The 408,112-nt window shown below is 28.5% G+C and overlaps 6 protein-coding genes across 15 annotated transcripts; 3 read left to right on the top strand and 3 right to left on the bottom strand.

Annotated features, from left to right (window-relative positions):
* The first annotated feature begins 27,236 nt into the window (after nucleotides 1-27,236).
* On the top strand, nucleotides 27,237-405,403 carry SK (small conductance calcium-activated potassium channel). Of its 10 annotated transcripts, none has more exons than XM_088181656.1 (14): nucleotides 27,237-27,652; nucleotides 84,549-84,610; nucleotides 112,306-113,189; nucleotides 298,711-299,058; nucleotides 336,520-336,615; nucleotides 345,679-345,858; nucleotides 355,153-355,400; nucleotides 366,696-366,831; nucleotides 389,130-389,240; nucleotides 394,675-394,802; nucleotides 395,770-395,839; nucleotides 398,138-398,257; nucleotides 399,029-399,189; nucleotides 401,237-405,403. In XM_088181656.1, exons 3-14 carry the CDS (start codon nucleotides 112,335-112,337, stop codon nucleotides 401,388-401,390), a joined length of 2,607 nt encoding a protein of 868 aa, XP_088037782.1. In that variant the 5' UTR covers nucleotides 27,237-27,652; nucleotides 84,549-84,610; nucleotides 112,306-112,334; the 3' UTR covers nucleotides 401,391-405,403. The 10 variants fall into 10 exon arrangements, with proteins under 10 accessions (XP_088037782.1, XP_088037785.1, XP_088037787.1 ...); XM_088181659.1 differs by having other exon boundaries at nucleotides 398,156-398,257; XM_088181661.1 differs by having other exon boundaries at nucleotides 398,156-398,257; nucleotides 401,240-405,403.
* On the bottom strand, nucleotides 188,210-189,066 carry LOC148238000 (chymotrypsin-2-like). The gene is made up of 3 exons (XM_088181674.1): nucleotides 188,832-189,066; nucleotides 188,625-188,768; nucleotides 188,210-188,563 (listed from the first exon to the last, which is right to left on the bottom strand). Exons 1-3 carry the CDS (start codon nucleotides 189,051-189,053, stop codon nucleotides 188,414-188,416), a joined length of 516 nt encoding a protein of 171 aa, XP_088037800.1. The 5' UTR covers nucleotides 189,054-189,066; the 3' UTR covers nucleotides 188,210-188,413.
* LOC148238001 (transmembrane protease serine 9-like) lies at nucleotides 191,584-195,264 on the bottom strand. Its single transcript, XM_088181302.1, has 9 exons — nucleotides 195,194-195,264; nucleotides 194,964-195,129; nucleotides 193,998-194,238; nucleotides 193,801-193,938; nucleotides 193,583-193,728; nucleotides 193,048-193,209; nucleotides 192,741-192,981; nucleotides 192,536-192,679; nucleotides 191,584-192,470 (listed from the first exon to the last, which is right to left on the bottom strand). Exons 1-9 carry the CDS (start codon nucleotides 195,255-195,257, stop codon nucleotides 192,315-192,317), a joined length of 1,458 nt encoding a protein of 485 aa, XP_088037428.1. The 5' UTR covers nucleotides 195,258-195,264; the 3' UTR covers nucleotides 191,584-192,314.
* LOC148238002 (uncharacterized) lies at nucleotides 200,055-213,310 on the bottom strand. Its single transcript, XM_088181303.1, has 12 exons — nucleotides 213,231-213,310; nucleotides 212,999-213,164; nucleotides 212,693-212,933; nucleotides 212,490-212,633; nucleotides 211,855-211,997; nucleotides 207,159-207,360; nucleotides 205,673-205,885; nucleotides 201,392-201,482; nucleotides 201,162-201,327; nucleotides 200,513-200,747; nucleotides 200,307-200,444; nucleotides 200,055-200,243 (listed from the first exon to the last, which is right to left on the bottom strand). The coding sequence occupies exons 1-12, from the start codon at nucleotides 213,289-213,291 to the stop codon at nucleotides 200,088-200,090; spliced, it is 1,956 nt and encodes a 651-aa protein (XP_088037429.1). The 5' UTR covers nucleotides 213,292-213,310; the 3' UTR covers nucleotides 200,055-200,087.
* On the top strand, nucleotides 207,839-209,414 carry LOC148238003 (chymotrypsin-2-like). Its single transcript, XM_088181671.1, has 5 exons — nucleotides 207,839-207,948; nucleotides 208,011-208,176; nucleotides 208,698-208,932; nucleotides 208,997-209,134; nucleotides 209,211-209,414. Exons 1-5 carry the CDS (start codon nucleotides 207,897-207,899, stop codon nucleotides 209,361-209,363), a joined length of 744 nt encoding a protein of 247 aa, XP_088037797.1. The 5' UTR covers nucleotides 207,839-207,896; the 3' UTR covers nucleotides 209,364-209,414.
* On the top strand, nucleotides 217,266-218,885 carry LOC148238004 (chymotrypsin-2-like). Its single transcript, XM_088181673.1, has 5 exons — nucleotides 217,266-217,371; nucleotides 217,444-217,612; nucleotides 217,675-217,915; nucleotides 217,982-218,122; nucleotides 218,192-218,885. Exons 1-5 carry the CDS (start codon nucleotides 217,332-217,334, stop codon nucleotides 218,339-218,341), a joined length of 741 nt encoding a protein of 246 aa, XP_088037799.1. The 5' UTR covers nucleotides 217,266-217,331; the 3' UTR covers nucleotides 218,342-218,885.
* Nucleotides 405,404-408,112: the final 2,709 nt, after the last annotated feature.

Consider the following 408,112-nt stretch of genomic DNA (forward strand, 5'->3'; position numbering starts at 1 on the left):
TAAAGTTAAAAATTTGTCTTTTAAATCGCTCATACCGGCTACATTATTAACAAGTTTTGGAAATATCGTTGATTTGTATGTGCTTTCAATGGGAAAACGACGAATTTTACCTTATTAAAAAGGACCAGGTCATGTCCTATGTATGCAAATTTCAGAGTAAATAAAATGACCGACATAATCTTCAATGATGGAATTTGTCAAGTGACGCCGAAGACGACGACGTATAGAATGCTTGCAGGGGAAATGCGAAACTTAAATAAGAAAATAAATATATTGAAGAATCAGATATTGGAGTTTTACCAAGAGTTTAAGAAGAAGAATTACATGCCCCGTTCAAAGAGGAGCTCCAAATATTTCGTTTGCCTCACGAATAGTCAGCTCCGTAACTTTCGAACCGAGTATATGAAATCGTTCAAAAAACCAATACAATAAATCACCAATTATCACAACGAGTAGAGTCTGAAGAAAATAACAGATAACGGAAAAATATCCCGCATGGTTGGATCAGCCTTTTGGAGAATGTTAATAAAGACCTGATTTGTTTGCACAGAAAGTTCCTTATTTTTTTAAAACAATAAAATGTTTTAGATATCTTACAAGGTTATCAAATAACGATATATTTTCCAATAAAATCAATTTGAACGTTATGTGCTTATAAAAATTATATTAACGTTGAATAAATATTGTAAATAAAATTGGAATAAAATTGTATTTTTGATCACAATTTTTTATTTGATTTTTTTGCGGGTGACTTTCGTATATCTAAATTAATCAAAATGGAGCAAAGAGATTAACCTGACCGTTCTTCAATATAAATGAATGAAGTTCAATCCTGTTGAACCAATTGTTTTGAACTTCTTAAAATTCTTCTCATTTCGTTTATGGATAAAATGGACGACCAGGTATCTCTATTGTAATCGGGAGCTAAATATGATTCATCATAGATAAAATAAAAATACTCCGCGAAAGTATTAGCAATATCTTTATGGCGATCGATAGTTTTTCAATTTTTTAAACATCCTCTCCATTAAATAAGTCTTATCTAATATATATTAAAAGTAAATGACCTTTATTAAGTTTTTAATTTTAATGTAAACACTATCGTTTATACATTACAATTAATTTAGGTGTTCAAAAATAAATCAGCATTCTCTCTTTTGCACCTTTCTATTTATGAAATCCACTCTGTTTCAAAATTTTTATTATTATTTTATGAAAATATTTTTTTTTCATTCAGTTAAAATAAACCTATTTTTTTTTTCATATAAATAGTTTTTTCTTATAAATTATTTCACTATAAAACTTGGATAATTAAAACAGTATTTTTTTGAAATATGTTATTTATTATATATTTTGCGAACACTATAAAAAACGCAATTAAATTATATATTTACAAGACGTTGTCATTTTGATTAACTTTAATAACAAGTATAAAAAAATTAAGATAGAATAACCGACATGTTATCGCCGAAGTTTTAATGTTAAATTTTGACAATCGCATTTAGTAATGTATGTGATATTTGAGGTTATCATAATGGAGTAAAATATATTAATAGCAGTATAAACATAGTTATCTTAATATTAAATTGATAGTTACTACACACCAATTTATCATATTATTTTTCAAATTATTTAGATATAAAAATCAGGACTTGATCAGCATTCTCCAGTAAGCAGATCCAAACCGATGAGCCATTATCTCATTGTCTATTTTATTCCAGTAACTCTTCACATCCTTCGACATCTGGTGACTTATCGTACTGATATTTTTATATGACTTTATTTTTGCGACTAAAAATGTATGTAGATCATTTTTAGAATAGCAAACTACTTTACCGGTACCTCTTTTCACGCGATGTGCATTATTTTCCGATTTAAACATCTGTGTGTACTCTTTCAACTTTCTTTTCACTATGTTGATTTCTTTTTCCAAAGTACGCTTTACAGCATCTATCTTTCGAATCGTGGCTGTTGGATCAATGTGACAAAGTTCATCAGCTGAATTGTAGATCGAGTTGCGAATCGTATCTACTTTAGAACTTACAGATTTAGGGCAAGACGTGGCCCTCTTCAATATTTTTAACTCAGACTTCTCTAAATTATATGTGCTCAGTAGAATATCGCCATTTAATTGATTTACAGACATATCGTATATGTTTCCCAAGCCAGTTATTTCTTTCGCTGGTATTAAATGTTTCGAAGCGAAGTTTTTGATTTTAAATGCATAGAGCTTAGTCGTATTAGTTTTTTCCAGTGCAAAATAAGTCCCATCTGCGCTCCAATATACAGTGACATTCTTGATTGAGTTTATTTTTAGCTCTTCTCCAGAATCTAGTACCAACTGAGCTGAAGTTTCAATAGTTATACAACGCTTTTTGTGTACAGTGTGTTGGTTTAAAAGCCCGTCTAAAGAATTTTTGGTAAGGAGTTTTTCATTATCTGTGTTTGAATTACTTTTTACACTATTAAGATTAATAGAAACAAAATCCACATTGATCTGATTAGCTTGTACCATAGGTAGCATTGGTATTGAGTATATGTGATATACATCGTCCAATATATCGATTGTTTCGTGAATACACTTTGCCATATGGCACAACTTTAAAACATTGATTTGAAGTAGCACTACAGATATTAATAGTCTTTGAATTTCCTTCATAGTACTTTTATTGTAACATTTATCACACAACTGATTTTTTTTTCTGTCAGAGAAGAAGATAAAACACTGAACGATTTGAACAGTGCCGTGAATAGTATTAATATGATATATTTGCGTATTTATTTAATATAATTGTAGTGATATTATAAACACAGTTAATATATTTGTAGATTGAATTTGATTCGGTTAAAACGACTTTATAACTTTAGCAGGTATATAAATTATAATCTCACGTTCAAGTTATATTTATTAATAAATTGTATACATGTTACCGGTTTGTGAGCTTTCGTATAAATTTCCCTGGAGGACTTTACTATTCTTCGCTCAATTATGGTTTCAAATTAAAAATTATAAATGCATAAGACTCACAATTCAAATAAATATTAAAATTGATTTTTTATATATAAAATATACAATAAATATAAATATTTCAAATTCCGCTTAGCTAAGGCCGCAAGAATTTAGTAGATTTCAGTATATAAACATTTTTGCTCCTTGAATTTTTATTTTAAACTGAGTTTTTGAATTTTTTTTATAGCCACTATTTTGCATTTTTTTTTTAATGTTTACCAGTTACCACTTCTTAAAATTTTAAATAGCTACCATTTCGGAACATGGTGGCTATTCAAAAAACCTAAAATAAATAAATGGTAAGAAGGGTTGAGAAAATGAGACCAATTAATATTTTATTATTTTTCAAGATATTCTGTGTAAATAACAATAAGGATTCAGAGTAAAACATTCTATATAGACTGCATTACAAATATTAATAAATGATTGGTTTTGGCCAAGGATACGAACAAAACATAGTAGCAGTTTTCTTGAATTTCTAAAGAGTTTTTGAAACAATAGACAGAAGCTTAATATTAAAGAAATTAAAGATTATAGATATAAATAAAATAGTATTAATATGGTTCGATATTTATCGAAAAAAGTGAAAGCGAAAGGTTAAAATAAAATATGCTTATTCTGCTAGACGGAAAAAAAATATTTTTAAGGAACATTGTAATTACATAATCAAGAAAAAAGAATAATAGATATATTATCTAGGATGTGAAGTATATTAAGTTAAAATACGGCAGCGTCAAAAGAGCGCTGCATTATAAGCGCTGCGTCATAAGAGCATTTACCAAAGTAGCGCTGTAACAAAATAGCGTGCGACAAATGCGCAGACAATCATATGAGCGTTTGACAAAAAAAGCATGTCATAAGAGCGCAAAAATACTAGGAGAAAATCAAGAAATGAATATTTCAGGAATTAGGTATACAAAATATATGTAAATTGTGAGAAATTTACAAAGAATAAAAATTCACGATATATAGGCTGTAAAATTAGTATTTCATGTGCCAGAGAGTAATGACGATTAAAATGATTAGCCAATGAAAACATTATTATTTATTAATTATTACGTACATACGAAAGTAAGGCTCCACTCCCCATCCCCATACATATATTTTTACTAAAATGAAACGCTTATTTTGAATTTATCATTAGATTTGTTCTGTAATGTTTCATTAAATTGACAAATAATTATCGACTCGTCTTGCAATAAATGCGTACAGTTATAGGGCAGGTATATGACTCATCAGACCTTTTTTTAAAATTTATTTTAGTCAAGCGAATGTCGGCTGAGTACGAATATTATATAATATATTATTGTTAATTAAACGATTCATATTTTAATCGTTTAATCTGTAAGAAAATTCATATACATATTATTAAACCCACACATGATATATGTTTTTATATCGAAAATTTTTATATCTATGGTCAGAAATGAGCCAAGACGTTGGGTTAATTTAGTATTTTAATAAATTATTGTGTTTAGTATACATATACATATGTACCTATTAGTCGTAATGGATCTTCTCCAGCAGATGGTCGAGATTTTTTATTTGAATTATACAACTTTGGTGAAAGGTACATATTTGCAGATAAGCAAATTGCAAATAAAAATATCGTAAAACTTTACTTTCTTATGTACGTAATAATTAATAAATAATAATGTTTTTACCGGCATCATTTTAATCGTGAATTTTTATTCTTTGTAAATTTCTCACATTGTATACCTAATTCCTAAAATATTCATTACTTGATTTTCTCCAAGTATTTTTGCGTTATTATGACGTGCTCTCGTTTGTCAAACGCTCATATGACTGTCTGCGCATTTGACGTACGCTATTTTGTTACAGCGCTACTTTAATAAACGCTCTTATGACGCAGCGCTTATAATGCAGCGTTCATATGAAGGCGCTCATTTGACGCACGCTCTTTTGACCGGCTGCTGATTTTATTTAGTGTAGAGAGTGGTTTTTTGATTTATCTGTTATGTTATTATTAATAGAAAACAATTTGATTCAATAATAGAATACGGGGTTTTTCCTAAAAAAAAAAGAAAATACGTTTACAGATTTGGGCCTGTCCATCTAGTAGCGATAATATTTTATTTATTTTATAATAACGATAAGTAAATATTAAGTTAAGACGAGTTTTTTTAATACTAAAAATGTATTTATGTATTTATATATATGATTGTGTTGTTAAGAAGTGATTTTAATTTGTAATAATTAAATATTGGCTCGCGTCTATAACAAAGTTCCATTTCGGACTTTTCAAATATTTATTATCAGTCTTCGATTGAAAAGCTATGACGCAGGCTTTTCCGTGTGTATTTTTGGCTTTCATATATATTCGAAAAATATAGTTAAAAAAAATGTAATAACGATTTTAGTATTTAGTATGTAATACACAAGTTATTTTTTCTTTAATCTAGAAACTTTTTTGGAAATTTTTTACATTAATGATCAGTAATGAAAATAATGGTCGAAAATTTCTATGTATGAATAATAGAAAAATTGTCGATCGAGTGTTTGTTTTATTTTGATGAATTAATAGTATATTACCACGAATATATTATATTTTTTATGTGAAGAAGTCAAATAGAAAATACGACCGAGCTGATAACGACAGCTGTGTAATTGGAAAATGTTGCTCGAGGTTGAACGACCACAGCTGGGAATTTGCGGTTTAAAATTTATGGTTTGATTCGGGTAGATGCATGAGAACACTTTAAATTATTATGTTGTATCAAGCTCATGGCTTCTTTATAGTTTTGAATTATTTTGTACATAAATTGTGTATGATACAAACCATAAAACGAAAGGAAATATAAAAATATATCACAACATGCGATGCGTCTTTTTTTTAATTTATTAGTGGAAATATAAATGTATTTTCTTAGATATGTATGTGAGTTTGTGTGAAGTGCAGAAATATTATCGATGTTTAAAAATAAGCCAAGCACAGATGAAGAGGTCATTGGCAATCGACTTATTTATGTAAAATATAGGTACTTCTGTATAGTTAATTTTTTTTTTCTCTAATGAGTGTTTTTACATTCCAGCAACTTGCGAAAATGATTTGCAAAAAAGTTTTAAAGCCATTAGGCGAGCCTGAATAAAACACTTAAAATAAAATCATTTGCTTTGCTATTAAATTGGCTTTAGATGATATTCACAACGTGCTTGACCCAAAGCAATTGTTTTCGCCGATTAACTAATGGATTGAAATTAATCAATTTTTCCAGACATATTTCTTTGGTTGCAACAATCAAACAAGATTTAAATAATTTACTATAAGTAAATGACTTTCCTTGAATAGTTATAAACTAAGCTCCACTTGAACTGACTATAGATATAGCTAATTTTTTTTTATTTTCACGAAAAAGATTGGCTACAATGAAAAAAAGTAAAATATTTACAGGCTATAAAATGAGAATAAAATATCACAAAAAGCATGACATGGAGCACTGAAGACGCTGTCGAATTATAAATGCGTATTACAGTAGAATACGAAGCAATAGGAACACCACATACGATCATATTTCGCTACTCCTCAACTCAACAGTTAGCCGTTTTGTAATACCATATACTTAAAATTTTAGAGTTTTAAAATGTAAAATTTAATCATAGAAAATGATTCCCTCGAGTAACTTCGATGTGTAGGTACTTAGAAATGCACTTCATCAAGTTGCTGGTATTGTATATTCGCAATCTGGAAATTCTAAAAGAATTTCGTTTTTGTGTGATATATTGTGACACACAAAAACTTGCGTGTTATTTGAAGTACCACATGCAAAAACATAAGTATTAAACAACTTCCCAATAAACACGGCTATCTGATTTTTTTAGAAATCTTTCGGATAGTATTGTTTTGTTCATCCAGGCACTCGCAGTTGTGGTCTAGACATATAATTGTTTTAGAAAATATTTTGATTATATGATTTTTTTTGTTCTGGACTGTTATGTCATGCATATGTATATAAATAAATAAATTAAGATTTTATTGTATTACTTTAACTATATTTTATTATTGGTTATTTAATGATTTAATAAATAATTTAAGGAAAATAAGAAAAGAAGCGTTTCCACAGATTCTCTCATATATGTAGGTATAGTACAATTTGTTCATACAAATCAAACAGTTTTGTGCTAACTAAATTAACTGATCGATATCGTCAATGTACTCAAATGGAAAATTCAATTTAATTTTAAACTGAAATTGATCATATAACAATAATAACTAAAATCATATTCAGTTAAACAAGTATTGCTTATATTTTTAATTAATAATTAAATAATGAAATATATTTAGTATAGTATATTAAATAATTTAAATGGAAGAGTATTCCCTAAACGGATAATAATTAATTAATGGTAAAGATGCACACTGACCGCAACACTCATGGGAGGTTCATGGGTCCATTAACAGTATTTAACAGCGCATAGTGGTCAAATCCCACGCCATTTAGAAAATTAACAAAGGAAAAATATGTGCATGAATGAAGGTAAAATTTATTTTTAAATATTTTATAGACCATCTATGTATTTATTAGTGAATAATTATAACTTTTTATTTTAAATAACACTATTTTACTTGTGTGTGTAACTTAAATAAAATATTAATTTGTATTTATAAAATACATTCTATTATATATCAAAATATTATTTAATAAATTTAACTTAATTTAAAAATAATACAGTTAATGCTATTTTAATCTAAGACTAAAAAACATTGGTTCAAGAGATTTATTTTCTTGTTTTTATGTATATTAAAAAAGCTAAGAAAATGCATAAATAAATATAAAATATAAGTTTAATTATTAGGTTTGATTTTTTAATGAAGCTAACGAACCGTGACAACGTTCGTAACGTCTTAGTAACCGAGATATTATAATTCAAATTTATTCACGAGATATTGTCCTAGATATTCCTCTGGCCACGACCTGCTCATTATGTGACACTTAAAAATAACAAAAGAACCTAAAAACTCTCTTAAGGTTGAAATTGTATGCAAAGTTTCACGGCGACTTATCAGCGGAGTCGCACTCTAAGAATAAATTATGAAACTTAAAACTTCTCTGAAATACGACCCGTCACAGTGAATTCCATAGTTAATAATAATTAAAATTATTATTAACACCACAAAAAAGTAGAAATTTAATAAGTAGAAGCTCAATATATAAAAACAATTATAAAATATTTAAGTAGAATAATGCATAAAAAATATTGTATGTGTATTATATATGTCTGGGTTTTCTGTCCTAACAGTGTGACTTTCTTTAATCAGTGAGACGCTTGGAAGTGTCATGAAAGTGGCAGTATTTTAAGAGCAAATTTTAGTTCAACTCCTTTATAAAATAAAAATTCGTACCTTGAAAGCAGCTTTGTGAGTCGTGTAGTACGAACGCTCTGGCTCTAACGGGCATCAGAAGAGGACGCGATCGTGATTCTCGAAGACGTTCCGGAACCCAAAACTGCAATTTTTAGAAAATAGTTTAGTAGTTTGAAGACATGTTTAGCGATATCATTTTTAATTTTCTCATTGAATCGTATCTCAATCTTCCTAATAGAAAGACATAATAAGCAAATATTTTTTTATAAATACAATATATGACAAGAACATTCTTTCAAATTTTTAGATTAAGAGGGAGTATGTATTTGGTTATTCTGGGATTCCATATTATGGATCCTGATTCAAGAATGCTGCGATCTAAAGTGTCATAGAGTACTCGAATAACAGACGGATCGTCCAAATTAAACGCTCTTTGAATATCTTTTGCAGACGTCGTTTACGTGCATAGAAAAGCTGCACTTACTTTAAAATGTGATTCCAAAGTCTTTAGTGAAAGTTTCTCTAGCCAGTTTTTCACCTGATGTGTGAACGGGATCGAGAGAATGACATTGTATGGGACTTTTCCATATAAAGGCAGACAGTTGACGGTATCTCCATGGAGATTCTAAATTACTGTATCAATAAGTGAAATGCATTTAAATAATTTTAAATCATCTGCATACAGAAAAAAAATTAAATTTGTCACTACCGTATGTATGTCATTAATAAATAACATAGAGAGCAGAGGGTCCAGTTTGGACCATTAAGAAACCCCCGAAGGGGTGATATGGTTTTACAACAATCGGTCGCCATAATTTACAAACTGTTTACGATCGCTCAAATAACTTAAGAATAACCGATTCCTAGCAACAGAGGTCCGAATTTTTTTTTAATAATATCTTATGGTGAACCTTGTCGAAGGGCTAATTTTTATAATAAAATTGATTTTTCCACCGTTTTGGTGGCAAAAAGAAGATGACTTCTTAAAAATCAGATCAAAAATACGTTTCAGAGAATCAGCAAGTCCGATTTCGCAACTGTTTTAACCAAATTCAATAGCTCAATTTAAGTCAAAAGTAATGCTACTAAACTGCACTTTAAAATGGTAATAACATAAGCATGAAAATGGTTAGCAATATTTTTTTCTTAGTAACTTAATATATCCTAATGGATATCAATGCAATTCTGAAATATTTTTTTGCTACACTACATGTATTCCTATTATAACACAAATTATAATTACAAAGTAAAATCTTCGCGCTTATAACCTCAAATGGCTACACGCCACATAAAAACCTTGCGAATTGAAATGCATTTGCATGTTTGTCTCCGTGTAAGCTGACAAAGATGAATAACGAGTGCGAACGAGGTCGAATGTCGCCTTTAACAGTTCGCTTTTGAAACACCGTGTAGTGCACAAAAGCAAAAGAGCCCTTGTAATCCCTCTGTACACCTCGCAAACAAAAGTATTTACTACTGTGCATCAGCAGCAGCTCTTGAAAAAAAAATCGTATGGATACTGCCTAGCTCTTTTGTGAAATTTTATTTTTTAAATTTTTTATATATAGTTAAAATTGAACAAACCAGTGATCTGCAAGCGGTTATTTTTAACAATATAATATAAGTGAGATAGGATTTAAATATGGTGTTTAGATACATAACGCCTGAGAGAAAACTTAAAAATACATTAAGCAAAAAGATTAAGTAAATTTCATTTCTTACTATTATTTAGTAAAAAATCTTTAAAATTATTTTTATAATAAATTAACATGTAAAGAGCGATTTTGCGATATAATATTTTTTTTAAAATTAAATAAGCAAAATAGTAACTAAGTGTTTATTATCATATATAAATACACGGAAAATATAAATAATAAATGGAAGCTAGATCAATAATAACTAAGTATTGTTGTTGTATTTTAGCTAAATAATTGTGCAGTTCCTTAGATATTTATCTGATTGGATTGTGTCAGGGGAGAATGAGAAAATCGCAAAAATTTAACTTTAGTTCTGGTGCAAAAACATTTTTATAGTTACGTTATTTTAAATTAATAAGTTTAAGTAGACATTTTTAAAAAATAAATGTGTTAGTATAAATATATATTACATTAAGTTTTTTAGATTTAATTGTTAGTGGCATTTTTATTTTCATAATATACTAGCACTAGTGGTATAAGTCGATGGCTAATTCTCGAAGGACCTGGGCTCAAATTCTATACAAACCCTAGGGTTTTTACATTTTTATCGTATCTGAGAGATCGAAATTAGTGATTTTTATATACCTAATATTCCAATCACTTATCACAGATTAAGTTTTCCTAGGTTTTTTAATCTCATGAATGAATATCATAATTAATAATTAAAATTAACTAGATCGTGCATAATATACATTTTTATAGTAAATACTGTGGGAAGTACAACCAACTGCAATTTAAACGATAATTTAAAATATTATGAAAAGTAAATAGCAACTCGTTTTGACAAAAATAAGAGAAAGCTCAATACCACAATTGCGTAACTACATAGAACACTTGTTAGTACATCCACTCGTAAGCACCATAAAAACAATCGTTTTGTGGGTAAATGATGCGGGATAGACAATACGTCTATTTTGCATTAAAACTGCTATTGTTAGCCACCCCCTGCATTAACGACCTTCAAAAGTTCCACCTTTCAGCTTCACTTATTTAAGTAGTGAAAATATTTCGTTAGTTAAATAATCAAGCGATGCAATTGGCCCACCAACATCCGCATATGTGATTCGGCAGAGCTGTCTTGAATCAAAAGTATAAAATATGTGACGCTTTGTCACATCGCCAGACGATCACATGGTTAAAAACGAGATGATCAAGCGATTCGATATGGCAGACAACCAGACAACATAAATCCGAGAAGCCGAGAGACTATAACTTCTCAAAAATTATACAACTTAACCGAATAAACTGTTACTGGCTTTTCCGGCGTTTATTTTGGCTGCAAAAGCAAACTACTTTGGCTTTAAAACCCGAAAATATAATACAAAAATAAATGTCAATAATTTAAGTGGTGTTTAAAACCTTCTACCAATGATAGTGTTTACCCCGTTCTAGCGCACTAGGCTAACTTCAATGAAATATTTGCAATATTGGCGTTCTTATAATAACAGTAAATTAAAAACTTTATAATAATAAATTCAGACAAAGACTAAGCCTTCTTTAGACTGACCCAGTGTATAAAAACAAATACACAGCCGACGACCATCGACTTCCAAGAATATCAAAAAAGCAGCCGCTTCCCTCTTCACGGAAAACTTTGTCCAGCTCGACGTCTGGAGTCCAGAGTTCAACCTGCTTTGGAGACGACTGGATCTTTTTGACACAGAGACGATTACAAGGACTTCACGTATACAAACTGTATGTAGACGTGACTCAAATTGTTGTACATTGGAACTAAATAACTTTGTCTTGTATCAAAATAAACATCCCCGACACATTGGTCAGAACACTGCTTTTAAAAAATATGATTAGTCTGATTTACTTTGGAGGCTTTGCAGCTCTGCAGCTCTTTGGACGAACCGCAACTGCTGTGTATCACCCCCAGATCGTAAGCGATGTATCAAATATGCACAGAACAGATGAACAGTAGACAAGAGGTAGGATCACGATAAATTAATAATTCATGAAAGTGAAATTTACGCTTCACCAAACCTGGCAACGTTAGAACGGAAGGTCTGTCCGCTTTGCTTAAGGTCAAACATGATCGTGATTAAATGACGAAAAAATCATAATGGCGTATGAAAATAGTCATATTAAAAAGGGCGACGATTTACCTAGTAAATTACAATATAAGATAATTATTAATATTTTTTTCTTGAAAGGAGAGTATGACATATAACTTATAATATTATTTAATGGTTATAGACGTGATTTTTGTCATTTTCTATAAAAAAATGTTGCAAAAGTATATTTGATGCCAAAAAGTATTAATAATATAATGAATATAGTTTATAACAATTTAAATAGCATTTATTAAATATTACACAATAAATTTATAAAATACAAACTAAATAAACACAAAATATAAATTTTAATATATCTGATTTTATGAAAGCTTAGCATTTTCACTGCTCAATTATTTATATCTCTTTTAATTTAATTTATTTTAATTTTTTTATAAATAATATAAGATTGTATGTTATCTTCATTTTTACTTTGATTCTCAAATTAAACCATTTAAGAACTACGTTAACAGATATTATAAAAAAGCTAATAAAGTGTATTAATTAATAATGTTTGGAATATAATTTTATCATGTTCATTATATTATTGTAACTTTTATTCAATATTTAATTATATATCATAAATTGACTCGTACTATCCATTATTAATTAAATTGAAACGTTGGATAACCCACTCACCTGATTGCATAAAGAACTTAATTAAAATTCGCTCACGTGGATCTTTAATCAAGTGTATAAAAGTAAGTATGTTGAATTTTAAATTATAGAATAATATTTCAACAGTGTAAAAGTAATAACATTATTAAAAAAATATTAATAAATTATTAACACTAACCTTGTTATCTCACTATATACATTAAACGTAATGGATTACATCAATCTCTTCTTACTGTAATTATCCTTACTTTATCATCGAATATAAAATAATCACTAAATGTTAGTTGATGTATTTTTATATGTACACAAGCCGACGACTAACTTAATCAAATTGTTTACAGCTAATGAATCGCAAGCTTTCCAGGCTCTCACCTAATGGCATCTCATAAATCTGGGGTTGTACTTTGTTGATATACGAGGGATATTCGGAGAGTATAGATACAAAGCTAATATAGTTGAAACAATTTTTTTAGTTGGTTGGAAAGACTTCTATTTCTGCTAAGATCCGTGTGACGTGGCCTGGTTTACTAGGGCTTAATCGCAACAAATCTGTACTGTGTGCCAATTATTACTCGCGGGGTTTGTTTTGTAATTAATTTATTCTCGTGAAAGATTGTTCATTATGAACCAGGAATTTAATATTAAGAAGCTAAAATTATTTCCATTGAAAAATTAATATGCCAAAAATTTATAAAATCTACCTAAAAAAAAGTAGACAGAAAACTAGAGACTTTTTTCTAAGTAAAATGTTTATGATATAAATATTTTTCGAATCATTATAATATACTATATGTATATATTTATAAATATTATAAATGTATAGATTTTATAATATTTCCAGGGGTAAACTCAAAGAAGGGTCTTTAATTAGTATTCTGTCTCTTTTCGATTGAGCCGTACAACCACGTTCACGTACCGACAATAATTTAGGCAATTTACAACGCAAGGAGACCGTTTGGATAAAATATGTACACTACGAACCCCATTAACTCGAGAAACCGACAGATAAAGTGTTTTCATATTGAAGTGAAAATTTTGTTAATCAAGCAATAAACAACGAAATTTCCCTTGCTTGTAATGAATGAATTAAAAAGGTAAGATTAAATATTGTTAATAAAATATTTATAAAATATACATATAAATTGATATTAAAATCATACAATTGAATTTTATTTTTCTCCATTAAAAATATTACACAAAAATCTAACATTAAAATAGTAGATTTATATGTAACATTAGCTGATAATTTTAATTACATGAATCTATTATTTCTACAGTTATTTTTTTCAAGCTTACTTCATTATGGATTAAAACGCCTAATTTCTTATCTTTGGAATTGAAAAAAAAATTAAAGCGATGACAAGAATTTATTAATTTTAAAATTATTTAAGCATGAGTTTGTTCTCTACATTTTAATGAGTAAGTATTATTTTAAAAAAAATTATATGTTTTTATTCTAGTTAAGTATAGAATCAATTATTTTATTCTTGGTTTTAAAGATTCAATAATCTGATATATTACTAAAAATATGCCATGATTTCAGTTCAATATGATTTTTTATTACATTATTTATTAATTTTGTAGCTTATTACCAAAATATTACACACACTAAAATATGATTTTTTTGTTATATTTTAACTAGCATTAGAGAGCACATAAGAATAGTATACATGATCGTAAAATATTCAATATTTATTAGTTAATAATTAAAAATATAATTAATTTATAATATATTATTATTTAACTAAACAATATTTTAGTGCAGAGAAAAAAATGGATTAATTTTTATTTAGCTCACAAACCAATATTTTTGGTTGATTATTACGTTAATGTCCTAAGTTTAATACTATTTTCGCATAAACTGAATCGAATGTGTAGGAGAAGAAAATTGTGAATTTTTTTCACCACAGATTACAAAAATCACAGCTGACAATAATACAACTTGACACGCCAGCGAAAACTATTATTTTACATATGTATTTTATGGTGTCTATTAAGCAACAAAGTCACACTCTTTCTGCCACAGAGCCCGAAAAAAAATTAACGTCTAATTAATAGGTTAAAATTTTAAATAATTATTAAAAACTTCACTTTCATTATTTTTAAGTGTTAATATGCTTCTTTGCATATGTATATTTATATTTATAAATATAATAATTATGTGTAGAAGCTATAAAAAATTGTACTATGCGATATTTATGATGGAAGATAAAGTTACGGCGTATGTAATCGAATACGTTAGGATTAAGGACTATTCAATTCGATAGTTATCCTGATAGTTACAACGATGCACAACACTATACCATTACGAGTTTTTGTTTTATTGCTTTATCTTCAAATCACGTTTCTTGTTAAGTTGTAACAGCCGCGGGGTGTATCCGAGTTTTGGGCATATAAAGTTTCGATACTTTAACTTTTGAGTGAATCTGCTGGAAACACGTGTATAACATGTTTTTATCTTACACATACACAAATTGCACCACTACTGTTAGTGATTAAATTTTTATCCTAAGACGCTACATTGTTTGAAGTAAAAAAGCTAACAACCTTTGTTAATTGGATAGTTTCAGAGAGTTGCAGCGTCAACAGTTGGAAGAATGCCTCTGTATAACTAATAGCCTAGTGGAACGAGGTACATTGTTAATAATTCACGGTCAAAAGTTGTATGTTTCTCTCATACCTGCTCGCCAAATACAATTTTATTCACTATTGTTTACAAAATTTATACGAGAGCATCCAGCAAATCCCAATGTTAATAGCTTTCCTGGCAGCTGGAAATTTAAACCGTTTAACGTATGTATTATATGATTTACTACGATAATCACAATGCTTTGCTAACGTGCCTTCATCCCTTTGTGTTAAGCTTTATTTATTGAAAGAGAAAGTGGTGCTTATCGGTAAATCAATGAATTAAGAATACCTATCTGTCTTAAGAGTACTTAAGTACACACTGAGAAGAAACCTCTATGGATTAAGGTGTATCATCAGTTTTATATTTACATTGATAATATTAGAAATTAAATGCTTTTTTAGATCCTCTATATCAGGGTTTCCCAAACTTTTTCAGCGACGGAACACTTGGCAAATCCGAAAACTTTGGCGGAACACTTAGCTTATTTTTAGGTTGGGTAATTCATAATAGTATAAATAAAAATAAAAAATGTTAAAAAAAAATATCCATTATTTAATAAACATAAAAATTTAAATAAATAAACTCCTAATGACTGATGATTTTGGGTTCTTAAATTACAGTTTTTTTTATATCAGGCATAATATTGATCAGTTGTATTCTCAGTTTTTGGATTATTTTCTTCTTCGATGATAGATGTATCAGTAGAAATATTTGGCCTTTCTTTCGTCAAATTTCCTGTTTTCAACCAAAGATCCATGGGTAGTTTTTGAATAATATGTAAATTCTGTAATCTTTTTTTTGTCAAAATGGAAAAAAATCTCTATTGTAAGCAACCAGACTAAATTAATTTACAAGAAAATCGATTCATTTTTATGCAAATTTTATTTAAATCATTTATATTTCCAAAAGTATACACCCAATCCTGTTTTAACGCAATAAATTACAATAGTTTCAAGCTTTTTTATCAGATTTATGAACAATTTTTATGTATTAGCAAGACTAACAATTTTTTTAATATACTCTAAATTTTAGTAAAATATCTATTTAGGCTCCGCGGAACACCTATCTTGGACCCGCGGAACACCAGTGTTCCGCGGAACATAGTTTGGGAAACCATGCTCTATATAATAAAAAAGAAACCGGAATTCACATCTTGTTAAACTTTTATTTATAAAAAATATATTAAGTTCTTAACATAAATTAATATTTATGTCCGAATGTTGTCTTCTGAGTAAACACAGATTTGCGTACTTTGAAGAATCGAAAAGTCTCAGAAGTGGTCCGCGAAGTTTGTTGAGCAAAAGTGCTGAATTTGTTTTAGTCTTTAACAAAGTTGTTATTGGGGTGGCAATTAAATTAATATGTGAAAACCTGCGTTGAAATTAAATTAAAGAAATGGAAATGGTTTTCAGCGCCATATCAAATGCAACAGTTTTCCTGAATGTCTTCTTGAGAATGTATTTACAGAATCTACAAATCATTTGTCTTTTATTTAGTTGCAGTCTGATTGACAGGTTTCTAATTTTTACTTCACTAAATGTCAGTTGACAGTAAACGATTATTTAATAGCAGACAATTCATTGTCTGCTATTAAGCAATCGTAAGTTATAAACATGTATCTATTTTGTTATATGCAAAAAAATTAAAGCTTTTTTAAAGAGGAAGTACATATTAAAATATACTTTAAATAAATTATGTAAGAAAGCTTGACCATTTTTTTAATCATAGGTGAATATATATATATACACATACTATATATTCTCGAATTAATAATATATAACATATATAAAGACGTACCCCTGTTTTGCCAGAACTGTATATTCGTTTATGAGTCTAACTATAAATTTCTCAAAGAGATCAATGGTCTCATAACGTAAAATAATGGACCTCGCTTTGTGCCCATAATAAAATTTGCTAGTATAATATAACGATGAATTAATAACCTATTATATTGATGATTTCGTTACTGAAGGTAATACGATGTTAATTTATATTTGCTCATCGCCGAATAAATCGGGCAAATTAAACAAACAGATAGTCAGTCGTAAGATAATATTGACTACTTTACCTTCGCTGGGTTAATGGTTTGTTTGATTTTACCGGCTATAAAGATTTCGAATGTTGTTGTTATATAATTTTGATTTGAAGTAATGGTTTGTTAATGAAATATTTGCGCAATGAGATTTGATCACAGGCGTATCTAATATTTAATTGCGGACTCCGATATTAAAATACCACATGAAACAGTTTCAAGATTATGATTTTGATAATTTGAGTTTGTCACATTCCTAAATAATTTCTTAATAATGTCTTTCTTTTACATAATTGAAATGAACTGACAATCAAAAATTAAATCAACAAACACATTATATGGATTGTTCGTCTTAAATTAGAGCTTTTGGCACTTGGAGCAAAATTGCTGTATCAGTGATATTTTCTACGATTATTTTTCATTAAAGCCGCCTCTCCGTGTAATAATGTATTATAGTCGGCAGTGCAAGCGCAGCGGCTGCAAATCTTAATTTAGCACAACATATTCCGGTCTTGAACCTGTGAATAGTTTATTCGCCAAACACAACTGTACCATTGCCAGGATGAAAGCACGTCAAGTGCCCGACACATATTTCATCCGATCGCGTGTTCTGTGCGAACTCCATTCAATGTGAATACCAAAGGGTTTCACCGGCACACTGGTTGGTTACAAAACATATGCTAATATACAGGATGGCCCAAAAAAAATTTTTTTTTTCAATGCTCATAAAAATATAGCTCCATGTCTTAAAACTACAGAAAAGACGATTTGATTTTTGTTACTTTTGACATGAGTAGAATAATATAAAATAATAAATGTGCAATAATTGATATAAGAATATAGAAATAAATCACATCTCAATCACTTACATCTGTTTTTAGAAAAAATATATCGCATTTTAAATAAACATATTTACAGTTCTCTACGCAATTCTTTTTCATAAGTTTCCTTAAGAAAATCGTAACTGATAAAAAATAATAAATAATATAGAAATATATTTCACTGAAATAAATTGGCAAGTGGTGTTCTGTTCCCTAGTATAAAATGTAGTCGATCAAAGACGATGATTTGTTAGACTTATTGTCCCAAAAAAAGACCTGGCGACCATATTTAAAAAAAAATAAGGAAAGAAACGGTATAGCAAGGTTTTTTACACACTCTTCTTATTGCTTCTTGTTGGATCTCGTATACAATACATTAAAGGATCAGCGTATAAAGTATTTTTAGAAGTACCCAAATGTAAGAAAGATTGTTTAAAAGCTTCATATTTTTTGAAACACATTAACAGATATTGGATAATGGTAATACATATCGGCAACTTAATTTAAAATTTTACCTGCTTGTTTATTATATTTCCCAAAAAAAATATGAAGACGAAAATTGTTACTACGTTTTAATCAATATCTTTAAAACAATGTTCCTTGAATTTTTTGCAAAATTTACAAGCATGTATCAACATTCAACAATATATTACAGCATGAACTTAACAATGAAGCATTTAATTCGACTTTGAAGGAATAGAGATTATTTTTTAGTAATTTTTTTCACCAGCTGTTTTTTCTTTAGTTAATAACGGTTTTAAAAAAACCGGTATTATTGCACTCCCTAGTCGATGACTGATCGAATTTTTTTCTGGTCACATATAACGTTATGTAGTCGAAACTGTTGCTGTTTATGTTCTTCTATTAACCCTTTCACTGCGAATCCATGTATTCCATGGCGAGCAACGCTCAGGCGCTGATGAGAAAAATATTATATCATCAAAGACACATTTTTCGATGAATTAGAAATGATATATGATGCTTGTCCAGGAAACGATTTCAAAATGGTTATAGAAGACATGCAAGTTAAAGACGAAAAAGAGACAATTTATATACCAACAATTGGCAAACATAGTCTGCATAATGAAAATAATATTATACAAGAATTACCTAAAGCATATTGGAATTAATGTAAAAATGTCTTAGAGCAGGCACCAATAATAGAAACAAAAATGATTCAATATAGAATGCCAAGAAACACAAAGAGAAAAACATTGCATATAAAATAATGCAGCAAAGAAATCATACAAGAACATTTATTGAAAACGAATAAATTACTGTGCGGAGAGGAATAAAAAATCTACCTTGTTTGTTTGACGCAACTGGACAAAAATTAATATAAAAAATAAAGTTTTATAAAACTTACAGAAAATTTGTGCCCCGTTGTGATGTCCCGACAATACCTAGTGTATAAAAAATGTCAAACCTAGCGTCTCTATAATCTCTGGGGTCGATACATTAGAATTAAACTAACGTTTTTACGAACTAAAAAACAATAAAAACAAAGTAGTAGGTTAATCAGAAAGACGACGTGACGATTAGATTGTTATCCGTCCACCAAATTTATATAATAAATTATGTGGTTATCAATACGTTTATTCATTATTGTGCTTATCACCTTATAGATGTAAAATTATAATGCGAATTTTATATCATCTACATTTTTATTTATGCCCACCTTAACATGTAATAATGATAATAAATTATGTTTAATATGCCATCTTTTACACTCCTACAAAACTTTTATTGCTACACTAGAGAATCGTGCCAATTGATGTTTCGCTTCTTGACTCTGTGTTATTCATTCGAATAAAATATGTAACGTATAATTTTCAATTAAATAATTAAAGCAATGCGGCGCAGATCTGTATTTACATACATTCGAGTGTTTAGCGGCATTGTAACCTGAATTACACAATAGCTCATTTATTATTTACCACAATGGAAGAGCAAATATGTACATTCGTAACGAGAGCACGAGATCCTCACCAATCGAATGAAAGAATGTAATTTAATATTTTTCAGTAGTTGCGCACACATCACTGATTTTAAAGCAGTATTCAACGATTAACAATCAATCATATTTATCGAATAATATAATTCAGCACTAAAACCATATTCCATAATATTACTAATAGCTTAGTTCATTAACTCAATTAACCGTTGGACGAAGGTCAGGAAGGGTATGCCGCAAATTCCGTTTTGAAATATGCAAAATTATTGTCAAAATGTATAAATTGTAATAAAAAAGATATGGTTTTCCCGACAGGAGAAGTGTATGTGGTATGAAACGAAAGGAAAAGTATAGGATCGTTTATCTTACTGTACTCTAGAGACGCGTTGGAAATTTTCACACACGTGTTTTGCCATTGCTAATAACTCTTACTGATTTATATTGTTGTTCTAGATATTTAGCTATCTAAGAAGATCATGTTTTTTTTTCTAAACTACTTATAAAAACGGAATACGTTGCAAAAATATTTAAACGAAAATATACGCCTCAAGGTGCTCTTTCAAATATGTATATTGTCATTATTAAAATTGTAAAAATCAGATCTATACCACATAAAATATATACCACAATGTAATAACAGTAAAAAAATAATAAAACAATTGAAAAAATTGATTTCAACAAATTAAGCATTGAATTACAAAAATGTTGCTGGAATATATGGATGTTAAAATGATATGGAACATTATTTATAAGAATATTGTGGATAGTAAAATAAAAACTAAATTTAATTTTATAACAATAACAATTCAACTCAAAACCGTGATTTAATGATGATGTTTAAAAAACATTCATATAATATATCAAAAATAAACCAAAATGAATTGAATATAAGGTTTTGAATGGAAAATGAAAACATACCAATAATATAGAAATATGGCAGCCAAAGCATTAATAATAACTAAAAAGTCAATAGATAATATAAGAAATGACTTCAATAAGATGTGAAAAAAAATAAAAAAATGAATTAAGCCTACTCAGAGAAAAGAAAAGTAAAGAATGATGAAAATATATATAGAAGAGAATGTGAATTCAATACCCCAGTTTAATAAATAGATATAATATAGTAATAAAACATAGAGAATTTAAATCACAGTCAATGAACTAGTACTGATGAATTAGATGTAAATATAATAAAAAAATCATGAGAAATACTAGGAACTAAATTACATTATTTTGTAAAATAAGCACTGATAATTTAAAGATTGCTACTATTATACCTATACCTAAAATAAAAATAAAAAAAAGGTTGAAACAATACTATTTAACAATTAACATGTTTATTGTATGGAATGTAGTAATTAATAATAATATATAACAGTTAATGGGTTTTATTATTTTATAAAATATGGCCAAGGATACGAATAAAATAATTAAATTAGTTTTCTTGGGTTTCAAGAAAACTTTTAAAACAATCGACAAAAGTATAATAAATAGAAAGAAATTATTAAATTTATAGGTATAAGTAAAATAGTTTTATGATGGTTTGATAATTATTTAAAAAAATAAAGCAAAAAGTGAAAATAAATTATGCTTATTCCAAAGAGAATATCATATCTCGTGGTGTACCACAAGTGTCTAAATTTCGATCATTATTGTTTTTATTATATATTAATAGAAACATGTAAAATACATGTTTTTAGACGGCAATAATTTCTTGCATAGGTGTGAATATTAGATAACTTATATAACAAATTAAATATAATTAAAAGATGAATGAAAATAATGTACCTAAACTAAATGTATGAATATTAATTATAAAAAATATGTTAGGTAATAGTATAAAAATGGTTATAGGTAGCTCTATTATATTATTAAAATAATTGATAATATAAAATATTTAGAAGTAATTGTAGATACAAAAAAAATATTGAATGAATACTAATTACATAATAAAAAATATAGTAGAAAAATGGGTATATTATCTAAGATGAGAATGTTAAATATAAAATACAATAGTATTATATTGCTTAACATCAATTATTGTGAAACAATATTATATATGCTTAATAAATTGGATAAGATAATGTTGCAAAAATTACAAAATAAAGCAATGAGAGTAGTAAATTACAATGTAAAGCAATGTGTGAAAGATTGTAATTGTTGAATATTCATAAAATATTGAATATGTATGTTTTACTATTTATAAATAAATTTAAATTTACTAGAGTATTTTAATACATATTTAATAATGAATAAAGATGTACATAGATTTAATACTTTAAAAATATAATTTAAAGATAGATAGGTATCAGAGAATGGGTACTGCCAGGGGAAAATTTGTAAATTAATATTCAAAAAACATAAATGTAGCGGTTTTCTTCAATGAAAAAAAAAACACCTGCATTAAAAAATAAATTATAATATTATTTTTTTGTTACATATTTTTTTTATTTTTTATTATACAACTATGTTTTAATTATATTTGTTTACTGTCTGAAAAATTAGCTATGTTAGCTAAATAAATGATTAAAATCAATAAATAAATTGTAAACATATTGATTTTGCGAAATTCATCGTACTGTAATATATTATATATTATTAAAACTAAAGAAGACTAATTGAAAATATTATTTGAAATTAAATTAAGTATCTTTTGTTACCTCTGTATTATTTACGTATTGCTGCAATTACGCGATAAGGTTTAAATTATATATACAAAGAAAATCGATTTTCACCTAAAGTATACATTTTTCGTGCGTTACGTTCTTAGAAGCGGTTATTAGTTAGGCTGTGTATCATCATTTATTACTCACAATCATTACAACCTCGAAATAATTGATTTTACGCTACATGGTTACTGTAATAAAAAGTATTTTGTGTTTAAAATAGTATATTTTAAGTATAACTAGCAAATTTTTTAATAAATAACCTGTTATATTACTGTTGTTCAAAAAATAAAAAATTAAAGGAAGATCTAAGATACTTTAACAAGCGATGTGCTAAGAAGATATACAGCACTAGAAGGGAAAGTGCCCTATAGACATTTCATAATACTTTAATTGCCGATAATTTGATATTTATCTTCGAATTATAATATAAATATCTTTGCTACAAGGAATGTACAATTAACATGTAACCAGCATCATCGCCGGTAAACAATTATCACGTAAATTAAAGATTTAGGTCTTAAAAAAATAAACAATAGCGCAGTCAAAGTAAAGATGTTTAACAATAAAAAAAAGCACATCAGAGATTATGACATAAGCAAAACCAGTATATAAAGTGCACTATAAATGCTCAAAATTCACTCCGGGTTTGACATTCGACATTAAACACACAGTCGTTATTTTTTGATCCTCTACAACTGGTCGGTCGGCGAGGAAATTATTACCTGCCGGCTGGCTCAATGAGAGTGCTACAATCACAATTTACCTATCAACCAATCCATGTGTTAACTGATTTGATTTAGATCACATCAACACTGCAAACATAGCCATACGCCATTTACTGACTTCAAACATTGATACGTCAATTGACGATCCTGACTAGCTCAGCATTATTTCAACAAATACCGGAACAAAAAGTTGGCCTACTTAGATTTGGCTGCAACATAACCTTCTCGATCATCGCGAGTAGGATCAGCTATAACCAATTCCACGATTGGTCATGAATTAATACGTGAGTAATTTGTAATATTGTATTGTATATATTCCTTTCACAATTTTTGTTAATCACAGCATTTTAAATAAATATTATATCCCATATGATAAGTACGAATATAGAATTTTCTGAAAACATGCCTCGAAAGTAAGGGCAAACACAATATTTTACAACAATGGAGGAGAGATCCAGTAACCCAGCAACTGCGGAGTCTCAAACCTCAAATCAGCATCAGCAGGTCACGAAGAAAAGATGCGGCGAGTGACGCACCAGGAGACACGCCTCGGAGTCACATCAGCAGAGATGATCCAGGACATTGCCAGAACACGAAACACACATCAGCAGATCATTTATCATTATTACAACAGATCCTAGTTGCTCCACTAAATTATAACCGACAATATTGCAACTCGACATGCCAGTAAAGACTCTCCGAATTATAAGACCTGCCAATTTAACTCGCATTGATTCTAAAGAAAACTTAATGAAAAATTAATTTTGTATAGTAATTATTTTTTAGTATAATATCGAACTTTATTGTTGCTTTTAAAGGAGGACAAAAAAATTAGAGTAAAATAAAAATAGAACATTGAAAAAGAAAAAAATACAATCATTACAAACTTTTTTGTGATAAAATAATCGCTAGTCAATCGAAGCAAAATCAAATAAAAACACAATGAATGAATTCTTAGAAAAGGGAATAACACAAAAGGGCCGGAAAATTCAATAATGTAAATGGTGTGTTTGAGTTTAAGGGCTTCATTAGATCCAGCAACCCTTCGGTCCCAGTGTGTAATTTAGACGAAAACCCCCTACTTTTACTCGGAAACGAAAAATCGCTATTCGATTACCGGGTATTTTTCACAAAACACAAAACGCGAAAGTGTATCTGCCGCCGTTAGAGTTTGTTTATTTTCGAGTTGCCACGTGTTGTATTTCTTTCGCACGTGAGCATTTTTCGATGTGTCTGTCCCTTTCGGCTATTTTTCTATATCGTCTTTTTCATCCGTCAAACGACGATACACGTCGAGTGTAGACGGTTTTTCACAATAAATTGTGCAGGGGAGTCACATATTTATAAAAAAGGAGAATAATAACTATTTTATGTATTAATAAAATGTGTGAAATCTTAACTATTAGCTTGATTAAATTTCTCGTAGTGATTCTAATATGATAAAAATATAATGTTACATTCGAAAATTTAAGAAAGAAACATAATATGTGGTTGAATGTAGGAAAATGTTTTTATTTAATAATTAAATTGTAATTATTCATATAAATAACGTATACAAATATATAAATATATACATATATACAATTACAACCGTATATTCTTTGGCAACTGCTTACAAAAATATATAGCACCTAATGTATGACATTTTTCAAGAAAATTCATAGTATGAAAAAGCATTTGAGTCATAAATCTTAAAGGCTTTACCTATAGAAAATCTTCTCATTCATAATATAGTATATAGAAGTAGAAAGATAAATGTAAGTAAATTAAACGACATTCAGATAATCCAGGTGGTTTTGTTACCCTATCCTATAATAATTTTATCGAATATGTAGCAGATATATAATTTAGTTTTTATGAATCATTATATAAATAAGTCATCAATTAAGTTAATTTTATCTTATTGCCTTTTACTTTTAGATGTGTATTTTATACTAATCATAGCTCTGCTATTTGGTAAATTTATAGAAAAACTAATTTTCACCCAAAAGTAAACCAAAACATTCAATCTATTTAATGTCTATTATTTAATATATTTAATATAAAAAGTCAATGTCATCTGCGTGTCAAGTTTTATTAATAATATTTTAGTGCTTAATCAATTTTATTTTTTAGCATTACACCAGCGCAATAAACTAGTGGTATTAATCAGTGACTAATACCCAAAAGACCCGAGTTCGAATCTCACATGGATTCTAGAGTATTTTAATTTCTATCGTGATCATTAAAAATCAGGGTAATATTACGTCAGATTAATAAAAATTAAAACTAGCTAGGACGTGCATACTGACATCTGTTTATAGTATATAATTAAAATATATGTCACTGATTTACTGACAAGATTTCAGTCTGATGTCTCACAACTTATTTAGTAGTTGTTGATTTCTAGAGCAGTATAGAGGCTTATAAAGAATACGGTTGAAAGACTTTTTGTGAGAAATGCTGGTTATTAATGGTAATTAAAAGCTTTAGAAAACCTGCGCGGCTATTGTTCAATTTTGGGTGTGCGGCCAATCTTTAACGTTTGTTGTTGTAAGCCAAATCATCGTTTTTTACAAATTAAAAATGAACAGTCTGGTGTCACTATTTACATAGTCTTTAGATTTATATTTATTAATAGAACATTTAATATGTTGCAATTATTATGAAAAATAATACCAATTAAATGTCCATCCCTGGATCTTTTGCAGCAGCCGATTCTTTAAATGTTATTTTCGACAAATTTTTTGCACATTTCGGGAGGTATCTCGGCTATAACTTTTGTGTAAATATTTTGGTTAAGGTACAAAGAATACAGCGAATAAATTAAAAATAAAGAACTCTTGTTTCATGTTGCGTTACAATAATTTATTATATTCAAAAATCACAATATGCGGAGAGCAACTGCCTTGATTTTTACTTAGACCGCCACTCTCCAATATCTGTATACAAAAAACTAATAGATGCTAGAAACTATCAGCATCCTTGCGACAGCCCAGGTAGGAGGTCGTGCCTAACCCGAAAAAGCTCAACAGCCTACACTCTGAAATAATTCTAGCGCATTCTTAATGAATGGAAATTATTAGACGTCACAGTTTATACGAAATACAATAGTTTTACCCATAATTACATTTATTAAGGATCATACATTACACACAGCTATCCGACACAGGACGAAAACTATTTAATATGGATCTGCAAATACAATATTCAACAATAGAGGCCAGGATGTTTTCAAGATATTTTGTAAATTGTATAAAACGCGAACCGCTATGGATATTAAACATTTTGTATTGTTCTGATCATGTATAAAGTGGTGTATAAAGTGGCAATTTGTTTTTTTAATATTTTAGGATCTAGGTATCGTAGTTTAATTCTGATTTAGCAGTGAGGGTTACATTTAGTAATATGAATACTAAATACGTAGATATATACTTAACCAGGTGTATTAAGAGATACACGCGCATCCCATTAGAGCCGCATGCGGCTCGTGAGCCACACTTTCCGACCTCATAACAATGTATTATACATGTGTTATTGATAGTGTTTCGTGACCAATGAGAAAGTTTTCGTATACGTCCGCCAGGATGTTTCCCACAAGTGAACCCTTTTCGTCCGTCACGCGGGTGGTCCGCGGGCCCGACATGCGCATTCCCTGGATTATCGTCCAGTGGCGGCGCGGCGCCAAAGCAACGGGAACAAACGATTAACACCGGTCGCGCACGGCGGAAGTCTGCGCCGCGAGTATCGTGCCGGAAATTTACGAAAAATACTCAACTTTGACTTTGAAAGTTTTAAGAATCGATCTTACAATAAATAATAAGATAACAACAGTGCATATCATTAAGACAATATCACAAAAGTTTATCATAACTAATATCAAACAAATTTAAAACATTATGAATCAAATAATATCGTGCTGAATCAATGGTGATGAATTATATCATTTTTTATATAATAATAATCATATCGTAGTGTATATAAAATAAGTGTACATTGAAACTTGTACAATTAAGGGTCCAAAAGTTCAACAGTCGACTTAAAAACACAACGAAATAAACGACTTACTATTTTTCTTAAGTGCTTTTATTGTTAAAGAGTGGTTGAACTTCACATTATATTGAAATGCGAGGTGAGTCTTTATTTCATAATATATTTATGCAAGGTTAAAAATATAGAAGTTATTTAATAATGTATCAAGTCCCTGTTGGTGACATTTAATGCAGACTGCATTAAATGTCATAAACTACAGATCTTATTTGTAGCACGTGGATTGCATTTTAACTTATGTTATTTTTATTGTATTATTATTTATAATATAAACATACATAATTGTATAACATAATAAATTTTACTGCATAAATGATAATATTGAATTTATGAAAAGAGGTTGATAATATATACGTAATATGTGTTTTTTTTAGGTAAGAAGATGTTGTTTATTTCATAATATAAGGTTAAAATAATTTACAATTTATTTATACGTTATAGAAAAAAATACTATATAAAGTGTGGATATTTTGAATACTATATCTACATTACTAATTTTTAAACTTTCTATCTATTTAGTTAATACATGTTAATTATAAATAAATGAACTGATTTTTAATGCCTATATCTTATAAAATAAAAATAACATTACCAATTTTTATAATCAAGGTTAAAGCAGCATTTTAATAGATACACTAGACATAAAAATACCTTTGTGATATCTCGTAAGCTATTTCTGTCCTGTATTAACTTGTTATAAACGTATATTTAAAAATAATTTTTAATAAATTATTATAATACACACATATATAAAATTTATAGTTTTACACTATTAAGAAATAATTTCTTCTTTATATTATGTTATATGAACTAAGATATACAATTATATGGATATAAAATTTTTATGTAAGCATTTTTAGTAAAGCATATGTCGATAAATTATAGAAGATGATGTAAAGACATAAGGACAGATTCTTAATTAACATTTAGTTTTATTTCTAAATTGTATAATCGTATCTTTAATATTACAAATGAAATAAAAACGCTAGAAATCAGCATTTCTCATTTACTGCATTTTAATTTATATTTGTTAATTTATAACAAATAAATAACTATGACTCCTATGTACTATATTATCGTAAATTTTAGAATGCAAAAATGTTTATATACATACTCATTAAATAAAAACAATGAAAAGCTTACAAACATTGTTAATTGAAAGGCATTCAATGTGAAAATTGTGTGTAAATATTTAATTTTAATTAAAATGCCACTGCCTTAGTTTTATGTATCTATCAAAATCGACTTCAAGTGCGAATTCTTGAACACGCTATAAAAGCTAGGAGTCATTTTTATGATATCTAAATACCTTTCTCTATACGAAAGGTGAAAATAATGGTTTGCAATAAAGCTCTATCGGTCAAAGATCTACTGCCGATCTTGATCAATTCTTAATAAAAATGCTATGCTTTTTATGCGATATATAATATTAAGACATATTCCTAGACACAACATATTTATGGGGTCGAACGCGGACGATTAAAACGGAGCGAACGTGAATCGTTATCGTACATCTAAGTCGTATACAATCGCAAGTCTTCATAACGTTTTCTAATACGCCGCAATAAAAACCTTTATAGTTGAACGTGCCAATGGATACATGCATGCTATTCTAGTAACTTTTCCATTTTCCACATGCGTGATGAAGGCTATAAAATGGATTTTCATTCGCCTTTCCAAAATGGAAACGGCGCACGGAAAAGTTTCTGCTAAAACAACAAAAGCCAAAATATCTACCTGAGATAGGTCAGGGAAGGAAATTCTAGATTTCAAACTATCTATTGAGTTCGTCCAAGTTCAAGAGTATTTGCATTGACTTTGAATATAGACGGAGTATTTATTGATAGACTTCTTAAATAATTATTAATATACCTTCTTTAAACCGAAGTTCATTTTTTAACTATATATTAAATTGCGAAATTGATTTAATGATATACGTGTCGGTCACGTTAACGTAAACTTTAAATAAACTAAAACAGGTGTGTCGGTGCAGTGCGTGTTAAAAAAATGTATGTATATTTAATTTTGAATAATAAATAAATAAGCTCTGGCGTTTCTCCAAATCATGGCGCAAAAGAGTAATAATTAAGGTTAAATAAATTAATGATCCTTTTCCGCCGCTGCTCTCTAATGAATCATCTTAAAAAATATTTCTAAATATATATAATAATTTATATCTAAGATTTATAATAATTTTCCGACACTTAAAGACTTTTAGCGAGCGCAAGTGTATTATTATATATTTTTATTAAATTTAATATTTTATTTAAACTTCGTCTTAAAAGGAAGAAGAAAAACTAATAACTCGAATTAAAAATTATGTTTAAAAGGAATTGCTGTTTGTTTAATTCACTTTTAAATGACAGATCTTATGATTTTAAGCTAAATAAATATTCCTAGAATATAATAAGTATGACATCGGTATCATATTTTAGGAATTAAAATTGTGATATTGTAATTGAATTTTACTTCAATTTCTGTAATGATAATTTAAGAAATAAACTAGCTAATTGGTCAGAGATCATAACCCACCTTCAAGAACAAACTATATGGAATTAAAATCTGGAATACGTTAAAAAATGGAAATCAAAGTTATCGTAAGTGCTAGAAAAAAAACATATATTAAAAAACTGTCAATCTGCCACAAGAACTCCTCCCAAATGGTGAGAAATAGCAAAGTAATATTTGCATATGTCAAATTGAACACTACTTCTAGGTTAACTGTGTTATTTTTACTTTTAAAAGTTGGAAGTTGTGCTGATGACCAATTACATGCTACTGCAATACGTAAAGACTAAAACTATTTATATAATATATAAGATTTAATATACACGTTATAATGAATAAAAAATGTGTTTGAATCTGGGTAATAAAGCAAGTTAACTATTTATATAAAAAATGTAGGTAATAGATTACAAATGATTAATATATTAATATTTTTTTAATATATTACCAAAAATAATTTTTATTATTAACGACAATCTTAATGTGATATTTTCCTTTAATATATTGTTACTTCAATCAATTTTCAAAGTGGACTTTTTTAGTCAATACTATCAACACCATTCTGTATTATAAGGCCGTCGCGTAGGATTTTCCCATAGCCGTGACGTCACGGTCCAACGGTATAGAGCGCGACGGTCGGCGGCGGCCAGAACTAAACCGTCCGTTGGCGCGCGACGCGTCAGATTCACGTGCGCGTGTTTATTTACCAAAAATCGGTTAAATATCGCAGTTAACCATTTATCCGTGTCGTCGTGTGTTATTCAGTGTTATTTGGTGTATTTGCAACCATGGTTTATACGTGTTGTGTCCCAAATTGCAACGGAAACTACAAGAACGGCCCCAAAATCAGCGTCTACAAATTTCCTCGAGATGAAGCGACTAAAAACAAATGGATCCGGGCGATTCATCGAGCACATTTTGCTCCTACTCGACATTCTAGGGTACGTATTGTTTTTACACATATAAGTGCTTGTTTATATTTTGCATGTTGATCGATACACACACCTAACCTACAATATAATGGATCATAACATAACATAGGTATGCGAGCGCCACTTTACCGAAACGGATTTCAGACGAAATAGTGAATATTATGACGAAAGAACCGGACGTCATCTGAGCGTTCCCTTGGACAAAAAAGCATTGAAAGAATCAGCAGTTCCGACGAAGCTACCCAATTGTCCAGATTATCTATCTGCTTCGGCTTCTACTTCGACCAGAGAGAGTGCAGAAGAGAGACGCACGCGTATCGACAATTCCAATATAGAAGCTGCAATTGCCAACAGCTATCGTTCCAAAGCTAAATATGATAGTAATAGAGTATTTTCCAATTTTAATCAATTTATTGTTTGTCTAGATAGCCATAATGTCGACGAGGAGTGGACCATAGTCAAGAAAAACGGCCTGGTAAAATTTATTTTAATAGAAGACGTTCCAGCCCCCGTCATTACGCTCTCTGCCGTATTTAGCCAAGACTTAAAATTAACATTATATAAAAACAAAACCCAACTAACTCGCTTAAATAATAAACAAATCCCATTAGCGTTTCAAAATATTAATGATGTAATTGAAACATTAAATACTTTTAAATCTTCTCACCAAAATGTAAACGAGAGTTCCGTCGATGACAATATTCAATTGATCCTCGATACGTTAGCATCGACTCGTACATTAATAGATGAAGATAAGAGGAAATATATCGATTTTTTAAGTGAGCAAGTAAAACTTTTCAATTGTAAAAAAAATCGTTATAGATATTCACCTGATTTTGTAATATTTTGTAGCATTTTGTTCTCAATATCTCCCCACGCATATAGATACATCAGAAGCTTTGATTATATGATTTTACCTCATCCGACTACAGTTCATAAAATTTGTTTAAAATATAATACCGATCCTCAGATTGAACAAAATGAGGCAAATTTTTTAACTTATATTAAACAAAAGTTTCATTTTTTAAAAGATAGTGATAAAGTTGTTAGTTTAATGATTGACGAAATTTATATTAAGCCATATTTTGATTATAAAGGGGGAAATATTGTAGGTATGGCTTATAACACTGAAGAAGCAGCTAAATCTGCTCATGTATTTATGTTACAAAGTTTGCTTTCTTCGTTTAAAGAAGTTGTGCATATTTTACCTGTAAAAACGATGAAAGCAATGGAATTATTTAACTTCATTAAGAGAATTGTAGTCGGTCTACAGAATATAGGATTTAATGTAGTCTGTGTCGTAAGTGACAATAATTCTATAAATCGTAAAGCGATGTCTTATTTTGCTTCACCTCCTCAAGTCAGTATAGTTTACAAACATCCTTGCAAAGATAATGCACCTTTGTTTTATATTTTAGATTCTGTTCACGTATTGAAATGTATACGAAATAATTGGATTAATCAGAAAGATACCGATCAGTCGATTAAGTTTCCATCTTTTGAAAATGTAAACGATGATACTTTATCTGTAGCTTCCTTTTTAAATGTGAAAAAATTGTATCAAATGGAAAATAATCAACTTGTCAAATATGCTCACACATTAAATTTAAAATCTCTCTCACCTAGTTGCTTTGAAAAACAAAATGTAAAATTAGTATTAAATATATTTAACGACAATGTTATACAGGGACTGTTAGAAATAGGTCAGCAGCATAATTTATCTAACCACCGATCTACTGCTGAATTTATTAGATTAATAAAAACTTGGTGGGAAATAGTAAATGTAAAAACACTGCACAAAGGTGACAGATTTAGAAATCCTCTTCAAAATCCTCTCGTACCTGCCGAAGAAAATTCAAAATTTTTAGAAAAATTTCTAATATGGTTAGATTTTTGGAAAGGATTAAATGTAAAATGTAATAAACTAACCAGAGAAACGCACGATGCAATTTCCCACACGACACACGGGCTTTTACAATTAAGTGAATATTGCAAGGCAGAATTAAATTTCAAGTATTTGCTTCCAGGCAAAATTCAGACAGACAATCTTGAAGCCCGTTTTGGTAAATATAGGACGATGGCAGGTTCTCAATATTTAATTACAATAAGACAAGTGTTTGAAGTTGAATCCAAAATTAGAATCCAAAATTTATTGCCATTAACGTTAACGTCTGAAAAATTTGGAAATATTAATTTAGAAAATAGTATAGAAATTGATAATGAACCTAACGTAGAATCAACTAATTTTATGTCAGAAACAACAGACTTCGATTTAATTTATACTGAAGAGGATTTTAATATGATTCAACCACAGTTACCTATATTTACATATTTAGCAGGCTATTGTGCAAGAGTAGTACTAAAAAGAGTTAAGTGTGATATTTGTAAAAAGTTTTTAGTTTTAGACAAACATTTAAATTTTGCTAATTTAGAAGAAAATTTCAATTTTATTAAAAATGTTGATAGAGGCGGTTTATTGTATCCGCACTCTGATTTAGTAAATGTAATTATGCTAAATTACATTACAATAAACAAATTAATTAGCACTAATCATGAAAATAAGTTTTTAAAATGTAAAGCTCAGAGGGAATTAGTAATATGTTTAACGTTAAATACAGTCGAAGAACATGATTTCTTTCTATCGGAATTTTATTGTCCATCATTGAAGCATACCGATTTTAATATTTTAAGGCTATTAATAAAAACATCTACAAATATATTTTTAAACAATTATATGAAAAAGAAAAATAACATAATATCGATTAATTCTGATGGAAAGAAAAGGAGAAAATTAGAAACACTCACCTCGGGTAGTTAGTTTTAAGATTTTTTTATTTTGTAAATATGTTGGGTTTTGTTTTGTATCATACCAATTAATTTTAATTAGACATATGTCAACTTACTTTAAAAGAGATCAGCTGAGCTGCAAAAAAGATATGTATTCAAATATTAATTTGTATGTATAAATATGGCAATGATTGACTTAATGTATTCACTTTTCCAGATCAAAACAACAATAGATTGAAGTAGCGATTCGAGAGAAAGCTGTTATATGTCAAATAAAATTCAAGTTTTATAAGTGAAATGGAGAAAAGTTATATTTATAAACAAATTATCTTGAACTATAAGAATGAAATTTATGTTAAGACCATGTACTAAAATTTGTTATATGTTTTATGTAATTGAATATGTAAACTCTTATCAAATAAACAGTGAAAAAGTTTTTTCATTAACATACAAATAAACTAGAATTTTCGGACATTCCTTAAATGTACTTTGTTTTAATTATATTTTTTTTATTGACCTATTTTTAAAAAATGTTCTGATAATTTTCAAAACTAGTAATAAAAATCATAAATGAAACCTTGATTTTATTAAATTTAAGAATTATTTTTATTCTAAAAAGGCTATTAAAAATACCGAAATCGTAAAAGCGCGTAGATTCTCTAGTACGTTTGCCGCGCCGAGTATCCCTACACCCAATGACGTCACGCGCGCTGCTGTCCGGCCTTCTATCTAGGTGGTGTTGATACTATTCACTAATCTTATTTTTACTGAGACAACTACAATAGAATAAATATCGATAGATACACTTTTTTTTATCAAGACATATTTTTTTATTGTAAACGAGTTATGTATCTATCTATAAAATACGTAGGCAATTCAGTTCAGACATATTATAAAAATGAAGTGTAACGACAAAAATCAATCCCCGAGCAATTTTCTCGTAATGTGATTCGAAACGATTCATGAATTCATTTCTCAGTAAAATATATAATATAATATATCTATATATGATACATAGGTGAATATGTTCCATAGTTTTTGTATATACGAAGGTATTGGTTTATGCAATATTTGATATTAACTATATTTTAGTACTTGATTTAAAGTAGGCATATATTTTTAGTAAATATGATCAATAGTTTAATATTATCTCTACATGATACTAGATATTTGTATTGTTATTTAAAATTTTATTGTTAAACTATTTACATTGCCTAAAAATATGTTTGAATATAATTTAAAATGGTTTTATGCTAAAAACAAATACAGATAATTGTTACTTATCTAAAGACTAAATTTATGTTATTCCATTCGACTTTAGTAATAATATTTTTAAGTATTAAATATATTAAAAATATTTGTGAATTGATCTCATATGAAACTATTTATCTATTAAACCTATTGCTCCACTTATCACTTAATATAATTAAAAAGTTATTGGTTATTTGAAAGGCTTCGTGTATTTTGGTATTTCATTTCTGAGTAACTGAACATATTCTTAATTGAAAGATATTGTATGGGTTCTAAAATAATTATTATATAAAAGGTATTTGAATGACTGATAAAAACGTAATAAATTAAAGCTTCTGCTATAATTCAAGTAAACATATAATATTTCTGACTAAAACTTAAAAATTAAACACTACATATTTTATATTGCTTAAAAATATTTTATAAGTAGATATTTATTTAAGTTGTACTCATTTTAACTGTAGAAAGTGCATTATTTTAATTCTGATCCAGACATTTTATTTATATTATTAAAAAATATCTATTAATTTAAACTAGTTTGTCCGAAAAAAATTAAAACTATCAGCAGAGTTTGACGAAAGCATAAAGTAAGAAATGGATTTGCATTACTAACGAATATGAATGTTTTTGATCCAGGCGATAAAATAAATTACGGAAAATAAGATGATAACGAAAACTCGAAAATGGGATCGAAGAGCGGTAAGAGTTAATATAATAATATTTTAATATTTGTTTCGCGATTAATTCATTATAATATATTTATATACAATAATTATCAGCTGGATATTATTAATATCAATATGGTTAAAATAATAACTGTTTTAGGTTTTTAGTATACCCCACTTAGGGATAAAAAGATTAAGGATGTTTATGTAAATATAAAATTATGGTTACCTTAAATTCCTTATATTTTTGAGCTATAAATTCTAAATATATAGTATTTATAATATACTAGACAATCAATATGGGGTCCAGCCGTACCCCTGTTCGTACAAATACTTTTATTTTTTCAGTCTTCCTACAGTTGGGATTTATAAAAAATAAGATTTAAGTAGATATAATTATAATAAGTAAAATTGTTTATAAGATGTATGTTTAAATAAATCAAATTATAATTAATTATTTAAATTAATTTGGCTCATATTCGTTGTATTACAGAAAGAAACAAGAAATTTCCACAACTAATCCTAAAAAATATTTACAAATTAACTTGATTTAGTATTCTAAGTACACGAGAATAAGGATTATGTAATTATTGAATTATTTAATTTTGTAAAAACATATCTATAGATTAAGTTTACCTAATTTAAATTAACTAGGACTTCTTATTAACTTTGCGAGTTATTTATTACACGTGAGCGTTCATATTTTTTTATAAACGTTCGCGTGTCATATAACAATACAAGTCGAGTGTTATTAATGAAACACAAAGCAAAGATTTTCTGCTTGTGCTTGTTTATAGTATATATTTTGTATAATTAGTTTATTTTTATACTGCGCTTTTTCCATTCGTAAATATACAAAAAAAGCATAAAACTGTTAAGCTGATGGTGATGGTACGGTTATTGAATCTATTAATAAAATATAAACTCTAGTGTTATTATACTACTGGGTTAAAATTATTATCTTTATTTATACATATTGATTTATAACGTTATTTTTATTATACATTTCAAGTTGCTTATTATGATAAAGCAGTTTGATATATTGTATAAACAAAAATATTAAAAAAGCATATGAGTTATGAGGCTTTTGAGTACACAGAGAAGAGTGTTTGGTATAAACCACTCATCACCTTATCGTACTAACATTATTTCATTTTTTACTAGCTTGTGCTGTTAAAGAAGTTGACGTTTTATTATGTAGTTTTAAAATGTTATTAACACTTTACCGACCGCTCACGCCATATGGAGTGCGAGCCTGCCGAACGTTAAATACCGCGCACGCCATATGGAGTGAGCGGTAGCTATGATTTCGTTATCAAATTAAAAATATATGCTTAGAGATTTTTTAAGATTTTTTTTTTTAAAAAATTAAATATTAGTATGAAGTTTCATTTGATATTGAAAAAAAATATTTAATTACTGTGCCTGGCATAATTATTAGACACGTTTGTCTATATATTATAATTTGTTTATATATTATAATTTTCAAAGCAGAAATTCGTTTTTTTGCTATTTTATTATTTTTTATAGCATTAGTTATTGAAAAAGAACTAATTTAGTTGTGAGAAGTCATAAATTATATTTTTTTAATTCAAAACAAAAATAAAAATATTTTTCACTATGCAATTCGGGACTATATTTAAAATATTTTGTATGTCCTTCTTTAGATTAAATAAGTGCCTGAATTTACTTTATAAACGTTGTTTAATTTTTGAAGGTTCAAAGTATGATTCTATTCCCGAATCACCTTCTCGATTAGCTCTCTTTTAGTGGTTATTTCGATTTTATCAATCTCTTCTTCAAATGCTCCCAAATATTCTCGACGGTTTTTTTGTTTTGCAAGTATGCAAAATATCTTCCCAGTGTTATCAGTAAAAATTAACAACAAAATCATATATAATAAAGATATAGTTCAAATATAATTAAGCTGCCTTTGTATTTCTTTACTTGTGTCTTATAATATAATCAGGTACTGTTTATCTATACAAATTCGAAAATCCATTTAAAAAATATATATTTATATCAAATATATTTTGTAAATTCTTTCTACTTTGCATTTTTTTAAGTACACTAACATTTTTTGTGAGTTAATCTATTAGATAGTACCGGTTTCCCGAATTTCTAAATTGACAGATTAGCGAGATTATATCGTATTTTTTCTGTCCTGTAATTTGGAAATTTCGACCGTTTATTTTATTGAGTGAATTTTATCTATCACGAGATAGCACCGATTTACTGGAAGTGATTCTCAGAAGTGACTCTTTTTTTGAAATTGGGAATTTCTTTTGAGATAAGAAATAATATGATGCACTTAAAAAAATATGAATAATAATTCAGTTTAGCTAACGCTGTCGTGTAAATCGCATATTGTTTTCGTGTGCTCGAGTGAATATTCTAAAAATAATAAAAAAATAAAATAAATAAAAGGAACTTTGTGCTGCAGTGATTCTTTAAAAATATTACGCTTACGCCTCTTTATAAAATATAGTGTCTATAAAAATATAAATACAGTGTATTTTATATAACAAAGTGTTAAAAATATAGTTTTTATTTAAATATAATTATAACCCAAATAAATAAATGGCAGAAGATAGTTTTGTAGAGGAAAATTACGCGGACAATGATTCAAATATTCCCAGTGATAACGAAAACTTTAGTGATAGTGATACAAGTTCGATTGTTCATGAAAGAAATCGTCCTCGAGTAATGATGCCTATTAGCGATGGAGAAGATACTGAGGATGATGATATTCCATTAGATTGGTGTGAAACTGATACACCTAGGCATAACCAGCCATTTGAAGGATTGTCGGGAGCAACTTTTGATGTTGATATCACGCGCCCTGAAGAAATCGCCGAAAAATTTATCGGTGATGACCTGTTCCGCATTATTGCAGAAGAAACAAATAGATACCGTGCTCAAACTTGGAATAAGTACAAACAAGAAGTTAAAAATATTATACAAGAAAAAAATAAGAATATGTGGGGCTTACCGGATATTCTAAAAAAGGCTAAACTACGAATATTTGAAAGTAAATATAAGCGAAACGGGGAAATTTTATTACAATTGTGGAAAAAACAGTAAAGAGTAGAGATATTCGAATGATATCAACAATCCATAATACAAATATTGTAAACACTGAAAAAACTGACAGAAGAACTGGGCTGCGTATAAAAAAACCAATTTGTATAATTGATTACAATAAATACATGAAGGGAGTAGATCGGGCTGATCAATACCTTTCGTACTATCCAATATATCGTAAAACTAAAAAATGGACGAAAAAAGTGGCCATGTATTTATTTAACTGTGCATTATTCAATGCATTTACAGTGTATAGAAGTGTAAATTCAAACAGCAATATAAAGTTTTATGATTATTTAATGAAAATAGCAAAATATTGGATAGAGGAAAAAACACCAGAAACAGAAACACCAACAATTTCAGAAATGTCTGAAAATTCACAACCGACATCCACATTCGCCACTGCTCCCTCATTTCAAAGGCTTTCAGGCAGTTTAAAACAACACCAATTAGTCAGGATATCATCTACTAATGAGCGTAAAAGAAGAAGATGCATAGTTTTTATCGCACATAAAATAAGAAAAGATTCTCTTTACATGTGCAAAGAATGTAAAGTAGCTTTACATGTTGGTGAATGTTTCTCCTCGTATCATTTGAAGAAACATTACTAGGTAAATAATAAAAATAACGTTTGTGAATTTTGAATTTTATTTTTTTGATAATTCGTATTGGTATTATTTTAGAATTAAATATTGTGAAAAGTGAATTACAAGGGAAAGACATTGAATAATAATAAAGTGTGTACCTGAAATATTCCGTATTAGTGTGGAGAAATTTATAATGGTGAGTGCACTTTAAACTTGCATTATATAAATAGTTATTGTGAAAAGTGATTTACACGTGAAAGATAATGTACAATATCTGTGTTTGTGCCTGGAAGATTTCGCATTACGATGGAGCGAATTACAATGGTGAGTGAATATTTTATTGCAATTGAATTATATATCAGTAAACTCATATTAGTAAAAATGTCATTTCTCATTTTTGTAGATAATCATTTGCACAAAATACAACAATACGAAAAAAAAGTGTGCTTGAAAAAAGTTTTTTTAAATTTGAAAAAGTTTGAGAACCGCTGGATGACTCAATTTAAATTATTTTTATTTAAATTTTTAGGTTATTCATTTTTATAATTTTAAAATCAAGATAATCATTTTAAAAATCTAATAATAAGGAAATGTAATAATTAATTTTTATTTCCGGCGATCCACATGTTGAGAACCACCTAATAATGACTTAAATTGATGCATTGATACATTTTTAACATGTTTAGAAAAATTCAACTAAATATTCGGACCGTATCAAAAAATACATAAATTTAAATAAAAAAGGTAAAATTCGCGAAGATTTGTGAAAAGGTGCCGGTATTTAGCGTAAGTCTGGTAGTGAAACTGCCGGTCGGTAAAGTGTTAACGTTTGTATAAATAATTAATATTTCTTAAAGCTAACAGTGCCATTCAAAAACATTTGTGAAGATGCTAAAGTTTGCTAGAACTTTTTATTTAAAGGATTTTTTATTTGCTAATAAAAGTTGAAAAAAATATATTTATAAAGTGCGTTTTTTTACTGCTAGATTAAAAATATATTTTCTTACTAAAAATGGCCACGAAAAATATTAACCTGAGTCTGAAAAAAAGAGTAATACAGATGAGCTTTTAAGTTCTAACTAAATAATTGCAGATGAATGTGGTCAAGAAAAAAATATACACTGCCTTTAAGAACCATTAAGTTATTATAAATTGTAATGAATATTGTATAATTACTTGTTATTTTTAAACAAAGTTACAATGACTAAAAAATGGGGACAGAAAAAAACATACTAAATGGGAATATATGAGAATGACAATTATTCAATTGGGAAAGAAGTTCCTCGTGACTAAGAAGACAGTTAAAAAGAAATAATGAATGCCGAAGGAAATATTAAAACTAACAAATAATGCAGGAAAGTTAAAAAATATGAATAAGGAATAACATATTAATATATATCGTCTTAGAAAAGACAAACATAAATTTGGATGAAAAAAGACGCAAAGAAAAAAAAAATTCCAACAAAAATATAATGAATGTAATTAACATAAAAAATAAAAGCAACATTAAAACTAAATCGAAAAAATTGACCCTGCAGAAAGACACTAAAGAAAAAATATAACTTAGCTTGAGTAAAAAAATATGAATGGATTAAGGGTAGCCATAGCTAATCAGAATCAACTTAAAAAGGGACCGCACATATTAAAGTCTAAGGTAGAATAAGTCATAATTAAAAATAAAAACAATAAATTAAATGGACCTGATTCTACCCAAACAGAGACTAAGAAAAATCTAAATGAAGAATATTTAAATATCAAAAATTAAATACACATTTATACTACTTCAAAGATGTCACGAAGTTTATAAACCTGTGTAGATTTGCTTCATTAATTTTGAGAAAACTTTTGATTACGTAAAATATGAGAGGGTCTAAGTTCAATCGGGCCAGATGACAGAGATAATACAATCACGAACAAGGTAATCGTAAGCGTCTGGAATCAGACATGACTAATATCATGTAAATTCTTCTTCTGACGAAAGAGAATAGTTATTTACCAAGTATTGTTTAATGCTGCTAGTAAAATAATTAGAATAATCAATATATTATTTTAAAAGCATTCTTTCTATCGTTTGAATTATTTGTATAACGCTATTTCTGTTGTACATTGGAAAGCTGTCTATTAAATTTTTACAGTTTGCTATATAAAATAAATAAACTTGTTTACAAGAAAACGATGTATGTGAACAACGAAAAAATTAAAGATGTCTAGCTTTATACCCATATAACTAACTATACAACTCTGTCATTATAATAATATTAATAAAATTTGGTGCTGATAAAAATTCAGTATATTTGTTTAGTTTAATGACAGTTTATTTCTTAAGTCGATGATATTAAATGAATTGGCATATTTAAAAACTGACAAATCTATCATTGTATAAAATAAAAGTGGCAAATTATTGTATTTATATAGCGCATATGTGCATACATACAATCTTACAACTCTTTTATATCAAGTCTATGCAATTTAAAAAATCTCATTTATCTTTATAGCAATTTCGTTGAATATCGATATGCATACTTTTATGTAAGTACGTGTAAAGTATAGGTCACGTATTGCATTTTCTTCGGTAAAAATTTGTATGAAATTCTCAACATCTTATGATGATCTCATCGCCACGATAAAAGCTCTCCGTGTCTAGGAGCTTAAATGGTTAATAGATCACGAGCGAGTGGATCGGCCTCGTTTCGCATTCCGTGGCTGCCAAACACTTTTTCTTAATGAAAACGTTATTTGACGTGAGGCGATTCGATATCATAATATTTGCCGAATTGTATACTGCGGCTCAAACATCACACAAACTGATGTATATACTGTTTATATAAAGCAATATATGTTTACTTCAGGTGTGCGTGCTTAGAAGAAATTTTAAAATAAAATAAGTAAAGCACATTTAATTTTATTAAGCAATGATATTTTAGTTTGATGTTGACCGCAGATAATTATATTAATTGTTTAATTATTAGTTAATTGTTAAGAGCGAATTCAGATATAATTTTAATTAGTAAATTTTTATATATTTTGTGGGGGACAACACACACACACGCGTTAAAATCTGCGATGAAAAATATTCATTCATCAATAAGGATTAATTAGACAAAGCCTTCGTTACGAATAAACTAAAAGGTTCCCCATAAATAACACGCAAGAATTCTTCGGTGCATTCAATGAATATTTTTTTGTTACGAAACGGTCACTGGAAACAATATATCTCCGGAAGACAAATAGCACCGTAATGTCATAATATTCACGTTACGCAATTCACATCGGGAATATCCATCAAGCAAATGTCATATTTTAAAGGCGCATACTTATTTCGTTATTCTAAGAAGCGAGTTCAATGATTGGCTAGATGATCGCTGCATAATTGTGATTGATGAGCAAGTTTTGCAGCCCTGAATACTTAAGCTTGGACTCAATGAGGAGATGGCAGTCTGTCAGATTCTGACAGTCACTTGGCAGACTCCAGCAGACACTCGAAGCGACAATCAGACGCCTGCTCACTCGTGGACAACATACTGTCATGGACGCTCACGTCCTGAGAGGACTCCACCATACAAGCACAAAATGAAAAATCTTTTCCTTGAAGAGTTAGTAAATACATTTTTTCTGTCATTGTGGGGTTAAATTATTGAAGAGTAGATATATTAAATTGGTTTATAGGTCTAAAAAAAAGTTTTTCGACAATTTTGTTTATGTCTTGTCATGCGATGACTGACATAATAATAACATATGTATTTGTACGGCATGCAATAATTATAAATTGATAATATGTCTGGGAAAAAAAGAAATTTTCGACAACCTTGTTTACGTCCTGTCGTGCGCTGACTGATTTAACAATAACATGTATATGTATATATGCACGACATGTCACTGAAGTCGTTATCCCTAGCATCGACCGTCGTTATTTTTGCGTCTCGATTCACACATATTAGTGAAAAATAGATGATGGTAAGATGCGTAGCTATAACGCCATAACCTTGGAACTATATATAAAAATGCCTTGCAAATAAGTTTTCTAGCATAAGCAATTTAAAAGATAAAATGGTAAAGTCCCAAGTAACACTTCAACTCTCTAATGCATAGTTTAGTAAAGGCTTAAAGACATTTTCATTGGATTATTTTACGTTTGTCGGTAGGGTCAGATTATTTCTCACAGGTCAGCAGAATACTCTGAAACGGCCCTGACTAAGCAACGTCGAACGTAAACTGTGCAATCTTGTTTCGAATGCTAAAGGTCGTTGGAACTCGGAGACCCTATGAATAATCAACGCATTGGGGCAAGGGTTTCGAAATGCATCAACACATTCACAAGTACTGGACGAATATGTGAGTTGATGAAGATTGAACGACGGCGAATAAATTTTGAGAGTCAGTCATGTCAAAAACGTATTTCAATGTAATTTAGAATCCATATATTTGCATATCTAAGGATTGAATAATATTATATATATGTATTTATATGATCCAAATTAAGTCTCATATTCATAAATATTAATAATAATTGCAAATATATTAAAAAATTGTTTGAAAGCCCAAGTTTTTTATTATTTTGCTCGTAAGATTGTTGAATTAATAAACTATATATTGTCTCTGAATGTTTGAACTAATCAATATAATTTATCTGTTTCCTAAAATATAAATATATAATATACTAATAATAATATATATTCTATATTTTCATGTGTATTTAATATACACATATATTATGCTTTGAGTATATTACTATTATATAATATTTAGGTAAATAATTTATATTTTAATGTCATGATACATAAAAAAAAGAATGAAATAGATTTTATTAATTTTTGTGCTTTCGCCCAAATTTGTCCGTTTCCCTGACGTTTTGGGATTATATGGATTACCCACGACATTTCTATCTTCATTTGAAAGTAAAGAACAGCCTTTTTATATCCTTTTGAGTCTACCTTAATGATAAGAAGTATTTTTGTGCGAAACTTTGAGCAATGGATTTATTATACCTTGTGCGAAGCTGTTTTTAAAATAATAAATAAAATAAATGTATGAGTTCATATATTTAATTCGTAATAAAATTTCAACTATAATATTTATTATAAAATACGAAAAAATCAATTTGATCATCATAATTTTTTTTCAATTAAGAATTAAATGACAAATTTGACGACAATTTATTAAAAAAATAAGTAGTGTTATTTCTCCTAATAATTACTTTATTTAATCGTAAAAAATATAGCATAGTGCTATTATAAAAAAAGATTAATAAGCGGTCAAATTATTAATAGCGCAACGTTCGCTAGACGGACTGTCGAGTACGATCGTTAGAGCTTTAAATTAGTTAGTTATCAGGTGGAAAATTAATTTAAAAGCAAATTGAATTTGATCCAATTAAATACACGAGTCTTGGTATTCTTAACATTATTAAATATTCCAGCATAGTTCAATTTCTTCAAGAATGTTGAAAATTCGAGAGTTTTGCGTGAAGATTAATTTGATTAGTCTATGAATCGCGTCTGAAGTTCAACAAATAAAATACAAATTTGATTTGCAAAATAACTATGAACATATGGTCTATTTGTGAGAGTAAATGTATATTTACAGTCAAGTTAAATTTCATATAGATACATATATTTTTACTAGATTTAACCAAAGTTAACCAAGCTCACTGATTTAATCAAAATGGTTGAATTTCAATTTGACAATTGCTTGACGTCCATTGGCTGTTTAAGCCTAAGCAAATTAACCAAACCTTGACTTAATGAAAGTTCTAAAACTAACTTTAGTTTTATAGCTTTCATTAGGGTAGTTTGTTTTGGTTAGATTTAGATTTAAATGATCATTCGTTTGTGAAAAGTACAGTTATACTAAAATTATATTTTTACTAGTTAAAATAATATACATTCACTATAGCAGTAGAATAATGAATATCATGTTGTTATTTTTACAGTGTAGGAAAATTGTGTATAAATTTTAATATAATTTTGCCAAATACAAGCTTTCTTAATATTCATTTGTAATCAAAAGTCAAAAACATATATAAAAGCAATTTAATTTGTTTGCAAAATTTGACATATTTTTTTTAATTCACAAATACGTCAAAGCAATTTACAATATATACTTATTTATGATATCACATCTCAAATAAATTAAATATCTGTGCAAACATACAACAACAAAAAATATGTTATATTTACAGCTTATTTACTGATACGTTTTTATAACTAAATAAATAATAAATATTTGTGTTTCTGTTATATATAGTTGCGTGAGCCGTTAACGGATTTCTATTGTAAGATTACGATATTATAAATCGGAAACTTGAACGATTTTATTTTTTATATTATAAGATATCGTTTAAAATTCTAGAGCAATACTGCTATATAAAATATATAAAGTGTTTTTAATAATATCAAAATTATAGACTTTCTGACTTTTACATTCCTAAATTTTCTTTATCGTGAAATGTTGAAAATTTACTCTGACACGTACGTATAGTAAATTAAATAACTAGCGTGCTACGAAACGCTTTCACGAAATATACAAATTTACACATTTATATAGAGAGGATGTAAAATCACGTATGCTGTGAGTCAAATGCAATAAGCGGCTTATTTAACTCACTTTTAATTGGCAATGGTCCAAAAGTCGCGCAAAAAATAAAATTTGTAAAAATATAAGACTTACACGTCTTGTAAATAATATAAAAATACATACATAGCTCTCGTATTAGAATACTTCAATTATATGGAGTGTTCAAACACACAAATATAAATTAAGTGAACATTTATGCTGAACTCACGTTAACAAATTTGTAAGAAGTTAAAGTCAGAAATATTATCACAAAAGTTAAGGATTAAAATAAATAAACAGGTTTTAAAACTAATCTTAATAAAAAAATAAAAGGGTTTTAATATTTAATTAAATATTTGTAAAAATACGCAAAATATGCTGCAGTCTCTCAAAAAATAGCATATAGCTTACAGAATATCTAACTTTTTTTTGATACAAAAATATTATTTGCTCTTGGCTTTATGCTATAAACAAAATAATCACTAACCATTAAAAAAAATATCAATAACGAAGATGCATGTATTTTTATTTTATTCGTACCCTAGAATTTATTATAAAAAATGAAAAGCTTATAGTAAAACGCGTCTTAAAAGTATTTTGTCTTTTAAGCGAACATTTAGATTATAATAAACTCCTTACACTAAGATACGCAAATTCCAAACCACGCTCGATTTTATACCGACCTTTTAAAAGCACAAAAAATAACAAGGCTTTCGCGTTGTATGCAATTTGTTCCCAAAATGGATTTTTTAGGGAGCTTTCCCGCATAATGTGAGACAATAAAATTTCAATTAGGACAGTGCCGCATTCGAGAATGATTTTTTCGGTTAACGCGAAAAAGAGCTTTTAGTAAAATAAAAGCAAATTGACGATGGTAACGAGACAAAAAATCAGTGTCTAATTAAACAAAGTGACTACAGAATAATGTTTTTATGCTAATGAATATAAGCTTTCAAATAATATTTTTATTTACGTAAAAACATATAAAGTAATAAATATATTAATATATGCTGCGAATTCCAAGTTGTTATTTATGTGCTTGGATTGGAATTTCTCAATTAAATCCTCAATTATTCTATTGTCATCCACACTTTTAATTTCATAGTTGAAATCTGCGAAAGAATCTTATCCAATTAAAAGATGCCAACAAAGTTTAAATCGCTTAATTGCTTTTCTTTGGGGGCGATTTCTCAATTGAGAAAGTTGGTAGAAGATATTTTTAAAATAATCTTTTTAATAGATAATACAGGCAAAAGTTTATATTTCCGTTTTTAAGGAAGAAAACATTTGACGGTTCACTTAACCGCAAATAAAACATTTAACGACTTGGTTATTCTCCATATAATTTGTAACGTAGTAGATATACATATATGCATAAGATAACAGAGAACTGGAAGTGTAATGCAGAACACACGTAGGAGCTTTTTGTGCTTTGTATACAAACAATAACATATGCTTTTATCGTAAAAAAATATAAAATGTAATACTATGCTACGTGTAACCTCAAATACATAATAAAAATAGCTTTTTCAGATTTGAGACAAAATATAGCGCTGACTTACATATTTTTTCGGGATATTGGTATTTTAATATATTTAGATATTCATGTATATTTGGGTATAGCACTATAAATAATAATATTTAATTTGTAGCAACATAAAATATAGAAGAATGCTTATAATTTTAAAATACATTTGCTTACATTCCAGATGCTTTTATTATGTAATTGAATTATGTATATGCATCTTATTGATATTATTGATGTAAATATAATTTAACTCAATCGATCAATCAGTAAGTAATCAATCTTAATAATCCTTTCAAAATTTTTGTAAATGTTGAAAAGGCAACGTTTCTATATTTACGACAAATTATTTTTATTTAATATTGCGTCAGAAATGTTTTTCAGCAACACAATTTTGTGTTAACGCTAATTGCAAGTTCTGATTTTATTTAAGTAAAAAAAAACATTTTACAAAAACAGTAATAATTAGTTTAATAAATTTTGCTCCGCTATGTGCATAATTAATTTAACAAATTTGCTAGCTATAACGTTTTTAAAAACGTTAAAATGTTGCGAAAAATATACTATTAACTATGTTGAAAAACATTTTCGACAAAATGTCGTAAACGTAATAAACTTTAATGCAGAGGTTATTCCTTAAATATAATACAGATTTTTTAATAATATAATAACGATTAAAATTAAATCTTATTAATAGTTATGTTTTTTTTTAAAAAAAACATTGAAAAGTGACCGTCTTTGATCCTGATATGTTCATAACCAATTTAACAAATAATGTGCGATGCTAAAAAATAGTTTTTCTGAAAAATAGCAATAAATAATGCTGAACGAAATGTTTTGTAAAACGTCGTAGACTAAAAAAATCTTGAATTGCGGTTAAACTATACTGAATGAATATGGAAAATTTAAAACATTCTAAACACTAAAAAAATGCAAACTCAACACGAAATATGTAATTTTCCAAGCTTTAACCACTTAATAACTATGATTAGAATATTCTCAAGTAATGTAATAGCTTGATAGACAAATATCTCGAAATATACATTTAATATATAAAAAAAATAATATTAGAAATGGCTAATATACTATTATTGATTATGTTAATACATATTTAAATAAAAATAAATAATAAATATATATATATATATGATTTAAATAAATTGAATAACATCCATAATTTAAATTGAATAACATCCTAACTTTTTTATAATATTACTAGTTACCAGTGAATTTATTTATTTTTTAGAATGAATTCAATTTTTCACATGTCATAAAAAAAAATCCCAAGTGCAGACGTCAGCAATGTTGCACCTTTTCGCGCCACTGAACATCACAAAAGGTACAACGTGACACAGTTCGAGCCCTTATTGATTTACGAACCTACCGACTAAACCATAATGGTAGTAGAAATTCGATTCGCTTGCATGATAAAGCCTCACGTGTCCGTCCGAAAGGCTTCGAATTAAACGCAAACATATCGATTTTCCCGCTGCGTGTGTACAAAAGTATACACGTGTACTTATTTAGACGCATATATACTTACAAGTGTAACATAGTACATCTTGGTGTAATGAATATACAGCGTATTGACGCAGAACTTAACGAAATTTTCATCAACAGGTCTCCCGTCGAAAGTCGTTTATGGAAATTTGGCTCATGATTAAATATACGGCCGTATTTACGGCCACCTGTATATCATCATGTGGCGTATACAAATTTTAATATGAATATAATAATATGAGTTGAACAACGTAGGTACTGAGACGATGGCTTAAAATTAATTTACATACCATATTGCGAATACAATTATGATATACCCTGTACTTTCTATACACCAGCAAGATGAATTGATGGTAACCTTCAAGATTTGTTATTAATATTGTAGTAGGTATCTTAACAATATGGAAACATAAAGAAATATATCAGGAGATGCCTTTTAATGAAATTTACTCAATACCATTACTATATTAGTTTAATCTAATTTATTTGGGTAATAAATTATAATGAAGTTTTGTGAATTGCTTGAGTTACAGTTGATGGAGTGCAAAACTTTATTTATTTAATCGATGAAACTATTCAAGTTTTAATTAACTTTTATGAAATTAAATAAACGCTGTTTATTCATGCGTAATAAAATTGGTATAAAAATTTGTAATATATGATTTAATTATACACATTCAATCAGTGGCTATTGTTATTTGAAACAATTAAGCTTGCATCAATAAATTATAATTAATAACCGACAACCAGCGCTCGTTATCGAACATGTTCCAATAAAATGAAAATAAAAACTATTGTAATGTAATGTCTGTATAAATAATGATTAAACGATGCTTAAAATAAATAAATCATACGAATATAGAGTACGAATTTCTTCTGAATTGAGGCTCATGTTTCGTTGGAAGCCGTCTTTGAGAAAAAGCTCACAGAAAATATCGTCTCATGATCATATTACTCGTGCAAGGATTTGTTTAAGCCGCCGCATTATTTAAATTTGTGAATATATATTATAATAACTTATTAGTAAAATTAAGTGATAGATATATTATATAAAAAATATAGCAATGGTATTAGTTAAAAGATTAATATATGTTATTATAATTTTTCTTGCAACATGCGTTGCAATGAAACACAATCAACAATAATATATTTAAAAATTAATGATTGTGCTTGTAGAATAATAATGATGTTGTAATAGTTTATGTAAAATTGCATGTTATATAAATTTCTTAAAAAGTCAGAAACTACAGCCACAAAAAACATTTTTGAAGTTGTAGATGATTAATTAGATTCCCGTTTATGTCATAGATGATAAAAAAAAATATAGCGGAGCAAAGGTAGTCGTCAATGTCCTAGCTGCAGAAATGAAAGTAAATTCAACTCAAACTATTCAGCACCTTGCTGAGAAATTAGAAAGGCGTGAAGACAAGGTATATGGGTTCCACATGAATTGACAAATAAAATAAGTCGGCTTGTATCCCCATATCTCAAGAGCTTCTTAGTCTTGAAGCTAGTCGCCTTTTTCGATCATTTAATTACCAGAACTAAGAAATAGGTATTGTACGATAATAATCGTCGTAAAAGACAGTGATTATCCAAAGATCATGTAGCAAAACCTACTTCAAAAACTGGGCTCACCGTAAAAAAAATATTTTGTGTGTATGGTGAGATTGCAAAGGAGTGCATTACTAAACTTTTAAGCTTGATCAAACAAAATAGCAAGCTGATATTGTAATCAACTAGATCGTTTACACGAGTAAGTAAGAAAGGCTTACACTTTTTAACAGATAATAATTCTACAAAACGAAAATGCGCGTCCCCATGTCGCGAAATTGACTGTCGATAAAATCAAGAAACATGGCTAAAAGGTTTATTTATCCACCATATTCTTCAGACCTTGCTCATTTTGACTATTTATTTCAATCGATACAACACTCAGACGATGTAAAAAAGGAGCTATCAGAATATTTTGATTAAAAGCTTCCAACATTTTGTGTTGATGGAAGTAAAATAAAAATAGACATTTGATACAATTTTTTTGTCTTAAAAAATGACAATTATTTTGGAATTACCTAATATTATCTTTAAATTTAATATAGCTTTTAAAGTGTTTTTTTCTTAGATTGGATAACAATTTATAAAAATAACGTATCGAAATTGCTTCTATTTAATTTAATTCCAAATAAAAGCACAGATTCTGAATTATAATAAAGCTATTCCTAGTGCTATAGTACTAATAATAAACCTAGATTTTACTAATTCAGTCTGTTTATATTATATTTTTTCTTTTTTGTGATACGTGATTCTTGAAAGTTAAGAATCGCTGTTCTATTGTAAGTTTTTTTGGAACCACCTGAATTTTATAGTTAACTAAGTTAACGATAAAGCCTACCGTTAAAAACGTGACTTTTCGTATACTTTGCCACTTTTAACCCTGCGTGGAGTCAAGGCCATGCTAATTAGGAAAAATGACGGCGTAAGCTCGTTCGACGTTTCGGGACTCTCGTGAGCTTTCGAGCTTTTGTCTTGTTCGTGGGACAAAGAGCTTTTGTCGTGAGATGCTTTATGTTGAGATGTTACGTTCGCGAGAGCTTTTATCGTCGACTTCATCATTTCGCACTTAATTGATGAATTCGTCGTGTCAATCCTGCCTTGATGACATGACAATATTGGATTTGATTTATAAAGGTGCGGTACAAGAATATTACTTTGAGCAAAATGTATTTTTATGAAAAAAACGCATATATTTTGGCCGTGCTATGAGATTTTATAATAAATTTTTAATTTAAATTCTGTAATTTAGTTGGTTAATATTATTTTTTTAATATTGCTAACTGTTCAACTTTTTATAATTACGTTTAATATTTACATGTTAATTAAAAAAAAATGCCTAACTTCAACATTATATAATCAGGCAAATATTTACTCGGTGATTTATATTAGGTATTAAATTAAGTAATTAATAGCCATGAAATATATTTTACTTAGGCAAACTTTAGATATAAATTCATTATTATTTATGTATAACTTAATTGCAATATATCCTACTTTAAACCAATATAACATTTAAACATAGCGTAAATCAAAATTTATTATTAAAAAAAATTAATACAGACATTAAACACACTAGGTACGATTTACCGCAAAATTTCCGCTGCATAAACAGAAATTAGTCAAAGGGCGGATATGGAAAACATTGCGCTTCATTTCACTCCAATTTCCTAACTCGCTTATTAAAAATTACCCTCGAATAAACCAATTTTTCCCCCAAACACGTACTGAAATTTCAACGATTCGCGAAACGACGCGTGCTATTCGAAAACAAACGCAATCATTTTTTGCATAATCAAATGCGATTTTTCGTTCGGCTCTCGAGCGTTTTACCAATTTTATTTGATATTGAGTTTTATAAAATAAAAAATTGAGCTTTTTAAGAATTTCTATCTTATGTATAGTTTAAATTGTTGTGGCTTATGAGCAAAACTAAATTAAATGTCGCGCAGCAAGAAACAATTTTAATTATATTCTCGCGTTGAAGCGTATTTTTGTCAGTATGAATACATAAGTACTTTTACATACTTGTTTGGTTGTGTAATCGTTACATATATTTATACCACATTCGATATATATTTTTTCATTTAGATTTAAAGTATTAAAAAGCCACTTTCAATTTACGGTTTTAGCTCAAAAAAACCTTTGAAATGTATCATTTTTTAATGTAACTGTATAATGTTATAGTAATAACGTAATGTAAATAATATATTTATAATAAAAAATATTTTGTACAACATTTACAAAAAAAAATATGGCTTGTTACCAAATAGTAAATAATAAATAAAATTATATCTGACAAGATAAGAAAGATGAGTTGTAAAATGTAACGTCACGTTAGGTTTTTTCCATTATGTAATTTTTGTTTTAGTGATTATTTTTGTAAAATAAGATTATTTAGCTATATCAATAAATTAATTTAACGATAATATAAATTATATTAAAATACTTGACATATAAGGGTCTTACAAATTTGTATTCACTTTGAATATGATGGCTATTATGTTCATAGTGGACGATAAAGTTGATGTTTTACGACTGAATATCATGTTTTAGACCTTATGCTACTTTTTATATACGATCTATATACTTTTATATACGATATATGTATAAACAAAATTATACTTCCATGAATTAGCAAAATAAGTTATGATAAAACGACAGTATAGATATTATAAAAAATAATTATGTACTTCTGACTAAAATATATATATATACATATTGAATTTACGTTCTTAGGAAGTTTTGATTCGATGCTTGAACATATTTTGTTGGTTGAATAATCAAGCGATGCAATTGGCCCACTAACATCCGCATCTGTGATTCGGCAGAGCAGTCTCAAATCAAGAGCGTAAAATATGTGACACTTTATCACATCGGCAGACAATCAGAGATGAGCTTAGAAAGATATATGGTATTAAAGGCAAACCGAGAGAGACCTACATTCACAGGAAAGAAATCAGTGGATCGTCCCGAAGACATCTGATGATAATTCCAGCGCCTAATACAAATTTACACTATTTTTACTAGTGTTAAATTGTACTTAATAAAAACTCTTACCAGTTATTCTAGCGTCTATTTTTCAAATAAAAATAAAATCAGTAATTTTAAATTAAACTTAACCTACTTAGCGTTATGGTGCAAACATATGACCTTGAGCAGCCCTTGGCTAATAAATTGTATTTTATATTATTTTTTCAATCAAATGGTTAAAGCTGTCATCTGTCGTAATATAAAAAGGGTACATAAGCAACAACCTTGAATAAACAGAAAACCATTTAATAGAAATGCTTCTCAGAAATATATTTATAGAACTGAAATACCCTTCCAATTAATTGCTAAAATTAATATAGGATAGGATTACCAAGCGTCCTGGATTATCTACATGTCGTTTGATTTACTATTTCAACCCTTTGCTTTAAACCTGCATAAACATATGTACGTACGAGAAAATGGTTTACTTAAGGTAAACCTTTGAGATTAATAAGTAAAATATCTATATTTAAAATGATATTCAATATCCGAAACAGTTCATGTTAATTAATGTCAATCAATGGAAAATACGCAGCTAATCTAAAATGACTAACGATAAGACGTCAAATTAAATAAGGGTTCCTCAGACTAAAAAAAGTTTTGCCAGAAAAGCTTTCAATGGTCAGTCAGTCTATTTTCGGAGTGAGTTAACGCCGATCCAGGGCCATGGTAATAGAGTTATTTACGTCTTTTGGGTGGCTTGGTTAATTGCCGTTGGCCTAAGACATTCTGCTAACAATTAAAATGTAACAAAATACGGCGGAGTAATATAAAAGCTTCGCATGAGCTTTGACAGAAGCTTTTTTCGTTTGAGCGAATCACGTGTATCAACGTTTGACGGATTAATTAACGTGTGTCGAAAGCAAGCTTTTAATTAATCCGCAAACGAACGAGTGATTCTGAATGGACGGACCTGGGATGCTTCGTTAATTCAATTGAGTTATACAATTATTCAATTTGAAACAGAAAAAGTAAGGTAAAATATAGAGCAGGATTTGTTTGTCTAACAGATTTATGAAGGTCTATTCAGATGAATTTTTCAAGGGATTTTTATTTCATCAAAAGAACGTCTGTCTGAAGTGAGATGTATTAAAAAAAACTGAAACCACTTCATTAGAAATGAATAGGTTCCTCAAATAATAAATTTTAATACATACAGGTTTTATGCATTAAGCAGTAATTTAAATTATCCGTAACACATTTAATTTAATTAAAAATAAGGAATGAATTAGTATTTTTACTATTATTGGAACAAATATGTTTTACAATATTTTCCCTTGTAGATAATTTTTAATATGTTAAATATAGAATGCGTAAATTATTTGTATATGTTGCAATGTAAAGGTCCTTTTATAAATATCCAGTAAAAAATGACTATTGATCAATTGACAAATAAAAACATGTAATAAATTAATAAAAATGCAATATATAACACTAAAAAATTTAAAGAACGACTAATGTAATAAAATAGCTTAACAGCACTTACCCATTTTATAACCAGCATGACCAGTGGTATATGTTGGTGACTTATACTTCAAAGACTTGGGTTCGAATTTTATATGCATCTTAGGATTTCTGAAAGAAATAAAATAAATTATTAATATATAATCGAAATTCTGGTACAATTATCACAAATTTATTTTTTTTCAGTTTTTTTTACATCATTCAAGTAATCCTAATATAAATATATAAATGAAGCAAAAAAAATTGTATCTATTATATACTATTTTATATGTATAATAATCAATTAAATTTAAATATTCGTCTAACGATAATTTCATTTCATCAATAATCAAAGTACCGAATTCTAATATGCGTGGATAGATATTCGAAAATATTGATTTGGACTTACTTAATAGCATGTTAGCGAAATGCAATTGAAAGCGAGTTTATTATTAAACTGACCACATTAAAAACCATTTCGTTGACGAGTACTCAATAAATTAACATTTTTTATGTATGTTTTCACGACAAGCGAGGAAATTTTCCGCGTAACAGATGATTTATTCAAAACCTATGACATTATATGGAATAATTGCATTAGTATTTGTACTGATGATGCTGTGGCAATGATGGGCAATAAAAAGGGTTTTATTTTGGGTGTAAAACTATATCAAGATCAAGAACTTGCTAATGAAAGTATTACAAACAATGAAACAATGTATCAATATAATAAGCATTATAAAATCAAGAGCTTTGCTCTGAAAACTGCTCAGAAATGGGAAGGAAATATGAATCCGTATTGTTTTACTCTGAAATACGTTGGCTATCCCGAGGCAAAGTTTTGGCTAGATTGTTTGAGCTTCGTTACGAGTTTCGTGAGTTTCTATTTAATCAAAACATGACCGAACTATACCAGCGATTCAAAGATAATCATTGTATGAATGAATTAAATAAGAAAAATCAAGGTCAGAATAAAAATATACTAACGTGTTTCGAGAAGCTAGTGGGATTTAAAAATAAACTCGAACTTTGGCAGAAAAAGTTACAAAATAAATCTCTATAAATGTACCAAATGACCTGCAAGACCATGGTTAAAAACAAGCAATTTATTTTGGATGTGGCTCGAAAACATTTAATTTTGCTGCAAATAAATTTGATCACTATTTTTATATAATTAATACAGAGCAATACGATTGGGTTGAGAATCTTTCTCTTGCCGATGCTGAAAATTCAACAGAAGCACTATCCCTTGCAATTTGAGAGGAATGTATTAAATTGAGGAACGACCGGATGCTAAAACTAAATTTTGCTGAAATACCATTAGCTAATTTATGGATTTTAGTTGAAAAAGAATATCACCAATTTCCGACAAGGCTGTTGTAGATTTGCTCTTATTTTCTACGACATATCTATGCAAGCAAAGTTTTTCAACATTGGTTTTAATTAAAAATGAAAAGCGATCGTTATACTTTTATTAGGTCAAGTATAAAATACTAACTTAGTCAATTAATCTCTCAGGGGAAAATAAGCGGAAAAATAAGTACAGACAGAAGTCGCATCTCACTATTGTTCCATAGTTTGTCTGCATTTCGATATTACACTATGTTTTAAAAATATGATAGCTATCCTTACAGATATAACTATGGACTTCTAATTTAAGAGGGCTGATCAAAGTATATTCAAACTGAATTTTAATCAGTAGGAGAGCGCTAAAACAATTATCACTTCTCAGAAGGCAAAAATTACGTCAAAAGCAATAAAACCGATTTTCTATTACTATATTTTTTGTAATTTTATTGCTTATATTTGATTTTAAAATTACGTACGTTATTTTTATTATTTATATGAGCAAAATTAATTTACGCGACGCATATTTATATTTCACCCACAAACGAAAATTCTTTAGCTTGTTGAAAATATTTTCGGTATATTGTTTGTGTTTTATATTTCAACTTTTAAAATGAAAACATTTACCTTTAGATTTTGCTGTTTATGAACGATTTTAGATTTTACAAGTTGCAAAGTCAACGTCCGTTCAGCCGTCAATTTATAACTTTCAGACTGAAAATGAACCTTTTATTATATTTATTGTATTTAGAAGTATAAGTAATACTCTAACACTAATAAATGTGTTAAATATGTATATTTATAATCAAATAATTTTTAATAGTTTGTAAAAATCAATAAACCAGACTTAATTTTTAAATTGAATTCTGAAATAATATTGAAGACATAACAATCAAAATACTGTTATTGAATATAACAATTGTAATTGAATAAAAAATTCTAGTGCCTACTGAAATGAAATAATAATAAAAAAATATTAATGCTTGAGTGCTTCTTCGCGAGCTTTTAGTGAAACGAACGAACAGAACGACAATCTTTGATTATTATTGTATAGAAATAGTAACCATTACTATTGTTCATTATTCTATTTATATTCCAAATCAAACTTGGATATTAAATTTAAATGGAATAAAAGAGAAGCGAGCTTTTTCAATCACGCTGACTAGAGCCAAAATTGTATTCGTGTATTTTTAAAAACTTCATGAATAAAATACAATACTCGAACAATGGCTTGGATTATTTCCATCTATATTGTCAAACAAAAATAATTCTGCCTATCCGACAGTTAATTTAGACAACTAGGTTAAAATTCAATTCGTTGCACAATCTAAATTTAGATTATTCCATTCTGACGGTTCACTCGTTCTCGCAGTAGACGATGATTGGCTAACATTCTATGTGCTCAAATAATAAAATAATCAAAACATTATTAAAACGGATTGAAAATACGGAGAAAACCAATGAAGAAATTTTGCACCATTAAATAGGCATCTGCTCGTGCGATTTGTCACGCTCATTTCCCACCGAGAAAATTACCGGAAAATTGGAAGGTTCCCATTGCGAATAAAAAGGTACGAATTGGTTGTTTGTTTTGTCGGTTTGTTTGTGTCGCGCCTAGTGTGAATGTGTGTTATTTGCGACAATTTCTTGTTCTCAAATTTTGTATCATGCAAATACAATGCCAATAAATTCTGAAACGAGAAACTAACCCTCACTCAAAATAATATTCTACACGCCAAATAATATTTGGAAAGTTTGTAATATTCGAGCAGATTTAATTCAGAAAACTGTCTCTGAATAGTCAGTTAAATTTATAATTAGAGTGTATTTATTCAATTAACAACTTGTTTAATAGTTAAGTGATGAAAACATATATTTCTCGTTTATTAAAATAATACATTTTCTACTCAATTTTATTCTAAATACATATACATGTTGATGATAATTGGATGTATGTATTGTCTGATTTTTATGTGACTTTATCCATTGTATTAAATAATTATGCAGTAAGTTTTATGCTACAATATTGATGTTTCAGTTTATTATCTGAGCTCGAATATTAACTGTACGAATTAGAATCTAGGGATGGAAACTGAATACGGAATGAATGTTTTGGGCTGGCAATGAATCATTTATTTTAAATTACGAGAAAGGAAATGCTTATGATCCTAGCTGTGGGACTTTTAACCACCTGCACGATTTGTTATACATTAGAGGTCATTCTAATGACCGTTTCACTTAAACTAAATGAAAAATTTTGTGACTAAACAATAACGTTAATATTTAGAATTTTTTGATGAATTTAAAATGCATCTATATTAAAAGAATGACTACATAAAGCGAAAAAATCTATTAAAATACTGCAAATTATCAACAATATATACTCTTCTAATATAAATTATTCGATTAGTAAATGTAAATACGATTACTCAAATTTATTTTGACTCAATTTACGATCGACATTCGATATATTCATAGGCTGGTTTTACGGCACATTAATAGGTGCTATAATTTTAGAAAAGCTTCAGAGAAAAAACAGTAATAAACTGATGGATCAATTCTGGGCACCTATGACTAAACATTGAGGCAGAACGTGAAAGAGTATTAAATAGAATAGCTAATATAACGCGTATCTATCGAACAATATATTTTATTTTACAACTCCAATATATTTATTATTATTATTTAGTTGTAAAGCATGCTATAAATACGTATTTAATCTCAAATCAAGCACGGTATAAATAAGTCTTTAATCTCAAAGGAAAATGCATTACTTTTCTGCTTAAACAATTTGTTTGGATTAGCGAGACAAGCAGAAAATATCATTCCATTACGTTTTTCGTAGCTCGAAATGAAACATTACCACAATATATATTCGAGTTTTTGCCAAAAACATAAGCTCGTTTCACATATGGGTTTAAAAGTCTTAGATAAGATATTTTAGATGCAAACTTTAAGTTTAAATGCAAGAAAAGAAAGTATGTTATAACTGTTTAGTGCCTCTGTCAAAAAATTAAGGTATTAGATTTTGTTATATTTAAATTAACATTTATGATTGAGATTCGAGAAGTATACATTTTAACTTCATTGCGTTCAAAATGTTTTTCTCTAGGTATGTTTAAGTAGCTTATTTATGTAATTCATTATTAGAAAGTGCCTAAATAAATCGTCATATTAGAATACCCAAGAGCCAGACGAAAACAATGACCACGACAAACTCATACAAATCATTAATCACTATAACTAATACTTATATAAATTTCTCTTAAAGCAATGACTGAAGATTGTACAATATGGATATTATTTTTCCAAATATTTATTTATATAACTATGGGGTAAATAATTAATATTTAATATAAAAGTTTGAAGATTAAACTAATAGCAACAATGTATAATATATTTTAAAATATTCAAAGATCCCTTCATATAGAAAATTGGTGTTATATGAGTTCCAATTTTTTATTCTAGGGTAGGATAATTTTTTTCCAACAATTGTCTGCCTTTAAAGTTTTTCGTTGTTTATATTAAATAAATATTGTGCGTGTATTTTTTCCATTATATATGATTTCATTATGTAATAGATCAACTTAATCACGAATTTGTAAGAGAGATAATAAAAGACTATAATTTTTTTCTAAAGCGTTTGAGATTATTTTAATTCACAGTTTTCTCTCGCAAACGATCACGAGCTTAACATTTGTTTAGCGGTATCTTTTAGTACGCATAAACAGTTTTTTTCACGTACAATAACCAAAGAGTTGTTCTCTCACAGGGCCTTTATAAATAAAGTGTTGGCGCTAACGTGCAGCGAAATAAAAGTAACGCAAAATACTTCTTGTCATGCTATTTTAATACTGCAATGCGATCCAAAATTAACATTTACTGAACGATGGTGCCAAACCGGCAGCTAGTTTATAAATACTTGGAGAAAGTCATGTTGATGCGTAAGCTTCTTCCGTATGGTATGTATGAAATACGAAAGCTATACATATAGTATAGTTTCAAGAGGCTTTGTGCATCATCGTAATACGATTGTGTATCTATTAGTTAGCGTGCCACCAGCAGATATGGTTAATTATAAACCGTATAACAAACACTGCTACATAGTAGTCAATTAATAACTGAAATATTTGCATATGGTATGTAACAATATAATCTAATTTTACTTTCAATGTCAACTTAGATTTTATATATGTTTTTCAAAGTTATATGTCAAATAAATCATACATACATTAAAAGATATTCCGTATTTTGCGATTAACTATCACACTAATATTTTTTCATATTTACATATAATAATGAATTAATAATATATTGATATATTGATACAACACCCGCATAAGATGAGATCCGTTTCCTTCATCTTATTTAATACAAATCTATTAAATATATTTATGTGTGATGTACGCTAATAAAATAACTTCATACAAAATATATTACGACGTGAAGATGTAATTTATTTATAGTTTTTTTTGTGTGAAGTAATTATAACTAATTAACTTACTTTGAAATTAAATTATTAATTACGCTTAATGAATCCTAGATTTTATTCTAAGCGAACCGTAATTCATATTTACATTTTCTAAACAAATATAAGAAGATGATATATATATATATGTACATATAATACATACTATATGTATGAAGAAAAGGTTTAGTATGTATATTATTTTTATATGAAATAAAAAATCAATAAGGGTCACAAAACTTTCAAGACTAATCGCGGTTGTGTTCTGGGACACAGTAATTTCGGTTCGGATCTTTCTTGTACACCGCTCTTTTATTTCCGACCCCGGGGGAACATTTCTGTTTTGGTCTGACAATACCGTTTTATTCTTCACCCCTTCTTTGTATTTTGTGTTGTGGAAGTTTTTTCTCTCCAGTTTTATGTGATTACGATGCCTCAGTGCATTCAATAAGTATCGATTTTGCGGTTTCCTTCGACGCTGAAAGGAATGAAATTGAACGGGCAGAGCAAAACGATTTTGCATACTACTTTCCTTTTCCAGATTACGTATGTATGTATTATATATGTACATACAAAAATATCGTTTTATAACATTTTATTTAATATACTATGTTGTTGCATGTGAAATATTATATTTATACAAGAATTATTCTAAAATATACTTCTTGTAGCTTTGATCTATACATAATGAACACCGTAAAGGTTACCTACCCTTAAAGTGTTACATTTATGTAGACAAGAGTCCATGTTTAAATTTTAACTGAAAAGTCCATGTTTAAATTTCATTATTAGTTTCAAAACAAGTCTAAATATAATAATAACAAGCATTTACTAGTGCAAAATTATCTTTTAAAAACATATTAGTAATAATATGAGATAATTGTATTAGAGCTATTTATATTGAACCATATAAACTGTAATTAAAATATTAACATCAGATCAAAAGTTGCGTATTTATATCACATAATGGATAACGTATTATTTGTAATAAAAATAACAATTTTTACTTAATAATGACAGTATATATTTTTAAGTGTATGACTAATATATTAAAATAATAATTTTTAATCAGAAAATTAAATAAATATATATTTTTAATGGTTCCCAATTTGTGTGAGGCGCGTTGGACATACTATGATTTTATGTTACATATTTAAAGGAAGCCTCCAGTGGGAGTTATTTATTTTTCTTTTTCAAGTGCCTAGTTGCTGGGAGAAAGGAGGAAGAAAAAAATATATGTTATAAGAATTGCTTTTCGTCCAAATATACAAATTGAATTTAAATAAAAAGAAATCACTTAATGTTTTCGGTTTGAGATTTACTCTACACATCAAAAAAGCAAAACTAATGTATATTTTTTAATTCTTCTTAATAAATTCAACAATATCGATCAATCTTTGATTAAATTTGTGACCATATCCTCAAACATCGAATTCAAATTATTTGTATGTTTATAATCTAAAATCTTTTTCTTTGTATACTGAATGAAAGCGGGGACTCAAATGTTAATAAATACTTTAGTATATGATTTCTCAGGAGAGTTGAATTACAGTGTTTTTATGTGCCTTTCTAAATTAATGTTTATATAAAATATATCACTAGTACTATAATAATGGTATTGAAAAATAGTAACTATTATAATACACACATAGTTATACTGCAAAAATAGCAAAACCCATTTGATTGAATTGAACGTCGTGAAATTTAATGCTTAGCCATATATTACAATACATGAAAAATTCATATAAAATACTCGTGTGATACAATCGATAAGTGTATACACGTCAAATCGGTAATGGATAACTGGATTCAAGAGGGTCTACGAATTTTCATCAGATACATATGTGTTTGTATAAACATATTGAAAAACTTACTTGTAATTCAGTTATATTTTAAGTAGTGGAGCTTCCTTTATCTTCACCAGCATGATAGACCAGTAATATTGGTTGATAACTTACTTGTGAAAATCTATCGTGTCTGAGATTTTTCTATAATAATAATTTCGATCAATCATTAAATTATTGTAATCTTGTGAATAAATATCATTACAAAAAATATGAATACATAAGAGCTTTATCGTGGCATGTGTTAACTAGAAACTGTAATGATGGTTTATGATTATTAAAATATGTTACATATATACAGACTTTCATTTCACCTTGTATGGTTCACTATTGACTTTATAGTAGTTGTTGATTGAGTTTACTTCGTTAATATTGTCATGCTGCAACTGAAACATAAAAACATAACAATCTTTAGGAAATATAAAAAATGGTCATATCCATACATTTTAATATTCGTTATAGAATTTTATTATACTCAAAATTTTAAGTTCAAATTGGAGACAATTTAGACTTAAACGTATTTTGTATATATATATATGTATTAATTCAACTTCATTAATTAAAACTGTATGTTAAAATGTACATACATAAATAGGTATAATTATTTTTATACTTTTACTATATAAATCCTGCAATCGGATTTATTTCATACAGGTAAAAACGTTTTTTTTTTAAACGAATGAGGCATGTGGTCATGTGGATATTGGTTTCAATACCACATTTCAATCAAACGTCGAATATACTTGCTCTCAAAACCTCTATTGAAAAAGTAATGATTAGAGAAATTCAATATGGTCCAATTCTATAATAATCAATTCATAAATGTATGTATACAAAATTATATTAGAATATGTTCAATTTAAACTCTATCCTAACATTCGTATTATATATAGTATATATATATATATATATAGAAAAAAGCTTTTTCAAAGATATTTTCTTTACGCTAGAATTCGGTGCGACCTCGGAATGTTAGATTTTGCTCTCAAGGTGGAGATGGTCGTTTTTAGAAAATCCTATGAGGGATTTGCGTAATTTCAAACGTTTTTATTTATGAAGGATTCCCGCAGGATTTCAAGGGGCGTAGGTAAACAATATTTTTGACAAACGTCGTTGTCTTTCTCTTTATATTTTTCAATACACCGCACCCGCTTTTTAACTATTGTAATTTTAATGGAACGTAACATAATCAAATATTATATAAATCGAAATAATTAGAGTAAAGCATAAATAATTTATATTTATAATTAGAGTAAAGCATAAATAATTAATATTCAACGATTTATTATTAATATATTAATATATTCTAGACAAACATACGATATTATATTTTTTCTGTAATATAATATGTCCTTTGTTGTTGGTTAAGGCATATTATGTTTATTTGTAATATTTTTTGTGTCATTCAGATTAGTTAATGTTGCAAAGGATCAGTTTTTTATTAGCCATAATATAAGCAAGAAAAAATAATACACATTCACTGTAAAATTTATTCATCGGATGTTAATGAATAATGATGTATATACACTTACAAATATATATATTAGATTTTTATCGCGACATATATATTTATGATCAATATTGGCTATGAATGCCATCGCGATCTTACTTGTATGTGAGCATCTGACGTCTCGAAGTCTTTCACTCTTCATCCTCGGAGACTAACTAGTCTCCATAAACAAAGGAAAGATATTTAATTATAATAATAAAAATAAAAATTTGAATATGTTGATTGATTTCCAAATGAATTCTGTTTTTTCGACCAATGAAAAATAAGCATTCAAATATAAAACAAAATGGCCGACAGTAACGTGGCAACAATTTTAAATAATTTTGTTACGCGACAATAATTTTCATTATTCTGTAATGTGCGTTGTTCGATTTAACTGAATATAAATATTCGGATTGCAAATTAACTAAGTGTGTTGTGACTATAAAAATTAAATAAATACGTGTGTTTAAGGATCATAAAACAGTCTTCGTAATGAAATCTTCAAATTTGAGTTCGTCGACGGGCTCCGAGGCCAAAGTGAGTTTTTCCTTTTACTATACATAAAAATTATCATTGCTTTTGATCTAATGCATATATTCGTTAGATTTGAATGAATAACAAAAGTATACTTAGTACGTTAATGTCGATCAAACCATATAAATGCTAAAAAAAACGTATTATTTATCTATTGATATTTTGGGATACTATCTTTTACGACGATCGCGTGGTAATGATTGTGATGTAGTCGGTTATTTAGCTGAAGAAGTTTAGTTCCATTTTTGCATAGTCATCTTATTGCCCGCTCATGATTTCTAAAAACAATAAAAACTATGTACAATAATTAAAATTTAAACGTCGCTTCCATTCGTCTCTCATTTTATTTGTAGTTCTGGAATTATGATAAACATATGTAGCAATTATAACAGTGATATTAAATTATTTACAATTTTAATTAGTACATATTGATAATAATATAATATACATATGTAAGCTGCAGTATACTTTATTTATAATATAGTAAAAGTCGTTTAAATTAATAAATTAAAAATCGTATATATCTCGTGTCAATATTTTGAAAGGAATTGAAGCATGAGTGACATGTTACGTGTATATTATGAAATAAATACATAAATAGTTTTTTATAACCATACACGTGCTTTCAATCCGTTATCCTATAAAGGAAAAGGCGTTTGTTTGTCGACGCATATATCACGCTACACATCCGCTCGAAAAAAAAGTCAGTAGACACTACCATCTTAAAAGGTACGGCTGTTAATTCGTCAGGAGATGGGAGTGCATGTTCGGAATTTGTTTACTTTTTCACCATCAAAAAGCTCTGCTTTGTATGACGGGAGCGGTCCGTCACGTTCACGTTAGATTTACGACCGTATGTTGTACTTTTAATTGTTATAAACGTTTTTTCGCATACATTGCGAATTGTATTAAAAAATAATTATATCATGTTTAAAATGCAATATCTAGATCGCAAAAATATATTTAACTTGGCGTCGGGCTTTAAAACATTTTAAGGTTTAAATCCTGGCGAGATCGATACAAAACGCTGCACAAGTTTTTTGTTACACAGACTAGCCGGATTTATATGTAAATTTTTAAACCTGTCATTAGTGTTTTGCTAGCACGTGCAGATTTTTTATTGTACTAGATTTTTAAAGCTTAATATTTAATATTTAATATGAAAACATGTCACAAAATGTATATTCACATTTAGGTAACCAGACGTTGTGTATTAGCTATAATGCTGTTCTGCATTAATAATTGTTCAGGGCTTAAAAAGTATCTGGATAATGTACAATGTAGATATTTATATTTCGATAATAGTTTTATAACATATTTTGTATAAAGTAGCAAAATAACAATATAATTATTTGTTTTCAAGCTGAAATTACAGTTCTGATTTAATGTACATTTTCTGATTTAAGTATGAGAATGGTGAGGTGTGATGTGTTATTTGACCTTTTATACGAACTAGAATTGTAGACGTAATTTTAACAATGAATCTATAGACAAAAATATAAAAACTCTAACTTCGGTTCCATCATGCGTCATACTAAAAAATATTAATTCTTACACCTCACCATTAAATGAAAGATGCAAAGAAAAAAATAGCATGTTGGCTAAAAAGCCTACGGCAGTACCTAAATTAAGTTTAAATCAGAAGTAAACTAGATAAATTTAGTCAGAGTAACTGCCGATATATAATAGCAAAAGGGTTATTTTATATACATATGTATATTAACTTACAAAGACAAAAATGCATTAATGTTTACTTTATTAAAAAATCAGTTAGATAGCATACAAAAGTAAACTGTTTAAAAAGAAAAAATATTATTTGAATCTTAGCATTTAAAGAAAATTTTAACTTGAAAATGTCATAAAGTTAAAAAGTATCTAGAAAAATTAATAAAATATAATTGTTATCAGTAGCTTAAAAATGGCAGAGCAAAAAATTTTGAATAGATATTTTTGCTTTGTTCCTGCAACATAATTACCAAATTCTGATATAAAATTTTCCTTATTATTTCTAAAAAATGCTTTATACAATATAATAATACATATGTACATATATTGTATCATATATCTATTCTATATTTATTTATTAATACCTTGTTGAGCTTTTTATAAAAAATTGATATTATTATTTTTTATCATGATACACATCGTGCACGTTTAATATTTGTTTATATGGAAAAAAAATATATATAAAATAAACCATAAAGCAGGAGATAGATGTAGTGGGTTATCAAACTGTTATTGAATGCCTTATATATATTTATATACCTATTATATAGTCACGATATATACAAGCCATATATCAATTCAAGGTATTCCCAAAGTATCCGCGCAAATAAATATGGGCAGTGTCTTTAGGAAATCTTTTGAAAACATTACAAAATATATGCATAATACATATATTAATAATATATTAATAAAAAAAACATATCTTAATAAAAAAAATAATAAAAAAAAATTTAATAATATTTGTCTTTTTATAAAAAAAATAGCTTAAACTAATAACTTTATTTTTTGCATTTAATAGTTTTATGTACATATTTCTTAAAAAATCATCTTTCGGTTTTTGGTGCTGAATTTAGTAAATATGTATAGTTTATTTTTTGTTTTGTATGTACACAAATATACATATGTTAATCAGATGCCAGTATCGGGCGGCGATGTCGAATGCAGTTGTAGGTAGCCGAGTCCGAAGTAGACTCTGCCTCTCTGATGAGCGCCTTTTAAATTAACCATAAGCACATATATTAGTGGTGGTTTTATGATATTTTTACGCAAATAAATAATAATAAATATGTATCGAGCGCAACGATGCTTTATGTTTCGACTAGTACAATACATTGTTTAGTGGTGACAAACAGTTATAGAAGTTTTGCTTATGGTTTTAAAATCTGTTGGTAATTTATTATTGCGATTTCTCTGAAAAGCTTAAGTGTTTTTGTTTATATAAAACTTTAGATTGGAAAGCAAGTATGACCAATACAAACTATTAGGAATTGAAAAATAAGCCTATGTGGCTTTATATTGATTTAAATGTTACTTTACAATTAATTCTTTTTAATACACATCATAATCTATAATTAATTAAATATGTCACTGACGCAACAGTCACTAGTTAATACTGATTTAAATCTTAACCCATTGAGATTATATCTGTTACACTAAAAGATAAAACAAAACAAATCAAAACAAATAACTTATTTTGATGTAATTTTTTTGTATTTCACATGTTTTGTTTATTAAAAAATTTATTATTTATTTTTTTAAGTAAATTGGCGGATATTTTATATAAAATACTACTTTTGGAAAGGAAAAATTGAGATTTGATATTCAGCTTTTTTATTTATTCTTCCTTTGGAACCTGACGTTGTAACGAGAAAAATCTTTACCAATTGGGTAAATCAATCAGACATAATCAATACCTTTAAATCTGGGAATCAGTGACAAATATTTTATAAACTATTAATTATAAATGTAACTTTTGCAGCTGGGGCTGTTTTTATTGATAAAAATTTTTTTGGCTTTTTTTTGATATGTAAAATATCATCTCTTCGGTTCATAAAAAAATCTTTATATTTTTTTACTATATGAAATCAACTTTGTAAAAATTACAAATTAAGGTCCTTATTTTAATTCGATTTTGGAGCTTCTTTTCTTGGCCTTGAAAATAATATTTGCAACTTAGTCATTACAGCTAACTGGGGTAATTCTAATGTAACATACATAATCCCAATATAATATAACAATACAATTTTTTTTGTTTAAATTAAGTATAAAGGAATACATTCTAGATTTAAAAATCTATTCACCTTAATTCAAAATATTAATTTTTCACATAATTATATTAAAAAATGCACTTTTTTATGATTGCTTGAATTTCAATAAATCATATAAGAGAAATGTTGTACAATAGCGTTGTACTTATCTCACCAAGCTATTTGATAATAAAATAATCGGCGAGGCTTAAAAACGAATAAAAGCATTGTCGGAAAATCCTTCATCGAATGGGGTAAACGCAATACAAAGCTCAAGTATTTATGGTTCACCAGATAAGTACCTGGTTAGAGTGTATAATACACAACTCGGTGCCGGAATATCCCGAGAAGTAAATACAATAGATAATGAAGGTTTATCTACGGTTTTCAACCATGAATGTGCACGCAAATTATTTCATGCATATTTTATAATATTTTTTAATATATAACTACTGTTTACACATGAATGATTACAAACTAGGTTATTAAATCTGATATTTGATAATTATGTCCAAATAGTAAATTATACATTGTACATAGCTTACGCGGTTTAACAACGCAATAAAGCTCGACTGAACTACGCGAAATATTCTCAAAGAATCCATGTATAATTCATTGACTCTGGTTATAAATTTATTTCGATATATAAATTTAATAAAATTTATGAGAATGTAAAATTTTTATGGTTGAAGTAATGGCTCAATATAAGCTACTAACCAGGCCAGATTTATTTTAAATCCCTAATGGAGTTTGGTTTCGAGGTTATGGATTTTTATTTGAAATAAAACGCATTTACTGTTGACTTAAACTAATATTCGATAAATAATTTAGCTTATCATTAATATTTATTAGTACAATAGATACAGAAATTTTAAACGTTTATTTTATTTTTTCTAAACGTTTGAACAGAAATAAAAACATATGATACAAATTATTTATTTTATTAATTTTAAACTTAATTTAAAAAAATAATACAACATTTAATTTAAAATCTAGAACCAAAGTATTAGTTAAAAATAATTTACATATTACATGAGTTAAAATAGAAGGTCATGGAAATTGGCTGGTCTTAGCTGGCGTGGCAAATTGTATTATTGTCGACTGTGATGTCTGTTGAACAGCTGGAATTCTTTGTAATGTGTTTCCGTGATGGACGATCCGCTGATATCAGTCATGTCGATGCAGTCTCCTGGTTCGTCTCTGCGGTTGTGATTGATAGCGTTTTCAAGTCGTCCTTCTGATGTTTCCTTATCTGACTAAATGCAATTTCTTTTATAATGCTCGTTCAATACAGCACTGGCAAATCGCATATAAGGATGTTTGCAAGATAATTGCATCGGTTCTTGGACACATCCACAAAATATGTACACGGCTAATCAAGCAATCGATAACCAAACAACTAAAGGGCACTAGTATTATGCACAAGATAGAATGCATATTCTAGTGCGCGTCCTTTCCAAACAAAGAGTATATTATTCGGTGGTACTTATGTGGGATTTTTTGATGATTTAGTCACATGATAATATACTGTATGTGGACTTAATTCTGTGATATGTTGACTTTTTTTTTTTGTTAGAAATAATGTTTGTTAAAATAACCTTTAAAGTATAACAAACTGTGCACGTGGTTAAAACTCTCACAAAAGTATTTTCTTAATCAGAAAATAAATTTTAAATTACCATGATTGCATTATTATATAATTTACACTGCCAAAATATCGTATTATTACTTGAGCACTAAAGCTTTGGTATGTTTGTCATATAAATTTTATGGCAAAGCGCTTACTGCGAGTTTCACGCTTCTCCAACTTTATGGTCACTTAAGCACGGTAAAGGAAAATTATAATAATAACGTAAAACGAAATGATAATATTTGCTTATAGCTTTAATAAAGATAAATTAAACAACGTACAATATCAAATTTATTTTATGCTTGTTTCAATTTGTTTTGCTTGGTTGTAAAAAAATTCTCAAAAGAAAATATTTGTAATATACCCGAAGATCATTAACTAAGATTTCGCTAAAAAAATATTACGACTTGGCAAATGATCATAGTCATTTCTGGCTTTGTGAAAATAAGAAAATATGCATTGCGTGTATTGTATTCATTCATATAAATACGTATATGTACAAAAACTGACCCTCTAAAAATAGACATCAATCACAAAAAAGCGAGAACGTACCGTTGTCAGTGTCTCAGATAAGAAATGAAAAATAACCGCGCGACTCTTTAGATGAAAAACGAACGTATAATAGGAAATATTTGCATTTATAAAATAAATAAATTGAAATGTAGATTTGTAGCTTCAATAAGCAACTGTACCGAAACGACGTGCTTTAGAAAACGTATTAATTAACACATCACGAAATCGATACGATCGGGTAATTTGATATTGATTGTGTAATTCATTTCTATATTTAGTTAATTGGTTTATTACTATAAATAAGTATTAAAAAGTGTCCTTCAAAAGAGATTATTTTTATTTCTTAAATACGTGGTTTGCCATTAAGTTTTGTTCAATTATTATTTCTCAACAAAAATCAAATTTCTCGACAACTCTTTTTAATATATTGCCATTTTTTTTATGTAATATAGTTTATTTATTTTAGATATATTATACTAAACATAATATTCTTACTAGCTTTGTTTGCCTCTCTTCTTTAAAAACAGTTTTTATTTAAAATGTAAGGTATAGCACGGGAATTTATTTTTCCGTCCATTTTTCGGTGAGACAACCAATTACAAAGACAGGTCAGAAATGGTTGTTTTGAGGATAAACCCGAATTTTGCAAATCTCTTCTCAAGGCGACAGATGTATTAATTCCTTCTGATTTATGGCGCGTACCATGTGAATTAATCTGTTAAGAGGTTTTCTATTATTCTGATAAAATGAAAATGAAAAAAAAAACATTTTTCTTAAGCGGTTAAATTGCTCTATCACAAGTCAAACCAGCTTTTTTTATTTTTATATGAATTATATTAATCTCTTCAATTGTAAATAGATAAGTGATTTAGTTGATGAACACAACAAAAGTCATAAAACAATGACGTAATTAGTTTTATTGACAGGTCAAGTTTTATCTTACGACCATGTCAGATAGTATCGACACGAAAAAAATATTAATTTTATGCATATTTAATATGTTAAAGATCTTACATAATTAATTTTTAAGAAGTGCTATTTATACCAAATAAAGCTTCTAGAATAATCGCCATAATATAAATTTGACTCCAAATACGCTTACTTTAAGGACTCTTTGATTCCTTTTGATTTAACTATTACACCACTCTAAACTCTTTGCATTCGACACTGCCCCCCAATTATTGTATGTAATTGCCATAATTTTTTTTTTGCGTTCTTATGCCGAAAGTTTTGGTTTTGTCAACAAGTTAAACACCTGATGAATATTTCTGAGTGAATAAATAATACATATATATATATATATATACATATTTATCTAATTAATATGTATGTAACATATTTTTTATTATTGAATTTATAAAATAAAGCCTTGATTATAAGAGTGACAATGTAATAGTTATTTATGAGTATTAGTTTATTGTTTAGGTAATAACATTATTAATTTTTATTAGTACGAATTTAGATGTAAATATAATTTATTTACGTTTTAGAAAGTCTTTATTGATTTATGCTTCTTGTGCTTTTTTTGTGTCGCATTTCTTTAAATGCCGATTTTTCCATAGGGTCAATTCATTAAGTACCTGTGTTTTAATGACGCTTTCTAACGCGGAATAGTATATAATTTCCTATATTAAATAATTTGTTTAATACCCCTTAAATTAATATACGTTTATCAGTCTATATTTATCTATGGTTTTAATAAAAAAATAAATAAATACCACACTAAATATTAATTTTTATATTCACATATAAAAATACGTGGAAAGTAAAACAGGTTTTGTAAAATGTGCTTAACACGTGTAACATAATAATCTTGTATCGATTACTTTTACTATAGTAAATAAATAGCGGAATTCACAGTATTCTAGGTAGTTTTAAAACACTTAAAATATACATTTAAGAATGTATATGAAATGCTAATAGAACCAATTTTTAAAACGTCAGAGATATAGACGTTATGAAAGCATCTCATATGTTTTTATACAAGAGTCGTCACAAAGGATATAGAAATATAGTGTACTTTCTTAATACTAGATAAGGTTAAAGAGGTATTAATAATTTGAATGACGTTTTGTATATATATATATATGATATTACGATATTTATAGCGTAGACTCTAAGCTTTGAAAGCTTTTTGGTGTTCTGTTAACTGTCATGCATCTTTTTCATATCATGTTTTTACTCACTTACTTTCGCATTTTACGCAGAGATCTGTTATTGTTATCTCTTGCTTTAAAGTGACGTTGCGAATTGAAAATAAACAAAGGCTCTTCGCAAAAATCGGAAAGCCATAAAAAAGCATGCCGGAAACCCTTGAGATTTCGAAAGAAACCAAAGTTTATATTGCACGAAGGAAAGGAATACTATACAATGTATATACAATATGTATGTCAAGTCAGTTGTGCTTATAAGTTTTAATGTCCCAAGAACGCAATTGATTGAGATAAAACAAATCTAATTATTTCTTTGTTAACTTTTCTTATCTTGAAAATGTCATTAAAGGTTAATCTTATATGTAACTAATATAGATTTTTGCGAGAATATATTTATTTTATAAATTTATTATCAAATTTAAATAAATATTAATTAAATTGACAAATTGAGATATCGACTTGTTATTTTTAACTTGACATTTAGCTAAAGTTCCTTGCGAAAAATCGAGCATTGGTTTTCGTCAACTTGTGCCAAATTAAATAGCTCTCTGTCCTTCGCCTGCCAATATTGCTGCTCTGGAGTTTTCAATTCGACTAAATATATTAAACAAATTTTGCACGATGTGTCACTTTGACAAAGGACGGTCATATCCCTTGTATCTTATGTATCTTACGTCTCTTTCATATAAATATAGGTGACCCATAAACTTATTTTACCAAATAATATATAAGTTTCTTTTTTTCAATGCATAATTTTACTTTTATGTATCTTAATCAAAGTTATATGTTTTGTAGTATACTTATCATTTAAACAAATGAATTTATTTTTATTAAATTATGAATTACTATCGTTTTTATTATTCTTATATTGTTAATAATTGTATATAAAAGAATCTGAAAATTTATCTTCCATCATTTTTTAATTATTCATTTTACATTGACTTAAACATTAAAGTAAATTTTAATTTCAATATTGTAATTCGTATTTTCGATAACGTATAACTTGATATTATTAATAAAAAGGCAAATTTATTGTAACATTATGTATAAATTCAAATTCATAGAAATTTTCTGATTGGGTATTTATAAAATCAAGGATAATGTTTGTTTTATGTTACGTATTTATTTATTATTAAATATAATAGGGTCCTAATATTTGTTATATAAAATACAAATTGTTTTTAAAGGCTTCTAGATACGATTACTGGTTGTATTGAAAATTTATTTTCTAAGTAATTTGCATTACAAAAATTTCGGACGCTAGCAAAAATATAATAAATAACATTTATTTATTGGTAACTGTACCATTTATTTATATTTGTATAACAATAACATAATTAACGTAAAATTATTAAAATATTTTTCGTAGCTTTTTTAACAGTTACAGTGCTATAACTCACGTAGATTTATACTCTTTTTCGGCACAAAATAAAAAAAGCATTTTTTTAAATTCTGTATATGCATTTTAAAAAAGAATAAAAATTCTTTTTCGATTAAGACATTAGATAGCACTATTTTATTTTTGAGAAATTTATATGGCCGTGGAACAAGACACTTTTATGTGTGTTTATAAAGAAAACCTTTCAGAGTTAAAGGTGTGTTCTCGGAAAAGTACCGGTTAACAACTCACATCTCTCAGACCCTCTGAAAATCCCGAGTATTCTCTGAGAATTCAGTGTAGTGAAATAGAATGACCAATTTTACTATAATTTATGTTTAGAAATAATTAGAGCTTAAACTCTGTTAATCCATTGTTTGTGGTGAATCGGATAATTTTGCATTAGTTAAAAAAATTTTCTACGTATAATACGTTTAAAGTAATAACGATATGAATTTCTAATTAAATATTCAATTAAACAAAAATCGATGGGTCATGCGAAGGATTTGCTTAAGCCAATTAATGTAATCCTTTTTGTACTATTAATAATCTATTTTTACACCTGAAATGGTTTGTACACATACTGACTTATAGAATCAATATTAGATTTGTCACATTTACTTATTTTTTAGTGAAATTTGCTTCTATCTAAATACATATACCTAATTTGCTTGAATATTTAATATATATCGCACAAATTATTACATTGTTAATAAATAATAAAAATTTAATAACAAATTGTTTTTTCCACTATTATTATTTACTTTTCGATTAAATATTTTTAGAATAAATTTTTTATTTTTATATTTTAACATTTAAATAAAAGTTATATACGAATGTGACCCTCTTAGAAATATAAAAGTAATTTTAAAGAATTATTTCACATTTATTATTAGAAATAGTATAGTAAAATGTGTGTGATTTCGACAGGCACTTTTGCTTTGAAACTCCTTATATGGCAGATTCGAGTCTTTTTACGTTATGCAATAACTTTTAGTAAAGTGTCATAAGTTAGACCTTTAGCTATAGGATGTTCCATTCAAGAGACACCATAATTTGTAAAGGATCGTTAATCGTGTTGAAAAACTCTTTATATGGTGGAATTACACGTTAGGTTTGAGTAACGATAATCGAAAAATCGTTTACGGTATAAAATAAATATTTTCTGTATAATAATGAGACAATAAAGACAGAACGATGATAGATACGTATAATTTTATCCATTAGAAAAATCACAAAAGGTGCATTGTTGTAGGTTTTATTTTAAAGTGTGTTTATATATTTGCAACGCGAACGGAAAATTTAATTACTCAATAATGAATTTCATTGACAATGAGATTTTTTTTCGTATGTGAAAAATCCGTATTATTAATTAGTGAATTAAATTATCTAAAATTATCTAGGCTTTTCCATAGCAAATAATAAATTAGGAAGTAATTACTAAAATCAAGATAGATCGTATGTTTGTAATACACGGTGATTATGATTCATTACAGCACAAAAACTTTATTGTTTTTAATTGTATTCTGAAAAATAAGCATAATTTGAAAACAGAAACTTGAATGTATTTCTTTTATGATTTAATATAGCTTCAGTGCTTCTCTTATTTTACTTTAAACAATATGAGTAAAATGTATCTCTAGAATAAAAAGTTAAAAACTTGAATGGGTTGACATATTGTAAATACCAATCAGTACTATTGCACTTTTCATGCCATTTGAACTATATATTTAAAGAAACTTTACGTACTTATATTTATCAATACTGCTTTTTAGAAACAGTAGCTTATTGTAAACGTTGAATTTAATTACAATCTTAATCGTATACTTTAAAGTTGTTTTATGGTTGTATGGGTAAATTGAACATTCACATCATAGATTAGACTTTAAACGTATGCTTCCATAAAAGTTATTAAAAATTGTAAAAAAATGTTGTTCTTATATTTTTAACTGTTATATAAAATGTTGAATTTACGCATTTTTGTGTGAGTTTTAATAATAATCCTTAAACCACACCATGTAAAAACAGTTGACGTTAAAACATTTACTTAACAATTTATGTTTTCATTTTAAAGCAGTTGTGTATATCTTTATTAAATTTATTCTATAAAGTGGTTTTGTTTTATGAAAGAAATAATTTCTGCACGAAAACAAATATGTACCATTGAATAAAGTTCTTGATTACTAGTATAATATATATTTTGTAATCATAGAATAATTTTTAAAAGTTAAAGATTCATAAAACGCATCAAAAATATGCTCGCTTTTTCAGCAAATTTAACTTTTGATTGTCAAAATTTGATTTAATGGCTTTTGCTACATTCTCATAGTTTAAAAAAGGGGAGAATAGTACATGCTGTAAGAGCAAATAACATTTTTTATATGTTTTTTGGATGAAGTACATAATATATAGTAATCTCAAAAATCTCGGCAACCAAAAAGTTAAAGCAGCTTACAAAATTAAACCTTTAAATTTTTTTAACTGAATCTCTTTTAAAATATTCATAGCTATAATCAACTGATATTAATCCGTTTATTACACATACATATATTATATAAGCTTTCATGTAAAAAATAAAATAAGTAATTTTACTAGATTATTCAATTTGTATTTTTATAAAAATAATCATCAAAAATATTTATATATAAAATTGATATTTATTTAGATTTTTTTAGATTTTCTTTGGTATTTGTTCATAAATGTTAAAAATTGTAATTTTTTTTACCTATTTTAAATTTATGAAAGTGTTAGACAATTATATCCATTGTAATTAATTTATATTGTTAAATATTATTCCATGGAATATAATATTTATAAATATTTATTTAAAAAAAACTGCTTTTTATTTGTTTTTATCATATTGGTTGTGACGTAGGACAGCAAAAAAATAATTTTTATTTATGCATTTTATAACGGAGTACAATCAACAAGTAATAAGCAAGTAGCAAGACATATTTGTAAATGTTATTGCATAGTATAATCAATAGATGTCACTATGCATGACCTAGCTAGATTTTATTTTTAATTTTTCATCACGATATTCATCCGTGTATTCATCAAGGAAAATCTGAGAAACCCTTAACATAACTGTTATGATCAATTGGAATTATAATAATAAACAAATCATAACTCCTTGACATCAGCAAAATTAAAAAGCAGTAAAATCCATAAGTGGTTCAAACTATATTTCGGGTATTTGTTCCTGACTTATTGTTCTTTTGTGCTGCATCATTAATGCATTGTCAAATTTTTATTAAAATATCACATAATTTATTTTTTCACTTAGAAAAAATTTCTACTAAAACCAGTAATTATTATTTAAAAAATCTTTAAAGATTCACACAAATTTTTAGCCAATATTTTAAAACTTTTACATTACAGCTATAAGCAGTACAAATGCTTGGCATATGCGTTTATTTTTAAGTTTAAAATCGACAATTTTGGTCTTAAAAATTACTAAAATATATATATTTTTAATACGTGCTAGGTCGGTTATGTCGTGGTTCTGTATCGTAAAGCTTTTGGTAACTAAAGATGACTGCTCGGCTAGACCAAACATGACGATCGAAGGTGATATTGTATTAAAATGGTGTCAGATTGATCTTCTCGTTTCCCTTCGATTAATTTTTAATTTTCTGCTAAAAACTTTATCGTTTCCTAATTTGTGGAAATGTATGAAAGTCACCCTGATCTATCATACATAAAAACGATAAATCGTCTATCGAATATTACATATTAAAAGCATATTGTGTAAATTAATTACAACGCGACAATTCAGGGTGGTCGCTACAAAAAAATTATGTCTCTATATGTATTTTAAATATATGTTTTTGTTTCGTTTTGTGTAGATCGTTCATAAATAAATAAAACAGACACACACTTTAGAATTAATTAATAATTCATCAGACGATAATCGATAGCAATAAAACCAGTAATGAAAACCACATGTTACCACACATTAAACACATTCGCAAAAGCGAATCGCATGTTTGCAATTAAGCGTAGAAAAACAACCATTGTTTTCGTTGGTCGATTCTTTCGCGATAAAAACACTCACATAATTATCCGAGATCCACATGGTTTTTATAGGTCATCGTAGTACATAGGATCAACAACCAAGAAATACCCAAATGGTATTACGAGTTTGTTTGTCCGACGCTGTAGTGGCACTCCTATCGATCGGTGCAACTTAATGTTGCCTGCTCACGCACAGTCAAATGTCACGATAACTTTTATCTCACTTTTCATACTCTCTTCCCTCCCAACCACCCAAATTTTATTTTATTTTTAATTTCTACCGGATAGTCAAATAGTGCGCCGTTGCCTACAATTTTCGAATATTCTTGAAGTGATCGATTTCCATTCGGCGTTTCGTGATTCGGGCTTATTGGGGCGTAATGGGTTAAAAATTGATTTAATCGTGTGACACACATGCCCGTTTTTCTATTTTTATTATTTTCATAATGGTTTTTTATTTATATGAACGCTCAAGCGATGTTTGGAATTTGCCGATTCATGATTTGCGTTTTTGATAAAGCGAATTTAAATATTTGATTGTTCGGAATTAAGCGTATTTTTTTACCGTATTTATACAGAGTTCATAATCAAGATATAATAATAACATCTCTGTACAGCAATATATCTGTAAAATTACTAAATTTATACGTCGATGAGTCAAACGAATATATTATAATATAATAAACGAAAAAGAAACCAGATGTCATAATTTTTCAATGTGATTTCCATGAAGTTCAAAGCGAGCTTTCCAATTCTAGGAAAGCGATTTAATATGTTTTGGCTGAATACGCAGCCACTCGTGAAGCGCTTGCTGCATCTTTTATTTGGATGTTCAGTGAAAAACAACCAAAGTGAAAATTTTGGATCATTGTAACGTTCAACGGATAGTATTGGACTAAGCATAATCATATTACAACAAAGCACTTGTACTCAGAACTTGTGCTATTTTGATTAGATTTGTATATAATAAGTTTATTGAAGAGATCTGAGCTTATTGTTTTAGTAACAGTGTTATTTCGAAGCATATACCAATCTAAATTTATACCTATTTCGTTCTAAAAGAGATATACCATATCTTTTAGGACGAAATAGGGATAATTTTGTGGCAATTTGGGGGTCGTGTCGTCTGGTGCTGGTCATGATCAGAATGTTGCGTGTTCACGTCGGGTTGTCACCAGTGTGGGGGTCGGGTCGTCTGGTGCTGGAGCTCGTGCTCACGTCGGGTTGTCACCAGTTTGGGGGTCGTCGTGATGGAGCTCGGCGTCGCAGTGGCGTAGCCCTACGGGTGCGTGACGGCGCCGGGTGCTTCCTGGGCCGCGTGGTCGGCGGCGGCGACTGTCAGCGGTGATGATGGCTGACGATGGCGGCACATAGTCGAGGCTGCGGCAAGTAGTCGGCGGAAGCCGCGAGGGTGTGAGCGGAGCCAGTAGTCGAGTCTCGTAATGTAATCGAGCGACTCTCTCCGTGGAGCTTCTGTCCCGTCTATTTATATACCGAACGGGAATATTAATAATTTATTGTTACCTGTCGCCACAGCAATAAAACTAGTTTTTACCTGTAGTAAAAAATATTCATTTAGGTGTTAAGAATTTTTTTATTTGTGGTTATTTTAATTCTACGGTTACGATTATTAGCCTTATCTTCAATTGACGCAATGTACTATCGTACAATGGAATTATTATGTGGGTTTACGCTTTTTTAGAGCTTTGTAGACCACTTGTACTCTTGCTAAGGTGACATACATGCATTGCCTTACTGAACTTGTATTATTTTATGAGTGTTATTGGGTTTTACATTTTTACTAAATAAAATGCATTGCTTCATATTAGTGCGTGTTTCAAATTCTGCGACCATTTGACAATATATAGCACAATAGAGCAGATTTTTTTGCGCATTTTAGTTTTAATTTAAAACACCCTTAAATATTAAATTATACACTTATTTTTGCAGAATCATTAGTTTTTTCTATAAGATTTTTAATATTGTTTTTATGTAAATGTAATTTTGTGGCCAAAATAAAGACTGTGACTTAGTGACGTTTCTTTTATATGACTGATTGAGACAGCTCTGGCGAATCGCAGATGAGGATATTGCTGTGCCAATTGCACCGCTTCTTAGAAACAACCACAAAATATTTTTTTAATTACAGTTGACCACTTTCATAGTTCAGTAACAAATGGGTAAAAATTACCATAGGTATTTTTGCGCAGAGTAGAACGTATTTTCTATTGCGCATCCTTTACAATCAAAGATGGTTTTTTCAGATGTATACTAATGATTAAAGCCTTCATTTGTATACACTCGACCTAAAAATAAATATATGCTCACACAGACCATTGCTAACCGGAAATTAAATAACAATAGTAATGTGCGTAGGGTCAATCATTTTAATAATAGCTAGTTAAGGATCACACATTGTTTGAGTAACCGTTAGGTAGATATAAAATATACGTAAAACAATGTAAAAATTCTTGTTCTATGCATGTGTCTCAAAACTTGTATTGTCTAGCGCTTGTCTTTTCCAAATAAAGAGTAGTTTTTTCGGTATTAAGTAAATAATGTTTCTAAACATATGTACAATTTGGTGCTCCGTGCAATATTTTTTACGTATTGGTTACGAAATTTATTGTTGTGAATAAGCTGTGTGCGTGGCCCTACTTTCAAGATGATTAGATCTCTCTTTTTGTTTGATCAAAATAAAGATACCTACAATAAATATAAATTAAACTTATTACGTATTGTATTTTTATAGTATCACACAGTTGTATTTAAACTTATTAGATATATTGGACTTACATATACGTGTCCATATACATATAAAATATATGAATATCATGTATGTGCTATATAATATCATATAATGACATCATACATTTCATAATCAGCTTATGGAAAGTCTCTCTTTGTTAAACTATTAGTATTATACATACGATACTCCTTGTAATACAAATATTATTTTCATCAAATTCTTAATAATAAATATAATATATACATATATTTAAAAGCCTTTTTTATTTGTTTAAACTAAGTGTAACTATCTGAAATTGGTAAATAATCTGAGCGCGTTCGAAGTCAATAAATGGTTTAATTTAAACGTATAAATCTCATCACGTACAAATTTCAAGGGCTGAATATCGACCCTTCCACAGTTGGTTTGGTTACGCATTGACCGATAGTTTTGCGGCAAACGATGATTCATTTTCATTTGGCTGGAAAGCTAGCCGAATTTCCGAGTTTCACGTCCAGACTAATTAAGAAGTTCGAACCGTCTTTCCGTTAGGAGATTACCTCGTTTTCCAGCGCTCGGTTTCAATTATTTTACTCAGATTGGCTCGTGAATTAAAATTCAACGAGTCTTTAGCCTCGTTACATTTCAACAACTAAATCGGCATAGGCTAGGTTTGACAGAGCTAATTTAGTTGTTCGACGAAGGACAGCGACCCTACTTTTATGCGACACTTTTTGTGCAATTTTAAAATTTAATTTGTAAATAATTTATGGATAAATAAATATTTTTTAATGTGCAGATGATCATTAACAACGTCAAGTCGATTATTTATAGAGACTCATATATAATTCGAATATTATCGTGAGGCTATGGATTTTTACTTAAACCTTGAAGGTTACTCTTCATGTATTAATAGGATAGCGATACGCCGTAACAGTTTATTACACCAAATTACACGTTATTAAGCTTTCCGTTAAAATAATACCCGTGATTCTAAGTATTTTCCAGAATACAAAACATAATAGCTTACATCCTCAGAATTATGATTCTAAATGAGCTTCCGTTCATTCGAAACTTTACAAAACCAATATTGCTGTGACATTATGTCGCAAGATAATCTTCAAGGGTTTATTTTGCAGCAATGTATATGTTGTAGTGCAAATGACGCTGTTTGTTCTGTTACTATCCTCTGGTTATCTATAAATTTTCAGTGAGCCGTAAAATGTATGTGGATATGCACTCAGCCGTTCTAATCATAAGCTTACAATTTATTTTATATATTATTAGTTAGGTTAAAAACTTGAAAATACGTGTTAGAATAAGAAATAATTTAATCAAAAAGTATGATCAATAGATTATTTTTGTCATTTTTTTTGAAGTACCGTAGTTAATTAATCTAGATCAATCCAGTGTTTGCTATAATACAATATTGTATATACTCTTGCTTGCTCCCTTTTAAAGGCTCTCAACGACTTGTTAAGCCATCTTTTTTCAAGGCAAGAGAAAGCTCTTGTATTTTTCAAGTGCAATCTTCATATTTTTGTTTATTTAGCTTTTAACCCGGAATATTTTATTTATTTTATACAAGACAGCTTTAAGGCGAAACAATGTTACAACGGACAAGATAAACATACTGCACCTGAACGTTACAATATCCCAGAAACTTGACACGAAAGGTGGCAAGCACGATCTGGTACAGGATTACTAAGAAAATATTTTCCTACTGCAAACTCGGGAATATTTTAAGTCACAAACACACAAACAACCCTGTTACATACTAGAAATTGTATTAAAAATACATAGGGATGTTCAACGAAAATCTTGCATTCATAGTATTATAGATAATATATTTAACAGCGAGTTTATATACAATAATTAATAGCAACATGAAGTTTTGCTGCATTCATTATACACTCCACTTCAACTTTCGCTAATGGCTGTTCAGGCAATTTAGTAACTCTAGTGTGAAACATGTACGTACAATATAATTTATATATAAAATACATCTTAAGCTAGGTTTCATTTTTAATATGTAATATATTTATTTAAGACACTTATTTAACAAAAAATAGGAACGATTTAAAGCTGAATATTCTTATATATTTTTTTTAATAATATTATTCTTAAATAACATAAAATCAATGTTATTATGACAATAAAATGTTCTTATGGAATACAATATACGAAAACCTTTAAAACAGTTTATGTTATATACATTTCATTTACTTATTACAAAGCTTTCTTTTAAAGACTACAATTTAAATTAATTAAACATACTACAATTTTATATTATTGAAGTAAAAGACTTTTTACATTTTATTTTTCCTTTTCCTTTTCAAAAAACGGAGAAAATAAAACTTATTGCTTAAATATTTTATTAAAGTAAAATAAATATTTTAATATAAAATTAATAGTTTTACGCCCGATTATTTATTGTACACAAATATTTTTTATCTTTATCGACGCTTTTTATCAAATCCCTGTTTATATATTAAATAAGCGTTAATATTTAGTATAAATGTATTTATATACACATATAAAAATAGCAAAAAAAATTGTATTATAAACGATTTACATACATAATATAACATACTGTCTGAATGTATAGAATACAACAATATTATTCTCAAAGGCCATTTTGATGGTATGTGTTTTTATGTTATATTTTCGATGGTTTACCCTTAAGTAAATTATTTATTGACAAATTAATCAAGTGGGAAATTCAAAAGAGTCACAAGTTTACGTGACACAAAAAAAAAGTTTTTTAAAGTTCCAACGCTTGTGGAAAAGTTATCGTAGCTGTCAATAATCCTGTCTCAGTTTTCTAGAAACAACACTTCATACTAATGAGTAAATAATTTTATTTAACAATAAAAAATATATAATACAGAATACTTGAATTTAGCTAGAAGGGCAAGTGAATCGGAGACATTCAACTTTGGTGATAGTTGTGTGTAGCTTTAGTTTTTACGATTACGTTATGTGCAGTTCGTTAAGAGTTCCCTGTATAATAATTTAACTCTATACGTGTTGGAAATACCCTCGTCACATATACACATGGTCATGGAGGTACACTTACTAAAATAGTCTGCAGGTGGACAATAAAATAAAAGTAAATTGTATTCTGGCATGTTGGCACTGTCAAAGCACACGCTATATTGTTTTAATGCAGTATTTCTTAGAATCAAATATCTCCAATAAATAAAGACGATAAGTGAGTAAAAAGTAGTATTGTATTAAATAATATGTAAAATATTATTTATTATTATTATTGATTTTTTAATTTTATTTCTTACTGAATAATCTGTATCTTTAATTATATATTAATTTCATTAAAAAAAAGTATTCCATACTTATTAAATTTAAAATACTGTGTGAATAAAAACTTTGGTAATTATTAGAAGCGAAGTTTCTGATGCAGTGTAAAAATTTTAAATATTAGGCTTTGAATCATTAAAAAACATATTAAAAGCATTGTAACTTTGATTTTAATGGTGTCTCCATTTTCAATAGAAGAGCAATACAATATAAAAAATATATCATAATATTAGATATGTTTCTAATTAATATATTACATAACATATCATGGATATATTGCCTTCCTATGATTTAATTTTAATGTATAAGTGTACAAATTTTGCAAATTTATAATAATAAAGTTAGTTATTATTAGATTTAATATTTATTTATTTATTTTATTGTTTCAGCATGTGTAGAGCTACGCGAATTCAACACAACATATTACCATCAGTTATGTGACATTGAATAGGTGAGTCATGCTGAAAATATTCCATAGCTTTAAATGTGTTTATTTTTTTCGTTGATTGTACCACTTATTTGCAGTAAAATAATCATACTTGCACAAACCTACACCCTTTTTAATCATCATGAAATAAATAATTATAAATAGGTAGAGCTTTAGTTATAATATGAAAGCAACGTCGCGTTGCAGTACATTCGACGATTTTGTGAAAGGAAACGTTAGGTCTAGAGACTATATAGAGATATGTAGTGTATTCAGGTGAATATGGTCTATATTGATGTATGGTTGTACATGTGTAACACGGGCTTGGTGAATGCTCAAGTAGGTCGCCCACGAAGAGAATGGTAAGCTCGGAGGGCCCTCGAGTTTATTGGAAGGCGAGTTTTATAATAGGGACCTAAAGGAAACCTGTCATTGTGCCAGGGTAGCGAAATTGTTGTAAATCATTTGATCAATTCAAAATCTTCCGATACTTGAAAGATCGGAAATATATACAGGGTTGTGCAAAAAGTTGTGGATAAATTCATAGGTGTATAGCACATTTAGAATATTAATATAATGTCGTCGTTCCATAAACCACATATAATGAGCCCCTTGTGGTCATTCCAATGGACAATTTCCACCCCCTTAATCAATGATTATATGCTTGGTAGCATAATTTAATCAATATGTGGTTTATCAGTGACAATTAATATCATTTAGGTGTACAGTTACGACCTGACGGATTATTGGGGCAATTATTTGTAGACGAAGGTGGCAACTATGATCCATTTTTTAAGGCAGTTCTTGTTAATAATTGGGCTCCGATACTATAGCTTCTATATTATTGCATTTATTGCTTACAATGACCTACATTTTGTATCAAAAAACTGTGCACTTTTATACTTTTGCTACTTTTTGTTTCGTGGCTTAAATTTGCCCATTAGGAGTATGAGAAGTAAAAATTATTGAGTGTCAGAAGTAATAATAATGTGTAAGCTTCTTCTTACATTTTGAGCTGATAGTTTTTTTTGGTGTCCTGACTTTCGTTTTATAGAATTTAATGTTATATATCAAAGTTTGTTGATTTGTTATTTTTAATTCGTTGTTCAACAATTCCGTTGGTACATCCGTAGGCTGCACGTCTTCAAAACGGATTTGCTCCGAGTTCCGGACGTCGAGCTAGACTAGTGTATACTAAGAGAGAAGCGGCGGATTATGCGATATTCGCTAATTTGAAGTTAAGCTGGCCACTTCTTGGTTACAGTCCAAGTTAGAGCTCGAAAAATGTTTAAGCGTGAATGCCAGTAAGAAAAGTTGCTAAAGCAATATTTTTTAAAACTCGCAGATAGATATTTTGTCCACGTTAAATGAAAGGCGAGCGTCTAATGCTTATAAAAACATCTTGACTGCAAGCTTAAATTTACTTATCTAAAAGCCTGCTGGCATTGCGTCCCTAAAACCAATATTTAGTAGAAAAAGCACTTATATTTTTTTACTTAATAATACTACTTTTAACTAAAACCAATATTGAACAGAAGAAGCGTATTAGTTAAAACAAATAAACAGTTAATGAGACCAGTATTAGCATACGCTTGCTCGGTGTGGAGTAACATTAGCAATTATTTTTTTTCTAAAATTATTTTAAATAAAGCGATAAAAATAATGTATAACACACCTATCTATACTTGATAGTTACAGCTTAGTTAATTTTATTACTATCGAATACATAACAGTGCCATGTATATCATTTAAAAGTCTAAAAAAAATATTACGCGAGAACATATTACCTCATTAAATCTTGGAATCGTTGACTATGACAAGAAAAAACTAAGTTTCAAAAACATGTTTTGCTTCAGATGCATAAATTAAATTTAAGAAGCTCTAGGTCCCTATTTATTAAATTGGCTTTTAATATCTTAAGGTTAAATACTGTTATTTAACTTTATTTTTTGTTTTGTAAAATGTTTTTCGATGTATTGTAATTTGTAATCACCATTCATATTATGTTTTTTTCTTGTAAACTAGTAAATAGTTATTAATTTAAAATAGCAGCAGCTTGAATTTAATTTTAGAGTATTTATTTTTATTTTGTAATCGACGTTTACAAAATAGCTCATGATCCAAACGCACAACATTTTATTTAATCTGCATTTATATTTTCAATATTAAGTGCAAAAAATCAGCAATTAGTTGTAGCTTTATTTAATTAAAATCATGATTAATAAAAATATATTATTGTTTAATACTATTCCTAAGGTCCAGTGGTAATTTGATATTAATCACAGTACCATATAGCTTTATATATAATATATTATTTTTGCTTTTTCTATCTAATCACAAGTTCGAAATCGTGGCTTAACAGCATTATATAAATTGATTGTAATAATATATTTATTTTTATAAAATAAATCGTTGTTTTAGGCTTGACATATTTGTTTACGAAAAGTCAGTCTCTGCCTGAGTATAGAGCACCTTCCAAAGTAATCGATTATTTATTTGTTTAGGATGGGTACGTAAAGCTGTCGTTAATTCTAAAATTAGATTTAACGAGCAATTCTTCTTCAGAACAGGGATTAAATAGCTTCTTATAATAATATGTCGTTAGGAATAAATTCAATAAATTTGTTAACCCAAATGTAAAAAAAGTATGTAAGTAACAATTATTTATTGAATAATAATACATTTGTAGTAAATTTATATTTCTAATAATATATTTAATGGTATTCTAAAATAGCACAATCGATAAAGCATTTAGAAATTGATTTCAAATAAAACTAGTCTACGAATTTTGCTTATAGTTGGTAGCATAAAATATATATTGTGATTTATATTTATTTATCTAGGTGTAATATTTTACAATATATTTACAATATTACTAGCAATGTCAAAAAAATCTATAATTACTATATTTAAGGTTTATGAAGAGATATCTTTATATCGAAATTTTAAAAGGTCTAGATGTTTACTCTTACAAATATTTTTTTAATAAATTAATAATTTCTAAAATAGTAATGTTTTTACAGCATTTATTATTTTAATATTGAGCTATAATATTATAACTATTATTAAAACGGTTCAGCTTAAAATTTAATCACCTTATTTCAGTCCTTTGAGACAGCATATTATTTTATTCTAGCTGTAACCTAATCCCGACATCGTTCGTCCATTAGTTTTATTATATTTTCCACCCAATGTTAACGCCATCTCGTTTAACCTAACAATAGACTAGATACATTATTATGCGCGACAATAGCACAGAAAATTAATCAAGAAAATACATATATAATAAATAATATATATATATAAAAAATACACCACCACGAAACCGTAGAATCAATTTGGATTCATAAAAATATTTTAATGAAAAAATCCTTGATAATATGTTTTTATAAAAAATATTATTTTATTTACGAAGGGCAATAACTTTTACTTTGATATGATTGTTTCATTTAGATTACAATCAAGAAATTGAAAATAGATTTTTTATTTAATATCAATATTATAAACGACAGTTAAATTATTTTTGTCAGTGAATCAAAAGGAAAATTGTGTGTTTTATTATTAAAGAATGTGACTGTTTATTGAATACATGTAAAATTTACCAGAAAATAATACATACTTCATCATGATTTTTACCTATAAATTTGACATACATAAAGTTGGACCATTGCTATATCGTATAAACTGTTAATAAAATTTGATTCTAAGCTCTCGTGGTTTTAGTATTATACATTATCATAAACAACTTTAAGCAACATAACTCCCTTTATTTAATTTATTATTTCGTGTCGCAGCAATAACAGTTAAAGGCATTTTTTGTAATTACATTTTTTATCATAGTTGATAAAAATATAAATTTTTAAATTAAAGTTTTTAAGTATAAACAATTCTTGCATTGAACTTTCTATACCTACAACTAGAATTTTAAAGTAGAAAAGTAATATTTTTCGGGCAATTTAATAAACAGATACGATGCTAGTAAATACATTTATTTCAGCTGCATTTTGAATGCTAAGCAATAATTTAAACTGATATGTCGTGATCAGAGCAATTTTAATGCAACTTTCATGGAGTACAAACAGATAATATCGCTTTTGTAATTTTCATACCTAATGCCGTGATAAAGTGGAGCACCATAAAAAAACATATTTTTTACACGCGACAAATTATGCGTATAATATACAGTTGCGATGTTAAGGCCATATTTTTACAACCGTGAATAAATTACACCCCAGTGCGAATTTATCCCTCGCTTTGTTTACGATCAGAATCTGCTGAAGGACATTTCGTTTATCATCCGAGCATCATCAAAACGCGTTTTCTCCCCCCATTTTATAAATACGTATATACTTTCTCATCTCGCTCGTTTTGCATCCTTATTCTCGACATTTGCTTTTTTTTGTGCCATCTGTTCGCGTTTTTCCGACAAAGAGAATGGCTATATACGGCTACGATGGCCAGTAACATTACGGAAAATAGCCTTCAGAGAGAGCCATTATCCTCAGCTATAACCGCGAAGAACGACATCGGATGCACAGATTTCGGTTTTGAGTTATGATAATAACTCCGTGATGCGCTCTCAAGATTGTTCCGTAGATTGCAGAAAAGGAAAAATTTAATATACGTGTTTTTTATTTGCATCCCTACGTACTAAATATATGAAGGCGTGCCTTATAGTAAACACATTTTTAATTAATTAATTAATCCAATTGAGGATATACGCAAACGTGTATAAAGTAATAATTGCCTTATAGCCTTAATTAATTTTTAAAAATTACTCTTTTTGAGGTGCAGTCACGTTTTATAAGCCATTGGCGACCTACTTATATGTTTTCTATGAGGTGCAGTCAACGATATATACTTAGATAGCAATAAAAAGTCTGAATAATTTTTGTTTAATATGTCTGCTTTATATATTTCTAAGCAATATTATTTTCATCTCTATTGAATTTTGTGGAGATCACTTATGGAATTTCCTAAGCTATCTAATATACTCATGGTTTTGTGTGAGAATTGTGACTCAGTATCTTTATTAGATTTGCATCTTCATTCGCTTCAATTTTACCACAAATATATATTATGTATTTGTTCTTGTCATGTCTACAATTTTTCTGAACATCTTTGAGTAGATTTTCATAACATTATTTCTTTCTAAATTATTATACTTGATTGTTTATGATGTTTCTTTTTTTTGATCTCGTACCATGTTTTATCAGTGCTATAGTTTCTTCGTCAATCTTTCTATGGCTAATGACTGTTTTTTACTTTCTGAATTATTATTTATTTGTTATGTTTAAAATATATGTTTGCGTCTTTTTCTTGAATAATTAAAAAAATAATAAAACACCTTATCTCTAATAACTTTATTTTTTAGTATAATATTTTTTTGTTTCAACCTTATGTTTGCGACAAGTAGATTGTGGTCCGAACCTGGATAAGTTTTTATATTTGATATATATGATTTTCATATAATATTAATCATTATATAATCTGTTTAATCTCGACATATACAGGCTTGGCCATAATAATGGGGCACGCCAATAAATGTGTTATGTCTTAAAAAATCGTAAGAATATAAATGAAAAACCAATCGAGTGTTTATTTTATGCTTATTTTTAATATTAAGTAAGCCTACCCTTAGCTTTAATTACAGCTGCAATCCTTTTAGCATAATGTCAACTAATGACTTACAGGTGGACGGAGACAATTTTCTATATTCTGTTTGCAAATTTTCTCGCAGTTCAATTTTTGATTTGCAATAACGTTTCCACCATAATATATAACTTTGGGTACTACATATTCAGCTATATATTCAGGGATCCCAAAAACTTGAAAAAATGTTTAAAATGTATGATTATTTAAAAATATTATTGCCTTAAAATGTATACACTCAATTAGGTTTTTAATATTTTTGTTATATTAACCGGTATCAGTTTAAAATTACCTCAAAGTTATATTCATCGTTGGGCCAAATGACATTCGCCCAATCTTCAGATTTCCAATCTCGGTGTTTTCGAGCAAACTCCAACTTTTGAGTTTTATTTATTTCTGAAAGCTTTTTGTATCGGTCTTTACAACTTCTGAGTCCCACATTGTTGAGCTTTCTTCTCACTCTCTGCAAAGAGCTGGATGGCTATTCGCTTGCAAAGATTTCAGCAGCCAGTTTTGAAAATGTTTTTCGACGGTTTTTAAGGGACTCACGAACCAAGATTCGATCTTGCTGGGCAGTTGTCTTTCGTTTTTTTTTAGTTTTTATTTTTGATTTGTAAGAAGCACATTCGTTGAACCGTTTTAAATCATTTTGGACAGTGTGTCGTAAACAATTTATTTATTTCTAGTTTACGATCTATTTAGTCAATAATATGCAATATGCGAATGCAATATAATTATATTTGCTCTTTAACTTCACTTTAATCGCACTTTTCTATCATTTTCGTAATGTTTATTAATAATTTAATAAATTAATAAATAAAAAAAATATAACTAGAAATAAAGGCCGAAATCACGCAACTGAACATAACGGTCACATAGGCGAGATTGAACAATAAGACTTTCAATCCCATTTTAAAACTCAAGTGAGCAATAAAAATCAACAAATTCCTTTGCTTCTTCAAAATTACGGTTAAAACAACTTGCTATAATATTCCGGTCAGATTATGCACTTGTAAAGTGTTATTTAAAACTATTTTAAGGGGTGCCCTATAATTATAGCCAAAACTGTATTTCCAGGAAAAATTCATGTTGTTTTAATAAGTTATTTATAATTATAATTTAATTTAATTTAAAGGATTTACATCTAGTATTATTCAATATATAATATAATCTATTTGATATTGATATGATTATTTTAAATTAGCAATAAAGATTTGATGGTGTTTTAAATGAATCTTGGGGAATAATATATTTACCATATTTTCTAAACGCGCAATGCAACAATTAATATTATAAGGGTTTGTAAAAATTATTGTTATATAGCACTAAAATAAAAATATGATGCTTTCGATAATCTATCCATTTATAAAAAAATGTATTCGCTTAAAAATTGAAGCATTTATTTATTAAAAAAATAGAGATTGTATTATCAATATGCTACTTAGAAATTCTGTAAATGACAACAAGATCTATTTTATAATTTAGGCACTATTTGTTTCGTAAAAAACTATATAAAAGTTATTATTAGCTAATATTCTGAGCTTTCAATTCAAATAAAGTCGCAGAAATGTGACTTCTGATATTCCATATACTTATTTTTCATTCTTGCTTCAAAGACTGCCATCTTCCAGATGCATGATTTTCACAAGATGCCTGGTGTACTACATTCATAATGCTTTAAAATAAACCTGTACATGCTTCGTTAAAGCAGCTGGCCATTACACAAATCAAGAAAAGAGTTATGGCAACTAGATTAAACTTTTATGATAATTGTAAAATATAAATAACTAATATTATTTTTTTATCAAAAAGTATTTCTTGAATTTATTTTTATTTAATTTATAAATAGATTAATAATGTATATTAACTACATTCAAAAAACTATAATCCTGAATCTCCCATAATTTTAAATACCGAATTTTATGACTTAGCTTCGACTTCCACATTCCAATAGAATTTAGACTTATTAATCGATACCTGATTTTTGCACATCACAAAAATGGAATCCGCTTAAGTTTACATCTCATATGTATCTAATAGTAAATATAATATATACTGGTAGAAAAGGACAATGCTCCTGTTTCTGCTTGTCACTATGTTTTGGTTAAAAGGAACAGATAAGGACAAGCAATTTGTCACAACGTCCATCTGGTACATGGAGACAGATGTCAGATGTATTTAACAAGATGTTAAACTATAATTAGTTTTATCTGTCTATCTGTAATTTCATAGTGAAACAAGTGTATGTTAATTTGAAATTAGGGATAAACTCGGGGAATAATTGTAATCTAAAATTATTCTTAGCCAATACGGGGTAATACGGGGTGTTTAATCCAGGAATCTATCTGAAATTACTGAAAAAACAAAAAAAGTAATAGTAAATGAAAAAAAGATATAATTAGCCTCATTTAAAGAGAAAGCTTTAGCAATTTATTATTTGACCAATTTTAAATATCAATTAGATTTTATCTCTGATTGACAATATTAACCATGAATTTATTATATGTGTGACTAACATTTTTGATTTTAAAATATATTTAATAAAACTACGTGTAAACAATTAAAATATTAAACATCGACAAAAAATATTTATTTTATTTTTATCCATGTTAGTATTTTGTTATAGCCACTGTTCTATTTTTACCTATTTTTTAAGAGCCTTTTGTGAGTAGTTTCACTTTAGAAGCAGTATCTTTCCTCTTGCAAAATTAAAAAGAGCGCACATTCACCTGAAATCTTCGTCTCGCAAATGCTGCAAAGTTGCAGCTTGAGCAACTAAAGTCAACCAAAATTGCAAAGTTTTGATTAAAGTTTCCTTCGTTCTGTAGGTAACTCACAAAATTACGAACTAAGCGAACTTTTGAATTAAATCAAACTATAATTTTCGATCGTTGAACCGAATCCTACTTTGTTTTAGTTTCAAGTGTACACACATAGCTACTTTAGTGATTATTTTCTTTGTTATCATAGTATAAAATATTTGAAATGTTCACGAAACAGGGTTACTAGAGCATCGATTCGCTTCTTTTGAAAGTATTATTAAAATTCTAATATTTACAGTCTGTGGCTAATGGCAGTCATCAGGCAGGCCATGTTGGGTGGTGCGTTATTCGGACTTCACTTTTTATGGCTGAGAGGAAAAAATGTTTTATCCACGACTATCACGAAGAAAGCGTTTCGAAGAAACAATTAATTATTTAGTGTCAGATCACCCGCTGCGCTCGGCGTCGACACAAAAGTTCAATTTAGACGAGGGATGCCACATACATGTATGGAAAAATGTATAATACAAATCAGGGGTGGAAAACCTGCGGCGCTCGTAATTTGTAGTTGTGTGATTTAACATATACGAGTGAATAACGTTATTACTTTTTAATGCTTTCACATGATTTCTACAACTATCTGTTTATAAATTAGCATAAATTTAAATCATATGCATAGAAATTCTATGTATAAATAATCATTTAAAGATTATGTTTGATATCAATCTATTGATCCAGTCGTACGAATATAATAAATATATAGATATTCTTATATAGATAGTTTTTTTTTAAATTTACCTCTTGGTGTGTCAAGGTGCTTGCGTAGCTACACTAGATCTGGCGTTTTTAGTGGAAGGAATTTGAAGGTGTTGTCTGTGTCAATTTGGCGTGAACTCCACTGGATGCGAATTCAGGGCTGATCAAAGCAAAGTTGTAACTTACAATTTCGATTTGTTATCAGCTTGAAATCATCATTTAGCAAAATATTTAAAAAATAATTATTATGCGTTTGAAATAAGTTTTTGTAGAAAAAAATATTAACAGTTTAGCTTTAGCGAAAATTAATCAAAAATACATCAACTTAATAGTTTGACGGAATATAAATGGCCTAATTTTTCTAATGTTGGATATATAAAAAGCCGTCGAAACAATAGATCATGAAGTATACAAATAAAAAAACTCTTCTCTTCTACGCTTAATACGCTCATACATATGAAGTGGAAGCTATGTTGATTCACTAAATAATGAACACTCGATACTGCTTAAAATTAAAGCTGGAGTTTCTCAGGAAAGTTTGTTCGGGCCGGTTCTTTTTATTTTGTACATATGTATGCTGACAATACAACTATTTTAACAAGTGCTTACGGTCCTAAACCAATCGCAAATAAATTACAAAAATCTTTTGAAATCTTAAATAAATATTTTAAGTGTCCTAAAAAGTAGTCATAACTAATATGATACCCATTTTTATTTTAAACTAGTTCTTATGTAGTTAATAAAATAATATTTTTATCGCATTTTTAACGCCAATTAAAATATTTAGATTGATATGAAACAATAATTTTGTCCACAAATAAATTCATTACTCATGTAGTAATACTTTTTTATTATTTTTTTAATTAATTATTGATTTCTAATTAATGAGACTGTATTTACCTTTAAATAGATCAATGGTTTATGTAATATTATTAAAACTAAAACGATAGATCTAATAATTTATTTATTTTATTATTGATTGATGACCTTTATTATTTTTCTCTTAATGTTATTTCATGCTATTTTTATGGCAATGCCATTTATTGTTTATATGGTTGATGTTATTTTCGGAAATTGGCACGCATTTTGGAAGTATAAAATATTTTTAAAACCCGCTTGTGGTTAAGATTCCTAAACTCCGGCTATTTATTGTATACTTTGAGAATATATACAAACAAAACTAGATAGATTACAGCGCAAAGTGGTTGTTGTCAACTTTTCCTCTATAAGTAATTAGTCTAATAATCTATAATAATATAATAATTTTAGAAGCTAAAAATATTATAAGTTAATGTAATAACTTAGGTTAGGTAGTTAATATTATAAAAATCTATTTCACTGTTAAATTAAAAAAATAGATATTTGTAGTTGTACAAACTTAAAGTCCTGAACTTAATGAATTTCTCGACCACAATATCAAAGTGCCGCATTCGCCCGCTAACAACTTTAATTTTAAGCCTTTGTTTCAATCTTATTAATAATTTATCTTAGTACAACATATATTTAAGGTATTGAACATTAAATATAATAAATATCTCGTTATAAAGTTTTGCTTCAAAATCGATTGTAAACTCAAGCTTTTGAAATTTTCACCGATCAATTTTGCTTACACTTTATTAGGGTTTGTGTTTGCTTGTTGCTTTTATATTAATATACAATATTTTTATAATACAGTGTTATTAAATTTTGGAACTGTACCTATTGCGAAACACGTCTGTAAAAGCGTATCTATTGTCTTATTCAATTTGCCTCTCGTCGGCGGAAAAGTTTAACGTAATATTTTAACTCGTGTGTCGGGAAACATGCTGTAAAACTTATAATATGTAGGATCATATTAAAAGTTTTTCAAAGCACACAATGTTTTATAACTGATATGTTTTTCGTGATAGAAATGTCTTTTTTCGTTTTCAACCATATCGTGTTGATGGTACAATAATTATTTTTAATCAGACCATATGTATGAATGTACATAAATCGAGGGCTTTTCATTATTTTACTATTTTTTAAATGTGCTTTTATTTTAAAATTAATTAAAGCTCTACATAATAAATAAGTTAATGCAATATCTGAATTAATTCAATATAGGAGTGTATTTTTCGTTTCACTAAAACTGATTTAATGCGCTAGGTTCATTGTAGGTAAAACTTTTATCATTTTACCGTTTATACAATTTAAGCATAACAATCTAGTTTGCAATATATCTAACAAACCTAAAATATTTCACATCATATAACCTTAAGAAGCAAGTACGAATTCTTATCCATTTATGAAAAACAGTTTGCTACAAATTAAAACAGATTTTAACGGTTTAAGATCAAACTAAACTAGTACTCATATAAATACTTGTTTATTTATACTGCTCTGAAACCTTTTAAGAATAATTCAATAGTAGTTACCTACGTACTTTTTACGTAGACGTATTAATCTGATATATTATGTAATAAACACACAGGTTAATGCAGTACATTGAATGTATTTAGTTTCGATGCAAAATACATTGATTTTACAAGATTTTTAACTGAACTTTATTGTGTAACTCGACCTTGCGATGCCAAATAGCTGTTTCTCCTTCCGACTATTTTCGTTTGACCAACATTTGTCGTGTCAGTTTCTCAATATTTAATTTTATTAATAGCGTAAAGCACGTGAAGACATAAAACGTCCCTGATGGAATTTTATAAAAGGTCAGGACCACAGGTTTTTATATTATATTTCACTGTTTCAGGTAGACAATGAACCAAATATAAAAACGGAACGCCGGTATTAAATTCCGTGCATATTTGCAAATAAGCGATCCAAAGAAATGAAAACAGTATAAAAAAATCCAATAGCAATTTAACGATATTGGATACACTTAAAATGGTTTCATGTAATACATATTGTGTTAAAAGTTTAAGGATAAAATATTTTGTTTAATATTCTTTTCAGAAATTTTAATAATAAATAAATTACGTTAGCTTATATATTTTTATTATTATTTTTTTATATATTAAAATGCAATTTGTACATCAAAAAAATTATATACTATATATTTCGTTCTTTCTCTTTTTTGCCAGAAACTAAGCACTAGGGAAAAGTAAAAAAATAAAGTCTCTCGCTGGATCCTTTCATTAAATATTTAACATAAAATTATAATATGACTAATTAAGTTGAATTCTTGTTAAAGGTTAGCATGATATTTCTTATGTTTATTTATTTATTAGTTTTAACATATTTATGCGCTTAAGTCTACGTTTAATTATAACATTGTCTTTTAGCTGATTACTTGCTAGTATCTTGGGTGTGTTTTTAATCTCTATAAATATTGTTCATTTATATTCGTAAGGGCCTGAGTTACATGGATTCTACATGCCCACTTCTTCTCACTCACTCTCGTCACTTAACACGTGAGCGAGCGAAATGGAATGTATCTCACGGTACGCGCTTTTTATACGTATGCACTTATACAATAATATTACCACTTTATAAAAAAAATATAATAAATTTATAAAAACAACGTTTAAGCTAAAAATTAAAATACGTAATCTTAAAAAAAAATATTAAGGGTTTAATCACTGATTAGACTCACCTGTTGCTTACATATTGTGTTATAAATTAATTATTTAAAAGCTATGAACAAGCACACTCAAACTTTAATATTACCTTTATAATGAGTTCCATTTATTAAATTTGTTGCCGGAAGCTATTATGAGCAACTAAATTTCACCCAGGAATGTTTTGTCACCAACTTTCGTTATGTTCACGCCCGCTAACTTAACGACTTCATTTACGTTAATAATTTGCATAATTACCGTAACGAGAAGCAAATGTGACGCGTATACTTTACCATTTGCACTGTATCGTAGTCTGGAAAATTTATATAAATTATATTAACAGCGTGAGCTTATTACGTGAGGCATGAGCATGTCGTTTTTTTCCTCCCTTCATCTATTTTTTTATTCCTCGTTATGTTTACGTTGTGCTTTGTCATTTTATCAAAGTCATAAATCTCAGAATTTCTAGGCTCAAACGTTTTCATACATGTGATGTATTCAATTCATACTGAGGTTTAACTGCCATCTAATTGAAAGGGAAGAAAATACGTCCTACTTTTCGAAAGGTTATATCCATTAAAGTATTTTATTTCATCAAAGTAACGTGTATTTGATATTACTAGGTTAGCCACAAAAACAAGCTTTACTTATAAATTTGATATACACTCACTAGAATCAATTAATAAGTGTTTTCCGTTTGATAATTTAATAACAACTTTAATAACCAATTTTGACACACATACTCGAGCTTGTTTAAGCCACATGAGATATGTATAATACTTTTATGCAATTTAAATATATATTTGCAGTAAGTCTGAGAAATTTTCAAAGTATACTTTGATTGTTATTTTTCTCTTCAGGGATGGGAGTAATATAACACGACGTATGAAATTCGTGTATGGCATGCAATCTAGTTGGGATTCACAAGATATTAAATATGTATTGCAATATGGAGCTAGTGTAGTAGCTCATTGTTAATATTCAGGTCAAAACGTCAATCTGCGTCATTCTGACACGACCAAATTTCGGTATAACTCACCAGTCCACTGTATCACTAATGGAAACCTTATCGCATTAGTTGTATGTCGGAAGTAGTGAAATATGACTTATGTATCGCATTAAATGTGTATTGGTCCAAATATTTTATACTTTAGTCTAACATATATTCAATTCAATGTAAAAAAATCTTGATTAAATTAATCATATATATTATATCCCATGTTTATTATGGAACAGATACTATGCACAGCTTGAAAAATATATAAAGAGATTTGATGGTTAGAACTTAAATAAATATAATAATAAAGTTATTACTGCTAAAATACGGAATCTGCTGGCAAACACTTCAATGGTCCAATATATTTCTAATGCAAAGATAATAAGTTGCATTTATTATTTACATTTTAGCTAACTTTCATTACGCATCAGAAACCATAGTAGTTTTGATGCTATTGTAGGGGCTGATTTATTAAAATATTTTTACCGAAATATACACATCACTATATATACAAAAAAGACAAATAATATATTATTAGTATGTATATATACTCTATTTGCGTTAACACAGTCAGTTCTAGCGCTATCCATTTCGTCAATATTCATTCGGGTTGATGCCTCTATTATATTAGCTCTAAAGCACAAGATATACGATCGATATATAAATCATTACTCCTTTTTATATTTTAAACAAATTTATAGACCATAATAGCATTACTATATTTTATATATTTATCAATCAATCGGAGTAATGATGTATATTTAGAGCAAATAGTAGGTAAACCCAAAATTGCCATCACTTTCTCAATTGTGAATAATGATGAAATGGATAGCTCTCGAACTGACTGTGTTAACACAAATATAGTATAGTTTTTGATATTCAAATTATTACTTTTTTGTAAATAAAAATATTTTTTGTGCATTTTAAAGTATCTTAAAATACATAAATAAATAACTATGAAAGTTTCATTAAGATTTTTTCATCAACCTCTTAAATTTAATTTGCATAGTTTTATTGAATAAATCTTATTTTATGTCAAAGAGTTAGATCTCATAGATTTTTTTGAAAACCATGGCTGGAAAAATCCTTAAGCAATAGTTTTAGAATTGTTAACAATCTCTAACCATCGTTTCATCGTTTTTATTTGAGGTTTATACGTTTTCTGAAGTACTTGAATTGTCAGGGATTAGAAGCTTCTGCCATTGAGTTTTAATTATTTAATTATGTCAAACTTTAGTTGCTTTATTATGTACCTTTTGTCAAAACAGAAATATGTTATCTTTTTTTTATGTACATGTACATCTAAAATTTCGTAAAAATAATGGTGGATTGTTCGTGTTTCGGCTGTGCCGTGAAATCTTACAGAAACTCTTAACGATTCAAGGGGACTGCTTGCTTGAACTTAATTTGACATTGGAAGTAAAAACGCTGCTTTTCTCCGGACTAAGACTAGTATTAGATAATCTAAGCTCCATTGGTGGAGATCTTATAAAATTGTTTTAGCTGTTGACAGGAGCATCTACACGTTGGGAGACTTTTTTGTGTTTTTGAGATACGTATGGTTATCTTGAAAGGACAAATTCTTACTTTATTGGAACCGTGTTCGTCTTAGAAATTTCTTTCTGGCGGTCCGCTCAAATGCCGCCCGTACAAAAAATCTATAATAATTTATGACCTAATCGCATCTTATACAATTTAATTACAACGCGACAATTATCGGTGGTGGCCACAGATTATAACTGAATTCTAGTCTTCTATAGAATTTTAACTATTCTGTATATCAGCAATGATTAATACAATTATTGTGAATATACATTTCATGTCACAAACAAGTACGTTGCTCTGCGACAGATTGGCAACACATGACGTAGGTATTTTTCAACTGAAATCCAAGGAATATATTTTACAGCTACTTGGCATGAAATTAATTTGACCTTTGCTAACTTATTGTGCGCGTCTCGTTGCCGAAACGAAGCATTAAATTTAATTGGTGAATTTCCAACGCTTACTATTATGTATATGAAGCCATACCAGAGTCAGCTGGTGCATACTATGTAGAAGGATTGGCTCGCTCGAGCGCGTGTGTAAGTTTAATAAGCCATGAAGCTGTTTGCCGCTATGACCAGGGGGGGTCAACCTTTTATATTCCAGATTAATTTACATGGATCGCCCCGCGGGCTCTCGTGAAATTTGCATTCGTAAATAGGCGATGTCGAAAGTGGTGTGCGAAATTCGGAGAGATGCGCAAAGTTTGCGAGAAGGTGATATTTTATTTAAGAGGTGTTAATATTTTATGGTTTAATTATAGAGGTTTATGGTAATGTTTCAGATATAAATGACAAAATGGCACATTAAATATTGATGTGACAGCGATGAAGGTCACTAGTTTTAGGATTATGACTTTTTGATTGAGTTTCAAGATAATTATACTTGAAAAATCAACAAATGGTATTTTTAATATACTTATTTTTAAGTGGACTTAACCTTTCAATATAAATTAAAGTATTAGCATTTTCATTGCTCTACAATACTTATAAAAGTGTAGCCTTAGTACGAATTAAATTAACATATATAATTAATACATTAATTAAAAAGCTATACAATTTCATAGTGCTTATAAAAATAATTATAGGTGTTTTGTTAAAGAGCTCTGGACGTCTGATGCTTTAAATTAATAAACAACAATAAGTCATTACAATGCCATTGTGTATGTCAACTAACAGACAAAAATCTGATAATGTGTGGTCATTTAATCATTATGGCTGACCCCCTCTATGACGGATATTCTTAGAAGCATGCGTGCAGACATAATTTCTTATAATATTACTAATGTTGTTGGCAACATAAGACCAAGATTTAGTGTGCGTAAGGTTGTTTTTAGTAATTCTTTCATCATTATATCAAATAATTTCTGTAAATTAAATAAATCAATTGCAGGTATTGATAGTTATTTATATTTATGTTTCATTTCTAAAGCTACACAAGGTTTTTATTACAGATAAATGTTCTAATCAATACTGTATTCTCTATGTCAACTCCCTTAAGCAAGATAGGATAAAAATGATAAGGTGTTTATGTCATTTCGCTTTTTAAACAACTTATGCTTATAATAATTAATTTAATAAAGACCAAAACTCATTTTTAGGTATAATATTTCAAAGATTTCTTCTCGTAGCGTCTAGTTATAATACATATCATTGTCAATATCAATTTATATTTTTCTTATTTCCTTCACCATCGCTTGGCAATCTCTGTCACTCACACGTAATATGAGATATTAAAAGCCTGAGTTTCGAGTATGAAGCTTAATTAGGCAAAACAAACCTCGACGCGACAATATTCGGAATGTTTGAATATTATTTTGCTAACGATGTGTTTTTATTTTTGCACGCCGAGCTTTGGTGTAGAATTCCCCTTAATGAGTAAATTCACCCTAGGAACTAATCTGCAAAAGAAAGTATGTTGGTTGGCCTATAACATTTGGAGATGGTTACTGTTATTGTTATATGTTACTGTATAGAACAAAAGCAGTAACCATCATAAAAGCAATTTTATTTAAAGCTCTCTTTAGCTTTCCAATCGAATAAGTTTTATTTAAATTACCCAGTGTAATTATCGGACGGTCACCCAACGGAGGTCTAAAAACCAACCTTCACTAAAGAGGGTGATTTAAAAGTGAAGTTATATCCTGATGTAAATGGCACATCTAGATCAATCAGCCTTGTTTTTTATTCATCCAAATTTCCTCGAATGACCATTATAAAATATGTGTCATTTGATCTGATCCTTGTGGCACTTCAGTGTATTTTAAATACGCAAAAAATACTCTTTCGAGTATTGCAAATCCAGAAAAATCAATGTCTTAGGAGAACCTAAAATTAAAAAACTTGCTAGTTGAGATTAAATGCTACACTTTATCAAAACCTATTAAGAAATTTGTAGACATATATAACATAAAGTTAAATATTTATTTCAAGAGATTTTATTACCTCTTTTGTGAGAGAAAGTTACAGTGATTAAAAATAATAGCTAAAAAATATGGTTCAAAAGGCTTGCTGCAATTACGCTTCAACAGAAGAAGTGCATTAGCTAGAAAAAATAAAATTTTACTTTATAAATAGCTTATTTGACCAGTAGTGACATACGCTTGCTCGGTGTGGAGTAGCACTATTTTTTTTCTAAACTCAAAGTCATTTAAATACAGTGATAAAAATAATATAAAACACAAGTTTCTATACTATTCTTTTAAAATTTAAAGGATATTTCCATAAACATACTGCAAAATACTATAAAAATATTACTCGAAACCATATTAACCCAAATTGACACACTTATATTTTATTAATTAGTTGCAAAAGTTGACCCAATCAGCCACTAATCCCGAAAATGTAAATGGTAAAAAAAAAGTACATTTATCATATGATTTACGCAGTACTCGTTTTTGCTGTTTCACTTTTATGCGGTTAAAAATAAATATTTTATTTTAAAAATACTCAAAATGAAACATATTTGCCTCTACACATGTAGCACAGTAATATACAAACGCATAGGTCAATAATTACTTTTACTTCTTGCACTTGATCTACATATGAAACCTCTTCCACTGGCCATGCAGTGTGGCTTGAGCTGCTTTTTTGAGTGTTGCTGAAGATTTTGCATACTTACTTTTTAAGTTAATGCAACGCTATCGTTTTAGTACAAATTTCATTCTATGCCTTGATTTACGCGATATTTCTTGGAACGTATCTACCGCGTAAATCGAGGGATGAGTGTATGCCAAAAAGAGAATTTAGAAAACACAACTAATTATTATCATATAACATTATTATTTGTGTCAAAGTATATTTATATAAATTAAAATTAGCAATGATAAGATTTTTTAAATTTATTATGAATAAAAAATAAAATAAATTTTTATATGTTTTAAATGTAGGGGTTATTTAGTTAATTTAAAATACCTTTCGTAGATTTTTTAACATTTTATTACTGATTTAATAAACTTCTTTGAAACGTTAAGCCATTCAAAGTTAAATATAGAGATATTTCAATTTATAATAATTATTTCCTGTGCTCTGTTTGAGCCATTATGTATACACTAGAGTAAAACGTTTTTCGCTAAGGTGTTTTTGTCTTGAAATTTCATTAAATTTTGGATGACCTGCGAAAACCGTGTCGGATACCAGACGTCTAAACTTCCTTTTGAATTTGAGAATAATTTAGCGTTTTTAAGAAGCATTGTGTAATAAAACCGATTTTTTTTATTATTTATATAATTTTTGGAATATATTTCTTTCTCCGTTGTTTTATACGTAAAAACGTAGTCAGTGATTGTGTATTTTATTGTTTGTTTGAACAATATTTATCCTTTAATTCTTATTACAATACCAGGGTTTAAGCCATGTTTATTTTATTTAAAATAAATTATAAGCTCTCACCATATTCATTGAAAACATTAACAAAAATACATTTTTCAAGGATTATATAAGGCTTTGTTTATTTTTTTCGTGCGTTAAAATACGCAATGTATGGTTACAAATATATATTTTTTACATATTTACAATAAGAATATTTGCGATATATACCATTGAACATTAGTCAGAGCTTTCAAAGACGTTGTAAAATAATTCATTTTCAATCGATGCCCAAACTCTTAAGATAGCGTTTTCGCACAATTGTCGGAGAGAAAATTTACATGTTTATCTCACTCCGGCATACATAAGAATTAATGCTTTCCAATAATATATTGGTTACGGTAATTTAAATGTTTCACGTTAATTAAACATCTCACAATCAGCAAATGTTTTATCAATCGAATAAAAATAGCTATTTTTATAAATAAATTCATATAGTTTTTTCTATAACAAAATAAATACATGACTGTGGATGTGCAGTAACATATTTTTTTAGTGATATGAAAGAACAATAAAAGTCTAGAAAAGTTTAGGAAAAAGCTTCATTAAATAGTCTATATTTGTGAATATATCGCGTGTTTTGCGAAACATGAGATCTCTTTGAGCTTTGAACAGTGCTTTCAACATTTTCTCGTATACGGCGCACCAAAGCTCTTCCCAGAACTCTATTTATTAACATAGAAATTTACATTATAACAATATTGTTTTATCTGTCCTAGATCTTCATATATATAACATATATTACATAGTTGTGTCATAAGTATTTTCATAGGATATAGTAAATTTACTGCTCCACTTCACACATTAAGATAAATTTATGTTTTATATATCCATGTAATTGATTTAGATACAGAAGGGCGAATATTATATTAAATGATAAAATTTTAAGCATAAATGTTAAATGCCACTTTAATAAGTATATACGATAAATCTTTTAATCGTACGAAATGATTTGGTACACTTTTTTTTACTTCAATATTAACCTTGATTTGGATCTGAACGAAGAATTTCATTATATAAACACATCAAAGTAAAATTGTCTTCGAGAGGCGTTCGGTCAATCTATCTCCATCAACCACGAAGACACTGGGCAAACAGAATGGCGAACTAATAAAAGGAGAGAGATGTGTTCTATGACCTCACGGGGAATTATTTTTTATATTTATTCATTGGTTATATAAATTAGATATTTGTAACGCGTTTATACGTAGATGTAAAGCATTCGTCAAAATTACTGTTTTTTTTACAAATTGGCTCCGACTCGAATGGAACGCTCTTTTGATCAATCTAAAGATTTTTTATCTTGAAAATTACATCAATGTCAAAAATATTAAATAAAAAAATGGCTCATTAGTAATTTTGTTTATGTGTATTATATTTCACGTGCTAAGTAATTACATACATGAAATAAAATGTATTTTGAATTGAATGATATATCATATAATATTTAATAATGTATATATTGAATATATCCTTTATGGAATAGATGGTTTGATACGTTTTTAAAGTAATGAGCATGGTCTAGTACTTTCTTTTTTGTGATAATATTAAAAAAATATTCATAATAATCATGGACTTATACCACTGATATGTCGCGTTGTTAATACAGTAAAATAAAAATTATATCCTGGGAAAATTATATTATTAATTTAGTCTTAACATTTGCATTAAATTTAATTGTGTGGTATGTTAAAACTATTTTTTAATGTATAAGCTACTATTAATGTTAACTTATGTTTAAACTAAATACCCAGATAATTTAATTATTATGATGCTGTTTATATTCGGATAAGAATAAAACTACCTTATAAAATTTTGAAAAGTTATCGAACATTTAATTAAGATATTTTACTAAAAAAAAAAATTTTCTATTCTATCATAATGTATTATTTAAGCATCTCTCTGCCTTATCTAATAATACCAAACTTGGTCGTATTCAAAATTAATCCTGAATGGATTACTGATTCTTGATATTCAATCCGAGGGACTTTAGTTTGTACGTATAAAGCGGCAATATAATACATACACGAGTTATAAATTTTAAGTTCTGACTGAATTTTACAATTAAAAAACAGTTGTCGATTCCGTTTTACTAGAAACAGAAAACGGGTCAAAACAATGACAATTTATTTGTTATAATTCGATGGGCAAATACGATGCCTCTACGATGTGAACCATTCTCTAGTTAACTTACTTATTTATTTTTGAAGATCCCGTTCCACTGTCACTAACCTTCTGTATTTTACTAAAACAGTGACAAAATCTTTTGAAGCGGGAATTCAAGTGACGACATATATACGAGTTTAGAGAAAGCTTTTGCCAAAGCTTGTCATGAGTTAATAATAAAAAAATTTGGACCTCGGTTGCTCGGATGATTTAACTCGGTTATTATTTATGCCATCGTAGTTTGTATTTTGTTATAACAGCCGGAATATTGCTTATAAGAGCCGTTGATTTTGAAAGTGGGTCAAGTCTTATTATGTTATTGTAGGATAATTAATGGTTTGCATTTGAACTGATTTAAAAATAGATTTATTTTATATTGTTTTTTAATTAAAATCGCGTTATTTATTCAAAAAACATGTTTTTAATAGGGTCCAATCACTTTAAAAAACAATTATTTTATGAAAATATTGATTTAATGTTTTTAAGAGTTTAATTGTAATATGAAAAAATAGAATCATTTATTTATTTATTTTTTATTTTATTGCTACCCTAAATTCAATTTTTAAAGAAAATATTTCTGATTAAATGTAGGACGCGAAACATTTTTGGAGTAAAAGTACTATGCAGAACTCTCGTTAGTTATCGCACGTAGTAACTAATAGAGTTAGAGCGCGTGACGAACGGTTTATATTTGATATTCGCATTCGTAACTCGTTTACCTTTAAACCGTGTTACTTTTAATGTTTGTTAGGGCAAAATATTCTACGTTTTATAGCTTTACGGCTCGAATTTCCGCCGCAATTCCCCGCAGTCGTGACAAGAAGAAAACTTTCGGTTAAATATTAAATGAGAACGTGCCCTTGACGACATCGTGAATTAGATGATAAATAATACACAAAATACTCTTGGTGCGAAAACCACAGACGGGTTTGATATACATTTTTAATTTGGAGGACCTGCGAGTGATACATAAAATATTGTTATTGGCCAAATTTCAATAAGCGATTGAATCAACAAATCACGCTTTTTATTTGGGTTTGCTAAAATACGAAGCTATGTTTATTGTATATGTCAGAAAAATGACGTTCGGTACACTTGTAGGTGAAGAGTATAAAAATATATTTTTATTGTTATAACCGACAAGTCGGTTTTTTATAATAAATAATTTAAAAGTAGTAAGGCAGCATAATAAATGTGTTATAAATTAATCTATTTACCTATATTAAAATATTTATTTTAACTATAATAAGTATTAAAAAATATATATCATTGATTGGCGCAAGTATTGTAAAAAACTTTTTTAAACACAATTAACTATGTGTATTTAAAAAGCACGTTATTGTTTATATTATATACATATACAATATATATTATTACTTAAATATGCTGACCTAAAAATTTGCAGAAAAAAATCTGATTTATTAAAAATATTTCTAGTGTTTCATTAACGAGCTTTTAATGCAATAAAATATTTATTTTGATTTAAATTCTTGAAAGTCATAAATAAATTGGACCATCTATTGTTAAATTTTTGTGATGTACGATATATAAATGTGTACTATGTAAATCAGACTTATATCTTCATTTATGATCCATTAGGTGTTCATCGAACCAATAAATCGCGTCTATCTAAAGTTAGGTAAAAATATATTCATAAGTTTTTATCGGATTTAGACGCAGCAGAAGAGCGTCTTAGCATCGCCAAAATTTCAAGATTTTACGAAAAAAATATACATAAACCTGGTGAGTTGAGTGCGTGTGATTTTTATTTTATTTCAGAAGTGCATGAGAATACTTTTTATTATAATTTGAGATTTCGATAAAATAATGCGATTTAAATGAGCTTTTAACTACAATTTATATATTATATGATATTGCGGCGTGTCCCATATTTGGTTGCTTTTTTCTAACAAAATTAAATTATAAATATATTTTTGCTTTTCTATATTTTTTAATACATATTCATGAATACATTTTTCCACAAAATTCACATACATACAAACACACTTGAACGAGAGCTTCTGAAACACGAAATACGATACTTCATCAAAACCTAATATATAGTAATACATATTTTGCCGTACACGGTTCAGAAACCATTGATCTCAAATGAGTTTTGTTCGATCGTTCAAAACACAAACAAACCGCTGAGTATTTGCCAAAAGTTATTTATATATGTACAAAGTAGGTTCTGTTTCACGATAATCACTTGATGTACGATATCGTGGCTTATTAAACTTTAGTTGAAACACACAAGCTCCGAAATACATGGTCAAATAATTAGTTCACAACTGTTTGTAGTTGGCGATGTTTGGTTTGGCTTTCAATGACGTTTAATTTATACATGTCCAGTAACGAAACTGTTCAAATATGATGCAGACAAAGTTGCACGTATGTAGATACATAAATATTAATTGAAAATGCTCGAAGCATTATCCAAACATATAAAAATAAACAGGAGCTGCTTTCATATTCATTTAACAGTTTTATATAGTACATACAATATATCAACTGAAATATATTTTTTACTAAATAAACAATTTAAATGATAATTTTTTGGATTAATTGTATTAAAAATATATTTTTTTTATGATTCTTCTTTAACATAGCTTCCTCACTGCCGAGGATCGTAACCATGACCACTCTAATGCATTCCTTAATAGCATCTTGATGCATTTTTTAATAGTATTATAAAACTCTGCAGGTAAAATAATTTATTCAAAGCTGAATTCGTGTTATTTCGTGTTATTTTTTTTTTTAATTAGATATAATTTTTTATTAATGATCCAGTTGGCAGATGACTTGTAAAGAGTTGTTTTTGTATTTCACAATACTACTTTTTTTATTAGTTTCTAAGATGTGTTTCAGCGCTCTTCTGAATTAATTTTAATTTGAGACACCTCATTCATAATAACCCTGCAATTTTATTTCTCACGGGTTCAACTTAAGTGAAATATTTTTTGGTTTGATTTTTTTTTTTAGTTTCAACCTTACGTTATCATGTCGATTGTGTTTCAAGCCACAATCTGCACCTGGTTTTTATATTTAATATAAATAATTTTTATCTAATTTTAATCATTATATAATCTATTTGCTCTCGATATATATCTCAATGTAAAGTATATGTATATAAACGTCTGTAAATTATATAAATGTATATAAAGCTGCAGCACTCTAATATTATTATAAATTGATTAAGCACATTTATTATACTAAAGAAAAAAAAATTAAATATACTGTAGAAAAACTGTGCTTCGTCTCGTTTACAATTTATTCGCTCCACAAAAATGCAGAGCCGCGGTGACTGTAGATGCAATTAAATTCAGCCCAATCGTATTTTTAGATGTACAAGTAGTTTATTATAGAGCGCTAATAAATTATTTAACGTAATATAGTACACGTAATATTCATTTTTAAATTATTTTTTCCGCCTTGATCAAACATTTTTTTTATTGATATTTATTGCCTTGAAATTTTAAAGTTGATTAGTTTAAGTTGTTAATGGTATTACTTAACTTTTTCATAATATATAGTAAACTTCGTAGTTTGTTATAAATTAAATAAACTTATATATAATAGATGTCGGTGCACCAAAGTTTTTCCAGCACTTTGATCTAATAACTTTGCCCTATAACAATAAATATTTATCTGAAAGAATTATTAAATAAAATAATTTTATATACTCAGGATCTAAATAAAAAATCTAAGTACGCTTATATTATATAGATTGAGAAATGGCTGCAAAAATCTTTTTCTTTTTTTTTGTAAAAAAATACAGTGTCACTTACACAATTTATCATTTATCGTTTTTTAAGCAGTGAAAAATTATGAAATAAATAAAACAACTAAATTTTATGCAGATGTAATTTTTCAAACGCCCCCTATATATTTGCCAGCTATCTACTTATTTTACATTGTTACGTCCCAAGAGAAATGTAAATGGAATATTTTCCCATACTTTTGTTATTCTAATCTTCGCCGTTCAACATTCGGCGTTTTCACCTGGCAAGTGGGCGTAGTGGGAATGAATGACATCGTTTATCTCAAAACACTCTTCGCGCGGCTAACGATCCCAATCTCTCACATAATGAGCGGTTTGCTACTCATAAGAGTCTAGAATTATAACAAATAAATAAATACTTGTACAATAGGGAAGATTATTATAAAATATATAATTATATTTAACTCTATTGCTGTTATTATATTCAATTTAAACTTGTCACTTGTCACTATTTCTCAAACCTTAACGTAATATTACTCCTAAAATCTACTGGCTCACAATTATTTTTATGTGCTATGCTCTTCATGTTTTTTATCAATTTAAAGCAATAAATCTTCTGAGGAAAGTATCCTAGCCAAGCATTTATTGTTTTAGAATCATGAATCATGTTTTAAAATCAGCATAAATTTTTTTTAAGTATATATTATTAGTTAAAGAATACATTTTATACATTACCTTAATGAGCATTTATATCACTCATATTTCATATTGTATAACTACAAAGGGTATGTGTAAATGAAATTTAATTAAATAAAAATATAAAATTTTCCATTAATCAGGATTTTCCTTTGAATTTTTTTACATTTTTAATCCGTTGACTTTAAAAAACGCGTTTTAATCACAACCGTAAATTTTGCGTGTATTTTTTCCCAGTTGCGTATTTAAAATGCGATAAACACGATACTTATGTACGATATATAATACACAAGGGTCAGACCCTCGACACGGTCCGATGAAAAATTCCTAGAAAGGGTCAGAGTCAATATTTCAATATCCTTTTATATTTACTTTATCTTTTTCTAGCTATCTTAAAATATTTTCTTCTCATATGATATATAAGGATAGGGTAATAAACACGCGTTTTACAATATACTTATGTATAGATGCATAAAAAACTATGTAGATATGTTCATAAAGCAAAAATTTTTAGTCAAACGATTATCGCTTATTTATAGGATTTATTAATATTTAACTCTTATGTTTAGAATCATTATCAAATATGTTATTTAATCAAAACTATTATTCTTATACATTATTTAACGAATTTTCCGTAAGTTACGGAAAATTCGTGACCATGGCTGGAGCATCACAGCCGAAATATGGAAAAGTGAGTTAAAATCGTAATGAATCCCAAATTCCAAAATTTTTTTTTTTTTTTTGATAAATATTGGCTACGGATGCCATTGCAATCTTACTTGTATGTGAGCGTCTGACGTTTCGAAGACTGTCTTTTTTCATTATCGAAGAGTAACTCGGAGTCAATCTCCGAGGATGAAACGTCAGACGCTCACATACAAGTTAGATCACCATAGCATCCGTAGCCATATATATTATATAAACAAACAGACAAATATATATTTAATTTTCATGTTGTATCTGATAATTACAAGCCTATTAAATAACCTTAAGGTATAATTTACATGCTCTACTTTTTAACGATGTGTATTTCAACGGATCTGATTAAAGTTCTTTATATTACTTGCGTTATCTTCCATCTCCACCTTTATTTTTAACAAGTAAGAAATTTTCAGCTTTGATTATTTCAAGATTGTTGTTCTTCCGGTCTGAAATTATTGTGTTTGTTATTCTCGCATTTTCTTACGAGGTAAAAGTCTTTAGCAACTTTTCCATCAACGAAAGGATCTGTTCATTGTCGGTAGATTTTTTTTACGATCCTAATTTTATATATTTTTTAAATGAAAAAGAAATATATTGTTTATACCGCAAGTATAGATAAATCACATACTAACGCGGGCGGATTATCATATAAAACATTTTACTGCCTTTTCATTCTAAAAGAAAGAGCTTAAAATAGCCATATGTTTTTACGACCCCGTTACTGCGTTTTTATCGACATTTAAAATGCACACGAACTGTGCAAAACAAACTTAAAAACGAGTAAGTTTGCTGCCTTATAAAATATTTACATTCCCATTTTCCGAGAATTTTTTTATAATATTCGTAAAACTTTACAATAGTCAACCACACGATGTGTTTAAATAACTTCGAACTCGTATCATGTGGTCTGATTTTAAAATGCTTGTTTCTCATAAACTATTCAACTATAAGAAATACCAGTTGCCACAATATTTAACTAACGTGGGATAAAATAATAAGGGTAGGATAAAAGGAATGATGAGCTTACAAAATTAAAAAAATTTTTCGCGATGCTGTGTGTGATGCACAAATTTTTGTAGCAACAACGATTATTATATAGTTTTTTTTATATCATTAACAGTTATTTATAAGCATTTGTTTTGGGTCATCTTGTACAAAAACTAAAGCATGTTTCTACAATATATCTTCAAATGCATGGCGTAGCCATCAAGATTGTGATCATGCAATCTAAATATTATGTTTCATTGAACGCAAATTAACATATTGGCTTATTTATAGATTTTTACGATGCATACTTAATAATATTCATTGTTTTTGTTACAGATGCCGTTGAACTCTAAATAAAAATAAAAATGTCTGCGCCTACAGAGCAAAATCCAACGTGCGAGATTGTGTCCAATTCTGGATACGGTAGTGGAGATGAGACTTCCAGTCTTTTGGTACATACACCATCCGTGACCGTCATTACTTCCGGTCCGGTTGATAAGGACAGCAATGGACCTTCTCCTGCGATTAAGCAGCATCCATCTAAACCTGTCCTTATGCGACAAGATTGCACTTCAAGATACTTATCAACCTCTCAGCATCCCCAATTATCCGGAAGCGGTGGTTTGGGAGGCAGCGAAGAGAGTCAAGCTTCCATCAAAATAGAAGAATCAAGCACCAGATCGGTTCCAGATATAGAATTGCACTGTCGCTTGGACACATCTACGGGTAACATAGTTGTGGGAGACAGACAGCACGTGTTCACATCTCCAGTCATCAGTATACCGGGTTCTTGCAGACATAGAAGTTCAGTTAGCGGCTATCAGCTAATTCCGCAACAATCTTATTCAAGGTGCAGAACTTGCGAAAGGAGAGCTTCTACCACTCCTTTATCGTCTCTGCACTTAGCCAGATCTGTGTCTAGAGAGAGCGTTAGATCAGCTTTGCATATACCATGCGCTTGTAATCATATGCATGGAGGTGGTACTTGCTCAGCTTTGCAGCCTCCGACTGTCCTATTGACCACCAGTTCGAGCAATAGGATAATAAGGCAAAGCTCTCAACCGGAAGCTAGCGCTATAACTTGTTGCGCAGGACATTGCGTTCATCAACATCATGCTCCGAGTGCTTCTCTAAGACAGCTGAGGGAACCTGGAGATGGAATTGCTGGAATCGCAGCAGACTCGCTCAGGATCAACGGCGCCATGCGGCAGTTCAGACAGGTAGTAATATATGTTGTACAAAATAACTTTAAATGTAGTGGTTTAATGTGCTAAAATGGTTCAAATAATGGATAAACATTTACGCAAAAATCTCCGACAGGTGTCACTAGTTTTAAATACTTTAATTTTTTTATGTAAAATATTTTTTTAATTATAACATATACTTTATGTATTTTTGTTGTATTATTATTATTATTTTTTAAATCCCATCACGATATTATTTATTATTTTTATTTTCAACAAAAATACACAGGAATAATATTTCTCATTAAAGGTTTGAGAATTAGCTAAGTTATTATGTATAAATAACAATTTCCACCGCCAGGTGACCGACATTTTCCAGTCCTAGAAAATTCAGTCGAATTTTCTAGGACTGGAAAATTTATTTATTAATTTAATTTAAAATTAGTTTTAATTATATTATATAAATCAACTGTATGTACAATAGAAAAATTGATATTTTATTTAATATATACATAGATAGACTTTATGACTGCTACCAAATAATAAAATATATATGAATTTAAAATTACTAATAACAGTTTCTCGGCTATTCCTTTAAAATATCTCGATTTAAATTTGAGTAAAAGTTTGTCTTAGTTTCGTGTTTTGATTTAATAAAACAATTAAGCAAACATATAAATTAAAAAAGTATGTCAACGTGAACATACATTGTAATTTACATAGCGCCGGGTTAGTGGTTAACTTAATCTTGGAATCCAAGACGGTATACCCAACACGTATAATTTAGGCATAACATATTTAAAACAGAAACTTTTGCGTCGCGTTTATTATACTTTGCAAGTTTACTTAGGATGTTGTTATTTGTTAAGTTTCAATTGTTGAGTTCGAAACTAAATTCAAACTATGTCCTTGTCGGGCGTAAATATTCAGTTATATTATTGCATGAGTTGCGGTCAGATAAGTTGTTTGCCTAATCGTAATTCGCTTTTGGAAAAAACAAAAAAATATGAGGCATTTTGATTCGCTTTCAGAGAAATACGTATTATAGTTGGAACTGCTCAATTTGCATACCAAACGCGCGACGATTGCTGTTTCGTCGAAACGCTTTTCTTTGTGTTTGCTTGGTAACTTTGGGTAAACGGTCGAAAGTCTCTTTTGTTTAAATGAAAACTTGATGGGAGACATCATGATGCCATTTTAGAGACAATCGCTGAAACACATACAGTACAATTGAGCTAAAGACAGGACCGCAAAAAAAACCACAATAGATTTAAAAAGCGGATTAAAAACTCAAAATGAGCTACTCACAAATGGGCAGAAAGGTTAGTAAGAAATTAGGTAAAATTAGAAAAAGTTATAAATATAAATAAAATAGTATGTATTTTTAAATTATATGTAATAAAAGTCAACATTAGTTTATGTTGAAATAGAACTTACATTTGATTCTATATTATTAATGATTAAATTAAAGAGCTACTTCATCAATGCTTGATATATGCGTTTATTAAAAATTAAATTTTTAATTAGTAGGTGCTACCTAATTACAGTTAAATTATTTTGATCGTACAAATTTTGTACATAGATAGATGAAAATTGATATTATTATTTCTATTATTGAATACGGATGTAATCGCAATTTATATTTTAAGCCAATGTCTGACGTTTCTCTATATTTATATTAAATAACTCCTAGTGGCTCTAAGGTGACGGCTAAGCCCAACCAAAATTTACCACTCTTAGACAACCTTTTGTCTTATATATCATTCTATTTTCTGCTGCTTTATACCAATAATAATTTAGGCGCTAATTAAAATAATGTGATATTACATAAGTCTTAAAACCAGTGCTGTGGAGTCGTTTAAAATTTTACCTGACTCCGACTCCGATCTTAGCAATTTTATTAAGAATATTTTCTATTAAGGAGAAAATATACTAATAATATTTGTTATGACTTGTAATAATGTGGTATTTTTAATACAATACTATTTAACAGAAAACACAATATGATGATTTAGTGGTAGTTTAAGACTAAGTATAGTTTTAGTGACATGAATTAAAAAATAAATTAATATTGAATTGAAAATTAAAAATCTCAGTAATAAAATGATATTATAAAAAATAAATTTCAATAATGAAAATTAGTGACAAAAATAGTGAAACGAAATATCTCAGTTTTTTACATGTTTAATATTATTTACAGATATTTATAAATTTGGACCCGTAAATAAAATAATTAATTTTAATTTTTATGCGAGTTTTACGATTTATTTAGATCACAAACATATACCTTACTTTAAGAAAATTTAGTTGGCAGCACAATATACAAAAACTTGAGAGTATTTAATTTTAAAATTATAACATTAAACTGGCATGTTTAATTAGATATACAATGTAATAATAGCAGGTTAATAATAAAATTTATATAATAGTATATTTATAAATAATTTATTAGTAAAATCCGTTAGTTAAAATAATAAAGTAAAAATATGTAATTTAATTAATTTTTTCTCAATTTCTTTATACAAAATTAGTGTTTTTTACAATTACAACTCTATGGATTACTATGAAAAAGGTAGGAAGTAAATTTTGGCTCTAATTTGAACAAACAAGCACTTGTAATTGGCTTCACTAAAAATAACTAAAAAGTAAATTATGTATATATACAATATATACAATAAATAGAATAGTATTGTGTGTTTTCTTAAACAATAGAATAGTGAGTCAAATATCACAAAATTAGTTTGCAATCGATGTTAGATTACACTTAAAATGATGTAATAAATATATTTTATTAGATTTGTATATGTTATTTTTGAATGTGTGCAATATTTGTGAATCGATATTTATACGTGTATTGTGTACTGTGATACCTTTGCTCTTATCTGTTTCAAGTACATATAATACAATGGACTTATGAAACATATTCATATGAAAATTTAAAAGCAGATACAAGATTGTGCATTGTGCAAAATTCATAGAACGTACATTTTGGATAATAATATTAGCGTATTTTCGAGAATGCTTATTAAAGTATTTTACTTAAGCTTTATAATTGCGTTATATTATATAAGTAAAATTTAAAATTAAGAACATATGAGGACCATTATTTATTAGTTGATATGCTGACCTCTTTCAGACATGGCCCTTTGTTCGCTGCATTTGCTTGCATCTCTATTATATATTTAAATAATCAATGAATAAATTTCAATGGGGTTGTAGTTTAATAACATATTTGCTGACCTAATTTGGCGTATATTATTATACAAAGAGTTTTCCACCTTGCTCGCGATAATTCGCAATCGCTTAGCGCGGTCTTAAAATGGCAATCGTCTAAGAAACACTTTTCCGTATTCTGGTTATTATCCTATCGTATCGCGTTAACGAGTACATAAAGCCAATCGAAATAAAAGCTCTGATATAAAAGCCAAGTGTGCAGTTTATGGCTTTTGAAAAGAGAGAGGTGGAGAACGAGTAACGAAATAACGGCAGCCGTTACACAAATGAAACGGCATTAAATTGATAAAACAAACGCAGAGAATTATTTTAAATTTGCATTCGGAACCTTAGGGCATATTTTTTTTAAGTGTCAGCTTTACAACCATTACATAAATAAATGGTAGTGAATGTAGAAATATATATACTAAAATTTTGTATCTATGAACCTAAAACAAGGGCTAAGTTGAAATTAAACTACTGACTCGATGGTGATTTTTATAAGCAATAAATAATTTTTATAAGCAATTGCTGCTTAATAAATCTAAAAAATAAAAATAATATAATAATAATGATTCTATATTGTATATTAAATTACAACTATTTATTTTACTATGTTGTTTTAACGTACTTCATCCAAAAAATTCACACGAGCTCTTAAATGTTTTGAAATTTAGTTTTTAACAACGCAACATTCTTTTCAGACAGTCGAAAGTAATAGTCGCGTTTATTACAGAGAAAATATTCTAGAAGCGTTCGTTCGAGAGGAAAAAAGTAAATGCATTTTTTCACGAAAGAACATTCTGAAACGTCAGAAAGGACTCGAAAACTTTTTAAGTTATAACTCTCGCGATTTTTTTTTTGTTTTCACATTATGGCGTAGAATAAAAAATCGCGAATACATTCGTCTTACTTAGGTCGATCGGGAAAATTCGCATAATAAATCACAATTGAACGTGCAAACAATGTCGTATTAGATGATGATATATCATGTTTTATTTTTAAATCGTCACTATTCAATAGTGACGATTTAGAAATAATATAATAATTATTCTTAAATTTAGATTAGTGTTAGATTGTCAAGACTAATAAAAAAACATATCATCGTTTTCTTAATGTCTGTCACTATAATAAATTTTTTTTAATCATAATTAAATAAGTTTGACATTTAATAGTAATTTGTATATTTGATTTAATATATAAACTCACTTTTTACATTACAACTATATGGTTTATTATTTCCTGCATCTTCCTATCTTTATATTATTTATTTAAATATTTTGATTTGATGTGTATATATTTTATTTAAATTATATAACTACCACATTTTGTATTATGTCTTTATATGTTTATATGTAAAATTCGACGTAGTTTTGTCTCAAATTTTTTATATGTTAATATACATTTAAGAATTCACGAAACTATAACGAACTTTTATATATTTTAGAATAACAAACTAATATTTTAAATTTACATTCATTGTGCCCAAAAAACCATAACATATGATATATGTAATTTTAGGTGAAGCTAACTAATGCTACATAAAAAATAATTGGTATAAAAAAATAATTAAATATGTCTTCTCAAAAGGTAAAATATTTTATGTGGATATGCTTTTTTTTAAATAGCTGTCGTCTATTGCAATGTTACTTGTAATTAAAAAAAATAGTTTTTCTGTAGCATTAATTTTAAACCTAATATCTGTATGTATATATATTTTAGTTCTCAATTTTTTAACACAACTCTATAATAATGTTTTTAATATCAGTGATTTTAAATTTAGTAAGAAGCAATATTGATTGTTAAAAAGATACGATAATTAGCTTTAAAAAATAATTTTTATACAATTATTTTTAATATAAACTATTTTAAATTTTTTTGCAAAATAATAATACAATAAATAAAAAACGTAAAAATACATATGTATTTTTATGTGTTTTTATTCACACAATAATCAATGTATAATTAAATAAAATACTGCAATATTGTTTCATTCAATTATATTCTTGGGTCATACTATATTTTTATTAATTATTTAATAATATTTATAAAAAGCAATAATTTATGATACAGAAATTGTTTTTACTACATATTAATAATTTTACATTGATACATTTATAAAAAAAATATCATAATAATTTTCTCAGTATAAAAAAATATTTAATTAGTATATGATAAAAAGTATTGCTGTAAGAAATCGTCGCATTTTAAAAATCCTTTTTTTTCAACAAGCAGTTATTAATTTATCGTATCTTGATAACAACGATTTTTTAATTAGTGTATTTTAACCGTTTTATGTGTGCTTACTTTTAGATTATTATAACTTATATCACTAATCTAGAACGAGACTAGTGAATAGTATTTTTGGGTCCGTTTTATGTAATTATTTTATATAACATGTTAATGTAATTAATTGTGTATATGGCTTGTGATGTGTGCCGTCATTTTTAACCCTTTGGTGTGATGTGTGTTTTCTACTGCAGGGGGTGCTTCTGTGCCCGCAAACCCTGTCCCAGGCGCGCCGTACCAGACTGAGGAGGGCTTTTACTGAGGCCACCGGGGACACGGTCTCCTATGTCAAAACGGTGGGCCCCTCTAAAAAATAAACATTAGTGCAGATGATTTATCATTTTATATTATCATAATGCATCTCAACGTAGAGACCCCCAAACACCGCAAAACGCCACCCCACCGCCAATCACATCACCACCCACCAGTAATCAGTCGAACACTAACCCTTTGACGGCTGACGTTATGTGTGGTCTTCGACGACGATAAAAGGAGCACTTTAATTTATTAATTCATTATCTAATTTTATGTGCATCGATCCGTACGTATGAATAAGTGAGAGGTAATCCATTAGCGATGTGCAAATGCATGAGTTGTTCGGAAAATATAATTGAATAAATCAAGATCCAAGGACTCGATCACGCGGATCATATCTTGTGTTTCTAAAGTAACATTTGCTTCTTGAGTAAATATTATAATACGCAAAAACAAACATAAAATCATATTCTTATATTTAAAATAAAATATATTCTAGCCTCGGTTCATCAAATAATTATTGTATAATTATATTAAAAGTTTAGATTGTTTACTCATCCTTTGATTAAAGCTTTAGTTAAATAAAAGCTTTTGTATTCAGTCATATTTAATTTGCTTACTTTAGCTGCAGCACTATTATTTTTAATATATAACTTGTTTTTAATAAAACATATTATTATATATTTGTATTATTACATATAAATTAAATATGTATATAATAATAAATAGTGGTATACACATGCATGGACAATCTTCGCTTTATAAATAAGTTCAGTACAATTACAGTATTTATATTTATCAAGAATCAAATTATATATTTCTTATTACTATATAATGAAACTAAGCATTTTAAGCACTTAAATCTAAATTTAAATCTGAAAAGCTTTCACTTAAAATAATGAAAAAGTAATTATTTGCCACTTAACGTGATGCTAAAAATAGTTCATTATTTACCTAATAGCATTATGATTTTATATGTTAATATTTACATATATCCCATCGAAACACGTAAATTGTCTCTATTGGTTAAAAGCTCAACGCATGCGCACGTACATACATATCTATATGCGACACGACATATTTACGTAACTCGCATTAATTCATATTTACGCCATTAATTATGGCGTCGCTCCACTTCATCACTGTCATCATAAAGTTGATAATATTTATAATTCATTTTGAAATGCCGTGTCAGTTGAAATTATTAAAATTTTCTTTTTTAAGCATGGTTCCATAATTCAACATTCGTCGACCACACATAACATACAACGTATCATACTATAATGTATACGCTATAACTCCTGGAAAAGCACTATTACCGCCCTCATCGAAAACTTTTCGAAACTAGTCGTTAAACAAAATGCTTTAGTGATGCACAGATTACCACAGAAGCACTCAGCAAATTTGTAAATATTTTAGGCAGCTTCGCAATATTGTATATAAAATCGATACAAGATAAACCATTATATATATTTTTTATAAAAAATCAGTAAGTAAAAAAGCATTTATTTTAAATTAATTTTATTGACTTATATATTTAAAAATTATTCGTTAAATTATTATTGCAATAATAAATCATTAAAGAGCCAAACGTTTAAGCACTAATACTAATTTTTAGTTAACGCATTAATCTATCTATACGAATATTCTGCCTTAGTTATTTTTTACATATACTCACTAAAATATTGTATTACCTTAATGTTCAAATATTCAATAAATTTGTATCTGAATAATTTTATTGTTTATGTCAGTAAAATGTATTTATAATATATGCTTTTTTATTGTTAACTTCCTAGTGGAACGCCTTGTATACAAATAATAGGTACGGTTTGATCCACAAAAAAAAAAACATATTAAGTAACACCCCCGCTATGTATAGCTTTACCTGTAGATATTCCAAACAGTAATATTTAATTATACGCAAATCCAAAGATAGATTCACGCTTCGCAAATTCAGCAGAACGTCGTGTTCGGTAAGTAATAAATATTTTTATTTATTTAGATTGAATTGTAGTATTTTAGATGTACTCTTTCGTGTGTGTTGTATCTTCTGAAATATTATATGTCATTATGTGATAAAAGAAAACTTTTACCGTGTCCAACAAGTAAGGATATGTTATCGTATATTTAAGGTAAAGTCGAATTCGAAGCTACTACGCATCGTGGGTAATGCTTCGAAACACGCAAAGGTTTCGGAGCTATTTTTTTTTTAATAAAGCTTTCCGAATTTTTCTTTTAGTGGAACTTAAACGTATTATGGTATCGCTAAAAGCTCAACAAAACCGCTTAAATAAGCGTCCATTAGGTAGGCAAGCTATTTTTTTAGAAATGTGCTTTAGTTTAAGTAATGATTGTGCAAAAAACTGAAAATAAATTAAATTATCATAAATACGCACATACTTTACTTAAGTAAAGTTTTATATAAAGATATATAAGTGAAATTTTAGTTGCTTATAATATTGTTATAATAACAATAAGTTATTTTAAATCTAACATCGATATATGTAGATACAAGTAGTGATTAAAAATTTTTGAAGTCACAGAGCACTTTTGATTGTAAGAATAAAATGCGGAGGATCAAAATCATCAAGGTCATAACAAAAAAATGCCTAAGCATTACTTTTATTCATAAATAAATATTACTAATAAATTATTCAATGATTTTAAAAACGAATTAATACATACCTATCTAGCATGGAATGTTTTAATCCGTAAAAACGGTGCTCGCACCTGCTCAATGAAGATATTCGAGGCTGGCCGTTATTTTGTTGAAGTACGGTCCAACGGTTTAGGCGAAGATGCATATTTTTGATTTTCTGGAAGAGCCGACAACCACCTCATTATTAGTAAACTTAAGAGATACAAATTTATCAGTTTTATGTCTCTTTTTGTCAATTTAAAATTAAACATTCTATGCTCAATTTTCTACTTTGTAAATCGTATCGCTTTGTATAAGCTGTGTATAATAATACACTTAAACAAAGGAAATATATTTAATTATAAATAATAAAAATAAAAATAGAGTTGCTTCGCTAATGTATTCTTTTGTTGTCGACCAATGAAAAATAAGCATTCAAATATAAAACAAAATGGCCTACATCAACATGACAACAGTTATTAATAATTGTTATTTATTAATAAAATTTTGCTACGCAACAATAATTTTCATTAATTCGTCATGTGCGTTGTTCAATTTAACTGAATATAAATATTCGAATTGAAAATTAACTAGGTATGTTATAACTATGAAAATGAAATATATACATAATGTGTGTAAGGATTATATTAATACATTGATTAAACTAGATGAATCTTCAAATTTTGAATTCCCGTCAACGGGCTCCGAGGCCGAAAAGTGAGTTTTTCCTTTTATAATACATAAACATTATCATTGCTTCCTATGTAATGTACATATGCGTTAGATTTGACTGAACCAGGTACACTTTAAACGTGAGCATGTAATACAATATATACTTAGTACGTATGAAGATTGAGGTTAATGTTGATCAAACCGTATAAATGCTAATGAAACGTATTTTTTTATCTATTGATATTTGGGGATCTTTAACGACGATCGCGTGACAATGATTGTGATGCAGTCGGTTATTTAGCTAAATAAGTTTGGTTACAGCAAAATAAATTAAAACCATTATTGCAGCAAAAAAATCACTTAAATTGTTCCGTTCTGAGCGACGACTCGCAATATACATATTTGTAGTTTCTTGGATTTTATCTAATAGACGACATTTTAGAATGATTTTGAATATTTGATTGCATACCTGGAATAATCTATAGTTAAAATATTTAAGAGTGGGTTATTTTTAATTCCGACGTGGCAAAATAGGTAAACGTCATGGTTTTTAATCAATTTTTATTCTGTGCCATCATTCCTCTTTCGGAATAGCCAAATTCAAGATATTTAGTAACATTAAACTAATGCTGTATGTTCTTTATAAAAAGATAATGCTTGCTGACAGTGACTTCAACATGAGAAGATTCACTCTTTGTTTATATATATATACCAATTCTACGTTGTAGCCATATAGGTCATCATATTGTTCCATCATTGCTTCTGAAAAATAATTAAAAATAATAAGACCTTTATCAAGAGTTAAGCATTGAACACATTATTATTACTAATATAATCCATAAATTAAATTTAAACGCCAACCAAAGAACAAAATTAACAGAAATTACCATAGAGGATTAAATTTAAGCATAACAACTAGAAACACTAGTTGTTATGCTTAAATTTATACAAAAAATGTAGAACTTTGCTATTTATTTTTAAAGTGGGTTATTATTTTGTTCTTTGTGAGTGCCGTTTTCAGTAGTAATTGGATCAGAAAAGAAATGTCTTACTGGTTTATTTTTTTATAGCAGACTGCTAAAGCGTTGTTTCTTCTGTTGAAAACATTAATTTTTTTGCTTAAAATTTACCAAAAAAGGTTAGTCAGTTAAACTACCATAGAAGTGTCTGTTATTATTTTGTTTTTTGTGCATGCAGCTCAAAAAATTCGCAGATTCACTGTCCTTTTTGACAGCCACTAAAACGCTGTTTTTCCTATTTGAAGCATTCGTCGTTATGCATAACTTAAATGCTTACATTACAACAGAATAATATTTTGTGTTCTTTGCTGTGCCTTTTAAGAGTTGCATTATGTATTATGCATTAAAAATAAAATATATATCATTGGTGCTTAGAACCCTAAACATTACATTTTATACTTTTTTTTTTATCAAAAAAATATAAATCTATTATTTATTAAAAAAAATCATATTATATTGTTTTTTATGCGTGCCGCTCAAAACATAAATTGCGCCGAAAAGAAAATATATCGCTAGTTCATTGTCCTTTCTGGCAGACTGCTAAAACGCTCTTTTTTATTTTAAACGTTTATATATATAACTCAGCTATCGTAAAAGTGGCATAATATTTTTAATATACCACAATATAAATTGTGTCGGAAAGAAAATGTATCGCTGGTTTACTGTATTTTTCAACGAACAGCTAAAACTACGTTTTTTATGCTTTAAACTTTAGTTGATATACTGAGAGGTTAAATTGTATTTCTCAAAGTTCGCATATTTTGGATGCCGTTAACATTATACATATATTGTTTAAGAGTTTGCATCGGAAAGAAAATATAAATTGATAGTTCATTGTACTTTCTGGCAGTCCCCTAAAACACTGTTTTTTCCTCTCGAAACATTAGTTGTTACGCCTAAATTTAAATTAGCTTTTTTTTTTTATATATTTGTCTTTTATATACATATTTAAAAATATATATTGGTGTGGTATTATTTTTATGTAGAACCTAAAAATGGTTATGGTTTTCTGATTATGTAAAAGCTCTCTATTCCCACCATGAATAAATAAGCGTAAGAATTTTATATAAGAAAAAATATCAAATTATTATTTTGTGAAATAAAATTTAAATTTAGGAAATAATAGTTAGAATAATTAGTTTCTTTAAGCAGAACTGGTTTTGGTTAAACATGAGTTTTGAATTTATATTTTTTACATAATTAAAAAGGTATATTTTTGTGTTACTTTTTAATATATTACAAAGCATATAAGTTTCGTTGCGCTAATTGACATTTTGCAAATTGTAGGCAAGTTTTTGGTTTAAAGTATGCTTTTTAACAAACACTGTATTATTATTCGAATAATATAAAAAATACAGTACAATTTAAAGCAAATAATGAAATTGGCTATTTAAGTTTTTATGTTGTTATAAGTAACAATACAAGCAATATGCTTTGGACACGACGGAAAGTTGCGCGTTCTTATATACAATAAAAGCTCTTTGGCAAATTTTGATCACGACCATCGTGGGAACGAATTTTGGTGGACTTTTGTACTTTTGCCTTATTTTGTCACAGTTCGTCTTCTCGAAATGGGCCCTTTGATTACACTTCGCTTTTAGGTCAATCGAAATATAACTCCATTACATTTCGGTTGTAGCGGTCTTCCAAATTACCCCGCTAAAACACCAACAAATAAATACACGGAGCAAACAAAATAAATATAATGTATATATATATATATATATATATATATATATATATATATATATATATATATATATATATATATATATATATATATATATATATATATATATATAATATTGATTCTTGTTTACAAATAATATAATACATAAACATGTAATAGGCATAGTTATTATATTTAAATATTATATAATATATAAACTACAATATAAAGTAATCTCGGAAAAGCGCCTCGCAGCGGGTTGTCTCTTATGAAATTAATTTAATATCTGTCATAGGCTATTTTGTACGAATAAATCCAGCTTAACCAAAAAAGGTTATCCGTCGCAGTGATAAATTTGCATTTTATTATGTGTCGACCGTATTTACGAGAAATTTTGCATCATCGTCACTTTTATAGCGTCATAAATCGAATATTAAAATAAAAACATGAATTTACACGTTAAGTTGGTAACACGTTCGTTTTATAAAAACATGTAACAATTTGTTTAAATTTGAGTATACTAACGATAATAAATATAGTACAACAGATAAAGTGTAATTAATCGACACAATAGCTCTAAAATGACTATGTATTATGTAGAAATAAAACATAAAAAAAACTAAACACACAATGCTGATACTTTAACTAAGGTTTAAAAATTATTTAAAAGTATCAGTGCCTTTAGTAAAAAAAATATTGTTTTATGAAATTCGCGATCAAGTTTATAATTAACTTTGTTTTATGATACATGTTTACAAAGCTTGTTCTTCATATATTATATTTTGCATATTACTATAAAAAGTTTTTTGCTATAATAATGCATATCATGATAACAATAAAAAAATTCCCATTATGTTTGATTAATTTTTTTTTAATTCCCAGTATAACGTTAAATGTATATTCTTCTTTGAAACATTTTTTTTATTATACTTACTATTTAATTCAATGATTTTTTATGTTGTTTGTAAAAGTAGTCAAAAGTTTTATTATATTATAATATATATAAATAATACTGCTATATAAAATATGAAGATATTTAATCAATGTTTATTTCTATTTATATATATACTTATAATTCAAACTGTTTTATAGTGTGTATTGTAATATATGAAACATCAGTATAATGAACTTTTCTTTATAGTTTTAGTATATTTTTGAACCTTTAATATTCAACAAAATATTTTTTTTACCACCCTGCATATATTTTATCGTTTGTATCACATGTCACAACTGGTGAGAGAATCATTACAGCATTTACCGGCAATTTATAAATAAATTACACACGAACCGATCGCGTCAAATGGAAAAAGGGCAAATCCGCCAAAAAAGGGGATATCCGTACAAATATTCCTTTTCCGGTTAAGGCGAAAATGCTCTACGTGACCCATTTGTTGGGATTAGGGCCAATAAAACCAAAGGTTTCTCTTCCACTTATACACTTTTGAATTCTAAAGCGGTCGCTTTTAAGCGCATTCGGTTAGTTAACTCTCTCTGCTATTTAACAGTAAAAATTGGGTTAATATTTGTTCTAGTTTGCGGCGATCTTTCTCCAGTCAATTAACTGCGAAATTACCAAAGTGAACTGTAACTCAATTATTATTTTTGTAAATAAAAACATAATGTTATTTCATAAACTTGTACGCTCGGCGGGATATAAAAATTAAAGGAAGTCATCAGTGAAACACTGAGAAAAAAAAAAACAAATAAATTTTCAGCGGACTTTAATGTTATCTATATAAGAAGGGACTGGCCGCGGAATAGGGTCGTAAATCTTGGCAAATATAGGGGCAATAAAAACGGATTATCAGCATAATTCTGAAATTTATGTAAGGTCTTTCGTGTTTTGTAATATAATAATTTTAATTAATTTGAATCGGATATATATATATATATATTTTAGTATATATTTTTTATATTAGGTTTGCAATAATGCATATCCTACATGAATACTTTTAAATGTTTGTAGAAGTTTCGATAAATTATTTTTAAATGTATAAGGGAGCTTTATGGGGAGGTTCAAATTCAATACACAATAAATTTAGAGATCACTTTACGACTCAAGACTAAACAAATACGTTATTAAATGTTAATATTTTACGGATCATATATTATCACATCCGTTTCAATCAGGCGCATACGGTGAGATACTTTCCCTTTCGCTCGCTCGCGTGTAAAGTGACGAGATTGAGTGAGAGATAAGAGCGTGCGTACCGCATGCCCTTGGTATTTTAATAGCTCAGGTTAGGTACTTAATTATACAATATATAGTTAAAATCTGATTTTAATACTATATGTTCTATAATAAATATCAAAAAATTAAATTTTTATTTAATACTAAAGATCAAATTGAAGATGCTTTAAAATGCATGAAACTGTACTAATATTTTTATTTACATAAAACTTTTAATTGGACTGCAAAATATTTTTTTCTATTTATTGATAGCTTTTTTAATTAAATTCTTAACTTATTTATCTTGACATATACTTTTAAAATCTCTTTGAACCTAAAAGTGTGTTGATCATTCTCAATGCAAATAATTAGTAAGGAAGTTTGGAAGTTATTACTTAAAATTGAATTGTGTATGTAAATACTCATTAAAAATTCTATAAAGGTGAATCTAAAAGTAGTTTTATACGTAATATAGATACTTGTATATGTTTAAATCTTTATACGTGTCCTTTTTATTGTCCAATTTAGACCTAGTTTACTTGGACGAGTACCTCTCAATTTTTAAACTGCAATCGGAGGTGGCAAACATTCGAAGCACACTTGTGGTCCTCGCAAAGTTGCTCGCAGTCGAAAAAGTGCACAGTTTGCACCAAATGAAACTCTCATTTTGAGCTCCTTTCGAGCGCCAAACTTTTTGCCACAGAGTCAATAACTCTCTGCACTAAAAATTTCAACGCTGGTAATGGGCGAAACTTTTTTTCTTTTGCGAGAACTGCTGCTGCCAGTTGTGGGGAAAAATTCACGTTCGAACGTGAAATTTTTCACGATGTCTACATAATTTCGTTACATGCCAAAGTGAACAGGAAAGTTGGACTGTTTAATATTGTGAGCGTGTCCGAAGAGATATTTTAATGTAAAATAAACTTTTCACGCTATTTTTTGATAAAAAAAATCAAGATTTCTGAGCAACGTTGTGATAAAATGGGTGAAAATAAAATTAATTAAAAAATATTCAGTAATGGTTCAAATTTAATTAGCACGATAGACGAGTAGTTTAATATAAATACCTGGGCTAAAAATTCCATATGTTCTTAGTGTTCTTAAATTTCTATCGTGTCTGGAAAATTTAAATTAATGATTGTTATAAAATTTTAATTCCGATCGATCATCACTAGTGCTAAAATTAAAAAATCTATCAACATCGCTGATTTATTAACAGGTTATTTATGTGTATTACATATAAACATACCTGTCTATTTCATATCTTTAAATATACGTATGATATTGATAAATTGAAACTAGAGATGAATCAGACGATCAATTTTACAACACTTGAATTATTCATGTCCATATCGTTGCATTGAATCGCCGCAGGGAAATCCAATATTTGCCATTTAAACTGCATAATGACGATGCAAATATACATACTCAGTTTGAGAAACAATTATCAGAGTTGAACACATTTAATTGAGATCAACTACAGTAAATCATTGTGTAGAAACGCATTGAAGAATATAACTCTTAACAATGTATGGTATTATATTTTATCGAGTCGGCGATATTTTCGCTTTTTCATATTTCCAATACACATTAGATATTTTTTCCCCATCGCCAGTAACTTTATCGAAATATTTCAGGACCCCGCGTTTAACGGTCCAGCGGAGCGTGGAACCATTAAAGAGTAAGTTTTCAAAAATATAGACTCTAAAATCTCGCAAAATCAAAAGTAATAAAAGCTAATGTATTATTATTACCGGCAGAGATTTTTTGCTCGTTGTTCTCCGCATGCATATAACGTTATTATACTAAGGAAGTGGTAATTATGGGAATACATAGTGCACTTAGCACTTGGCCATACATTTTTAAAGAATTCGGAGTGCTTTCCGGGAACGTCAGTTGCTCTTTTTGTGTCGAAAGATTTAAACGCAGGGTCGTAAATTTTATTTAATCGCATAGTTAGTAAGAAAACTAAAAACAAGTTTCCGTCGTTATGCGCAAATTGTTATAATTTAAATATTTTTCATAGAGTCAAGACTCATGAGTCTTGAGTACATATAACATTAAAACACTATTATAGGTGTATAAAATGCTTAACAGACTGTAACAAAGCTTAAAATAGCTTGTAAAAAAATGAATTAACAACAAAATAATCTACACAAAGATTATATTTTTAATAGTGTTTTTATGTGTAACAGTAAATATACATTTTTACCAGTAAATTCAACAATAAAATTCCTAAACTTTTATTGAATCAAGTTGGTTTGGTTAATTTGTAAATGTTAGTTTTGGGTTTATATAGCAAATGTTCTTTTCAAATTAAATTTCTAGTTAGTAAAAGTATTTTTCTACTAGAGAAAATATAATTCACTGAAACATATAATACATATATTGCTATTATATATGCATATGCATAAATTTATTCATAAAGTAAAGACAGTTGGGTTTCCAATTAATAAAATTATTTTTCCGCTAGTGAAAATATAATTTTACCGAAAAATACATATTTACTGTAACATGTATATTTTATTGAAATACAAAATGTATTTTTAAAGTATAGATAGTACTGATATATAATATCTTAACAAGTTTGTTTTAGTAGTAAGTTAAATTATATACATTTGTTAATTTGGTAGTAAACACCTGGAATTAAATTAATTTGTCGTATTTTTTCATAATTATTTTTATGTTAACTTTAACTTACACTAAATATTAAAATAAATTATATACAAAAATCAGTGATTTTCAACGTTTTATTGCTTTGTTTTATTCTTCTAATTATTTGTATTAATATATTTTATTAATTTATATTATTAAAACTCGTTAATTTATTTTACTTATTTTTTACATACTATTCGGCTTTTGTTAATTTTGTATATATCAGTTCAGAGGCTCTCAATATTTATGTATTTATAAAATATTTTTTGGTATGTTCATTTATTTCGTACTCTTAAATTTATTATTATTATTTTATACAGAAATCATTTACATTAAATTAAATTGAAAAAAATATTATATGAATATAATGTTTTTTATTTTTTATTTCATTAGGTAGATAAATAACTCTCTGGGATACCTCAAAACGTAAAACTAAATTTCTACTTATAAAAATGAATTTCATTAAAAAAATTTTTTTTTACTATATGAGTTTTTTTTCTATATTTTTTAAGCTCGGTAAAAAAATTCAGATCCTTTTCGACTTCAATCGTTAAACGTCTAGAAAATCGGTTTTCAGCATTCCTTTTTTTTATCAGCAATAAAGCTTTTTAATCCCAACTAAAAACAAAGCTTTTTAAATCTCAACAATGTTTTTTCTTTAAATTATTCCAAGAGCAAGAACAGTCAAATTAAATATCTAGAAATTGAGGATACATTCAATAAGCACATTGTTGCTGAGACTGAAATCTAATAAACTTAGCAAAAACGGCAGTAAATAATTGTGTAAATTTATATATTTATTTCCTAAGTATTTAACGTAATTCTATTTTTTAAAACATGTTTTATTTAGTTGTCATTACATGTAATGATAATAAAAAATATCTATAATTATATTTTTATTTACTTCTGTGTCGTCTCATCTAATACATTTTTTTTTAAACACACCTAATAGAAACGGTCTGACGATCGATAACCAAAGAGTAGAAGATCAATAGTATTACGCGTAGAGTATAATGTTTTATATAACTAGCGCGCGTCCTTTCCAAATAAAGAGTAGTTTTTCAACGGTACTTTTGGAGGACTAATAGATGTCCTATTAGGTAGTCCGTGCAATATTTTTAATTAATAGCGTAATTATCAGGTCACGAAATCACTCTTCCGTTATTGAAAATTACTATGCATATACTACCATTGAGACGTGCTTATGTTTGTTCTAAATAATCTTTAGAATAACCTCTAAAATATTTTTTTTTTACATAGGTGCTTAAAACCTCACAAAAAATTATTAAGACCTTATTTTATGGTCCAATTGATTAAAATTTTGGAAAGTACATTGTGTGATGTTTCGTTGCTCATTAGTGTGGTAGATAATTAAATATTTTTTATTTACCAGTCTCTTCTTTTTTTTTTGTATCTAGCATGAAAATTTTTAAACCACTATTAGGTACATCTTACGTTCCAAAATATTTGTCTTAAATTATGAAAAAAACACATTTACTAAAATAGATACTGTTTTTTAAGTACGATTCTATTCTAAATAATTTATAAATTCCGATTTACATTTAATTGCATTGAACGAAAAACACAACGAATTTTTAAAAAAGCAAAGCTTCTTTACTGATTTCCTTGATTCATTATTTATATAACCACAATGCGGTTATATTGACAACTCAAAGGCTGTCATACACATTATTTATGATAACAATGCCCAACTTTGTTGTAAGCGCTGCTCCCTCATCAACTTTATCAGATTTCGATATTAATTTCACGTTAAATTTACCACCAAAGCCGGGGCAGGGACCTTATCGCAAAATCTATATGTATAAAATTATGTAAATCTCTCCCATATTACATATATAAATCTCCAAGTCGCTCGTACGTCATATTGACACCTAGCTGCTTTGTCACTTTCGATTTTTACAACCTTATATCCTCTTATCGCTCAGATTACCAATGATCGGTCGTAATTCACAATACCTGTCGCAAGACTTATACACTTCAATATAGCTGTATGTTTCTTGTCATCGAAACCCTCTGGTCACAAATCACTGCCTGCATCGTCACAGGACTCAACACAATGGCCTCCATACATGTCAATGGCTTCCTTGACAAACGTGTGGCTCAATCCTAGTTTAGATATATCACGCGATAGGGTATTTGGCAGTTCAGCTAAGATAAAAAAAATGTTAAAATAAATTGGATAATTAAATCAAACAATTAAAACTGAATTGCTTGTATTAGGTTTTTTTACACATCATTTGATTTTTGCGTAATTCTTATATTATTATATAATATATAAAACTCACACACACAATAACGTGTCATAAACAAACAAATCACTATTAGGGAATCCGTAAACCGCAAGTCGGTCGATTTATTCTGAAAAGACCCGGGCGCATTATTATAGTACATTATACCCGGCTTTCGGCCATTATTACTATTATTAAAAGGACAAATTCCATGTCGGCAAAATATGTCTCAAATATGGTCGCACACCCGGGAAAAGCTGATTTACGATCTTGCCGTTACGCCAATTCGGATGGGAATCCAAGCTAGTTATGATTTAGTGCTGGGAATGAGTTTCCCTTTCGCAAAACACATGGCGATACGCTCACGCAGGTGAAACGAGATTTTAATGCGAAAGGAAAAACTTAAAAAAATCAAACATATACTATGATCGTAAAATTCTCATAATTAGAATGATTTTGAACTGAAAAGCCATCCTGTATATCAGATTATTTTTTTATGTAATATGGAAAGGAGTTTTTCTCACATTTGAGCGTTATGAACACATGCTAAGGTCCATGTGACAAGGGCTACGACTTACTATGGTCCGTATCGAATTTCTTAACGTGAAAAAAGGAAAACTTCGATTTTCCGCTGTGCGGGCAGATAACGTGAAAAGCACGTAAATTGAAATATCCTGTGTCACGTCATATGCGGGTGCTCACAGAGAAAATGCGCCGTGGAGAGAAAGCACTTTGATATCATTCCACGAAGTGCACCAAAGGGATTTATTTTTTACCACACATTTTTTTACCATGTGCGGAAAATTTATACAGGTTTATAAAAAATATTTTCTTTTACATAACGTTTAGTTTGAATTTACATTTTTTATAAATTTTTTGTATAGTTGCGAGTATGTATTCTTAGTAAAATATTTTTTAGTTATTTTTATCTTATACTATGGAAAAGCTAAACATGCCATTTATATGTATATTTACATATTCAATATAATATTAGTTATAAACACAGAGGTTAGTAACTGAAATCGAATCGGCTGCTTCTTGGTCATAGTCCAAGTTGTGAGATATTGAAGCTATAATGCTTTGAACGCCAAAGTGTGAATGTTAATGGAAGTGTCTCTAGAAAAATTACAGAGAAGTTCTCAGAGGAAGTCATTCTTAGTTTCTCACGTTCATGTATTAATATCCACGCTTTCTCCATGTGAGGTTTTGCTATCAGCCTCTTTTCAATGAGATGACCAATTATAGAATATTGCCGAGTTTTTTTAAAACAAACTGCAGTTGGCCGATAAATAGATTACGAAGAGACGTTTGAAGGGCAAACCCGAATGCACGCATTTTTTTTTCTCAAAGCGATATATATTTTTATTCTTTCTGATTTATAGCTTGTATCTTGTGTGATCTGCAAAAAGGTTTTGACGGTTAAAACGCTTTATCAAATAGCATGAGTTGATTTTTTATATTTTAAATAGTATAGTGTTTGAATTGATAAACCCGACAACGAAGAATTGTTATTTTATTGAGAATCGGTTTTTTAGTGTATTTATATGTATTGATTTATATTTTTTTAAAGAAAATAATAAAGACAAATTATTAGTATTTTAAATTTATACTTTTTCAAAAATGCTATAGGCTTAGAAAAATATTTAAATTTTAGTACAAGTTAAGCAAATTATATCAACAATGATTATTCCTATTTAAAAATAAATAATTACTTAATTTTATATAGTTAGATTTTTTGTGTAAGTCTTTATGACACTTATTTCATTTATTTAGCTTAACAAGATAATGTTAACTTACCTTAAATAAATTGAGGCAAAAGTTACACCAGTGTGAGATAAATATTCTTTGTTTGCGGTACATACATATGTATTATATATACTTGCCAATTAAAAGAAATGCATATAAAATAAGCTTGATCAGTACTAAAATTGCGCAAAGTCTTCGAAGGTTTTTCCGGGGCGTGTCAGTCAGAGAGTATTTGATTGCACCCCGGGGCGCTATTTCTCATTGTGTTCACAAATGCAACCCCCCGGAGCCGCGTAAAGCCGCATTTCCTACTCTCCATCCCTTCCGACTATCTCTGGCTCTGTGATGAGAAAGAAACGAGTTTGATGTATAGACAGAGAACGACCCACGAATTAATAAACGGATAACATAACTTGGCCAGAAAAATCGAGAATGGTAGGGTAGGCAAGGGTATATATGGAAATTTATAATTCACACGCTCAAGAGGCTCGATTCCGATCGCGAACGTGCAAGCATAAGAGGGAATAGGATTTATCATTTATTTTTTTCATGTGCTCTGAATATATTTAAGCAAAATGAGACTAAAAAGAACATGGATATATTTCAAATATAATAAAAAAATGAACTAGGCTCTTGCTATATACCGGTAAGTACAAAAGTATCCGGCTTTAATATGAAAAAAGCCTCTTTTGATTTTAACGATTTATTAATTTATCAAATTTAAAATCACTTATGTTAGTTTTATTAATATGCAAATTTATAATTCGTGTTTGAGAGTAGGTGCAGTGATAGTCGTTGATTGCTATTGTTAATGGTGATGTGACTGAGTGTCACATTTTTATAATGGTCTATATAAGAAGCTATGGTTTAACAAATATAGTCACATCTTTAAAAATCAGCCTTTTTAGTAAAAGCTGGTTAAAGGTCGACCTATGTTTAGGCAACTGTCCAACACTTAAAATGCTTATCAAATGTCAGGTCATTTGTGTGTTCTAAGCGAGTTTCAAAGCTTATGTAAAAAAGGTTTTATGTAGTTTCTGTGGTAATTGACGACTTGTTATTGTAAAATTGTGGATTTTCAACCATTGTTGTTTTGATAATTTATCAAGCCTTTATTGAAATACAATATACAAAATAATTGAACTCAAAACTTAAAGACTTTTAATGGCGTGCATCCTTTTATATTGTCTGCAATTTATTTATTATTCTTACTTAGTCGTGTCATTTAATATTTTACAATATAATCAGAAGTAAAGTTAATTAGATAGTTTAGTGTTTGTGCTGATTATATACATCTAAGAACACAACTAGGATTATTTGCGCTATTTTAAAAGTATTTTATTTATCTTATATAAAAAGATATATCCTACTGTTATCCCTTACTGATTTTATTAAAATTGCAAGAATTTGGAATATGGAAAAATACTTTTTTGCATTTATTTTTAAGAATTTTCCCTAGATTTTTTTTTGTAATCTAGATGGGTTTTATAAATATAAAGTCTTATAAATTCTTAAATTATATTTTTTGCAAGTAATAATATTCGCAACATTTTAATAAATAGTACTAAGTCTTTGATCGAATATTTTTAAAAAGTCGTAAAGTTAAACAATCTACTTTACTTTTTTTTAAACTAGACGTTGTAATGATGTCTATCTTATGAACATATCCTTAGAAACGTTGGTCTACAAACTTTATTTGCACATTATTACATTTGCATACAAAGTTAAATTTCAAACCATATAATATCCTTCTGTTATTTAACATTTTTTCCAATAATATTTTTTTGCTATATGTTTTTGTGTTACGGTGCACTTGAGAGTTGTTAGGATATTATTTTAAATGAAATTCCCGTTGGGCGTTATAATTTAATTATATATTACACCAGAAAAACATGTTTTTGTCCATTGGAGCTTTTAACATATTAATAACAAGTTGTATACAACCAAATAAAAACACAAAATACGCTTTGTCTGAACTGAACAATAAAACTTGGACCCTTTTGTCATTAATCAATATACAAAAATTTAATAAACAATACTCATTTATGGTTATATCAATGGCTCTAGTCTTTTAGAGAGTTTAGTTATTTGTATTCATTGTAAACCTTTTGTTGCAATATGACAGGTTTAGCAAAGTACGTAACAACGGAAAAACTAGTCTATTTTATTACAGCATATAATCAATTGTCACTATGCACGATCTAGCTCAATTTTGTTTTAATTATTCTCCACAATATACATCCGTGAAATTAGGAAAATCTAAGAAACACGAATTTATAATGATCGATCAAAAATATATTTAAATAATAACCACTAATTTATTAGTATTTAATGCATTTTATTAATTTATTTAAATTATGTTAAATACATAAGTTTTCTTTTAAATAGTCTTTAAATATTTTTTTATGAAATGCCAGAAAATTATTTACTTTCTTCGTAGGCTGACTGTCTTATGTAAATAGGATGGCGTCATAAAAATATAATATTATATTACACTATATAATCACATGTATAACGCTAAGAACTAAGAAGCCATATTTTAACCGGAAACCAGTGTATTGTCTAGTTAAATTCATTCTTGTAAACTACTAAAATACATATATTGCAATGTTATTTTACTCGTGTATTTATATTGTGTATACTTATTTTATTATATTATCGCCAGATGTTTTGCATGCAAATCGTATTGTGGTTAGACACGCTAAGACTTTTCAGGTTTCAGTGACGTTATTCACGTGCTAAAATCTCAGATAGCGAAAATTCTAGTTGCAGTTTGGGAAAGCACGAAAATTACTTGGATGAAATATCGTTCGGTTTGTTAGAGCTGTAATAATATACAAAACACAAACGCCCACAGTTTATACTTAAACGCTTTTCATTAAACAATATTTTGACGTATGATGAGGTCCATATGTTTTCATAGAGTTTTTGCTAAATGATATGCTGTTATTTTTATATTGACACTATAGCCCGCTGTGGGTCTAACTTTGCACCACATGCTACTATCCGTCTTTATGATATAGATATTTTTCAAAGCATGGTTTATATATCGTATTAGACCAGATTTCGTTTTGATCATTCAACGCAGATATTTTGACTGTGTCGTTTGGGATTTGATACTTAAATTCTTATTTTTCATTAAAAATTAAAGCTCTTTGTATTGTTAAAGATTATTATATAGCTCTTTAGTTCAGAACATTGAAATATTTTTACAGATTTTGACCTAGTATGTACTAAAAAAAATCATGGTATTATTTACCATCAACATTCGTTTTTCGCTACAAATCTGATACCACCATTCGTTTACCTTAACGAACAATCTAGGGACACGATTACATTGTCAGACGCGGCTAGTGTTATCTCATGTGTATGTGTGTAATTTAGGTGTTAAGCTGAGCCCACAAGTAAGACGGAGAGAGTCCCCGGGTAATTTATCAAGCGGCTTAGCGTGACCTTAACTTAACAATTTTATGGTCGGGTCGCTTTTTATCGCAGTGTACAATCGCACCAAACAGTAGCAAATAGATGACGCCAGGTACAATGGCCTGTTCTGAAGCCTTATCTTACAAGGTTCAAATGCACACAATAAGGCGACGTCGTGCGAATGACCCGTCTCACGTTTGAAAGTGTCCCGGTAAACCGGAATAGCCGCAATAACGCCCCTTTGGGAGGATAGAGTGGGGTTTGAAATTGGGTTAGGCTTGATCTGAAGGAAAATTAGATTATCCGGCATATATGTTATTTCATGTTACTCTCAAAATTTTCACTGGACAAATTGTATATTATATGCCAGAAAGTTATTATTAAATTTTTGTAATGCTATTACCGAATAAATGCATATTTTGTTATGAATTGCGAGAAATATTCGGAAAGTTAGGATGTAATAACTTTACACAACTAGTCGCTGAAACGTTGTTTATAATATGACATAAAAATGTCAGTCCTAAGATTCGTTCATTAAACGTGAAAGGAGAGACTATTGCTGAAATTCGCATTGCTAACTCGTTCCTGTTAATAACAATTCCGTTATAAGCATTCAAGAAGAAAAAATAAAACAAAAACTATATTGGTTGCCATTGATTCGATTTTTTCTAAGCTCTTCAGAATATTTCTCGACACCCTAGTTTTAAAACCAAATCAAACTAGACGAATCTAAATCATGCAGCCAAAATACTTTTTTTTTTTTAAAATCGTTTAAATGTGTAATTTTTTCTTATATGATGATACGCTATATTTTTGTTATAATTTTTCTACCACAGTCATAAAAAATATTAGGACAGTCATAGGAACTCGAATTGGATCACTCTCTAATTAATCTAAAAATATACTCAAAGTTTATTTTTTTTTTTGCTTACTGTATTTTTATTTTTCATTTGCTTAAATTTAAAAAAAAAATTATAACCACAAACTTTTTATTTTGTATTCTTACTTTTTATAAAATGATGCTAATAATTAATTGTAAAAATGAAAATGGTTTTAAACTTGTTACATGTATATTATATATATAATAAGTATGTCTGTAAAATTATTCATAAAATTGAAATAAACGTCACTTAAAAAATTAAAAAATAATCATAAAATAAAATCTATTGATTAAACAAAATAAAATTACCATCCTTATAATTAGGATAATTTTTTTTAAATTTTGTTTATTACATAATTAAATAATACATTTTTATAAACATTTATACTTACATTTAATTGGTTGCTGGTTAATTACCATTATCACAATTTACGATTGATTAGCTAAATTAAGAGGAATTACAAAAATAAGAATAATAAAAAAAAACATTAAATACGTTAAGTTTAGGTCAAAGTACATAAACACCCTTAACAAAAAAAAAGAAATAAAATAATTATAAATATATATTTTTAATATAAAACGCGTGGACCTGCAGCTGTTAATTTAATAGATAAAAAAATATGCGTCAGAGCAAGATGTGCTTTGGCATTTTGTGTTTATATTTAAATTTGAGTTTGTTTTTGTCGTAATCACCGATTCTTGAGATTAACGGGTTAGTATGATCTCGCGGTATATTTTTATAATAATTATTAGTATGGTGGTGAACATGTTCTTTAATAGTTGGAATTAAATATTTATTATGAAGTTTTTTGAGGTTAGTATAAAAAGGTGTATTATAAATTATTTTTATAGCTTTATTTTGAACAACTTGTAGTTTAGAAAAGTTAGTATTACACGTATTACTCCACACTGGGCAGGCGTAAGTCATTGCCGGTCTGATTAATTGCTTATATAATAGAATTTTATTTTTAGTAGTTAGCGCACTTTTTCGATTAAAAATTGGTTTTAACGCCGCAATGGCTGCGAGCCCTTTAGATTTAAGTTCGGTTATATGTTTATTAAATTTAAGCTTGGAGTCCAGGTGAATTCCGAGGTACTTAACGCTCGCCTTCCATTCTATACACTTTCCCTGTTCGCTTATAATAGTCGGGGGCAAAGGTTGTCTTCGAGTTGTAAAAATTATAGCCTCCGTTTTGTCCTGATTTATTTTTATTTTCCACTTTTTGAAATAATTACTTAAGAGAGTTAAGGATTTTTGCAATTTTATTGAAATAGGCTTAAGACCGTAAGAGCTACTCATTATTGCCGTATCATCGGCATACATTGAAAGACAAGTATTTTTTAAAATAGGTATATCATTTGTGTACAAAATGAAAAGGAACGGTCCAAGTAAACTCCCCTGAGGAACACCAGCTGGGATATTACGCGGTATCGATTGTTCATTATTTACTGAAACAACATAACTTCGACGATCAAGGTAGGAGCGTAACAAGTGTAGCAGATAGTTAGGGGTCTTATATTTGTGGAGTTTGTAAATCAACCCATCATACCACACAGTATCAAACGCTTTTTCCACATCTAACATTAAGAGTCCCGTTGATTTTTTCATGTTAAAATTAGCAGAGATGTGCTCTGTTAACCTATTGAGCTGATGAGTCGTAGAGTGGTTTTCGCGGAAGCCAAATTGTTCATTGATAATTTTATTCCCCAAAGATCTCTTTAAACGTGATAAAATTATTTTTTTAAATAGTTTACTGAATGACGGTAATAAGCTTATTGGACGATAATTAATTGCGATAGTGTTATCCTTTCCTGGCTTTCTAATTGGGTGGATCTTTGCGGTTTTCCAAATAACGGGAAAGTACCCGAAAGATAAGCAGGCATAATTAGGATAATAATATTTTTTTATAATATACAGCCTTGGCCATAATAATGGGACACCCCTTAAAATGATGTGTAACTCTTTACAAGTGCATAGTCTGAGCGAAATATTTTAACCGTAATTCCGAGAACTATACAAAGAAATTTGTTGTTTTTAATTGCTCATTCGAGTTTTATAAAAAGATTGCAAGTGAAAATGTTCAATCTCGCTTAAGTGAACTTTATGTTCAGTTGCGTAATTTCGGCCCTTATTTGTCGATATAATATTTTTTTAATAATTTATTAACGGATGGCCTCTGCAAGCGAGGGGCCATTTTTGCGGATGATGAGAAGATAGCTGAACAATGTGGAACTCAAAGGTTGTAAAGCCCGACACAAAACGTGGCTTTCAGAAATAAATAAAACTCAATGGTGACATCTGAAGAATAAGTGAAATTATTCAGGACAGAAAAAAATATTAAGAACTTCATTTATTCAAGCAATATTTGTTTTAAATAATCAAATTTTTTTAATATATTTTTAAATTTTGGGACCTTTGGTGTAATACGCGTGCGTCGAATAGTCGGAGAAGAATATCTAACTGATTGCGTAGTACCCAAAGTCAAATATAATGGCGGAAGCATTATGGCTTGGCGTTTCTTTGCAGCAACAAGGATAGGAAACCTATACATTAACGAGGGTAGTATGAATCGTGACATTTAAATTTCAATGTTGGAATCTACTTTAATGGATTCTAACTGGAAAATATTTCCAAGTACAGACTAAGCTACCATTCCAGTAAGAAAATGCTTCATGCCTAACTTCGCTAAGAAGCGTTTAGTATACCATTCAGAGTCACCAGACCTAAATCTTATTGAGCATTTATAGGCCAAATTAAAAGAAAAGATTGCCCAACACAATTGCAAACCCAAAAGTAAGCTGCGTAAAATTTTTCCGTCCACCCGCAAGTCATTAGTTGACAATATGCCAAAAACAGTTGCAACTGTAATTTTAGCTTAGAGTGAGCCTACTAAATATTAAAAATAACCTTAAAATTAACACTTTAAGCAACCCTAGTCGGTTTTTTATTTATATTTGCACTTTTTTTAAGATATAGCACATTTATTGGGGTTCCCTATAATTATGGCCAAGCCTGTATATAAAATAAAGTAGAAATATTTAATTTATAAAATAGCTTATAAATAAATTTATACTAACAATTGTTTCACAAGCTGTATGATATATATTATTTATTATTCTATAGTCAAATCAATATTGATTCAAGGCATCAAATTAAATTTTATTTAAAAAGTATAATAAAAATGTAATATTTTCACTGTTATCTCGTGACATAGTTCTCGATCTAGTACATATTTCACTATAGTACAAATACTAGTTATTTATAACTCGCAATTTCCATTAAAGCTTGTAGTATAAAAAAAAAATGAAACGGTACAAAAGAGTTTATACGCCGCGGAAGATTTATCGCCGATGAACAACAGATATCGGATTTTAGCGGTTGTATAACAACAAAAAGGCTGTAAGCGCGAGATTAACTTTGTACAAAATAAATAATATCAACGAAAGCTTTATTTTTGTGCGAAACATGCTCAAAGATTAGGCATTGTGTCATTCAGATACGAGAGGAAAAGCCAAAAGTCACTCGGATACCATTTATCTTTAGCAAGTTTTAACGCTGTGAGGATTTATTCATATGAAAAATCTTTCAACAAATAATTAAAGAATAATAACTTTTACATAAAAAAGGATAAAATAAATTGTAAATATTATTTTACAAAGCTGTGTCCTAGTTTTCAAGTGTTTTAAATCATTAGAATTGGATAAAAAAATGTGTTATCTGATATGAATTTTAACAGTCTGTATTCACACAATAAATCTATATTTTAAAATACTACAATTGAGCATTACCCTTAACTAACACAATATCTAAGTTGCGTTGGTGACTTTGGAAAGTTTAAAATCGTAACCGTGTCATGCAAGTAGCTAAAAAGCGTCGTCCCGGATCGATTCACACCGGAACAATTCCAATGCACGTGTCTGATGTTGAGATCTCCAGTTAAAATAACCGAATATCCAAAAGCAAACACAATCGAGATCGTTATAGGTTAATTCACATACTGGTTAACCCTGCTACAATTATTTTTATCTCATTCTTATGCTTAATTTGCATGTTAGTTTAATTTATTTAGAAATATCGCGACTCCTCCACCCGGTCTTGAGAGACAGGCAGAATGTAAATATTTACGTGCGGTTTTAAATATGTTTCGGTGACTACGATAATATATATTTAGTACTCACTAATCAGTAATTCCAGTTCTTCAGTTTAAATCGGATTCCACGGGAATTTCACGTCAATGTGTTGATTCCCCGTTCAGAAGAGGACATCTAAGTATTTAACCATTATCATGGAAATTTCATTTTACTTGCGCACTTGACTCAGATCACATCTTGCAAAGAGCTGCAGTGGACTTAGTATCTGAGGAGAGCTCCCCAAGACATATTTTTTACGTTTTTTCAAACGTTTCATTTGCTTCAGAGCAGGAAATTGGTTTCATTCAAGGTTAAACGTCTGCTTTGAGTGTTCCAGGTTCCAGACTGGCTAGGCGCAACTGGAGCCTTGAGGCGTTACCGAATACTTGGCATCTGAAACATTGGGTAACATACATATTATTTTGTTCGTACCTTTCAATGGTGACCTTTGTGAATGCTTCTTATTGAGATCGAAGTTGTGTTGGTGCTGAATTAGATCAGGTACAGCCTGGAGTCACCCTGCGTCTCAGCCTTGGTCTTTATAGCTGTCACTTTAATAACGCCTAGACCTTATCGCTCTACGGTGGGGATTTCAGGTAATCCCCGTAAAACGGATTTTACCGTTTTTTCCTCGTTTGTGGAAAACGTGTGAAAGACGCGTTGTTCTAGCAGTACTTTCATTAGGGCCGTCCGATTTTCGAGCGATGAGCATTGTACGGAAACGTTACCCTTTTCGGTGTACCTCAGGGTGAAGTTAGCCGACTTGATAATCGACTTAATCAAGTCAGTCGTTTGTATGTGTGCTTCCGTAATCTCCATTATTACGGGAGAGATCCTTGATGGTTTATGTGTTCCAGTCACTTCCGGAAGCTTTTCTAACCGGTAACTAAATTTCTAAATTATACATGAATATTACAATCATTTGCAATGGATAAATTTGGAATTTTATGCACTAATAAAATTAGATGACATATTTTAAATTTTATAAATGATATTTCATTTTATAAACCCTTAGATGCTTTAAAGGTTTGGCTAAATAAAAACACAAATGAAGCAGCGTAATCGAGGGTAGACTGAAGGAGCATTCTGAACGTAGATGAAATGCATCAGGATTTAGAAAAAATCTAATCTGACGATCCTTCATCATTTTCAGAACAGATTTTTTATTATCTTTATTGTAATTAATTCGTTATTATTTATTGCTCTCTAATTTCGTAAATATTATGAATTTTATAAATTGGATGATTTGTATTTTGTACAAGACTTTTGCAATTAAATATTCTCTGAATATCAAGTTGATACACACCTTATTATTGAATTAATATGTATATTCAAAGTTGTTTGACTATTGCTAAATATATAAAAACTATTCAAAGACTTTAATAGCTGTTAAAGAACAGCTATATGATCATTTTACAAACTTTAATTGGTATTTTGGAAAGGTTTCATTTTCAACAAATTGTATTATGTCATATTACTCAAGTTTTACATAAAGTTCATAGCTTGATCTCAATTTAATATTGTGGTTTTCCACGAGCGATAACTCAGTTTAAACGAAAGCTAATCGCATTCGCCGTCAGTCAATCTCGTCTGACATCGAAAATTGCAAATCCGACGTGTACATATAAAATTTATTCCCGATCCCAGCAAAAACTAATTACGGAGTGCCGTTGTGCATTTTGCGCAAAAAGTTTTCTCAAAGGAAATAGTTGAATGAAGAGCTCGTTCGTTCATGTAAATACTAGTATTATATAAGTAGTAGGTGTGCAGCCTGGTCCCGCTTAGCGAAAATAAACTACTAAGTAGCATCGTTAAACGGGGCAGCTCTCGCTCTTCTCGAGCAGTACGCGATTCTTTTTTACTTCCACTCCTACTTGGCTTTCGATACCGTAGTAATAAATTTAACGTTCCGAGAAAAACCGTCAACGTTAACAGTCACGGTTACCGGCGCACAAAAGCCGTTTGAAACTACGCTACGTATCAATTATATGATAAAAAATACCATTCAAGCGATAAACCGATAAACGTGTTAGATAGTGTCAAACCTCATTTCGCACTTAAATCTAAATCGCAATCAGCACAAATTAATTTTGCAATATGTCGCACGCTGACAGGCGAGCTTTGAGCTTTAGTGTGATCATCGCAGGTGTATAATTTGTAGATTAAGTTATCAGTTACGAATTCTAACCAAATGTCTTCATACAAACATATTTATCTGCAACAGAAATTCGGTCTATGTATAATATTCATATTAAATTACAGTAAGATCATTGTGATTATCACGATGATCAAAAATATACATTTTATTATTACAATACAAAAAAAAAAAAAAAAATATTAAAATAAAATTATACGAACCAGACCAGCTCCTCATAGGTGACATTAAATAAATCAATGTAAGCCAGATGGTGACAGCTATAAGCGAGTCGGATAATTCGGACGTCATAGCATCAGAAGAGAATGCGATCGTGATTCTCAAAGACATTCCGGTACCCATTCTTCGATAATAGTTTTATTGAGTAGTTTGAATAAATGCTTAGCGACATACAACTTTTAAAGATTAAAGAATGCTGCGAACCAAAGTGCCATAGAGGACACGAATGACTGACGGATCGTTAAAGTGAAATGCGTTCCTCATAATAAAACCGAGCATCTTGGAAGATTTATCGCAGACGTCGTATACGTGTTACGAAAACCTTCACTTGCTTTCAAAAGTGATTCTGAGTGGTATTTCTCTAGCAAAAGTTTTCCCACTTAGATCGTAGAAATAATCAGTTGCTAACAGTATGGAAAACACTAAAAAAAATGAGTCCGCAACGTAAAAAAATCCATGTAAACAATTTTAAATCATTTGCATGCAGAAAAAAATTGATTTTGTAACTGCCGTATTTATTATTTATTTATTTTAATAATTTATTTAGCTTAATAGCTAATCTTTACATCTAACAAATTTAGTAAACATATATAAAAAATATATAAAAAATACATAACAGAAAGAAAAAATAAAAATATACAATAATAAAGACTTAATATTATAATTTATTTCTATATGTACGAAGGTGTTTTTTTATTCCATTTATGAAACCCGTTATATTTTTGCTGTTTCGGATTTCTCTTGGAAGACTATTATATAAATCAAAACCTCCGTACATAACTCCCCTAGCCGTACTCGTTTTCTTATATTTAATTATCTTTTCTCTATTTCTAGTATTATATTTATGTACATCTTTATTTCTTATTAAATACTTATTAAAATATTCTGGTAACATATTATTTTCTAACTTATATATAAATACTAAAACATTCATACTCAATATTTCTTGAACATTCAACCATTCTAATCTATCAATCATACTTTTACAATTAGTTAATCTATTTTTATTTAAGATTGCTCTCATTGCCCTATTTTGTAATTTTTGCAACATTTGTTTGTCTAATTTATTTAACATATTTAATAGTGTTGCACAATAATTAAAATGGGGCAATATTATACTATTGTAAATTATTTTTTTTGTATTTATACTTAATATATTTCTTAATCTAGATAATAAACCTATTTTTCTACTATTTTTTTTTTAATATGTAATTACAATGTTCTTTAAAATTTAATTTTGTATCAACAATTACTCCTAAATATTTTATATTATCCACTATTTCTATACTAGAGTTATTTATTACTATTTTGGTACTATTATCTAACACATTTTTATAATTAATAAACATACATTTAGTTTTATTCTCATTTAATTTAAGTACATTATTCTTTAACCATATTTCTAATATACTTAATTCATTATTTAAATTATTTACAATTTCTTTAATGTTATCACCTATGCAATACATTAATGTGTCATCCGCAAATAGATGAATTTTACATTTTTTCACGTTATTAACTATATCATTAATATACAAAACAAATAACAATGGTCCCAATTTAGACCCTTGTGGTACTCCATAAGACACTAATTTCTCTTCAGAATATACATTATTTATTTTAACTTTTTGTTTTCTTTTATATAAGTAATTATTAAACCATCTTAAAACTATATCACTTATACCTATACTCTCCAATTTCTTTAACATTATTTTTCTGACTATTGTTTCGAAGGCTCTCTTGAAATCCAAGACTGCTCCAATGATTTTGTTTGTATCCTTAGCCAACAGCCAATCATTTATCACTACTTGTAATGCAGTTTCAGTGGAATGCTTTTCTCTGAATCCCGATTGTTGTTTACATATTATGTTTTGAGAAGTAATAAATTCCTTTAATTGTTTGATTACTACTTCTTCTATTATTTTTTCTATACACGGTAGCATATTGATTGGTCTCATTTCTTCAACTTTTTACTATTTTTTATTTTAGGTATAGGTACAATAGTAGCAATCTTTAAATTTTCAGGCATTTCTCCTAAGGGAAGTGCTTTATTTATTAATAAATAACGTGAAAAGCAGAGGGCCTAGATTGGACCTTTAAGGAACCCCCGAATGCGAAATGTCTTTATACATTAACAACTATCCGCATATTTTTGCTTTGTTACACAGCTTTTCATATTCATGTCAAATAGCAGCTGATTAATTATATTTTTCAGCTTTAAAATTACGTGACTAATGTTGTTTTATATATCTAGAATTTATATTATATTCAAAAATCTAAATAACGCCAAAAAATATAACATTGAATTTTTATAACACTAAACAGTATTGTTGTATAAAATGCTCTTTAAGATTATATAAACTTAGGTTTTGACCGTGTGAATATATCAAGCGGAACATATGTTTTATATGTTTTACTAAAAGATATCGATTTCCATTTATTAAGAGCTTTCGACTAGATTTTGGTATATTATTTTTGATTGAGCCTCAGTTGCTTTCATATCTTTTGTAGCTATTGTAATAAAAAAATACTAATTATACGATTTTTGAGTGTCTTATTGATCACTTGAGATTTTGAGTCAGCAAATATATTAAAAGGCAATCAAAGATCTGCAAATATTTAAACATACATTATAAAATAAGCGCCTCTTTACTCTATTTATTAAAAACTATTTAGTTGATATTTATCGTAGAAAAATAGCAATAAACGCTTTTTGTTAAAATAAAATAGATTTTTTACTAAAAAAACAATTTCAAAATAGTTAAAAATAGACCATAATTTTATACTATGTATCTATATGGATTAGTTACATACGATAGTCTATATTTACCAACCTTGTTTATTAGGTTGAAGCTCAGAGATGCGTATTGAAAGGTCGAAGTGGTAATGGAATATGCAATTAGGTTACAATTTGCATAAGCATGTATGCATTACACATTTACTTGTTTATCTTCAGTTATTTTAACAAGAGTTTAAACAATGAAAGCTCTTAGAAAATAAATGTAAGCGGTGTTGCATACTTATTTTTTATTTGCTTCTTGTAATTTAATTTCCATAATATAATAATAAAAACATATTAGAATCTCTGTTATGAACTAATTTTACGATATACAAATTGTAGCATTTATTTTGCCTCTTTTATTATATAAGCTATTAATAAAAATAAGTATGCCACAGTTTGACTATTTTATTATAAATAAAAAATAAGCTAATATTAAAAACTATTATGGCACCCGTTTCTTCAAGCAAAAAAGAGTTACTAAAATATTGTAATATATTCTTAAATATTTTTATAATGCTCTAAAATATACGTATTGTTTAGGAAAATATGCAGTAAATATGAATAATTGTAATAAATATATAAATAATTTACGTAAAATAAAATATATGTTTTATATTGACAGACTATTTATATTACGCTTTGTTAATATCCTTGAAATTGTACGGTGTGTTTAATATTTAATTTAAGACATTTTCAAGGTTTCTTAATATACTCTTTATATGTTTCACGCTTATATATAATTAATTGAAAATAGAGCAGTTTTAATAACGAGTCATATAAATTCATAAGGCTATTTCATGTATAATATAAAACATCGCTGTGTCTACTATATGTAGATATTTTAAAGCGGGTAATAAATATTAAAATAAGATTTCAATTTACAAGATTTAAAAATTGAAATTTCTTGTATGTACTATTTAAAAAAACTTTTGACTAAATCAAATAGAAAAAAAATATTGCAAATGGCAATGAATTTTGTGGCAAATTTTAGAGTCAGTTTTTTCTTCCTTTCTTTGGAGAAAATATTTACTTATATTTATGATAATGTCCTTAAATAATAAACGAGATCACTTTTTTAAATATCCATTTGGAAAAAAACTACAATTATGTAGTGTCAACTTTTTTAGCAAATTTAGTTGTTATGTTATGCCTACTATTTCATAAAAATAATACTGCCTTATCTTTTCTAAGGTATAATATTTCAATTTTGTTTGTAAGAAACAAAACGTTTATTGAATGTCTGCACTTTTTTGTACAAAAAAATGTGTAAATATTTATTACCCTTTTCACTCACTTTTTAAGTTGACGATAAAATGTTTATAAACGGTTTTGCAAATAATTTGTTTAAATTATTAAAATCATGCTAATTGTATTTGTATTGCAATTTACCATACTAGCTGCGGTACCTCACGCTAGTGAAGGAACGACAACTAGAAAATATAACTTAGGCTATCGTATTTTATGCCACAGCTATAGATTTATTATTCTCAAATATTTTACAATTTCAGTATATTCTTGCTGAATTATATTTTTAATTAAATATAATTAAAGGCTGTTATTTTTTTACTGAATATTCGTAAAACTTAATTATAAATACAAATATAATTATTTGTATTTAAGTGATTCATTTAAATACTAGTATAATTATAAGAGATATACATAGGAGTCAGAATCATGAAAATTATTTAGAATTACACTCGTATAAAATAAATATAGGTGACTTTATTAAATATTGTTCTAAATATGTAGTCTTTAAGTCAAGTTTAATTTTTTTTATTAAAACTTTATGTATATACGTATCGTATATTTTGCAATCAATTTAGAAAATTATATTTAACATTGCATATTATATTAGAAAAAAATAGTAAATGATAAATACGATATTTTTTATACGATTTTATCCATCACGTCCAAATATATCTGAATATATAGCATGCGCATTTCTATCCTAAATTCAATTTCCCAGCGTTCCCAAGAAGCAGAGTGCCCGGCGTGCCTGACCTACGCGCTCAAATTGCGAAATGGCTGGTTTTAACCAGTGAATTCACAAAAGCGCTCCACCCTCCAGAAACCACCCCTAAGGGATTATACTGATACATGGGCGGGTGGGTGGTGACAAGGAGTGCCCGAAAACGCAAATAAAACAATCCTCTTGACTCTTTGTGTACACCGTGTGACTTAACTCAACCGAGGATGACCAAAGTGGACTATGTACATGCCAAGTTCAATCGATACCCTTGATTCGATATTTGCACGACCCTTTGAAATTGGATTTGAATAATGGCGTGTGGTCGGTGTAACTTTACTTTACGCGTGTCTCTAGAAGTCTGTGTTGGTAGGTAGAAAATCGTGTTAGTGTTAACAGTGACTTTGAGGTGAGTAGCGAATCGGTAACATTTATCCACAATGTCAACAATATCACGTAATAAAATACAGAATTTGTTCAATACATGATTTTTATGATATGGTAATACTAAATATTATATAATATATAGAATGGCAAATATAGCAAAAGTGCTTTTTGAATATCTCATGAACCGTTGATGGGTTCTTGCTCCGTTGACATTGATATAAAGAGCTCGAGTGTAAGTTTATTTCGGTGTTTTTATTTTTTTCTAAGGCATTAACGATTCATAAGACACAAACATTTTAAGTACTTTGTTTTTTCGTGCAATTTACATATATTATCTGTATTATATTTTAATGGTATCATATCGAAGCACATAGTACAAGCATTAATCAATTTGTAAATACTGCTTAAAAACATTGCGCAATAAAATAAATGCATACCTACATGTTTCGGGTTCAAAGCTGAGTAATTTGATTTTTGATAGTGGCATACAGGAAAGATCTGTCTAGTATATATTTAATTGCACAAGTAATTATGTTTAAAATATGTAAATTAGGTGTCGTCAGAGTTGAAGATATTGCCTCTAGAAATGCGTGAATATGTGTCGCGGTAAGGCTCTGCTTAAATGAGCAAGTTTCATTCCTTTTATACTTTCCCTTACAAAAGCTTAAGCAAATGTCAAAAAATATTATTTATCTTGATTAGACCATATGATCAAAATCTGTCTCCTTTGTGTTCGCCCTCTAATGAAGAGTGAGTATGTCTCCCGGGTGTACTACTATAAACGAACCCTTTGTGGTCGCTTCTTAATAGCAACGATACTAGATACATTGTCTAGTAGTAACGAATGTTAATAAAAAAATAAGAATGGTGTTTAATGACTTAAAGACTTGTTTAAAATACGCTTAATGATAAATCAAAATATATGAAATTCTCTACATATGGTTAGTAATAATATCTGAATATATAGCAGCGCTGTTGTCATTTTCGCTAAGATCTTATGACGTGTAAAAGTCTATTAGGCCTTAGTCAGAACAACTTTGTACCTCAAGTTAAATAGCAACAACAATTTCTAATCTCACTAAGTGCAAGTTTTTTTACGAAACTTCAGTTAAAATAGATTAATAATTTTTTATAGTGTCATAATGGCTCTATAAATGGGAAATATTTAAAATACTGTCGCAAATTTATAACAGAAAAAGTGAAAATGAATAAATTTATTGTAAATATTTTGTTGCAACATTACAGGCGTTAGACCAATGCGTTACAACAGAGTAGTGCGACTCCAGACTACAGTTAGAGTCTGTAAATCAGCGACTATTTTTAATACATAAAATATAAGCTTTCTAAGATGAGCTGAATTATCTCATTTTACAATGCTTTTTTTTCAGCTATAAATATTTTTTTCAAAAATCCTTCAAAATACAAATATTGTTCTTAAAACATGTTTCAGAATTAGTATTTATATTTATTGAAGAATATGTTTATAGCGCAGCATAAACATAGTGTATATATTTTTTATTTTTTATTAAGTTAAAATTATAAAAAAAGTAGACTGTGCGCTGGGTGCCGCATAGTTCTTGCGAAATTCATGATCTTTGGGAGAATTAGCATAACTTTTTAAGTAATGCGATTTTATACATTATATTAACGGTTGCGTTCAATATATTTAAAAGCTTATGTTATTTTTTTTTGCGAAACTCAATCTGTGGTTCTCAAACTATCGATTTAAATTTGATTTTTATTTAAATTACATACAGTAACATACAATATATTTTTCCTTTTGCGTTTTACTTGACATTTGATAAAATATACAACCATGAATGATCATAGAATAAATAATTAAATCAAAAATAAATACTCAAATATAAATCTTGAGAAATAAAATTATAAATTTTGTCAATGGGACAATGCACTAAAATAAATATACCGTTTATAATAACTGCTAATGAATAACAAGGTTTCATTAAAAAATGTTTGGTTAAAAAGCAGTTTATTCTATAAATATGTTCAGATTTGATTTTAGAAGAAACAAAATTTCCATTGGCTCTCAAGTAAATATATTTGAACATATGTGTATAAATAAATCTAAATACGAATAGTAATATTTTACATCTAAATTTTAATATCGGCGTGTAAATGTAATTTTATGATTATAAAGTAATACCAGAAATAATGAGTTAATATAACAGTAAATATATATAGATTTTAATAAAGATTTTGACTCACCCCATATATGTTATTTTGTCAGTAATACTCCACAGAAATTAGTATTTCACTATAATTATAACGATCATACATTTCGAATACATTTGAAAACTTAATCTGTATTTATAAATATTAATTCACTACACAACCTTCAAATTAAATTTTGTTTTGAATGATAATCTGTACAGTAATGAGCAAAATGTAGGAGACCGTTACATTGTTTACACATACACTATTTTTTATTTAAAAAACAAACTTTGCACATTCTTTTTAGTCATTTAACTGGTTCTGTCATAAATTACCGGAAAGTCTCTTTGTTAATGAATAGCGAAAACTGCTTGATGCTGAAGGATGATCATTATTTGATTCTCCTTCTGTTTTCAACAATATATCTGCACTATCTATTCAAGCTGATGCAACACTAAATATGAATCCGTTACATTTTATTAAATTATTAGGGCTCAGATTTAAAAAAAACAAATGCAATAAACAAAACGCTATTGAATAAATACAATGCAGCTTTTGTTGTATGTTTTTTTGTTTCCCTAGAAACCGTATAATATTAAATATTATATATAGTCTCAAATATTTTGACTGAAATATAGTTGCTCTCAAAGTTCCACAAATTCGAACTATTTTATAATTAGGCTGTTTGCAATTTTTACAATATTATAAAAATTATCCACAGGTGATACAATTTACTTACGTATTTTTTTATCAATTACATGATTGTATTTTCGAATGATATTCCTGTTCCAGAATAGAGTTTGAAACTGAAAATGTATCCAGTTGCAGATTCTCAAACCATCCTCTTGCTTGGCATATTAACTTTGAAAAAAAATCTTCCTCGTCAAGGGATCATTACTTCATCAAATGACAATTGCTGTTGGGGCATGTATACATTTTGGTCTTTTCTCAAAAAATAATCTGCAATATTTTATATTTTATAAAGGCGTGAAGCGTTATCCGAAAAGTATATAAATAAAATCGGCTCATTGTTTTAGAAAATATGTGTCATGCGTATTTAGATACGCCAAATGGCGTCAGCGGTTGATAACAGTTGGCTCCTATGTGATGCCTTGTGGTGTGAATTTTTAAGAGGTGACAGTTTAATTTATGTTAAATAAATTAAGAAGTCATATAATAAACTGTAAATTTATTTTTAAAATATATATTAGTGTATAAAATATATTTTTAAAAAATATATAAAATCTGTTTTTATTTTGTATAAATATAAACTTTTTTATTCTAAAATATTACATAAAAAATAATATGTCATTGTTAAATACTTTTTTCTCAAATTGGCTGAATTTTATCTGTTGACACTCCGACACGACATCTTACAAATGACGCAATTTCAAAAACCCACCGTTAATATTGTTAATTATATTTATACAACTATATATGTATACATTACTTGAACATAAAGATTAATTCTTTAAAAAGTCCTCTGAAATATTATACATACATATTATGTTTCTTAAATTTCAATATAAAAAGAATGTATAACATTAATTATGCTGCTAATTTGCAAGTGATAATTCAAATAATAAAGACTGGCATAATTAAACAGACATTTATTCAGAATTTATGCATAATTAGACTATAATTTATTCTAAATACTGTTTTTAGTTGGCGCGATAAGAAATCACCCTAATAATTTATAGCCAGGCTAACCACGACGCTCGTATTATTGGTAATTGCTATATAAATTATTATATTTAAGTCCGATTTTCTATTTTTGCACGTAGTGCGTATTTATAAAAATAGTAATTTATTTAGATGCATAAACAACGATTATAGTTATCACGTGTCACACAGTATTAGGCACGCAAGAAATTTCCGTATATTTAAAATTCTATTGCGACTGTGCCTGCAGCCGTCAGGCACGAATGTCCGACATGTAAATATTAAACCGTTTTTATGCCATAAATACGTTACCGTTAAATTGATATGTGAAATTTTATGTATATTTAAACATACATGGCCGCGTGGAAAGATACCGTTTGTATCGTGTACCCGACTGATAATCAAATCTTGCGACCTTCGACGTGAAAATCAATTTCAGAGCGTAAATCGATTCTAGGTCACGTGAAGGAAAACATTAAAAAATATGACACGAATGTGTAGGTACATATAAAAAAAATTATGGATATAGATGGATACACGTGTAAGTGGCGTAAAACAATCTACGTACTTGTTGTACTGTAGCAAAAAATACATTTTAAATCAAGTCAATCAAATCCATCTACAATTAATGGTTCTTTATCAAATATTCGTAGTAAATTATTTCTATCATGATTAATCACTTATTGCGATTAAATTTCGCTAATTACTAGAATATACATTTTTTTTAAATAAATAAAGCATTGCTCTTGAGTCGGTTGATAATATTTTTAATTAGTAATAATACATTATAAAAAGCTAGAAGTTTAAAAATATATTTTATACCCTAATATGCATGTATTTTTTGTTTTTTAAATATTTTTTTAGATGTGGGCGGAAGACGAGAAATTAAAACCTGCTCTCTTGGAATTCTATAAGGTGCTATATTGTGCATTCGATCAATACTTTACTCAAAACCCCTCTTGAGTATTTGACGTGACATATCCTAAATTATGTTTGGTTAAGTTCATTTTATTGCTAAAAAGCAAGCACATTTTCCATATGTTATGGAAGAGATCGGTTTATTCGTCTTCTTTGAGACATTTTGGTCATTAAGAGCGAGCGATAAGTGTTAGACGATTTACTTCTCATTGCAATTATTACAAAAGTTGCCAAAAACAAACTAATAATGATCCCAAATTGATCTGTAATTCATTTACACTTAACTCGCTGCTCTAGTTTGATGGAAAAACTTTGAACGGCTTACAAAATATTGTTGCGCTTTGTTGCTAAAAATCTTTTTCGCCTTCCATTAAGTCGCATTTTTCTTCTACTTTCACTTCAGTACTTACCATCTAAGAAACTGAGTGCTCAGATCTTAAATACGGCTTTATGAAGTTGAAGACGGTGCGTTCTTCTGGGCCTGGTTAGGTATCCGATTCAATTTTTAAGGATTGTGAAGTAAGTCTCGCTGCTCCTCTCAAATATATTTTTTATATAATTTTTAAGACTTTATTATTTCCTGATATTTGAACGTGTTCAAAAGTCACACTCAATTGAAATTAATTGACTAGTGGTGCCCTGGCCTCTGGTTTTAAATATGTGGTCAGAAAGAAGCCATAAAACTAAATTCAGTGCATTATCTGCAAAAATTATAAAAAATAATTTTTGGTTTATCAGAAAATGTGAGAGAAGAAGTTATTTATATAAAAAGTAAATATTTTGCTTTTCAGATTAATGAGTATTTATTCGCTACAGAAGTTTGTTTGTTTTTTTTCTTCTCTCAAGTTGCGATCTCGTGGAATTGATGTCTACAATACGTTATTGAATTCTTTAATAATTTTAATTTAAAGTGGAAGGACTGCATTGCTGTATATGTTAATGGAGCTTCAGCTATGTTGAGTCATGTTAATGGATTTTCGGCTTTGGCGAGAGAGAATAACCAAAAATTTGAAGCAAATCACTGTATGATTCATCGCCAGGCATTGCTTGTGTAACATTTGGAACCTTCAATGGAAGTCGTCATGCATGATGTTATCAAGGCTCTCAATGTTGTGAAAGGACATGCATTAAACACGCGATGAGGTTGCATATACAGACCTACTAAATCATACATAAGTGAGGTGGCTTTCGCGTGGAAACGTTCTGAACCGAGTGTGGATTCTCAAAACTGAACTTGAAAATTTCATGATTGAACAAAAAAATGTTCTCGCAATAAGCTTACAAACACTTTGTGAGTTGCACGTCTTGCATATTCAGCGTTTATTGAAGAAAATTAAAGAAAAAATTAAAAGTTAAAAAACAATAATATAATTTCAAACAGAGAAATGATTTTGAAAATTTTGCTTGTTGACGTAGCCATTCAATCAAAAATGAGCCTCATCTCTGAACAAAATTTTGTGGTGAAAATGAGGATCAAGTACAATCTTGTTTTTGGCCCATTTACTGAAAGTACGACGCACACATTGGTCAAGCGGCTTCAATTCTTGCACGAGCTGGATTTTGTAAGCCAAGATCTATTGCAAAATCTTGCATAAAGTAGATGAGCACAGCTTAAATTTCTGTGCACGATAGCGAATCAACTCATTCGAGTCCTCCTCAATACTACGCTCCACAGCAGAAACAACTTCTTTGGTACGCACTTTACGACGTCTATGCGGATGCGTATTATCAATTAGAGTATGCGTGGTGCGAAAAAGATCAATGTTTATTCGAATTACTTGCTCGGATAGACGTTTGTCATAGCGCACGATTTTAGAAATATAATATAATATTTATTTTTATATATAATATTTCGAATTTTAAAAGTTTATATATTAATCCGTAATGCCATATTGTATCAAATGCCTTTTCTATATCTAGCAAAAGAGGATCAAGGCTTTTTTCATATTAAAATTGGTTAGATATATGCCCTGTCAGTCTATTAAATAATGATGTTTACGGATAAGCATACAAAATGAAGGTTAAGTGTCAGCGTCTGAGAACGTTCCTCTTGCACGAGACATCCAGCTTCTCAACGAGCTTGTCAAACACAAAGATGTTTTCTGCGATAGCTACGAGGAGCTAGAAAAAAATATTTTAGGCATGTCGTTCAAAAAGTTTATATTAGACATCGTTATTTTAGTATTTTGATATGATTATCCATAGTCGCTGTTTTAGTATATATGTACGTAGTTTAAAACAAATCGGGAGTCCTAGACTCTATGAGAGAAATTCTAATACACACAGCCTCCTCAGGCGTACTGTTTTTCACTTGTCGTCATGATTGCTTGTTGCAATGAAGTGTCTCATATCTTAATAATAGATCAAACGCACGGGACGCACCCCGGGGTGCGACTGTGTCACATTCGTTTCTTTGGAAACGCCCTGTGCCGCGCGTGCCTATGTCGAAGCGAGACGAAAAACTACGTCCATCCCTCTCCACGGCAGTGAGGTTGCGGCGGGGCGGGAGGGCGGAGTGTTCCCTCCTTGACAGCAGTCGACTCTGGGCCGCCGGGGAGGGCGGTCGACCGCTCCCGCACCCCGCTCCGCCCCCCGGCACCATGCACCGGCACCCATCTGGACGCGAACATAAATGGTGATAAGTCGAATCAATCCTAGTGCTGGTCGGGTGATCCGAAATCGGCGGAAGAACCGAGAAGATCCGAGTCGCCGGTTGGGCCCTACGCCCCCTCGGATTTTCGCGTCCGGGACACATGCCACGTTAACGTTTTTCCTCGTGATATGTGTGCGATCTTTTTTATTCGTGGGGTTAACTCGCTTCTGGGTAGTATGGTTAGGGTAACCGAAATAGAACCTCGCGGGTACCTGTGGAGCCTGGCGCACGGGTGCACATTCGATCCGGTCGTTTCGCTGAAAATTCGGGCTATTCGGGCTATAGACGACGCGAATTTACGTTATGGGGCTACTTTTAAACGCGCCGTTGTAGTAAAAAATAACACGAGCAAATTTCTATTAATCCATATTTTTATTTAATATCTAAAATATTTCAAATCTTCCAATCCACTTTCTTATGTACGTAGATCATGTCTTGTTAAAAAAATTTAGCATATGCAAAATGTTTATCTTAAAAGATATAACTAGTAATCTTACAAAATTGCTATCAAACAATGCATTTAATTATTTCTTATTGCAACTCTCGAATTGAATAATAAAAAAAAAGAATAAATGAATGTTTTATATATTCAAACATCAGATTAAATATAATAAATAATTAGCTAGGCACGTTGATGTATACGTAACTATGTACATATGTATTTCGTATGATATTTATAATTTGACTAATTTCATATAACAGATATAATATATATATCATATATATATGTTAAATATAACCCTCTTATTTATATTAAGGTGTCACATTTTTAAGGGTTAGATGAATTACTATGTAACAGTAGCAGTTAAGTATATCTTAATTGTGAAAATTATTGAACGGTCATTTTCAAAAGCAATTTTTATTAATTCTTTTATTTATGAATGTTTTATAAAATAGTTTTTTTAAAGATGTGAGATTTTAATAATATATAAATATTAGAACCATTGGAGTGTCTTTGTAAAGTATTTTTTACGCTGAATACAATTAGCCAATTTGCAGTTAAGACTATTAATTTAATAAATCACAACTTTAGTAAAATTACACTATAGTAACACAAATAATACGTTGTTTAAGAAAGCCTAGTAATTTTTCAGGCTTAATAATTTTTTTAGGATATTAAACAGTTTTTTATAGTGAATTTAGTACTTTCAGACCCTATTTAAATATTAGTACAACAGTATTTAAACCAAATATTAAAAATTTTAATAGTACCTATATTTATTTTTATTTAGATTAATATGTAAAAACATTTATATAGTATTTTTTATAGGCTCGTGTTAATCTATAATATGATTTTGATTAGACTGTCTTTTAAAATATTAAAAAATAGATTTAAAAATATCAAAAATTCGTTAAAACAATCCTAGTCAAAAATGTAAAAAGTCCATAATTGATATTAAAAATACTAAAAATAAAATAAAAGCTGTCTATACATACATCTACCTGATTATTGCTCCTATTACCAGAACGATTTTTTTAATTTATTATATTCATATTGCATAGTATTAGTTATTAATAATACAATAAATACATGACAAAAACATGTAATATCATATATAATAAAGGCGCTAGTAAAAATCAAATCCTAATGAGCAATTATTTATTTTAATAAACGCTAATAAAATCTTATCTTCATATCAAAAAACGAAATTTTATGTTTAGGGACAATATTTATTTGTATAATATAGTTATATTTAATTTTACAATTTTATTTACTTTATAATGTAGAAATATAAATAAGTTATATTTAAATAAATGTGATCCTTGATGCTTTATTTAATTTTTATAGTGATTTTGAATATGCTAGTAAATTGCAGTTCAATTAAAAAATATGTTTGTCTATTTATAAAGTAGAACTTTCCGTTTAGAAATAATATTTTTTTCTATTTTTTATAGATGAATTTAAAAAATAAATGGTACTGTTCTTATAAACGCTCCTAATAATTAAAATACTAAAAAATCTAATTATAGTATGTAACTTTCTGCTTAGCAATAATATTTTTTTCTTTAATGTGTCATAAATGTCTGTAGAAAAATATATAGTATAAAAACATATATTTCATTTAAAATATGTTAATTTTTATAAGCATTTATATCAAAAATAATATTTTATTTATTTAGTAATAATTTATTTATTGAATATACTAAGAGTAAAGTATATATCAGTCAGATTAAAAAACATATTTTTCTTTATATTTAATTTGCTTATTAATTATTTTAAGGATAAGTGATATTTTAATATTTTTGTATGTTAGATATGACGTAACATAAAAAGTCATAAAAATCATTGATTCAAAAATCGAAAACTCAATAAATTATTATTGATATATATTTATGGATAATCAACTTGGCAACGATAACATTATTATCGTGTGATCGATTCAATACGTAAATAATTTAAATATAGATAACGTATAATACATATGTACATACGCACGTAAATAATTTATTATTTCAATACATTCTATACATATGTTCCTTAATTATAACATCTATATAGTTTGAAGCTTTCTAAAAAGTTGTTTATTACAATATAAACATTTGTTATTAGTTCCTATAAAAATAATTACATTTAATATAAATACTATTGAATTTATGTATTATTTATTAAGGCTATATAATGAGCATTTGGTGACACTGATCGAAAATATAATTCATCAGTTAAATATGTTTGTTTAGTTATTAACCGAGGTTAGCTCAATTTTTCATTGTTATATTAAGCCACGATCGTTTGCACGTTTAACCTTTTCGCGCCACATAAATAAATCATAAATTATTGGTTTTTAATACATTACTTATATCCATACGACTATATACATATATAGATCTCGGTTAACTTTGACCGCTATATTTATAATTTAACTCCAGACCATTGCCTTAATTACTCACGTTGCCGGGCAGCGTCTAGCTCGGTGGCTAATTATCAAATTTGCAATGCATCTAATCAGACTAAGAGTATCTGACTCTAGTTGAAACATTTATTAGAAATGTGGTATTGCTCTTTGATATGTCTAACAGTATAGTTGAATTTGAAATAAATTTTAATTTTGTCATTTAACAGTTTTGTCATACTAATTTATTGGATAGGGAATATTAGATAGCATTTTTATTAAAATAAATTTTAGTTGCGTAGTTTTATTTTAATTTACACTTACTGTTATTTCTGAAATGAACTTTAAAATTTTTTCTTAAGCTCGCCAAAGAATTTTTCTCTATAAAGCTGTCTTTTATTTTTCAATGGGTGTACTACACTTTTTTTAAAATCACTTTAAAAAATATGAGAGAATGAGTGGGTTTTTACTTGATGGAAATTGACCCAGTTTTCGTCGCTGTATATTTTATAAGCGTGTGTATAATACATGTCATTCTAAAGAAGCTATTAGAAAATTGACCTAGAAATATTGATTTTTTAAATATGTAGTTTAATATGCTTAATTCGATGGCTGTTTCCGTTCCACATGAATATTTAAAGCGGGTCGTTTCTCAGCACTTCAAGGTTCGCTCGTTTCGATTTATTCGAATTCGTCTATGAATAAAGAAAACTTTCGAGGGTCGGACACAACGCTTTTTATTGTTCTCGATAATTTGATATTGTCCAAATGGGAAAAAAGAATCGCGGGTACTGAATATCTGAGTTTCAGAAAAAGAGGCGATGCAAGTCTTTTTTATTCCGAGCTTTTATTCTTTACGAAACAAACATAAAAAAGACACGTATTATGATATAAATTTCTACTTTATTATTATATTTTAGTGTCTTGAATAAATTTTATCTCTTATGCAATAATTTTTTTATTACTTAAATGTATATTTCCTATCCCATTAGTGATATTAAAATGACCTTTAAAAAAAATTTTAATTGCAGCAAACGAACTCTCTCACAATATAAATTAATTAAAACTCTTTGTTTAATTTTAGATTAAATTTGAGAACTAAATAGTAGAAAATATTTATTTTAATTAATATGTATGTCTTATGCATCATATCTAAAAATGTATTATATAATTTTTTTAATAAAAAGCTTGCCTAAAATAAATAATAAAATATATATATGTTTAGTTTTTAGCATAAATTTAGTTATTTTTTTTAAGGGAAATCCCAAAGTCCAATTTTTGTCCGACAAATCCTTTCCGTGCTTTAGTCTCTACTGCCAAATGTCTGTCTCTTAGTAACCTTAGATCAACGATAGGTTTCAGAAGTGGTTCGACAAGTTTGCTTAACAAAAATGCTAAAATTCGTTAAGTTTTCAACAAAGCTCTTGTTGTTGTATTCATGAAATCCATAATTTAGTTGCAGTCTGATCGACAAGTTTCTAACTTTCACTTCTCAAAATGTCATTAGAACAATCTTATCGATCAAATACGCAAGATCAATACTTCAATTTATGATCTGCTATCAAGCAATCTTTTTAAGATTGACTCTTTCAATTGAGTATAAATTATACTTAGATAATGAAAAAAAAATTTTTTAAACTTTTTCGTGAAGTTAAATTCCACGAAATCGAAGATCATTTATAATAAGTCCCAGAGGGTCTTTTATTTTTATAAAAATTTACGATTTTTATTTTTTTTGTAAAGGTCCATGTTGCAGTTTTGTAGATCCACCCTAATTAAAATTCTTGGGGAGCATCAAACATCAAATAAAAAAATATGTAGATGTGATTTTTCTTTTCAAGCCATCATAAATGTATTTATCATTTTTATATTTTGTAGAATCTGCATTGCTTTTTTAAAATAATACACAAGGGATTTAAAATTATTTCATGCAGCACAAACTGTACCTAAACTGAATGACACATATCGGGTACTAAAAATTCTTTCAATTTTCAGCATACTTACCCAAAGTAATTCTATACGTAATTCCAACTCTACTATTATTTGTTAAAGCATGGTATATTACGTAGTGTTTATCAATATTTGATATGAATCTATCGTCTAAAAAGAAACTAGAACGCTATTTCGGTACGTTTTATAACAAAAAGCTCTAAATATAAATAAAGTTTATAAATAAATTTATATTTAACCCTCAGCAGTTCTTTTTAATTCAATATTATGTAATAGAAGTTATTTCTATTTTTTGTGATATTTAATTTAGTTTAGTTTGTGTTTTTCTATATATAAACAATTAAATAAACTTATAGGATATTTATAAAATATTATATATAGTAATAAATATGCAACGTGCGATCATGCTTAAGAAAATAAATATAACACTAGTAAATTATAATTAATATAAAACTGTTTTTTTTTTCGGTTTAAATATTTTTAAATAGTGTACAACCACTGCAATTTTATAGAGAAATAGTGGCTATAATTTTAAAGCTGCATTTAGAGCAGAGAGTACGAAAAGAGGCAGATATTTCCAATAGCACTGCAAAAACTATAGTTTTATGACCGACTCTAGGAATAACGATTAGTATAGATTTTGTTTAAAAATATTCGAATGCAAGGATCAATGACTTGTATTATTTAATATTAAAAATTTATTTATTATAAGGTATTCAGAAAGGATAAAATTCGCTGGATAAAAGAAACAATAGTCAATATTTTTATGGAAATGCTATAAATCATACTATTTTGTCATTTTTCCATGTGATTGAAAGTGTCCGTTAATTAAATATGAATTATAATTTAAAATTAATCAATAGTGTGATAAAAATTTACTTGTGGTTTAATGTACATATGTTTTACCATTCTTTGTGTTCATTTATATTTTAATTGAAACCTATATTATAATTTACATGCATAAATATTGATCCAAATTGTTGTGAATTTAATCACTAAAAATTTTTTCCATATACAAAAATATATACTATAATAATACAAATAATAATTACAATATTATATTACATATATTTTCTAAATTTCTCAAAGATTCTTTAGAAATTAGTTTCAATATTATATTTCTAGTATAAAAAAACTAAGTATAAATTATGCATTATTAAATATAAAAATTATTGTATATTATTTTTTTTTTAATATAAATCGTTTATTAATCCTTGATTTTAAGAATCTTTGTTTCAGCGCCACAAAATCAATATTTAAAAGACATGTTTTTTTGCTTAAATTTACAAAATGCTTAGAAAATATTTATACTAAAATAAATTTTAATGACTTAACCTATTGATATATTATTTATTTAGGTTTCATAGTTTTTGTCTGATGCCGTAATATAAGTCATAAAAATAATTTAAAATATCACAAAAAATATAAAATCTTTTTTTACAAATATTCATAAGATTAAAAATTAATTAGTTTTACAAATACTATATCAAAACAATCGATTTTTTATACATACGTGTTATTTTATTTACTAATATTTTAATGTATATATATGCATATACCTATATAAATCAATGCAAATCATTGCTAATTAATTTGAAGGAATTGGAATCTTTGCTGTCTCGTGTCTGGGAAATTAGAAACAATAATAATTCCGATTGATCATCTTATGTTTTTCTAGTTTGACTAAAAATTATAGATTATTTTTAAGATGATAAATCAAAATCTAGTTAATGTGCTATATTAGTAATACAATTGTAATATTCTTAACATTATTTGTTAAATATACTTATTACCAATAAAACCTTTATTTTTGTCCTCTTATAAATTATATAAACAATTGGCAATTTTGCCTATTAAATATTTTAATAATTCATGTAGTAATACAAGTGGCAGTATCTTAATAATAATAATCCTATACACATTTATTATTGTTTGATTTTCAACATTTTCTCAAATAAGTTTTGCTCCCACTCATCAGAGACGAAACCTTTATTTGATACTTTTTATGACGCCAATTGCGAAACTTTGATTGGTTTTCAAAGTTAGCTCGAATCTGGCGACAAAGGAATAATATCCTAGAATTTCGCCCTACCACATAATTAGTTTAATTAGATTTCGCCCAAAACTAAGTGAACGTTGTCGCATTTTAGAACGTGGTGCGTGTCCCGACGATCGAACGAACAAATAAAACAATCTATTGATACAATTCAACTAATAGTGTTAATTATTATAACAAAAAAGTGTCTTTAACCATTAAGTGTATATACATAACATATAATACAATGACGTTGATTAAATTACGATGATGACAGAATTGTCGTCAACATTTACGATCAGTGTTGTGCGGGAAGAGTGCGCCTCGGAGACGCTGAGGTTGACAACCCCTGACGTGGAATATTCGACGGGCTGGTGCACTGCAATGACGAACGACACTTTGTTTACAAAGTACATCTAGTTTTGACGGTCCATGATATTGTACTTGTTGGCAGAAGTTACATCACATCAGGTAAAACTTTTTATTAATCATACTTTTATAGCTAATATAACGTTTGGCGTATCTTACATATTTATATATGAATAGATAAGTGTGAAGGTTTATAAATACAGCTTTAAATACTATTTTGCTTATTTTATTCGTAGAGCTGAAAAATCTATGAAAAAATAAGCAAATTTATAATTTGTTTATTATAAATATAAAAATTGAATTATTATATATTATTCATATTCTAAGCTTAGTCAAGCAAAAGCCACAATATAGACTGCCTTTTATTTTTTTTGATCGCGGAAAAAAATACATATTGGTAGACACTAACATACATAAAATAATAAATTAGTAAATGCAAATTATAGGAATAAAACATATATTTAAATAATATATATCGCAGTAATATTTATTTTATATTTTAATACAAATCTGAGCATGATGACTTAACTAATTGTTTTAATGCATTCTGATCATGATTGCAATTATATAATTAAACATATGAAAACCGGATGGCACGTGCAAGAGCTGCGTTTTCTAGCACTAACGTCTTGGTCGCAACGGGCAAGAATAAGGGACGCGATCGTGCACTCTAAATCTCACAGTCAAAACTCGTCTAGAATTACAGATTGTCAACACCATCTTCTGACAACTTCAAAAATTACTACGATTAGTTTACAAATTATTGTATAATAACGTTCCTAGAAAAAAGGCACTCAGATACAAATACGTTTACGACCCGTACTTTCTCTTGTAGGGATATCTCAGATTTTTCTTTGAATGCTCCCAAACAGCAGGCCCTACAAGTCCAACCCTTCGGGTGGGCACCCAGCTGGTGACGGCCGGGTGAGCGGTTCCCTACCCCCCGTAGTACTAAATATGTTATTGGAGATATATTAGTTTTTCTCCCTAGCGCTCATGAATATGAACTCTCGTTGGCTAGCCGGCATTGCATTGCTTTGTATGCATCGCGTATTATCTTAATATTAGCACCACCCCCTAGGTCTACGAGAGGTGTTTATACTACCTTGAGGGGCTGAGCCCTTTGGCTTGCTTGCGTAACTTTGCTATGCTTCGTTCGTCCTAGATAGTGCCTCACGCTCTACCTTAGACAGCCAGCCAGTTTGGGATTTAGCCCAAAAAGGGTCCCTTGCTCTCCCACACTGATGAATGGCGGGAGTCCAGCGTGTGATGGACTGGCACCCAACCTGATTCCAGACAATATACCCATATTCGAGAACGTTACAAACTGACATATCGTACTAAATTATTGAAGTGATACGCGCTCCGCATAACAATGCAGAGTATCGTTTGGCGAAAATATATAATATAATCTATTTTTTTTTATGTAACATAAAGTATTAAAATACAAATATATAGAATTATATTTTAAGCAATATAATATTAAAAATAATATTTGTAAAGTATTTATATATTAATTGGTTATTTACAATAATTATTTATATACATATTTTATTTTACAAAAAATATTCACATTTGGGTGTTTAAGTATTTAGCAACTTAGATTTATTTTTAAGCTTATATTTTATAGGCAAGTTAATATTTGTTGTTATATTAATATTCTATATTACTATTAATTTATTTAATAGTCAGATAAAAGCTTGAAATATTTATACAAAACGAATATTTGTATCAGTAAAATTCTCATATGTTATATATAACCGATGAGTTATTTTTATTTATTTTTCTTAAATATTTCGCTAAATGCGTTACAACGTGGTTAATACAATTAATAACTACTAATTAAGTGGGACAATAGACTATAATAAAAGTATGTGATTCAGTGACACATATTTTAATAATTATAAACAATTATAAAGTTTTCAACTATGCATGATCTACATAGTTAGATTTTATTTTTATTTTCATCTGTACGATCACTTATTCATTTTTCTTCTATCTCTGGTGTTTGATTAGATCACGAATTCCGATAAAAAATAGAAGACATAAGGATTCATAATGAATTCGAATTCACAACTTCTAAATGTTCATTCTTTGTTCTTGTAATATTTTAAAAAGGTGTACCAAAAAATATTTTTCGGTATTATACACTTTCGTAAACGTATAATATATTTATCAATAATGATTCCTGGATAAAACACCGACTAATTATTTACTACAAGAAAATTGTTTAGAAAAAATTTTAATTGAACTGTATTAATATAAACCCGTTTTTATAAAAAAAAAACATATTTTTTATTTTCAGATTTTCGTAATGAACATCTTAATGTTCATGTTATTATTTTGTTATTAAAATTTAGGCAAAATTCACCGTTGAGATTAAAATATATTTATTTTTTTATCCTAAATTATAATTCTGATTATCTAAACTGATATAATTTCATACAACATTAAAGTCTATTTATAGTCAAAAATATGCCATTTCATGCACAAATAAAATTGCTACCACAGAAATTTATATTATGTATATTATATTCGTGTATTGAAAATCATTACCATAATAATATAATGGTTTATAATATATGAATTGTAAATCGTTACAGGACGGTTCATGTTACCACTAACTATCAAATTGTTTATGCTAATGCCAACAACGAATACTATATTATTACGTTAATATAGTATATATATATTATTAGTATTTAAATTAGTCTTACTCTTCAAATCGTTAATAATAATGAGCGACCAATTCATATTATTCAATATACATTTGTTTTCGTGTTGTCAAAATAATTTATGAGCAGTATATCACCCGGTAATTAGTATTAATTATTAAGATTTAGGAATCGATTCGTCATCGTTAAACTCGCGATAAAGTCGTTACCATGAATAATGAAACGACCTTACAAGGAACGCATTACAAGTTGTTATAAGGGGTGTCGCGAAAGCGTGAAATTCGCATAAATTGGCGGAAAAACGCGTCAGTGAAAAGCAAAAGTTGATTTATGCCCGTGAAAAAGTGGACATGAGCAAAGTGGAAAATTATCGCGGTGATAAATTCTCGCCGTTGGAAATTCAGCGTTGAGTTTCACCAGTTTTTCCGACTGCTCAACACGTTCCCGGGTGAATTCGATTCGATTTGTATGTTCAATGAAAGCAAAAATATTTAATGCTTGCAGAAATTTTGTATGTGTATATGAATTCAGCGAAAATAATATTATTTAAAATATTTTCTTTAACTTTTTAATCAATATCAGACATTTTGGTTACTATTTTACAGCTATTTAAACAAATTCTTACCGTCTTTGAGCAATAACTTTAAAAATGTATATAAATATTCCATGAAATGAAAAATTTAAATTAACTTAAATATAGCAGAGGCAATAATATTTACAAAACGTAGATAAAATTTTCCACCGCCTCTTGTTGCCTTGCTGCCATTGCGGTCCTAAAATCAATATTCAATAGAAAAAGAAGGCTTTGAGTAGCACCAGTAAAACTATTTTTTTTAATTGCAAATTATTTAAAATATATCTATAATAATAATATATAATAAACCATTTTATACTAGTTCTAAAAAACATAAACAACAAATACCAAGTTCTTATGAGAATGACAGTGTTCTTTAATACTAAAAATGCTAGAAAATATTTCATATAACCACTCTAACATATAATGTATCAATGACTCCAATAAAAAATCTTAAATTGAAATAAAAGCACATATTGCTTTAAAGCAGTGTTTCCCACGGTGGGGCGTACGCCCCACCGGTGGGGCACCACGCCTCAGAGGTGGGGCACCACGCCTCAGAGATGGGACACCACACTTCAGAGATGAGACACGTCGGAAATTATCAAATATTCCACATATAAATATAATTTGCTCGTTCACGACTAAATATACCCACGTGCGTAGGATTTCTTAAAATTTGGATTTATACCTGCTAGGCATGACGAATGCCTACCTTTTTGTCTTCTGTGTGAGAAATCCTTTACCAATGAAACAATGAAACGAGGTCGTCTTGAAGCACATTTGAAGGCAAAACATAGTACTCATATTAATTCAGATATTATTTTCTTTCAAAATTTTAAAGAAAAATTTGGAAAACAACCAACATTAACAAATCTATTTTGTGCACAAACTGCAAGTATTGATCGTAGTCTTGAGGCTAGTTACCAAATTTCATTGCTCATCTCTAAATGTGGAAAAACCCATACTATAGGAGAGGATCTAATCAAGCCATCAATATCAGCATTTCTTAAAACAGTTCTACAACAAGATGACAAACTCGTGAAGGCTATGCCCCTCAGCAACACTACTGTTTGCAAAAGAATAGACGAATTGAGTGAAAACGTAAACTAGCTTACGTAAGATATATTTATAAAAGAGAATTTGCAGAAGAAATGTTATTCTGCAAATCATTAGAAAGCACTACTACCTCCAAAGATATATTTAATAAGCTAATAGAATATTTAGATGTTAAAAATATACCAATGAAAAATATAATATCTTGTGCTGCAGACGGTGCCCCCAATATGATAGGAAAGAAAAATGGCTGCTTAAAATTAATGAAAGACGAGAATCCAGATATGACTGTGGTGCATTGTGTTATTCACAGGAAAACTTGGTGGCTAAATACATTTCACCTGTTCTAAATGAGGTACTAAATTCCGTTATAAAGTGTATCAATATGATTAAAACTAGTGCTAAATCTGAGCGTCTCTTCAAGTTATTTTGTGAAGAACAAAATGCGGAACACGTAAGACTGTTATTTCACACTGAAGTAAGATGGCTCTCAAAAGAAAATTCCTTAAAAAGATTTATGGAATTATTCGATACCCTTTGTGATTTTTTAAGCAACCGATCTGATATGAAGTTTTTGATGACGGTCGTCGGTAAAGCATTTGTAAGCTATTTAACTGATATATTTGAAAAATGAAATATTTTAAATAGCCAACTTCAAGGATCGGAGAAAACACTTGTCGATGCAAAAGCAAAGATATTTGCATTTACCACTTTTATCGAATTATCTAAAAAAAAATTTTTTAACAACAATTTTGCAACAATTTACTGGCTCCAAAAATGTGAAGTGACTCATAATGCTAAACGTGTTATTTTGGACCATCTGTATGAAGAAGAACTTTCGGAAATGCAAAATGATGATTCGATTACAAATTTATTCAATATAAAAGGAATAATGGCATGGATGTGCGAAGAAACTAACACAAAATATCCTAATATTACTTTGCATGCTAGAAATTTATTATTACCCTTTCCATCATCTTATTTAGTGGAATGTGATTTTAGCGCCATAAGCGATTTACTCATTAAAAAAAGAAATCGATTGAATATTACAAATAGAGGGGACTTAAGACTGAAATTACCCAAGTTAGATCCAGACATAAAATTTCTTTGTAGCAAGCGTAAGTGAATTTAATAATTTAATAATGGATTAGGCCAGGGTTTCCCAAACTTTTTCAGCGACGGAACACTTGATACATCCGAAAACTTTGGCGGAACACTTGGCTTATTTTTTAGGTTGGGTAACTCATAATAGTAATATCATTTATTTCATAAACATAAAAATTCAAATAAATAAAGCTCCTAATGACTCTGATGATTTTGGGTTCTTAAATTACAATTTTTTTTATATCAGGCATAATATTGATCAGTTGTATTCTCAGTTTTTGGATTATTTTTTTCTTCGATGATAGATGTATCAGTAGAAGTATTTGGCATTTCTTTCGTCAAATTTTCTGTTTTCAGCCAAAGATCCATGGGTAGTTTTTGAATAATATGTAAATTCTGTAATATTTTTTTTTGTCAAAATGGAAAAAAAATCTGTATTTTAAGCAACCAGACTAAATTAATGTACAAGAAAATCAATTCTTTTTATGCAAATTTTATTTAAATCATTTATATTTCTAAAAGTATACACCCAATCCTGTTTTAACGCAATAAATTACAATAGTTTCAAGCTTTTTTATTAGATTTATGAACAATTTTTATGTATTAGCAAGACTAACAATTTTTTTAATATACTCCAAATATTTGTGAAATATCTATTTAGACTCCGCGGAACACCAGTGTTCCGCGGAACATAGTTTGGGAAACCATGGATTAGGCATTACCATTTTATTTTATTTTACTTATATTTTTAATTTGTATTTTGTAATTATTTCAATTATAATATACGTTTTGAAAATTTAACTACTGTTTTATTAAAAAAGATGCCGGTGGGGCATATGACTTTTGAAAAGACTACGGTGGGGCATGGCATAAAGAAGGCTGGGAAACACTGCTTTAAAGGCTTAGGAATACATTTTAGTGGCTCCAGATTTGTAGCTTAATATACCAAAATTATCACTTTTATTGCTTATTATTTTTTTCAATCATGTTGTAAAATGTTTTTATTTTATTTTCCTTAATTTGCACCCACTAACGTTTTATTTTATTTTTATTTATATTGTAATAAATTACATATAACATGTATTGAATATTTTGTATGTTTGTAAAATTAATTATGATAATTAAATAACGTTTCATAAAAAAAGGAAAAAGAGACAATGATCTTAATCCATTATATAATTCAGACTATATATTTTTCTTAATTTTTTTTCTAAATGATAAAATCAAAACAATAAGAATACGTCAATATATTTAATTATTTTAAATAAAATATGTATAATAAAAAGCGGGATGAATAATATTTTCAGCTGCTAAACCACATAATTCATCTAAGGTATCAATCAACCCTTTCGAGAGACTTACAACAGTAAATCTAGTTGAAAGCAATGTCGATGCTATCCATAGTCTGGCGACAAAGAACAATGTAAATTGACGTAAATTTCACAAGCTTTTCCATTTTGCTTATATGTGCGAATTCGTACCAGAGTTACCGACCTCTCCGATCCTTGACTCTGAGGTTTAAATCTTTTACTTTATAGAAATACATAAATTTATATGACAGCCTCGACCTCTGGAACCCTTTGGACAGTCTTGCAAGACAGTGTCGCGTGTTTTGACCCCATTATATCATTAACCGTATGTTAAAACATGTTTTAACAGCAGTTGTATGTGTTGTTTTATATTAAGCATAAATATATAATCTATAATCTGTCTGCTAACTGACAGCTTATGGTGAAATATTGTATCGCGCGGTCAGGTGAAAAATGATACGGGACTCGAGAAAAATACATCAGACCATTTGTCAAATGTGTAGTCAGTGTTTTTTTTTACAAATTTTAATATTATATTTACGCGATATTTTCACGGCTTTGTGAACTTACATATGTAAATAGTGTTCACGGACTGAGAGCAAACCTTCATATATGCAAAATCTGACGCTGTATATTCCACATCATATTTTTTTGAATACTCACAAAGAGTGCCGCATAAATATGTCTACAAAAATACAAATGAATTGTTTTTTCAAGTATTTTAATTAGTTAATTATGTTTAACGTATAAGTTAGAAAGCCATGGAATTGATGTCGTGTGTTAATATTGTTATTTTTTAACATTGTCTCAATAATACTTTAAACCTATACTAATTGCATGACTTAAATACATAGATATAGAATGACAATTTTAGATTCTAAAGATGTACGAGTATGTTTTTCCATAAAAAATTTCAAGTAAATTATTAGTAAAAATTAAATTAATGTCCTTAATATATACAAATTAAGCAATATAGTCCTTTAATCGACGATTTTAATAATTGCAAAAGCACTATTTTTCCCACATTTATCGCTTTATATTTCTTTCTGAAACAGAATAAAAAACTTTATTTATTACTTTTTATCGTTTGCATGAAATTCTTATTGGTTTAAAAAAACATTAGAGTTGGAACAAATGTATTTAACCCAGTTTTTAATATTAAGTTGACTTTTTTCGTGCTAAATATTTTTAAACAACCTTCCTCAAAGGAAAGTTTAATTATGTTGAATTTTATATAATGTTAGCTTTATATATTTTCAAGTGGGTTAAACTCACAGATAGTCAATACAGTGTATGTGTTGAATAAATTACATACTATATTGACTTGAATTTATGGTTAATTTAAAAATTACGGTACAACTCTAAGTATATATAATACTGGGTGTATATTATAAACAGTTGCAGCTATAATAATAAAATAGCATATAAGCTTATTAGAATATGAGTTGTTAAGAATTTTATTATTTAGCTACTATTGTACAATACGAATAAAAAGTAAAAAATATTAAATTTTATATATGCTTTATAATACCCGAGAAGTTTAAAATAATTTAAAGTCCAAATTTATATATTTTTGGTAAACAGAGTTAGGCATAAAAATCCCCCTCATTTTAAAAGTGTATAAAAAATAGACGAAGCTATCTGGAAAACTTTATTTTGCCTTTTGTGTATAATTATTCTATGTAAACTTGTGGGTTATCTTAATGGTGAGAGTCCATAAATCTTCTACTTTATTTTTGGGTTAATTTGTTGTTCCAAAAACACATTATTAACAAAACTTTGTCATTCATTCATTAATTGAACGTGATTTTTTTAAATGCTTAAAAAATACAGATAAAATATTATTATTTATTTATAAAATACTTGCGCTAAACTTGATATTTCTTATTTAAGAAAATGTGCTCAATGCGTTAAACTATGTACATAAAAACGTGTACTGTGACCATATACAGAAACATTTTACGTTTTAAAGTACGAAATTCCACACCCTAATATTTTACAGAGGCACAAAAGGCGTTAAACATTTTAAAACGAACCATAACATCCCCCGGGATAAGTACACATGTCCACATAGAGATCGGGCTGAAAAAAGCTGCTTTATCTCATTAGCCTTCCGGGATCGATGATGAAAACTGTTTATAGCAACAATAAACACCTTTGAGATACAAAAAAAGTAGAGTTTTTATCCGACCGCTAATTGCTTTTCCCCATGGAAGATAAAAACACTTTCTCGATAGTTTTTTTTCACGTAATAAAAACCGAGCTTAAAAATATTGTGAATTTTTTCACATACAATTGAACCACTGACATACGGGGTCGAGTTCGACGACCTAGACGATTATATACAGAGTGCAACATAAGTAATGCTGAATAAAATACGTATCAAAAATTGAAAATATGTAAGCTTCAATCGATAGCATTCTTGAGAAAAACAGGCAAATGGTAAATAAAAAATAGTTAATATATTTATGTAGTTTAGATTACTTGAAAATAAGTTTTCTTCTTGTCTCAAACCATACTTGTTTTTCATAGTCATAGAATTGGATAGGATTTTAACATTGAGTTTTAGGTAGTGCTATTTATTCAACATATTTGCACATAAATATGATTTATACATCTTCTGCTGCCATTTAATCTTGAACGGCATAATCTGCAATTAATTCGTCTCCTATTATTTGACGCACAAAGATGTTCGAAAAACTGGAATCAAAAATACGCTTATATTTATTAATATATATATGATTATATCCTTATTATATGATTATATAAATATGAAATAATATTTAATTTTCCTATTGTTAGCTAATTTATAACTAAATAAGAAAAGTCCAATATTTTCGTGGTTGTCGAGACTCTTTTTTATTTTTTTACTAGTCAGCCATAAAAACATCTTTCAGCAGTTTCTAAGTCTATCTGTCTTATAAAGCAGTTGTCATTCGTTTTCTTTCAGTTCTTCATCTGTTTTTTTATGTATCATATAAACTTCGCCGTTCAATATTTTGATAGTGTGATGTAAGAAAATAATTTGTTAATCTTAATAAATACTTTTAAATAAACAATTATTTAATATTATATCAATTAAATAATTTTAGTATTATATTTACCTACATGCTTTAAAAATTGATCAAATTATTTACCGTTTTAAAGGGTACGCCTCAATTATGATATAATCATGTATAGAATCTTTTGCGTGTTGATAACAAAGCCACATTACGATTTAAATGTCATAGTATGAGCATCAAAACATTAAAGAGCACAATATTTTGACCTTATATCGGTACAACAATGTTCGCGTTTCTATGATACACTCTGTGTGTATTAAAAGGACTCCTGTCGTTTTGCCCGGCAAGGAATCGATACATCTGGCGCGTCTAAAGCCTTGTTTATCTCCGGAAAAGCGTTCCGGCGTCGCGGTGTCTGCGTCAAAAATACGCGGTTTAATTATGTGACAGGGTCGAATTAGTGGCGCTGCCCTCTTTATAAATTTATATAGGTAGTGTATGATACATTTATAATACGTGCTGTGTGTACAGAACGACCTCGAAGTTTATAATTGTGCCGAAGGGAGCAATCAATCGCGCGAGTGTCTCATTGTTCATTTATTGCTGCAGAAAAAAAAACTCAATATCTAGGGGTGACCACGCTGACGAGTTTTATGGCACCAAATTGGACATTTGCGTTTTACGCTGTGCAACTATTGGTAGTAGTAAAAACGTTCAATGGCCGTTATAAATATTTCTTTTATTAAAGTATAAAAACAATGTAGATAGTCATGTACAATAGTCATATAAACTAATAGCACTTTAATTTATCGCGCTTTTAACTCGTAAATGCAATTTATTTTCTTAAAGTCAATAAGAATTTACTATAAGTTGTTTTTAATTAGCCAAGTAACCGAAAGTAAAGCAAAGTTTTAATTTTGACTAATATAATGCCGTTATTAATTTTAAAAACATAATTAATCATAATTAATTTAATATTGGATATGTATTACTTAATCTATAATTTTTGATTTTTACATGACAATATTTTGCATTAGGAATTTACCAATAAAATTCAGAAATAGTAAGAATATATATATTTCTTTGTTTTAATGTAATATTCTGTAACTCGAGAAGAGTTGAATCATATTTTTTTTAAATTAAACAGAGACTAGCGATCGTAATTGATTTTAAGTAGTTTGTTTTTTATTTTTATTTTATTGAAATAATAAAATTTTAAAAAGTTTGCATAAATTAATACTATTTTTAAAGAATATAATGAAAACTACATATTTTTATCATTTTAAATTCAAACATATTTGATATTGATTAAAAAGTTAATATTTGTAAATCACATATTCAAAAAAATTGTTAATAATTAGCCTTTATATTACATATTATATTTATATTAAAGTTATAAATACAATATTTTTTTATATTATTTTAATAAATATAAATATAAACATCTTTTAATATATGTAACATAATATATTTTTTTAGTAAAAAAAATTATATAAATTAATTTTAAATGTAAAATATCATTAGATATATATATAAAAGAAAATATTTATTTTTTATATATGCATTTATACGACTTAAATAAATAATTTTGCTTTTACAAATGTAATTATTTATAGTTATAATAAATTGTTATTTTATTCTGGTTAGGAAATGTTATTTTATGTAAAATTTGATTAATATTTAATATTTTTTTCAATTATTATTTATATTGATTTATCATTACACACAAAATTATATTTAAAAAATATTATCTTTTTTCATATTCCCAAAAGAAAGCTCTTTTCGTGACTAAATATCTGCATATATTACTATAATTTTTCCAAGATTATTTTTGTTTAGCTTAAAAAAAGAATAAGGCATTTTTACAAACACACAAATATCACAATATTCATCCATATATTGAATATTCACAATATGACAGTTCCATTTTGTATACACCATATTACAAAAATATTTTACTGTTGATGTTTTTGGTTATTTATCAATGTTATGCTGAATGCGTTGATTATTTTCCTAAATACGCTCTGATCATATTTAATACTTACTTATAAGAAATTCATTATATCTAATTGACTTATCCATTTGGTACAAATTTACCTCGTTGTAACGCAATAGGATTTATTTTTTTTATTTTTTAATATTGCATATTTGCTATATGATTTTATTTTGTTAAATACTTCTCTGGGATTGTCTATGCGCTACCTTCGTTATTATATAAAATCACGACGATAAATATTTACATTAATTTTCTATTTCGTCACCGGTCATTTAAGAAACATTATTATTAGATAGCTTAGTAAATTTTAACTTTATGTTCCCAGCATTTAAATTTTCAGATGTATTGATCACTATTTTTAAAATTATTTTAGACAAATAGTATAACATTAAATCTGTATATAATCAAATCGCAACAATAACCAGTTTAAAGATCATAACTAATAGCTCTACTTATTCGCAATATCCTCTTGCAAAATTCAGATATCAAAATTGGTGCTAGCACGCCCCAAGGACGCGCCCCTTTAAAGTTTAATGCTTATACGCAACGTTAGCGCAAAACGTATATTAGAAGCATAAAACATACACGTATCTACATACCCAAGGATAATAATTTTCATACACATACATACATTATAATAACAGTGCCCAAAGTCAAGTGAAGCTGCCACCGAAGCCTCTCGTAACCGTAATCTACTTTTCCACAATTTGGCGACATTCGCGACCGGTGCGGAGGTTTCCACAGTTTGACAACGAGGATTAACACTGTCTTACCCTTTCTGTAAAGCCCTCTCGACCCTTTGCATTTTGTTCAGTTAAGCTACCATTAGATTAGATCGCAGTTAGAAGATCTATGGAGTGACGTAGATTTTTTGCAAAGCAAAGCGAAGGATTCAAGTTAAAGACCGAAGATTAACACAATTATTATTTTTGTAAAGGTGTTCGATTTGTGATTGTTTATTTATCTTCGTATTTATTTGAAATATATACAATATATGAAGACATATAATCGGTCAGAGGAGAACATGTTTGTGCTGCTCTATCTATTTTTATGATCCTCCAGTAGGGTTTCAAAATACTATGTCGTTAAACATTTCAGTGTTTGGCACTGATGCGCATGTTTGGGAAACGCTGGCAAAAATCCCGCTTGTTTGCGCTCCAAACGTGACGATGTGGACTGTCATATTGGCGACGTTGTAAATCGAGCGGTATACGCTCGATATTTTTGCGTCTGAGTGCTTTGTGACTTGTTGAATTGTCTGGAGAAAATACTAAACTTCAAATTGAGATTTACAGCTTTAAAACAATATCGATTTACAGATTTAAAAAAATATACATATATTTAAATTCACAATTTATTATTAAAAAATGCCCCAAAATATTTTTAAACTACAAGTTATTTTATCAAAAAAAATAAAGTATATCGAATTATATTTATTATTATGCAATATATATTGTTATTGTTTTTTCATGAATAAGTACACAGTTACCCAAATATATACATAGCTTTTTCTATGTAATAAAAGATTTTAGTTAAGCTTGCTTTTTACCGTAATCTAACTCAACATACTCATGAGTATATACAAAAATAGTTATTGATAATAAAAATATGTTAGTAACTTCAGTACACATGTACTTGATTTTATAAAATTAAGTACACATGTACTTAAATTCATAGTTTTTTTCACATAATAAATATATTTTTAGTTAGGCTAGGTTTGAGTGCATTGTAACGTAACCTAAATAAACATATCTTAAATTTTTATAAGATCACGGTTGTTTTTAAATAATGTTTGTATGTGTATTTAAAAAAAAATCCTATGCAAAAAAAATTGTAGTTAGGCTAGGTTGGGGTACATTTTATTGTTGCCTAACTCAGCATAAATCGAATTTTAACGGTTTAAACGGTTTTACAAAAAATTTATATTTTTGTATATATATATAATATATATATTATATATTAAAAAAATCTATATATTACAAATATTATAAGTTATGCTAGGTAAGGGTGCATTATAACGTAGCCTAGCTCAGCATATCTTATTTTTTTATATGATTATGTTTTTTTTAAATGTCTTTGTATTGTTTTATAAAAAAATCTACGTAATAAAAATATTTTTAGTTAGGATATGTTGATTTTAATACTCACTTAAATTTGAAATGAACACCGTTTTTCATAAAAATAATATGTTTGTGCATACATTATATAAGGACGAAATAGCGTAGTCCGTAACGTCTCAGACTATTAATTTTGAAGTTACGAGTTCGAATCCAGGCAGCGGCACTGTAATTTTGATTTATAAAAAATGCGCCATTTTAAATAAAATCGCCCATAGCTGCATTAACATCTTTTGGTTCAAAATTAAATGACACGTAATAATCATTAATTATTTATATAGATATCACCAATTCCCAGACTTTCAATCTGGTGCTTTACTTATCTTGTAGATATTCATTATATCTGATAACTTATTCAGGTACATATTTTTCCCGCTGTAACGCATTATGCTTACGTATGTCAGGTTACAACGAAAGATATATTAAAAATAAATAAATAAATATTTAAAAAATCTATTGTAAATAATAAAAATATTTTAAGTTAGGTTAGGGTACATTTTTGCATAGCATAGCCCAGCATAACACAAAATTTCAAATGATAACAATTTTTGTTAAAAATAATATGTTTATATTTATTTTTATAAAAATAAGTGCACCAAGTACACCGAAATTTATTAATTTGGTAACCTAACCTAACTTAAAGATAATTTTGATTTTTATATAAAATACAGATATTTTAATTTATTTCTCGTTATTTGTTAGACTTGAGCATATTAATATTATTTTAATATTTGGTATATTTTTTTAAGAAAAAGAAGTTCATAAATTTTCTAGTATTTTTAAAAATATTTGCTTTACAGAAAATGATTTTAATGATATTAAAAAATCTGAAATAAAATATATATGTAGTATATTAAAATTAGAATAAAAAAAATGTTACATTTTATTTGTCTAATCTTGCTACTAATCTTGCTTAAGAAACAGATCTCGGCTATGTTAGCTAATCTCATTTCTTATATTATGTTAAAATATTGTTTTTTAATGAATATTTTATATCTTTTAGTTTTAAGATTAAATGGGTGCTACTAGGGTATTTATTTATTGTAGTTTTTAACTATTCAAATCTTGAAAAAATAAATGGGGTATTTTTGTTTCTGTGTTTACCTATATTATATTAATTAATCAATTTGTGCAAAAATTAATTAGTCGACTGGACAAGATTATTTAATTTAAAAATATTTATTGCAAGATAGTGTTTTATTAAATCATTTCTTACGTTTATTATCGTTACACTTTTTTAATTTTATAAAATATGTTTAACAAATTTTGTTAAAATGATTGTTTAGTGAGGGCATCAAAATAAAAATGTTTAATTTTTTTACATCATATACATTATGACCAAGAACGTCTTTTGAGCTTTTTCTAGAATGAAGCAAAACATAGCTATTACCACTACCCCTTGAGTAAAAAATCTTTCACATTGTTTTACTTCTTATTTGCTATATCCTCAGTGTTAATACAATTAAAAAATTCGTCACATACAAAAACTTATTTCATTAAATTGTTGACAAATAGTTTTTAATAAACTAAAACTTTTAGTGTATAATTTACATGAAATACTACTTATTTTGTGAAATGTATCATTTTCTCGTATTACAATAATTAACATACATATTATAACGAAATTTAATGTAAGTAAATGCACCCCCATAGGACGTTTCTGCGTCTTAAAATAAACAAATACAACATTTTTTAAAAAAATATCATGCATGTGTTTTAATATTCATAGTGATAAAGTATAACCATTCCCATCGTAGATTTTACCGAAAGTGCACTTTTGCTAATGATTAATTTTACGTAGTCATATTAAATCTCGACCAAACGACCGTTTAGATTCTCTATGTTTTCCATGTTTTTGGCACTAGTCGCTCGGGTATATTGAGAAAAAAAACGACCTGTGTTTCTCAAGTATACAAATTGTTTCATTCTAAGATATTTTTTAAATTTCATTCGAGATAGTATTAACAACTATTTTACGACTATTTGATTGAGAACCCTAAGTGTGACTTTTCAGAAAAATAGACTGTACTGCAATGAGTTGTTTTTTTTTAATAATACATTTAATTTTTTTTAAATCCTTGCTTTTTTTTTTGCGGCGTGGTTTTTTCACGTTATTTTTTTACAGCGTGGTTTTTTCATCTATGACACTTATTTTAACATATCAGTATGAATTAAAAAGGCTTTAAACGGTTTTTCTCGCAATACAATTAAATTGCTTACAATAAACTCTATGCGTGATATATTGTGTCAATACACATTATAGGCTGCTTTAATATTTTTTATAGATAGGATGTATTTTTAATATATTTTTATTTAATTGAAAACCTTTCTTAATTTATTTTTATTTGATTGTTCATAATATATCGCTGGTTAAGTAAAGGGTCTTTGGAATCAATCTTTGGCCAATCCTGTCGTATATTATATAATTTACCAAAATATGTTTCTCCAGATCTGCACTAAAAACTGTATGTAAAACTTCCAAAAGCATTTGGGCCAAAATTAATGTTATTTAGTGCTCACAAAGTTTTTCGAAGTAGGTTAAAACTATCAGAAAGAATTTTATTATCCTAATATGTCATAAATGAATAAAAATAATCTTAAGACTTTTCCAACAATAGTTTGCCTGTAATGTATAACACATGTAAGACTAAACCGGGGCATAACTCACTCGTTCAGCACAAAGATAGGTTTTTGGCAAGACTTGGACGGCAACAATAGCCGATACGTTTCTTTTATTCGTACAGCAATATTAAGTACGATAGTATATGGGCGGCATTATCGCACACTATACACCACCGCATATAATTGCCCCACAAAAGAATCTCGCTGAAGGCATAAAGGGAGTCCATATTCCATATTATACTTAACAACTTTCGTTGGCACAGCATAAAATGTGTTTGCGCCGAAGGACGTAGTAAAAGTTTTTTTTTTCACCCTCAATCCACCATGCCTTTTGCTCCTTTTGTTGCTACTCGCCAAATAACGAGAATAGGTTGCGGCCATGGTCTGTAGTCGTTTTCCGATACTCGATCAACGTATTTTTTTATTTGCCTTTGCCTTTCAAGACAGGACTTCAGCTTTGATCTGTTGGTAAGGAGCAATTTTTTAAAATGTCAAGTCGAGGTTTGCTCGCGTGTATTTTATTAAAATTGCTTTTATGCTCTACTGTTTCCTTTGGTGAAACGATTATTAAAAATTAAACGATGCTCGAATAAAAGTGCAGCGTAGCTTAATGCAGCGCTTTTAGATTTAAAACAGCTTATAATTTCATCTTAATCGATCGAACATGATTTATTAAATAAGCAATAATGATAATAATATTTTTGGTATTAACACTGGTCATAGCTCGCTTTCTTTGTATTAATGGTATGGTTTTTGACGTCTAGAATTAATAGTACGCATTAATTCATTTTTCTAATATTATATTATTTTAGAAATAATGTATATTAGCGCTACAAAAAATAGTATAGCCAAAAACATTACCTACGAAATTGACATTGAAATGAATTGTGGATGATTTTCACAATTTCGCCAATTATAATTTTTATTAATAAAAAATATAAATAAAATAAATTATTTTGTGGTTAATTCATTTCAAACTGATTATAAATTCTTAAGATTATACATCAACTTTGTGACACCTGAAACAACTTAAAGTTAATATATTTTCAAGTAGAATCCAATAATTTTTGTATTATATTATAGAACTTAAAGTTACAATATATTTTCTCAAAATTGCCTTGCCTTCAATGCAAAAAACGTGATCGTGGTATGTGTCTTATGTTTTAAACTTTTTAATAATATATTAAATGGAGGCCGAAGTCAAACCCTTTTTCCATCGCTATGCTATGATTTTTAATTTAATTTTACAATTTCTAACTTTAAACTTCCAAATATATCTCATTCGATTCGTTTCGAAATTTCCCCCCGTTTCGAATGGGATTCCGAACGCTTCTCAGTCGGTGTAATTAATTCAATTAAAAACCCTTTATATTATATTATTATATATTCAAGTCTATCCGAGACCGTCGTTGCCACTAAGAGCCGAGATAGAATTTTAATCAGAGTTTGACCTAGAAACATTCCAACGCCGATGCCACGAAATATGATTTAATTTTCTGCCTCTCCGATTCGATACCGAATTTTTATCCCCAAAATTTTCTTATGTACATACCTCGATAGCGTGTTTTAGATACACTTATCATTTGTTAGAAAAAAACGGAAATACACGCCTGTAACACGGTGTTTTGAGGATGGATGTGTTTTTTCGCGTGAAAGACGTAATTATATGAGATACAGATATCATTGTAGTTTAAATGTATTTTTTAAATAAAAAACATGGTTTAACTATCATATATATTATGATTTTAATAAAAATAATATTTGTATGCTATCGTATGCTTGTTGAAAATTAGTTATAGTCTGTGTAACTTATAGACATACCACACTATATGAATAATAAAAAATATACATCTGTAGATACTAAGCAAGCAAAGGTAGCGAGGGATCCACCACACCCAGTATGTTTGGTTTTAAAATAACCAATTTGTTCGCATCATCAATTCCAAGAACAAAATTACCCAAGCCTATGTACCTTTATATGGGAAATGCGGCACTTTGTATTTTCCTTCCGGTCAGAATTAAACGGGCACAACCTTTTTTGCGTGTGAAAAACCGCTCATTACACGCAACGTCCTAAACTTTTTACGGTAATTCTACACTTTAGAATAATGTATCGTATACCGTATGCAATGATTTATTATTTAACAAAAACTGTACCGATACGCAAATGCATTCATCAATTAAGCTAGACACGTGACAAGACACGCGGTTGACCCACATAGATACCATCATCACACGAGTTTTCTCTTGGAATTGAGGGTAATAAAATATACCCTTATTTTTGTGGGGCGTGTGGGAAAAAACGTGACGCGTATCTACAAGGGGTGAAAAAAAAACAATAAGGAACGATAGAAGTATAAAAACGTGTTCGCGTGGTACTTTTTCGTAACATGGCCAATTAGACGCGAGAACGTTTGAATGAACTGAGTAATGAGTCGGACAGGAATCTGATATCAATGCTGAGATTACTTTTGTTGCTTGATGTAAACGTTACAGTAAAATGAGCTGTTTTGGCGTCCCGTACATGCTTAGTATATTATTTATATAAATATACTTTTATATATGAACTCTATTAGAAACACTTTTCCTATTATCTGATCAAACAAATTCTGGGATATGAATTTATGTTGAACTATCTCGGTCTGTCTTTTTTGTTATATATTTTAATTTACTAATGAACAGTGCGTTTTGTTATATATTCTATACATATGCTTATGATTTAAAACTATATGTTTTATAATGGATAATAACCATTACTATTCAATTCACAAATTATTTGTTTATTTTATTATGAGTCGAACAGTCAGGTATATTGCTTTAAGTTTTTGCACTGTTGCTATCAAAAAGAAATCGGTTTTTAAAAGTATTATTTTTTCTGTAGGATTTCAAAAGAAAAATGCAAAATAATAAATTTTTCCACTAAATTTACTGCTGCAATCAGATTGTGTTTTGACTTTCTTAAACATTTTTTGATCTAGATTGTACTGTAATATTTCACGTGGATTCAGAAAATTTAAGAATCTAACTTAAGTTGTGTTTTTACATTTGTATATTATCTTATTAATTAAGTACAACAAACTAGAATCTTATTGTGTACCGAAAAAAATATTTTATTGACTTTTACATCAATAGGCCCAAATATTAATAGCTATTGCAGTTTTGGGGTGTTAAAAAAATTACTTTTGAATTCAAATACATTTTTCTATCAGTCAATAATTTACTTTATCATTAGAAATAAGCACTATTTAAAGCAGTGTTTCCCAGCCTTCTTTATGCCATGCCCCACCGTAGTCTTTTCTAAAGTCATATGCCCCACCGGCATTTTTTTTAATAAAACAGTAGTTAAATTTTCAAAACGTATATTATAATAGAAATAATTACAAAATGTAAGTAAAATAGAATAAAATGGTAATGCCTAATCCATTTTTAAATTATTAAATTCACTTACGCTTGCTACAAAGAAATTTTATGTCTGGATCTAACTTGGTTAATTTCTGTCTTAAGTCCCCTCTATTTGTAATATTCAATCGATTTCTTTTTTTAATGAGTAAATCGCTTATGGCGCTAAAACGACATTCCACTAAATAAGATGATGAAAAGGGTAATAATAAATTTCTAGCATGCAAAGTAATATTAGGATATTTTGTGTTAGTTTCTTCGCACATCCATGCCATTATTCCTTTTATATTGAATAAATTTGTAATCGAATTATCATTTTGTATTTCCGAAAGTTCTTCTTCATACAAATTTTCATTTAAAATATCTACCAGCATTGGTTGTGTCAACCAAGCTGGAAAATGTATCCCTTTTAAATCAGCAAATCGTTCTTTAAAATCAGTTGATAAAGTTTGCAGATGGTCAAAATAACACGTTTAGCATTATCAGTCACTTCACATTTTTGGAGCCAGTAAAATTTTTCAAAATTGTTATTAAAAATATTTTTTTTAGATAATTCGATAAAAGTGGTAAATGCAAATATCTTTGCTTTTGCATCGACAAGTGTTTTCTCCGATCCTTGAAATTGGCTATTTAAAATATTTAATTTTTCAAAAATATCAGTTAAATAGCTTACAAATGCTTTACCGTCGACCGTCATCAAAAACTTCATATCAGATCGGTTGCTTAAAAAATCACAAATAGTATCGAATAATTCCATAAATCTTTTTAAGGAATTTACTTTTGTGAGCCATCTTACTTCAGTGTGAAGTAACAGTCTTACGTGTTTCGCATTTTGTTCTTCACAAAATAACTTGAAGAGACGCTCAGATTTAGCACTAGTTTTAATCATATTGATACACTTTATAACGGAATTTAGTACCTCATTTAGAACAGGTGAAATGTATTTAGCCACCAAGTTTTCCCTGTGAATAACACAAAGCACCACAGTCATATCTGGATTCTCGTCTTTCATTAATTTTAAGCAGCCATTTTTCTTTTCCATCATATTGGGGGCACCATTTGCAGCACAAGATATTATATTTTTCATTGGTATATTTTTAACATCTAAATATTCTTTTAGCTTATTAAATATATCTTTGGAGGTAGTGGTGCTTTCTAATGATTTGCAGAAAAACATTTCTTCTGCAAATTCTATTTTATCAATATATCTTACGTAGCTAGCAACACGGCTTCACTATCTCTCAAAGTTAATTCATCCGTTTGTAGTGAAAATTTTCTTGTTTTCAGTTTTTCAACAAGTTGGATTTCAACGTTTTCACTCAATTCGTCTATTCTTCTGAAAACAGTAGTGTTGCTGAGGGGCATAGCCTTCACGAGTTTGTCATCTTGTTGTAGAACTGTTTTAAAAAATGTTGATATTGATGGCTTGATTAGATCCTCTCCTATAGTATGGTTTTTTCCACATTTAGCGATGAGCAATGAAATTTGGTAACTAGCCTCAAGACTACGATCAAAACTTGCAGTTTGTGCACAAAATAGATTTGTTAATGTTGTTTGTTTTCCAAATTTTTCTTTAAGATTTTGAAAGAAAATAATATCTGAATTAATATGAGTACTATGTTTCGCCTTAAAATGTGCTTCAAGACGACCTCGTTTCATTGTTTCATTGGTAAAGGATTTTTCACACAGAAGACAAAAAGTAGGCATTCGTCATGCCCAGCAGGTATAAATCCAAATTTTAAGAAATCCTACGCACGTAGGTATATTTAGTCGTGAACGAGCAAATTATATTTATATGTGGAATATTCGATAATTTCCGACGTGTATCATCTCTGAAGCGTGGTGTCCCATCTCTGAAGCGTGGTGCCCCACCTCTGAAGCGTGGTGCCCCACCGGTGGGGCGTACGCCCCACCGTGGGAAACACTGATTTAAAGTGACAGATTTTTAATAATTAATTACTTTTGCTTATTAAGATGGCTTAAACATTCTGGATTCTGGAGCTAACATTTCGAAATTGCTTGTAGAAGACAACTCTTTACCCTTAAAGCTTCCCCTTACGGTACAAAAAAGACTGGCTTATTCCGGTGATGTAAAGTCAGTGTACATGTAAAAATAAAAAAACATAAATAGTATTACGAAAGTCAAAACGATTTTACAAGTTGTATCAGTTTTTCTAATATAAACGTACAAAAATTATACGTACCAAATAGACTAGCAACACAATGATTTTTTTTATAAAATATTAAGTTTTGTTACTTTCGATTATTATGTAAGTGTATCGCAGAGATATAACAGAAATATTAACATTTTTAACTAAATATTTATAGAGATTCAAATAAAATGATAACATGTACACTTAGTATACACACAGTAAAAAAAAGGTTAAATAAGAGGCAATATATTCGATAAATATGTTTCGTGTGTATGGTTGATAAGGCAATATTTCATATTTGTACTTATTCAAATTTTTAAATCGTACGATGTTTGCTCGCGCATTGTCGTGCACGAGAATTGTACCTCTTGGATTTAGGACGGTGACTATACGTCGTAGATTCATCAAAGAGCAAACTCTTTTATTTATTTACTTTATTGTACTAATTTATTTAGCAAATTTTATTTTTACTAAATTTTGCTATAACTTTCATTTCACGAAATTCTTTAAGGCTCAAATTGACTTAAGCTAAAGAGAAGTCATATACGTGAATGTTATGGATTTTTTCTTACAGGTGTATGAGTACAGCTTTATTATTAAAAATTTTAGAGTTCACAGTTTTTTCGGCTTCTTTTATGAAAATTGCTATCCAAATGTATCGTAAAAAATTTAAAATAAAAATGTCGTTGAAATATTTTTATTCTGATTAGTAACTAAAATGCATTGTCTTACCTACATATGTAATGTATATGGCCTTTGATTTTACCAAAACAGTATTCAATGTTTCAATTTGCATTATTTTGCTTTTTTATCTTCTTGTGTATTTATTTTTATTTATATTATAAACGTAGATAAAAATCAACACAAAAATATTGTATAAATAACTGTAACTTAAATATAGTGAATTAAAATAAAAATATAGTGAAAAATACAAAAAAGTGAATATCTACCTTCTCACTGAGTTACTATTTACCTATTATTTCAAGCTATATTTTATTAATTTTGTTAGAATTGTGAATAAATAACATATTTAAATACGTATGTTTTTTTTCTGCAAAAATAAATTTATTACAAATTCAATCGATATGTATGAAATAATACGAGTTAATTACAAAAAAACTAGATATAATTTATCATGTTTTTGAATAGATTCGCTTTTTATGGCATATACAATCTAAGAATAAATCATTTCCGTTGTGTAAAAGAATCGCAGATCAATCTTCGTAACAGCTTTTGTTTGGTTGTCGTTCATTAACTGATTGCAGTACCCATTTGGTAAATATATATTAGTTGCTTTAAGTGCTTTGAACCATCTAAACAAAAATTTTAATTGTTTTGCTTGTCTGCAGATAAAAACTTTTAGAACCATCGTTGAAAATTACGTTATATTCTATAAAAGTATTCATACAAAAAACATTGTTCAATTTATGGGCAGTTTTTGCAACTTGCCATCTTGTTTATGAAATTTAAATGTTATATGAAATTTAATATTATCAATATACAGTCTAGAAAATTAATTCGAAAATAATAATTACATAAATACTAAAAATTATATTTGTTTAAAAAGCCAATTACTAAATATATTAACTGCCAAATAAGTTAGCAAAAACTTTCGTACAATGTGTACTTGTGTTCTTGAGTTTTCACAGTTTATTATGTCTAAAACTTTTAGGACAAAGCAACGTTTTTAATTTTTCAATGATATTTCTAACACGAGCAATAAAATAAACAAGGTTTTGAAATATAAATTTGTCTGTTAAAAAAAACAATATTTTCCGTAACAAAGGAAAATAATTAAATATTAATATACCAAAATCAAGTAGTAAAAAACTAAAAAGCTATACGATTTTTAAAAGGTGTAAAAAATATAGTTCTATATTATCTAAAACATTTGCAAATTTGATCTATGACATTCAAAAGTATACGTTCAGAAAAAAACATTTTTCACATTACATATATTTATTTGCTAATATTATATAGTAATTTACCTACTTTTTTTTTTGTTTATTAAATAAATCATTAAAATTTGATTGATTTAATAGCCAAGATAATAAACTGCGAAGAGTTATTTACATAATCGCATATTATAAACTACGATAAAAACTAATTTTCAATAGGTTGATTTTTTTACAATTCTGAACAAATCAATTTATCAACAGTTTCCACCAAATCCACCAAGTATATGCAGATACTCTTGTTGACACATCTGGGTAACCGAGTGCACAACCTTTATAAACAAAAGATACTATTCCATGCAATCGTCCACTATTTACTAATGGACCACCAGAATCTCCCTGTAAAATGTAATAAAACAATATTTTAAAGCTACTTTATAAATTGATTTTTGCTACTTACGTTACAAGCTCCTTCACCAGCTATTGTAAAACTGCACAAATGTCCCGGAAATATAGGAAAAGGGAAATAATTCAACGCACATTCAAAATAACTCATTACAGTCGTGTTCAATACTTGAAGGACATCAGGCGTTGAACCGCCATCCTAAAAATAGAGTGTTTCATTATTATTAAATAGATTTTTTATAATGCTAAGTAAAATACATACCGTTAAACGCCCCCATCCTGAAACAACTAAAGTGGCATTGTTTTCTATTCTATCATCAGCTAAAGCAATTGGTTGGACGTTGAAATTGAAAATCATGTTTTCGGTAGTTTTAATCAAACCAATGTCATTAGTAATAAAAATGTTGTCATATAGCGAATGTACAATTATTTTTGAAATATTATATCTAGTACCTCCTGTACTCTTTCGAATTGAGCCGACCATTACATAAGCTGGAGTAATTCTGTATTAAATACACAAAAATATATATGTATACAAAAATTAATTAATTATATTACGTACGTCAAAGGGGATGCGGATATGCTAATAATAATCAAATGATACCCTGAAAGACAATGAGCTGCGGTTACTATCCATCGCGATTCTATAATAGAACCACCACAAAAGTGAAAACCGTTTTCAAATCTCAAAGAAGCCTGATAAGGAATTTGACCATCATTTGCGTTTGATCCGCCGACAATGAACGGGCTCTGGTGCGTTATTGCCTCTTAAATTTAATCGCAAAGTTAAAAAGTTTTGTTAAGTTTAATTATAAAGTTTAATCGATTCACAAACCGTCGAATGCTATTAAAATTACAATGGAAAACAAACAAAAAGTCGACATCGTAATGCGACTGTTGTTCGCCGACTATTGTTATAATTGCTATATATTAATATAAGTTTTCCCCTATATTATATACAAATTATGGATAACACAATATATACAGATTATGTATTGAAAAACCGTTTGTGATATAAAGTATTTTATTAATTATTTCACATACAACTGATATCAACATTTTATACATAAAATGACGTACAACAATATTGTAATTTTTGTATACATACATGTAAAATGAAATTATACATGGTAATTTTTTATGGTTGTAAAATTACCCGTATGCGCATATTTTAATGATTGCATATTACTTGACAAATTCCATAATTTACACATTGTTTACATTTTTACCGCTTATATCTATTTGTAACGCAAGTATTATTATTTGAATAATGTACTATACATATAATATGTATGCAGTTATATATAAAAAAATAATGATATTTGCAAGATTTTTGTATTAATTCAATAAATATGATGAATTTTATATATAATATTTTCTGTTATATTTCACAAAAAAATTGTGGAAAATTACAATACAACAGCTTAATTATTATGTGCTCAATGTTAAGTAAAAACATTTGAGCTATTTGTTTAATTATTTTAAAAGTAGTAAAAATTAAACTTTTATTGTAAAGAAGTTTGTAAAGATTTTAAAAGTAGTAAAAATAAAACTTTTGTTTGAATTTTATTTGAAATTTTTAACCAGATGTTATTAACCAATATATATATTATACGTAATTTTTTTTGTAAAATTCCTGTCCGTAGAGGTTTATTATATAGATTTTTAGAGGTTCATTACGATTTAAACTTACTTTTCCATATTTCGGCTATGACCCTTCAGCCATGATCACGAATTTTCCGTAACGAGTACGGAGCTACGGAAAATTTTGAGATTCCAATAATATTAATAAATAAACTTTATCAATTTTTTTCCACAAAATATCTAGATATCTCACAGTATGTTTTAAATCATCATGTTATTGCACTTATTATGTTATATTTTATTTTTGTTAAGTAAAAAATTAAGTCTAATAAAATTGAACCTATTTTAATTTTATTAGATGTTAGTATGACAATAATAAATAAGCTGGTTTTTAATCGTAGTTAAAACTTAATATTTGTATTTCTGGTAATTTAAAATATTTCTAAGAATTATTAAATGTTGCTTATTTTCATAATCAAATTATGTACATAGTTGCATAAAATACTGCGAAAGTTAAGGTATTTAAATTTGTATTTAATAAGTTTACATACGTTATTTTTTATAAATTATATAATTAATTTTACAAATATTATATAAATATCTGTGGTTACTTCCATAGCTCTATCTTAATTATTTTATTTAGTTATGACATCATAATTTTTATTTTTATGATAGGTATGTGTAGCATATTTTTGAGTTTAAAAACTTCTTGTCGTACATTTTTGTCAAAAGAATGATTAATTCCGAAGCTTCATCTGAATCATTTTTAATGTAGTATGTTAAATAGTTTGTAAAGGCAATGGATTAATTATTGAGTAAAGATTAGGTTATGATTAAAAACAGCTAACGAATAAATTCATAGCATATTCTGAAATCTTTCTTTGCTAAAATAAAATATACTCCACAATAATTTGCGTATTTTTATTAAAAAATTTAATTTTTATTTTTTTTACTGCTACTTTTCTAAATAAATAATAATAACAACAAAAAAGTTTTAGCAAAATATATATAGTATCTTCGTTGTAAAATATTAGGTAATCATGATTTTTTATTAAATTAAAAGTCATTCATACTTTTTCCGTAGATACCTGAGCACATTTTTTGTTAAATCTTTTTTTTACTTATTGTTTTTTGGACAGTCTTAAAACTCCACCATATATTTTAACTAACTTTTTTTCAGTAAGCTTAGGCTTCGAGATAGGTTTTTCTACTTGACCTTTAGATAACCACTGTCTTCTACAACGATTGTTATCATACAATACTTATTTTTTTATTTTTGGTTGTTAATTAATCGATTAAAAGCGTCTTAGCTTCAAAATACAGAAAATGCGTCGACTTGTTTTCTTTGCTTAATTCGTGTAGAAACCATACATCTTGTCGCCAAACCTTCCCAATACTATTTATATGTCTATGGACTGTTTAATTGAACTGGTTTATTAGTTTCACTCTTGGATAATTTGAGTAAGATTTGCTTCCATTCATGCATCCATAAAATAAGTATTGTATGACAACAATCGTCGTAGAAGACAGTAGTTATCCAAAGGTCAAGTAGCAAAGCCTACCTCGAAGCCTAAGCTGACTGAAAAAAAGTTAGTTACAGTATATAGTAGAGTTACAAGTTCATTATTAAACTCTTAAGACTGGCCAAACAATAACAAGTAAAAAAAGGACTGCATTTGTCAACAGAAGTCGAATTATTCTACAACACGACAATGCGCGTCCTTATGTGCGAAATCGATACAATCAAGAAAAATGACGGAAGTCTTATTTTATTCACAATATTATCTAGACCTTAACGACTACCATTTATTTTAATCAATGTTCCATTTCCTAAGAAAAAAATTTAAATTTTAAATCAAAGCCTTAAAAATAACCCAAAGATAGGAAAACATTGTATCTTTAAAAATTAAAAAGGAAATTATATTTTAGATCCTTAAAAAAAAGTAAAATTAGTAATCCATGTTTGTTATTTAACTTTTTTTTTATTCTTAGATATAAATTAATGCTATGCAAATATTTCCCAGCCTTAATATAGTAAAAAGTAAATATCTGGATTTCAACTCGCAATGACTTAATTTTATTAAGCTATGAGTTTCTGAACTAATTAAAATTACCAATGAATTAAATTTATTATATTTGTATTAATTGAATTTATAAATAATCAGTTGGAATTTATTAATTGCTTCCACCAAACCCACCAAACATAAGCTGAGACTCTAGTCGATACGTCTGGATAACCGAGTGCACAACCCTTATATACAAAAGATACTATTCCATGCAATTTTCCATTATTTACCAGCGGACCACCAGAATCACCCTGGATTATAAAAAAAATGTATATCATATATTATAGATATTTTAATTGTTTTATGTAATACTTACATTGCAAAATCCTTCACCAGATTTAGTGAAACTGCACAAATGTCCAGGAAATATTGGTACAGGGAAATACCTCAATCCACATTTAAAATAATTTAATACAGTCGTGCTTAATACTTGAAGAATATCAGGTGTTGAACCACCATCCTAAAAATGTAAATATTTAAGTAATATATATTAATTTTAAATATAAAAATAAATTATTTACCGTTAAACGCCCCCATCCCGAAACTATCATCGTAGCATTGTCTTCTATTTTGGTATCAGCCAAAGCAATGGGTTGGACGTTAGAATTGAAAATAATACTTTCGGTGGTTTTAATCAAACCGATATCATTAGTTATGAAATTACTATCATATAGAATATGTTTTATGATTTTTGCTACATTATATCTTGTACCCCCTGTGCTGGTTCGAATTGAACCGACCATTACATAAGCTGGAGTTACTCTGTAAAATTATATATATAATGAATAAAAGTTAGGATACATTATGTTCTTATTAAACATGTCATACCCATAAAGACAGTGAGCTGCTGTTACTACCCATCGTGGCGCTATTATAGAACCGCCACAAAAGTGAAAACCGCTTTCCAATCGCAACGAAGCCTGAAAGGAATTTGACCATCGTTTGCGTTCGATCCACCGACTATAAACGGGCTGAGCTGTGTTTTTACCTCTTGAATTAAATCACAAAATTAAAACAGTTTTTTTTAATTCCAACGTTTAATTAATTCACAAACCGAGGAATGTTATTAAAATAACGATGAAAAACAGACTTGCAGACGACATCTTATCTTGAGTGTTTATCAAGACTGTTGAAGTAATGTTTATATCAACACATTTATATTCAGCAATTTTGATTAAATGTCTATATTAACTATTTTACATACAATCGATCTTTAGATTGTTGATCCATACATGACGTCAATTTTAATTTTTGAATAATGATTTGGGCAAATATTATCATATTATAATTTAATTAAATATAATGACTTTATTAAATATATATTTATTTATATTTATATAGTTTATACAGTATTTATTATCTATTTAACATTTGTATTATCCAAATCCAGATTCTATGAGAAGCAATTTTTGTCGATACGTCTGGATAACCGCTTGCACAACCCTTATATACGAAAGATGCTATTCCGTATAATGTTCCATTATTCACCAACGGACCGCCGAAATCTGACTGTGGGTTAATACCAAAACATCAAAATTAGTATTTAAAATGTAAATAGAATATTATGTAAGTGATTCTCACGGCGCAAAATCCTTCACCGACTTTAGTATATGAGCAAATCTGTAAAGGTGTTAAAGGTAGAACCTTCCACATGCACGCCATATATTTTATTACTATGGTATTTAACACTTGAAGATTTGTAGGTTCTACTGTACTATTCTAAAAATAAAATAAGCAATTAAGTAGACACAATTTTAATCAATATTTCTAAAATATACCTGTAAAGTTCCCCATCCTGAAACAGTCAAAGTCATGTTATCAGCTGGTGCTTTATCAGCCAAAGCAACTGGAGCAACGTTAGCATCAAATGTCATATTTTCGACTGTCTTGATCAATGCAATATCATTGAAAAGCAGGAAATTTTGGTAAAAAGGATGCACAAATTTGTTAGCAATATTATATTGAACGCCTCCACTGGTTTTTGATACAGAACCTGCCTGCACATATACAGGAAATTTTCTGTAAAAATTTACAAATACATAATTATACTTTCAAAAATATTTTAAAATACACTATGCCTAATAAATAAATTTTTGGTACTTTAACTGGCCTTACAATCAATCAATCTTATATACTTATATACACCTTGGTGATTGATCGGCGATTATTATATTTTAAGAGTAAAATATTAGTCAGTCTGTGTAAATTTACATGTCATCGCGAACTCAAACTTACCATCAGAGTTAAATAAAGCTCTCCTTAACCCTAAGTAGTAATTTTTGACATAGAAAGAATATTTGACTAAAATGCAATTTCGACAAGAAAGCAATTTTTAGTTAGGATTTTTTTTCCATTTTTGATAATTTAGTTTCTGATTATTACACACAACTTTTGCAGTTCAAAAAGAGCAATGTAAAAAAATAATGAAAAAAAATTTATTGCTAGAATTTAATCTTATAATCTAACAGTTTTCAGAGCCAAACTCAATGCAAAAAGACAATAATTGGAATAACTAGCCTAATTTTTACCAGTACTTCTTGCGTATTGGAAAATCATGTCATTTGATAAGTTAAAAATATCCGACCCGTATAGTAATCATATATTATAGGTCAAAGGGTTAAGATTTAAGTAATAGTTGGATCTAGTTTCTGCTGCATTTATGCGGTATATTTAGATGCTGTAGCAAATTGCTTATATAGTTTCCAGACATACTATTAACCAATATTTAATAGTAAAATTCTCACCCATAAACACAACGAGCGGCTGTTACTATCCATCGTGATCCAATAATTGCTCCTCCACAATAATGAATTCCATTGCTTTCTCTCAGCGATACCTGATATGGAATCTGGCCGCTGACAGCGTTTGTTCCCCCGAATATGTAATTTTCATTGCTCTGCGTTTTCGACTCTGATATAGATATAAAATCGTACAGTTGAAAAATAGAAGCGATTAAGTAAATTAAAAACCATACCATGAATTGTTATAATAATGATTGCAAACAATATGCAATGTGATCGTATCATACTGTTGAACATCTTGAAGATATACCGTGACTGTCTTGCGCAAGCTTTAAATACTGATATTTATGTAATGTTTAATTTCCTTGACAATTTGCATATTTATGTTTTTTTATTACTTGTTTATTTAAATATCATTGCTTATACTAAAAATACATTGATTGTATTATTAGATCGATGTTAGAAACCTAAAACCAAAGTTTAAAATGTTAATATTGAAATAGGTATTTGGTTAAATTAAAAATCACAATGATTGATTTTTTATTTTTGCAATAGTTGATACAATTTTTCTGGGGCTATTCATTTTTTTGCACGACACTTTCAATAACAATCATCTTCGAGTGCTGAATAGAATGAAGTGTTAGTTTTTTTCGTCGCAACAATCCTAGTCCATCATTGCAAAAATCGATTACCCCACGATATTATAGACACGTTGTTTTACCAAAGATATATGAGGATTGAATCGCAGATATTAACCCTTTGAGTAGTGAGTTAATTTATAAACATTTGTTATTTTATTAGTATACATCTAGGAATGAGTTAAATTTACGTATATTTCTATAAATATTTTTGTTGTTATTTAATATTGAAATTATAGTAAATAACAATAAAAAAAATCAGTGCTTCTATAAGTTCAATTGCTTTGATTTATTTTACTACGTTTTTGTTTATGTATGTTTTAATAATTTATTTTAAAACTTTTCTTTTATTAAATTTTGTTAATTTATTTTACATATTTATTATATATTATTCAGCTTTTGTGGATTTTTTTTTATATCCATGCAGAGGCTACCAATATTTTTTATAAAATTAATGTAGAATATTTTATGTTAATTTTTTAGTATTATTTTGTAAAAAAATCATTTACAATAATTTAAATTTAAAAAAAAGAATAATGTTTTTCATTTATTATTTTTTCAGTTATATATGTAAATATATAATTATTTGGGGTACCTCAAAACAGTGAGAGATTGACCGCCGTACATGTACGTCGGTACTCCTCAAATGGTTAAAACGCTGCGTTAAAAATTGTACATTTAATTAAATAAAAAATAACAATTTGAAATGATCTTCGGCTATCGCATCGCGCCTTTTCTTACTCATATATCGTTTGCCAACTTTTCAACCATCAATGTTGGGTCATCATCTTGGGCGTAATTTTATCCTTCTCAGACGCCATAGACTCTTGAGCTGCGTCGTCTTTGACGCGTTTTTCGGTTTTATGATGTTTCCGTTTGCTGTTAAGAAAACAGCAAGTGAATTCATTTTCGTATCGGTTTGCTTAAATGAATTTATATTTGTATGAATTTAGTTAAAAATTAATTTAGCTTGATTTGAAACCGGTAACCAAGAATCCGAAATTGCTTTCGCGTTGTTTCTTTTATTTTTGTTTTAATTTCGATTTCAATTGCTTCTCTATAATTTTTTACAATTGTTTAAAAAATTTATATTATGATTTTCATTGAAAGTGTGGTTTGCCAAAGTTGATTTTTCATCAAAGCATTTTATCGCATTTCTATGTTTTATCTTTCCTTGTGAAATCTTTCGGTTTGTCTATCTAACGTAAATTTTGTCATAATAATTACAAAATAATTAGTGTATTTCTACTAATTAGTTATGACTTTTGTCATTTTCATTCAGTAAAATGGTTCCTATTTTAGTTCTTTGGAAAGTATTCGTAATCTTTTCTGAAATCCCTCAAACATATGATAAATGTGAAATGCCATTAAATTATTCATTTATATTTACGTTTTTACTATTATTTTCTCTCTTTAGCGAATATTAGTATAGCTTTTTAATTTTAATGCTCTTTGGACATTTTTAAATTTCTTAATTTTATTTTCATTATCCGAAAGTTTGTCTTTTCTATAAAATAAGACGGCTGCTATAGAGTTGGGATGATGGTGACAATCATCGTTTAAGTAGCGATTTTTATGTGTTTTTTCCTATAAACCGTGTGTCCAAAAGTATCAATAAGTCTAAAAATGATTCAATTAATTTTCCATTATAAAAAGAAAAAACATTATGAATATTTAAAAACATATTACAAATATATCGTTTATATATCAGAGTCAAATTTATGGTTTATTTTTTCATATCAAATATTTTTGTAAATAAAATTATATTATTATTTACATTTTTTAACATTAAACATTGACGCAATTTGATTACAACTAAAAAATTTGATTTATAGTGTAAAAATAATCAATGCTCTTTTTTGTTATCGTTTTTCATCAAAACATAAAAATGGTGCTAGTTCAGTCAGGAAGTTCCGACTAAAGTTCACAATTATTTTACATCACATTTTTTACGGAATTTGTTTTCACCGTTTTGTGTATTTTTAAGCCTATCTGTAATAAAAGTGTTTCAATTGAGATTAGCAAAATAAATTACAAAACTACCAATAGACAGAAATGTCGGCTAATTTCTATAAATATATCATTTATTTATGACTTTAAATAATATACAATTACGAATCATGCCTTAAGTCGAAAAAATATATATTAAGCAGTCATCGTTATCAATTATGTGCAAAATATCATAGTCCATAAGGCCCAGACTAATTACCCAGAGGCCACAGTTTTGGTTCTCAGCAGCAGACTTAAATTTTTATTAAAAAAAAAACCGGAATCAGCTGAAAAATCACAAACTATCTTTCTGGTTGTTTTTGTGTACGATATATGTAGTCTTTGTGTATGATTTACTTACTTAGTTGGTACTGAAATATCTGCTGTAACACATTTGGCTACAACGAAAGATTAAAAAAACTTTACTGCTTCCTCAGCATGTTTATTTGTTAGTAACGGTTAGGGATTCCAATCCCGGGATCCCGAATCCCGGGATCCCGGGATCCCGAACGATTTTCAATACCCGATGAGTCCCGGGATTATAAAACATAATCCCGAATTTTTCGGATTGGTTGATTTATCAAGCACAATCGAATTATTATTGACAACATCGTTATATTTCGTGTACAAACTTGCGCGAGTTGCACGTGTCATCTGTGAATCTTTGAGGTTGTGAGTCTGAACGTGCTTTTTCAGCAGCAGGCTGCTTAGGAACCAAAATCAGATCAAGGCTAAATGATAAAACACTTGATGCTTTGATGTTACTTCGTGAGTTTTATTCAAAATAATGTTTTCAATTAATTGTGTATGAATGTACATACATAGGTATGTACATTCATACACAATTAATACATTGGCAAAAGTTCATTTTTTTCTTCTCAAATAAATATATAAGACCTTCCCTTTTTATTTTTATTATATTATTTTCTATTTTAAGTCCAAGACTAAAATTATACGTACTTTATACATTGTACGTTATAAAAAACAGATGTAAAAATATATTGTATTATTCATTTTAAATTATTTTTATCGATAAAATAGCATGAAAATTATCCCGGGACTGGTCCCGGGATCCCGGGATCGACTAATTGCAATACCGAAATCCCGGGATCAAAATTTTGGCCCGGGATTGGAATCCCTAGTAACGGTACATTATTACTAGTATAATTATAATCTTTTCGAATACACTTTCACCGGTAGATTTATTTACTGGTTAAACCCAAACCTTAGCAAAATGAATTAAGCTAATAAAAGTTTAAAAACTATCGCTAGGTTTAGAACTTGCATTAGGCTAACGATTGAAAAACAAATGGACGTTTCGTAACTATGACTGTGAATGTATTTTTCGGAGAAGTTATATTTTCACTAGTATGACTATAATTTCACATTTAGGGCAGTTAAAATTTATGAAACAGTTTAAACTAGTCTATATTAGTGAAAAGGGTATTTATTCAATGCGCGGATGATCCGGAAGGAACATTTGTGCCTTAATAGGTGATGTGTGGCCCTGTAATTATTTTTTAAACGAAATTCATTGCGGGCTTACAGGACTTAACTAGTGGCGTTCACAATTGCCAGTTTAAGAACACCACTTACGTTGCTTGTTTACACGTTTTTTGATTCATTAAATGACTTTTAGTACTTGTCCTAGAAGGAAAACTCGTGAGAATTACCAATTAGCTTGAGGCACTTAAATAGCAGTTTTTTAAATAGCTTAAAAATCAGTGTTTTTTTTTGTCTCGTTCTGGTATCAAATTTTTAACTAAAGCATATATTTCACCATAATAGCAACGTTTAAGTAAGTAAGTTTAAACGCTCTTGAAATTCACTATGATTTTTTTTTAATTTTCAATATAGTTATTATATTTATTAATTTGATGATACACTTTTAATTTTCATAATATTATCCATATTTTTTTATTACTGTGATCTTAACAAAATAAATATCATCGATTATTTTTGCATCTTCATTGGCTAGTTTCGATAATCTTTCTCTCTTTTGAACCATATTTAAAGACTATACCGTTTATCAAAATCTTAAAAATATTTATTTTACTGCTTTATATAATTTAATAGACTTTTTTATCTAAAATCAGATAATTTTATGAAAAAATATTTTAGCAACGATTTAAAAACAATATTTTATAAACTTAATAATTTACAACATATTTTTGACCTTTACCCAAACTATACAGACTTATGTAACTATGAATCGGTTATTATAATATGTACACTCGCATTAAAACATTCCGACAAAAAATGTTGTATTCTGGTCTCAATCAACAAATTATTGTTTTTATGTGTTACCTAATTTATTTTTTGTAAAATACTTAGTAAGCTGACGCAGACTTTGAATTCTATTATTTTTAATTACAATTCTATATATATTTTGTATAATTAGTTTACTTTTTATGAGGTAACTTATTAATAGAATAAAACCCACAAATTGAAATATTAAACTTTAACATATTTATTTTTAATATTATGGTTTTCACAATAATTAGTCTTTATTTAATAGTATTATATACCAAATCCACAGTTTATTCCAAGAAATTTTTGTCGATACGTCTGGAGAACCGCTTGCACATCCATTATTAACAAAAGATGCTATCCCATACAATCTTCCATCACGCACCAATGGACCGCCGACATCTGACTGTAGTGCGACATAACAAAAGTCATCTTACATATCTCAAATAAAATTAAATAAGTAACTTACGCCACAAAATCCTTGTCCGACTTTAGTAAAAGTACAAAACTCTGAGAGTGATAGGAGAGACACTAACTGCTTGCATTGGTAGAATGACATTACTGTCGTACTTATTACTTGAAGGTTAGTTGGTTCTACGCCATTATTCTAAAAATATTAGTTTTATATGTTGTAAGTAGATATAATTAGGTACTATAAACATTTTTATACCGTACCTGTAGAGTTCCCCATCCGGAAACAGTCAAAGTATCACCCATGCCTGGTGGAGACGTTGCCAAAGGAATCGGGGCAATATTAGTAACGAAAACAATATTTTCGACTAACTTTATTAAAGCAATATCATAAGCACGATCTTGATATGAAGGATGCACAAATGTTTTTGCCACATTATATTGGATTCCTCCGCTAGTTTTCAATACAGAGCCCGCCTGCACATATCGTGGAGCTCTTCTATTAAAATAAACATTATAAAAAACAATTAAATTGTGATATAATGACATATTATATTAACGTGTAAAAAATATTTAATAATACAATATAACAGCAATGTCTACCTAAGAAATCTTTTGACTTTAAAAGATATTCTAAATTAGTCAGTTTTACTAATTTAGAATATCTTTTACTCTTCTCAAATATGTTAACTGAGCATTAGACAGTTCATGTAATTTTAGTGTCAACACATACATTATTTAAACCATTTGCAAATTTGACCAAAAAAATAAACTATATTATTTGATACAGTATATAAACCTATTCAGTATACTTGGTTATTTTGCTTTTACATAGCATTTTTTTCGTATATAATTAATTTAGTTTATTGAAACTTCTGTTAGAAATATTAAATAATAACAAAAAAAAACTCACCCTACAACACAACGACCGGCTGTAACTATCCATCGCTTTTCTATAATTGCTCCTCCACAATAATGAATTCCGTTACTTTCTCTCAGTGATGCCTGATATGGAATCTGGCCGTTAACTGCATCCGTTCCTCCGACTATATAATTTCCATTGTTCTGTGCTTTCGACTCTGTACAGATCAAACAATTCAAAAATGCGAACAGTTAATTGGTAAATTAAACTTTATAACATACCATGGATTATTATGAGTATGATGGCAAACAGTAAAAAATACGACCGTGTCATCATACTGAACATGTTCAACGACGTACTGTAACTAACTGTCTTGTACATACATTATATATTAATGTTATTACTTTCCTTGTATTTTTTTCCAAATGTAAAACCTCAAATGCTTTTATTTTATTAAGAATATTTTTAGGAGATTGAAAATTATTTTTCAAGTTTTTATTTAATCAATAGGTAATGTTTTTCTTCTTGTTTTATGTTTATTTTAAGCATTTTCGTAAATTTTTCCTCTTAAATTAATTTAAAAAATAATAAAACTACTACTATCGTATTAGACAGAGTTAATTTTTCATTTTTATCTTTTTCACTATATTAAAATAGCAATAATATCTATGGGTTTTTTTTCTTTGATCCTAGGGCCACATTGCAAATTTTATAAATATATAAATTAAGTTTTTATTTTTTTTTGTATTAACCAATATTAATTTTAAATTATCTCAAAATTGGATTCATCGGACCAAATTACTTTTACTTAATCTTGGTGTTTTCGGGCCCAATATAACCTTCGAGTTTTATTAATTTCTGAAAGCTACGGTTAATGTCAGACTTTACAACCTCTGAGTCCCACATCATTGAGTCTGCGAAAAAATGGATAAGTATCCGCTTGCAGAAACTTTAGCAGCCAACTTTAAAGATATTTTTCGACGATTTTTAAGGAACTCTTGGAACTTGTTTCTAAAATTTAGTTAACATTTCGATTAATTTTATAGTTGTCCGCCTTACCTATAGTTTTACGAGTTCTTTTAGAAAAAGTTATATCAATGTTATTTTCATCAAGCGATATGGGATTTATGAAATATTTAAGCGTATCCGTTAAATCTATTCGCCTTCATTTTTTATGTTTTTTAGAGAGCTAAATGCATACAAACATCAGAGCTTAATGCATATTTAAGCTCGGCCAATAGCTTTAAATAGAATTTAAAAATTGCGATCACGTCGGCAAAGTGCTTTGACAGCTTATTTTAAAGGTTTCGAAATTTTCATAATTTCTGCAATTCTATAAGCACCTATAAATTGTTCAGCTCTATTTGCGTTTTTTGTATACTAGTTTTTAAAAATATCGCTTTTATAGATTTTAAAGACTTATTCCATATGGTTTTCCAGTTTAATATAAAAGATCTTTTCCGTGCTTATTTCAAATAGCAGTATTCTTAGTAGGTGATGTTTTAAATAACACCACAAAATTCGTCAATCTATTTGCTATATCATTGATGCAGTGTTTTTAAAATAAAACGATATTTTAAGATTCACAATCAACTATTAAAAATCTTTTTCCTCTTTCATATCCATCAGTGAATTATTATTGATCATCTTCTTCTGAGCATGATTTCCAATGTTGAACTGGAATCATTTTGTAAAGAATTTCAGAAACAGACAGGTGATATCCATGAGTGATACATAATTACGAATAAGTGTGTGAGTAATTCAGTGATGCTAATTTATTAATGGAGTATGCTATATCCCTATTTTATCGATTTCTGATATTATTTATTATCTGTGAGTACACGCGCACCGAACAAAACTAATTTTATATTTAGAATTTTGTTGAGGAAAAAATCGATCCTGAAATTTTTGGGATTATATTTTCTATTCTCCGGACTCATGGACATCGAAAATCGTCTGAGATCCCAGAATCTCTAATTAAATTATTGGTTGTATTTTTAATGTATTTTGAACTACTAACTTATGCGTGAAAACCATCTCAAAAATGAAAGTAATTAAGTCTATTATTATTAAATCAAATGCAAAATGTATTAGCTACAAAAAATAATATCTTTTTTTAAATACCTATTAGTTAATTTGAATATACCATAAAAATCAAACAGTTTATTGCTTCCCTTTATATTTTGTTATAAATAAAATAAATAAATACCAGATTTTTAATTTTTATTAATGGATTTTATGAGTTGTAACTTGAAACTAAGTAAGATTAAAAAAATATTAGGACCGAGAACCAGATTTAATGTACTGGCAGTTTTGGTGCTGCTGGTCTACATGAATAATGTAATATAGTATTGTAGTTCACACATTAGTTAATCATTTATGCAATAATATTTATTGCACTGAATTTAATATAAATGTATAAAGAACATAATAAAAACCCATCGATATACCATTTTTTAATTACTTATTATAATTAAAATCTCCTTACAACATAATATAAAATTTATTAATAGAAAAATCGTCTAACTGGAATTAGATTAAACTTGCTTTAGATTAATTTACATAAATTCTGTCGTATTGTATTTAATTTTTTTTACTAATAAATTTCTTATTAAACCAAATTCATAATGCATAATATTGCAATTTTTAAAGATATATTACAAAAACAAAAAATTACATATGTATGTATTATATTTTATATAAAAAATATTCTGTGATTTTTAAAATTATATATAGACAATAGATATTTTATTTCCTTTTGTAAGCACCTTAATTATTTTTTTATACATTTGCCTATATATACATAACAATTTTAATTGCTATGCCATAATACAATTCATATATAAAACATAACTTTACGATAGAAAGCTTAGTTATTTTAATTAAACAATACTTTTTTTATTTTAAAATTGTAAATAGCATATGAGATTTATAATTTTATATTATATATAAAATTTAATATTGTTGTTTTAATTTTATATTAAATTTGAAAGCTGCAGTTCTTAAAATCAGAAAAGTTTTTAATGTACAATAGTATTCAAACATTAATTCAATCAATTTAATGCAATTAAAAAGAGTTTAGGGATATTCATGATCATAGCAGCTAAAATTGCTCAGTTCTTTTAGTTAAATATTAGTCATAATGACATTTAAACACAAAATAAACTAAAACTACTACTGTATAATAAATAAATAAAATACACTTAACTATCGAATTTACGGCAAAAGCCTTTAATATATTCTTTTAGAAATGATTGAATTTGTGTTTATTGCTACGCCATATTAATACTATTACTATACATAGACAAAGTTTACAATAGTATTTTAATTACTGAATCTATACGATGCAGCGTAGATTGTCATAAATTATATTGTAGCTTATTAAAACTCCTAGCTAATCCTGACTAGTCTTATTCCCAAAATTTTCAAGGAGAAATAAAAATCTCTAGTGATTCATCATTTTGAGTCAATTATTTGAGAGCATTCATTATTATTAGTTGATGCTTTATAAATGAAACTGTTACGGTGCCTTTGTCAGCGTCCGTGCAATTTAAAATCGCTGAGAAATACGCACTAGTTAAGCTGAACGACAAAATTTCTAAATACGTGATATTGTTCAAAAAAGCTAATTGGCATCAGCTTTCGAATTACTCCTTCTCTTCATAATATCAATAGTTAGTCAAATTTGCTTTAATGGCAAATAACGGTATTTAATTAAAAAAATATGTTTAATTCAATCTATCGCATAATTTATAATATCTGCAAATTATTTTTTTGTTAATCTTATTGTCTGTTTAAGATTAAAATTATGTGCAGATACCACATTTTATTTTGAACGACTTATTTTGACACTTGTGTGACAAAATACAGAAGCAAACAGATTGTAATCTTGATAATTGAAATAATTTGTAAATAACAAATCACTCGCTAAATAATTTTGAAATTGTAGAAACAATAATTTTTTCCTTCACATAAAATGCAATTCTTCATATATTTTGTAATATTTATTCGATCCTTAATAGCTTAATTATTAATACAAAATAATCTAAAAACTTAAATATAAAACTATGTTTAAAATAAGGATTTTTTTATATATTTATTTATATTAATATGGTCTTTACGATAATTATCATTTATTAAATAGTTGTATATACCAAATCCACAATCTATGCCAAGCAACTTTTGTCGACACGTCTGGAGAATTGCTTGCACATCCATTATATATGAAAGATGCTACCCCATATAATGTTCCATTAGCCGCCACTGGACCGCCTATATCTGACTGCAGAGCAATATACCAAACGTCATAAGCAATATATTCAATACAAATATAATATTAAATAATAATTTATTATTACGCCGCAAATTCCTTGAGCAGTTTTTGAGGTCTAAAACAAAACTGCGAGTACGTCATAGTTTGTACTACCCACATGCATACTATAAATGTTTCAGATTTTACGCGTAGAATCTGAAGATTGTTAGGTTCTGTGCCATTAGTCTAAAAAATATATTATTACATTAAGGAAATATATATGACTGCAATTTATATTTGTATATCATACCTGTAAAGTACCCCATCCTGAAACAATAAGATAAGTATTGTCGCCTGGTGCTAATGGAGCCAAATCTATCGGGCCAATATTGGCATTGAAAACAATAGTTTCGACTAATTTTATTAGAGCAATATTGTTATCTCGATTTTCGTATCCAGGGTGCACAAATGTGCTTGCAACATTATATTGAATTCCTCCGCTATTCTTCAATACAGAGCCTGCCTGCACATATCGTGGAGATTTTCTGTTAAAATAAACATAGCAAAATCTAATTGAATTGTGATATATAATAGGTAATTAACTTACACAAAATAAATAAAAATACAATGTATAAGTAAAATAAGTAGGAATAACTTTTTTATAAATCATGATGAATTTAAGTACTGGTACATAACGGGTCTTTTCAATCAATTTCTCTTAATAATTTATCGGTTTGGTTGAACTGTGACTGTTCCAAAAGCAAGGTCTACCAAATAAATCTTCAGACCTTAAAATATACTCTAATTTGTACAGATCGGCCAATCGTAACTTTTTTTTATTGTTTCATGACCTAATTTATTTATCTTAAATATGCTAAGTAAGCGACAGAGAGTATAAAAATTATACCATTTGCAACTTAAGAAGTAGATTACTTTATTTGTATAATTCAAGATTTCATATAATTTTTTCTCACATAGAAGTTTTGTGGCATACGACTCAGCTTATTAAAATACTGTTTATTAATATTAAACAGTAAAAAATCTTACCCTACGACACAACTAGCAGTCGTTACTACCCATTGCGTTCCTATAATTGATCCACCGCAATAATGAATTCCATTGCTTTCTTTCAGTGATGCCTGAAATGGAATCTAGCCGTTAACTGCGTCCGTTCCTCCGACTATGTAGTTTTCAATGTTCTGTGTTTTCGACTCTGAAAATCAAACAGTTCAGTTATGGTTACGGGTAATTGATAAATTAAATTATACATCATACCATGGATTATTATAAGTATGGTGGCAAACAAAAAGCAATACAACCGCCTCATCTTACTGAAGATGTTCAACTACGTACCGTGACTGTCTTGAGCAAACTTTATATGCTGATAGCAATATTTTATTTTTATATTTTTTAAAACGTTAAATTGTGGCGACTGTCGAACACCATGAATAGTAACGCACAAAAAATGGCAATTGTCTCATTGTTAATGCCCGTAACCAAGAATGTTCACCATTAACAATGAGACAAACATCATGGCACAAGAGGGATTTCTTTTGACCACACAACACGGGTCGTTAAGAGAATCCCTTTTGTGACTAAACGGTGCGAATGCAATTAATCATCACAACAGCAAACCCTTTCCGTAGAATTCGAAAGTCGGAGCAAGCAAAAACTCGCTTCCAAATATGCAACATCCGATTTCTCGAATTCTACGAAGCGACTCCAGCGATTGGCTAGGAGATCGACGCACAAGCGTGATTGGCCAGCAAGGGTGCATCCCCTAAAAGAATATAAGCCCGGACTCCGACGAGGAGATGGCAGTTGATCAGAGTTGATCCGCAGTGGACACAAGATCTTGGCAGAGAGCCCAAGACGGTCAAGCGAGACGCTGAGGCACGAGACAGAGGCCAGTTGCCAGAGAGCGGAATCAGCGGCAAACGACGACCAGCAGCCTTCCTGAGGAACCAGCTACAGGCCCCCACCTGACACTCTTGACACCTGTCGCATGCAGCTTGAGCCATCCTAAGCATCATCAACTGCACGAACTCCGACATCACGAGAAACGTCACGTCATATTCGTCCATTAACAAACTTGTAAATATAAAATAATAAACAGTCTAATAGGATTCGACCAGGAGTCTCATTGGCCGCGAGGTCAACCACCCCTAGGGTTACGCTCCCTAAAAAATCAAAGTGTTTTTATTTTATTTAGAATTTTTTTGTGAAATGGAATTTAATTTCACAAAATTATTGCTATTTTAAGATTATGAAAAATATAGTGATATAGTAAATATAAAAATATAATTAAAGTGTTAAATTTAATTCGACTTATATTGTTGATTTTTAAAATTAATTTATAAGGAAAAATACACGAAAAACGGATGTGAAATTAATTTGAATTTCACAAAAAAATTCTAAATAAAATAAAAACACTTTGATTTAACATTTTAAAAAATATAAAAATAAAATATTGCTATCAGCATATAAAGTTTGCTCAAGACAGTCACGGTACGTAGTTGAACATCTTCAGTAAGATGACGCGGTTGTATAGCTTATTGTTTGCCACCATACTTATAATAATCCATGGTATGATATATAATTTACTTTATCAATTACCCGTAACCATATCTGAAATGTTTGACTTTCAGAGTCAAAAACACAGAATATTGAAAACTACATAGTCGGCGGAACAGATGCAGTTAACGGCCAGATTCCATATCAGGTATCACTGAGAGAAAGCAATGGAATTCATTATTGCGGAGGATCAATTATTGGAACGCGATGGGTAGTAACGACTGCTAGTTGTGTCGTAGGGTAAGAATTTTTACTGTTTAAAATTAATAAACAGTATTTTAATAAGCTGAGTCGTATGCTACAGAAATGCTATGTGAGAAAAAATTATATGAATTTCTCAAATAAAGTAGTATACTTTTTTGGTTGCAAATGGTCTAATTTTTATGTGTTGACATTAAAATTACATGAGCTGTCTGGGGCTCACTTAAAATATTTGAGATAAATCAATTAGGCCATGAACAATAAAAGAGAGTTACGATTAGTCGATCTTTACAAATTAGAGTAAATTATAAGGTCTAAAGATTTATTTGGTAGACCTTGATTTTAGAACAGTCACAGTTCAACCAAACCGATAAATTATTAAGAGAGATTGATTGAAAAGACCAGATATGCACCAGTACTTATAATCTTCATGATTTATAGAAAAGTTATTTCTTCTTATTTAACTTATACACTGTATTTTTTATTATTTTTGTGTAAGCTAATTACCTATTACACATATGTCACAATTTAATTGGATTTTACTATGTGTATTTTAACAGAAGAAATCCACGATATGTTCAGGCGGGCTCTGTATTGAAAAATAGCGGAGGTATTCAATATAATGTTGCAAGCACATTTGTGCACCCTGGATACGAAAATCGAGATAACAATATTGCTCTAATAAAATTAGTCGAAACTATTGTTTTCAATGCCAATATTGGCCCGATAGATTTGGCTCCATTAGCACCAGGCGAAAATACTTATCTTATTGTTTCAGGATGGGGTACTTTACAGGTATGATATACAAATATAAATTGCAGTAATATATATTTCCTTAATGTAATAATATATATTTTAGACTAATGGCACAGAACCTAACAATCTTCAGATTCTACGCGTAAAATCTGAAACATTTATAGTATGCATGTGGGTAGTATATACTATGTCGTACTCGCAGTTTTGTTTTAGGCCTGAAACTGCTCAAGGAATTTGCGGCGTAAGAATAAATTATTATTTAATATTATATTTGTATTGAATATAATGCTTATGACGTTTGGTATATTGCTCTGCAGTCAGATATAGGCGGTCCAGTGGCGGCTAATGGAACATTATATGGGGTAGCATCTTTCATCTATAATGGATGTGCAAGCAAGTCTCCAGATGTGTCAACAAAAATTGCTTGGCATAGATTGTGGATTTGGTATATACAACTATTTAATAAATGATTAGTATTGTATAGACCATATTAATATAAATAAATATATTAAAAAATCATTATTGTAAACAGAGTTTTATATTTAGGTTTTTAGATTCTTTTGTATTAATAATTAAGCTATTTAGGATCGAACATATATCACCACAATATATAAAGAATTGCATTGTCTATTAGGGAAAAAAATTTTGTTTCTACAATTTCAAAATTATTTAGTGAGTGGTTTATTATTTACAATTTTTTCAATTATGTCCCAGAAGCAATTTGCAATTTGACAAGCTATTGATATTATGAAGAGAAGGAGTAATTCGCCAGCTGATGCCAATTAGCTTTTTTGAACAATATCACGTACTTAGAAATTTTGTCGTTTAGCTTAACTAGTGCGTATTGCTCAGCGATTTTAAATTGCACAAATGCCGACAAAAGCATTATAACAGTTTAATTTATAAAGCACCAACTAATAATAATGAATGCTCCCAAATAATGCTTTATACGAAAATTATTTTAATATGTTAGTAATTTCGAAGCCCGTCTGTCGTATCGACAGTTTACTTAATTTAAACTTAACTAGCAAAATTTTTAATATTTTTAAATGCTTATGTTAGACCCCATTTTAAGAGGGAAATTAGTTAGTTGGTATGTACAATATTTAACCAATTTTTGCTTGTATGACTAAACACGTCAATAATTTTAATTTAGAACTGTAAATAAATAAAATTATTAAAAAACATATTTTTAGTATATTCACATCAAATGTATACATATAATTTATATATGTATAAATATATTGTCTCACTGAATTATAATTGAGACTCGGATTTATTACCTTGATGCCTTCGCAAATGACATTAAGATTTTTTATAGAAACTCACATACCAGAACAAAAATACTTATTAAATTATTTGCAATATCAATATTTTTTAAGATAAATATAAATAGTCATTATTAATAAATTTGTATTGAATACTTTTACTGACATAATTTGAAACACTTTGCTCATAGCTTTTTTAGTACTTAGCTTAGTGTGCAAAAACATTATTTAAAAGCAAGTAAACATAACCTTTTTATGTATTCAACTTAAGCATCTTAAATGACTTTTTATGTTTGATGCAAAAAAACAACTACATAAATCTTAATATCCTTTTTTTAAGATCTAATATGAATTATCATAAAAATTAAATATTTTTTCGCTTTTTTGTAATAAAAAAATATTAACGCGTTTTTAATTATAATATTGATACTTTTTAAACAACATTAAGCTTTTTTATACATGCTTTTTAGTTATAATAAATAAATCGTTGAAATTTAACGATTAATTACTATTCTTTTTTGTGATAAATTAATTAATTTGTACTCGTTTTTGATCTTTATTTGTAAAAAAATTTAAATAACTTTAAACCATGTAATGTTAAAGCCAGAGGCCATATCTAGTGTTGTTGTTCTTATTATTGATTATGTAATTTTTATTCTCCGCGCATACCTAAAATGTCAAAGATCTCGTTATCACTGAATTTTTTCGCTGAAGTATTTTAAAGTAGTTTTTTCATTTCGTTCCACTTTATTCTATATACTAATGACTTATATTTTAATTAATACTGCCTTTTCAATGTAGGAAAGACAACACAGTCGTTTTATCCAGTTATTATGATCAATACCAATTACAAATTATAATTCAGTGACAAAATCGAAGTAATGATTTTTAAAACAACAGGCTTGCTGCCATTGCGGCTCTAAAATCGATATTTAAGAGAGGTAGCTCAATAACAAAAAAAATAAAACAATTTTTACTTTTTTTTTATTTTTTTGTGAATTCCAAGTCATTTAAAATAAAACGATGCGATACACATTTATATTAGATTTTAAATACCATAAATTTTGAAACATTACCATCATCATACCGAAAATATAACACAATACTTTTAACCCACACAATGACAAGACCAAATTGAAATTTAGCTTGACCATAAAATTCTTGAACACAGACATAAATTAAATCTTCAATATCTTTAGGTCCCTTGTTAAATAAATAGTTTTCGGATTAATAATTTATTAATCATATTTACTTATTCTCAATAGGTTTTTGAATGTTTCCTTAATGTATCTTATCTTGGTATCACAATCACTCTTATCGAACATTTTTTAATTTTGTCTTGTAAACAAAAAATTGCTATAAAATAGCAACTTACAGATTATTATAAAAAACGTGTTTTTCTTTATTAAAAATAATTGTAATTCACAAACTTTATCATTTATGCAATAGTTCAATTCAATTCCGGTGAATAAATTATATAATACATCCATTGATAATGCTTTTCTTTGATAATTGCATAAAAATTTTATGGCATAGCAATCAATGAAAAACATAATATTAACATAAAATTTATAATTGAAATAAACGTCTTGTTGAAATTGAAATTGCTTAAGCAATTCGTTTATCAGATACAATTTAGGTAAAGTTAAGTAGTTAATTAGATTGCAAATTTAAGTAAAATAAATATTAATTTGTTAATTTCTTCCACCAAATCCATATAGCATAAGCTGGAACTTTTGTAGAAATATCAGGATTACCAGCAGCACATCCTCCGGAAATGAAAGATACCACGCCATATAACTTTCCATTGTTAGCCAAAGGTCCTCCGGAATCACCCTAATATCTATTCTTATATTATTTGTTTTTATAATAATTTAAATATTGCTACCAAGAAACGTATTTAATTAAATATATAACTAACACTCAAATGACATAGGTTTGAATCCAAAATAAAATTGAGCTTAGGTCGTGCACAATAAAAACAATTTATTGTAAGCTGTTATAATAGTTTATAATAATATTTATTGACTTTGATTTCAGTCTAGTGTTTCACTACTTATTTAGTAGTTGATTTTGCTAAACCATTAACTCAAAGCAGTCATGTGGCAATGGGTTATTTCTAATAGATAAATAAATAATGCTTAACAACCATTGTACAAAACGCCGAACATCTTTGGGCCACAAAATTACCATACCTTAGTGCTCCTGAATTTAATTTATACAAGAGCAATAGATTTTATCAAAAGCATAGTAATGAAGGTAGTAAATGAATAAATATTTCTACATTTTAATGGTAGCAGTATTTGTGCCTTCATTCTGAATACTCACAAAGCAAAATCCTTCTCCAGCTTTCGTATAACTGCACATTTGCATAGGTGTTATTATACTCGGCAGGAATCTAAGTGCGCAGCTTATATAATTCATATTTAGTGTATATAATACTTGTAGATTTTCAGGTGAAGGGCCTGCAGTCTGAATTAAAAAAATTATGTAAATAATTCAAAAATAAATATGCATTTTACCCAGCTTACATAAGTCCTGCCCCATCCTGATAGAGTCAAATTGGAATTGTCGGAAATAGATAAAAATGGCACAGTTATGGGTTGAACCATTGTGTTGAACACGATACTTTGTAACATTTTAATCATTCCAATGTCGTTTACGATTCTTTCTGCATTGTATAATGGATGTGTGATTATTTTCGATACGTTATAAGCAGTTCCTCCGGAGCTCTTGAGAACTGAACCTACCATTACGTAAGCTGGAGTCACGCTGGCAGGAAATTAGAGTTAAATTAAAATTAATTTGCGCTATAATCAATATTTGGTTTATACTACCCGACGAGACAGTGAGCTGCTGTCAATATCCACAAAGGGGAAATTATAGAACCGCCGCAAAAATGGGCATCGTTTGAGGCTCTCAGCGAGGCTTGGTAGGGTATTTGCCCATTTTGAGCGTTTACTCCCCCGACAATGAACGGATCGATTGTCTGCGCTTTACAATCTGGAATTTGTTAGGAACCTTATAAAATTATCATTAGTGTGTTAAGGGTGCTTTTAATTCGCTGACCGCTTATTGTGATGATTACGAGCAAAATGCTTGTTGTTAATTGCAAAACGCTCAACGACATGATTGAGCCAGTTCGATTATTTGACGACGTTTATGTTCAATACACAAATTTTATACTGTTGTACAGTGTGTCTGAAAATGTATAGACCCATATGCTTAATTGTTATATATTTTTTAATGTTTTCTTTCATATTTGTCAACAAATCAAAGTAAAAGTGTTGTTTAATAATATCTCTATTGATGATTAAAATTAAAATAATGCTTATAAAAATAGATAGATTTTAGTTAAAAAGAAATTTTACTACATATTATTATTTTGTAAAATGTTTTAGTAAAGATATTCAATAATTTATTTATATTTTTTATTATTCATTTAAATATGTATGATAAATTATAATTCATAAAAAAGTAAATATAAAATGTTTTTATTTTAGGTATCAAAGTTTATATTTTTTTAATGGAATGCTTAGTTGAATAGTAATTGTTTAAAAATAGAATTTAATTTTACGAGTTATGCCTTGAATGCGGCAATGTTTATCAATATAAATATCTAATAAAAAACTTATTAGTCTTTTAATTTTTAATATTATATAGATTTTGTAAATGAATTTTTAAATAATTCATTACATCGTATATAATTACTTGTTTGTATATTAAAATTTTTTGATAAATAATTTAACAAAACTCCTATGAAATTTATTACTTATTTAAGATTACGTAAACATTTATTGATATAATATAATATAATAGACGTGTTACTAATCCATTTATATATCATTAAAGCAGTTATATTGTAAGCCTACTAGATAATAAATTACAACGTAGTGTTTTTTTTATTGCTTTTCTATAAAAAAATTGATATTTGTATTACTAGATATAGGTGTATCAATCTGAAACCAATTGCTCATAATAACGCGCTTTGTTCCCATATTCAATGATAGCAAATTATTATAAAAAGTCAACGTATATAAAAATTAAAATTTCAGTGTCCATAGTGGATTTACAAAAACTCAATAAAAAAAACATTACTGTGCCTTTACAGTTTCAAACTAATATAAAAATACGATATATTGCCGTTTATTGTGAAATTTTAATAGCCCCTTACTATGTGAAATCTATTGGTTTCAAAACCTGCTATTTTTTGTTAAATTTGTTAATTCTAAAACCGACTTTTAAAACTTGAATTATTACAAATTTGAGTTGAAATACAAAGCCAAAAATACTGAAAAATTTTCTTTTAGTATTTAAAATAATCATTTATTATTTAATGCTTTAAAAACGTTGAAGCCAAATTAGTTCAGCCGGTTTTTTTTTTTTAGAAAATCCTAAATATTTTAAAAACCAGTTTTTTTAATGTCTGTTTTTGTATAAACTTCAGTACTATGATTAATAAAATAAAATCATGCTTAACACAATTTTACTGTAAATTTTTTTTAGTGTTTAACTGAGAATTTAAAAATCTGAAATTCGAATAACGGTTTTAAGATTAACAGTAGTACTAGAATTGTTTCATAGGAATCAAAATAAATATGAATATATTTTTACTGTTTCAAATTTATATTATTATGAATATTTTCAATTGCAAAAAATACTTTTGGTTCAATAAAAAATAAAATATGTATAAATATATTTTACTGTTGTAATAAAATACGTTTTTTCAATATTTAGCATATTTTGTAAATATCAATCCAAAATCCATTTTTCTAAAATAGGTTTTTGATGAACCCTAGTTATATAATTGCGTTATAGAAGCCAAAATAATGAAAAATATCTTTTTACTTTTTAAATTAAATTATTTTTTTACTACTTTTTATTGTAATTTTTTTTTTTAAATACAATAATTTTCTTACGTGTTTCGTTAGTTTCTTAAGAAAGGTATAAATATATTTTCCTGTTTTATTAAAATATATTTTTTAATATATAACCGTTTTTTTAATACTAATTCAAAACCCGTTGTATTTAAAACTCAGTCTTTATATAAACCGAGGTACTTGTAATTACAAATATTTTTTACTGTTTCAAATAAATATATATTTTCAGCTTTTTTCTGTAGTCATATTTTCAAATTTGTTTTCAAATTCCAGTAAATACGTTTTTCTTTAATTAATTTGAATGCGGAATTTAAAAACCTTATTTTTTTATGAACTATACTAGTTATTTTTAACCTCAATATATAGCAAAAAATAATGCTAATATCTATGCATCAAACGTAATCGATTTAGAAAAATAATCACAGCAATGTAATTATTACATTTAATATTAAAATAATTAATTAAAATCTAAAAACTCAACCTCTTATCATTATTTACTGTGCAGTATTATTAATAATAATAATAATAAAATAGGTTTTTTGATCAAATTCTTATTAGTTATTATTCTTAGTTGGCCAAGGACGGACAATATAGTGGATTATTTCGGGGTTACTTCGGTCGAGTTCCTTTCTTCTCGCTCTAAAATCTCTCGGAATCAGTCCGAGGCTACCGAGAATAGGAAGTAAAGTGGGGGTAACTCAGTCGACTTGGCCAGTTTTGAGCGCTTCCGAACATTGTCGGCAAAAGGACCGGAGTCAAAGGGACCAAAGTCAGAGCTGCTTTTTTGAGCGCGAGCGGTGAGATACTTCCTCTTTCGCTCTCTCGCGTGCTAAGTGACGAGAGTGAGAGAGATAATGATATGGTGTTTCACAAACTGAGATAGAACGAGTAACTAGGTTCAATTTCTGCGCTGTTCAATATCTGCAATTTGAGCGCTACGCAAGTTATAATACCACATGCTTATCGGGGATTTCAACAGACTCTTACTGACATCTTTGAATATTTTAGGACACCAAAAGGAATTAATTATATTTTTAATAGTATATTCTTCTAACAGATATCGTTATTATATTTTTTTCATATAAAATGAAATAAATAAAAAATAATTAGTGGTTCTTGATTTTGTTAAAAAAAATCGTTTCGAATATCCCTATATATTTCTCTAGATCGGTTTATATAAATGTCACACCATAACGAATTCTTATTTAGAATCGACGGCAACAAATTCTAGGATAGTCACAGATGTGGTGTTCATATTCTGAAGTATCATTTTGATGCCTTATGGCATTTTGCAAAAGCCGACAAAGATTTTTCGTGAATTGAATATTTACGACCGAAAAGTTTTCACTGATATTGTATTGGTGAGTGCCCACATAAACTTTTATAATTATCAGTAGCGTAATTTTAATAATATGACAATTTAAAAATTGCGATTATTTGGCACATTTTTTGATCGCGCGCAAATATGCCGGCTGTACGTGACAGAAGCCACCGTCCGGACGTGATTCACGGCCGCCGTCCGGACGGCATATGAAATTTTCGACAGTGTGATCGCTTACTCGAAGTCGTGGTCTCGGTCGACTTCAGTTGTAACTTCGGTTCGGACAACTTCCAGAGAGTGTAATGCAGGCATTATAAACTATGATATATAAATTTGATGAAAAAACTGAAAATAGTTTGAAATATAAAATAACGACTTACGTGTAGTTTGAACTTTCAAGAAACGCATGTTTCTATAGGCTATGTAATACATATATTGTATGTTATAAAATATTATTTAAATTAATTATACACATTTACAATGTATGTATTTATATACAACGTATATGGCGTGAAAAAAATAATAAGACCCTCATTGGTCCCATGTAGCATATAAAAACTTATTTATGAGGTTATGAAATTTTAGCCGTACAACGTATACATAAAGCCCGTGTTCAAGTTTTATGTAACGGTTATAGTCTAGTTATCTGAAACGCATACGATACGGTTGATAACAATCTAAATGGAAATGGATAAAGATATGATTAATATAACAATTTCGGTTACCTTAATTAAAGCCTCTTTTATATATAAATATAATATATATTGTATATTTTATGAAACTCTCTGTGTAAATATATTAATTGATAAGAACCTTGTTGTATTGTTTTGTTTAATTTAATTATATCTTTACTGCTTAACATTAAACCTGTTTATAACAAGTATACATGTATTTTTGCATTCACATCATTCAGGTTGGATTTGCACTGTATAAAACTCGTGTTAATCGAGTTTTAAAAGGACATTAATCATGATCACGTTAATTTGTTTAATTTTATTTTCAACTGCCGGTTTGTATTTTATTATATTTAAATTATAAAAAAGACTGGAAAAAATACATTTTGCTTTCCAATGCACATTAGTGTACGGAGATGATTTTATGACTGACTCGCGAATAGTCGGTGGAATAAATGCAAGTGATGGAGAATATCCTTATCAAGCATCTTTGCGGGTGGCTAGTGATATTCATGTATGCGGTGGTTCTATAATAAACCATCTTTGGATATTGACTGCTGCCCATTGTCTGCAAGGGTAAATGTGAAAAATATTAATTGGTTTTAAAATTACTTTCTTTACTCTTTCAATTATTATAGCATTATAATAGCATCTGTAAAAGTCGGTTCTGTATTACTAAGCTCAGGCGGTTCAATATATAACACAAGCATACAAATAATTCACCCTTTGTACGATCGAAGTCTTATGAAAAATGATATTGGAATGATTAAAACATCGATGAGTATGACATTCACGCAATACGTTCAATCTATTGCTTTACCGTTTTTACCATTGCCGATAAACACAAGTTTGACGGTTACTGGTTGGGGTCTAAATCAAGTATTCAAGGAAAATTTGAATAATATGTTCTATGTGTATATATGTTTAAATAAATAAAAATTTTAGACCGGCGGAATAGTGCCGGATAATCTTCAAGAATTAACAGTTTATACAGTCGGTCAGCTACAGTGCAAAATGCAACTTTTACCAATTATCTTTCTTACACACTTATGCGCATTATCGAAAACCGGATTGGGAACCTGCAAAGTAAAATATTAAAATTAATAATGTTTTTATTTAATATATTTTTATACTAGGTATTTTTTCTTTTTTTAGGGAGATTCTGGTGGTCCATTAGCTCGCGATGGAAAAGTTTATGGCATAGTTTCCTTTGGAATTAACAATTGTGCAAGTGGTTATCCTGATGTATATACAAGGGTTTCTGCGTATTTAATATGGATTTGGAAACAGCAGTTATTTAACTGATTAAATATTTATATTTAATGGAATATGTTTCAAATATATATTTTTAAAATATTAATAAATTTATTGCTATGATTTTCTTAATTTGATTATAAGTAGCAAATCCAAGTTTATTTATTGTTTGTTTGATATTTTAAACTAAGAATAAAAGTTTAGTTAAATTATTTATAATATAACGTATGTATATTCTCATTTAATTTAATGTGTGTTAGTGTGTGAAAATTCTATTACTTGAAGAATTTTCTCCGTTTCATTCTTTCGTAGTAATGGCGTGCAATTCTATCACTTCTCACACGGGCTTTTCTGCAGACTTAACGGTAGAAGGATGAAAGCAAGACGTTGTGGAAAATTTCCACTGAGGTTGGACGGAAAATTTATTCCTTTCAGACAAATTTAGAATCGAGAATTCGCGAGAGTGATGTAATACCGAAATAGCTGCACTTTTATCATATATTTCTCAATAAAACCATGATATAAAAAAATAATTAAATTAAACAAAAAAAAATTATATACATATGTAAGTCATTAATAAATAAAATAAAAAGTATTGTTGATTGATTTATGTTACTTATAATTATTTAAATTTTTATAGTTTATTAGTAACTCTTTAGTAACAATATTTTTTGAGGTTTGGATCAACGAATAATTTATAAAACTAGTATAATACATTTTAAATACTCGAATATTTTATATTCTTATTCTCAGCTACATATTTTTAATAAAATTTTAGACAATTGAAAAAAATTATCAACATTCGAATTGTTTATAAAATAAACTAAATTATTTACCAAAGATGTCTACTTCATAAAACTATTTCACGTATGTTATAAATATAAGCATACTCATATAATACATTTATTAATATGAAAAAAATTCTAGATTTGTATTGAATATATAATAAGCTTGAGGTGTTACCTTAATTAATTATCATGCTAAAATACAAGTACTCAATATAATTATTATTTGTAATGGTACTTTCTTTAGGAATTGCTTTCTTTAAAAATACATTGAACAGCAGTTTTTATCTATATTTATTTTTAATCTTTAATGTATTTTATAAATATTAACTTATTGTATAATACATATATTAGACAAATTAGAAAAAAAAATTCTTTAAATCAGTACTTTAATTGTCTAATATGCTTACAAAACACTGTCATATTCTGATATTTATATTTTAATATCATAGACATGTTTGCCTTAGTTTTTTATATTTGTTTTAAATTAGTTATTGCGATATACATACATAGTCTGTATTATTATTATTTTATCTTCGATGAACACAAGCTTTTGAGATGTGTATGACTCATCGATGAGTCACTCCTTATCTTGCATTTTCTGCTATATAATATTTGTTTAATGCGGCTACTTAAAAGTTATTTAAATATTTTTTCAATATTCGCTACAATTTTTTAATAAAATTTTGAAATATTTTAAAAAGAGCATTTTAAACTGTTTTTTTAATTCATTTACAATTTGTTTATACATATAGAGCTAGTAATTTTTTTGATTATGACATTGGCATGTAAGTAAAACATCCCATTGGATGCCTCTCCATATTTATTATTACAAATTATAATTTATTTTATATAATACTATTTTTTTATTTATATTTACTTTTTAACATTTATTATTTTTCATGTATGTCAGATATGTCAGATGGTTTAAACCATTTATCCAAATATTTTGAATTAAGTTTTTTTTCGTGAAATGGGTTTCGGAGACCAGTCTATTTTATGTTGTTCGAGAAAAAAAATATTTCTTGTGTGTGTTGCGATAGACCGTTGGCATTCCATACGGCAATATATAGTAAGATAATCATTTTGCAATTTTAGAAACAACTACTGTTAGTATGTTTAGCATAGTACTCATTTTTTGCATCAACTCTTTCATACTTTTTTTTATTTCGGATCATTATTTTCTTCTAAAGTTTCGGTCGATTGCTTAGTGTCATTTCTAATTTTCTGTGCATACGTTAGTTTGTTTTCTGTTGACTCAGTTGTAATTACGTTGGTTGGTCTTATCTGAATTTCTTTTGCTCGAAGTTGTGGATGCTGTTTTTGTTTGAGTTGCTAATTATAATTTGTTAGGGGGTTTCCATTGCAATTTGCACATTTTACGTCGTTAGTTTTGTCTTTCTTTTGACATTCGCTAATTAAATACATCTCTGCACACTAAACACACCTTTTTTAGTATGGTTGTTTGATTCATACATTTAAGTTTTTTTTTTAATCTGTGGAGCTTCAAATTTTATAACCGTATCCATACTGTTTATAAAATAATTTATTATATAATTATTTACTAAAGATGTATTTTTGTAAAAACTTATCTTACGAAATTTATAAATATAAACATACTTATATTGGATCATAAGAAAAACATTGAATTAAACCATAAACTTGAGATGTTACCCCAATTAATTATTATGCTAAAAAATGTTATTAATGATTTTTTTCTAAATATAATTATTATTTAAGAAATATATTCTTAATGCTCAGGTGTATTTTATAAATATTAACATACACATATTCAAAAATATTGAAAAGTTAGAATCTTCTTTATTCATAGTACTTTAATTGTTAAGTACTATTATATTTTTTCAAAAATATTTGTTTGTTAGTGCAAATTTAGTTTATGGTTATTTTCACAGTAACGCCGAAATTTATCACAAATAAATTTAAATAGACTTGTATTAAATTCTACGAGCGATTTCCGGTTAATGATTGAGCCGCGACCTAAAAGCTCGCAATCCGCTTGCGATTTAAAGCTCGGTTTATCGATCAAACTTCCATTTCCTACTTTTATGCACTCGGCTGCAACCACTTTTATGCACCTGGCGTGCTTTTCATAACCTAACACTACGGACGCGTCGGGTTTTAAGGCTTTTGTTATCACATGATAGCTTTTATGCAATCTTAAAGGGGCTTGGGAACGACTTTCAATTCAATTTATGCCACCCATAATGATGATAAGAATCCTTTCTGATTATATCAATTCAATTACCATATAGTTATATTATAGTATAAACCGGTAGCTCAAAAGTATCCAGTCTAACAAATTTCTCATTATTCTCATCGTTGTATTTCTCTTGAAAAAACTAATGATAGTATTTGCTGTCTAACTTAAAATGCCCGTAATTAAATCGCTTTTATTAACTACAAATCAATTGAATCACATATAAATTACAAAACATTGTGAGTTTTATGACTGTAAAATAATCATTTTAACATAATACTTAAATAGACCTTTACATGATTTCTTTAGTTTGACAATAAAAATATTTTGAAACGCTCTCCATTTATATTATAAATTGAGACGATCAACAGCTTTACTAAATATAACAATGTATCAATCAACGTTAAATAATTTATTAAAGCAAACTTTATTAAACTAACTTTAATTATAAATTTTGATAATACTTATGTATCTTATAAATATTTTTAAGTACGTCACTCACAAAGAAAAGTGTATTTTTGTAATTTTATTTATGTAACGCCGTGTGGTTTAATTGCATTATATGAAGTATAACTTATATTATGATTTTATATGTATTAAAATAGCTTTCTGATATTCATGTCGATATTATGGATATAGATAGCTTCGTGACGGTTTAAAGACGACCTTTCAATAACGAATTCTACCAGCCGATGGAATTCGCTGCTAACTATATTAAATTACAGATCCTGTGAAGGCACGTATTAATATATACTATACTGGGATATTTTTGCTTAAATATATCATACATTTTATTTTTAAACATATCACATTATAATAAATTAAAAGTATTGATCATTTGAGTTGTAGCTGTTTATCTAAAGCAGAAGTTTATAAACTAAAATAATAAAAACTAACGATTAAGTTATCTCTGATGTTAGAGCTGGTATTTTTATCAATCGCATGTTTCAATCAATGTTTTCAGTTGTAGTCAATTCAAGCTTGTTAAAAGACTTATTTTTTAATCACTCAATGGTTGTATGTGTATTAATAGGGTAGCTGAATTGCTCTTAAATAAATAGGATACGCTACATTGATAAACATTTTTTTTTACTTTATTTCTCATTAATTTCATTGACTATAAATTTAAGGAAAAAAATTAAGTTTATCAAGAAAGACAGCGTAGCGCGGCTTTTGTGCAATTTTGGGTGTTCTGCCGATTTCTCATTTTATGTTAAACTTAACCATTTTCGTTTGATGATTTATAATGCTATTGTTGCAACCCTCACATATTTATAACTGTGTATAAATAAATTTTGACTCATTAAAAAATAAGTTTGTCGCTAGATTTTGTGAAAGAATGTATTATCAGTTTTTATTCTAGCAATTTGTTGTAAATTACAGGTATCATTATAGTTGTTTCATGTTTTGAAGCCAAGAGGGTGTCTTTTTTCAGCCAAATAGATGCCAGAATTGTTTATTTTAAACCCATAGATAATTTACTACAAATGTAGAGTTGAAATGGCACGTCATGGAAATCGGAGAGTCTTCGCTGGCTTGTCGAGTTGTATTATTGCCGGCTGTGATTTCATGAATTTTTATAGTGATGATGCTGGACGATTTTCTGGTGTGTCTTGTGTCCATGCAGTGTCATGTCGTCTGCGTTTCTCATCGTGTCTTTCTCTCTGTGACTAAGTGTCACAAATTTTATAATGCTGGTTCGAGACCGCTCTGGCGAATCGCAAATATTTTTTTTAGTTGTACTTATGAGTGATTAACCTCTCGGGATGAATGTGCTATATGTAGTGGGTGCAATATTTCCAATTTTTTGGTCACGAGATCTCTTTTCTATTGTTTGGAATATTATATGTGGTTGGAATTTCAAGACTTTTAGTATCTTTTTTCTTCTTTTTGATAGAATAATCTCTAAATTATAACAAATTAAGCTCTTATGAATCATATCAATATGCAGCAACCAATTGTTTTAACCTAGATTAAGTTCTCATCTAGTATTTAGAATCAATGACAAGCTTTACATTCTAAGTAAATCATGAAGATGAAACAGAAACAAATTAGACATTGTGTAATGTTTTCTAGACTATATAAAAAAAATAGTATATTTTGCTTTGAAATCCCAAATCTAAGCCACAATACTAGTATGTTATGTAATTTTTATTCATCGAGCATGCCATGTATGTTCACAATAACCCGAATCGATCAAAATGTTTGACTTACTTTTTTAATAGACACGTCAAACTAATTTCTCATGACACGACAATGCCAAAGCAGTTATATTATAGTTAACAGTAGAAAACTATGATCGACAGTGGCTCAATCGACTCCCCATTCACATTTCCACCATATCTTCTATATAATATGGGAAGCTTTTCATGTTTCTTTATATCATCGTTAACCTTGAATTTAATGCGTGACTCTCAATCACGCGATAAGTCACGCAATAATATTCACCGACACCTGGTCGAATCGCATAGTCGCACGTACTTAAGGGCGACGAGAAAAACGCCGACAAGGGCCGGCCGAGGAAATGGGCAGTTTTTAATAATGAACGGTGCGTGACGAGAACATTTCCATACGTTGATGTGTAAAATAAATGTATGTAAACATAGTATATATAGGATGATTAAAAAAATAATATTTTTAGAAGTACTCTTTCTGAGAACATTTATTTGATATATATATATATGTATATACAGAATTACAATAATATTGACTCTTTTATACTAATAGCAGTATTGGAGCGCTAGTTTGATATAAACCACACGCTGTATATTTTTATATAAAAACATTTATACAAAAATATCAATCTCCACGAATACAATGCGACCCACATATGCGTTCGATACGAAATCAAAGGAGTAGCAAGGTCAGTTCAGCGTGCCGGAATTGGAGAACGCTTTCACGTGTACCAATTACGTCGATAGGGGTATAGAATAAAAAAAAACACTCACACACGTGCGTACAAATACATGCATTATAAACGTATTGTGTGTGTACGCGCACGTACGAGGGCGGAAAATTAAAAGCTCGTAAAATTCACGTGATGTAACGCGCTCACAATGTATTAATGTACGTACATATGGAGGTTCAAAAAGTTTCAGAACTTTCAAAATAGCCCGTTTATGCAATATCGTTGAATAAGAAATACTCTTTTGTAATCAACTGGATTTTTTTTCATTTATATACTATGGCGTCACGATCTTTTACTATATATAACGAAATATTGATTTTATTTTAATGAAGGCTTATACTTTTTCACTATTAGCAAGAAACCTAATGTGTACCAAACTATTATTTTGTGACAATTGACATAAAGTATGTAGTAGTATAGACCAGTGGCTTAAATCGATGACTAATACTTTAATTTAAAGGTCAGAATTCAATTACATATGTACCTTAGTGGTTTTTTCAATTTATATCGTATCTTAGTGACTAGATATAGTATTTAATATATAAATATAATTCGTATCGATTATCACAGATAAGGTTTTTCCGTATTTTCCTGATCTCACAGATAAATATTGTAATGATTAATTGAAATAAAGTCATGCATAGTGGCATCTATTGATTGCAAGCTGTTATAGTAAAAAAAATAAATGTCACCAACCTGTCCTTAATAGATATTTATTGTGCTTACTCCATTGTAACAGAAATGGATAATGCCCGTTATGTTGCAATACAAGATTTATAATTAAAAATAATACTTGAATAAATTTTGGGTTTTGAAGTCGAAAGCGTGTGACTTAAAATAGAAAACTGAAATTCTAATAAGACTTTATTTTATACATATACATATATAAATTAGTACGTATATAGAGAAATATATATGCCGCTATCAGACGGAGGATTTGAAATGGCAGATCTTGGAAGTCAGATAGTCTTTGCTGGCATGTCTAATTGTATTATTGTCCGCTACGATTCCGTGGAGCTACGGAGATCTGTCTTGGGATAGCACTTATCGATACTTGAGTTATGCTCTTCAGACTATTAGGAAGTAATTTATTTATATAATGGTTGTATTTTTTGTATTATTTTTATTATATAAATATGGTATTAGAGTAACAATAATTTTAATTCACTGATCTATCTCATGTCCATGTGGTGTAAGGGCGCTGTGACTCCGTGGCGTCTCTCACCACATCTGACTTATGAGCAAATGTCGCGTATTTTATAAATTTAATTCGAGACAGCTCTGGCGAGGCGCAGATGCGGGTGTTTGCGGGCGAATTGCATCGCTTCATTTACTGTCTTAAAATATATATGGTTCAAATTGCTACTCCGGCGTTTGTTAATCAAAGAATAGAAACATACGCGCAAGATAAGTGTATTGTCTAGCTAGCAAAATGGCAAAATAATAATATGATATTTTATCTATGAGCTAGCACCCATTCCAAACAAAGAGTATTTTTTAGCTCGTACTTACGAGTGATTAATGTATTGGAACGTATGTATGTGCTATTATTAGGTGGTCCGTAGAATATTTTCAATCATTAACGCAATTGTTAAGTCACGCGATCATTTTTCCTTTATAGTGAAAAATATTGTTTGTGTTTCGTTATTCAAAATGTTCGTTAGAATAACCTCTTAATTACAACAAATTATGCAGTTGGTTAATACCCCTAAATAAATATAAAAGCTTGATTATATAATAAAAATAAATGGTTTGTTATCGATTTACCATCAACATAATAAATAATTTTATAATTTATACTTTTTTAATTAAACATATATAGAATATGTATTATTGTTATTATGTTATTTACTATTTTGTTTGACTTTCTAGTTTAAGTGATTTTTGAGATTTATGCTATGTACGATACATGCATATAAAAAATTGTGCAAATTGTGCAAATTTGTCATGAGCTAAAATTATTTTTTATATTCATAGAAATATAAGTACGGATCTTTAATAAAAATTTACAATAAAAAAGTGAGATATTTCATAGATGTGTTAGGATTATGTGTTAGGATTTTTAATATTTCAGCTTAGGCATTTTTAACTATTTGTTTATTAAAATCTACAATGTTTATTTTAATATTGTGCCTTAGTAATTAGATACTTAATTATTTAATTTTTTCATGCGCAAGTCATTGATAAGTTACTCGTGTTTTCTAATGGTGTTTGCCTTAAATATTATTTATTTATTATATAAAATAATTTGATGACATTTTACATAAAATACAAAACTGAATAATAGTGTATTCTTTAATTTATTTAAATAAACACAATATACGAATGTTATTTTTTAATATATGTTATGAGAAATACAATTCTTTTTAGTCCTGTAGGTATATGGCTATATTTTTAATCTTCCTAGAACCTATGTGTAGAATGAGCAGTCGCGTACGGTGAGGTACATTCCCTTTCGCTCGCTCGCGTGTTTAGTGACGAGAGTGAGTGAGAGATAAGGGCGTGCGTTACATGCGCTCTGCAAACCCACTTTTTCTCACTCACTCTTATCACTTAGCACGCAAACAAGCGAAAGGGAATGTATCTCACCGTACGCGCCTGAGAATGAAGCAGACCTTATTAAAGATATGTTAACAACATTACAGTCGAAACTATATTAGTAATAAGGACAAAAAATGTTGGAAAATGTAAATTTTGACTTTACGATACAAAATATATCTGAGTGAACATTAAAAGTACAAGGTGCTTATTAACATTGAATATTATAATAATAGATCACTCGTTATCACGCGAAAACGTGTGATCGGATCATGTGTGTTATGAAACAATTACGTAGTGAAAACTATTACTTAAAAAAACTTAGAGCGGCTAACATCTGTCTAAGTAAATTAAATATACATCGAAATGTTTATTTAAAACAATATTTTTCTAATTATATCTAACTGTCACATACGCGCCTATAATATTATGCTATTCGTTCGAAAGAAGACAATTATGCAATTATATATTTAATGCACGTTCACTCGCTTTAGAAATTAGGTTTTCATCATTTCTGTATTACGTAATCATCGCGATGTTTTAAATGTTTAATTTAAATAAATAGAAAGACCTTACTGGAGATAAGCAACGTAATAAAAGCGTTCCTAAAATAATTTCGGACATACAGACACAAGATAAACCTAGCTCACATGTACATAGAAAAATGAAAATGTTTGCTACTTAAGCAATAATAAAAGCTTTAAAAACTAACTACACTGGCACAATTTTGTAAATGAGCATGATATTTGATACGTAGCCAAAAGCAGTTATAGTAAATATTATGCTGCTTCTTTATTGAAAAACATATATGTTTACGTGTATAATTATACATAGCACTTTAATACTTTGTACACGCGTTGGTTGATTAAATTATACTAGCAAGCGTTGATATATGATATTAAAAATAATTAATATTTATTTATTTTTCAGGTATGTCACATACGTACAACCAGAAACGCACGTTAAAAAATCGTCATCATGGTATGATTACATTTTTTATATTATTTTTTACACTTTTTTAATTTTAAATCTACAAAAAATATGATTGAATCGTTTGTTTGCTTGAATCCTTTAAATTACATGGCCCGGTCGGTTCAGCGGCCCTTGAACTCTTTTCATCGACGCACAACAAAAAAACTTTCGGACCTTTTCCACCCTAAACGTTTTGACATTTCGGTCAAAACGGTAAACACCTCTGAGGTCATAATTCATCACGCCTTCTCGCACATAATTTAAAACTTCTTTTCATATAGTAATGTGCCATGATTTTTCCATTAAACTTACAACGAAAGCTTTTAACTCGATCGCGACACGGATAATAGAGTTGAATCTTTGAACGAATATTTTTTTTCAAAGAAACATTTTTTTGCTTTTAATATTATAATTTTGTGGTAATGCGACACTTTATCACTATTGTGCGTAACATGGAAAATATCATGCAAAACACAATAAAATCCCAGCAGTAAAATCTAACCCAAAACTAGCAGGAAACACAAATCTGAAAAATATAAAGAGATATGTGTATTTTATATTCCTATATTAAACTGACATAAAACCCTTAGATTCGCATTTAAGCACGATATTTTTATTTGAGATTCATTATGAATACATTTCTAGATTCTTTTTATCTACAACGAATACTTTACTGGATTTATTGACGATTATTTTCCAACTTTCATAGATAAATTTTAGTGCTTCTATAATATTAGGCCTTTTTGATTTTTAAGAGTCACAGGCATTTATCTGTAAAAAAAATTTTATATCTTATTTATATTTATGACGTCATAGTCATTCGTCCAATAATTTAATTTATAATTTTTTATAAATTTTATTGTAATAATCAAAGAAGTCTAGTGTGAAATAAAGATATAAATAATATAAATCTGTTTCTTAGAATAGAGATGCAATTTAGAATTATGTTACAGACAGACATTGCAAAGTTTTTCGGTAATGATTCAATTCCTAGTAAAGCTTTTAAAAATTCACTTTTAAAACACTTCAAACTTACTTGTCTTTATTTACCTTTTTAGCCGAGTTAAAGCAAGCTGAAACATTAGTTATTCGTGGATTAGGATCTCACACATAAAATATGTTCTGAATTTCTTATATATTTTCTATAATCTCTAATTAAACAATATTCTACATTATTAAAAAAAAATTTGCAGTTGTCATATATACATATATTATAAATAAATCAAATTGTATATTAACTTTAGGTAAACTAATAGACTTGTTCAGTTAAATTAATAAACTTCAAATTTTAATATGAGAACTCACAGCTAAACCAAATATAAACCATATCACCGCTAACACCTTTACTTTAAAATATATCGTTTAAAAAATCACAATCGATCAATAAGTAATATCAATGACTAATCACTTCAATTAGTCACTTTACCACCGATAATTTAACTGAAATTAAAATGTTAAGTAAATACTTAGATTGGCTTTATTAGAAAAAATACCTAGGTTTCACTTAAGACACTAAGGAGAATTAAAACTATTTAAGCTAAACTTTATTCCCTTCTTTGTCGTTAAAACAAACTTTATATTTTAAGCAAATTAATCTAGAAACTAAAATGGAAACTACGCTTTAGTTTCATCTCATTTTTGGGAAAACATAATTAACACTCGTAACTATCCAATAAAACTTTAAACTCAATCAAATATTTCACTTAAAATTGCGACAAATTCTTCATAGTAGTTCCGCTACCCGATGTTACATCGAGACTTAAATTTAGATAGCATTAACAGATTAATTGAATATCACAAACAAGTTGATTTATATCCAACCTTATATAAAATGTAAATCGATAACTTTCTCACTCAAATGATAAGTTATTGTTCTGATCTTAGAGTTACATAGTTTATTTTGTTAAGACAATGTTTTTAATTAAATATTCAATATATTGCGCAACAACAGATAAATATTTTCGTGGGTTGCGTCCATAGGCTCTAGGCGTCTCTTGATTTGGGACGAAGAGAGAAGCAGCGGCTGAAGTTGAGTTGGCCTCCTTTTGGTTAAAGTCTAAGCTGGATGTCTCTAAATGTGTTGAACTCTAAAGTGAATGTTTAACGATGAATGCCTGAAAAAATTCTGAGAAAGTCTTTGAGCGGAAATTATTATTCATGTATTTATATTCATGATATATTTTTAATGGAAGATTTTGGGACCACAAATTACAGAAGGGTGGCTATTTGTCTTAAACAAATTGTCGTTGGTCTCCAAAGATTATTTTGAAAACAATCCCCAATGTACGCGTTTTTTTCCATGGCAACATATATTTTAATCCTTGCTGATTTATAACGAGTACCTCGTGACTTGAGCTGTTAAAAAAGTTTACAACGGTGGTGTCCCATTTTAATAAAGAAACCTATTTTTTCTTAGACAGTTAAAACTCTTCATCACAAGTCAAAGTGGTATTTTTTTGTAATAAAAAGTTAATCTCAGCTGTTTTTTATATATTACATAAAAATTATCTATTACTGCCAAAATTGTCTATTACAGTGCCTTCATAAAAATATTAATCTCAGACTGTCAAAGCATGTGCATTTTAGAGTCAGATATAATTTAAAGACAAACTTTTTTTGTTCATAAAGACTCATAAGGGTCTGGAGGGTCGACAATAAATATTTCTCGTAAAAGAGATTTCAGCAGTTTTTCTTACTTTCTGGTGGGAAAATAGCGGTCGGGACAAGGCCTCCAATACAAATGACCCGCATCGAGAAAAACAATTACTTATGCCGCAAAGAAGACAACCAACCGGACCATTACGCTGCCGAGAAGCGTTTAAAACTTTTAGTTTCACTATAGAGCTTAATTCTAACTGATGGTCTACTTTAATTGCCCTTATAATGAAGATGGTTAATAAAACAAGCACTGCGCAAAATAAACATGCTTCTTTATTAAATACAATCAATATAAATTAACTTTTATTTGCTAAAAAATCCCTATGATTAAATTAAACAATCAATGGCAATGTCAAATCAATCGTATCATAACTTGAAGTAACTGTAAAATAATAAGCATTACTAATTATATATTTTATCATATGTTACTGCTTATATATTTTGATAATACATGTGCTAGTTTCACATGAATTTTACGAGTTCTAATAATTAAATGTTAATTGCTTTACCTTATTTTAAGGTAAAGGTTATTGCATATTATATATGTATTTGAAACATGTTCTATATAAATCTTACAACTTTAAAAAGTAATCATAAAAATATTTGTGAAGAAATATATTGCCACTGAAATTATTTTAAAATTGCTTATATATGTATCACAGATTTATTAAAAAATATAATAGGCATAGACCAACTGATATTATTATTAAACTATGAATTTTATATTACGTATAAAAATTTTTCGTGATACAGAAAAAATAAGTTGCTACATATACTATATATCTAAATATTTAAAAGAAAATAATTAATAATTAGCATTTTTTGAAAAAAAATTCAATTACGTTTGATGTTAATCCCGAAATAATTTATAAATAATGTAGGTAATATTAACTTAAACGTCAAACTATAAAGTACTCGTCATATACATACTTCGAAAATATAATCAGCGGCGTTACCTTGAAATATTTGTGTACTCATGAAATATTGAAAATTCAAGTCGAAGGCTGTATTGATTATTCATTCATATTTCAAGGTATATTCTGAATAATTGCAATACCCAAGTGTCGTTGATATGTTCATGTGACATAAATTGTTAAATAAATTAAGTGATAATTGATTTTATTATAACTACTACTTATGTATTTGTGACAAAGTTTTAGTATTCGTTTTCATTATATTACACAAACAATTTTTACTTTTTTTAGACAGGAATATTAAATATGATTTATGTTAGTGTAGCTAGAAAAATAATTTAAACCTAATTTTTTTTTTAAATTAAAAGCAATTGTGGTATTTTTGTTTTTAATTTATTGATAATTTATATATGTTTTATAAAAACATATGATTTGTTGCATTCTTATAATTTAATTATTGTTATTAATTAAAATGTATGTGATGCGATTAAAACAGATAAAAGCTCTGCATTGGTACATTTATTTTTATAATTTGTAGGTCCACGTGCACGGTATTAATTAAAAAAGTTAAGCTGATTAACTCGTTACATGTGCTTTGCGACTTTCCTTTTCCAAATCCATTTTCGCAAACAATTATTCTAGCCTGGCTACAAATATAATTTAGCGAAGCGAGGAGTGGAGCGCGTAGAAAAAAATGTAACTTTCAGTGAATTTTTCATAGTCATTAACTCGGAGCGTCTGCGTAATGCTAACGGTTTAATTGCGAGGGGCTGATTTTTTTTCTAGTTTTTTTTTCAAAATCCGACGTGAAAATATCTGACATTTTTAACACGATGGCGCTACCAAAATTTTCCGACAGATTTCACAAGAAATTATGTTCTGCAAACATTTTGTAAAACGCAAACACGATTACGATCTTAAATATATATATGAAAATGTAAGATAAGAGATATTTTAATGTTGAAGTGTTAATTTATTTCATTATATTAGCTAATAGATAGCTTATTGTGGAATTTTAAAAAAACAATTAAAAACATAAATATAAAATTAATAATATAATTTAGGTCTTAATGCACAAATTTATTCGTACTAAATATAAACTGTGACTAAGTATCACATCTTTTATAATGCTGATTCGGGATAGTTTTGTTGAAACACATTCATAAAATTTCTTTAAATAGAATCGGTCTAGATGGTCACTCTGGCGATTGCTAATTAAAAGGTAGAAGAACGAGGCGCAGTATAAAATCTTTTGTCTGGCGCGCGTCCTTTCCGTGCAAATAGTAGTTTTTGGTGATATGGGTCGTTAATGTCTTGTGACGGATGTGCTATTCAGGGTCTATCAGCTGCTATAGGCACAGTATTATGGGCTTTTAGTAATCCAATATGTTGTAATAAATAAATCCTTTATTAACATCTTACAAAAATTATCTTACACATATGAATTATTATGTTTTATGGTAAAATTCACATAAAAGAGATTTAGCTGATAGAGAAAAATTAAATTTGCTTTTAAATTAAATTAATGCCCAAAACAAAACATTTTTATATATTTTTTCGTTCTTAAAGAAGGTTAGTGTTTTTTGGATCTGATGCACGCATTGGTCCATGTAACTGTAATTTTCTTGGACCAGTTAAACTGTTGAGGAAATATGATCTAATATTAGCTTTTTATTGAGAATACATAGCGAGTTAATTAGCATTAATAATTAGATAGTGCGTATTTTAGACTATTCTGAAATAATAACAGAATTTGCTAAAATAATAGCGCGCAAAGCTATTGTGAAATACTTCAATATAATATTCGAATACATATTTAATACAACTGATTTTTTTGTTTTCTCTACATTTTTTTTTAATTTTTAAGGGTCTTCAAAATATTAGTTGCTCTTGGCCTCGCATTTTCTCTGAAAGGCGCTGGTGCTTTTAGGTGGTCCGTTCAATATTTCAAATTCAAAACGCAACTATTTGGTTACGATATCTCTCTTCCATTGTTGTGTGAAGTACTATTTGCGCCTACACTTTCAAGACGTGTTGATCGCTCTTTCTGTTTGTTTGAGGTGGTCGTTAAAATGACAAATTGTGCAGGAGGCTCAAATATCCACATTGGTAATATGAATTATAAAATATAAAAATTTAACTCTGCGACTGGAATCAAATATAGTCTGTTATGTTGCGTTTTATAAATAGTCTTCATTTTCGTCATGGAAATAATTCAAAGCAATAAAATAATAAATTTTTGCGTAACCAAAATCTGTACGTATTTATGCGACTGTATTTGTATTAATTTTCTACATATCTTCATTTGAAATAATGTCTAAATTTAAAACACCGTTCCTATGTGTGCTTGCTTTCTATACATGTACCTATGTAGTATTAAAAAAACAATAAAAATGGACATAATTATTATTATATGAAACAAAACTGTCTCACTTTTCACGCCGTTATTTAAAACGTTAATCTAAATATAGTTCGTATTTGCGGGTAAACAACCCACTGCGTGCTTTTAACGTCAAAGTAGAGTTAAGCTATTATGTTATACTTACGTATCTTCACAATCTACTTAAGCACCGGTAGTTATTGCGTTCGTTTATCTTGATAACAAAATTAAAATACCTGTCACACACAGCGGACGGCTCGCCCATTGTCGTCGTTATAACGAAACGTTGTCGTTGTAAACGCACCGTTTACGACCGACGAAGGCTTTTGTTTGTAGGCTTACTTTGGCCGACGTCCTCTGGGGTATAGCGCACGCTTTGTATTTTTGTGCTCCCATTGCAAATTCAAGGCCGGATAACGAAAACTACATTACGTAGTTTTCCGTGTCGAATTCTTCCCATGGGAGATCGCGAAAGGCAAGCGAACTAAAAAATATTACAAAAAACTTTAACGACTGTAAACTAATGTTTACATATTATACACATATAATATTAGGTTATAAGACCCGAAGAAGATTTATTTATTTTAATGCCCATGTAATAAAAGTATTTTTTACCTTTTTATCCCTATTCCATACACTGAATCATCTTAGGATCATAACAAAAATTCTACATGGATCGCATATTCAGATATAATTTTAAATTTACTGTCACTTATTTGAGAATTCAGAGGTGTTTCAAGTATTTTTATGTGTTGATCGAGTCTCGAATCTTTTACAAAAATCCGGGATCTTGAACAAAAAGCAAACAACATCCTAAATTGACGTAAGATGCTTTGTGTTGCACATTCTAGCTATTATCTGATCTTTAAATATCGTACTGCCTTTGTAATATGATATTTAAAACATCGGCTGAAAAAAATAAATATTTTCATATATATTATTATTTTTTTATAAACTTGAACCATTTAGTTGCTAACATGTTTTTCACACTTTCCATCTACAATTTTTTAACTTGTGCCGTGTAAACATTCTCGTTACAGAACATAGTAAAACATTTGATACTTTTGCTCCATCTGATAATATTCTTGAAAGTTAAATGCAGCTATTTTTTACATCTAAAGCATTTTTTGTCACTCTCATTTGCACATTTCTTATTATCATATAATATCTTTTTAATTTCTCGTTTCACTTACAATTTTCTGTTTTTGATGAAAACCTTTTTCTTTTAGACAATCTGAACTTATAATATTTTAGTAATATTTTTCGCCCTTTTCTGTACCGTAAACATTTTTCTTACAGAACAAACTAAAATATTTAATCTTATTTTCTTTAGCTTGTTATAATGGTATAAGCTTGTTATTTTTCTAATTGATCTATTGACTTCGTTTTCAGTTTTAGAGTGCTTAAATTTAGTAAACTCGTACAATACAGAAAAAGCATCAGCTATCTTATTAATTTATGTGTTTATTTTTAAGCGATTTTTATGTTCTGAATTTTATCGCGAATATCATCAGTCAGTTTGTACGTAGATTTAGTATTTTGTCACTGCTTCCTTATTTTATTTTTAATTTTAGTTAATTTAATAATCGATGAAGTAAGTTTAATATAATTATGAACATTTTTACGCATCAGTACTGATATTTGAGCTTGTTCGATTACGGTTGTTAAATAATTTATATCATCGTCAATAGATTTAGTGCTTGTTGAGATATAGTTTATATATGGTCTAAATAATAATGTTATTCACAGACCTAAATATAATAAGTATTCCTAAGAAATACATGTTTATCTTATATGATATGAACTTGGAACACTTTTTATATAGATAAATCTCTCTTCCTTTTCATAACATCTACTTATATTAAACTTTTCATTGTAATGGTACAATAATAATATGTTTAACAAATAACTAGGTCTTTTAATTAATATTAAAATACTAAAATTTTAAAAATATGGCATATATAATAAAACTGGGTCAGTATCTACTAAAATATTTACAGATAGGTATATGTAAACAAATATACTATTATATAAAATAAATTTGATTATTTATAACATAATATTGTACTTGCGACTCACAGAAAAAATACAATAAATATATTATATACAATAAAATAAAAAATTGTGAAAATATACCGCTTAATGTTGTTTACCGAGTTTTTCAAAGAACCATATATTATTACGGTGCTAGAAGTTAAAATATAAATATAACCATGTTCCGGTGAGAGTTTATTTGACTAAAAAACATACAAATGGTTCGCATTTCGTACAGTTTAATGTTAGTAAAAGAAAAACTCCTGTACATCATATAAGTTATAATTTTTATAGTCAGTGTTATTTACAACTCACAATAGAAAGAAAAAGAGAATCATTATGTTTTAATTTTAATAATATAAAAATAGGTGTCTTTTATTGAAAACATTTCTTTAATTCTAATGAAACTGACTATTAGGAAAATAAAACTAATACAAAAAAAGTATTTATATGAAAACTTGTTATTGTATGTATAGTCCGGAATTAATTCTAAGTTGCACTCTAGAGCCTTGAAAAAAATATATTAACTACACCTTTTCATTTGTATCAAATTTTGCATATATCGTAGAAGAAACATGACGTTGATTAAAATCTAAAGAAGTAGTTTTACTAAATATGTAGAATCGATTTTTGTATCAATATATAACGTAAATGTCTCACATGGCTAACATCAATACTCATCGATTATAAGCACACAATTAATTGACAATACCTAAATCGGCTTATCTCATTGGGCGTCTAAATATAGATATCCAGAGAGATGGAGTTTGTCTTATATTTGTTCATCATATTAACACTCTATCACCCAGGCATGCACACATCGGTCGTCCTCGTGATGAATGTCTAACCCTCATACCACATCCCAATTTCGCGCGGTCGTAGAGAGAACTCTATAGCTCTCTCTCTCCTTATCTCTCTACCTCTCTCCCTCTCTCCCTCTCCGGTTATTGCGGAAATTCATTTTCTACGCGGATGGCACCGGCGCGAACATCTCGGGCCGTTAGCCTAATGGGCTATCGACTTCGACTCGACACGCGGGATCGTGTCGCCCCTAGCGGCGGGTCACTAATCGACCGTTTGCTAGCCGGAAGCGCGAGTCCCACGTCTATTTTCGGCTCCGGGACCTCGGGGGCAGAAGTCACGTACGCGAAACTACCCGCGGCCGCTCTTCGATTCTCCAAATACTAAAGCAGGTTGAAAAGTTCACGGATGGAAAAAAAAAATTTTTAGTATTGCTTTTTAAAAAGATTCAATATGTAGATATATTATTTAGTATATATAAAAAATATATCAAAGACAGAAATAAACGCTCGCTACTTAATAAAATTTTGCACAATATTAAGATCTTTACTCAAACCTTCTCGTTATTGAATGCCCACCGTCTTTGACTTATTCGTAACTCGTTGTAACATTAATGGCTCTAAAGAAACAATTTGAGCAATTAAAAAAAATATGTCTTTATTTATAGCACTTATTTTTTTTTAATCTTAAATAATTAATATTACTAAAATATTTTTACTTAAATAGTAGAATATTTTTAAAAGTCTTTTGAATTGAATTTTTAATATTGTTTATTTTTCATCGTACATATTACGCTAATTTTAAGTTAGTCTTACAAAAGAAGACGGACATTGTATGTATGTATGTTTAAAGACTGAATTTGCAAAAAAACAATTTAAACTGCTGTTTGCGGTATAGCAGTAAGTTAGGCTGCGCAACGCATATTTTTATTTTTTTCTTGTAATTTATCTTTTGTTTAAGATAATTATCTAAACATGTTTGATCATACAAGTTTTTATATATTTTAATGTTTGATTTACAAATGGCGAGTAAAATTTATTTAGCTTCGAAGCGCTCTTCAAATTTTCAAATCTTATTCATAATAATAACCATTATCTAAAAATCAACTGACTAATATTAATTTACATACTACATAAATTAACGTAAAATACATATGTACATATTTTTAAAAAAAACGGGTGATTTTTTTTAGTGAAAAATTAAAGATGACAAAAACGTTTTTTTGTGATACAGCCGGTTTTAAGGACACGAGTACGATCTTAAACGAATTACAAATAAATCTTTTAAAATTTTAAATTAATATTTTGAGAGGTGGAAAGACTGCTATCACCTCTCATAAATGAAGAGGGCAATAACGTAAAATGTTAAGCAGACGTTAAATATCTAAGCTTGCACTTGAATTAATTAATGAATTAATTTGAAACTTCGCTCTAAAGGGCTTGCCGCCAGTGCGGCCATTAGACCGATGTTTAATAGAAATAGCCGTTAACTATAAAAATAAAATTTAAATTTATAACCAATTGATTATACCCATTTTAACATATGCCTATCCGGTGGAGTAACTCCAGTAATACTATATTCTCTAAATTACAAGTGATTCAAAATAAATCCATTAAAATATTATATGATACACCTTTCCATACTAATCTTTAAAAATGCATATTAGCCTTTAAATACCAACAATTAAAAAACACTGCCATTATCATAATAGAATATATTATAAAAATATCTCGCAAAACTATACTAGCCCACTTATCACAACCTTAAATTTTAATACAAACAAAAAATGCTAAAGCACATTTTGCTTTAGAAGCTCAAGTCAACATATTAATGGTTTCTCAAATAATCACTTAACATACTGTTTTTTTTTTATTCCTATATTTTTATTTTTCTTTCGCTTAAATTATAAAATGTCTTACATATTTATGAACATTTTTATTAGAATATATCTATATTAGGAAAACATAAAATGAATAAAAATAGTAGTAAAATAAATTTAAAAAATGCTACAAATTATGTATAATATAATACATTAAACTCATATGAAGCACGTCTTTGTCAAATATTGTTCAAAATAGTTATTATTATAAAATGTTTTCTGCAAATATTTTTTACTTAATGAGATGGGTGGAGTTGTTTCTTTGAAACTAGAACTGCAATGTCGGTCTTGATGTTGGAAAGTTATATTCTGAGGTCCGGTTCTACATTAAGTTTGTTTCTATATGTTGATTTCATGTATAACAAAACCGAAAAAGCCTACTTACATACATATATATGTTGTGCAGAACGGAATCAAATATTGCAGTACATTATTTTCAAGTGCAAAGTAATAAGATTTAAAAAGTCAATAAAAATTTGTGAGTTCAGTTTTGTTGAATTGTTGTTTTAAAAATGATTCACATGCAGTGGCGTAGCTATGGTGGGGTGGAGGGGGCGGGCCGCCCCGGGCGGCAGTTGCTTGGGGGCAGCATATTCGCGATGGGATCGTCTAGTGTAGTTCTTAACCCTGAATGCACTAAAACATATATAAATCCACGAATAACAAGGTCTTAATAATAACCAATTTATTATTTTAAAAATGCTGATTTTATGACCCTGCAAAAAATATATGGGGGGGGCGGCAATTTTAAGGATCGCCCTGGGCGGCACATACCCTAGCTACACCACTGTTCACATGGCAATTTCATCACGTATTTATTTGTGTAATAATATATGTATATATTGACTTCTCATCTCTTTGCACAAAACTCGGAAATTATCTAGACGAGCCTTAACAACTTTACACAATGTTTTTTAAATCTGCTACCATATTTTTGAATGCTAATGCTTCCCTCTGTAAGCAGAAATAGTTTTAAATGACTTGAAGTGCGATACCTTTATTGAAAACAATCAATCCATTTATTTTTCCTAACATTGCACATTTTGACCACTCATTTTCATCATTGGATATAAAATGATTTAAAATATTAAATATGGCTTCAGTTATAATACGCGAATGTAGTGAATCACAACATAACAAATCCTCTTGTATTTTATATTCTAATTCATGTCTAATGCTAACAAATTAGTATTATTAGAGTCGTCGATACTCTCATACTATTGTAGTGAGTAATATCGACTTTTGAGCACTCTTGAAATTAACTGCTCTTTTATATTATATGAGATATCTTTAACCCTATTCTTGACTGTATCATTCAATAATAAAATCAAACTTATATTTTTTCTTTAACTTTATCCCTTAGCTTATGTTTTTTATTACTTTTGTAGCAGAATGCATTATTTTATCTGTTATATAATGCTTTTAATATTTTTTATTAATACAAACAGTGTCAAAATTAATATAGACCCTCGGTAATGGCTAAACGGATCCCAATTTAATGACAGCAGTATTAATACAATGTAAAAAAATAAACTCTTTTCTTTATAAGCTTCGAGACAAGTCTAGATAAAAATACTAATGGCTTTTGATCAAATAAGCATCATTCATTATAATAATTGGACGGCCACATTAAAATATAAGCTTTCACAAAGGGACAGATCAGAGGTGAAGCTAAATACTAACGCGACTAGCGCTAAATATACTTTAATTTAATCACAGTACTAACCAGTCATTATTAATAAATTACGAATCACCTGATCACTCTTGCACTTACAACATAAACTGACTCCTCTCGAGAAACTTTTAAGACCCCAGTGGCTCTACGACTTTTCCTCATTTACCACCGCCGCTCAATACTTGTACCAAACCTTATACCTTAGTATCAAACAGCTCTTCCGGCACCTAACTGGATGCAAAAATTACACTACTAATCTCAAAAGATATTGGAAAAAAATATACATAAATACAATATTATAAAGTATATATTTTAAAATGTACAAAACACAATTCCCGACATGATTCCTATATATTTATTTTATTATTATTATAAATGTATCTTACTTATTAGAATGCTTTAAGTTTATTAATAAATATAATTAGTATATTCAATAATGAATTATGACGTTCATAAATAAAAGCAGCGTTTTATGCACAAGGCGCGATTTCACTCGCACTGATATATATTGCAGTTATAAGAATAAAGTAATTTTATTTGCTTTAAACCAACTCCAATCCGCGAACTTTTCGATTTCCTTCTCTTAACATTGCTATATGAGCCGTAAGATATATAAAAAATGAAAATGTATCGGCGAAAACGTGCGGAAATGGGTTGAAAGAGAAAGTGAAGTATTTATGTGAGGGAATGCTGAGGATGCCTATTTCACGTCTACGATATGATTTAAAGGTCTTGAAAATAATTAGGTACTTTATGTTACAATTAGATCCATTAGATTATTTCCTTATATTACTATGATAATATTGTATCATTCTCAAACAGAATTACTGTCATTTGTCAATTAAAAAAACAGTTTTTCAACAAAAGTTGAATCCACAACAGAACATTTTCTTATCTACTCGTATTAAATTATATTTTGTATCATTGTTTTGCACGTCGTTTTCCTTCATAACCATTCCGCATCGTGATTGTATCTAAAGGAGTACGTGAAAACAAAGTTATATCGCAAGTTAAGACAAAAATACGTGAACGCGATATAACAAAAGTTGATAAACTTACGATGTTAACACGTAAAACGCTCCATTGTTGCTAATATTAAAGTTAGATTGCTTTATAACATAAAATTAAAATTCGTTTTGCTCTATATAATTATTAATTTAATTTCGATTATAAATACAGACAACTTTTGGGCTACGTGCTTCAATGCGCATTTAGTGTTTCGAATAATCTGTTTAAACAAACCAGTCATAATAAACCTCCAAACTTATTTAGTATAAATTTAATCTTGAGCCTAAATAATACTGATCCTTACTTTGTTGTAATATATATTCTACATATTCACTGTGAATCTTTATGGCTTTCGAAGTATCCCTAATGCTTTATAGATTTTGCCTCATAATGGTTATTAACTCCGGTGATATTATGTCACATAATACTCACTGCTATTATAAATCAATTTTATGCTTGTATATTTATTTAATATTTACATTGTATATTTTACAACTATTGTAGTTGCGATTAAGCTAATACAATATAGAAATATTAAAAGAAACATAGATATTTTGTAGTACGTGAAAGCCTTGTGAAAGCATTTATTTTTTTATGGCTAATATTGATTTGATCATTGTATAATATTTTTATATTGCTACGTTGAATCATATGATTCAATCAAATTTTCAAATTGCATATTGACATAATATTTGCTCTTGACGTGTGAATATTCCGCAAGCTATGTGCTAATCAATAAAGTCGTTTCGGCAAAGGTACGCACAGAATCCTTGCGGGGGTCTAAATAGTTACGAGACCTTTGGGAGTTGTCGCTCACTTGCATCATAATTTAAGTGATTAATTTATTATGCGTGAAATATCTCCGCTTCAAGTTGAAATCTTCGCGGCTTGCTATCCTGGAAGTTATATCGAATTAGGCGATACCCTCTACGCCCTAATGTGGTAAATTGATGGATGTTTTGTGGCCGTTGTTTAGTATTTTACGGTTATTGGAAGGGTTGGATGATGCGTGGAAAATTGAACCGAATGAGAATGTATAAAACCGAAGAAAACAAGGATGCTGCCTATGTACGTAATTAAATTTCTAAATTTAGCATATTACAAAATTGCAATCAACTCATCCAATATGTGCGTATCACTTCGTTGTATTAAAATCGTGCTCTTTCTGCACCAAGTGATTCAATTTTCATTTTCAATCCAAACTTTTTTCACGACTTCTCATTGTGACGCCCGCCCACCACAAAATGAGAAAAGTGAATTTATATAAATGTTTTTCTTCCAAAGTGCTCTTCCACTTTCGGGAGCCACTTCCGAAAGGGAAACGCCACCACCACCGCACCGCCGAGTTCAGAATAATCTCACTTTTGAAGTGGTCCACCCTTTCTGTGACCTCGCGGTCGAATCGGATCATCCAAAGAGTTACTCTCCGAGGACGACGCCGACCGTAAAATACGAAACTACGCCGATTTACAGGCGAAAGTATGCAAATGCGACCGCGGCGTGAATCTTAAACTCCTGTCAGGCAGTAACGTTGACGAAATTTTGAAAATTTATCGGAAATAAAATCTAGCTTGAGGTAAAAAGTCTGAAAACATGGGTCTGGTTAATTGTCTCGAAAAGTGTGACAAGTATTATTCTACAACTGATTGGTTTCAGTTTCTCAGACGAAGTTGCTTAGCGTCCAGATGTGGAAGTAATTTAGGGTCGGTATTGCTCCTTTTAACTGAGTATATAGCTCTAACTTATTTTTCACACTTATGACGAGAAAGTACTTCAGAGATTTGCTATTTTTCCATAAATATTTAGATATATTGTAAAAATCACATAATGTAATGTTATATCTATCTTGGTTAAATTTTCTTATATTTAATGATTAATTAAGTAAATAAGCAAAGAGGTATATTAATCATTTTTTTTATATATGCTTCTGAGAAAATTCATCAAATATACACTTATTTACAATAGGTAGTGTTCACTAGAAAAACAACTTTCTGAAGTTCCTAAATGATCAATATCAATGTCAATAGCTTATCAAGTCACTATTATAAATCAGCGCGTTCCAGCTACTCAGCATAATAACATATTGTAAGATGTATTCCATTCTCATATTAATAATATATGAGTGTGTGTTTTTTATATTTATATTAATATAATTAACATATAAATCCATGTTCAAAGCTTTCTTAATAATTTTTTAGCTTTTTTGTCATGTAACGCTGTGGGATGACGTTCCGGCACCATAATTTTAACGGTATTTTTCAAGCGCGTACGGTGAGGTACATTTCCTTTAGCTCGCTCGCGTGTCAAGTGACGAGAGTGACTGAAAAGAAGCGGGCGTGCGGAACGTATGTAACGCAAGCCCTTATCTCTCACTCACTCTCGTCAGTTAACACGCGAGCGAGTGAAAGAGAATGTATCACACCATACGCGCCTGATATTTTTAATGTTTCAATAGCAATTGCTTTTGAATTGACAATGTGCGGAATGTTATATTTTTTTATTTTTACAAACCTGTTACGTCATTATTTTAATTAACCCCAAGTTTCAGTTATTTCTCAACCGCCGTTCTTGCTAAAAAAATAGATATAAAAGCAATAACAGAAAACATGGAAATATTAGTGCAATTTGGTGATTCTGAATCAACTCACATGACTTGAAGATATACTATAAACATGTAGATTTCAACTCTATCAACGCACAAATAAATACTTTCTTCTTGAACGAACCTCTTACATTGATAACCTTATATAGGGTGTCCCAAAATTAACGAACGAAATTAAATTCAACGAACTCTCTTCGCTGTGCATGGTCATTAGGCTTCAGTTGTTGTGTTAAATCAATTTTGTAAGCATGGAGACACAGATCTTTTGTGAGTATATGCTGTAAAGAGCTTCTTGAAATTTGCAATTCTTGTCCACGACCATTTCACCAACACTCTCACGCACTGCTTCGATATTGACATTTTAACGGCTTGTTTTTGGACTAACAGTGTGTTTATCGTCTCCAACTGATCCAGTCTCTCTAAATTTTTAATTTATATCTTCGCAGTTGACGAACTTAAAACACTATTAAATTTTCTAATTGCGGCCGCCAAACTTTCATTATTTTTGAGATATTGTTCAATAATAAAAACACGTTGTTGTATCGTGTAACGCTTGATTTTTACTAACCCTAAACACTCAGCTGCCAAATTTTTTTTTCAGGGTTGCCTGTCAATTTAAGAGAGAGGACAAAAATCTTTGAAATTAAGTTAATTACGAACAAAATAGTGAAGAGATTTTTTTACGCTATTTTGCATATATATGTACAAATTTAATAAAATTAAAACGGTATAATTATTTCTGAGTACCAAAACAAGCAGCAAACGATTGCTATTCAGTATTAATTCAAATTGTCAAGACTTAAGATACTTTAACATCTAGAATAAAAAATATTGGCTAAATGTCTTGCCGCACATTTTTTTTTCGGGTTTTATATTTCTGTCGTCCTCGCGTCTATGTCGGGTTGATTTCCTTTTTCCTTTGGAGCTCTAATGTTTCTGTCAACCATGTTTTGTCTAGTATTTGTGAGAATCTTCAAAAACACATTTATTTATGTGCTTGTATTTGTATGGTAAAAGAGAGGATTTATATGACGCGATAACTAAACACAACGCGAGTGCAATCTCGCATGATGTACGCTTTCAAAATTGCAATTCTCTCATATTTACTGTGTGTATAAATATTTATATTCGTGGAAAGATATAAAGAACATAATGAAATATCTGCGGATGTGCGTGTTCCGCAAGTAGCGTAATAAATATGCTATGTAGAGATTTGGATCTTATTACTAAATAATAAACAACTATATCGTTATACTTTGATTACCTTAGTTCATTCATTGTTTTATTTAAAAAAATGCGAATGAGACATGTGCTTATAAGAACGAACCCAATTATCCCTTGTCGGCAAACGCTGATAAATCACTTAGATAATAATCTCAGCATACCTTCTGACCCTTCAAAGTCCTTTTGAATTAAATGAATTAAACCTGTTACTAAATCGTATACTATTGTTGCTTGGTTGACCCTTTTGTTACATAGAATACGCAAAATTCATTACTAAAAATTGTGGCATTTTTAGAAATATTATAAAAAGAGGCTTATCTGATATTGACCCTATTTTTACAAAATATGGATCCAAGAAACAATTACATAGCCGTAATGAAGAGGGTTCAAATTTAATCATTTTAAGTGTACTTCCTTAATACATTGTGTCTTAAAAATGCGATTTAAAGCCTGTCTTTAAAATTTTCACGACAATGAACCAAATATAGAGCTACTCGCTCACTATACGCGTTTATATAGAACGTCGACTTTTCCGTCTATTCGTCGTTAAGTTTCTACATTGGTAACATTGTTGTAAAATTTTAGTGCGATGTCATAGGGCGTTTGCTGCCTTTTATTGTCAACCGTTAGGCCCGGGTACAGAAAAGACATAAAAACAGTGGCTCGTTTGTTATGAAATCGCAATAACGATCCGAATCTGATCTAGGGGTTAAATATAGACCCGAAGTCGTATTTTTGAACCCATGTGTCCGTTTGTGCGAAGTACGGATTTTAAATAAAAGAAAAGTTTTCTTTACGTTATCGCCGTTGAACTTGGATCATTCGTAAAAACACGACCCTAAATCTAGATATTGTGATATAATTTACGACTATTGGCAGTTATAAATCTTCAGTTATTTAATCAGTAAGAAAAGCAGGTTTATTTATAGATTTATTATACGACTCTTATGACGATGAATCTTTTTTGCTTATGGTACTTATGTTTATGAATCGTATGTGAGTTTGAAATATTGTAAAGGGGTTGTATACTGAAGTAATATAATATTTATGTTATTTTATTACCTGTTTATAAAAAATATTAAATCACAATTTATTGCAATTTTAATTATTCTAATAACATTTTATGTGCGTCAAAAAAATATTTTTTTGTAAATGCAATCATAAAATGCGACTATAGCTACAGATATTAAATTTATGAAACTGATACAATCTAATAAAAGTATAATCTGAATATTTTACAGAATTAAATATCAAAATATATTTAATTTAACTGTGAAGTTAACAACATTCTTGCTGTAAATTCTGCTTCTATTTTTATTTTGACAAATTTATCTAAAATTAATTTAAAAATAAAATTCTCTATGTTATAAAACAGATAATTATTCTATATATTTTTTTATGATACACACAATAAATCCATTTTATAAGTCAATTACTTCTTAATAGCCTGAAGAGCATAACTTAAGTGTCGATGATTAGTCCACGTCCAATTATTATTGTAAAATCTATATAATACATTGTTTATGATTTTTTACTGTAGTTTTAAATTTAAATATTTTGTAGTTTTTTATGTGTAATGCTTGTTAAAATCATTTAAATAACTACATTATTCTAATAGATGTGTTTCATTAGATATAGAAGTTAAATATATTTTTTAATGAAATATATTTTATTGTAAATGAACTATTAAATATATATTTTATTGTAAATGCCTATTTTTTACAAATTTATAAAATATTTTATTTCTACTTTTGATTTTTGAAAACAGAACAACTATGTAGCTTATAACTCTTTGAATAGTGAGTTAATTTATAAACATTTGTTAATTTGTTAGTATACAACTGGGAATGAGTTAATTTAAATATAATTTTAAATATTGCATTTATAGTAAATAATAATAAAAAAATCAATGTTTCTATTAGTTTTATTTTTATTTATTTTACTACTTTTTTGTATTATAATGTTTTTGCCACTGTTCTATTATTAAATTTTGTTAATTTGTTTTACTTATTTAATATATATGTATATTTTCAGTATTTGTGTATTTTTTATATCAATTCAGAGCCTTTCAATATTTTTTTCAAAAAAGTATTGTAAAGTATTTTTTTGTTAAATTAATTTATTTTTTACTCTTTAATTTATTGTTTTTATTTTGTATAGAAATCATTTACAATAACTGAAATAAAAAAAATAGTATATATATAAAATAATTTTGCATGTATTATTTCTTCAGATATATGTAAATATATAATAATTATATTATAAAAAAATGAATTATAATTATCTGAGGTATCTCAAAACAGGCAAAGATCAACCGCCGTACATGTACGGCGATATTCCTCAAAGGCCTAACATAGTTGTTCTGTTTTAAAAAATCAAAAGTAGTTTTATTGCTTTAATAGCAAAGTGCATTCAACATATTGTGGTATTCAAACGTTGTTTCGAGTTACAATATTTAGATATTTGCAAATTTATAATTTATTTTAAAAATATAAAACAGATAGATAGACTTTTTATTTTTTATAAAATAAGCATTTTTTATGATTTCCAACTATTTTCTTAAAACCAGAGTTGAATACTAGTTACTACTACTAGCTTTCTTAATTAAATAGGTTATACTTAATTTAATTTTATAGTTATTCTTTAATAAAAAGAATTGATGCTTTTATCTATTTTTACAGATTCTTTATCACAATCTCTCTGAAATGATTTTAAGTAATTAAACACTTAAGAATAATTTTTTAGACTGAATATGTACGATTTAGCTCAATATTCTTCCCGTAAGATTAGAAAAATTTAGGAGAACCAAAAATGTGATGATCGATCAAAATTATATTTATATACGTCTAGTATTATCAAAATTAATTCCTATATTGCTATATATTGTGCATTATAATTTTAATATTAAAGTACATAAAACAAACAATAAATAATTTAATTGAACTAAAACTAGAGCTTGTATTGTAATTGATTAAATTTAAAAAAAAACTTTTTATAAATAATATTACCAATTTTTAAAGCACAAATTTTTCCTTTTTTGCCTTTAAATATTATGAAGTTTTCAAAACCTAGTGTTCAATTAATTAAATATGTTTAATTTATTTTTCATAAAAATAGTTTAACATAATATAAATTTTACCTCAATAATCGATTAAATCAGTAAAATGAAATCTTGTGACGTGTAAAGAATTATCACCCAATCCAAACCGACAAAATGTTAGGATTACTCTGTAATAGCTTCCGGCTGACCTAGATAATGAAACTTTAAAATATTCATATCTAATCGAGAACCCTAGACACGTGTCTACACTTTGCTTTATTCTTCGGACGTGTGAAATTGGGCAATTTTCGTTATTGTTCTCGAATATTTACACAAGGGTGTGGCGACCAAATTAATGTTAATAATCTTCTCGCCCCTTATTGTAAATTAGCCCTCACTATAAAGGCAAAGAGCCCTGTGTTTACAGGGGCTTTTATTAATTTTATAAAAGCGACCCACTCCATGGGCTCAATTAACCTTAGACCGTAAAATGATTAAAAAGTAAAAAGTACGTGAATATGCACTGTTTCATTATATATTGTATTTATTATAATAAATAATAAATAGCACATGCGATTTGCGTTAATCTTGCAGCCCTTATCGATACAGCGAGGGTTAAATCTTGTTCGATGTTTCATTGTATAAACTCGAAACTGGACCGCAAGTAACATTAATATCTGACTCGGGCATTTGTTGGTTAATTTATTGATATAATACATTATGTATTAGTTGTGCTAGTTTTATATGAATTGGGGTCGACGGATAATAATTAATAACTTACTACTCAAAGTTAAGTATTTATTTTAATTAGAATATATAGTTGAATTTATTTTATTTTTGTATCAATAATTATTTGCAGAATAATATTTTTATTTACTATAAGTATTATTATTAAAACGAGGTTTTAGCTATGCTACATTTAGTCTTGAAACATTTTTTATTGCATAAAAACCATTGAATCAGGCTAATGATTTAAAATTTATTTTGGATTATATATTTACATATATTTTATCTAAACAATGAATATAGTGTAATAATTTTTTTTTTACATAAAAAAATAACTTTTATTTATTCATGTAAGCTTACAGCTGTTTCTTTGAGAAAACCTTTGTAATTTAGTTTAAAATTATACAGTTCACAAATATTCAACGCAGTTTGCTGTGTTACAAGTACATGATTGTTTTAAGCCTATATTCCGTGGACCACGGTGGCTGATGTGGTTTTTACGTTAAGCGCTGCGCGCCCTAACGTTAATTAACTTCCGAACCGGTGCGGCGCTAAAACCCTTTGTTATAAATTATTGGCCCTAATTGTTTAGGTGAGCTTTAGGCAAACACTGTTTTATAAAATTTCATTTTAATAATTTTATTTTATAGTGCCCCTTTATCGTATTTCGGAGCTTTTTAATACTGGGTCGCGATCGTTTCTCAGCGGCTGTTAAGCGTCGACTACGTAAACGTGAACTAATAACAGTTATCGAATAATACTCAAATTAGTCGTTGGATATATTTTAAGCCGAAATTAAGATGCAAATGATTTTAGCACTATGTACAAATTTATTTATAAGCTTACAATAAATTCGTTCAAGCTTATGATTTTCTTTGAAGACAATATATTTATATGATGTCTATAATTATTATAAGACACACTCTATATTTGACAATTTTACAGAAGTAACAAAAAATCAAATAGACAACTTTAAAATAGGAAAATAAAACAACATCCTAATGTTCTTGAATATTAATAAAAAAAAACAGCTGTATAGTGATAATTAATAAATATTAAAAAAAAGATATTTGTCACCAAATTCCAAATAATACAAAATTTAGTTTAGTATTATATTGTCAAAATAATGTATGGTTTTCCATAAAACGTTTATTTTGAATATATAATTAATTCAACAAACATACCATTATTTACAATGCATGTTACTGGTTAATAACCATTTTCATGTTTACAATTTTTATTTGTTACATTTTGCTAAGATAATAAAATAAAATCATCTGTGGGTATAATATTAAGGGAAAATCTAAAAAACCTTTCAAAATTAAAGTTAAATAAAATAAGTAAAAATTTAATTAAGTCCTCATTTAAGTACAAAAAAAATAATAGCCTCGACTACACTTTCCAATGTAAAAAACACAGGAAAGTGGTCCAAGAACAGAGTCTATATGTATTGCATATCTGAGATCGATTTAGTAGTAATTTCAATGCACGTGTCTAGCGTTGAGATCTTCGGTTAAAACACCGAATTTCCAAGTCTAAACACCGCATCAAGATCGCGACGGGGCAATTTACATCCAATTATCATTGCCCTATATTTTTGTTTAATTTGCATGGTGACGGTATCTAGGTCAATTGTATTATTAAATAAGTGTCGGTGGGAATGTAAATAAGTGTCGGTGATGGCAATTTTATATTCGCTAATCTGTAGTGTCAGTGTTTAATGTGTTGATAGTTTATAGCTACTCTGTTGTAATCAAAATATATGAAGTCTCTAATACCGAATATGTTCACTTTTTTATAACGTTAATATAAATAATAAAAAACAGCTATATGGTGGTAATTATTTAAAGTTATGTCACCAAATTTCAGACTTCAGTTGCAGTGTCTTATATTGTAATAATAGTTCATTGTTACTATATTGTAACTACAATAGTTGTAGTTCGAATATTTTACTGTTTTTTATTTGTTGTCAAAATATTTGTTTATATTTGTAGTAGAATATTTTTAAAATATGTAATATTTAAAAACACAGTTCTGAAGTATTTGTAAAGAAATGCGCTTACAACGTAGGGTCTTATATTTTTTCTTTGATATTCCGCTGCGTTATCTAGAGCCTAATTATGCCCTTTTTACTTTGCAAAATTAGTATTTTTATTTTTATGTTGGTTTATAACAGCAATGGTCAGTTAATATTGAATTCTTAATGTCCAGTGTTTTTTTAAAACAATACCAATATGTTCAAGTCTAGTTAAAAAATCTGTCAATATTTTTATATCTTTTAATAAAAATTAAATTTTGTACTAATTTTAGTTTAAAACACTTAATTATATATTATTTTAAAAAATAAAATAATAGTGCATCAGGATAATTTTCATTGATTTTTTCTATTACATACATATTTTACCTTTTATTAATAAATATAAAAATTGTTCAGCTTACTAGTTGTAAGACATTGATATTGCGCCAAATATTACAACATAAAACTTACAATAAATGTGTATATATATATGCAATTAGTTAAAATAAAATAATCATTTGATAATACTATATATTTAATGTTTTTATAATAAAATTGCGTATGTGTAAATATGTTTGTTTATGGTGTAATATATAAAAAATAATGTTCTTAAAAAAATAATAAATGTGGCATAATATTCAGGACAACATCTACTTACTAAATATTGTAAATAAATTAACAAAAATTAAATTAAATTTATACATATGTCAACATAGTGGGATAACAGTTCTAAATTTATTAACAACTTTTTTATTATATGTGCATAAAAATAAAATAAAAAATGTGTTTCTCAGTAAAGTATTTAATATTTGACCAATATTAAAATTTAAACCATTGATAATATTATATTTTTTATATAAAAATTAAATGCCAATTTTAATAATACATATAAAATATAAAAGTTTATTTATTATTAAAACACTACAAACTTTATTAGTATACTAATTAGTAGTTAAATTAAAAACAATATAAATAAAATTTTAAAAAATGTTTTATATATCAACAACAATAAATATATTTATATTTATAAGATCAAAACTAAAGCTGCTCCAAAATAAACTGTATATCCTATAACAAATATCATGCTATAAATTGTTAGCAGGCTTAGGCAGTACTAGATTTTTTGTGTGTATATTTAGGTAAGATATATTAAATAGAAAATGGCTTACATTTGTCATAAATAATTTCTCAGATATTTTCATGACTTGTCCTGTTTTGCTTCCATGAAATGTATAAGAATTATGTATTATAAAAAATACTAAGTTACAATTGTAAGTATAAATGTATTTGTTGGACAAGTAACACCATAATAATTACTATACTAACGGCCATCTAAACTCTCAAAGTTATCAAAGTAAGCGACAAGAATCATCATCTGTTAATGCTAGGCTATTGAGGGTTTGGGGTATAGAAATGAGTTTTGAATTTTCCATATTCACTCGGAATTGCTCAGGCATTAGAGTTCTAAGGAATTTTTAAGGTACATCAATTAAAATTAAAAAGCAACCTTGTTGAATTTGCCTTTAATATTGTGAACGCTTCATATAATCTAATTGATTCGTATCAACATTCGGATCTCCTAAAAGCTCTCTCAGACAATTGTTCACTAAAGCGCGAAACTTTATCAAAACTTTACGAGTCTCGTATCGCGATTTGCGCTTTTTTAGTTGGATCCGCCTAGGGTCAAAGCTATTCTCTCTTTCTCGTTTTCCTATCGATTGGACCCCTAATCCCTCGCTCTTGGCCTGAGGCCCATTTTTGCTCGTGTAATGAAGAACAACAACAATGTTTTCTACGACACTCGTTTTTGGCATAATAAAAAGTAATGTCGCGGCGCGCTCCTGAATGAAACCCTCTCGAGGCCGGGAGTTAATTAATTAACAAACGCGGTTGCTTAGCGCCACAAACCTGAAACAATGGCGGCACGCCGAACCTTTGAAAGTTCCCCTCGGAAAGCTATGTGCACTTTTTGTGTGGCCAACAGTACACTTGTTTACGGCCCTATTAGGCCTTTGCATCACTTGCACTAAAAACACTTGAATGCTTGCCAGTCAAGGGTTAAAAGAGCGGCTTGCTTGTCATGATTCTCTTTATTACCTTTTATGATGTATGCTAAAAAACAACTAAAGCGATGCTTATGTTAACAAAGGGATGAGATTTGTAGTGAAATGAAATTGATTTATTACTTATTAAGTATTCATTAATCGTTTATTATAAATTAATAATCTTGTCTATTTTAGTGTTTTATTATATAAATTCAGTAACATACTATAGATTTTTATATTTGGTCAAGTGTAGAATACGATGTAACTGGGAACAAAATGTGATATTTTATATTTGGATGTGTGCGTTTTTTATACGCTGAAAATAAATATAAATAAAAGAAAACCAATACACTTTTGACACCCTTATATTAAGTAGATATATAGTCTAACGCGAGACCCTTCACCGCATCCAATCTGTGTATGCCTACATTGTTATCGTTTTGTTAGCAAAAAATGTAATCCTAGTTCCGTAGTAAAAATATGCGTCAATATATAAATCCAGCTTATTTCCTAGGCCGACGAACCTTTCGAGTGGAACGAAAAAATAAATATTATGTACACTTGTACATAGTATATTTATACGAGATTTTTTTGCCTTTGGTAAAAGTATCTTTAGAATTATTTTATTGGCTTCTACATTTATATAATATGTTATAGGATAATTTTGTATTGTATATTATATGTTAAGCTCAATGACCGAAACCGTTCAATGTATGAAAACCAGATTCGGCATTATATAAAGTATAACAAGGAACGTCTTGTGGTCATTTATTTTAAAAATGATAAAATCTTATATCATATTTATTTTAAAATTCAAGAAAGCGTTGTAATTTTATCTAATTAGAAATGAACTTTTTTATTTAACGCAATAGCGTTTTTAAAGAAACAGTATTCACAATTTCCCATATTGTAAACTAGAACTATGTTTAATTATAAATATGCTATTTTAAAAACATAGTAGATAAATAAAATTTGTTCATAATTATTATCCTTAATATTTATGAACTACTCCAACATATTTCAGTATTTTATAATATTGGACAGTATTTATTTATTATTATATGTAATACATACATATATTGCCAGAAAAAACGCAATTTAAAAAATATACAGAAAACTATAATATAGCACTGATTTCGCATAATAAAAACGCCACGCGGAGCACATTATCCGGGGACACAGACCCTCAGCGACGCGCCTTAAGGAACATTATAAATGTTGCGAGGCGCGAAGATGAGGTCGTTCCAACAATAAAAAGTAACACAGACTTAGTTCTGAAAGGAAAGTCTCGTTCCGTGGCTGCAGTGTAGAAATTGTAGTTTCAATAGTCACAATTATAGCCTCTCTCTCTCTCTCTCTGAAAGATATCTCAAATTCAAAATCTATTTGCATTTTTAACGCTGGCGACGGTCAAAGACAAAAGCATGGGAAATTGCGATCTACTGTGGTGATGGTCTTCTGAAATTTCTTTAATCATAACGGGCGTGATAATCTAGTTTACTTTCATCTCTTCTCTGGTCGACGACCAAAGATCAATTTACCGGGTGACTCAAAACTGCGCTTAGAGTAAAGAAATAAGGTTTCTCGAAATTAAAATTTAATAATCTCACGCGTTTTATTTTTTAAATTATATGTAATGTTTGGCAAAAGTTCAGAATTTTAGTTCCAAGAAACGTCATTGTTTAGTCTTGTTGACGAACGGTCGCCACAAATATAACATAATAAATTACAGTGTGTCCCGCAACTCAAAGCGTTTAAAGCTATATAATATTTTAGTTCGTGCTAAAAGATTAAGAACAATAATATATAATAAAAATAATAATTAACATACATACATAAATAAGTTAAAATTGCTTAAATACAATGCTTTCTTAATATAATATTGTTATACTTTTAGAAATCAAAATCTAATAAATAGTAAGCACCCAAAAACGATAATCTCAATAATAACATAATTTTACGGTAAAAATGAAAATATTTTGCATCTGATAAATCTTTTTTAAATTTTCTCAATTATAAATGAGGCAGTTGCATTATTTAAAAACCAAATTCTCAAGCTACTATTGTAAATAGTAGTTTGAGAATAATTTGTTTGAGTTAGTATATAAGTGAACTCGAGCTCCTTAATTGCTCTAAATGGCGGATAACAAATCTCAGCACATTGTAGATGTAGATTTTACTATAGTTTCTAATGTATATACTAATGATATATGTGATGAAATATTACAACCATTTTGATAACAAAATATTTACGATAAAGTACTTATTTCATTCAAATCATAATCAAATCTATTTTATAGTATGGTTTATAATAAGACGTAATTTATTTATTTATTTATTTAAATTAATTTGAAAATTCGAAAAAATGTTTAGCGACATACAACTCCAAAAAAAAGCACTGGTGTATAAAAAAATGATATAATAAACACAAAGTTTCTGGAATGGTGCTTGAAGTTAGTCGCAAGAAAAAAAATATTATTGCTTTTGAAGTTGACATTGCTTTTTTATTATGTGAAAATATTACAATATTTGTTTAATTCACTTCAAAAGTTATTAAAATTTAAAGCATGATCGATTAAAATTATTTAGTTCAAATTATAAGCAACAAATCTTGGTCACCTAAACTAAAAAAAATAAAACCGACAGATTCCTTATGGTAAATAACTAAGTTGATTGAAAATATATATATCTAAAAATTCGATCGTTAAAATCTTAAAATAATATAATCAATACAAATCAGGAAAAAAATACTTGCTAGCGTATGATCTCACATAAAAATAATCACGACAAAATAGCCCATGCGATAAGATAATTTTAAATATCCGCGGTAGATATCTACTTAATTTTAAAAGTTAGGTAATGTGTCATTGAATAAACACCTTACTAAAATAAATTAAACGTGAATATTATACAATTACTAATGATACATAAAAAATAAACGGTTGATCAATTCGATTCAAGTCATAATTGTATTTATTGATTTTAATATTTAAACCATTGTCAATAAAATCTTTTATCACCAACAGTCCATATAATTCTCGATCATCCTTTTGTTCGACTTTTTATATATAAGGGTCACTTTTTAACCTTCTATACATATGGGAAAACATTTGTTCTCCGCGAAAGGTTTGAATCGAACAACAATGGATGAGATATAGGACGAAACAAAGTTTATTAAGCTTAAAGTTGTTATATATCTAGCTTCGTATATAGAGCTTAATTCAACTTTATTAACGAGCAATACATTCCAGATGATAGGCCCGCGTGCTAGCGAATTAATAACCGTGCGAACGAGCGTTTTCATACGCGGGAATTCATCAACAGGCGCCGTATGGTGCGATAGTAATATTTTGTAGCATTAGAGCGAGCTTTCATGAAAAAAATTACTGCCACATTGATCAATGGTATGTGTTAAAAAGTCTAATATACAGTTCTATTTTTTTCGTAAATTTATAAAAAATATGTACTTCAAGTTATATTTTTAAATCATATGTTTATGTAATTATAGATTTACTTTAAAAATATAAATATACACTAAATTTGCTTGAATGTATTATATTTATCTCGCATCGTTGTTACAATTTTTAAAATCCAATTGTATATGAGCTTCTATATAATAGGTCAATAAAGAGAGCCCTTTTCAGGAGTCATTTATAACAGGGTAATAAAAGGAGGCTGTGCATTGAAGGTTGCGGATGTAGTACAATACGTAATAACCTTTTGTTCTTCAAACATATGTATATAAATTAGTAATCCCTAAATTTTAAATCTTCCAGTTATTTTATTACGGTCTTATTTACAATATATTTTAAGCACATTTCCTTTTCTTCTATGCTAAAAATTGAATATAAAATTACTCAATGTAAATATATATAAATATAAAATTTCCGGTTGATTTCAACGTTACTGATTATTTTCATGATCATTTTTTCTATGTTGTAAAGATCATTATTTCGTTTTTTAATTTAAGATATAATCATAAAATGTATATATAAATAATTTATATATGAAACCGTCATGCATTAAAGATACAAAGGCTGTTTTGATACCTAGAATAAATATGTCTATAATATTTATATTAAATCCAGAAATGTGTTATTGCAAATATGATTTGGTTGAGTACCTTTCTCAAAAAACAATTATTTATTTTTAATAGGTGTAATCGTTATGTTCATTTAATCGAATATACATTATTGAATCGTTAATATTCGCTGCAATTTTAAAAACTTGTAGTGCTTAAAATATTTTTAAATAGTTCACAACCACTGCAATATTTTAAATAAGTAATTTTCCAGATCTATTCAGAGTAGCTATAGAGAAAAAGTACAAAGATTTCTGATAGCCACCCCAAAAACATTGTTTTCAAATAAAATTTTAATGACCGACTATAGAAATTACGCAAAATAATAAACATTGAAAATACGATAACTGCGTAATGAAAAATAACTTACACTCAAAAAAAATTGTTTTTGAGAGTACTTTTTTTCCGTATGAAATATACAAAAAGTAAAATTAAAACAAAACTTATAAACAAATATTTTTAAAATACTCTTTACATAGCTACTTCTATTATTAAGTCGAAAAAAATACGCAGTGTTCACATTATGAATAATGTATTATTATCATGTAAAAGTTGACCCATTAGTAATATAGTTACACTGATGACAATTTTTTGTCGAGCAATACGCCCAGTAGATCCAAAAGGTTAGAATTCCTACTGTAAGTGCTTTATAAATCATATGATGAGATGTTGTCATATTTTTGAAAATGTGTCCATTAATTAAACATTTAAGTCAAAATATGTACAATATCTTAAATAGGATCTCGCGATATATTTTTTTAAGCTAGTGCGTTTAAAAAAATGTTTTCTTTTATGCTCTTTAATATTTTTATTTTAAACTTAACATAATTTAAGTGCATGCCTATTGCCCCAAATCCTTGTAAATGAAGTCAGTAATAAAAATATTTATAAACTGTCATAATATAAATACATACCGTACGTTACTTTTTTTGATATCCAAATGTCTTTAAAATCTTTTAAAAATCCAAATCAATTTCACATTTTCTTGGAAAATGTAAAACATCACTAATCATATTTATGCGATAAATTTCTTCATTCCACATAATAACCAAATCAGTGTGCGCTTTGTTAACAGCATATAATAATTTAATATAGGGAATATGAGAACTTATCTGGATTAGTGATAACTATGTAAATATTTATTTATTTGTATTTGTGTTAATTCAGCAGACTTTCTAAAAATTGCTAATCTCGTATTGGATAGTGTTAAAAAAATACAAAATATTTTATTTTTGTTGTGCTTTAAATAGTAACTAAATATAATAATTACATACCAATCAATATTTACAGTAAAATATTGCAAGTAGTTCTAGTCTGTGTTTTCTGATTATAATATAATATATAGGATCTACTGTATCTCATTTTTATTCAAAAAATACATTTATTTTCATTGTTATGTATTATTAGTAGGCATAAAGCAAATTGACAGCAATATAAAGATTACAGGATAAATTATAATAAAAACGTCATACACAGACACTACGCCCTGTCGACGCCTTTCATTGAATATTATTCATGTCGTGTCAAGACAGGTCTAAAATAATCTCTTTTTATTTCTCGGGAAAGTTTCACGGATTATAAAGGCTCTGTTCGAACAGCGGCGCTGCAGTGAAAAGTCAAGAAGCTTACAAGTGATATCCTTTGTGAAAAAGTAAGCCGAGAAAATCCGGGTGTTTTTCATCTCGTAAGATTGATCGATGGACACTCTCTCGGAGATGCTGTGCGAAAACCAAAAATTACGCCTACATAACATGTACACGCATATATAATCATACATAATGAAAATATCTAGAGATAACAACACAACATAAAAGGCGAAAATCTCATCTGAGACTTATTGGAGTTGTTACTAAGTAGTGCATTCGATATAAATTTATTATCTGGAACAGTTCGACAACTACAAATATCACATCTTAATACTTTGACAAATACAAATAATACTTTTCCATCGTTCCGTGTATTGCTCTTCTATAAATCATAAAGAAAGTTGTGTATACGTATTATTTTCGAATTATATATCCATTTGTACATACATATTGTACTAATATATACATAGTATAAAAAGAAAGGCAATGTATATTTATGTATATGCTTGCATGTGTGATGTATGGCGTAAATTGTCAGGTCATTAATGAATATAGACGCTATTTGAATTATGTGTGTGTTCAACGTGAATAAAAAATATACAGGTTAAAAACGAATAACTCACTATTAATTATATTGCTGCATCAATTTTAAACTTCCAGCAAAAACCGTAATAATTCAGTAAAAAATATCTTTACTAATAAAAAAGCATTTATGAAAGAAAAGTCTTTAAATATCAAAAATTACCCACTTTTCAAAAAAATACTCATTACGTATTTTATTATTTATAAATTAAGATATAAATATTTTTTTATTGCACAGCATAATAAGTATTAAATTTATTTACTTACTATTACAAATATTTGTGTGCATACAGTAACGGTAACTTGAAGCATAAAACACATTATTTTCAAAACAATCAAATCTAAAATAAAGCAGTATAAAATAATAAAATTACTAAAAACCTCACAAGAAAACTAATCTGTGTTTTTTTTATGCAATTTAAGTGATATCTTCAACTGTATTTTGCACTTTATTAATAAGTACAGAAGTATAAAATTATTGTTTGAAAACATATGTTGCTGCAAACGACCAGGCATTTTTATCGCTTCGTCATATTTATTTGTGAAAGCCTTTGTATCTTAGCCAACAAAAAACTATATTGTTGGAGCGAAATGCTTTTCAAACTCCTTTACGCTTTTCAGAAATACTTTATCGTAAAAAATATAATAATATAATAAATTATAATGCTGCAAGTTACCAGCTCTGTATTTGTTTTTACAATGATTTATTTCATCGATATCACGATTGTATCTTCAGCGTAATTCTCTATCCTGATTCTAACTAATTTGAGCTCTCCTTATTATTTATTTGCTATAGAAGTTATATATAAGAAATACTTCTGTTAAGCCCCCATGTTTCAGTTGTATAGCAACTCACAAATTATTGTCAATAAATTTTTATCTCTGACGTGATCGATTGGGTTTCATATTTATAAACAATCAATAGCATAAATTCATTGTTTAAGATAAAGGTGATAATATATATTCTGCATCAATGATTTTTCATCCAATAATAATACTAATGTAACTGTATTTATCTGCTAAGCTCATTGGCACGAATAATAAATTAGGCTCACTTCGTAAGAAGTGAAAAAGAATTGCACTCCTGATTTTTAATTATGGCACTCGGGCGTATCTTCGCAACGCTCAGAGGTTTACTTATCGGTCTCCAGAGGTCCAAATTTCAAAACGAGCTTCAGTTCATTCAGCAACCGGGTCGAGCAGATGTAAGGGTAATTTTGCAAAAAGGCACCCTCGTTATCTCGACGCTGTACAGTCATTTTGCTCGTACCTATATTATTCAAATTCCATTTTAGCCATCTCGACAATAATTTAAGATAAAAATGGTCGTATTGCCGAGATTGCGCAGCATATCTTAATACGAAATTGATCGGTATTTATGCGCAGTTTTCTTGTATTGATGACATACGTAATCATATTTTTTATGAGAACAACACAGAATTATATAGAATATTATTACTGAAATTATTAAATACTACAGTTTTAATTGAGTATACATATGTATTTATTATGTAGGCTTTTATGGCTTCATTTACATATATGCCGTTCATATTAAAATGTAAATGGCAGTAAAGTGTCACAATATTCTAGAGCTTCTTTATTAATTAAAATAGTCGTAAATTTAATATTATTTATATAATCTTGCACAAGCAACGATTAACCGCTTAAGAATTGAACTACATTAAAACTTCGTATTCTCATTAATATGAATTTATAAAAAAATATACTTATAATTTTTCTTACTAAAATATGCTTTTTGTATTGCAATAATATAATATAAAATGTGTATAGAATAAATAATTTACGATAATAATTTCAACATAAATTTCTTAGCCAAATTTTAACAACTCAAAATGGTGGCGGTAAGTCGTGCTAGCTACTCATATTAGACACTTTAATGCCTTGCCATATCATATTGGCACAAAATACGGCCCCGCTTTCTCGCTGTATGCAAATAAGGAAAGCTCTGGTGAAAAATTGGAAAAACTAGCGAACGACGACGCCGTATTAAAGCTTCTATCCTTTATGTCTGCGACGAAGGAGCGTTTATTGCAATTATTTGTCATGTTTATGACACTGCACTCGGTGTACAAAATGGCAATAAGAGATTGTGTATTGCTTATTTGTGCGAATATGTGTGTTTAATATAGGACAATGGATACGAGAATGCTTGTAGATATAATAACATAATAAGTGTGCTCTACTATGTGGTCTTAAAAAAATGGGAATGAAGCATCTACATCGATGTTGTCCCACTTTATTTGGAAACATATTTATATTAAATTTATAATATTTTTTAGATTTATCAAAAATCAGTTGAGAATATACACAACCTCATAAATTAATACCAAATTTACAAATACAAAAATTGCAATTTTTTCTCCAAAAATATATTTTTTTATACACTCAAAACCATAATAAACAAATAATTTTCTTTAAATATAAACACACATATTCAATATAACATACTGTCACAAAATCACAAGTTTAATAATACACTAGACTAATAGTTGTAAATGTAGTTAAATAAAATATAGGTATAATATACTATTTTTTCTAAAAAAAAAATTATTCATAAATTTGTATTACCTTGCAAGAAATTGGTTATTAGAAAAGTGTAAATATTTTGTTAATAAACGATTATTTCTTAACGAACAGTGAATGTTATAGGCATAATTAACCATTATTTAAAATAAACAAAATTTTTAAAATTAAAAACTAATATTTTTTTGCAAAAGTGCGTATTTTTTATGATTTACCAATTTTTTAGTGAAAACTTTACTGGTATATATGTTTTGTATTTAACATTTCCTGTAACATATATTGTAATATCGTTTATGGTTATTAATACTGTTGTAAGAATAATATTCGTTTGTTTTAATTTTATATCCATATCTATTTCTGATTCAGATAATTCAGTTGAATTTTTCAATACATTATACATAAAATTCGAAACAGAGAAAAATTTAGCTGTGAAATTTAAATGTTTAGTATTATATATCATTCGCTGCTAAACTTTAATTGTAGATACATTTGAATAACTTCTTAAATTGGTTAAAGTACTTTTTGTACTACATTTACTGACACTAAATTTTTTTAATGCTTATTATGATTTTTATATAAAAAAAATGAAACTACATATTTTTAAATTGATTTTGCTCCCAAATATGAACTAACATTTAATGGTTTCAAATATTTATTTTCTTATTTTTGATTTTTTTTATTACGCCAGGGATGATTATTTATCATTGGGAATTTCTGATATTTCTTAACAATTTTAACATTATTTTTTTCACGTTTTTTTTGGAAATATTACAGATAAAAAAAGTTTGCTTTAATAATTATATTTTTATTTAATGGAAAAAATTAGTTTTTTTCTGAGATTTTTTCACAAAAAAGTCTATTATAATAACAATCATGATAGACCAGTGGTATAATCAGTACTTAAAAGACACGGGTTCGAATCCCATATAAACCTTTTTTGTTTTTTAATTTGTATCGTGTCTTTTCAAGCAAAATTAGTGATTACTATATAAATATTATTCCAATAAATCATTACAGATTAGGTTTTTCTATAGTTTCCTAATCTCACTGACAAATACATGATGATAAATTAAAATCAAGCAATATACATATTTAGTGTCAAATTTTCTTTAATAATAAACTACTTGATTACATATATGTATTATATAAAATAAATAAATATTTTATTTTTTATATTTTGACAAAATTTTAATTTCTATAAAATCGGCAAAATTTATCTTTTTTCTGTGCTTTTCCTTTGACAGCAAAAATGTAACCAAAAATATACACAAAATCATAATTTTTGTTATACAATATTATATTTCTAGAGTATATTCTTTAATCAAAATCACTATCGGATTAGTAAATATGTACCTAAAACATTTACAAACACAAAAATAATTTGAATAACTAATTTTTGTTTTTTTATAAATATATTTTGCAACTAAAAATAAAGTAAATATAAGAATGTCAAATACTTTCCTGACTCATGCACACTAAATATTTTATAATTTATGATTATAAATTATTTTTAGATGCGGATGTTGCTGAGCCAATTACATCGCCTAATTAGTCAACCAACAAAATTTGTTCACGCCATGAAGGGAAACTTTTAAAAATCTTTATTGCGAGAGGTAGATTATAATAGCGGTTTTTACGCAGGTTTGACGCATTGTCTATCGCGATTAATTTACGCACAAAACGGTAGTTTTCTGGTGCTATCAAGTGATTAACGGATGTGCTAGTAGATTGATGGTCTGTGAAATCTCTGATTATTACACAGTGGTGGTATTGAGTTTTCTCTTCTATTGTTAGGCTTTTTGTCTGGCAAGTTAGTTACCTTTTTTATATTATTTTAAATGGTCGTTTAAATTAAATGTGCAAATGGTTGGATTGCATAAAATATATATTTTATTTATAATGCGTAATTTAATTTAATCCTTAATATTTAAAAACTGTTTTTAAATGTTGTTATTGTTCAAAATCCATCGTTTTTTTTATAAAATATGCCTATATTTAAGTGAATTATTTTTACATATAAGTAAAACTTTAAGAACAAAATAATATATAAATGTAGTTAATAAATTCATTTAGTAAACTTTAAAATTCATAATAATTATAAAATATATTATCAATATATATTATTACACTAGCACATAAAGGTGTCCCAAAATTATTATTAAGATTTGTGCAGTAAATGTTAACAGCTGAGAGTTTAGGGTCAGTAAAAATAAGTAAGAATCATAAATAATTCTATCCTATGTACTTAATGATTTATTGAAAAAATAACAATCTAAAGACTAAAAAATGTCTTTTCTATTTATTTCAAATTTTACGGTAATTTTGGGACATCCTTATATTTTGGGACACCCTATAGTTACAAAAATAATAATAAAATATCTGATTTTGTTATGCTGTACGTAATCTATGAACTAGCGATTAAATATGATTGAGGTTTATATTAGCGAATGCATTTAACATTTTTTAGTCAAAGTGTATATTAATATGTAAAAAAATACATCAAGTAAAAAACTTATTTTTTTAAATATTTTTTAAGGACATAGAATATTTAAAAAGCATTTTTCAATAAATCAATACATGGTTTAAAAAACTTTCTCGTTAGTGGATTTCGTTGATATTCAACTTTGATTAATATACATTTTACGACTTTCATTCTACCATTGGACTAAAGCAATAGTAATATCCGCCATCTGCGTTTAAATAATTGCATCCAATTCTCCGATGCTCAATTGAACAAACCGATTTCGAAATTCTAGTTTAATACCGTATTTTTTCTCGTCCTACTTTTTCGAGCTCAAAATTGACCGATCGGAAAACGGTTAGATTTATTTTACTGCACCTAACCATAATACACGTATTCTTTTATTCCTTTCTATATTCTCACTTCCGCTTTTGTTACTCCGACTTCATTCCTATATGGATGACAAAAGTAAATAAAATTCAGCGACTCTCTCGTGATTCTCGGACGGGGATGTTAAAGTCAAGCGAAATTTAATATCACAAGGGGACTTTTTTGCATCTAAAAGCGTTTTGCATTTTCTTTATCGGATTCCAATGCATTATACTGTCTATTCACATAATATATAAAACCGATACTTGCGATGAATTAAGACGTTTCTTTGAAATCAATTTTGTTAGACTTCAATCATTAAATAGATAATGTCGGCTGATGCTTTCCGCTTCTGAGACTGCGCTTGTTAGGAACAACAAAGAGTTTACTTTTTGTCGGTGATCAATCACACTCACCCGGCTGTCAGTGATATACTTTATGCAATGTCTTGAAATAACCCGGATCTGGATCTCGGTCAAGGGGTAAAAACTATATGATTTATTGCAATCGATAGGATGTGAATCTCGCTTGTGTGCTTTTAAATGCTGATATCTCATGAACTATTTTTTCAATTATATTTTTATACACTATTATAATAGAAACATTACTGATGTTTGCTCATATCAGAATAGTAGTCGTATATAAAAGTAGCGTAAATTTTATTTTATTTATTTATTCATTTAAAATATAATCTATACGTAACAAACTTAAAAATAATATTATTTTATATTTTTATATTAAATAGTACATAAATCTGCAAATTAATTTATTTTATTATTTTTCACGTATTTAATACATGTTTTTAAAAAAATATTTGCCAATCTTAAAACCATATTTCACTCGCACTGTTTATTAAATAAATATAAAAAAATACAAATAGTTCTTTTGAGAAATGGATAAAATGCGATAGTCGCAACCTACTTACTATTTTACTTGTAAAAAAAAGCTATGGTTTGGTCCGCTTTGATTTCTCAAAAAAAACCATGTACTATTTCAGTATTTAAAACTAATATTTGACTCTATATTATTAAGATCCTAGAGGGGCATTTTATCTGACTAAATCTTACAGTATTGTTTACATTTAAAATATAATTGTTTATAAAGAAAATAATATAGTTTTTAGGGATTTTTATTTTTTTAAATAAAAATTAAAACATTTTACTCTTTAACGATAATAAATATCAAGAACCGCATATTTGTTAGAATTTTCAGCAAGTTTTAAGTGCTTGTGAAGTTTAATTAAATATGGTTATATTTGGTTTTGTACTAAGAATTATAAGAAGGCAACTTCTAATACATCTATGTCTTCACCTAACTTTATACAAAATTTATGAAAAAGTTCAACATATAATTATAAGTTAAACGTTCTCGATATAAACTTGGACTAGAATTACTTACAAGTTTTATCGTATATTTTTAAACTTTCTGAGGTTAAAATTTTCAATCATTTATTAATTATTTTAACTTTTTAAATAATCCGCAATAATAAACAAATTGATTTATGTATAAATATGTTTAATTAATGGATATGTTGCTAATTACTGTTGAATATAAAAAAAATATTATTATAAACCATATAACATAATTTTTTTATTGGAACAATTTTTAAAAGATATTTAAAGACCATACAGTTCACATTCAGACAAACATAGTATTTTGTCACAAAAGCTTTCAGTACTTTTTTTGTTTTACTTAAATAAAAGTAGTCAAAAGATACTATTAAATTTCATTTAAAATACTATTTCAGTAGCTATCGTTGAATTATGCATTTGACCAAAGCGAATCATGAATATCGAATTATTTGCAATGTCAATCTAAGGGTAATTCCGACTCAGCGATAAAATTGCGGTTATATTATACATCTATAAACGTAACAGCAAATGGGTTATTTAATATTAACACAAGCAAAGTTATGGTTGCGGTGTTTGTTTATGCGGGGTTTCTGTTTGTATCCCATATCCCCCGGTTGATAATATGCAATTTATTGCCCCTGTCGAATTACATATGTGTACGCCAAGGTTTGCTTAAAATTCATTGGAAGTTCAATTGAAATTGGTTCATTGGTATTTTCTATGATTTTTTTTATTAAAAACTATCCGCCACGTCAGCAACAAACAGTATTTATTAATTATTTTTAATTTTGCCAGGCATACTTACAATATAATGAACGAGTTTTTTTAACTCAGAATTATAGATTTTTTGCCGATCAATTGAATTGAGTCAAGTAGCTAAACATTTTATTTACAAAGATAAAAATATGGCAACAATGAGTCCTGTATTTATTTTTATCTATGTACAAGTATAAATTGTTATGACTACAATCCTTTTATGTTGACATTAAAATGAGAGATAAATGTCTCTCTTAATATCAAAAACCGCATTTTTTCTCAATACGCGTCATATTGCCGACTCGAACGTTTCCGCAACATTCTCCCTGAAGAAGATTCAGCATCCTTTACATCCAAACGACAATAAAACACGAGATATCCCACGTCGACCAACAATAACATCATTTTATCACGCTTCACTGGGTGCTCTCCTTTTTAAGGCGCAAATATTTCATTTTGAATATTTCTCTCCACTCTACCCGACCGCACAGGAAGGTTGTTGACGGTACGCGAAAATTCGTTTTTTTTCTTTTGCATGCACACACCCCAAGAGGGAGAATATTTACATATTATGTTTTTTTCTCGGCTCGGACCAAAGCGTCTAAGCACGCGTGTGACGCATAATATCCAGATGGTCCAAGAGGTTTTCTTCTCTGACATTGATACATACACGATCATGAAAGCATTATTATAAATATTTTTCCATATAAAAAAATATGTTCTATTATATACATATACATACATAAACATCGCAGTAATCCATTACACCGATACTTTAACAGAGTTCAAAAGTTTCTTGCTTGAAAATTGGCTTTTGAATTTATAATCGGATATCAAAATGATTTTAAAGCTATGACTTTATGGTGTGATGCAAAACTCTTAAACTCCGATTGAATATATTATACGTATAATCATTTTATTTGGTCAAATTAATACTCTTGTAACATGACATTACGTTAAAATAGTATAGCAATCCAAACTTACTACACTAGTGGTATAGGTCTGAAAGACCTGGTTTCAAATCCCATATTAACTATCTTGTCTGGGAGTTTAAAAATAGCAATTATTATATTATTTTAATTTTGATCAATTATCACAGATTATGTTTTTCTAGATTTTCCTAATCTCGCGAAGGAAAATCGTAACGAATAATTAAAATTAAAAACTTTATTTTTGCAGGTTTTAAGCATTATTTTTAATGTAAAATACAATAATTATTTTCGAGTCCTTCCTAAATATTTAAAATCATACTATAGTAAATAATTATAGCTTTTAGGTATTTTATATTACGATACTGATTCAAATTTTCGGTTTTAAAAACATATATAAACTACCACATATATATGAAAATGTAGATTCTACTTTCAGGGGATGGAGTTGAAATAACATGTCTTAAATGTCAGAATGTATTCTCTGGATTGTCGAGTTGCATTATTGTCGGCTGCAATCTGCCGTGATGTATTTATTTTTAAGCTAATTGACTGCATCGGGTGTCAAGTTGTGTAGATCATGGACAAAGACTGACAATGCGTGCAAGGTGCAATATTTTGTGATGTGCTTCATGGTCTGCACCTTGCCGCACTTATATGTCGAAATAATTTTTCCACAATTTAGTCGATTCGCACATGGTTCAAGCTGCTCTATTCTCTCCTTCCGAGCTTGAATTCTTTTTATGTTTCATTTTCGATGAGTCCCGAATTAGTTATCTCAATTTTAATCTACTAGGGGGCAGAGTTTTGTGACTCCAAAACTTAATTTTGTAACCAAATGTCACATCTCATGTATTGCTTCGAGACAGCTCTGTCGATGACAGATGAAGATGTTGTCGGGCCAATTGCATCTCTTCATAGACACATCCACAAAATGTTACGCCCTGCAAGTCAAACGGCGATTTCAATCAAAGGGATAAAAGAACAATATTATTTTGTACAATCTATCGCGCATCCTTTCCACACAAATAGTAGTTTTATGGTACTTATGGGTAATTACGAGCGATTAGCTAATAGATGGTCCGTGTAATATTTTTAATTAGTAACGAAATAGTTTAGTGGTCATTATTGTTTTTACTTTTGAGACGAGTTGGCTTTTATTATTTGTTTGAATGATTTTTATTTTATGACAAATTGTGCAAGTGGTTGAAACACCCACAATTTTTTTTAAAAACAGCAATAAAATCGACTTTTTAAATTATTTTAGCTCACTTTTTGAAAATACGTTTGAGTTTAATGATGCACCATTAAGAGATACTTGCTATTTAATACTTATTTGTAGAAATAATGCTTTAAGGGTTAATTTTTGTGATGATTTTTAAGCAACTACTATGATTCAATGACTTTTAGCTTTAAATCGATTGAAAGGGTTTTAATGAAACATTTATTTACATATAAAATATTTTCTGTAACGAATTTAAAAAAAAAACAAGAATGATATTTTGCTATAAGATGTAAATGCGTGTAAGTTAATAATTATTAAAATATATAAAAATCAAGCTAATAGAAAAAAGTTTTAATCCCATCATTTTATCTCCTTTCTATGCTAATTCGCATATTTCATATATCACACAAAAATCGCTCTCAGCCGAAGAAAATACATAAATCACTTTTATACGAAGCACTTAATTTCATATAAGCACTGTCGCGATTATAAGATCTTAATCATGTTAATGGATTAAGATATTTCCACTGAAGAAAACTCATTTAATTTCATAATTCGCATATTTTTTTCTTTCCAACCGACGCGAGTCTGAAATTATTGTATTATGAATAATTTTGTGATGAAAATTCCGCTTATTATCATAAAGAAATGTATAATATTCTCGCATAAAAAATGAACAACTTTTTTCACAATGTTATGCTTTAACAACACACCTAATGTTGTGTATAATGTAAAATGAAATTAATGAAAAAAACTTGAAATGCTTAAGTTATATTATTTATGTATTAAAGCTGTTGTTAAGTTGTTTATTTAATGCTATCTAGCTTTGGGTTGCATTTGCATCAACCGCATAGAGCTTTGGGTATAATTCACAAAGCTTTCGGATTAAGTTGCTTAACTGGTCGCTCTAAAGGTTGGTCACCTCGATTTTTTTAGTTTACAATTGGACTTCACTATATAGTGAACATAGAGTATGCTCACTAGATAAGTGGATTAATAAAAATATATTAAACCAAAGTGGTTCTCTCTCTATTCTCATATGTGGGGAAAATCTGTCCCTGTGGTCCGATAAGCGTTAAGCCCTTATTGTAGGAATAAGGTGGTTCAAAAAACTGTTTTTTGAAAACATTAAATAATTTAAACAATTTTGTAGAAATTAACAATCAGGTATAGCATTGAATATTCTATTATTATATATTCATTACATGATCAAATATCCGCAGCAGATTAATGTCACCAAATTCTCACCAAGGTATTCGCTGATGTCTTTGCGTAACCATTCTAATACATTAATGGCTCAGAAATTGAATCGGTCTTTTGGTGAAAATACTTATACAACCGCAGTGTTTTCAGCGAACAGAATAAATGCTCGATGTTGCCTAAGAAGACAGTTTTATTCATCCACACCCCCGAGTCTTGGATACATTTACATTCCGCTTCTTTCCTGGGATTGTTTCCTGCCGTGCAATAACTCAGGCCTAGGGGCGCTTAAATCAAACGCCCGTACAAACAACGTCTGCCGAACCACTTTCTCCACTTTGCTAACTGACGGAAGGCCATATTTTCCGAAAAAGTCCAAATTTTCATCCAGACCTCTCACACGCTCACAAGGTGGTTCAGAAATATTTAAAGAGCAAAAAATCTTACTCTCAGAAGAAGAAAATTTGTAATGGACACAATTTGTCGAGTTTCATAACAATTTTAAAGTAAATATTTATTTACGCAGGGCTGTGGATTTTTTACAATTTTAGTTAAGGGAATTTATTATAAATTGAAATGATCTTAGAGTGATAGTAGAAATTCTGTGTCGAGATAACTCAGGTATTCCTGATTTTTATGCTCTTGCGTTTTCCAGGACTTTGAAAAAAATAAAATCGTGACTAGAGACATTCTGATTTGTTACTGAAAAAGTTAATTACTATAGTCTATTTATTTTCAAGAGTCAGTGCGCAAGAACATTGTTTAACGCGTAATCATAACATGCTTTTAAATTTCTGCCCTGTGATTGGTCGTTCGCCGTAAGATCAATCGTTTCATTGAGAACGACCAATCACAAGGCAGAAATTTAAGAGCACATTTTGATTACGCGTTAAACAATGTTCTTGCGCACTGACTCTTGAAAATAAATAGACTATAGTAATGTCCTAAGCACTATAATTAAAAATTTTAAAAATAATAAATAATCAGCTTGTTGGTATAATACAATTTTTACAAAAGCCTGACTATGTTGTTAATGAAAACTATTTTCGAAGTTACTCCCAAAAATTATACCTAGAAAGAATGATTAATTAGTACGACTTTTTTATAATTTCCAATATTCAGATTTGGATACTGAAATAATAAATAAAGAAAATACTGATAATGATTTTATTAATATGGCGTTAACAATCAAACAATAATTAAATAAAAAAAAATAGTAAACCACGAGCCTATTTCTGCAGTAAAAAAATAATAACTCTATTCCACATATTGAATTTAAGATTTTTCAACCAACCTAAGAACATATTTAATATGTAAATCTTTAAAATACATATTTTTCTTAATTAAGCCAACATCAAGAGCGAATGCGAATGAGTATTCTTAATCGCAGGAATATTCACTGTGAAAACTATAAATAGAATATCTGATTCCTCCCTCAATATAATAAAAAATTGAAATGATGCATTGCTGTTTATATGTCATTAATGAACAATAGAAACAGCAATGGACCCAAGTTCGATCCTTGAGGTACTCCACTAGAGGTCTTATATCGTTCTAAAAAAGAGTGTTTATACTTAACGAACTGACATCTATCGATCAATAATTTGAGTGTTTATAAGACCTTCAGACAACCCGAAATCAGATCATTTTTGCAAGTAAAGCATTATTAACTTTATCGAATGCCTTTTCAAAATCTGTGTATATAACGTCCACTTATACACCAAAGTCCAATGATCTTGAAACAAAGCTAGAAAAATCCATAAGATTAGTGACTGACGGAAATCATGTGGCTGCTCGAGAAGCATACACCTGCAATGATTAAAAATGTATTCATGCAATACAATTTTAAATAATTTTGTAGGTGTTGAAAGCAACGCTATTGGCCTATAATTGTCATTGTAAGACTTTTGACATCATTTTTATGAATCGGGGTGACCTTAGATCATTTGCACAACTCTAAAAATCAGTTAGATACATACATTTATTTCACAAGTTAATATCTACATCAATATACAGATCTTTGCATCTATGTTGTCTATTAAACTAAGAAAATTGTAGATTTAAGAAATATTAATACATTTATACAGTAAATTGTAAATAATAAAAAATATTATTATATACTACTTATAGTATATATTAATATTTATTAATTAGTTTTAGAACTTTCATAAGGTTTATGTTTATGTTTATGTTTGAACAGCAATTGAACGTTTCGTAATTGTTACAGTGAAGCTACATATATGTAATGTATTGCTCATTTTTTAATATTTTAATGCACAAATCATTATTTTAGTGCACATTACAAATTAAATGTGGCTCAATCTAATATTTTTTTATTGAAAATAGAAATGTGTATTTCATACTCATTTTTTATTAAAGTAATATTTGGGTTATGGACGAAAGTATTAATTTAAAAGCACATATCTCTTAATGTATCATAAATAATTCCCTATTAAATCAAACCCAAAATAAAATTTCACTGAAACTATACATGTGTCTAGACAATTTTTGGCATATAGGTGTATAATTTAAAAATTGGTCCACTTGTATTACTAAAAGTATGTATATAGCAAATAATCAGATATGGGTAATTGCCATATCAAAATATTGATTCGTACGTTTGCTAAGTGGTTCCACTAAAAATGCTTCATATTTTAAATAAATTAATATTCGGCAAACGTAACATACCATTTTGCATAATATACACATACACCACGTTATGTTAACATTATGTTCCGATAACATCACATCCCGGTTATATTTTTGTTTCCACGTGTTTATTTTATCAATTTTGCGCTGGCAAAAATAACCGAATCCGTAAATAAAACTCTCTCACACACACACTCTCTCATTTCACGCCATTTTAATATTTCATATCTAGTTTTTGTATTTTGCAAAGATGTAAAGCGTACTGTTTCGGAAACGTTTTAAAACATGGCCTCCGTCCGGCGGAGGCCATTATCAATATTTCACTCGGGTTTATATGATATGTATGCATTTGCTCTATGGTTGATATGTTTATTGCAATACCATGCCGTGCATCCCCTTGGAGCGTTGCTTTACTTTGATGCAATAACAGACACGCAAAATGACATGTCTCTATCATAGTGTAGTACATATCATACATAGTGCAGTTGCTTTATATAGCTTTATAGCCCAACATATGTATTTTAAAAGTTATCCTGCTTACTTGAATATAGAACCAGCATAGTCGCATAGACTAGCTAAGCGCTTTAAAGTTAAACATTGTATACGATAAAAGTAAGTGATCAATTATTGTGTTTTGCGTTTTATCTGATCTATTTTTTATGGGAAATAAACATTTTATTATAAGGGGTATTCAAGAATATGTCCAAAAAATTGTTGTAAAATATTTTAGAACACCATCAGCATTTTTTTCAACATCTAAAGTGCACTAAGCTTCCGACAGCTACATCTTTCAGTATTAATTTCATAAAGAGCAGTTATTTACATTGTTATTAACAAACAAAATAATATATATTTAATTTATTTTTATTTTAAAGTACATAAGTGACAACTGATGTCTTTCCACTCATCTTATAAATTTACGACCGTAATTTGACATGTCATTGCCATAAACAGAAACAAGTTAGCGACGAATATCAGCAGAAGTTTCTCCTTAGCGGATCCATTTTCACTAACCGTATCATTTTCAATGACTTCATGGAAATTGTATACCTTTTGCGATTCATATAAACCGGCAAAATTTTATATTATTGAACTTAAGAAATAATTACCTCTTAATATTTATCAGATTGTGCGGTTCTTGTTATAAGTGCAGACAATCTCCTAACTCCTGATAAAATATAAAAATAAAAATAAAAGCTAAATAATGCAATAACGCTTATTTTGAGATTATTAATTTTTTCGATGGTGTATTCTTCGAGAGTAGATTTCTGAAGCGTGAATTCCCCAAACGCCTTGTTCTCAACTCTCCCACAACCACACATTGAAAATATAATCAAAACAAAATAAACATGCTTTCGTTGTAAGGATCACTATACATATAAAGTTAGTCGCAAGTAGTATAATATTTATTTTTAATCTTACTAAATTAATTAATGGCAAATATATTTATTTATAAATTATATTTTTTTTATTTAATATTTTTTATTACAAATCTGACTTGACAGATTTTCTCAGTGTGTCATGATGATCATTATACAATTAACATTAAAAAAAAAAATTTTGCACACAGCAATATCCCACATATTTTTTCCAGCTTCTCACTGCTATCGCTGAAAACATTTTTGTGTTTGACAAGATCTTTGAGAAGCTGAATGGCTCGTGCACTTTAATTTAATTCTTCAGAGCCGATTGAAATACAAACATTTGTCAGAAATAAAACGTGTTTAATCAAAACTCAAGATTCAACTATACAACTTGGTATGTTTTCTATAGAAATGTACTTAATTTTTTTAGCATACACTGCTTTAAAGTACACAAAACCTTGTAAAGTTTTAGCTTTGAATTACTTCTAATTTATTCTTTGTTTTTTAAACCTCAAATAATTTATTTCATAGGTGAAAAAAACAGACTTTGAACTGCCGGAAAGCACATGCTTTTTTGCGTGAACAACCCCATTTAAAAAACAGGGCGAAACCTTCCTTGCAAAAATCAACCCCCGCTGTGACCACAGTAAAAATTCTTGCGTCTTTGGCCTTCCACATTACACGCACGATTCTTTTCCGCTTCTATAGCAAAAGCGAGCCCGCATTTATAATTTATGGGTCAACATAGGACAGATTTATTGCCAGTAATACCCGCAAGTTCCGCGTACTGTATTATCCGCAATAAATAGTGGCATCAACTTCCCAAAAGCGCCGCCTGCCATTTTATCTGTATTGAGTCAACACCCGTAAAACCGGCTGTAAATTACCCTTTGCTTCGCTATTAATTTTTTTTAATTTCATACACCGTTTTAAATTTAACGATAGTCAATTTTAATAACGGTGGCTCATATCATCAAAATCGTTAACGACGAGGCGTTAATCCCAAGGTTTTAACGCCAGAGATAATTATTTTTAAAACGCGATAATCCAATGACCGCCATTTCACAAAAAGTCAATTGAAAGTAGCATAATACAAAATGAGTACGTACATATTCATATTTATCACTCTATTGTCTTGAACGTTGGTTTAATTTATGACAACGCATAATTAATTAACTAGGAATATCAATCACATAGTTTAAGTTCATAATACATATTTATTACATGACTGCAGTCTCTAGTAAATGTAAAATAATAATTAAAAGTATTTTCATATATACTAATAATAATTAATAATATTTTAAACCCACAATATGTGTATTGTATATGTTTTTATATGATTATAATAGATATTGTATATGTTAATATACGATCATTTATATATTTCTTTTTTAATGTCAACATATATTACCTGTTTACCCGGAAGATACGACATATGTCCTGCAAACTATAAATATTCATATTTCTATACTTTATATACGAAGTTTTCGCAAAAATTACCTTGGAATTGATAAAAAAAGTTCGACTTCCATTTAAAAGACAACAGACTTTATTTCTCTGTTCCCTTTGCTTTATTGTTTCGAAGAAAACGGAACAATGAAGTCTTGATGATTATTATTGTTCGATCAACTTTTTTAATTAATTAATTGTACAAGTATGAACAATTAAATTTAATATATAATATATTATACATCAAACAATAAATTTATTTTTTTACCATGATATCAGTTGTAGAACACATGTTCGTAAAAATGAGACCACAAGCAAAATTTAGTATAAAACCACCCCGTATAAGGTGTTAAAGTGTCACATAATATCACCGTGTTTATATTAGTCCCAAAAATGTAACTGCTCTCAGCAAAACTCTTCGTTTACTTGTGAATTGTGTACACAAGTGAAGGCACACATCAAATTCCTGACTTAGCATTTGCCCTTTAATTCAAATGCATTTCTCGAATTAGCATTTTGGGTCGCTCTCCGGGTACCATTATAGCATTATATTTATCCGACCCCGATTCGAGTCGTTAACCAGCTTTCCGGATTTTCACCATTTTCTCTCTACACAATTTATTTTTTCTTATTGCCCGGCAACTCGGATTACAATGATAACGCTTTATCAAGTATGTTTTTCGACAGACCGTTTTTATGCGGATAAATATCAATAAAACTGCAAATTTCATCGGTCTAGTGCCCTTTTAGCCACTATTTTTATCGGAGGCCCCTTATCCGCTAGAGTCGTAAGAATCCGCCGTTAAAAACATCTGGGATATTTCCAGCCTAGATATTCTACCAGTATCCTTTAAATAATTTCAGTATACTATAAAATACATACAAAAGGTGGCCCAAATATAAATATTAAATGCTTATAGCTCATATACCTACTGTTAATAAAATAAATAAATAAAATGAAAAGCTTAATTTCAGCCCTTATAATATGAACTATTTAGATGCATTATATAATTAAATGTTTATTTAATATAAATAACATTTTTATTCAAAGTAATTGAATGGGATTTTAGGGGTGTGAATCCGTAGCCAATGAGACGCAGGGTGGACTCTAGTAAGAGTTTTATTAAAATATTTACATATGTGCGATGGACGATTAATAGCGAGACGTTTTCTCTAAGCGGTGGTGAAGCTGGCGCGTGGATGATCCTCAGATTTTATATAATTCAGCTGGTGCTGATATTGATTTTTCGTTATTTCTTTAGTCCTTATATATGCGATCTATAAATTTAGATCAAATACTTAAATTTACTGCTACTAATTAATATTTACTGCTACTAATTACTCTGTTCTTATTTAAAAAAAATAGATGCACATGTAGGATTTTTTTGTCGATTCAGTGTGTATATGTCAATTTTTTAATTAAGCAATATTAATGAATAAAAAAAATTGCACCAATTACGTTTTAATAATACTGTAAAATTAAAAATTAGATTTTAATGAATCACTTCGTGTTAACTTTTAATTTCCATAATATGATAGCGTGATACTGTAAAATTACACATTTATAAAAATGTGACATTTTTCCAATAACGCAAGTGCGATTAATTAATTAAAATTAGCATGATTTATAAACGGTAGCCGGATATAGTGCAGTGGAAATACGTTTTCTATTTTAGAATCATAATTAGTATTAAAGGTTAAAAGTAATATTAAAATAAGTTTACATATACTATATATAATAACATATTTCATCATTCATAAAAATAACAAATATTTTGTACAGGGAAAATGGTTGAAAAATAGTTTCATAAATAAAATTTAGGATATCAAAATTGTTGGCTAAATATATAGACTATTGCTTAAACGTTTTCCAATATAAATATATTGTTAATTCATATAAACTCTTTTTATTTTTAAGAGATTTTTTTAACAGATATCTGAACTATATATGTTTTTAAAAGCTTGCCACCATTGTGTCTATAAGACCGATTTTTAACGAATAATGTGTATTAACAATTAAAAAAACTGATATACACTAAAATCAGCTTGCATTATTTTTACGTCTATAATATAATAAATATAGTGAAATAAAAAAAATTAAAAACCAATTTTAATATATGAAAAAAAAATATGAACATTTTATAACCCCCTATTATAAATTACTGTTTTCAGTTTTTAATTGTGAAAAAATCTATATTTTATAATAAATATAAGTAGTTTAATAGCAACTAAAATAAAATTATGCCAAAGAACATTTATTACATTTCAACGAAAGTTCACTTATTGTGTATCATTAAAACAATGAATTAGTTAAAAACTTATTCGTTAAAAGTGAACCAATAAAATGTTTTTTGTATAACACTACTTAAAGTGTTGGGGTCAAATATTTGTGAGGCTTATTTATTTATTATAAATCTTTTCCTGTAACATAAAAAGCATTAATCCAATGCGGTTAAACGGGGTCAACACATTCAACACCTATTCTGTGAATTAGTGACAATTATTTGATTTATCATAAACTATTTTACAGTTTACAATCAAAAGACGTCTTTATGAACGACCTAGCTCAATTTTATAACGATATTCATCAAATTTAGGAAAATCCAATCTGCAATGATCGATAAGAAATTATAATCAAATTTTAATCACTAATTTCAATCATACAATAAAAATTGAAAATCCAAGGGTTTATATGGGATTTGAGCCCATGTATTTTAGTACCACATGTCAATCTTTCAAACTACCGTGCTAGTTTGTATATCATACAGCCATAAAACACCGTTCGAAAACATTTTTTCGACATCCAACACCATAGGACCCGTAATCTTTTTCATATTAAAGCTAGCACAAATATGCACGGAAACATTTTATCATTTTACGGCAAACCATAAAAATGATAAAATGTTTCCGAGGTTCTGTAGTTCGGCTATTGCTTCAAAGTTAGCTACAAATAATTTTATGCTATTTATTGTCATTAAATTTATTAAGTTTATTACCTGAAGTGTGTGTATTTTAGTTAGTATAAAAATAATAAATGTCCTATGTATCTGATATATTCGTGATTAGATCATAAAGAATTTCAGATATATCTGTAAAATATAATTTGATTTAGTTAAATCTAAATGTATATCTATATTATTTTAAGTGGTAATCTAACCAATTGACCGTTAGCTTTTGTGCTGAAAGTATTTATAAAATTTGAAATGCCAAATCATCCACATTTTATTTTGAGAAAAAATCAATAGAATTGTTTGTTCAACAAAACAAATTGCACATTAGTTATAACCAATCTGACATATTTGATATGAACTATAAATAGTAAAAATTTGTTAGAACTGTTTTAATAATAAATGATAATTTTAAATTGAAATGTGAATAGTAATTGCAATCCGATTCAAACATTTCAATCGCGTCTTCATCTTCACCATCAAGTGCAAGATCTGATTCGTTGAAATCATTATATCTTATTTAAACTAAAATTTGTTTAGTTGAAAATTATTTAATAAAATAAAAATATTAAATATATTTGTGAGAAGCGCAGGAATATTCTGCACCTCGACATAAATCTCCTGACGACAGGCAAACAAATACTGACGCATGTTTGAAACGCTGTCTGATGCGTGCGTCAGAGCGAGTCAGAGCGTGAGGTGTGAGTCTCTCGCATACGTACAAGCGAATCCGTGCAGAAGAAAAAGGTATATACTCACCATCTCACTCTTGCAAAATTATCTGACAAAGCGGTATAGCATAGGTGCGTTACAGTTAATTTAAAATATAATATGGCGGTTCAAAGTTTTACATTACTTATCTTGGCATTGTAAAGTATCCAACACAGTGAGAGCGCCTTAAATTTTTTTTTAATTATTGATTAAATTTTTTATTTATTTTTTATTACGCGTTTTTATTTAATTTTTTATTCGTAATACTTATATTAACATTTAATAAGTTTGAAATAAATATAACTTCAAATAATGATGATTTTGAAGGTGGTGCGGTTTTTTTTGCACGCTACTGTATAATTATATATCATGCGACGTTGCCGCTGGTGCGCGTGTACGCGGTTTACGCGGTTTATTGAAGCGCTGTGTTTTGAGTGGGGCGTGTACGCGCAAGGCCAGTCGCTCGCGCGCTTCGAAGCGCGCGCCGTGTGTTAAGAGTACGCTTGCTCACGATTACTCGAGTGCGGCCGCTCACAACCAAGATGGCGCCGCCGAAACAACAAGCTCCCGTTGCAGCCAAACGCAAAAAGTACAGACCGACACTACGCACCAAGCTCGAAATCATACGCAGACTAGCGGAAGGTGAGAAGGCCGCACATCTGGGCCGCCTGTATAAAATCAACGAATCCACCATACGCACCATTAATAAAAACGCCGAAAAGATAAAGCAATCTGTAGCTCAAGCCACCCCTCTAGCCGCCAAAGTTGCCTCGAGGGTACGCAATCCTCTACTCATTAAAATGGAAGGCGTGCTAGCATCTTGGATAAGCGAACAAGACGAATCTGCCTTAACAGCTAATATAATTCGAGACAAAGCTTTGAGCATTTATGAAATGCTACATAAAGAATCATCAGAACCGCCTGAAAAATTCTTAGCCAGCAAAGGCTGGTACGAAAACTTCCGCAAGCGACAAAGACAGCTCAATTTTGCTGAGAGCGTAGTAGCCGATCCAATCGCCACATCAGCGTTTCTCAACGAGCTCAAATCCAAAATGGCAGATGAAGATTATTCCCCGCAACAGATCTTCATTATACATCAATCTTCTCTACTATGGAAGAAAATGCCTCAAAAACTATACGCATCAAACACTACACCGGCTTATCTAGATTCAAAAACAGCTCAAGACAGAATCTCTATATTATTATGCAACAGCTCAGACGGTTCATTTAAATGCAAGCCATTATTAGTCTATCACATCGAAAACCCTTTGGCTTTAAAAGGCAAAAGCAGACACACCCTCCCTGTATACTGGAGAATCGATAAAAAAGCGGAAATAACCACTCAAATATTCGAAGATTGGTTCATAAATTGTTTTTGTAACGAACTAGAAAAGTACTGTGCCAAAAATAACCATGATTTTAGAGGTCTATTGCTCTTAGATAACGAATTGAAACATTTATCTTATCTGACAGATTTGAAGCCGAACATTAAATTTTTATTTTTACAATCTGATATTACAATGGCAATGAAACCAGTGCATGAGGGTATTTTGAACATTTTTACCGTGTCATATCTGAAGAGTTTATTTAATCAGATGCACGATTCGATTGGCGGAAATGAGGACTTGGAAGTGAAGAGCTTCTTGCTGGATTATAACATCCTGAATGCTATCACAAACATCGTCTGCGTCTGGGACGAGCTCAAAGAGACATCCATCAGCGGATTATGGGAAGCAATGTGTAACGACGATGCCTTTTATACTGGAACTGTCGGATTCGCCAGTTTCGCGAACGTGTCTGCGGATGTAAACGAGATTATATCCATCGGTAGATTAATAGGTAGATGCGGATTCGAGATGCTGGAGCAAGACGACATAATTAACCTTTTAGAGGAGAACACGAAGCAATGCCATGCAGCGTTGTGTTACGAGCAGGTTAACGAAGTTGGCGCTGGGGAAGAAGATGAGAAAGCTTTTACGCACGTATTAAGCGTGGAGAAACTGGAGAACCTTCTGCATTTAGCAGAACAATTAAACGCGGACGCAATGCAAATGGATCCGAACACTGAGAGGAGCGTGAAGTTTGGGAAAAAGTTATCTGAGGCGCTCTCTGTATATAGAGACCTTTACAATGTTAAGAAAAGTTAATGTAAAACTTTAACCCACCATACAAGTTAAAAATAATGTTATTTTTAATTATTTAAGAATCATTTGTAATAAAAAAGATGTTAAATAAAGTTCAGTTTTTAAAATTAAATATCTTTGTTTTAATACAACGATAAAAAATTGATAATAATTTATAAATCATAATATATGCAGAAATTAAAATAAATTAGTATCTATAATATATTTCAAATGCAAATGCTATCTCGTGAATTTTTAGTCAAAATATTTATTTGTATATTCTACAATTAATAAATAAATTTAATTATATGTTAAATAGTTATATTCAATTTTGTGACTCATGATATTCCAAAAAATGCCGAGAATCAGGATTCACTGCCTTTTGTCTTAGCTTCAGTGATAAAAATCTTCTATATTTATATTTTTCTTCCGCTATATACAATTGCATGCAAAAAACGCATCATTTCCGAAATCATCATATTTCTTATATAACCAAAGAAATGTAATGTTTTTTATTATAACTCTTTATTTGTTAACTTAAATTATTACACATAAAAATAAAATGAAAATACACATTAACATTTAAATATCCAAATAAGGACCGCGGATTTTCGTCATTCGCTACCTAATGTTCCCCCGAGGGACCAGCGAGTATTGTAAATTTCATGATTAGATGATATCGTTTTACAATAACAGTAAACAAAATATAGATATTAGATTACATAAGTAATGACTTTAACATAACAATTCACATTTTTTTTATTTCAATAAATATTAACGTCTAAATGACTCATTTAAAATGAGTGTGTTTACGTTGTTTCTAGGTTGACTACTCACTTCGTGGTATTGCGCTTTATTGCCAGACCCTTATAAATCAGTCTTTTTCACACCATATATTAGACAATGAATATGCCGATTCTTTTCATCCTCGGAATGACTCTTTCTTTTGTCAATGTAGCTGTAATTGAAATGATGTTTGCTTTTATGGCTTAGTTTTGAGAATTAGGCGTGATCTGTGAACAATTGTTGGGCATGGTAAAACACACTTGCCAAAAGGGATAATGTGTTTTTTTCGAATTGTGCTCCTTCCATCCGATCAAGAAACAATACAGTTATAGAGATGTAACTTTGTATGATTTTGTTCGAAATATTTTATGTCAGTGTTTAATAATCTTCTGAGCTAATTGGTTCTCTTCACATTGCTTTTCTCGGGCTGTTCTTAATGTTTTACATTTACAAAATAATACTTTTTGTTATATTTACACAGAATATGAGTGCAATTCATGCGACCATCAAGTAAAAAATATCTATGCACGCGATAGTTAAAAATTTGTGTAGAAGAACAATGGGAGTTTCCCATAAATTATATGTGGATAATTTATTTTCTTCTCCTGTATTAATTAAGAACTTAAACAAATTAAACATTTCTGTGGAACGGAAATAATAAATCGAAAAAAATTACCTATATTATATTTGCGTTAACACAGTCAGTTCGATAGTTATCCATTTCATCATTATTCATAATTTAGGAAGAGATGGCAGGTTTGCGTTTACGCCCCTACTATTAACTCTTAAGTACATGATACAGATAAGCCTTTGATATATTTATCATTACTCCGGTTAATTTTTTTAAAACATTTATAGTTTTTTTTTCTATAAATGTGTTTAAAAAATAAATGAGCAAAATCTTCAGCGGCACGCGTCCACTCAAAAAAGCAACTCTGAACACACTGCATGAGCAGGGGAAGAGGTTCCAGGTGTAATTTAAGTGCAAGAAGTGAGAGTAAGCTATTGCGTTTGTATTATACATCGCTGCGCTACACGTGTAGAAACAAATATGTATAATTTGGAGTATTAAAAAAATGTTTTTTTTACCGCATAAAAATTAAATATCTTTTTTTTGGTCAATAGGAGAGCGCAAAAACAATTATCACTTCTCAGAAGGCAAAAATTCACGTCAAAAGCAATAAAATGGTGTCGACGTTATCGTTATCTAGCGTTCCCACTGCGACGGCGACGGCACAATTTTATTACTTTTGACGTGAATTTTTTACTTTTGAGAAGCGTTGATTGTTTTCTGCGCTCTTCTATTTGTCAAAATTCCGTTTTGATGTACTTTTTAAAAATCATAATATGCTAACGTATTGCACGATTTTATTACTTTTGATATGATTGGTTTGAAGTATTTAAAAAATGTTTTTTTTTGGTTGGCCGATAAAGCAGGGCAAAAACAGTCGTTTTAAGGATAAACCCGAATTCATGGGTTAACCCCTCTTAAAGCAGCGAATATTTCATTTTTTATGATTTATTGCGCCTACGTTAATCTGTTAAGAGGTTTTCCACGGTGTTCCATTTTAACGAATAAACCCATTTTTTCTTCAATGGTTAAAACGTTTTATCGCAAGTCAAACTGATCTTTTTTATGAAAAATATTATACGTTAATCCCTTCAATTGTGAATATAGGAGTTGATCAACCCGACAATTCTAACTAAATTGTAGACGTTTATAATTTATATTAATATTTTTACTACGAAATCTGGTGATTAATTAGTTAGATAAATATAACGGATGTATCTTAAATTCTTATGATTTTGAGGTGTAGTTTTTACATGCTACTGTAATTGAAGAATTATCTAAGAAATATCCTTGAAAAAATTTATTGAATATTCAGCTCACGCTATTGTACGCTATTTGTCCTACTTTCTTTTCAAATATACCGAGCATCATATATGTGCACATTTTTTAGTCTTAGTTCCTCTCAAATTTAAAGCTTAAATCTTATAAAAAATATCAATAAAAAATAGTTTTTTATTATTTTATAATTCATAGTCATAGCAGGTTGTGTTCCAAATATAATACAGCAAAAACAAAAATAATACGTGGTTTAATTGAATCAATGAAAATGAATTCGTCGCGTACGTTATTTACGAGATACTATATTCCATTAACGTTCTCTCAGAAAACGACGCACGTAGGTGACCGTGATTAAAAAAAAGGTGGTGTCCATTGCGGGGATAAAGTAAGAAAAAGTTTTCTTAACACGTGAGGTCCTGACCCAAACCAATTAACGTATAAAACAAGAAGTAATTTGGTTAACTAAGCAATCGTGGGGGACACGGATACTCATACAAGTGCCGAAAGTGTGTATGTGCGACACAAAAGAAAACTTTTTCAGACGGTAAAGTCGGAAATGGGAAAACGAGGTTGAATCTGAATGAAGAAATAAATATTTAAATATGTACTCGCAAAGGATGTGCAAATTTCACGTGAAATCTGGCGAAAGACCCGATTCCGTTTCATTCATTCTCGGACGAGTGTTTGTTTTTGGATTTGCCGCTGGACCGCACAGGCGAAATTCGTTTTGTTAATTAATAATAAATCACATGATTATAAAACAAACCTTTGCTTTTTCCCCCCAAGAACTTAAAAACCCAACGGTAATGAAAAATGGTATAAATGGCAAATGTTCTTTGATTTTAATTATAAAAAATATGGCATTAAAATATAAAAATAACGTTTTAAATGATAAGAAAATTTTAGTTTAATGCAAGGTCAGCAACATCCATAATTGATAGCATTGCTTATTTCTAATCAATTTTACAAGAAGAACAATCATTTTTTTGACTATTAGATTTATCTGTTTATCTTTTAGACTTTAAATATAAATGATTTTAACAATATCCTTTGCATTTAATTCAAACAATAATAGTTCAAACTTTAAACAACTCTTCCAACCCTGTGACAATCCATAAAACTTATACCAATGAAAGGCAATCAACTGGTTGAGTGATGATCTAAAAATATTTTTTACTTGCAATACTTTTTAAAGATATTTTTTTAACAAAACGGTAGAATCACATATTTTGCAGCGTTGCTTTAAGTGACAATGATTTTTTTCAAATTTTCTTAATCCAAGGAAAGACTAATCGGGTGATAATCTATAAATATTTATTTATATAGTTTTTATGTCTAATAATTTTTGAGGTATTTTTTTTGGACCAATAATTAACAATTAATTACTCGAATCACATATTTTTCAACACTTCTAGTGACAATAAAGTTGTTACATTTTCTTGAGACGTTTTTCATAAGAACACTTATCTTAAATCTTATTCATGTTATTTAAAAAACTATTGTAGCAATGAAGAATAATTTTTTTTCATGACCAATCAATCATAATATTTTTGTATGGTTTTTTAATACAAAATCTCAAAAAAAACGTTGAATTAAATATTTAAAATTATATAGTTACTTAATAATTGTAGCTTTTAAACAATAATATAAAAATTTCTCATTGTTTCTTCAATAAGTTTTTCAAATGCTAATATCCGTAATAACAATTCAAAGTAATTGTTTCAGTTTGTGTACGAGTTTTAAGTGTAGTTTGCATAGCAATGTGTTTCAACAAAGTCAGAAGTTCGCCTCGATTTCGATTCAAACAAAACAGCAAACAAAGCAGCAGTGGATCTCATCTTTTTGTCACAGGCGGTAGTATCCCGATCGTTCTGCATGGATCACGAAGCCTTTCTGCTCGGTTGCACCACATATGTGTGTTGTGTTTGCAAGTGCAATAGAGTTGTTCAAAGTTGTTTCCGAAATAAAAACGCAGGTATGTTATGATAATTTGGGACGACCAACCCCGTGCCGGTATAACATAATCAAAATTTATACAGCGTTCCCGCAACAAAGAACCTAGGGAATATTTATTACTTTCTTGTTTCTTTAGCCGAGATCCCAAACTTCGTTTTCCCATTGTAAAGAATAAAATTAATTCCGGGGCGCAAAATAAACAAAAAAAACTTTTCTTGTTTATTGACTTGAAAGTAAAATAAAATCCGGGAATAATAATAAGACGAGGTATCCATGAATCGACCAAGAAAACAGAAACGTTATTATCAATGACACACATTTAATTTAATTTAATTCTTAAACGATCGTAATATAAATATTGATCATATTACGTTTTAAACGTAAAATGTATCTTTGAATCTACAAATAGTTATATGGATATTATAATAATATCAATGTAACCAATCGATAATTTATTAATGCTAAATATTTTATAAATTTAAATAGAAATCTTTACGACGACAATAACGTTGTCGTCAATGATTTATATAAAACTAAATGAATAAATTTTAAACAACGAAAGAGAAATCTGCCATATGTAAGGTTAGCGCAATAAAGAATATAAAAATTGTGCGGGACACCCAATATTGCATAATAACCACATTTTTTTTATTTAAAAAAATTAATAATAATTAGGATTTTTGTAACTTGTACTTGTACAGATTGTAAAACATAGTATTTGCTATCTATTTTATTTATGTTTCTTTAAAATACCTCATTTTGCAAATTTAAATATTTTGTGGAGGTTTTGAACAGTTGCACCGTTAACTCTGAGTTCATTCAAACGACTAATTAAAAGTAAATACCAACTTTCCAGACAAATGGCTTATCAACAGTTATCTCAATGCTAAGTAATTACAAAATAAATAGGTAGCACATCGTCCCAAGGCGTTAAATAGTCGTATTCACCCAAAAAATATCTTTTTGTGCGTATAGGATGCGCGATTAACAACGCGTTTTTCTTGCGCAAAAACGTATTTTATTAACGGTCTTCACTTTGCAGTTTCACAACATATTTCGTTTGTTGGATAATCAAGCAATGCAGTTGGCGCGCTAATATCCTTAAATGTGACTCGTCAAAGCTGTCGGAATGCATTTGCGACAGCAGACGACATTCGAACCAAACCGGCAGCCAGAATGACATATGCAAATGTCACGTCGCTACTGTTTAACATTTGTGACAGACAGACACATGTATTTTCTGTTTTATAGTAAAGATAAAGAAAAACATGTTGACAGACATAACTCAATTTTCTGTTTTTTAACTGTGTTGTTTTGACATTCAAGGCTAAATTGGAGGCAGTTTTTTTTACTCCCCGGTTGAATTATGGCAAAAGAAACTCTGCGGAATAGCACGTTTTCGCTTTCGCTAACGTTTAAATTATTAAGGCTTCGCCAATGGGAAAACGGATGAGGCCAGAATTGCTCTTTTCTTAATGTTCATGCGTAATCGGTTTTCTGGGCGTCCGCATCATTGATAACTTCCGCCCAAACAAGCGCCGGAAGCTGCGTCGCTAGATTAGGCGGAAGTAAATATTTAATATGTTGTACACGGATAGCGTTTACAAACACTTCTTTGATTCATTCGTCATCACCGCGCCGGTGGAATTCGTTAAGGGACGCGGGATGGTTGTGAATCAACCTAGGGTGCGTCTAGTTTAATTTCTATCTGGGTTGCCCGATTAATTTTGCATATTTATTATTTATGTAGCACATTTATTATATACACGGTTGCGAATTTATTATATAAATCGGCCCTCATTATAAACAGGAAGTATCTATGTATATACATCGTATATACTTAATATTATATATCATGCTACATTCTCACTTTTACATATAATAGTTATTGACCCATATCAAATATGTCATTTTTATTCAATACTACTTTGTCGAAGAGGGTTATGCCTTGCGCAGACATCCATCAGTCAATAGATACAAAATAATTTTATATAATGTTTGCACTACACTCTCTGAAAGTTGTACGAACCGAAGTTCAACTGAAATCGGCCGAGATCGCCGACTTCCGAGTAGCGGCCACACTGCCACAAATTTTATATGCCGTCCGGATGGCGGCTGCTGTCACGTACAACTGGCATATTTGCGCCCGATCAAAAATGTGCCAAATAATCGCAATTTTTAAATTGTCATATTATTAAAATTACGCTACTGATAATTATAAAAGTTTGTGTGGGCACTCGCCAATACAATACCAGTGAAAACATTTCGGTCGTAAATATTCAATTTACGCAAAATCTTTGTAGACTTTTGCAAAATGCCATAAGGCATAAAAATTATACTTTAGAATACAAACACTACATCTGTGACTATCCTAGAATTTGTCACATAAGGATATTCGAAACGATTTTTTTTGACAAAATCAAGTACCACTAATTATTTTTTAATTATTTAATTTTATATGAAAAAAAATATAATACCGATATCTGTTAGAAGAATATAATATTAAACATATAAATTGGTGCCCTAAAATATTCAAAGATTTCAGTAAGAGTCTGTTGAAGTCCCCGATAAGCATGTGGTATTATAACTTGATTACGTGACTACGATGCAGCGCTCGACATGCATGTTGACCATAGGACGCCTACGCGCATACTGAAATTGAACCGAGTAACTCGTTCTATTTCAATTTGCGAAAAAATATATAATTATTTCTCTCTCTTGTCACTTAACACGCGAGAGAGCGAAAGGGGAAGTATCTCATTCTTCGCGCTCGAAAGAGCAGCTCCGACTTCGGTCCCTTTGACTCGGAAAATAATGCCGACAATGTTCGGAAGCGCTCAAAGCTGGCCAAGCTAACTGAATTACCCCCACTTTACCTCCCGTTCTCGGTAACCTCGGACAACTTCCGATAAGTTTTAGACCGAGCTCGACCGAAGTAACCCACTATATTATCCGTCCTTGGCCAACCTTAGCCAACTTCCAGAGAGTCTAGTGCAGGCATTAGAGTTAATTATAACACGATTGTGTGATAACCTAAAATTTTAAGTATAACTAAAATGTAAAAATTAATTGTACCTATTAATTGTTTCTTCTTTTTTTCTTCTCGTTTACAAATCTTCATATGTATTATAAAATATGTAAAATTGTCTTCATGTCAAATGCAAAAATATTATATAGTAATAATATTATAAATAAACTTAAAACATACTATTACTATTTTGTTAAAACTATTTACATTTAAAACCTAACTACAATTAAAGTTTTTGTTAAAATTAATTAACGAAAAAAAAACATTTTAAATTGGTTTTAAGTTAGCTATCGCATACTGTGTATATAATAGTGTCCTAACCTTTTGAGTGTTATATCAATAAACTGTTTTATAACAATAGATATTGTGCGATAAATTCTATTTCACCCGCAAAACTCTTTATATACTAGTTTTATGTATGCCGCTCATAGATAAACTAATTGCGCTGTTGTAAAAAATACAGTTAAACCAAAATATATTGTAACTCATAAATATTTATTTAATTTTAATGTTAGTCATATTATAATTAAATCAATGAACAAAATATTGATTACCGTGCTAATCAAATTTTACTAAGTAGCTTTTGATCTCTCCTAGACTTGAAATATATCAGTTATAGCATAGAGGCATCAAATTCTCTGCTTTAAGCTAATAAGACAATATATTTTATTACTCTGCTACGTTAATTAGTTCGAAGCTTACTCGATTGTAAATATTTTGTTACACTGGCAGTGCGGCTCGCGCACCAATGGTTCGCTAATATCGTTACGCAAACGAAACGTAATCGGATCAAGTTTAGCCGGTTTTATCTTCCTTTAAATTAAAACATAAACGCGAATTCTGCATCCCTCTACTTCTCTTTGTATCCACAAGATTATGTAATAAAAGAACCAAAAGTACATACCTATGCCGGAGTTAAAACACGAAAATATAATATTATATTACCAGTATTAAATTTCAATTGAAATTGTGTTACAAAAGATCTAGATTAATGCGAGTTTCAAATAATTTATTATCAAATTCTGGAAAGAAAGCGAGGATATAACATGTACCTATGCAAGGATAATTGATTAATGATCTATGTTACATTGAAAGTAATAGACAAATGGGAAGTAATGCTGTCAAAAATCTGATAAATTAAGTAAATCAATCTTAAGCGACATAGCAAATAATATTTATAGAACATTTTCTTGAACCCTTACAAGTGCAAGTCAGTCAATAATATATTTGATTATGTATATAATGTATATAATATAATGTATTATGAATTGAGATATCTTATCTTTATTCAAGAAAAAAAAATAAACTGACTATCACGTGTATCACGTTTATAAATATATACTATTACGTTTATAAATACTACATTTCAGTTATAGTAGAATATATATATGAATAGAATTTTTCTACAAAATGTAATTTCTACATTAAAAATATCCATTGACTGGTGTTATGTTTTTTCATAATATTATAAATAATTATATGTATGCTTATAATTAAATATTCATATAAAAATAATACAATAAATGTACAATTTGTTTACCAGTCTGTTCTGACGTCATCGTCAATTTATTTTCGATCATAATCAAAAATTCTATACCAACACTCGAGTCCCATTTCATCACAGCCTTATCAATAATAGAAAACCCGGGTTAACAACACACATTCGATCCCGTTTCGTAGAAAATAGCCAGTTAGCCCGTGTCGCTCATATTACGTAGCAAAAAAATATATCCTCGCTTAGCACGACGCTTCAATGAATAGATGATTGATCTACTGACAATAATATGAAGTGTTTGTCTGATATATTGTTTTCTATACACATAAATATATATATATATATTTTCTTAGTGGTCGATTTTGCGGGGAAATTTAGCAAAACGCTCCGGTAACGAGTATTCCCACCTCATCAATCGTCTATATTCGCTGACTGAAGTAAATAAAATCCGTTTGAGATTCAGCTAATTTCCTCCGCGTTTCTGGTTACATCAGCATAACAAAGAATTTACAATCTTTGATGATGATAGCTATAGAATGTATTTTCAATAATTAAAGTGTTGAGAAGGGTGTGTGAATGAGATACGCAAATAATCGATAAAACGCAGTTATTATAAATATGTCTCAATATATTAAATAACATTATATTCAGCAATTTATATTTATACGTCTTTTAAGGTTCTATTATTGCATAGTCATAGTTAACATTAATACGTGACGTAAATAGACAGCAATATTTATAAATAAAAATAATCATAGAGTATCGAAGTCTGCGTAAATTTTATATAGTTCAATTACAAAGGGCAGGCAAATTATTAATAACATAAATTTATTACTATGAATTTTAGTACATATTCAACATTTATTTATCAAAACCAATAGCAATAAATTATATATTATTATTTGTATATTTTTTAAAAAAAGACATTGATTTTAGTTTCATAGTATTCTGTGTTTTACGATTGGTACAATAATAATTATATAAATTATATGTTTCTATACAAATCGTATCAATTGCTGACCTTTCTATATAATTTGAAAAGAAACAAGCAATTTCGTTTAATTATCTTTATATGAACGCCAATTTATATAAAGATAGCTACACTCACGCATTCGAACCTCTATATTTAGAAAAGGGTGAATTCTACTTTTTTTTATTATAAAATTATTTTATCTTCAATGTTTTTAATGTTACTTTTAGACTACATACGTCAACATAATACAAAATTACACAGGAAATAAGTAGAAAATAAATGTAGAATACTTTCTAAAAAAACTATTTTAATTACCGAATATCGGCATACGTTTTATTATAGATTAAATTCAATTATATTTTTTCCGCATAAATATATTTTTAGCTCTGCACCTAAATGCATTAAACTAAGTAGGTATAATACTGTTTTTAAATATACTTTTCCTTTTATATTGGGTCTTGTGTGTATTTAAATTTAATTTCCTAATTTTATATTTGGTTATATCCAAAATAAAAAATATACAAGATAAATTACATTTCATTTGATACCATTTCGTGACAGAAACTGTTTTAAATTATGTGTATATATTATATTCATTAATGAAAAGCCTAATGTCTGCACTACACTCTCTGGAAATTGGCCAAGGTTGGCCAAGGACGGAGAATATAGTGGATTACTTCGGTCGAGTTTGGTTCTGTCCGCTCTAAAATCTCTCGGTTGTTGTCCGAGGTTACCGAGAATGGAAGGTAATTGAGTCGACTTGGCCAGCTTTAGGCGCTTCATTGTCGGCAAACGGACCGAAGTCGGAGCTGCCCTTTCGCTCTCTCACGTGTTAAGTAACGAGAGTGAGAAAGAAAATGATATGGTTTTCCGCAAACTGAGATAGAACGAGTAGCTCGGTTCAATTTCAGTATGCGCGTAGGCGTCCTATGGTCAACACGCTTGTCGAGCGCTGCATCGTAGTCATCGTAGTCACGTAATCAGGGTTTTCAACAGACTCTTACTGACATCTTTGAATATTTTAAGGCACCAATTTATATTTTTGATATTATATTCTTCTAACAGATATCGTTATTATTATTATTTTTCATATAAAATTAAATATTTAAAAAATAATAAATGGTACTTGGTTTTGTCAAAAAAAATCGTTTCGAATATCCCTATGTATTTTCCAAGATCGGTTTATATAGCTGTCACACCATAACGAATTATTATTTAAATCGATGGCGACAAATTCTAGGATAGTCACAGATGTGGTGTTCGTATTCTGAAGTATCATTTTTATGCCTTATGGCATTTTTCAAAAGCCGATAAAGATTTTGCGTAATTTGAATATTTACGACCGAAACAGTTTTACTGATATTGTATTGGTGAGTGTCCACACAAACTTTAATAATTATCAGTAGTGTAATTTTATTAATACGACAATTTAAAAATTGCGATTATTTGGCACACTTTTCGATCTCGCGCAAATATGGCAGCTGTACGTGACAGTAGCTGCCGTGCGGACGTCATTCACGTCCACCGTCAGGGCGGCATATGAAATTTGTGGCAGTGTGGCCGCTACTCGGAAGTCGGCGACCTCGGCTGACTTCAGTTGAACTTCGGTTCGGACAACTTCCAGAGAGTATAGTGCAAGCATAATAAGATGTGATTTATGCACTTTTTTTTTAGAAAAAAACACAGAATACTTCGTTTATATTCATCTTTACTACTTTTGCTTAAGATGCTTTTTTTCATAAGATACCGTAGAGTATTTTTAGACCCAATTTTGATTACGATATTTATTCACAGTATCGTCTGCGTATGCTATAATTTTTATTGTATCCATAATTAACCGTGATATTCAGTATTTCATATTTATAGCACATCTTACATTACAGGATTAAATATCACCGTGTCAATCACATTGTTTTATTATACAATTAAAACCATACATTCATTAAATATATTCTTATATATTCTAGCAACTGCTTATTTATTATCTATGGGACAGAATTTACACTGACAGTAAACATTATCTTAACTATTTCTACTCAAACTAATATAGTGTAATTAAGACACGTCCGTTAATAGTTTTTACAAAAAAATTATCGTTAATATAACAATAAAACATATGTGTTACTTTGAATATATACTACACTGATTTGCAACAAAGCAACTTTTCTAACTAGTAATATTTATTAAAGTTGCCTTGCAGCAGTTTTGAAAAGTTTCATATCTCTGGATTGTTTCATTAGTGGTTACGTGGTATGAGTAAACTATCTTCGGCCACATATCACGATAAAATAAGGATAGCTCTCCCACAATTGATTATATCCAAATTCCTTCAACGTTTTCAACCCTCTTGGAGAAACATACGTCACATTTCCAATGTTGTGCGGCCAACGGACTTAAATCCCGCAACCGGAATCCCTCGGGACCGCATTCTCTGCCGGTTCGGTTGTCAGGAATTATCCGGAGTCTGGAAGACCGTTTTTATTTTCGTTGAAAGCCCTAAAACTTTTTACCTGAATCCAACCGCAAAAGAGCTGAGCGGATATTTTAGACGACAATGCAGTCAGCGACTTAATTAAGCCCGGCCCGTGTGCCACCGCTTTTGTACCGCTGACATCGCCCGCATCCGCCCGGATATTACAACAATATGTTCCGAAATGAAAAGTCTGCTCCTGTAATGTTATATATAGTGGGTACGTACATGAGATTTTATTCGTAATAATTTGCAAAATTATGCTATATGATATTATAAATGAGTGACGTCATTGCTTTTCGACAATTGAAAGCTCGATTTCACATGAGCCACGGTAATTAGGTAGAGTTATCAATGAATGATCAAACACTAGCTTTGCTTAAGGGCAGTTCATCACAAATAATATTTGGAGACCCTGAACCTTGCCTTAATCATATTATCTCACATAATCATGGATTAGAAACACTGATATTTACAATGTTTTTAATTTAAGCAAAAATATATAGTTTTGTATTTTAAATAATTTATGAATTTTGAAAAAATAGTATTTTGATTTTTAAAAAACAAACATTACTTAATTGCAAAATACAGTTGGTTAATGCATGTAAACAATTTTTCAATTATAAAATACCATATTTTATTAGATTGCTAATTATACATAACATATATTTAATTAATTGCAAGCCACGTTTTAAGATCTAAAATACTAAAATTAATTATAAAATATATATGTTTTATACAAAAGTTTCTATAATAAAACTGCTTGTTTTTTAATTGTAGTAATAAGTTTTATGATCAAAATTTCTTGTGACGTATATTTAATTATTAAAAAGTGATATAAACAATGCATAGCATTGTAAAAAACTACAGAAATCACTACAATAATAATATCATCTTGTCAAAGCAATTCTGAGAAATTTATTCGTTATATTAATACTAAAATAATAGCATTTTTTGTTTTAAAAATTACGAAACTTGGCTAAAATTAATTTAATTTAATAAAATAAAATTTTAAATAATCAAAATGGTTAATATTTAAAACCAGAGATTGTATTTGTATATACACTAAAGATATATAATAAATCCTAGCAAATGCGGCACAAAAAATAATGTCAAAAATTTGCCTGAATCCGCATTTTCTGATATAACATTTAATTATAAAATCAGATACATGAAATTCTTTGAGTGATAAACATCTTAACCAATGTTTACGATTATCTCTTTCATCGTATAATCCCGACTTTGGAAATATTGCCAAATCTGGACCGTGTCAACGATCTCGTTAATAGTACTATTTTATGTATGTCTCTATGTTTTGTGACTTATTTCTACTTAAACGTTACTTAAAATATTATTAATTCTCCCATGCATATTTGTAGTTCACGATATTTTTTGATAGAAAAACAAAAAAGTTTGACTGCCCTGTTATACAGTGTAAAAAAATAAATCGTATTTTTATCAATTTGAAACAGTTTTGCTCTCTTGAGTATATTATAATATATTTTTTTTTAATATTATAACTGTAGCTATATATACATTGCGACTCAATATACCAAACAATATAAATAGCCATGTAAAAATTTCTCGTCTGCATATAGAAAAATCCAAACAATTTATTCATTTCAATTTCAGTATTTTCCAACCTGTCACGTCATTTTGATATGTCCATTTTATAAAGCATAGTTTGACATTTTAAAATTTATTTTTAGTACATATTGTAAATACATATAGTATGTACAAACTTAATTCCTGCATCTAAATATACGACTGGTGTGCCATTTAGACTGAATTAAAAATATACTGTACATATACTCCATTACAAAATTTCAGTAGTCGAGAAAATACCTAATTGGTATACTTTTATTGAGAAAAAACTTTTATAAATTGCATGCGTTTCTGCAAATATGCACTTTTGAAACACTTAATATTGATCATATAGAGGCAACTACAATAAATATAATATTCATAAATTTAATTGAATCACGAAGCTGAACCATATGAAAACAACTACAGGCAAAAGTTAAATCATACTTATATTTTAATATATATATATTGTAAATGGTGGTAAGATATATGTATACGTTTAACACGGCTTTGTCCGGTGCAAGCATATTGAACAATGGCTTCGAGAGCATTGTGACATATCATTGACCACCAGTCATCGACCACCACAAAACCTATTAGGTACCTGTGACCAAGTGAATATGTCCGTGTTCTTGTAAATCGCTTCTGAGCACAAATGGCTGACCGCAACTCTAGTGCTACAATAGATTACACTTTGGCACAGGTGAGCTTTTCAAATTAAATATACACCATACAAAACTAGTTTTATACTAAAAATAGATTGGTTGGCATATTTAACTATGATTTTCTTCGCATATTTCACATTTGAATGTGCCAAATAATAACAATTGTGAGGGAAATTACTGAAAAGCATAAATACGTTTTTATTTAAGAATAAGTAAACAAGGAAGATCTTTTTGACGTTTTATTTGTACTACGATAATTTAAAAAACATATTTTTATATATAATTGTTCTAAACTGCTTCCGGACGCGCATAACTTTAAGCGTAATATTCTCCTTTCAATTCTCTACTATGTAAATCGTATTGCTTTGTATGAACGGTGTATAATAGTACACGTAAACAAATGAAATATATTTAATTTTAATAATAAATAATAATAAAAAATTAAAATTGAATTTGATTCGTTGCTTTCCGAGGCACCGGTAATGCGTTCTGTTGTTTCGACCAATGAAAAATAAGCATTCAAATATAAAACAAGATGGACGACAGTACCATGACAACAGTCTTAAATAATTATTATTTAATAATAAAATTTTGTTACGCGACAATAAATTTCATTTATTCATTTGACTGAATATAAATAATCGGATTGCAAATTAACTAGGTGTGTTATAACCATAAAAATTAAATATATACATAATGTGTTGAGGATTAGAAGAATACATTGATTAAACTAGATAAACAATCATAAAACAATATTCGTAATGAAATCTTCAAATTTTGAATTCCCGACGACGGACTCCGAGGCCGAAAAGTGAGTTTTTTCTTTTATAAATAATCAGATTGCAAATTAACTAGGTGTGTTATAACTATGAAAATGAAATAAATACATAATATGTTTAGGATAAGAAGAATACATTGATTAAATTAGATAAACAATCATAAAACAATCTTCGTAATGAAATCTTCAAATTTTGAATTCCCGGCGACGGGCTTCGAGGTCGAAAAGTGAGTTTTTCCTTTTATAATACATAAAAATTATCATTGTTTTTGATTTAATGCACATATTCGTTAGATTTTAAGAATTGCAAATAAACCAGGTACGTTTTAAACGTTAAAGTGTAATATATCCTTAGTATGTATGAGGATTAAAAGTTAATGTAGATCAAATCGGCGTTGTCACAGTGGGAACGCTATATATATATATATATATCAGCCAACGGACAGCTTATAAATGTGTAGTTTCTTGGATGTTATCTAATAGACGACATTTTACAATGATTATAAATATGTGATTGCATACTTGGAATAATTGATAACTGGCTTATTTTTAATTCCGATGTGGCAAAATATGTATGTATACGTCAAGGTTTTTAATCAATTTTCGTTCTGTGACATCATTCCTCTTTAAGAATAGCCAAATTCAAGATATTCAGTTACATCAAACTTATGTAGTATGTTCTTTATAAAAAGATAATACTTGCTGACAGTGACTTCAACAAGAGAAGATTCACTCTTTGTTTATATATACCAATTCTACGTTGTAGCACTATAGGTCATCAAATTGTACCATCATTGCTTCTGAAAAAGTATTAAAAACAATAAGACCTTTATCAAGAGTTAAACATTGAACACATTATTACTACTAATATAATCCATAAATTAAATTTAAACTACAACCAAAGAACAAAATTGACGGAAGTTACCGTAGAGGATTAAACACGTAGATTGGCATCACTTCTTAAACTGATTTAATTGTTTGTCATACGTAAATGTTATAAGATCTCTCATTGCTTCTGAAAATGAACTGTAAACGATACTATATAGTGGGTAAAATGTAACTTTTTGTTTATACTAATATTAGATTTTTCATTATTACTACCATTATAATATGTCTAATTAACTTTGGCATGTATATCTTTAATTGCCAAGTCACTGCTGTTTTTCTTTTAATATAAGAACCTAGAAAGTCAATAATATTTTTTTTAGAATAACTGTGATATATTATTTATATAACCAAACACTTTCTGACACACTCATAATATAAACTTTTATTTATATTGTTTATAATTCCAATGCTACATCATTTTGAATCATCTTCAACTAACACTTTGTAAGAAAAATGCTGTGATTATAACATATTTCACTGTTTATTTAATCGCACTAAGCTGTATCCTGGCGCGCGCTTGACAGATCACGAAAGTGTCATGAGCGAATCTGATGGTAGGGAATCCCGGGTATTGGCGCATTAGAACACGAACGACGCAATTGATTTTATCGTTTCAAATTGTAAAACACATAAAAATATGTATAAAAATCACATTTAAAAAAAAATATTTTTAAAAATATGTTTAGTTTATACGGGATTTAAAATATAATATAAATAATATGGATTTGTATTACCTTCTCTATACAGAAAAAATATGTACTTAAATTTTTGCAAACGTTGCCAATTTAAAATTATAGTTTTTAGAGAATTTTTTTAATTTCGCTTGAAAAAACATTTTCAACAAAAAGGGTCAAAGTTTAAAAATACTTTTTGCATCGCCATATGTGTTTCTAAAATGCAAGGAGCTTTTATTGAACATAATTTTGGAAAATCAAGAAAAACTTAATTATAACTTCATATAACAGAAGCTATTTAACATACATTGTATTTAGCTTTAATTACATTTATTACTATAATTATTTATTACAAAAAAATGTAATATCACTCGCATATTAAGCTTTGCAATAATAAAAGCTATCAGTTTTAATTTGGTCTTAAGGCCGCAATAACGACAAGCCTTCATTTTCTCTTACCATCACCGCAAATATCTTACTACTTTAATTATTCTATATATGTATTTTTTTGTTTGTTTCAGCTACGGAAGCCGGTGTCGACGGTGTCGATTCCTGGGGCGATGAAGGGGTGCCCCGGGGGCCGCGAGGGCGGCGGCGGTGGTAATGAAGAAGCGGCTATCGCCTTGGTGGGCGTGCATTCAGAATACCCTCGCCTGCCCGAAGAACGTAATACAAAAGGAGGCAGTGGTGGTGGTGGCCCTGCTTCCTCAGCCAAGCACAAACCTAATATCGGATATCGGTTAGGGCGCAGGAAGGCCCTATTTGAAAAGCGGAAGCGCATCAGCGACTACGCCCTAGTGATGGGTATGTTCGGCATCATCGTCATGGTCATCGAGAACGAGCTGTCCAGCGCCGGAGTTTACACAAAGGTAAGCCAACTTTAGATTATTAGTTAACAACGAAATTATCAGATAAAGCGTGTTGCAACTTGAATTATAATTTGATATATTTCTTTTCTTATCTATAATGACTTTATATAATATATTAAAAATTGGGGATGCAAAATTCAATAAGTGGACAATCTTCTAGGTGGCTGATTTATTTTAAATCATCACTTGATAAGCATTTCGAACGTATATCCGTATCGTGTGTTTTAGAGCTAATAGTAGGGGCGTATACCTAAAAATACCATCTCTTACTGACTGTGTTACCGCAAATAGAGTATAGATTCCTTAAATATAAGGTTTTATTTAATTAACAAGCTGTTTATGTATACCTAAAAACTATAACTTTACAAATAGAGAACCGTAACGTATTATTTTTAAAGAAAAAGCTTATTTAAAAATTATATAGTAAAGTTAATAGTATACTATTAATTTTATGTCAATCAAATCAAAGTTAATAATTATAATCAATAATAAAAATAGTGTCTGTATATTTTTATGTCTTTCCATATTGACTAGCATAATAGACTAGTGATATAAGTCGGTGACTTACACCTGAAAAACTTAGGTTCTTATCCCATTTTTACTGTGTTTTTCAATTTCCATGGTGTATGGGAGATCAGAATTAGTGATTGCGACATAATTTTTATTTCGACCGATCATCACGATTATTATTATGTATGTATATACAAATGACCTAGAACTGTTATGCATATATCAATTTTTATTGTGTCGGAGAGATCAGAATTAGTGATTATAATATAATTCCGATCGCTCATCACAGATTAGGTTTTACTATATTTTCCTAATCTTGCAGATAAACACTTTGACCAAATTTTGCTTAGTTGTGCATAATATCTATTTATTGAAAGCTTTAACAATAGTTTTACTTAAAAAATAAAGTCATCTTTGTATATTATTGCTCTAAATTTTTTTTCAATAAAAAAAATTGGTAATATATATTTGCAAAAAAATTATTTACTACTTATAATATTCTTAAAAATACATTTTAATGTTAATATAATTATTTTATTAAATATAAATTTTACTGACATACGTTCAACCTTTATTTATATATGAAAATATTGTTCCATTAAAAATAAATGTAGAAGCATATTGCTTTTGTATTTTTTTCAATTGATAAATTGTAGATAAACTATACAAGATATAATTTTATCCCATTAGTTAGAACTAGTGTTTCTGTGCAATTATTATATCTCAAGAAATTCTCAATAAAAATCCTTTTTGGTTAAAAATTTAATTTGTTTGAATATTTTCAAATGTTTTACAACCGCTGCGTAAAAAAGGGTTTGCTGGCAAAGAATTTCTTACGATTTTCTTAACAACTCTAATAGGCCTTATCTCTGCTTTGATCAAAGAACTACATTATTAATTAAATAATAAAAAAACACTTTGCGTGGAAATCATAGAAGTGCAAATATTTTATCTACAGATATGCAATTTTCTTTCTACATATTTGTTTTTCCACTAAAAATATACGACAATATAATCTGTTTTATGAAAAAAGTTTAGAATAATCTAAAAATACAGATACATTATTTTTTTTATTTTAACGTAAATCTACATGGGTTCATTCTACCTACTCTAATTTTATAACTAAACGATTGTTAACTTGCATTTGTATAAGAAAAAAATCACAAGTTATACGTACATATTATTTTTATATTTATTTAACAATTAGTGAATTTAAAAACACTTTTCTCGGTCCTAAAATTCCAACCGCGTTTGCAAAGAAAAAATTCCAAATTAATTTTATGTTTCTATAAATAAACCTAAGAATAAATATACAGCCAACTTAGTTTTAATCACACATATTTCATTTCCTTTTAAATTCAGATTTTTATATCCAATTTACATACTCTTCTGCTAAAATATTAATTAAAAAAGTGTCTACGAGAAATATAAGTAAAGGGATGTAAAGTGCAAAGTGATTTATTTTAGTGTTAGCTTAAAATACCTTTTATTATTTTTTTAACTTGATATATCTACATGTATTATGTGAGTTACAAAAGTAGTTTATTGATTCTAAATCAATTTTCACTTTTTTGACAACCTTATATTAAAACATAGTTCAGGAATTCTTTAATAAAAATAAGATACAAAAATAATATGCTATTATAAATTGTATATAAATGCAAATTAAAAAAATAGAATAGTTCGTTTTGAATAAGCTGATGAAATTATATGTTTTGCTAATAATGTAGCACATTACTCACAAAATAATTAACTACATACATAATCATTGTACTTAACTGGAAAAACTTTCCAAGTAAATAACTTTCGACTTGACAGTCACGCAAAATATTAATTTATTATAATAAATTATTTGCAATACACTTTATCTAGAGAGAAGTATTTATATTAATTCTAACCGACAAAAAATTCCATTTCCTTTGATCTCGAAACACGTCCAACTGGCTTATTTCCAGAGGCTAGAGAAAAAGCGTAGCTTTATTTCACACCGAGTCATAATCCGTTTCGTAAGAACTGTTTGAAAAATACAAATAATTTACAACTTATCTGAATACTTATTAGTACATAGCTTGATTATTTATAAATACATAGGTTTAATATGAATAATTTAACCTTGGTACGAAAGTCACCGGCGTGTTATTACTGAAAATTCTTTAGGCCGCATTTGCGTTCAGCGCCGCGGCAAATTATTCAACGTATTTTCGGAGAATAAAACGAAAGCTCAAAAGTGGAATTTTCGCCTAGTGGGGATTCGGGGATACGAAAAGGGATAGTCGTCAATCACCGAATCCCGAGCAGGATTCCCGTAACCAATATGAGGCCGAATCTCGCACGCCATGCGCGAGGATGCTCTCTGTAAAAAAAAAAGGATATGGGATGTATGCGCCCGGCACAAGGGACATTCAATATTCACATGATTAAAAATTGAAAAGCACGTGTGAAAGCATAAGAGAGAAATGTCGATTCACGATAAAAAAAATGTTTTTTGCAATTCAATAATACCGCAAAGGAAAGCTTGCAATGTAAGCAGTTATAAAAGATAAACTTGCACTGAATATTTTATTAAAAGAATACATTTTTCATATTATTATACACATTGATTTAAATCTAATGATTGTGTTTAAGATTAGAATTTTGTTTATACTTGGATTAAAGATTGTAAAATAATAGTTTGTATCATTTTTGGTCCTATTTTCTACGAATAATGGCATCAACTTGATGCACGAAAATATATATATATATATATATATATATATATATATATATATATATATATATATATATATATATATATATCCTGTTTCATAGGAAATTTTGTTATCCACCCTTTTATGATGTGAAGACTAATTACATAATATTGGCAAGTTCTTTTGAAATAAATAAGTAAATTCGGAATAGCGTAGTCCTTAAGGTATCAGAATGATAACCCAGAGACTGCAGGTTCTAGCCACGGCTAGAACCAACAACTGGAATTTTTATTTTCAAAAATGCGCTAAAAATAATTAACCGGTCCCAGATGCAAAGTGACATTTATTGATTATAAATTGTGTTGCACATAATAATTTATATTTTTTTACACAGATGTCACCGATTCCTAGACTGAAAAGTCTGGTGTTTAATACTTACTTGTATAATATGTATTTATTATGTATGATCGACTTACCCAGTTAGTACATATTTACCCCGCTCTAACACATTGGGCTTACGCCTGTAAGGTTACAAATTAAGATTTTTTAAAATCATTGGCCACTCGAGCATATTAGAAATGGCATTTTTCAGGGAAAACCCGAATGCACGCTTTTTATTTTCTACATAATGACGGACATTTTATTCATATGTGATTTGTGCCAAGTACTTCATGACTTGAGCTGTTAAAAGGTTGTCTACGGTAGTATCCCATTTTAAATACGGGCAAAACGCTTCATAACAAGCCGAACTGGCATTTTTATAATTTAGTATCATATAATAATCACTTCAATTGTATATCGATAGAAGAGTGGTTTAACTAATGAACCCGACAAAGTTTTATTTTTTGCTTAACTGATTAATTCTTTAATTTATTTAACGATAGTATTTATCAAAAATTAGTTACTTTTTCAGTTAGTTTAAATGGTTTAAATATAAAAGCACTTTTAATATATGTTTATGAAAGTTCACAAACCTCGTTGAATCATGTTTGTTATTAAAAGTTTTTTTAACAAACGTTGTTTACTCTTATAAGTTTTAATGTCAGAAAACATTTCTGCTAATAATTATCTTTGGTCTTGCAGGTTTAAATTAAGCTGTTATAATATTCACTATAAATTCAATAGATATAATCCATTTTATATTTGAGTATTTTTGCGTTCCATTACGTAAATATGTTTTTTTTTTCATAAATTAAAAAAGACGAAATTGGATGGTCGAAGTGAGAACGGTTGCTTTTCTTGGGTTTCTAAGGGTCGTCTTGGTCGATTCCGTGTAGCTCCGCTCGTTGCGAGTTTGGATTCTTAACTTTTGTATATTACAAGACGAAAAGGGGGAATCTAAGGGTAAGTTTGAAAATCATGATCCAAATGGAAGTTCTGTGGTTAAGAAGTGAAGTTATGTTGCAACGTTCAACCTTTCTACTATTTCTTAATTCTTTAACCAATACAGATGATCAATAAGGAATTAGAATATTTGTTTAAGGGTTCTAATATATTATTAACTTTTTTGGTTTATTGCAACAGCTAGAATGTTGCAATTTGGCAAAGTTATTCGATACATACTAGAGTTACAGGAGCTTAATTGCTCATATCTTTGTTTTTGTACTATTGCTCTTGTTAATTATTTCCGTTTCACTATATATTTGTAAATAAAAGGGATACAAATATATTAGTTCAGGACCATTTTAGTCGATATACCCTTCCTTGCCTTGCAGAACTTTATAGTGTAAAAAAGATTCGAACGCCTGCTAAAATTTACATGTACTAAATATAATTCAATAGGGAAATCCTGAAAGTTGGAAAAAGGTCATTAAATCAAGTGGCATATTAAATTTATTTTTAAATTTACAAATAAATAATTAAATAAATTAAAAAATAATTAATATGTTATAACATTACTGTTTTATATATCATTAAAGCAATAACTACTACCTTAGTATTATTTTAAATAATAAATTAAGAAAATAACAAAAACTATACAAACATCAATTAGAATAAAAATTAAGTAAATTATATTGATAATAATATATAATTAATTATCTGACTATTTAATGAAATTTTTGTAAAATAAGAAGTAGAACGGAGTAACAGGTCCGCCGTATCTCCACCACGTACGTTGGTAGAGATTAGAGGATCGCAGGTCTCTGGACTTGTATTTATACATCATGTGTCTCATATTTATATATTTTATAATGTGAATAATAACCATATTAGAATTTCGTTTTATGAAAAAAAGCTTGAAGTTATAATAAAATGGTGGTTTCACAACTTCTACTGACACGCCGCTACTGATAACAGTAACTGAGACATATTGGCCCATTTCGGTTTTTGCATGATAGAAAAAGGACACTGCGAAAAAAAAAATAAAACGCTCCTTTGATCAGCACCCGAGGATGTCCGCCACGTTATTCTTAAAATGTATACCATAAAGAAAAACGTATTTTAAAACTTCAAACAAAAAAATAGAACTCTGTATATGTACATAGTACATACATACATGTATATATTTTTTTTAATGTGGTTAATTACTTTTGTGTCGTTTCATATGTGTACACCTATACTAATAATATTTGTTTGTTTCTAATTAATCATATATTGATACCTAATAGTATAGACAGTAGTAGTTATTCGTCACGTTTCTATCAGTAAGGAAAAAGTTGTCGACGTGTCCTCGTTTATTTCTTATCTCACGTTCTAGACTAGAACGTATTGTTTTACCCTGACTGGATCACCATAAAACTTTAGGACCTTTTCAGCCCAACAATTAGCCTTGAAGAAGCTTAGCTCGAGGATTAGTCCGAATTAATAATAACCGATTATCTCGATCGCGTGAAAGGTCAAATATACATTAGCGTGTGATTAAGCTAATTAAAAATATTTACGATTAATTCACTCCAATGTCCATCACATCATTCATATAAATAAATCCAACAAAAAATGAACATCGAGTATCGATTGCGCAAAAATATTGTGTTTATCTTCGGCATGAGAAAATATTTATATTGAAAACTTTAAGGAAAACGCTCGTATTTATATATGAAATATTTAATATAGCCCAAGGGCTGAGACTCCCTTTTACCCACCCTCCAATTATTCTACCGTCGTCAAAAAAAGAGAGGAAAGAAAGTAAAAGAAACTGTTATCTTCCCTTGGTTATATCACATCCGACCTTGGCATGAATTTTTACAGCGCTCTTCTGTTTATTGTTCGTTTCGCATTGCAATTGTCACACTTGGCGACAGTCCCGTTTTATGCCTGTTTCGGCTCTTTTCGGTACTGTGATGATTCATGGGAATATGGCAATGTGTGAAAGTACGTAATAAAAAATACTATAAAATATCGGTTAAAATGATTCTTACAGCGTTACATTGTAAATATGCAACAAAAATACAGATACAACTATGGTTTAAATTTCAATAAAAAATAAACATTTTTATATGGATTTTAAGATTAAAAATCTTCCGATCTCAATATTATAGTTATTTTATCTTTGAAGATCTGATAGCTATTTATTTAATATATTACGCATTGTCTCATAATTTCTGCAAATCATATTTATTTTATAACATTTACGTACAGTGCTTTCACATATCAATGCAAGAACAAACATATTCATGATTTATTATTTGACGATATAAATCCAACTCTTTAACAATATAATTTATACCAAACAAGTTTGACACCTTAATAATAAAATATTTAAGGGTATATAAATTAAATATATATTAGAGTTTTTAACTCAATTTGAATATTTATAATTATAGCTTCAACCTTTTTTGGCTTACTTTGTCAATAATTTACTGCTTAATAATTTGTTAAAATATCTTAATTTTTAAAATATTTCAAGGAGTTTTGTTGAATAATATTTTCAAATACGTATTTGAAAATATTTTAATAAGAAATCTTATACAGTGATTTGTAATATTGATTTCTAAGAAGTACCATATTTTTTACCCATATTCCCAAGTAACCTTTTTTAATTTTAAATATGATAATAATTTATCATAGTAAATATTTATTTATTTATGGCGGTGGAGTAAAAATGTCAGGTCTTTGATGTCGATGAATGTATTATTGTATTATGTGCTATTAAGTGATCCGTGGAATAATTCCAATTACTTACGCAATTGTTTGGTCACGAGATTCGTTCCCATTGCTGTGTGAAGCACTGTGCGTGACCTAACTTTCGATACTTTTGATTTCTCTTTTCGTTTGTTCGAAATGGTCGTTACAAACTCTACATGTAGTTGAAACTCCTACATTAACATATACATTCATACATTTATATTTGCTCTTACCTCTCGTATACCTAGATAAAGTGATATTTAATACATTTAGTGAAATGTAGCTAGTTCTCCCTTTTCTCTTTGACGTCTTCATATTTCTTACTCAAACATCAACATTAAGGTCTCGTTACGCACCAAACGTCGCCTATTTCGTCCCAAAACTTTGTCAAAGCGCTTCGCGCGGTTTGAGCGAAGTAACCGCGAAACGTCGCGAACTCAAACCATACACTGATTAGCGCAGTGTCCTAAATTCAAAGCGCGTAACCCTCTGATCCACCTGCGAAGGTGTGTGCTCTGTGGCCGTAGTGATAAAAGCCTACCAGGATCCTTCCTATATCCGAGCAAGCAGAACTATTCCCACGAGTGCATGCGAATGTAAGAGGTGTTCCTTAACACCGGGTGTGGATTACGACCCACTGTGAACAAGATAATAATGTATTCATGGGATAAGTTGTTAGTGGCGTAGCCCTTGGCTTTTGCAACTCTCCAGGATAGGCGTCTTCGGAGAATAAATTTCGCACGACACTGAATTTTGGGGTGAATATTTTTTGCTGTTTTAAGAAGGTATTCAGTGAAATTGGTGTGGTATAAATTTGCGTTGAGCAATCACGACTAGAGAATGTGATTATAGGTTATTTATTTATTTGTATTTGCCACTGCAGTGGTAAAAGGTTTAAAATAATCGAATTAACGTAAACTCACATTAAGCAAAAACTTTTTAACTGACATTTCTAATTATTAATTTATTTTTATTTTATCCATTGGATTAAGATCGAAATGTTATTGGGTATGCTATTTTATGTTTTTTTATGACAAACCTGTAATTAGTAATAAAACTTCAAATTAATCTTTATATATTGTAATATAAACTGTCCAGTGGTAGGTAAAGACATTTGAATAATTGAATACCTCACCCGAACAGCGATGTTCGGGACATTTTGGGCCATGTTTAGTTGAGTATGCAACATTTTGGTGTAGCAGCTTGTTTAAAGCTCTACCACCAAGTAGTGTTACAGTATGTTTAAATATATTTAATAGTAAAACAACTCTAAATATAAAACAAGATTTCTGATGTGTCAGGTGTCATTCTTTCGCCGGGTGAGGTTCAGAGGGTTAATAAAAAAATATATAGTAAAAGGTTAAAGGATGCTGGTCAACTTAACATTTCAAAGGGCTCATTATTTTTACTAAAAAAATACTCTTACTATATTGGAACAACACTATGCAGCACATTTAATTTAATAAACATTATCTATCAAGCTATAAATTAAAAGTAATTTTAATTTATATAATAAATATGTATTTTCACATCCATTTCATTTGAATGTACAGATTTCTAAATAATATATATTATGGTTCATATCGTTATATCTAAAGCAAAGTTTTTTGTATCGAATCATACAATTCGTAATCGCTTCAATAGTTGTTATTTAATAGGTTATTTAGCTCACTGTGCCGCCACCAAGTACGTTGGTAGGGATCAGAAATCTGCTATCGTTCGTGGGACTTTAAGCGCGCGTGTGTCGAATTAGTGCGCATGTCCCTTTACGTTAGTTTTTCTATCCAGTTGTGTGGTCCTAAAAATATATTTTAATTTATGTTTTGCACAAAAAAATTGTGCACTGTAGGGATAGAGATAAATTCAGCTTATAGAAAATATGACATAAATATAATATAAGCAAAACAAAACTGTTCTTAAAAAATATACTCTTTGAAATTTTATTCCATGATACAATGAAGATGCCAAAGTATTATTTTTATTATGCATATTTTAATACGCTTTAATCTTAAACTAAATTTATTATCTTTTATATACATTAACGAATTATAATTTGTCTGTGCTTAAAAAATTGTACGTATTTTATATTAAAACTATGGTTTTAGAACTTTCCGATGACTCGGTACGTTTAAAATTGTGACGTCAACAAAATATTAGCTTAAGAGAGATTTAATTTGGTCAAGTAAGGTTTGGTTAACTCGTTCATGTTAGGTTTTGGTTAGAACAACAAATGGACGTTTCGCAACTGTTTGGAGTAGCATATAATTTCACTAGCGCCATTATACTTTAAATTATACTTTCAAAATTTTCAGTTAAATTATACTTTCAAAATTTTGGTATATTTTAATTAGCTTAGTTAGTAAAATTATATTTATACTACCGAAAATATAGCTTTACTTAAAAATACACATTCACTTTAACATACATATAACGTAAAATGTATTATATGTAATCAAATATAATCAATAGTATTCTAAGATTTTTTTTGCATTTTCTGTTTGCTATAGTTTTATTGAAAAGATCTGTTTGCTATAGTTTTATTGAAAAATTAATATTTATACAAGTATATAAATGTAATATAGGTGTCAGTATCGGGTGACGTTGTCAAACGCAGAAGAACTAAAGTTGATAAAAAAAAACGGTTGGTTTTAATATGGAAAAGTCCTTGCTGTGGCAAAGTAGTAGTAATACTAGCGGTGATAATATTGTAGTCAAGTCCATGAAGAAGTCCTCTTTGGTGTATCTCGATATGCACGAGTTTATGCTTTGATCTCTGTCCATTTTGCTCCATCTGATCTCCTTAAAGATCAGTTTTCTCACAAAAAATTAACGATTAATTTATTTAGAAAAGTCAAATGGAAACAAATATACAGAATATAGGGTTTGAAAACTAATTAAGTACACTAAAAAGTAGTTAAGTTCACAATAAAGTGGTAGAATGCAGTTGAATTATAAGCTTATAAATTAGCATATTGAAAAATACCAATGGCCATAACGTTAACCTTCATCTATAATGTCGCTCCCGGGTCACACTTTATAAACGATAACATTGTGGTTTCTTTTCCATAACAATAGAGGATAACGAATAATAATAATCATTCATTGAAGAATACAATGCGTACATTTTTATTGATGACGGTAAGAGATAGTTTAGAAGTTTTGTTTACGGTTATTAACGTTCATGGTTAAGTCATGGGTAAGTAGTAGCTGAATTTTAAGTATAAAAATGCGGTGTTAAATTTTTATTTTATCTATTTAGTGTTACATTTTAATTTTTTATATATTTTTTAATTTATAAAAGCACTAATTTTTGTAGCTAATGTGCAATATTTGATTTGCATTACTAAATACATGCATTGTACAAAAATATTTACAGGTTTAATAATAAACAATAAGCAACATCATACAATTTTTTCTAAATTGTTTTTTTACATATTTATATTAATATAGATTTTTTAAAATAATAATTCAAAAAACGTAAAATGCCATAATATTGTATTGTTATTTCATATGACAAAAGATAGTATTATCTAGTAAATCATCCTTATTTTAGTTTTGCTTAATATGATTATATTTTATAATAAATGTATATCTTTATGATACGATAATAAATATTACTGTATTTAAGACACAAATAACGTAAATTAGACTTACACGCTTTTTAAATTTATAGGTTATAATTTTGACTAAATTCGAGTTATTTATATGGTGTATAATTAATATTTTTACCAAGATTAACTAGTTTAACACGCTTACGTGATTTATGTGAAATATTTTACTTAGAAAAAAATTTATGAAAAATGTATAATATTAAAATTTCACTCATTAGTGCTACATAAATAAATTTGTTTCTTATAAAAAAAAATATATTTCACTCAATAAAATATTACTATTATTTATTTTTTTAATATGCGTCAACTTTAGATTTCTAACTGTACCCCCAAGAGACCTTGACACAAAAATTGGCAAAAAAATCACAACGAATGCATTCACTCGGATTTATAAATATTAAGAATATATATTCTGACATTTGGAACGTTGCCTAATGATTTCAGCCCTGGTTCTATTCTCTCCGTGCGATGAATATCTTTCATTCTGACAATGGAGCAAAAAATCAGAAGCCTAAAAAGTGCTAGTAAAAATATTTATCTAAGCCAAAATGAAATATGTATTATAATATTAGTTATAATATGTATTGCATTACTCATACTGAAATATTATATCGCTACGCAGGATACATTAAAAGGGCTAAATTAGCTATCAAACAATCCCTTCAAGTTTCCAGTGATTCGGGTCTGTACTTTAATTTCCGTTGTTCAATCTTTGTGTTGAAGCAAAATATTTGAAATGCTTTAATTAACCCTTTCGCATGGAATATACAATAATTGTGCGTAAAGTCAATATATGCATTGCTTATTTAGGAGCAAGACTAGAATCCTGTGTTTCGTGTTTAGAATTTGAAATAGATTGATATGTTAACTATTATATAGTAACTTTTGGCGTTAAGTCAGAACACGTGTTTTGAATTATTAAATTGAACGAATCCCTAAATGGTTCTATTGAATGTCGAGACAAAGGAAAATTTCATTGAAATTACCTATTTTCACATTTCATATACATTGTTTCTAGATATTCGCAAACGCTTTTAGCAATGATGGATTATAATTATTGTTTGATTTGGTTCTTTAAATAGCTTTTAATAGGTAATCAATCTTAAGTTCTAGAGTAACATAGTCTGACGTTTTAGTAAACTTACTTTTTAATTTTAACGTTGAAGACAGACATGTCAGATTTAATGCTCGAGTTTAATGCATTTTTGAAATATTGCATTCTCTTTTATACTCTCTGAACTAAGTTCATTTCCAAAGACAGGAAGAAAAAATATCATGCGATCAGACATGTTCGACTACTACTTTAAGACGGCTTTAAGCTTTGTACTTTATGTCTGTATGAATAAAAGTTAAAGTAGTACAGTTTATACTCCTATGTTTTAAACTTTATTATTTTATAGATTTTTCATATTCATTTTTTTTAAATAAATTTTAAAAGGTTAGGATAAAAAAACATATTTTATACTAACTATAATAATAAACTTGTTCAATAAAAAAATCCATATTATTATACATACCCTATAATATATTTTTTAGTTCTTTCCCTAGTACTACGACACGTAGTTTAAAGTCGCCTCAAAGATCAGGTTGCACTCTTAAGTCTTATGTGACTGTTTAGCTAGACCACATCAGAAGATCTGTATAAAAGTTATTGCTTTTCTCTACGGCTTCTAAAAAACATCTCACTTATTCTTAAAGAAAAGACGGAAGCAAAGTGGTGATTTTCGATAAAGTCCCTGTATTTTTTATGGAAGTGATTCAATTCAACTGTATTCAGAGAATTAGAGGCAGTTCCTTCCATTTCTTGATCATTAGTCCAATACAATGATTCAGAACGTATCTAAATTATTTTTTATTGGCTCATAACAACCTTTTTCTACTGTATATGTAGATCGTGGCTCTATGAAATATAAAATATCTGGTTCGGATTCGATAAATATTTACTATCTGGTTTTATGTACGTTTTTGAAACTGTTAATGGATACCGATTCGATGGATATATTTATCGACCCTTACTTTTGTTTATCTAATCCATAGTTCGTATGCAAATGCTTTGAAATTGAAGCGAGAAAATAAGTATTTTTGAAAAACAATAAATTATATTTATAGGCAACCAACCAACCAACGATTACGGGTGGTCCTGACAAAAGTTACACATATTTATATATTTTATAAATTATTTTTAATCTCTCTCTTTTATATACTATATATGTATATTATTCATATCTATAAAAAATATTTTTGTATATAGCCAATTATTACAAATACAAAGTGTCTGATTTTAAACGACTGAGCAATTATACTCTTCTGAAATAAAAAAAAATTTCATTATGGAAAATTATGTTGATAAATTCTAAATCGATAGCACTTGTAAATAAAATTTTTTTGTTACGGTAATTTTATTATTTGAAATAAAAGTAGACGAATCTGAACGTACCTTGAGTTTAAACGATAATCATGTTGTGTTATGGTTATAGTGTTTTATAATATAACAACGAGAGGGTTCGTGCTCAGTTTCGGAATTTAATTAAAAATACTACATGCAAACAAAATAAACGGAAAATGCTTTAACTTTTTATTAAAATGCACGATTTTAAAAAACAATTTTCATTAAAATGCTTTCCTTAATAACATAAAAACACAAAATATTAGAATGACTAAATATTCCAGTCTCTTTTCAACGTACTAAATGTTCTAAGAAACTTGCACCTATCACTCCATTATCATTCACCGTGCATATTCATTTTTTTCTCAATTTTGTTTTACCCGTCCCGGTAAAAAGATTGATGTTCGTTTTAGTAAAGAGGAAAATGGTAGGCTGTATCCATCATAGCGTGTTTTATGAAAACGGAGCCTGTGCTACATCAAAAAAACGGCGATTGTCTGTCTACCGTGGTCGTTTTCTCTTTTCTAAAATCGCCACAGTCGATTGCGCTCGCCTGTAACATAATTTTCTTCGGGCGAATAACAATAAGGAAATTTATTACGATGTCTACTTGGCCGGCGTTACTCAAAGCTTTTGCGTGTAATTTGTTTCCATCGAAAGACTGAATTCAGATCACGTATGTATATATTATGCTAACATGTAACGCGGAAAAAGTTTTTTCTATGTAAGACTACACAGCAACCTATATCTTTCAGGCACCCTACATTATTCGGTTTTCTTGCCATCAGTAAATTATTCTGACTATGCTTTCAACATAAAAGCAAGCTCAGTAAATTGGACCGTCTGTAAAATTTGACCACACGCAGATTTCACTCTGCCAAATAAACACAAGGTGGGTCAACATTGAAGGGTAACCTGATAGTGTTTATATATACATACATATTATATATGACCTCTATTAAGATTTATAGATTAATAGCACTGTAAATACAAGTTTTTTTCATCGATTTTTATATAAGATTACACAGTAATTTTACGTCTGCGAAATGCTTTTTTATTTATTTTTGTGTTTTATTTATGATTTTTTAATACACGTAAATTAAATAATAGATGTATTATTGATTATTATATAATTAAAACACATATTATTAAATTTATTTACTACTATGTTTTGAACATAAGTTAATAAATATACATTTTTTAAATTAAAATAATAAACGGATTTTTGGTTAAATATGTAATTACTTTACTAACATGTATTTTTTTAGACTATATTTATGACTAATTGTCACGCGTAGTAATTTATAATATAACGCTAGGACTACACTGTAATAGATTTCTGCAAAAATACACAATAATTCGAATAATTATGGGGGGTTCACCCACCTGCAAAAAATATTATAATTAGAAGGTCATTCTAACGATCGTTTCGAAAAAATTAAAAGAGAGATCAAAAGTCTTTAAACTTAGCCACACACAGTATATTATAAAACTTTTGTAAAAGCCTCATAAAAGTTTGTTTAATCTTTCTGTGTAATTTGGCAGTCATAAGCCAAATGCGTTACATCGGAGTAAATATGTACCGACTGTGTAAGTCAATTAGATCATTATTATTTTAAATTATTATGTATATATCAGAAATGGAAAAAATAAAAAATCAAAGCTCTAAAAGATGCTATGGAAAAATTAATTCATGTTTCATCAGAAACTGAAAGACTCTGAAAGACGAATTTTCAGTATTTATGGCAAACAATAAAATATGATTTTAAATTTATTATTTTATGCTTTTAAAGTAGTCACTCGAACTCCCAAGAGTTTAACTCGACCTTCCTTACGACTTAGAGATACTTATTCATATATTTAATTAATGCATAAAGTTCTGATTTTTTTTCAGATAATTGAAAATAAGTTTAAATGTATTTTTTGGATATATTAGAATTATAAAACCGATTTTTTCAACTATCCATTTTTTCATATAAGCAATGCTTTTTTCATATAATAACTACTAGCTTTATTAAATTCGGCTTCGCCCAGGTTAGTTTCGAGTCCATTCTTTATTTATTACATTCATTTTTATTAAACTGTTAATATTTACCTATACACAATATTCTTAGTTTTTATCTCTACGCAGTAGCACGTAATCCATCGTCAGCACGTCACTGTGCAGCTTAAATTTTAATTTTAAAATGTTGAAAATAGTATGTTTGACCTAGAAATGGCAGTCAAAATGCTATGTGCAAATGTCACGTTGTTACTGTTCACCGTTCGGGAGGAGTTTTTGTGACAAACAAACACATATATTTTCTGTTTTATAGTATATATTTATGAAGTCTAGCAATAATCTTTTACTGCTTTATTTCTTTTTTTCATAATAAAACGTATATGCTTTGTAATAAACAATTGGAAAATTTTTCAAATTAAATAAAATATTTTGCACGGTTTTTCTAACGACTAAAACAATTTTTTTTTTTAATTGTAATAACGTGTTTTCTCGCGTTATCTTTTTTGGATGTCTCTCAAGATTTTCTCAGCATCATCAGGAGGTTTTTCACATTATTTTTATATTGAGTACACTTTTTTTTACATCGCGCAGATTAAAATTGGTTTTAAATGTTAAAAATACTTAGGTTTGAATGTTATTACCTTCAAATAAAACACGTAAATACAATTTTTTTTTTAAATATGAAATCGCGTAAAAAATATAAATAATTTAATATTAATATCAGTAACGTGCTGTATATCGGTTTAAACGATTGAACATTTGTAACAATAATACAATCGATCGATTAAAAAATTTCAGTATGCTCCTATCCGTGGAGCAGTGATTAATAATGCCCCACCGAAACGAGTATATATGACAAGGTCAAGGATAAGAGCGGCAGTTGCGAATAATTCGTGATCATGGCCGGAAAATTACTGCCGAAATATAAAATACAAGTAAGCAAAAATCGCGATGAATCCCGAGATTTCAATGTATATATATATATATATATATATATATATATATATATATATGGTTAATATTTCTAGGAGTCGGATTACTCCGCGTACTTTTTTGATTCCGTGTGGAATCATGGTCCCTACGTTTCGGCCAGATTCGCCCAGCCATCCTCAGGGGAAAATTGAGAATATGAACATCCGATGTGGGCAAAGCCCAGCATGTGGTTGTTCAGATCTGAATATATATATATATATATATATATATATATATATATATATATATATATATATATATATATATATATATATATATATATCGCGATTTACATTTATATTTCGGCTGTAATGCTCCAGCCATGGTCAAGAATTTTCTGTAACTCAAGCTATCATTTATATTAGTTATAGATGCGTATTTTCTCTACTTTTCTGCATATACCTGTATAGAAAAACACATAAATATCAACATATTTAATATACATATGATGCAATAAATTATTTTAATTTACTGCATGGCAATAATTTTTAATAAAATAATATTGTAGTACATAATTAATTTTATTACACCTATTTTATTATATTATTTCATATTTCTTATTGCGTATCATAATATTTTATAGCACAACAATTATGTACACAGATTTTGCATTATACGTAACACTAAAACATCATTCGTATTGTTATTGTGCTATAAATTATAACAAAACGTGATGTTTTTACGGTGCGAATACAATTTTTATTAAAGAATGAATATTTTTCATTAATTTATTGTACAATGAAATGTTCTACGCTCAATAGCTTGGTTAGCAGATTCCACATATTCACGGTTATTATTATATAGTAGTCATGCGCATAGTTAAATATAATGGATATTAAATATAATTGCATTATAACGGAAATTTGTGGTATTTGTCCGGATAAAGGTGAATAGGCAATCGGTGCAAATGCATGTAGCAGGATAGGTGTTTAATAGTAAACTGGTTTTCGATTAATTCACAAGAACTGAGTGCACAATTGTCTCATAAGGAGTTCGGCTCTCGTGAGCACGTACCCGAGTGAGATATGTACTCCGCCTGTTTCGAGTTCGGATTTAATCCAATGGCAAAACTATCGGACCAGACTATAAGTTTTGTAGTGTGTTTTGATAAATTTTAAAACAGAGCACTATTACCACTATAGTATTAAAAGCACATTGTACAAATAACGATATATAAAAATTATATTTCGTTACATCAAATGTATCAATTCCGCGTTAGTGAGATAATAATATATATTTTTTAACTAAAAAATATTTTTTTAGTATTACCGTTGACAAAAACTTTGTGTGAATTTAGCGTGAGCCTCACTGGTAGCGAGTTCAGGAATAAATTCTTGCGTATTTCTAAGGCATATAATGTCAAGCTACCTACAGCGTCGTTTTAGCTTAAATTATAATATCAAAGATATGAGAAATCATAATTCTCCTATTTAGTCTCTGTGATATATTGACCAATCATGACTGTTTTTAGAGGTATTGGAATTCATTAATATACATTTACTTCTCTTGCCTTAATTATTAAAAGGCTTTTTGGCATTCTTTTTTGCATCTGGTTGTCAAACTATTCCATCTTACAAATGAGGCATTTTCGCTACTATTTATTATGAGTTTAAATCTGATCGATACTTTCACTGCCTCTTTTACTCTACTTTTACCCTTCAAGATCGCCAAAACGGTCGAATGCACTAGCCACATGTTATTGCTTGAACTTTTTTACAAGCTCCATTGCCGTTTATGATCTTCCTTTTCATCTCAAGATCGATAGTTTTCCTTCCATTCTTGGCGCTTCCTTAAGGTGAAGATATGCTTTTTCGCCGATATCTAGTATTGTAGAGTGCACGATAAAGTACACACTTGAGAAAAGAGATTCCCGAGACGCAAACTGAGAAAGGCATTTATTCTCCGGCATTACCGGCTAGAACTTAGCTTGATTATCGAATCAACCGGAATTACTAAGTAAATTTTGCGTTAACGCTTTGTTTTATTATTAAATATATAGATGATAGCTTTAGAAAATTTTACTAGTTCATTTCATGACATGTTCATAAATATTTCGACTGCTTTAGATGTATAGTGTATTCATTAAATTTATATTTACCTACATTTTACTAATCTCAAAGTTATATCATAAATATATTAAAAATAAAAATAACTTATAGAAAATCAATAAGGTACAATTGACTTATAAATCGAACATATAATAAGCTAATGGCAAATATACATGCGGCCTAACTTACGGACTAACCCCGCATTATTTCTCCCCGAAGAATTTTCCACCTTTTCCGGCCCGTGAGTGTTTATTACAAAGGCCCGAAAAATGTTATTATATTCATCCCTCATACGAGGGAATACGTTTCGCATGTGTATGAAAATGGAATTCCGGATACGTACAAAACGTGCTTTTTTTCAGTTGTATCTCCGTGCATATATAAAACTTATTTATTGCCGACTATTGTTGTCGAGAAGGCGTCAAAAAGTTGTTATTTTTTATGCTAGTCTTAACAAATAAATATGAAAGAAGACACGTGTAGTTTTGTGTAAAATAGAATCAAACATTCAGGCATTCCGACTCGCTGGGGATATGAGTGAATATCTAGACTTTGCGAAATTGTATAAATGGAGGAGCATTGTTCCTTTCACATTTGGTTTGTTCACGGGAATGGTTGCAAAGTCATGTTTATATTACTTAATAATCTCATATATTATTCTATAAATATTTTTTCATTTCAACTAGAAGCAAAAGCTCTTAAAACAATTGCAACAAATATATATTACATGTATTTATGGTCAAACTATCATTTTAGTTTATACATAGACTATAATTATTGCAACATATGCTGTAATTCATATTGCTAATCTTTGACTTTGTATATATTACACAGTTTCTAATGGTGGCTTAATAAGACCATTCAAGCTTAAATAGCTAATGTGGCAGAAAGTACCATATGTGCGTTCGTATTATATTATATAATAGCAATGAACCCTTACATATCAGATAATTATCAGATAAATAAATATATTTTATATGTATTATTTGGTATGCATATGCAGTTTTTAAATGGATCGCATTATTCTATATTATTCCACTGTGTGCATGTTTAAGAATCCCGAGACTAGGCTATGCGGCATATTTTACATTTTAGAAATTTGTAATTCAAATCGCAACCTAAATATAACAAACTTGCATAAATTCAAAGCTAACATTGAAAACTAAGCGAAAACTTTGGATTCTCTCGAGTGCTAGGATGAAATCATGTAAAAGAGGCATTTCAAAATGCACACTTACAACCTTTATAAAAAAAATTCTCACAACAGAAAAAAGTCAAAATGCAAATGCAGTTACTTGTTTTTATAAAATAATATAATTATTGTGTATCTAATGCGATAAAAAACAATATTAAGATATTTACCAAGATATATAAATATTCAATATATGGCTTTTTAGTAGCTCTAGGTCCACAGTTAAATAAATATAATTTTTAATAATAAATATAATATTTTATTTTATCTTCTTGGTGTTTTTTGTATTTTCCTTTAAGTTATCTCTTTTTTATTCATTTAAATATATAAAATAAGCCTATTACTTTATATATTTTAATTTTCCCTTGTAAACTATTATATAGTATAAAACCAGCAACTTGTATTTTCTTGAATGCTTAATTTTGTAATAAGCGTTTATTTAAAAAAATCCATGTCTGCAAACTTCTAAAACATCTGTTTTTATTAATAATTAATTATCTACTACATAATTTTAATTAACAATTATTTTTCTTAGCTTTACTGCATAATTTATTAAACTAATAAATTAATAATGTAAATTTTATATAATAAAATTTGATTCTGCTGTAGGAATTGAACGTAATCCTTTGAGTTTCAAGTCTAGACTTAGTTTGTTACGTGCACTATAGAGAAGAGCTTAAATATAGTTCACATGGCATTTAAACAGGTTCTGTCGATACATATTACTGAAGTTATTAATTAACTAAGAAGATTAAAATATGGATTTTCAATAATAAATTATAAATATGTATAAAGTACATATAGTTATTTATTTATTACTATTATTATTTTGAGATAATTAAACTATTATCTTTTTATCATTTTCCTATTTTTTATTTTTATTTTATACTTTTCTAATATTATATATTGTTTAATTATCCCAAAATAATAATAATAAATAAATAAATAACTATAAGTTATGTTTTATACTACTTTAATATATTTTTTATTATTTTATTGATATTTATTTTTTTATTTTATTCTCTTTGAATTAATTTACTTTTCTATTATTATATAATAAGCGCTAAAATATATAAATATGTTTAAGCACTATCCGATAATTGGTCAAGAACTATGTATTCACAAACGTTACCTGTAAAAATACTTGTAAATGCAAGCACTTGTAATGAAGAAGTACAAAAAAAGAAGAATATTCTGGTTGCTTAAAATTTTACTAGTAACATAAAAAAACTATTTCTGATATACACGCCAACGCGACTTTATAGATTCATATTCCAACATTCCTTGCATAAATGTGTGAAAAATTAATATGGGTAGTATTTGTTTTATATTTTTTATGGTTTTAGAACCATAGGGATGAGATTTCGTAGCTATCTAGTTAGAGTTTTATTAGATTATATTACAATAACGACAGTCGATAAATTGCGAGATGTTTTCTCCGAGCGGTGGTGGAAAAGCTGGCGCTGAGATGATGTCCGTGAGATCTCCCAGCAATAAGCAATCAAAATAGCATGATTGAGCACACGCTAAATCGTGTATACAATTAATTAAAACATTGCTTTCTTAGAAAAACGGCACGATTTGTTATGCTCCTTGTAAAAGCATATTTTTATTGACATTTTTTTTTAGAATTTTCGATAACAACAAATATTACTTTGCTTATACGAGAAATAACATATCTTACTGAACGTGTATCGACACTAAATAAAAGTAACACGCGCTCCGCGTAACGAAAACGAGCATTTTCAACACCTTATAGCAAGAATATTATGTACATACTAAATATATATGGTTGTCTATTGACTACCTCCACAGTGACTCTATGTCTTTTTGTAAAGAAAATGAATCTGAATTAGTGCGAATTATTTTAAATACTTTTAGGCCATCAGCATTTAAAAATTATTTTGAGTTCCCAATTGCCACATGTTTGTAGTTGCTCAATCAAATAGGGAAAAGGAACCAAATTGAATTCTTGCGGTACTCCAAAACAAGAAAAACACTCATGCTACAGCTCACAAACTCGAGAAAAAGCGAACAAGACTATTTTAGCATAGGTCAAAGTTTGACAAACTTTGCCCTATGCTTTTTAAAAGTCGGTATAGACTATATCTACATGGGTTTTAGAATCAATGGGCTTTGGGAGAAATTTTAAAAGACGATACCCTTGTTGATGATCCAATAAAGTCTGATATTATTAGGGAAAATCTTTTTAAACTTTCTATATAATAAAATAGTTAGTTGCATTATTTAAAAACCAGTTGGTATATCTATTTTTTAATGTTATGGATCAGATCGGCAGATGTGGCGCCGCTGTTCGTCGTCTTCTCGTCGTGGTTAAAAAAATGTGTTGCTCTTGCCGCCGCCATAACAGTGTTGCCAGAGTGCATAAATTAGCCCCCACAATTTAATTTATTAAAAGTACAAATATCAAAATATACACATTTTCGAAATGATCTAAAGGTGTCCATTACATAATAAAACCACTATAATTATTCGCACGCTGATCCTCGCACACGTGACATCGTACACGATTATTATCGTGTAATAAGTGGCTGTGGATTTGCTCAAGAATTTGCGTTCAAAGTTTTGCATTTGCATATAGCGCGGAGCTTTGCAAATTGTAATTCCGCTCCTTGATAAAAGCTCTCTTTGAAACGAGGTCACGAGTTCAATTTGTCAACGGGGGAAGTTTTTATGTCACACGAAGACACGGACGATATAAAATACCAATTATCAGGAATGTCCATAATAATGTGGGGGTGGCACAAAGACGTAATTAAAGCTAATTACAGTAATTTTTACTGGCAAATCTAATTTTCGCGAGTAATATTTTAGGATTTAACACTTGACAAATGATTGAAAACATATTTTTACAATTTTAACCACAGATAATTTTCACTAACGAGATTCTAAATATCTATAGTAAAGTTATACAAGTTTTATATATTTTTAGTTTTTTACAAAAAATATTGGAAACAATTATTAATAGAACAATATAAATGCTTAAAATTGTATTTATAAGTTATAAATTAACACAAGCTCATAAATATTTTTTTCATAATATATCAAATGTTGAATAATTTATTGTATTACATTGTGCTTTTATTACATGACCTAGAGTTTTAAAAATAAATTCGCAATTACGTAACAACTGTGAGTCGCTTTAAATTTACTCTTAGTTCAAGGGCACATTATGTTATTCATTTAATATAATATATACATATATATGTATTAAATAAACTCAACCACAAACTTAGGTAACTTATTAAAAGAAAATGGTAACTTTTCAATTGAATAACATTAATTTTTTTGAAAACTTTCTTAATAGCGTAATTTTGAAGGGTTATAATAAAAAACTGTAATGTACAATTGCTTACCTTTTTTATGTATGCTCAGCTGTTTTTAATGAAATGCGGTCTTTTAAATTAAATTAATAACTTTATTACAGAATTAACATTGCATGTACTACTAACTATATTTTTTGTCAAAAAACGCTGTGCTTTTTGAAATTCAAATCAAAATCCAATCCATTAATTATTATATATTAATAAATGATAAATATACAAGTTATTTTCTATGTAGTTAAATATATCGTAACTACGTTCATCTCAAAAACATATTCATGCCTTGGGATCCTCACATGTGTAGTTAAATGTATGTTTAAAATTTTCTGTAAGAACCAGAAATAGATATTTATGTTTTTTTCACTTTGTATTTTTTTAAACACTTTCGAATGCTTAAAAGGTTTTTCTACCAGACAAGTCATTTATAAAAATTAACAGTTTTACCTTTTATTGGACATTATTTATTTGTCAATGGAAGACTTGTGATATTTTACATTAAAGAAATAGTTTAATATTTTTATTGAATTTCCAAACAGGTTGTAAAATCAAATTAAAAGGCAGAACTAACCGGAAAACATAATTTAACCGATAATTGCAATTATTTCAACACGTTAATCCGCTGCGGTCCATCGCATGCAAAATTTATAGTGTCGAATGCCCACGAAATCTACATAGCTTTTATAGATAAATTGATATAGGACCTACTTCACATAAATTGATATAGGACCTACGTACGGTATATGGATGTGTTCTTGCTAGTTTTCAGTCATGTGATCAGCTCGTATCGAATTACTATTAACGTTACGGCCACGTAATACGTAGTACATATGTATATTCGTCCTCGGGGCAGTAAATCATTTTACTGCCGCAGTATACCATACCCAATCCCACAAAATGCGACCGTGGGATACGTTTGGTTAACTGCGGATGGTTTACCAGAGGAATTTGCGAAACAAGAAACTGAAAACTGGAACTGTTGTGTCTGAATGAACAATGGATGTCTATTTTAATAATTATGACGCCTAAAATTATGAGTAATAGCGAAATATATTAAGTGGACTTAATTAAGACACAGTGAAAAATCTTTTTAATTTAAAAATAAATTCAGAATCCAGCTCTTGTTTATGTAATCGAAACTTAGCTGTTCCATGACGCCAATATGATATTTTTGTTTTGGCAAAATAAAACAAGCATACATAATGTAACGTCAATCGATTATATTATTTTAGTATGCAAATAATTTCATGTTAAAACATATTAAAACGAAATGCTGGATATATTGAATATTTTTTTACTATTATGCCTGTTTTTCTTTTGCATGTTTTATATCAATCCGAAGCTGTTCCGTGTATATTTTAATTTATTATTAAATTATGTTGTATAAATAAGATTACATAGGTAGTGTGTTTTTAGCTGTGCAATTCTGTTTGCTGTGAAACTGTGTTATGACAAAATAAATGAATACGCTCTATTGAAGCAATAAATAAATTGGCAATATTATTTTATGATAGACTAGCAGAATTGGCAGGAAGTTAAAATAAAATCTGCTGTATATTTTATAATTGGGATCAATACAATATTTTTACTTGGAATTGTATAATTAATTTAATCGTGATTGTACTGAAAGAGTGATAAATCTAATAGGATAGTGAGTAAATATTTTATTTTTATGTTAATAGAAACATTAATAAATATGGTTATATAGAGAAGAATGAACTAAATAATGCATTCCATAAATGTTTTGCATATTAAAAGAAACGCTAATGTAAATATAGAACTATCTAAAAAAAATAGTTTTCGTTATTAGTTGCATTATTTCGTATGCTTACTTGCATTTTAATTTATAGTCTTTATTACGACCAGTTGCAGTTAAGTACTTGTCAGCACTATTGATAAGCGTCGCAAGTATTATTAAGCTTACCTTAATAATTCTATGCAGAATAGCGAACAAAGCTGCACAAAGAAAATATGAAAAACTTTGATTTTAGTGTAAAATGTAATTGAATAATTACTAGACAAAAGTATTTAATTTATTGGCTAAAATGTATCTAGAAATTTTATTTTTTATTTTGGCTTAAACTAAGAATTAATATTATTATTTTCTTTAAAATTTGGTTTATTTTGGTTAATATTGCCTACACACTTTCTGAATTTACCATATACCATAATGTTGTATAAATTGTTTTATATTAGTAATATGTAGTTTTAAGTTTAAAAAATTTTATGTTCATTGACGTCGTGTATACAGATTTTGAGAAAGCCTTTGACAAAGTTTGTCATACGTTATTATTAAAAAAATTGTCGAACCTCGGTTGCTCAGATAATTTAACTCGGTTATTTTCGAGTTATTTAAGCAATCGTAGACAGTTTGTAACCTATGGTGGCCGATTGTCAAAGGAATATTTTACTCCTTCGGGGGTTCCTCAAGGATCCAATCTGGGACCTCTGCTTTTTGTGTTATTTATTAATGACATAAATACAGCAATTAAAAATTCAAGTTTTCTTCTGTACGCAGATGATTTAAAATTATATAAATGCATTCGTTCTGTTGCGGACTCCTTCTCTCTACAAAGTGATTTAGACTCTCTGTGGAGATGGGCTTCCGTTAACCGTCTGCCCTTTAGTGTCGGAAAGTGCCATACTGTGTCATTTTCTCGATCCCGTTCGCCATCAGCTTATTTCTACCATCTCGGTGGTAACATTTTGACTAGAGAAACTTCCATTAAAGATCTCGGAATCACTTTCGAGAGCAAATGGAGGTTCTCTCTACACATACACGACGTCTGTGATAAATCTTCCAAGATGCTCGGCTTTGTTATGAGGAATGCCTTTCACTTTGACGATCCGTCAGTTATTCGCATCCTCTATGACACCTTAGTTCGTAGCATTCTTGAATCGGGATCTATAATTTGGAATCCCCGAATAGCCAAATATTCCCTTTTAGTGGAAAAAATTCAAAAAAGGTATTTAAGATACCTTTACAAAAGGACATTTGGTTATTATCCGTACTTATATCCCAGCGCCTTTCTTTTAGGGGCGTTGGGATATGATTCGCTGAATTCTCGCAGAAAGCTGTATGTCGCTAAGCATTTTTTCAAACTACTAAAAGGTGCTGTCGACAATCCAGCTATTCTCGAGGAATTCCAGTTTTGGGTTCCGGAACATTTTCGAGAATCACGATCGAGACCTCTTTTGATGACAGTTAGGGCTAGGACATCGGCACTTGCCGACTCACCTATAGCTGTGGCCATACGGCTCCTTAATACGCTTGCATTACATATTGACCTGTTTAATGTTAGCTACAAGGAGCTGATCCAGTTTGTCTCATTTAATTTTCATATTTTATAATTTTTTGTTATGTTTATTATTTTTAAGTATTGTTCTATTTATGTATATATACGTTTTTTTTTTGTTTTGTAAATTTAAAATTTGTTTTCGACCATCGTGGCGCATTGGGGTAACCTGTTAGGCCACGATGGTCTTAATTTAATCTAAAAAAATAAAAAAATAAAAATAAAAATTGTGGGCGAAGAAAGTTTCTAGACTCGATTCAAATGTCTATGAATTCTTTTTGGAAAATAATTAAACGTAGATATTGTCATTTCTTCTGCGCTATATCTCGTTAATATCTAATGGAAATATATATTACATATTGTACTATATTTAACAATTTGCATTTTTATTGCTTGTTCGTTGACAACAATAAATAATTAATCTCTAGAAGGTAACCGCAAAATAAAATAAATTTCACGTTTCCCCTCCATCGCGTAAATCACCCACAATCATAAACTCGAATCTTTCCACTTTCAACATCCGACAATGGAAAAATGGCCGACACTTAAATCTCACGACCTATCCCCGCATTTATGAAGACCTCTCTCGACCTCAACTGACCTCCCAACACGTATAAGTCAAAAAACCTTGACAATGGCACCTCAAAGTATCAGCTCGAATTTAATACACCCACTCGCCATGAATGGGTCATTAGTCAGAAATTCAATTTCGCCTAACCATAATGGGTGCGCATGCATAAAAAGGCGATATTCTGGATTTAAATTTCATTGTGTGTGTCGCCGCGGAAAACGGCGACAACATTACAATCCATCATATCTGATGGGGTGCGTCTCTGTAATCTGACGACTATTATGGTGTGAGACGAAACTGGGCTCATTAATCAGCTCACCGTGTGAAATTTAATGTTCTCTCTCACTCTCATTCTCATACCCTCACACCAGTCTTGATTAATAACACTGGGTGAATTCGCGACCTCAAATACAACAAATTGTAATTTTTTGCTGTTTTTATTAACATAGGGTGATCTTGCGGTTTTGTGTTGTGAAACGCAAAATGCATAGGAAAATTCAGTTGGAGGGTTGTTGTACGCCGTAAAAATTAATGGAGTGGAAATTAGAAAATAATTAACAACTGCTGTTAACGGCATGCGAAGCGTTGGTAATTAAAATAATAAGAATTACAATTACCAATACCATGCTAAAATAAATTATATTTTTTAATGCAAATTAAATTGTACTATTTTGATTAATTTATTGCTAACTAATAAAGTATATTAATACAGATATAAAAACCACACAAACTGTTAGTAGTATTATAAATATTAAAGCAATTATATCAGTGTAGTGATCACGACGGCTGTTTAAAGAAATACAATAAAAATATACTTCTGTAATATCTCGTGAAATTTTGTATTTGCGCTATCGAAATTAGTTGTAAAAGACTCGCTGAAAGAGTCACAAAACAGAAATTGATTTCTCTCTTGTGTAATTTTTGTCGGCGTTGACCATTGATTCTCAAACCCCCACTTTTTCATTGCCTATCTATTTTTTTTTAATTTCACTAAAATATTTATGTGCATTTTTTTAGAATTTGAAATAGCAAGTTCAAAAATAAAAAAACTCTGAATTAAAATTACAAAATTATTTAATAAAATAAAGCAAAAAATACACACTTTTTCACAAGATTTTCACCAATATTATTGACTAATATCAAAAAAGAGAATATGTTTTTGCTACTTAAATTGTATTGTTTGAGAACTCTAAGGGGTGATGATTTTGTAGCCAGTGAGACGCTTAGTGGGATTTAGTTAGAGATTTTATATTACAATTGCGTCAGACGATGAATAGCTAGATGCTTTCTCCGAGCGGTGGTGGAGGAGCTGGCGCAGGAATGATGTCTGTGGGAGGATCTGTAGGTGCTTGCAGCGAGTGTCTGGAGGCAGTTCCTTTTATTGTGTCTCAGGTCGTATCGGTGGGGGCGCGTCTGTCAAGTGGGATGAAACTACTGATATTTTCGAGTGCTGCTGGAGGCTGCCTTCTCCTCGTCAGAGTCCAAGCTTAACTATCCAGGGCTGCAAATCTTGCTGAGCATTCGCAATTATACAGTGATCATCCAGCCAATCGCTGCAGATGCTTCTTAGAACGAAGAAATAGATGTAGAAAGCGACGTTCGCTTGATGGGCATTGTCCAAGGTCATTGCAATGCAACGGAATGTTGTGAATCCGGTAATTTATTATATCCGTGACCGTTTCGCAACAGAGTAATATTCTCTTAATGACTATTAGAACAAAACTCGTGTTATCTATGGGATTTTTTCTGGTCGTAACGAGGGCTGTGTGTGGTCTAAATCTTTTACGCTACTGTTTTATTTCCTTGTTGATGGGTGATCATTTTTGTCACAGTAAATTAACGCAATTTGAGATAAAGATCCCTTCAAACGTGTGGTCGCTACATACATATTAAAAAAAATTGTTTAGTAATATTTTTGAGTAGTCATTGTTATTAAAAAGTAATAATAAATAATATTTTACCACACTGACATTTTTTGCGCGATTTTTATGTAACCTATCTCGCAATTTTGTCTGGATTTAAGCAGATTTTATTTTCTGTAACGTATCTTCCATTTTTATATGTGTTCTATGCCTCGATTTTTCCGATACCTATGTACCGCACAAATTGAAGTAAGATTGTAGTTACTTATCATTATTGCTATGGCAAAAACTTATTAAAAAAACTTATAATAGCCTAAGTTTCCATTGCTAGCTTAGGCTTAGAAATACTGTCACCTTAAATTTCTATGAGTTAAAATCTATTTTAGAGGCAACTTTTAGATCTTACGATGCAGAGCCACGTTAACAAACGAAATAGCATATAACTATTTAATAATGCACAAATTTTACTGCTGTATTGGAATAATAGGTACTTAATCCTATATAATTTTCACTTAAAATAAATTTGCGCTTAACACCAGAATCGCACACAATAATAATAAATATGTTTATTTGACTGCATTATATAGGCAATTACATATTTAATTGATTTAAAGCTGAGTGCAAAATTGTTATACAGTATAATGTACAACTTTTCTTATTAACAATACATATCATAAATCTAGTTTAAAGCTTTGGTTTAAGTTCAACCAAGGGTTAAAACAGCTTTTAAAACTTTTAAAAGCATCACAGCGTTAGCGTTAGCTACGTAAAATGACACAATTGACTTTTTAAAGAATTAAAACTTCTACTTTCGTTGACTATTGTCAATTTAAAATCGCATTTAAAGACCGACAAATACAAAAACCATTATTTAAAAAATAAATTTAGTCGTAAATTCACCGCCGCGAAAATATTTCAATAAAGCACTCGCGCTTGTGTGACGGGTCTCCGTAAAACCGTACAGGGAAATAATTACTGCCATAACGTATGCATGTGCATCTCGGATCGTAGGTATAATATAAATCCATCCATTGTTACGTAAGAGCTTTCGTCGGATGTGCAGGTCCGCGCCATCGGTGCATTCGTGGTATTCCAATTTAGGCATTAGGAGGTTTTAATCCCCGCGGAGTCAAAGTTCGACGTCTAAATGACATTTTGGAAACCGGCATGTTTGTATGTACGTATTAACATACATACATATATGAATGTCGAACCAATAGTAATCAAAACGTCATTCAGAACCGACGGGATTAACATAGAAATGGCATTAAGGGCATGGGATTAAATTTGCCTATCGCTTTTGCTCTCTCCATCTATCTCTTTATATATCATAAATATGGAATGAAATCTGTGACTTATGGCTCGTTTGCTGTGACAAGTATAAGTTAGCAAGAGTAGGGTAAATTGAACAATACATATTGAAGAATATAAAAACATTTAATGAGTCAAAAATCGTGAAGATTATAAAAAAAAAGTTTTTCTCTTTTTATAAGCATTTCTATGACATTTAACTTGATAGTATTATTTAATAATAATTAAGCTTGACTACCACTGTTTTTAATAAACATACGATAACTTGGTTTATATGTAAAATTAATAGCAATTATTGACAACTATTAAACAAGCGTATATTTAATTATATTTTATTTACGATTTCGGGTTTTGAGCCGATGGAGTGTGACTTTGCAGCCAAATAGACGCTGGAAATACTAGTAACAATTTATTTTATAAGCATATATAAATTATTAAATATATAGAAAAATCTAGATGTAGGTCTTGAAAGTCGGAGAGTATTTGCTGGCGTGTCGAGTTGTATTATTGTTGGCTGTGATGTCTGTGGAGCAGCTGGGATTTGCTTTAATTGCACTAATAATAAAAATTGGCTTTCAGCTGCGGTGCCATATATTGATTAAAAAATAATTTATTTATATAATTTAACAATTTTTATGTTGGTATATATACACTAGAATTTCTCATATCTGCTAGTTAGTTTTATTATAATTTTATTCTGTTCGTAACTAAATAACTATTTAATTCATACACAATAATGGTAGATTTAAAAATTTCGTTTTGCCGTTTTTTTAATAATAGCACATTTTTATAAATAAAAATTCTAGTCTGATGCTGTGACTCGAACTCGCGGTTTTGGGTATTAGTCTAAGACGTTACGGACTACGCTATTCCGACTTTATTGATCCGATGTTATTATTATTACTTTTATATATTATATATAACATACAAACTCTAACTTCTTATAGGAATATAATTATCAAATTCAAAAGCTCTAACATATTTTATTTTTGCAATATTTTTTAATCAAAGGATTTATGCATATTTTTCAATAATATTTATAGAATAAAACTTTACTTATTTTGCTATAAATATCGATTGATAAAATCCAAAACCCATCATCAAAACTATAAATCATATTTGAGTTTTCCGCTCGACAGACTTTAGTTATTTTAGTGGTTTCCGAACAGCTCGAAAGTTGCGGACAAGTTTTTCCTCAAAAGGCCACCGAATTTTCCCCGTGGCAAGAAAATGATTGATCGCTCGCGTTCGATTACGTCTGGCAATATATATAGCTACATAATAAAATAGGATATTTTTTAACATCTCAGTTTGTTTTCAAACCAAACAATTCTATCTTACCCTTCGACAACATATAATCTTCCGGGAACATCGGTAGCAAAGGATTTGTTTTCCGGAAATCCAAACACTCAGCTGTTTGATAAAAATGGGTAAAATATTATTACTTGTTTACATACAACATGTACCGTAAATTTAGTACAAATTTCAATAAATATAAATGAAGAATATATTTTAAGAAGTTATACTATACAACTTGATTGAAATATAAAATGAAAGCGATACTGTAAAGCTTTAAGAATAAGACCTATATGACGATATGACTATAGAATAGTTCACACAGTATTAAATCAATGTTTTTGGTCAAATTAAATAAAGATAAGCTACACCAAAAAATTAATTTATTAGCAATATTAATCACATATTTTTTTCCAAAACAGTACACACAGTTATCATATTTTTATAATAAATTATTCAAATTCATTAATATGCAATACTTTTTCTATTCAATGTGTTTAAAATTAAGTTCGTTTCAAGTTTTACCCCATGCTTCTTGTGAACTGTTTTAAGTTCCAAACAACTTTTCAGTTCTTGTGTCCCTTAAATACTTTATACATCAAAATCCTTCTTATATATTTTTTTTTTTAATTTAATATTTCATATCATAAGTTATGTACTACGTATTCGTGTTTGTGTATATGCTTGTCTATGATACATACATATCCATTAAATGTATAATACATATTCAAGACAAGTGAGCTCACGAGCCAAAGTTGCTGTGAAGTAGACGAAATTTGTATTGAGTTGCTAACATCTATACAACTAGGCTCGAGTTCACAGCCTGTCAACTGCATGAATCTAATAATATTGTGGTTAAATATTAAGCTGCTTTGAAGCTTTGTTTATTTTTATTACAATGATAAGTGTATTAGCTTTAGACACGAAAGCTTTCATATTCAGACATAGAATTGCAATGTATATAGTTTTAAAAAATGTTTCGTGCTTACAAAGAATTTTAAGCATACAAAAATTAAATCAAGTTGTGACCATAAAATTTTATTACACCACACACAGTCCATAAGTGTCTTTTAAACTTTGTCCTAACTGCGGCAGTTAAGAATAAACTTTCACTCGAAGTTTTAAATATAATAGTTTACATGAGCGCTTACAACACACAATGTAAGTATGCGCGGCAGAATAATATTTTGCACGTATTTGCTTCCGCAAAACACCCCTAATAAGACATTTTATGTAAAACCACAAAAACTACGTTTCTCTTTAGCTTTGTAATGGACATAAACGTTTGCTGAATTGTAACCAGTTTTCGACAATACCAACGTCGAAAAGCTCTCATCGATAACAATGAGCTCGCTTTCAGAGGTTAAATCCGGAATAAATTTTATTATCAGTTGCGTAAAATATATATCGACAGGTTAATTAGTAGGTCTATTCAGCCTATATGGTCAGTTATAAAATATAAATAGTTGCAATTATAGCAATAATACAATCACTTAATTAATATGTATAAACATACTTAATCATTATAGGATTCTAATGCTTTTATGTGATTTTATACGAAGGAGTTTATAATTTATAATATCTAGCAACCATATATTTTAATAACATATGAATTAAATATAATTACTGGAGAAAAATATTGACACAATACAGGCTTTTAATAAACTATATAATAAAATATATTCTCATAGTATTTTTAAAATTCTTTTATACAGAAAAATAAGGCTACAAATTTTTAAACATTTCTGAAATTCTGATAGGTTGTATTTCTATCGAAATCTAACTAAAAATCGACTGAACCGAGCGAGGAATTTATTGCCACATACTCCAGGAATGAAATATTTCTCTCGCAATTTGTCAGGTATTGCCGAACTTATTACGTGATCATGGATTGCTGTAAATATTTACGGCGACTCGTTTAGATATAAATTACCTGATAAGCGAAGTATAAATTATGCAGACGACTTGGAAGGGGACGAAGAGACGAATAATTCATTATCACTAATTTATATTTTTATTAACGATGTGATTCGATGATAATATTGCATAACATGTCAACTTAGTATCATATTTTAAACACGTTATTTAAATAACAATTTCGAAAGCTTATATATGATAATAATATTTATAAAACAATTAAAATATCCATTATTTCTAAGCTTTTTTTGCATATATTTTTATTATATACTATATAATAATAATGTATATATTTTTAATAGGTTTAATTTTACCGATGAAGCATTAATGACAAAATGGAAATTAGTTTTCCATTTTCAACATTGCTAGATAATTAATTTACTCATGATCCTCCATAATCTCCGAAAACCCCCGACGATCACGTCTCGCCAACGCTCTATACATATTTTACGTGCCATTTTATATTTCACATAGAATATACCGTATGCACCGCAGCTCTCTAGTGGTTTTCATATTGATTTATGGAATAATTATGCAATGCATTAAAAATCTAAAAGGAACACTGGTAGTATCAGATCTAGTGCCGTTAACGCGAAAGCTTCGAAAGCTTTCGGAGCTTTCACATTATACACTCTGAGATTTCATCGACGTCCGTGGTTTTAGTAATGAAAAAATATACGAGTTTATGGCAAAAATAAACCATAACGAACCAAGCTTGATTAAATGTACGGCATTAAAAGCTAAGGTCTGACCAAACGACCCACAAATCGGACCACTGTTCTCGAGCCGACCCCATTATTGTCCAAGCCCATTTGTTCCCACTGAAACAAAAAATACGTTCTATTATATCACCACATATTAGATTAATTTATAGTTCTGCAAGCACATCTTAAACCTAGGGGTATTGAATAGTTTAACATATACCATAATTATAAATAAAAACAGTATGGATATATAATATGTTATTTTTAAAAAATATGATTATTATGACAAAAATTCTAAAATTATTTATTTTTTAAATTGAACTCTTAAATTGCAGTAAAATCATATCGTACCTTAGTATCTTTCTTACTATTAATAATACAACGCTATAATTGTTACGCTATAAACTTTTAAATTAAATAAGTTAAAGAACTGCTATTTGCATTGCTACAAAATTTATATATTAAAAACTAGTATTTTTTAAAGGTTTTTATAAATATTTATACAGATTAAAATAAGTTTTTATAAATAAATTTATGTTATTCTTCACGAATTTTAATCCTTTAAATTATTTTAACTATAGCTAAAGAAAATGATTTACGACTTACTACTTAGCTTTATTAAGTTTTATTGAAATGTGCCCATTTAACGTTAAGTTTAATTATTAGTTCTAAATTAAGTTAAATCGTGCAATGTAATGTACTGTTAACGGTATAAGATGTATGGTTTAATGGATCCTTAAAAAATATTTATAAAAAATATTCAATCCAGAGAACGGTTAAGTTGATTTGTTAGAACTTTTCTAGAAATAAAATTAAAGTAAATCGTTAAAAACATCTTTGCTATCTAAGTTATGTTAAATGTATCTATTTGTACATCAAAGTAAACTATGTAATACTAAACAATTATTTACGTTACAAAATAATCTAGGAAAAAAATATAATATGAGAATTACAATGTGTGGTTAATATGGTAACTGCTTTAGATTTTTTACTCTTATTAGTTTTGTAATCAATATATGACACATATTTGGTTTATTTATAATGGTTTACCTTAACTGCAAAATTGAGACTGAAAACAGAAAAATAAATAAGAATTTAGAACTAGACAGTGAATAACCAAATCAATTGTTCTTTAAAAATTTAGGGTCTATTTCTTTAAAATAAATATAATATATAAACATTACTAGCTTGTGTTACTGTTAAAAATAGTATGCACTAATAATATTACAAAAAAGTGTGGGGTTTTAAAAACTTGCACAATTAGTTATTATATCTAATGACTTCATTTTAACGACCATTTCGAACAAATGAAAAAATAAATTAAATACGTCTCGATAGTCAGGCCACAACAACGGAAGAAAGATCTCATGAACAGACAATTGTGTTAATAATTGAAAATGGAGTGGTCACGTGGACGTTAATCACTTATAAGTACCGCCGAAAAAATACTCTTTGTTTGGAAAGGACACGTACTAGCTATATAATAAATTTTACACTGCGCATAATACTATTGTTATGCTACCTTTTGGTTACTGTTCGCCAAAATGGTAATCTGTACTTTTTTTTAAATAAACGAAAAAAAGTGTGATATTTGGGCACAGAAAAAGAGACATGAAGCTACAACAGTACAGATGACAAGAGATACAATGAGGGCATCCAAATACCCGGCCTAATTCATTACTCGGTTATACGGGTATTTTTCGAGAAATAACCGGGTACCTGGTTCGGTTCCGGGTAATTTTTGTAAGCCGTTAAGAGTCAAATTTTTATTATATTTGAATCTTTGATTAAATATGACGTGATATTTTTAATTTTACTTTAATAATTAATATCATTTTTTTTTTAAATAAGGTGTTGAAATAAAATCAATATATTATTTAATTATTAATACTTTACTCAATCGAAATATTTTTACATTCCATCAGTAGGATAATACTACATACATGTGTAACAGTACAAAACCGAAATATTTATTTTAACAAATATTTGGCAATAATAATATAAATGGCACATGAAAAATACTGAGGAAATAAATTTTATTAAAATTATAAAAGAAATTAGATGATTGTATTTATTATATGTATTATATGTAGGTAGAGAAACAAAGTTTTAGTGATGTTCTTTTTGTAAAAAGTTATATTTTAAAAACACTAACGAATCTAATGTGTTATATTTTCACCCTACAACGCATTAAAATTAATTTTTATTTACAACTGCATCCTTTCAAAATAATCCTTATCTATGCATTCGCTTATCTCGAAATCTATAGGTCGCTAAGTGCTGTCCCTATTTGTCGTTCAAAGACGTTAGTCGTTTAAGAACGCCGATTCGGCTCTTCCATTTAATTTGAAATAATGGAAAAAATTATTTAAATGAAATTACCCGGATACCCGTCAAAAATTACCCAGTTTTCGGTTCCATGAAAAACATGGCGGGTAACCGGGTACCCGGTTCCTGTTCTGCCCGGTTCGAATGCCCTAGATACAATCCTAGCCGCTCTTCCAAAATCTCAACCGACAATAATACAACTCGACTCGCCAGCGAAACCTGCCATTTTATTTCCATCGCTTAATGGCGGTATATAATCTCTATTTACACGTGGCAATTTATATATGTATGTTTTTATAATACTACAAAGTTGCACTCCTTTGGCCTCAAATACCGTAAGGTCTTTATATTAACTATAAGTTATTACATAATTAGTTTAATAAGAAATTTAAAAAATATTTTGCGTCATTTTTCTTAGTAATTTTGCTGGGTTTTTTATTAGAACTCTAGATATAATATAAATTATATATCCACCTGAAAGGCAAAGTATAAAGAGTATTCGATATAGAATACATTTATTTTTCTGCAAAAAGTATATATATGTATGTTAGGGCTATAAGTCTATTTTGGGACGTTTGCCTAAAAGAGTCAAAAGTTATTAGCGGCCGACCAAAATTGCTTTTTTCCTTTTCGGCCGAAAGCAAAATGTTGAAAATCCAAACTATTAATAACGAGTACGTTGAAAAAATCTCGATATATGCACATATATATATATATAGTATATATCAACCTAAAAACAGACAGACGATAATAAAATATGTGTGCAAAGAAAATCTTAATTTTATAATAATAATTTAATAAAAAATATTTTTTGCATTTTTAAATCTTGAATTGGCGCTTGGATACATACTTACATATTTACATTCTAATGGCGTTTAATTAAACTTAAAACTTCTCGTTATTTTTTTTAAATCAAAATAATAGTTTGATATTACATTTTTCTAGCTAAAGGTACAACACAACCCATAGCAGTGAAATCCGCAATGCATCGTACAACATTGTTTTGAATTGGGAGTGTGACGAATGTGTCAACCAGTTGTTAACTGTTTATGTAGACAAGATCGAAACTACATTTTTTGACTTAAGATTACGGAAATGAAATGTTCAATCGATCTTGACTGGTTATTATTAAATGTATTTGTGTACAAACTATATGTTTTAATGTCTATTTATTTTTATATCTAGTTCAAGTTGCAGCACGTTCGTAGTACGTCAAAAATATTTAATATGTACATCGTAAAAACACAGCATGAAAGCGTTTACGTCCTTAGCGTTTCTTACGTGCGCTTTCATACACAAAACATACGAGCGAAGTTTACGAGGCAAATTTTTTATACATACCATGTTTATCTGTTGTTGTAGGCGTCCTTCTACTCGACGGCGCTCAAGACCCTCATTTCCGTATCAACAGTCATCCTTCTCGGCCTGATAGTGGCCTACCATGCCTTGGAAGTGCAGGTGAGTTACAAAAATACTAACTATAAATAACGTCTGAAATGCATATAACTTACGCCCATGAATTATTCATACTGACACTGTTACATATTCATACCGAAGGATAATTATACCTTTCTTGTTCATTCGAAGTGGTAAAGTTTCGGCAACTTTTTTAATACCATCCCACTCTCGTTTCGTTCCCGGGTATGAAAATGGTGAATGTGCATTAATATCATCCGGAAGATAGTTTTTATCCCGAGTACTTTCATAATTGGATTCGCCTCTCCGATAGAGTGCACTCTGACGTAATCTTGTGTATCAAAGAGATCTTTTATGACAAAACTCTCAATGGTTTAATTATTACGTTGTGCTTCTTGCAAGCAATAATTTTATAACCAGATTTATCGAAATATACAACAGGGATACTTTATAGTCGACGATTCGCAAAAGCAATTTCAGAACTCTGTATACAACGAATCGCAATAATCTCGACGAAACTATTGCTTTACTGTATTATGTATACGATGTTTCAGCGTTTTTGTCAAATTGACTTGCTACATTAGAACGAGAGTAAAGATACAATCGAGCTCATTGCGAAAGATTGACTCTTAATCTTTAGTTTATCATTGTTTTTATGTGCTACTGTTAGATGAAATAGAGTTTTAGTTGTGATATATCGAGTTTTGTAAGTCATTAAAAAGTTAATTAAAAGGTTGATCTTGTTTCCTTTGAAAGATAAATTATGTACAGCTTGTTTTGTAAGTCATTTGCCAAGTTTTCTATTTCATTCGCTTCGTTATAAAGAAAGCGCAAATACAAGTCATAAATAAATACTGAAAGATATAAATACATTAATATGAATATTTGCTTTAATTGATTTTACAAATTAATACGTTGTTCCTCAAATACCCTGTAGTTTATCGCCTATCAAGCATATTTTACTTCTACAATAAAATGAACATTAATACAAACATACCTAAGAAGGCTTTTAGGCTTTAATTTTAAGTTAGATTTGATAAGAAATCCCATGATATTTGCAGCAAATGAGGATTTTTCGTCTGGAAAAAATTCAATCGCTCCTCAAAGCGCAAAATATATAAATAAAACTTCACCATTACTAAGCCATCAAATTTCTGTATGGTAAATTAAGTCAAGGCACGCCCTGAGATGTATATAATTTCTATTTAATTCAATGTAGTGCAAACCAATAACTCACTTAGTGACTAACTGTTTTAATAAGCCTCTATTTTACCTAACCTATGAATATTCGCTACTTCGCAAAGTGCACTTGTTTTAATTTGACCTAGCGCGTTTTGGGAAATCCTGGATTTTTAGCAAAGGCACCGATTCATATATGTTTGGGAACTACTGGGTGAAATCGAAGAAAATTTTTCTGAATCATTTGGTTAGTTATTGAATTGTCTATTGATGTTACACGCAATGTGCCTAACACTTCTAGCAACTGTTCCCACCTATTGTTGTTAAGTTGTGAATATCGAGTGCATAGTCTCGTAATGACGACGTATATTTAATTATTTTAGTACAACCATTTGACCTTCCTTCTGACTTTGATCATTATTTTCTTAGTTGATGATACAGCAAATATAAAAAACGATAAATAAAGCTCATATTATTGTATTTTTAACTGCACACTTTAACTTTATTTTAAAAAGCATACCAAAAATATAAATGATAATACTTAATTAAAATTAAATCTGTTCTAAAACTTATTGCTATATAAAACTTATGCTATATAAATATTATGTTTAAAACCACTATTTGTAAAAAATAACAAGAAAACTTTTATTGTAATCTAATCAAAAATACTTTTAAGAAATTAATTTGAAGGTAACTTGTTAATGATGAATGCAGAGTAAAATGTATTATCTAGCTAGCAAGCGTCCTTTCCTAACAAAAAGTAGTATTTTAGCGGTACTTGTGAGTGATGTGATATTATTTATTTATATAATGTACGCAAATGTATAGTCACAAGATCTCTCTTTCATTGTTACATTTGATTGTTTGTTTCTCTGTATATTTCTTTGAAATTGTCGTTTAAATTGTGCGGGTAATTGAAACCCACACAATATAATTTAATTATTAATTAATATTATTATATGTACATTATGTGTAATACAATTTAAAATTAACTATTACAAAAAAATATATATACAGAGATACACTTTTTTGCACTAAATATATTACTTTTCACCGGTGTAGAGTTTAAAATTTAAATGGCAAATTCAATATACTCGAATTGATATACCAATTCTCCAAATCAATGTCCAACAGAATATATTGTAGTAGTATACATATGTGACGTCTATAATTTATATCCACATGTCTATTACTTTTGGTTTATATATCACAAAAATATACATCAATACGATTATTTGTAAATTATAGAGTCTCAAAAGCAATATATCAAACACAGACAAATAAAAACAGTCTATCACGGCTCATGGTTTACTCGTTTATTTTTACTATTATTTTAGTTTTGTCGTTTCAATGACATTGTTTTTTATTTTGTTAAATATTGAATCAAGTATTATATTTTATTTTATTAATTTTAAATACCATTTATTTATTAAATTAAATACATATGACCAATTAAAATGCTGTGTTCTTTTAAAATTTATTTTAAAATATGTAAGTTTAATAAGAAATAAAGTTTTTTATTTAACAATACATTTTTGTGCTCGTATATCAAATCAAATTTTTTTAAATCTAGTATCTCAAAATACTCGAAGCTTTACTGTATCATTAAATATCAAAAGGTACCTCGTTGTTTTTTAATTATCTTTTTTTTTTTAATTTCAGTGTAAAAATTACATCAAACTACAATTAAAATAAATCTAATATAACTTTTTATTTGTTCAATAAAATCCGATTGTTTTTTTATATTCGTTAGGGCATTTCGATTTTATTTTTAACAATATTTCTCAGCGCTCGTCCGAAATTGTTTGAATTTACAACCGGCACTTTGGCGCTTTATTGGAGAAATTTCGTCTATAATAGGCGTACAAATCATTTTTACTCACATAAAAACAATTAATTAGCGAAACGACTCATTTAACCGCAGCACGGCACTGCGATTCGTTTTGCTTTTCAAATTTACGATTGGCCGGCAACGTCGACGGTGATTTTTTCACGAGGCTGTCTCTTCTTTTTTCCATAAAAAAATATGTCAGTGTCCTTTGACATGGAAGTTTCGGTCGTAAATTCCAGTTTGTCCTCTATACGCGTTTATCGCTAAAAAAATTCGTTTTATCGACCATAGAACAATACGCATCGTCGTAAAAGTAGTGTGAAATATGGAATATTGAAAGTTTTCCTTCGTGTTTTTTAGATGCCGGAAGAAATCGCTCAAATAATAAACGACTATTTGGGATAAACTGCTATTTGAGTGTCAATTTCTCATCCATTATATATTGACACGATATGCCTTTTAAATAAATTAAATATATCCAAGAGACTTATTCAATATTTTTATTAAATTATCGATATCTTTTTATCTGTTAGTGCTGCAAAAATATATCAATTCATTAAACGTGCTAAAAAAAATATTTTTTCTTGCGGGACTAAATAAACCTACGGTATTTTCTTTAAATAATACTATTTTATAAAAAAATAATATAAATTTAAACTATGCATATAAACAAACCCATAATGGTCAGGTGAAGTAAAAAATTATACACTTCATAAAGTAAAATAATATTATAAAAGGACTTTTTTGCTTGTGTTATAAAATGTGCTTATTTTCTGGATTCTTAATAACAATAAGAGAATACTTCATATACATAGACCACTTTAGTACACCCGCTAAATACCGGTATTATCGAGAAAAAACAGTCAATTATTACTAGTATTGACATTATTATTACTATTATTTTAATTAATTGCCCGAAAAAATAATCTGAGAACCGCTCGCATGATGCACTGTATTTATTGCTTAAGAAAATTAAATGCATCCGTTTTGATATATTTAATATTTTAATTACAAATTATATTAATTTAAATGTAGCTTTTTTTTAATACGTTTTTTGTATAAAAATAACTATTGAGACATACTTACTTACTTACCGATTTAATTTCCAAGCATATTCCGTGAACTTCGCCAGCCATCCCTATCATGAAAAAAGGCGCGGTCATTTCTCTGTTACATAACAAAATTACTGGGAACTGTTAGATACCGTATATAGCAAATGTATTTATTTTATGTGCATATACTAAAATACAAAAATATTGAACATGTTATATTAAATTTTAAAAATTTGCGCCGAAATATTGGTCGATAGGATTTTTTGCATAGACAGGGTGTCCATTTGCAAATAATGTCCATTTACGTACATCTGTGAAATGGTAGTTTTTTATCATTAAAATTTAGTACATAATTGCAATGAATGCGACCTTTTAGTGCACTTGTTCAAAAAAGTTTATATTTTTTATGCAAGTGCTTTAAAACCGTTAATGAACCATTAATTGATACGCAATATCGTTTACGTTGACAATAATAAAACATCGATTCTTATAAGACCCAAAAATACAAATAATTACTTTTATAAGATCTTTTTAGCAAGTCTTTCGAATATAGGTGGTCCTGACATTAACGTGTAATTTATTTAAAATTTAGCCAATTACTCCTTAATTTTTTTCTTTAAATTATCAGCTTTTATAAAATCTCAAACACAGTTGAACTTAACTAACATGCTGAAATATTATTTGTACCTTACATAATATCCATACAAATTGTTATAGTATATTACATAATGAAAAAATAGTTTATTTAGTAAAGAAACGTTTTTTTACTCTTAATTAACTTTTTAATGCGACTAAAATTTACATATCGCGTCGAAAAATACACGAAAACCTTTTATCTTAAACCCCAATTGGGTTAAACACGAGGTTTTAATGGTCATACATATACAAAGGATATGTATAATAGGAAAGAATATTACGATTACTATAATCAAAATCTTCACTTTATATAATTTTAACTACCGTTCGTTAATAAAAATAAATCATTTTCAACTTTTTTATGTGTACTATTTTATATGTTCATAGTGATTCACTAGCTTCCGTACGAAGAGCATTATTCATACATATATAAACTATTCTAAATGGCTTTTATGGCGTAGATTTATGCACAATATACAACCAAAGCAATAATCCAATAACACATATAAGTGCTATTCGAGCTCAACGTCCTAGATACATTTAATATATTAAATGCAAACTATTATATTATATAATATATGCTAAAATACATTTTAGTTAGTGTAATTGCTAATATATAGGATATTATAATAGCAATATTAAATTAGATTATAGAAACATTAACTTACTCTATATAAATAATTTTCTCTTCTAGTAAAATTGTTTCGTTTAAATATATAGGAGAGAAATTTTATTTTATGTATGTTGCAAATAAATGTACACACCTAAATATTATAATATACAACTATTTTTACCGTCACAAATTCACGAATAGCTCATTAACTTCAATTCCTACTTTCCGCTTCATTAGGATGTTTTTCAAAGAGTTTTTTACATTAATAGAAACCTAAATTTGTATATAATATTTATTAAATTTGTATTTATAAAAAATGTTAACACAAGAAAGTTTCAATAATTGTATTACACTATATGTTTAGTTATAAAACTGACAAAGAAAAAAAAATCTATATGAAATTAATACAACAAAATATCCTTAAATATTATAATATAGTTTTTTTCTGTTTTCTTTAATCCTGGATAATTGATTTAATTAAACAGAAAATATGTTCTTTTAAAATTTTAAAATTTTAGATATATTCTGTCAATATTTATTTACCATTTTTTTATTGTAAATTATTAATATAGCATTTTTTAATAAAACCTGATTTACGACACAAATTCACAGCACACCTTCGAATATCGCTCATATAAATACCATTAAAATATTATTACATCCCACATCGGCAAAATGTACATATGACAAAATTTCAATAAAAAGCACTCAAAGACTTAAACGACACCGCCAAAAGCCTACCATAATCTTTAGAAATTGTAAGGCAAATCTTCGTTAAAAATTAACACCCTCGACCTATGCACCATCCAATATCCTTTCGCTTATAAAAATGAGATATGCGTTTTATTCGGCCGTTAAGACGAAATAGGCCATAAAATAACTATACACCTTTTTCTTCATGGTACAACTTTTATTGCTGCGATATCATCACTCCCAGCTTTGCATACAGATGTTATGAGTTATATGAGAGGATTTTTTTATTATTTTAAATTTATGCTTCTGGTGCTAAATAAAAAAACACATCTACAATCATGAAAGGCAGCATTAACAGTTAAAAATGGCTTAGTGTGAAGAATATTAATTATTATTTCATAAAAACTGAAGTGGTATTGGAGATTGAGTTGCACTGCTTGGCTGAATCAGATTGGACGGTCGAAGTAAAAATATCTGCTTTTCAAGTTTGTGTGACACCTTGACGACTCCTGGTACGTTTCTGGTCGAGCGTCTTTATCTGCTTGTCTGCCCTTCTATGATCAAGTGTAATATATATTCAATTGCTGGTTTGAGACAGCTCTGGTTGAGGATAATAGTGAGCCAATTGCATCGCTTCTTGGACACACTGATGAAATTTTTTATGCCTTAAAAGTGAAACTAACAGAATGCCACTTTCAACTATCGTTAAATATCGCGCATCATTTTTACACAAATGGTAGATTTTCCGGTACTAATAGATACTTACAATTGATTGACTGTTTCGTACCGATGTTCTCATTGGTAGTCTGTAAAATATTAACAATTGCTTAGTTGCGAAATCTCTCTTCCATTATTAGGCCTTACTTTAACAAATTGGTATTTTTTTCATTTGTTTAAATGGTCGTTAAATTACACCTAAATTAATTTTGCAAGTAATTGAAACCCCCTATTTTTGTTAACCTGAATATACCAAAGAGTAAAGAAGAAAATTGTAACGATAAAAGAACACTGGTTGGTAATTTCAAGAAGACGTAAATTTCAAGCTTGTTCTATAAATCAAATTGTATTCTTTAGTCGCTAGATCAAATCAATTTATACTCACTTACTGTAATTTTGTACCGTATGTACGAACGGAACAAAAGTTTTTATGCTATACCTTATCTTATACACAAATTTGTCATAAGTTACATTTCACCATAAAAAACAATAGTGAGTTATTATATGTTGCCAGAATTTACTAAAAACCATTACAACATATTTGTATCATTGTATTACAGATTTACATTAAGCACAAATAATATTAGTATAAAAAAATGGGGTACCAACGTCCCCCGCTTCGTCTAGGCTGGGTTAAAAGACCGCATTCTTTGTTTTTTTGTACCGTGTCAATCCACAAAATATTTTAAACCTGTTTTGAATTAAAAACAACAGAAACAAAAAATCTATTTGTATGTATTACTGTTATAACAACAAAATACTACAACACAACTAAGGCTTTAATCGAATATTCAGTTATTCGAATTATTTTCCTGATTTTTAACTATATAAATATTTGAATAATTGCTCAAATATTCGTAAAATATTTTATTGTACTATCTCGAAAGAATTTTTAAAATATCTTATAATGACACACTTTGTATATACCCGAGTGACTAGTGCCGCTCCAAAATCCATGGTCTTTTATGCCCCATATATTTTGTACGAGACAAAAAAGTACTTTTACGCCTTTAAAAAACATCTGTAAATATAATGTTTATTGACGGTGACTACTAAAAATTAAATTCGCAGAATTTATTCGTTGAACGAAATAAAATGTTAAACAGACCCATCTCTTATTATCGTTTAACGCTTATCTCAAAAACAGGTGTGCGCTACAAATTTTTGTTCTTGCCACGTTTTTTAATTGTTGTTTCAAATTAAAAACATTTTATTTCATTCAGTATAATAATTCGATCGCGGATAATTTATTTCTAATTATTTAAAAAATATGCAAATATGCACAAAACAAACACCGATACATATCCGATCCTTAAATATATCATATTCGTTCTAATCACTATAAGCTCATATGTATTTAAAATGATACAAAAATTTTGCTGAATTAATCTGATCTTAATTCCGATTTAAAAAAGCTGAAATGACGTCCATGATCAAAAAGTATGTAATAATAAATTTAGCATTTATCTTTTGAAACTCTCACTGATCAGTTATTTGCACAGCTTTAGGCCATGTTTATTTTATAAAAAAAATTTAAACGATTGTATAAGTAATTAATTATTAATTAAAAAAGAAAAAAATTACGAATATATTCAAATTATCAAATTCTTCGTTTGTTTTTTATTCAATATTCGAATAATTGAGTACCTTAAACATGGCGATTTTGAGTGGTGGCCCAAATTATACCCATAGTTTCCATGAATTATCAAATATCGACTCTATACTATGTGTAATCTCTTGAAATTCTCAATCACTGCAATATTGAGTAAGATTGTTTTATTGATTATTTTTAGTAATATAATAATTATATATCAATTTAAATATAAAATATCTATGTGTATTAAACTATAATTACAAATATATATCGAATATTTTAATAAGACAAAGTTTCAAGATTGTGAAAAACTGATAAATATTAATGTAGATATATTATTTTTTTAATAACAATATGTACAGTGAATTTAAAAAATCGTGATATAAATGTATTTAATAGCAACGGTACCAGAATGACTGTAATGGAAAAATGCAATGTGCATTACTATAGAATTTAAAAATGCTTTCTCGCCATATTTTATATTTTGCACAATGGAGGTCTTGCTCCAGACAAAGGGTCTTTATCGCTATGAGACACAGTAGAATCTATTATACAATATACAGGAAGTACAGTTTGTCAACATGGCTGGCGCTCTTTGTGATGGTGCGGTGTCACTTAATTAATCTGTACCCTCCAGACGGCCCTGAACTAGGACACGAAACCCTTTCGTGACTCTCGCATAGTTTTCGGAAACTTGACGAAATTGTTCTTGTTAATTCTAGTCTATGCAATATTGTATCAAGTATTACTATAATAATAATAAATATATATTTTTATTTTTTTATTTCAGTTATTCATGATCGACAACTGCGCTGACGACTGGAGAATAGCAATGACTTGGCAGAGGATATCTCAGATAGGCATAGAGTTGGCGATATGTGCTGTTCACCCTATACCGGGACAGTACTACTTTAAATGGATAACGAAATTAGCTAATAAAACTCAGGGCATTACCAGCGTCGAGCTACAAGTAAGATCAATTTGTATAATATTAATCTAACGATAATATTTTACTATGTACATACTTATATTAAGTTGATTATTTTTACGACGGCCAATACCTAGCTATACATTTTCTATATTATATGATTATATTAATACAACACGTACATAACGTAACACGTTTTATTAAGACATAATATTTTAATTTCCGAATTTTCGTTACACTCCGATATGAAACATAATTAATCATTTTCACAAATTAATTTTGTGTCAAGTTAAGCACTACGGTTATTAAATCGTTAATGACGATACGCAGTTATCGCATGATAACGTATTATCCTATTTTTTTATTAATTACGTGACGAGCTTTGTGCTCATTCTATATGCATTACCAAAGGCGTGTATATTACATGATTAATGTTCCTAATGACTATTACAACATTTTCAGGTTTTACTATTATAATATAAATATCCCTATATATTAATTAATAATCGAATCGAACTAATCAAAGGTTGATCCATTTAGAAGTTTATATTAAAAAAAAAATATTTGTAATAAATAATCACAACATATTAAAAATGGTTAGGTGCAAATAATATTTTGTAAAATTGTAACTATTCTAGGGCCAAACCTTTTTAAATATAAGGTATTTTATAAAACACGTCTTAGTATCCAATATAGTCGTTTATATTGACACGAATGTTTTCATCACTTGACTTGTTTTGTTGCTTTATTATATTCATATTTTATGATTTATAAATAGTGGTGAATTTTAAAGGCAAAAAATCACTAACGGATAATTCATAAATAATATAAGCACATGCTTTGGTTTTCACATTCAATAGTTATAACTATTTATTATTTTATTTTTAAACTACAACTTTTAACATACAATAAATATTTTCCTTAATATAAGATATATATTATATTAGTTTAAATACGTTCTATATTAATTTAAATATCGTAAAAATTAAGAAACCTTTTTTTTTATATCAGCACCTTAACCTTATATTTATCTTATACTGAGTCTTTAATAATATTTAATAGTCATGTGCGTATTTTATACATTAATTATTGTGCGTATTTCATACAAACATGTATTTAATTTAAAATTAGATATACTTATGTATGTGTTTCAACAATCCAAATAATATAATTTAGAGATCGTTCTAATTACCATTTGAGAAAGCAGAAATATTAAAAGCTTGGCCCCTTACCGTATTCACAACAATGGAAAAGAGATCTTGTGACCAAACAAATGCGTTAATAATTAAAATATTGCACGGTTCACTTTATAACACATTCGTCCTGAAATCTTAATCACCAATAAGTACTGTCAGTTTGGAAGAACACGCGCTAGGTAATAAATTCCATCTTGCGCATAATATTAAAGTTATTCTGTCCTTTGTTTACCGATCACCGGAATGGACATTTAGACCATTTCTATGTATAATCTTTTCTTGAGTGTATCAAAAAAATGACGCAATTGTCATTTTGCCAAAATCACAGTCGATAATAATACAACTCGACACGCCAGCCTACTCTCCGACTTCTAAGACCTGCCATATTAACTCCATCGCCAAATAAAGGCATCTACATTTCTCAATATATGTTTATAAAAATAAACTCTTCTTAAATTTTCCGGCATCTATTTTGGCTACAAGGTCATACCTCTGTCATACTCGGCATGTTGTTGTCGGCTGTGTTTAGTTTTTCGCAGATTAAAAGCTGTAGTTTTTTAGGGTGGCAATGAGGGCATCTCTCCGGAGACTTCCTTAAATGTGCACCCGATCAGCTTAAGTCAAAATCTCGATGCCGGGCCATTTGTGAGTGGAGTCTTAAAATAACGGGGTCAGCCGGCTAAGGACGAAAGCTTGGTAAATAGCCTGATATGCGCAAATTAATTGCTTTTCACCAAAAAATACACCTTTTAATCTGATTGATGGCTCAAAACCGTTGATATTTTTGGCAGATGGAGGAGGTTTGCGGAAAACCTCGCAAAAATGTATGTCTGTTCAAAATTTCTTCCATATTTTTTATAAAGTTATTTTAATTTAGTTCCGAGTAGTAAACGGTCAACATAGTTGAATAAAAACATATGTTGCAAATTCACCTCAAATATTTCCTAACGCACAAATTTTGAAAACTCATTCCTTAAAGGCGAATTGCAATGGCTTTTTCGGGTTTTAAAGTCGAAGTTGTGTGACTTTGCAGCCAAATAGGCGCTGGAAAATCTAATAATAGTTTGCTTTATAAAAATATATGTAGATGCCGCTATTGAGTGGTGAATTTAAAATGGCACGTCTTGCAAATCGGAAATTTTTTGCTGGTGTTTCGAGTTGTATTATTGTTGGCTGTAATTTCATGGAGAAGCTTCTAATGTGTTCTTGTGATGATGTGTTTAATGTTTCCTGGCTAGGCTCTGCTGTTTTGACTCCGTGGCATCTCTCGACGTATTTCTTCGTCTGTGACCAAATGCACATCGTTTATATTTCTATTTCGAAACGGCTCTGGTGAATTGCAGATGAGACTGTTTGCGGGCTAATTGCATCGCTTCTTGGACACACCTACGAAATGTGTTTACGCCTTAAATTAAAAGTTGCGATCAGTAACCAAAGGGTAGAAGAACAATAGTATTGTGCGCAGGGTAGAATGTATTGTCTAGCGCACATCTTTTCTGGATAAATAATGTTTTGGAAGGGATGTACTATAAGATAACGCAATTGCGTAGTCATTTGATCTCTTTTCCATTTCTGTTAAAATTCTGTGAGTGCCCGACTTTTAAGAATTTTGCTTTTTCTTTTCGTTTATTTAAATATTTGTTAGAATAACATTTAAAGTATAAAAATTGCGTAGGGGTTTGAAGCGCCTATAGATTTTATTAGTGGTGCCGTATTCAATTATCTAATTTTACTTCTTTATTTTAAAATGCACAACCAAAACACTTATTTCTGAGCTCAGTAAGACCACGCGTAGATATTTCGTGAAAAAATATTACCTAAATGGAAGTAAATCCGTCTAACATTCAGCATATATGTAGATTACTAATTTATATAATTCATTCGGCATTTATTAAAAAGCTCGATTATTTGAGTATGAATACATTCTGAATACAGTACATTGTCTACAAAGCATAACTTCAATCATATCAGTTTTTAATAATTTTATATTGAAAATTCTTTTAATATTTTCGTAATACAAAAATATTATATTATAATATAAATAGCAAAATACTTATGTTTAGTTAATATCAATATTTCATTATTTAGTAAACCGGTATTAAAATCCTTAGGTCTAACAATGGAACAAATCATAGACAGATATCTTCTTGAAAAATAATATTTGTTTATTATATTATAATACATATTAAAAGATATACCACGAATAAAGCAACCCAAACCAACTAACTGAATATAAACATTTATTTTATATATATATAGTGATAATTGGTACTCTCAATGTCGCAAATCATTTCGATACATTTTCCTAAAACTTCGTAATGGATCAACTGTATAATAAATAATAATAATCTTTTAATTATATAATAGGTATTATATTTGATATTATATTGCGTTCATTTAATTATTATGTCATTATAGTTTAAATTTCATTGGAATTTGTGTGGTTTATAATTTTTGTTTATGTAATAATATTCATACTTAAGAGCTTGTGATCGTTTTCATTGAAATAAAAAAATGATTATCTCAAAAAATTACTTTAGAAAGTAATATAAATTTGACTATCGATTTTTCATACAAAAATATCCTAGTGTTTTTTTCCATTCAGTCATTTTTAATTTAAAATAAATTTATTTTAATTATATTCATTAAAATAGAAAATTTAAAGATAGACAATAAATTTCACAAGGACACAAGCATCACAAGCTCTAAAAAATATCATTCGTTGATGAAAAAATGAATTTGAAAAGAGCAAAAAGTATTCATTCGCATTTTCCCTCTTTCTGTAGGGAACCACGTATAAGCAAATTCAGGTCTGTATCAAAATTTTCCAAATCAAAAATTGTAGACTCGGTGTATGCATGTGTTTGCCCATATCGGTGTGCGTGTGCGTGTATGTAATTTCGTTTGGATGTGTACTTATTATTATATAATATATATATATACATAGTGGTTCCTCTCGTAGGTTTTCTGATACTCTTCGATTTTTTATATATGTACATTGGTATTAATTTAAAAGTACTTACAAATAATACAACAAGCTAGATTTTTATATAAAAATGGCACACCCCGTTCACATTTTATATACTTGCCTGATTATAAACTATTTTATTTTCATATACAGCAAATCAATTCGTGAACTATGCTCGTCGATCATTGTTGATAGATGTTATGACACTTCAATTTGAAATTCCAAGCACAAATTGTATTGATGAAGCACATGATTGAGAAGCACTGTACACGGATTTAATCGTTGGCTCAGTAACATGTCTGAGACGAATAAAATAAACACTGAACGTGTTCTTTATTTTATAAGACTTTTCAATATAAATGTCATAAAAAAATATTTGAAACACAAGTGTCAGTTTCAGATATTATATAGTTTTAGTTTAACTCTTCTCCTATAGCTTTTATGCAGTATATTTTTGATGACAGTTTTATTTTCGGCACAATAGCATATATACATGTGTGTATTATGATATAACATACATTTATATACCTGGCACAAAGCATGCTCAACACTTAGAAGACCATTGCATCCCTCTCGGGTACTATAGTGATACTTCCAACTCACAATCTTCTTTTCCAACAAACAAACAAACAAGTTTTTATAACATCTATACAAGATTTACACGAAACTCAAACAAATAGCACGCTTTATATTATTCCCTATATATTCATTATTTAAATATAGCTATTGTCTCTCTCTTTCTATAAATAGCATTTTCTTCTTATGTAATACTATATAAATTGTGAACTGGGTGTGTGACGAATCACTACAACACAAATCATTTTTCAAATAATCGGAATACATTTTTATATTGTGTGATAGAACACTCCTCCAATAATATAATTTATTAGTGTCGTTCGTATAGGAAGTATTCGTATAATCTCTTTTGTTCGATATTTATGTTTTGTGATGCATCGATATAATATTTATTATAATATAAATGTCGTGAACCTGTATCGATAATAAATATTTTTCTAATATATATATATATACATATATATATAGAAATATATAGCTTCGTAGCAATAATTTTGAAACCAAAGAGATACTCATCGTCTAACAAAAAATATTGTTTACTCATAAATAATAGTCGATGGGAATATTTTTGGCGTTCAATTTTAATTTACACGAAGCGTAACTTATATTTAATTTATCAGTATTAAATTTATTTAATTACATTTGTACCTTAGTGGAAAAACCCGGTAAGTCTATTTTCATTTTATTTTATTACACATCATCTATTTTTATCTCATTTCAAATCGAATAATAAATATCATAGATAGACGAGAAAGCAATATATTTTAGGATAAAATACCCAAATGACTTACGTGATTCATCCTATAAGGTCCAGATTAAAATAGAAAAATATTTAATATTGACTATATGTACGTATATGTGAGTGTATATATATCATCCCGATCAGCTAAAAATGAAAATGTATACATATCAATAATTTTACTCTGGCAAAAAAATTTTGTATAATATATTAAATAGTTTTATTAATTGCAATTGGTTTTAGTTTTCAAAATAAATAGAAACATAAATAATATACAGTTACACGTAAAAAATAGCAGAAAAAACAGTACTATATTAATTACATAAATACTATAACAATAATAAATCTGAAATAAATAGTTTTTTGCACAATTACTTATCTACTTCAATTAATTTATTTATTAATTTAGAGCCTCAAATTTATCTTAAAATGAATTTTATGTATTTCATAAAAATATATTTTTAGTATTTTCATAAAAGCGATTTTTTTCAAAAAAATCTAAAAGATATTTTGCTTTATTTGGAAAATCCAAAATTTATAAAAATTACTTATAATAGTAAAAAGTTTTCCGAATATGAACTTAAATCATATTTTCTACACAATATTTAGTATCCATTTTTTTGTATGTCACTATAATACATTAACTTTTTCAATGAAAATCAGTCGATCCATTTAGTTGTTTTTTATTAGCTGAATAAGATAATTAGATATCCTTCCAATCTATAGTCATCATATACATATATTTAAAATGACTTGAAAACTAAAACCAATACATATTTCATCAGTTGTAACTTTGTTGACCAGTTGAAAATTAGTTTATTATAAACAAAATATATATATATATATACTTTCACATTTTGCACTGATAATCTATCCATACATTTACATATTTGTATGTATGATTTAAATATACATATATATGCTTACCTATATATGCTTCCACAGGATTTTCACGTAAGTACATCTCAGTATGTTTATCAATCATCTAAAATCAAATACACACACGTGACACAAATAATACCACAACACTTTTTCAATCCTTGATTTCAACTCAAACTTGCCTTTTTCTCTCACGTCGCTTATTTTCAATTTCTCGGTAATTTCCTAAAAAGTTGAAATACGAAGATCGGTCGGCGACGGTGGAAATTGCTTTATCCGAATATGTCATTCCGAGTGGGAAGTTGTCCTCATAGGATTTCCCCGGCGTACCGACGAACCCTGAAAGAAAATCGATACCAGATAAAGACATTCGAGGCTATAAACGTAACGTGGACCGGTCTTATCCCAGAGAAGCTTCGATGCTAAAATTGAAAGGAAAAAGCGCTAAGATATCGACTCGGACATCTAAATTTGTCATGTCTGCGTTCTCGTCGTCTTGTCCATTCGCTTAGATTTTCTGCCCAGTTGGGTACTTTTTCTTCCAAAAGATCTGAGATATGGAATAGAAACATTCGATAGCACTGCAATCTTCATATAATATACTCACCCTCTCGTCGTAATTCGATTGAATGTTGAGTATTTTTGGTACACAATTTATTTCGCATAAATAAGACTTCAAATCGTGTGCTTTTGACGGTGTTCCTTTATCCAATTCCCTATATGTATAAACAATCTCAGTGAAAAATTAATTCGAATACACAAAAATAATTGATGTCTAAACATAATCACTGGCAAATAAAATATAATATATATAGTTAAGCAATTATCTAAATACGATGATTTTAAAAATGCATCTTTAAACATTCAATGGATTTTTTAATTATTAAACTTATGCATTGCACACCACAGTATATACTCATTGAATTGTTAGCACTTTTATGTAGAATATATTTTACATTTTGGTACATTTTTAATAAAGATCTCATTCATAGTTATTTTTAAATATTATCTATAATAAAAACAAGAAGGTGAGAAGTAAGATTTTATTTTAAGTAATGTGATTATATTTTTACATAAAGCTTCGCGTAGTTTTAGGATAAACGTTAATTTAAAAGTTAATACGTTTCAAAAAGCTATTTTTTATATTTTTAATTTTAAGAAATTGATTACTTTATAATTTGGGGCATTAAAAATATTAGGGGCAATGTGTTATATTTTTATTATTTCGTAAAATGAATTATTTAACCACTTAAACGCCAGCGACTCTTTAAATATTTTAAAACAAGTTAATGAATTATATACAAATATATGTGTTACAAATAAAATATATATTTATTTAGATATTTTCAACGCCCCGTTATTTTATTTTAAATAAATATCAGGTAATCCCAAAATGAATGTCGTTTTTTAATGAAGCAAAAAAAATTATGATGCAAAATTTAATTTCTCTCTTGGTCATTTTTTTAATTCCATATAAAAAACATAACATGTTAAAGGTTTCGACGCAAAATATTCCTATAGCCTCTTTTTCACCGTAGAAATAAATGGTAGTCGGATGAAGCAAGGTTTGGAGAATAAAGTGGACGAGATAAAACTATTCAACCAAATACCTTTATTTAATCGAAATTAAATTTTTTCACATCGGGATGCACATTTTCGTGTTGTTGAACTATTCGACTTTTCATGACAAATGCGGGCCTATTTTTTTACTTCCTTGTGCAAACGATCCAGTTGATCTTGCTGTTATTGTTTGGTCAGGTTTAAAAGTTTCGTAGTGCACTTACCATTACAATCCCACCATACACACAAAAAAAATTCAGTGATCGTGGGCATTGAGGTAGGTTTTGCTATTGTTGTCGTACAACACTTATTTCTCATCTTCGGTTGCCAAATGATCGAAAAAAACCGACTAACTTCAAGATCCAAAAGCTCTTGGGATATGCGGATCATATTCTCAATTCGTATGGAATTCATACATATTGTATCCAAGCCTTCCCAATCTTCTTAATGCGTCTATGCACTGTTGAATCAGACTGGTTTAGTTATATGAATTATTCCTGATATCGTAATTTCCCGTTCAAATTTTTTTAGACAATCTTTTAATGTCCATAGTTACCATTTCTTAAGAAATTCATATAGCCTGCAATTTTGAATAAATTGTTCACTTGATAAAAATTTCGATATCGTAAATTTTGCGGTCCAATTTATTTTAAATATCATAATATGGAGTTCAGATATTCACCAACACAGATATAACAAAATTCGTACTCGGGTTTAAACGGACTAAAACTTAAATTTTAAGAAAACGACATTAATTTTATATTTACCTAATACATATATAATTTTAGCTGACATTAATAATGGATCAAAAACTATCCACAATGACAGAAAAAATTTTGGTACTCCAGAATGCTTATTTTTAAAATATAAAATAAATTTCGACAGCTATGTTTATTATAAATCAGTGTTAAAAAATATTAACAATAATAATAACCTGACAATAAAATCAAATCATCATGATATAAAATATTGAGCATATTAAAAACCCGTTTAATAATTGTGTGTAAAACAACACACATAGACTATTTTTTTAAATCTTAAATTTTGTGGTTATTTATATAACATATACTTTATTATTTCGCTTTCAATGCAGTTTCCAAGTTTTGAAGTATTTCTTATAGACATTTAATGTCAAGTATTGATATGGTAAACAGTATGTTAATATAGATTAAAATTTTAAAAGCATATTTGCATATACACTATATTATATTATACACTACTCTTATCCATTTGCAAACTTATAAGGCGTGTACCAGTTGTGTTACCTTCACTCAAACCAACTGCAGTCTTAGCAATTATTAGGACTCTTATAAATTAAAAATATCACTAAAGCACTCACACACATTCGCAAGAATCGATTTGATAAATATCGAAGAATCTAAAGCATAGTTTGCGTCGTTTATTTTTTGATTAAACAGGTCCCTTACGACGTGGCTCTGTCGCTGCCCATGTTCCTGAGACTCTATCTAATATGCAGAGTGATGCTGCTGCACAGCAAACTGTTCACGGACGCGTCGTCCAGAAGTATAGGTGCCTTGAACAGGATCAACTTCAACACGAGATTCGTCCTCAAAACTCTCATGACCATCTGTCCTGGGACTGTTTTACTGGTCTTCATGGTCTCGCTGTGGATCATCGCCAGCTGGACCCTCAGGCAGTGCGAGAGGTAAGATCTCCAATGATCAATATGTTCAATCGAATACGAAATATTGAAAAAACGATAGAAAGCATAAAGAAATAAATGGAAAAAAACATAAGGCATATTACATATAAATACATAAAAATAGTATATAGTATCAATTAAGTAAGAAATATAATAATATTTAAAAGCTCTTCTTTAATACTCTTAACAGATTATATAATATAAAATAGAACGATTTATTTAATGAACCGTAAATTATATATATTAACTTCAAGCTTATGATTTAAAGATCTGTAGTCATAAAGTTATCTTTAATGCTACAAAAATATTTAAATTTTATGTAAAGATGAGTTTTATAAATTTACAATTCAATTATTAAAAATCATCTTTTAAAATTATGTACAATATTAGATATCTACAATATGGTAGTATTTAAAATATTAGTTAATTTAGTAATTATTTCAATTTAAGTTATTATTTAACTACAGGCAATGAAATGCGACTTATTTGCTTGTAGTATATTTGTCGTAGTTTAATCAATATTTGCTCAAAAAATCAGTTTTTGTGATATTAAATAGATGTACATATATATAAACTTAAATCATTAACAACATAATCTTTATGCTTTCTAATCGTTTTATTTCTAAATTTTAAATAAGATATATATTTTTAAATGTTATCCTTAATGAAATATGCATGAATGTCAATCGATCTGATATAAAAATGCTCTCTATTTTTACATATTATTTTATTATTATTTTGAGCATCTATTTAATATGTGTATATATAAGATTATTTCCTAATGTTATTTATTATCGTTTAATATTATTTATTTGATGCTTCTCTAACTGTTTTCCTACCTAATGTTTGTTTTTTATCATAATTATTATTAATAATATTTTTTACTAATTTCTCAGTAGTACGTAGTACTTGACTAGTCTTACTGTTTGTTTTTTACGTTTTTTGCTTTTTTGATATATACTTTTTTAATTTACTATTTTTTATCAATCATCATTCTTCTATTATATAAATGCATGCTTGTTAATTTTATACAGGTGGACATGATTATTAAAAATTATTTTCTCATTCCAATAATATAAACCTTAATATCCAAGAATAATCGTGAATAAACCAATAAATATAAAATAAATCCCCATTCGAATCGTAATAATAATGAAAATTAATATAATATGAACATGCATAATGCGTTTGAATCACTGTATAATTTGCAAAATTTTCGGCGATAAAATTTTATTTATATCATTATAACAAAGCCAATGGAGTTAAGAAGTAACACTCGATAAATTACTTTAATTGTCAGATTTTCTTGTAGTATATTGTGAATATTTTTTTATATTACAAAATACGCCGCTATTACAATTGAATAGCAATTTATAGCAATGGAAGTATTCTTTAAAAAAAATATATTCACTCTTGCATTGCTCAATTAGTATTCATAAAAAAAATATTTCTGCCTCACGATAAAATTCAAGATGACGATTAAATATTGTATACGGTTCGTTGTTGTATATCTGTGGTGTTGTGTTAATAAACGCTCTGTAAAAAATCTACGTGATATTATATTTGTATTACAATATTTATTATATATATATATACACACGTCTTTGTTGCTTTTTATGTCAAAACTTTATTATTTCAAATTTACAAAAACACGCTTAAAATACGCTTTGGCACATTTTTTGTAAATTGAAAAATGGCACATTTTATTTTTGTATTTTTAGTAAAAAAAATCAATAACTGCACTTGGTAATTCTGCATCTCATAGAATTATACATTATTCAATTAAATATTTTAAAAATATGTTTTCATAAAGAAGTATAAGGCACAATAAATTGGAATGGTATGCACTTAATATAAACAATATGAAAGCGGTTTTTTTTATTTTATAAAATAAACTTATTGCTTATTTCAACTATCTTGAACATTTACAAGTATATCTTAATAGGAAATTTAATACATTCATTCTACAAAACTCATGTATTGAAAAATTATTAATTGAAAAGGTATTTTTTTAACAAAAATTAATGTTTTTAAATGAAAAAATATTTTAATATCTAAGCTTTTTTTAATTAACTAATATATTTAGCGCAATTTAATGAATATTGTTTATTTCAATCAATCTTGAAAACTTTTTATTAAGTTTAAATAAAACTTCAATTAGGTAAAATTTATTTTTACATGTTATACATATAGAGAAATTGTTACATTATTTCATACATAAATAAAACATAATACAAATTGCATAATATACGATTTCAAAATCACGCAAAAAATAATATTCAGAAACATAATGCTTAAGTAGAAATAGTATGATTATGTTATACATTATTATTTATTTTATAACGATATCGTTGGCCTTATGCAACACATCTCGCCTTAATGACTTTCCGAAGCGAGCGCATCGCAATATAAATCACAGCCATTTTATTGAGATGCAATCTTCGCTGATTGATGCTGATGCTTCACCATCTGCTGTGTCAGTTTTCCGATTAAAACTCTAAACAATATAGAAACTCATGCTTATTTATTAACAATGATAAATTACCACTTTTAGAATTTATTAACAGCATCATATAAAAAATAAAATTAAAAATCACAAATCACAGGTAATGTGTAGACACACTCGCTTTCAAAACAAAATAAAAAAATTAGATGGCTTTTTAGCTTAGCTCAACGGCTTTATTTCACGTTACGGTTACTAAATCCAGTTAAACATACGACCTCGGTTAAGTAAATGAGATAGCGGTCATTAATTTGGGGTTCGATCCCTTTGATTGCGTCACACAGGCTGCGATGTTATATAATCTGTTTTTATTATTCGAACCATACGGATTAATATAATTCGACATTTAACTACTGAATAAATTAAATAAGAAATTTAGCTTAATAAAGTAGAGTGGAAAATCATGCACGATACGTATTTAAATTTTGGAATATTTTCTCACATAGTTTCAAGTTTAGTGGCTCGGAGCTGAATATTTGAAGAAAATCTGATATCGAAAACCGATTTCAGTATATTGAGTTATGTATATTAAATACGTTACGTGTCCGCGAAACAGTTACGTGTGTAGTTTTCGGTTGAAGAACGTAAAACGTTGATCGAGTGAAATATTTGACGAGACATGCTAACACGCGGAAAGATACGTGCTCGAGAAAATTCATAAAATATGTATAACACGTTCAATATTCTAAATCATGCGAATTTTATATTTTTAAAAACAGTCTTCATATTTAGTAAAGTTAATTTAACAGTACATTTCAAGTTGACTTTACATAAATATTTTTTAATCACATTTAATCCGACTATACGTTATAAAAAGAGCGTAATGTCAAAGATAGATTTAAAATTCTTTATATTATATATTAATATTACTCAAATAAAACCACAGCAGTGGTAGAAAAAGCTTTTGATGATAAATTATATTATCAACCATGCATCCTGCAAGCTACAGATTTTTTCTCATACATAGTTAAAATAAATTGTTAATCTTTTCAATTAACTATTTATATAAAACGATAAATTAATTTGTCTAGCCTTTTAATTAAAATGTGTCATTTAAAGCATATTTTTTTTGGCATATCTTTATTAAATAATCCCTTAAGAAATTGCAAATTTTATAGTTCATTAATATTTGTAAAATATATTTTTAATATAATTTAATAAATTTATTTACTATTACACCACGCTAAATACTATCAATTATTTACTCATTGTCTATTATTCGATAATTGTTATCTATATCACATAAATCCGTATGTTTTTTTGTCGTGGCTATAAAACTAAAATTAATTTTAGTCAGTTTTTTATCATGTCTGTAAGATCAGAATTAATAATTATAATTCTGAAAGAAATGCAAATTATTAATTCTGATCTTACAAATTATTTTAATTATAATGCATTAATATATTTAGCTCTTCCTGATTAATGCTATTAAGAACTCTGATTTTTACTTAAATAAATTTCCAAAAATTGTGCAATTATTAAAACGTCTATGTTTTCGTCGTAGTACTGCAATTATGTAGACTACAAGTTGTATTGAAGATCAAATCAAAGCAAATCTGCTGTTTGTCTCGGGTTATCTCGGTCGATTAGGCGTTAAGCAAAATTATTGACTGAAGTGCCTGAAATACATGATTATAGTTAGCTTATATACCAGTTTGTTTTAGACATCCAAAGTCCAACCAATGCCGACGATTCGGAGCGGAATCAGACTCTTTTTTATTGTATGAGTTTAATATATGAATTACTGGCTTTATTGTCATACATTTGTGTAATAGTAGATTTGCACTCTGTTATAAGTGGCAACGTTGTTATTCTATGGAATGTGTAATCCGATTTTTAATGCGTTATAGCAATTTGTGCAATAATTAATACATATACGTGTATTTTTTCGTCGTATTACTGCATCACGTAGACTTCAAGTCGTATCAAAGATTGAGTCAAAGCAAATCTGCTGCTTTCCTCAAATTTCTAAGGGTCATCTTTGTCGATTAGGCGTAACTCCGCTTTGTGCAAGTGGTAGTTCTAAATAAATTTATTGATTATAGTGTTTTAAATTAGTCATTATATATAGCTTATATACCCACTTGATTTGTGGGATCTAAAATCCAACGCCTTTTTCTAACCAATGCCAATGATTTGGGGCAGAACCAGACTTTTTGTAATTAGCTCTGGTTTTTATTCTTTAAAACTGTTAATGAATACCTTATAATGGATATCCGCTCAGCTACACAATATTACTTTGTTTGTTTTGTCCGACAAAATATATACTGTATTCTAATAGTTGCAAATATTGTTTTTAAAAATGTTCCACTGTGTTTTTAAATCACCTTCAGACACCTCTACTCATAGTCGTTCCCTAATTCATGTGAAGCAATATTTTTTAGCTTTTATATTTCCAGTTGCTAATAAGTACTTTATCCAGTCATTTCAACTGTTATTTTAAAGGCGAATTTATGCAGTAATTCGTTATTTAAAAAAAAATCGGTAATTGTATCGCCAGATTTTTTTTTAAAACTTCTCTGATTTATTTTATTTCTACATATTACAATGTTTTTAAAAATAAAAAACAATTGATAATATTTTAAGCAGACTCTTTTTTTAACCCTATTGAATAATATAAAAAAAGTATTGCACGTAATATTTTACTGCCTTGACTGAAAAACAGTATATCTTATTAATTGCAAATGTTGAACTATAGCAATTGAAGAAATATATTTTTTAGACAACTGCTTAATATTGCTACCTTTGTTTAGACAGTATTCTTACAAAATAAAATTGCATATCTATTAGGAAACCTAAGGGTAGATTTTCATATATTTTCTCTTTCTCAAATGAAAACGTTTTAAAATAAACATTTTTAGTAATCGCGTTTTTAGTAATCGAAACTGATATAAAATTGTACTTAAAACTAGATATATTATAATGATGAAAATAAATATATTACTATCCTAAAGATATAATTTAAAATTAAAATAATAAAAGCGTCTTTTATATATAAAACTCAAATATTTAAAGTATATTCTTCGATAAAATTAAAAATTAGTTATGATCCATATTCAATGTTCATCTTTTACGTCTTGCTTTCAATTTAACTTTCCCTGATTTTTTCAAAAATAAACATCTGTTTATGAGAATTTTTGAACCGTATATTTCTAAAATTTTGCATATCTATATTATTTATTTTAAATAATAATCCAAGCGTAGAACTCATCATTGTTACGTTGTTATATCTGTTTTGCAGCTTTGTTTAATTATTACACTAAATGTTTTGCCCAATTACGTGTAGCTTCATGTTTTATCATTTGCCCCAATTGCAGAAATGTTTTTTGACATATTATTTTGTATATTTTTATCTTTATTTGTTTGTGGTCTTTTTATTTTATTTTTTGGCATAATTCGATAAGTTGCACGTAATGCGTTATTTTTCTTTATGTAAAATATACTTGTTTTTTATTTATTTAATATACATCCATTATGAATATATGTATGTGTATATTTGTATATATATATACAATACATTTACATGTGTGTACAAATTGTGAATATCGATCGAGGTTTAAATCGAATACTTTTATACATCTGCGGTTATTTTGTCATATCAACGTTTTTAGACAAAACTGATAAGAAATAGTTATGCTATTTTCTGCCAAAGTAAGTAGAAAAGATATTACGACTTTTTTACGACCTGGCAGTGTTAATGCGAGTTATTAGGAAAAAAGTTACGCGTTTTTCGATCGTAAAGCAAGTGTAATAAAACAATGATTAATATCTGCTAAATACGAGACTTGTAAAAATTACATTTATTTTTCACTCGCTAATGAGTTTAAAATATATTGTAACCTTTATTTAAAATTATTCTTCTTCTCCTGAATTTAGCATCAGTTGATTAACACTTTTTTACCTATCCATTTATTCGACTAAATCTATAGCTTAAATACAATTTTCGCTTCGGTATTAATTCGTCAACGGTTTATTATTTTCAATAAAAACTTTATGACGTGAAACCGCTGGGTGTTTGGCAAATATCCAATAGATAGTTTTGTAAAAAATCTCGAATAATAAAATTTTAACCATTATTTTGCATCAAAAATATTTTTATTAAAATGCACACTTTTAAATAATACAATAATTTATTGCAGGAAAGTAAATGGTACATATATGCACAAATGCCAGATACACTCGAATGATATTCATTTATACGTTTTGAACCAAATCGAATTTCATATACTGAATATTAAAATTTTTATGACTGTCTACATAGCTTTGCACCTCGTTATAATTTCCACAGAAACAGTGATATTAATATATCAAGGGAATGAAAATTGTGAAAAATATTTTAACGAAATCTATTTTGTGTTGAAACGTATATAAATAGAATATATATCCGATGGATATCCATTAAATTTATAGAATGGCTTTCAACACTTTAATGACTTTTCAATATATTTGCAATTAACCTCGTTGTATTTAGTGAGCTTAGGAACTAGTTTCTTGATTCATTTCGAGCTTCAAAAATACTAGTATTTTTGTTTTCGACTATCGTTAAAAAATGACTTGCTGTATTAAAAAAAAAATTTCAAAGGCACATAGACAGTTTATGCATTTAAATATTAGATTTGCTTATTTACTAAACTAAAAAAGTACATGGTTGTGATTTCACATTATGGAACAGAAAGTAGTTCGCAAAAATACAAATCTATAATATACAACGTTGCAGTCGTTAATATAAAGTGCCAAGTTATATGTCATTGGAAGATTCGATCAGAAGGTTTATATAAAAAGCTCCGATTTATATTTCGATGTCCTGACAAAAATTATCTATCGCGATATGCGTCGGGTTCTTGGATATGCGAAAAGTATATTTCTCATATAATAATAATATATGGAAATAAGATCGTGTCCTTCCTCATGCGGCCAAAACCTTATTAGGCGATCGTCCTGTGTCCGATCTCAAATATGTGGGTCCCACAGTATACATAAAGTCCATTCCTTTGGGACGTGAACAAAATAGAAGAAGGACCCGGGTCACAAGTAGATCTAAATCAACCAAATCCTATAATATACAATAGTCGATAAAATATAAATACAGGCGAGATTATGTGACAAATATTATAATAATAATGGATGACATTAAAATATTTTATCTAAGCTTTATAAATCTTCTCAGAAATAACGTTTTTTTTAATAAAATCTCGATTAGCGTTTAATATATAATATAATATCTTTTATACAATGTAAATACCATTGTTTGCCGCAACCTTTCTCCTTTTTTCAACTTAATCAAAAATTCGCTTTTTGATAAATTTATTATTTTTCATTCCCTACTTATTTTAATGTATTATCCTTTAATAAATAAGGTATCGACAAAAATGGTCAGATCTTTTTTTATTGCTAATATACATTAAAAGTGGTATATTATTTATGTTTTTTTTAATACTATATTTACACTTTAGCGTCCTTAGGTTTTTAGTTGCACTACATAATCACAAATGCTAAGATTTTTTTAGTCATGATTACTATAGTTTAATATAAGGTATAGTATATGGGCTTAGTTCTCTTCAGTCGTTTTTTCAAATTGATTGCTGCCTTGATGTTGACGTGCTGTCGAGGTCTCGTTTTGTGGTTAAAAGCAACTCGTTTTATAACATTGCTAAAATCTTCGACACCTTGTCTCTTTAAGACTTGGGATTTCAAGAGCTTAAAATGAATGATGTCTTTTGTAATCTCTACAAGCACAAAGCATGCTATTTATGTGTGATAGTGCAAAATTTAATGTAGAAACAACTTTTTCACCAAAAATCATTGTTTCTGTCTTATAATAGCAAATAATCAAGAAAGCCTGCATTTCTTATTTTTCCACACTTGTATATTTTCTTAAGGCATCTGTGGATATTGCATTTGAAAATTTTAACTCTCTAATACAATTTGGTCTAATGACGATTAAGCTGCGTCATACACTTTGAGGTCCATTTCTAATGGTAAAATTGCCATATTTACAGATTTTGAACCAACACCGACCTTTTCTGATGTTTAAAATATCACATTCTAATTGTCTTATCTCTAATATATAATGTTCTTTTTAGTATAGATAAAATTTCCCGAAAAAGAAAATTTCTAAATCAAAATTACGCATTTCGGTAAATGTGTACGGAACGCTTTCTGCGTCGCTATTTCTGGACTGTTGATTTCATAATACGCTTGAACAACAAACTCATTTTAAGTACAAAAAACGGCAAAGCCTAACCTATCGAGATAAATCTACCCTGCCTCTTTACCACAACTACAACCCACACAGTGAAGATCCCAATGCCTCACCTTTTATATAAATAAAATTACTACTAAACGATTACGTATTTAAAAATACTATTTTACTGGTTACTAAGCTTTAGCATCAAATAATGACAAGTATATTTTAATGACCTTAAATAATAAAAATTAAGTTATATTTGATTTAATATTATTTATTCAAGTTCATTAAGAAACATATCAAATGATTTTATATTGACGCATAGTTTTTCTAATATATTCCTAGTCGAAATATGTGTCCATAGAAAAATTTTCCAATCAAATCTTTCATAGATTCTGCAAATATAACAAAATTGTTAATGTACTTGTCCCAATATTAATTTTGGGTATTAAGCTTAAAACTTTGATTTGTGAAGTCCAATACAATACAAGTAGAAAAATATTTTATTTTGTATTTAATATTAGATATACCAAAAAGAAAAATATTTTTTACAATAATCTTACACAATATTATCTACTTTTGTTTACAAGCTTTCTCCTTAGATTCTGTAAATTGTATCTGGTAGTTTTTCAATATTTCAAAGTGAATTGATATACTTTCAATAGATATAAAAAATAAATATTACAAAGCAAACGCTGTTATGCTTTTCAGTTATACTAGAAGAATATGCATCAAACATATGTTATTGCTGCATAACAAAAAAGTTTAAAATGCCACTTAGATTATATATTGTTTATACCCTTTAGTTATTCATGTATACTTATCGTATCAATCGCGGATTTTCATTACAGTAATATTATAACGAACGATTAATCCCCATTGAAACGCGTATAATCTCGTAAATTACGTAACAAGGTGTATAATGTGTATCTGATTACAAGTTAGCAAATCTGTTGGAAAATTGAATGCCACCTCAACACGTTTATGACAAAATAACCGCAAAGCAACAACTTTAAAAGTATTCGATAATTCACAAAAGAGCTTAAATACGATTTTAGAAAATGCTTTCGAATTAAAACAAATACCAATGATGTATATAGTATAAACATGAATTACATGTCCATTTTCCATTACCAGTTTGTGGTTATAATTATGAAACAAATTTTAATACATTGTTTTTAAAGCATTGTGAGCTCGTCGCTTAAAAATATTTTTTCTGTCGCTAATCAGTCTTTGAAATGTATGAAATCTTATCGCTTTTTATTTAAACAAGCCAAAATAATTAATATACGTCCATTTAATTTTGCTTACACGTCATTCTAAAATCGTATTAGCTTTTTCATTTATTGTATACTATATTATACATACGTTAATTTATACAAGAAAATGCTAATATATTATATATATATATAAGCAAAAACAGATACATCTAAGTTTAATTGAATTATAATAACATTGTTATAAAACATTTCGCTTTAGTTTTTCCTGAACTGTTTCTTGCATAATAATAATATGAATAAAAAGTCCAGTTTATCGTATATGTATATATTATACTTATCTTAAATTTGTTTTTTCTCAAAATTTTACTATTGTTATTCCTTTATTATATATAGTTCTTTAGTGAGTTTTTAAATATTTTATGCTATTTTTAATACTATTCATTACTTATTTTTATTAAAATATAAATATGTTCTTGCGGTATTCCAAAAGATATATATTTAAAAGCAATTACAGAGTAATTAATTTATTTCGCCTTGAGTATAATTTCTATTAAGCTGTCTTATATAGTCATACAAAAGCTTTAAATTTATTATATTAATATACAATTATTTTTAAAACTTTGCCAATTATATTCTATACTATTAAATGTATATGTACATACACAGTTAAATAAGCATAATCTCTTAAATATATAATGCTATTTATAGGTTTTTCTTATGTTTATTAGTACTTAACTAACTATTAAATTACAAATAAGCCTAATCCATAAAATAACGAATTTAATTTCCAGCAGTATTTTAATAAATATAATAGTGGTTATTATAAATATATAATATATAAATAATAAAAAATTATGAACCGCTGTTATCAAACTTTAAATTAAATCTGAGTGTTATTTTTTTACCGTAACACCTGTCTTATCATTATTGTTTGTTGATTATAACCAATCAAATCCTTAAATGGAATATTAAACCTGATTTGATTTGATTATAACTGCATTACAGATTTAGGAGATTATATGTACATATATAAAATTGATTATTATATATTTTATATTAGCATTTTCTTTCACCATCTCGCAATCATTATTAATGTCTTATCCCTGTGTGCGCGTAAGCTTCCGAATCGCGATTCGGCTGACCATGGCCGTCACGATATGAAAGAGAGAGAGAGTATAATCCTTGACTAATTTAAGTATTGTCTGTTATATTCTCTCCATCTCATTCCGCGATGGCCAAGTCGGTCCTGGTGTCGTCGGCCGAAACGCCGTTCTTCGAAGCGCGTCAATCTGGCCACCCCGGGCGTACCCTATATCTAACCCTGGCCTAACCCTAACACTGAGCAAGTGCAAGCACTGACGCGCCGTGCCGCTGGTCTGCCCGAGCAGGTTCCACGACGCGGAGCATGCCAACCTCCTTAACTCCATGTGGCTGACGGCGATCACATTCCTCTGCGTGGGCTATGGGGATATTGTGCCCAACACTTACTGTGGCCGCGGCATCACGCTCACCTGCGGCATGGTGGTACGTACCTAGAATCGGAAGCTATTTTTAAAAAAAACGCCGATACCTACGCCGTCAAAATTCGCTCAGTAAGTATAGGTAGGACAATGAAAAACGCGTCCAAAACAACTACACTTGTAAGTATCGCCAGTCGGGATTGATAGTTAAAGACATAAATCTGAACAGCTGCGGTTTTTAGATGGGAATCATAAAAGTATATTTCAGACAAATGTTGTAAAAAGTGGCAGTAAAATCATTGGCCCGGTAATTGAAACCATTTGCTTAGATACGTGTGTCGGTTTACTTATGCGTGTGTTGCTCGTTGCATATAATACTATAGGGTGTCCAAAACAATCAGAAACGTATACCATGCCAACGAATCAAACCAAGTTTGAACCATAGAAATTAAATATAATATCATAGAATCATAGAATCATATACTAAATGTATATGTTACTATTTCTAGTTATGATACAAAATAATCACAACATTTATCTTTACATTCAATGTGTTAATTTCTTGAATGTAAAGATAAATGTAATATAGGAATGGAAAACAAAACGGTTAGTAAGCCTTGAACTTCGTTTCTTGTACAAATCCGTATTTTTATATTGGCGTGAATAAGTTGACAACTCGAGATGAATGGAATTAAAATTATTTGGTTTTTTTTCACTTTTGGATGAAATGTCTATGCTGTAAATAAATAAAAGTTAAATATTTTTTATTCCATTTAATTGCCGTTTTTTAAACAAATCTTATACTGACCATAGCTTACAATTTCATCACGTATTGATCATCTTAAATTTTCAAAAACCGTTAAGCTAAATATATATATTAATTTTTAATAAAAATAAAAACACTTTTTTGCACAAAATTGATTTTTTGACTTATCAACTTATTCACGCCCATAACGCACATGACATTTTTCATTTTATTAAATATTCCGTTCTAACCTGACAGGCGTAAGCCCAATGCGTTACAACGGGGTAAAAATTCAAGTGCCGCTGCCGGGGCACGAACCCTCAACCTCAGAGTTATTAGTCCTTAACGTATATCAATATAAAGTAAAACAGATAAAAATATACACTTTTCGGGCTTTTTCTAATATTCCGTCATTTATTTATATTTATGTTTAAATTAAAATTTACATAGTACCATTTTTTGACCAAAAAAATTATCAGCTATTACATATAAACCCAAAAATAATTTTTGAGTAGATTTTAATAGTTGATTATTTAAGACAGTTATAAATAGTAGATAGAACTTTTTACGTAAAAAAATAAAAATAAAATATTTTTTTACAAGTCTATTCTAATTTTTTCACATCTAAATGTGAGTCGTATTATATTTCACAATAATTCTTGCAACAAAAATGTATAACCTGATTTATACATCAAGTTATCTGCTCATTTTTTTCATATTTTTTTCCGAAATTATGAAATTAATAATAACAATGCATAAAAAGTTAATAACACAAACATAAATATACAAGAATAATCAATATTCGATAGTCTTGGCAGTTTTGTCAAAACATTGGAAATATATTCGCAGTACATTAAGCAAAGTACACACTTCTTAAAATAAATCTAACAAAAAAACTATATTACAAAAATATATATTTGATTAAATTTCATCAACATATATTCCATATTATCTTAGGATAGTAGGCTATTGTGCCTCAAGTGGTTGGTTTTATTAAGCTTATACACACTTCATAAAATCCAACAAAAAAATTCTAGGAGGTCAGAAATCAGAAAAATATACTTTGCAACCATTTAATGAATAACCCAGCATTTGAAGTTTTAGGATTAAGGAACTTTTAATTTTCAAATAACATGAATTAAAAAGTACTAATTTTAATTCTATTTCACTTAGAAATTTACATAGTTGAATCAAATTTCATCAATACATATCGAATTGAATTCTATATAATAGGAAATTGTGCCTCAAGTGGTTCGTTTTATTGACTTTATACACACTTCATGAAAACCTATAAAATAACTTTCAGAAAATCAAAAATCTGAAAAATATATTTTGCAACCCTTTAATGAATGATGTCATTTAAAGTTTTTTAAGTTTTAATAAAAAATAGGATATAGATTCACAGTGCATAAACAGAGACACAATTATCATTAATTGTGTTAACAATGCGCCTTTGAGATAATTTTAATTAGAAATTTATATGAAATAATTTAATTTCATCAACACATTTTGCATTGAATCTTAGGATAATAAAATAACACATTCTTAATAGACCTCAAAAAAAATTTTTGATCAGAAATCAGCAAAATATATTTTGCAATTCTGTAGTGAATGATGCGTCATTCCAAAGCTATATGTAGCAAAACATAAAAATTTCTAAAGTTTTAATAGGTCTGAATTGCTTTAAGCATATTCTATTTATACTTCAAAATTATATAGTAATAATTTGTTTTAGAAAATATTTTAAAATATACTGTTTTTCAAAAACAATTAAATTTGCTATACGTAACTGTCACCGATTTTTCCTATTATAACTATTGCTTTTGGCGTTAATTCTGTACTTCCAATAAGTGATGTTTTTGAGTTTTTCTATGGGATATATTTTGTCTAATAATCTCACTTCTTAGAAGTGAAAAAAATCGTTCCACGCTCGTTAAAGTGTGAAAGAAATATTTGGCATATTAATTTAACTATCTTACATCTGTACAAAAAATAATAGAATTTCAGCAAAATACAAATTGTAGTGCTTTTTAGTGTTATTTTAATAAAATTAGGTTAATATAAGTTTAATACCTGAGTATTTTTATACTAAAAAAATTGGGTTGCGTCAGATGCTACACACAAATAATCTAAGCTAAAATCAATTAATAAAAATATACTTAATGTATGTACTCATTATGTACATATAGAAAGGCCTTTATATAAAAGACTTAATGAGTTTTTCGTGTACGAAATTGTGTTTCTCATATGGAACGTGGTGAACATACTATATACATGGAATTAAAGGGCAACCACCTGTTGGTCCTCTTTTTATTAAGAAAAAATGCCACTAAGCGAATTTTACGCCTATAACATTTGTCTGAATTTATGTACTTAATATGAAATTAATTAATCTTATCAATGTTTAATTACACAACTTTTAAAACTGCAATTAAAGCCAAATGCTACCGAATGCCTGAATTAATTGATCGAGTCGTTAGAAGTTTCATTAAATTGCAATATATAACTTTTATGATATTTTAATTTGAAAAAACTTGTCATACTTTAAATTATAAATATTCATCAACTGGTAAATCTATATAATAAATTTCAAGCTATGTATTTTTATATTGGTTATAAAATATATTTTTTTTAAACTTTGATATATTTAATAAAAAATATTTTCAGGCCTGTATATCAATTAAAATAATAGGTGTTACTAAACCGATATGCATTATCAGATTCGTGTCTTAATTATTGAATCACGTAGTATTCGCCACGCTCGGTTTGTTGATTTTGTACGGATGGGATTTTGTGAATCCCAACACGAGCAAGCACGATGAGTGCCTGATGCAAACAGTATCATAATCAGTTCAAATATTGCATTTAGTTTACATATCAACCGACTGATTCAGTAGATACTACTGTCTAATCAGGTTGGCAGAAATATTTTTTTTAAGCACTAGGCACGCATCGAGCAAGCCTTTTATAGCACTTTGTGCATTTTGCGTGCATTTTTTAACATCTTGCATGAAATCTTTTATCTTATTTAATAAGAAATAGCACAACGATCGGTGATTTAAAATCTCGTAGCCGTTAAGGAACATGCTACGAGCTCGAAGAGTCAATTTGAATTGAAAATGATCATAAATCTTTCGTTTCTTAATTTTGTATACTGATTTTATTCAAAATATTTTACATACCTTCCACTTCGATTAATACATTTTTTATGTATTTTTCAAGATTTTTATTTTGGATAATTGGATACTCGGTAATATGAATTTAACAAAAAATTACAATGATAAATACAAATAAATATTCGGGGGACTGCAAAAGTATATAAGCTAAATTTTTTATTTAATAACAAATCGGGAAAATATTTTTTATTATACGTTTACAAAAAGTAATTAAATTTAACTTAGTGGAGTATTGCTTTAATTATTAAATATAATTTCATATTCTTAGAAAGACACATTTTTCTAGTACCATAATATTAAGACTCATCATTTGCTTTAATGTTTAATTTGCTATAAATTTGTGTGCCACAGATAAAAATCATAAATTTAAGTTATGATTCATACTTAATCATCTAGGCATTTTGAAAAAATATTAATAAAAAATATAATACATTTTTATCTGTTTTCCCTGTTTTAAACCCTATATCTTTTAATTAATAATGTTAAAGCTCATCCATAAGAAATTAACCTTCATGGTTTTCATTTTTATTATTCAGCAAAAAATTCATTCAATCAAATAAAGGGTTAAAAAATATTTTAATATTTGTATCAGTGGTAGAAGTATCCTATGCAATTTTCCGTAAGTCTTAAATCTAAAATACATACATATAATAGATTTAATAACATCATTAAATACTATTAATTTCCTTAAACGTTATTAAGAATATGTCTTAACCCTTTGAACGCGGAAAGCGACTATAGTCGCCCAATTGATTTTTTTATCTCGTTACGCAAAAATCAGTAAAAAAAATGCTTTTCAAGAAAAAACTTTTTTTTGTGAATAAACATAAAATATCATTTTTAATGAATAAAAATTAAAAAATCAGAACATTTAAACACAGTATCAAGGTAAAATTTGCATTTTCAAAAAAAAAAACATAAAATACTATTTTTGTTAACGCGTTCAAAGGGTTAATAATAAGTATACTTTCCGATTATTATTTTTATATAAAATTTCACTTTAAAGCTACTTGTTTTGTTATAAATTTGGTGAAAAATCATCTTTAGAAACATCATGCATTTTTTTCACCCATATCTAAGAAGTGTACAAATCTATGCCTTCCAATAAGAACGATCAAAAACTTTAATGCAGCGGTTTCCAAACTGGGGGTGCAAAAAGTTTCACCTTTGCTCATTTATTATAAGATTTTCCTAATATTTTTAAAGCAACAGATATTTTTTAACCTTGATTCTGGATAGTTAGAATATAGCAATAACTTAGAATACCTAAAGCATGATAATACAATTTTTCCTATCTATAATTAGAATTCATAAGTATAATGAAAAATGTATTTGGCTTGTTTTACCAACACTATTGATTTGCTTAAAATAATTTTTCATTCCTTATATCCTAAACAATTTCAACAGATATTACAGTTGGAAAAAAAATTATAATTTATCTAAAGATTCTTGTGATCAGTTTCTTGACTGCGTACTTTGAAATTGTATATGTTTGATGTGTTACAGATAATAATATTCAATAAGATAGAAGACGTAATTCATTTTGCAACTCTTCTGGAAAAGCCATGTTTGATGAAATTTGTAATACAATTGACATTTTTTTCTGAGAACTAAATAAAGTGGAATAACTGCTGGTTTGGTTTAGGTTTTCAACCACTGAATGTTTCATGGGGCACCTCTGGTGTATAAAAATGTCCGCGAGAAACTTAACAACAATGTTATAATTTCATCAAAAACAGTCCTTTAAAACTAACTTGCTTTGAAAGTTGTGTGAAGATATAAGACGTTAATAAACATAATTTTTATACTACTGTTAAATGCGTTTTCGTGCAATAGTTTTCCAATAAGCTTTATTACTTAGAGGAGAAATTGCAATTTTCTTTGCCGAAAACATATTTATATATTCAGATTCATATTTATATATAAACTTACTTCTTTAGGTACCTATTTTCTAATTAAATAGTTTAAATAAAATAATTTAATGACCACAAACACATATACTGATTTTAAATGTAAAGGTAAAAGAAACTATAATAAAATTAGAGAGTTGGAAATCTCAAATTTTAAATTAAGAAATGCACCTTAAATAATCTTAAAGTAAACAATTATTCTTTATTTAACATTTGCACTTTACACATTATTTCAATGATCTTTGTTTCATAAAGTTTTCATTGTGCACAGAATCTATTTGTTGATGAACAACATGATGCATTTAGATTGACAACTTCGAGAACAAACAACTGATATAATTATGATTCAATACTTTTTAAAAATTTGAGTCTAATACTCTAATTAATTTTTGGTTGAATCAGAGTGAATTGCTTTTGAGAGACTTTTCCAAATAAAACTATTCAAGTTTTATAATCACGCGTAAAATTGTATTTATGCGAAAAGGTATAATCTGCATTAGCTGGTAATAAATCAAAATAATAACCCCTTAGTAGGTTTTGTGGTTAAAAATAACCCTTAGTAGTTCCTTTATCGATAGCACCACAATTTGATAAAATTTGTGCTGATAGCAAATGATTTATAAAAATACTTGTACTATTATTTTATAAATATTGTTTATTTTATTTTTTAAGAAAAACATTCATTTAATATTGAAAAATGTGCCTCAATTATTTTATAAAATCAGAAGGGCGCTAAAAGTTTTATTTTTGAATTATGGGGAGTAGTAATATAAAGTTTGGAAACCACTGCTATAATAGCAATTATTAACACAACACCCGAGACCACATTAACTAACTTAATCAACGCGTTTAAGTCAAATACATGAAAGTAAAATTCACTTTTAAGTATGAAAATAATTCTTTAAAAACATAGTTGTGATATTGCCATTATTTTGTAATAATATTCGTGTTTTACCCTTTATGCATGTGTATTCAAACTAGGGTCGCAATAAAATCAGTCTACAGAATAGAGGGACAGGAAGGTGTATTTATATGTGTAATAAACCATGTTTTAACTGACTTATTCATAAGTTTGTTATTTACATTCGAAATTAACGAAGCTTCGCGACTAAACCGTTTAACAATGAATTCCCGGCGTGCGTGGCCGAATACGCAATTTGTTCTCTACACAAAGTCTATTTTGTGATATTGTCTAAATAATTCAATTAAAATTAACAATCGCGCCAAACAACTAACGTTCACACTCGCCCTTTTGTCCAAAACAAAACGCAAAACGGGATACGCGCACACAGGACCAGATCCTGAATACAAATTGGGCATAATGTAAAGCGGCCGGGGAAACTTAATCGCTCGGCAAATATTTAGACGAAGGGAAGGAAAAGCTCCCGAATATTAATTTTCCCGTGAAAAACATTTTCCACCTTAATTGGCGTGACAAATCGACCGTGCGTATATTATTGTCGCGACGTTAAAACGTGCACTTGACACAAATCCTACTGCATTTCCACGGTAAAGTAATTTTTATCGAAGTGACCCAGAAAATTGTAATGTAAAACTCTTTTTGATATCGCAATATTGCAGACCCTGACTCAAATTGTATGCATCACGTGTTTACCTTGCGCTACTCCACTCAGATGCATTTGCTTTATCTTTGCTAGAGAAACGATGAAATATGTACTCAATCTATGTTTTGTGAAAAGTGGCGTCTTAAAGAACCATCCAAATATATATCTATCTACAAAAAGTATTAAGAGTACAGTACTAAAATTAAATTTACGACGATACTTTAGAATTAAAAGAGAGAAAATACTAAATCTCGAGCATATGCTATTTTCTTACAATATAAATCTCCTGAAATTATAATAAATAACATAAAGTTTATGTTATTATAAATTAAGTGTTAATCTAATCTCAAATAGTATAATAACAGACAGTATACTTACAATATTTACTTTAATTTTACTAAACGGAAAAAATCAAAATGAAGATGATGTGAAAAATTTTGCATCAAAACATTTTTGCTAATGGAATTAAAAAAATGACTAAAAGTAATTTTTTAATTTATTGAAAAATCGACTTTCATATTGAAGTTACTTAATATAAAATCGATTAAGTTTAAGTTGTCTTAAATCAATAATCAATTAAAATATGGATATACTAGCAATTAATTATTATCGTAAAAACATATTAATATAAATATTTTAAGGTTAAATTTTTTAATAAAATTATATTATAATCGCAAATATAAAAGTCTGTATTGAATATATATTTTATTATACGCGGTTGAATCTTTTCACGCTACTCAATGCACACTTGCTTTTAAACGTTTTATTTTCAGAGTGTTTTTATAAAATTTTGCTTTGTGGATTACGCGGCATTATCGGAGCACTCTATTCTCTTTTATCTGGCGCGAGATCTTTACTCCATTTTCTTCATTGATGATCTCGCCCGAATATTTCACTCGTTTTACCGACCAAAGCCTCCAGCTCCAGAAAGCGACAGTAAATTTATCAAAAAAACGACTAAAAGCAGGCGAGAAAAATTTGAGTTTTATTTCGCGTAAGCCCCTAATTTTTAAAGTTATAAATCTGGTTGTTTTCGGATCTGTCGCAATGTTGAAATATATATGTAATATATATAAATATGAATAAAGTTCAGCGACTTTGTAAAGCTCGTAAATATAAAATTGCAAAAAGGATTGGAGAATAATAATTTTGGGTCACATTCGTCTAGCTTTCATATTTTATCGTTCCTCTTATATTGTAGTATACAATAAATACTGTTGTAATTTAAATGTTGACATTACTGAAATAAGCATTGTGTCCTGTATCACCGCGTTTGGTCCCTGAAGATTTTTTCAATGATAATATCGCGTTTTCATTTTTATTCAAACGCTGTAAAATTTGTGTCAAGTGCGTTTTCGTTTTTAAATTGGACTGTCACAATAATAATTTATATATATATATATACTACATTAAACATAAACATACAAATATAATAAAACACAATATAAATCGATATAAATCTAAATAACACATGTCCACCGTTGCATGTATATTTAATAGAAATCTGTTCATACTCTACATTTATTTCTATTTTATTTTTACTTTGATTTATCGTTGTATAAAATGTTTATTTTCTTTTAATATAAAAATAATATTCGATTAAAAATCACACATATAATAATGGGTTTTTGCATTTCCAATAAAATTTAAAGTACAAATGTATATGATTATATAATCAATACATAAAAAAAGCGTATTTTATTGATATAAATGCAAGCAAAACGTATTAGAAATTTAATTCAATGCTTTTATTTTTTTATTAATGTAAAATGTAAGAATAACCATTGTTTCAATGCTGGTTGTAGTATTATCTGGCGACACTCCGTCGCGACACCTTACAGACTAAGTATGATATACTTCTTCTTCGTATTTAAAAAATATATCTTCCTGCAAAAGTGCAATTTTATCGCATTTTTTTTAATATTTTAATATTATGTTATCTATTGTATAATACATAAATTTCTTAAATATTTTGCAACATTGATATCAATAAAATAAAATTAAAATACACGCAATTTTTAAATGTTTATATGATAACTTATGTATCGAATATGCTTAAAATGCCTCATAGTGTATTATTAAATCGCATGTCAATCATGCAGCATTTAAAAGTGGCAAAAGCACATAGCAATTACATATATTTGAACAGACACTCCTTAGTTAGGAAAGTGACGTCGAGAATTTATACCCTTTGTCCTAAGGGCGTGTCAATTCAAGGCTATGTGTCGTGCTATTTATTATTGTATATAATGAACGTATAAATTATAGTGCTATATATTCATAACATAATGCAATTAAATTATGAACGCCAGTCGTTTCAATATAATTAAGCTCGTAAACTAATTGCGTGTTTTACGAGCTTACGAATCAAGCTTTTAACAACAATGCTTTATTGCGTAATGCAAAACCCAATTATAATAAATTATGAGTGTGATCAGTGTTTGTTTAATATACTGGTTGATTCAGGTGAATGTTAATTAAAGCTTTGAAGTAACTCAACGTTACATATTATCACATTATTAAAATTTAATAGCTTTTAGAACTTGTTTCTGGACTCAAATTATAAGGTTATGAAAATCTATTTTACCTAATAATAATGACAAATTAAATGTTATTCAACCATTTAATTATACAATTTAAAAAAATATTGGTATATAAACGCTTCATCTGAACTAAGCAAGCGATAGTGTGCCCCACTATTAAGGCTATGTTTATTTGCTTTTAGATTCATAAAAAAAATTAAAACCCCTTTTTCTACAAATAGTCTTAATGTCAATTACAAGGCAACAATATATTTTATTCATAGCTATGAATAATGTTGACAATTAATTTATCTCGACAATTTGCCAATATGATTAACCCACATAACTTTTTTGCAACGATGATCATAAAACTTGTATGAAACTTCCTATAAGTTTGTAACCGAATGATATAATTCATTTATTACAGCCTTGCCAAAACTGTGAAAGTTTAATTTGGTTTTGGTGAGTCATTAATTTTACGATACGCTTATTTATTTTCTTGCGAAAGAGCTTAAGATACTTTTTCCCTTATTGATTGAACCGTTACATTTCGAAGCAACTGAATCAACCAATATATAAATATCAAAGATGTATGATTGTTTTTGTGTGTAACATTATCAAATTAGACATGAACAAAACTAACTGTACTAACACAATAATTTATGGGTTGCTTATATAAATCGGGTCAAACGTCGTTTGGATATTTTCATTCATCGTTGTGCATTGTTGGGATTGGTTTGCGGTGGTAGGTTTCATGACGAGGAGCACGCCAACCTCCTGAATGCCATGTGGCTCATTGCCATCACCTTCTTGTCGGTGGGCTTCGGCGACATTGTGCCTAACACTTACTGCGGACGAGGAATAGCTGTAAGCACCGGGATCATGGTAAGTCACAATTTTATTATCACATTTTTAATCCTATTTCATCATTGATCCATTCAAAACTGTATTTTATATATATGTAACACTTTCAGGAGATTGCTTCGAATTAGGTTTTTCTTAAGCTAAACAATTACAATATATCTATATCTTAAATATAATTGTTCTAAGACGTCATTGCTTTCACTTATATAGTATATATTTACATTCAAACGAAGCTAATAATATTTTATTGAACCACTAAAATCAAAAACAAGATTTAATAAAAATCAGAACGATTCAAAAATACTATTTAAAATCCAAAAAGTTCAGCGTCCGGTATTCGCATACTCACTAGCTTCGGTACCTCGCGCTATTGAGAGACCGACAGCTTCTATGTTAAGTTTTTTCAATCCGGAGAAACAAACCAGTCAGTATCGCAAATACTGAATATTTGTATGATCTGGTCTGTATAATTTAATCGAAACAATATATTGACAATCCGGCTAGATCGTCTTTTGCGCGTCGCTCTTGTTTGCGTAGTCGCCGGCGACTCACTTTTGCAACGACAGCGAAGTCTACACAAGCGCTTAATATAATAATATAATATTTAAATATTTGTAAAATATTAGTATTTTTCTTCAACGCAATATCTACCAATTTTTATTATAATTTATTAGATATTAAGTTATATTTATTTATAGTGAAACTCAATACATAAGTTTACACTATAATACCGTGACATTTCAACGTGTATTGAAATAAGCCAGAGGGATATTTGTGTGTCAGTCAACCTTTTTTCTGAACCGTCGTCAATTTCTCCGAGACAAAATGCTTCCAAACGTGCGACGTGAGGCGAAAGCTGAATCACAATACCAATGTGTCCTAGTATGTACGTAGATATGTATGTATGTAGATACTAGGTACACAGTTGCACTTGAAAATTGTTTATCCGCCAAAAGCAGAGAGCCAAAGTGGAAAACAGTGGTCGTAATACGTGCACCAGCGACACCCTCCAAAACTATTGTAAAACAACGAGCTTATAAAAGAGTCAAAAGGGATGGTTGCAAATGGGGAGGACTTAAAAATGCACTGCATTTTGTAAATGTGCTTTTGTTTTCGCATCACGTATTCTTTTCTCACAAAAGACATACGGCGACAAATATCTTAGATTTATTTTTGATAGAAGCAAAACCATTTCCCTGCTCTTTTCTTATTCACATCACGTAAAAGTATGCAATCCTTATAAATTGTAATTTAACTCTTATTAATTTTAAATATGATACAACTAAATGATTTCATTATATTCTAACGAAATATGGCGATAACACTGCCATTGAATATCATAGTATTTTTAAACTGTTTCATTCCTAAGCTACAGCTTTAAAAGTATCAAGTGTTTAAAATGCTCTATGCTCTATGTTTATATAATTGTTGAAATATCTCATGAATCATTACATACTGATTATTAAAATTAAATAAATGCATATTGATTCAAGCCATATTAATTTATATATCACAAATTTAAGCTTAATTTTTAGAAGCATTTCTATAAAAATACAATAATTAAATATTATTTTTTATTCTCTAATAAGATACTGGCAAAAATAAATAAATTTAAGTCTTCGATTTTTTTATTTACTATTTTTTTAGTTATCATGTGAGTTATTGTACATACTAAAGCTTTTTATACAGAAGCTTATGTGTCCATTCGTGCCATTTTCATATCTTTGTCATCTGGCAACATACTTTCTTTTCTGGCTTAAAACAAACAGAAACACGATATAATCGATTGACTAACATACTTTAAATCGCATATAATTCATTTAAATAAAAAGAATAATGTTGGAATATTTTAATTTCAATTGAAAACTATGGTTTGCTAAAACAATGAGAACAATAAATTGTTTTTACATTTCCCACATGAATTACCGCATAATGTAGTAATTTGACAAACCCTTTTCACATTATAACATATGCATGTGTAACATGTATTCGATCAACAAACCAACTTTAAATTGAAATATATTTTATTTATCATATGTAAAAAAGTTTATTAAAACTTAACTCTTATTCAACTTTATTTGGCAAGCAAAAGCCTTTTGCGCAGATTTTTTATATATCCAAAGATGTTTGTATACCAAGAACTTTCAATATATTTCATCAATACATTATACGTGTCACTGCATATCTCAAAAAAATAAAAATTTGTTTTAAATTTTTTGATTTTGCAGTCAAAATAAACGTAACAGCTTATTTTAAATGCTGTGAATTTAAAAGAAAAAATTTTGAAATGCCTTAGTTCAGATAATTGCATGAAAAACATGTTTTAATGCATTTAATGATAATAAGAATATTCCGAAGTGGCTTTTTTAAAAACACTGCAAAAGTGAGATAGGTTTTCAATAAAGTCAATTCCAAAATAAAATACTTTAAAAATATTTTTCGGAGTTGATAGCGTATACCTCATTTCTAGTAATAATATGAATGAATATCTTTTCATTTCTACCACCTATTACTATATCATAATAGCATTTCAAACAACCCTATTAGAGTCATTACATAACGGTAATAAAACTTCGCGAGCGTTCTTACGTTCATTCTACACACTCTTAGGAGATAATTAAGCGCTCAAGTGCCGTTTTCACGTAATTTCATACGTGAAAGGATTGACATGTGCTATAATTTGTTCATGATATTTTTGGAATAGGCTCAGGGATTTTTTTTCATACGCATTAATATTGTAACAGAGGCCTACCCTCCAGGGTTACATCCGGTGCAAAATAACGTTTTACTCCACGGGGCATTTCACAATCCATTTGGGAACATTTGCGATTGCCATATTTTTTTCTTTCGGACGTTTCGCAGTACGTGACGCAATCGATTCCAGATTATGTAGAGCTCGAATGCTGCGTCATAAACGCCCGGAAGAGATCCGGCAATTGGGCGGAATGATAGATTGCCGCATTAAATATATATAAATACATTTTTAATTTAGAAAATGTTGTTACTTTATTTAAGATATACACAGTGAGAATAGACAAACACGTCCTTTATTAGAGTGGCTCGGGTCAGCCTTAAATGAGCTTAGTGTAAAATATTAGTGAGTCTTTCGTTCCACGTCGCCGCGTCCTTTTTCACCCTGGGGACTCGTGATAGTGGACAAATGAGTGCAAAATTAGTTTCGCTCAGACGAAAGAATCAAGCCGAAATGTTTCTCTCCGTTTTTATTCTCCTCTCTTTTTTCATTATTCCAAAGTGGTGAATTCTTTGTGGGCCGGCGCGCTCGAAATCGGCTAGTTATCGCCAGGGCCTTTTCCTTTATTTTTCCCTTTTCTTCTACTCGCCATAGTTTCTCATTTGACGCTAGGCCTAACGTCGTTTTCACTCTTTTTAGATAGGACTCTTAGTGAGATTCGCATCTGAAGATATTCTCCTTTTGCGGCGAAATTTAAACACGAGAATTTAGCAATTGTGTAAAACGTTTATTTTCGTTATATGGCTTTAAAACCCTTTTATAAGATAACGCCTTCCATTGACTGATCGGAATTTTACAGGTAGTACAACTGTGCGTCAAACTCAACACAAAAATGACAGCTGTCAACTGTCATATTTATTTTTATCGAATTTATAATGCCTTATTGTATAATAATGTTTTAATATTTACATCATCCTGGGCCAAGCTCTTCTAGTTATTATCTCATATCACATATACAATCACCGAATCTTTGATAAACATATAATATAAATATTCTTTTACTTTTTTATTAGTCCATAGATTTTTTTGTAATTCTTCTATAAAGCCAGGTTAGATTAAGTTCGTTTTCTTTACAATATGTCAACGATAGTCTGATATGTACGTTAATATATCATTGACATATAAAATCATAATAATATCCAGATGTGCTGATATTTATTCACTAATATTTTTTCGTTCAGTTGCTTCCATTTTGTTGTACTTGATCTTCAGTATTGGCCATTAAGGAAACTGAGCGCTCTTATAGGCCTGATTTGGTTCGCGATTTAATCTTGAAGGGTTGAGAAATCAGTCTCGCTGTTCCTCTAAAACGTATCTTTAACTGATTCTTAAAACATTATTTTCTGACCTTTGAAAATTAAAATAGCCATTTATAAAAAGGGTGAAAATTTGTGCATAAAAAGCTATAGACTTATAACAGAGTTGTCAACTCTTGCTAATTTATACGAAATAATTATCCATGGATATATCTTCAATCGCTTTCGGAAAGTTTAGCTAAACCAATAGCATGGGTTTCGTCCCTCCCATTTCACTGCTACTGACCTTCTGTCTTTTATCAAAATGGTGTCAAAATCTTTCGTTGCGAAAAATTATCGGATCTTAGTTGCTCGGATGATTTAACTCGGTTATTCTCGAGTAACAGATTGTAACCTATAGTGGACGATTGTGGAAAGAATATTGCACCCCTTTGTAAGTTTTTTAGGCATCCTACTTAGGCCCTCTGCTCTTTGCGTTATTTATTAATGATATAAATACGATAGTTACAAATTAGTTTTTTTTCTGTATGTAGATTATCTAAAAGTATTTAGATGCATTCGATCTGTTGCGGACTCCTTCTCTCTCTCTCTACAAAGTGATCTAGCTTCTCTATGAAAATAAGTTTCTGTCAAGCGTCTGCCTTTTAGTGTTAAAAAGTGCCATATTGTTTCTCGGTGAGAACAATCTAACTAAAGAAACTTTTACTAAGGATCTCGGAATTATTTTAGAGAGCAAATGGAGGTTCTTTAGTTATTCGTGTCCTCTATGTGTATGGCACTACATTTTGCAGCCTTCGTGGTTCGGTATTTATAATTTGGAAGTCCCTCTCTTAATCGAAAAAGTTTAAAAAGGTTCTTGAGATCTCATTATAAAATGATATTTGGTTATTATTCGTTCTTGTATACCAGCACCTTTCTTATAAGAGCTTTAGGCTGCGATTAGCAGTTTTTTCGCAAAAGGTTGTAGATAGGGTTCTTAATCAAATATTATAATATTTGATTATTTTAATAATTGATCATATATTCATAAAATATTCGTTTATATTATCTCGAATGAAATTACTTAGAATGAAACAATTTTTACATTAGAGTAAAACAGTTTTCTGTTAATATACCTGAGTGACTAGTGCCGCTTTAAAATCCATGGTTCTTTATGCGCTTTTATTTTGTTTCAAAATGAGAAAAAAAAACAAATAAGATGTTTCACGCCTTGTGTTTATTGGTGTATCTACTATGACCGAAATTCGCAGAATTCGTTCGTTGATCGAAACAAAATTATGGAAAAACCCACTTTTTACTATCGTTTAACGCTTATCTTAAAAACATGTGTGCGTCGCAAATTTTTGTGAAGTACGTGTTCCTTTTTTTGTATTTAATCATTTATTTAATTTAATTAAAATAAATATCATTCACATATTCTACCGTTATTGCAATAGTTCAAGCTGGTGAATGAGCTCAGAAGGTTGAATCAGTGCATGTTTATCTTTATATTGATATATGTCATCTGCTTAACTACGGTTAGTTTTGTGGTATTGACGTTTCATTTTTTTTCTTTATTAATTAAAAATAATAATATATAAAATAACAAACATAGTGAAACATCACTATATCGTGCTGATATTTTAATATAAAAACGCTATAATTTTATTATAAATTAATAAAATTATATTTATTTTTAGTAAGTTTACATTGCGTTGATGCAATGATAAGTAATTTTCACTATAATTGACTTTATTTAATATAATACATTCAATCGATGATAATGGAGTCACATTTCGTAAATTTCATTGTAATGCCTTTCTTGTTGTTTTTATATCTTTCTGATGTAAGTTCACTAGTTAATGAACAAACCCACAAATAAAATTCATGCATAAATTATGATTTATTCCAACTTTGTATTCACACCAAAGTACATTGAATTATGTTCTTTAATTAAATTAACACTTCTAATCAACGCGAAAGAATATTTTTACGAATTCCTCGAAAATTAATCAAAACTTTTAATAAGGCGACGTGATTGCCATTACTTAATTAATTAATTTATTTTACAACGTGCCACTTTTTTCTGTCGGTACCTGCGTACATATGTATATACATATGTTTGTATAAAAATACAAGGCAAATTGTATAATACGAAACCGTGAAATTTTTCAGTCCTTTTCCGTATTGTTTTTTTTTATGGTCATATTCATATTTATACATAGGAGGAAACATTTCAAATTAAGTAAACAGAAAGAAAGAAATATGGAGGGTCGGTTGAAAAAAAATCATACGCAAACAATGAACATAAACGAGGTATTTTAACGTTGTTTTAGTCGCGGAAATAAAACAATGGCAAATAACGTAATGCACGTTATTGTGCAAAAAACAATAATTTAACACCTTTTTCGGATGCGTAATTTTTAATTGTGTTTGTACTACATTTATTTCTTGTGAATGGATTATTATAGAATTTTAATGTGTGTAAAAAGAAAGTTTATTTTATATAAAATTACTTAAAGTATTATCTATACAAATTAATCTTGCGTTTAAAAATATTTTACTTTTATCACAAAGGCAAGAAATTCCATAATAGTGGTGAAACGTTGGTAAAAAAAATAACCACATTAAACCAGAGAGCATAGTGGAAAAAATTTATCATTCTTTGCACAAACAGAACAGCTGTAAAAGTAACATTTTGTCTACGGGGAAATGACAAGTCGTAACTGTAAAACGGGAAGATGGCCGGTTCGGATTTTTATATTTATATCTATGTACGTACTACATATGTCTCTTTGGCGCTCTCACGTTTGATTTTCTCTCCAACGAACCGTTTGAGCGTGAATGTTGTTTCAGACCCTCGCCTTTATAAATCGGTCCGAGACTCTTCACATCCGACAGTGGACCGGATATCCTTCGTCTATATGCCGGAATAAAAATATTACCTTAATTCGGAAGGACGTTTTTAAGGAATGCTTTGAGCTCGAAAAAAGTACAATTTAAAAATATTGTATACCAATTTGTTGTTTATAACTTTCAAAAATACAAAATATGTGCCAGATATATATTCAGCTTGGATGATTAGAAGCCTGCAAAGCGGTTGACTGTTAAAAGGCGCATGTAAACTGAAATAGTAGACGGAATATAGAGACCTCTAAAATAATGATGATGATAATAATGAATTATATAGCTCAAATTGATCAACGTGATTTAAATTTGTAATTATATAATAATAATATTAATACGAAAAATGCTTATACAAGTTTACCAAAACGGTCCAAAATGGTAGTTAGCGATAATTTGAATTACTGCTAGAAAGTTTAACCACGACTATAACGATTTGATAGTCCGCCTAATTGCCAAAGCTTTCACTAAATGAATTTCGACAATAAGCGCAGTTTCCGTGACTGTTTTACATAGGCTCAATCAGAATGTAGGAATCCGCAATTAGAAAACGGACTGCGACACATCTGAATCGAGATTATTTCGGGAAACGAGACACTAAATCATTTAAATGTCCTCCGATCGCGATTGGATAATTGATCTTCGTTTTGCGCAGATTTCGGCAAGGAAGGACCGTTTGATGGATTAGCGTAATTATCATGGAACGTTAACGTTATTTGCGTCGTAAAGGATAACGCTATTATGGATGAGAAGATTGAAATGGAGGTTTTACATTTGCCGTAAAAGTTTTATGGGTTTTCGCGTATATGTTTACCGAATTTGAAGCGAAAGCATTTTTTATTTATCGGTTATTTAACTTTTTTTAAATTTTTGCTTTCGAAAGTGTGAAATTGAATTTCAGTTGAAAATACTCTATCGCGAATATGGAATCTTGATGTGAATGAACCAATAAAAACGGAGGTTTATTCTAAAAATAAAGACATTATTTTCTTTTTAAAATTCTGGAAATGAATTTAATTAATGTGTATACGCTAGTACTCTTCAAACTGACAACTCAAAAATTTAAGACAATAAAGAGCGTACGCCAACGGTAATTAAGTCAAACAGACTTCGAAGACAGACAGACAGACTTCGCAGAACTCAGAGTTACAAAGTGAATATGAACATCACTTTTTAATAGTGAATTGCATATTTATGAAATGGAAGCGTTTTAAATTTTGTTTTTTGTATTTTCTGAACATCCTGTATTATGGTCATATATTTATTTTAAATTATGTTTTATCTTACATAAGCCTATTCAGATGAGAGTTCCCATCGGCCGATTGCCAACGCAAAAGTTCAATTTCCGACTCAAAAATTGTTACGAATATAATAAAACCGCATAAAACGGAACAGATTTTCATTATCTCGCAAAAGTTTAGCACAAAAAGAAGCGGGCTTTCGGCAAAAACAATATTATCAAACGAGTTTTCATTTTCATTGAACTGCAAATCTAATTATTCGACTGATAATGCCTCAAATTGGATTCGAACAAACAACGAAATTTTCGACGAGCTAACGAAATTATCTTGCCTACGCCATTTTAGCGCAGATACAAAATGGGCAATTGGAAAAATAGTAATTTTAAACTCGGGGAAAATATATATCACAAAAGAAAGATTTTATTAAACAGCTGTAGGTAATGAGGACGTTCAAGTGGCTGCGGGTCATCATTTGAATTACGACTTAATCTGTTAAAGTTGAACCGTTACTGTTACGACTTGATGGACTGCCTAACTGGCTGGGCTTTTGAGTAAATGAATTTCGCTCCCTAAATGCGGTTTATATAACTGAATCGCATTATAATGGAATAACATTAAAATGCGATGAACAGACTTAACTGAATATATCTAGAAAATTTAATTCAAATAAGGATTTAGAGATAATTTATTTAAACCTTTGTCTTTAATTATCACTGCAAACTTTAGGAATACTATTAACTAATGACTAATAGTTGGACGGATACCATTTTGGATTTGCATCTAAATTGAGCAAAATTTAAAAAAAAAACAAGCATTATATTGGATTTAAGTTTACTCACATACAGTGAGAAGATATTAAAAAAATAAGTTTTAGGTACTCCTATTAGTGAACATGATTCCTACTTTTAATATTTCTATGCAGCCTTCTTTTCCCTTTCAACGTATCCACAGAACCCTAGTATGTTTTTAAAAGATCTGAATACTCTGATTTGCTTTATTCATATTAAATATATATTTCACACAATTTTCAAGATGCAAAATTATTTCGCAAAAGGGGGTAGTGAGAGCGGTGTATCGATAAGGGACAGAAAATCCTTATTTAACAGTCCGTAAGTATTGTTCCACAATGTAAGTTTTATGACACATATCGTTATTCATCGGTTGATGGTTAGCACCGCTAGCACAAGATGTGAACAGATTTTTTCAAACTACTTTAATGCAATTTTGACACCAAGTACACAGAATAATTTATTTATTTATATAAATAATATGAATTATTGTTTAAAAGTAATAAAAAATATTTACTCTTTACTTTTGTAAATTTAAAAAGAGAAATTTCTTCATGTACAATTAGGTGATCCATAAATAGAAGATTATAAAATTTTCATTTAAAATTTTATAATGCTTTCAAGTTTATATTCCGCAAAGGGTTGGCAATTCATAAAGTTTATGTTAATCTTTTGACTCAGAGTAGAAACACATTTTTGGTGTCAACAATATTTCGGGACGGGTGAGCCGTTTAACGTGTTTTTACGATAAGCAAATTCATATATTAAAATTGTAACAAACAATAAATTAATCCGCCGTTGTAATTAATTTTGAAGTACCAATTTAAATCAAAATCTTAGTCTGACGGTTGAAGTTTAGCAACCCTTCTCCCTCTTCTTATTTATATTATTTATTAAACCTCCACTTTTTATTTCCCGAATGCAATTCTAAATGTATCTTTTCTTTGTAAATAAAATTTATAATCATACATATTTTGTATACAATATATATTTTTATTATTACCATTTAAATAAAATTATTCTAAACAATAGATTTCTATTACGGTTAATTCAAAAATATCGATACTCTACTAATCCCACCAGATACACAACTTCGCTTTTATTTTTTGCATGATAAGCGATGACTTATATGTACCTTAAAGATCTGGGTTCGAATCCTATTTATAACCTGTAAAAATAGTTATTAATTAATAAAATTTCAGTCCGGTTTCTAACTACTTACTTAATTATTGATTATGTTTTATAAATCCAGCCTTTGCGATTGTATTTCAAATAACGTTATTTTACTGAATACACTTTTCATAGCCTGTATTCGAGTCGTTTGAGGAAATGTATGATCTAACAAATACATATACAAAATGTTGATATAAAGCAAAGAATAACATATTTATATGACATTTATGATACATTGATATATTGTATCAATGCTCAATTTTATCTCCTAAATAAATATTAAATAATAATACATAAATCTAGCTTAATCCGACAGAAATCGTAGCAGAGGGCTGCTACGCATCGAAACGCAAAGTATAAAGCGATTGAGAAGCACTGGTGTGTGTTGGGAATTTATATCACGGATGACTGAATTAACTCCTGGATCCCAAACCACTACCCGGTACACCTTGGCTGCGTAATGAAATCACAAACATCTGCGTGCCTTAACCGATTAGTATGCAAAGGGATGTCGAGTGAGAGAGAGAGAGAGAGAGAGGTTTTGATACATGGCGATTGAATAAAGCGGAAAAATTGGCTTCCGGTAAACTAAGATGAGGCACTTTGGTAGTCGGACGTGGACGGAATTAATATTACCGAATCCAAATTGGTCGGTATTAATCTAGAGTTGTACGTAAAATATTTATCAGTTAATAAGTGAGTTATTTTGATTATTCAAATTCTGACCTTTTTTAATTTAAGAATATTAGGCAGCACGTAAATATACCTAGTAATTAATTTTAGATGATAATACATGGAATCAAGTAATTTAATAATTAGTTTTGATAATTAAATGCCATGAAGTTACGATTTATTTATCAACGTTCCTTACACTGCACATATATTATATAAATAAAGGTGAGAAAATTTGAGTTTTTTTTTAGATAAAATATTATATATATATAAACTTTCCTAAGGCACTGCGTAACGTAGAGTTTAAAATAATATTAAACAAATCCTCAAAAATCTAGACGTATCGCTAAAAATGCCTAAATAATAAAAGCTTCAATACCGAATTTACAGTTTATCGTAGGAAGATCTAACAAATTACTCCAGTTGTCAAAAAGAGTCTTTTATTCTATATAATAAGAAGATTCAGAGTGAGACCGCGTTCTTCGTTTCGTAATTGAACGACCCATGTCTGCGCAAGATAAATTCTATTAGAATTTAATTTGGTCCATTGTCAGTGCTCGTCGTTCGATGTGGGATTAATGGATTTTCCAGGACACACATACACACTTATTCCATTATAAAATATATAAATAAAAGGTCCAAAACCAGTTCTTAGCTTAAGGAAAACGTAGTTCGAAGTTATAATTAATAATAATTTTATAATCAATCACAATCATCTATCAGAGGAAATCTTTCATGTGTGTCTTACTTGAAAGACTTCCCTGTTAACCATATGTAATAATAATCTTGTTTTAATATATGTTTTATAATTTCAGGGAGCTGGATGCACCGCCCTTTTAGTCGCAGTTGTCTCTAGAAAATTAGAATTGACCAGAGCTGAAAAACATGTACATAATTTTATGATGGATACGCAGTTAACGAAACGAGTAAGTATTTTTTATCCATTAATAGAATCATTTAAATCTTACTATAAAATTCAGGGAGGCGTTAAAGTAACGACCACTTTGTGGTTACCGTCTAGATTTCCTTTCGATTGGCAATAGTTGTAACTGTGATCGTCGCAAATAGCGTCCTTTATAGTTTCAATATTAAATTTACGACTATTTAGTGACTTTAAAGCTGTTTAAGAGGTACTTATTTAAAGGACCCATTATTATTGAGGGTCGGTAACTTTACTTTAATAATCGTAAAATTTAGTTATGACAAGGAATGCTATTGAAAAATAGGCATATACTTTTGCGTTATATATGTACATTAGCAATTTTAAAATGTGTGTTGAATACACTTTTATTTTGTGATTTTTACTAAGTATTCATTGACAGCGACAATATTTCGTATTTTTTTTATTTATAATGTTAAATTATATATCCTAAGTTTATGAAGTTACGAATTTCAAACATAGGTAATACAATTTATTTGCAATTTACCAGCATGATAGATCAATGATATAAGTCGGTGACTAGTTCCTAAAAGACCTGAGTTTGAATCTCATATTGATATTATTTTTATTGAAGTATTGAAGTTATATGGGGAGCGCGCTAGAGGTTGCCAATGGAGAAAATCCGTCACGTCAGTGTTACCAGAATGCTGCCAAGTTTTGGACATAATAAACCTGAATAAATTTATATATAAATAGGCCCTCACAAATATTTATTTTATTTTATTAACGCGAAAGCTTTTTTATAATAAGAGCGAATAAAAATATGATTTATTTTAATAAATGTTATGAAGAACTATTATAGACGATTACATCATCGTATTTAGAATAATATATATGCATTTAGCCAAAAAAAGTTGCTGGGCGTGAACAAGTTGACAACTCAAGATGCATAAATTTTAAAATTATTAATTTTTGTATTCTAAGGTAAATTTTCTATGCTGTAAAAATATACTTTAATAACTGATTCACTAGTAAAATTTTGAACAATTCTCGTCCTTGGAGGTACTATTTTTTTTAACACGTTCAGTTTATTCTAATTTGTTAAGACGTACAAAGGTCACTCCAACCAATAAAAAAGGTGATAAATCGTACATCGAAAACTTCAGACCGGCACCTGCTTAGTTGTTTGCTATAATTTTTTACATATATATCACTGTCGGCAAGCGTTAGTAGACCCACAACAAGAAATTCTTCCGCATCGTTCCTCATCGCCTTCCGCATCGCCTTTTGAAAGTGGGAACAAAATCCTTTCATTCTAAAATCCAGATCGATGTAATCTATTCTGACTTTCAAAAACCATTTGATAAAGTTTTCCATGAGCTACTTCTTTGGTAGTTGAGCAACTTTGGTTACTCAAAATGTCTTTCTAACTTTTATTTGAGTGAATATAATTGCCACCATCAATATATGAGCTATGGCAATCGCGCTTCGATGAGTAGTTCGTTCATTCTGAAGCACCACAGGAATCCAATCTGGGCCCTCTGCTCTTTTTGCTCGTTATCAACGACATATATGCGGCATATGCTGATGACCCGAATTTCAAATCCTTACTGAATGACTTAGCGACATTGTGAATGTCACTTTATCACATTTTATCTACTGTATCCAAGCAAAAATACTTCCGTCGAAATTTAGGAATGACGTTTAAGCAAGAAAGAAAATTTGCGATAAAGTATCGAAAATGCTCGGCTTCGTTATGCGGAGCGCGTGTCACTTTAATAATTTACTGGCGATTCGCGGTTTGGACATTACCATAGTTCGTAGCGTCGTCGAATATGGCTTTATAGTCTGGAATCCAAGCGAAGCAAAGTATTCCTTGTTGTTAGAGAGAATTAAAAAATCTGAGATATCTTCACAAGATGAAGTGCGGGTCGTATCCGTATTTGTGTTCTGGTATCTTTTTGCTAGAAGCGTTGATATACAATTCATTGTATTTTCAGAGTAGCGTCTACTCAATAAAAGACTTTCTTAATGTTGCTAAAGGGTGGTTTCGACAATCCGTCAATTTTAGCTGTAGAGAGTCTCGATCACGTCCTTTATTCTCTCCAGTTGCAGCCAGGATGTCAGGACTTGAAAACGCTTCTCTTGCGTGAGCTATCCAGCTTTTCAACGAGCTTGCTAAACACAATGATGTTTCAAGCAATAATTATGGGGAGCTGTAAAAAATTGAATAGGATGTGTTCATCATAACTATTTTTATATTATTTAATGTTAAATTATATAGCCATTATGACGCATTGATGAAACTTTCATAACATGATGGTCAGATTTGAAATTAAAATTAAAATACATAAATTAATATGTAGTTAAATTATAAAAACATTTTATATAAAATATCAATGCTTAAAACTGCTGCCTCAAAATTATTATATTTTTGACTTGTCAAGTTATTCACGCCCATTACTTTAATTTAATCATATATTTTCGCACTAATACTAAATGTATTATCCAGGCGTGATATTAACACGCAAAGTTTATTTTTAACCCGTTTAGTGTACTTGAATTTGAAGAGTTTAGTGAAAACTTTAGTATTTTTTTATATAACAATACACTACGTCGTGACAAAGAATTAAAGTCCATTCATCACAGAACAGATGATCAATCATAAACGCTATATCACCAGCGCTTCATTATTCATTTTGCTTTGCGACAATGTAACGACAATTACATGAATATTCAACGACTCTTAGAGCAGTCAGTCATTCACGTTTTTCACTCCAGTGCCTCTCGTGGATTTATAATATAAATTTTCTTCCTAGGTTACTTACCCTCGGTCACGTGCTTTCCCTTAATATAGTCGAGTCAGGAGCCGTGTCACGCTGGACGATCAAGGTTGGGCTGAATCGTAAACACGTAGAGCCTAACCGTTTAAAAAATAGTGTAGAAAAATAATAATCTTTAATTAAGCGTCCCTGAGCAAAAAACTCTCACAATATATCACATAATAAGTAGCGATAGCGAAATTAATTCCGAGTGTAAGAGTTCGAGTGAAGTGTTCCTTTTCTTTTCCAAGCGTTCGCGATCAATTTGTCCTGGCAGCTGCAAAGTTCTTTTTGCTTTTAAACGAGACGAAAGCTCGTTACTAAGACGCCACGGAGACTAATCTCTGCGAGCTTTGAATACATAGCATATTTTAAAATAAAGTTTTTTAATAAAAATTGCCGCAAATCAAAAATTATTATTCATATTGCTATCTCAAGATCAAATTTAAGGACTATCGCTACCTTATTAAAATATATTTGTACTACTTGAAATCAAAAGTTCGTACATATTTTTAATATTATCTAAGTTAGTGTATATAATACGCATGGCTTGAAATACTCTTGTTCTTTATTATTATACTTGCATCATCGTAAGTGTCGTATAAAAAAATACATCCAGAACCTGCGCAATCTTTAGTTTCTTAAACTGTAAAAAAAATACTTTTCCTATTTTTGGTTAGGCTAGGTCAGGTCTTAAATTATTGTATATACTAACAGATGCTTTATTATCAGTAGATTTCCATTTAAATTTCAACGATTACATTACTATAATTACTTTCTTGTCCCACCCTGTTTTTTTTTCACTTTTAAACTAATGGGATTATACCACAATTAGCCTAATATCCTAATAACCGCAATTAATGACGATCATTAGCCACCAACCGCAATTCTCACATGTTCGAGAACATTACACAAATAGATGGGATATATATTGAGTGATATATCAGTACATATGCACCTCCTATACCATACATGGTGATTGATATTGAGTATAATATAATTAGATTGGTTATTCGGAACGCTATTTATTCCCGCATTGAAAGTTGTTTGCGTGTATCTAATAACCGGAATATTGATGAAATATATGTATCATACATATTGGCGCAAAATTGATGGTTCTTTTCAATCATTTTTATTGCTTACTGTCTTTTGGAAAAGTTTGTTCAACTATGCAAATACGCACATTTGATTCTAGAACAGGCGAACTTGGCATGATATGTAGTGAAATTAATAATAAAAAAAGGGTTGGGGTCTGGCACTTATGTTTGATTGATTTCTGATAGCCTTTTATAGATACTTCTTTACGAATGAATAAATATAATAATAATTTAAAATAAAATTTATGTATATGGGTTAAGATATAAAATCGTATTTTGAAAAAAAAATGTGTACAAATATGAAAATCCTAAAAAATATTTTTTGTTATGCAATGATTATTTTATGAATTTTATATTATGGTATGAGGATCTTTTAAACCTAGTTTTTATCATATTTTTTTATTTTACCAAAAAAAAATAAAAGATATAGAAAAAATAACGATTGAATCAGAATTTATATCCAAATGTAGATACTGTCAGGGATTGACGTGAAAAAGAAAGCGCTCTTCTACGTCAATCGATGGTGGCGGCTCTTAGTTTAAGTCAAATAATTCAATTGTTATTTCTGATGCTGTTAGGAGCGAGTCTCAAATTATAGTTGCTGATTTAGGCGCTGTGTATCTGTTTTTAAACACATTTCCAGCTTAAGAGAGGTTTAGTGCTCGCCCACTCTTTGCTCCCAATACCAATTACGACCAAAAAATAAACATGTGCAACATGTGCAACATTAAACTCGAGAAAATTCAAGAACGTTTGCTTGAAAATGTTCTCAAGAGCTTAGAATTTCTGTATGGCATCTTCTAAAGTAGCCAGAGACAAATGCAGATTTTCTAAAAACGAAAATTTACGCTAAGCTAAATTTCAATAGATGTTTTTTTTTGTAGTTACTTACTATTATTTTAATCAGATATGTTACGGTAAATGTTATGGAAATATAAAGTGCTCAAGATAAATTAGTAAATGATGTAAATTTTTAAAATAATATTTTTTAAATGTATGTATTTTTAAAAACAACCGATAATGCATTTTTTTAATGAACCAAAAGTGTTCTTCATTTATTACTCATGGAAAATATTGTTGTATATGATAAAATCAGACAGTTTGTTATAAATATATATACTAGCTATATATTGCTTAATAATAAATTCTGACAATTGCATATAATAAGTAATAATTCAACGCGACATTCCAACGAAATATTTTTTTCACTGATATTTAAATAATTTTTATCAATAAAATCATTTAATATAAATCTATTTTTTATACATGAAATTATTAAATGTAAACATTTTAACGTTACTCAATTCACTCGTAAGGTCATAACAGCCCTAGGCTTCTACATAATCCATAATGTGCAAACGAAAGCTCGCTTAGTTTTATTTACTCAAAAATTCGCCAACGAAAGCTCGCTGCAGTGCTAAAAAGATATTTCCGACGAAGCTTTTGTTACTTTTTAAAATTATTATATTTTTTTTCTTCTGTTCTTTGTCTTATATTTTCTCAGCTCTTTTTACTTGAAACGGCGATAGCATTTTTAACGTGTTAAATAATAATTTTTCAGCTGAAAAATGCCGCGGCCAACGTCCTGAGGGAAACCTGGCTCATCTACAAGCACACCCGCCTCGTCAAGAGGGTTAACCCTGGAAGGGTGCGTACGCATCAACGAAAGTTTCTCCTCGCCATATACGCGTAAGTGTTATTGTATTATGCTCTACAAAATTTAATTTTATGTATTATAATACCAACCTCCAGCCCGATGAAGTTACGTGGAACCAAAACTTAATTATACAGCAAATTGTATTCCACTTGATCGAATCATAATATGTATTAAGTGCTAGGATAAATTATAGATTACAAAGAAATTTTTTGCCTCTTATGGTTAAGCTAGATTTAAACTTGTTTTGCTCAGACTATTTAATTTGGGATCTTCTTTCACTTTCTCTCATTTATTTTTTACTGTAATCTAGAGTTTTTCTTAAAATATTGATTCTTAGCATTTGATGTAACTTTTTAATATGAAATTTATCTGATTTTATGGTACATTTTTTATTTTGATTCTAAACATCAAATATACAGGATATTTATAAGATTGTTTGAATCTAAGTAACAGTTAATATAATAATGTTATTAAAATTAGCTGTGCAATTGGATAATATTTAATCATACTTTTTATAATCAAACTATTATAATAAATTGAGTAGTTTATTAATAAGAATACATTTCACTTCAACGTCATATATGTATGCTCTATATGTACAAATTTGGAGACCTTACAACATCGCATGCAGTTGGCTCGTTGCCAACGACCCAAATCAAATGTTCAAAATCAGTTCCAAATTTTGGCAAACCTCGTTAAAATTGCAGGCATTAACATTAAATCAAGCTATAAATACATTCGATAACGAGCATCGCGTCGTTTTATATTATCATAATATAATCTTAATATAATTTATAAATGGTATTATTCACGTTAACCTTTGCATTTCTTTTTTCCTTGTTAACAATATAATAGCCCTTCTCCGTTTACTTAACGTTGCGAAAAATATCAAAGTCATGCTTCATAATACTCTATTGTTAACAAAACTTGTTTGCTTTTAACGTTAGAAATGTGGTTTGTATAAGGTATAAAATATGACGTTAACATTTCTATTTTCAGATTAAGAAAAGTAAAAATGGATCAACGAAAGCTCATGGACAACGCAAACACCATCACCGATATGGCCAAGGTAGGACTGAAGTTGAAATTACCACAACAGAAAATTTGTACTCAAATTGCATAGCTTGCTTCGATTTAAGCTTTGCATTTCATATTTACACATTTGCTTTTAATTGAACTATTTCTACCGATTAAATATACCAAATGCTCCATTTCACTAAAACGTCATACGATTAGATAATGCCAATTTAAGCTTAATTGCGTATAATGATTCAAAATTGGAAAGTAATCTGCTATTAGTTACAAGCTATAAATAATGAACAATCATCGTTTTGCGAACATCGACGAATCGTAAGTAAAATAAGGCTGTAGTAAAGTAGAGCACTTTTGAAAAAATCACAGTAATCTTTTGAAACATTAAATATAATATACAAAATAAGCACAATGAACTATTATACCAACGATATTTATAATATTAATATATATATTTACCTACAAAAATTTTAATTTATGCGCTAAATATAATATATAATACTTATTTTAATTATTTAATATTAAAAGTAGCCTTTGGTACATTATTTTATTTTATATACATATATATAATATTGAGTTTTTTTAATATTTTTATTATAAATTTAAATACTCTTCTTACTTTATTTTATTTATATTAGCAAATATTTTTAATTCAACTAATGTTTATAACACATATTCGTCCTTTTTCGGTTTGGTGGTGTAACAATGCTTTTTAGTACCTTTACTAATTTCACGCACAGAGGGACAATTTAGTTGTCATTTTAATCAATATGTTAGTGAGTCATTGCAATTGTAAACATGTCAGAAAATATATTTTTGTCGTATCACGTTTTTATCACTATATGAAAGAGACCAGAAATTACCAATTTGAAGGAAGTTGTTATCTACTATTTTTGTGGAGATTTGTAAAAAATTGTTGCAACCTGGCTGGGATGTTTAAGTGCATCCACTATATAGTACGGACCTTGCTCCTTTAAACTATCATTTGAATAAATTAATTATTTTTTATTTTACAAATAAATAGTTTCAAAAATACTAAAAAAAACGGGACGAATATATGTTTGTACCAAATATAATATTTCATCTACATTATTTTTTGTAATCTTTTTTTATTATTATTATTATTATTAAATTTCAAATATATTTCCTTCAGCTAAAATAAAATGTATTATATTTTTAAATATCTAACCAAACTGATTTTTCACCTATTTTTATATACAACGTCTATAATCAATATCAGATATGTCAATTTTTATGCTTTCTATTCGAATATGTGAAATAAATAAGCTTTCATGTATTAAAACTAGTCTTTTAAAATCAGTAAAAATTATATTTTTTTTAGTTTTATGCTACTTTAAATGTAAATGTTCTTTAAAAATTTATATCAAAACTAATAAAATTAAAATTGACGTAATCGATCATTCTTTGAGAAATTTGGTTTATTTCGTGACGCTGCTGTTTATTGTAATCTATAATTTGTTATATAAAAATGAGTCATGTAGTTTTATTGCGTAAATATCAGGCGCGTACCGTGAGATACTTTCCCTTTCGCTCGCTCGCGTGCTTATTGACGAGAATGAGTGAGAGATAAGGGCGTGCGTTACATGCATTCCGCACGCTCTTATCTCTCACTCACTCTCGTCGCTTAATACGCAATCGAGCGAAAGATAAAGTATCTCACCATACGTGCCTGGTATATATTAAATGAAGATATACAAAAAAATCAAAGTTGAAAATTATTTATTTTAACCTTTTAATGATGCTATCTAAATATCAATGTATTATTCAATATAATAATATATATATTCGGAATTTCCGCTAATAAAATTATCTTACAGCCATTATAGATATAAACGATTATTTATTCGATGATACGGATTAAGATATTAAAAAAAAAAAAAAAATATGTTAATTGTTTTTCAATTTACGCTAAGTAGGTAAATGTGAGATATCTGATAATGATTTTAAAGTTCTAAACGTTTCATAGGAATACTCAAAACTCTGATTAATATATTAATACATTAAATTTGATATCAAATTCAGATTCAGTCAATAATTTCACTTTGCATACGATCTTCGCAAAACGACGGATCAGATTACCAAATCAAATTACCACAATCACACACACGCGTATAGACACACACACACATAGCCATAGATACTAATGTAATTTTACGACAAAGTAAACGCTTCTCGATTTAACATATTGGCGCTTTTCGGTTATTACCATGTTTAATGATGAAAGTCGAAAATTAATAAGATTTTAACACTGTACTAATCATAAATCAATTTATTTTTTGCCGCATGGATAAGACAACAGCACCATTCAAAACAGAACCCCTTTCTTTTACAGACGCAAAACACCGTATACGAAATCGTGTCTGACATGAGCTCGAGACAGGATGCTGTCGACGAAAGATTGGCGAGCTTAGAAGAGAAAATGGTATCTTTGCAGGTACGGTTTCATAGTTGTAGTTATATTCATTACTATAATGGATTTATATTTTTATTGCATATAAATGCAAAATTTGGTATTAAAATATGTGCTGCAGTTATATGGTGGGAACAGCTATATTTTTAGATCATTGGTTAATTAAATTAAACTGTCTCTTGTGCTATTTGATAGCTATCGAAGATGAGCTCTTGCTTTTGAGTCTTAAAGGGGAATAAGCACCTTTGTGTGATGTTTAGATTGAAATTCCAAAAAAGAGACGTAAATAAATATGATATAATGTTGAGCTTTTGGCCACTAACTTATAAGAAGCAGCGATTTACCGATTGTAAATAATAAAATTACTAAAAAAAAATATAATTTGTCCTGATCTACGTTTAAAATTGATATTTTTACAACTTTTTGAGCCACGTCCTCATACAGTTTGTATAATTATATCTGGGTCTGAATGGTCAAGTCATCTCCGAAGTGGGTTAAAGTGTTGACGTGAAGAGGGAAGCGGTTGCATTCTCAGTCTTCTTCGTTAATGTGAGTGCTTAGCGTTGCTCCACTTGGCTCAATTTTATACAGCGAACCACTCTCATGTGTTCCAAGTCAAGAGTATTATAGTAGATTTAGGCATCGACACGATTCTATGAATCGTATCTCAAAATGCCTTTCAGTAAGCTCATGGGTAATATTTTTATTATAAATGCTTTCTCTGTTTTAATTAAGATATGCTTGTTCTTGAGCTTTATTTTATAATATAATTAATCAATGTTTTATTGGTTACAGGAAAGGCTGGAATCCCTTCCTGACTTAGTGGCTAGATCACTACAGCAACAGCAAGAAAGATCAGAACAACGACGTCACTTTTTACATCCTGATACAGCAGCTCTAGTTGCACAAGTCCCTCATACGCCAGTTCCGACTCAAATGCTTCTACCACATTCCAGGTAAAAAAGTTCAGTTCCATTTTTGATGCGATTTTAAAATTTTCCTCCTCTCGACTTTCCTCTTCTTCTTAAAATATTTATGTAACATTTAATACAATAAATTAACAAATAAAATAAGCACAATTATTTATAAACTAATGTATTTTCTAACACATTTATAAATACTAATTATACAAAATCGCAATAAAAATATATCAAGTGATTCTAAAATTGCCATAAATGATACTTATATTGTATGTAATTCGTGGATCATATCAAAACTAGTATATAATTAATCATAATGTCTAAAGAGTTGTGATATAAAATTGTACGTTAGCCAAAATTTTATTTTTAAAATTGTGATATTTAATGTATTTTATATTGAACGTCTTGCAATTGTGTTCATATATGGTGGCAGTGATTGTCATCATTCGTCCGTCACAAGTGACGATTGCTGTAAAATCACTTGCACAATTACAAAACGGTCAACTTATGTGCAAAAAGTTCTACAACAGCGTTTCCCAAACTAAATTTCAGAATTCTAGAAATTAAAATAAAAGATCCTTGGAAAATATTGTGCTAATAACATGATATTTTAGTTTCTCTAATAAATTATTCATAATGGATTACACTTCTAAACTTTTTTCAAGAACTTGACAACATATTACACATATATAATTTCGCCCTTTAAAATATAATGTATTTAAAGAACTAAGGGTGTGAATAATTTTAAGTATTATTTTTGAAATAATGATCTTCGTTATGTGGACATAATAATAAAATAAAAAAAGGAAAAAAAACATCATATTAATCACTACGCAGCTACAGATACATTCAATAAGTATATTTTTTTTAATAAAATAGTAGCTTTGAGAATAAAAAATCCCTAATAATTCGCAATCAAAATCTCACTGCGATAATGCGTCACGTAGTTTCCAAGTGTCTCGAAGATCGGTTGAACTCTTTGAATTCAGGTGTTTATCTTGTACTACTACGGCTGTGTTTAGACTTACTTACCTTGAAAAATTAAGCAAAATTCAACGTATATTCTAGTTCTCGATTTTTTGGCCAATCTTGACGATTTAGAGCAAAAATTTTTTTTTTATTGTCTAATAAAGGTGATTGTAACGAAAATCAGTACAATCAACAACGCGTCATTCTATTGAACATGTAATCCGGGGATGCTCAGTACCTGTTCAGAGGAGATATGCACTTTCCTTTGTTCAGATAGCCCACGTTTTTTGCTTTTAAATGCTTTTAAACTTATAATTACAATCTTTTGTTTAACGTAGACAATAATAACGTCTTTACGTCAAATTCGTCACAACGATTATGGGTGGTCCCGCCATTGTGAGACAAAAAAAAACTTTTTTTTTTCAAAAAAATATGAAGTTCTCTTATTGCGTTATCAAACAATACTAATTCTTTTAGTAAAATAGAAATATATTTTCTAAGCAAAAATTATCAATATTTGTATTAAATAAAAGGGAATTTCTTGAAAAAAGTTTAGATGCGCAGATTTAAATTAATTTTCGATACACTTATTTAATTTGTGTTGAATATTTTTTCATAAAAAATAGACCTGTGTTGTTATTATTATTTTTCCTTAAAAAATATTACATACAATAGGAAAGTTTGGGAAACGTTTGTCTACAAAAACAGTGCTTGCTGAAAAACTTTGACTTTATATACTTTTAGATCCACATTCAATGAATTGTATTATTTTCTAATAAATATTATACTGTAATTATTTTAAATACGAATCATTGTTACATTTTTTGTAAGAACTGATTGTATGAACACAAATTTGAATATTAAAACAATTTTCAAATACTATATTATTGATTTTGTAATACTTTACCAAAAATGTATTCTTAAGGTGCGATCACCCTGCGGCGCTTTTACATAAGGGCCCATCACAGTGGGATATATATTATCTACTATTTTTTTTATATATTTTAATCGAATGCTTGTATAATAATTTAATAGTGTTTTTTTAATTTAAGATATACGATCTAGTTATATAGTTGTTCTAAGGACTTTCTTAAAAATTGACCATTGGTTACAGTAGGAGCGTACCAGCAGGATCTACACCAGCATATCCATGGCCACCTAGTCCAGTTCTACCACCAGTGCAGTCCAGAACGCCTCATCTGGTACCAGAAAATGTACAAGCCGCCCCCATCGCTCTTCCCGATAGAAGACAAAACCCACCCAGCTGAGTAGAGGCTCTCCACGTCAAAAGCGAGTTGCTCTGCTAATGAACGACAAATTTTTGACTGGAAAGATTTCTAGTAAATTAAAAGAACATTTTTTAAAAATGAACAATACAGTGACATTTTTTCAAAGATGTGATACCGCCGAGTCAGATAAAAAAGTCAAACATTTATATTGAATTCGGAGTGAATCGGACAAAATAATTGCACAATGTGATTTTAAGCTTCTCGAATAAGCATTATCTGTGATTGCACTGTGAAAAAATGACGAATCTTTTTTGAAAAGATTTTTTAATCGAAGACGAGGAGGAAAGCGTTGAACCAAACTATATACTAGATCCTATTTGTATTGAATTCTTTATTTTTTGCTTACTCACTCTGCTCGACCACAAAGCCAAAGAAGCATTATCAGAGTCCATATTTTTAGATCTTACAATGACAAAACGAGACGATTCCGACAATGCCAAATTTTTGATGTCTTGAATTTTGTGTAAAATTTAACTCGAAAATTATATTATACATTAAAAAAATATTATGAATAAGACGCCGATCAACGATTCGTTTAACATCGTTCATTTAACTACATCGATTTATCATAAAAAATAATACAATTTAACATATTTATATACATGTTATGCAATTTTCTATTCTATATCTAAAAATGTATACAGAGAAAAATACGCCAACATACCACAAAATATATGCCGCACATTAAATATCGTGTTTTTACAAATCTAGAATCAATATAATTTATTTATAATGAGCAATTATAAGATTACTTTATCATTTTTTAAATTATCTACAAATTAATATGTGACCCAATAAGCTTATCTATAATTTTTTTTAAAATCATATCTATTGACTTATGTATAAATTCTTAGCTTTACAGAAAAGAGTAATACTAACACGTTTTAAATTTATCTTCTGCTTTTATCACAAAGTTATTTTTAGACTCCATATAGATATTTGTTTTATGATTACTTACTATTTTGAAAATATAAGTTAAGTAGTGATTCATCTAATTGAAATATAAATCCTATTATTTTTTAATTAATTTATTATTACAGACCTAAGTAATGTTTCTCTGTATACATTTTTTGTGAAGAATAGTTACATTTTATTAATTATTTATGGACTATACCGAAAATAATCTTCATTGGTTAAACGAGGGGGATTGATGTGAATACTTATTGTAATAAAGACAAGTAAGTTTTTGTGATTGTTCTATTTTAATTAAAAATATTTTTATCTTTGTATTCTTTGCTGAATTTAAGTTTTCGAAGTTAAATGTTATTTTATAACACCATCATAAAATTATAATTAAAACATATTTACAATGTAATAAAAAAATGTGTGAAAAGACTTGATCTCGAAAACTTACTAATAAACACATATATTTATTTTTACACTTAATATATAGGCGAATGAATATTTATTTATATTTTGATTTGCAACTACGCAGGGTGTCCCAAAAGTCCGCGCTCATAGGATGATCGTTTAAATTTTAGTTGGACGCCTATGAATGCGGACACCCTGTTTTTGTATATTATATATTGCTATTTTTATTATGGAAAGCGACTGCTAGTAAAATTATCTATTTTGAACGTTTATTTAAAAGGTAAATATTTTACTTATTTATTATATAATAAAAACATATATAAACTTTAAATAATTCTTTATATTAAACGTGTTAAGAAAACTTTAATTGAAATTGTGCTACAATTGAAAAATTTTATTAAATTTAATTTTGTAGGAGGAGCATGTAATGCATTGTTGAAAGTAGATTTATTAGATATTATTAAAAGAGGATATTTATGATTTATTTTCTCAATTTCTGTAATAGGAAAATGACGATATTAAAATAATCGGGCTAGGTCTCGGCATAGATACAGTACTTAAGGTGTTTTATCACATTAATCTGTTTTTGCACAAAAATATTGTATTCAAACATTAAGTTTGTTATATTTAATTATTGTTATGTAATTTCGTACAAACAGTTATGCTATGATTAATTATTTTTATTAAATAAAAAATAAATTCAATAGAGAAAATGGCACGAATAAATTCTACAAAAATATGTTATTAAAATGTATTATAATAATAATAGTTCTGATATAGACCTGTGCCATTTCGTCTCTGATGTATTTTGTATATCAACTAATCATTACAAAATATACATAAATATTTTTTTTTGCATCGGATAGAAATATTTAATCATGTACTGTTTTATAAATTTATATATTTTTAAAGACATTTGGAAAATATATAGCATGGTTTGTCACTATAAATTATCTTTTAGCTCAAAGTATGACTACGATTCTTATTGTAACGAATATGTTGTAATTTGCCATATATGTAAATTTTAATTATAAATAATTATTTTATTGTATATGTATGTATATAAATTTATATACTGTGTATATGTATGAATGCATATGACCCAAATATGCATACATTCATATTGATGCATATAAAACTAGTAATTCTCAAATGGCACATAGCAAACACACTATTGCAAAATAATATATAATGAAAAAAACATGATTACTTAGCCTTGATTGATGATTAAAACATATTATAAAATTGAAACTGTCTTGTGACCATGTTTGAGAATCACTGGTGAAACCTTAACAGGGTGTTTATTATATTGTGTGATGATAATATATAAAAAAGAAGGCCTTCAAAAATTATGTAACTCATAAAATCAAGGACCATTATATTAAATTTCTGTACATAAACTGTATTTAATCTCACATCGTAAAATAACACTTTTTTATTATTTTATAATATTTCGATAAAATATTATTAAAAACAAGTTATATAATGAGAATGATGAAAAATAATGTTACATAAAAATCACATTATATTTATTTAGCAAATAATATAGGCACTAATTTGACAAATAGTTACACTAATGATTTCACAACATAAAAAAGCTTAAATCAAATCTAATTTACATTATTCTTATTATATAACCAACAATAACAATGTACAACAATATTTTTGCCACAAAAATAAGAACGCAACATACAAATAAAATTGAAAGTTGATTTATAATATGTCACTAGTTTTATCTTCAGTGTCTTGTTTTTTTTATATATGGTTTCAATGCTGATTTAATTTTTTAAATATTGTATTACTACAAATCTAAGATACAGATAGCCGTAAAAAATATACAAAACCGGCTATTATATGAAAAAAATATATAAATAATAGTAATAAATTTATTATTTTACAAAAATTGATTAGAATATTTTTCTTATTGGTTATTACAGTAAAATTTATAATTGTTTTCTAGAACACAAAATTAATTGTATTTGTACATCATATTATAGTCTAACTTAACATATTATAGTCTAACTTAACATATTATAGTCTAACTATAATTTTAGTAATCTGTCGAAGAAACTAAAATTGAAGATATTAAAAAAGACAAGACCTTATAGGAAAAAGCTTATGATTTTAAACCAGCTAATTTTTTTTATGAATTTAAATCAGCTAACTTTTATAAAAATCGCTATATATTTATGTATTTTTTTTTAACGTAAAAATAATCGACTACTGACTACGAATATGAAAAAATAATCAATCGTAAAAAATAGTATTTCGTCAAAGCAAATAAAATTGCCGTAAATTAGTGATTTTGCTTTATAAATATCACTACTTTTTAATCCACCAAGGTAACCATAAAAAATAATATAAAAGCAACTCATTATTTTACTGGTTAGCGTATTTTATGTATTGGTTATTTTATTAAAATTCATAATTATTTTCTAAAACCTAAAGATTAAACAAAAAATTAATTTAATTTTTACTAAACATAATTAACTGTGAAAAATAATTAAAAACGAGTTTTTAGTATTTTGTAAAAGGAAATAAAATCATCGACGTTTATAAATCATGACATAATAATGAAAAAATATTTACAAATAAATCAGCGTATAATTAACAACACAAATAAATATATTAATCTTAGCTTTGTGGCAAAATTGTTATACGTCGTTATTTCTCCACAAAAATACTTATTTATTTAATAAATATGATTTTATTTACCTAAAAATATTTTTTAAATAAAACGTAAGTAAAAAAATACTTATTCGTTAGCTGTATTTTCTATATATTAATTAGTCCAATACACTATCGTCCTTATAATTTCTTAGATTTTAAATATACATACAATTTAATTTTAAATATAATGAAGCTTCATTGATAGTATGTTTTGCTTTATTATATCGTATAAATAGCCTTTTACTTGAAAGATAACACCAAAAAAATTCACTTTAAAAAGTGCTTTTTTCATAAGCCCTACAATTTATTTCTAATATTATCCACTCGTAAAATGTAATTTTAGGGTTTGCCATGTTAAGCATTTCCAGGTCCTTATTTATTGAAGACTGGCCATAAGAGTTTAGAGCTCACTAATCTGAGTATGTGTGAGATAAAGAATTTTATAATGTACAGAAAAGCCTTCCGATGCCATAAAATAAAATTTGGGCCTCTTCGGTTTAGCGTTTAGTCGATAGGTGGCCTTGATGATTTAAAAGTAACAATCCATAATTGGATTTAAAAGATGAAAGTGAACAATGTTTTAACTTTCCATTTGCTCCGTTGTTTTTAAACGACTGTTCTTATAGATAACTCTTGAGCATCGCTTCTGATGATTTATGGTTAAAAATATGGTATTTTTTTAACGACCACATTATTATTAATATATATATTTCGATTGCCAATTTTGAACAAAGACACCTTATAATTGGTAGTAAGAAAACTGAAATGGATATTATATGTGAGGAATTACTGATGACACCAATTTTAATCATAAGGTTTCTCGGATATCTAAAAAATATTTATAATTAACAAAAAAAAATATATAAATCTTCAGATTATTAACGATATATAATTTAGTTAGTAAGCATAAGTAATTTATATATATTGGAATATTGAAAATGATTTACAAAGTATTAGGTTGTAAACCAATCATGACTCTTATTCCCACTTTTCCTAACTTAATCCCAAATTGTTTACAAAGTCTTTCTTAATTAACGTATATAATTATACTTTTCTGGTTGTTATTAGTGTATTTTGAAACTTAGTCCCAAGTATTAATTACATTTTTCTTATCTATATTATAAATTTTGTACTCCTATCTAATACTAGAAAAATACTTAATGATACCCTAGCTAGCATGTTTTGTTAAACTCCTGTTTTAATTAGATAATTTTGTTACATTGTTATAATACATGTATGTATATAGTGAAATCTGTTTTTATTTTATAACAATCGATGAAAAACTGACCATTTTTTAATGTAACAATTTCACAAATATCGTCAACAGATTTCACTATTATTGTGAGTGTTCTTTAATTATAATGAATTTTAGATATTGCTTTCATTTATACATTGAGAATTGCTCAGTTATGTTAAGTAATTAATGCACACTTTATTTGTAGATTTACTATTTTGATTTTTTAATTTTTGTATACATTTAATGCCACATTCTGTATTGAAAAATATTGTTTTATTATTGTATATTTATAATATTAATGTTGAATATGACTACCTTGACTCAAAAATCTAAAATATTACTTTCACTTATTCTGTAAAACTAAACATATATAAGTTTTATTTACACACAAACACCAAAAACACATCTGAGTCAAATAGTAAAATTATTATTTTAATAGCATTACTAACATTTACCGTCATCTATATTTTTTATATTATAAATTTAACGCCACAAATTATTCAATAGCTGTTTTTACTAGTCTTATTATATATAAATATATATAGGTAAAAATGAATAAAGGAAATTTTTGAACGTTATACATATACTATATGAATGCATATATTATATTATATACACATAAAATTATTACATCAGTCCTGGTACTAAATAATTTATACATATTACTAAAATTGTTAGCTTTAAGCCATGACCAAATCTGTAGATTGAATATTATATTATTATTATTATATATAAATATATTATTATTATTATTATTAGTATTTAGATAGGAAATGATTGATATTTATAATTTGTTTGTTGAATTTTACATAGGTAGTTCATGTAAATAATTATATAATAATAATAATAAAATAACGAATGACCACTTTAATAAAAAATTAAATCAATGCTTATATTATAAATATACATCGCTACGTTTATATATATAAAAATAATATATATATATATATATATATATATATATATATATATATATATATATATATATATATATATATATATATATATATAAATCTATCCATCCGTTAAACGGGTTGTAGATATTCCTACATTTGTGATTATCTAAAAAAAATTGTAAAACATTTTCATAATTCACAAGTAGACACTGTTTTGACAAAGGAGAATATTTCGTTTTATTTCGTAATTAAGTATAATATTGAAAATAATAAATAATGAAGATAATAAAAATAATATTGATACAAAATAAATAAATAATATTAAAATTAAAATTTATAACCAAAAACATAAATTTTGAATTCCTAATATCGATTAAAATCAGCAAACTTCCTAAGCTCCTGGATAATCAAATATAATTATTTTAAAAATTAAGAAATAGGTAAGTTTAATCACCCCAATCAAAAATCTTAATTCGATCCTAAAAATATCTACCAACAAGAAAGTTAAATATAAAATCATATTTTAAATAGCAGTAAGTTTATAAATTTCAGGCAAAAGTTAAAAACGACAGATTTTAATATCAGCA

Source organism: Plectrocnemia conspersa, unplaced genomic scaffold, assembly GCF_051122295.1.
Source record: "Plectrocnemia conspersa isolate PC_06_02 unplaced genomic scaffold, ASM5112229v1 ptg000002l, whole genome shotgun sequence".
Lineage (NCBI taxonomy): Eukaryota > Metazoa > Arthropoda > Insecta > Trichoptera > Polycentropodidae > Plectrocnemia > Plectrocnemia conspersa.

Coding starts and splice junctions, on each gene's coding strand:
- SK (XM_088181656.1), top strand. CDS start 112,335: ATGTCTGCGCCTACAGAGCAAAATCCAACGTGCGAGATTGTGTCCAAT. Junction 299,059..336,519: donor GCGCCGGAGTTTACACAAAG/GTAAGCCAACTT, acceptor CTGTTGTTGTAG/GCGTCCTTCTACTCGACGGC. Junction 355,401..366,695: donor ACCCTCAGGCAGTGCGAGAG/GTAAGATCTCCA, acceptor CTGCCCGAGCAG/GTTCCACGACGCGGAGCATG.
- LOC148238000 (XM_088181674.1), bottom strand. CDS start 189,053: ATGGTCGGCTCAATTCGAAAGAGTACAGGAGGTACTAGATATAATATT. Junction 188,769..188,831: donor CAGGATGGGGGCGTTTAACG/GTATGTATTTTA, acceptor CTCTATTTTTAG/GATGGCGGTTCAACGCCTGA. Junction 188,564..188,624: donor CTGGTGAAGGAGCTTGTAAC/GTAAGTAGCAAA, acceptor TACATTTTACAG/GGAGATTCTGGTGGTCCATT.
- LOC148238001 (XM_088181302.1), bottom strand. CDS start 195,257: ATGTTCAACAGTATGATACGATCACATTGCATATTGTTTGCAATCATT. Junction 193,210..193,582: donor TGGATAATACAAATGTTAAA/TAGATAATAAAT, acceptor ATTTAATTCAAG/AGGTAAAAACACAGCTCAGC. Junction 192,471..192,535: donor CTGGTGAAGGATTTTGCAAT/GTAAGTATTACA, acceptor TTTATAATCCAG/GGTGATTCTGGTGGTCCGCT.
- LOC148238003 (XM_088181671.1), top strand. CDS start 207,897: ATGACGCGGTTGTATAGCTTATTGTTTGCCACCATACTTATAATAATC. Junction 208,933..208,996: donor CAGGATGGGGTACTTTACAG/GTATGATATACA, acceptor TATATATTTTAG/ACTAATGGCACAGAACCTAA. Junction 209,135..209,210: donor CTGCTCAAGGAATTTGCGGC/GTAAGAATAAAT, acceptor ATTGCTCTGCAG/TCAGATATAGGCGGTCCAGT.
- LOC148238002 (XM_088181303.1), bottom strand. CDS start 213,291: ATGTCGTTGAGCGTTTTGCAATTAACAACAAGCATTTTGCTCGTAATC. Junction 207,361..211,854: donor ATTTGGTGGAAGAAATTAAC/AAATTAATATTT, acceptor TGCATGCGACAG/GTGTCAAGAGTGTCAGGTGG. Junction 200,244..200,306: donor TCGGACAAGGATTTTGTGGC/GTAAGTTACTTA, acceptor GTCGCACTACAG/TCAGATGTCGGCGGTCCATT.
- LOC148238004 (XM_088181673.1), top strand. CDS start 217,332: ATGATCACGTTAATTTGTTTAATTTTATTTTCAACTGCCG. Junction 217,372..217,443: donor AATTTTATTTTCAACTGCCG/GTTTGTATTTTA, acceptor AATGCACATTAG/TGTACGGAGATGATTTTATG. Junction 218,123..218,191: donor CCGGATTGGGAACCTGCAAA/GTAAAATATTAA, acceptor TTCTTTTTTTAG/GGAGATTCTGGTGGTCCATT.